Below are 502,267 nucleotides of genomic sequence, written 5' to 3' on the forward strand. Positions count from 1 at the left end.
GCTCAAATTTGAGATCGGGGTTTAGTTGTTCTTCGGCATGTCCATTAACATTGCAAATGCAAAACCTTGAAAGTAAATTACTTTTGGGTTTAAACGAAATAGGTCAATTAGTACAGTTGGCGGATGATTATATTTCGACGTGTTTCATTTTTTTCGAGTATAAACGCAAGCCTTATATGGTCATGCAGAAAAATTGATGGGTTGATTTTTCGCCACCAGCGTAACCGCGATTTACGTTTAAAGGTATTTGCAGTCTATACTCAGTATGTGTACTCTCTTTGTCGGATTTAAATGGATCTTAACACGCCAAAACACAAGAACCGGTCTTAATTGCCTTTCGGTGTTTTCAGTGTACACTGATGCGGCACCTTTTTGTGCGATTCAACATTTTGGGGCTGTATTAATTCTTCGAGTCACGTCGACTAAGAACGACAGCTCTTTCGCCAGGAGCAAGGCACAGCGCTTACATCTGGCCAGTCATCAGGTTTTAGGGAAAAAAATGGAACGCTGATTCATAGTTTTTTCGACTGAGTTGGAATGAGTTGGCTTTTAAAAACGGGTTTATTTGTTTTTCGTGCAGTCAACTCTTTTGTTTCAATTAAAAGCCGATAAACAACTTTGCAAAAACAGGTTGACTAAGCTGTATCCCAATTGTGTACTTGTGCGTTTCAACAATTCATGTTGAGCATAATGTTTAACTATACGCACTTTAAAAGTGCTAATGTGGTATAAACAAGCGTTGAATGTACAAATTTTATCTAAATATAACAATTTCCAGTGCAATTAAAAATATTTTGCAGTTTTCATCTTTATCATGGCAAGTAAAAAAAACACAAATAGTAATTTAACATGCTGAAATACCTATAGTTAGTTATATGTTTCCACCAACGCTACACGTGTATAAGACAAACAACTTAACTAACAACCCAAATCGGCCTTCGAAGTATCATTAGCTGGCAAGCTTTTAAGACGCGAAAAGTTGTATTTAGAATATTTTAGAATACCTTACCGTTCAGACAAATTTGGGAGTTCAAAATGTTTCCATGTAACTTAAACAACGGGACTTTTGTAAACCAAATGACACATAAAAGCATTCGAAAAGATCAGATTGAAAGCCAATAAAAAAATGTCGTTTTATCACGGATAGAATACCAGTTTAAAATGAGTACCATGCTGCCTTTTTAATGTGAAACCTTAACCCGTCCAACTTTGATCGCGAGACGACTGGACAAAGTTTTGTCGCCAAACTGCGTCACCAAGTGTTCGTGTCGCGAAAGTCAAGGGCGACACGCGGGAAGGCGATTAGCGATGGCTCGGAGCCGTGTCAGGACACTGCAGCAGTAACAAGGTCGTCCACTTCACTTGGGTCACAAACAAGCGATTTGGTAGCCGGACTTAGCCGATCACGCCCTGTACACGGGGCGATCACGCGGCCGCCGCGTGACCGTTCGTTGATGAGCGGTCTTGAACGCTAAAGTTGAGAAAACACCTAGAGCTGACAATGTAAAATTGCTTGTGGAGTTGGAAAGCTGCTGTTAGCTTCCCGGTAATAAATTTGGCTGCCTTACAGCTTGGAAACTATACAGCGTCACGTTGGATGGGGGTAAAACGGTGGGGAGTGGACGCTATAAACTGCGGCCAACACTTAAAACTGACACAAATTAAACAAAAACTGCCGTCAGCCCCCGGGCGGAAACATGCTAGCTGCGTGTGCAACTGCTGATAGACGACCACGAGGTTATAGAGAGCGCCGGAATGAATCGCAAACCGGTTTAAAAAAGCGGAGAAACTTCGTCGCAAAATTGCGAAATCGGCCGTTTTTTTATTCCGTGAAATATTTTGGATGACAATTCGCCGAAGTATATTTTTCGGCGCCTTTTTCGGACGCTGCGGTTAAGGAGTAGTCGCTAAAGGCGCACTCTTGTTTACTGCAACAATAAACGTTCTTCTAATGTTTATAAATTTGCAAACAGTTATTTGATTTTCTGTTTAAACAATAATTGCACGAAGTTCGAATATCCTTATCTAAATTTGTATTTTTTTACCGATTTATTCTAGGTCTTGTTATGTCTTCGATTGATTCAATTATTATTTGAGTCAAATTAAAGTCATAGTCAACAACTTAAAGTTAAAGTCAAAGTGTCAAATAGAATCAAATGGTATTTAAGTTAAATTAAGCGGAGAACACATGCTTTTAATTCAAATTCACATAGATTTAGTAGCGTTCAAGTTCAATCGCTGATCTATCGCTGATTGGAAAATTACCGGGTTTTATTTAATAAACGATTCCGTTTATTTTCGCAAGAAAGGCGCGGTTTGTCGGTTGCAGTTTTAGACAAAACGAGCTTTTTCGTCCGGACAACGCATCGGAGACCGCACTGGCGATGCGCAAAGGCGATAAGACGCCGATTCGTGGCCCGGCTCGCACCTTGTGAGACGCTGCAGGCCTCGTTTACGCAACAACCGGCCCAACCAGTTTTTACGCGTGCTTGCTCGCTCGGCCAATCAGCTCCGGGCAGCAAGCAGCGCGATTAAAGACCTTGCGCAACTTCGTCGACGTGTGCTGTAAACAGTAGCTGGCCGACGCGCCGGGCGAATGTATACGGCTGCAGGGGCCAACGGTTAAACCAGTGGTTCTCAACCGGGGTGCCCGGGTGTGCTATTTCTAATACTCAAGGGTGCCGATAGGCATTTGAGAATTTTTAAGAATCTGATTTTTGGTCAATTGGTAAGCTTCTTAATACAACTATTTGTGTACGATTAGAGACCATTATATCAAATGAAATTTTCCTACATGTTTTAAGTGGATTGTGTTGTTCCAGCTCCATTTATAGTGACATTGCAGTAAAATACTCAATCTAACTTCCAGTCGGGGTGCCGCAAATCTGTTTATTATTTCGAGGGGTGTCGTAAGCCATAAAAGGTTGAGATTCACTGGGTTAAACAGTCGGCAATTTCGGCATGTTAGCCGCTACGGGGACTCTTATGGTTTGCCATTGGGGCGCTAAAAAAGGATTTGCATTGGAAGCAGGCGAAACGGGCTTGTTGAGCTTGTTAATTTGATGTGACTAACGTTCAACAATCCCGACGTTATTTTCTTGAAACCTTCACTGATTTACTGTTTTCTTATTTTCAAAACTAATTAGTGATTTCATGGGTGAATGTTTTAATGCAAACTTTAACCGCAGGGGACGTGAATGCTTTTCAAAAGAAATCTAAATGCGTTTGGTTGGCAAAACATAAATCAATAAGTGTTCTTGTGTATCCTTATAACCAGAGTTTTCGTCAGAATTTATAAGTGCACTTTACGGGCGAAAAACGTTAATTTCATGAGGTGTGAGTTTAACACTTTGTGACACAAAAACATTTTTCTGATCTGCTCACAAAATTCCACCAGATGTCGCACTATGTCAAAAGTTTAATTTGTGTCATTGTTGACCAAAGATTACTTCAACATTTATACATATTAAATGTTGGAAGTTAGAAGTCGCAGAATAGGTTTTGTTTAAGAGCAAAACACTAAAGTATTTTCTCTATATGTTTTACACATTTCACCATTGTTTCTTTTAAGCATAACGAAGAATATCTGATGTGGGTACATATGCTAAACCTATAGGGTTTGGCCAAAACCGTTTTTACGGATTCGAAAATATTGGTGGTCGAACATATGTGTCGTACCAAGATACGACGTCTCACACGCCTTTAATCTACCGAATTTAAAAATAAACAACACCACTCGTTTCCCGCGTTTTTTCATTAAATATTTAATCAACGTTTTCCGAGAAATTAAAGCAAAGTGCTAGGAAAAATGTTATCCCGCAGCGTATGCAGGCTTTTACAAACAACTTTCTTACACCATAGTTTCTTTATATTTAATTATTATAATTTACAAAGACAGATAAAACGAACACCTGTAGGCTAATGCATAAAATGTTAAAATTACTTTATTACTTTGTCTGTGAGGCCTTTATGTTTATGAATAGCTTTTTTTATGGTTTAAATTTGGTATACTTAGTTAAAGTATACGTTTAAAATTACTAAAAACAACGGTCGCTTTTCTGTTTTCAAATTCAAGAGGAGCAATACTTCCATTTAGCTATAACAGGGGTTCTTAAACTGGGGTCCATGGACCACTTAGGGGTCCGTGAACGACTTTTAGGGGGTCAGTAAAAGCCTAATTGAAATATTACTTATTATTTAAGAAGTATAATCAATTTATTAAAGACCAAAATCAGCAAATTTATGAAGTCTATTTGTACTGTGACCTAAATTTAGGACGTTGTTTTTGAAACCGTTTTGCCTAAAGTGGTCCACGCGAGGCAAAAACAAAATGTAGGGGTCCGCGTTAGAAAAAGTTTAAGAAACCCTGAGTTATAAGCTGTCCTTGCATGAGATCCAGAGCTGCATTTCAATTACTAACCGTGGATCGAAAATGACACAGCATTTGGCTTTTGAGAAAAACGACACTCGGCTATAGTGATCCCAATGAGCCAAGTGACTTTCACTTTTTATGTTATGCATAAAATCGTTTGATGTATTTTAAGATTTTTACATGAGAAAATTATGGAATTGTGCAATATCTCACATTTTTATGAATGGTTTTGCGACAACTGAAAAACTATAGGCCTACAGGATTCCATTAATTGTAGAAATGTTTTATGCACGAGAAACTTTACAATTGCCCGCCTAATAGGCTGTGTCTTTGATGTACCTTTTTGAAAAGAGTGATAAGAACTTGGCATCCAGCATGCAGCAGCACTCTGACACAGCAGAATCTCTTCGCTTCTGGAAGTTTCTTAGCGAAGCGCGTGCGACGAAGCTGAATCGTGTAGCCGCCCTGCCTTCGTACATCAAGGTAGCCGTCTCGAGTGAGAGGGATTAAGCGCAAAGACACACTTTTTCTGGCAGGACAATGCAATCCGCGCCGGATTGCTGAGCATTATCCACTTAACAGAACACAAACAGCTACAAGTTCAGGATTGCCTGTGCCCGGCACGCCGGCGCTAAGGCAAAAAAGCAAAAAAGCACCGCGTGTAATGCATGACTGTGAGAGGACCGGCAAAACTATAGCTTGCGTCGCCGCCACTTTGTTTAAAAACTATGCAACAGAGGTTTCTTTCGACATTGTCAAAAGTGCGTTAAGCGTTTTCTTCTTGAGAAATCAGTTTCAAAACACGACGCAAAAGTGACTTAACTAGCACGCGTTTCAGCCTATTAAAAAGCTGTATGATAACACTTTACAACCATATATAATTCTATATATAAAACAAACAGTTTTACTTTTGTAAACTGTTGTGCATGCACGTGTAGAGTATTGATTTTTGATTTTTCACATAAACTGATTTTTACAATTACAACCTTAGTGAAAAGACTTACAAATCGGTGGATTTTGTGATGTCAGTCATTTTGAATTAACTATTAATTTGAAAAAAAAGAAAAGAAAGGGGCATTGCAAAAAAAATGGTATTTACTCATCCATCATTAAGAAGCTTGGCAACTATATCAATTGGCCGAGCGACGACGAAATTGTTAATAAAAAAACATGGCAATTAAAGCAATAAAACACGCGTGTTTAGAGAAGATAAACAAGACACCGTACATCCAGCTATTTTGGGGAAGTCGGCATTTCCACGCAAAATTAAAACAATCGCCAATTCCGCTCGGCGCAACTATCTAATGCAGAAAGCGCCGCAATTGACACCGTTGCTGATAGGCAACCCAATCGAGATTAGAACCCCACGACTTACGGATGTCATTGCTTTTGTCAATCGTTCCATTGACGCCGTAAGGGCGAACGAAATGAACAAAGGCGACAATACTTCCAATTTTTCAAGTTTTTCCTCGGCAGCATTTATGCCCCCTTTCAACCGCGGCACACAAGATAAATACAATCGTTTAAAAAAAAGGCTACCAAAGACGACTAGAAGTACCCTAGGCATCCCGGAAGGCTTAAGCGAGGAAAAAACAAGATTCCAAAAATAAAATCGTGATTTATATTGCCTCAATGGTCTTTCGAAAACTAAATAAATCGTTGTCTTACAAAACTAAGGCGTCAATTACATTCGGAACGCGATAACATTATAAGATGTCTCAATACCAAAATTCCTGCAAAATTACGAGTTTATGGGAAACGTAAGAAGCTAAAAAATGGTTAAAATAATACAAAAATCATAAGGTTCAACCTCATTAACAGGTCAGGTTAAACCTTACAGCATACTACTATAGCGCGTTAAATTTGCTTCACACCAACTCGTCGACTTTTAAGTTTTCTTTTTTTGCTTGCTATATGTTGCTTCTGATTTTTTGCGAAAGCAGAGCTTAGGATCGTATGGGTTTACCAGTTTGAATATTTCAACATTTTATTTTTCAAGCCAACGACGAATTGACGTGCCATGCAAATTGCCTGAACTAGAACCTGACTTGCTACTGTATGTTTTGCAAATGAAATAATATGTGATTTATTTTACAAATAGACTGAACTCATTTAAATATAACTTGATTGTAATTTGAAACCAATAAAAGGCCAACCACATGGGAAAGCACATATTATAGGATTCGGTGCGTTAGTTGAAGTTTTGAGAGGGACTATTTTGTGAATTGGAAGTCCCTTGGAGAAATTATTTAAGTATTGCTTTCATTCTTACTTGTAAAACAGTGTGGTTGTTCTTTGTTTTGTATTTTAATGGTTGTAAAGTGATGGAAAACTGGAAATAGAATGTGGCTATCAATTGTAATGTTTGAAACGGCTTTTTAAATGTACAAGCTAATTTCCCATCGACTGGACTGGAATTTAGGTTTCCAAAAGTGGTATCATTTCAAAATACGGATTTGGCCGTTTTTTATTCACTGTCGCTCCCCTTGGAAGCTATAGCTCGCACGGCGGAAAAACACAAGCGGAATATTTCCGCCGTTTTAAACTAAGACGATGTAACGTCATCGAAATTGAAACTTTCTACAGTGGATATATGAGGCATTTTTCCGTGTCTTCAAGCCTTGAAAACTCCAGGTTCATTCGCAGTTCTTCACGCGCAAGTTCTTTCAAGTGTCGGTTGATCTGCTGGGTCTTGATACGATCCTTTTCTTGTTGATCCCTGGTGGTAAAGTACGATTGTCACTTTCGTCGGTTTTGGATTTTGCAAAAAACACGGGGTTAGGGTTGGGTCCATGCTATAGATACAAGTATTAAAATAGGGTAATCAGGTGGCACTAAATAAAGACAAATTATATTAAATTCTCGACCTGCTTTCGCTCAACCGTTCTAATCATGTTCATGATGATTACCCTATTTAGAATTGGACAAATACGGCCATTTACAAGTATATTTAATATAGAAGGACGTTGTGATTCTACTATTTAAATTGGGCCGCAAATCATTGATTAGTAACCAGTATAATTCCAAAACATTAATGACTTTTTAATATCAACACAATTCGTGTTCAATAATGGAGTCTTTTTGTCTAAATTTTCTCGACTATAACTTGTTTAGGGGGATTGGAGTAAATTTCATCGAAGTTTAGGTTTGTGGTTACAAAACATTGACAAACATAGTTTTTTTATCCAATCTATAGCCAAGAAGTGGTGGTATGTTATGAGTTACAATAACAAAAAGACTGAAGTCAAGCCAGTTTCTTTTGCCATTTTTGGATTAAAAGACTAGTTTGTGTCTGCGAATTTTACCCTTTGCTATATGGGTTAGGTTTTCAAGAACCGTAGAAGCTACTTGAGCATAATATGCAACAAACATCTAACCTTAAACTAGCGAGCATACGACGAAGGCCGTTGGATTTTCGTGTCAGCAAGCGGATCTTGTTACTGACAGCCTGGTGCCGCCGGAGAGCTTTGGCAATCTGCTTGACAGTTTCGTGAAGTTCGGGACACACCTCATCTTTACCAGGCACCTTTTCTATAGAAACAGCTGCCGCTTTTGGCTTAGTTTGTGCGGATAATTCTTCCTTCGTTTTCTTAGGAGGTTTGTTTTTGCTCCACAGGGTAAACGACGATTTCGCTTTCGGAGTTCTCTTGTAACTACTTGGCTTGGCTGGCGCCGTTTCGATCGGTTTGAAGAACTGCTGATAGAGAAGCCTGCGAGATGAGGACGGGCCGTCGTATTGCGTCAGAGCTAGATGGCCAGTGTCCTCCCTCGCCTGCCTCTTGTTCGGGTGACTTTTCGATATTTTGTGATCGATTTTCGATTTGGGTTGGTCTTCTTGGCGGACGCGACTAAAAATGTGTTGCTTTATTTACAATTTTTTGTTTTGATTTGGAAATGTCTGGTATTTCGTATTCTATTTGGAGACTCGCACCCGATATTTTAAGCAAAAGTTAAGGTTTTCTAAACCGATATTAAATTACCCACATCATTCCTTCTGTGAAATAGGAAGAATTTGTAAAATAAAAAAATGAACAAAGTTATTGTTTTCTTGGTAGCCTAAATAAACCGTTAGTTTTAGTGTTGTTTCGGTACCGCTGTACTAAATTAAGTTCAAACTTTAGCGTCAACCAATTCAAATACTCATAGAACCGTGTGTTCTATTCCCCACTAGAAATGGTTTCTGACTATTCTTTATCGATCGCTGATCTAATCAAGGGATCACTATAAAAAAGTCATGTGCCAGTTTGTAAAAAAAGGCGGCAGCCCGGATGATTTGTCAGGGTTGCCAGTTAGGATTTTTTAAAGCAAAATTTGAAAATTTAGGCTTTTTTGAAACTCTTTGAATTTTATTTTTTCAAAAAAAAAATCCCTAAGAAATTTGGCTTTTTAGACTTTTTTCGTTTTATTTAAAAATTTCATGAGTGTTATGTTAAAAAGTGATCAAACTAACACAAAAAGAGAAAACTTGTCAAAAAAGTTTTATTTTGGCCATCTTGACAGCCCTGTGATTTGTCCCCATAGGTTGCCGAGCATTGATTAGTACCAGAGTGGCACCTAAACAACACACATATCGTACGGGAAGCGATACTTTACAACTTGGAATCGGCTCCGAACCTATATCACAGACATCCTTGATCAGGGATTCCCAACCTTTTTACACCGCGTACCAATCCTTGAAGAACAACTAGTTTGATCACATCATATTTTTACCTATTTTTAGCTTACAACTAGCATTATTGAACGCTATTTGTAGCTTATGCTATAAAACAGTAGATTATATCTCTCAAGAGCAATCATTTAAATTTAACATAATTAACGCCCACTTTCCCACAGCGTTGTACCTATACGCTTTACAAAGCAACTGTGCTCCTTGTCATGACCTGTATTTTAAAGATTGCATTGTTTTGAAACAACAGGAATAGCAACGTTACAATACGAGTTGTCTTTGGGGAATATTTTTTTGTAAACAAAACCAGATAAAGTTCTAAATCCAGATTTTGTCAAAACAACAGAAGCTACTCGCGTACCACCTAAAAAACCTTCGCGTAACCACTAGTGGTACGCGTACCACAGGTTGGGAACCCCTGTCCTAGATAGATAGACTCAACTTAGACGAGTGGTTTTGTGGCACGTAAAAGTATAAATGTTTTTTAGTGTGAAAATAATAAAGGTCTCCGTGTCGAATAATAATTGGATAAGTTATAAGAGCAGAATAATACCTTACGTTCATTCTGTTAGGATTTCAAAATATATAATCTCTGTGTTGGGCCAGGCGAATAGAAATCCCCGTATTACAAATCACAATTTCTCACCTTCGTTTATCGCTGGATAAAACGCACTTTTCACAACGTTTCAAGTTGCTCAAACGATTTTTAGGCGCACATGGAATATATTTACCATTAACAGCAGAATCCTTGAAATAGCTTTCCATACTGTAAGCTACAACAATCTTAACTAACACCCTAGTCCTAGCTTAACCTGATATTATATGTAAGTTCCTTGACAAAAAGCCTAAAGTTTAACACAATCACTATTATTTAACAACAAACACAATACAGTGGAGAACAAGTAAAGCATAAAAATTCCAAAAATCTAAAATATCAAACCTTTCTATTATAGTTGCGGAGTAAGTACTTAACATTAACAAATCAGTAAGTTTATGAGGTCTATCCCAAACAGAACTTCAAACCTTATTAGTTGTATTTTTTTCTTTTTAGTTTAAAGTATACAATAATTCATCAACCTGTCCGATCCGCTAATGTAGTAGGAAAAAATAGGTTTTATTGAAATACCTTAGGCTTAAAGTTAGAAATCACGCGCAAAAAGAAAAACGTAACCAGCTTTGGTTGGTCATTTTATTTCTTAGATAATGCCGAAGTCAGTATCAAAATATATACATAAAATTTGACTTTGTGTACCCCTCGCAACCCAACATGCGGGAACTAGTGTAAAATATGTTATTTTTAGTGAATTCAGTCAATAGTTACGAAGCAGTTACAATGGTTTAAAGCGTTTTACTCCACTGATAAATTTACTGTTTTTATATATGGAGTTAACGAGAACTATGATTTTTTTGCCAGCTTTACCCGCGTAAATTAAAAAATCGCACTCAAGCCATTTTAGTGGGTTCAGTTCAGTCATTATTATGCTGCCTCGCACTAGGATTTGGCCCCCCAAAATACCCAAATATTTACTAATTTCATAGTGCCGGTAACATTTCGGGATTACCTAGTAACCCTGTGTCTAATTCTAGCCTATATTCCTTTGTTATTGTCTATTAGCTAGGCTTGCCATACGTCCCGGTTTAGCCGGGACAGTCCCGGTTTTAAGGCCTTGTCCCGGTGTCCCGGCCGGTTAACCAATTTGTCCCGGTTTTTCAATTTGAGATTTACCAAAAAAAAATTAAAAATGTAAGAATTCTTGAGTTAGCCATTTAGCAATTATTTCTTAAAACTATAAAAGTAATACTTTTTACTTTTTATTTTGGTAAGGCTGTCAAGCAAATTTTTTTAACATAAATTAATTATTTTTCCAGCGAGTGTCAAGAAATATTTTTCTGGGGGTGAGGTGGCTGGGGCTAGGTCCTTTTTTATGTGTGGTGAGTAAAAAAATTAAATGGATTTTATCTGGCGGGTGCTGGGAGTAAACTTTTTTAAGGAGATAAGCGAGCGCCGTCGCAAACCGGTTACCGTTAAGCAATTTCTATATTCAAAGATTTTTTTCACGTTTAAGAACTTCTTTAAGTATGTTACCGCGCCAAATTTAGATAGAGTTCGCAAAACATCGCATTTAATGCGTCGCTTTTATTAATCGTAACCAATTTTCAGATTCAAACGAGATTTTACTTACGTTGGAGGCAGTATGACACCAGGATTACGTATTTGCTGAATATCATGCCATATGTGAACAATGGCTGCTATACAACTTAAGGTTTTACGTTAGTGAGTGGTTTCCTATCGATAAATGTCACTGGTTTTCGTTACGTCAAAGATGTTTGACGTTCTTAACCGTTTGGTATTTAGTCGTTTCAATGTAAATAAGAACACATTATTTGCAATTTTGTTTCAACAAAATGTAAAAATTTAGTTTGCGAAGACGAACAATTAAATGTTTCACAGTCACGCAGATAAATGTAATAGTTTATTAACACGCCATCCGATTAAATGCTGCTTTTACACAAGCTAAAGAATGTAACTTTATTTGTGGGGAATCATTTAGTTAACCCATTTCAGGCACAATAAGCAAAAAATAGTCAAGGGACGCCCAACATATATATGCTGTATATAACAATTAACGATTGTAGAAATTAAAATGTTTTATTTAGAAAAAATTAAAATGTTTACGACTTTACACACTATTTACCACTCAAGCCAGGATATTACGCTATCCGTAATATTACTTAATAAAATGGTAAATTACCGTTTTAAATCATCGGCAATAACACGCGGCTCGAGGCCAGCTTGATGGAATCCTCCATTTTGTTTAACTTATGCTTGAGAATGATTTGGTCCAGGAATACGAATTTGTCATGTACACAGCGCCTTTGCTAACATGTACGGCCTAATATTGTTGCTATTTTCACGAGGGCCGCATCCTACTTTACTTATAGAAAGTATTTACCCGACTCATTTTATACACAATACAGAACATTACTTTCGGTTACAATTTAAATTACTTAGACAAACCACCCTTAAAAATAGGGCCCTGAAAAATACCTCCTGACAAAATAGAAAACAACCGCAACCCAGTTAAGTTGATTACCTGCTTTAAATCTTTTGTATTAGGTCTACATTAAGTTTATTTGCAGTTTTCAATATGCGTCCCGGAATTACGTTTCTAAAAATGGCAAGGCTACTATTAGCTAAAGAAGAACCAGTAAAGAATCGTGCCCCAAAACATGGTACCCGCTGTGATGTAACATGTAGATCAGGGGTTCTTAGACTTTTTTAATGCGGACCCCTAATTTTTTTTTATGCTTTGCGTGGACCACGGTAGGCAAAAAAGTTTCAAAAATGACGTAATAAATTTGCGTCACAGTACAAGTAGACATCTTATAGGCTATTTGCTGATTTCGGTCCAAAACTTAGAAAGTGAAATGGAGTCTAAATACATCCAGTGGAAAAACGTTTTTTTTTTCTAATTAACCTGTTTTCTTTGATAAATTTATTACTTAAATAATAAGTAATATTTCAATCAGACCATCACGGACCCCCTAAAAGTAGTTCACGAACCCCCAAGAGGTCCATGGACCCCAGTTTAAGAACCCCTGATGTAAATTGTATTGCTCAGAGGTGAAAGAAATAGGATGTTCGTACCATCACAATAAAAAATTCCACGTTCATCATTTGTGCCAACGGACTCCCGAACACCACACTCGTCCTAGCCCAGTGTTTCCCAAACTTTTTTATTCCGTAGCCCAAATTTGGTTCATAAAACAGTTCGCGGCCCACCATGTGCCGTAAACCCTTTTTTGTGAGACATTTAGCCAATTTTCCAAATAAGACTTATCGCCCTGACTAATGTATAAAGCTAACTTTAGCCTTTAACTGAATAATCCATATTCTGTTCTAAAGAAAATTTAATATAGCCTATTTAACGCATGAATGTGAGTTGACGATACTTTTTTTCATTGGTAGTTGTAGGGGAAGCATCAAGTTATATAGTTACAATATTTTCAGAAATAGCTCTAAGTTAGTCGGTGTGGTTGAACAGTAATTGCATTTTCTGAGGTACGCAGACCTGTGGCTGTTCCATAAACGCATTGCTGAAAGTAAGGCGAAACGGTCGGAAACACTGTTCCGTTAAAAAACTAGGTTGTTCTTCACGGTGCCATGTCTCAAACAGATATTTGCAAAAAAGATTGCTTTTTTCACGTTTTTTTTCAATATTTTCTCTGGCCAAAAGCACTTTCTAAAATGAAATTAAGTAACCTAAATCCATATAAATGTGCTTTTGGCACTGTGCGCTATAATGTTCGTGATAGCAGTGCAGCTATGCAGCTGGAAATCTCTCAAACGTTTTCTAAAAATATTGATTAATAGTACTATTATAATAAGTAATGTAAGAAATCCTCGGAACGACTATTACTGAAATCAGTTGGCCCAATCTAGACTGTGATGCAAGTGAAGGCTAAGAGAAAATCTAGCTACGGTGTGGTTTGAATTTAAGACTTAGGTCACAGCGTGACATTAGCCCCACCAAAATCCACAAACCCTTTGAAACAAAAGGGGAAGTTTCTGAAATGTAGCCATATACTGCTGCAATGCAGCCAACCTCGTACTGACAGGGTTTCACCGCATAGCAGGTCGCCAAATCACTTGCGAACTAGCGTAGAACGTTCTCTCTCCTTCTATTGACAATTAAAGCATTTAAAAAGCAAAACTCTTCGTATTGCATATATAATTTAACACAAAAATCCAGGGACGTTCATTTTCTTCTTCCCTTGTGCTTTTGGCGCTGCAGGTTGGGAGCAGAAACCTTGACCTTACCGGGCATGCCTCGGGAAAGGTCATGGTCCTAAAAAGTCGAAACATAATAAAACGAGATACTGATAAGTAGGGCGATAATTTTTTGACCTAAAAAAATAAGAAATTTTGACCTCAAAAATTAAAATTTTGACATAGAAAATTAAAATTTGAACTAATAATAATATATTTTGACAAAATTTTGAAAAACTATTAAAATACCAAGTTAGAAAAATATGGTGTAAACGGACGTAAAAAATTTGATAAAATTAAACGACGAATTTAAAAAGCTGACTATAGTTTTTTTTTAATTTTATAAACGACTTATATGTAGTTTTATTCGATTCTCACTAGAAATAACTTTGACAAATTTTGGCCCAACGTGTAAATTTTGATAAAATTTTGACTTAAGCGCCCTACTGAAAAGGTTCAAGGACCCTTAGACTTGCTTAAAAGTTACACAACTGCAACCAGGCAACAACAACAACTACAGATAAATTGATCTGCATAAACTAAGTGACCAAGGCGTGAGTTTAAATCTCACCATAGGCTAGTTTTGTCTTAGCTGGCTGCACAATTAAATATTTCGAGTAAAAAGGTAAGCCTTCCTATATGGCACCTAACGTACTATTGATTTGTGCCCTATAAAATTAGTTAGCAGGACTTTATGGGAGTTAAATAACATCCATCCATCTGTTTATAACAAATGATTCAGTTGCTTAAAAGATGTAGAATCATGCTGACATGACATATCATCTGCCTCAAATTAGTAAGACTAGTCAGCCATACCTTAACGCTGCGCAAATGGTCCTTTTCTTGTTGCGTCGTTTCGCGAAGGGACATGAACATGCTGATGGCAGTCTTCGCGGCTGAATAACAAACGACAACCACCGAGGTTTTAAATATTGCAATTAGATATCTGCAGTCATAAATTAGATATTTGCAGTCATATTTACTTTAAAAAACTTTTAAAAAAGAGATGATTTACTGTGGGAGGTATGAATAATGTCGTCAGTAAGTTTTGGCCATTTTTGTTTTCCAAAGTCAGATCACTACATCGAATTTGCATTTACCACAAGGCAGTGTTGTAATGACTTAATTCATCGACTTGACTTAAGCCACTGTTTTAAATGACTTGACTTGAGTCCTTTGACAAAAATGACTAGTCTTTTGGACAAATTACTTGACTTGGACTTGACTCGGGCAAACGATGACTTCAACTGGGACTTGACTTGTCATTTTTGCAAAAGACTTGACTTGGACTTAAGTTGTTTTTCAATTGACTTAGACTTAAGTCATTTAAAAATGACTTGTTTACAACAACACTGCCACAAGGTCATATCGTTACAATGCATAACAACGGTCAAACAATGAAAGACACACACAAACATATGTGTTTAATAACATCTGTGATCTAGCCCCTCGGAAGTTGCTTTATGACCAACGATTATGGCTTCCGTATCAATAGTACACCGAAAAGCCATCGCAGACTCGCCGAATCTGTCGATCTATGATGCAAGCGGAGCAAGCCAGAAAAACAACTGGCCTGCAGTGAGGTTCGAACTCACGACCTCCGGTCAAGCCGGGACCGTCGCTCTACCAACTGAGCTATGCAGGCTCAGAGAGGAGCGAGCCGAGAAACAACCATGCGCCAACACTTGCACAACGGTCAAACACTCTCGCAACCGTTTACCATGAGGTTCCAAAACGAAGAGGGTAACAAGGTGACCGAATTTTTAAGAAGCAAACAGGGCAATGTGTTACAGGACACTAGCGATATCCGATAATATCACTTTAACGGCGATATCCGATGACAATTGGTAGCACCGGTCCTTGTCGGATACCACGGTGCTATCGGTGCCGATCCCACACCAAATTTTTAATGGAATTTCAGTCATGATTTGCGAACTAACGAATAAATTACCTTTGGAAATGCCAAAAAAATGGTAAAAGCCAATTCAGGTCTAGTAGCCTACGTTACCTTGGAAAGTTTCAATTTAATCTATTTTGTTTTTTGGGCATAGTAATGACGTTATTTTGGTATCGGATCAGATAGTTCTGTCCAAAATAACGGGTATGTAAAAAAAATGCCAAGTATCAGACATCCCGGAACATGAGACCATTTGAACAATGACGTCATACTTACCCTTTCCTTTTTTTCCGGAGCCTGGTGTCAGCTTCACCTTGAACCTGCGAAAAAATGCGGCAAGCGTAAGAATGTTATCTGGGCGCGGCATCCAATTGGCAGGTTTATCTGATGGCGCTTTGCACGGGTGATGAATGCGAAGCACACATTGCACTCTGCAGCCGGCAACGCCCGATATGAACAGTTTGTTGTCGGACGACACATTTCCGCGATTAGGCCAATTCACATAAAGATTGAATAAAACGTCGCAGAAAAAAAAGGTATAGTTTCCACCACCATGAGGTTATAGAGATTTTGCCTAATGAAAGGCTCCTTCTAATTTAAAAAAAGTAGTTGCAAAAAACATGGATTGCAATGCGGTATGAAGATATTAGTCGTTTCTTCTTTCGCATCGTTGCGCATATTTGTTGCAAAAAAGCAGCTAAACATCCGCAGTTATTAAGCAAGAAAGGCAGATGAGTTTAGCGAACTTGATGCTAGTCGATGTGAACCGATAATTACCTGCCCAACATCCCTGTTACGCAACTGTTTCGTGATTTTGAAACACAGAAAGTTGCGCACTCGAACAAACTAAAATTCAGGCCAGCGGAATCTTACCAGCCTTCTGGTGACAAGCATTTTTTACCTTTGTTGTGTTCCAGGTTAAATGCTGTTTCGCCTAATAGATTTGTTTAACACATGTCACAAACATAATAAAACTGGTGTAAGGTCACGCGAAGCGGAATTTTTTTGTTTTATGAATATTTTTGTGTGTGTTTAAGGTCACATAATTCAAGTAGGCCTATAGCTTAATCCTTTTTGTAAAATGGATATTCCACAAAAAATTCATTTTTTAAATAAAAGTATTTTTGTTTCCTATTTCTTCGGTTTTCTGGCTGATTCTCTGGCCGACATAATCGCCAAGTCGCCAGCATTCTGTCGTACTGCTAAAATTTGGCAAAAAATCGCGTTTTTAAGCATTTTTTCAATTTACTAACCCAGGTAAGGCAGATCTTGCATGAACTGCCAGTTGCCAATTTACGTTCCATGTTAAAGATTATCAGCACACAAGCGACCACGGTCGACTCCTTGTCTATTCATGAGCCGCAGATAGTTTAGAAGATAAGCGGCCTTCAAGAGATAATCCGATAAATGAACGTTGCATTTCGAGGTCGAACTTGACACGAGTTAAAGAATCAAAGAAGGTTATCGTTCATCCGAGAGAGGATAGGTAGTTTAACACAAAAACGGCGACCGCAAAAGGTGCGTTCAGGTGCTTTGCTGTAAAATCGCACTAATCACGGGACTAGTTTCGGTATCTCTCTTTTTTCCACAATTATGAGTTTCGCAACCTTGTCTGACTACTAAAAAGCAACGAGTTTGTATAATTCCGACGACAATTTTTTAGGATTTGTTTTTCCATATATATAGGCAGATTGCCCTTGGATTGTAACTTATAACAAGTACCCAGTACGGAAAAAAATAAATACCCCCGTCAAAGTTTTTATTAAACAACCATAATGTTCATAGAGCTTCAAGCAGTCGCAATTTTTTACCTGTGCTAGAAAGTGTAGCAAACCAAATCAGTTATGCACATTATTTTTTAAAACCCTGTACTAGAGGGCAGTCAAATAATTTGGATTCCAGCTAAGGAAAGTCGTTAAAAAAGAATTTGTATAGGTAAAGTGGTAAAGTGCATCAATCAATTAGCTATATAACAATAACCATGAAAAAAATCCCATTTTATCAATAAGAGTTTTGGTTAAAATTAAAGATCCTTGAAAATTGCCGCTAGACGTCTTTTCCAAACATACTTTTATGCATGACTGTGGTTTAAATCCAAATTTTCTGACTGAGGCCTCAGCATTTCGAGGGCAATGGAGCAGTCTTGGGGAGGTCACAGGTATATTATATGTTAATCAAAAGCTATTTAAACTTAAACTTGTGGTTGTGTTATGACCAGAGAGCGCCCTTGTGCAGTTCCGTGAATTTTTTTCTAAAACGTGAACAGAGGGCGACAAATCGCTAAGAGCTATGCATGAAAAGGCAAGACATTTTTCATAGCAATTAAACGTGCTAAAATTAATCATTAAAGCACCCTCTCCCCTCCAAAATAAATATATATATATATAAATTCCCCCAAAAAATGTTAAGACTGTAGCGTTTCATATGTCGACGAAACGACTCCCATCCGAGCCTTGTATCTGCGGAGGTTGCCCTACAGTTGCTCACTTGTAGTTGTGCATCGAGTTGTAGGGAGCGCACACCGGAATGGCGAACAAGAGAAGGTCATCGCTGACCGGACAGCCGGTCAAACTGTCCAGGATGTCCACGACCGGGTGGAGGGGAAGATGTTCCTCTTTAAGGATGACCTCCCGCTCTTCGTCCGAGTCCGGATCGTCTTTAAGAAGAGCGGTTTAAATTCGTTTCGGTCGTAGTTAAATCCGCAGAAGAGTACTAATTGTTTTTTTTTTGTTTTTTATGAGTATTTTTTACTAAAACTCCTTGACAAATATTGCATTGGGACACAACAAGATAAAATTCCTATATACCGTCATAAAAAACAACAAAAAAACGGTTCAATTTTCGTTTTGGTCGTAGTCAAGTTCCGCAGAGGAGTACTAATTATTTTTATTTATTTTATCGTTATTTTAATGAACTTTGCATTGCTTTGCGACATAACAAAATAAAATTCCTAAAATCGTATATATTTTACAAAAAACAAACACGTACACAATGTATTTCTACAACTAAAATGCAAGATTAATCATTTTCTTAACTCCAGTTTAGCCGAAAAGCATGTACCGAATAATAAGTTTGCTAACCTTTTATTTTCTCTTGAGTTAGAGCAGCTGTCTCTGCGGGGTTTTCTGCAAAACGCTCACAGGTTTACGAAAACATATCTAGGTTAAAAACAGTGTTTAAGTCAGATTTTGACACCTAGATAAATATAGTTGTCTAATTCAAATAGAGAAAAACACTGTTAATTTTAATTATTACCTAATTTGTTAACGACATGTGTGCTCCAAAACTAGTTGAAATTTGAGTTTTGCTACTTTGTCTAACGACATTTTTAGTTTTTCAATTGGAACAAAGAGATTGAATAAAAAAAAATTCGACGAAACGATTTGTAGGTATATTTTACAGTCTGAAAAGAATACATGTTCTCGTGAAAATAAATTGCGAATTAAACTAAGTTGATTATGAATTAAATAAATGAAATTCTAGTTAAAAAGTTTATTTTTCATATTTCGATAATATGGTAAATCTAATTCTAATCTTAATTGGAAAAACTAAAATGTTCTAATTTTAAATTGAATCTAGATTTGAAAAAGTTAAGTGATCTAATTTTCATTCTAATTTAAAAATAAATTTAGTTATCCAGGATTAAACACTAAATGCTACACCTGGTGTGATTCCAACGACGTCTTTTGAATCTTCTTGCTTTGGCAGGTGTGGTTGGCGTTCAACCAACGGAGTTTTTTTGGCTGCAACACACAAGATGAAAAACACTATATTCTAGTTAACAGTTAACAACAGCAAATTAAATTGATAGCTCAATTGGTACCGCAGTGGCCGAATGTTCCATTGGTTGTGAGTTCGAACATCAAATTGGTAATACTAGCGGATGTTATTTAAAGCACGTATTTAGGTGAGTAAAAAACTTCATATACTACACTTACATCCAGGGTTATATTAATTTATTGGATTTAAAAGTTTAATTAAAAAAAAGTCAAATCTAAATGCATACATAATAAGAATATCAAAGCCCATACAGAAGTAGGTATCATTTTGAACGTTTCGAATAACTCTTTATTCATTTTCAACATCTGTTGAAAATGAATAAAGAGTTATTCGAAACGTTCAAAATGATACCTACTTCTGTATGGGCTTTGATATTCTTATTACGTCTGACTACAACCTCCAACCATTATGCTCCTAAATGCATACAGTATATTACCGTGTTTAGTTGCGTGTTGGTCGTGCTTTCCTTTGTTTTTCTTATTTTTATTTTTGGGCGCATTGGCAGACTAAAAGAAAAAAAAACGAAAGTATTTGTAGAATGTAGATAGACAGACGACCACACATGTTATCTATCTTCTGATTTTAAGTTTTAGTGTGCAACCTATTATAAATTATAAAATACAATTATTGAAACACAGCACAATAGATTAAGGGATAGAAACTTAAGCTGAAAATTTGCTTCAAATGCCAGAAAGTAAGGACAGTGGTCTATTAAAAACAACGCTTCTTGCCACAATATAATGTAGATTTGTCCTACCATCAACAAAAGGCTTTATAGTATATAACATCTAAATTATCGTTGGAAAAACTTCAAATTGGAAGAAATTAAAACTGTTGAGCAAAAACTCTAGCAAGCTTTACCTGCAAAATTTCCATCTTTAATTGTCTTTCTTCTTCGTCTTGGTCCTTATATTTTTCCTTAATTTTCTTTAATTTATTCTAAACATAAGAACAAAGATTTATCAGTCTTTTAAAACCACCGCCCCGCTATTTCCTATTTTCTCGTCATAAAAAACAATGGAAAATGATGATCCCGAACTCAAGGAGGAACAGCAACAAGTTTGCCCACCCGCCATTGGGATTATAAGATCACAAAATAACAAAACAAAAGAAACAAATAACAGCTTTTAATTTTAATGTATAGTAACTTTATTGCCGCAGCATTACTCATGGCATTTTTGTTGGATGTGAAAATGTATAATCCATTAGAACATGATTGACTGCGATTTTCTCTTTTTTATTCTCTTTAGACGCCGATGTATTAAGGTTCTAATATAGGTACCTCGCAAAATAGGTCGACTGCAGCAAGATAAGCGAAAAGTAATAACAGCAATATAAAAAAAAAACTCACCTTTTTTCCGCGTTTTGCTTGCTCTTGAGGTTGATCGTTCTACAAAAAGAAAGTTAACAAAACTGGGTTAAAGTGCCGACTATATGTTTAATGTTTACGCTTTTTATACTACACAATTCCAGTGGAGTTTTGTGCCTAAATCAACAAATATTACCTTGTTGTTTTGTCTCGTTCCTTCCGTTGGTTCTGCGGGATTAGTCTCAGTTTCCTCCGATTGTTCCCTGGCCTGTTTTTTACCCTTTCTTATTTCTCGTTTTTGCTTGGCGGACATTTTCGGCTTTGTTCCCTCATTTTTCACCTAAAGTATATTTTTTCGTAAAAAAACGATTTTAGTTGACCGAAAATCTCATTTTAAAACTAATTGCTTAAATGAGGCATGCAGATAAACAAACTCTTAAAGATAATACCTTTTCCGTTGCTACAACAGGAACTGGAGTGTCGTCGCCCAGAAACACAACTTTTTCGTCTTGCTGCTCCTACGATATAGAAAAAGATAGTTCGTTTGAAATGTTAGCAGTAAATCGTTCAACAACGTACTTATGATAGATGATATATTTAATTTCAATTTTTAATAAATAAATTTACGCGTTTAACTTTAAATAGTTTTTTTGTATAATAAAACTATGATCGGTCGAGAAAATAATACATGTATAAAACAAACTGATAAACTATATTTCTACCTTTGTGAAAAAACTAAAATAGCACTTAAATAAAAATGTAAATCATCGATACTGCCATTTAGGCGCATTGTATAGTGTTTTTCTTAAATCGGTTGTCATAACTTACATCTTCATTTAGCGCAGACAGGTTATATTTATCTTCCGTGCTGTACTGCATTTTCACCGCAGTATCGGGAAATTCTAAGGGGGCACTTTCTTTAACGCCCAATGTCCCAGTTTCTAATGTTCCTTGAGCATCATTGTCAGTTTTGACGATATCTTCAACAATCGTATTTAATATTTTTTCTGCTTCTTCTTGTGAATGTGATCTGCCATCGGTTGCCTGGTTTTCAGGTCGGTTTGGATTTTCAGTATCTGGCTCTTCAATGCCATTTTCATCGTCCAGATCTTAAATCAATACGAAATTAATTGCATGTCGAACTTGACTATCTTTACAAGAAAAATACAATCTTTTTACATGAAGAATAATTTCAGTTTACTATTTCTAAATTTTATGGATTTACTAAACACACAAAACTGTAACAGTTGGCAAAACGGCGTAGTTTATTTACCTAATTCAACATCGATATCATCAGTTATGGTTGATAAATCATCTTCAATCGCTCTAACTTTTCTTTCGCCCTTGTGCCTCCAAAGAGATGTTTCATCAACCTTAAGACAGAATTGGAAAAAGGGTTAGGCTTGTCATTTCATATGGTTAAAGGTAACAATAAAGAACAAATACAATTGACGCAAACTTTCGACAACTTTATGAAATTAAAAAATATCAAGCTTGTAGAAGATATAGAGAGCCATTGTGCAAATGTTCCTAAATAATTTTTGTTAGTTGAAATCTCGTTATTTTTTTATTATTTAAACAAAACAATACACAACGCTACCTATTTTTCTATGGACTGTTGGATATTGGTTTTGCAACCAACTACAACTTCTAAGATTTTCGCTTTAAAGTTTAATAAAGTTTATTTGTATTAGACTTCAATAAGAATAGAAGTCCTGCAGCAATTCTGTTCGCAATAAATAATATGGCTGTTTTAATCAGTGTGATTATGGTGACTGTGGATGGGAAAACCTGTTTAACTGAAAAAAATGCGAAGCTGAAAATTAAAAAAATACTTTTTAGAATTTTAAGTAGCTGCAACCAGGAACAAATAGCATACACCCTTACATAGGGACTTACTTTGAAAAGAAATCCAAACCCATAGACAAGGTAGGAAGGTGGCAAGTAGTTCTTCTTTCCTGTAACAAATAATAAAACAAAGGTGATCGAAAAAGTGTTAAGTTTATATTGAATTGAAATTTTTCTTTAAAATCAACTTCTAATAAAAAGGTTGTGAAGATAAAATATGTTAGATTTACAAATTGTTCATTTTAAAAAAAGAAAGAAGAACAGATATAAGTAATACTACATTATAATTAAAAAAAATTTTAAGTTTGACCAATTAGGAAAAACGTGTTAAATAAATGATATGTTATGTAAGATACAGACCTCTTATAAGAAAGCTTCCCGTGGTTAGATACTCGCCGCTTGGTGCGGTTTTCGACACCTGCTCATGACTAACCCACCAAGCGCTTGTCACAACTTTTGCATCCCACGCAGCACTGTGACATATCGCCATCGTGCCTGCCTCGTTTAAAGTTTTCGGCGGGATAGGTGAGCCTGTGGTAAACATAAAATGCTGTTCATGATTTAAATTATTATTTAAGATTAGCGTTTATATAAAAGCACTTTTTTAAACGTAACTCGAAGCACCTATATGCTTTGGCATGACATCCACTTGATTAGTTAAAGGAAAAGCATGTTATTTAAGTTGCCAAATAATGTAAAACACCTTTCCTGGCATATTTCGTAGATTAGATGATATTGTTTATTTATATATGTCACAAATTTAAAATTATAAGAGTTTTAAGTACTTGGATTAAAAATGAATATTCTTGTTCTAAGGGAGTGTATGATTGTTCTGTAGCCTATCATTTAGGTATTCAGTTAAAATCGTCACATTGTTGCTAGGGAAAAATCAAGTAATATATACAACACAAAAATGACAACATTTGGTGTCCCACATCAAACTCAAACATTCTATAAGATATATATAGCCAAACTATAAATTGACAATGTTAAACCTTTTTTACCTGTAGGGTTTTTGATGATGCAACTTGTTGCACCATGGAGATCAGCATGGACATAAACATCACCTTAATAAAAAGCATTTTTGACAACTAAATTTGATAATTTATTAATACATTCCATCTATATTATATGCAAATGCACATATGTGTTGGTAGTGTTTGACAATTTCGGATCAGAACCGACACACACTCCAAAATTGTAGTATAACTAGGGTGATATGAGTACTAATCTCAAACCAAAATTATTTAAGCCTTTGAAACATTATTGGCGATTTTATTCCAAAAGGCATGTTTCCCAGAAAATAGTGAATAAACCAAAGTTAACTAAACCTTCTAGCATTGAAACAAAATTGGCTTAATATTCTAAAAAAATGATGTAGACAAAGAACAAAGCTTGTCGTACCAGCATTGAGATATTTTTTAACCAGGAGCTCGTTTTGTTGGGCATCTCTTCCACCAATCACAAGGTAATTTTCAGATGAAACAAACCAGAGAAATTTTTCAAACCAAAACACCCTAGAATGGTATAAAACTGGTTAGTACCAAATCAAGGTATATAAATAAAAAGACAAAGCGACGAGCATATTTAAATGGCAAAGTTTGTTAAAAGAACAACTACTTTTTTAAATAGCATACTTTCTTGCTTTCTGTATGTTCTGTACAGCAGCTGCCTCCTTCAGGTTCTGTTTTGTCTTTTTTTCAGCCGACTTAAAGGCCTTAAAAAGAAAAATCATTAAACACTTAATTATATATATATATTGGTATAGGGAATATGTCACAATTCTTTGAAAAGATTGTTGTAAGTTGAGTTTCACAACAATGCAACACAAATGAGGCAACATTACGTCACGGGAGACTAATGCAAGAATAATTATAAAAAAAGTAAAACATTCTCAAGTCAAGAATTACAAAGGTATATACATGTACATTATACAATGTTTTACAGAAAAGTGTTACATCAGTTGGTGATTCTAAAGTTTGGTTTGTTGCCCTAAGTAGGGGAAGGTTTAGTTGGACTTGCAACGACCTAGCAATAGGAAATTTACCTACTCTTGGTTTTCTTGTTTGTATCAGTAAAGGATAAATACTTTTTTTTGCATTTTTTGTAACAATACGTTTAAATACACTTTCAAGGGATAATATTATTAAAAACATTTTATTACTGCACTTAAGTTTACAAGTCGGAAGCACTCTGACACGTACCAGGGAGTCGCTATACAGAGTTTGGGATAGTCTTCACTAGTTTATCAAAAATCCGCTGTTACCTTCTCTGAAGCATCCACAGTTCTCTGTTCTTTCTTAAAAGCCTGTCTCTTCATGTTGTAATAGCGCTGGGCATTGGCGTACGCTGAAAGAGACAAGTCGATTTCGATTTTCTGCGCTTTTGGTTTCACTTTTGCCGCCGGTGCAGCCTCATCATCGGAACTGTCAAGGTAATCCGAATCTTCACTTTCTTCGTAAGTAGGTTCACTGTTGATAGTACAAGAAATACAAATGCAACTTAAAATAAAAAACATTATTTAGATCTTGGATACATGTCAAATTAATTTATGTTGCAGTAGGTCTTGCAAGATTTAATTTCAAACAGTTGTTTCTCTTAATTTTAAAAATAGTGGTTTTTCACTTTGACAAGAAACATAGTGAATTCAGTTACTAGGTCAACATGGTTAGCCATCTAGATGAATGTTCAAATAAAACCGTTTGCTGTCTATAAGCTTATTGAATCTACTGGTCAATGCAGGTACAATTCGTTTCGGGTGAGTGTTAATTGACACGGGTCCATTCAACCAACTGGCGAATTTTTTTTGTCAAATCTTAGTTGTTTATGTTAGACATACTGGACTCAATTTGGTAATATAAAACATTATCTTAAACGCCAAAGATTAGAGGCAGATTATTATCAGAAGGAATAAAAGAACTATGATCTGCGAGGCCTAATGTTCGAAAAGAATAGTACACGGCAAGTTAGAAAAACAATATATAACAATATCTATTTACACCATATACAGTTTATGCAAGTGTTAGACATTCTAAACAGGTAACTTGAAATGCAGGTTAAAACTCAAAGTTGGAATTACGTGAGTTTTGGACATCTTATTAATGGTACCTAAGAAGCAGGACCATGGAGTTCTTCTCCAATCTTAGGCTTTTGATCAGAGAAGCAACACGGTCGCCCTTTGCCTGTGCTGTGTGAACCAGTTGTTTTATTTCATTCCAGTCTACCTGATTGGCAATCGCACTGCACACAATTCTGATTGCTTGGTCTACCTGAAAAAGGTCAACATCTATTATCAAGTATCTGCAGTGTGCACTGTACAGTTGACTTGTTAATTAATAGTATGTAAGATTTTATTCTTTAATTAGAACCATTTAGTTTCATTATAAAAAGGTGGTTTTGTTGGGTATTCAAATATTAAAAACAAAAAATAAATAAATCTTGCAAATGCAACACTGTTTTAAAACTAATATTAGAAGTATAAAAATCTACAAAATAAGTTATTGTTTTTTTCATTTGACATCATAAAATAATTAATCGTTAAAATCAGTGCTAACTCTTGAACTCATGCATAAATAATATGCAGCTAAAACCTTTTAATGGAATGCTTAGAGCAGGGCGGAAGATTTTTTGTGGGGGCATTTTTAAATGTATGTCATACCACAGCCTCATTAAAGCTTAATCAACAAAATTTAATACTTGAAAGCATACAAGGCGCACTGAGAACACAAAAAAGGTTCAGACATTGTCAATGCAATGCCATTTAAGAAGATTTTGACCTGTCCCTCAAAAGCATATTTGACAGAGTCTGAGTCAACACGATCATTAATGTTATTTGAATACCATCAAAATATTCTGGTTTTCATTTTTGGGTGGAAAAGTAAAAATAGTATAAAACACATTATAGAAATTTTTGCAAATAGGGTGAATTTTTATGCATTTGGGAAGATTAAATTGACAGTTTGTGATTTGCCATTTCCCCCTGGAGCTACTGACAGCATGCTATGCTAGTGATTGGCAACTGTAAACCGTATTTTTAACAGTTTATTTATAAAAAAATGTAAATAATACCGATACCCGCTATTGATTTTTTACATATATATATACCGATTAATTTCTGTTACTTAAAAGTAACGTCCAAATATAAACCAACTTAGTAGTTTAAGCCGAATACTATGTTAAATCAGTGGGGTTTAAAAATGAAAGCAAACAACAAACTTGCAAGTTCAACATGTAGGAAATTTGTTTGTTTTTAGAGAAACACTTTTAGTTATTTTCAATGTGAAATATCAGCAAAAATATTGATCCAAATTCACTGATACTGTTATATGGGTAGAAGCAGAATATTGGCCTATATCAGTGTTTCCCAAACTTTTTTACACTAGTGCCCCCTTGGGCTCAATATTATTTCATATCGACCCTAATTTTGCGTTACAGTAAAGTATTATATTAATCGTTGTCTAACATGTCTTCACTTTCGTATCGATAAGCTGTCAGTCATATTTTAGGTTGTCTAACATACATTCACTATTGTAATTTATACATACATTATTTCACCAGATTATGTCATTACCAGGAAAAATTCATATCTTTCTGCACCAACACTTTAAGCCTTTTCTAGTCGCGGGCACCAACCAAACTCATAAAGGTGTCTGTGGGCCGCACAAAATGTTAACTAAGAAAAATGTTAGAACAACTGTGAATCAGGCGGGCCTCGGATTTTTTTCATCCATTGTACTAATGAAAAGTGTAATAGTGTTTGGTAATGTTTTTAAGTCCTGGCGCACCTGGCGAGCGAAGCGAGCGCTATTTTTTTGTGGTATACCGGCATTTCTTTTAAATTTCCTGCTAGTTTGTATTACATTAGCAAAAAAAATAAAAAATGTTAAAAAATATATGTCTAATATTTTTGAATACATTTTTCGTTTGTCCGCGACACACTTGGCAGCCTTCCACGTCCCAATGGTAAAGAAGCGTTGATCTAGTCGAAAGACAGCATCAAAACGTAAGCAAACTGGACGAATAAAGATAATTTGCGCGAAGCGCGAAATTTTTTTGTCTGTACTAAGTTAAAATAGTCAAAAAGTATTTAATATGGACTCGTGTCTAGTTGTCAAAGAGGCGGCGGGTAGAGGGCTGTAGATTGGCGACCCCTGCTTTAAATATACAAACATTTTGCCGTGTATAAAACGGTGAAACGCAACAGAAACCAGTTCATCTTTACATAAGAAAGCCAATTATTACGTAACAATGGTCGGGAAACTACTACAAGTTCGCAGTACGGCAGTTGCCATTTAAGGTAAAAGTTACCTCTGTCCTACAGTGTTGTTTGTTACTTTTGTTATGTGAACTTTCTATAAAATTTTGATGTAAGTACTTTCATGTAACGCTCCCTTATGTGCGTTCAGCGCCTCCCAAATCATGAAAAGACTCAAAACGCTCCCTTGTAACTCGCCAACGCCCACAAGGGGGCGGTACCACCCACGTTGGGAACCTCTGGCCTATATTAACGACAATCTGATATATATATATATGCAATCTCTACAAAAATTAAAAAATAAATTTTTATAATTTAAATGAATATTACAGAATTTGCCTTTTCATGTTTCCTATAGAAAATATGTTCATAACAAATTTTACCACTTCAAGGTTCGTTTCAATTAGTGCTGCTTTTATTTTGTCTTCCTCCTGTATTTTCTGCAAGCTGCTAATTCTGTTATCATGGTCGCGCTTTACGTTGTCCAGTTTCTTCAGCGCAGCCCGTTCAAACTGTAATGCCTTCAGATCTTGCTTTTGAGATTCCAAGGAACCGAAAAACTCATCAACAGCCTAAAGAAAATTAGTAAAAAATTTAACTGGCATGATTCAAGCAAAAACACATTCTTGGTTTTATATCTTGTTTTATTCAAACTCATAAATCGAAACTTCAAATTAGTGATTAAAAACCTTGTTATACGAGTTATATTCCAGGTGCGGTTGAGAAACATGTTGGGAAAACAGAAATGGCTGGAATTCAACATTGGTTAGGAGTTCTCCATCGGTTTTCTTGTCCCTTTTTTGAATGATATAACCCTACAAAAAATTGGGTCATATAAAACACACAAACGCATTGAAGGCAAAATACAAATTATAAGGTTTTAGCAGCAATTAGAAACTATATACTGTATTATCAGGATTCAATGCAAATTTTCCACATTAAAAATAAAGGTTTAAATGTGACTGCCTTAATGGAATACAAAAACAAACAATAAAAACTATGAAACACTTAGTTACCTTACACTTCATAGCTCGAGCATCGGTCATGAACTGTTCAGCTGTCTTTAAAGAATTATGGAGCTTGGCAACATCTAAGTTACATTTATTATTTATTTCATTTAAAAATCTCAAATTGTTAAACAATTTGTCATTAGGTTGTCACCTTCAGGCACCAAAAAGTCTGCACCAACTTTTGCGTTGGCTGAAAATCCGGCCTCAACAAGGCAGTGATCTATCGCCGGTGCACCATAAGCTAAAAAATGTATAATTGAACACAGCTCATTTATCACATAAAATACATCAACAAAAATATATTTGGCTGATAAGTTATTAAAATGGTAAAACAAAAATATAAAATTGTATATAGTACTGTATTTATTGCCTTATGTACAATATATCTTTGAAACCTATGGGTTACTACACGCAAAGTGTCTTAAAGATTTTATTATTACTGTTCAAAAATAATAAAATACAACTATCAATAAACTACTCACGCAGAATAGTGTTTAAAAATCTCTTTACCACACTGTCTTTTTTGGCACCTTGTAGTATTTCAATCAACCTGCAAGAAAACAATTAATTATCAGTCTTGCTTTTTGTTGCTATATTGAAACATACTTTTCCAAGGTTATAAATTCTTCCTTTGGCCGTGCTGCATGAACTGGGTATTTTTCATGGACGGCAAATCGAACATCATCATTCTCCTAGTAATGAATGCAAAATTCATACTTTAATCCATACATAATGTATTGTATGAATTAACCAAATTATATTTCTAAGAAAATCAGAAGCATACAAACCTCATTGTCTTTTGTATCCTCCTTAATTTTCAAATCTTTACGGAACCTTAAAAGGTTAAGAATTGTATATTCACAGTCGGTAAGTGCAATGTTTCCCTGAAAAGAGAACAAAACGTAACAAATGTGCCTTAAACGGTATGCGTTGACAGCGTGGAGCGCTCTTTTATTATTTTTAAGGCGTCCTACAAATGCCAACAAAGTTTTTAACCTCTGACCCTTGCATTTAAACTCATTATAACGAAACTGTAACAATTGACAATGAATAATTTTTAACTTTTATATTGCACAGTTCGGATTTACTTTAGGGTGTGGCATACAAATGCTGGAGTAGGTAGCTATGTAGAACTTAAATAGAAGCCATAAAAAATAAAAAAAAGTACAATAACTGTTATCGTAATTTGTGAGCCATTTTGGAAAAAGGCTACCCACATGCCACTCTAAAGTGAACAAAGCCTGCACAATCCAAATTTTAGAATTGGTCAGAGTCAAACAAATTTTTCCTATCAGTACAATAAATACAATCCTAAATTATGTATAATTTTGATATTAATAATGTAAGCATTATAACACGTTTTGTTTATGGTGCTGTTTGTCTAGTTGTTTTTTATTTGTCATTTTTTTAATGGTTATTGTTTTTTGATTGACTTTGTGTGCAATACAAACATATAAATGCGATAGTTTTCCAGCAAATATCCGAATGAATCTCAACAAAAAGCATAAAAACAACTATATTAAGGAATAACCAACTCTGTCATAAAGTTCAATGATGACGTGGTAGGCAGCCTCATTAGATCCAAATTGTAGATCAACTATCCGATCGATTCCAAGTTGTGTTGCTGAAACTAAGCGACGACCTCGCAAATGTTTCCTGAGCTGGATTTAAGAAAGTTTTTCATAAAATAACACTTGTCCAGGGAAAAAATATTTACACAAGACTTCTGATTTATTCAGCACATATAAACAGATTCATTTTACACCTGTCTGCATTTAATATTTTGTGGCCACCAAAAATTAGTAAAAAAAACAATTCGCCAAAATTCTATGCCAAACTTTTCACTATATATATATATGTGCGCAGGCCATTTTTGTAAATTCACTTGGTAAAGGCACTGCAATGCAATCAGGGTTTAGGCTACTAGTGGACCTTACTTAATAGATGAGTTGTTCGTTACGTTTAACATACACTTGTAAAATAATTATGACCATCCTACAACTCCTAAGACCTAATGTAAACAAAAGCTTCAAACAATCGCTAATTGACACCCACTCGTCCGACTGGGGAGTGCTTAAAAAGCTAAAGGTTGACCTACTGACCTCCTGATGGTTTGAGTTGTTTATGTGCGAGAAATTATGCCATTTATCATTACAAATTCAACAGGCCTAGCATATTTCATGCCCAGTAATGTTACTTGAGGACTTTTGGACAAGCATTTAATTTCAAAGATCTTTTGAAGAAAGGTACTGGAGTGCAGTAGGCTGCTATACCCATAACTTTAACACAAAAGAGCTAAGTTTTGAAAACCTTGAATGAAAAACTTGATGGCATTGAGTTTTTGGGCCAATCAAACTCTGACCAGTGCATTCTTATTCCAGATTCAACTAGTAAAATGGCCTTCACATCAGGTCTATAAACAAAAGCAAATGTGTTAAATAAAATTTAGTTTAGCTAAACAAAGGTGAAACTTACTTTGCTAGCTTAAACAAGTATGTTTTGCTGTTGATGTCATAGACATTAGCAAGTCTCATTCCAATCAACCTGCAAAAAGGAATAAAATTCAAAAGTTTGTAAAAATATGTTTTTAAAAAACCTATTTTGAAGTACAGATAATAACTGTGCACATACTTATCATTGATTTCAGAAAGGACAGCACATATGTCCAGGGTGCTAAACCGCGTTTTCATGATTCACTTTGGTTTACTTAAAATACCTTCTACTACATACGACAGCTTTACTCCTTTACCATTATAATATTATCACACTGAAAAACGGGAAAAAAATTAAACGTACATAATATTTTGACGAGTTGCATAAAAGAGAAAGTTTTATTTGTATAACCATTGCGGAAAAACATAGGTTAACACGCTGCCTAACAATAATTAATTAGCTGGTCAATAATAAAAAACGGGTAATACTAATTTACGGAATGATGAATGGTCGGAATGGTCGGAACGCTCACTAATTTACGGAATGGTCGGAATTCTCGGAATGGAATGAATAGGGCCGAAACTAATTTGATGAATGGTCGGAACGGAATTAACTGTCGGAATGAAAAGAATGAAGCTGTAGGAACAGAATGAACTGTCGGAATGAAATGAACGAAGCTGTAGGAACAGAATGAACTGTCGGAATGAGATGAACGAAGCTGTTAGGGTTGGGGTTGGGGTTAGGAATGAACTTTCGGAATGAAATGAACGAAGCTGTAGGAACAGAATGAACTGTCGGAATAGCATGAACTGACGGTATGGAATGAACGAAGAACTGTCGGAAAGCTTCGTTCATCTCATTCCGACAGTTCATTCTATTCCGACAGTTCATTCTGTTCCTACAGCTTCGTTCATTCCATACAATCAGTTCATTCTGTTTCTACAGCTTCGTTCATTTCATTCCGACAGTTCATTCTGCTCCTACAGAGTCATTCATTCCATTCCGACAGTTCATTCTATTCCGACAGTTCATTCCGTTTCCATTCATCAAATTAGTTTCGGCCCTATTTATTCCATTCCGACAATTCCGACCATTCCGTAGATTAGTGAGCGTTCCGACTATTCCGACCATTCATCATTCCGTAAATTAGGATTACCCATAAAAAACAAAAAAAAAAAACACAGACAACCTAAACACATGTGTTGACTCAAAAATATAAACAATGTGATTGCAGTTTAGGTGTTAAAGTGCGCAAGTCATATATTTTACATAAACAATAGCAGTTTGTATTTTCTTTAAAATCCCAGTAAGGTTCTCTCTTAATTTTTAACACAATAGCGTTAAATGCATAATGTTTTACATTTTCCTCATATTTTTGGCCATATATACAAAAATATTGGTGAAAGGCACTTGGCGTATTGAATAAATCTTTAGGCCTCACATATTTTCTAAAATTATCTTTAATATTTTATATATTAGTTAGGGCATGTCAATTTATGCTTAACGCTATTGATGACGGTGATAAGTTATTTTTTGTGTTTTGTAAAGATATAAAGGTTACGTGTCCCGCTTGAAATGCTAAAATGCTTGACTGATTACGGTAAATCCCCTTGTACTATTTTTTATAGGATTCGCCTTGCTAATGTTGTAAGTTGTCACACAAACAATTTTGTGTATGTATATATTTCCTCATGTGAATACGTGAAAGTCTTATAATATATAACTAAGATGCGATACCTGTTGACCTTTATACTTTTCGTCAACGTTATATTTGTTTTTGCAATCGGTAAGTTCTTTAAAAGTGTTTTGAATCTGTTCCTGTTTTTTGTTGTAACAGGTGTATTTAAAAGGTTAATGATATAAAGTATATTATCATGCTATTAATATTTTGCAATACCACTACTTTTATAGTTTTTTAAATCCTAGTTGTAGCATGTTAAATTGGAATTTTAAACTTGCTCCATTGACTGCAAGGCACTATGGAAAGTACAGTGCTCCCGCGCGACCGGAGCGATTTTTTTTTCAGACTAAACCTCCACTTAAAAAAAATAAACATGGACCCGATTTTAAATGTTTATATGTGTTAGCATTTTAAAACTAAACGGCTGTAATAAAGTTACTGCTAAAAGTTGTAGCATTACTGCTTCATTTGTACAACGGCAAATGTTCTATTTTGCTGACTTGCAAGACCAAACAAATTTCACTGCAATTTCCATAAAATTCATGAAACGGATGTAGCTCAATGTTAAACTGCATTGGTTTTTTCCAAGCAAAACATTCCAACCAGGTATTAGAAACCTTATTATTATATTTTACTTTATATTTAGCCCAACAAGATGATAAATCGGTGACCCAAGGCACTGAGCAAACAGACCCTTCTACTCCACAAAGTTCGCAAGAAGACAATTCGAACCAACGTGGTGCACAACTAAACTCTAATCAAGACAAAATCGAACCAAAGCAAGACAATGATTTAATTGACGACAGTGAAGAACTACTTCACCAAAAGAGAGAAACTACACAAAATGGGCAAACTGATACAAATTATATCAGTAGTGAAGCAGTCCAGGTTCCAGTGAACACACATGAAGTGAATGTTGAAGATGTTCAAAAGCAGGAAGTTGATGTTGGAAATGGACAACAGAACGATGAAGATATTCAAACTCAGAAGAAAGATGAAATAAATGTAGAGGATTCAGGAAAAAGCGAACCACAAAATCTGCTTGACGAAGAAAAGGAAATACAGCCTAATGCTATTACTGACCCTGTGGTAACTGCTGAAGACACTAGTGAAATGTTAGATGAGATAACAGAAACTCTTTCTGAGGCATTTGAAAGAACAGCGCAAGCCCTTAAAGAAACAACTGATCCTTCTGCAACCCTGGAAAAACAAAAATCAGCTCAAATAGAAGAAAATTTGGACATAGATCAAGGTTTGTCTAATTAGGCTTATGTTAACACTCAGTTTTTACTCTGATATCGACAACTTTGTTTTTTAATATATATATTTGTTTATTGTTATAGAGCAAGATTTGGAGACACACAAGCCTGTGACTGAAATTCCTACAGAACTTAAGGTTAACTTGTATATTCTTATTTTTATTAACAGTATTGTTGCAGGCTAGTTTATTATTTAGCTTTCTATTTTGGGTATATACAACATAAGGTAAATTATATATATATATACACCATAATGTAATAAATTGAAATCTAAGTGGAATATATAATAAATGCTTATGAAATACTATGCCTGTTTGTATGCCATTCCTTAATGCTAAGGCAGTTAGGTCACCTGACTGCTATATTTTCATGTAAGATTTTTAGAAAAAAAATTGGACCAAAAATTGTAGCTAATTTTTTTTGATTGTCTGTAATACACCTTTTTGAGTGTCTGTGATACTGCTAACTGTGGGCCTTACACAATATATACAGTAATAATGTACAACTTTTCATACAGCAAATACCCAAGCCAACCCCAACTTCACTAACCCCAGAGGAAGAAGCACAAATGGCATTGACAAAAGAACACGAGGAAAAATATCATGCAGCCATCAAGTCTATATATTCTTCAAATAACCACTTGTCTAGTCACATGTGAATACTATTTTGTATTAAAAACTTCAGGATAAGAAATATTTAAACTCCTACATGATTAAGTATATAAACTAGTACAACAGCTCCAGTTTTACATGAATAAATTTTAGTAGTTTTAAGATTTTAAAGTCTTAATTCCATCTTTAAATATTTCACTACTTTAATTCGAGTAGTGATGTGACAACTGTATATTAATAAAGTGTACAAAATGTGGCAACTTTACAGGGGATATGATCGCCTAAAACAAATAGCCAATGAAGGCCATGTAAATTCTGAGGTTGAACTTGCATTCGGACATTTGGCAGGAGTGCATTTGCCTCTTGCTATAAACACTGCCAAAGCTATATTCGAAAAGCATGCAGCAAATGGTAACCCCAAAGCTCAAGCAGTAAGTATATAATTGACTTTTTCAAATTCATATTATTGTGATATCTTTTTTTGATTTAAGTTTGAGTTTGTAAAATTCTGAATATGTAGTTTTGTAACACCAAAGGGTAAAGTGAACACTGTTTATATCGAAATATTCACGCACAAAAAAATATTTGTGTTAATTCTTTTCAATAATTTTATCTTTAGTCAACCCTAAGTTTTATATCAATGAGTGTATATGTGGAAACCTATAGTAGTTCAGCATACATTATTATTGCTTTTCAGGGCCTGGCCCTTCTCTATGCAACCGGCATTGGTACTAATTCAAGTCAAGCGAAAGCCCTAGTTTATCTCACATTCTCAGCACTCGGTGATGATCCCTTGGGAAGAATGATGCTTGGATATCGGTATTGGGCAGGAATTGGAGTGGCCAAGAATTGTGAAGCAGCGCTGACCTTCTACAAGAAGGGGGCAGAAGAAAGTAAGTTTCAACTGTTTAAAATGGAAAACAACTTTTAACTTTTTTTTATATAATTTTTACTGCCCACTAACAACTATGCCTTGAGCAATTGAAACTTGGCCTACTTTAAACATTATGTTCAATATATGTGTGTAACCTATTGAAATTTGCGGTTTCTACCTCATTTTGGTCTCTATTTATCAATATTTATACCCAAAATTAATAAACTTCTGTGGTTTAGATTGTCACTTGTACTGACTTGCACCTGTCAAAACTGTATCGTTACTTGCTTGAGGTTTTGAAACCTGTGAAACCCTCTCGTTTTTAAGACCCACTAATCTTTTCAGTTGCATCTAAAGTCACCCTGACTGGCGGGAGTGCCACTACTCGTATTCGCTTGCTTGATGAGGAGGAAAACCCGGGCAGCAACTACGGAAGGGTGGACGACGATCTGGTGCAATACTATCAGTTTCTGGCAGATAAAGGGGATGCCCCTGCGCAGGTTGGTATTGTTACTACCCATTAAACACTTAAATCTGTCAATTATCATACGCCAAATGTTATATTACGAATAGATAAATTGGGTAATAGATTAGCGCGTTTTAGCTTTCGCATAATAAAATGGTCTATTGGCTGCATAGTGTAATAGGTATACAGCATTGTTTCTCAGCCTTTTTATTCGAAAGCCTAAATACTAAGTGCAAGTATAGCAGCAAAGAGTTAGGAACCCAATTCCCTTCACTGAATTCTTTGTAAATTAACAAACATGGGAAATTTAGCATTAATTGGTGCGAATTAGGCCATGTCATTGTATTTGGACCACAGTTTTCTAATTTTAGAGGAATATTTCTCAGAATCTAAATAAATCTAAGCATGAAACTACTGCAGTCGGCGATTATTCATCTGCACACATGTCTAATTTGTGTACTTAATATAAGTAGCGTTTTTCTCAAACTCTTTGCAGAGTTTTGTAGATTTTCCCTATTGTATATAATCTTATTGAAGACTGTTGTTTGCAACAGTTATTTACGAATGTTGTAATTCGTTGAGATTGCTTCGTCCTAGACCAGCAACAATATTTCTTACCAAGCCTATATGTCATATAAATATAACTTACCACACTGTCACTAATACTCAACAAATTTTCTATTTGTAACATCTGCTCTAGTTTATGTTCTATAAAAAGTATATGTATTTAAACTGTGTTTGACATGTAAACAGAATGTGTCTGTGTGTTGTACAACGTACTTGCCCAATTTTGGTGTCCTTAATGTGTCTGTACATTTCAAATCCCAACTTAATTGTCCTAAAGTTCGCTGTTTATATAAGGTTTTCTAAAACGTAGTGTTCTTCGCAGGTTACTCTTGGCCAGCTGAACTACCAAGGTGGCCGCGGCTTCGAACAAAATCGTCACAAGGCCTTCGAGTATTTCGAACGCGCTGCAAAGATGGGAAATGCCAATGCACAGGGCTACCTGGGAAAAATCTACGCCGAAGGGTCGGAGACGGTGAAACAGAACAACGAGTCGGCGATTCGCTATTTTAAACTCGCAGCTGATCAGGTTCAAGCGTTGTTTTTTTTTTAGTTAGTTTTTTTTTAGGGAAAAGTTACACTATGAAAATACTGATATAGCAATTTGACCCGTTTTAAAATTTTTGGCTAGTAACCGCTATGCGCTGAGACTGCATTATTATTTCAGGACTTTGGTTTGCAAGATATTTTTGCATTTCTATAAGGTTTTAAAAACATTAGTTTTATTTGACTAAACACTAATAACTATAAATTATATGCAGATTTGGTTCATATTGTCAAGCGCCGAGTATTGAGTTTCAGCAATATCGGCTTGTGATTATCGCAGCCCAGTGATTAAGAAAATATTTGTTACAAAACAAGAAGTAATTTTTTTTCCATGTTACGTTTAGCTGGCTAATCCCCGTTATCTCTTGGCACTATTGTTTGAAGGGAAACAGCCTTAATGCCCAACAAAGCCGCCAGCAATCGTTTTAGACTAGACTAGATTCTCTCTGCTTTGAAAAGCTGCAAAAATAAAAAATATTAAAAATCTGGAGAACATTTTGTTTGGCTACTACCGGTTACCTGTTGAGATTGTACTCGATAAAATGCCGATAGTAATTTGCGGGCCTAGACTTAACAATCTCCATTGGTGGTTAAGAGAAAAAATATTATGTTTTGGAAAACAATACAGAACACGGGTTTCTTTTTGTATTTTTACATAGATGATGGCATGAGGTATTGCCGAAATGTTTGTTCCGGGAAGGTGTAGATTTTATGGAATATAATGGCTTTAATCTTTTTATTGAAAAATATTATGTGTCTCAAATAATTTTCTAAACTAATAACAACTGGTATAGGGCAACTCGATTGGTCACGCTGGTCTCGGCATCATGTACTTGTATGGCAAAGGGGTGAAAATGGACTACAACAAGGCGTTTAAACACTTCCAAACATCGGCCGACCAAGGGTGGCCTGAAGGCCAGCTCCACCTTGGAAACATGTACTTCCATGGTCAAGGTGTAAAAAGGTAGATTTGTTGATTTTTTTAATTCAGTCACATATTCAAAACATGTTTGGTTCCTCTTTATTACCGCCGTCAAAAAAAATGTTTGAATGAACAAGACATGTAACTGAATTTGTTTTGGAAATTATTTTGTTTAGTGCTTACTTGTGTATGATCAAAATTACTTTGTTAACTGTTGATGGACTTTTTCGTTAATATACTATTTAATTTTATAGCTGAGCAGAACAACTAACGTCAGAATTTATGTTGATCTAGATAAATAATAATAACGTTAAAAGTAATCTTGTTTGCGAGCAAATCTACTCCCATACTGTAGGCCACATGTGTTGATTAACGTGTTTAGAAAAGACAACTTACAAACCCTTCGCTTTCCGTCGCAGAAACTACCAGCAGGCGATTCACAACTTTAATCTCGCGGCGCAGAACGGCCACTTGCTGGCGCTCTACTACCTGGGAAAGATGTACGCCAGCGGAACTGGCACCGCGCGCAATTGCAGGACAGCCGTAGAGGTAATTTGTTCATTTCGCGAAAAGCTTTTGACTTTTCGTGTTCAGGCGGAATAGCAAAACGTTTTAAAATTAGTTAACCAGTTACTGTGCGAGCCTTCCACATTTAGGCTTTTATTTGACGATTTCGACTTTCAACTTGTTTACGTTAATTTTAGCTAACTTCGCTGTTCGTACGTTATTTATTAACAAACATATTGACAACGTTTTAAGGCAGTGGTGGGCAACCTACGGCCGCTGACCAGATCATCCGGCCCGTGATAGTCGTTGCAGTTGTTATAATACGATGCGTGAAGCAATACACAGTTACACAGTTGTGAGCTGTTAACTGTAACGTTACGTTAAGCGAGATTGAAACTGCACAACTGTGCAACAAGGTTAAAAAACGTTTTGTTTATTGGCACTTTAATCGTACACAAAAAAATTGTATTAAGAAGCTTACCAATAGAGCAAAAACTAGAATTCTAAAGAATTTGTATATAGTGGCACCCTTGAGCGTTAAAATGGCACCCTAAAGAGGGTCGGATTTAACAAACAAAGACATTATTTAAGCGCCCAAAACATCATTTTAACAGCTTTACAAGAACGTGAACGAGCGAGGGCGTTGGGCTTCGATGCTGGACGTGGCTTACAACCAGTACAAGCAGGAAAAAATCAACTCGGCTCTTTCGATTTATCTTCTATTGGCCGAGCTCGGCTACGAAGTGGCTCAAAGCAACGTCGCCTACATTTTAGATCAGGGTAATAATATACTAATACGCATTTTAAAACGCACTTTTGAACGTCGATCTGGCATGGGTTATTTTTACAGGGTTGTAAGTGTTTTTTTTTAATTATCTTGGTGTTTTTTCAATTATCAGTAAAAAGTCCAGGCTTAATTTGTAATCTGGAATAGGTATTTGCAATTTAATTATATATTTACATTTCAGCGTAACTAAAGGAGAAACTTATTATTTTTTTAGCGTAACTAAAGGAGAAACTTATCATTTTTTTAAATGTGAAGTTACTTTTTGTTTATTTGAACAATTTGGTATCTCATTTTTTTGACACTCTCCTGTGGTTTTGTTTTAGTTTAAGGTCATTAGGTATATATTTTTTTAAATCTTGGGCTCGCCTTTGGGGTCAAATGTTAGTAAATCAGTATTATTAAAGTATCTTAAGTAAAATAGCAGTACAGTTAGTTTATTATTTATAGTATTTATTTGTTTGTAGCAGTGGAAGAAAAGACAATTTCAAATTAAACAAAATTATCATTACTGATAAACAACGGATTTTTTAACGTGTTCTATTAACAGCCCTGTATTAAAACACGTGTATTTACGACAATGTCCAGAAAAAGCCACTCTTCTGAACCAAACCTACGCCCGTGCGCTGGTGCATTGGGACAGGGCTGCATCCCAGGGGTACGTGGTCGCTCGTATCAAGCTGGGAGATTACCACTACTACGGGAAGGGTACCGACGTCGATTACGAAATCGCCGCCAGCCATTATAAGTGAGTATTGGTCGTGTTTCATGGACAGCAAAGTACGGCCCAGGGTTAGATTGCTGTAAGAGTTTGCACACCTGTTTCCGAAAACATAGGTTGCGTAGAATCACAGTTGCCTGAAAAACAGCACAAAAAAAGTGAAAAACTTATACAAATAACGCGACGAAAAGATTTATGTCCGAACAAATCCTAAAAGGCAATCTTCAAGTTTACCAACAATTTTGCTTATAAAACACATTGTATGCCCGCCGATTTCAATACAATACACTTTATCAGAACTTTTTGTTAAGCATTTTACTCTTTTAACTGAGCGCAGGCACAATATTGTGATGTCCATTCCACACTGTTTTAAACAGTGTTTTCACAAATGACTTGACTTAGTCTTTTGACAAATTACCTGGGTTGAAATAAAGTGTTTTTAACCATTGTTTAATAAAATTGGTTTATTTATGTTAAGTTTTATACATAAACAATTTGCTTGCTACTTGTTGCGTTTTATGGTATTTTCTAATTGAATTATCGCCTGTAAAATCGGACGATTTTACCAATTTATTAGCTTAACATTTAATTTTAATGACAAGGACTTGGAATCGACTTGCTCTAATTATTAATTAACTGGGACTTTGGATTGTTATTTACTCAAAAAGACTCGACTTTATTTGTTTAAAAAATTTTTTACAAAATGACACGACTGGTGACGCCGTGGATTCCATCAATAATATCAAAATTAGAATAATATCGAATTTAGAATAAAATATGACAGGGAATGGGACTAATCACTAATATAGTTGAAATAAGAGCAATAGTCGCATAAGATACCTACGTTTTTTAAATAGCTAAGTTTTTTTTTTTTATTTTTTTTTTTTTATTTTACATTTTTCTAATTTTAATATTTTTACTATTTATTAGTCATTTCAAAATGATTTGTTTACAAACCTGGTTTTAAAAAGATCTATATTGAAACATTAACTGACTCTAACTCTTTTGCAGAGAAGCGAGCGATTCTTCCAGCAACGCACAGGCCTACTTCAACCTGGGTTATATGCACGAACAGGGCCTTGGCATGCAGCGCGACATCCACCTGGCCAAACGGCAGTACGATTTGGCCGCTGAGGCCAGTCCCGACGCGGCCGCCCCCGTAAAGTTGGCTCTCTTAAAACTCGGTTTCTTGTACGCGATTGAGACCATCGAAACGCAGGTATATGAATGTGTGTTGAATTAGTTGCGTGCGACAATTTTGAATGACTGTGCGGTATAAGAAAAGCTAAGATCGGTCAATGAAACCACTGGTTTCTACTAGATAGCTTCGATACTTTTTATTCCGCTACCGACAACCCATGCTTTGGACAAAAAGCATCGCGATCCGACATGGTACTAAATTATGTCATTACTATATAGCAGGGGGGAAAAACATTTAGAAAATGTGGAAGGTATCAAGTTTGTGCGGTGAACTATGTATTCAATTAAGCAGTCCAGTGTCTGCCAATAATTTATAGATTTGGCTTTGTTACATTGCCAACTAAATACAGTTATCTTGCTATTGTAATTAAGTAGTACAATGGTGTAATACTCGTCCAGAAGGATCATTTCAAAAACACCTCTTGTGTAAGTTTTTTTTAAAACCCGGTTCAAAATTATTTGACGTAATCCCCACGACTTTTAGCAAAGAGTTATAAGTTATCAAAAAAGCGTCCTCTTAATTTCTACCATAACAGCCTGTGCTTAAGCCGGAAAAAGTGTATGACCCACAGATCCGCTAAAAATCATGACTTAGAGTAGAAGTAAAATTTACTCCTTAGTGCAAATGCAAATACCGGAAAAGCATCAAATTTTGACACACCCACACATGTATAGTGAAAATGATGGGACTACTTTTTCACAGATTGTCTGTTATTGGTTGGCTTATTTCTTACAGGAATGTAATATATTATATTTCAAAAACTCACTCGACTTTAGCCCGCTATGTATTATGCCCGCTTGTCTCTATAGTACTGCTTCCAAACCTTGTGTTCGCGACACCAAAAAAGTCAAGGGTTGTCTTGGGCCTTGTAGTATTTGGCAAAGCAAAATTGACAAGAAAAAGCTATGTGAACTAAATGTTTGGCAGTTATAAGACCAAAAGCAATCGCCATTTTAAAACATTTTATGTGGCATTTGCTGCATTAAACCAAAATCCAAACGATTAATCGATCAAGCATAGCTTCAGTATAATAGTGTTGTATAATAAAACATCGTAATGCGGCAAATGGAGCCCTAAACCGTAACTCCAAATAGCTAGTACATACTTTTGGCGTAAATTTTACATTTTTTTAGACATTTTAGCCAATTGTTAAAACAACCCGTCTATAAATATAAATATTTTTACAGTTGGGAGGGTCGCGAACAAAATGCGATTATTATTGACTGTGGTTTATGTATTAAGTAAAAGCGAAAATGTTTGATGCGTTAAAACATTAGGTTAACCACAACTCTGTGAAAACTTCATTTGGGATCAAAAAGGAGAAAAGGATACGAGGAAAACATGTGCGGATCCTTTTACAGTGGTTCCCAACCTATTTGTAATCGCTACCCCTTTTTATTTTCGGAAAACTTTGTCCACATCCAATTTTGATGTACGATATATATACCTATTTGATTACAAATAGGTTGGGAACCACGGTAAGAGGATCCGCACATGTTTTCCTCGTATCCTTTTTGTTCCCAAATGAAGTTTTCACAGAGTTGTGGTTAACCTAATGTTTTAATGCATCAAACATTTTCGCTTTTACTTAAGATGTGTAAAACCAAAATCAAACAATCATAAAAAATCAGTGACAGGCTTGACTAACTGAAAATTCCTGTTGTACCTTTTTTCTTATCATAAACCGTAAATTATTTTATTTTACCAACAGGCATATTTTTTCTTGGATTCTGTCTTTTTTATTCTTTTTCAATATTTGTCATTGTGTTGTTTTTTAATTATATTTTAGCACGTCATATGGTTGAATTTGAGGTGTTCGAAAACTTATAAAATGAACTGACCCTGTTTGGAGCCCACTTGATTACGTAACAATCACTTTCACAACAGTCGAATCCCAACAATCGAATTGAAGACTAAATTTTATATCTTTTATCCAAAGTTAAGTACTCTATTAAAAGAGTACTGATGATAAAATAAGAAGCCATGAAAGTATTTATCCGAGAAAAAAAAACAGAAAAAACAATCGGATTGAATAATTCAAAAGTAAACAATCGATTTCGCGCAGAAATTCTGGCACACGGTGTCGCTGTCGCGCCTCACTACGAACCTTCCAGAAGAGTGGGACATCTACCTGATGACGATACTCGCGCTCATGCTCGGCTTCGTGGTTGCTTTTCGACGCCAGAGAAGGTGACGTCACACTGTGGTTTGGATGACGTCAGCTAAGTATGCTGTCCTATCTCGCTCGCGTTTCAGTTCGATTATATAGTTAATCTTGTGCCGGTGAAGGATTCGCGCTTCCTTTCAACTTGATTTAATTTGTCGCGATTTGTATTTTTTGTTGGTGAATGTTGTCTAGCGTTTTGTTAAATCTTTAACTATTGTCGTTAAATCTGTGTTTCTTCCCTCGGAAACCAAGGCCCCAAGGGCATTCGGGTTTTCGGGCTAACCTTTGCTTGGTCGAGTTTAGTCAAACTTGTTAAATTGTTGCCATCTGTTTTATCACAGCGTAATTATAGTTGTTTCAGCTTGACTATAAAAGTGCGATGTATTATTTTTGCATTTTGCGACTTACCCAGTTTTATTTAAGTGTATAACTTTATCGTATACGTGCTTAACTGCTTCAACCTTCTTTGTAAGTTCTTGAAGCAAACTATAGAGGGTTTTTGACACACGGTAAAGGTCATTTTGCTGGTCCAACCATTTTTAAAACTAAGCCTTGGAACTTTATGATCTAACATTCAGTAAAAACTGAGTCACTGCAGACAGAAAATTACTTGCTTTAATCATTCTTTAGTGTGTTTTTAACCTCAATATGTTAGTTTTTTCCAAAGCTCTAATTTGTATGGTTTGTCTTCATTGCCCGCTGCCTTTGAAAAACTAAACGGTTGCGGTAATTTTTTAAATCAACTTGTGTCGCGTCAATATATTTATTTAAAAGTTGTCTTCAAGGTATACGGAACGTTTGGGGTTTACAAAACGATTTGGGAAACCCAGCTTTAAGCTGTTGATTTTTAACGTTGTTGGATCGGCTTTTTTTATGTGATCGTGCAACCTAACGTATAACAGAACTTCATGAGAGTTATTAAAAGTCGCACCTACACCACACAAGTACTAGCTTTTAGTAGTATTTTGATGCACAAGCGTTTTTCGGATGATTTTCAAGGGGTATGTAAAAGTAATAAAAGAAAAGCTTTGTCTTACGCCAATCTGTCATATTTTTTTCTCGTTTATCCTGAATTGTCTGTGTCCCGTGTTTGGTATGCAGTTAAAAATCAATAAAATGTAGAGAGATATACCCCGTAACTGGTTTTAATCAGCAAATGTTAGCAGGGGGTGGTAATTGAGCTAAAATGTCAAATTTTAGAATTGGCCAAAACCAACTTACAGGGTTAATATTTAGCCAATTTGACTCTGAAAAATCATCACTTGGTGGTCTTATCTTATAAAAAAAGTCCGACCTCGGTCATTTCAAAATTTGGACTAAATTGGCCTAATTTGTTGGTTTATAATGTAGTTAAATTTGGTTTGTCTTATCGTTTGTCGGGTATTTCGTTCTACTAACAAGCTCATCCTAATTATTGAAAATGTTTTATATACAAGTTTACATATTGCTTGTGTCTTTAATATTAGAAAACAATTTTATGGTGAAATTTAACCATGTTTTAGTACGTGTCATCCAATAAAATACGAACATTCAGATAATACAGTTTCTTGCAAGTTTGTTACCTTAATTACTTTGATATCCAAAATATTTAAATTTAAAGATAATTTTGTTATATTTAAGATACATTAGGTAATTGTGAATAAGAAAATGAGTGAAGTGTGTTCTGGAAACCTTACCAAAGTACGTCGCCCTAAAACCCGGTCAGATGGACCTGTCTACGATATTGACATTGTTTTCCCTAAAGTCAAGATTTATCTTCCTGTGACTCAACTCCCCACAAATGCTGGAGTGGTGGGAATGCTAAGGTACTACACACAGATTGGAGGAGCAGGTCATGGCAAGAACAAGGCTGTAAGAGAAGTAGCAAAACAAGCCAATGCAAAGTGGTACCACGATTCGGTTCCATGCATATTGTATGAAACATTGGTCAATAAACTTCTGAAGCTTCTTCAGTTGGTACAGGAAGGTAGTAAGAGACTAAAAGAAGGAAAGAAGAGAAAGGTGGTGACAGAGTTTAAAGAGCTGGTTGACAAAAAGGATAACCTTTTTGATATCTTTCTTTGAAAAGCTAATGGGGGTTGAAATGGGGTTGAAGAAGATTGGGGTATAAAAATGGGGAAAATGGAGAAAATGTACTATGAGAACATGCAAAAGGACAGGCAAATGGAGTGTGGAAAAGAAGTTGATCCAGTGTGGTATCAGGCCATGATGAAAATGCAAAGGAAAAGGGAGAAAGATGCTAAGTACAGAGTAGAGAGAGAAAAACAGTTTGAATACCAGCCAATATCTAAGATCACAGAGATTCTCAAAGAAGGTGGAGCCTTAGATATATCTAAAAGTGAGGACAGGAGTGAGAATGAAAGCAAAACACATTATGGAGAAGCAAGCCCTCTGGACATAGAACCTGTAGTTAGGGGGGGGGGGGGGGGTGGTAATTTACAATTTTTTCATTGAACAAAACCAACTTAACCAGGTGTACCCGGGACTAAATAATAGTTAATTATGCCTTTAAAAAGGAATTGGCTCTAAAGCAGGAAAGAAAAAGACTTGTTGTCTTAGAATCTCTTAAAGTTATTGGAGGTCCTTTTACTTCGGTAGAAGAAGTTGAGGATTATCTAGCTGACCTCAACTCACAGAATGAGAAGATCAATAAGCAAAGAATGAAAAAGGAGCTACAGTATGCTCGAGACACCAGCACATTGCTTCCTAAAGCTGACCCTCTCTTCAAAATCAGAAAGACTGAGCTAAATGGAAAGAGCCGTGACAAGAATGCTGAAGAGTTTGGCAAAGCCTTGAAAGCCTTTCTTGGTAAAAATACTGAAAGAATTGAGATGGAATACGACAAGTTTCAGCAGTGCTTGGACAGTTTTGCCATGACTTCTGGCTAAGTTTAGAGTGGAGGTGCTACAAATCTAAAGACTTAGACTAGTGTATTTGTGAATATTACTGTAAACCTGTATCAAATACTATAAGCCTAAAATTGATTACCTATTTCAAATCAATATTTTTGAAAGAGAAGGTTTTGTTTTAATATTTGGGAATATTTGTTTTTTTAATTTCTGTCAAATTTCCAGGTAAAACTTATGGGAATAAATTAGTCTAAAGGTCCTTCAAGACCAAGAGTCATATACCTTAATTAGGAAATTATGACATATTTCATCTCAAATTTCAAAAATAGAAATGTAGGTGAGGTCGAACTTTTTTTTCAATGTAGAACCTTTTTAAAGGCATAATTAACTATTATTTAGTCCCGGGTACACCTGGTTAAGTTGGTTTTGTTCAATGAAAAAATTGTAAATTACCACCCCCCCCCCCCCCTAAAATGTTCGTCAAGCAGAATAAATACCTCAAGCGTGTTTCAGGTGCAAATGTTTTCCTGTAAAAAGTTCTTCTTCGTACGAACATGAATAAACATAGAAGAAACCTGCCCCTAACTTTTTTATAAAATGAATGTGAGCTAGTGACTGTTTAACGAAAAGAAAAGTAATGAGACTCTGCTATAAGGATCCACGTCATAAGTACTGTGGATTTACCGTTTCAAAAAGGAAACGTTTTTTTCAAACCTCTGCTATGGTCTTTATTCCCGGCGATCGTACCAACATATTGCATACAATATTTTAGAAATTTACAAGATTAACAGAGCAAACTCAAGATACAGGCTGAACTTCACAGGAACAAACTCTCCCAAAAGGCTTACTGCTAGACAAGATATATATAAACATTATTTTTTTGATTGAATAATTTTGAGAAAAGTTTGCAAGAAAAGCAACAACATTCAACCCAATTTGCGCTAAAATAGAACAGCTATTTATATAGAAAGACACCAAAGCGCAAAAATTAAACAACGAAAAAGCATTACCAAAATCTCCTCTTATCAAAAGATACCATGCGTAAACTCGTTTCAAACTATAACAGGAGAGTTCACATTTCACACAGCTATCCAGTCCTCAAACCACCTAACAGCAGGCCAGGTATGCGGAATCGGACTTGAATGACACCCCTGCAAGTGGATTGTCGAATATCCACGGTATTTACTTACGTAAACCAGAGGAATACAGACGGTAGAGTCAGAGCCGGACTCGGGACTCGACGAAATCGCACATTTGGCCGGAGTCTGACACGTGTGTTTGTCAACCCAGGACCGACACCTAACCAGCAAAAATAGCAGAATTTGCAATCGACCCAGGTCAGTTTCGGAAAACGTGATATAGCGTCCTGAATGTGGCCTACATTGGAGCAAAAGCAAAGACGGATAAGGTATACCGTTCAGCAAATTCTTATAGGCACAACTTTTGTTTAGGGAGCCCCCCAAGGTTCCAGTGTGGAAAACAAAAAGGTATTAATTATTTCAAGGTTCACCGAAAGCCTTCGACAGACTTGGCGAACCAGTCAATCAATGATGCAAGCAAGGAAGGACAGAAAAACAACTAGTCGTCGACACTTTAATGCGTGACTCAAAAATCTGATAAGCGTAGGTCGCAAAGTTCGTCTTACCAGGAAAACTTAGCGCGAAAATAGAGCATATACTTATCTAATATCGTTAAGCGAGCACTGGTCTAACAGTTGAACTGCTTGTCTCGGCTTATGTATCATTTCTGTGCGACGAAGAAAGCTGAAATAACGCGGTAAAACTAACATAGGCAAAAACGCTTTGTTTTCTATTAGATTCAGGCAAGAGGCATCGTGCTGTCACGGCTGATAGGGGCTCCCGTGCGACTGCTGTTAGATCCAGGACTTTGCTTCGTTCCTCTTCTGACCCGACTTCTTCGACAAGTGATGAAGACGCCGCATGCGACGCCCAGCATTATGACAGCCACAACCAGCACAACGCCGACCGCTATCAGAATGGTGGTGTCCCGCTTTTCTGAAACAAAAGAGATGTCATCATTTTTTTTTTTTTTTTTGGGATGAGAGATGTCATCATACCGCTGATACGCGCGTGCGTTATAGGCGTACGCTTCACGTGGCCACAGTTTAACAAGAACTCTCCCCAAATTCGCTCCGAAAGGTTAGACTTAACTTTGGAGTTGATCAAAAACAACTTTTGGAGTTGATCAAAAACAAAATTCCGCATATAATATGGTAGGTCGGAATAGAATTATAAGGCACGTAAAGAGACTTTAGAAGTATCTACAGGACTAACTTTTTCCCCCTAAATGTCTTAGTTTACGATTAAGCTGTAGAAACTATAATAGGCCTATTCTTAGTATTTTCGATGCTTTTGTAGAAAATTACAAATGTAGGGTTTGCGGCCCCGTAGATACAAACGGTGCCCGAACGCAAAACCATACTATAACACTTTTAGCAATACCCGAAAGTTACTGTCGTGGTTACAAGTCTGGCATTGAATAAAATACAATTTAAAAACGTGCTGGTATTCTTATTTAAAGCAATTTGCTATTGCTGGCCAAAGCTAAATTTTTAAACAATGTCAATATTTCGAGTTGGCCAACTGGTCTAGTAAACACGTTTGTTGAATGTTTGGGTATTTTAAACCACAAGATTATTCTGCCATAGTTAGCATATAACTTACTGAATGAATATAATGTTGCTGCGTCAGGCATTATTTCAATTGTACAATTATTTTTCCGGCAAAATTTTATGAAACAGCAACGTTTCGACCACCTATTCGGGTAATCTTCTTATTGCCCTGAAAGAAAATTGCCAGAATACGTGGTCGAAACGTTTGGATTTTACCAAAATTTTGCCGGAAGAACAATTGTACAATTGATTTAACTTACTGTTTTTTTTAATGATTTCTTGGTTCTTCTTCAAGTCGTCGCCGTCAACGTCAAAATATTGTAGGTCGTTCGTGTTTTCTCCTTGTCGTAGAAAACTGTCCCAGTCTTCGACGATCGAAGGGTCGACCACCCGAATGACGCCCGAGCTTATTAAGGTGCTGTCCTCTTCCGATTCAGGCTTGTTTACTACTTCCACGCTCCTACAAATGCAGCATGGATTTTTTTTATTAGTGAGGTTCGATGGTAGCTAATAATGTTGAGAGACTAGCCGGCGTTTCGCAATCAAGTGACGACCTTTTTGATTTCAGTGCTATCAAACAGTAGTTCTTAACAGCCTGTCTGCGATAATTTTTTTTTTGCCGTTTTATATTAACCATATCAACGTCAAATGCGTAAATGCGTAATTTTTCGCGTTTCGCATGTTAAACCTTTTTTCAGAAGAGTCTGCTGGACACAAAACACGAATTTTTAGTTACCGGTCCGCAAATGTAAAAAGGTATGGAACCACTGATCTAAAAGTCGATTCTAAATTTCGTAATCAATTTACACAATCCTATTCTAATATAGTAAAGATGATAAAACCTTTGTTTTCGTTGTTTTTAAAAATCCGTTTGCATTTCAGGCTATAGGTGTTTATTGCGGTTGTACTTATTTTACTCCAGGTCAAATATTTTTTTAATTTTTACATACCTCAACTGAACTATAGCAGTTTTAGATTACCACATGCTATTGTCAATTGTCATACTGTTTGAAAATGTTTAAATGTTAAAATTGTTGAGAAAACAATTAACTACAGAACCTCTTTTTTCGCTCTCCTTCACAGGAGCAGGTCTCCGGGAATGCTGTCCTGTTGCACACGCTCACCCGACAGTGCACGAAAATGGCGTCCATGTTTTGTCTCCACTTGAACATGCGAAAGCAGAACTGCGCAGCACTCGCGTTGCCATTGGCGACGATAAACGTGCCGGGATCTGAAACGCACCTACACAAAGAATTTTGTAAATAATTTATGACAAAAGGGCGCACCTTTGATAAGCTATTTTTTCTATATGCCACGATTTAACTTTTATGCTTGTCTTTCAGCCAAAAGTATTTTGTTTGATCAGTTTGTCTACTTGATACTGTAATATATATACAAATGATACTGTAATGTATATACAAAACACAAATGATGTACGAAGCATACAGTTGTTTTAAGTGCAGTATTAATGTAATACATCCACAACGTAATTGTTTGATGTCATCCAATTTCTTTTGAATAGATCAATTGAAAATGTTTTACATTAACGTTCGGTTCATTAGCATGTCATAGGTCCAAATATACAGCAAATAATTTGTTCAATCTACCCACTTGTTGGCAAGAAGGTTGTGTATGACTCCCTCCCCGCTTTTATTGGACGAAGCCCAGCAGTTTAACATAGTCAGCACTAAATCTTTCGGCATTACGTTGATTAGGTTTTGTTCTGGCAAAAAAGCATATGGAGTTAATCAAACTATTGCAAAACAGGAATAGCCTGCTCAACTTTTAAAATCATTTTGTTAATACTATACAACTATAGTGTCAATGCTTTAAATATGAAGGTCAATAACTCGAGTAGGAATTGAACAAACTAAAGTTTGCTTTAATTTCAAAGACTTGGTTCGAGTTTTAAACAACAAATTACTTTAGGGTACTCTACTTGATTATCCGTGTAAGTCTAACAAATTAATTGTTTCCAAGAATTACTTTTAGCTATACGTGCGCCAACAACTCAACAAAAGAAAGCAAAAAGCAACGACGACTTAACGCTATCCATGATAGCGGCTATAAGATGTTAAATCGAAGTGTAAATATGACCATAAGCATATAACATCTCCAGGACAGTTAGTTTAGTTTAAAATATGAACGACTTACGAACGCAGACTTCCTGGTCAATAGCGACAACAGGCCTGGCGTTGAACTTGGTAAAACCGTTAAATGTGCGGTTCTTGTGCAAATCCATCTGAACTGTGAAACGCCCGTAGCTGGTATCAAAGTCGACAGTCCTGTGTTAAAAGCAATAGGGTTCAAACATTTTTTAGAATGGAAAATGCCGTCGAGCTTTTAAGAACATCAAAGGCGACGTAATTATGTGGTCATAATGCAAACCAAACTAGAAAATATTGCGAAAACTTGAGATGGAAAATATCTGTCTGCTTTTAGGAACAGTATACACCAGGGATGTCCAACATTTTATTATAGTGGGCCGCATTGCCATTTGAAATAATTTAATGGGCCGCAGAACCTATTAAGTATCAAGATTAAGTATTGGCCTTTAGAGTTATAACGGGAGTTATATATATATATTTACCCATACTATACTATTAGTGCGCCCCTAAAAGCTGACTGGTACATTTTAATTAGGCTAATATTGAACGTTTAAAATACTTGGGAATAAAAATGACTAGCGGGCCGCACAAAAATTTCAGGCGGGCCGCAATGTGGCCCGCGGGCCGCAGGTTGGACATCCCTGGTATACACTATACATGATTGTGTTATCATATTGCAAGTCATAACGTGCCACAGTTGTGTAAAAGAAATCCAAGCGAGGTTAGAAAACCGTTGACGAGTGATTAGAGCAAGTTTGACTTCCATGAACAAAGAAAAACAAAACAATTTCCGCTTATAGATTAGTAATAATTAAAAGTAAATGCTCGGATCAAAACTGTATGATTTAAAAAAAAACGATAACAAATCAAAACAGTTCATCTTCAGAGCAGACATACGTCACAGTGGGAATGACGGGCCCGGCCATCACCGAATATCGATCGGTGTAGTTGCATCGGAAGTCCACCAACACTAGGGGGCGCTCAACGACGTTGTCGACCTTGTTCCAAACTATCTGTTGGCTGAAGAGGAAGCTACCGTGATCGCGCTGTGAAAGTATAACGTGTTTAGAGATGAATGAAAGGCACACACACACATGTATGTGTATTAAGTATGTTTGTTTCTCGACTCGCTCCTCTCTGAACCTTAATAGCTCAGTTGGTAGAGCGACGGTGTGAGTAATAATTTTGGTAATTTACTGCCCCCAAAAACGGTGCTACCCAGGAAAAAAAACTGGCAGGGTGCTACTCTTAAGGGATCCGGTTAAAGAGGTAAGTATGTCCGTCTTTAATTTTTTAACCTGTTTAAACCAAAACGAACACGACCCCTTTGCTCACTTTAAGGTGCATGTCGCAGTCCACAAACGGCGCGTCGACCTTTAGGTGATATTGACCGTTCCGCATCACCGCTCGACACCCGGGGGCGCCATTGAAGTGGATATAGCGCGTGTCTCTAGGCAACCGCTGCTCCGTCACCACCCTTTGGTCGATGAGGATTTCTATGGTTTTGTTTCCGCACTTGATGTCGGGAAAGGCTAGTTGCAAAATGTTAGTGTGTCAGTTGCAATCCGTCTAAAACTATAGGCCAGGAGTTCTTGAACTTTTTTTACCGCGGACCCTTAATTTTTTTTCTGTTAGCGTGAACCACGGTAGCCAAGAAAGGCACCAAAATTGACGTCACAATACAAACAGAACAGGCTTTACTTTCTCTCCCGTTCTCGTATTAAAGTCGATCAGCACCCTTATTTATTTGTAGGCCTATTTGTTTTTATTTTCAAAAAAGCGTTTTTTTTATAGAATAAATTTAATCAAGCTTTTTCCGCTGGTAAGCGCAAATCAAGCCACCAAGGCAACGACTTTAACAGGGTTGGTAATAGTTTTTTCTTTATATCAGTCAAAAACGACAATTTTTTTAAAGTTTTGCTATGTTGCAGAATACCCGGGATTAAAAAAAATTCCCGGGATTCGGGATTGTTAATTCGTGGGAAATCCCGGGAATTTCCCGTCGAAACATTCCCGGAGAGAAACCGTATTTAGGACACCACGGTAACCAAGAAATTTTAAAAAAGGAAATTTTAAAAAAGGCACCAAAATTGGCGTCACAATACAAACAGAACAGGCTTCATAAATGTGATGATTTAGGTCCAAAAAAACATGAAAAATGGAGTCTAAATACAGTCACTACAAAACCGTTTTACTTTTAAATTAGGTCTCATGGACGTCCTAAATCTAGTTCACAGACCCCCAAGGGGTCCATGGACCCCAGTTCAAGAACCCCTGCTATAGCACAAAGTCGCGTCATCCTAAGTGCCGTAATCTATCAACGTTTTTTTTTCATATTTCCACGACTTGTATTTTCTGTTGATTCGCGATATAAATCTTTGTACATTTACAGGCAACATGTAATGATATACATTTCTTTCTAGTAAAACCATTTTGCCAATTGACTTTTTTTCCACGGTATAATTTTGCCCTTAAATTATATTAATATCAGGCCTTTTTAGGTTTGCATAATAGACTCCGACAAAAAACTTGGAAATAGATACATAGGTTTTCTTAATATTTTTATTAAAAATATCAAAGCGAAATATGTTAATATTTTTAGGCCAAAATGATTTTTTTTGTTTGTTTTATAATACAAGTTTTATAATAAAGCAAAGTGCAAACCTATAGGCCTATCTAGATTTTGCTCGCTAAAATTTTAAACTATACTGCTTTAGGACATGAAAGGGTCTGAATGCTACTTTATTTCACTACGAGTTACAGTTTTATACGTTTTGTAACATTTGTCGTCTAAAAGTTGGAAATACAACACAAGTGCTGGCAAAAACTCACGAAGGTCGCAGTGAATTCCCGCGAGAGATTCGGGACATATGCAAGTGTAGCCTCTTGCCCAAGACGAACTCACAATGCATTCGCCCCCATTTAAACACGGATTCGGTTTGCACGGCGTCACACCTGGAAAACATAAAAAGGCACCGAATTAACGTTGACGCACAAAAAACGGATAAAAATTCGGCCTATAGTTTCGTTTTTAATTTCTATTTTATGCTTTTTATATACCAGTGAATTGTTTCTATATATATGTGATGAAGTGTTTTGGTACAAGTATGAAAATAAGCCAAAATATAAATATATAAGAACGTCCGAAAATTGTATGTATTGTCACTTTCACAAGTTCATCAGCAAATTACTGCTGTTTGTAAATAACTACATTTAAAATAAAACGCTAATTTTACATATCTTTTTAAAGCAAATGTTGTTAAACTAATCTCATTTTCTGTTGAACTTTATTGTTATTTTTATAGAACAATAATAGTTTTTACAAGTAATAATACACTAATTATATATATATATATATATATATATATCTTGGGAATACAAGATACAATACAAAGGCGTGCTACTAAAAGCGATATACGTACTCTGCCCAAACACTTGAACTTGGAAAGTAAATAAATACAAAAAGCAGAGAAACTGACGAACGCCAGACATTTCTTAATATAAATATTGCACTTCTTTCATTTAGAAATTAGAGATGCCTAACCCAGTGATTGCGAATCCTGAAAAATATAAAGCAAAAACTTGTTACATATATCTAAATTTGTGTGAAAGTTGCCTATAACATTTAATTTTACTTTGCAATATTGACATTTGCTATCCTCAGATTTGTGTGAAAGTATCCTGTAACATTTTATTTTACGTTACAATATTAACATTTCGCTATCCTCTGTTGCAACGCAGCTTCTGAAATCTGGCGCTTAGCCCTGGCTGTGTCTGAAATCGCAGGCATAAGAAAAACATTGGCCTTTATAGCGTTTACAATTTTACAACCCTCATGGTCGTTGCCGTGAACTTAATCGCCTGGCATTTTTAAGGTCGCTTTGACAGCCGCCACCCGTTCGTTCGTATAGCCCCGGGACAAATTTGAAGGCTATTGCTCTCGTTTAGCGTGGCGCAACAGTTAACCTTGAAATTTAATATCGCCGAATAGCGCGTTCTAACCTCGTCGTAACAATTATACGGAAATCAAATGGCGCACCGCTTTTAATCGTTTCACATAGCGCCAAACGTTCATCTTTCTAAGCAGGCGTAATCAAGCAAAGGATTTTGTACAACTGTTTTGCTGCCTGAGGTAGCCGGGCTAGGTTCAAGTTTTTGACACTTCTCTAGAGTTGATCAAATATTAAAAATCACGTATTGTTGCGATACGAATACAATACTGAGTGAAAAACCGTTTTCAAAATATCCAAGTCTAGCCGTTATTTTAGGCCTAAAAGCTGGCTGTCTACTCATTTATACACAGTGCTAAATAAACAATTTATATTTAACATGAGGTCATGAATCTGATTAAAGGAACTCTGCCGTAAAATCAAACGCATCCGCGGTCACCACAAGACCACTCACCAAATCGGCAAGAAACGCGCAATCTATCCGAAATGAAAGCTTGCGACTATGAGTATCTTCTAATCTTGTGCAATATGGTATATATCCACTCATTATCCTGGCTATTCCCTGTATGCCGATCGTACACAATACATTCCGTGCCTTACTTTACACAACGTCGACTGTAATTATAAGGGCAAATTATGTGGTGCGCGTTGCGCGTTGCGCCTTGTTCCTCATTACCGCGGAATCCTCAACCAGCACAACCGGTTTCAAGCTAGTCTACCGCAGGCGGCGCCCAAGAGCATAACTAATTGCCTTGTCTTTTGTAAGACGCGGTGTGCGCAGTTTTGGGTTGCTTGTTTTTCGTAACGTGCTTTTCACTAATACCAAAACAGCGTAACAACCATTGTAGATTAACAGACTGTAATAAAAAATTACATAATTTCCGTTTTTTTTACATTTAGTTCGACGTGCAGAGGTTTATTGAAATCAAACGGCCAACAACTGGCAATGTCTGAAGCCCGCAGCCAAATACAAACTTCCAATTTACTGCGTTGCAAGTAAAAAACACGCCATTTTAGTATCTTATCTATAAATTTTCTGCTCGACACTATTACTAATGTTCGTGACAGGGTTTTCTTGTAATTTTTTAGCAGGTGTGAACAAACTCTTTCACCAATCCTTTTATTTGCTGATGACGATTGCATAACGTTGAGACTTCTGAAATAAAATAGACAAACAAAAAACAATAACGAAGCGAAACGTACAAATCAATTATTGTAAAATTGTTCTTCCGGCAAAATATTATTAAAGTACCAATGTTTCGACCACCTATTCGGGCAATCTTCTTCAGGGAAACATTATTGCAACTATTGGCGAATATATATACCAGGCAAACAATAAAGGGAAAAAATACAATGGAGCATTCATTGAAACATACAAATGTTACAATGATTTCACCCTTCATTGCATTAGTAACATACGGTCCAAAAGCTAAAAGCATAAACTCCTGCTGCTCAGCCAAAAAAGTGTGGAAATAATAATAGTTTTATGTGATGGCCTGCCTCGTTGCACTATGGTTACTGGTGTCCAACTTTGAGCTCTAAATGAAACACTTTTGTTGATGCCCAGTTTTAAGGTTAGACAAAATCAAGCCATAAAGATAATCCGACTTTTGTGAATAAAAACTATTTTGTTACGGAAAAGGAAGATTCTAATTTATGTACACAAGACAATTTACTGATGTTTACCCTGGTTCATAACGTTTGCTGGAAAACAGTATGTCAGTGTGTCGAACGTTCGGGCTTTTATATTATAGCATAAAGGGTTACTTTAAAAAAAAATCTCTTCTAAAATAGACTGATCAGGGGCTGCAATTCAGCAATGGTTCGGAGGGCTGGTACAAAGTTGATCTAGGCTAGGCCAATAACCGACAGGTCATTGCCCCCAAATTCGCCCGTCTGTCATCAGGGCGAGTCACCGTCCCGAACTTTCTCATAAGCGCGGGCCAGCGCGCCAAAAACATTAGTCTTTGTATGCTTGTAACTTGTATTGCGACCGCTTGGACAAATAACAACTCATCTGTTTGCCGTACCTAAGCCTCCAGAATGCGGCAAACATCGCTTCCAAACCTCGCTATATAAGCTTCGAGTCTGTTTAAACGCTGCAAAGTAGTAAAGAGTCGCGGCACGTGTGACAGGAGATATTATAAGGTGAAGAAAATTCAGAGGCTAATAATGTTGGGAGTGTATTTTTTGTCTTTTTACACAAAGTACTATATATTTTATTAACCCTAAAGACGTAAAACACTTTGTAAATGGTTGCTATTTTGGTTTTATATTCGCATAAAAGTGCGAAAGGCAACTCCAAATGCTGTTTTTCTGTCGAAATTTAGGCCAATTTTAAAATAACCTTAAAATTAAGATGGCAATTTTAACCCGTGTGTTTATGTTGCAAATAATGGCTATGCTGTTTGGCCAATATATCACTTTTAAATTTAAAAAATAGGTCCAGGTACTGTCAAGCAGAATTCTTAAACTCGAGCAGATTTTTCTGAACCGTGAACTACCATGACCACTTAATTTTGTAATATGTGAACCCCGAACATCTTAAATGCGACAAGCCATATAACCGCTGTTTTTTTCGATTGACAAGCAAATAAGTGAATAATAGTTGGTTAAATGATGTATTTTTTCGCCTTTAAGCCAGTTTCGTAATGGTTTGTAAAATATTCTGTGTGTATCAATTCCATAGGTCATCAAGGTTGTCCCCCCCCCCCTCCCACATACACACAAAAATATGACATTGATCGACAATAAAATCGATACGAAAGCTGCGAACGTCCGTGATAAGAAAACTCGAATATATATGTGGAAAACAAAAGCATCCCTTTTCCACAAAGGGTAAACCGGGTTAAAGGGGTCAAAAAAGCTAACACCGACGCTTTCTATACTCGCTACTTGTAACACGGAATGAATAGTCAGACTCATATACGAGCTATTCTACGCGGTCGGGATATTTATTCAATACACAAGCGACAAATCGCCGCCCTTCTGTTACTAACAGCAAAGACGCGACAGGTTATTAGTAAATGTTTAACGCTGAAACGCAAAGCACACGAACAGCCCGGTCATTCACCCATACCCTTTATCACACTTGCGACATATATGATAGGCATATTTCATAAGCGATCAGTTTTCAGGAAGTGAACTGAGCTATTGCTAGTGCAGGTTGAGGCGCGGTGCGATGTTACGTCATGGTTTTGATGACTTCGGTAAACTTAGGGTTCGGTCACGGCCTTATAACCGTGGAAAGTTTTAGTTTTACGGAAGTCAATAAGGCATCGGGGAGAATAACTTTTATCTCTGACGAAATTTGTTATAAGTTTGCTTGTAAATGTGGACATTAGAGATATGTAACTATAGATCCTTTGAAAGAAAAGTCTGCCTATGGCAGTGGTCGGCAAACCAACGGTAGCCGCTTAAATGTTGGCCTTTTAGCAATTTTTAGTCGCGAGCTTTCTTTATTTTTTTGACTTTTATCATGTAGTTCAGGGATGATAATCCTTTTCATCGCCCAGGTCACAAACACGATCTTAATCCCTAATAAAATGCGCAAGTGGGTCATATATTTCATTATATGCTATCTTAATTCGAAACTTTGCTGCTGCGTCCTCTCTAAGTGTTATTTATTGTCTTGGGTTGGTAATTTAGGGTTTTTAGACGAAGGTTCCCAAGAATATTAAAATCCTAAGCAATTCATATAAGCTGCAGCCTTTTTAATGGAAGCACAGGAATTCGGCAAACAGCTTTTTAGCATGGTTTAACAAGGGCTTTCAGTTTTCTTTAGCGAGCTATTTTAATTTCCTAAAAGAATCGCCATCCATCACATTTTACAGCGGTAAACAAAATGCTTTCAGTTGTCCGCTTTTCTGCACGCATTAGATAAAAAGCACAGTTAGAATTGATTGAACTTTTATCCTTTCCTGAAATGTTTGATTCTGTATTTCTTGAGAGACAAGTATGTTTTTTTTTAAATCGCTGGTCGGTGGTTCGCCATCCTGATGTACTGTAGTTAATAATCGCGTGAAAGCCTTATATCATTGTGTTGTGTTGAATAGAATGATGTAGCGTTTTTATTTTATTTTAGGCTAATTGTTGCACAACAGGGCTACCAGGTCATGCCTCAACAAACTATACTTTAAACAAGTTAATCTTCGAGAAAAAATAAATTGTATTTAGCCCAAAGCGCTTTGCATATTATGGGATCACCCCCTTGGGGAGAACGAAGTTTTACGAATCGGAAATCGTATTTTTTTTAATGCAAGTGTTTGTGATAATGGCGAAAAATGAAAGTTTTCCTAAATTATCCATTATTTTGAGAAATGGGCTAATGTTTTTTACCCCATACGTGTAACTTTCAACTTCAATTAGTTAACTATGTATACGAAAACATACATACACCCGGAAAACACCTATGACTGAAGTGCACAGTGTATTGTTGTACGTCACAATAGGCTATGTGTTCTCTCTGTTATTTACTGCCACATCATATTTTGTTTTTATTTAAATATCATCCAGCTAAGTTTATTAGTCTAATATGTTGGTACCAATATAGAGATTCCAAAGCTTACCATTTTTTTAGAGTCAGAGTAGGACGGTTATTTGAAACCGACTCAGCAGCCTTTAATTGCTGCAAAGAGATGATTCCCCAAATGTAAAAAATGCCAAAATGGAAAAATTGTTTGGAAGCTTTTACACCAAAATTTGACATTTGTTTTGGAAGAAGTTTTTTAGTAACTATCTTTACAGTATTTTAGCGACGATCGAGTTTTTTAAACCAGTATAGTGAAGTGCGTGAGATACAAAACCTACCCTTGTTTTCAGTTCTACCAATTAGAAGTCAACTGACCTTTGCAGATTTGTGAAATAATTCGTCTTATTATAGACCCGTTGTTCGAATTCCACGCTTTAATGCTTATCAAGAAGTAATTTTTGACATTTTTACTTAGTTAAGGAGAAGCTGCCTTAAGAGGTTACAAAACTTGCAATGTCGCATGTTTTGCATATTGTTTGTGTGCGTTTAGTACTTTTGCTTGGAGTGCGCAACATGACGAAAGTGTATTTTTGGCTAGCAAGGTTGCCCGACGAATGTTTCAAATCAATACTAAATTACAAGCAGGTTAAAATACAATGCCATTACATCACTGACACGATATATTCTGGTTTCGCATTGTATGTGGAACATTTGTAATTATTACTACATAACGATACCAGGCGGTTAGGTAAAGTATCAGCCATCGAGTCATGTTTGTATGTAAATTAGTTATGCCGGTTACAAATTCGATGACGCAATTCACGTTCAGGCGTTCGAACCAACGCACATGAATTCTTTCGAGTTTCCAATCTTTTCAACGTGATAAAAATTGTCGACCATTAATATGCAAAGTGCAACTTATATTTAAACTTTTTTGAAGAGCATCTTTAATACCAAGTTGCATTTTACCTTGGCGCATAGTGCAGGTATATAAACTGCGGCCTTTACAACTGCCGTGTAAATGCTTTCGCTCCACAGTGGAACGGCTTAGGACAAAATAAAAGTGCAAACTGGCACAGCAGATAAGCTCACTGCTAGCTACATCCGGTCATAACGCCACACAAAGGCTCAGCCTATTCATGCAGTTAGTTCAGGCAGCGAACGTTGCAGTTCAACCCCTTGCCAGAATGTTCACAGAAAGTTTATGCAATTTAAAGCTTTAAAATACTTTACTCAAGTCATACTATAATCTTGAACTGTATGCAGTCACTAGCTTGCTTCGCGAATTATCATAAACTAAAAGCAAATTTGTCTTTTAAGCAAATTTTGTGTAGTCGTCAATTGTGAAACGTTATTGCGGGTGTATATTTTTGTTGTTGTACTGTATTCTTCAACTAGGAAAGTAATTCATTTTTACAATTAAAGTCAGGTGCCATATTATAGTCTAGTTTTTCAGCAGGAAATGTTACACCGGAGCGCTGTGCTATTTGCATGTCACATAGACTGAGATTGTTGTGGTTGTTTTGCTATTTTAGGTCTACTTGAATCGTGAAATGTTTGCCAATTTGGTTACCAACGTTTATTCAGTTGCGCAAGCGTAAAGCATTGGTTTGGTGCTTTCGGTTTTTGTAGCCGCAACTGAAATAGACTTTGAAACTAACCATCACATTAAAAATTAAACGCTGCCTAAAAAAAGAAAATTAAAAACAAGAAATTAAAAAATTTCTACTAGAACACACAATGAGCCAGCTCAAGTTTTACATTTGGTTTGAAATTAAATGCAACTTTATTTTTACCCGGCAGTTGTTTTCATATATAGATGCTTAACTTCAACGCCAACCCTTGCTATAGACTGAGTCCAACTTAACGTTATAAAAACGTGCTGCGTAACAGCCCTTTTGGATAATGATGAAAATTAAAAATTATACCATAAAGGGTGTGACATCAGTTTCTTATTGAACACACATTAAGACCTACAAGGCAACAATATCTTAAGCAAAATATTCTATTATACCGTGGTAATAGGATCAACGACATAAAAAGCCAAATACACAGTGATATCAGCCATTGCATCGGCCGTTTGGTTTGTTTAGGCGACTATTTTGACGAGCGCCGTTATGGTACTGTTTTGTTTGTCCCTGTTTGGGGTTACTGGGGCAAGGGTTAAAAATTAGGTGAAGGTTCAAACTTCGGATTAAGGACTTATTCCACTTTACACGGGACTACGACTATTTAGGTATTAGACCTATTTTGGTCTTATTCCGAACTGTGTTTTATTCCAACGTTAAAGTCGTTTTTACTACGGTCTTATAGCTTGAGTTCTTTTCTATAGGAATGGGAATGTCATCCTGGCTTCCTAAACTTACACCATGGCATGATAATTTGAAATTAAGTCAAAAGTATCAATTTTTTTAAGAAGTCATTTACATGAGATGATGCAAAAAATATGTCGATTATTGCCGATTTTTGTACAGTCATAATTGAATTTTTTTTTATATTTTTGCATCCCTGGTTAACCACCTGTCATCGCTTTAGTTGTCTGTGGTTCGTGTTTTTCGGATTTTGATACAAAAATATCGAAGTTTAGCCGGTTACCTATTACCTATTGGGGCCTATATTATTGAAAATTACTATACGGTGTATTTATGATTTGGCGGGTTGAATATTTCAAGAATCACGTCACACAACTCACGCATCACGTCACACAACCACCTCATAAATAAAAAAAGCTATAGATAATACAATTTAATTGCGAAAAATATTGTGAAAAAAAAAATCAGATTGCGTTTGTGGTCATCTGTGGCCTAAAGTAATTCTTAAAGGTGAACAAAGCTAAACATAAAAAATGACAAAATGTATATACCCTAATATTCACCTTCTATAAATTGTATTTCAGTTACCGCCAGAACTTTTTTAAAAAGTGGCGTTAATAGCATTAGTCAAATAGTTCGTCTTTAAAATTAATATATTTCCGCGCAACTGATTTATTAGCAACCGCCTGAAAGGTTGTTGACTATTTGAAACCACAATGAAGTACACATTGGAAGACAACGATAATGACGGCACTACGTTCCATTCGCAATACAACAAGAAGGAAAGCTATTCCAACGAAGCGTTCACGCACGAAACAGGTTGGAAATTTTTTTACTTGAATTTACATTCTGCGTAGAAAGCACGACGGTTTTGGGTTATTTGCAAGCTTGATAAAAGGCCTGTCAACATAAACAAACACACTTGTGAATAAATGGGTAATCAATGGTTTAGCAATGTGTTGTAATGAAATTTGCAGGGTTGTAATCACTTAAGACAATAACTCTTCTTAACGTTTTATTTTTATGACAAGGACATGGCTTGAGGTTGACTTGCTCTAATTATGACATGACTGGGACTTGACTTGCGCAACTAATGACTTGGACTTGACTTGGTATTTATTCAAAAAGACTTGACTTGGACTTAACTTGTTTTACAAATGACTTGACTGCGACTTAAGTCATTTTAAAATGACTTGTTCACGACACTGGAAATTTGCATGTGTTTCGATGTGTGTAGCCTTTGTTGGACGCAAAACTGTGGTAGGAAACGCCCCGCGGCGACTTATTGTATAATGTATTTGCAACACCTATACTCGAAATAGTAGAGAGAAGTGACTTTGCACTCTGGCCATAAACTTGTAATCAGATGACTCAGCGCGACCAGCAACGGCTGACGTAGTCCAACTATAACAGATCGCCTTGTTAATCAAACAGGACACGTAAAGCCAATATTTTACATCAGGTCAAGTCAGAGCGTTCAAATTTCTAGACGGCTTTAGGAAAGTTATTTCTTTGTCTTACGATTGTCCGCAAATATGGGCGAACCAATGTTAAGGCCAAACAATGACCTCTCACATAGATTTATGGCACCGGAAAATGCTCAAATGCTTCAGTGTGAATTTAATGTTTTGTTTTCATGGACGATTTCTGCCTTGTCGGCAAAACATACTAATGTAGTGTGGTTCTTTAATGTCGAAATTGTTATTATTGTGAACCTATTCTAGAAAATCTAATGAAGGTTACGAATCTTGTAATTTTCAAAATATTAATAAAATACTTAGATTTCCTAATTTAACTACTTCTCTTGCTACTACCTTACAATATAGTGTATGTCAACGGCTGACTATTTAGCGTAGGGTTACCATATACATCAGGATCTTTTCTGGCAAGTCTGGAACTTTAGTGCTACACACTTTGTATCCGTGAGGAATTTTTTACCAATTAAGTTTATATGGTAAAAATAGGAAAAAGTCGTTTGCCTTCAATAAGTTGAAGCAATGTATACTTACGTAGCACTTTATTGGTGCTGTTAAAAGTGGTTATCCATCCTGTCATAAATATGTCCGGGACTTTGCCTGTCCAAAAATGGCAGCCCTAATACTATAGCACCTTAACTTAAATGTTTGATTTAACACATTTACCAGAGCAAATAAGCTTGTCTCTCTGCTATCCGAAATGCCCTATTTCAACATCTGGACACAACGTTTTTTTCTATGGATATTCGAAAAAAAAGTTTTTCTAACCAACGTGTTGTTTGTCAAACAGAATTCCGCGATGGGGGCATTACTGATGCTAACGGAAAGGGGTAAGAACTTTGGTTGTCACCTTTCTAAATCAGTGTGTCAGTGGTACTGCGACTTATTTAATATAGCAAAATGCCTATTTAAAAATTGAAGAATACAATCCATTAAAAAGATTGTTTCGCGTCTTTTTGAACCGTGGTTAATTTGGATTTTTTGGATTAGAAAAAACTATAGCAGAAGTCAGATAAACATAATCATATCGCACACAGTATATTTATTGGTTTACATGTTTAAAATAAAAACAATTTGTTCGTAAAGCGCCTAGTTGTCGATCTGCTTGTTAATAACGTTCCCTCAACTAATCCGACAGAAGCAAAAACGCGGTATATTTTAGTACACAATGCCAGTCGTAAAGGTGACTTTACAGCCGTTACGACAAGTACCGTTACGAGGAATAAACCGGTCGCAAAGCAGGCAATGCAAATTTGCTTTTCCGCGTGCTCAAACTAAGCGATGTCGCTTTGTTATTGCTTCTTATTTCTTAACTCTTTTGACGACTTGCTTCCGTTTTAGGCAGAGATCTTTGGAGGAGGTAGTTGCCAAGCAACGACGCAAGAGCAGCAAGTAAGTGTAAGACTTCACTTCGTTGCCCATCCTTTAGGCCAGAGCTTCTTAAACTTTTTTATTTTGGTGTTGTTCACCCCTAGCATATATCTCCAGATTCCATTCACCCTTGTCTCATGATAGGATAAAACTATCTCGTCTATATATAACAGCACAAAATGAACACCCGGAATATCCGCCCTGCTCGCAAGCTATCATCCATTTCTGAGGATTCACCCTTATTCACCCCTTTTGATTGGTTCACCCCTGCAAAAATTTGTTTCACCTTGGGGTGAACCATTCACCTGATTAAGAAACACTGCTATAAACTTTCAGGACAAATTTACCTTTAACCAATTGTCTCGTCCAAACGATTTTTCAACTTTAGTAGAAGCCTTAAATTCGGTATTTCCCCAAAATACCACATGACTATAATGATTATAGTTATTATTACTTGAATCAATTCATTGACATGTTTTAGTACTGTTTCAACTACCTTGTAGGCCTGGTCCTAAATTTATGAAAATTGTATTTGTCTGCTATAGAAAACACAAAAAGAAGAAGAAAAAGAAGAAGGGCGGAAAAAAGAAAAAAGAGGAGAAATTGAAGTTGGAACAAGTATCGTTTGGCCAACTGGTATGTTAGAATATTGTGTTACCTCGTGTTTAGTAACTTGTGTCCGTATAACCTCATCGCTTATAAAAAAATATATATTTGATTAAATATTTTTGCGGATAATCATTTGCATAACTCGACCGACACTAGAAATTATATCATTTACACCTTTGTCTTTATTCGAAAAATTTCTAGGTCGTTATTTGACGTTTTAACTACAGGTTCGAAAAAGGGACAGTTAATTTCCTTTGGGTTTGTTGCAGTTTCGTTATGCCAACTGCTACGATGTGATACTGATGGTGACTGGCACTTTAGGGGCGATGGTACACGGAGCCGCCTTCCCATATATGATGACAAGTAAGGCACTTATAAACAGGCGTTTCGTTATAAATTCACGCCCGGGTAGCACAATGTTATTATTCTAAAGTGAAAAACATGAAAGGGCAAGTTTTGTAAAACTACCAAACCCGGTTAAAACTCACAAACACTGATTTGTTTAATATATGAAATAAGCCTTTTTTGCAACACCCAAAAAGCGTAAAATGTCATTGAATACAGCGATATCCGATAATATCGAATCGGAGCCGATACCCGGCGCCAAGTGGTAGTATCGATACTCGTCCGATATTAGAGTGGTATCGTTGCCGATCCAATAATAAACTAATATAGGTGTTTTAGCCATGATTTGTCATCCAATGCAGCAATTACTAACTTACAAGTTATATTCATTAAAAATGATAGTAGGTTAACAACTTATAGTAATGAAATATCTACAGAAAATTTAACTTAATAACCTGGGAAAAATTATCCTTGAACGTTTTAATTTAAGCAATTCCGTTTATTATAGTTATGACGTCATTGTGATTGGGTCGAATACTTGTTGTTTAAATATCGAGTATCGCTTTTGGGATGAAATGTCAAGTATCGGACAACCCTATCATTGACCATCTTACAGCGTTAAATAACGCTTATTGCTTTATTTACAATAAAAATCCATTTTTAAAGTTCATAGCTTCACGGTACGGTTTTCGTTGGCAGTTTTCGGCCAGATGATTGACACCTTTATCAACTACAGCGTTTGCACGCAAGCGACCAACTTTACCTGTACACAGGAGGAAATCGACAACTACTACAACACAACCGGCATTGACCCGGACAACGAGACAAACCCATTGGTGTAAGTTAGCCAAAGCGGTTTTACGAGACTAGTTAACAGTATAGGACGCACAAGAATCTTTGGTTTGCAATTCAATAAATAACTGATTTTGTAATAAAAACGATCTTATTTGACAAGTAGGGAAGGAAACCGTTTACGAAGTTAACCAAAGCAGTAACGACGAGACTAGATAACAGTAGGACGCAAAACAATCCTTGGTTTAGGATTCAATAAAAGCCTGGTTTTGTAGTAAAAGCGATCTTATTTGGCAAGTAGGGAAGCAAACGGTTTACGATTTATATGGGAATCAATTTTAAGTTTGTTACAGGTGGTGATGATGGTAAATTTAATGTCAATCATTAAAAGATTTTGTTGGTAAACTTCCGTTCAGCTTAATTACTGATTAAATACGTTTTTCTGTTCCTTCCGTTCCAAAACAAAGTTAATTTGTTATAGTTTTCGATAATTTCGAGGTATCTCTCCATTTTTGTGTGATAATAATAAGGCAACAAAAAAAATTTGCGGTTTACAGATATCACCGATTATATAAGCCTAAGTTGAACAAAATAGATACGCTGTATATTTTCTAAAATATATATAAGTATCTCATTGTGGGACGCACAAAATTTGCAATAAAAGTTGGTCGCGAACTCTGAAAGCTTAGAAAGCACTGTACTAGAAATTTGGTAAAACAAAAAGGATTTAACAAAGAAGTTGATTCGAATTGGCACTGAGGTAGGAAGCATACTATAGTTGGGGACTTCTAATAAGTACAATTAGCGTTCTCTAACTTTTGTACAAAATGTTGTGCTGTTGGACTTAATATTTAGGTTCCTTCCTGAATGCACTTTATGGTTTCAAAACGAAGTTATGGTAAAATTTGTGACTCTGCTGATTTTTTGTTAATGTCTATAATCGTTTAAATTTGATCAGCACGCATTTACGGTGCGTTGTTAATTGCTTGCAGGCCAATTGATGTGGAGTACGAACTGACAATTATCAGCTACTACTACGTTGGAATTGCCTGTGCTGTAATCGTGTGTGGATATTTTCAGGTAAGAAACCTACTTCAAACATGTGAAACATGCAAAAAGTATATTTAGATCAGTGATACGACTAGTTCCAAAAGCAGAAAACTACTAGCAAGACTAATATTAGTTCTCCGTGGAAATTGAGACATTAGCCCCGGGTGGACTAGCCTAAATCGACAACGTCACACCATTTTACACTTATGTATGCGTAGCGTAAACCTTAAGAAAGGTCTACCCACGGTGGAATTCGAACTCCCGACCTCGGCAATTCCGGGTAGCCGCAGGTGATAACCTTTTGTACTCCTTCAGGTCGGCAACTGGGTGTTGGCTTCCACGAGGCAAACGCGAAAGATCCGCGAGCTCTTCTTTCGTTCGATCATGCGCCAGGAGATCGGCTGGTTCGACGTGCACCACATGGGCGAGCTCAACACAAGGATGAACGAGTGAGTGCAGCAGCTATTAATGGAACCAATACGTGTTAGACGCGATACATATTATGGGCTACGCTTGGCTCGTGCGGGTTAAAGTGCATATGACGGCTGTTTCTGACCAAGTTACTCTGTAGTGTGATTCTGCTGCAACGGACTTTTCATTCAAAACAAACAATCTTTAAATTTGTGCCAGTTTGACTACATTCGTCAAATCGGTTGAGTTACTTCCATTAACAAACTAATTAAATTTCTTCAATATTTCCACTATACTAATAGTATTTTACCGTAGCTATTAATAAGACGCCCGAGTATTTTGTTTTTACGCCTAACATATACTGTACTTGTCTCTTTCCAAGGGTTTTTACTACAGACTTATTAAAAAGTATTAAAAAAATCGCCCAAGTTAAGAAACGGATTAAAGGTAAAATAGGTCGACTATTTAAAAACCAAAGTGTGATTTGAATAGCGTTTCAAATTATGGTTCTTAGTTAGCAACATAATAATAAAAAATGCTCTTGGATTTCTAGCGACGTGAACAAAATCAGCGACGCCATTGCCGACAAGTTCAGCGTGTTCATTCAGCGCATCACCACGTTTATCGGGGGCATCATAGTGGGCTTTATTAATGGCTGGCAACTGACACTGGTCATCATGGCAATCAGCCCTTTGCTGGGCGGAGGCGCAGCGCTCATGGGACGGGTGAGTGTAGCGCTCATGTGACTGATATTGATATCTATTAGTGTTAATAAGTCGAATTTGATACAGGTATAAATATGCTATTGCTACCAGGCATATGGTAGGACAAGGTTGCCTGAGTATGGACTTGGGGATTACATCAACGTGCCATTAGGTAGCGCCAATTCCTAATTATTTTTTGAAGCACCCAATGGTAGCCATCATTTTAACACAAAAACATTTCAGTAGGCTGACGGCGTTTTTACAACATATCAATCTAAAGAAAATAGGGGTGTTTTCTTGGTGGTTTTATTATTTTTATATCTGAGTTATTTCATATTTGTTGAAGTTGTATAAAATATTTGTTGAAGTTGTATAAAGTGAGGAACTATTTGTTGCAACCTACATTTTGGGTTATTGTGACAAAAAAATGGACTTACCATTACCTCTTTTTAAGAAGCTAAGATTTTGTTATAGTTTAAAAGTTTTCAACTAACAAATTTTATTATGGTTGGTTTTAAATTTTTGATGTATGACGTAAAACATTTTATACGGTTTCCCTATCCATAAAATACGTTAAGAAATGCACCTGGTTAAAATGGATCACCGTATTAACATGTTTGTAAGAAATATTGCAAATGCAGGTAAAACTTCACTTAACGAAATCCATACCTGTTCGAATTGAAACAAAATTATTGTTTAAAATTCCACTAAAAAACAAACGAGCAAACAGACAAGATTTGGCCTAGGTCGTATGTGTTGAAAGCTATCAACACAGGCAGAATATTTGTATAATTTACAGTGTAAAAATATAGACACAACAAAACTAAAGTTCCAAGACAGTCGCTCTTTGCGACGCACTTGTCCTGTTAAATTAAAAATATTAATTTTCGCTTACCACAGCAAATTCGTTCTAAGATTCTGTGAAATTGTTCTAAATAGGCTAGTTTTAAACTTATGTGAGTGTAGCAGGTGGAGTTAAAGTTGTGTTTAATGCTTGTGGTACAAATTGATCTATTTAAAACAACGGATTCTTCCTGTCCCATTTTGCGAATCACACTGTCCCCTCATATGAAACTCTGGTTTCTAAAGACGGGACACAACAACGTTTTTTCTAAGACGATTTTATAAAAAAAGTTAGAACGTTAGAGGCAAAGTTATAAGAGTTTTTTAAGCGAAAAGGGCAGAGGTATCAAGTAGGCATGATATTATTCAAAATTATTGTTATAACTGAGAACTACAATCATTTGAAAAATACGTGTCCCATCATGGGCAACCTTCCCCTATACTGGTAGTAAAAATAAGATATCCGGCAATTGCTTATTTTATCCTATGTTTAAGCTACGTATATACAGGATGCCTTTATCAGGGAATGCAACAAGACGTTAAACGTCACACAAAAAAGGAGAAAAATATGCGATGACCAACGAATTCCTTATATTTCCTGATACAGTATAGATAGCTCAAACGACGGATAAAATAAAATAAAGTAGCGGAAGAGTTTTGATATAGGTGTATTCCATGGTGAGAAACCAAACACGGGGATTTTTATTTGAAATTTTTTGTCAGAAAATTCTGATATTTTTATTGAACTTTATCATCCACCAACGTTATATTAAAACTGCGGCTCATTGGTTACTGTGGCCACTATGTGTTAATTAGAATCTTTTTTAATAAATTTTATTGGGCGCCAGGTAGAATAACCAAGACTCAGCTGCCTAGCGTGTTAAAGTGAGCAAACTAGAACCCCCAACTATTATTTGAAATTTACTTGTAGTTTGTGGCCAACATGACGAGCAAAGAGCTAAAGGCCTATGCTGCAGCCGGGGCCGTGGCCGAGGAAGTCTTGTCCTCCATCAGAACGGTGGCTGCCTTTAGTGGAGAGAAGAAAGAAGTCGAAAGGTGGAGCTCATAGTGATTTGGAAACTCAATTTTGGCCGCCGTTGCACATAATACATAAACTGTTTTAAACATTGTATACTAAATATTTAACGATATGATTGTTGTTTTGCTTTAATTAAAATCCCAGGATAAAAATGACTTTTCTGGCAGATATGGCCAAACTGTTAGATGAAGGCAAATATTTAAAGTTGATGTAGATGTACATCTAACATTTAAACCAGGGGCGTGCAACCTTTCATACTGCCGGGCCAAATATGGGTATTCGGTTTAGACCACGGACCACTTGTATATCTCGTCGTCTACCTGTTAGTGCAGTGGTCGGCAAACTTATTGTTGCGGCCCAAAGTAGTCTTTTCAGAGCTAAATAAAGGCCCACTACGTAAAACCACTACGAAAACAGTGGCGGATTCAGGGGAATATTTGATTTTAAGGTGAAATATTCTACGGCGCTTAATGGCCCAAACACTGCCATGCTATAATATAAAACATTATATAAAAAAATAAAATTTGCGTTTACATAGAGTTAAAGTTGGCAAAAAATATAGTTTAAAGGCTCACAAGACCACATTTGGCACGTGGGTCTGTCCAAGCTGAGCCAATTTAAAACATTATATGCCACACCAATTGTTAAAATAAAGTGCAATGAATGTACTTCTATCAATCGGCCAACAACTACGGTTCATGACAAGACCAAGCCATTCAAAAATAACTCGCGGTCCCCAGTTGGCCTACGACTGTGTTATAACTACCGTACCACAAAAAAAATTGCTCACACACGTTCGTTGAACCGAACGAGCCACCTTAAAAGCGACGAACTTTCTCAGCTGTGGAAACTTATTTAGATCGAGATGTTCGCGGTAAAAAACTACTTTTTAGCTGCGCTGCGCAGAGAAATTTGTTTCTTTTTTATAATTCACATGAACATTGAAATTGAATATAAAACAATTACATTTTAAATGAGTGAAAAAGATCAAACGGACATTTTTACTATGCTTTCTTTGCATGGCCATAAGTAGCTATTCGAAAGAATTTCAAGAACAAATAAATTGCAGCGCTCAGTGCAATTCACTTTCACACAAAGTTGTACACTTTCAGCAACAGCATCCAAAACACATTTTGTAGTTTTATTTTGTTAGCAGGTAACATTCTATTCTAATATGTTAGCAGGTCACATTCTATTCTAATTCTAATAAACTAAAAATTTACATGCTATATAAGGCGACCTAGACTAAGGAACTGTCAGAAAGTTTTAATATTTTAACAGTCACCTGAATGTTTAGTGGTGCGGGCCAAAAACCAAAGCACACCGCGGGCCACATATTTTGGTTACGCGGGCCGCAGGTTGCACGCCCCTGATTTAAACTATATGTTTCGTGTTTCGTTTATTAATGCATTTTATTGTGAGAAAACAATAATGGTCTTTCATATAACCCAGCATCAAACTAGTTTGTCTTGTGATGTTGTGTTGCTAGATATAGTACTTAAAAATAAAAAAATATCATCGTTTCCAACCCTAGTTTTACCAATTCTGTTCTGGCCTCTAAAGCAAATTCTCCCGCATGACACAAATATAAACGTTCATCCATTTTACAAATTTTGACAATGATATGGATTCTCATGCGGCTCTTCAAACCTCTTAAATTTCATGATGCAGCCTACGTGCTGAAAACTTTACACAGTCCCGGCTAACGACAGCGACGAAAAGTATCATGTAACTTTTTTTTTTTATTCGTGCAGATACGGAGAAACGCTTCTTGAGGCCGAAAAGCAAGGAATCCGAAAGGGAATGACCCAGGGCTTTTTCGCTGGCTACATGTGGTGCCTTATCTTTCTCAGCTACGCCCTTTCCTTCTGGTACGGTTCCTCGCTGGTATTTGACGAAAGCAACGGCTTTACTGCTGGTAACTTGATGACGGTAAGCTTTTTACTATTTAAAGCGATTTGTTTAGGTTGGAAAACGATAGCTTTCACGCTAAACAGCCTCGGTTGTATTGGGTTTTGTTAAAAACTTTAGATAAACTATTGGGTGAATAGTTTTTTGTAATTTTGCTAATTGCAATCGAATATAATGGCCTGCATAAATTTTTATTTAGATGCTCAATCAGAATTGTTTGTGTAATCCACCAATAGGTAGGATTTTTCTGTTCTTTAAACTGTTTCCAAAATTGTGTACTGTCTGTAATCGTCATAAACAATGATCCAAAACAACGAAAACACTATGTCTTAAAGGTGTTTTTTGCCGTGTTGGTCGGAGCCATTAACCTGGGACAAGCCGCACCCAACCTGGAGGCATTTTCAGTCGGGCGATCAGCCGCCGCCCTCGTGTTTGACATTATCGAAAGGGTATTTATACACATTTTGCTCTTAGTTTACTTTGCCCCTAAAAAATGACACACTATTTTTTCGCAACAATGATAAAACACAACTCATTTATTAACGAAATAGCAATTAAATAAAACACTCAAATTTAAAACAAAGTCACATTATTATTTATTGATTTAGTGGAAATTTGCGTGTAGACCTCTTTCTATTGTGGTCCTAAAGATGCGTACAGTGGTTCCATTTAAAGCTGTACTTTGTTGGTAACATATATATATTTAACCGGAATGTTATGTTAACAAGAGTGAAAGCTAGACTAACATAAGTGATACTTACGCATTGTAAACGCCACGCGTTCGTTCTTAATAAAGCCCACTATTTACTGGACGCTGTTGCAACAACTCGAATTTAGCGAATAAACCGGACAGTAGAGCAGGGCTATGGCTAAAAGGTTAAAACACTTGTCTTATCTGCTGCCGCACATGTTGCCAGAAATCGAAGATCGACCCTTTCTCCGAGTCGGGACACGTCCTGGACAAGGTGGTCGGCGATATCGAATTTCACGACGTCGACTTCTCCTACCCGAGTAGGGACGATCAAAAGGTAAACCGCTTGTCGAGCGTTATGTTTATTATCCATGCTCGCTTTGCGGCATAACCCTTTTATCGGTTCGACTGTATACCCAATTGGTTAACCCTTTTTTCGTACAGATTATCAACAACATGAGCCTCGTATTCAAGGCGGGCGAGACCACGGCTGTCGTGGGTCCGAGTGGAATGGGCAAAAGCACTATCCTGCAACTGGTTCAACGTTTCTACGACCCCGACAAGGGCTTGGTATGTCCGGGCACCTTGTAACGCTATCTATTTACACGGACATTACACTAAACACGACTATTTAGCGCAGCAAGAAAAAATAAAGCTGACCCGGCGGCCGCGACGCGCAGGTTAAACATTAGTGTGTTCGATTCGGTGTTTAAATGTACCTTTCGTGTACCTTCAGAGGTTAAACAAACAGACTTAACGTTTCGCGAACACTAACATGAGCGGAGTTACCGAAGTGGTCGGACTTTGATTTAACCATAGTGCCTACAGCGCCAACAAATGGAGGATTCGCTAATACGCATGAATTCACATGGCCTTCCGTTATTTTATAGAGATGAAGGAAGGCCATATGAATTTGTGCGTATTATATGCTGTTTAATTTATGTAGCTCGATTTATGATAAAAGGAAAGTAAACTTGTTTGGCAGGTTTATGTATGTGTTGCGTTCTAACTTTAGCAATTGTGTCAACTCTATAGAAGGGAAAGTTGATTAGTTGTGTACACATGTCACCATTTTTTAATTTTTAAACAAGCAGTTCGACTGTCTCTATTCTGGGAGGTTTAAACAAAGATACCTTTTCGTTGTTGTGCGTTATGTTATTCTCAGTATAGGTAAAACATATATGCATTCGCTTAGCCTGGAAATGCAGCAACCCAGCATGTCTGAAGTACATATTTTTATGCTGTTTTGAAAAATTCGACCGGCCATCTGATGTTTTGGGTATAATCTGGCAAACTTTAGGGTGGAAACAACTTTCCAAGCTCCCACTTAAAATAATCCTTCGAATTTTTTTTTTTTAAATTCAATGCCTGCCTGACGGTGGTCTTACCTGATCACTGCGGGTATAGTATCCTACCTTTTTTCACAGGAAAAACTTTTTTTTATGTTGTGCAGTAAATACTTAAATTACATTGACATATTGAAACTTTACAGTTTATACTACCACTATAACACAAAAAAGTAAAAAATGTTAACTTCTGCCGATGCGCAATTTAACTCTGGTCCTATCTCCAGTGGCGGCATCAACTCCTCAAACGGAGATTAGCTCCGAGAAATGGCTCTAAACATTACTGACATTTGAGTTATTCCCTATCTAAAATGGTTTCGTGTATGGCTGCCGATTGGTTATACGAATCCTCTATTTTCCGAATTATCAAACAGTTTGGCGGCACAATTGACAATCTCTCGAGGTACACTAGTGTGCCGCGGCAAAAAGTTTGGGAATCACTGCCTTAGTTAGTTAACAAAAACTTGATTCTAATTCAAGGTGACCTTGGATGGGCATGACCTGCGCACGCTGAAGACGATGTGGCTCCGGAAGATGATCGGCATCGTCCAGCAGGAGCCGAGTCTGTTTGCCACCAGCATCGCCGAGAACATCCGATTCGGACGCGAGGGAGTCACGGATCAGGAGATTGAGAATGCGGCGCGCGCCGCCAACGCCTACAACTTCATCATGGACCTTCCCGACGTGAGTTCGGCCTTAGATTGAAGTGCTTGTTATATGAGCCGAAAATTGACTTCTTATTTTTGTCGCTATTCTTTTTCGGTTTGCTTTGGTTTGTGTTTGTTTTGGTTTTGTATGTTTCGAACCGATTTTTTCTAGAGCTTTATCTGAAAAAGTATACATCTTAGAGTTCCAAAATTTTTAGACATATCATATGTAGATGCGATTTAAAGTTTTAGGGGTCTGCCCCTAGTTCTTTTTTTTCTTTTTTTATAAAACGCTTCACGAGTTTGCGTGCTTATGCGATCCTCGACGCCTAATTCCTGTAGCCCGTTAGGGTTTGGCTGAAGCTTGTTGCTTGTTGTTATTTCCATTTCTGGTTATAGCATTTGACGCAACGTCGAGTGTCTGCCAAAAGTGGCTTCAACCAAAGCTCTTTTTGGAAAGTTTTGTTTTGCAAACAATCCAGATGTTTTGTTTGTTTATTCTCAACACGCGTCCCGCTGTCCCCTTTGTCGGGTTATAGGTATAAACGTTTTCATGATTAATTTTCATTATTTATTTTTATTTTTTGCATCCCTTAATTCTTGTCCTTCAAACTAGGTATGGCTGGTGCCATTGTGGTTTACTTTTTAATTTTGAATGTGGGCACTGACTGTTACGTAACTTAGTTTCCTTCAATGCATTTTTGTGAAAAACTGGTCGCTGCGTTTGACGTCAAGAGTGTTTACAGTTGCTAATGCCGTTTGCTAACATTCGTTCGTATGGTTCTTGAATATTAGTTTATTGTTCGAATTTTGTCCAAAAACGAACCAAAATGTACAGAAATTCAACACCGACGTTGGCACCGGCGGCGGTCATTTGAGCGGCGGCCAGAAGCAGAGAATCGCCATTGCTCGTGCCCTCATCAGAAACCCCAAGATACTTCTGCTCGATCAAGCTTGTTCGGCGCTGGACATGACAAGTGAAGCCATGGTTCTCCAAGAGTTGGACAAGGTAAAGTTTCTTACGCTTTCTATCAGTAAAACTTACTGTATTGCCAACCCATAAAGAGCCCGAAGACGTAAACTGGACGTCTTTTGCCAGTGGTTTACAATAATTTTATTTACCTCTAAGAGCGCAAGCCGGTCACTAAACTTTTGAAAGCTTACAAAATAATTAAAATAATTATGTCTATTTTTTTTTTAATTTTCTACCTGTGGACCCAGATCCTCATTATTCATTTATCAACACCCCATGCATTGAAGTTTTGAAGGTTGACGAACGTACCGTTAGCAACATAAAAAATAACTGAACAGAAATCAAAATTTGGAAAGCGAATTTTCCTAAATATGCACTAAATAATGCTGAACGTTACAAAATTGCTATTTTTTGGTTTTATCATTATAAGGCCCAGCATTCCATGTCAAAAAGCAATTGCCCAAAAAAATTGTATTTTTCGCCTAGCAAATATAAACCTGACCTAAAGAAATTTAATATGACGTCACGCAGGTACGTCACGGTCGAACCACGATCATCGTGGCCCACCGGCTTTCGACGATCCGTGACGCTGACGTCATAATCGGAATCGAGCATGGCAAGGCGGTGGAGAGGGGAACACACGAGCAACTGATGGACAACAATGGCGTTTACTTCACACTAGTAACGCTTCAGGTAACTATCCTACAAGCGTTGCAATGCAACAAGGATTCAACGCTAGTCTAAAGTCTACTTCGCGTAAAAATTGGTTTGGCACAAACGCCAAGGATATTGACCTATGAAACAAAATAAAAAGGCTTAATGAAAAATGCTGATGTCCTGATGGCCAAGGTTTATATAGAATTCGTGATGTCAAAGACAAAAACACTTGAACTGGTTAGGCTGGTTGGTTTAACACAAACCTTCGATGTTATTGACCTATAAAACAAATGAAAAATCCTAATGTCCTGTTGGCCAACGTTTATAAGAAAATCAGTTACCTTTGCACCCTAAACTATCGGTTGGCTTTCACATGCTTTCGATTGGTCGCCTTTGTATCAAAGTTGCTAGAATAGCAGCCCATGGAAATCCATTTTGGCTTTTTTTCGAAAAGCGTTTTTGTATTGATATGTTACAGACAACGAAGACAAAGAAAATTGGAAACGGTAAAGTCTCTGGTGATGCGAGTGACAGTGACAGCAGCGATAGTGAAGGAAAGAATGGTGAGAAAGCAGATTTTACGACAAAATAAAATGTCAAGATTATAACTAGCTCTTTGCAGAAGATTTAGCGAAAACTTTCTATTTTTATGTATATCGTATTTTTCCACAGTGTATAGTCCACAGTACTAGAAAAGTTGAATTTTTAGAATTCTGACTTTCTTTCTTAAAAAATTAAAATTATAACTAGCCCCTTGTCGAAGGTTTAGGGAATACTGTCGCGATTTCTTTTCTTTTTTTTCTACAATTCTGTTTTTGTTTCTGAAAATTTTACAATTGCACGCCTCTCAACGTACTTCCAAATTATTTAGTCTTGCCGATCGACCAGGGACCGGAAGGACCGCTTGAAAAGGTTACAGACATCACTCACGGACATCGCAGAAGCTTAAGGTAATATTGTGTTTACAATACATAGAGTAATCGTTTTAAATTTTAGTCACACGTTATATTAGGAGTGCCTTCACAAGAACACTTACTTGCTACTATAGAAAAAAGTTTTTGAAATTAATCCGTGTTTGCAAAACAAACCAATGTTGTACACAAAGTTTTTGGAAATAACTTAAATGCCAGTCAAGTCATTTGTAAAACAACTTAAGTCCAAGTCCAAATCAAGTCATATTTAAATGTGAAAGTGTATCCCATTCGAAGTCACGGATATAGCAATTCAAGTCCTTAAGTTCCAAATAAATGTTAAATTTTAAAAATCGAGAAACCTTTCATATAGCCTGAGCTAAAAATACCGGTATTCGGAAAGCGTAAAATTTAGCGTGCAAGCGTTTACAAGCCAAATTTTGGTAAAATAAGCAAGTTTTACAAACAAATACTAAAAACATAACGCCAAGTTAAGTCATTTTGTCCGAAATACTTAAAATCATTTAAAATCAGTGACCGAAATGCACTTAGGTCAGGTCATTGACTATAATCATTACAACACTGCAGATAATCGTTTGGGAAAGTTTCTAACTTTTACCAAATTTTAACTATGATATTTTTCCAATGCGTGGTTAAACCGGAATTTTATCTTTCAGACGAAGTCTCCGAAAGCGCAACGTGTCTCAGTTGGAAGGACCCGATGATATGGCTGCAATGGGCATCACAACACCAAACCCGCCGCAGAAGTACAGCCGAAAGTCAAAGAAAGATTACGATTCGGACTCGAGCAGTGATGTAGGAAGTTAATTATTTAAAAGCGGGTGTCATTTATGGAAAATGTGGATTTAACCCCCCAATTTTGCCAATACGTTCGAGGACATAAAGATAGGTTGAAATATACGCATCCTTAAATATTATTCGCAAACAAGTTGGCATAAAATTAAACACTTATGGCTAAACAAAAAGGTTCATTTATATAAACAATAATTGTACGTATATTTGAGTTTTGTGTTCAATCAGAGCCATACACTCTGCATTTTAAGGGTATTATATTTATCACTTTTCGTTTGTTTTAAAGCAACGGCATTTTAAGAAACAAACCTAGATTTTGTAATTTAAAAAAAAACTTTTTTTGCTATACTATATATTTCAAAAACTGAACATTATTTTCCATAGGCATTTAATAACAAAAATTGATATGACATTGTCCAAAACATATACGAGTGGCTAAAACGCTTACTTGCAGAGTCTAAATGGTTGTGTGGGTTCAAATGACCACGAGTTTAAATATTTATATATTTTGGTTGTTCTGATTTAACAGGATTCTGATTCCAGTTCAGATGAGGAAGAAGAACTAGAACCAGCCTCACTGGGTAGGATCATGAAACTTAATGTGACCGAGTGGCCATACATTCTTGGAGGAACAATTGGCTCGGCTATTAACGGCGCCATTCAACCTGTTTTCGCCATTCTCTTTTCTGGCCTGCTCGGGGTAAGAATCCCAGTCTTATTGAAATATAGTGCGTCGGCTATTCCACGGGCGTGAGTTCGACGCTCACGAAAGTAAAGTTGTTTTCGCAGTAAAATTTTCTTTACACATTTACTTTCACTATATATGTTCCCGTGGTGGTTGCCGATAAAATTTGAAAAAAAATACACGTTTTTTAATCTTATGGTACCTTGATATATTGTCAAAACGTTTTTAAACAGCTAATGTCGATTTTAATGAATATTATGACTTGGATAGTTTTGAATAGGCTATCGTTACTATTGGAGATAATGTGTGCAAAATATTTAGTCGAAAATATTTTTTAAACAATTTAATCAAAATCGTTTGCTTGGGGCATGATTACCGTCTTTGTTTTCGTCATTTGGCACATTTTTATCACAAGTTCGAAACTATCTTGATTTAGGTATTTTCCGATCATATGTTTCTGTAGTGTAGGTTTACTTTTTTATACAAAAACTCGAAACAAAAATTGTACGGAAAAAACGAGAATGACTAAAATAAAACCATGTTCTATAGTTATATAAAAGGGCGTATCTTTATGGAATCCCAAGCCATTGACAAGCAGGTTTCTGCTTGTCGATTACTGTTCCGTTGACGCATATATAAACAAAAACTTGTTTAAAAACCCGAGTGATTCATTAGAACTGACAATTCTAGAATGGGCGAAATTTATATCCCTTTAAAAAACGTCTGATCCTGTTTATACTTGGCTTTTTCAACTTTGAGTTCTATTGTATTTTCTAAAGTTAAAAACGTTCAACAAATTTTACAGGTTTTTGCCTTGCCAACAGTAGAACAACAGCAACAAGGAGTTAACCTCTACTCAATTATCTTTGTCGGAATCGCCATACTTTCATTCATCTGCTACTTCCTTCAGGTTAGCAAATTGCATTTTTTTTGGCAGTTTCGTGTAAATCAACAATGCTTGTGAATATCGAAGTTGCCTTGTGTTCAACTATAGCATTTACTCTGCAAAACGTAAAACACGCTTAAATATCAAAACAAATTTAGAAAAAAGCCAAAAACAGTTCCGGGTTACATACATTTAGAATAGTGTAGTTATGGCAGCTACAGAAAACTGTAGCGATTTGAAACGTTTGTTTAAAGGGTTCTCTAAATATGCATGTGTTTAGAATTACATGTTCGCCAAATCTGGAGAAATCCTAACACGCCGTCTAAGAAAGATGGGATTCGAATGCATGTTAAGGCAAGACATCGGCTGGTACGACGACAACCGTAACAACCCTGGAGCACTTTCGGCGAGACTGGCTACTGACGCTGCTATGGTGAAAGGGGTAAGTTGGCATTAAGTTAAATGAGAGGCTGTATACTATGTGCATACGACCGGGTCGATAGGCAGGTAAACTTAAGACGTTTTTATTGTAACAACGTACAATGCACTTAAACGAATGTTTGTCTATAATTATGATATGTGTCAGAACGTGGTGGGATTTTAATATCAGAGCAAAAAAAAAATGTCCGTTTTGAATCACTCCCACTGCAGCATGAATATATTTTTTGAATGAAACTGCATCCTTAGATATACATACCGATTTACAGCACGCAGCGTTCCACATTTCGTTCTATTCATTACCTCATCCTTGGTGAGCATGTAAACTTGAAAATATAATCAAATCTGGAGACAGGATAGATTTCTATAGATAAAAATTTGGATTCGAAATTTCCAATCACTTCGTTGCATAGCACATCGGTTCTATTCCACTGAACGCGCGTCAGGTTTTACCGCTTAAAAACCTCTTCAGCAATTTTCCAACTGTATTGATAAAGTCTATGCCCCGTTAACATCACGCACACAACAAAATTATATTCCGTTTCCAATGCCAACGATTCAATTTGAAGCCGTGATTTAGAGACAGCTATTTCACCGCGAAATGAACATTTTTGCATGAACGCGCGGCGGTCATAACCATCTACAGGCCTATTCAGTAACTTGACCGTTTCACTGACAGGCTCTATACCTCGATAAAATTACGCACACAACAAAATTATTTTCCATTTTCAACGCCGACGATTCAATTTCGTGATTCAGAGAAACTTGCTATATCATTACATTGTTCTATTACAGGCCACTGGTGGACAAATCGGTATAATTGTGTCGGCGATCGCCAGCATCGGCAGCGCTCTCATCATCGCCTTCTACTTTGGCTGGAAACTTGCCCTGGTCGTGGTCGCCTTTCTCCCCATGATCGTCATGTCGGGACTCATCCAGGCAAGGCTGCTTACGGGAAGCGCTAGAAGGGACAAGGATTCGCTAGAAGAAGCTTCCAAGGTTTGGGCGTTAGGGAAGATTTCTCCATTTATCCATATTTGGCCTTTATTTAATGTGTAATTGAGGTTGGGTGACTTGACATAGACTGAAATGCGTATGCTGAATAACATTTGTTTCGTTTCTAATATATTTCCATCTGACCATTCTCATTAGGTCTTGTGTTATTAAGTAAAAACTGTGAACTATTGTTGTAAATTGCCACGAAAATCTGCCATTCGATAAAAGCCCTAAACACACGAAAAAGTATTACGCCGCACAACGTTCAATAAAAAAAAACATTGCTATCAGTCCTTTTAGTTCCCGCCATGAGAAATTTTTTTCTTACTCATACGAATATTGTTGCGCCATATAGTCGCAAACAAATTAGTCTATTGTAAACTCTGTATGCTTCCCATCTGTTTCTGGCGATTTAATATTTCGGTGGGCTCGCGCCCCAATTCCTGAGAATATTCTTGACCCGAGCCAATTAAACAAAATTCTTCGAGTTTACTGCGGAGGCCAAAAAAGCAATTTCATTGTAGTTAACTTGTCTTAAAACATATCACAAGTATAACAGACTAAAGCTTATTTAAGGAACGATAATGAACGTTCCTCATTGTGAACTGTTAATAGTAAAATCTAATTTTTTTGTTGTGTTTATTTTAAAGTATACATTTTCAAAATGTCTGCTTTAAATAATGTCGATGCTATTCAAGTATTTCCCCTCTGACACAATTTTATTTTTCGTTTTCCATGAAGGTTGTGTCGGAAGCGATCGAAAACATACGCACCGTGGCTTCTCTGAACAAAGAGGAATACTTTACTTTCGAGTACAACAGCGTTCTGGCGAAGCCTTACAGGTACAGCGAGTGATATGTTACATCGGCCAATGTACCGCCCACTTTTTTTTAGCTTTTTCTTAGTTTAATTCACCAAGTTGCATTTCGCTTTGAACACAAAAAATACTCCTGAAACAACGTAAAGCAAAATCCATACTGTAATAGTCAGTTTGTACGTTCTGTTATTCTATAAAAAATGATTCACTCTTGCGGTTGTAGAAATACTCCGTCTAAATGTGTCGATTCAAAAACTGTCTCCCTATAAGAGTTTATTTTTTTTTGTAATCCTTGAGTTTACAACCAAACAATAAACTGTATTGTCAGTTTACAACCAAACAATAAAGAATGTATGCGTTTAGAACGCGACCACCATTTCTGAGATTTAAGTTTTTGTTGTTTTTTATTCATTTTTGATATTTTTTTACAGCGAAGGCAAGTACAACTCCCGCGTGTACGGAGTTACTTTTGGAATCGCGAACTGCATCATATTTTTCGCCTACGCCGCCTCGTTTCGATTTGGAGGTTATTTGGTGGCACGGGGCGAAATGGAATTCCAATATGTCTTCAGGTGAGCGTAACCTATACCCTGGCACTAAATACCGAATGAAATGAAACCATAAAAAGTATAAATTGGGTTATTTAGTGGTTAGATTTTATATAAAGGAAGTAAGTATGTTGAATAGTGACGAATGGCCGTCATCTTCAGAATTTTTCAAACAAAAGAAATGTTGCAAAGATGTCAAACTATTCTCTTATCGGGTGAATTGGACGCGTGAAGTTTAAGTCAGATTTTCAGACCATTTTGTTCATTGGTTCAAGTAAACAAACGACTTAGCCCTTTTTTGAAAGATCACTTTTTTACAGCATAACCACGAGAAACACATAATTAATCTCAAGTCGTCAACATATTTGGAACCAATGCAAATATTATTGCCCGTGAGAATTTTTTTTCGGTTTAATATATATCTCTTTGTTTCTTCAGGGTGTTTTCTGCCATTGTGTTTGGTGGAACGGCGCTCGGAAGGGCTTCCAACTACGCTCCCGATTACGCTAAAGCCAAAACGTCGGCCGCCCGCATTTTCAAACTCTTAGACCGCGAACCTCCCATCGACAGCTACAGCGAAAAAGGAGATAAATGGGTAAGGCTGCGAACTGTGGCGAACGTTCGAACAAGTTGTTTGGGGACGATTTTGATGGAAATATGCAATCATGCTAAATATACTTGAAGTTGATTTTTCCGAAAATCTTGAAAATGCAAAGTTTGCATTGTCTAATAAAAATGCCAAAAGCTAATAAAAGAGAGAAAAATAAAACGAGAACAAAAGCGTATTTTGGCACAATACTCAATATATTATCAACATTGCAATACTCAATTTGAAACATTGGACAATAGTAATGACGTCATTTGGAATTTTGCCAAAAATATTGCGTTTCTTTATTGGAATGGCATACCAGGTTTCGGACAACCCTTGCAATAAACACGAATGTGGTGCAACCACAACTTTCGAATACGTGTTTCATGTCCTTTTAACTTCTATAGCCTTTGAACCGCTTAAAATTGGTTGTACTGCGTACCTAAAAGCGGTTAAATCCTCAACGTTACGGACCTCCCTCGCTTACAGAGCGACTTCAAGGGTGAGATCGTCTTCAAGGATTGCCTATTCACCTACCCTACCCGGCCCGACATCACGGTACTTCGCGGCCTCAACGTTTCCATCGGAGCCGGCGAGACACTGGCCCTTGTCGGCCAAAGCGGATGTGGCAAGAGCACAAGTGTTCAGTTGCTGGAACGCTTTTACGATCCCGACGGTGGTGTAGTGGTGAGTGACAGCAGTTAGTAGCAAGTAGCGCTGCGCAGTCGGACTCGGGACTCGAGTAAAACTACATAATACTACCCGAGTCTCGAAAGTGATGAGGCAGTAAACCGTAAAATGTAAAAGTGTAATAGCAAATGGTGGAATAAATTCCAACCTTGTACAGTATATTGTGGGTAGATGAATTACATGACACCCCTAAGAGTCGATTGCTGAATATCCACCTTATTTTAGTTGCGTAAATGGGTGAAATACAGGAAATAGAGTCAAAGCCATGCTGTAATGATGACGCGTGAACCAGGTCGGCAAGATTTTTCCAATAAGACTTTATTAGTTCTAAAACAAAAATACTTTTCTGAAAACCTGCTGATTTTGGTCCAACAAATGTGAAACTATAATACAGTATAAATACATACGAGAGAAAGGCGCCAAAAAGTTTTATTTTTTTGTACTTTGTACTTTGGAAAAAGTTATTCTTTTTTAATTACATAGTAAGAATCAATTACCCAAATGGATTCCATGGACCTCATAGTTTAAGATCCCCTAACTTAGTCATCATTTTTATGCATTGATTTAGGTTTCTTTATATCTTGCAAAGTATAAACTCTTCCATTAAAAAACTCCCTTCTCTGGTAATATCGCACAACACCGATCCGACAGTTTCGCATTCACTTCGCAGTTGGTCGACGGACACGAAACCTCCAAGACCAACGTTGGTTTCCTGAGGGGCAAGATCGGCATCGTGTCTCAGGAGCCGGTGCTGTTCGGTGGATCGGTGCGCGACAACATTGTGTACGGCGACCAGTCGCGGGTCGTGCCTCAGGCTGACGTGGAGAGGGCGGCCAAGCTGGCCAACATGCACGAGTTCATCTTGGCGCTAAGAGACGTAAGTTTTGCCCTTTTGCAGTGTTGTAAACAAGCCATTTTGACATTTTTTGAAAGTCCCAGTCAAGTCATTTGTAAAACTGACTCAAGTCCAAGTCGAGTATTTTTGAATATATAACAAGTCAAGTCCTATTACAGCAAGTCAATTTCAAGTCAAGTCCTTAATTGCCATAAACATTAAAAGCTACCAAAATTGGTAAATTCATTCGATTTTATGAGCAATTAACTCAAGTAAAAATATGTTAAAATTTTTCTTAGGATAAACCTCAGTAAATATAACTTTATAAAACTATACTGCTGTCGGTGACCTAACCAAATCTAACGGCGACACATTTTGGGTCGCGCCACACGGGTTAAGAAACACTTAAACGGACATGGTATGCTTACTATCATACGCGATGTATACGTAGTGATGAGTTCATGTTTGTTTCTGTGCGTTTGCAGGGTTACGAGACCAGCGTTGGAGACAAGGGTGACCAGCTGTCTCGTGGTCAAAAGCAACGAGTGGCAATCGCCCGTGCTCTGGTCAGAAGCCCGAAGATTCTTTTGCTGGACGAAGCAACATCTGCACTGGACACTGGTGATTACAGATATTCGATTTTTTTAAACTACAAAGATTACATGTTAACAACAGTGTCAGTTGTTCCTGCAAAGTTTATTCGTCAGGATAACGTTGATTTATATATTGTTTATGGTTCCCAAAACATATCTTGTAAATATATTAATAAATGTATTTATACATTGATTTAACAATCTTGACATTCTCATAAGGCTTATATAAGGACTATATTTCCAGTTTTTAATTGATATAGTTGCGGTTTACCTTACACGGACTTTAAATTGTACTTTAGGGCAGCAATGTTTACTTTAAATCACGGCCACCGGGTCGGAGTCGGAACTCGGGACTCGTGTAGTCTGTTTGTTTTGCTGGAGTCAGACTCGGGACGCGAGTAAGGCCAGGTAAAATTACCCGAGTCCCGAGTCCGACATGCGCATGCGCACTACTAAATTTTAAAACTGATATGCCTACCAACTGGAAAATTGTTAAGGTGGTATAGCATATGGTGGAATATTTTCCAACTATGTTCTGTGAGTGAATGAATTATTCGACACCCCTTTAGGTGGATTGCTGAAAAAGCCACGTTATTTTAGTAACGCAAATTGGCGGAATACAGGCTGTAGAGCAGTGATTCTCAACCTTTTTTAGAGCAAGAGCCGCATTTCAAACCTAAGGTTTGCAAGGAGCCGCATAAAAAACAACAGTAGGCATATAATCAAAAAACATTAAGAAAGCAACAAGAAAACAACAAATATACATTACGCTAGCCTAGGCTAACTAATTAACAGTGTTTGCCATAGCTTATCGATCAGGACTAAATATATTGTGACGTAACAAACCACAAAATTGTTTTAAAGAGCTGGATGGAAGTACCCGGTAACATTAGTGCTTCGTAATCGGGATCCTTGCTGATGCAACTCATTAATTCTTGATTTCTCTTACTTACTTTGTTGCAATTCTGCTACTTCTAACTAATTTTTCACTCGGTTAGAGAGCCGCAAAATGTTCAGCTGAGCCGCATGCGGCTCTGAGAGCCGCGGTTGAGAATCACTGCTGTAGAGTCAGGACCGGACTCAAGACTCGACGAAATCGCACATTTGACCGGAGTCGGACTCGGGTTATTTTTAACCGACTCCGCAGCCCTGCTTTAGATTATCAGAAACCCAGGGCTCATTTGTTTTTGTGCTTTTCAGAAAGCGAAAAGATTGTACAAGAAGCGTTGGACCGTGCCAGAGAAGGTAGAACTTGTGTGGTAATCGCACATCGATTGTCGACGATACGTAATGCCAACAAGATCGCCGTCATCTCACAAGGTAATGTTGCTTTTCTCAACAGATTTTAAAATAATGCAATGTAGACTAAATTACCAAATTGTCTACCAAGGGCGAAATTAAATCATACATGCTTTCCTGTACCCTACCTACTGTACCTCGCACCCGTGTCAAATAAATCGTACCGTTATAGGAGGCGTGTATCTCAACTTTGAACAAACGTTTCGTTATATAACTAAACCTATTTTATTTAGTTTTTTTTCATTTGTTGAACCTTGATTAATTATATTTACTAATATTGTTATAGGCTAACCGACAATCTTACGTACACACATTAAACTATATCAATACACAATGTAGGCCTGCTTGTTTTTCCACAACCAATCCGCATATCTTACAATTATAAAACAGTGTTTTCCTCCTTTTTAGGTCAAGTCATTGAGCAAGGGACGCACGATGAACTTATGGACTTAGAGGGCGCATATTACAAGCTCATCACCACGAATGCTTCCCTCAGTTGAGCATGGAAATTCGTTATAATTGCAAAGCAACTGACTTGTATGTGCCCATCTTTTGTGGTGCTACAGCAGAGTAGCCAACACAATTTTGACTTTCGTGTGTATGGAGAGATCTACCTTAAAGTATTATTTTGTTAAAGCAATTTATTTAAGATTTGAAGCGTGTCACCTAATATAGGAAAATAAACATTGCTTGCAATTGACTATAAGGCCTACTTCTGTTACCAATATTTTTTCACTTAAAGGCATTTTAACAGCTTCAACCATTAGCTAATGTAAGATAGACCACTTTGTAAAATTACACTTGTATATGGTCCGCTTAATGGTGTTATATTATAAATACATTTTAATGTGCTTTTCCAATGTGCCAATTAAGTTGTAACGTGGTGTTTGTTTTTAATTTGCATTTTTTATTGAACGCTTACAATCTTCAACAATTGCATGATTCTTTTAATTGTTTGTAGTCGCTTTGCGCAGTTCATTATAATTTATGTGTTAATTTATTTGTGTCCTAATAAACTTGCCAAAAGAAGTTTAGCTTTGTATCAATAATGGCTTTGTGCTGAACTGTACTAGGACAACTAGAAAGCCATTTAAATTAAATTAGAATTGCAATTAGTCAAACACGTAGAATTGAAATTCTTCGCAAACTTGAGTCAGCTAAGGCTCAATACTTTCCACTGTTTGGTGGTAATTAATCTTCAGTCGCGAAAATTCAGAAGTAACCTTATTGCAGACGCTCAGTTAGTAGTGTTAATACAGAAATTGTGAAAAGTCCAATACTACTCAGCTAGGACCAAAGAAAAACTTTAAAGAGTCGTTTTTTAAAAACGTTTTACGCCAACGCTAGACGCGTCTAGTGTAAACCAGTTGAGTATTCAAAAAGTACCATACGGTAGTTACCCTAAATTGAAGTGTTATATAACAAAAATATTTGTTCACTTATATAAGTTAAACCTTGACTAAAACAATATTTAAACAAGATCTGCCTCCAAATTAAGACAGTAAAAATAATCAAGGTGTAAAGCAGGCGCATATATTTAATATTGCCGTGCAACAAAAACGTTAAGTTTCTTAACAACTTCCCAAACCAGTGATTACTGCGTTCTGTGTAGTCATGGATTCAGGATATTTGCACATGACGTTGCATCCTGCCGCAGAATGACGCTGCATTTGAAAAGTAGTCTGTCTTGATTTGTTGTTTAAAAGTACACAGACAGCAGAATATGTGTTCAACGTCTGTTTGCTTAACACGAGTTTTTACCTTCTATTTAATCTTTTTTACCGGCCCGCTTTTGCTAATCCGGTCAGCAACTGACCAGCGCTATATCAATTCAAGCAATGCGAAATATGTCAGTACTGGTTAGAAAGTTAGGCTTGCTCAGGGGATTCAGTTTGTAATCTGGGAGTCCCGTCAGTCAACTAGTACGGTGGTCAGTAGTCGCCCCCTTAAAAAAAATATGTGTACCACTAACCAGGCTGTTGTTTTATTTACTACGTATCTTAAGGATAAGAACAATTAGCTCTTACTAATAACCGACAATATTCTGAAAAATGTTGAAAAGGTTTACTGACGGATTTTCAAAGCACACTATTAGCTACGTGAAAGCTAATAACAGTGTTGTGGCTTCAAGTTGCTGTTACAGCAGTTCATCCAACAAGCCAAAAACAGGGGTTTTGCTGCTAAACATGGGAGGTCCCGAAACGGTAGATGGCGTGTATAGTTTTCTCCTCAATTTATTTTCAGATCCTGACCTGTTACCGTTGCCAGCAAGGAATCGGCTGGCACCTTTTATTGCCGGCAGGCGAACCCCCAAAATTCAGGAACAGTACAAAGAGATAGGTGGCGGCTCACCAATTAAGTATTGGACTGATCTGCAAGGAAGCGAAATGGCCAAGATCCTTGATCAGATTTCGCCCAAAACTGCACCCCACAAACACTATATTGGCTTTAGGTATGTGCCCACGCTAACGGAAGATGCCATTGATCAAATGCTCAAAGATGGAGTTGAGAGGGCCATTGCGTTCACCCAATATCCGCAGTACAGTTGCTCCACCACTGGAAGCAGCCTTAATGCTATTTCGAGACACTACAGAAAGCAGAAGTTGAGCCTTGCCGAAATGAAGTGGAGTGTTATCGACAGATGGCCGACCCACCCAGGATTGGTTGACGCATTTGCCGAACGTACGCAATCGGGCCTGCTAAAGTTCCCTGAAGAGGTCAGAAAAGATGTGGTCATCCTGTTTTCTGCCCACTCACTTCCAATGAAAGTGGTCAACCGGGGTGACCCCTACCCTGCTGAGGTAGCGGCCACTGTAAGCCGGGTGATGAACAAACTCGGCCATAGCCACCCTTACCGATTAGTATGGCAATCTAAGGTGGGACCCCTACCTTGGCTCGGAGCTCAAACCGATGAAGCCATCACAGGACTAAGCTCAAAGGGTTTTAAAAACCTTCTCCTGGTGCCAATTGCCTTCACTAGCGATCACATAGAAACCTTGTTCGAACTCGACAAAGAATACATGGGAGAGCTTGCTGAAAAATGCAAAGTTGAAAACATCCACAGGGCTGACTCGCTGAATGACAGCCCCATTTTTATCAAGGCAATGGCTGATTGTGTGAAAGAACACATTGATTCAAATGATGTCTGCACCAAACAGCTTTCTCTGAGATGCCCGCTTTGTACAAATGAATCCTGTGCCCACATGAGAAAATTCTTTATAAAGGGTCAAATCTAAGCTTTTTAACTGCTCAACAGAAATTGTATTGTATATGGGAAAACTTTCATACTTTGTTATCAAAACTGCATTTGGGGTATTTGACAATCATATCTATATTTACGTATTTTTTTTTAAATGTTGTTTTGCATATTATGGCCTTTGTCTACACAACATGCAAAAATTAATGCTATGCAAAACAAATATGTAGCAATCAGAAGGGCTTTATGTAGTAGTTTTCTAAACATTTTTTGCCTTCATGAACACTGTTTAGAATTAACATGTAAAACTATGTTCTGAAATTGGGTTTACCATTTGTTAACATGGAATGCATTACTGTAAATATATACCCAACTTATTTTGTACATGTACATGTCTGTTATTAGAAATATATCAGCCTAGTGTGAGTGAAACAAAAGTGGTACTTTGATTGCACACCTTTTTATTTAAAATATTTGGAATTTATTTTATCCTGTAAATATGTGTTCCAGTATTTCTACTCAACATCTGGCTTATTCCATGGAATGTAAATATCCTTATATATCACTTGCAAATTATGCTGTTCACTGAAAGCCATCGCAGACTTAACCGAATTAGTCGAACAGTACTTGCAAGCATTAGCATATGTTTGTTTCTTGACTTCTCCTCTGTGGGCATGTGTGGCTCCGTTGGTGGAGCGACGGTCCCCGGTTGGCCTGCCTTGCTTGCATTATTGATTGGCAGATTCGGTTAGTCTGCAATGGTTTTCAGTGTACTAATGATATGTAAGCCGTCATTGTTGGTCAAGAAGCAGCTTTAGAAGGCCTAGATCACATGTTAAACACATATGTTTCTGAATCTTTTGTTGCATTATGCTTTTTATAAACTGCAAATACTAAATAATGATTACCAAACTTTCACTTCGGTGAATTTTGTGCAATGTTTAGTAACACTGCTAGTTGTAATTGTTAATAGCTGTGATGGACCTGCACTCCTGCAAGTGCCGCTTGTTGTTAATACCTAGCCACGGCCAAAAGCAGTTGATGGAGGTAGGGATTTGGTTGCTTAGTATTTAGAGTTATGCTTTACCAATTCATATGTTTGAAAATTAAATGAATGAAATAAAAACCTGAAAAAAAAATAATTTGTACTATACAAAAAAAATCAAGCAAAAATTCACCTTATTTTATACAAAACATACAAAAAAGACAGTCTGCAGTTAATGTTAACAGTTTATGTATACCAAGGGTAAAATATAAATGCAACAAATATATCTTAAGTAATTTAGGCTCAATTTCCCTTTTCCTAACAAAACTATTCTAAACATACAGCCCTGTTTGCTGAAAAGCGTGTCACAAGCATTTTTATACAAATTAAAATACAATTGCAGCATGGAGTGCCCTCCAATCCAGCCTATCAGTCCTGATGCAGTAGTGGCAGGCTGCACACAATGTGAGGTGGACCAGTGTGATGGCACAGTGGGCTTTGGAGGTTCCCCCGATGAAAATGGGGAAACCACATTTGATGCTATGATCATGGATAGGTATAATGAATTGTTTTTTTATTTGTACGTGCATTTTGTCATTCATATCCCAACTAATAAATAAAACTGATCATTTTCTACATATTTTATGTCATCTAATGCAGTGGTTCTTAACCATTTCACGGCTTTATCTTTAGGGGTGTTTTACGCTATCTGAGTACCACCGGTTCAAAAAATTTATTAATCGTCATTGAAGGCTGTATGCAATAGAATTTACATTATAGATTGAAAAATGTGGCAAAGATGAAATATAAACAACTGTGTACAATATTACACTTGCATAATTTTTTTTAACTCTGCATACAACTAGAAAGCTGTTCCACAAGAAAAGTTAATCACTGATTGAGAACCATTGAACCAATGTATATTTCCTAAACTGAAAAATAAACTAGGTCAATTTTATTTTGTCTTATTCTTCATACACGTTTTAACATTTTCTGTAACTTATCTGGTGTTCTAATAAAGTTAAACTTTGAAAAGCTTGGCAAGTTTTTGGGATGTCGCAATACTTAATAATGTCTGGTTCTAAACATCTTTATATTGTTTGTAGCACAACAATGGATGTTGGAAGTGTAGGATGTCTGTGAAAAGTAAAGAATGCCATTGTAGTTGCAAGAAGGGTTTTGGAGACCACAGAGCACACCTTGTTTGTTGTAGATCTGGCCACACAAATTGCAATGGAAATGGAATTTAAAGAGGAATCATTAAGTACAAATAGCTCTCAGAATGTAATGGCAAAACTTTTTTGAATTGTTTCATACCAAGCGTTTTTTTTTAATATTTAAAAAAAAATATATAATTTTTGGTTAGAACTTAAAAGCGTTCCCTAAATCAACATTTTTTTGTTACATTACCTTTAAACCATTTGACACTGAGTCTAAAACTTGTGTGTAATAGATTTGCAATTATTCAAAATTAAGTTAAGAATATACAATAAAGCTTTTAAAAATAATTAATAACTATAATTTTTCCAACGTTAGAATACACCTATTCCTAATATATGTGTAAACACATTTAGTTGTGAGTTGTCAAATCTATACGAAAAAAATAGCAGGTAAACATTGCAATTTCTGTTTGTCGTGTGTTTACAGACGTGGAAGACCTGGCAAGCAAACGACTACCAGCCTAATTTCCGCGCAAACGCAAAGTCGGGGGAGCTAAAGATCTCATGCGGAACCTACTTCCCTAAATATGCTCGTCAGGTGAATCACACCCCTTCAACTTCGCTGGACATCAACCACAACAGCCACGACACAGTCGGGATGATTGCTAATAATAGCGATAGCAATCGCAATGTCAGGGCCGGCAGACTGCATCGTCATTTATTTGCAGCAACTGCGGCTAGCGTGGTACATCCGTTACATTGAACAGTTGGTTTCAGTTTTTACTAGCGTATACTTCTTGATTTCTTTTGTTTTATGTTTTTAGATACTGATGGTACTTTTACGAGCGAAATATATATATATATCATAAAACATTCAAACAAACTGATTTTCGTTTTACTAAGTGCTGTATTTAGTTTAATTCGTTAGTTGCACGATTTTCTTTCGTTGTTCGCCGTTAACTGTACTCGTTTACTTTGTTTGAGTCGAAAAGCTTACCTATTTTGTGCAACAACCGTCTAGGTGGGCACTTTTATAGTTTAGAATTTATTTGCACCGCAGAAAAATGTCCAGGTGATACACAAAGTCAGTTTTTGTTGTTTTTTTATATCGAAAATGAGTGATTATTATGTACAAAGTCGCAACAAGCTCTAGCATTTTGCATGCTTTTTTCTCTTTTGCATAATTTTTTTATATTTTGCAGTATCTCATATTAATGAATGTGTAGCAAGAAAAAGTTATAAACTATTGCTTTTTGTTATTACACGAAATGTTGTAAACTTTTTTATCAAAAATGTGTGTCTATTATGTGCAAAGTCAGCTTGGCAACAAGCAACGAAAGTTCACATGTCTAAAAAATGTGTATTTTGCAGACTCCAAATTTAACGACTGTGTGAAAAAAATTGTTTGAAACCACTGCCTAATATTATTACACGAAGTGTGTTTATTCGTTTATCTTCAAAAAACGTGAACCACTGTATATATTTAATATTCATCACCATATTATTACACGAATGTACTTTACCTTCCTCACAACAACCATATTTTTTTGTTTTTAGTGCTATATTGTTTGTGCCTGCCTAATGCGCTTATCTCACCGCTTCATAGCACTTTGCACTTTTTATAGTCTATGCACCCATAAACCAACGATTGAACTTTGTCTGTAGCGCTTGCATCGCTGAAAAAAATGTATACATGTTTTGTGCTTTGTACTGTTTAATTTTTTAAAAAGACGAAAACTGTCGGGTGATATTTTACATTTTTAATAAAGTAACAGCAAAAAGCCTCCTTTTTGTCAATTAGGTTGCCACAGTCGTTGAAACTGTTTTAAAATCACGATTTTCGACCAGACTATATAATCATAAGGTTTACGTCAATTTCGCCCAGCGGAGGGTTTTGCCTTTGCCCTAAACTAAAGCAACCGCCCTTTTTGTTAATGCAGTAAAATAAACTAACCCTCAGTTTCATTTCATCTTTGCCCAGCAAGGATAGAAGATAAAATAACCAATATGAGAAAGTTTGCTCTTTGTGCGAAATATTTTCCTACACTCGAAATCTTTGTTTTCAACTTGCGCTCAAGGGACTATTCGAAAAAAAGATGCTACTTCGAAAGAGTTGCACGATTTAAAGAATAGGAAATAAAATGTGGTTTATACCGGGAAGAGATGTACTGTAATTTTGCAGACATAATACCTAATGAAGCACAATATTTCAACCCGTGGGAATATAAGGTAAACGGTCAGGATACGGAATAAAAACCTTTTTTAATAGTTTTTTTAGGTTTGGCGAGATTTTTCAAAGTTTTTTAGGTGCGGTAAGATGTTTTTTTAATTCTTTTCGAGTGCCGCAAGCTAAAAATGTTTCAGAGTTACTGGCATAAATCTCCCCCGAACTTAATGATTTTTTACAGAGCCGGTTCAAACTTTCGGCTTTTTTATCATATTTTTTTTAGGACGACACCATGTTACGCCTTAACCTGACGTCATAATAAGTAAATTTAGGAAATTGCCGTTCTCGGTCAAACTTCTGCGCAAGTGTGGAAAAGACGACGCGAAAAACTGCGTTTATCAGGTGAAATTTCCAAACTTTGTATTTAAAGGATTCATCAGGGCCTCCTTGGGCATCAGGGCCGCTACTACGTCAGATGGGACCCCTTTTCAGTGAGAATAACGAGCACAGCATGTTGACAGTCGGTTCGTTGCTTCGCGAGCAGAACACACGAGCTAATATTAACAAATCGCGTATTGGATATATTGCTACCGCTAGGTAGGACCAAATTGCCATAAAGAAGCAAAACGATGACGCCACACTACTTTGTTTTTTGGACACCAATTAGAGCAGTGGTTCCCAACCTTTTTGTCTTGGTGACCCCCTTTAAAATTTTTCTTAGATACCGCGAGCCCCACTTATATCCTTTCCTAAATGCATAATTAGAAAGGCAGCACTAAAAATGTTTTTCTTGCATTTATTGACAAATCAATGCGATGGTTGACCTTGTAGGTCTGCAGCTAACCGTGAAAATCGAGGTTGGGTGCTAGACAGAGCCAGTCTCATGTCGTCTTCCACATTCATTCTATTTCTTTCCTTCGTTTTCATATGTAGAAGAGCTGAAAAACCACTCTCGCATAGATACGTCGCAGCGAAGGGCAGTAACACTTGAAAAGCCAGCTTAGAAATTTGTGGCTATGAATCATACATTTCACACCAAAATTGAGAGAGTGACTTTTCATGGTAGCGAATTCGAGCAGATGAGTCATTCTTAAGATCAAAATATTGATCTTGGATTTCATCAGGAATGCCACTTGCATCCAAAGAAACGGAAAACGGATTTTGAACAAGTGTAGCTTCTTGCTCTTGGAGTTCTGGAAAGTAACGTTGGAACTCGGACTCCATGGTCTGCAGGTGTGCCACAATCAATTTTTTTAAATCTTCGAACTCTTCACCCGTTTCTTCGATGCAAGAAACACTGGACATTCTGTCAAACATAGCAATGTTCCCAATATGCACTTTTCGCTGCCAGTTTTTCAATTTTGAGACAAACATTATCATTGAGTTGTATAATATTTGTGTCTTTCCCTTGAAGTTTCAGATTTAGGCAGTTCAATTTTTCAAATATGTCCGCCAAATAAGCCAGGCAGTTCATCCACTTATCATCATTGAAGTATGACAAAAATTCCCTTTTATTTTTAAATTCTAAAAATGCCTGAAACTCAACCTTCATCTCATAAACGCGATTAAGAACGTTCCCTTTGGAGAACCAACGAACAGCTGTGTAGAAAAGCAACGTTTCGTGTGTTGAGTTCATATCCTTGAAAAGTTCTTTAAACTGACGTAAGCTGAGACCTCCTGCTTTGATAAAATTTACGATTTTCACCACAGAATTCAATACATCTTTTAGTTGAGCTGGTAATGTTTTGCTGGCAAGCGCATATCTATGGATGAAACAGTGCGTTCCCTTTGCTTCAGGTGCAAGCCCCTTAACTTGTGTTTGAAAGCCAGACTGCGATCCCAACATAGAAGGGGCGCCATCGGTACAAACTCCACAAACATTTGTCCAATCAAGTTGGACAGATTCAAAAAAAGTTGTCATCTTCTTCATAACATCTGCACTTTTTGTAGTAGTTTCCAGCTCACTGCAGAAAAGAAATTCCTCTTTGAAGTCACCGGAATTGATATACTTGACAAAAACGAGAAGCTGAGCACATGAGCTAACATCTGTTGTCTCGTCTACCTGAATTGAAAACATCGGAGAAGCCTTGATCTCCTGTATCACTTGCACTGTTACATCTTTGGACATATCCGATATGCGTCTCTTGATGGTATTGTTAGAAAGAGAGACTTGTTTAACTTTCGCCGCACTTGCATTCCCGAGAACCAGCTTTACTGTTTTTAAAAAGCATGGCTTCACAAGTGTTTCCCCAATAGTGTGAGGTTTCTTTCCTTTGGCAATTTCCAGTGCGACTTCATAGGACGCCCGAAGTACAGCCACATTTACCTGATGAAAGTTTCCAGTAGCATCAAGCCGTTGCCGCTTGAGACCAGCTTCATGGCGCTTAAAGAATGCTGCATCCTTTTTAGCATGTTGAGGGTGCTTGGTTTCCAAATGGCGTTTCAATTTTGATGGTTTCAATGATTCTGCGCTAAGAACAACGTTGCAGAGAACACACTGTGGCTTCTCAACACCATTGGTCAATAAAGAAGTAAAGCCGAGGTTAATGTACTCTTCAATGTATTTTCGTTTTTTCTCCATCGAACGATGCTCCCTTAACTATTTTTTAGCAATCTCGAGTCTTGGCTGATCTCTGTTGTCTAATATACAAGGCTACTTTGTTAAGAAAGTTTCAATTTACAGTGACTGAACGCTTAGTCCTACACAGTATGCGTTCACTGTGATGTAATAAACGTTACTGTAGGACCTACAGTCATATTTATTACATCACAGTGGACGCATACTGGATGAGTGACACACAACAAGGCACATTCTACTAGCGGACCGGTACCTCGCCCTACTTACATTCACTTTTGTTGTTGCATGAGCAACAGCTTCGCGACCCCCTATGAAATGCTCTGCGACCCCCAGGTTGGGAACCACTGAATTAGAGGCTGCTAGGGGAACATACTATTTAAACCTGCAAATCGCACCTACATACCATCTACGTCATGTTTGGAAATTAAAAAATTATACGATGTCTACTTTTATAGCGGCAAAAACAAGATATGTCCCGAAAATATTTTTTCGGCTTATATAACTTTGAAAAATAAAAATGTACTCGAAAGTGTAATGATTGTTTGCAATTCGTGCAAACATTTTACGCAACTTCATTCAACCATGTATGTGATGGCAAGCTGAATTATGTTCTTTATTTAGCTGAGATGCCTTTAAACTGGCGCAGCCAGAAAACACAAAGCTGTAACCAAATTCTGTTTACTGCCGCGTACGGATTGCCGTGATTGAAGCGCTTAAAAATATTCAAAGTTTAAAACTAATTCGCAATCACGTTTCTAGACTTGCATGTGCTACTACAAAACCAATAAACGATTTTTTTGCGCTTTACATAATTGCATAGCAGCTTGTTAGAACGGCACGCCTTAACTTAAGATTACTTGTATAATGACGTAACTTGTGAAGTCATACTCATTGCTGATTTTTTTATGACATCCCCAAATAAAAATCTTAGCTTAGTCCCTGTGATTATCATACAGACACTCTGTTTAAAATTGTGATGCAACTTGCTTGCATGACAATCAAGGTTTTCAATACTGTGCAACAGTGCTTTTCAACCTTTTTGCTGGAGTGGAACCCTATGGAAACATTTTACTGGCTCGAGGAACCCCAGTGCAATAATTCCACTGGCTCGAGGAACCCCAGTGCAATCAATTAGCTACACAATTTAGAAGTGGCAGAACCCCTGGCCTGTACTAGCGGAACCCTTAGGTTCCGCGGAACCCTGGTTGAAAACCACTGCTGTACAGTATGACATATGAATGTATATACCATTTGAGTTTTGTTGTTTTGAAAATGCAGATACTAACAAGTCAAAACACATTCAAAACCAGTGCTTTGGTGCTTTTTCCACAATGTTTAGTAAACACGTACTAGCTGCCATTGTTATAACAATGATGGACCTTTACACCTGCAAGGCAACTATACCTCTTGTTGTTAATACTTGGCCGTGGCCACAAGCAAGTGATGCAGGTGAGCATTTAATAGCTGGACACCAATTCAAAATCATGTTACAGGAAAGAGATGCCAAACCATTTAGATATGTTTAAAGTTTGATTTAGTACTAATTTTTAACAATTTAAAAAAAAAAAAACTTTCTACAGCTTGCAAAGCCACTTAAAAATAATTGGTTCATCAAAAAGTAAAAACAAAAATTAAAGAATTAGTCACAAATAAGCAAAACTTCTGTTTTTTAGCAAATAAAATGTGTTGCTGGGTTATTGCTTTTCAAAATAATTATTCATTAAATAATAGTAAATGTCTTGCCCAGTTTGGTTAGTAGAAAAAGGTCCTCTTAAAAATAGGATTTTACATTTTTTGAAATTCATACAATTGCAGCATGGAGTGCACTTCAATCCAGCTCATCAGCCACTGATGCAGTAGAGGCAGGTTGCACACAATGTGAGGTGGACCAGTGTGATGGCACAGTGGGCTTTGGAGGTTCCCCTGACGAAAATGGGGAAACCACACTTGATGCTATGATAATGGATGGGTATACTGAATTGCTTTTGGTTAAAAATGCACCATGTTCTAGCCCTAGACAGCCTGGTTACATATCATAAAGAAGTGGTTAATTCCTACTTTTCTTTTTCTTTTAACCATGCTTAATTAAGCTCTTATCTACCAGATGTACATTTGTACACACATAATCATGACTTAAGTATATTCTCTGTTTTCAAATAAACCATATTTACGGGAGCTTTGTTTTATGTTATAGTGAACTTTTCACATATGATTGTTTAAATACCCTATAAATTTGTAAAATCAACATGCTAAAAAATCCTGGTTTAATGCTAAAAAATAAGTAGTTGCTTCTATTTGAGAAACTGTTTATGATGCATAGAAAGTGTTTCTAGATTTCTGTCATTAAGCATGATGAATAATGCAGATAGTATATTTGTTGAAATAAAATTCCATTAATTTAATATAATTTAGGTAGTTTTTATATTACATTTTAGCAGTTGCAAATGCATTTATTGTAGCACAACAATGGATGTTGGAAGTGTCGGGTGTCTGCGAAGAGTGAAGAATGCCATTGGAGTTGCAAGAAGGGTTTTAGAAAACACAGAGCACACCCTGCTAGTTGGGGAATTGGCCACACAATTTGCAAAGGAAATGGGATTCAAAGAGGAATCGTTGGGCACAAACAGCTCTCAAAATGTAATAGTAAAGTTTTAGATTTAATTATAAAAATGAAAAAAGTCGACTTAGTAACCTGTTGTTTTCGGTCGAACTCACCTGCAAATATCAAACCAAAATCGAGTCTAAATACATTCAGGGAGATGGCATCAGAGTTTTTTTTTAAATTAATCTCTTTTCTTTTAAAAATTAAATTCAAGTGATAAATTATTCACAAAGATTTTGATTTTACCTTCTTGGACCCCACATCACTTATCAACGTATCCCCAAGGCATTCGTGGACCCTAGTTAAACAAATGCCTACTTTAGCATGATGACTAACCATAGTCAGTCAAGCACATTTTTCTAACCTGACCTTGCTTGTACTAAAATCCATAATAACTGATATTGGTTAGCCGCTAAGCCTAAGGCTTCCAGCATGCTACGATATTTAACATTTTAAAAATCGGATAATTAAATACATTGCAATATATACTGTATATCAGCATTCCGAGTGTAAAAAATGTCCCAGTCGAGCCATTTAAAAAAAAAAACTCCAAACCAAGCCATTTTTGAAAGAACTTAAGTCCAAGTTTAATTATTTTGAATAAATAACAAGTCAAGTTTTTCTCATAAAAATGAATCGTAAAACTATAAAAATGGGTAAATTAGTCTAATTATGAGCAATATCCTCTATTAAAAAGTAACAAAAACTCAACATACTTCAAGCAAAATGCTTTTCGTGCAAAACTTGAGATAAATAACTCAATTTCATATCATTTCAACCGAAGTCATTTGTCGAAAAAAGACTTAAGTCAAGGCAAGTCATTTGTTGAAAGGAGACTTTAGTCATTTCAAGTCATTTGTCCAAAAGACTGAAGTCAAGTGAAGTCATTTGCCCAAAAGGCCTATGTGTAGTCAAATCATTTAAAAACTTTGACTTAATTGCACTTAAGTCAAGTCATTAACATTTTTCGATATTTGTGTTTACAGACATGGAAGACCTGGCAGGGGAACAACTGCCAGCCCAACTACCGGTTAAACGTGAAGCCGGACCCTAAGACCTCATGCGGACCATACGTCCCTGTGAACACCCGTCGGTTCAACTTAAGTTCCTCGAGCGCACTTGGAATCACTCAAAAGAACCACGACACTATAGGCATGGTCGCCATCAACAGCAACGGCAGTGTTGTGGCCGGTACTTCAACCAACGGACTTGGGCACAAAGTACCAGGGTATTAAGAGTCTGTAACCTATTTAAGTCGGTGAAACTAAAAACGCACCAACATTATGACGAACTGCCTAATGTTAAATACCTCGGTTAAAAGGCCGACCAATGTAATTTCGAGTATTGGTTGCATTAACATTTTGACAATTGGTATTCAATCACTATCTGGGACAAATCGGCAGTCCTTCTTAGGTCCACATTAATTCACTAACATTTTAAATATCGGGTTGGTTACGCGAATAAAAACCCAAATAAAATTTTCTTTAACATTTAAAAATCACATTTGAATATAAATATCTATGTAAAAAATGCAGACGTATAAAATTGTGACCTTTACATCGACAGCTTAAATTTACGTTAGTAAGTTTAAACTAGCTATAAAAAAAAAAAACTCGGTGTGAACCCAATTCATATAAACTTCTGTTTAACTTAATATAAAAACGTGGACATTTGTGTGAATAACAAAAAGTATCCCCATAAAAGTTTTTCAAAGATGGCATTTGCATTGCAGACGCGTTGGGGATTCCCCTATCGCTGGAGCGGGCGCTTATGCTGATGACAGTGTAGGAGCCGCGGTTGCCACGGGAGATGGTGACGTCATGATGAGGTTTCTGCCATCCTATCAGGTAAACTTGGTTTGTGGGTGCGCTATGACCCCGGTTTTGAGGGCATAAAGGTTTGATAATATTTTAAGCGATTATCTGGTCTTGACTGACTTGACTTGACTCAAGTCTCCGACTAATGACTTGACTTGACTTAAGTCTTTTGGACATATGACTTTGGTTAAAATCGTTTTAAAATGACTAGTTTACAACACTGCATGCGTAAGTAAGCTTAGTGTTATTCAGTTAATATACTTTTAGGAGTGCAAATATAATTTCAAACATCGTAAGGTTTCTTTCTGAAGCGTACACAGACCAGATACGTTTTTAAATCAAAGATTATGTATGCGTCGTCAAGATGGAAAATCAGTTCACCTTTTCTCCACTAAAACGCGTTGTCGCATATAGCGTTCCTGAAGTCAATTAAGAGTAAAGCGAAAATTAGGATTTGACCTGATACATTCAACACTTGTTCAGATTGTTGAATCGATGAGAAACGGCCTCACCCCTATCGTGGCTGCTCAAAACGCCTTGGATCGCATTCTCAAGCACTATCCCAAATTCAGCGGCGCCCTGATCGGTGTACGCAACGACGGACAAATAGGTGACACACGAAAGTTAATTTACGCCGCTCTGTTAATATTCGTCGTGTACATTTTATCCTCTACTGCAGGGGTTCCTAAACTTTGTTTACCACAAACCCCTAAAAAAGTTTTTTGCCTCGCGTGGACCACGTTAGACAAAAAAATTAAAAATGACGTCATGTGAAAGTGAAATGGAGTCTTAATGCATTCAGTGCAAAACCGTTTTGTTTTTGTTCTTTGATCAATATTACTTCTTAATTATACACTAATATTTCGATTGGGCTTTCATGGACCCCTCAAAACTAGCTTACGGGCCCCCAAGTGGTCAATGGTCCCCATTTATGGACTTCAAACGTAATCAAACGTAAAACCACAGGATTTACCAAAGGTAGAAATACAAAGTGTACCAATTTTATTTTTTTAGTATTTTTAAACAGAGTGAGTGTAACTGGACTCGAAAGCAAAATGCGATTTATTATTCTAATGATTAGCTCGTGAGAAAATCTTCCCTTTTTCTTTTACATAAAACGTCACTTATCCTACCGCCAATTAGTTTTTTTTTCCGGAAAAAATCAACATTTAGACGTTTTCTCTACCTCTTACCTTTTTGTTTTAAGCAGCGAGGAAGCATTGCAATTAAGACACATATTAAAAAAATGTTTTTTAAATTTTTATTCGGCATCGAAAACGCATTTTTTGAGAGGACGATTCCTATTTGTTTGTTCATTTTTAGCACAGTGCTTGTCAACCTTTTTCAGAACAGTACACACTTTTACGTTTACTGAGGAAATTGTATACTCCCTCCCGGTCCACGCAATGCACTGCAATTATAGAAGCATAAACCCCGTTTTACTGCAAAAAGAACTATTAACCGTTATGAAGAACTAGTCACCTCCCAATAACGATTATTAAGAAAAATATTTGGTTATGGTGTAACAAATTGAATATATTTCCTACAGACTACTACGCTTACATACATGTTGTGCCATGTATTGTACATCTTGTACACCCGATCAATGTGGTACACTCTTTAACAATTCTGGTAGACCCTGGGGTGTACAAAACACCCGGTTGAAAAGTACTGTTTTAACATACTTCTCCATCCACAGGCGCGGCTTGCACAGGATTTCCCAAGTTCGAGTTTTGCGTGCGAGACAACTCGTCGACCAACACGCAAATTCACGCTGTGACCTGTAAGTGATTCGTTCGTTTAAGTTTTTGCGCCGCCACACCTACGCTCTTGCAATCCTTAACTTTTGTTACCGCTTGTTTCGAAGCCTCAATGTATTTCTTTATAACCACCACGAAAATGTGCTTTTTACAATTTTTTAAATCATTTGTGGACGTTACCCAGGTGGTCAGGACCTTCAATGTGTGCTACAATTTTATTGCGAAAACGACAGATTAATCGTTTAGTTAACGATAAGGATGATTGACAAAATATAAAGATTGACAAATGCATTTAGGGATTTGACAAATCTATATCTCTAATTTGAAAAAAAATAGTGAGGTCAATTGGTCATTCAGAATGGAGTTTTTAAAGTTATTTTGTAAGTATTTTTTGGAATTAAATGCAAATTTTACCCCAAACATCTGTTTTTTAGAAATTATTTAACGCAAATAAATCTGCTTTTAGAATTTGTTAAATTAAGTCGTGGCGAATTTTACTGTTTGTTTGTTTTTGATCTTGAAAATTTGCGTAGTTTCTGATCTAGAAAATTTAATTTTTGTTTATGCTAAAGCAAGGCTTCCAACCATTTTTCAGTTCGCGACCCACTTTTAATGCAAGTTTTATTGTGCCACCCACAATGAAATATGACCAAAGTGTTTAGTAATAATTTTATATTTGAACAGTTAACCTGACATCTTTATTAATGGCGTACGTACTAAGACAATTAATGCGACAAAACACATCTAATTGTTACGTATTTGTTACATTGTTGCATAAATGTTACGTAATGATAATAATGCAATAATTTCCCGATCTAATAGAAAACTGTAACATTTAGAGATGCTTTGCGACTCACCTGAAATAGCTTCGCGACCTTCCAATGGGTCGCGCCCCACTGGTTGGAAAGCACTGCGCTAAAGGTGCAAAGTTAGAAATACTTACCAAATCGTAAGGCGCCCTAAAAATGTTTAAAATAATTGTTTTCGGCTATTTTGTGCAATACCTATTAATAGTGTATTTGTGTGACTTAAAAGTGAAATCCTTGCTCTACATTTTCCTCCTACAGGGTTTTGTTTTGTGATGTGATTCGTTTTACCAACTTATTTCCTGCGTGATTTTATTGATTCAACCCTTGTATTACTTAACCGTGCCGTAAGAATGTTATACAACAACCCGTTTCGCGCGGCGGCGGCAAATTTTGCCAAATCCGAGATTAATCCGCCCTTTCTTCTAGGGCGATTATTTTCTTACTTTCAATAAAGACACTGTCAAAGCCTCGTGTTTTGTGCCGAGCAGTTTGTCAGATGCAGCAGCGTAACGTCAAATAAACCGGCCCTCTTCGGGATTAGCCTGTCCTGGCCAGCTGAAAGGTTGTCATCCAACCAGGGCGAAGCGTTTTGCATTTGTCGTGAGTCTTCATCGTCATATTCTGCTCGGTATTTTCGGGACAGAAAAAGAGACTAACGTTTAGTTTCAGTTTGCCGGTGACCGCGCCAGCACGCCTTGCAAAATAACAAAGTGAGATTTAACAACGTAGGAAATTAAACCCATTGGAAACTCTAATTATTTAACTGTAGCGTAGGACAGAGTTCTATTATTTAAATACAAAGAACTGGTTTTGTACAGATAGTAGGTCTACTCATAGTTTAACAAAAGAGAATCTTAAAAGGTGTATATTTATATGACATTGTAAGTTAGTCAACACAGGAAATAGTTTTAGTAAAACTATACCTAACGTTAAAACTGGCTAAATAAAGTAACCATGCAGGTAAAACAATTTAAGGTTCAAACAAATATTAATTTGCTAATTTTTTTACAGCACCGCGTTTAAACCACGAGTAAAGCTTTGCCTAATTTTTGCGATCTTGAGCTCACGCGAGAAGTACAAAACGTTGCCCAACTGCGTTTTGGCGCACAGACTGTTGTTTTTGCTAACCGTTCAGCAAGGAGCCTGACACCATGTACGGCCTCTTACTGGAAAGCATAGTGGACTGCATACACGAAGAATGGGGAGAAGGCGTTTGGATGCAGCTCGTACAAGAAATGGGAATTGACAGCGTCGGTTTTTCCGTGCACAACGTGAGTGTTTATTGAAAAAAATATTTAAATCGTATTTTCAAGGTTGCATAGCTTGTCCTTTGCTGTTGAACAACTGCATCAAGAATCCGGGATAAAAATTCCCGTAGTAAAATCAAATAAAAAGTTAATTCAAAAATCATAATATCAAGATTTTTACATAAAATCCATCTTTTGGTTTGTTTTTGCAACACGTACATGTAACTCTTAAAAACCTTTTTGTTGATTTTTCACACATTGCAACAACTGTGCTTACCGCCGCCATCATGTAGAAAGCGCAGCGGGAAACAATGTAAAAATCATCGGAATCATGACCCTTTGCTATTAACATGTATAGTTAGACCTATTTTCAATTGCAAATTACCCAAGTTTATCATTGATTACCAGTCGTTAAGGTTATAATAAGATGCGTAAAATCTACACAGATAAAATGTAACGGCTCGCAGCGAAACTCAGAGTTTGGTTTTGGCCCGCGAGAAATAAGGCCCATACCTGACCTAAACAATCTGGTTTGTTGCAAACGAACACTCTAACAACCTCAGCAAATCAATCAATTATTTTTTTCTATTTGGTGCTAAATTATGTGCCAATTGTGCCCGCTAATCGTTTTGTATTGTTAAGGTTTACGAAGAAACCCTGGTGCCCTTTATTGCCCAACATTTGTCGAAAATTCTGCAGATTACCGAGGATGTTATCATGTACAAGGTAATCAAGTCGGACCTTGACGTGAATTTGCATTAAAAATAACAATAAGATGGGATATACAAGGCTAGCAGACTTAACAAGTTAACAAATATTTATTGATGATTTTATCTGAACTATACCGCTGTTTTTTAGTATAATAGATGCACTAATTTCATACACGATAAATATTATAAATTCGGCGTAAAAAAGTGATATATAACAAAGCAGTTATATTTTAAATCTTCGTTAATATTACAGAAAATATTTGCTGGTAACAAATATAATGTCTTTTGCAGTTTGGCGGCCATTTTATGACCTTCGTGTCGAGTTATGGGTACGACCAAATCACCAGGGTTCTAGGACGGCGACTCTGCGATTTCATCAACGGACTCGACAATTTACACGACTACATCAGCAACCTTTACAAGGATATAAAGCCGCCCAGGTTTAATAAGAACACATTTTTTAATCAGTCGATAGGACCTGGATAAATACATTTTATCGTCACACGACGCTTCGTTTTTTATTAAACCTTACACTACATTTTGTGTTACCGATGCTAAAAAACATGGGTTTACCAGGCAAAGTGTTTCACATTCATGTGGGGATCGTTCTGTTATTTTTCAAGTTGTGAAATTGCGTCGCATAAGCTTTTTTGTCTAAAAAATGGTGAAACATAAAAAAATATAGGCTACAATATCCGAAGGATAGAAATCCAAATGTCACAATATGGGGTTGTTAGAATGTACGGCTTTTATTTTTTTATTTTTCAAGTAAAATCGGCTTTTTTAATTACATATTCATTTATTAGGAAAATTAATAAAACGTTGACACAATGTTAACAAATGCGTTGTTAAGCTGAGATTTTTGTCGTTTACCACAAACGCAACTCCAGTCATAATGTAGACCAATGGTGTTTTTTTTACTTTCGAATAGCTCCCCAACTTAAACCATTTTAACGTTTTTCTGTGAGTGATTATTACGAAAAAAACATACCGAATCCCCAACAGTTACCTTTCCTTTGTTTTCAACATACACGTTTTACTGTTTTAAAGTAGTTTTCCTTAATTTGCGTCCGAAACGGCTAAAATCGTGATTACTGTTAAAATAGAGCACATAGCTTCCAGTGGAGCGGCAAATTGAATAGTTAGTTCAAATCGCCTATTTGCAGTTAACCTACAAAAAAGGGTACCCGGCAAACGTTTTATCTAGCTAGGTCGCTAAGAAACTATGGATTGTGCTGGTAACCTGCTTTCGTACACAGCTTTTACGTGGAAACCGAAGACAATACAGGCATCACCTTCCACTACAATACGCCACGAAAGTACGTGGGCTACATACACTACGTGCGCGGCATCGTAAAAGCGGCCGCCGTTATGTACTTCAACCTGCCAGACGCCAGCGTTGAGGTGCTGAAGCAGGAAAAAGTGGGAGAAGTCACACACGCCGTTCTCAGGTTCGCTATGATGGTGACAGACCTTATAAAACCGCGTTTCTGCGGCGGAAACATTTCGATCAACAAAGATATAGGCCGTCACGTTGATGGAGTACAAAACGAGTTGTTATTAATACGTGTTGGGATTTTGTTTTATATTAACTATATTTTTATGCATAACCGGTTCGACATGGCAAATCAGGTTTCACAGAAGTAATATATGTACAATTTCTATGATTGCAATATTTGCTTTGACCTGTATCTTACAATTTTTCCAAAGTTTGCCGAACTTTTCCAAAATTTTACTGTCTTACCGGTACAAAACGTGTTCGCCTATATTTTAAATGATCTGTTTTGGGAGACAAAAGTATTACTTTACAATACCGAAATTGATGGGCAAAAACTGTTTTGTGAGGCAAAGAAAACTATTGCACTGTTTGCCCAGTCATCTATTTTGGGGGTCAAGGTTCGTCTTTATTTTTATAATTTTTTATAGTTCTTTATTTTTTATAATTATAATAGTTTTATTTTTATAAAACTATTATATCAAATGACATTTTCCTACATGTTTTAAGTTGATTGTGTTGTTCCAGTTACATTTGTAGTGACATTCCTGTAAAATACTAAACGAAAAAAATCCAAAAATCTATTTATTATTTTTGAGGGGTGCCGTAAGCCATAAAAGGTTGAGAACCACTACCCTATACCCTAAACTAGGCCGTTAATAATGCTTGACGTTTCGACAGATTAACGTTTCAAAACTGCTCGGTCGACCAGCAGGGCTCGTGGATGCCAGCCCTGGCCAAGCTTCGCTCAGTTACACCCGTCATCATCAACAGCGACGTCGTCTTCAACTCCTTTCCTTTCTCAATTATTTTCAGTCAGGTAATGTGTTTGATTGCCGGTATTGTAAACAAGTGATTTTGAAATGGCTTCAGTTCCAGTAAAGTCATTTGTTAAATAACTTAAATAAAAGTAAGTATTTTTGAATAAATAACAAGTCAAGTCCTAGTCCAAGTCAAGTCATAATTTGAACAAGTCAACTTCAAGTCACGTCCTTGTCATAAAAAAAATAAACGTTAAACAATTGGAATTGTTAAACTCGGCAACGATTATTATTCAGTCAGTAAGTATTAAATGAGTAATACTGGGATTCGCGTTTATTAACTTAGTATTGCCAATAGGCAAACGACGTTGTATTTGTTCTTTAAATAAAAACTATAGCTTTATTTCTATCGCTTGTTTTTTTCTGTGTAGAACATGGAGGTATTGACCTGTGGAGCAGGAGTGGTTAAAACCTTTCCGACACTCATAGGCAAGAAGATAACCGAGTTTTTTGTGCTCACGAAACCAATCGGAATGCCCCTGTCCTGGGCCTTTGTAAGTCTTTTTTTTTTCTTTTTTTCACAATCGCTAAGCAACTATAACGTATGACGATTTTATCGCTAAGGCTTTGTGCATCTAGTTAGTAATCAGACTTTTTTTTTTTTTTTTTAATGAGCTAACTAATTTTACTTTCTTGAAATCTTGGTGGACCCAATCTATGTTTTAAACAAGAAACTTTGCAAACGTTTTTTACAATAGTTACTCTAACATTCCAATTAATACCCATAGAAAATATACTGAACACAAGCTACTCAGACATCTTGAAACATCCTCATGGATAGAGAAGCCTACACTCCCCAGTTGCAGAAACACTGTGTTAGATAATATAAACGTTATCGGGTGGTTATTTTACAGAAGAGTTGCAATGATTTTTAACTATAACACAAATAATTTTTCGATAGATGAAAAATCGACCGGTAAATGTGCTGGTAGAACTCACATCGACGGTCGCTCTCTGGGCAGAATACGAGGAATATCTACGTTCGCAAGGTAGGCTACTGACAGTGTTATAAGTCCAAGTCAAGTCATTCATTAATCAACTTACGTTCAAGTCCAGTCTTTTCGAATGAATAACAAGTCACGTCCTAGCTAGTTCTAGACATCGGTTGTCCAAGTCAAGTCATAATTAGAGCAAGTCACTTCAAGTCACGTCCTTGTCTTAAAAATAAAACTTTAAACTATTAAAACTGATAAACTCGTCCGATTGTTATCAAGCAATTTTGCTCATAAGACTTAAGTCAATTAAGTCATTCGAAAACTGTGACTTTAGTGCCAGTCAAGTCTTCGACTTAGGTCGTTACAACAGTGACTGCTGGCGAAATGGGTTTATTGGATTACTCACGGTCTTGTATCATCTAATATCGCAACATAAGGAAAAATTATCGTAACATATTCGCATAAAATTGCTTACCACTTGGTTGGTTAAAGTTCTTTGTTTTTATCGCTCAATTACCCAAGTATGGCGGCTTTTCGTTAAAAAATAACAGACACACATGCTTTCCCCTTTTTCCGTTCTATGTTTAAACTATGAACTTAGTCACTTTAAAATAATGTGTAATAGGGTTGCATAGCTGTACCGATCGTTTGAAATAGCAGTATCACAATGCGAAACATAGCCTATAGCGGTGATTGTCAACCTTTTATGGCTTATGGCACCCCTCAAACATAATAAATAGATTTTCGGCACCCCGACTGGCGCTTTCGTTCTGTATTTTTACTGAAATGTCACTACAAACGGAACTGGGACAACACAGTCAACTTAAAACATGTGGGAAAGTGTCATTTGACATAATGGTCTCTTATTGTACACAAATAGTTATATCAAGAGGCTTACACATTGAGCAAAAATCAGATTCTTCAAAATTTTCAAATACCCATTGGCACCATTGTGCATTAGAAATCAAACACCAGAGCGCCACGGCACCCTGGTGTAGAACCATTTGCCTATAGTATAGGTTTCCAACTGATCGAACCAGTGCTGTTGCCTGCTTGCAGAAATTCTGGATCCTGAGCATCCGCCGCCTCCACCCAAGCAAAGAGACAACTCCGTGTCGCTCAAACTTCGCGGCACCGCTGCCTTCCTCAAGAGCTGGAACGCCGTGATCTTCATGTGCACTCCCGTGTAAGATGTGGTTGCTTTTAAACTAAGACCACAATGTCTGTTCTGTTATGACTGTTTCCAGTGTTGTAAACCAGAAATTTTGAAATGACTTAATTAAGTCCAAGTCAAGTCATTTTGAATAAATGACAAGTCAAGTCCCAGTCAAGTCGTAATTAAATAAGAGCAAGTCAATTTCACGTCAAGTCCCTTTCTCTGCGGCGTAGTGCACAAGTCATTGACTTAAGTCATTACAAAACTTCTAGAAAATGTTACTCATTTACCTGTGTCTATCTACATTAACTCAAGTGTTATGCTCCTCAGTCTTGTATTACCAATATTAGGTATCTATCGCAAAAATAACGCGATTTTGCTCACCTTTTTGCCTACAACCGCCGATTAAAAATATCTTTACCAATTTTTTTTTTAAAGCGGACCATAACTGACTTGTCTGTTTTGTGTTTGTCGCGATCAGGTTTGAAAAGATGAGCGTGATGAAAGATGTGGGACTCTACATCAGCGATCTTAGTTTCCAAGACTCGTTGCAGATGTTCCTCATGGCAGGGCCGCAGCAGTCCGCTGAGTTAAAGATGGCTTTTGACATGGTAATTTAACTCTTTTCAACGTCTGGATCGGTTTGTTCGACTATTTTGCCAAACTTTGGTTAGTATTCACCGAATTTTGCCTAGCCCATGTTTTTCGTAACCTGCTTTGCTCATTTGCTAGACTTTTGCAACAATACATGCAGAGGTCAATGACCTGGTGTAATTCTTGACATTTTTAGGAGTCAATTACCTTGTGTAACCTTTTAACACCAGGTCATTGACCCCTAACAAATGTATAATACAATCAACACCGTTTCAGGAGCAAGCCAAGACGTCTAAGATGGAAGAGACACTGATGGAGTTAGAGCGTGAAGGCCAGAAGACAGACGCCCTTCTCTACTCCATGATACCAAAGGAAATCGCCAAGCGATTGAAGAAAAGAGATCACGGACACAACATAGCTGAGGTGAAGGATAAGCATTCTTTTCATTAGACTTGTTTTTGTAAAATTCGGGCATTTATTGGGTGTCAAGGATAAGCATTCTTTTCATTAGGCTTTTTTTTTGTAAAATTCGGGCATTTATTGTAACTTTTGCGCATAAAACAATTTCCTTGCTATATGACGCGTTTCTGTTTTTATTTAGTTAAGTTATTACTCATAATCGGCGATTAAGCTTAGGGTTAAATTTTTGCCCTAATTATGACCTGACTTATTTTTTTAATATTCTTTTTCCGGCGTGCCACGGATAAACACGCTTAATGTCCGCTATTACGATTGCGTTGTTACGCTGCTTTACCTACCACTCGTATAAAGACTTAACTGAAACCGAAAAAGTAGTTTAGAGCTCGTAGTTTGCTTTCTTTAACTTAAGAATGCTTATGTATCACGGTTAGGAATACCACACCGTTGAACAGAAAAGTTAAATGTTTAAAAATATAGTGATCAAAACAATGCCACAAAAAAAATATTAGCACAAGTTATTAGACGATTTTCAAGATATTCTGTCGAAAAGACGATCATTTATTATATTTGTGAACTTAACACGAAGAAGAGGCTGAAATAAATGTACTCTGTGCCGCTGTTCATTTTTTTTTCTATTTTCCGTTTTTTTTATTTCAGATGTTTCCCGACGTCACGGTACTTTTCAGTGACGTGGTCGGTTTCACAAACATCTGCACTCGTATCACTCCGATGGAAGTGGTCGCTCTCCTCAACACTATTTACACTGTCTTCGATTCGCTCAGTGAAAGGTATAAATGGAAATGGCTAACTGTACACGTTTTTTTCTTTGATGGGCAGGGATCCTTGTTGTTGAACAACATTTCGTTTATTTCAGTCCAAAGATTTTTTTTGTAAATGGCCGTTTTTGTGTAATTCTAAATAGAGGAACCAGGTGGCACTGTGTAAAGACTAATTGTATTGAATTCTCGACAAGCTTTCGCACAACCCAACAGGTCAAAGTATATAGGAAAACAATTAAAAAGCACGTAAAAGCACAAGTGCGAGTAAAAGGCGATAAGAATGGTGACGTCTAACATATCCATAGGCACATTCGGCACATTTCATGTATACTTTGACCTGATGAACCACGGTTATGCGAAAGCTTGTCGAGAATTCAATACAATTTATCTTTATACAGTGCCACCTGATTCCTCTATCTCTAATAATTCGTTCACTTAACCAGCTTGCTAAATTTAATTTAAATTATTCTAACCCAGTGTTTCTTAACCTTTTTTACTTGGTGGCGCACCTATAAAGACGTATAAAAACGTGGCGGCGCACCTTGCGAGCGAAGCAAGCGTGAAATTTTTAAGGTGTACCGATATTTCTCTTACATTGTCTTCTTTTTAATTTTAATGGGTTTTATAGTTGCATATCTTTAAAGGGACTTCCAGCCTTTGAGACTAAAAACGTTATTTTGTACATTAAAGTCGTATTCCGATTAATTTTGGACTTATTTCGACATGTTTTTTCCTTTCGTTCGCGGCGCACCTAGCAGCCTTCCATGGCGCACCGGTTGAGAAACGCTGTTCTAACCCCAAGACGCAAATAAAAAAATTATGTTAAACAGCGGCCAAAATACAATGGCTGTTTTTTTGAAAGGCTAATTTGCTAAATACGCGAAATAACGCAGGAGAACCACGTTTATCTATAAAAAAATCAAATAATCATCCAGCTTATATTTTTAATTTCCCAGATACGCGGTGTTCAAGGTGGAGACCATAGGCGACGGCTACATGGCGGCGTCTGGCACTCCCGTGCGGACGAAGGAGCACGCACAGAGGATCTGCGACATGGCGCTAGAGATGCAGGCGGGCATTTGTCACGTGAAAGAGCCGTCCGGTGGAAACCGCATAAGGATTAGAATCGGTAAGTCAAATCACATGTACCCGGTCCTAAGCTGACTTGTTCACATTAAATTGTCAAATGGGTACACTCTGTACGGATCTGTAATGTAACTTGAAATAAATTGCATAGTCAAAAAGGTCGAATAGATCGACTTCATCTTGATTAAGACGTTTCGGTACAAGCTTGTATCATCTTCAGTTAATCTGACCGAGAAGTAATTCAAGCATCACTTATAAAAGGTGGGACGCAATTGTTATCAGTCTAAGTTTCTATAGTTAGAGCAATATTTAGCACCTTCAGATTGTCAAACTTTTGTGTGTTTTGTCCATTCTCGAAAACAAAACAGAACAAATTTCAGTTGCTTAGAAAAATTCTTAACAAAATTTGGTTACAATCGTCGCATTACATAGTTTCTAGGTAAATAGAGGTGCCTTTAATAAACAGCCTAGATTGTCCGATACATTGTGTTTTAGTTCCATACTGAAATCATATAATCGAAAAGGCAAACCGAACGCATGTACCCCTTAATACGAAAACGGGTGAAAATAAAAATCGAAATTAAGGCATATATAAATCACTTTACCAACTGCGTAAATTCCATTTTTTTTTCTTGCAATAGTAGTTAAAATGACAAGATGACAAATTGCTAAAAAAATCGACAAGATCGCAACTGCGGAATCCAATTACAGGCTTCCATTTTGCAAAAAGATATCAACCTTTTTTGTCGGAAAAATTCCACTTCAACAAACTTGTCCTTCAGTCCAACATTCGCGAACATTTCGAATCAGAAGCAGTGTGCTTTGCGCTTAAATCACCAGCAGCGTATTTTGTTCTTTTTATATTTTGTATTTTATTCCCTTAGGTATCCATTCTGGAGGCGTGGTTGCCGGCGTGGTGGGCCGCAAAATGGTGCGCTACTGTCTGTTTGGCGACACTGTGAACACGGCCTCGCGCATGGAAAGCACGGGCAAGGGCGGCGAAATCCACATCAGCAAGACCGTACGAGATCAGCTGATCGGCACCGATGACTACATCGTCAAAGACCGCGGGATAATGTACTTCAAGGTAAAACCGGAAATCTGCTTGACTTTTGGGGCTATAGGGGAATGTCCGACAATGTAGAAAGGCGATGCCTCTCAAATCGCCGTATCGGTACTCGTTCGATACTCGGCTGGTATCGATTCATTTGTGCAATAAATACATGTTTTAAGATCCAGCATAGACTTTGCTACTTTAAAAGGTGAATTTTTGACACAAACACTAAAACCCGAAGATAAATAGTCCTACGAACTCAAATTTAGGCCTTCTGCATAAATTTTGCATATTTGACCATAGAGATGACGTCATTTAGTATCGCATTGGATCACGATAATCTTGGCCAATATTATCGGGTATCGGAATAACATACCTGGTATCAGACATTCCTACTTATGACTAAGGTGTCGCCTGGGTTAAGGTCAAGTTTCGTGGCACACTTGCCAGCCCAGATTAGTTAGACGCAAATTTTTGGTCGGTTATATATACGAGAATTGGGACCACAGAAAAAGTCCTGTGGGGCCCGCATGTCTTCCTACCACTTTTTCGGAAAAATTCATTACATTTATTGGAGATTAATTAACTATATATACTCTCTATGTTCGGCGCTTTATAAATTCGTATTGTTTGCTCGTATATGACAAAATTAAAATGTGTTAAGGACCACACATTTTGAAATAATCAATTTGTTTTACTTAAATTTCACCCTGCATGCAATATTTCAGTAAGCAAACTTGGGAATTTGTTTTACAAAGTAAACTATAAAATTTGCGCTTTTGGTCGCTTCAGGGTAAAGGTCAGATGAGGACTTACTGGCTTATCGGAAAAAAGGGAAAGTTCATTGCGATTCCCGGATCACAGTGAGTGAGATTTTCTTTTTTAAAGAATATGTTTTATATTAAACCTAAGCAAAACAATGATTCTTGAATTCTTACAACAAACTTAACTTTTGCGTCTGCCTCTACAAAAGTTAAAGCATACACTTTTTCGAGTATTTCGCGTTTTTTTTAATATATTAAAAACACTTAAGCCCATCACTCAAGTGCGACTCCTTTTGCTTTTGCGTTCCGCTTTCCAGTCTCTATTTTAAAAAGGTTTATCGACGCGAGCAGCAACGCAGCCGGAATGGTGTCGACCAACAACCACTTGGTGGAAGGCACAGCGACAACCAGCAACAGCGAACCGCAAAAACCCAACAACGACTCGAACGATATACTGGTAAACGACTCTACCTATTTGGATGGATAGCGAACTAACTTTAAAGCCAGGAAACTAACTTTAAAGCCAGGAAAGCGCATTGGCAGTGTTGTAATGATTTGACTTAAGTGCCCTTGAGTCATTATTTTTATTTCACTTCACTTAAGCATTTTGGGCAAAATGACTTGATTTGACTTAGGTCTTTTGGAGAAATGACTACACTTAAACTTTTTTGAAAAATAACTAGTTTAAGGTTTAAATTTGAAGGTTTTTTTTAACAAATGGCTTGACTGGTTTGCAACACTTGCATTTGTAACTGGAAGCAGTGCGACTAAAAAATCATGATGTGTCCCCGAATTTTGAGGGTCTTAAGGTCAAATCTCTCCTTGTAAAACGAACGTTGAAAGCGAGTTTAGCATAAACGGTAATACCGCGTATGCAGTTGTATGTAAATTTTTAACTGTTTACAGCGAACATTACAGAAGGGATCAGGGTGCAAAAGTTACGAATAATTAAAAAAATCCGTTTATTTTGAATGTAACGTCCCTGTGTTGTATAGCTGGCTAGAAAAGGCACTTTAAAACTTGTATGCGCGCTAAAATAGGGCTAACCACAGGCGAATGCTGTCCTTTCGGTGAAAAGTGCAATTGAAAAAAAACTGACGCTTTTTACTTTTCAGAACTTCCGTGAAACCCTGGAAAAGATTTTGACGATCCAGAACAAAAACATGAAGGATTACAAAGAACAGGAACAAAACACTGCTGAAAAAGACTCGGGTAATTAAAGATTACCGGTTATTGGTCGATTCGAAATCGCACAAGGTATAGATTGCGATAGCCGATATACCACGTGCAAAACTTTTTTCTATTTTTTTACAATATTGTGAAACGCTGCCGGCGTGCTACCTTTAAAAGCTCTTGGGCACCACTAGTGGTAAGCGTACTACACGGGGAAAACCCATTAACCTCGATCTAATCGAACTCTCAAAGTAGTACAGTTGTTTTGACGTTGGTAAAATGGCCTGACATGAAAAATAAACTTAAGACAGGCCGTCAATAATAATCTCTTTGTACCGCAGAATCGCAGATTAGCAGGGAATGTAGCAACGTGACCTTACCGTGCAACAGCTCTTCAGGTAAACGGCCTTTTGGTCATTTGTTTTTTTGTCGCAATAAGGCGAGGGCTTTGGATCAAGTTTTTATATATTGGGATTTATTTAGGAAGTTGAAAATTTGGTTGTCATTTCTATAAACAAATCTCCACTTCCCGCTTTTTCGTTAGTAGGGTATGAATATTGTTTAAATGTCGAATCTAATTTGGCTAAAGTGTTAAGTTCGTATTACTGTCATATGCGTTATAACAGCATAACCTGGAAATAAAAGCGCACTGAAAGTAAGTGTTTGAATCATCTAATTGCAATAGTTCTTTTATAATTAAGCAATATCGTAGCACACAAGATCGCGACTTTTAAGCAATACTAAAAAAAAAGAGTTAAGCATTTATACAGCAGTTGCACTTTAAAGCCACGAAAACAAAAGGCTGGCCGTTTCGGGGTAAACTGGCCTCCCGCAACCGCCATATAACTTTCACGTCAATTTTCGCAGACGAGAAGTACTCGGCCATCAATATCCTTGAGGAAATGGTGAGCAGCCGAGCCATGATCTACTGTGAGTATACATAACAAACCTTATGTGCTTTTTTTTCGTTTGTCTGATTAACAAATAGTATAAAACCCCTACAATCACGACACTGATTAGCATTTTCAGCAAATTGTCACGCTATACAAATAAAGGCCTGTGTTGCGGGAATCCGTCAAAAAGGTTTTTTGAGGTCACGACAATTGTTGCCCCTAGTTGTATACCCCACGACCCCAAAGGTCCCCGACTAACAAGGAAAAAAGTCGCTATTAAAAGTATCGCCCTTCCCTTATGCAAACACGGCATGGGAACATTTAACTTTCATTCAATTTTTGTCATAATTAAATTGAATCATAGTTTAAACGCTTTTAAAAAGAAACTACAGCGATGACTTTTATATCAGATTGTTTAGATTCCCGTTCAGGTTATATTCTTCCAAAAATACCATCGACGGAAGCTATTAGTTAAACTGAACGACTGAACGTAAACCTAACGGACATTAATTCTTAAAACAGCAAATCGCAGTCGCGGCGAAACTGTTTTTCTTAACTAAAATAAATCCGGTATCTTTAAAATCAATTTCAACAAGCACTCCAACTTCTTGCACCACACCGCTCTTTGCAATTTGCATACACACATAAGTAACATTTACTCCGAATCAAAAGGGGAAAAGCTGTCCAAACTAAACCGAAACACGAATATTTAAAATTAAACCAATTAGCCGCTAAACACGCTAAATTGATATCACAAGTCGAACGAAAAACTAAACAACTTATCAAAACCCTTGCATACATCTATAGGTTACGACATTTACTCCGAATTAAAAGGGGAAAAACCGTGCAAACTAAACATGAATGTTTAAAACAAAAGCCATTCGCCGCAAAACACGTTTCCTTGATATCGCAAGTCAAACGAAAAAAATGAACAACTTTGAAGTCCCTTGCTGACAACTAAGTTACGACATTTACTCCGAGTCAAAAAGGGAAAATCTGTCCAAACTAAACCAAAACACTATGTTCAAAAAAACATAGGCAATTCGCCGCTAAACACGCTAAATCGATATCGCAAGTCGAACGAAAAAACTGAACAACTTCAAAACCCTTGCATACATCTATAAGTTACGACATTTACTCCGAATTGAAAGGGGCAGTCGCTAAAGCTAAGCCAAAACAAGCATGTTTAAAACGAAAGCATTTCGCCGCAAAACACGCTTTCTTAAAATCACAAGTCGAACGAAAAACTGGACAAATTTAAAGCCCCTTGCATACATCTGACATTTACCCCGATCAAAAGGGGAAAGCTGTCTAATTAAACCAAAACACGTATGTTTAAAATGAAATCAGTTCGCCGCAAAACACGCTCCGTTGATATCGCAAGTCGAACAAAAAACTGAACAACTTTAAAGCCCCTTGTGTTGGACTTTTAAAACAAATCCGGCGCTCATCGCAGTCGCTAGCTTTCAAACCTTAACGGAAGCGCGCTTCTTCCCCCAACAGCTGGTGCATCGAGCAGGAGCACCAGCACCAGCATGTACCGCCAGCCGCAGCGGCCCATGTTGGAGGCGAGTGGCAACTGTGGAGGCGGCGGTAGCGGAGGCGAGAGTTCCTTCTCGCAGTTGTCGGACAACAACAACCCCGGTGAGCGAGCGAGCGAAGGCGACGACATCGACATGCAGACCAACTACGAGGGCAGCGACCTGGAAATGGACGGCGACGGATGCAAGTCAAAAAGCGGCGGCAACCCGTTCTTGCGCGCCAAGGCGATCCGCGACAAGGGATCCAAGTTCTGCGCCCTTCTGTGATCTTCAATTTCCCTCTGCCCTCGATTTATTTCCTTGTTGTGCGTCCTTGTGTTTCGGTGTGCCGTTGTAGCGGCTCGGTGTGCGTAATTAATAAAAGTCTAGGGATAACCGATACCTGTGTGTTTTATGTTGTGAGCCGATATTTGTGGCACACAAAGTATAGCCTTCCTCCGTCTGACTCAATACCTTATCTTATAAGGTCATCACTATGGTCAAGTAAAAAACAAATGCGAACTAAAACTCGCAAAGATAATGTTGTCCAGGTTACATTGCAAAAAATAGTTTAGCGTTTTAGGACTACTATAAGTTCAATTTTTTGAAACATAATAGCCATGAAGCTGTTGTTAGACCTAAAAAAGTTTAACAAGACATAGGCTACTGAACTAAGTATCATATTTAAACCTTAGGTTAAAAATGGATTAAGATTTGTTCAAAAATTTCAAAACATGCCACTGTATTATATGGGCTTTGATATTCATTCTGCGTACTTTTATTTCCTAATTGACTTGTTTAAAAAAGTGTTCCTTTAGGTTAAAAAAATATGTTTAATCGCATGTCTGAAATGTCCAAATTAGATTGGTTTCGGATCGGCAATGATCCAACTACTAACTCATAGTGACGAACGAGTACCGATCGTTCATCATGGCTTAGGGTTTGGGCTCTTACTTGATGATTTTGGGCATCCGTGCATAAACTCTAGTCTAAAGCGGATATACTTATCGGTTAATTGTTGTACAAAGCAAGTTATTTGCCACGGTTTAATCTTCGCGCGGAATGTAGCAAACGACTCTAAATCTGAGGGGTTGATATTTTTTCGGGGTGTTTTATCTGCCCGGTGACTATTATTTCTAAGCTTGCGGCTACTGTGCCTCTTGATAATGCACTAACCGTTTAATAATGGCCGTTAAGACTCTGCATTGCACAAAAGTAGTTCATTTTTGGATACTTAAACCTAGGCCTAACAAAAAGTCGGTCAAATAACTAAATACCTGACTACAGAAGTTGGTAACATAACAGTAGCCTGTTTTTGGCAGCGGTCTTGGCGCCCCTTAAGCTCTTGAAGAAAAGTTTGGCCTTTGAGTGCCAACTATCGTTCGGAAAATAAAGCAGTCTGGTTTAAGAGTGCTTGCTGTAAATATGCATGCACAGCAGTTTCCCATGTCAATTTTGCCTAGTATTACGAATAAACTAATTCTGTCTGAAACTCTGCTCAGTGATCCAGCTAAGACCTAAACAAAATCTTTTCCTGCGTCGCGATTCGTTGTTTTTAGTGCAATTGTATAACGAGTAGACAGGGCGACACAGAACAAGGACATTTTTGAAAATATTCTTCTACACGCACCAGGTATCTGTCGCTCACACTTCACTCTAAAAATTCGAAAAGAATATTTTCAGGTGCGTGTAGTAGAATTGTGTAAAAATGTGGAAGTGTTTTGCACAATAACATTTCAGAATATTGCCCCCGTGCATATTACTTTCCCCTGTTAGAGCCGAGGGTTCTCCCTTCTCGAAGTAACTCTTTTCTATTGCTTTAAAAGCCAGAAGAGGTTTCGAAATAGCTTCTATTTCTCACTGAAATAGCATCAAACTTATGAACACTTCAGCAAGCAAAGAAATAGTGTAAAAAATGTTTAATCATTTAACAATTCTGAGGAATCTTGGAAAGTTGTAGACAGGGTAACACTCGTGTCATCTTCATGGTTGGTTTTTAGTCAAATTGTCTGTCAAACCTATCTTGTAATAACACGTCGTACTAAAACACACATTTGTTAGTTACAAAACTTAGGCTATTTCCAAGTAAAGTCAGGTATACCCTCCATGGTTAAGTTGACTTAAGTCGATCTTCATTAGATATTGCTGTACAGTTGCGGAACTGTAAGCACACTAAAACGAGGGTGCAAAGTAAGCTGAATTTGTATGCAAGCTATGGCCATAATATTATAGCCGTTTTTGCAGGTTATGTAATCCATTTGCAGGAGCGTATACAATGCCCGTTTCTGACAACGTACATCCTTCAGCGCGTGTAATTCGAAATATTAGGATTTTGGTCATATCGTGAAAAAAAGTCTTTCAGTTGTTGTGCTCACAGAAGCGCACTTCATGACAATTCGTTTGTGGATAACAGAGATTTGGACTATGTTTGGTGGCGAGACCGCACTGCGCAGAATAAAAATAACCGGAATTGACATTGGAATAATATCTTTTGAAACTGGCTTACAAGGCTGTGAAGCATGAGGTGCGTGATGTGCCTTTGTTTATGTGTTTAGTACCTATCAATCGCTTCATAGATAAGCTAACCCAATCTGAGACAAGTGAAGAAACATATTGGTTTGGTCAGCAACAGTTCGTTTTTTACTCAGGCCGCCACCTAAACCACTGTCGAATATTCATAAAAATAAATATTTTCTAATATAACTCCATGTGAGAACGAAACCTTGAAAATGTAATCATTGTTTTTGCAGTGAAGCCGTTGTATAGGTGGTGTATAACACTATGGGATCGCATCTAAAACAGGGATTATCTGGGGTCCACGGGGGAACGTGAACTCTTATTAGGCGGTCCATGTATGCCCAATTGAAGGATTGGTGTGTATCTAAGAAGTAATCCAATTTCCAAAGAAAAGAGTTGAATTAAAAAATAAAACATTTTTGCACTGAATGTATTCAGACTTCATTTCACTTTCACATTTTTGGACCGAAAACAGCAGATTTCTAAAGTTCATTTGTATTGTGACGTAACTGTATGACGTCTTTTCTAAAAATTTCTTTCCTTATGTGGTCCATGCTCCATGCATAACAAAAAAATTTTAGGAGCCCGTGGTAAAAAAGTTTAAGAAACCCTGATCTAAAGAGATGAGTTCTTCATCAACCATGCAACCGCTTGTAGTTCAACATACTCTTCTTGATGCCAGAGGCGATATCGTCTTTTGACACGGACCTCGATCCGAAATAATCAACGAAATTGCCTTGCGGGTTCATGAGGTACATCACGATCGTGTGATCAACCTAAACACATATTTATCAAATGACATCACGAATCTGAAAACTTTACAAGCTATACTTTACGCCAGGGGTCCGCAAATAGGGGGTCGCGGGACCATTCAGTTTGAGTCGCAAAAGCCTTATTTATAGCTGCCTATATTTGGTAAGTTTTTTAATTGTTTCCATTAGTACACTGAATTATATACAAGAGAGTCGTCTTACTTTGAGCGCGACTAGAATTGTCACGCGAAGTATATACATTAAGCCCCGTAAAATGTCGCGAGACCTTCGTTCGATCCAGGTGATGGGAAAGAGCGATTGAACCAACACTATTTTGGCGATTACCAAACCAAACTGACCTACTTACCGCAATCTGGGTTTACTTCCTAGTATGTGTTTTTAAAACACTTTCTTTCCGGTTTATGTAACCAAAATGTTGTTCTCGTAAAATTTAAATATGCAAATTTAAATCGAATAAATATTTTTTTGCGTAACGCGAAATGTAATGAGCATTATTGTCTCTATTAATATTAACATTTTTGCTAACATAAACTGCTTAACCAGGTTATGCATTTTTTTCACGAACTTTAACGATATAAACAAGCTATTATAAGACGCTTTATGCGAATCTTTATGTTTGCGGAAATATTTTTGTGTGGTCAAGCGTCGTCCACCCTCTTAAATGGAAAGTTTTGCCAATCTGGTTGCGTTTGGCGCATTGAGTTAGGCTGGACAAAGCAGGGTATTTAACGTCCTTGTGTTAAAATATCGCGTTTTGGTTTAAATTTGTTACATCATGTCTTGAAACAGAGGTCGGCAACATACGGCCCGCAGGCTGAAACCGAGTGAAAATCATCTAGCCCGCAAACTCTTTTACAAACTGTACACAAGGCGATGCTCAAAATTTTTAACAGTTTTAACTATACGAAAATGCACAAAAAAAAAACATTTCGTGACCCGCGCGTATCTAATTTGACTTTGAATTATATTTGCGTTTTGATGGAATCTTCTTAAACCAAAGGTGACGTGCGCACGACAACTATATAAGGAAATTTTTCGTAGCATGAAACCCTCTAAAATCCATTTTTTTCCAAATTAATTGGCTGATGTTATTTTTTTATGATATGTTCATATTTTATTTTGTGTGCGGCAAATGCGTCACGTCTCCTTGTATATTAAAAGGGGAATTGGTTGGGATGCAACCCCGGGAACCCATATTGGGTGCGTAATCATATTTGTCATCCTAACAATACATCACAAGTAGTAAAAGTCAAGGCTTCTTTATAGTTGTGTTACAGAACACTCTCTCTTTAAAAATGAACAAACCGCATCACACAGATTTGTCTTAATAAATAGAAACACAATAGGTTATTAAAAACAACTCGAAGTATTTGGGTCGCGAGACCTCAGTACTAGTAATTCTGGGTCGCGCTTAAAAGTATTTGCGGACCCGTACTTTACGCGACTTTACAACCGATAAATTAAATAGGTTTCATATTAACCAGTTGGTATCTGGTTGTTTAATACCTTTTTTATTACACCATTTGGTCAGTAAATAGAAAAGGTTGGATACTTGGTTTTTTTTTGATACAGTCTCATCGGATACTAAATGACTTAAATTAGCAAAATGGATCAAATTTAAGTCTTACGCAATTAGCAGGGCCGACTCCCTAATCTGACTCCGGCCAAAAAAATAAACCCCAGTCAGCTCCCGAGTCCCAAATCATAATACATGATTGGAAATATTCACCATGCTATTCCACCTTTACAATTTGCAGCTTGCGGTAATATCAGTTCCAAAAGTCAGACTCGGGTAGTTTTACATGGTCTTACTCCAGCAAAAATAAACCGACTCCGATGAGTCCCGAGTCCGACTTCGCAGCCCTAGCCATCAGGGCCTTGTACAAGTACTAATACTATGCCAACTGCTAGGGACTGGATTACAGCAAAAATATACTAACAATATAATCGTTGTCGTCGTCTTTAGGTCCAGCGCTGAAATAAACGCGGAAAGCCTTGGTGGCTTGCTTTATGTTCTGCTTGGTTCCAGTCAATCCTACAAACTTCGGATGGAACTCTTTCACATAACTTTTCACAGCCTCCGGCGTGTCACGCTCTGGGTCAACCGTAATAAACAAGGGCAACAGATCCGGAATGCTTTTGTCTGCATCTGTTAAAAAAAACTTGAATTAAGGTTGGCATTAAATTAAAATTTACACTTTTTGGCGGTCTGGCGAGTGCTTACCAAGTAACACTGGCCAAAAATATCGGCATGTCGTCTTCGAATTTCGGTCCGCCAAAATTGCTTTTTTATTTAACCTGCCTTAATACTATTTCGGTGCGATACACAGTTCTTAAAGACAAATCAGCAAGTTATTTCGCGCATAGAAATACAAACAGAAAGTTATATGCTAACACTAACTAACGTTTTTTATCGGAAACCCACACGCCCACAACTGCACAAGTTGACTAATACACGATATTTTGACTATTGATCAATCCTTGAACAGACTCGTGGATTTATAGTCATTACAAACGTCCTACGCAAAGTAATAAAAATTGATTTTCTCTTTGACAGTTCGAGTCAAGTAGTTCTACCGTAATACCATAAACACTCAAACAGGGCGACTTTTAAAACGTTTCTTTTTTATCGGTCTTGGTAAACCATTATTATTTCGTGAGCTTTTGTTATGATTTCCGCTGCGCAAAATCTCTTCCTGGGAAATATTATTAAACAAATCAGATGCTCAGTAAACTAACTAGTCCTACACTACGAGACTGTTTCGTGTGTTTATAAAAATATTTGATGCGTAGCACTTTTTACGACATGCGATGCGTTCGGTTAATTTCTTGTTGTAGTTGAACAAAAGTACATCTTAAGCGACTAAATGAATCATTTGGTTTTCAGTCTCTAAAGTTGAATATAATTTGTTACATATCAATAAATTTAAACCTTCAGTAGGACTAATTTTTTGGTTATCAACTAATTTTTTGTTAAGGGCCCTCGGGCGAGCCAGTCGGACTAATGGGTGTCTATCAGTACTACTACATTTCATCAAACGTATTCTTGTTTAATGATTACAACAAAATATTTGACCAGATAAATAAAATGTAAGCTTTTTAAGGTTTTATCAAAATTTTAACCACACCTACCGATTGTGTCAATGATTTCAGCCATTTTTTCCAGTTCTTCGGGGCAAATATCCGGGCAATGTGTAAAGCCGAAATACAATAGCAACCATTGGCCCATGAAGTCCTGTTTGCTGACAGTTTTGCCTGTTTAAAATATTTTTAGAATGTAAACAAAGTTGATTGTATTGCATTAAATTATTTCTTGTTTGACCCGTTCAACCAATTTTAAGTTTAAAGCAGTGGTTCTCAACCTTTTTTTCACCGCGTACCACCTCGAGCTTCTATGATCTTGTTACGTACCAACAAATTGTTGACAAACTCAACTTTACTCAAAATGTATATAGGATTGTTAACAAGGGTGGATTAGACAATTAGTTAGCCCGGAAATCTCAAAACAAATGCGGCCCACCTCAAAAAAAAAAAAACATACTGCGTACAGCGTACCACCCAAAATGACTTCGCGTACCACTAGTGGTACGCGTACCACAGGTTGAGAACCACTGGTTTAAAGGTTGTCAATTTGGTATCGTCAATAAATCGTCAAAATTTAACAACATTTATTGACATGTCAATGGTTAATCCGGATACCAAAATTCATGAATTTTATTTCTTTGGAAATCAATTTACCTTCCAATATGAGAATGTTTTTTGGATATTACTGTTTTGTGGACATTAATTTGTCCATGGCAATTATCAACTAATCAGAGTCATTTAACAGAAATACATTCTAGTTGTCTTAAATTAATGTTTTTATGTCAAGCCTTATTTTATATTAATACTGTTACAAACATTATTCATGAAAGGTCATTGCATAATTAAGTCGTAATAAAAATGAATGTATCCAGTCTTCACCAAAACAGGGTTGATTATTACCACATTTACAAAATCAAATTACTGATAAATAGTATAAATCAAAAACAGCTTCTCTGGTAATTGTAATTGTTAACCAACGTTTCGGCAACCTATACAAGCCGCCTTCGTCAGGGTGATTGACACTGAACATAGGTTTCATAGTTCAGTGTCAATCACCCTGATGAAGGCGGCTTGTATAGGTTGCCGAAACGTTGGTTAACAATTACAATTACCAGAGGAGCTGTTTTTGATTTATATTATCATGCCTGGTAGCAACACTTTATATACTGATAAATAGATAGCATAAAACATTAGTGTAAAATTAAAATACCTGTGTGGTCAATAAGCTGATAATCATCAGCACCGATGTCAACTTTACTTAGTTGCTCTTCCCTTTGAACAGCTTTTTCTTAGAAAAGAAATTGTGTTTAATATAATTATTGTCAGGTTCTACCATTATAAATTTTAATTATGTGAAATGTTTACATGGTTACTTACTATCTTTTTTAATTTTGTTCGCACAAAAGTAGATTATTCCCCAAACTGCAAGAATTGCAGATATGATGGCGACTCTCTTTGCAATAGGCATACTGGGTTCTGCTTTCTTTGCTTCTTCAAACACTTTCTCTGCATTTTCATTTTTTGAGTGATTATCGCTATTTTTAGAGTCTGATAGGTTAAGTCCCGTAGTGGTGATTTGCCTTTGCTGAAACACTGTGCTTCCTGCAAAATGTTGGTTTGTGTCAGTTGCAAACACACTAAAAAGTCTTCCACAAGCACAACTGGGCGCAATGGGTGGCTTCCGATAAACCTGGAAAATGAAACTGTTGATTCACTTCACATTGATAAACTATTGACACACATATACCATATTGTAAAGTTTGGCAAAACCTTAAACCACCAAAAATGGTTAATTCTTTAATGTAGGAGCAGTGTCTCAAGTAAAAAAATATCAAAAACACAATCCATGGCAAGCAAATTTGTGTTACAAACAAAAACTTAGTTTACCGCAATTCTATTAAAACAATTAATGACAACAGTTAATTTCAAACCAAGTTATTTCATCCAACTGGACTTGAGTCATACTTGAGTTATTTGTCCAAAGGATCTTTAAAAGTCAAAGTCAAGTTATCGTTCCAAAAAGACTTTTCAAGTCAAGTCAAGTCATTTAAAAACAGTGCCTTATGTGTATTTAAGTAAGTCATTACAACACTGCGCTGGTATAGTACTTTGCAAGTTTTAGAAAATCATGTTATTTCAGCTACGCAATTCCAAAGTAATTTTATTTTAGCTGTGCGATTTTAAGATGCATAACCTGAACATAGATCTTGCCGTTTGCCAATATTTATCCCATCTGCCACATATACACAAAGCTTTACTTGGGCAAATTTATTGTAAAACAGGAATTCTTAACAAGTGCAAAGACACAATTGGGAGTTGGAACTGTCAAAAGATAGGCAAAAATCAGTCATTTTCGGGGACTTTGTGAAATCAACTACAAAAAGTATATAAAAATATATTGTGCTGGCCTATAATCCAACCACAATGCAGATTATTTGGGTTAGGTTGTGGGTTAACTTTTGGGTAGGTTAAGCAATATTATTAAATAATAAATACGGTATAACATTTCTTGGCCCACCCTCACCCAAACGCTAATTGACATCCTAACCCAAATACTGTGCGTTGCTTTAATAATTGCTTCAACACTGTGGCAGGATTCTAGACCATCATCAAATAGCTATGCACAAATAAGGGTAAAGTATTTTTAGGTGACTATTTATGTTGAAACAACAACAATTAGTCTTAAATATTTGATTTAATGTAACAATCCACTTCACCTGGTGAAAAGCTTGGCGCCATACAAACTTTCGAATAGTCGTGCTACGAAACATGTTTTTAGCAAACCATCAAAAACAATGTTGGTTAACACTATCAGAAGGGTCAAAATTATCAATTTACTGTAATAAAAGTTGTGTTTACATTTTGTTTTCAATATCAATCAACCTTCTCACGTTTCACGCTTACTTTAATCCAAGGCGACAGAGTGGTTAAGATTTCGATTTTTAAATTTAATCTTTAAAAATAGTGTTTTGGGTGGAAGTCCTAAGGAGAGATTGACGGAGCCGGGGAATTAACGCAAGGGCTAGAGTCTTTGGAAGATCCGAGCATATTAGGGAAGTAGGATTGATTGAAATTTAAGTAATTTCATGTGCCTGGATCAAGGATCTAAAGTAGCTGGAACCGTTGATATAACTTGAGCGAAGTAGCGGTGCGCACGGCGCAACAGGCGGCCGTTAATATAACTTGTGCACTTCTTTAAAAAAACGCAACTGTTAGCGGCTGTATGTCAAAACAAACTTCAACTTGATGCGGGAATTTGTCTCGACATGGTAAAAAACAACATTGGAAAAGAGAATCAGATAAACATCATGAAACAAAATCAATTGCTAGCTACTAAAAAAATATTCTAGTTGTCTAAAGTTATTTTTTCAGAAGATGGTTAAAAGTTATGAATTTCAAAGTCGTTGATTAAAGCAAAGTTTAAATTTCAAACCCGTAGTTTGAACCTGTTTTTGCACAATGTCACCTGTCGTAACTGAAGTCTCAGGCAAAAAGTGCAAATCGACAATCCCCGCTGTCCGGCTTTTGTTTGAACATAAATCGAATATTTTCAACAGCTTGCGAAAGAAAGACTGCTAGATCATTTGTCTGTAGATGCATTCAACTTAAATTACTTGGTTAGTTAGACAACCATGTAAAAGAGTACAATTGCACGTATTATATTATTTGGGTCAAAGCACAGCACGCAATGAGCACAGCAAATCAATAGAAAAACGTGAACTGTATTGAAAGTCAAGGTCAATAAAGCATTCTTCATTACGGAATTCGATTGGAACCAATAATAAGCAATTTGCTACATACAAAAATGGTAAAATTCAGCTCTAAATGCCGAGGTGTATTAACTATCACGATTAAGAGCAAGAAAGTCGTTTGAAAACACAAGAAGCACTTTTGTTTGCCAGAAAGTTTTGCGTGGTTTCACATTGCGAACTGTTGAAACATATAAATGGATTTTTTTAAGAGAATTTGCGCGGGACTTATTAATTGCTGTGGAGTGTATAGGCTTTACAAGATTGTAAGCTACAATATTAGCAATTGGGTACGATGTGACAGTTGTGACACCAATGAAAAAGGTGAAAAGAATACGTATATTTTACATACTGGATAGGAGACGTATATCTTGCATAATCGAAGGCTTCGTTATAGCAACGAGGGATAATGCAAAAATCGCGTACAACTGGAAGTGCGAGAAAATAAATAGGGAGAAAAAGAATACTTGATACAAAGCCTCAAATATGACAATAACGATTTTATAATAAGGAAAAGTGCATAGAAAGGACCTGCAAAGGGATAAAAACTATTTGCTTACAGCGCTTTTGGAAATAAACTTGTAGGGAAGCCAAGCCTAAGGAAAATACATAGTAGATGCTTTTGCTGAAAGGAAGGTACATTATCTGTATAACTATATAGTGCAATACGAAACGGCGATAATCGTAGAATATTCAGTCGAATCGCTATATAAGCCCTACATAGTAATCTGCTTTCAATGACGCTTTGCAACCCATGAAAATCGACGCCATCAATACATTACTTTATAGTATAGGGAGAAACACATAAGTTGGTTGCAGCGGTGCCGCCCAATTCCAGACCGGTATTATGTTGTCGTAATGTGATCTAACTATGTTTTTAAAGAAATTTCTTCAGTCACATATTATTAAACTGAAAACCAATTAGACTTGTCCCACAACCAATAGGTATAAAGCCTTAAGATTTGAGGCGACGTTTCTATTTTGTAGGTTTACGCGTAACTATTTCCCCTTTTTCACTGTTGTTTTTGTTGCTAAAAGGACCGCTTTTAGACCAGCTTTGCTAAATAACTTGTGTCGTATAAAAAGTTTTTTTTTTCACATTTGAAGGCCAGCCAATAGAGTTGCATGGCACAGCACAAAACACATAGAGCGTAGTCAAAACAAATTTGCAGTAAAATTGAAAGAAAATTGCCGCAACGCAAAATTTCCAATACAGCTCTTCAGTTAAAGTCGAGAATTGGCCCATGCTACCGCTTGTTATGTAGCCAAGCCGTTAACTTACGAGGCAAAGTTCTCTTCGTATCAACTAAACGACGAGCTGAGCTTGTGCCATGACGTGGTTTCGGTGGTGACGTCAACCTGAGAGAAGTCGATGCATATCGCTCCGAGAAAGTCGTTCTCCTGTAAGGTCTCGTAGTTCCAGACGGCAACTTTGAGTGTTCGTCGCTTGACGTCACTCAGCGAAAGGCGATAGATCAACTGGAAGCGAAAGACGTAAGGTTCAGTTGCTCGAAAAGGGTATTACCGAAAGCAGTTGGGTTGATTGGAGCAGGGGTTCTTAAACTTTTTTTACCATGGAACCCCAATTTTTTTTGCTTTTGCTGATTTATGCCCAAAAATATAAAAGTGAAATGGAGTTTAAATACACACAATGCAAATGCGTTTATTTTTAACCAAACTGTTTTCTTTGAAAACTTTGAAAAACTGGTTGATTTTTTTAATATACACTAATATTTCAATTGGGCCTTCATGGACCCCTAAAACTAGTTCACGAACTCCCAAGGGGTCCATGGACGGTGGACCCCAGTTTAAGAAACCCTGGATTAGAGTAAAAGCAAGGCTCGTAGTATATACCCATGTTAATACCATGGCTGAATTGTTATTTGACGTTGGTTTAAATCAAGTTAAAAGCATAAAACCGTTGTTGAATTTCAAACTAAATTTTGTACGAAAAGAATTTGCCGTTTTAAATATCTTCTCGGGATTGTTCTTACCATTTCGTTGTAAGTGGGATGCAAGGTCTTCCTCGCTACTTTCGTCTTCCTCTTGGTCGTGTGACTTGGGTCGGGAAGAAGGTAGGTCTTCACGTACGGGTCCGGATCCGAGCCGTTCACGGGAGACTGTGATGCACGGGATTAAAAATTATTGTAATCACAACTAAAGGTTTTATAAAGAAAACACATAATCGTTTCTATTTCGCAACGCTACCAAACAGTCTGGTAAATATCATAAGACGCAAATTTTTATGGATAATTTTGTCGTTCTGATCTTCTTAAGTATTTTTCTATCTTTAAGTTTTTTTCTTTTTGATTACAGTTTTCCAGCACAATTTTGTAGGTTTTCAATAAAATTAGTCAGATTTCGTTCCATTATCATAACAAACTCATTTTTTTAGCTATTTCACCAAGAAGTTTCCCCTCACTTTTCAATCAATTAGTCAGATTTAGTTCCATTATTCTAACAAACTCATTTTTTTAGATACTTACACAAATAGTTTCCCTTCATTTTCGATTTATTTTAAACTGGTATTTGTCCTGTTTTCACCTAGTTTTAATCGTCAAAGGTTTTTTTTTCATGCATTTCTTCCAGTGACCACATACTCGATTCAAGAAGTGAGTCAAGTTCACAAAAACTGGTATAAGGCGCAACAAAGGTGGCCTCGCACAACTTAGCACCAGGATATCAATTTAAAAGAGCCAAAACCATTATTCGCACTGGCCAGTGGCCAACATACCAGGTTCTTGCAGTGTATGACCATGATGTAGAGCGCGCTGTTCTTGTAATGCAGCGAGAGCTTGATTTCACCACCAATGACGTCAGGAGTTCGTGGGCTTGGTCGCACCTCCTTTTCCTCGTCGCGTAGAATCGGGTGAAAGAAGGTGTAGACCAGGTCGTGCTGAAAGAAAGAGTTGTGAAAGATGTCGATTGAAGTCTTTATCAGTTAACAGACAATAAACACAATGATGTTTACAACAACTTAGTTCCTTAATTCGAATGAATATACACAAAGTTATCAACACTAATAATAACTAACATAGGATAAATATAAAACTTGACTTACACCGCAACAAAAGTAGATGTTAACAAAGGCGCGTCTTAAATGAAGGACAAACGAGGCACGTTTATGCTCTAAGTCTAAACAAAGCGCATCACTAGGAGCAGTGTTTATTAAAATAAAACTCTAAGGTTAACAAGTTATATTGGACATTCTGAATGTACACTTTAGCGCAGTGCTATTTAACCCAAGTCCCGAGTCCGACGTGCGCATGCGCTGTACCAATTTTTTTAACTCGGTCGAAAAACTTTCGTTTTTTAAAGGTGGAATAGCAGATGGTGGATAATTTCTAACCATAAATTGTAAGTCGATAATTTTTTTTATAAAAACATTATGAGGAGATTGCTAAAAACCCATCTCAACTTAGTTACGTAAATGGAGACTCGGAAGTCGACTCGGGTACATTTTATTCGCCGGAGTCTAACTCGGGATTTTAACCTACTCCGCAGCCCAGGGTAAGTGTGGCGTATAACACATTACTCTTGCACGCCATAAAATGAAACATAAACCAACAGATTTTTGTACAACTGTAAGATAAGAATAAACAGTAAACGTATTAACTAAAAGCGCCGAAATACCTTTTTGGTGACAATTACCAAGGTAAAACACTACTGACACAGATTTAACGAAATTTTATTGCCATACAAGAGAATGTGTTTAAAGGGCTCTCATCCTACTGAATGAACTTATTTAGTATAATTTACAGATGTTAAACCCCTATACTTATTTTAGGCCGAAATCAAAACAGCCTTGAATTCTCCTATTGGGAGAGTTCGGCTTGCTTACCATGGCAACGTTGCGTTTTGACTTAAGCAGTGCTTCCAGGTAGCAGTTGAGCTTCGCCTTCCTTCGTTCGGCAACGTTCTTGACCTGCGAGCGACCGACGATTACGCTGCCCGGGAAACTGCAAACCAAATAGAAAAAAAAAAGATTTATTACTTTAATCAGAATTTTTTTAAGTAACGGAATTTGCCTGAAACCGAATGACCAAAAACTAAGGATTCTGGCTGCACATCAATGATAAAGATGAAACTATAGGTACAGAATTTAGCAGACCAAACATCGTTTTGTTTATATTAGGGTTATAAGCCTGCCAATCTCACACGCATTGGAGACAGTGAACAGCTCCTGGGCCAATCTGGAAAGGTTTTCCCTTGAGCTTGCTAGTTTTAAATGCTGCCTTGCTGTAATCGTAAAAACGCAACTTGTTTGGTAAACAACTGCGCACGAATTAAAAAAACCTGCCACGGTAATATTACCGGGTAGAAAAAAATACACTGATCTGATAATGCAATGTACGGCAAAACTTTCATTAAAACCACCATATTATGATATTTTATCTTACTCTGCTTTTAAACTTTACATTTTACTTTTTTAACACTTAAAAAAAAATTGAAACAAAATTCACGGGTTTTCTTAGTAATTTATCATAATAAAAGTTTCAACGCATCGATAATTAGAAGCAACGAGACAAAGCAAGAGGCCTTTTAAGACTGGCCGATAACAAATAGCTAAAGGCTGAGAAACGTTACCTGGGTAGTGACGAGGCAGAGCAGGCGTGCGCCAACTTGTTGTGCAGTTCCTCAAACTCGTCAAAGGTCCGGAACACGTACGATTCCACCGTGCGAGTTGTTGTCTTTTCGCGGCCGATCTTTACACAGTAGAGCTGCAAAAATACGTTGTTTTTTACACTCACAAACACAAGTGCGCAAATTTTTCAACTTCATTTGGGAAAAAGCGATTTTGTACTTCGCTTTTGATTTTTGTGTTGCTGTTGGATCACATTATACCTTTGAGATTGTAAACTAAACGAAAAAAAAACATTGCGAGTAACTTGTGAAATTCTTAAGACGAAATGTAACTATTAGACTTCTGAACATTAAAATATTTCATAGATAAAAAAAATTTCAATACGGTTTAGTGACGTTCAGTTTCGAATATAGATCGCCAAGCTCAACGAGTTGCGCAAGTTCACCGAAAAAAATATGCATATAGAATAGATAGAATATCGATTGATAACTAATAGATTAAAACAGTCATAAGTGGACAAAAATAAGGGTTTACCAAATTTCCACCGAATGTGTAAAACAATGCTACTTTTGCCTCAGACAAAAACCGAAAAAAATACGACACTGAAAACACAATAAAATGCTACAGACTCACGTAGTACTTAATATGCATATTAGAATATTGATTGCTAGCTTATAGCTGAGAACAGCCATAAGTGAACAAAACTAAGGATTTACCTATTTCAAACAAATATATGTCAGAAAATAAAATGAAAACACACTCAAATGCCACCGACTCACATAGTACTTCTCCGGGGAGTAGCGCTTCTGGTAGCCGACCACGGTTGCCATGACGATAAGGCCCTCCTCCTCCCGGTAAGGTCGAAGCTCGGGAGCGAACGAGAGGCTCCTCCGCTCCTCTTCACTCCCACTCCCGCTGAAGCGCATTTGCGCCAGGTTGTGGATGAAGAAGTTGAGGCGCGTGAAAGAGGAAGAGAGACTGGTGTCGATCAGCCTGCGGAAGAATGAATGCATTCTATAGTTTTCTAACTTAAAGAGTAAGAGCAGTGGTTCCCAAACTAGGGTTCGCGGACCAACTGAAGACCGTACAGCAGTTTCAAAGGGTCCGCATGAAGAATTAGTGCTTAAGTTTTTCAATTAGGCTTTAGCGAATGTTTTTACACATTAGTCCATATTTTAAACTTTTATCTGCCACCACTATTCTCTTGTGGCATCATAAAGGATCTATTATGCTGTACTACCTGCTATCAGCGAATCGTTCGCATTAGTTAGAAAGTTGTTACATTAGAAAGAATAGTGACTGCAGTACTACAAGAAACACGGGTCAACTGGTCCTTGAATTTTTATAGGGCCGCAAAATATCATAAGAATTGCAACGGGTCCAGCGGGCAAAATTTTTAGAAAAGTTTTGGGATCGCTGAGTTAGAGCAAAATGCGACTAATGGTATAAAAAAGTAATCTAAATTCGTAATTTCTTATGTGCTCGAATTCTAGTTCTAATCTAATTCGGATTTTACCAAAAAGGCTATTTTGTCAAACGGGAACTTTTAGTCTGTCAGTCAAACAAAGAATTTGAATTTTTTTTTGTCGCAACTAAATGTAAGCGATTTTTAGAAGGAATTAGCCAACAAACATTTGCCATTTACATTCTTACTAGAATAAATTGCGATTTAAATTAAATTGATTGTAAATAAATAATTATATGTAGTTATAGTTAAAAAAACTGTTTTTAAAAAATTCTGTAATTCTAATTCTAATCCAATTTAAAAAAACTAAAATCGTCTCAATTTAATTACGAATCTAATTTTGAAAAGCTATAATAAATCTCGTTTTTAAGTCGATTTGTTACAATACTTTTTGATGCACTTTGATTTTAAGCTGTTAATTACGATTAGTTGTGCACGATTAGAGTGCAACGAATCACGAATATGCTTCAACATTGTGAAGAGTTGATGAGGATTGTTTCAATTTAAGCAAAAATGCAAGTTAAGGGTGCAACAATCTATAGACTCATCCTTTTTGTATCGTGACGTTTTCCAAAAAAGTTGGAAACTGCTACATTAACTATATAGTGACAAACAAACAAAATTTTTAGAAATCACTGTCCAAGTCGCAACCGTACCTTGTGAACATTGCGGTGGCTTCCTTATCAGACGCGTTCGGCTTCAGCGCGTCATAAACGTACTTAAGATCGGACTTGCCGCTCAGTTCAGGAATCCCGCAATCAAGCATCTGAAATAAGAAGAGTGGTTATAAGGCATTTAAAACACTGCTAATAAGTGAGGTTTTTTAGTTAGCAAGAAGCTTACCAGTAGCTGGAAAAAATTTATACTTGGAAAACATTTATACTAGTTTATTATTGCACCTTGCTGCTATCCCAGGTTAATGGTGTGTTTGCAATATCGAATTGATTCTTTCTGAAACCACATGATAAACGGGACTTTAAAGTATTTTGCGAACCAAAGAATGTTGATTATATATAAAAGACATTTACAACACTACTGTTGTGCTACTGAAACAGTTGTGAGGGTTGCAGTATTTACGTGCGATAATTATCTCTAGTTGGAAAACATTTATACAAGTTTATTTTAGCGCCTTGCGGCTATTCCAAGTTAATGGTTTGTTTGCAATATCGAATCAATACAATCTATAATTGATTATTACCTTGCAGCGCATGGCACTGTGTGTTAAAATATTTGTTTCCTTCAAAGCTATTACAAAGTTAAGAAACGTGGTTTCTTGTGAAACCACATGATAAACGGGACATTTAAAGTATTTTGCGAACCAAAGAATGGTATAGTTTCAAGGCATTTACAACACACTGTTCTGCTGCTGAAACACACCTTAGTGAGGGTTGCAGCATTTACGTACGATGAGAGTTAAAATATTTGTTTATTTTAAAGCTCCCATAAAGTTAAGAAAAGTGGTTCCCGTCTGAAACCACATGATAAACGGGACTTATAAATGTTAGTTCCTAACCCAAATTAGGTTTGTTTAAATTTGATTTCTATTGCAGTTTTTTTTTATCTTGATTTCTAATTAAATTTTCTTTTTTTAATCTTATTTCTAAATCCTTTTTTTTTAACTTGAATTAAAATTCGATTTGATTATTAATTGAATATGATTTTTAATCCACTTTAATTTTACACTTTATATTTATTTTATCATCCAATTTTTTCAAATATCCCACCTCAGGTGTCAAATCAGATCAGCAGTCAATCCGTCATCCCTCGCTCTCCGTAAAGTAACTTACCAAAACGGGTGGAAAACTAACCCAAAGCTCAGTTTAACAAGGATTGACAAAACACTTACCAACGATAGCAGGTTGATAAGAATGTGTGATTGTTTCCTCACAATGTTAAACGCGCGGCAGCAGATGTCGACGAACTCCTGGAACTGTGAGCTCGGCCGATCGCCCCCGTTGATGACGTAGGCCATGTCTGACGTCAGCACGAACGGCGCGCGGTCGCTACAATTGTACGGAAGTTTTATTCGGTTTTGTAGCCATTGTTCTACGCTAGTTATCATTTTGTGGTGGATTATAAATATCGTTATTTTCCTAATGTTGTACTACTATATTCAGAAACTAAAAAGTGTGGGGTTCGAAAACAAAGCCTTTTACTATATTCAGAAACTAAGCTGTTTACTATATTCAGAAACTAATATTATACAGTTTTGGGTTTAAAAACAGAGCCGTTCAAACAGACGCATCACAAAAGTCCAAATAATAAAATATGTAAAAAAAATAAAATTATATGTCCAGCTAGAGATCATACATTACCAGGTTGCAAAAACTGCCTGTAACATTTTTATAATTGAGTAGAAGGCATCGGCCTAAATCCTATATATTCATACATTTATTTGAATGTCGGATCTGATACCAAATTAAGTCACTACTACGTCAAATAATGAAAATTGACCAAAAAACATAAAGATGCAATGGTAATGTTTCCGGTTGTTTGGCCGAAATTGGCTTCTGTGTTAAAACTGTTAAAGAACTTTATCCGTAAGTTTGAAAACAGTCAAGTTGCATAGCAAAACACGGTTAAAATGCAAAAATTAATTGGGTATAGCATCGCTACCGACACTATCAGGATATCGGGCGAGTTCCGATACTAAAACACACAGGGCTATTTAGTCAATATCAGATGAGTATACTAACCGCTTAATGTTTCCGAACATTTGCGCGTGTCCGAGAAAGCGCGCAAAGTCAATGTGGAAGAGGTGGCCGGTGCGTCGCAACATTATGTTGTCGTTGTGCCGGTCGCAAATGCCCAGTACGTACGTGGCCACGCAGTAACCGGCGCACGACAACGTGAAGTTTTCCACCGCCTGCATAACACACAAAGGAGGCTGTTTAAATGGGCAGGATATACAATATATAGGTAGAATGTGGACAAGGGGGGTTAGATCAGTGGTCACTCAATTTTTTTTTTCCATCCTTACAAGCACATACACAAACACTTGTCAATTTAAATTAAAAAAAGAGTCTAAATACATTCAGTGCTAAATAGATTTATTTTCAATTAAAGTATTTTATTGGAAAATTTATTATTTCTTAAAGAATTATTGTCTTAATTTAAAGAATCCCTGTCTTAATGTGATTAGAAGTCAATCCTTTTTTTACCAATTTTAATTTCAAATCATTTTTAAGCAGGTCCTACTCACTCTCTCGTAGCTGATTCCAGTTGGATTGTACTTTTGTAGCCATTCGGCGATGGGTCGGTCCTGAAACGCACCAGCGAGTCCGTAGCTCGACTGAATCTCACGAAACGTCCGGGAGTCCGATACCAGCTCGACCAAACCTGAGAGATCGATAGACTTTGTTACAACTAGAGATCGACCGATTCCGATAACCATTTTTTTATGTTTTTGCCAACCGATACCCGATACCGATTTTTTACATACCTGGGATTTGGTAATGAATTACATTAATAAAGTCCAAATAACCTTACAGTTTATCTAGTCTACCTATATTTATTTAACCCTTATTTTGCCTGTTAATATTGATGATTAACATGATGCGTAACATTTTTTTTGCAAAAAATAAAGAGATTTGTTGCTTTTCAGGACAAGCTATAGCATATTTTCATACCACAATATTTATTCAACCAGGAATACCTTAGAATTTCAAACAAAGCGAAACATAGCCGAACAAAAAAAAAACGGCAATTTTACATGTCGGCCTTGCCAAAATATTTGTTTCTTCAGTGGTTTCGTGTAACAAAATGCATGCAGATGCGTTTTCGTTGGGCAACGATAAATAGAAATGTTTAAAATATATAAAACAAGTAGAGAACACGTTGGGTTGAAATACGAAAATCGATAAAAAATCAAGAAAAATATCCTGGGGTAGAGATGCAGAAAACAAATCTGCAGTATAATTGCAAAGAAATAGTGAATATAGATAATTAAAGGAATTATCATCTAAACAGTGATTCTCGGCGTTTTATGGCTTACGGCATCCCTAAAAAAAGGTAAATCCGACTAGAATGAAGTGTCACTGTAAATGTAACTGGAAAAATACAATCACCTTAAAACATGTAGGAAAATGTCCTTTGATATAGTGGTCTCTAATGGTACCCAAACAGTTGTATCAAGAAGCTTATCAATTAAGCCAAAATTAGATTCTTAAAAATTCTCACAGACCTATCGGCACCCTTGAGCATTAGAAATGGCACACCAGGGCACCGCGGCACCACGGTTAAGATCCACTGCCCTATTTTCGTTACACAAAATATGTAGAACCTATTTCTTAACAGAGAACCACTGATCTAAAAGATTCATAAAACGTAAGGTATCTTGCCTTGGTTTCGGCCTGTAGGCAGGCACTCGAAGGTTATGATTTTGAGGTCGAGACCCTCGGCCAGCCACATCCGGTCCATCACTCGTATCAGTTGCATCGTGAGCGCGTCCTGCCGCAGGTCGTCGCCAACCTGTGTGAAAATTGAAACGGTTAAACCGCAATGCGTTCACTGTCTAATCAAGGTCTATGGTTTTTGGTTTGCTATCCTTACAAAGTACTTAGTGGCAGGCTGACCACTTGAAAACGATTAACAATACTGATTCGGGATGTCCGATACTACTATTTTATTCCGATACCAATAACCGATATTTTGGGCTAAAATTGTCGCGATCCGATTTAAAAGCGAAGGACGTCATTACTATGCGCGAACAAACAAGATAGACCAATTTGATCGCTCAAAGGCAATTTTTGCAGGTTATTAGGAAAAAATGGCTTTAGCGTGATAAAGTTTAGTTCCAATTACGTGAAAAACCTAATAAGAGAAACTTACCTTCAAGGTAGAAATCGCAAATAATTGCTGAAATTGTTATATCAATTTGGTATCGGATCGGCACCGATACCAGTCTAGTATCGGACGAGTACCGATACTATACTACTTCACAACGACAGAAACCTTTCGGTAATGATTTCGGATTTCACAAAGATACCCTTCTATATCACGAAAAACGACGTAGGTGGGTATAATTTTTTTGTTTTTTGCAGGGCGACAGCATCAGTACCCAACCTTCTTGTTAACTGCGGATGATTATACCTAGGATTTTTAACAAATTGCCTTAGGCAAATTTGTTTTATTTTATTTTTTAGCATCGAACACAGTCATTTTTCGAGTGTGTTGTATAGTTATGCTTATGGTGTGTATTAAACTGTGATCCGACTATTTAGCAATATAGCCTACATGGTAAATATAGCCTATAAGCCCTATATGGTAAACAATACACACGCATAAACACGGCTAAGTCAAAAAAGTTTGGGCTGTGTGCTGCAAGTCGAGGTGCCTCTGACATGTGCAGTAGTAACTGCCTTGTTTTAGTGCTTTGCAAACAATACACTGTTGACATTCCATCGGAATGCTGCAAAAAGGTATACCATACGTTATTACGGTATAGCCTATAGGTGTTAATCCATTTATGCGAAAACCCAGATAGGCTTTGCTGGGCGTACATCTGATAAATACAAGAACTCTAGCACGTTTTATTTATTATAATCGGTTTACTTGGTGTCGGGAATAGACTTTAGCCTCTCAAGTCGGACTTCAGTCGTTTCAAAACGACTCTGCAGCATTGAAGTATAACCAAGACCTACTTGACTCTAAAAGCGTTATAGCTTTTACCAAATTTTAAAGGTCATATATTACCACCAGTTTCTTTGACGTGTTGTTATTCGCCGTAAATTGCCTGTTTCTAACCTCAGGCCGCCTAAAATGTCGCCCTTTAGGGTAATTTCCGGTATGGAAAAACAGACCGTTAAAAGTTTGTGGCTGACATTACCCCTTTACTAAGCCCCTGTATTTTGTCGCGCATTACTTAGCTGTTAGATACCGTGTTGCTTACGCTAATATATCTCCGGACGAACTTGTTTAGCGGACTCGCTTACACAAAAGCGTGGAATGCGACCTCACGTCGTGAGCGAAGTTTTCTTAAATGGAGAGGTAAAGCTTTGTGCGTGTTTCCGCTTCAGTGAAAACGTTACCTTATACATCACGTTGATTTCGGAGCCGGTGGGATCCGAGTTGGTGAAGGCAACCTTGATTGGAACGGCGTTGGAAGTAAAATGAGAGGAATTCTGCGATGGAAATATTTGGTTTACGGAAGTGGTCACCAACTTGTTTTATAGTGGGTTGGATGACTGTAAGGATTTAGCATGGCGGGCCGATCTTTAGTTTTTTGTCAAACTGTATTAATTCTATTACTGAAAATATAAATAACTATTTAACAAAAACTTTAGTGAGCTTCGTGAAATTGCCGTTCAGTTTAAAAGTTCATTAAAGTTTAGTTTGGAATTACATTCAACTGTATTTTATCATATCAATTTGGAAAACGAAAGAAGAAAATGTTTAAATACAGTAGATACGGTGCGGCTAAATTTAAACGCATCAAATGGACCATTACGGTATCGCTATATTTACTGGGGTCATTTTAAGCACATAATCGATTAAATTAGATGTTTTGGCTTCAAAAAAAAACAACCAATTCGACGTTTTACACAGGTGTACATTTTGGTTGTGGACCAACCACAGCTGTTTTAAACACTTAGAGCAAAAAAAACATGAGGTTAGCATTAATAAAAGTAGGATACCTCAGCGGTTCTCAAACTTTGCCTGGTGTACCCTTGATATTTCGAAGCCCTATCACAATTCAAGGGTCAGTTAACTCATGTTTTTTGTAGTACACTAGTGTAGTCGCGATTCTTTCTAATGAAACAACTTTATAACTAATGCGGAACGATTCGCTGATAGCGGGTATAGCATAATATGTCACAAGAGACATCATAAAACACGCTATATGATAGGATAATAAAGCATAAACAAAGACTAATAATGATGACAGATGATGTTTAAAACATAGACTAGTGTTAAAAAACATTCGATAAAGCCTAATGTTTAAAAACGTAAAGACTAATTCACATTGCGGACTATTTGAAACTCCTGCCCAGACCCCAGTTTAGGAACCACTGGTAAAGCCAGTCTTGCATTATTTCTGTTTTTCGACGTTACAATGACAAAAACAATACACATAGTACCTGGTAGCTATAGTTCACATATACGACATTCTTATGTCGCGATTTTAACAATTTTATAAAGCAAAGTTGAAAAAACTTGGTCACCTTGACGTTGACCCCGTTCACCACGTGTGCGGGATTGAGCGGGTCTCGGAACCTGTGGCCACCGATGCGTGACGACACCTTGTTGAGATCTTCCTGAAGGAGCGCTGCCTTGGCCGAGTCTTTGGCGTCCCTCACCGCCTCGGCTACCCTGTAACGGAATCAGTCGTGAAAACCTTACAAGTTATTTTGAAAGACACCTGGATAATTTCTTCTGTCAGAATTTTTTTCAAATAAAGAATCTGCCCGAATCCGAATTGGGAAAACAAACGATTCTGGTTGCACATCATTTGACAAAGATACAGGGTACCCGGGCGAACGCACTATTTAATTTAAATTAACAACCTGATATTAATATTAAGCGCAGAAAAATCTTGTGGCGCAAATAAAAAATAAAATAGCGCTTTTTACATTTGCTGTATTTCTTTGTATTGTTCGCTCGAAGAGTAAAATAGAATCAGTAACGAATAAATGAAACAAGCATTTATAGCTTGGACTTGGATAATTGCCAATTTACATAGCACAGACAGATAGTAATCACCACAGGCGAAACAGTAATGAAATGCGGAACCATTAACGAATCACGTGCCTGTGGAATGCGCGTACGCGATTACTGCCTTACGGAAAGTACACGAAGCGGAACTACAACAACACTTATTTTTTATCCAAAGATAGACAAGGCAATGTCACCTGTGAATCATCTTGAGAAAGTAAAGTTCCTTCTCGAACTCTTTCTTGAGCGCAGAACCGCAGGTCACCATCAAAGCGGCGTGCAAGGCTTTGTACCTGCCACCTGCCGTTAAGTCGTCCATGTTTTCTTGGAGCAACCTGCAACGTGAATTCAACGTGATAAGGTTTGGTTCACACTAGGGATGCCCGATAGTTGACGTATTATTCCGATCCGATACCAAATGACGTCATTTACATGCTCAAAACAGATAGTTTAAACGTTTATAGGTTGTTGGGCCAAACTTTTCTATAGTGTTAAGAGGTTTAGTTGCTTTTAGTATAGTTAACTTAACATTAAAAAAATGCATTTTTTGTCATTTTTAAGATTAGATTAGCTGGATAAAAATACAATGTTATAACTTCCAACGTTAGAGAACGATTGTTTATCGTGTGTACAATTTCGTTACCATAAATAACCATCTGCATTGTGCTCAAACTATTATGGTGACATTTAAAAGTTACGCTAGATTAGACACTTAATTTTTCAGCGGTAATGCAATAGAGTGTTTTTAGCGGTAATATACAAGGATGGTTCACTGCCAATTTACATCAATCCAGGAGGATCAACATTATGCCATGAAATACCCTAAGAAAATACATGCGGTAAATTTATTTGCAGTTAATAGGATCTCCAAAACAAGTTTTACTGCTTGGTGAAAAATATCGTACCACCTAGTTAACAGCTTATCATACGCCATCATACAACACTAACCAAAAACACATGTGTTGATATATCGTCACCCCCCCTTTTGGACATAAAAACTATAAAAAAAACAGGGATTATTTCATAGTATCTCCAATCACGGCCTGCAACGAATCAACTTTTCGTGAAACAGGGCATAAATCGCACGAGTCCTCGACCTCCCCGATTTGCACCGATTTTATCCCAAAAGAACCGAAAGAACGGCTTTTAACAGAGATAAATTCCTATTAGCGTACCAGAATAGTTTCTGCGCGATCCGTATGCTGCCCATCGCGCGTCGGAGCACCAGCTTCATCAGAGGACTGTCGTGCCTCTGTTCCCACTTGAGGGCCTGCACGAGTTGGGGCATCCAGGAACCGATGTCCATGTCGCCCGCGCCCTCCAGCCACCGAACGGCAGCAGAGCGCACACGCGAGTCTGGAAAACTTGAAAAGGGATAAATTTCGATTTTTAATAATCCAAACAATCATAAACTAACTAGATGCCAGTCAAAACCAGATAATTTTATGGGATAAATATTTACCACAAATGAATTAACCACCGATGTAATTCAAATGAGTCAATACACTAAGTTAGGTTACACAACTAAATGTATAGTTAGGCAGTATATGGTTCAGTTAAGGCGTTGTCCCAAATCAGTGAAATTGTAAGACAGACAAATAATGCAGAAAAAAACAAATGACCATACGACAGGGGTGGTCACTGACAAATATTTGGTTTTCCATATTTCACTTGACCATACTCAAACTGTTTCTACGTTTATTTTAATTGCAATTAATCTCAGTAAGGATTTGCTTGTACTCAATGCGTTCGTCACACAGATACGTCACGTTAAAAATCGCGTTGCTCTGTGCTTTTGCGCGATAAAAAAATAATTACTTAATTATTTCAATTCGAGCTATCACAATACTGGTAGCAGTGTTGTAATGACTTAAGTCATTGACTTTAAGTGCACTCAAGTCACTGTTTTCAAATGACTTGACTTGACAAAAGTCTTTTGACCGAAATGACTTGACTTGACTTAAGTCTTTTGACAAATGACTTGACTTGGACTTAAGTCATTTTGTCTAATAACTTGGGATTAAATTTAGTGTTTTTCTTTTTCAAGTTTACACATTAAACAGTTTTATTGCTGTATATTGCGTTCTTTTTTTTTGTTAAATTGTTGCTTATCATCTGACAAGTACTAATTTTAATAGTTTAACAGTTTACTTTTATGTGAATGACATGACTTAAAATTGACTTGCTCTCATAATGAATTGACTGGGACTTGACTTGGGAAACCGATGACTTGGACAGAGGCTTGACTTGTTATTTATTCAAACAGACTTGACTTGGACTTAAGTTATTTTTCAAATGACTTGACTCGGACTTTTATTTCAAAATGACTTGTTTACAACACTGCTGCGTAGAGTCAAAGGAATATACTCAGACTTACCCCGAGGTAAGAAGGGCGAGCGACTCTTCGGGCTGCGGACGTTGTGGCCAAGCGGCAAGAAGGTCGTAGGCGTCTCGGGCGTGGAAGGCGGTCGGCGACCAGCTAGGAACGCATCGTAGCAGCAGCGGGAGACTTAGGTCTAGGTTGGAAAAATAGAGTTGGTTATTATTAGTCAGGACCAGGAATTCGGGGTCGGGAATTGTACTCGAATAGGACGATCACCAAGCATTGTTCATTTTTTTGTTGATTTAACGGCAATCAGGTGGAGGTTTTACAACCGCGAAAAAAAATTCGCGATTTTGAAATATTTTTGCTCAGGGGTAAGGTCCTGGACAGAATCTCTAGCAGAGGTCACGAAACTGTTTCAATAAAGGACTGTAGGACTGACAATAGCGGGCTGGATATAATTTTGTACCAACTTTATTGAATTGATGTTTGTTAAACGAACACAACATAAGTAACTCTTTATTAAATATGCGTCATGCTTTATAAATCTGTGGTTCAGTTTCAAATTTCAACAAAATTTAGTTTCTAATTGCAGTCGTAAAACAATGTGCAAACTATGCTTTATCTCCAGTAGGGCAGTCACGGTCCGGTAGAATCAACCTCACGGGCCGCAGTTTGTTGTTGCAACATTCGCGTAAGCGTAAGTAACAGTGAGTTCATACGTGTCTTTGAACTGTGTGGTATAATATACAAAATTCCGAAAAAAACACAATTCACCACAGAGTATGTTATGCACGGCAGTAAATTCGAATTTAATTGTTATACGACAAGTCTGCCTATTTCTCTAGCAGTTTTCTTGAATTTATAAGATATCTTGCTCAGATCCTAATAAATATAACCGTGTAAACGGTCGGCAATCCAGCTTTGTGTAGAAACCGATAGGTTGTGATACTTTGTCCAACTGTATTTCCAAATGTTATATGTCGTAAGGTAACATAATATAAGGTTTACAACGATCAAATTAACCATATTTTTTTGGAAATCAATTGTCTTTCAATGGCGCCTATTATCAAAATACGGTATATGGGGTTTAAAGGACTCGGCCCCTAAAATCACAGTAGTATGCATTTACGCTTGTTTAATAAGAAACGATGGCTTTTGCAGATCAGTGAAACAAGCAGTATCTTTTTACGCAAACAGCATAGATTTTAAGATGTTGGATTTTTCGCAGCTCAATCTACTTAAGGGCATAATTTTAATTGCCTTTTATTAAAGCAAATTTTAAAACTCAGTGCCATATTTACGGCTGTTTGGTATTCACAGTATGGCCTCGCAAGGCAATAAAATAAGCCGGGCAATTTTTATACTTACAATTTAAAGGGATTTATTTTTACCAGCTCGACTGAAAGTCTGCGCCGACATAGAAATTTTCCAAAAACTGACCACGAAACGAAGCCTCGAACATATTTACGACTGTTTTTATGGTCCGACTTTAGCGAACTAGTAAAATAGGCTCAGCAGATTGGGAGTTTTTTTTATGTAGCTAGGCAGAGGTAAACTCGCGGTCGGCGAGCACACCAAAAACACCACGTAAATTTTGTCTTAGCTTGTTTAGATAAAAACACGCTGCAACTTAAACGCTTCCTACAACAACAGGATTGACAAGAAATACACTTAAAAACGGTAGCAGACCTGTCAAGCTAAAACTGTCGGGGAAAACTATAGGATAGTTAACAGCGCTTTTAAATAGTTCGTGGTTGTTACTTTTAAAAATATCCTATTCAACCAATCGAAAACTAGTATGCTTTTGAACACGTGGGATGACAAGCAAAAAACAAGTTCGAAATAAACAAAAATTTCATGCCAATAAATTGTATACATGGAAAAACTTTTTCAAGATTTTTTATAATAACAGCTTTTCAGTGAAATCAATTGCTTGGGTGAACCAAAATTGCGGCCACAATATAATTTTGCGTCATTCTCGCAGGCAACACACTTAAGTTCTAAATTTGTTTATTATTGGTTTAATTTGTTAAACTTTACTAACTTTTATTTATACAATATATATATATATATATATATATGTGCTATACGTACACTGTCGAAAATGGCACGCCATTATAAAAAAATTTGGGCCTAACAAAACAAAACACTGTTATACAAGCCACACCGCGAGCCCCATGTTTAAACAACACTGGTTTAGATTGGAACTACATAAAAACACTAACCCGGGGCCTCATCGCCGTCCGGCGCAGCCACCACACTTCTGTTTTGCCAGAGTATCTCCTTTTCCTTTTCACTCAGGTTGCACAGTGAACCGACCATTCGCTTGGCCTTGCCTAGGGTCTTGATCAGCTCCTGTTGTTTGTCGGTCAACATATCGGAATGCCGTCGCTTTGGCAGCTTCCTGGGTTCATAAATTTGGAAATAAACGCATTATGCTTGTGGTGGTTTGTTATGGTAAGACGCGGAACAATTAAATCAATTCTGCTTAGAAAAAAGTACAAAATGCCTTTAAAACAGAGTACAAAAAAGAGTTCAAAAAATCGATTTAGACTTAAAATAAAATCGTTAACTTTTATTGAAGTAGAAAAGGGCATATATAGTTTAAAATACACAAAAACAAAAATTAAACAATCTAAAAAAATAAATCGAATTAATACAAGTATGTATCGAACCGTCTTCCTAAAGAGTATGTATATTTACTCGACCTATTTGGCTTTGTTATTTATATTCAAGCTAACAAAATAAAAATATAATTTTTACAAGAATTGAAAGCGGGGTTAAATTGACAAAATAAAAATAAATGCAAAAATAACTCTGAAAATGTTAAAGGTCTGTTTGTAAACCAAGTAATGCTAATTAACCACCTAGACCAGGTCAACTCTCAGTTGAAAAATGTCAATCAAAAAAGCAAAGCACGATTAAGAATGGCTTGCCCATAAGCAAAACAAGGGAAGTTGTTGACGTTGCTGAGGGTCATGAAGTACGTTACAGCCGCAATCCAAGTCGCAATGGTATGAGTTAAGTTGCAAACTAAACCAGCTTCAATTCAGCAATTACGCTTTTTTCGTATTTCTCGAAATAATTTCTCAACATAAACAAAGAAAAACGTTCACAAATGTAAAAAAAAAATTGCTAACCCGTTGTTGCCTGCTCCGACTATCTCTGGAAATTTGACCACGCGCGTCGGCCATTTCTCTTCGGAAAAGTTGACGTGTATGACGACACTTTCGGTGTTGATGACGTCATCGAAGCAGTGGTAGATGACGTGGCGTTCGCCTTCCGCTTTTGGGACGGTGGCCATGTCCCACATGCCGAAGATGTGCGATCCGTGCTTTAGGATTCTATCGTAGTGATTCTTATCGTTAAACAAGTTAAAATACAACAGTACAATGTTTTAGTGTTTAAACTAGTGATTCCCAAACTGTGTGCCGTGGCACACTAGAATGCCTGTAATTTTGGATAAGAGAGTATTTGTATTACCAATAGGCATAAACGCAAGCATTTTAAACTGAAATACGCACTATTCATTACAAAATCAAAAATCAGCTTCTCAAAGCTATTATCAAATTTTAGAACTTTTATCGTCGGCATTATGTGCTCTGTTGTGGAAACACATACCAAGCGTATTCATTACAAATTAACAATTTTGAGATATTTTACATATCGTTTGTCGTGTGCTAAGGGCGATTGTAAAACTACTCTATTGTTGTTTTGTTAAAAGTGTGCCGCGAAATAGTTAAGATTTTGTTAGTGTGCCGCGAGCCAAACAAGTTTAGGAATGACTGGTTTAAATACATTTGAAGATTACTGTATGCAACTAGTTAAGGTGCAAAAACGATAATTTTTGTATTATAACCCATCGGACTTTTAAGCCATAAGAGGTTGCTTGTTAGTCCAGAGTTAGACAGAGTATTTGCCGACGATTTGGGTAATGCTGCATAATGTTTATTTATACCAGAGGGTCAACTCTTAAAAGGGTCTGTACACAACACACTATATTCAAAAAGCACTACAATACCAACTTATATTTAAACAAGAACACTATTTATATTTAGTAATTTGCAACTACGATTTTGAAAAAAGCTTTGAAGCATAATGGTTGGAGGTTGTAGTAAGACGTAGTAAAAATATCAAAGCCCATGCGGAAGTAGGTTTCATTTTGAATGTTTCGAATAACTCTCTATTCAGTTTCACCACAGTGAGAAGGCACTGAAAGAAGCTTCTTTTTTGTTAAATGCTGAAGCTATTTCGAAAATAAAGTATTACTAACTTTTGAAGTAAATACGATCTGTTTGTTAAAACACTTTCAAATAATCCTCCAAACAATATTTGATGACAAATAACTCATTCAGATTTAAGGTAAAATTTTCTTACCAATCACATCGCCAACATTCCCACCATACACAGGAGGCCATTGCTAGCATATACATAAAAGCCAATCGCAACAAAACAATGACAAAGACAGCTATAGAAACAACAAATCTAACTGTATACAAAAAAACATGTATAAACCTGTTTGTATCGAAAAGTGGAGTGTTAATTTGGACCAGGCATTTCGGGGAGGACTTTTCTTCCGATGGGGTTGATCCGTAGATGGAAATCTTCAAGACAATTTCCAGTGGTAAATCGTGGACTGCAACATCGAAGTCGAGCCTGTGTAGAAAAAACGTAACGTATCTAAACTAAAAGAAAATTAAAGTAAGTTAGACAAATAACAAGTCAAGTCCCAGCCAAGTCATATTTAAAGCAAGTTAATTCCAAACCAACTCCTTGTCTTTATAAAACGTTAAATAAAACGTTAAACTATTAAAATTGGTAAACTCGTCCGAATACTAACCCAAGCAAAAAATAACACAGAACGCAACGAATAGCAAGCAAATGATATTATGTGAAAAACTTGAGACAAATAACCCAATTTTATAAAAATTCTTGATGAAAACATTAATTTTAACCCAAGTCATTTGTCCAAAATAATTAAGTCCAGTCAAGTAACTTTCCCCCAAAAACTTGTCAAGTCAAGTCATTTGAAAACAGTGACTAAAGTACACATAAGACATAAGTGAAGTCATTTTACAACACTGGTCAAAAATACTTTAAAAAAATAATCGTGGCTAACTTTGTGCACAAAACGGAGATTGCCAGTCACCAATGTTTTGACAATAGTAAGTACCGGCATCAAATCAACTACTTCTTTTAACGGCGCCATAAAGCAACAATGTAATGTTTACAAAGGAAAAAAGACAACAATGCACTGATACGTTTGAAAGGAAAGTCAATGCGGTACTGAATGACAAAACTCACTTTCCCTTGTTCATACCAGTGTTGTAATGACCTAAACATGACTTGACATAAGTGCAGCACACCAATTACTGTTTTCAAATGACTTGACTCGACTTAAGTATTTCGGACAAATTACTTAATTGGACGTAAGTTAAAATTAAATGACTAAGGTTAAAATTAGTTTTTTTTTTAAATGGAGCTATTTATCTTAATTTCTGCACGTAAGGCTTAACTTAGGCAACTGATGATTTGGAATGGGACTTGACCTGGTTTTTTTTAATAAAAGACTTGACTTTGACTTTACTTATTTTCTCAAATGACTTGATGGACATGAGTAATTTAAAACTAACTTGTGTACAACACTTGTACGGACTGTAATTTGCCTATACAAATCAAATCGGAAAGAACAGTTTGGCCTCAAAACATTATACACTTATATACTTACCACTTTTCCCATATCAATCTCTGGTAAAAACCCTTCAGGGGTTTTGTGGTTGGGGTTTGTATCAACTTGTGGGAAATACGCTGCTGTCCGTGCCAAAGGGAGCAGACCGTAAAAAATTCTTCATACCTAAGAAAAATCCTTCTAGCTAAAAAAGGTAATTGTTTGGTTCAGGGCATTATCCGAGCTTGTGTGTATGCATAATGAAATACGTTTCAAATTATTTCAAATAAAACAAACATTTCGAAAATTAGCGAAAAAACGGTTTTTGGATATTCATCAGCGAGTTCAAACATGTATAAAAACATTTATATATAAATGGTTATTGGTTAGCACATAAAAGGGAATATGGACATAAGGCACTGCACACAACATTTCATCAAGCATTTGCATAAAAATAGTGATGGAAAATCCAAACACTGACTCATAATAGTTGAACGATTAGAACTGCATTATAAAATTTATCAATTAGTCAGTCACCAAGTGATTGATAACCTAGCGCTAGGGCGTACCGTTCCTTGTCAAAAAGTTGGCATGATTGGCCAATCAATTATGCAAATCAAAGGCGGCACAAAAATAGAATTTCTACCGAATTTATTTATGACATGTCCAACAGTACAATGGTACGTTTATCAGAGCCAACAGCCTTACTTTGTTAACATTTATGCAAAAGAATTTGGCAGAAATTTTATAACAACTATCAGACACATTTTTAGGTAAATTCATATTCGTGCCCTGATTGTGCTTTTGAAAGGTTTGAAATCAGTACTTACGTTGTCTCCCAGGTTTTTGGAATCCGATGTGCAGACACAATGCACACAGAATACAAATCCTTAACAGCAGTCGATGGAATGGCATTGACCTTGATGGGTTTTGAAGGAGACGAGTCTTCAGAATAGAAGTCGGACTCATGGGACTAAAAAAATTGTAACTTTTAAACTAATTTATAAACAAAAACTAAAAATATTGAAAAAACCTTTATAAACTTTTATTTATTAAGTTTATTTAATTTATCCTAGATCATTTTTTTATATAGACTTTCTTGGATAAATGTTGACTAGAACTTTTTCCAAGAAAATATGAAAACTTTTTTAGACCAATTAAGGTCATGCTGTAGTTTTACATGCTTAAGTACAAGGCAAATAGTCTGACGGTTTTAAATATAAATATAGGCGAAGGAAATTGTTTGATTATACCAAGTTTTAAATACATATGTAAATTGGTATTACATGGGAAAAAAACTATTTTTATCAGTTTACCTATCCAAAAAATTAAAAGAATATAAAATATATACTAAACATTATACTTCCACTTGTATACAAAAATAAATGATGTTAAAAAACATCTTAAAATAGCCTTATTTCTTAAGTTACTCACCTGACAATACAGTTCCACAAAATCCTGGAGTACTTTTGTAAGATGATCGATTGCATCTTGCGTTTTTTTGTGTCTAGGTGAAAATGGTGATTTCGCGTCAGTTGTCGATGAAATACCAACAAGATCTTTGACCACTGAGAAAAGATAAATAAGTTTTTTAGGTAACAAATTGTCGTTGCAAAATAACCGAAAAATATCAGAAATTTAAATGTTTGCTTTTTGAAAAGTGTTTAACTTTGCTTTAGAAAAATAACTAACATGTCCTTATCATATATATCGAAATTATAGTAAATTTAGATTCTAAGTTTAGTGGGTAGGGATGCTCAAAGTAGAATATCGAATCCTTGGATTCGAATCCAGATGGGATTCGAATCCAATTCTGCCATTTATTTCGGGTAATTGGAACCGATATAATTTAATGTTTTACTGCGGATTGTTGCGCCTAATTGCACAAACGCGTGTGGTAAGTTGGCCTGTCGCCGCGGCGACCAATTTATAGTGCTTGCTTTAAATGTAACCTCGTAGTGCAGTGTCAGCGTTTTTTCGGGCGACCAATTACCGCGTCTCGCGATAACGTTCGTCTAATAATTAAGTGTCAATCAAGCGTTATTGGGCGAGCGGCTAACGTGTAATGTCAGGTGTGGAGTTCGCAATTTCCCTAAATGCGTTAAGTTGCAAAAGTAACATAGCGTTGCAAAACGTGCTGGCCGTCCACAAAATGCGCTATGGGGTTACTTCAGGTCAACTTTAGGCCAATATTCAGGGAAGTTATGCAGTTATGCACAACGTAATTGTCAAGAATTCGTTATGTCAATAATAACTTTGTATTCTTTGCAGTACATCATTTGACTGCATAACAGATCATGTTAGTCAAAAAAGAAGCAATAAGACTTAACAATGCTTTCAAAATCAGGACCGAATTGCTTAAGACTTCTATGTGGAGTGTTGCATTTTCTCACTATTGGCAAAAATATAAGTTTTGGACACAACCTGGACAGTTGACATATTACAGTTTACAGAACGGCTTCAGATGACAGTTGTTAAGAATGTTAAACATATGAGAGAGTTTTTTAATTATAATGTACACATGTTAGAAAATTGTTTGGGCGATTTATTGCTGTGATTGTGGGCCCTGTAGGGTAGATTAAGATTAATCCCTTCCCCAAACAAAATCGAGGATAAATAATTTAATAAAAATATACTAGGATTCGCTATTCTGGATTTGTTATTCTTGATTCGAAACCTATTATTCTAGAATACCTTGGGATTCTACTTTGAACATCCCTAGTAACAAATCAGCAATATGTTTAGTGCCCCTTGATTAGCAATGTATATTAATCTGACAAGCTACAACATCAATTGATATGTTAACTTGACCACAGTCAATTGTCTTCAAATTATTATAAAATGCCTTTATATTTAGGTTGCTACCCCACAAGACTATTTTTAAATCCAATATGGTAAAAAAATGCACCCTAAGTAATACACTTTTTTTCTTTAAACAACCCAAAACTTAAATCACAACTGTAGCTTAGAAATGCCATTTTAAACAATTGAGACTCACCTGGAATTGCTGGGGATTTAGCTGGTGAAGTTGTAGGCCTGTTTATGGCCGCTCTGAGGCGCTTAACAGCCTCTGTAGTTTCTACTGTTTCTATTCCACCGAGAGCACAGCACATCGCCTTTACGGACTGAATGACACGTTCGCATTGGTGCTGAAGCGGAGTGGTTCCCGAGGAATCCTGTTGGTAAAAAGTATTTTAAGCATAGAATTCTTAAACTGGGGTCCGCAAACTTAGGGCCTGTGAAAATTTTTTAAGGGGTCGGCGCAACATGTTTTTAATTTATTGACCAATACTGGAGCATATCCTTTTTGAGAACTTTGGATAGACTGCATTCAGTAAATAATTGACTGAGTACTTAACTGAATGTTTCAGTAATTATTGTGCAATGATTTTTTCAATTTTCCTTATTTTGAAAATTAGGTGGGTCCTCCATTATTCAACGAAGCAAAAAAGGTTGATCTAATAAATTTTTTTATTTTTTTTTATTTTTAAGACTGTAAAAAACTTAAATTCCAACACTAGCTATGGGTAGTTTTCTGCTAATTAGTGTAAACAGCTCACTGTGTGTTTTTTAGTTATTAAACAGGAGAAGAAAAATAATCAATATTTATTACTTCATCAGCCAGCCTTTTGATTTAATGACCATATGTATATGACACAGGTAATATCACTGTAATTTTAACAAAAAGTCAACAAACAACTCAAGATTTAGGGTTTTCAGGTTTATTAATAGAAATGACAGCCATCTGCTACAATTTACTTAACATAAACTGTTTATAAAATGAATGAAATTAATTATATTTTATTAGGGCAAATACAATTATATGAAATAAATAAATAACATAATGATAATTTTTGGAATAGTTATAAGACTTACAAAACCTACCATCTCTAAATCCTTCATCAGCGCTTCTTCTTCTTTGTAAAATGCTTCCCAGAGGACCAATATGTTTTCTCTGAGGACAACAATCAGCAGAAAACAAATAAGACAAAGTAATATATATTTCAAACATGTAGTAATGGTTTACTTTGGACATGCTGTGATTGTGATTATAACTGTGTATTTTTGGATACAACATTACCTTGTCATAATGGTGTTAGGTTTTTCCAACACTTCACGGAAGTCAGTTTTTAGATTTAGTTTTCCATCATCTACAGACTAAGAAAAAAGATACAGATAAAATTTCCAATATATATATATATATATATATATATATATACAAAACAGCCTTAAATTTAACATAGTTTACAAGGTGTGCATTCTTATAAATCTATTTTTTTTTGTAAACTTTTGATTTGCAATAATTATTCATATTTCTTTATACATCAATGTAACTAAAAGCAACTAAACTATTACCAGGAATGGTTTATAAACAGTGGTGGTACATAACAGAATGCTCACATTTTGACTGACAAATCAATACCACTTCCCAAATATGATAATATCAACACTTCGTAGCTATCCCATTAAGGAAATGGAAATAAATGTCAGAAATGTGGCAGGATGCATTTGACATGATTCATTCATTGCCCTTTATAGGATATTATGCAAAATGCTGTAAAGTACACAATGGACCAGTTTCTAAATTGTATTAGACTGTCAGCTACAAAATACCTACAAACAGGTATATATAACAAATTGCCAGCTATTAAATAACTATTTACAAATATTCTTGTAATTACATTTAAATAATTAAGAAAAGGGTGTAAGTTTCAACACAAACTTACTAGCAAAATTTTCTATGTGAAACGTTACACTAGCATGTATGTTGATTTTTTTTTTGTTCAATTTAAATGAGAATAAATAGAAAAACACATGACAGTAAACAAAAAATAAATCACCAAAATGATAAATAGTTTAAAACAGAGTTATAAACTTGGGGTTTCATAGAAATATCTTAATGAAAACATGCAGGGCAATTAGGTTTTCATGTATTGACATTCAAACCTTTGTTAAACCAGTTTTATTAATTTGGTGACAAATATTTTTCCCACCACTGTTTAGGTTAATCTTTTTGAAAACAATGGCAACTGCTTAATTTAAGGCTTACTGTTCTTTTGAGAGAGCAGTCAACTTTGCTATGATGAACAAGTTCTAGGTCGACATCACGTTCATATTTGCAGCACTCCTGAACGTAGCGGTATGCACTGAGCTGTGATTTGCTGAAAATAAAATGTGTGAGACAGTGCTTACTATTTACTTATTTAAGTTTACCACAATAAGTTGGTATCAGGCCTATTTGGGTTGTGTTTGCTAAAGTTTCTGACCTTTACACTGCAAAATATGATACATTGGACCAGTGGTTGTTAAACAGTGTTCAGTATTACATGTAGGCATGAATGTAATCAAGCAAGACTTGAATCCACATTATAAGTTAATTAACTGCAAAAAGTTCTCCTTTCATCTAATAAGTGAGAATTATAAATGTTTTCTGATGATGTATTTTTAAAGAAGTGTGTCGTGCCTATTGACAGTTTTTTTTTTAGTGTGCTAGAAGGTGAAAAAGTTTGAGAACTACTACATTAGACTGTCAAGAACATAGAACAAATATAAAGTTAATTTTTATATTTTAAAAGGAATTTAGCTTTGCCCTAACCAACATTAAGTGGCTAGTACTCTAATTTAAATTTAAGTAAAAAATATGTTTCTTAAATAACAGTTATAGCGTATTGAATATACCTCAATAAATATTCTTGTCTGCCAACAACTTTAAAGGTGTAGTCATCAGCAGAAACAAGGGAAATATCTTCATATGCAATACACAGAGCCTGACTGACAATGTGTTCTATTGATGCATTGACTGAAACAGATTTATGAAAAAAAATATTACATATTCATGCCATATATATTTTGTTTAAGAATAAAAATTATTCTACAAATTATCTTGAGAAATAAATTCGAAAAGTAAGTATCTGTATAATGAGACATTTAAAAAGGAATTCTAATGAATCAATTAAAATTGTAAGCAAAATTTCCAAAGCAATCTTTGAGCATAAATCTCATTTAAATAAATGTATTGTAAGAGGTAAAACTTGCAGTGGTTGACTTACCATCACACTCAAATGTTACAGGTTGGGAGTTTCCCTCTGTGATAATAGAAACCCGAACTGTGCTTTCAATGTCTTCATGGATGATTTGAGCTGAAAACACAGTGAAGGAGTTAAAGTTTAAGTTGCAGTGGCCCGCAAATTTTGCTGGTTTCCTATTAACAAGTCAGCAGCCATTAAAGTGTAGGTGCTGAGCTAATTGAGTGGTTAGTTTTAGAAATTTTGAAGGTAGACTAACTAAAAGCAATGATAAGAGTGATTGACATTAGATCCATTTTTAAGACTTGGCAGCATGGTTCTAAACGCAAAAAGTAACCATTTCAAAATTGGCCATTATCAAACTGCCCTTCATAAAATGCAAAACATTTTACTGAGATAGCGGGTTTATAGTGAATAACTTTAAACGCAACCTGATATTTTTATCAAAAGAGTAGCGACAAAGTGCATCTACATATAGTGGCAGAACTTTTAGTTTTTTTAGTTCATATACAAATAAGAGATTTTCTATTTTGAAATTAGATTAACCTGCTAGTTTTCCTTACATCTTGACAAATGCACATGTTTAGGATCAAGGAAAACAGTAATATTGCTCACAAAACAATGAGGTTAATAAAATAAGTTTGAGAAAAATGCACCCACCCCCTTTTTCATCCATCCACTGGTTTTGGGACATAATGTGACCAACAACATGGCCGGGGTTTGATATTGGATCAACATGTTTGAACCTTGACCTCAGGTCTTCTATCACTCGACAGAAGTGATCCAGTTCCGAATCGTATCCAACAAGGATTGTCGATTCTTTGCTGATTTGCTGAGCCAGAACAAAAGGTTTTTATTATTTAAAATTGGGCAGCATGTAATCAGGGTTGTCACACATTTAAATACAACTTTAAAAAATAGGGATAGGCTTTCAAAGACTTAAAATTGATCTACTTGGCGTGTTTTGAATAAAATTTAAAAACAACACAGTACAAATGCATGGATGAAACTATTTCAAATAGTTGGAAAATTGTTTTTAATAGAGCACTTTTCCTAACACACATAAAATAAATTCAAACACGCAAATTAATTCAGACACAATCAAAGACTTTCTGTACTTAAATATTTGGTGCCAACCGTGATGTTTTTTAAGTTATTTAAAAAGTTGGCTATACACAATGCAGAATGAAATCTTTACACTGTTGACCCCATACAGCACATAATACAAACACTGAAAACCGCAAAGTTTGCTATTAATACTTTCATTGAATGACGGTGCCCGAATAAGTTAATATGTAAAGTATTTGCATCTAAACTAATAAAATAAAATTGATATATCTTTAAAGAAAATACAGAGAAAAAGGTTCACAAATATAAAAACTCATACTAGGACTCGTTTTTATTTAAAAATTGTGTAATACCTTTTCTTGTGTTGCTTGAGGAACACAATCATCATTTTGATTATCTACAATTGTAAAAATGTTTGTAAAAAGTTCCAAGCAAAAAATTGTTATATTAAACTTGGTCATTAGTTGTACAACATAATAAATTAACACACTTATATGTTGTTTAATTTTTTTTTAGAATACAGTAAGCTTGGAGTTACGTGAATCAGATAGTGCCAGGCAAAATATACTGTTTATTAAATTAACTGATTAGATTTTAATCAAAACGATTCAATGCAGGTTTTTAGGTATTTTAATATATTTTACCACCTGACGTAATATCATATTAAATTGGCCTAAAAAAAATTAAACACAACATTAAAAAAATACTGTTTGCCAATAAGACTTGAAATGTTTGCACACCAAGTTGTTAAAATTTGATTACTATCTTTTGAGAGTGTTTATTATTGTAATAGTATTCTTCCACAAATAAGGTTACATAATATAGGATTCAAACTAAAACTCACACACCATTCCCTACTTTGTTATAGCTGTTTATGAAATTAAGCTAACTAGGTAAACAAAACTCCTTAATCCAATGTACACTGGCGCAACTTTTTTTTCTTTTCTTGTCATTTAGTCTCTAAGCTCTCAATCAAACAAATTTACATTGAATTAAGTGACAAATGACATCTCATAACTAGCACAAGCATCTGCACAAAATGTCATAATGGTCAATACCTTGTAATCCACTGGCATTCTCACATTTCCAATTTTGCATAGCTGTGGAATCCTGCGAATCAAATCAGAGTCAATTGAGGCAAAGAAAGTGCTGTCTGGAACTAAACCCAATTCAATAAATGACTTCCTCCTAGAAACTCAGTCTACTAGCTTATGCAATCAGCAACAAAGGAATACATTTATTATTGTTTTAAGCCATTGGCCTGCATATATCGAAAAAAAGGCTGTGAGAATCTCAATCACATTAAATTTGATATCTAACTATGTTGGACCAGACAAACATTTAAAACCAGTTGGCAGTACTACAATTTATTGGTTGTACTTATACTTGGATGTTTAGCCCAAAATAATGGTTATTAAAACAACACAGTATTTAATTAATGACGATTATGCAATTAGAAATCACTTTTTTTTTTAATTTTAGCATACTAGAGCTCTGGATCATCTTACCTACAACAAATAACATTAGCAGTATGCCGAATTTCAACTATTAACAATTACTGTTTTCGTTCGGTTTTATTTAAAATATTAACTTTGTTCACTGACGAAAATGATTTATTGTAAAATGGATGAATCAGGGAAACAGCACTGGCCACTATACGGTGTCAATTACTTAGAATTGGTCAAATGCTGTTTACAAATATTTAAAAAATACACACAGGAATGGTATTTAACTATGAAAACAATATTTAAACACTCACCCCAATTCCATCAGGCATATCTTCTGCAAAATTTAAATCTGAAAAAAGAAGTGTAAAAACAAAAAATAACAAAAACAATTATAAGTCAAATCTCATGGAAATCAACAATTCAGTGACTGTTTTTATACTATCAGAATATATTTAGTATTCAATATTTTAAAACAACCATGGAAGTAATTTTCTCCGTCATTGAAAGCCACTTATGACAATTAATAGAGTTGGCTAGACTTAACAAAAAAATCTTGCTAGCAAAATAACTTTCAAGGTAACTTTGCCTGCCTGGCAATTTTGTTTAAATGTTAACTTTTTCAAGGCACATGTACCTGTATTTCACAATTGCATCAAACAAAACAACGAGCAAAATAAAACTGCCACTCACTTTCGCTTTGTGCTAAGGGGTCCAAATCCACCCAGGTTGGTGGAGGCTTAGGGGGCAAAATGGCAAAAACTTCTCGCTTCGGAGACTGAGTTGCGTCCCCTTTAATCAGCTGATCGTTGAACCAATCCATGAAGATGTTGTCCATTGGGTCGGCGCTCCCTCCCCCAGATCCACTGCTGGTGTTAGTTTGTACTGATGAGGTTCTGGAGTTGGGCTTCTGAAATGCTGTTTAAAAATAATTGTTTAGAAAAGCAAGAGTTTCTTTTAAAACAGACTTAACCAGGTAAATTTGTACACACTTGAGTCAACACAAAAGAATTTAATAAAGGAAAATAAAAAATACACACCTTTCAAGGCTTCAAAATTAATTTTACAATTAACCACCTTCAATTAAAAGTTTATATGAATAATTCATATGTAATTAAAAATGAAAGAAATAACCTTCATCAAAATTGATATCCGACTTGGGGTTTACATTTGTTGGGGAGTGACCGGCGTTGTTGAAATTGTTCCCATCTTCGAACTGCTTCCAAGAGGCGTTTTTCCTCATGGGTGAGCCCGCCATAGGTGATTTATTTCTTTCAGAGGCACGGGTTTGTGAAAATGGTTCTTGACCAAACAAGTTCAAACTGGCTGGGTGAGAGAGGTTTTTGCTGAGTGGAACATGGGCAGAATGCAGGGAGCTATGGCTTGACAGAGAGGATCTGCTATGTGCAAATGCAGTCAGGTTTGAAAAAGCTGTGCTGTTCTGGGTTGCATGTTGACTGAAATTATGGCTGCCCTGAGAAGGATACCCAAATGTTGCTGGGGCTTTTTGGGGTGTTGCTGGTGCAAATGGACTTGAACATCGTCTTGGCAAGAAAGTGCTGGAACTGTGGCTTGGACTTTTCCAAACAGAAGGATGGAATGGTTGGTTGGCCGCCTGATTTGAATCGTAGAGTGACATTACATTTTTAATGGTTGCGTTGTATTGTGTGTTTGATGCAGTGGTAGAAGTGGATTGCTCAAATGCTAACCAATCGTTTATGCCTCCCTGTTTGGAAGCTTCATTGAACGACATTAAATCCGGGATGCCACCAGTTGATTTAATTTGCTGGCGCTTAGCAGCAAATTTATCGTCATTGTGGGAGACCATTGGATTGCATATTCCATGTTTTGTATCTGTAAAAAACAAGAGTGGTGCAGAAACTAACAAATATAACAATTGGTTTGGAAGCGGGCAATAATTCATAATTAATTATTATGTAAATGCAACAATTGTTTTTAGTTTTCCAGCAATTTACTGCTTGCGCTGATAAAACCGAGTTATTTTAAATTATTTTTTTAGAACTTTTTTTTAAAATTATTTTTTTTAAGAACAAATGACAAAAGAAATATGATTTTTTGTGGAGACTCAAGATTGCAAAGTTTAGCCTTGAGCCCCACGACACTTTTAATAGAAAAAACATCATCAAAAATTTTTATATGCATGTATCAGCATATTAAAACCTTAAAAAACAGACTGGTCAGTCCGTCAGTGGGAATGAGATTAAGCAAAACAAGAGCTGCAAGGCCTAACCTTTTAAAGTTTGAGACCTCTTCATACTTTGCATTGCTTCTTCTTCCATGTTAAGGGCAGTTTTATAATCTGCCATTTTTACTGAAATTCAATGCCCTATTTCGACATTTAAATCATTAGGAAGAACAGAAAACAAAAACAACTATCTTTTTCATACATGCGTTTTAAGTTTTTAGACACTTGTTGTTTACAATATATTTCGACCAAACAAATCAGGAAAAAGCCAGGTACCACAATCTCATATAAGGTAATCGAATTGAAGAAAAAATATTGCTTACATTACAAACAAATATTTAAAACTTACTAAATATGAATTAAATGGTTATATTCATTCAGTTCGTATTATTATTATGTTATTTAATGTTTTGATTTTTTAATGTGGTATCTGGTTGTCCTATTTATTTGAGACATTAGCATTTGTTTTTATTTATTTATTTTTTTTTTCGCTAAATAGAATTTGCCACTTTTTTCAATAAATTTGCGTCGCATATAAACTTGGTATGTATTCTTTACTGAAAATACATTTACGTAACAAAAAATAAATAAAACCATTTTTATATATTCTTATGTGCAGTTTTTAATTTTTTTCATGTGGCGTTAAAAAAAGATTTCCCGCGCGGTGGAGGACGCCATTTTTATTTTATGTTCCACATGGTAATAGGACCGGTGATTGTTCGCCAGAAAAGGATGTGAATAGCTTTAAATGTATTAATTTCAGAATAGTAAAGGCTGTTAAACCAGCCTTAACACTTAATCCATATTTTTGGTTACAGTAATGAAGCGAGTCGTCAAAGTTTAATTTGAAGGAAGAAATAAAAATGAGAATTAATATAATAATAACACTCGACCTACCCTAACCATAATAATGTTAAACAAATATGTGGTAGGATTCTAGACCAGCGCCATTGTTTGACATTATAATTATGTCGATAATAAAATATTAGTTTTTGTTAGGTTTGTTCTTTTTTTCTGGAATATGCTGTTTGCCCAATGTGTGATTATACCACTGAGTCTTGTTTGGATAAATTATTTTCGTTGATATTGTCGGAGATATGTATTCACTCTAAAAAACCATAAATCATTCTTATGTTTTTGCACTTTATCCCCCCCAAAAACAGACCTCAAAGTTTATGTTTTTTAATTGTAACAATCTTTCTGGACTAAAAACTATATTCCATGTCTAAAGTAATCCAAGATAGACTAAAATATGGGTGTTATAGAAATGAAAAAAATGTTTGGTGCGATAGCTTAGAGTGGCAGCAGGCATAGAAATGGCAACTTCTTTATTGTAATAATCTTACGTAGGAGGTAGGACTCTTTATTGAAAACAAATTATTGTGCCTTTGTAATAAGAAAGATGGTGTGTGTACATGCAGCACAGTTTGTTATACCAAAATGCAGTAGGAGATGGCCTTTTAGTGGTGTTCAATCCTGTGGTAGATGTTAAAGCCAAGCTATACTGTTTAGCAGTGGTTCGTAATCTTTTTTCAAAAAGACCTAAAATTTATTAAAATATCCATCTGGTGTATCTTGTGACCCAAAATTACATTATAAATAATGCATAGCAAAAAAAACAATTTGTATTTTAATACATTTTATGTGGTGCCTAACTTTTTACTACACAACAAACAAGCAAAAAATAAATCAACTAAAATGGATGCCAATTTTGCAAACTAGAGACAACCTCCATCAGCACTAAAAATAACAAGCATGTCTTATTTTATAACAAAACAAAAAACCAAAGAAAGAGGCTATTAACCCGGACACCAAAGTAGGGCATAAATCACTAACAGGTTGCAATTTCTGTGATGCCCATTTTTGTGGACCTTTTTTTGTTTACTCTGTCTGTAAATTCAATTATTGGGCAACCCATACAGTGGAAAACACTGCTGAATAGTGTGTACTAGTGAATGTTGGACAACATTTTTATGATTATGTGATTCTTGATCAATTTTAATAACCTGCTGATGTAAAACATTTCAATTTAAAAATAACTAGTAAATTCAACTATGGATTTAAGACTTTAGTGTCCTGCAGTAAACCACTTTAAAATTTTTAAATATCCACTCATACCATTGTACATTTTGTTAATAAATTTGAAAGAAATTGAATTTATTTTTAGATATTTTAAAGATTTTAGCCTGTCGAAAACTATTGTGTTTTGCTCGACCAGCAACATGGAAAAAGATAAAAGTGAAGAAGCAATGTTCAGCCTTTGCTTGCAAGAAACTCCCAGCTCTGTTACGTCTATTTCTACCCCAACTTATGTTCCGCAGCCCATCAATCAAAAGTCTCACTTCATTCAGAATCGAATTTTTGTTGGCAACATCCCAGCCACGGTAACTCAGCGCCGCATGACCAATATGTTCCGACGCTTTGGCGAGATTATTCAGATCAATATCATCGAGGACGGCCCAAGCTTTTACGCCTTTGTTACTTTTAGTAGCATCGATGCAGCAAATGCAGTGCTCAGTTTGTATCAGCGAGGCAGGGAATTTACAATGGACGGTTATGAGTTAAAGATCAATAGAGCATATTTCAGGCCCAAAAAGCTGAACAGTGTTTCCAAATATGACCAAAGAGTGCCAGTAGTTGTTCCCCAGAAAAGAGTAATAGAAAGATTTTGCCAGGGCACTACTTATTTCCAGCCAATGCCCTTGCCATTCACTGTCCCACTGCCACAATCAAACCTGTTTGAGGCCCACCAACGATATGCAAGTATGCCCCAACTCTCTGTAATTCCACAGACAAAACATAACATCCTGCAGCCAGCTATGCCATTTGGCACCACCACTTCAAATAAAATCCCAATGCCTCCTATGTTTAACAAAGGCTATCAAGGACAGAAGAATACAGTGCGGAATGAGCCCTTCAAAGGTGTGGATTATTCCCATATGCAGTTTGACAATGTCAAAACAACTCAAAACCCTCCTGAGACAGTTCTGCATCCCTTTGCTGGAGATTTGCATGCTGGCAATCATCTGAAAATTGGCAGTGTTTTGTGTTTTAACCCCAACTGTAAGTTTTAATCATGAACCTGGATTGTCGAGAATCTTGTATATATGTTTTTATTCAGCATTCTGTTTGAACTTCGATTGTGTTACCAGGTTTTTAATCATGCAGCTCTGTGAAGCTTTTCGTTTTTATTTTTCCTCTACTTTTTTCAGGTTAATTTTGTATTTCCACAAGTTCTCAAGAAATTGTGCATTGCCTTGTTTTCACTACTTGCTGTGATTAAGTTCAATTTAATTCTTCACTTTGTTTTAAAACTTTTTATGTTTTCCCACTGTTTTGCATATAAACTGTGTATTGATTTTACTGTGTTTTTACCGTTTTAATACAACTTCGTTCCTTTGCTTATTTTCAGACTTTATATAATGAGCAAGATTCGTTTGCAAGAACATTATTCTTCATAGCCTATGTTAAAACATGTAAAAAACTGCTCCTATTTTAGATGGTTTTACATTTCCTGAACTAATATTGTCGTCAGGGTGAAAATCCATTTTTTCAAGCTCCATTTATCTGCAACTAGCAATTTACGATACGTGGGATTTATTTGTACAACCTATATGACATGTTTTGGAAAACGTCCGGCTGTCCGTACCGATACCAAATGGCGTCTTTTCCAGGTTTATTAAACCAACAATTTAGTTTGGCATGAAGACAATAATTTTCTTCAGTTGTTTAAGCTTTGCGAAAAGAAATCGCCGTGTTCGCCGCAAATACCGCTAGAATACCTACGTTTTATCAATTTGGTGCCAGATCGGCAACGATACATACCATTTTAGGTTTAGTATCAGGCGATTACCGTTACTACACGATCTTATAATATTATAAAACATGCTAATATCTAACTATCATAAAGCCAAATGGAGACAGTGTCAAACAAACACTTAAAATTTATAAAATACAGACCGAACCGGTGTTAACCAGACGGTTGACGAAGAGCACAAAAGTGAAAAATAAGAAAACTAATATGGCCGAGGTTTCTTAATTTTCAACTTAGCTTAGCAACGTAATTTTTAAAAAATATCATCGTTCCAGTGATAAAATTATTCTACTTACATTCCTGTATTCGGATGTAGGCTATAACTTTACCCCTAAAATAACAATTAACTTGTTTTGTCTGCATTCGAAAGAGCATGTATGACAAAATTAGGTCATTTCGGCAATATTCTCAGTGCTAATTAGTTTACTTTTGTGTTGAATAAGTGTTGGCAAAATTCAGGTTTGTGTTCGCACAAGTCCCATATTTCTAATTTGACCTAACACTAGGCCTACACGTACAGGCCTATGCTGTATATACAACGAAAGATGTGCACACATATATGTGTGTTAACAACTGAGAGATTGCCCTTCGCTTCTTTTTGGCCAACGATTAGGGCTTATGTATCATTAGTACCGTACACCGAAAGCCATTGCAGACTCACCGAATCTGTTGATCAATGATGCAAGCAGGGCAGGCTAGAAAAACAACTAGCTTGCAGTAAGAAAAGCAGCTTTAGAATGGCTAGATCTCAGTTGTTAACACATTTATGTACGTGCAAATTGTGCATCTTTTATTGTATGGCACTGCGGTGGAACCCTTCAATACGAAGTGTAGATCAGTTAGTAGAGCGACGGCCCCGGTATGAGTGGAGGTCGAGTTCGAACCTCAGTGCAGGCTAGTTGTTTTTCTAGCCTACCCTGCTTGCACCATTGATCGTCAGATTCGGCGAGTCTGCAATGGCTTTTTTATGTACTATACTGCATATATTAATAAAATCTTCCATGAGTTAGGCTGAATCCCCACCGGTTAGACAAAAACGCTTTAAAGCAGTCTGATCGCGACTAATGAGATGGAACGCTATTTCTTTTGTTGTCGCGTCCCCAACGACCAGACTTGACGCAAATCTTACGCACAGCAGACAGACACGACTAAACGCGTTTTTAGCGGGATAGCGCGTGCACTACTTTTTTACCGTGTCTGAAGATGCTTTTTGATAGAAACCATTAGTTTTTTACGGGTTTTTGTAGGTTTTATATTACGAATGTTATTTTAAAAGGTTAGGCAGGTTATTTTTTTTAAATCCAATAAAATTATATTCCTGGAACGGTCGAAAAGTCTTTTAATTCATATCTTTCTTTTCCATGTATGATTTTACTTCTCAATGCAGCGGTGACAACTATAGTGTCAAAATCACAACTGCACCGTACACCACATTTTACACTGGATAACTATCGACAAGTTTTTTAATTAGCCACTGATGAAAAAATAAACAAACTTTATGAAAACTAAGTAGTTCGAAACACCAGCAGAAAATACTCGTACTAGACTAGAAGCGCGCAAATCTCCTCATGAGGTGTATTGTTAAATTGCACAATTGCGTTTACGATTACACAAACGGTGGCACAGGAATTGTTGCAACATATTAAAACAAGTGAACAAGACGTTATATTAAATAAAGTTGGAATCTCACGCATTATAAGTCTAACAAGAGGTGGAAAACGATTTTCTTTTATTAAGGAGCGTAATTTTATTATTTATCGTTATATTTGCAGGCAAAACCCGATGAAATCTCACAGAAATGTAGTTCGGTAAAGGGGTAGTGTTATCAATTACATGGTAGTTTTAGCTTAAAGTAAATGCGTTAGCTTAAATAGTACGTCAAAAATCGAAGGTAGCTAAGTTTCCCAGCGCTGAAGCAACATTTGACGAATAACCTTAAAAGCATTTCGTTTGCACGTTTATTTTTCTTTAATTTTCATCGTTTGACTATAGTAATGACGTCATTGGCATAATATCGGACGAATGTAAGTAACGGGTATCTGTAACGGAATAAAAACAAGTATTGGGCGTTCCTAAACACAGAAGCGTCGGTTAAAAGCAGTAAGGGCATAATTAGGAAACTAAACGCATTTTAAAAATTACAAAATTAAAACGACGGATAAAAAACACGTTAAGGAACGCAATTAACCTTTGTTTCAAAACTGCATCAAAAAAGAAAAAAATGGAGGACGTCATAATCTTTAGAGCTTGCCTTAATGTACGGGGATAGGTAAAAGGTTGTTTAGATCTTTTTCTGGCAGTTTGAGGTTTATTCTGAAGGGTTTAGGACTTATTCCGACGTTGTACTGAATTTAGTCCTAATTTGACGTTGATGTTTTTGTAATTTTCGGTCCGACCCCCGGCCTGTAAAAGTCATCCAACGCAGCAATACTAATCAATGACAATATTGTTGAGGTCCAAATGAAATACGCTCGCTGAACTTGTGACAGAAAGTCATTCACTATTCAAAGCTATATTTAGCTGAAACAATTATAAACTTGATAATGAATTGCAAAGCCAAAGAGGTCGAGTAGATCGACAGCATCTTGATTAAGACTCTAACCGAAGATGATACAAGCTGAATAGTAAATATTATACAAATCAATTGAAGCTGATACAAGCTCTAATCGAATCAAGATTATGTCAATCTACTCGACCTTTTATGACTTTGCAATTCATTACCAAGCAACAGATTTGTGCAAACTGCATAATGTACCCAATTTATAAACTTCCTCGTCCATCTGACAGTTGTCGAGCAAACACGTTTATAATAATTGATACCAGCAGCAACATAATTTCAGCTGTAAATTATAAATTAGTCACCCCTCGAAAATCATACAATTACAACAACAACGGATAAAAACACGTTTAGGACTCGAATATATCGTAATTAACAATCGTTCGACTGCCAAAAATCTAAAAAAAATAAAAAGCCACCGAGATCTTTAGAGCTTGCTTTCGTTTATGTGGCGAAACATTTCCAGAACGTCGCACAGCGCCCTTTTCACGTGGTCGGCGAAAACGTGGAGGTTGGTCTCTTTCGAGTGGCGCCAAGAGGTCATTGTCAGTATGATGCTTTCGTCCGCGATGCGATAGAAGACGCCGTAGCCGTCGGCCAGCATCGGTGCAACGACTCCGCTAGACTGCAAGAGCAAAACTTGCAATGAATTTGTTTGTAGTCAATGCGTGTTTAACAGGGTGTCAATGTGACGGACATATGCTGGAGTGAACGAAGGGAATGAAATAAATTACGCCTATATAGTTTAAATAACAAATTGTGGAGTAAACGCCAACGTTGGGCATTGAAACTTCACTTTTGATTGAACCGGTCGGTTTTAGCAAGTATACTTTGTTGATATCTAATTCTGCATGAATCGAACCGCGAAATAAACGAATTTGTAATAGAAGTGGAGAAAGTTTGTGTGACAAGCACAAGCATTGGCATTGAGATTTGTTCTTAAAAGAATTATTGTCGAGGATGAAAAATAGGACAACTTCTCACGAAAACCGACCCCCAAAAAACAGATGTTTTTAAAATTAATTGTTTTAAGAGCATAACTTGTAATGAATTCGTTTGCAGTTCGCATTTAACAGGGTTGTCAATGTGACTGGCACAGAATAGAGTTCAAGGGTTCTTTAACTGAGGCAGATGAAACCCTTGGGGTACGTAAACTAGTTTAATGGGGGTCCATGAAGTCCTAATTAAAATATCAATGTATTGTTTAAAAACGGATAAATTTTATAAAAAAAAGTTTAATATAAATATCCCTTTTTAACCGAAAACAGAAGGTTTCTCAGATCTACTTGCTTTATAATGACTTCTATGGTTCACAGACCTAAGTAATTCTCCAGTAACTGTTAACATGCCATTCATCGGTTTATTACAATATAAAAAAACATCAAATAGCAAAGGATGTCTCCTTTTTTAAAAAGCAAGTATTACGCCTAATAAAACTCGTAAAAGATTCACTCGCTTACTCACGTTAAAAAATCCGACAAAGCTGGTTGAAAGCACGAAGTTCCCGCCGCCACCGCTCTTGGTGTACATCGGATCCCTGAACAGCTCTGGAAGAGGGGTTCCGGTTTTCTGTTAAATAAGGAAGGCACTTTTGAAAACAGGTTTTTCGAATCGCAGCCGTGAAAACCCAAAATCCACCATGTTTAATTCTCGTTAAACATAAACAAAAAATCTCTTGTTTCGGATTTTATTTGAGCAAATCAGCAAAACTCGACTTGACTCCCAAAACAAAAGCCTGTTTTTAAGTCTGAAAAGAGACGCGGATTTAAAATATCTTTCCCGAGATATCTTAAAGACTATAGGCCCAAGTCTAAGATGTTGGCTCTGGCCAATTAGACACCATTTTGTAAAGCACGTTGACGTAAACCTCCTAAAACAGTGTTTTTGAATTGAAGCCGTCACAACGAACAATCCACCATGTTTAATTGTCGTTTAAAACAAAACTAGATTTTATTTCTCGAGTGTTAAGACCAGATGCAAATCAGCTAAAATCGACTTGACGGGAGTACCCCAAAACTAACGCCTGTTTAAGCCTGAAAACAAATGCAAATTTAAAATGTCTTTCCTGAACTATAAGATTTAGTGTCGGGGTCTTTGTGTAAAAAACTGGGCTATAGTCTAAGATGTTGTTTCTAGACACCGCTTAAGGAAAGCGCGATGACGCAGAATTGCTGGAAAAAGGCTGTTCTGTTTTACAGTATGCCGTAAATGTGGGTTGTATAAAGTTATATTGAACAAGTTCTCCAAAACAGAGATTAACAAGTCTCCCAAACACGATCGTTCTGGTAATGTATCTGGCCAGGCTTTTAAACTTTTGCCCTATCGTGAGGCCCTTATCATAATAATCTTAAGGTGACTTTTTATAAAAGTGTAATAAGTTTTCAATATTCATTCTATTGACAATAAAGAACGTCTAGATTTGCGGTTAGTTGACAAATTGCCAAAAAAAATCACAAAAAGAGAAAAATTGCCACAAAAAGATTAATTTATTGTACCAGCATACCCACTTACTGCATTTTTTTATTTATTTTAGGTAAAAACATAGGCTTGTTAGAGTTTGTAGTTTTTTTGTTTGAGGTAAATTTGGCTTTTTTATTTCAGCCTACTGTCAACCCTGCTTAAAATTAGCAGACGGTCTCACCTCGGCGGCAATAGATAGGCCGAAGAGATGCCGATCGCATCCCCGATTGTTCCTACACTCGTCCATGAGGTAGGCAAATTTGTCAGATGCCGCTTTGAGCAGCGAGCAAGTGTTGGAGTCAGGCTTGCCACCGGCGTCAATAGCCGCCCTACAGAAGGCCACCGTCTCGGGCGTGCAAGTCCGGCAGGTCTCGGTACGGCCGTGGTAAAATCTAGAAAGAAGAAGTTACGTTTCTGTTAGATTTTTGCAGTGTTGTAATGACTTAAGTCAATTACAAACTTAAGTCAGTGTTTTCAAATGACTTGACTTTACTTAAATTCGTTTGGGCAAAATGACTTGACTTGACTTAAGTCTTTCCAACTAATGATTTGACCTAAGTGCACTTACATTACTGTTTTCAAATGACTTGACTTGACTTGACTTGAGTCTTTTGGGCAAAATGACTTGGGTTGAAAAGAATGACTAAACTTGACTTAAGTCTTCCAACAAATGACTTGACTTGACTTAAGTCTTTTGAACAAATGACTTGGGTTAGAAAGAATGACTTTACTTGACTTAAGCCTTTCCAACTAATGACTTGACTTGACTAAGTCTTCCAACTACTTACTTGAATTGACTCAAGTTTTTTGGACAAATGACTTTGGTTAAAATGAAGCGTTTTCCACTTTTTTATACAATTGAGCTATTTATCCTAATTTTATTGCATAAAATACTTTGCTTGCTATATGTTGCGTTTTTCTTATTTTTACTTAGGTTTTTGTTAATTATCGTACAACATTTAACGATTCAAATTGTTCAACGTTTCTTTTTTATGACAAGGACGTGACTCGAAAATGACTTGCTTAAATTATGACTTCACTTGACTTGGGCAATTGATGACAATGACTCTGGGATTTATTCAAAAAGAATTGACTTTGACTTTATTTTACAAATGACTTGACTGAGAATTCGTTTTAAAATAACTTGTTTACAACACTGTTTTTTTTTTGCTCGTGAGAAATGGTACAAAAATATTTCGTGCAGGCGTTCAATTTTTTTCAAGCCAAATCTGGTAATAGGATCGAATGTATTTTTATCTCGTAATTATAGTATCGTTTATGTTTTAACCTGCCTTCTATTTAATAAACAGTCTGAGATTAAACATAAACAACAGAGATAGCATCAATATTTCTTCTTTCAATAATGCAGGAAGCAACTAGTTCCGAAAGTCTTTGTATATATGTTTTCTTTTTTCAGTACTTTTTCAGTTTCGGTAAATATGATTGCACCTGAGGTAAAAAATCGCGGTGAAATACAGCATTAAAGCGATTTAGCTTGTTTAGGAGAGAATTGGTGATTAAAACATATTTGCGAAAACTAAAATTCGGTTTCTGCAAACAAACATCAATGAAAGGACAACTTTGGCCAAAAAACGAAAAAACACCTTTTTAAGAGCGCACGCGGTTCCAATGAAGAAAATTACACTTACTGCCTGGTGGTGGCGGTTTCGTATGTCGGAGCCGGTTTTCCGTGCATCGTCATGTACGCCAGCTGGAAGCTGATTTGCATAATGGCGTCGGGGTATATCTGTGTGTTAAGATTAACAGTGAGCTTGCTAAACCGCATTTTTATTTAAGTACTTTATGACCTATTTAATTATGTGATCATTGTATGACTTGCGGTCAAAGGTCACTGAGCACATGGTGCCTTGACATTGTAGTTGTCCTTACGGCATTTGGTGTTACTACCTTGTCGCGGTAGGAGCTCAATTTGTTAGTTACTTGTAAGTGTTTCGCAATGATGTTTAACTTACTGATTCTGTTTCTGTTTAATTAACATTGTTTTGTATTGATTCATTCGAATTAAGGAATCCACTTGTTTAAGCCTTTTCGTGTTTTAATAAATTCCTGTACGTGTACACTGATAAAGACTTCAGTATCGGATCGGATCCATTAGTTTTCATGTGGATGCAAAGTAAGTTTAAAATTGTCGCACAACCGGAAGTGTAGGCTTCGCTCCGTTTAATTCGGGGGTTCATAACCTTTATATCATGGTGCACTAACTTCTCACGTTTCTTAAAAAATACGCCCAAGGAAGGTCTCTGAAGTCCTTATGAAAAGCGCAGATTCGAGTGACGAAAACAAACTGTTTGTGACTCATCAGGGGGGGGGGGGGCGGCCGTTAAAAAACATGCTAACTTGTTTTAAAAAAAATCCAATGTACTGCTCTACAGCAGATATTTTAATTTGAAAAGATAAACAAAGCAAAGCATTTTTTAATAGAATGAATGCGCAGCAGCATTAGCGCAAAGCAAATGGTTAGACGTGAAAGGATTTAAAAGGCAAAATTACGTAAGCCAATACAGTTCGAAAGCGAATTTAACAAGTTTCGTTTAAACACGACAATCTATTTCTATTTCTGCTCTGTGCCCTGGCCATGCCTATAAGGGACGTTTATTTTTAGATAAATAGGCATGTTTAGGACAAAAGTTTTGCCTTCCAAAAATCGATGGACGTCATTCCTGTGGTCAAAACGAGTCGAATGACAAACCATAGCTAGAAAGCCTAGGTCACTTTGCTATCGTATCGCCTGCGCCAGCTTTATTAGACATCCCATGCATAGTTCACAAACATTGACTTAAAATGGTAATTAGCGAAAAAATTGCCTTAAGTCGTTTCATCTCTTTTTTGCCAAACTTGGGTAAATCGAAGTGGGTTAACCACAGGTCGTCAGTAAACTTTGCAGTCACTTTTTTTCCCTCTTCGATCGATGCGGCGATTTTCTCATCGACAACGAATTCCATCTCTTCGATTTTGCTGATTTCGTCTGAAACATAATTTAAACCAATGGAGTGTACGGGTCTGAATTAGCTGAGTTTTGGACTCACATGAAATTACCAGTGACCACATTTTTGAAATTATCGTAATGAAATCTTTTTAACGAAGTACAACTCTGAGGTAGAAATGCCCAGCAAAAGACTTCCGGATATTCATTAGAATCAATTAATTAATTGATTAATTATCTGCTCTGTTGTCAATAATTTAAAGTGCGTGTTTCTAGTATAATTTTATTACACCGCACGTGCCAAACCAGCGATCCAGAATATTATCAGGAGGCCCTACTTTATGTTGCAACCTCCACGTTAGAAACACTGCTTTAGCGACCACCGTTCGAGTCAAAACATCAACATTTCGGCCTTCAAAAATAGAAATCTGCCAGGCAACATATCAATAGATAGAAATCGCTCTTCTGATGTAAACGTAGTATAAACCATAATTTAACCCAGTGGTTCCCAACCTTTCATGGCTTGCGGCACCCCTCAGAAATAATAAATAGATTTTGCGACAACCCAACAAGATTTTTGCGACACCCCTACAAGTTTTTTCCGTAGGTAAATCACTAGAACGTCGCAATAAACGGAACTGGAACAACACAGATCAACCTGCACAACATAGGAAGTTTTAATTGGATTTATTCCACTTTAATCTTACACAAAAAGTTGTAAGGCAAAAATCACATTCTGAAAGATTCTTAAAAATCTCTCGGCACCCTTGGGGATTACAAATAACACCCCAGGGTGCCGCGGCAACCCGGTTGAGCAGCACTGATTTAACCCTTATAAGGTCAGATGGTCTGCTGCCGAAACGTCGGTTTTATGCTTAGAGCGATTTCGATCTATTTTAGTCTTATGTGCGAAACAACTCACCGGCGTCTTTCGATCCCGTCCACTTTCCCTTGCATTTCTTCATCACGAAGGTGGCGAATTCCATGTACATGACCATCACCATGCCGTCCATGGCCGAGTGCGCGCAGCAGGCGCCCATCACTCCGTTGCGCGAAAACACCTCGTTGTATGACTTGTCCCGCCAGCGCTGCGCCGGGTCGCCGGTCACAACGTGAAAAAGGAGTTCGGCGGTCGTCTGCGAATCGAAATTTAAGCTATACAGAAAATCCAAGGCTGCGAAATGATGGTTTACCTTGTTCTCCGCATCGACACCTGGGTATGGGGTTAGGAAGATAAAGGTTTTAATAGTTCAACTTCACTCGACATTTCAGTGTTTCGACTTGAACCTTTAGAGGCGACTTTGTAAATTTATTTTTGAATAGAATATGTTGTGTTGTAATTAGAATGAAATCATACAGGGTCTTGTATGTAACCAGAATGTTTTTTTGAGATGTAAAAATCAACAAGTTTTCGTGTATTGTCCGGGAGAAAATATTATTATTGTTGTTTTCTTTAAAGTTACAAGTCGCACACTGGCTTGAAATCGATCTATTTGCAAATGGGCTTACAATTTTTTAACTAATAGTTCACTTTATACAAATAAAAACGTCTGATAGCGTCTTACAAACACCAAATAACGCATATTCTGTATATTAGCTTTTCCAGTTTAACGCAAAAACATTGTTTTTGGTTTTCGATCACATAGCACCAATAAAGTTTTCGTGCTATGTTTTTTTTCGCGGACTAACTGCTAAGCCTTGGTGACCCAATTCTCTTATCTGAACTTTTTGCAAGCGAACTAAAAATATGACATCAGCATAAATAAGTTCGAATTTAATTGACACAAGCCATCTCGTCGCATTGTTACCGTTATGTTTCAAATATTGGAGAATTCCTTACAAATATAAAAAAGTAGTGCAGTCGGCCACCCCTAAGACAATGTATGGCCGTTTCGTAAACTCTGCTGCGCCAAACCTGCGAAAAAATCCTACTGAAGCTATGCATCCCAAGTGTAACCCCGTACTTTGTATCAGGACTGCGGAGTCGATGTGGTTTATTTTACTGGAGTAAGACCACGTAAAACTACCAGAGTCCCGAGTCCGACGTGCGTATACACATTACCAAATTTTGAAACTGATATGGCAGCCAAATGTAAAATAGCACATAGTGGATATTTTCCAACCATGTGTGAGTAAATGAATTATATGGGGCCCCTAAGTGTGGATTACTGAATATCCACAGTATTTAGTTACGTGCGTTAATTGGCTGAATACAGGCTGTTCAAACTAAGGCAGACTCGGCACTCGACAAAATCGCACAGCAAAGCCTAAAAAAATATTTTTAACCGACTCAGCAGTCCTGCTTTCTACCCACATCTGCTCTGGTGTCATCCAACGAAAAAACTCCGATCGCACTCTCGACGGCTTTCAAATTCTCAGCGTTCGATTCGCTGATGAGCGTCAAGTGATTTCTGGCGTCGGCCCACGAATCGCGATCCAGCGAAGTCAGGGCTGCGATCCCCGGGGCTTTTTTATTCTCGGCGTCGCAAAGCTTGATTACCGACCTCAGAGCCTTTTCGTTTTGCGGTGGGGTGTAAGGTCGACCTTCAGGGAAAAGCAAAATATTAAGATTGGATTTTTTGGTGACAAGGCAGTATAACAAAGTCGTACGTTTTTCAAACCATAATATATGTTATTTTTACCTATAACTTACTAGACAATTATTGTTGTTTAACTATTACACACGGTGACAAATTGAGTAATTTTACTTCTCATTTTTAAAACTTTTAAAACGCCTATAAATTTTGCAAACAATACAGGTTCACTATACGTAAACTGTGGGCAAAAAATGCTTTCCGTATAATGATTACTCGGCAAGTGTAGTAGGGAAAAAGATTTTACTGTATAAGATTCTGATCAGCCAACATAATCAATAGAGAAAGTTGCAGAAGGTCGCCATAATTGATGTTATATTTTTATTTTCCTAATTAATAAATTTGGGTACTTTGGTTAACAAACAATTTGTTCACTTGCCATGCTTAGGACTGTAGATGTCCAGTTTGAAAAGGCGGCCCTTATAAAGTAAAATGACGTGCAGAGGAACAGAACCCTCACTGACGGTTTTAAAATAACAGTCCAACTGATCTCTGCCTTTGTGAGGGGTTTGACAGGAACTGAATGCTGTCCTGCAAATAACATTCAAGTTTTCATCAAATAGCATTCAAGGCAGTTGAAGACTGAGCAGTACAGTGAAGGTTTTGACCATAAAAGAATTGGCACATTACAATTTAAAAGAAAACTTATTCAGATTCAGATACCCTTTCAGCAACAAATTCTGAAAAACATTTTATATTGAATCCACAAATTTTGATTCATTTACATACTTCCAGAAGGCCATCTTAATAAAGCATGTATTGCTTATATAAGCGATTTTTATTAAACAAAAAGAGCTTAAAATAGTACATGTTTTTCAACTGAAACTTTTGATTAACCTAATAAATCAAGTCTTAATGAGAAAGTGTATCAAATAATAAGAATTTGTAAATTAATTCACAAAGAAGAATGAATTAACAGTGCGTCAAAAGAACGTTTACATGTGGCACAGTAATTAAATTATTAGCCTAGTTGCAGAAGAAATACTGAAAGAAAAAACGTTGAACAACTGGTTAGAAGGTTTTGTTGATAAGTATCCAACAGCAGTATATATTAACTTTTGACATTACAATATAATGATATAGGACATATGCTGATATTCTGAACAACTGGTGATGAATCAAAACGAATAGCGTTGTACATATATTTCTAGAAACTTAAATAATTATATAGATGTTTTCAATATGCTTTTTTTAGGTGTATATACATATATGTTCTTTAACCGAACAAAATACATTCTGGTAAATTAACAACAAAATCATAAATTTAAAATGTTACCTAAATTGATCCATAGCAAAAGTTACACCACTGTTACTTTTGTTAACTTCTATTTTCTCGTTTCTCAGAAGATAATAGAATTGAGCAAGGTTGTACATGCTCATTGCCATTCTCTCAACCTAAAATAAAAAATTAAAGGTATTGTAATTATATCACATGTCCAAAAAATACATTAAGCAATTTACAGGTTTATCAAGGATTAATCCAATAAATAGAAAATAAACTGTTTTTATGATTGTGCAAAGATTCTTTATAAAAAAATCGCTGATGTCTTTTATGGTACCCATTGGATTTTCTGTTTTTTTTTTAAACTCCTTGTAATTTTGAATATTTCATGGATAATTTTTGTGCTAACATTTAAAAATTGTGAACAAGCTGCAAACTTGAGTGAAATAGCAACATCGTAATTTCAATGCTTGAATGTTGGCATAAAATAAAATATAAACCAAACTAATAATGGCAATCTGAGTTTAATTCTATGGCATGATGTCACTATCTACCAATTTTACTATACATCACATTAATAACTACTTTCAAGAACGATTTGTTAGGACATCTATCTAATAAACTACAGCAGCTAATAATCATTGCCTGTGTATTATCTTGCGGTGGCCAAAACTGGTCAGGAAAAGATGGAGTTCCAGTAAAATTCATATAAGGAAGAGGCATTCGCAGGTCTAAATAACCTCTGTCCAGCCACCATTTTTCTATCCAGTTTTTATGTTCTATAAAACAGAGTTAAAATTTTGTTTCAAAACTGCAACATAAAAAGGTATAATTTTCCTTTTTATAGCTAGATGTTATATTTACAGAAAATTAATTATATACAAACATTTAGGGAAATCATAAAGAATATATATACTTTCAACAGATAGAAGTTTAGAATTTTATTAAGTCATTAGAATCTGTTTCTATTCCCTTATGTGCAAATTGTCTGTAATAGACAAGTATTTTTTTAGGCTTTGCTGTAATTTCTATGTGTGCATACTGTCTATAGTTAATGCATTGTTATAAAGTCAATTTTAAGTATTTACGACCCATTCAAGTGATTTGCAAAATACCTTAAGTTCAAGTGAAGTATTTTGTCTAAAAGACTGAAGTCAAGTAAAGTCAATTTGGTCAAAATACTTATGTAAGTAGAGTAATTTAAAAAAAACAGTGACTTAAGTCATTGACATAATTCCACACAAATCTGATAGTTAATCAGTACTTTTTCATGTCATTGTATTACTAGTATGTACTAAAAGACCAGAAATCTTTAAAACTCTGTGGTTAATGAGCAGTTTTGTTAGAAATGGTTTCAATAACTTATTTTTCTATATTAGTCAGAAAGAAATTTGCATATTTTTTGCCTTATCTATGCTGGCTTCACAAGAAATAAATAATACCACTACAGATAGGCTACTTACCCTTTTCCCAAACTTTTAAGTAGTTTTGAAGCTTAGGAGCCTCATTTTCAAGAAATTGCTTACACAATGCTTTAGTGTTTTCATATTCAGCTTCACTGGCAACTAAAAAATGACAATTAAATGAGTCGTATCAAGTTCCTGTAGAAATATGGTTCATATAACTCTTTAGTCATGCTACCTAAAACTTTAAATAAAAATATATTATTCAAACTTTAAAAAATATATTATTCAAACATCTATATATGCAAGTCTGGAAAGTATGGCAGATTTCGACAAGATCTCGCGGGTGTACGGCCGAAAAAATCTGGGTGACCGGGTGCAACAAAGGTAAAAAAGTGCACCTCGGGTGCACTTTATGATTTTCCAATGCACTGCGTATAGCATACATTGCACTGTAAATGTATGCCGCACAAGCTTTTTACATAATGGGGTTGCAGTTTAGATATTTTTCGGGGTGCACTTTTAAGATAATATTTAGATATTTTTCGGGGTGCACTTTAAAGGTTGAAAAAAACGGCGCTCTTTCACTATTGTACGTAAAAATTAAAAAAATTTTTTTTCTTCAAATGCCGCATACCATAACACAAATTGTTTGGGTTAGGGTGCGGGTTAGCGTTTGGTTGAGGGTGGGTCAAGTTATTATTTTTATTATTATTGTTATTAATAATAAACATAATATTACTTGACCCACCCTCACCCAAACGCTAACCCGCACCCTAACCCAAACAATATGCGTTGTGGTATGCGGTATTATTATTATTTTTTTTTGCATATCTTTTCACGTACAATAGTGAAAGAGCACCAAAAAAAAATCGCGGGTGCACTTGCCATACTTTCCACAGTGGTATATATGAAACAACTTCCCTAAATGAAAATAGTGTGAATGTAAGAAACTAAAAACTTGTCATTATATGTCCACTGCATAATACAATTAAAACCACTTTAAAATGCTAGCAAAGTATGATTGAGTTCATGTGATGGTATTTTACTATAAAACTCAGAAACTGTACAGTATTGACAACAACAAAAACTATTTCAATAAATATTAATTACTTACCAGCATAAACCGAATCCAAGTACTTATCAATAGTGTTGTTCAATTCAGGGACCTTCAAAGGTGGCAAAGTTTCATCGTAACAAAAGGTTCTTTCTCGAGACATAACGCCGAAATGCCGAATGTTGACAATCTTTTTTGAAAAATATGTACAACAGTGCAAACGTTCTGTATTGCAGCGTCTTATAGTTTTGCTAGTTAACTGACCAGCTACTACTCTGCATAAAGCAGCGCGCATAGTCGTAATTTAACTTTACAGACAGGTTGCACAGCGTATGTTTAATTAGGGCTGCAGCAATCAGCTAACCGTCTTCGGCAAACAATAGAGCTCAGACCGCAGACCGTTCAAAGTACAACGAAATTTACTATAATTTTATTTAAGCGATTAGTCGTTTCCACAGAATGAAAGCGTAGGAAAAACAATCGTACCCTACCACTACAATTTAATCGCAATAAAAACAGACTTTACTCATTCCAACGACATAAAAACAGTTATAAGCCGTTGCTCATTCATTGAAAAATCGTCTTTTTAAAAATTAGGGAGTTTTTGAAAAAAATCCCTAAAGTGTTTTTCTGCTTTGATTTAACCAGCGACATATAAACAAAACAATATATGTAGGCTATATATGATGTCATTGATTTAACTTGGGTTTGTTTTTCTGAAAAATATTTTACAGTAGAGTAATCTATATTTCTTTAAATAATAATTAGAATAGCCTTGATTTTCAAGAATGAATATTAGGCCTATGTTAGCCTACTACCGGTACAGTACTTAAAAATGTATTTACAGTGTGAAATAGTTTTAAGCTGATCTATTAGGCTAATGACTTTATTATTTACCACAGCATATTAACAGTAAACTGTGTTAGCACTATTGATGTTATTCCTTAGGTGGGCCTATAATCCTGCCTAACTTGCCCTGACGGTGAACTCTGCACTATCCGAATAGCATCAAAGTGCACCGTTCTGTAAAAAAAGTAGGCTAAAATTCAGGCAAAGCTGTTTCAATAAACCGACAAAAGAATGGTATGGTAAGTTAGGAAATTTGATTCATGTTAGTAAACAGAACGTTTAATGAACAAAAAATATTTTCCAGTCATAAACCGACACCCGTGAAAGTTTGTCGTTCTGAAATAGCCGGTATACTACTTACAGTAAAAGTTACAGCTTATCACGATGGAAATCCAGAAAATATCCTGGAGTGGTACATAATAAAACCAGTAGATAGGCCGTATATAGACTTGATAAATGTAGGTAATATATGAGGGTAGTCAATCATAACGCTGGAAACACAAGGGCAACAGCATCCGGCCGTAATAAATTGAAACAACAGTGCCGAACAACATTTTTTTCAAGAACGATAAAGCGATTTTGTAACATTAAATTACCATAAATTTGTTTTAGTTAGACTTACCGAATGTCTTATTACAATTACCAAGACCCATGGCGATTTAATTACGAAAAACACAAATTAAATTTACCAAGCGCGGCGAAAATTTGTTCCTTTTGCTGGTATGGTTTGACATAGAGTTCTACGAAGAACTGTTACGTTTGAGTGTAGCATGGATAAGCACCAAGGCGAAAACATTTTTACAATGATTCTGTGTGTGTTTATATGTACTTTTTGCGTTTGACCTTTGTGAGTTAAAACCGTCTATAAACAATAGCTGCCCTGAGTACGGAAGTAAAGCATAATAACAGCCATTGTTTCCTGTATTTGCACGACATACCTAGCTGAGAATTGTTCAGGTTTTTTACCGAGATGAAATGTCTCACATTCATCGATCTGAATGAAAAAGCCAATTAAGTCATTATCTATAATAGCCCACAATATATAGTACGCTAGACGAAAACTATACCGTAGTCGAAAAAGACCTACACCTATCTGCATAAATAAACGCATCGTAAGAAGATTTAATTGTCTAAATGTCTAAAACAGTAGAGAGAGAATGTTTAGTGCGACGAAGGGGCGTCGTTTTAGCATCATCTGCAATGCTTCGACGTTTGAGCGCCACTGTTTTAGAACCGGACTGTTTGTGGAATTAAAGCTAGAGTTGAAATCTTATTTTGGTCTTATTCTGATTCCTCACATATATTAGTCCTATTTGGTTCTTATTTCGAGCTGTGTTTCATCTCAACTATTATATTATATTAATTTCGGTATTATTGTTGGAGTCCACAACTCGCCATTAAAAACGTGCCAAAAAACAAAAAACTAACATAAATTTATTAATAACGAGGGGCAACCCAGTGGTCAAACTTAATATTTTAAGGAAAACGAGGTACGCATGAAGCTCGTGAAAGAGATTTGCATATTGCTGAAAATAAAGCAAATTGATCTAACCTAATTTGTACTTTGTTACCGGGACTTTGTGTAAATACAAAAGCTGTGTTTTGGGGGGCATAGCCTGGAACCCCTTGGAACAAACTTGTACACTGACCTATTCACGAAATCATGCAGCTCCATATAGTTACGTAACCAATTAAACGTGATCTGTTAACAGTTAACTCATGGGTAATTTATTGAATAAAGTAACTTTAATTCAGACAAAACTGCCGAGGAGGCAATAATTCAGTCTATCGTGAAATTCAACGAACATAAATGGAAATAATTAAACTGTTGTTTTTTTGCTATATTTAAATCGCTCATGCACGAGCCATTTTATTACCCTTCGCCACCCATACTTTCAGAAGCGCTGCTTTGGATTGACGGTTGTTTTTGCTTCTTTCATTTATAAAATTCTAGTTTTATATTCAATGAATATACTGTTGCTGCCAGGCATTATATTAATTATAAAGAGGGTTTTTCCGACAATAATTTATTCTGTACCGACGTTTCGATAACCTATCCAGGTAATCTTCATCAGGGCATATAAACTTGTAACCTTGCAGAGGTATATATACAGTGAAGAAAAACGACGAAAAAACAAGGTGGCAAAACGAGGCGAAAAAAGAAAACAAGGCGCGAATAACGTGAAAACGTGAAAACCGGCTGCAGCCTTCTAATGGCCGCTACTGCACAAAAATTGATAGGAAGGTGCAAGAAATGTATCTTGCTTAACGTTCATGGTGTTAGAATGAGTGTGTATCGCCCAGGATTCTAAGAAGACACGGCAGTGGTAATCTCCTTCTCCAGTTACAATCGAAGCACATCCAAAGTCGATACAGAATAAATTATTGTCTCTTTATAATTAGTTTTATATTCTTTGTATTTTTCTTCTCAATATTTTCTTTAACAAATAATAGTTGCCCCTAAGACAGGCCCTTACGACCCTCTTGAAGGTCGCGAATACAGGATGGGGAAGCACTGTTCTAAGATAACCGTTTTCCCAACTGAACAGATAAAAGTTATTTGTTAACAATTCAAACGATTGACTTTATTTCAGTTATACACCAGTTCGTTCGAGACATGCGCGTTTCAGTAGATTACTTAAAGTAACAACATCGCATAACCTTGCATGTGATTTGTTTTATAGCGCCTTTGTATACAGCGCAGACGTTGGTGTGGGGAAAATATGTAACACTATAGTCTTATTCGCAGTCACAAAACAGTGCATTGTGCAACAGTGCATTTGAAAAGCGCAGCCAAGCATACGAGCCTGTGTGGTGCTGCAATATGTTTCCCAGGGAAAACGTACCAGGGGATTTCCTGTGGTTTATTCCTAGAAACCAAAAAACTCGTGAAATATTTTTTTGTATTTCCAAGGTGCAATAAAAGTATCAGACTAAGACGAGAATGGGTTACATCACACTGACTCGAAAATAGGTGACTGGAAATACTCAAAGAGATCCGACATGGCATATATTGAGACAATACTGAACAAAATCACCCCGGGCAATCGCTTGAGTGTCTACTGTGGGGCACGTCAGCACACAGACAAATCTTCGCTTGGGAACATTTGTTTGATAGTAAGCATTGACGGACTTGCCATCCCAGTTGAATTTGCGCCAAGGTTAAAGAAGCCGCGAAAAATTCTCGTGCTATTGTTGAACACTGTTGTCAGATGGATAAGCAGCAGCAAACTGGCGTTTTCTCTTGGTTGGAACAGAAACGAGTAAGTATTTCTTACAAAACTCACTTCAGTAAATGGATGCATATCTAATAGAAATGTCGAATGACAAAACAATAACATATGCATGCTTTGAGTTGTTTTCACAACTTAATTTGGAAATATAATTGCATGTATGTTAAGCGCATTGATACTGTAGGTTTGGTATGAGGTTTATAACATTTGTTGAATAACACAAAATAATGGGTTTCCACTAAAGAAAATATTAATGGCTTTCCACTAAAGAAAACCGCTAAGTCTGTGTTGACCATTTTTGTTACATTTATGACAAATAAATATTCTAAGTGGAATATACCTAATTTCCACCAACAAGAAGGCTTAGAATTAATTATTAGATTGGTGGAATATCTATCATTTTAAGAGTAAATAAAACTTTGAAACGTGTTTGTTTTGAAGGAAACTTCTGGACGAGGTAGTGGACGAGAACAACGCACAGGACCTGAAACTTTTTATTAAAGACCTGGTCCAACTGTCTATGAAGAATACCAACATTTCCAGTGACAATGAACGTGTTAACGGGTACTTGAATAGCACCGTCGGTTATCTAAGAAAAAAGAATACATCCCTTTCTCATTTGGACCCATTTATGGCCAAAATATCTCCAAACTTGTTTAATAATTTAGGCAAATATTTATCTTGGTGTTTTAAACTCCGTGGACTACTATTTTAAAGATTACTAGCAGATCTAACAATTGGCCAATGAAGGGACAGACAAAATGGTCTAAAATAAATTGACTTCTAGACGATTGATGCAGCGAAATTAAAATAATACCCATTGTAAATTGCTGATCATATATTTGACCTATATATTTTATGATACCTATTACTCCAGTGGTTCTTAACCAGGGTTCGATCGAACCCTTGGGGTTCGACGAAGCTGTTTCAAGGGTTCGGCGAGAACGTCCTCTGAAGCATAAATGCTGCTATTTCAAGCTAATTTCGAATCTCTTTTATGCGCGAAGGTGTCAAGTAACGTTATAAATAGAAAGTTTGGCCAATTTTAACCTATTGTATATGCAAGTTTTTAATTTGTGTATGCCCAGTTTCAGCTGCTAGAAGGGAGAAACGAATACTGAGCGAAAATTTGGGGTTCGACGAAAGCTTGCAGAATAACATAGGGGTTCGACAGGTTGCCAAAGGTGAAGAACCACTGTATTATTCCATTATTTGTAATTAAGTTGCCCCAATTTATTATTCATTATGAAAAGTGTTTTTTATTTAAACAGTGGTCCTACGATCCCTAAGTTTTGTGTAGCGGACAAGTTGGCAAAACAAATATACATCCATCGCAAATATTTGTAAATAGGCTTGTGAATTCCGAGTGTGCAACGGTTTGATCAATATCTTAACCAATCTTTAATTTGTTTTCGAACGCTATTGGATGCAATTAAATGTGTATATACAGATAGCTATAACCGGTTTGTTCAACCCTTTAAATACCATAATGCTCGGTTGGCATGTCATAAGATATCCGTTTTTCTTGAATAGGGTGTATCTTTATAGAATCGAAAACCATCGGCGGCAGGTTTTAGCCAGTCGATCACTGCTCCGCTGACGCGTATATTAACAAGTAAAAACTAAAAACAGGATCAGACGTTTTGTTTAAAGGAAAATATGTTTCGCCAAAGTGGCATCATCAGTTCCTGTAAGAGTACAAATAAATAAAATCAGAGCGCAGCCATCAACAAACCAATAAAAGTAAACAATAAAATATTAAAACATTATAATAGACTAAAAACGCAATGAAAAGCACTACAGCCTGTAGTGCGATTTTCCTTTAAACAAAACGTCTGATCCTGTTTTTACTCATGTTTTTAATTATGAGTTTTACCCGTTTTTCTTGTGTTTGCTTGTACATATACACACTCGCTCTTATTACTTAACTGCTATCGCTGTTGCTATCTGTACAGTAAACAAAAAAACAAAAACAAAAAACAGTACCTGTTATCTCTTGCAACCGCTTACCCTTCTGTAACTGAAATTTATTGTATTCTTAGTCAGATCTCATTTAGTTATCAAAGTTTTATATTTAGACCCTATAGGCGCACAGCCTTTTTAAGTAAGGGCGAAATTTGCTTTGGAGAATATTTTTTTAGGAATGACGTCACAAAGTTACGTCATAATGTTAAAGTGTAAAACAATAAATCTTAAGAACACCTGTTGTTCTCGATCAAACTTCTACGCAACTATGACGATAAAATTCTGTTAAGTCGCGTCAACGCAAAATATTGCCTGTATTTGGTTTAAATAGATTGAACTTCCAATGTACACGATACGTGACGTATTAAGCGCGTAAAATATAATTGCTCAGTGCTTAAAATCACCTAAACGGGTAAATCGCTAAAAACAGAAAGAAATTCACGCGAAGCTCGACATAAATTGCATAAGACAAAATCGCAAAAACAAACTTTTTAAGACATTTGCACGCAATATTGATAACAACCGCGCAAAAACTCAAAAATTTGTTTAAACACCCGCATCGCAAGATTAAATCAGAATAACAACAAGCATATCAAGATCGTCTGAACATCGGTTGTTCTACCACTTTTAACATAAGGCAAACGTCTAACAAACGTATAGCAAGAAATAAAGTTGGTGCCGTACTAACTAGTATACAAATGTTTCAAGTTTAGCTAGCCAAAATCTTAATTTGGCGTGCCTTATGTGGTCCGCAGGCCGCAGGTCGGACTCCCCTGGTTTAGAATTTATTAACAAAACCTTGAGACCCCCCTTCCAAACAAGACATAACCAATAAACTATTGGCTAAATAATTTCTGCCTAATGAACCATTCTTTTTAAAATGAAAGCTATACAATACGTGAGAACAAACGAATGGGTCGCTTAAGTTAATCAGAAAATCAGATACATCCTAATACAATCATACAACAACACATCATGATAAACTGTTTGGTAAAAGTAATGTTTGACTGGTGAGGGCCTCATCGTGGGTACAGTTATTTTGTAAATCCCATTGAATTAATAGATTGTAGGTCAAAACCCAGTTGTTCTCAACAAACGGGGTAAGAAGTAAAATTTGTTGTGTATGTGTCAAACGTGCGGAAAACAAACTTGTACGTGTCGCTTTTTTGAGTGTTTTTACTTTTAACAGAAGTGTTAAAATTGCCCAAGGCCAAGCATATTCACAAAGCAAACAAGATGTTAGCCAACTTGCAAACATCTTTCGGCTCCACAAAAGAATCGCGTGTTTATTGTTTCAAGAAAACGAAGCGTGGTGCAATTTAAATAGCATATGTGCGTTGGTCACATGCTTAACTGTAAGTCAGCCAAGTTTGTTTCCAGCAGTCGCGCGCTTAAAATAAGAGCGGTTTTAACGTTCAGCCAACCAGCAAATGTGTGATGGAATCATGTGGTGTCCCAGGGAAGTTTAACTCGGTTATTTCCCGGGGTTTGTCCCTGGAAAAAATTTTTTTTCTTTGCCTAAATAGTCTAAATATACCACATTGATACAAAAGTGAAGATGGGTTACATGCATCACACCAATTTAGTAATTTATTGGTGGTTGGTTTCCATTTGTCCCGTTAGTCTACAGAATAAAAAATGGCAAGCAATTTAAGAGAAACTCAGATTACCTAAAAAATTTCGCGCTCGCGGGTTTTCCAATGTCTCTATGTGCGCCCCCAAGTAAAATAGGTTAAGAAACACTGCGTTATAGTTTTACATTGGAAATCTTTCGCCTTTAACACATTTAAATCGCAAATCTGTTTCTCAGGAGAACTTGCAACTTTGGATAATATATCGTCCAACCCTAATGTGACCACGTTTATTCACCCATAAGAGTTTGTTTACACATAAAAGCGTAAAAAAACACTACGGATAATATACGGTATTTAATCACGCTTAGCAAATGAACTCTACAGGTAACTTTTTTCACCTGTAGACAAAATTACGAATTTTGAAGATAGATAGCCTACCTGGTGTAACAAACTTAAGGCAAGCAACGCATCGCCTACATCGAATTGTTTTGTTAATTGCGGTTTGGACGCCCGTCAATTAAGCTTAACTTAAAGCAAAAGGGTGTTTCTTAACTGACTTTAGAGGTGTCCGTTGCTTAAAATTTTATTTCGATTCCGATACCCCATATTTGGGACAAAAATAAATACCGCGATAACCGATCCGACACCAAATGACGTCTTACTATGGTCCAACAAGGTGAATTAGCCGAATTGATGAAATGACAAAAGATTTTCAGCGTGTTAGGCCTGGATCCGCTTTGAAAAAACCTATTTATTGCGTTAAAAGTCTATTTATTTTTAACTTTGATGTAGCATTTCTTAAACTTTTAGCTTTCAGTGTAGAAAACTGTACGTTAAATTGTAAAACATGGCTGTAATACACAAATTAAGTTGGTATCGGAATGGCACCGATGCTATCCGAAAATTAACAAGTAAAACTCATAGTTAAAAACATGAGTAAAAAGAATGAATCTCATTCGAATTAAGGAACTGATTATGCCACTTGGCGAAATATATTTTCCTTTTAAACAAAACATCTGATCCTGTTTTTACTCATGTTTTTATCTATGAGTTTTACTTCTTAATATACGCGTCAGCGGAGCAGTGATCGACTGGCTATAACCTACCGCCGATGGTTTTGAAATTACTCGAACTATTTAGCTATAAAGATACACCCTATTGTTGCTATCCGAAAATCGAACGAGTTTTGAAATAATACAACCCACATCGGCTATCGGATCGAATCCGATCTCATATCGGACAACCTTAATTAACATTAAGGGTGAAACATATGCAAGTTAGAAGCCGAGAGACTTCACAATAGGAGCAGGGCAGGTATTGTTGAAAGCTATTCCTTATTATAAGTCACAATGCGCTCTGTGTGCGCTCTGTTATTTATTATGATTGCATACCTAATTGTATTCATTAAAATATCAATCTGCAAAGTAGATTACTAATAATTTAGTACTAACATAACGCATGAAAAGGGGGTGAGAAAAAGGTTGACAACAACAGTATATTTCACACAGGAGAAAATGTTAAAGTAAAAGAACTTTCATCCGCTCATCTCGTGTTCGTTCGTTTGTTAAACTCAAGTTTATATGTTAACTAAAAGTTTCTACGGGCAATCGTTTGGACATATGTATCCACATTTCTCTGGAATTGTGTATAATTTACGCATATTCTCTTGTGTTAGCCTACTTTGTTCCAACATTAAATATTTTTAATTCGTATCTGACACAAAATCGGGTCGCAATGTAAATTCTGATTTTATTTTATTCAAAATGGGGTCGCTTGTTAAAAAGGTTGAAGAACACTGGCCTAATGGACCTCTTTTTAATTTACGGGAAAATGCTTTTAATGAACAAAACAACAGATAGGTTTTAAATGAATAAAACGAAGGGAAAAACAAAACGTACACACCCGCTACTTAGTTTAATTGCTGGCTTCGGCCATACAGAAAAACAACTAACCGAAATGGTCTACGTCCAATTGCCGACAGGTTCTACCACGACTGCGGCGAAACCTGTAGGACTAGCACGCCCAAGCTGATAGACTTTTGCCGTGCGGAAAAGACCTGCACGTTTCTCACATTTGAGCGCTTTCGGTTCCTGATGAAAGACTGCCGCAACAATAAGATTTGCAGCGTTTTTGGCTGGCTGTTGCGGCCAAGGTGCGTACTTTTGTCTTTATGCCCTGTTGCTGGTTCGAACGCTTTGTTGTCTGCCTGACTTGTAAGTTTTCGAGTGACCTACATTTCGCGGCGCACAAAAATCAACGCAAAAACAGGAGCCAAAGTGTCTGATGGTGAAACTATACGTTAAGATTGTTCCAAATCCAGGCCTGGCGTTATTATGAGTTGCCTGGCTGCCATCTAAGAATTTTAATTTTCTATTCGCTTACCACTAAATCAGTGGCTCTCAACCTTTTTTCTTTCTTGGTCCATTTACGTTGCAAAAAATTTCTGTAGCCCAATAGAATTTGTATGAAAGAAAAAGCTTTAAAATAGGTTTAGAACAAAACACAGCAGAACATATTTCAAACAAGATTATTTATTCAACCGTGCATTAGCGAGATACTTGTGGCCGAACAATAAATTTACATTCCTTTTTAATTCCTCCCTAAGCCATTTCCGGTAGAATTAAATATAATGACACAAATGAAACTAAATCTAGCGTTTTTAAATTGGTCTGTGGCCCACCTCAGATGTTGTTATGGCCCACCAGTGAGCCATGGCCCACTGGTTGAGAACCGCTGAACTAGATGGTTTGTACCGCGTTTTATACCTCCTATGTACAATTCTTATTTTCAAGTCTTTCCAGCCTAACTTTTGTGTAGTGTTGTTTGACTAAGATGTGTCAGTAGTTGTCAAACTATAGATCAACGGATCCGTGGAGTTTCGTGGGTATGTCTAAATGTGTCCTGGCACACATTTTAAACTGATTTACACTTAGTTAGCCAGATACACCCTTCTTACTCGGTTAATAATAAAATAAATATTTTAGCAGCTTGTCCACAGTTTGCAGCTTGTATAAATGTTAATTTAAATGGCAGATTTTTATGCCGTGGCTTAATTCTAATGTTTAAAAAGTAGTTTCTATATTATTTCAACGAAACAAAATAGGGGCCGACAGTAAAACATGCTTTAGAATCGCTGCATATACACGACACACGTGAATAGCTGTTCCCTAGGAAGAAAACTTGTTGACATTTAAACATAACACAACTATAGATGTCCGATTCTTGACATACAATAACGATGCGCCATATTCGGTACCAAAAGATTTGAGATTAGATACTAAATTACGTACCCATACTTACTATACAAGCAAGGTGTGAAGTTAAAACGTCCAAAAGCTTTTTTTAGGATATAGGGCCCAAATTTACTCTGGCGTTAAGAAGTTTATCTATATACCTACCACCAGTTGTTAACCAATTGTTAAAAAAATTTACCTTTTTGAAAAGGATCGCTGCTTTCGAAATTCTACGTCAATTTTGGTATAGGACTGGTACTAATACTACATTGGAGATTGGCTCCAATCCGAGATCACAGGACATAAAATGCAACACGGTGTGTTATGCCGCTTTGTCGCACTGATAGTGGACGAAAACTACAGTGACTTCTACCGAATTGACTTGGATTCGAGCTCCTGGGTCCTGGCTTTACTCGAAAGAAACTGACGCCGAACGGACACCCTGAGATTTCTAAGCAGATTATATAAGCATACATACCGCAAGTGTGGGTCCTATTGTGTGTACGTACAGTAAACTGTAGTCAAGTTCATGCAAAGCTATTGTACTATAGAAAAAAAGGAGAGAAAAGGTAAACCTCCCATTTGGTGAATAAAGTCGCGGGTAAAAAGCGTGACGACTGCGTCACGATGTGACCTTTGCCCTGTGTGACGTAGCGGCAAATTTAAATTTCTTGTTTCCGTAGTTCATTTCTTTATAAAGCAGCAAATTATTCGTTTCGTAGTCACCTGAGCCTTATTTCAATTAGCCGTAGTTGTAGAAAAATAAGAACAATAGTTATTAGAACATAATTAGTGAGAAATATTTTAATAAAATGAAGCGGCGGAGATCCGATAAGAAATTTGCAAGAAGCCACAACAACAGAAGGTTACCAATTTCCAGGTAATAAAGTACTCAGTTTTAGCAATACAATATGATACATAAATGTATTTTGTATGTTAGGTATTCGTAAATCTGCCTTTAAAGAACTATTTAGATTTTATAAAAGGATAAATTCAGTCTGCGTTCTGTGGGTAAACACCCAAGGATTTTTGTAAAGTTATAACTTGTGTGCAATGTGCATACCTGTATTGGTAAAATTCACACAGCTAAATTTGAAAAAAAGTTTTGAAATCAAATCCCAGGTGTACAAAAAACGGATTCGCTACATACCTTCAAACCTGACTGCATTCTATAATTTGTGGCCGCCAAAGATATACCGGTACGCCAAAGTTTTTTTCGGTTAAAATCCCTCGCCAAAATAGGACAATATATAAGCCAAACACGACAATTAGTTTTGGTAAATTCACTAGTTATTCCACGCCAAATGATGTCACTGGCATGGTTTTTGGCTAGCATTCCACGCCAAAGATCTCCGGCGAAAAGGCAGTGCAATGCAATCAGCCCTTCAAATAGATTTCAGTAATAGTTGTCATGAAATGCAATACTGGGTCAGTAGAACCTCATTTTAGATCAAGTTAACACAATTTTTCTAAAGACTTGTTTTTAATACTTTTGCAGATTAATCACAGCACCCGAATGTGATTCACCCAAGCCTTCATACAATCACTGGCTTTTGTACAGAATAGCTTCAGCTGTTGTCGGGTTGTTTGCAAATCTTTTTCGTCGCAACCCAAAAAGCACCAGTTCTAAATATGTGGAAAACTTGGAAAAGCGACTGGAACTGCTCGAAAACACTGTGGCTCAACTGACAAAGAACGTCAAAAGGCTACAAAAAAGAAGAGACACCAACTCTGTAACATCAAATGTTACTACTCCAGCAACTTCAGCCATGATTCCACCCCCACCTCCATTTAACACAATAAATATTCCACCCCCACCAGTAATGGGCATACCACCCCCAGCCCCGCCTTCGTTATCTTTTAAAACTGCTTCAAGACCACTCCAGTCAAGCAAGGTTTCATCTACTTCCAAACCAAAAGTGAGAAACTTGTAAAATCATGTAAAAGTTGGTCATACATTGTTTTGTTTTTCATATATATATATATATATATATATATATATATATATGTATATATATGTATTTGTTTAGATGAATAATATCTACTGTTAGTTTTAATGTTTTGAGAAAAAAAGACTTATCTTGAGAATTTTATATTTTTTTTAATTGGACCTCATATATTTGAAAAACAGGAATTTGTCTGACGATGTATATATATATATATATATATTTATATATTGTTTTATATTTCACAGCCTGCCAGAGCAATATCAATCATGGATTTAAAGAGTATAAAACTTAAACGGCCATCAGAAGGTGAAGATGTTCTAAAAGAAACACCAGTAAGTTCATTATTATCTTTTAGGAATATTAACATTAAAATAAATTAAGCACCATTCAGTTAATGTTAATTTATTGTTTATTTACAGCAACGTTCAAGAATGCAAATGGTAACTTTAAGGGATCTACAAAATGTCCAATTGCGGAAAAGAACTGTCAAAACTGATGACAACAAAGTCTGTCAATCGCCAAAAGTAGTTGGATCAAAATTAAAGGTTGTTCAAATTATGTTACTTTTCATTCACCTGTTTTATATACTATTATTCAATAACAACCTTTTAACTTAATGGCCTCATCGAGTGTTACTAACGATATTCTTCCTCTATTTTTTTAGCAGTGGTTTTTTTCTGACCCAGGGTTGCCACAAAGTATTTTAATTTTTTAAGTCTTGAAATTGATTTGCGTAATTGAAAAGCTTGAATTTGTTTGTTGTGTAGCCTAAATTATTATATATGTATAGCACCCCATTTTTAAGTCTTGACATTGATTTGCGTAATTGAAAAGCTTGAATTTGTTTGTTGTGTAGCCTAAATTATTATATGTGTATAGCACCCCACTCTTGAACAACTTTTGAACTATTTTTTTGTGTTTATTATGGCTTTACTACGGTTTTCTTTTTGAATTTTATTCATAACATGAAGAGTGAATGAATTTTAGGACTTTAGCAATCTGTACATTTTTTTTGAAAAGTCTTAAAATGTTCTTGAGTTTGTTTTATAAAAATGTGTGGCAACTGGCAACTGTATAATCCTAATTAAAAGAACATAACAATACCAAAGGCCATTGCCTACTAACTAACAGAAAGGTAGCAAGAGTTCGAACCTTACTGTAGGCTGGTTGGTTTTCTGTAAGTCTGTGTTGGCTTTTGGTGTTCTATGTGGTGTGTAAAGCCTAATCATTGGTTGAAAAGCAGCTTCAGAAGGGCTAGATCACAGTTGTTAAACACATATGTGTTCATCTTTCAACTAACATAGCAACATTTATGTATATCTGGCTCCAGTTTTTATCAAAACCGTTTTTTAATTTTAAGGGATTAAAGAAAACCAACATGATAAGAAGCCCTGGTGGCACTCCCATGGTAAAGCACAATACTTCATCCGGAGAAGGATTAACTCCTGCCTTTACTAAAGCACTTAAGAAGAAATTTGAAGTAAGTTTCGCCTGCGACATCAGTAGGCCATTTTTAAATAGCAAGAAAATATCTTAGAAGGGGAACTGATTTTTTTAAATGTAACAATAAAATGTGTACCGGTGTCGGCCTAACACATAAAAATGTATTTTCCCTACTAGTATATATTGTTTAACTTAGTGTTCAGGTGTATAATGTACACATTTTTTTTATAAAGATCTGTTTATAAGAGTTTGTAGAGAGTTTTAAAAAAACAAAAACTTTATTTAAATGTGCACGAAACATATTAAAAATAAACAATAGTTGTGAAAATGAAACAGTCTTTCGTTAACCTGTAACACTTATTAAGTTGATAATTTTTGTATTTGTTCGTTTCAGGGTAAACCTATTTAACTTGATTACTTATCTATTCACACCTTAAAAAATATTTTTTGTTTGTTTTCAGTCTGTTAAAGTGTCGCCCATAGAGAGCAGTCCTAGGAAGTGGAGGTGTTAACCATCAAAATGCGCAGCACCATCGAACAGATTGCGAAGTAACACTCGCTTTTTCGCGTACTTGCACAATCTTTCTGCCTATTACGATTAGGCAACAAACCTAGATAAAAAGCATTAACTTTTAAATAACACAATATTAAGCAACTATGTGAATTGAATTTGTACCTTATTTAAAGTTCGGTTAAGTGTTACACTATTCTTTTTGACTGATTCACAAAGTTAGTAATTTATTAAATACTCTTTTAGAAATATCGAAAAAAACATTCGCTCAGTGTAAAAAAATATTTTATGAAATGCTAATTGTTGTCACCATTTTCAACTTCTTATTTTCTTACCTTTCAAATACTAAATGCAGTAGTGAAACTAAAGGAGCATTTTTTTATATTTTTTTACTTTTAAAGTGTGTAACTTTTTTCATGCCACTCCAAAAACGCTGTCCTTATTCGAATTGCTTTTTATAAGCCATTTTATCGTCGCTGCTTTGGTTTTTACTTTACGTGAAGCGCTTCCGTTTAAACTAACTTGCAAATGCGTTAGATTTTATTGCCTTCTTACTCTACTCATTCTTGCTGCCTTATTAATATTACGCCGTCCTACGCTTCTTTCGTACTGCATAATAAACCCTAATCCAAAGGTGATTTCGGAAAAAAATTCTTATAACTATCAGTTACTCGTAGCCTAAAAAGTACCGGAGTGGCCTGAATTAAACTTACGCACTCCACAAATTCGTGATTTAAACTAAAAAGGTAAAAAGTATTTAAGTTTTATGTTACAAAGTCGTTAAGTGATTAATATTAGCGTTTATATTTTGAGCATAACGAATGTAAACACAAAGAATTGGTCTACGGAAAATCTGCCTTCGCAAAAATCATATTTTATTTAAAAGGCAGTAAACGATTAAGTTCTTTTAACATTGAAGCGTAAACGTGACGCTTTTCGTCACACGTATGAGAAACGAAAATCCAATCAACAGACTGGAACGAGAACATGCACTAGTTTCCAGCACTTATTTTCTACGCCCTTTGAAATACTTTTTAATTGCACATTTTAAGCTCAGTGTCGCAATGGCATCGTTTGCGATTTCTACGGCTACTGTTTGGAAACTTGACGTGATAGAAACGAAACGAGTGTTGGAAAACAGAAAAGGATTGAGTTCAACCAATGAGAATTATTAAGTTGCATGCTTTCAATGTAACGGCAAAGTTTTTACCAGCGATTTATCGAAATCAGCTTGTGCTGATATTCAAAGGAGCTTTGAAGGGGTATTTTTCTAAGCACTACCTCTGTGTAAAAAGATACGAAATGATGTTTATCTATAATTCCTGACATTCTAGCCAGACAGAAATGGATATTTTTTTCCATTCTAGCTAGTCAGGATTAAGTTGTTATGGCTTCTAATGTTTCCGACCCCTGCCAGAATGAAATACTTAGGCTACTAACATAGAAAGATATATTGTCTTCGATACGATTCTTACGAAGTAAGATAGCAAGAGAGATAGCATTTTTTGGATAAAATTAGGCACATTTTTTTCAAAAGAAGGTAAGAAATAGACAAGGCACGAGGCCAGAATTTTCGTTTGGGGAACGGGGGAGCTGCTGAAAGTTTCCAAAAAACAAACAAGTTTAGGCTTTGCCATATTTAGGGGTCTTTAAAAATGTTATTTTATTCCGATACAGATCCGGGTATCTCAAAGGTCAAGAAATACAAAAACATGATCAAATGACTAGCGTAATGGCAATGTTTTTCGGGTGATAAGACTAATATTTACCCTACGTTTGCGTTACGACGTCTATTTATCTTCTTTTCTTATGTAATGTTTTCTAAAAAATTTGCCTACAGCGTTTAAAAAAATTATTTAATTCGCAAAATAGGACTGCATACACACAATAATTTGATATCGTATGGTTACCTATGCCACCCTACTATCAAACGCGTTGAAATACTGCCTCCGACCCGCCAGATTTTGACATCGCCAGCAGTCATAAAGTTATAAAACTAGCAGTGTTAAGAATCCTGCTGTTGTTGATCGAAATCGTGCAAGCAATGTTAAGAATCGCAAGAAGCTCTGCGTTCGTTTGGTTAAATTGGTAAAGTATTTAATTGAGGAAACGACTTCGCACACAAATGAGAGTGGGTGTTTAGCCACAATCTTCGGATTCTATTAGGGAGTGGGATTTTTATCATAAACCTAGTTGATTGTAGCCTAATTCGTAATTTGAATAAAATACTTTCACAAGTATGTTCAAAGGACAGAAAACATGGTATAGTAGGCTATGCATGACTCTTTTGAGATAAAAGATTTCTTTAAATCTATAGCTTTAATGTAGCGCAAAAAACGTAGGCTTTTACATTATGGTGAAAGTCGTCCAACAATAGATTGCTGCCCATGGATCTATCCCTGGTAATTAGATGGTTGTTCTGTTTGGGAAATGGAAAACGGTATTCTCTACCATTTTAAACAACTTTTAATTTGAATGTACAGTGTATACTGCCAGATAAATGTTTTTTTTGCTAGATATGCAGCATTTTGATCGCAAAATTTATATTCCACTAAAAATAATTTAGTCTCGGAATATTTTATTGGCCTATAGACTGATATAAGCAAATACAGTGTTAAGCATGTTTTTTATTATAATGATTCCAAACGACTTATAGCTATTAAAAATAAATTCCCAGTGAGCTCATGCTGCCGGACTGGATTTATTGTCCAGGCACGCATGCGATAAATATTCATGAAATCACGTACCCAAAGGGCTTTGATTGCAGGAAAGAGGGGACAAAACATACGACAGACAAGCTCTTGCAATATTAATCAGTCGCAGATGTCCTCTGTTGTGCCCACCTTGTAAAGCAGTGCGTTTAACCAGCCTGCAAATCGCCTCCAAACGAGTTCTTAGCTTGTCGGATATCTTGCGAGAAATTGTAGGTGCCGATTACGCAAGAATGATTTAAGATCTATGCGTGCCAACGAAACTAACAAAATCGCACTTAAGACGTGAAATACGAGTTTATTTTTCTTGCAATTAAATTGAGAGTATATTATGAAGGATACATCAATTATTAATTCTTTATGAAACAGCAATGGAGCTAACGCCAGACGGGCTCAAATTGCTGGCAAAGGATTCCAAACTCGAAAAGAGTCACTAAACTGACAACACAAAGGCGACATTAAATTAAAGATAAAAAAAGCGTAAGGGTCCAGACGAATTTTCAGTCAGTTTGGATTAGAAAGTTTCGCTCCAAACCTAATTTGCCATTTAAAACTATCGCCATTTGCGTTTTGTAAATTAAGTGACACGTCGTTTATCATTATTTTTTATCTTTCCACGTCTTACAGATGTGTGTAATCAATTCTGGTCATGCCGAGATTTAATCCAGGCACTATATCGATTGTAAGCCCCGTGTTGCTTGCAATGTATTTGGGTTTAATTCCGTGCAAAAAAACAGAAAAACCGCGTCGACCTTCATTTATAGTAAAAGTTTGTTGTAAAACGCTTCCGTGTGCAGTATAGGTGTCGGTGGCGTGTGCTTAATGGGATTGGACTTCGCTGGTCAAAGGCGGTTTCGTTTAAGTCAACGGGCGTTCGATATTCAAAAATCGACCACCATACTCATTAACGAGACGTAGTGCCGTCCCAGGGAGAGAATGCGGCCTTTAATTTTTGATGAGTGCATAACCGAAAATCACGACAGCGACTTTAGCCGCAGATCTGAACTATCAGACAGCATTTAGGTGACAATTTTGCAACAGAGTTGGCAAGTTTCAGTGTTTAGAACAGTGGTTCTTAACCAGGGTTGGATCGAAACCTTGAGGCTCGACGCAGCTGTTTCAAGGGCCGGTGAGAACGTCCCCTGAAACATAAATGCTGTTATTTCAAGCTAAATTCGAATTTCTTTTATGTGTCAAGGTGTCATGTAACGTTATAAATTGCAAGTTTTGCCATTTTAACCTATATAAAAGCAAGTTTATAATTTGAATATGCCAAGATTCAGCTGTTAGAAGGAAGAAACGAGTATACTGAGCGAAAATTTGGGGTTCGACGATCGCTTGTAGATTAACATAGGGGTTCGACAGGTTACCAAAGGTTAAGAACCACTGGTTTAAAATGGTTTATTCGGTCTCATCTTTGAAACTCCCAATTACGTACGAAGTAATAGCCAGAATAAACGAACAAACACCTGTAGCACTATACTTGAATCCTTATTAAACAGTTTGGTTTTTGCGTTTAAGATCCTGCATATAACTTTGAAGCTGGTTATGTCTGCGAAAGGATACGTATTTCTGCTGTAGCGTTAAACTATTCTAAAGCGTCATGTACGTAACTTTTACTGTCAAAATAAGCCTCATCCATTCTGTTAAAAAGGTACACAAGGAAGAATTGACAGTGTTGGGCAGAAACCATATTAATACCATTTACCAGGTTTATGGTTTAATTTTTTGCTATTGTGCTTGTTTAGCAAGGGTAAGAACATCTTCAGTTAAGGTTGGCTTTATTAACATTCATAAAACCAGTCTTAGTGTGGCGGTTAATTATTTTTATTCTTTTCCTCGTCGGATATAAATTTTATGTGTGAGGTTAAACACATTAGCTAGTGTGTATAGGCCTAGTTGTTTGCTTTATCAGGTTTCTTCAATTTAAATAATACTTGTATCCAAGAACTTAAAACTGGCATCCAATATGACAGCTTGTTAAGCGTGCTATTATAATCAAAATGATTGGACAACCAAAAATCGATAAGATTAAAAACGTCGTTGAATACATTTTGTGAAAGTATAGGCTCAACATAAAAGCCGCAAAACGAGATATGGTAAACATTGTAGTTAAATTTTGACCGTAGAGTTAAGTTTGCCTATTGAAATCGCTGTTTGTTTTTGTGTTTTAAGTGTGTATAGACGATTAGCCGATGTACCAAGATAAACTGTCAGCAAAAAATATATATTGTCGTGTATAATAATATTATACCAAAACTGCTGAATTTTCAAAAAATAGGTAAACTGTCCAATTACAATGGATGACTCAACAAAACATCAAAGAGTGAGGATTGGCCTTCTCAGGTACTACGTGTCAAAATAATGTCCGCTTATGTTGGAAAAGTGCTTTTATTTTTATGTGTAGTATAAACAAGCCTAAAGTGTTGTGGATTAGACGTTTGAAAAGCTAGATGTTTAATAATTTATAAACATTTTCGTCAGACTGAAGAAAATCGAATGTAATGACGTTATGTGTATGATTCATAGAGCAGTGTGGCTGGAATTAGTCGTCTATTCTTCCTGAATACACAAAGTTGTTTAATTGTGCATTGGACTGTAGACATCTTTTAGGATTATAGTGTATATGTCATATCTTAATTAGCAAAATAGGCGCACAAAAACGTAAATCAGGCTTTTACTGTTGTCATATTTTTATCCCTTTCGATCATGGCTAAACACCCACCAAAGACGGACTTAAGGCCACCGTCAATATTCGTCACGTGCGTTATAAGCCCCTGGCTGTGTTTCAGACAGAAGGGCGTTCAGTCCACTGAAAAAAGTCCATTGATCGGCAACGAGATTCGGGAACACCCAAACAACGAACCAATTCCGGGAGACAAACTTCATCAAACAAATGAGACCATCAAGGAAAAAGGTAGAACAACTGTTGCATCAAACTTTGTTTTTACTTCGTGACTAAACTGTACATACATCGAGAGTTTTATAAAATAAAGTAACCTGAATATAACCGCTCTAGGTTCGGGGGCACGATATCACAAGTAAAGGTTATTTAAATCCTTAACACTTGAAATCTGACTAACATTGCCCCCCTTGTATGAAATTTTTTTTACCTATTTGTTGTTTTTCTTATTTATTAATTTTAGTGGTATCAAACCAGTAAACCGAGCTATTTACAAACGTTTAAGATCTTGGTAAATGAGATGGTTTTAGGAACAATTATTCACCTAACATACATTTCCTTGTACGTTTCAAACAGAGAAATTAATAAAACTCTTCAATGTAAACTTTGACCATGCAACAGTATAACCAGCAATATAACAGAAACTAACCTAATTATTGCAAACCTTGAACAAAGCATATACACTTGAGTAAATTACAACACTGTGTATCTTTCTGGAATCCGAAACCACTGACATCAGGTTTCTGCTTGTTGATCACTGCTTTGCTGACGAGTGTATAAACAACTAAACCTAAAAGTTGCAAAACCCAGCAAACCACATCAGGATCATCCTTTTGTTGTGTACACTTGTATCTCTGTCTGCCACTTCGTGTATCGCCAACAAAACAGATGTTCAGGGCAGAGTTGGACCAGTTACATTAATTCAGTTGAATTACTTACAATTACTCCTTTAAATGTTTCAATTACATAACCATTACATTAAAAAAGGTAATTAATTACATCAATTACAATTTTCGGCATTGAAGCTTCAAATTTTCTCAATATCACGTATTGAGCCAAAATTTTAGCAAATAACAATTACAATTAGAATTACACTAAATGAAAAATCGCTCAATTACATTACAATTACAATTACATTAAAAACTGTAATTCATTAATCAATTGCAAATACAAACTACAATTGATTCAACTCTGGTTCAAGCTGTTAGCTGACTGTTCTGTTCGCAGAAATCGACGACAACCACAACGAAAGGCGCCAAAAGCCGCGACGTCACGCAACTCCTGAGCCAATCACAACGGCTGATGGGCGCAGCTTTACCACGCTTCATCGCGGATTGCTGAAGAAGCAGTCCACTTCCACTACGTCACAGGAAAAGTCGATATCGATCGCCGAGACCCCGGAAACGCCGCCCTCGATCCCGGAAAAGGCCGGGGCCGACGCGTCGTCGCTCCGTGACGTGACAAAGGGGATTTTATTCGCCCTCTTTGGCGCGGGGTTGATGTACGGCCTGACGGGTGTGTTCGTACGGCTGGCGGGCGAGAACGGGGTCGGGGCGGGAGAAACACTGCTTGTGAGAAGTGCTGTGCAGGTATGAGCAGGGGTTCTTAACCTTTTTTGTATGTTTTACCCTTTTAACAAAAAATCAGATTTACCCCCAGTATATAAAAAGGTGCTTATTTATTAAAGAACGTAAGTAACAAATTACATCAGATATATTCAATGCGACGGCTGCCCTTGTTTTTTGGCAACGAGCTGTTCAATGTCTGGTAAAGTAGTAGATAGTAATTGGGCCAGTTAAACAGTACCGAGTGAAAACAGTAGCCAATTACATGCATAAGCAGCACTGGATTTTTAAAAGGTGTATTAAACCTTGCAATTATCACTACTAATTAATAAAGCGCTTAAAACCCACTATCGCTGAACTTTCTAGGCGTAACAAAGAAGTAACTAAGAGATAAGGATGTTTGCCGATAAACCAAGCATCAAACAGCGAAGCATAACGTTGCCGACACTGGACGATAAAGAATCAGTAGGCTACTATAGGCTAGCTTCGAAACAGCAGTTAATTTGAACTAGGAAAGTAGGCTACCAATACCTCAATTTTTTTGTCCCGTCAACTGATGTTAATATTTTGATTGATAGCTCATTTACCCCCTAAAAGAGGAAATTTGGGCAAATTTACCCCAGGTTAAGAAAGGCTGCGTTAGAGTTTGGTGTTGAAATGTTGTAAAACTGTATAATATTACAATCGCCTGTAGGTTTTGGGTGTATTTTTGTGTAATGGAAACTGAATAAATTCCCCCAAAAGTTTTTTTTATGTAGTGAAATACTTTTTGAACAAGGTTGTCTTTGAGCTTGCAAAGCAAGTAGATGCAGTTATAACCTGCAAATATGGTAATCAATTCTCCAAAAGTCAATAAATGGACCTTTAAGTTTTAACTACTCAAAATTATGGAGTGAAAATACCTTTAAAAGCAGAACATGCATTCAAGACGTTGTTCCATAGTAAAACATTTTGACTGATAAATATTCGACAGACATTTGTTTCGCACCTCCTGTTCTATGCAATGAGGTTTGTTGAAAACAAATTTGCGAATGGCTGATATTTCAAATGCCTTGGTGATTTTTGCAGAGTGTGTTATTCGGTTCGCTAATGGCGTACAAGAAGTCCCCGTTTCGCCCGCCGGAGGGAAGAGTCAAGCTGTGCATCCTGATCGCTGTCGCCTACAGCATTGCTACGGCAGCTTCGTTCGAAGCATTCAAGTAAGCAAGTTAGGTGGTAATCTGGTGTACCACATTTTCTAAAATAAACAAAAAACATTGCAAATTGGCTGAATGGAACTTGTAAACTTGTGTCAAAGATGACTAGAGAGACTTTTATGCAAAAAGGTCAGAATTAAACTTTAATTTTGTGTTACAAAACAATTTGTTTTGTTTGTTTTGTAAATGTAAACACTCACTACATTACTAATACTAGAAGTAACCCTGTAAAATCGATTTTGAAGAAGTTACAGTACACTTCGAACATCTAGACAAGTGTTTTTTTAATTGGGTCCGACCTTTGCAGAAAGGGGGGTCGTGAGGAGATATAAGGGGTCCGCGCCACGTATTTTTATTGCGCTAAATGAATTAACCGGAGCACATCTTTCTCAATAGGTTTAATTAAATATTCGCCGCATGTGTAGCCTACTACAATAGTTTGAATGACTGCCGATTTAAACAGTAAAGTAACTATTTCTTTTAATTTTATTCTTAAATTGATGAGGGTCATCTCGAATTTAGAGTAATCCAAAGGGATCCACAATCAAGGAAAGAAACTTGAAACCACTAATGTGGGCAGTGTATTTTTTAAGGTGTTTTGGGGGACCGAAACGGTCCCCCAAATTTCTCCAGCGGTTTCCCAAAGTTTGGACTCGCAACTTTTTGGTATTTAAATGATACACTTGCGGTCTCTTAAAACTACTTAGCGGTCACCCAAACCAAACCTTGAATATGGGTTCTAAAAAAATCATCTATTTATCCTATAAATATTTAAATCTTTGTTTAGCGTGATCCCACCTGGAAACGCTATCGCCACGCGGGGCGCTGCACGGACGGTATTCGCAGTCCTTTTCTCCTTTCTGTTGAGCAGCGAACGAATATTCGCCAAAGACCTGGTGGCGGTGTTCGTGTGCGTGGCTGGGATATCAATGATCATAGGTAAGTGTCCCCGCGTGTAAGGTGTTACAATGTGTAGGTCACTCTCTGGAAAATTAAGGTACACAGTAATTACAGTATTCTCACCACAATGTGAACTAATATAAACATTTTCGTTAGACTGAAGAAAATCGAATGTATTGACGTTATGTGAATAATTCATAGAGCAGTCCAATTATGGTGGCTGGAAGTAGTCGCCTATACTTCGTAAATACACAAAGTTGTTTAATCGTTCATTGCACTATTGGTACCTTTTAGGATTATAGCGTTGATGTTAGGCTATTTCTTTATTACCTAATAGGCGCGCGCACGAATTCTTCAATTAGGCTTTACTGTTGTCATTTTAGTAATCCTTTTGACGGACTTAAGGTATCTCGTCAAATCGAATTATCTTGTCAGAGAAAATATTCTTTCGAATTAATGGAATGCGGAAATATCTGTTTGGCGAAATATATTTTATCTTACATCAAATAAAATGACTTTTTTTACGATAGATAGGATAAAGACTATTTGCTTTAGTTAAAAGTCATTGTCGTCGTTTACCTCCGAGGACAGGAGATGTATTTTTTTCTAAACATTTAGTTTGTTATATTTTGAAATACAAATAAGACGGACATAACACACATGCTCTTTAAAGAACTGGCTTAACAGCTGAGTTAGCTAGGTGTGGTCGCGTTTGTAAAGCCTATGATTTCGCCTCTCAATGAAGGATACTTTTCGTGGCGGTTTGCTGCACTGTCCGACAAAATGGTTTATATTCTGTTATAAAAAGGTTCAACAGATCGTTTATAATAATGGCTAAAAGGCCCAATACAAGACATAAATAATAATGTTGTACGAGACAAGTCTCCAAGTTTATATTCCCTTTAAGACGAACTCTAGTGAACTACTGAATTTAAATTGTTGTAAAATTTAGATTCCAAAAGATAATCATATACAGTTTTATCCCCCCTGACATATTTGTTGTGATTAAGACAAACGAACGCAAAACAAATTAAGTATGATCAATGTATATAGCCAGTGGCGTAGCCAGCCGAAAATTTTGGGGGGGGCCAAAAAGTTGGAAAGTTTTGTTTAGCTCTTGGCATTGTATCAACTGCCGTAACGAACACAAGTAACAATGCCAGCAAACCGTTTCGAGCAGCAACTGACCGAGTGTTAACGCAATACTCAAAAAACAGTCAATGAGCAAAAACTGTCTGAAAGTAGTAAAAGTACATTAATGTAGAGTAAATGTTACAATAACTACATCTTTTGTGACGTAACAATGCATGACAATTGAAGGTGTGGCATGCCTGTGATCAAATGTTGTGATAAATGCTACAAAACAAATTATTAAGAGTAAAATATTTATATATATTTTTTTTTGGGGGGGGGGGGGCATGGCCCCTCAGGGCCCCCCCCTGGCTACGCCTATATATATAGCCGTGTGTTATCTTAATTTGAAGCACTATTCAACGTGAAAATATTTAACTCAGCTTATTTACTTTATTTTTATCGTATTTTAAAGCATCAAGTTTGACGAACCCGGTTAAGGACTACGTGGTGCCGAGTGGCATGCAGGACAACAAGGTGCTGGTAAACACGTACGGTTACTCGCTCATTGTTCTAGCTGGCATCACAAGAAGCCTGGGAATGATCGGCGTTCGAAAAGTCAAAGGTTCGTGGCATAGCGTTTTGTTTTTTTCTTCGGATCTTGGTTAATAACTGCGTAATTGAGACTATTCGCTAGTGTTGTAAACAAGTCATTTTGAAAATACGTAAGTCCAGGTAAAAGTATTTGAAAAATAACTTAAGTTCAAGTCAAGACAATGACATAAAAATAAAACATTAAACTATTAAAATTGGTTACCTCGCCAAAACTGAGAAATACATCAACTAAAAATTAACGAAAAACGTAACATACAGCAAGCAAATTGTTTTACCTGCGAAAAGTCGCCGAGTCATTTTACCCGAAAGACTTCATGTCAAGTCACTTGAAAACTGTGACATATTTTCACTTAATTGGCTTGGTCATTTACTCAAGTTACTACTAAACTGCTATACGCCCTACATTTTAGGACACGACAAGGACCATTATATTAAAATTTAAACCTATGATGCAATTGACAATCTTTAAGTTCGTTTAAAATAGATATTTTCATGCAAAATCCGAGATTATATTCTTAACGGGCTTCGCATTCTTTGTTTATAGTGTTGGGATTTGAAAAAAACGAGGAATAACAAATTCAAGGAATGACAAGGTTTTCAAATTTAGACGAGATCCCATAAAAATTGTTATGCAAAATTCGAGATTTGATTTCAAAGCTATATAGTGTGCTTCGCATTTTTTGTTTAGTGTTAAGTTTTCCGAAAACTTAAGGAATAACAAACTCGAGGAATGACAACGTTTCAATTTAGACGAGATCCACTCTTTCTCCGTGGTTTTGTACCACTCGTCTCTGACGGTGTTCGCCGCCGTTTTCTTTCTTCTCATCCGACCTTCCCCGTGGCCACCTTCCGCTGCTGGGATCGCTTACACTCTTGCAGTGTGCGTGACGTCATCGATTGCTACGTGGTCGTCAAACTAGTACGTATACACTCGTACATTTATCCGAACCAATTTTGTTTATTTGCCCTATGTTGTTTACTGTATACACGTTAAACATTTATTGGAAATAGTAAATAAATAAAAAACTGTGGCCTAAAATATAATTTGCAAAGTCTAAAATAAGTTTATGAAACCTGAGGTTATCTTCCGATGTCTTGCATAAATATGCAACTGCAATATTGGTTTAAATAGGTTACATTTAAAGAAATGGCGGGATGGATGGGTGAAAAGGGGTGGTGGCCTGGTAAAAGCAACATTTTGTCTAAAAATAATATTTTTTAACCGGAACACCGCTCCGGACCGTTTCGGCCTACTTTCACCAATGGTGTTCATGTAAAAGTAACATAATTTTGCGCAACATATGATTGTCGCATTGTTTTATTCGTCAATAGACCTATAAACGAATTTCCAAGATCAGTATTCTACTGACAGTAGCCTAAAATTGATTGTGTAATATTGTTCCACATTAACAGCGCCCTAAAATATTGCAGAATTTTTTGTAAAGATTTTTGTTGTTGTTGGCTCATGTCTGCGGTCCAAACATGTTCTAGATGCCGGGGTTTGGCGCTTAGCCATGATCCATTAGCAACTCATGGCTATTAAAGGTTGAACATGTGGTTTTTGTCCATGGATATTGATTTTCGTGAACCTAATTATTATTTTATTTCAATATTTTATGTGATGTTGAATGCCTTGCGAACGCGTTGTTAAATCTAAATGTATAAACCAACTGCTTGTGTAATTAACCCTAAAATACTGTTACAATATTAAACTATATTCGTGTTGGGATAAAGAATCCAACTGTAAGAAAGGTTTACCAAAACAAATTGATGAATTTGTGTTGTTGTTTTTTTTCTGATAAATAAAGTGCCTCAAGATTAATAATTTACTGTTAAAACCAATATGGCTCCACAGGCAAATATTTATTTTTTGGCATTTTAGCGCTGTCCAGCTGGTTCACCCCGCGTTGGTGTCGCTGGCGCAAAATGCCGACCTAGTGGTGAGCATTATCTTGGAGCACACCATACTGGAAATGCTGCCGGATGCCCTGGAACTAGTTGGAGCCGGTTTGATCCTGCTCGGCGTTTCCGGATTGTCCTATTTGAAGTGGCGGGAAAGCAAAGACTGATACACCGTGAAACAAACAGTCACATGGGAATTGGTATAATGCGTTTTTGCCATCTTGTATTTTTCAAATGATTTCGCGTCGTTAAGAGCCGATTTAGAGCAGAGGTGGCGAACGTTTGGCTGAGGCCCGCTTAACTATTACATCTGGTTCATGTCAACGTTTTTCAAACCACAAAAAAGTAAAGTTTACGGCCAGAACTATGCCATAGAAAAAGATTATTGAACTTCACTGTAATGTTGTATTTTGTTTATTTTGCCCGAAATTCAGTGCAACTCGTACGGCCATCAGTAGTAAGCATAGGCCCTATATAAGTTTCCCATACCTGATTTATAGCAAGAATGGAAAAAAGGTATAGCAAACACGTAAAGGAAAGCGGCTTCTTGATTGAGCCTCACAATGGCCATAGACTTAAAGTTCCAAAAGTGTTGAATTGTCATTTTGTTATGTTGTACACGCTTTTATCACACCACAGTATTAAATCAATTTGCTTCTTCCATCTTTGTGTTTTATTATTGTGTTGTGTGTTGGCATTCACGTATAGCGTTTCTTTTCAGCGGATTTGTTTTTTGCTCACGTTTTGTACAGTCTGTCACATATACGCGTGTTGTTTATTTCCAACATTGTTTTTTTTGCACAATTTGCGACAGAATTCAATTTAATCTTCGAAAGACACACAATCACACATACAAAAATTGGCCCAGACATAGGGCGCAGGCCATGCCTGTAGACCGATACAAAGACCAACGATGGGTTACTATAGGAATACAATCAGAACTGAACACCTTTTTTCGAAAGCCTGTATAAGATAACCTGTAAAAAGTGTGTGTGTTTTTTCTACCAGATTAGCCATCAAATCAGCTTATAAACTCGGCCAAATGCAATAGTACGCGGTAAAAATTAACGGCAGCCAGCTCAGAACAGGGTGTGTCGAATAAATTCAGACTCATTTGGTCAAAGTTCGTCTTTTTCCGTTTTGATATCGGCTTCGTCGATCAGTTCTTCGCTTTCCTCAAATTTCTTTCGCAGAAACGACGTAATGTCGAAAGCGTTGTATACCTCCAGGTCCAACTCGAACACACCTCGGTGATAGTACTTGAAAAGCGGGTATTTCCGTACTTTCAGGTGATAGCAAACCACTGCAAAGCAAGTTACACGGGTTAATAATTTGTCTTGAATAATTTGATACAAACTATAAAGGGTAAACGCATAGTACTTTGAACACACTTTTTACGACACACTAACGTAACTTTTTAGGATACCTATAAGAGCAAAAGTGACAAGAGCCGTAGACATTTAAGCTTCTATACTCGTTATTTTTAATGCAATAAAGTAATTATTCTCGAAGAGACTTTACATTAGTGCTATGTAGTAAGTTATATGTAAAACGAAGTCCCAGTCCAAAGTCTTTGTTATAGCAAGGCAGTTTTAAGTCAATTAAATCATTAGCATCAAAATTAAAACTTTGAAATAAATAAATTCATTTCGTCTCTATCATCAAAAACAATTAGCAGGCAAACTATTTTACGCAAAAAATGATGTGAATAACTTAATTGTAGAACGCACTGTATTCAGTTAAAACACCAAATTTTTATATAAAACGTAATTAGTGAACATGCTTGCAATCGTGCCGCAATCTTTCTAGCTTTTTGGTGGTATCTTTAAGCCCAAAAATGTGGAGACCCAGCTGGGTAAGGTTGGAAAATCTTTCATTTTCGAGAGCATTACCACAGCTGCCACGCCTTGGCTCATATAAAGAAAATCGGACTACAATTTTCGGAGGGTCTGTCTTGCTGTCGTGCTTCACCACATCCGCCCCTGACTTATACTTACGCCCCTGCTCGGGACTTCGATGACAGTCGACGGCGCCCAAGCCTACGTCGGGATTGGCGGACAACTGGTAAGCAGCCTTCGCAAACTCATCGCGCGCTTTGACGCAGCGTGCAAAGTGAAGCGAATGAAACATGACCAACACCAAATGCTGGAATACAACAAAACGATAAGTGCAAAACTATAAATCAGGTGAAAATGCTTAGGATCAAACGGGATATAAAGAAAAACAAAGGGAGCAATTATCATACTTTTTAATCAAATTTGCTTACATCTTTAATTCATGTTTTCAATCAGGGAGTCAAGCCGAACCGGAACAGACTTTCGCTTACCTTCGATTGGACAAATTCATCGTAGGTCGCGTTTCCAAGGTGAGTGACGTATTGGCTTGCTGACGCAGGCAAGTCCTGCCAAGATGGCGGCTTGGTTCGTTTCGCCAAACCTTCACGAGGGCTAATAACAGAGAAACTTAATACAATAAATACAAATATCAAAGATCATACAGAGATGCCGCACAATCACAATGTATAGTTACATTAACAAAAACAACATATTTGGGTGTGGAAATACAAGGCTTAAATAACAAGCGAATTGAACATATTCTTTTTTTAAGTTCGTTCTGCATTTTCCCAATGCAAAGCTACAATAACGACTGCAACATTTAACTTGTTCGGGTGTTAAACTACAATTTTACCTTTTCATAAACTTGTAGAAGTCGTTAGACTGCCTCGCACCTTGATAATCGTACTTTCGGTTTCCATTGCTAAAAAAAGTTTGCTGGTATTTTTAGGCGACTTACTTTGAACTGGTCGAACACCTTGTTTTTGTAAAGATTCTTCGGCAAACAATAAATGTATAGGATAAATACTATTGCTATTTTACATGAACTGGCAATGCCTATGTTTATAAGGCTAGATTTGTTTCAAGAGTAAATAATAACGATACGATTTTATCGGTATTTCTGCTGTTTTGTGTAATCTGCTTTATTCATTTAGACATGACAATCAACGCAGCCAACTCTCGCGAACGGCCTTACTAGAAGTATATGAAGGTCGGGTAGGTGTCCACGCCGTACTTTTCGATAACAGGCTTCTCCCAATCGCCATTAACCGCGGCAAGTTTGGAGGGTACCTCGTCATCTTTCAGGCGCTCGGCGGCCTCCGTGTATTGCGGCTTGATTACGTCCAGGCAAAGCTTGCACACTGAAGATTAAAATTGTGAATTTAAGCCAGGGCTGCGGGGTCGGTTGAAATTAACCCCAAGTCGGACTCCGACCAAAAAAATAAACCGAATTCCGATTCCGGTCCCGAGTCCGGTACTGACTATACAGACTGTATTTCAGCCATTACGCAACTAATTTAAGGTAGATGTTCAGCAATCCACTCACATAGGTGTAATTTTTTGCACAATTGAAATTAAAATTGTGAATTGAAGCCGGCTTCACAGTAAATGAATCAGGCTTTCTTACAGCACTATTCCTTATTATAGATATATCTCTGTCGTGTTATTTCAAAACCTGTGACGTATCAGGATATTTTCTAATCGCCAGTTGAATTACTTTTTTTAGTAAACATTTCGACCCCATATATTATATTTTGTGACGCTCCGTTTATTTCTGAAAAAATGTTATTCGCGTTAAACGCAATTCAGTTAATTTATAGCAAGTTGAATGTTTGTTTGTTTATTCAAGTGTTATTGCCTTTTTTCTTTTACATTTGTGTGTTGGTTTAGTTTATAATTAACAATTAATTAATTACTGTAAATGATAACAGTAGTTTGGAGGAGCAGTAGCACTTTCTTGTGATTTCGCCAATTAGTAAAAGCTTGTTTGTGTTTGCTTGAATTTTCTTGCGGTATATTGTTATTTAAAATACCTGGCTACGCACAGTTATCTGTTGGGCGGATTTGGGAGATAGGATACTTCGTATTTTATTCTTAACCTAAAGCCCCATATTTTGGAACAAAATTATGGTATATTACAAAATTCATCAATACAAAAAAATGTGATTGAATTAAAATGTACGAGGTCGAGGTATGCAATAAGCCAGTGTTTCTTAATCAGGTAAATGGTTCTTCCCAGGTTGAAAATTTTTTTTGCAGATGTCAACCAACCAAAAGGGGTGAATAAGGGTTAACCATTAGAAATGGATGACAGCTTGCGAGCAGGGCGGATATTTTTGGTGTTCAACCTGTTCAGTGAACAGGTGAGAATTTACAAAAAAAAATTTAATTTTAAGTTTTTTTTATTTTTTGATCGAAACAACTTGTCATTTTGTGCTGTTATATGTAGACGAGATAGTTTTATCGGGTTTCGGATCGGGTTCTATAGTATGAATGCCATTGAAAAATAAACTATAACATTTAACGTATCAGTAGACAAGGGTGAACGAAATCTGGAGATAGATGCTAGGGGTGAACAACACTAAAAAAGTTTAAGAAGTACTGTGTTAAGCTACAAGTTGCTTTGATGCCAAGGGGCTTTATTCCGCTTCGATTGTTGATTAGTACACTTTTAATGTTTTAGATCTCAATCTAAGCTATAATACACATTTTATTTGGTATCGGATTGGGTTCTATAGTATGAATGCCATTAAAAAGTAAACTATAAAATTTAACGTACTATTGATGTAAAAGAAGACCATGACGTGTTTGTGACGCCTAATAAACTTGTCGAAGTTGTCACGGTTGAGGTGTTCCACGTGACTCGACTCGCTGATCCACTGAGCCGTGGAATCACGTGGTCTAGGGTCTTCCTTCTCAACCGGGCTGACAAAACACAAAGTTAAAAGTAGTTACGGAAAAGAAAATCTTTGTGTTTTTAGTCTATTTTCTGATACTTGTTACCGTCAGTTGTATATGTGTTTCAGTTTATAGCAAATTAGGCATGACAGAACAGCTATCTATTCATGGTGTTTTGCACATTTTTTGTATTTTAAACTAGCTTACATTTTTGGATGAAATACAAAAAGCTTGATTGTGTGTCGGCGAAAAAAGGGTCCGTAAGAAAGATAATTGTTTATTATTATAGGAAGTGGTTCAATTTTTTTAGTAATGGATTGTCAAACTTAAAGACGCCTTAGTTTGTTTATTAAACTGACGGTAACAAATTTGCAACACCAAAGGCCTACATTTCTAAATTATAAAGGGGCCTACATTTCTAAAATTAGACAGAGTAATATCACACAATTGCCAATTTTACCTCTGAATAAATTGAAGAAAGCCTCGTTTCGTTCGCTCGCCATGGTATTTAAATTGTTTCTCGCCATCTTGAAAGTACCAAAATGTCGGGTATCCCTTGAAGAAAACCAAAAATATGGCTAAACCTTGGAAAACTCTTTACACCATGATACGCACGTGCTATGATATATATTTATATATAAAGACAGACCGACAGCCTGGTCGAAAATAATGTTTAAATCAATACCAAACGAAAATTGAATACCCTGATTTCGAAATCCTGCACAAAGTTCTGATAATTTCTCGCGTTGAAAAGTGCGAGTTTAGTATCCGGAAAATCCTCTTTGGCTTCCAAGGCAGCTTGAAAGAATGCAGTCTTGGCAGTTTTGCAAGCTCCGCAATCTGCAGCACGAAAAAAGTAAGCCACCGTTTTATGTGAGAAGATTTTAAACAACAATATCTGACAGTTAATGTTTTCACGTTTGTACTGCTCAGTAACGAAGGACGCACCACGGTGGAACTATAGTCACTACATGTATGACGAAAAACTTATATTTATATGTGGAAAAAAAGGATATATATAATGATCACTGCCAAGTTGAGATTAGACTCAGCAGGCTTAAGGTTGGTTTACATTATATAGGAACGTTTTGCGTCTGTTGTCATGCGCTAGCGTCATCCAGTTAACACATAAAGCGTTGCCGACGTTAACGACAAATTTCTCACACTTAACCTAAAGCGTTGAAGTGAATGTTAAATTTTTCTTTCGCGACTGAAAAGCGATATTCACCCTTTAGGCACCGACATGCTTCGTTAACGCGCAGCGCGTTTATAGTGTGTATTAACCTTTAATGCAACCCTTGATCCGCAGTATGTAAAAACTTAGTATTTACAGGAGTAAAAACCGCAGGATATTCAAAACCTTTAATGATGTTACCTGGTGAATAGAACATCACCAAAGCGTGGTCAACCCCATTCAAGAAGTCCTCAAAGTTTTCAGGGTTCAAGGATTCGACTGCTTTCGGTTTCGATCCGTCGATGTCGTCATCATCTGCCCCGGTTACGTCACGAGGTGGTTTGCCACCCAAAGACGCAGTGACGTCATCGAAATCGCAGGAATCGCGACCGGCGCATCTGCGCACGCAGAAAGCGAATGTGTTTGTTGGAGTGAGCGTTTACTGTCAGATATACTTGGTTTTAGTTAAGAAACTCCAAATGATTTATGCCTACTTGGTTTTTAGTCCCGAGAACAATATTTTTGTGAGAAGTCCAAAAGACTCTCCTAAATAAAGTCAGATAATTTTGTTAAAGATATGTTAGTCGTCACACGGTATTCGAACGACGCATTTGATGATATAGTCTCATGCACCAAGTCATTAGGCGATGAGCAATATTGCAATGCGAATGGTTGCAAAAACTTAGGAATAAGTATTGAATGCTTATATACTTGCTACTTAATTCCGACCATGTCTTTTAAAATAATAACGGCTGTTTAAACCTATATGAACAATTAATTCTATAATTTAATTCACATAAACTAAATTAAATGGGTATTAGAGGATTACAGGGTCATGCCAACCCCTGTATGCTGAACGTTGCTAAAACTTTTTTCCATATTTATTTTATGCAATACAGGAAATGTTGTAACGTAACGCTTATATTTTACAGATATACGTACCCGCTAAGGAATTTCACAATTCCGTCGGTATTTCTCGGCCCGGCGTACTTCATATCGAACTTCCCCTTCCTGCAAGGGCAAAAGCAGTTTTAATAAAACACCCTAGACAATCATTTCAGTAGAATATACAACGTTAATTCTCTCTCTATTGCAGGGTTCCCAACCTTTTTGTTGTCGCGACTCCTTTTTCAGTTTTCGAAACTTACGCGACCCCTCAATTTTGAACTAATGTATCTATTGACCTAAGTAAATTAGAGTCACATTTAAATTGGTAAATCGATCACATTTCTTGACCGATTGTTGTAAATTTGGTTAAACTATATACGGATTAACGAAAAAAGTATATGCACTAGCTTTACAGTTTAAGCCTCTAATCGCCGCATTACGATTTTCATTCGATATCACTATTTGACTAAACTTTAGTTTAATCGTTCATGTGATGTAAAAAATATAGTTTTTGTCACAACGGTTAATAGTTTTTTGCTTGTGATTTTTGTCTTTAATGAGTCTGAAAATAAACATAGTGCAATATAAACAATTGCAACTAGAATTATAGGTTTAAGTTTTCGCTTAAAGTTATTTAGTAAACTTAAGTGTTTACTGTTCCAAATAAGGTTGACAAGCACTGCCGTAGGCTACCTATGATTGAGACCGGGATCTCAATAGAAAGCCTAGATTGTTAAAATAATATTCTATCTCACAGGCTGCTCACTGTTTAAACATTCACTAACATTACAAGTTAATTTTTTAAGCTAATTAATTCGCATTCTAGCAATAGTGATTTGTATTTTTGATCGTCTTCGCGACCCCCAGAGAAAAGGCAAACGACCCATCCGGGGGTCGCGACCCCCAGGTTGAAAACCACTGCTCTATTGTTTCAATTCCAGTATATGCACTGCCCAACCCCGAGTAACACCAGGATCAGACATCTTTCTACAGGAATATATATTTCGCCTATACTGTCATCGTCAGTTCCTGTAAGTAAAGTAAAACACATAGCAAAGTAATATTAAAATTAATAAAATAGTCAAAATAAACATGAAATCGGTATAGATTAAGTAAAAAAGTTAAAAAACAAAACATCAGGCCTGCCAGAAGAAAACTATATTGCTATCTGAAAGGTGATCTAATGCAAAGGGCGGACAAGACAACCTAACGTGACATTCGATTCTCACTTAAAATACAGCAAAGTTGGAAAGCCGGAAACTTCGTGCTTGACCATAAGTTTCTTGGCTTTTTCTCCGTTTATAGCGGCTAGCTGCGCGCTGGAGCCTTGTTGAACCAATAGGTCGGCAGCTCTCGTGTAGTCCGGTTTGAACCTCTTACAGTGGCCGCACCCTGCAATAAAAACAGTAATTAAATACGAATCCTGATGGCATAAAGCTAAATCGTTCGCTGTAGCACGATTTAGAATACACCCTCAATCAATTTAAATTATTGTGTACACACATATGTTTGTTAACAACTGTGATCTGGCCCTTCTGACGCTGCTTTTTGACCAACGATTACTGCTTACGTATCATTAGTACACCGAAAACCATCGCAGACTTACCGAATCTGTCGATCAATGATGCAAGCAAAGCAGGCTAGAAAAACAACTAGCCTGTAGTGAGGTTAGAACTCACGACCTCCGTGTCCGTGTTTACAAAATAGAATAATTAGATTGCGTAAACTTGTGATGTTACGCGTTTGAGGACAGCAACATATTGACATTTTGTGAACGATTAAATACTGAAAGAAAGTTTAACGCATGATTTCTGCTGTGCCTAAACTGCGTTATAATCTTTGTAGATATGAATTTGTCATAGATAGTGTTCTATTAAACAACAAACACTCACACGGCGCATAAAACATCACGATGACATCGGCGTGATTCTTGACGAACTTGCGAAATGTCTTCTTGGTCAGATGAGTGACGTTTGTTTCGGATTCCGTCCATGATTCTTCGGCCTTTGGCTTAGGTATAAAAGCTGGCCTGTTGGAAAATGAAAACCATAGCCTTCAAATCGGGTGGACCATGTTAAAAGAATGTCTAACAATAGTAAGTGTATCTACAACAGAATCTTGCCCTCCAACAGACCACATAATGCTGACGATAAAAGTTCTAAAAGTTTTAATAAAAGCTTGAGAAGCGCACCGTTTCGAACAAAAATCAGTGAGCAAGGTCTAAAACTTTTAATACAAATATGCATTTCACCAAATAAATGGCATCATCAGTTTGTCTGTACAAACAAATGGAAAAATATTAAAATGTAAAGCAAAGTAAATAAAGTACTTTAGTGGTTGGCGTTAAACGAAGATTGTCGTTGTCCATGTTCGCCTTGGATGTATTTTAGTTATTTTCTTTACATTTTATTATATAACTATTTATTTGTACAGAAAAACTGATGATGCCATTTATTTGGCGAAATTCATATTTGTATTAAAAGTTTTAGATCTTGCTTTCTCATTTTTGTTCGAAGCGGTGCGCTTCCTGAGCTTTTAATGTCTAACATTGTTACTATTTTTACATATTAAGCCAAATTTGCCACAACTTTTATCAATATTGACCTTTAAATTCTTTATCGTATGCACTTATTTACCGGGTGCCAACTAAAGCAAAAATTAGTTTTGTTATTGTAATACACCACTTCTATACATTGTCTCGTTTACTTTTTCATAAACTCCACTATGGCTTCGGCGGTCGGCTTCCCGTTGTACTGGTACTTTAGCTGTCCGTTGTGAAAATATGCATAATAAGGAAAGGAGCTGATGTCATGTTTCGCCTTCAACTTTTGAGCTGCAAAAACAAGGATTGACACCATTAACAACTGCCTAATTTTGTGTTACTTGATGTGTATTGACCCATGAACGACAAAAACACATGACAGGGCTGTAAAAAATCTTAAAACCTATTTTACTTTTATTTTGCACGAATTAATGCCACCCGTGCTGTAATGTAAGATCAGAAACGGAATGGTATGGTTAAACATAGTATAGAAGAAAAGTTTAAGGTCTTTATATTTTAGGTAGATGTACTGTATATCCTTTATTAACAACAGTTTTTAGTTTTTATACTTGATCTACGTTCTTGTGAAAAAATTCATTTAATCATTATGGTTTCAAATGTAGCCTTTCATAAATCTCCCGAAAACTAGTCTACGTACACCCAGCGAAACCACAAACCCCGTTGAAAAAACCCTGCTCTATACAGACCTTTCGCTAAGTTGACCGCCGCCAAAGTGACTTCAGGCCTTTCGTCGTCCAAACGTTTGGCAGCTTCCTCGTACGCGCCACGGGCTTGGTAGCAAATCGAACAAGCTGAAAGTAAAATAAAACAAACATAGGTGTGTATAGGTTCTAGATAGCAGTAACGTCTACATAAAAAGAAGTAAATAACTGACACATACGAACAACAACATCTACAAACACAATATAACCTAATCTTAATATAACACACGATACTTAAAAGTTTTAGACTCTACGCCCTCTGTTAATTTGCCGCCTTATGTTAGAACACAGACCAGCTTTTGTGTTGTAACAACTTTTCGTTCTCTCTTCTAATGGTGTCTATTTTTTAGCGGCATATTGTTTCGAAATGTGAAGCATGGATAAATGATGAATTTAAAAAAATATATAAAGAATTAAAAACAGGGGAAAATAAAAGACCATCTTCTATTTAAACCCCATGACTTCAGATCTATGCAAACTTGAAACAAAAAATAATAAAAAGAATAAAATAAAAGGGACCGGGGCCTTACTATCGGAGTAGAACAGCACCATCATGTCTTCTTGGTCTTTGGCGAACGATTCGAATCCGTTGTCCTGCAGGTGATAAATGTCTTCCGCAGAATCCTGCATCGACCAGTCCGGGTAGGACTCCTTCTGTTCCGGTTTCTTTGGACTGGATTAGTGTTTTTTAGGGGTTTGAAGTGAATGTTTATGGTGTTTCAACGTTTAAGGAGGCGACAAATCTGACACGAGAACTAGAACTCGCCTGTTTGGGGTTAGCAGGTGGTAATTGTAGATTTTGCAAATTGTAGATTTAGAAATTTGAGTAGGGTTAAAATTATTAGGGGAGTTAGCAGTGTTGTAATGACTTAAGTCAATGACTTTGGCACTTAAGTCACTGTTTTTAAATGACTTGACTTGACTTAAGTCTTTTGGGCAAAAATACTTGACTTGACTTAAGTCTTTTGGGCAAATGACTTGACTTGACTTAAGTTATTTGGACAAATGACTTGCGTTAAAATAAATTGTTTTAATTAAGCAATTAATAATAAAATTGCGTTATTTAGCCCAATCTTTGCACATAAAAGAATTTGCTTGTTATATGCTGCTTTTATGTTATTTTTGACTTGAGTTGCTCATAATAATCGGAGGAGTTTGCCGGTTTTCATACTTTAAAGTTTTGTTTTTTTGACAAGGGCTGGACTTGAAGTTGACTTGCTCTAATTATGAGTTGACTGGGACTTGACTTGGGCAACCGATGACTTGGACTGGGACTTGACTTATTTATTCAAAAAGACTTGACTTGTACTTAAGTTATTTTACGAATGACTTGACTGGGACTTAAGTCATTTTAAAATGACTTGTTTACAACACTGGGAGTTAGTGATGTACTCAGGGGTGGGATTCTGGGTTAGATTATAGTTGTATAGGCCTGATGATGGCCATTTAGTTCTTATTCCGTCGGGATAAGGACTTATTCCGACTTAAATGGTTACGACTACTAGGTATTAGTCCTATTTTAGTCTTATTTCGATGTTGATGTTGCTCTTATTCAGGTCTTATGACTGGAGTCCAAAAAACTTTTAATGGTGCAGCAGCACAAACAGGCCTTTGCTTGATTTAATGACTTGTGGGGAGGATAATTTGACTCACTTTCTTAAAAACTCGATGAGATCCTGTGAAGCTCTCGACTTTGTGTACTCGTACCGCCTTACACCCCTCTCGTACCAGAAAAGGGTCGGTACGCCCATGTCTGGAGTCCACATCCGGTAGATGTTGTCACCATAAAGGTCGCTGTCGATCGCAGCCAGCTTAACAGGTAACTGGGCGAAAGTGCAATGATTGGTATGGTTAGATTAGAGCATGTGACCTATCATTTGAAAGTTTTGGGAGATGACGTCAAAAAATTACGTCAAGTCGTGACTACATTAAACAATTTCCTTTGTAAACAGCTTTAACATTGGCGAAACTTTCGATTTAAAAGGGTACGTGACGCATTAGGTACATAAAAAATCCGTATTTTGATTAAAATAACAGCATTTACATTTCACTTAACAAAAGCTGTTTAAAAAATACTTCATAAAGTTTATGAGTTCAGAGTTCAGACGGCGTAACACTCAATTATAAATAGGGTCTGTGAAACAAAAATATCACAAAAATGGCCAAAATAGCAGTAAAAACAAATCGAAGTTCAAATTGTTTGTAATTTGCATAGGTTAAGTTGGCAAAAATATAGTTTTTGTTTAGTGGGAAATGACCTGCCTGATGCCTGTCCCTGGTTCCACCCTTGGTATTGGATGTAAATGGTTTTCTTTATAATCCTAGCAAAAGTCGGAATATTTTCTGGATACATAATGGGACTGTCTCAAAGCAACATTTTTTGTCATCAGTCGCAATGAACATGTTAGTGCAACGAGCTTACATATTTTCGAGTAGAAACATTTAAAAGCGCTCACGTGTTCTTCCTTTGCAAGTTTAGCGGCCTCGGCGAAATGGCTGCGGATTGCTTGACAGTTGGGACAGGATTCTCTGTAAATAGCCACAAGCACCCGCTCGTTGGCGTGGACGAAATTACTCCAGGTTGTATCTAGATAAAGCACAAAAGAAAACTGAAAAAAAAAGAGCTTTTTCGATAAAACACAATAATAATTATGACACGTTCAATTTAATAGTCTAATAAAGCATATGTGGCTTTTTACATAGGAGATCATGAACAAGCTTTAATGCCCCAATGAACGTAAACTGTGTAGGCCTAAGCCGAGCCTACCTGTGAGATAATGAAGCAAATCTGCGTGGGGAATGCCCTTCCAAAACTCAATCTCATGGATAGTATCGTTTTCGGGGTTTTCCCGCTCGTTGTTGTAGATAAATTCGACGAAATCAGACTCCTGAAAAATCCCAGGACGCAGTTGTAAAAACACCGATATGTTTGAAAAGTGCAAAACACGAAGGTTAATCAGAGCAACTATATTTATAAGGCCCGAAAGGTTTAAAATAGTAATATCAATTCTTTATAGACATATTGGTTATATTTGGGCGACAGTAATGCGGCATGTCCGATAATGATACCAGGATGGAGCTGCTCCACAAAGGCTAGTAGGCCCACATTTCTGTTGTAGTTTGATAATTTGTTGGTCGGCGTTATTAGTGTCGATCCGATATTAAAAATATTTGTGAATTTCAACTTATGGTTCGTGATTTAGCGGAACGTTTCTTATACCTTTTACTAACAGTCGAAATTTAGTTAGCTTTATACCACTAAAGCAAATTTTGGCATAGCCTAACAATCTTAAAGCAATAAGTTTAAACGTCTTGATTTCATTAATTGAGTTACAACAGTGTCGGATCGGTCTAGCGTCCTTTAATCAAACTATAAGGTATCGGAATATAAAATACGAAGTACCGGACATCCCTTACAGTTATAATACAGTCTGAATATGAAATGCGAGTTAAAGTACATTTCTGTAAACATATGGTCTATATTACTTGCCTTTTCGTTTACCTCTCGCCAGGCAAAATTGCCCTATAATATATGTGGCAGAGTGCAGTTAGGTTGAATTCCAAAAATTATCTCGTTAACTGTCGCAAGAGTTACACAACGCTCAAAATGTTGGTTAAATTGCCGAAAGATTCAAAAGTATATATTGTATCCAGCTAAATGTTTGAACACCAAGGTAATTTTGGAGAAAAACTCCCTAGAAAAGTAGCTATAGATTGCATCTGATCACTGGTTATAACGGCAAGTTTAAGTTCCCAGACTACGACCATACAATCAACGTATAAACAAATTGTTTTTTCTATAACTTTTCTAATTTGAATAGAACAAATAGGTGCTTTATCTCTTGTCCTTTATATTTGTTGTTAATAAAGAAAATCTATACTTTAGAACAACGCTTTATTTTGGCAAACCTGATTCGAAACATAAAAGACTTTGGCGCCGAATGTTGCAAAGGCATCGTGGGTTAAAGCAGGAGCACGACTTTCAAACACCAGTTACGTTTTAGCGCACTATAAAGCAACGGAACAAAACCGGCACTGGTGTTCGTGTAAGGCAAAATGAATTTGAGTGTTAAAAAGCCTTATAACCAATTAGTCGCGACGAAATACGAAAAAACATACAGCAAGGCTCGAAATAAGCGTCGGCAAAATTTGCCTGTAACCTCACTTCGAACCCTGGCATGGATGTACCAAAATACGCCCAAATTCGAATATCGAAGCGCAGAAGAAAGACTGCTACCGATAAACTAACACTTTTATACTTATAAAATAGGGTTTATAGTAAGAAATATATTTGATCGATAGAATGATGTTGCACATGTCATATGTTGGATTTGTTATTTTGTTGGTCGGCCAGCAGCGAAAAATACGAACTATTTGCTCTTTTTGTCAAAAATGGCCAAGATTTGGTAATAGATTTAACTTAAATACTACAGAAAAAACGTAACACTCGGAATGCATGTGTGTGTGGTTGTTGCGTAAGCACATAACTGAACTTTACCAATCTAGACAATTGCAAAAAGGTGTGTGGCACATGGGAGTAAAGTAAAAACGATATATGACCGCAAATAAAGTTAAGTCAGGTCGTGAAACACAGCATATACATCTTAATCTAATAGACGATATAATTTCATTTTAAAAGGTGGCGCAGAAAAAAAAAACTTTATTGATTTGGTATCGACTTGGAAAAGTACAAAAAAATGCTTCATTTAGTAACCTAGCTGCCGTGAGGTTAGGTTTATCGTGCTACCATTACAACGATAAAGAAGTAGTATATTGCAATATGAAACAAAGGCATAATAATGTTGTCAAGGCACTTAAACAGCTTCGAACAGGTCTACGGTACTAGAGGTCGTTAATTCGCTATGGTTTCCTATGTTGCTATAATGGCGTCGCAAAGAGGCTAGAGCTCGCTCTTCACAGTTCCAGATTTCTCGGCCATGAAACCAACGAAGTCAGATTCCTGTCGAAACCAGTTGGAACCGGATCGAGGCGGACGAAAGTGGTTCCCACAACCGGCCAACAAAGCAACGGCACGTTGTTTGCAGCAAAAGCGGCACCGGAAAAACAAGTAAGAGAAAAAGGCAACCGGGTTAGTTCGATGTGAATTTACAACTAACTGATACACTACTGAACAGTGCTACGCTTGGGGACATAATTCGCCTCTTATTGAATGCACAACGCTATTTAAATACATTATCCTTACACACACAATCAACAATAAGGTTTTGTGTTAAACGTTTAAACGAAAAGTTACCCGTATTTGTTTATGAATGGACTTGAATGTTGTTTATAAATAGCTTTTACTAATTCCCGCTATTTTTAAGGTAATTGTTACAATTTTCCAAGTATTACCAATGACAAATATTAAGAACGATTTCTTAAAATTTGAATTATGAGATAGATATATCTAGTTAATCCAGGCCTTCCAGGGTACTCAATATCACAAATGTTATAATACAGACGCCGTTTGTGACATAATAAACAATAAAGCTGATTTTACTCGTAAGATAAAAGAGAGTATTCATATTCTGCAAAAAAAGCTGTGCGATTTAAAAATCCACGAGCTAAACTATTACAGTGGATATTTCATTCACAGATTGTCTGACTCTACTAATATCTACCGTTAGTATAAAGACGAAGCCTTATTTTAGAAAAGTGAGTGGCCAGTGATGTTACCTCGCGACCTCCTTGGTATTTCGTTGGATTCTTGCCGTAGGAGATGTAGTAGAAGGTCGGGAAGCCTTTGACGTCGTAGATTTCGCACACGCTCTTGCTGGTCGTGCAGTCCACCGCAGCGAAAACAACCTTAGGTTGTTCCAAAAAATGTAAATAAAGGTCGAGTTTACACTTTTCGCAGCATTTCTGAATTCGGCAAATTGCCTTTTATTTTTGCAAAAACAAAAATATGACAAAAAGCACTTTACTATAAGTTTGTTTAATGATTTTGTAAATGTACAAAAGGATTTTCCCGTAATAAACAAATTAAAAAAATAAATAACATTTCATAGCAAGCTAATTAACCAAGCATCTGACAAAACAAAAATGCATTGCTTTGTGGTGCCGACAAAACGCATTGGTGACAAATGTCGGCGATTTATGGTTTACAACTAAATTCTATACCTTGTTATCGTCGGCGAATTTAGCAGCGGCGTTCTGATATTCTGGCTTGGCCTTCTTGCAATGTCCGCACCCTTCAAAAACAAATTAAAACTTTTTTTAGTACAATGCACTAATACAACAACCTTTTCGAACTCAAAAGATATAAATATTCAGGGAGTGAATTAGACAGGTGCATAATGGCCTATATTATTCCGCGTCGTTTCGAGACTGTAGTGAGACAGGTCGAGTTACACAAGTCTCATTGGTGCATAAAATCTACCAAAACGCGTTGCCCTCTGCATTTTTATCGCTAGCAATTAGATTTAAGGGGCTCCACATTACCAAATTAGGCAGCTATGGAACATGCATTTGTTTAGGACTTATTCTGAAGAAGGCAGATCGCAGTTATAATAACCTTGCCGATAATTTTCTTGTGGAATTTTTTGTTATTTTTGAATCGAAAGCGAAGTGTATACGAGGCTTTTAAAGTAACGTGTTCAATTCGAAAGAAAAACCACAAGTTTACGTGGCATTAAACACGTTCAACGAAGCGTCGGTTTAAATAAATCCGGGTCGACGAGCGGTAGCCATACACAGTAAGGAATCTTCCGCAGATAATAAAAATGTAAAAGAAAGATTCTTGCATAAATCATTCGAATTAAGAAATTGATGATATTTATAATGTGAAATACGCATTTTTGTAAAATTCAAAAAAATATTTTATGTTTTATACCTGCTTTTTTATAGCCTTAAGATTAACACTTGGACATATTGAGACAATAGACTTTTTCAGTAGGAGTGTAGGACATTGGTCCTCGACATATGGTACACGTATCCCTCCATTGGATGCTTACTTACCAGTAGCTACGCGATCAAGGTTAAGGAGTTTGTGACAATATAATCCACAGTGTAATAATATTGCGACTGCCTTAATTTTGATTCTTTTTTCGATACCGTAAATCGACCTATAACAGAAATATTTGGCTAGCGCTGGAAACCAGTTAGCTTATGAAAATTTTACCGTGGCTGTCGTTAAGTTATATTCTATCTGTGTCACCTTAAAACGAGCTATAAATTTGCATAGCGCTGTGAGCCAGATTTTTATTCATTTTTGGCGATAAAAAAACAAAAGTAAATTTGAGCAAAATATTAGTTCTAAAACAAGGTACGCAGTCATAGTAAAAATGTATTCAGGCTAAACATTACCACTGCGATCACCTGTCAGTTACATACTGGCAGTAAAGCAGTCGATCGGCAATCATACTTACACGGAGCGTAGAACATGACAAGGGCGTGCTTCTTCTTTTTCACGGCTGCCTTGAATGACGCGTCATCGTAGTGCGCAACGTCACTCTCCGTCTCACTCCATGCCTTTTCGGGCGGAGGGGGCTCTTTGGGGCTGGAAAAGCAATTATTGCTCGGTTACTTGTTGCACTGGATATGTGATTTTATAAATCACCTTGACCCTTGCAAAATAAATGTCGACTTTCATTTCTGATGAAGAACAACAGAATACTCTAGCAAAGCTAGCAAATTAAGGCGGAGGCGGCACTTTAGGGCTGGGAAAGCAATTATTGCTCGGTTACTCGGTACTCTGGTAAAAACGTACTTTTGGGTACACTATGCATGGATCTATATTACAATAAATTGACAATAAATTGCAAAGCCAAAAAGGTCGAGTAGATCGACATCATCTTGATTAAGACTGCATTTACTGAACATCATCCAAGCTCGTTTCGAAACGTCTTAATCAAGATGATGTCGATCTAGTCGACCGTTTCGGCTTTGCAAATTATTATCAAAATTTTTTAATTTGAAAAATCAACACTGTTTCGTGGTCGTATGAGAGCATTGTGTTTCGTATGCAAGTATAATGTTTGATTGATACAGCTTCAGGGGTTGCTTTTTGTTGTCGATGTACGAGGAATGCGTGTGTACTGTTTGGGGCTAGGAAATCAATTATATTGCTCGGTTACTTTGGGTTGGTTGCACTGAATATGTGATATTGGAAATCACCTTGACCCTTGCAAACTAAATGCGACCTTAATTTTCCTGATGAGTATTCTGAGTAACAATAAAATACTCTAGCAATTTCGGTCAGGCACTATTAAAAAAAAGAAAGAAAAGGGATTGTCGAATAATTTATATCTAATCAAGATAACTGACGATGCCTTAGCTGGCGAAATCTATGTATATATAGTTTTGTGTGTCTGACCTGAATTGTTAGGGTTAGGGGGTTCGGACCCCCCCTTTTTGTAAGTGACATTATCGTTTTTTGTTCGTTCTTGTCAGGGTTTAACTCACCGTCCGAAGCTGCGTGTTTTTTTTTCAGTGTAATTAGGTCACGCGTCTTGCTAATGCGAAACCAAAATCAAACGCAAAACGCCTTTTTCGTTTCTTGTTTGGTCGACCGAATTTTTCTCTTTCGCCTTTTGTTATTCGTTCGGGTTGGCTAATTAGCAAGTGTGTGTTCGACAATTAATAACAATAAATCAAGCGGTCTCTGTAATTCATCGGGCCCGCTGCCGCTTCGACAAACTATACACGAGTCCATTTCACATACTTTTTGACTATTTTAACTACGTAAGTGCGAAAAATGGACGTTAATTGACTGTTTCTGATATTACTTATTATGTCATTCAATCGCTATTTTATGACGTCATTACCGTAAGACAAAAAAACGGGGAATTCCCTAAGTTCAAAATTCCCTTTTTGGATTTCTGGATACGTCCCTGTTTCCAATATCACATATTCAGTAAAAATATTTTAATATCTTTTAAAAGTGTCTAACCTAAATTGCTATTATATATTTTAAGATATTTTAATAGTGTCTAACCGGAGTCTTATGCGGTTACTCGCTACTCTGGTAATAACTAAAATGGCACGCCAACAGAAAATTTTAATTTAAAAGATCAATCCTTTTTCGTGGTCGTGTAAGAGCATTGTGTTTCATATGAAAGTATAATGTTTGTTTGATACAGATTTACGTGTTGCTGTTCGTTGTCGATGTACAACCATTGTGTGTGTAAATTTTGAGCGGGCGATCACGAGTTTTACGATTTTCGGCATTATAGGATCATCTTGGGTAATTAATACCAGAGCATTATAATAAATTGTTAGTGAAATCTTAGCCTTCTATCCACTACGGCAAAATGACGAAATAGTTGTCCTGAAAAATGCTTTTTATCGCCTTGATGTATTGCCTTTTTCAACTGTAGCACCAGTTTTAAAGTTTTACGTTTATGTTAAGAAATAAATCCAAAATGTTAAGCCTGCTGATACAGCTAAAACGTATTTCAATCCACGTAACTTTACACCAACAAAAACCTAAACAGCAATATATCGATTCCTACCACATGGTTTATTGGAATTGAGTGTCATTCTTTAAAAAGGACTTAATTTTTCGAAACAAAAGAAATACTGTATAGTCGATGGTACTTGTTGTTTCAAACGCTCTTGGTACAAGTACTCAATACAGAAGTGGGCGGTGGAAACAAATTAGCGCACAAATTACGTCATTTGCTGGTCGGCAAACATACTTAAAATATTAATTGTTTGCTTAACTTATCATTACCTGCACTAATTTTACTTATGAAAGTAAAATAAGTTTACGGCATTTGTCGAATGTAAATAGCTTTCGTTTCAACGAACACCTTCTAGTGCAAACCGAACCCATAAAGTTTTAAATTGAGGGTTTTTTATCACTCGCCGGTGCGTTGAATTGAGACTTTAGGTAACCACTAATCACTAAAATTCATGGTGTAGCGATATTTCACCGGTTCGGCGAAAATATAGCGAAACAGCGGCCAAAAAAATCTGCGCGGGCATAAAAAACTTCAATATATATAAAGGGGCGTGGCTTTATGGAATCCAACACCATTGGCAGCAGGTTTCTGCTTGTCGATCACTGTTCCGCTGACGCGTATATTAAGAGAAAAAGTTAAACACCCAGGATCAGACATTTTTTAAAGGAATATATAATATTACGCCTATTCAGGGCTACTGGCATCGTCAGTTCTAGGAACTTGAGTTTTAAAACTTTTTATGTTGTTATTACACTTCAAAGTACTTAACCGTCGGACTTACTCTTTGATGTAAGCCACAATGCCGTCCTTGGTTCTAGTGAAAGCGGAAGAAGCGTCAAACTTCTGCTCGCCGTTTTCAAAGTAGATGATTGTCGGGTAGCCGGTGACCTGTTGAAAAAAGAAGAATGTAGTTCGATATAGGGACGTCCAAAATGTTGATGGATGTATAAAGTATAAAATTATACGCATTCGACCATTCTATTCGAAAAAAAAAATGGGTACTGGTCCGAAAGGAAATTAATTTAGATGTTTTAGCTGTTTAGCTAACCGGGAAGCATTTTTCTTTTGAACATTGTTTTATTACGAACAGCAATTTAACACATTAATAATTTGATTCATTGAGGCACAATTCATGCCACGTCCAGGGTAATTTTTTTTATGTCACGAAACAACAGTGTTCAAACCCAGGCCCATACCTGCAAATATCATTATCAGTGATCCGCGAAACATTGTTTAAAAACTGTGATGATCCTAGAAAGTTTCGCATAAGGTTCTCGTACATCGTATTAATTTCCCAGAAACGTTGAAAACACAAACATTAAACAAATATCAACACGGCGATTGCAAGTGGCCAAGAAAATTAGGCATATAACATCGTAGCCCTGTAGAAACTGGCAATCCTGGACCGCTCTGTGTTATTATACCTTAAACCGTTAAAATAGCAATAAACTAGCAGCAGTTCGCGAGTCATGTGTATTGGGTGTTTTATGCCAAAAATACGCAAACAACATTGTGGACCGATAGCGCAGCAATCTTGGTCACTCTGCTCCAGTGTTGTAATTACCAAGTTAATGACTTTCTGACATAAGTCACTGTTTTAAAATGACTTGATATAACTTAAGTCTTGTTACCACAATGACTTGACTTAGACTTAAGTCATTTTGTTAAAATCTTCACTTTTTTAAATCTTATTTTATTAAAATTGGGTTATTTATCTCAATTTTTGTGTTAAGTAATTCGCTTGCTTGTTATTTCGATTTTGTTATTTTTAGTTTAGTTAATGATCATAATCGGACTAGTTTACTAACATTTAACGTTTTATAATTTCAATGTCAATGACATGACTGAAAATTGACTTGCTCGCATAATGACTTGACTGGGACTTGACTTGAGCAACAGATGACTTTGACTGGGAATTGACTTGTTGCTTTTGCAAAAGACTTAATTTGGACTTAAGTTAATTTAGAAATGACTGGACTCAGCCTCAATTCATTTTAAAATGACTTGTTTACAACACTGTCCCGCTCTATACCTTGAATCTGTCTCCGATTGGCTTGTACTTTTGCGCGTCCAGGGCGGCAAGTTTCTCAGGAGCCTCTTCTTCCTTAAGTTGGGTGGCGGCGAGATCCCAGTCGGGCTTCAGGCGCTTGCAGTGACCGCACCCTGAAACAGTGAACCCAACATATAGATAAGTGCGGTGAATTTACTGGAGCGAATTTGAAAGAGAAGTTGCTCAGTTTTAGTTTGTTTTCAAACAAAAAGGTAACATTTTTTTTTTCAATTCGGAAAATATTTCCTTCTTCAGAAGGAAGTTTAAAAAGTCTAGCTTAAAAAAATCATTTTCAATGTTTCACTATGTTGTTAGAGTAACTTGCAACCAAGTCGTAAACAGTTAAGCCAGAAAGGTCCCAGTGGGGCTTCACGCGCTTGCAGTGACCGCACCCTGAAATAGCGAACCAACATGTAGATCAGTGCGGTGAATTTACTGGAGCGAATTTGAAGACAAGTTGCTTAGTTTTAGTTCGTTTTCAAACAAAAAAGGTAACATTTTTTTTCCAATTTGGAAAATATTTCCTTCTTCAGAAGGAAGTTTAAAAAATCTCTAGCTAAAAAAAATCATTTTAAATATCTTAAAATTGCGATTGTGATTTCGATTATAAGTCGATGTAGGTGGCAACTATGTTGTTTAAGTAAGATATCACCAGGCCGTTTTAGTCAAAAACGGTATTTCCTCGTAATTACAGGGAAGTAGAGAGGTTTAAACACCGGTCCAAAATACGCTTGTTTACTTTGCCTCCGGCAACTCAATAAGAGGTTGCTTTAATACAAATTATTTATACGAGGTTGCTTTAAGCCACTTCGGGCGACAGTAATTTTCTTAAACAAGATTTTTTGCAAAATATCATACTTTTGTGCTAACTTTTTTAAAATCAGTTATTCTCGGGTTTACAAGATGCAGTAAGTTGCAGACAACAACTTTATCCAACTAGATCGCAAAACAATCTCAAACAGAGATAATTCCAACTTGCAAGCTCGCGTCAAATTACATTCGGAGAAGAACAAGAATATAGAGTTCGATGCTTGCACCAAACGAAAGCAATTTAAACAGCAAAGAATGTGAATATAATGTAAAAACGCTTCCCTTTACCGAAATGCAAGCAAGGTAAAACCGGAGTTTGCCCGGGGTGGAAGTTTGAATGAGAACCACGTCAGGAAACACGTGGCAAATAATGCAAGTACAGCTGCTTAGCAAGTAGTCACTTCTATAAGCCAAGGTGGCCAGTGACTCATCATTGGTTGCAATTTTAATAATTATATTTCGCGACTAAAGGTAAAAACACACATATTTCGTGGGCGGTTGTTTCCTTGTTAGAAGTCATTTAACGTTTTATTAACTTTTAAAAATTAGGTCAAATTATTATTATTCGGCCGAGCACATTCAAAAATAGAATGAAGGTGATAAAATGCTACGAACAATCAACCAACTAAGGTGACAAACTGTCACACAGTCTGCGCAGAAATAAAAACCCTGGTATATTTCTCATAAACGTTGGGATATTCGAGGGTGTTAACTGTCAAGACACTTCACCGCAAAATAAATTATTAATAGCTCGTCACATGTGCAAAAAAAGGCAATAACCCTGAAGAGTATTGAGCCAGACAATAAGAGTTTTCGGTTTTTGGTTATTGGGAATAAAATGGGGTATTGAGTAGGAATTAGGGTATTGCGTGAGGGCTCTTTTTCGACACACAACGGTAATTACACATACAGCCATATAAAACGTTTTAAAAATATGTTGTGAACAAGAACTTAATTTCCATTTTTTTAGTTGCTCACTTATTTGTATTTAAAACATTTCGTCTCGTCCTTCTCAAATAAGTGAGAGATTGATTCGAGATAAAGCAGTTATTTTTTAAATTGTTGCTAGACTTTAAGTGATGACTTTATCAAAGTCAGTCACTTTAATAGTTAGTTGTACATTGGTCATTGCAACATTTTAGATCGCAATTTGTAAACATTTAGGGGTGGCTTATACTGAGAGGTTTGTCCAGTTGTTCTAACCATTGTTGGTTTGTAACCCCCTTTTCTCTATATGTTTACACTTGGGTACCCTGCTTACTTATACAACCCTGATTTTTTGTGTGTTCAAGTCAACTCATGAAAGGAAAGAGACTGTGAGTTAGTCTATAGTTCACAATACTTAACCTCGTCAAGCTTACATGGGGCGTAAAAGAAGACCATGACTTTCTGATTGTCGGCGATGAACTGATCAAAGGTTTCGTCGGTCAAATGATCCACGTCCGTTTCGCTGTCCGCCCATTCCACTTCGGGCTCTTTTGGTTTCGGAGCTTGTGGACTTTAACATAATTTTTTTTATACAGTTAAGGCACAGCATTTAGGGCTGCCGTTAGGGTTAAATGTATAGAAGAAATATCAAAGCGTAAAATTATTTTCAGAGTTTAAAATTAGCTGACATTTTTTTTGTGACGAGTGATACTTCCTCTACGCCGAGCTAAATGCGTATTCTAACCATTTGAGACCAAATTTAATTGACGATTAATACAATAGGATGCTGTTGTTCTTAAAAATGATTTCATATTATCAGTTTATTGCCAGATTTTAAATCCTTTTTGAAGTAAATTTCCCAAATATATTACCTACATTTTATATAGGTTAATCCTTTTAGTGTGTAAATTATTCGTAAAACGCCTTTAAAGGTGTGTATCTACTTGTGTAATGCTTAACAACATTTTTTCGGTTTAATTTTAAAGAGCCAAAACGTTTTTTTATGCTAAAAAAGGTATTTAACATCATTACTTACTCATTAAGCCAATCAACCAGTTCCTGTTTAGTGTGTCCTGCAGAGTATTCAAACTTCTGAACTCCCTTACTGCAAACAGGAAATATCAAAATTAAAGCTAAATTTTCGGATAATATACGTACAAGGTTGAATAGGTTAACTGCAGTCGAAAAACAAAACTAAGAATTGATGGCAATTATAACAAAATTGCAACAAAACATTGGGAGAGTTTCTTTCTTACTCAAAGTATATGGATTTTGGGAAACCAGTGATATTGTAGGTTTGTCTGATGCTGGTCGAGTCTTTGTTGTTTTCAGCATCTACCCCAGCCATGATCTGTAACAAAGATATATCACGTTTTATATTAGCGCAATCAATTAGCAAAGTACATATATACTAGGGTTGTTCAAAAAAACACTTTGTCAAATTTTAGTGGAGACCCCTTGGAATGGTTAGATTGCGTCTAAAAACCACACAAACCAAATCTGAGCATAAATTATACACACATGGTAGTTAGTATACATTATACACACATAGTTTGAAAATGAAATTAAGCTTGCTTATTTATTTTAAACAAAAACATAACTCACAATTGGAAACCTACCACACTGCCTTTGAGTTCAGTTGCAGCTTCAGCAAAGACTGGCTTGAACCGCTTGCAATATCCACACCCTAAATAATAACTCATAGTTTCAACAGACATTTTTATGGTAAAAATAACCAACGTTAATATGCACTGAAAAGAAGTCAACGCTTGTTAAACGTCTGGAAAGTTATATCAACAAAAAAGTTGTTGATTGTTAACAGTAATGAAAAAGTATTGTAAAAAGAAAAACAATAAAAAGTAGTTCAGTTATTTTTGGGATTCAGTTAGTTGCAGAAAACAACTTTATCCAAATAGATCGCCTAACAATCTCAAACAGGGATAATTGCAACTTGCAAGCTCGCGTCAAATCAAATTTGGAGAAGAACAAGAACATCGAGTTCTATGCTTGCACCAAACGAAAGCCATTTAAACAACAAAGAATGTCAATACATTCCAAAAAACGCTTCCCTTTACCGAAATCCAAGCAAGGTAAAACCGAAGTTTGCCCGGGGTCGAAGCAATAAAAAGTAGTTAATTAATTCCTATTAGGCAGTAATCTAGTGGGTTTGGAAATGAAGGGAAATAACTAGGAACTCACATGGGGCATAGAACATGACCAACATAGGTTTATTTTTCTTGATCAACTTATTCAGTTGTTTCTCTGAGTCAATGTGAATGACATCTTGTGCGTCATCCTCTTCTTCCCACGGACCGTCAGCTTTTGGATCTTTCAGGAAAGCTTTAATCGACTGCAGAAAAAGTTCTCATTTAAAAATAAATATAAGGTATACGTACCACTATAATTAACTTTTATACTTAAGGAATATTCTGCTGTGTTGATTTTGAAAAAATGTTTTATTTTTTTCTATTTTATCTTTAGAAGCTTCAGCTTTACATTGGTTTTTATTATTAAAACAAAAACGGTACACATAGTTGTTCTATTTGAACTTTAGAGACTTCTTTTTAATAAACAGTCTAGTATCTGGAAAAACAGATCTTCAATGGAAAAACAGGTCTTTATTTTGATTTGGGACTTAGGGTTATTATGTGTAGTAACATAAAAAAATCAACAATTAGTTACTAAGTATTGTTAAAAAATAGATTATTTGAAACCTTTTAACAATGTTGAAACAGGGTCGAAAATTTATACTATAAACCACATTTAACACATATTGTTATTGATTATTGTGTTATTCCAAGTGGTGCAAGTCAAACCAAACACTAACCTTCACAGTAAACTTGCGCTCATAAATAGCGTTAAATTCGCCATCCTTATAATGCTGTAGTTGAATGGGGTTCACCGCTGCCTTCTGTTTCTTGCAAAGCTAACAGAACAACACAAACTTTAACGGAACCTTAAAATCATCAGTTCAACAAAAGATATGCTTGTTGTGAATGCATAATATACATAAAGTCAACACATTCAATCTAGACAGGAGATCACAAGCCAAATAGGGAAGATACACTGTCATAACTTGTGTTTAGTAAAAGGTATATTTTATAAGCTATAAAAACAAACTACAATAGCAGTAAAGACACTCACCTTTTTGCCCTCTTTGGTGCTACAATCCACCCAAGCCAAGGTTGCAGACCCTTTGACCTCTGTTGCAGTTTCACCGTAAATTTCAGAGTTCTTTTGGGCAGATTTTTCTGTAGGCAGAAACATGGGAAAGTGGTTTAGGAAATTGAAAGCCGAAAAATTAGTTGCACAATGCGGCACGCAAAGTTACATTGAAAAACAATAGGTTAGGTACTGGTGAAAAGTAATAACAGTTGGCTAATTGGTCAGTAAATTAACATGGAGTACAATTTAAAAGCAAATTCGAAAATCTTGCTAACCTGATGAAAAATTAAATGACTTGTAAGTCGAAAAGTGCATTTTATGCATCATATGTGTTTTGCCTTCATAGTTCTATTATTAGGTTAATGATTGGTAAAAAGTAATGAAAGTTGGCTATTGGTCAGAAAAGTAACATAGATTTCTTAAATACAATTTAACAGCAAGTTTGAAAAATCTTGCTAACCTCACAAAAATAAATAATTTGAAATTTGAAAAGTGCATTTTAGGCATCATATATCTGTTCTGCTTTTATAGTTTATTAGGTCTCTGGTAAACCACATCTTACCGTTACTTGCAAACATGACCATGACGTTAGTCTTTGTTCGTAGAAGCTTTTTGAAGCTTTTGAGGTTGTCGATTTGCTGAACCCACTTCATTGGGTCTTTCTTTTTGGCGGAAACACTTGCCACAGCAAATGCCTTCAAAACAAATTTGGGAAATTGTTATTTACTGTTCAACATTTTTGCACGTTGAAAAGAACATTAAAAGAGCTTAATAATGAATCTCAAAATGAAATCTTGATAAAGACGTTTCAATACATTTTTAAGCTACATTACAGATCTGTACATTGTGTACCTAACCATTAAAATACGATTGCTATTCAACTAACTTTTATATATCAAGTATGTATTTTAATAAAAGGCTGTTTTAAAAATTTTTTTCTTAATACACATTTTATTACAGGATTCAATAACTTTCCGTCACAAACAATTCCACTCAAATCTCTCTTTTTATAAAAAATACAAACCAGCAACCAGTGTTAGAATGACTTAAGTCACTGTTTTCAAATGACTTGACTTAAGTCTTTTGGACATTTGACTCGGGTTGAAAAGAAGTGTTTTGAGGTATTTATTTAAGGTTTCAACATACAACAAGTTGCTAGCTATATGTTGCGCTTTGTGTTACTTTTTAATTGAGGTATTGCTCATAGTGGACAAGTCCACCAATTTTCAATAACCTAATTTGTACAGGGATTTGACTTGGAATTGACTTGCTCTAATTGTGACTTGACTGGGACTTTATTGTTATTTATTGCTTTGCACAAAGTAAAAAAAAATGCAATAATGTATGCTGCTAACCCACACTTTGGTTTAATAATTGATCTAGATAATATATTTATTTTTGTACAAGTTAAACAAAATGAATGTAGTCTGAACTTACCGTAATCAGAAAAAACAAGCAAACTTTGGTAAACTCCATTCTAAACTAAACTGGGTTTTGCACAAGGCAACCAGTTATTGAACATAGGTTGGAAACTAAGTCCAAAAAAAAAATTAACCTAGAAAAACAAAATATTTAATTCAACAGCAACTATTAGTAGCTTCTTTAAATTGCTGTTTCCTTTAATAATAAATAATTTTGGTGCTGGTTTAGAATCCTACTACAAAGAACATTATTTCGGTTAGAGTGCGGGTTTGCGTTTGGGTAGATTAAGCAATATTATTAAATAACAATACGTCACCCACCCTCATCCAAACACTAACGACACATTATCCAAAACATTGCGCGTTGCTTTGATATAATTATTTCAACGCTGTGGTAGGATTCTAGACCAGCCTCAATTTTGGTACTATATGGCATAGTATCAACGTTCTGTAAATAAAAAAATGCGAATGATAATGTTTTTTTGGTGTTATACGGTTTTAACTTCACAGATATAAAATCTATTTAAAATACTTGTTGCTACGTCTTGTTACGCTTGGTTGATTACAACTCGATACTTTTCCGCATTCGAGGACACGTGTTTTCCCACGATACGATTTCTACTGAACTATTTTAACGTTCGTACAAAGAGATTATATTAATCACTTTGGTTCGTATCAACAGCTATCATAATGGAAATATTGCAGTTTTTATGACTAACTTTTACCCAGGGAGTCGAAACGTTTGCTTTTTCCGGTTCAAGTTCTGTTCGCGTTCAAGGATTGTTTTGGAAAGCGGTTCAGATCCGGTTTCGGTTCGAAGCAAATTAAAACTCTGGTTAAGTTTCGGTTTGACCATAAGTAAAAGGTTGCGTTAAACCTGAAAATGTTGGTCAATAAATGTTGAGAATAATGAGTAAATTTTAACTCGCATTAAATCTAATTTTCGTGACATATTAATAACCAAGTAGCTCATTATTGAAATATCTGAAAAATTAAGGCAATGGTTTATTTAGTAAATATTAGTTTTTTTATAAAATTTCGAAAATGTAATAATTTTGACTCTCCTTAAAATCTTACAAAAAACGGTTCAGGTTTGGGTTCGGTTCGACTCCGCGGTTTTAAGTTTAATTTTTGTGTAGTTTAGGCTTAGAAAGTTCAGCGATAGCGAGTGTTAAGTGCTTTATTAATTTGTAGCGATAACTGTAAGGTTTGGTACTGAAGGGGTAAGGTTACTTATGAATATGATTAGAACACTTTGCCTCGGTGAAGTTTCCTTACTCTTCAAGATGGGGGCAGAAGTTGTGGACAGTTGTTCATATCACTGTTGTCTGAGTCTGATACAGGTCCACACAGTATTTTTGGTTATAGGCCAGCAAGCAAGTCGTAAGCCTCAAGCGATATTTATATTCATATAAAGCTCTTGCTTTTATAGAACTTTAGAAGATAAATCTACACGAAAAAGGCAACATAGACAGTATGATATTTACGTAATCAATAAGTACATTATTCTAATATATTGCGTAGGCATAACACGTGATAAAGGCGAGGCAGCACAGCGTTTTTTTTCTTGCTTTTCTTTGGCACACGGAAATAAATTTTTATCCTAATATGGCTTAAACTAGTGGTCTCCAACCTTTTTAATAAGCGACCCCAATTTATAATTTACATTGCGACCCCATTTTTTTTAGATAGAAATAAATACTGTATATAGTGTATATAATAATGGTGGAACTAAGTAACAGGAGCAAATATGTGTAAAATATACACATTTCCAGAGAACTGTGGCTATATATGTGCACCAAAATTATTACTTTTAGGTAGTTTTATTTAGGTTATGAACTTAAATTTAGCACACGAACTGAAACAAAAAAATATTTTGTTTTAACAAGTCCGATGGTTGCGCTTGCATAATGTCCACCAGTTTTTGAAAACGCGGCTCCACTTTACATAAGCATAACGGTAATGCTCTACTTCCAAGCGATTTACGATGTTTCGTTTTTAATATGATCAGTGCGCTAAATTTCGTTAAACAAAGATGTGTGGTTGAAAACGGAAAGAGTAGTAGACTCACAAAATTGGACAGAGTCGGGTAAGTTAGTTGCATAAAAGTCCAAAAATAAATATTTATTTGCTGAATTCTTTGTAAAATAGCAGCTCTTAAGAGCTAAAAATACCTATTAACAAAATACATAAATCGTACTAAAACAGTAGGAAACATATGTACACACATATATGTGTGTACATATGTTTCATTGTATTATGATATGATACTGGCGATCCCCTTCATTATGAAGTTGCTTGTACTAACAGATTGAGCAAGCATTGGCGTATGGTTGTTTCTCGACTCGTTCCCTTCTGAGCCTGCATAGCTCAGTTGGTAGAGCGACGGTCCCGGCTTGACCGGAGGTCGTGAGTTCGAACCTCACTGCAGGCTAGTTGTTTTTCTAGTCTGCTCTGCTTGCATCATTGATCGACAGATTCGGTGAGTCTGCAATGGCTTTTCGGTGTACTAAAACAGTAGGAATGCGATAAGTTTGGGCGACCCCAGAAAAAATTTAGGGGACCCCACTTTGGAGTCGCGACCCACAGGTTGGAAACCACTGGCTTAAACAAAGGTCCTGAATTCACATAAACAGTAAACAATGCTTACGGATACAGCTTTTATCAAACTGAATATGTGTCATAACTCGCGGTTATTTCACTAGGAGAAAGCTTTTGTCAGAAATGCTGTTTTTGCAGTTTTGGCAAAACTAGTTACTAAAAAAACGTTTTAGAAATTTTCCGTTGTCGCGCCGAATCGTTTGCCAAGCGAAAAATCGCTTGTCGCTTGAAACCTGACCTTGGAGTGCAGTGAATACGTTCTGCTGTTTGTGTAAATTTTTTGACTTTCCTGTTTGTTTTATGAAAAATACGATTACTTGAGAAGTTTGGTATATATTTAATGCTTTCTTGGGGGCAAATATGCGAAATGACTGGCAGTTTGTGTAGATATACTTATTTATTTCTGATTTGCCTTTTTTTGCAGTCAAAATGGACGAACTTTTTGTTAATAAGGTAAAAGAGTTAACTTGTTTGTATGACACCAGTTGTCGTGATTGCCACGATCGTACTGAAAAGGAAAACTGTTGGCAGCAAGTTTCAACTTGTTTAAATATTACAGGTTAGTAGTTTGGACTAAATTGTTATCAGTGTGACAGTACCTATGTCTGCTAGATACCTTATAATATTTTTATTTTATATGAACACATTATCAAATTGGTAAAAAGTTAATAAAGTATAAAAGCAGCAACAAAAATTCCAACCTTACAAACATGCATTGATCATGTGTGTTAGTCATTTTTGATACTTGAGTTTATAGGCAGTACTGTAGTTATGTTCAAAGTACAGTTGTAGAATACAATCAGCAGCACTTCAAACAGTAAAGAAGGCATCTATATTTTGATATAGTAGAATCTAAAACATTTAGTGTAAGTCTTTTCACTTTTTTTAATGAAAGATGCAACAGACAAGTGGAAGACGTTGAGAGACAAATATGTCAAAATAAAAAAGGAACAACAACATTTGATCAGGATCAGGCTATAGTCCAATCCACAATTGGCCATTGCTTGGAGCAGTGGCGTTTGTTGAGCCATTTATTCAACCGAGGAGGTATTAGCTTTGGTTTATTACAAATAGCTTGGTTAACAGCGTGATATAGGGCGTACTGTACAACACAATAAATTAAATATTCATTGGTGCTACAGTACACCTTTTGAATTTCAGTGCTGTGGTATGCTTGTACGTTTTGTCAATGGGCCTACGTTTTGTCAATGGGTACGGCTTAACTTGCCCAGTTATTACTACTTTACCAGACATTGAAGGTCAGCCGTAGCATTAAATATAACTGATGTAATTTGTTACTTACGTTTTTTTGTTAAATGAGCCCCAATTTATATATTGGGGGTAAATCTGATATCCCTCTTTGTTAAAAGGGTAAAACATACAAAAAAGGTTTAAGCGCCGGACGCGGCCGTTTATGAAAACTTTTGCGGCCGTGAATGTGTTTACGAAAATAGAGGTGTTGGCGGCCGTACGACGTTCATACAAACTTGTTTTCACCTAATACGCAAATTGGAATTTTTAAACATGTATAAAATTAGGCAGGGTTTTTACGTTATAGACCAGGCGAACATAAGTTTTTAATTGCTGGTCACCAGATTTGTTAAGAGCATTGAGAATGTGAGCAGGGGCGGATCCAAGAGGTCATCTGGCCACGAACCTCCAAAAAATACTGTAGCCTATTTTATAAAATATAGAAAATGGCCTCTTTCCCACTTTTGTAAAAGAGGCGTGTTTTCCCTGTATCAGAATATGGCTTGAAGCAGTCACGTTATTCTATATTCGCGATAATTAGGTTAATTGGCCTATAAATGCAATTTTCCTTAACCGTAAACCGAAGAGCGAATTTCTAACTTTCGATGCCCAGTAAAAATAACTCTTAGCAAGTAAAATATACCGTGATTTATTTTATACAATGGGTTTAGGACGCACCTCTCTCATACTCCATTGAAAAAACAGCTATTTCTTCATTGAAACTAAGGCCGTAATACAATTTTTGAAACGTCGCAATATTTTAAGAGGGTTGGAGTTTGAATTTAGGTTTGGGTGGTGCCAGGGTTAGCATTTTTGTTATAATGTGTACACTTATACATAAATAATTCGCGAATGCATTCAATGAGCTTAGTCCAGGCCGAAAAAGTTAAAGACCCGACTTAAAGTTATTGAAATTAGTCGGATTGACCGTTTTGCGAAACTGAAAGTAAATTCAATCACACATTATCTTGCAATCGTTGTAGTTCTAGTTGTTGAGCTATGATTGAATTGAATATATAATCCGGAAATCTATGTAGAGTAACAGTCCCAAAAGTGAAGCGCACATTTTAACATTTGGTAGGGCATTCCTCTTAAGCCTAATCTGACATTTATGTTGTTTTAGGGGATACCCTACTAAAATACTTCTCATTAATGGTACAATAAAATTTACATCACAACCTCAAAAATAAAAGTTTGCAACAAAATGCTTAAATCCTACTTAAATCAAAATACTAAAAAACTGCTTAAATTTTTTATCTTTCACTTTTAATCAACCACAATAGAAACTCAATTATGTAAATTAAATTAAGCATTTTAATCTTGTTATCCTCAGTGCTTACTGGTAAGACTATACTTGGGTCAATTCCAGGCCCAATTTTTTACGGTTTCCTTCCTGACAAAACGTGTGAATTGCGGGGCACATCTTGCGGATTAAAGGTCGGGATTTTTTTTAATAACTTTGTAAATATAGCAATTTTTCTCTAATTATAGGTACTCGGCTGTATTCTATGCAAAAAAAGTCGTTACAACAAAGCACATACAAACGAAGATGGTGTATCGTAATAGCCATATAGGGTTAACGGTTATGCCGCTTTCCTATTAAATTAAACCCATTATATGCCGCCGTTTTGCTTAAAACTTTCACCATCGTAAAATGTATAGTACCGTTGCCTGAAGGCTACACACTTGCACATTAGCCAGGGAAACATGCTGCATGTAAAAACATGCCGCACAGTGAATAAACTGAATATACTTCCAAAAGCGGGTCACAATACGAACATGTACCGGGACACAAACGCTGCAAACTGGTAAATCAAAACGTACGTCAAAATAAATAAAATAATGCCGGGATTTAGCAAACGGCGGTTGTACAAATCGCGTCGCCTCCGTTTGATTTTCATCGCCGAAGTGGGAAAAGAACCGTTCTGGAAAAAGTAGCCCAGCAGTTGCTCTTTTTCCTCGTAGAGCTTGTACATCCATTGCGTTAAATGCCGCTCGCGTTCTTGACGGTTTTTCGAAACACTTAGCACTTCGCTAGCCGGGAATACCCTGAAATTAACACGAATAAATTTATTTTCAGGCCTATAAAACACAATGACCTATACTGTAAATCAATGCTGATGCCACCATAGAAAATAAAATCGACAATTTTTCGAATGTTTGCTTAGCGTTTTAAATTTGATGAAAGTTTTGTCGTTCCACGCAAGAAACCAGTACGAACATACCGGTACTAAGAAACTTGCTCCAACAGTTTTCAGCTGTTGAGAGAATATTGGGCTTGGGGCCTTAAAGCTGTACAACACCATCATTTAATTACTTCTTGAACCGTTTAATCACTTATTTATTCCTTAGTGTGTATGTGGGTGAAAGGGTCATAGGATTTATAAATCAAACGATTTATACGGGTTATATGAAAAGTTAGACTTAACTGACTATAAAATTTTTCATCCTTCGTGTCGCAATTTAAATGACAAAAATATTTACAAAACTTGCCTGTAATGTAGTTCAGTTTCTTGCACTCCATCCCATGCAAAGATGAACTTAAGTGGGGAGACTGGTGCTTTGTAGCCAATAGTTACGTCCACAATCCAACCTAACTTAATTGAATCTGAACACAAAAATGTTCGATTTAAAACGAGGAAAATTATTCAGACTGATCTGGTTTATCAAATATATATAAACCTACAGTTAGTCAATTAGTATATATACAAGAAAATAATATTTGCATAATTTTATGTGAAACGTATTAAAAATACCTTTCTTAGCATCCATGTCGTATCGATTAAGTGCGTTAATTATTGACTCCGCGGCGCCAACGTGTGGTAGCGTGACGTTGTTCAATATCGGAAGTCCGTTCTTTCTTGCGTATCTTCGTAAATAAACACAAATGACAACCCACAGTTAAAAGTGGAGTAACGCGAATATAGACCGAGTCATGTCTGTGGCGAGAAGTTAAGTAATTATCAGGTTTATTGCAAGATTTGATCTCGGGCGAGAGTGTGTGTAAAGTACACGCAAAGGTGAGTACGCCAAAGCGTTTGCAAAACTCTCTATAGTTTTTTTTCTTGTGCCTCATGCATCTATTTAAATCAAATATTATAAAATGTAATTAATCAATAAACAAAGCAACAAAATGTTTGTTACGTTTTATAAAATGCAATATTCATTATAGCAGTTTGCTACCTCCTGTCATTGTCCCTCAACTCTTTGTGCCCCCTTACTCAAGTTTTGCGGAAAAAAAGATTTAGGCAATCGATAAAACTGTTGCTTTTTAAGGCGGTTTGCAGTAAGATTGCATGGAGCGTCACTGTTGCATTATGAGCAATATTTTTACAAGAGGCCACTCATTTAGAGATTTGCAATCGAAACATAAACGCAGCGGCCGAGTCACAGAAAAAAGCTTTACCTCTGGCTGCTTTCTTTTCGTTTATAGAGGAAGCCACCCTCGGGAAACAGGACGATCCACTTGTGCTTTCCCTCGACCACAAACTGGGTAACGTCCTTGTGAATTTGCACGCACGGGTCGTACTGCGGTCCTATAACGCTGGGCTGGCTTCTGTTTACCTACAAAGCAAAAATTATTCATTAAAAGAGCAAGGTTGGTCGGTATATTAAATGCCAGATGTCAAGCAGTAGTATCGAGTGTGAAAAACTAGGGCGATATAAGTGTAGATCCGATATCTAATCTATTTGGTTTTATGTTTTTAAAGTTATTTTTTTTTTTGAAAAATAGAATATTCCCAATATAACTAAGTTTCAAAATCCCCACACATCTATTTGTCTTAGTCATCCGGAAAATGTTACGTGCACAAGTTTCGATCAATTTGCTTAATTGGCCATGATAATTACGTCATATAGCATAGGTTCGTCAGTACTTTGCCTTACACATAGGGTGTCGTTATCGGAATAAAACAGAAAGTATCGGACAATTCTAATAGTCGGTTAGATTGTTAGCATGATTTAGTTCGAACGTGGATTTAGCTCCGTTTATAAGAGTGGCGTAAATGCTTTGTAAAGTTCATTAAAAAAATACCTATGTATTAACGGCCACATCTTGCAACCTCCGAATCGTTTAACATAAAATAGTCATGTAAATGCTTAAAAAAATGGTCGCAACCTTTCGAACGAACGAGGTCCCGTGGCAGTAGCTGATAAATCCGAAGTGAATGTACTTGAACCACCATTCCATGATGAATGTAATTTTGTGAAGCACATTGCGATTCTGAAAGAAAAATAAAGCGCTGTTATATTTTAAAATGGCTAACATAAACATTTGTTCATCAGGTGTTTTAATCAATATATACGTTTTTTTGACGCTTTTCGAAAAACGCTTGCGTAGCTTGCCTTTGTTATTCAGGTCTATTGTATATAGGACACATGTATTTGGTCACTTATGTATAAAACTAACGGTGGCCTTAGATTGGCTGAAAGCCAAAATGTTTATCGCATGTACGATGTAGAATAAAGCAAATTTCAGTCGCATTTTTCTAACCGCTTGCCTAGATTACATTTCCTTTCATTGTTTTGCGTCGAGATAAACGCAGAGCTGCGCAACCTTAATCCACTTGCGGGACACAAACAAAGCTAAAACGATTTTGCAGCACACGTACGAAATGTATGTCGATCGACAATAGACAACTTGTTTTGGTACAAACTAACGCCAGCCTTAGATTCGTATAAAGCTAAAATGTTTTATCGCTTGGACGATGAAGAATGTAGCTGTTTCTAAAAAATAACATTTTAGTCGCAGTTTTCTAACCGTTTGGCTATATATCAAGGGTGGCCAACACGCGGCTTTTTACCCAGTTTTGTGCGGCTCTTACGTTCATGTTGCACTTAGTTTTTTTTAATGTTTCGATTTCGTTCGGTTGAGTTGTGGATTTTTGCTGGTTCCGACTCGGACGGTTTGCCTTAGGCCATTGTGTTATTGTAACATTTTTAAAACAAGATAAACGACAAAAGTATGCTCAAATATTATTAATAAATGCCATTATATTGCGAAATGTGCGTCGCGTCTCCTTCTGAATTAAAATTTTGCATATTTAACCAAAAAAGCACGTTTTTTTGCGCATCGTGCGATCGCTTTGTGGCTGTGGTCAAGAAATGGAATGATAGGCTATTCTTTTTTCTATGTGTGAGGTGTGGCTCTTTGCGTTTAACCAAGTAAGAAATGCGGCTCTTGGTATCTGGCTGGTTGGCCACCTGTGCTATATACCATTGTTTCGTGTCGAGCTTAGCGCCAGGGTAACCTCCTACTGTCATTTTACAGACTTTGATTCTTCTTTTTCAATGAACAGATAAAAACCAAAACGTTGAATAAACTTTAGGAACGATATAGTCTCAAACTCAAAGTAATGTTATAAGTTTTCTGATAGAACTCTATTATCATGATAGAACTCTCTTGCCATGAAAATATGTCTTGAAAAGCGTGTAATTTGACATCCTTGTGAAGCATTAGAGAACCACAAAAAATCGACATTTAAAAATTGTATCCCTATAAAAGTACGTACCTGAAATGCAGTAAGCAACAATGGAACGTCAATCATGTTCTGATGATTCGGCATTGCTAAAACCACATCGTCATCTGGAATTTTCGACAAGTCATCTCCGCTTTCATAAACTACAAAATGTTAGATGTTAATATACAGACCGTTTAGAAAATATAGGTACAAAACATGAGGCACGATATATTTTTCGCCGGATGAACATAATATAAAATATATATTAGTTTTATCAGAAACAAAACCTTTCTTCTCGGTTGCAAATTTATTCACAAGTTTGGCCGAGAACAGCAGTTTTTTTAAGTTGTTTGGTTTATCAAACAGTGGGTCCAATGAGTCGCGAAAGCTATTTCAGGTGGGTCGTAAAGCATTTCTAAATGTTACAGTTCTCTATTAGATCGGGAAATTATGCATTACCATTACCTAACATTTATGCATCAATATCACAAATACGTAACTATTAGATGTGTCGTGTCGCATTACCTATTTTAGTATGTACGCCAGTAGACGATGCAGGTTTTATGTAACTCAGATATTTGTTTCGTCATATTCATTGTGGGTCGCTAGTTTTGTTTTACATTCACATTATTGGCAGCACTGAAGAAAATCGACACTTACTGATTTGTCCCGGAAGGATTAGGTGTAGTGCCCCGAGTGCAACAGCGAACTCAAACAGTTTGCCTTCAAGCTTCCAGTACAGGTCGAACGAGAAAAGTCGGATGGGCTACAATAAAAAAACTGATCGCTAAACATTTGTATAAAAAACGCCTATATTGTATGAATATACGTAGTAAGAATAGCAAAGCCCATACAGGAATAAGTATTATTTTAAACGTTTATTTTACTAGTGTCTTACTACAACTTACAAACCATTATGCTCCACTGTATGAATACTTGCTTAAAAAATGTAAGCGCACTTTCTAAATATAGTATATAATTTACAACTTTTCGTTCGTTGTTTTTTTTTTAAATACAACAAGAAAACAGAAACACAAAACGCGCTTATCAGATTTATCTGCAATTTTGGCGGTTTCATTGATTTTAAAAAGATTAATAAGGATCAAGAATGTCGCATCAACATAAAGTACAAATTTTTTCGTAAGTAAAATCTTAACTAGAATGTTAATATACATTAGCGAAATAAACTACTCGTATTACAAATGATATGCAAGTACTTTCAAATGACTTACCTGAAGCACTAGAAACCAGAAGAGATAAACGAAAGGACTAAGTATGTTTAACACTAAATAAACGAAAACCAACGCCAACGCCGGAGTCCTTCCGAATATCATGTTTATTCAGGAAAAACCTTAGTTGGGTCACAGTGTATTAAGCGCTAAAAACATAACGTATTTTCGGTATTTTAATATTTGCTGGAATTCTTAAAAAGGTAGAATATTGCAACGAAATAGTAATTTTATAAACTTAAAAAAAGTAATACCAGTGTTGTAATGACTCAAGCTAATACCGACTTAAGTGTACTAATTTGATTGCCTTTCAATGACCTGACTTGACTTAAGTCTTTTGACCCTCTTCTTGACTTAACTTAAGTCTTTTGACCCTCTTTTTCACTGGACTTAAGTCTTTTGGGCAAATGACTTGAGTTGGACTTAAGTAACTGAGTTAAAATACGTAGGTTAAAATCAAGAGTTTTTACAAAATGTATTTTATGAAATTGATTTCTTATCTCAATATCTGCACGTAGAACAGTTTACTAGCTATATTTGTGTTTTTGTTATTTTTAGTTGAGATGTTGCTCATTATCGGACGAGGTTACCATCTTTATTAGTTAACGTTTTGTTTGTGTACTAATGACTTAACTTAAAGTTGACTTGCTTTAATAATGACTTGACTAAGACTGCTGATATTTCGCGAAAGATTTGACTGGTTCTTCATTTAAAAAAATGAATTGTTAAACTTAAAAAAGGACTTGTCATTTAAAATGTCTTGTGAACAATAATGCGTAATAGCTCAAGGTTGCTTTATTTGTAGGACTCTAACCCCAAAACAAAGATTCCCTGCCACAAAAAGCGTATTTTAACGAAAGTTGTTATGATTGGATGTCTGATAAATACATACCGCAGCCATTACAGAGCCTTGGCCGCCTTAGCCGGTTCATATACCTGTACAACAGCCGAACTGTAGTAAAATGTAAAAAAGGTTGGGAGTTGGAATCGACTTTAAACAAATAGTATTGCACATGCATATAATTTTATGCAACAAGATTACGACTCATATTGCAACTTAATCTTTTTTTAGAATTCCACAAACAGCGTTTTTAAACCAAACTGTACCAATCAATGTACCAGATGTGTTTTTGTTTTAACGGCGAAGTTCTGTGAAACAGTTGTTGTCTTAGAAAACCAAAGTTTGTTAGGTAATCAACCTCCCCAAAGTCAAAGAGAAGCATTATAGCCTACTATTCCCAAAACGACAATAAAATACGATAGACAACATTGAACGAAATGGCCTTTCTTCTAAATCTAAAATCCAAAGGTTCGGTATTCCCTGCAAATTACGCAAAGTCTCCAAATCTGGCTGTGCCTTACAGTGTGGCCAATTCTATTAGCCTGTGGGCAACCGAAATACTTCCTGTCCCACCATTATCAACGCCTCAAACGATAAAATCACTGGTCTGTATAGTCACTACTTATTATCAGACCAAAGGTTTACAGCTGCAAACTTACAGCAACAATGGGCAAATGCACCACGACTACGTCGGTTAACTGATAAGGTCACTGGTTGCAATCACTGCTGCCTTGCCTCGCGTAATCACCATATGCGGTGTAATTCTTGTTTTTACCGCCGAACTGACACGGTTCATTTAGTTCGACCAACGACTGTAATAAACTGGAAACAGCAGCTGTTTAGTTCAATTTCTGTTTTAGCGGGATAAAGTCCGTGACTGAATTGACCTAGTTATCAGAAAAAATCCATGCTCTAACAACAGCAGCACATGGCATCACAGTATGCGTCTATCAAAGGCCCTATTGAATTACATAGCACGAGGTTTGAGGGTGCTGTGTAGACTCAGACTGCGTAAGCTTTAGTGAATTGCTCGCTGACAAAAGCTACAATGCAAACTAAATCAGTAAGACTAAGGTCTTCGATCGGGTTGACCAGTTGTACCTATAGATGCCAGCTCCTTTGAGCCTAATAGTCGTGAGCGCTTTGTAATGATACAAATAGCAGCAAACTTCCGTTGTTGTGTTGATTAATTATAGGCTAATGATATGCCGGGTGCGTCTGTTTTTAATGCTATATTAGCTGGTTCGAAATGCACCACTATAGTTTAAAGTGCCAAATTGAGGCAGGGTAACTATAACACTGTCTGCTTAACAATACAAGTTCCTTCTATTGTATACTTTGCTTGCTGCATATTCATAGCTTAAAATATTTACTCACCCTTTACAAAAATTAGCTTTAGTGACAACAGTCACGCACAATTGCTTGTTAAATTTCGATCTAGATTTAAGCGCATGCCCTGAGGCAGAACAAATTCAGCAGCAGTATGTATACCAATTACCAAAATGTACAGTAATAAAACTAATAACAAAATCGTTATTGCCTTACGTTAGACAATCACTAAGCAGTAATTAGTCAAGCCATGTACCATTGTTTGATTTTCTTTTAACAAAGAGAACTGCCTCTTTTAGCGTTCCATTAGATTCTAGAATACATGACCTGCAAATACGGTTGTTAATGGACGTTAATCTTTACGTTTTAACTTCTTATAACTTGTTGCACTTACCTAGAGCCCTACAAAGAGAGCACTTTGTATAAGACCTGACACTTAAACTAAAACTGGCTATTAAAGCAACGCAATAAATAATATATTTTTGTGAGCAAAACTATAACGCTACCTAGCGGCATGAAATATATCGGTATACCGGTATCTAGTTTAAATTGCTGTGGATGCAGTTTTTTTATTCGGCGTAGCCGTAAGAATCACAGCAGGGCGACTTGGTCCGGAAAAAAACACGAAAAGCGCATAAGCATTGTTGCTTACCCAGGTAATAAAAACATTTTAACTATTTAAATATTTATTGTATTGTAACTAAAAATTTTCCCTTTAATTGATGTGCTATTTTGGTTGGTTTCTAACCTATTTGCGTACACTGGATATGATGGTAAACATTGCAGCACATTTATTGTTTCTTTTCTTAGCTTTCGTCAATTGACTTGTTTTTAACTCTTGGGTCCAGACTAGATAACAAACAGGCGACGTACTAATACAATTAATATTTTGAACATATTTTGTTAGAACCACTATGCTAAGCAGGTTGCAAGGTTACATTTGACATGTGTCTAGTATAGGGGGCCTAAGCAAAACAAAGCAATACCATTTTCTACCAACAGTTAATCCACTTGAAGCTAAAAATAATGCCCCGTGGAGCCCACAATATTAAAACAGGGGCAAAATTTGTTCACGAAAGCCCTGGCGGCGGCCATTAGTTGGATTTATACTGGACTCATACTTTATAAACCTTCTTTTTTTAAATTGGTCAGTAACATAAGCTTTTAGCAGCAATCCGACTAAATCTATTTTGCGTTTTTATTTCGTTTTAGGGGTTAATGTGTTATTTAAACAATGAAAAGATATTTCCCCCCGAAAAAATGTGAATTAAAAAACGCTTTGGCGCCTTCTCCTTGAATGTATATTAAGACATTAAGACTCTATTTTTTTGGAAAGTAAAAGTGTTTTATGACGTCATCTCTAACAAATTAATACCAGCCATGTGAAGACACGAACATAAGTTTTCCTTGGGGATTCGCGTATATATTTAACAACCGCTGGTCTAGGTCACTTTAACGCAAAGTGCAAAATCTATTGAATTTGCGCAAATTGCGAGGGGGCGTGACCCAACAAGTTCCAGTACACCTGATCTAAATGTTTTGAATATTTAGTGTTGTATTGCATGTGATTAGGTAAATTGTTGACCCAAGCAAAACTCAGATTAAGCTTTGCAGCACTTAGAATTACACTTTAACTTACTTTACAAAAATGTAAAGGTTATTGGGGCAGATCGTAATGGGAAACATTCCACGAACTTAAATTAGGTAGCTTTTTATTGCGTGTTTGTCATTAGCTGCTCTGGAAGAATGCCTTCGTGTACCTGTCACCGCAACTATTTATTCAAGTTTAGAAATACGAATCAAACCAAAAGTGATGTACGATAGAATGGCAAGGTCCCAAACTGTTATTAAATTTCAAACAATATTAGTAAAGATAAAATACCGCCACCAAAAGCTTTATTAAAAATGCATCTATTGCTGTCAAGCAGTTACACATTCGTAAACGATAACAATTACGCAGCTGTTACAATAAAATTTCTCTTTAAAATGAGTAGCGTACACTTAAAAGTTTCTATACTAGTAGAAAAAATTTGAGTTAGCTTTATATTGAGATTTGTAATTGACGTTTTTATGTTGTGGCATCAATAATCAAATACCTGACTGTTAATTTTAATTCTATCAAAAAAATAACAAAATTGTTCAAACATGCATAAAATTCCATGCAAGACGAACACAATTATGACTAAATTATATTTTACGGTTAGAAGCCGCAAAGTCAGCTGCAATTCATCGTACGAGAAAGCGGGTATTTGCACGTGAAATTTTTCGGAACCACCTTCGTTGTGCTAAGCTTCAACCGTTAAAGGGGCAGCTCAAAGGCACGACACAGCTTCCGAACTGGTCCAAAAGCTTGTTATCCTTGCAGACACACTGGTGGGTGCACGATTGTCGGTGGCACGGCGCTTGGCTGATGGAAGTCATGCCGCTTCGGTTGGAAGGACAGCTCGGTACACATTTCACGCAGCGGCACATCTGGTCCGGGTTGCAGTGTGCTTGGAAAAATAGGAGAAATGTTAGGGCCCAATGCATTGGTGTGATTCAGCCGGTTCGCACCGGTTCTGTAGAACCGTTTCGCGAAATTTTATGAATTCAGCGAACCGGTTAGCATTGCTCGTTACTGTCCATGGATTTTTGCATCTTAGCTGATCAAAATAGCTCACGTGTTTTTCCAAATGTGGATGTTCTCTATGTTTATTGATCAAGTGCTAAATGTACACCAGATGGTTATAAAATGTATAGCTAATTTCATCCAGAAACAACATTTACCATGTTGTACAGCAGTAGTCGGCAAAATGTGGGCCGCAGAGCCATTTTTAGTGGGCCGCAGGTTGCTTTTGAATAGCTTGGTGTTATCACGTAGTTGTGGGTCGCGTGATAGCCGTACATTTTTTGTATTTTATTTTAGAAATTGGTGTGGCATATAATTTTTTTAAATTTCTCAGCTTGGAAAGGCCCACGTGCCAAATGTGGTCTTGAGAGAATGGCAAACTATACTTTTACCAACTTTAACTCTATGTAAACGCAAAAATTTTCTCGCTTCGCGCATATATTTTTCTTTTGTATTATGTTTTTGACATTATGGCATGGCAGTTTAATGGCACTGAGAACAGTACTTTGGACACTGTTGTGCAGGCTAATTTGAATGGTGAAAAACGGATAGTTTCATCATTTAGCTTTAATTTACTTAACTTTTCATTTTTGTTATTTCTATTATTCCCTTGTATGACACCGTGTTAATGTAGCCTATATGCCCGCTGCTCAGTTTATTTGCCGAAAAATATGACTTTAGTAACAGAAGCGGCTGGAAAATATGACTTTTGTGATAGAAACCGCTGACAAAAACATTGAATCCCACTACTGGCCCAGTGGTTCTCAACCAGGGTGCCGCGGCACGCTTTGGGGCGCCATTTCGAATGCCCAAGGGGGACGAGAGATATTTGAAAATCTTTAAAAATCTGATCACTGCTCAAATTTTACAACTTTTTTTGTAAGATAAAGATGGAATAAATTTAATTAAAACTTTTTACGTTATTTAGAGTGCTGTTCCAGTTCCGCTTATTGTAAAATTTTCTGAACTAGCCTAACTACGGGAAAAAAGTCTTGTAGAGGTGCCGCAAGATATTTATTATTTCTGAGGGATGCCGCAAGCCATAAAAGGTTGAGAACCACTGGGCTAGGCCGTTGCAGCTTTGTTTGCGGGAGCACAGCAATTCCACAAGGTTAGGTTTAACTATATATTGGATAATCTATATTGTTTTTATTTACGGGAGCTTTATTAATGTACGCGGTACAACGTTATGATATGTAATATAATGAAAAATGAGTTTTTTTCAAGTCACGGAATTAGGCAATTGTGCCTCATGTACAGTATGTGTTGTATATTGTTCTATATTGGTATGATACAAACGGATGACAAAAACGGATAATAATTTGGAATCAAACAATAATATGGCTATTCTATATTGTTTTTATTTCCGGGCGCTTTGATAATGTCCGCTGACTATGCAACGTTACGATAAGCATTATGATAAAAAATGTTTTTTTTTTCAAGTTATAAATTAGGGAATTAGGCAATTGAGCCTCACTTATGTGTATATTATTCTATATTGGTACGATATAAAATGATAACTAAATCCGATAAAAATTTTGGAACAAATAATAATACCGACATTGGATCAACGTAAATGAAACTACATTCGGAATTAGGCTAACATTAGACTGACAACGCTAGGTGGCAATGGGAACTACAACGAAATAAGACGTAAACCGCCAGGTAAAGATTCAAACAACCTCCCAAACTATAATCCACCTTCCTGGCAAATTTGTCAATTACAACCCAAACTGTAACCCAACCACTGACCATTGCAAACTCCTACCAAGGGCAAACAGTTCACTTACGGTTATGATGGCACTGGCTCGGGATGACGCACTTCGTGTGCTGTTTGTCCCAAACCTTTCCGACCGGACAGGCACATCCCGCTTTGCATTCGTTTGGGCTCGCGCAGTAATGGATGTGGAAGCCTGTTTGGATGTGGGTGCCGCAGTCAAAGTCTTCGCAGCCGCGCTTGCACGGCATACATTTGTGGTACACCATCCCGTCGGAACAGCCTGTCGATATAGAAGAGATCGAAAAATAACAGAGGTGCTTTTTGGCTGTTTGAAACCGATCCGAAAAAACAGAACAGATATTTCGACCCGATTGACCACAATATTTATATAAGCCAGGGGTTCTTAAACCTTTTTTTTACTGCGGACCCCTAATTTTTTTTTGGATTTGCATGGACCACGGTATAGGCAAGGAATTTCCAAAAATGACGTCACAATACAAATAGACTTTATAAATCTGCTGATTTCGGTTCCAAAAACGTGAAAGTGAGACGGAGTCTTACTACATTCAGTACGAAATGTTTTTTTAATTAAACTTTTTTCCTTAAAAAATTGATTACTTCTTAGAAATACACTAATAATTTAACTAAGCCTCTATGAGCCCCTAAAACTACCTCACGGACCACCAAAGGGTCCATGGAAATAGTTTAAGAACCGCTGATATAAGCGAATTGTCTTACTATAATTATACCCCTCAGGTGTCTTTCGCGAACCATGCAATTATAACGTAATCTAACTACACGACAAGGTAGTGCAGGTAAACACCATACTCTTATCAGCTATCGAATCCTAATAGATAGTAAATTTCAAGTCTACACGTCTATTTACAATGCAAATAGGTTATTTTGCCTAATAACAAAACGTTCCGTGGCACGCTTGTGGACGTTTTACAGTGCTAGGATCACTGGCCCACATACTGTATATCTAAACGTGGCTCTTTTCAGGGCAGGATTATTCGCTCTTGGCGCCCTAAGCATTTGGTGCCCTAAATTCATTACTATAGCCCATAACATTTAGTTTCCCTCTGCAGATACAAGTAATTCAAAATATAAATGGACGTATTATAAAATATAATTTGATTTTTTTAATAACTTTGTAATTAAAATAACTTTGCATATTGTTTGGCGCAGAAAAAAATATCTTAAAAAAATAGTTAGGGTAAAATAAACCATTGTAAATCCCAAAACAATTTTTTTGTTATAACCGCCTTCCCATATGATAACCGTATATAACTCTCGCATGCATGCACGCATCGATTTTTGTCATATTTTTTTATACTTTTTTGTTAAAATATTGTCATCTTGGGTACACTATGCACGGATCTGTAATATAGCCTAGCTTGATATTAAATTGCAAAGCCAAAAGGTCGAGTAGATCGACATCATCTTAATTAGGACGTTTCAAAACGAGCTTGTATCATCTTCAGTTAATTTGTGTGTGATTGTCATTCTTATAGCCTTAAAAGATAGCCTAAACATCAAAAATGGCTTACTGTGGTGACATTGAGTTTTGCTGACGCAGTTGCTGTGGACGTCACTCCAGTAAAGACCTTCAGGGCAGGTGCAGCCTGCCACACACGGAGTGACCGGGTCACTTCTGACAGGCGAGGAAACGATTTGAATAGGGTCGGAGTGACCACTCGGCTTGTTGCTTGGAGATGAGTGAGAATGGCTACTGGGATTGGTGTCTTGACGCGAGTGAGAATGGCTGCTGGGGTCGGTATCTTGATGCGAGTGAGAATGGCTGCTGGGGTTAGTGTTTTGATGTGGGTGTGGGTGAGAATGGTCATCCGGTTGATTGCCTTGCGAGCGAGTGGGGCCATACGGAAGACGATAGGGATATCGTCTCCGTGGAAGGTATGGCCTTCGTGGTGTAAGGAGCCAGTAGAATCCAAGTAATCGCAACAATCTCGGGTCTAGTATGGGAGTGTTTGGCACAGGTTCAGGCATAGGGTTTTGAGCTTGGCGTTTCGCCCTAGTCGGCGGCACATTGGCAGCTCTGGAAGCCTGGTTAGCCACATCTTCGCACTTCATCTGCATTTTGATACAGTCGCTGAACACTTGGTTTCCTTTGCATTCTGAAACGAGGGCAACAGGTTGCAAAGGAACTTTCAAGCTAGCATTGTAAGGCTGGTCAGTATTTAGAAATATTAGAAGAAATGGCCTGTATGTTTTAGACTGCTTAAACTCCCGTATTTTGAAAATATCTATCGGGGCTTTACCAGAATTAAACCGAAATGTCTAAAATCGATAGTAAAATAAAATAAGATGTAACATTTTTTCCCAGTTGTGACAAAATTAATACCACTTTTAACTTAATAATTTTATAAAACACTATCGGTTTTAATATATGTTACCGGTCGTTTGAAATGTCACTTTAATAAAAAAGATTTACTCAAAATGGGGTAATTTTAAGCATAGAATATAATTTTTCTTAAATAGCAATGTAATTAAGCAACCATAAGGCGGCAAAACACTTGTAAATCAGCTCAGTTTGTGCACTAAGTCATATAATTATATTCGCAGTATGGTTGGAAACGGTCATGCGATGTATTATTCTACAGTAATTACAGTAAAACTTTAAGCTTTGGAAATATAAGCACAACATAATTCACACGGAAAACAAATTACCTTCATGAGCGAGGTTCCGTTGTGCAAGCGTGACCAGCAACAGGCAACAAAAAAATAATTTTATCATTATGCTTTTAAACGCCGCTAATCAAAGTAAATCAGTGGTAGGACGTTATACAGAACGACAAAAAAAAACAGTTTCGTGTATTATTGTGAGCAAAGTACACTCGCTTTATAGCAGGGCTAGATGGGGGGTTGTCTATGAAGGGAATTACCGTTTTTCAATTTAGTTTAACCCAAATCTGATTTTTGAAATTTACTATAATAGTTATATGTATAAGCTTAGTTTTGCAAAATAATTAATTAGGATAAGCTTTAAAAACCGTCCGTAAGTTTGATGATTATTGCAACATTTTTATGACTAAACATGTTAGAAACCTCTATACTTGTTGTAATATGCGACACTTCACAGGTTATTCCGATACTGATCCCCGATACTTTTCGAAAAAACTACTGCGGTCATATATAATACCTAATGACGTTATAAATATGCCCAAACAAGCTAAATGGATTAAACTACGTTTACATGTCATTAGGCCTTCAATCCTCAAACGTCAGCAAGTTTTATTTACCCCTTATTATTTAACACATTTTTTTGAGAAATTTAGTTTTTAAGGTAGAAATCGCTGCCCTGGATCGCAAATTTTGGAATTTCTATATCAATTTGGTAACAAATCGACAACGATTCCACTTTAGTATCGGACGAGTACCGATACTACTACTACAAATATCTTATTCAATCCGATCCAATTTTGCTGGACATGCCGGACATGCCCAATACTAGCAATGGGAGTGGCCCAGGTTGGTACGCGTAAGTGTTGTTGAAATGAACTGCACGAAACCACCCGTTTATACTTGCGACTCAACTTATAGAACATTCGTATAGATTTAATAAATCTCTTTAAGGTTATTTTATACCAAATGCTTTTTTTGGCTTGTAGATCAATTAAAATTAACCGTTTTCTACGACAAAACCAACGACAAACAAAGTAGGTATCGAAGGAAAACAACGAACCTCCAATATACGCTCCAGAACGCTTAATTGTAAGACTTAATTATTACCAAGTTTGATAAGGGCTGAGGCGCATCAACATATAACCATCCTATAGCCTATATGCAGCGCATTTTCCGAAAAAGCCACTCGTTTTCCGAGAGATCTGTATTGCCTCAAGTAAGCTTTTTTTGTTTCTTCTGTAACAAGACTTACCCTCAAGAGGCAGGTACACATGAGCTCCCAGAATCGACTTGCACGGACTGGTGCTGCCCGGGGCTATAGGAGCCTAGAACCTGGCGCACATTGTAAAATTACGTAAAAGGGCATGTGTAATAGCGAATACAATCACGGCAAGACCCTGTAATAATTAACAACCGAAGCTCATTTAAACGCGCGTTTTTTAACAAAACTTTAGGCAAAAATTTTTTTGCAAGACTACACAACAAGTGATTCTTCGACAAAATTATAAGCTAATAGATTTTTTATATTAGTAAACCTATATGCTAAACATGAGAGTTGATTAAAGACATGCATGTAGAGTCGGAGGACGCCTTAGGCCTTTTAGTTAGTTCGGTTCAACACAATTATAGCGTGTGTTTACGCTGTCGGCTCGTGAATTGCGCGAGAAATAGCTTTTCTCTGAACCAGATTAACTTGTTTTTGGCCGCAACCTAATTGCACCAGGAAAATTCGCGCCGGGTAGATTTCGTTTAGGCTGATTGTCCGGAAACCTGTCCAGGGTCTCCAACACTTGCACTGATCGCTTTATGATGAGCAATTGTGCAAATGCGCCGCAACGAAGCATTTGTGCAGTCAAAACATGTTTCTCGCGTGCTTGCAACACGCAGTTTCAAATAAAAAATCATCACATTTTTTCGGACCAATTTTAACAGTAAACCCGGTAAATAGTTTTGTACTATTGGTAAAATGTTATGCTAACGTGCACGGCAAAGTCTTTTTGTCGCGGCCCAAAGTACTCTTTTCAGACCTATTGAAGGCCCACTACGTAAAACCAGTACTAAAACAGTGGCGCATTCAGGATATTTGTGTTTAAGGTAAAACATTACACGGCGCCTTAATGCCCAAAACACTGTCATGCCCATAATGTAAAACAGCGGTTCGTAACTGGGGTGCCCCGGCGCCCTGGCGTGCTAATTCTAATGTTTAAAACGTGCCGATAGGTATTTGACAATCTTCAAGAATCTGATTTTTGCTCAATTGGTAAGCTTCTTGATAGAGCTATTTGTGTACGATTGGAGAACGAAAATTCCAATCGGGGTGCTCAAAATCTATTAATTATTTTTGAGAGGTGCCGTAAGCCATAAAAGGTTGATAATCACTGATATAAAACATATAACAAAAGTAAGGCTAAACGCGCCAAGCGCGAAACTTTTTGCGTTTACATATAATTAGAGTGGGCAAAAAATATAGTTCGAGAGGCTCTCAGGACCACATTTGACATGTATGAGTCTGAACCACGCTGAGACAATATAAACATTCTTAGCCACACGAAGTTTTGAAATAAATTGCAATCAAAATACGGCTCTCACGCGGTCCATAACTACATGATAACACTAAGTTATTCAAAAGTAACTCGTGGCCTACTTAAAATGGCTCTGCGGCCCACAGTTTGCCGACCACTGTGCTAACTCGTCTAGTTTAGCAAGCAAACACTGTACCCCCAACGAAACTCATTAATATTTGTGTGTTTTCCTAAAGAAAACGTTCCCCGTTAGGTGGTTTCTAAATTCGTTGCAATTTTATTTATCCTAATCCAATTAAATAACTGAATTTAAAAATAGACTTAACATAAAGTTGGTAATAAATTTGTTCCTGTTACCTTTAAGTGTTGGCAAATCATGTGTTTTGTTTTTAGACTGTGTTTCAGGGGACAATATTTAACGCGATTGTAAGGCTTTGTATGACTTTTTGGCAATTTTGTTGTTGGAAACAAGCTGTAGCCTAATGCCAGAACTTGATGTGCATGTGTGTTTGCCTTGTCGTGCTGTCCAAAAAACGTCTTGTTTCAGCAAATAAATTTGAACCTCATCCCAGGCAGCTACTTTGGGGATCGCGTCCTGAACTACAGTCTGCGAAAATTAGGAGTTCGTCCGGGATTTTTGCAGGTGCGACTTAGGCAGACGACCTCTTCAAGATGTAGTGGAAATGGACCAGATATTATAGGCAGGTCATGGGGCTCGCAGGTGATGACCTGGTAAAGCTCGTGTTACAGCAGCAGCAGGCCCAAAAACTCGAGAAACCAGCTGTATAACGTCACTACCGGCACGCCCGTGAGGTAGCGACAGAAAGCTCAAAACGTGCGATAGCAGAGGTAGCTGTCGAATAAATTTGAAAGTTAAATTCGATCAACTTCATGTATGTATCCCCAACTGCTTTTTAAAATAGGTTAATGTCACTTAATGTCTTCGAATTTTCTGTTATATTAAATTTATATCTCGTTAAAATGTATACATCGCAAACTTGTTTTAAGTGGGGTGAAGTGTTGAATGTAGTTTCTTTAAATTTTTGCTTTAAATTTGTTTTGTTGAAATTAGCGAATCGCAAGGATTGTTTTCAAGAGGGAATAAATGTCACAAATTTAATTATCGCAGCCTTTTGGTAGCGAACTATTGAGCGATGCGTTTGGTGTGCATTTGTGTTTGCCTTATTCTGACTGTCTTACGTTTTCTCGAGAAAGTAAAGTCAATCCTTATCATCAGCAGCTATTTTTTGGAACATCGTGTCCGAACTGTAGTCTGCGAAAATGCCAACCAAGGTATGCAAAGCAAATCGAAAGGGTAAACATCGAGCTACTTTGCTTCCCTGAAAACCGTTTAAAACCATAAATAAACCCTGTAATATATAGGGCAAACGTTGTGCAAACTGATTTAACTTGATGCAACTTTTCTCCAGCCGAGTTGGTTTATAGGAATTCAACGCCGACTACAGTCTAAAAATAAAGTCGAGTCATACTCTGGCGAAATGTGCCGATTCCGCCAAGTCCCGAGTTCGGCTCAGACTCTACAGCAATCTACTTAGAAAGGTGACAAATAACTTATACATGGTTGGCAAATATTCCACGATATGCTATTTTACTTTTTTAATTTTCAATTTATACTGCGCCAGCGCACTTTGGGCTCGGGACTCGGATAGTTTTACGTCGCTTTACTCGAGTCCGAGTTCAAATTCTCGAGTCCGAATTCGACTTCACAGCCCAGCTTATTGCTACCCGTCATGTTCTACGGGGATAAAAAAGTGTTTCTCGTTATTATCAAAAATTTATGAGATTTTACTTCGTTTATATAGTTTTGACGTTCGAAAGATAAATATAGTTTATATAATTTAAACTTTATACGCGCGACAAGCGGGTGCCACACCCAGTTTAGGTAGCTGTGTATACCAAGGCACAAAAACATGCTTTACGAATTAGGTCTACAAAAAAGTATTTCCAAACCTTTTTTAATTCACCTAATAAATAATGCAATTAAATTAAAATGTTGTATGTAAACCATAGGTGAGACACATTATTTGCCATAACCACATGAACACATTTATTTTGCTTATTTAAAGGAACGACAAATTTGGTTTATCGAAATACATGAAAATCCTTAGAGATGACGACACAAAGTTACGTCAAAAAACAGAAATATTAACAACACTGAGGTTATCGTTCGTTCATATACACAAATATGCATCTATGATCTTTAGAGTCTTATAGAGTCTATACTTATAGTCTGAATAAAAATGGGGATTGGCGACAAACCATTTGTGCAAAAGTTGATTTATGCGGTATAAATTGGCAAAAAGAGAAGCAATGCGCTGGACACCCAAAAAGCATATTCCGCTATAGGCTATTGTTGAAATATCGAAATTTGTTTGACCAATCTTTTATTAATAAAAATTGCAGCCATGGCTGTATGACTACGGAAAGCCACGCGAAAAGTTAGCTAAGCGTGAAAAAAATTCGCGCCATTATGTTTGTGCAGTTGTGATTGAAAAAGGCAAACAATATAGTTTGTTGACGAAGTGTCGTGATAAACAACTTTTTTTAAGGCTCTTATTCTAGGTCTTTTTCAGAATGCCGTTTGGGAGCGTTTCGGCATCAGTGGTTTTAAAAAAACATCAGAATTGTACATATAAAGCAAATAAAAGTTAGTAAACATAATAGGGATTATATGCGTATAGTCTAATTTTTACAAGGTTCCAATTTAAATACTGTAGAAAATTAGTTCCAAATTTTCCATTAAGCGATAAACGAAAGTATTCTGATGAGAACCTAATAGATTCGGTTAACTGCGGAATTTAGAAATAAGGATGTTACAATTGTCCAAGTTAAATCAGCAATGTCGGGCTCGGTTAAGTGCAGGGTTTAGGAATGAGGACACTGGTTCGCGTTCACGCATTCGGCGCCATCCCAGAAGAGTCCCCGAGAGCAGTAGCAGCCGCTTTCACACGACGGCGAGCTGCTACTTCGGAGCGATTGCGAACGAGGGCCTTGGTAACCGCTTGATCCTGGATAGCGAAGCCTAGAGTAAAAGTAAGGTCGTCGTCGTAGACGAGCAAGTTGCCACAGGTATAAGTATGTAAGGGCAAGTTTTGGATTTAACCCTTGGAATGTCGCGAGCATAGACATTTGCATTGGCACTGGGTCTTGGTATTGGTCTTGGTCGGTTCCTCGTTTCACCCTTGAAGTGTGGCCGTTTATATCGCTGCATTTTCTGCCTTGCGGCATGCATGTGCTGTATTGCCGGTCTCCATCGCACTCTAAAACGAAAATACCAGTGTTGTACATCAATGTGACTATTTTCAAATGACTTGACTTGACTTAAGTCTACTTAAGTCGTTTGGATAAATTCCTTGACTTGGACTTAAGTCATTGATTTAAATTACGCGGGTTAAAAGTAAGAGTTTCTATAAAATGTGTATCCCTAAAATTGATTAATTTATCTGACTATTTGCACGTAAAACAACTTGCTTACTATGCTTTTTATTTTCGTTATTTTTTAATTAAGGTAATGCTCATTATTTTTGGACGAGGTTACCAATTTTGATACAAAAGCGATATCGCAAAGGCGGTATAGATTTGCGCAAAGCGCGAAACGAGCTCAAACATTTTCTTTTGTACGTCATTACAACTTCTAAGCCCTAATTTCCAAGCAAGGCTAACAACACATAACGATAAATTACAACTATCCTAGATAAAATCATGAAAACATTAAGTATTCCGCGATCGTTTTACTTTTTGTTAGATAGAAATGTTACATGTGAAGGTGTACATAAGGTTTCATATTGTTCTTGATTTGTCACTGCAAAAATACACGAGCATTTTAGTGAAGTTAGAGAGCAAATTACCTGGATGAGCGGTTACACAATATCCGAGCATGACAAGCAAGACGCAACAATAAATCAGGTCCATTATTGTTATCTTTACTGGCTAAAAGAAAAAAACAAACAATCATTAAATTGTTTTAACAGGGCTGTATTTCCATGACAGCATATTAGTGCGACCAGCGATATAACATAAGTCGGGGCTGCATAGTGTCGTATTCTGGACTCAAATAAGTCTATTAATTTGGCGGGATTCTACACTCGAAAATCAAGTGAGACTATCCTGAGTCGGAGTATACGCTTATGCCGGGGATTCTTAAACTGGGGTCCATGAACCCCTTGGGGGTACGTGAAGCCCCTTTAGGGGGTCCATGAAAGCCTAATTGCACTGAATGTATTCAGACTCCATTTCACTTTCACATTTTTTGAACCGAAACCAGCAGATTTCTAAAGTTCATTTGTATTGTGACGTAAATCTACGACATCGTCTCTAAAAATGTTTTCCCTAACGTGGTCCATGCATAGCAAGTAAAATCTTTAGGGGTCCGCGGTAAAAAAATTTAAGAAGGGCTGGCTTATGTGGTAGAGTTACACAGTTCGGACCCGACAAGGCGGCAAACCATAGATTGTAACAGCGTGTGATAAAATAGTTTCCACCTATATACGTATTGTAGGTGGGTGAGTTACACGAATCCCCTATAAGTTAATACAGGGCTGTAAGTCGGAGACGGACTCGTTATTTGACTGAATCCGACTAGGACATCGACTTTATTTTCCCGGCTGCACCTGTACTCAAGCTGTTGTAAATTATTAGGCAGGTTGGTTTATTGTAAGTAGCATTTCCAATGGCACATGTTGTAGAACTAAAACTGATTAGGTCCTAATTAAGCAAATAGCAAAAAAGGCTATGCCTTTTGTTTAAAGATCTTTCTTGATTTGATAAAGATTTATAATGTAGCCCTACCGTTTCGGATTTAACCACACACGTTCAATTAATTTTATTTGTTTTTAATTTTATATAGGCCTAATTCTTTTAAAAGCGAAATATGCTTAAGATACTATAAAATTTACGGAATGTAATGTTAGTTTTAGACGATTTCCGACTAGACCAGGGGTCACCAAACTACAGCATGCGGGCCAGATCCAGTCTGCCGGGTCAACCGATCCGGTTTGCGGCAAATTTTCTTAATAAACCTGACGTATATTTGAAATGTTGTTAAATGCAATTCAAAAATGAATTTTGAAGAAATTTTAAACTGTATGCGACAATTGAGTAAGGCCCATTACAGTTGTTGTTATTTTTATAGTTATTTATATTTCCTTCGTTTTGAATTGACCAAGGTAACTACATTTTGCTGCAACAAGCGTTAAGGAATATTAAAAATATTTCGAACGGAAAGATCGGTTAGCCTAAACATAACTTGTACAAGATCCTTCGGTTTAGGCTACGGCCTCGCTTCTACATCGGCAAGATAATTACATTTCACACCAATGCTCTAAATGAGGATTCATTACCCTTAAGTTATATATATAGGATATAAGATCGATATCAAAGCAGAAAGTAGGCAAGCGTCCTTCAGTATTTCAGTTTCGTACCCTGCACGGCAATGAACGACAAAGAAATATTACACAAACCGGTTTATCAAGAAGTTTACAGCTAGTTAAGAATTTATTGAAATAAGGCTATGAAGCCCGCGGCAATTAAGCTCTTCTCCAAGTGATTTAACTGTTGAAGAAAGTTAACAAAATACATCAGCAACTGTGCATATTACATGCTATGCTCCTGTAGCTAAAGCAGGGGTGTCTAACATAAGGCACGCGTGCCAAATGTTCCACGCGACCTAATAAAAAATTGCACGCAAGCCCAAAAAATGCAGCCAATTGTCAAAAAAGCTAAATTTTGTTATACTACCAACTGTTATTTTTTATTCACAATACCAAACAATCCAAGCAATTACGACAACAAACAGTATTCTGATATTATAACACTGTACTGTTTTTACTTTTTTGTATAAAAGCGCTTTTAATATTAAAAGAAAAAAAATAGTTGCTAAACTTTGCACGAAAACAAGTTATAAGATAAAAATTGACACGTCGGCATGTTTGAGTTGGACATTGCAATAATGTGTATAAAAAATCCATCGTGGATCGTAGTTTATCAAACGCTGCACAAGTTTATCTGAAATTATCTCAGACTAAAAAAATTCGTTGTCAGCTAATTGCACATTCCCACCACTATTTCCAGCACGCCGCCGCCCATAGACGACAGTTAAGTTATTTCCAGCACAAATACCAAAGCATAGCCGGAAGGTAAAACTAAAAAGCTTGCCGAATCCGCAACGTGCCAGTTAAACGCTTAATCGATTATTTTACCCTTGTAAAATATATCTCCGGGCGGATTTCAATTGGGAAACGAGCGACTGAGGCAAAGATTTTTCCACACAACGTAAATGTTGCCACACATCTTGATTGAACAAGCAGTTTAAGGCGTTAACGCGATATTTCTTTGTCAGGGTCGTCAAAGTAGCGCGAGTTTGTTCCGCTTTTTTAAATTGTTTGCTTGAAAATTGTAAATATGGCGTCTCAAAGCTACGTCGAACTCATGCAACCGTGTCAAAAAGCATATACAGTTATACACGGATATTGCGGGCAAGCGCGAAACAATTGCCTTCATGTTGGTTCCAAATAAAAAATGGATAACTGAATAACTTTTAGATTGGCACATTTTTAAAAACAATTTCATCTATCAACACAATTCCTTAAGACGATAAACTGAATTTTAGCAAGTTTTTGAGGGCAGCTGAACCAAAGCTAAATGGCTTCACAAAATTCACGATAAAAAGTTGGCGCAAATATTTAATTGTATTAAGCGCAAATTGGACTTTTTTTAAATTTCACACGGCTCGAGCCTTTATGTTTGTACATAAAAATGTGCAAAAAATATTATTGTTTTCCAGTTGACGTTAGCAAGCAATGTATTTAATATAAGAGGTATTTGCAGTAAACAGCCCCAATTTAACACTTGCCCAAGTTGAAAAAAAAAACCGTATAGAAGAACACAAGTGGTCACACACAAGAAACCGGTTCGGTTAAGTGCAGAGTTTAGGAATAAAAAAGGAAAAAGAACGCAAACTAAACAATTTATGAAAGAAGAGGTTATTGCAGTAAACAGCCCAAAGTTAACAAATGGCCAGTTGAAAATCAGCGTATAGAATACAAGTGGCCACCACACAGGTTCGGTTAAGTTCAAGGTTTAGGAATAAGGACACTGGTTTGCGTTCACGCATTCGGCGCCATCCCAGAAGAGTCCGCGAGAGCAGGAGCAGCCGCTTTCACACGACGGCGAGCTGCTGCTTTGGAACGATTGCGATCGAGGGCCTTGGTAACCGCTTGATCCTGGATAGCGAGGCCTAGAGTAAAATTAAGGTCGGCGGATAAGACGTCAAAGTACGTAGTATTTTGACAAGCGTCTAACAACGTCCAAGTTAAGCCCTAGAAAGTTCGAGGGCACCATTGGCGGCATTTCAGGCACCGGAACAGGCGCGCCACGTTACACTCTTGTAGTGCGTTCGTCGATATCGCTGCACTTCCTTCCTTCCGGCCTACGCCGGTAGTATTGCTGACCTCCGCTGCACACTAAAGCAGATAACAAAACAGTTGTAAAGTGTAACCGGGTTTATATAGTGTTCACGAAGATCTAATATTGCAATATAGGTGGTAATAATGTCGGATCGAAGCCTAAACTTGACGTAAAATGATAGTACAGGTACGCGAGCGATACTAGGGTGGTTTCGCTGCCGATCCGATATTAAATTTTTCGAAAATTCTTAGCCATGATTGGCTATCGCTGTTATTTCTACTTTGAAGGGGTGATTTGTCATAAAAGGTAGGTTAACAAGTGGGGATAACTAAACTTCATAATGCTGAAGCACACTTTAGCCAAATAACCTTGAAAAAATACCTCAGACGTGGTTGAACATAATGACGTCACTCGGTATCAGGTCGGATCGCGATATAAAACAATGATTTTTTAAGTGTAACGTAAAATAATGTGAAATACCTTTGTCGAAAACCTATGAACTACCTGGTTAACCTTTTTTTACATTTTACGGTATTCAATAATGGTTTATTCGCTAACCGGCAAACTTATATCGAATTTGAAACCACTTAATCAACCTGACAATGTACTATGCTTTCAGAAAAGGCCTTGTAGGTTAACCATCGGCCCCGGACTGTCAAATAGGAAAGACAGTCATCAGGATACCATAGGCCATGCGTAACCAACTGACCGTACATGCGTAAATTGTTATACTGTTCTAAAATGCTACTACAATTTTTACCAAAAAAACAATTTAATTTATTTTGCATAACGTTTACCTTGTTGGGCGGTGACGCAATATCCAAGCAGAACCAGCAAAAATTCAACCGTAAGTTAAATTCATTGTGATACTAGTGGTAGGCTTCTGAAGAAGATTTAATACGGTAGTTAGAGAAAACCTTTAGGCAGCAATGTAAAAAATGAAAACAAATAGAGACCGGTGTTAACCAAACTTCGACTTGGCTAAAATGTTTGGTATGTGCTGTGGACTGAGGTATATTAAAACTAAATTTTAATGTAAATTTTACCTAAATGTTTCTTTTAAAGATTCCTATAGGTTCCGTTAGTTAATGCAAGCTGCATAACCCAAAATATTTTCTGTTGGTTTTCAACATTGTTGTTTTTGCTGGTATAATGATGACCAAGTATAGTAATCCAATGGTGGATTTCAGCCTCCATGTCAAAAATAAAGGCTTAATCAGTTTGGTACTGGATCGCTAACGATACCACTCTGGAATAGAACTAGCACCGATACAACCACTAGCCCTTGGCCGATAATCACGACCCTTCTATATTGATATTATTTAAAAACAAATGATCTAAAAGTAAAAACTAAATATGATAAAGATTTTAAGAGGTTAGTCTGGCAACTTTGCCGCAGTGCCGACTACCTTGACTTTCGTGGTTTGGTCAGCTACAGGCCAGATTGGAAACTTTGGATATTGCGCGGAGGAGATGTTTTGCAGCTGAAAAAATGCGCGGCTGAAAATAAAATTTCGACTTGAACCATCCGCGGCTGAAAATAAACCACCAGACTACCGAAAGTTGTAAGTTGCGACATTATAATAAACTTACAGGTTTACAGCGTTCATAGAATACTTGAAGCACTGAGCAATTTTTGGTTGGTGTGCGGGCGCAGCGCGCAGGTAAATATTTAAAAAGTTGTGACCGCGGCTGAAAGGGATAAATCCAGGCCAAACTTTCCAACCTGGGCTACAGGCAGACCACGTTACTGCGAAAAAATGACGCGGGTAAATACAATTATCCGTATCCTTTCATTCAATATGTTGTAAATTACCATTATTGTGATTGTTGTAAGTCAAAACCCTTGTCGCAAAATTTCAATCGTCCTAATTTTGAAGTATAATCAGCTTCATTTTCTTTATTTTTTGTATCTTACTAAGTGTCAAAATTAAGACTTTTAATTTGACGGATTTTAATTTGACGGACTGCAAGTCACAGTTATGCTTATACGCTTATGATAGGAGAAATAAGCTGTTTTTCACAGCTTAGTAGCCAACATGTGACAACGTGGTTAATCTACTGAACAGTAATATATGCCCTGAAAAATCTTAAAATATTATTCTGTCATTAAAAAACGATTGAATACGCCTCCTTCTATGGTGGCCTTGACTGCAGCAAATGACTAACCGCAGCGACGACCTGTCATAACTGGGTGAAAAAACTGCGACGGTTAGCGTTTTCTAATTAGTATGGTGGAGCAATCAGCGACCGGTACAAGTTTGCTCGAATCTGGCATTCTTTCTAACGAATCATGATTTGGCGCTTGATTACAAAATAAGCGATCGAGACGAATTTCGCGCGCCGAGAGCATTGGCGTCGCTAAATACGGCGAGACTGCTGCGATAAGTCCAACTTCGAAACATAAAAAGTTAACGCAAAAGCTCAGACAGCGTTAAGTGGATTATCACATTTGTTACCACTTCTCTGTGAACTTTATTGCGCTAAGCACCTTAGGAATTTCTGACCAAGGTATTTGTCACGATTTGTGACACCTTATTTAAATAAACGGATTTATATCATGATCGCGTATTTTTTTATTTTTTGAATGATTTTACGGGTGGATGGGTGGGTCCGGAACGACGTCATAAAATCACGTAAAACGTGACGTGATTAAAATAAGAGGGTATGTGACTTTTTAAATCTACACTTGGTAATAAATCCATTCATAATTTAAAGTTACACATGAAAAGCAAGTTGGTTTGTTGAATGAATAAGTTTATTTTTTCGGGTTTAACAGTTTGCTTTAATCTTTTATATCTTGCCCTAACACCATGAGGCCTTATTTATGGATATTATGATGTTTTTTTATTGATTCAAGAATTTTGAACTAATTGAAAACAACTAGGGACATTGCCTTACTCGATCCGTTGGCAAAATCAAGAAACAAGTCATCATAAAGAGGTGACTGTAATCGCAAGCCTGAATGAGCATATTACATGTGTTAATATTCGTTTATTCCGGTCCAAAGCTGCGCCAACATGAAGCAAACAAGTAAGCACAAAACAAAAGAAGCAAGTTTTAGAACCAAGGCAATATACAGCAAAGAGTGAAGCAATCTACGATTTTCAAACAGTAGCAGCCGATAAATTGTTTGCTTAGGCGGTTATTGATATTTATTGCTCACCACAAAAACAAAGCTTAAATTCATAAATCTATGGGTTTTATGAAATTTGTAGATCCCTTTTTTTAAGGCAATATTTGCAGTGTATATAAACAATAGATACTTCATGCTTGCAAATGGGGAGAAGTCGATTCATGTTTAACACAAACCGTTTATATTATACATAAAATCAGGATTTTATTGTTTCCCAACTAGCCCCTATTAGTTTCAGACTACAAATATTTGGTTAAGATATTCTTAAAATAACCCAACTGCCAATGAATATTACAATTTCTTTTCCACATACAGCCTATGTTTATATATTGCGTGGTTTAGTCATGGGGACATTGGTGTGACTTTACGCATCTGTTGCCATCCCAGAAGAGATCATTCGGACATACACAGCCGCTTACACATGGCGGTCTGTCTTGCTGACCCTGATCGCTTTGTGACGAATGCGAACCACGACCTGGGTAACCATATGGGCCGGTGTAGCGAGGTCCGGGGTAATAATACGGTCGCCGTCGTGGGTACAAGGCTCGTAGGAAAATCCACAACCTTGCGGCAAGTTTGAAGTTGATTGGTGGAAAGAGTGGGTCCCTAGGGGCTGGAGGGGCTGGAGGGGCGGGGGGACCGGGTGGGCTGTCAGCCCCTCTTTTCACTCTTGTAATGTGATCGTCTATATCGCTGCATTTTCGTCCTTCCGGCTTACATTGGCTGTATCGTTGGCCCCTGTCGCATTCTGAAAGACAATTAGACGCTTGTTTTTCGAAGCCGAAACCAGGTTTGTGATAGTAGAGACAACTCTGTTCTTAATAGCTTTCAAGAAGGGCTGGTAGCATGGAATCAGAGCCGATAACCGATGGTTGAAATATTACATTTGTACGTGATTTCAATAATGCCTTATTTTGTTATATTATAAGTCATGAGGTCGTTTAGTAACCGACGGCCGTCCTTTAAAACTAAAATATTTTACGTGAAATAAAGTCCAGGAAATGTTATATGGAACATCTTGAATAGCTATGACTGCAGTACCGTGATGAATTTCAACAAAACAAAACAATTTACCTGGATGAGCTTTGACATAATTTCCAATGAAGGCCAGCAACACAAAACAAAAAATCAAATTCATTGTTAAACTAATCGGCTAAAAATGATCTGAAAAGAGCCGATTTATATGTTAGATAAAGCCACCATGGCATTGCCAGTGATTTGTTTATCAACGCAATAAAAATATACGACCCCATGTTTCATTGGATTAAAAATAGGAATCATTCTCACACATGAAACTCCAAATGTTTATTTAGATTATGCTAAAGGACCACAAATGTTTTGCCTTTTATATGTTTGATAAACTAAAATCAGCATATATCTGAAACCATGTCTATTACCTAACGATCATATGCACATGTTGCTTTAATGCTACTGAAAGACATTTTTAGTTTTCTTTTTAAATACCGTAATAAAAAACTTACCAACAAAAAACATCAATTGGAATGTTCTTTATATGGACGTATTAAAAAAATTACCTTCCGATTTCAACTAAACGATTTCAAAGTTGCTTTGACGATTAGTTTGCCATCCATTGAAAAAAACGATAGCAAACTTAAGAAAACGAAGTGTCAGAGCAAGACCAAATCTACAAACAACTTCAAGGCTGTAGTTAGGCTTAATAACCAACACACATCGGCAGAAGAGGTCGGTGTATCTGTACTGTTTGTCTGCTCAAGCAGCAGCTTTTATTACCTGGGAGATTAATTTATTGCCTAGTCCTAGAAAAACGCGGATAATTGGCTGCAGTGCCTTGAAACTTAGGCTAAGTTTAGTACGCCCAAGTAATGTGAATTAGCCATAATTTCACAGTCCTCGAAAACCACCAGTTTCACTGTATTACAAAGTAATGAAAATCTTGAAGTATAACTGCACAAAGTTTTTTATATTGGAATGAGTTTCGGTCGTCGAACATAATTTTTTAGATATTAATACTTTTTTTAGCAACAGTGCATTCCTAAAATTTCTAACCACGCAGTCCGCTTTAATCAAAAAAAGAATTTCGATAAAAGTACAAAGTTGATAACAAACATTTTACGAAAAACTTCATTATTTCCAAATGGTGCTGCCGGTAGGGGAGACCGGGGCGTAAAGTAACACGGGTCGATTGTAACACTCTAAATTGCGCCACCCATGGACACGCTGAAATCACGTGATTAACAATGCGCATGCGCCTTTCGGTTCATTTCCGCCATTGAAAGTTTGAGCAGGCTACGTGCAGTACAAACAAAGTTGTGGACAAAAACATATATTTCAGGTAAGAAAGTAAGTTTTTTTCTTTTTTTAGTTTTTGTTAGTGTTGTTTAACCATTTAACTTAAAAAATTGGAAAGGATACAATCGGATTTAGCAATTATTATAGTTTATTATTGCATACTTTATGAACTAGCCAGTTGACTGGGCAAGTGGTGAACGAAGGCAATTAATGGCTGACATGGGCCTGGGTCGGTTGTAACAAAATTGACGGGGCTGGTTGTAACATTTAAAAGGTGTTACAACTGACCCCGTCGAAACAGTATAATGTACTAAATCTTTAAATATTTTCAGCCATGGTGAGAAACTTTAAACGAAAAACTGACAGAGGGACTACGCCTGTGTCAGAACTTGCAAGAGCTGCCAACGATATGAAAAACCAAGGAAAATCTATTCGATCAGTAGCAAAAGAATATTCTATTTGCCATGTCACGTTGTCTAGATTTTGTAAAGCAAAACAGAAGTTAGAAGATAGTGGTTCAAATGAATTGCCTTCTGTTGGTTACCGCAGTGCTACTCAAGTATTCACGGAGTTGCAAGAAATGGAGTTGACAAAATATATCTTGATGTCAGCGGATGCTTATTACGGATTGTCTCCAAAAATGTAAGATATTACACTTACTTCATATTGCTTTTGTAGAATCGGTGATATCATTTCTAAATCACATAAATTATAAGTAGGCTGTACTTGAAATTTTGGAAATCAAGTTTAATTTTGTTTAGGTCCGAGAATTCGCTTACGAACTTGCAGTGAAATACAAGTGCAATATTTGGTTTACTGGCTGCATCAAAAGAAACTCAACGGTGCAGAAAGCAACAAGTCTGTCAAGGGCTACGAGTTTTAACAAACCCAATGTCGGTGTGTTTTTTTCCAAACTAGATGGCGTGATATCAAACCATAAGTTGAATGGTAACGATATTTGGAATGTCGACGAAACAGGTATTACCACTGTTCAAGTTCCTAACCGTGTTATCGCAAAACGAGGGTAAAACAGGTCGGTGCTTTCACCTCAGGTGAGAGGGCCACGTTAGTCACTCTTGCTTGTGCAATAAACGCCATCGGAAATACAATACCGCCCATGTTTGTTTTTCCTCGGTCTCGATATGCCGATCACTTTGTTCGAGATGGTCCCCATGGCTGCATAGGATCCGGAAACAAATCCGGATGGATGCAACAGGACAACTTTCTTATTTTCCTTAAACGCTTTGTTAGCTACACTAAAGTCACAGTTGAACGAAAGGTTTTGCTTTTGCTCGACAATCATAGCTCCCACCGTACAATTGCAGCCATAGATTATTGTAAGCAAAATGGTGTCATACTTCTTTCGTTTCCTCCTCACTGCAGCCACAAACTTCAGCCGCTCGATCGTAATGTTTATGGACCTCTAAAAAAATTTGTTAATGGTGCCAGTGACGCTTGGATAAAAATGAACCCCGGAAAAACCATGACGATTTATAATATTCCTGGGCTTGTGAATACCACTCTTCCACTGGCAACAACGCCAAATAACATTCAGTCAGGATTCCGTTGCACAGGAATCTGTCCCTTCAACTCCGATATATTTGAAGAACACAAATTTTCTCCTTCACAGGTGACTGATCGGCCTGACCTAGCTCTCCTAGACTCCTCTTTATAGGCTCAACATGAAGAAGAACCTTCATCGTCTGGCAATTTGCCTCCAGCTCCCCTTCAAACATCTTTTTTGACTCAAGATGCTAAATAAGCTTCATCGTCTGGCAATTTGCCTCCAGCTCCCATTGGGACAGCTTTGTTGTCTCAACATGGTCTGCCACCAGCTCTTCTGTCTTCGCATTCCACAGGATCGGACTTCTTACGTCAAAGTCCATCAACTTCTTCCGCATGCGAACCTCATTCTAACTTTAGTCCTGAAGAACTTCGTCCATTGCCAAAAGCACCATCAAGAAAATAGTTGTATCCAAACGAAAAAAGATGCAAGCAGAAATTTTAACGGATATACGCCAGTCAAGAAAGCAATGGAAGAGGCGGAGAGACAGAAGCCTGCTAAAGCTAAAAGAAAAATAATTCTGCCCAAAAAGTCAACAAAATAAATTTAAACAACCCAACAACAAGCAAACTGATTCTTCGGACGACGAAGAAAATTACTGTTTGGTATGTATGGAACATTTCCAAAATTCTAAAACAAAAGAGGTTTGGATTCAATGTGTCAGATGTCACTTGTGGGCCCACAAAGCGTGCACCCCCGACATGAATTATTCGTATTTATGTCACAACTGCGACTCGGATGATGAAAACTTTAAGCCATTTGCATCGTAGGCTAACACTGTCTGTTGCATTTACCTTTTGAATTTGACATTTCGTTGAAATATAACAACAAAAATAAGTTTCCAATATGTTTATGCGGTTGTTTTAATTTGTTACAATTTGCCCCATCAGGTGTTACAATCGACCCGTGTACGGGGCACGTTGTACCACATTTTTTGTCTTTTTTAAAAGGTCATAACTTTTCCGGTGAACAAAATATTTTTATAGAACCTGTGGCAACTTATTGCTAAAAGATTGAATTTTTGTATGGCGAAGGTTTTATTTTATTTATTCAAAAGATAAACAAGTTATTAGATAATATGTCAAAATTGTATCAACACGCCCCGGTCTCCCCTACATAGGAATTGGGAGAAAATTTTTTTATAAAAAGAACACGTGTTAATGAACGAGATTCTAGGCAAACGGGCAAAATACACCATTTAATAAGTCATACTTACGAAGCGACTCGTTAAAGTCTCCTTTAAATTCTTTCGAGAAGTTAAATCACCAGTTTAGTAGGCTAAATTCCTTTCTAACTGGGATCGTGCTGGGTTGAAGTGTGTTGTACCAGGCACCGGTTGCTTACGAAAACTGACTTAACCTGTTGAACAAGTAGTGCTTGCACAAACAACACAATACACCCGGAAGACGCACCGAGCGAAAAGGTGCAAAATAATGTTACCAGCAAGTAACATACCCGACTCTGCAGGTGGTAGTTTGTAGAGAAAAAAAGCGACCATAGATTAGGTCGATTCTTGCATTCCATAGAAAAATCGTCATTAAACCACGGCGAGCAACAGCGTCAGGGAAAATCGTTACATACATTGTTGTATTAAATTGAATTTATTTATATATTTGAAGTCGTTGAGTAGTTTGGCATTCTTCTCGTGAAAGTTTTTTTTCTGTTTATTTTCAGCAGTAATTTTTAAGGCGAATATTGCTAGGCCTATCTTTTATTTGACCAGACGCATTTACCTTTAACCAATTCACTCTTCTTACAATCTAATACAATACAACGTCGGTTAATAGTTGTTTTTCGAAAAAAGATACGATAATTAAAATTTAGGGGCATAAACAAAGCGGTTCGGTCGGATCAAACTGGTTGTACTTTCTGGAAAACAGCAAGCAGTGGTATAGTAAACCGCTGGCTCTGAGGGCCAAATCAAAACACAGACAAACCTTTTCTTTTTATGAATGAAAATGAATGAAAGACACACAAACATATGTGTTTAATAACATCTGTGATCTAGCCCCCCTCGTACTTTTCTTTTTATGTTTCTAACCATAAGTCCAAAATCTTACGCAATTATTTAATGTTTAAGTATATTTGCCATACATTGTTTATACATTAAACGGATATTAGTTTGCTGTGATTGGTCTGTTTTGCTAACTTAATAAAACGTGACCACTGTGCGTTTTTATTTCCACCCACTAAATGCAATTGTTACGTCACTATATCGAGTGGTCGTATTTGTGTGTATCTTTCATTAAATGATATGGTACTGTAGTGTATATCCCTCTGTGAAGGCTCTGATACGTAAAGGGTGATAAGTAGGGTGATTATTTTTTGACTTGTCAGAAAAAGCCAAAATTTTGTCAAAATTTTCAGGTTAGGTCAAAATTTGTCAAAATCCAATAAAAATGCACATAAATCGTTTACAAAATTAAAAAAAAAACTATAGTCAGCCATTTGAAATTAGTCGTTTAGTTGTTTTGAAATTTATCGTTCAATTTTATAAAAAAAAAATTTAGTTTTGATTTATGTTCAAAGTCATTTAAACCGTATTATATCTATCTTTATTAGAGCAATACACGGTATAAAACACGTGAGTTTAAGGACGCCTAGTGTATTTAAATTAATGTATTTCTAACAGGTCAAAATTTTGTCAAAATAAATTATTTTTGGGTCACAATTTGTCAAAATTTTAATTTTTTTAGGTCTAAATTTCCAATTTTTTAGGTAAAATATTAATCGCCCTAGTGATAAGGTTTAGCATTTTGTTACTGGCTTCATTCAAAGCTGTTGAGTACTATCGCTGTGTGTTGTGCTATAGGCAATCAAGTAATCCTGGTCGACTGTGTATGGGTGCCTGGCGCATCTGTATTGTTAATGCGAACGAAGTCAAACAAAAGAAAGCATAAAAGTGACATTTGGGCAGATCACCCTGTCGGTGATCCGCGGAAGATCTTTGAGTTCAGAAACATAAGAGATAGCCTTGTTAAGGTGTCACAAAAACTATAGCGATATTTTTTGTCTTATGCGCATTTCTAAATCTAAAATGTGCAAATAGAAACTTAACATAATTAATACCGCGATAAAAGCGCTTCGAATTAAAATACAAATCGCCCTATAGAAGCACAACTTGTGTTTTTTATTATTTAACTTATTCATGTACGAAATCTTCGTTATTAGCCTAAGATTGTAGTATAGGAGTGCTCCTGCGAAACCACAAATATTTCTAAATTGTTTGTTGAATGCAACGTAAAAAGGTGTATAAACACAACAGCTATGATGTGCGTCAAAAACAAACATACGTTTTGGCGGCGACTTGATTATTTTGCCAATAAGTAAAAATGCAAACGGTAAAAAAATAAAAAAATAAAATTTTTAATTTTTATTTAAAAAAAAATTAAATTTTTATTTGAAAAATTTTTGAATTTTTTGTTAATTTAAATTTTAGTTCCATAACTATTGAACTTTTAACGACCATAAATGACCAGAATAAATGATTTATTTAGTTTGAGTCGTCGTATCTTTGCGAAGGGGCGTGTGGATGGTTCCACGGCGGAAAGGTGGTGCAGCGAAGTTTACAACATACTTTTACGCTACATGAAATATATAAACTGAATTAGTATGGATTAGTTATGATTTTGCCGTGACATATAGAGCAAGTTTTTACCCGTCGCCTAACGGCTTATGACGCCACTTATATAACGTACATTAACCGTAGTGGACATGTTGGCTTATACAGGCAAAACACAGGCCATTCGGAAAACCGGCCACGTCTAAAATGTTCTGTATAGTATAAACACAGAGGGCTTACAAGGCACAACTCACTTAAAAATGGCCCTGCCTCTGAACATGCTACGGTACGTTACCTCGCATTTATGCGCAATATGTGTTATAATTTCGAGTATCTAGACTGTCAGTTGATTTGGTTTCCGGCCGCGAATATACAATTTAAATTTAAAGTTTAATTTTATATTTAAAGAAAAAACAGAATTTTAGAGGAGCAGAACAACTCATGTTAATCTAAATATATATATTAACAACGCTAAAAGTAGTACGATTAAAAACGTTATAATTGGCAAATCTGTTTTGAAGTCGTATGTTTTATCCTCCAACTTTACTTTGTGTTTAAACGTATATCGCTTTAGTAATGTTGTCTATAATCCTTACACTTTGCGGGCGAAAATATTGGCGCATATCACTCGATATCTTGTTTTCCAGATTGTTCATTATTAACTTTTTAGCAGTGAATCTCAAACTGTGTGCTGTGGCACATAAGTGTTACATTTTTTCTCATTATTATCAAAACTGAATTAGTCGAAATAGAATATTTTGCGGAAAAGCATGCGAGACTTTGACTGCAGACATTTAATAACGGATAACATTATTATGGTATATACCTGCCTAGTTTTGTTTCAAAGGCTGTAAGGCAAAATGGTTTTTAAAGATATTCTATTTATGGTGATTAATTATGTTAGTCCGCCGCGATCAATAACAGTTTAAAAAACACTTCTGTACAGCATTAGTGTATTTGACACCACGTTATCGCCGAAAGTAGCGAGTACAGAAATCAGCAACATCTGAATAAGCCAGACGTCGATTTAGAAGCATTCATTTTGTGTAATATGCATATACATCTTCCAAAAAACTCGAATTTTTTGTTCATCAACACTCTATTCGGCTGACGCAGTGACCGTTTTTCCAGTAATAACCCCGTATGCAATCACAGCCTGGGTTACAACCACTTTGATATGAAGATGGACCACTAGGGTAACCACTTTGATATGAAGATGAACCACTAGGGTAACCGCTTTGGGATGAATAACTTGGGTAACCGCTTTGATAATAACTACTAGGGTAACCGCTTTGTGGGTAATAGGAACCACTCGGGTAACCGCTGTAAGGCGAGTAGTAAGAGCCGCTCGGGTAACCGCTGTAGGACGACGGGTAGTAGTAAGGGCCGCGTCGGTTGGACGGGTAGTAGCTGTAGGGGTAACGTCTCCGGTAGAAGTATGGCCTGCTGTAGTGAGAAAATAAGGCTAATCTCGTCAAAGCCGAAAGCCCAGAATTGCGAGGTCGGTCGCCGTCTCCATTTCCACCCCTCCCTCCGCTCCTTCCTCCATCTCTCCCTCCGCTCCTCCCTCCATCTCTCCCTCCGCTCCTCCCTCCGTCTCTCCCTCCGCTCCTCCCTCCATCTCTCCCTCCACTCCTACCTCCGCTCCTCCCTCCATCTCTCCCTCCGCTCCTACCACCACTTCTCCCTCCATCTCCCCCTCCGCTCCTACCACCACTTCTCCCTCCGCTCCTACCACCACCTCTTCCTCCTCCGTCGCCATCCGATTGCCTTCTCACTCTCGAATGTGCGGGTGACGAACAGTAGGTTGGTGACGGCTTGCAATCCAACCATTCCTGGTTAGGGCCGCACTCTGCAACAGCAATAAGAATAAACTATGTGGATTGACCAGTTCACTGGACGCTGGAAGGCATCATCGGGCTTAATGGTACCCGTCGACCTCTTAAGGGTTCTTACTGTTGGCCAGTATATACGCGACTACGCATTGGCAACGAATTCCACTTACGCACATTGAACATGTGTGTAAATGTTTTAGTCGTAATCAGCAGAGATTTTTAATTGTTTTAGTGTTGTTATCGCCAACATTATGACCTGGTATTGAATTTACCATACCACTATGACCTAATAACATGCATTCAAAACTTTAAAAATTGTATATAATTTGAAGAATAAACAATAAATATAACATTTCATTTCAAACATTTTTCCAAACATACTGACATATTTTTCTAAATTACTGACATTTTATAGTAGTGGGGGCTTTATCTATTCTGTGTCTTAAAACAAAAAAACTTTTTGTAACTGGTTGAAATGCCGAACCATTATCAATTTTTTGTTGGAAAGGGTTTGAAAATTCAACAGCATTGCTATTGTACAAAATAAAAACAATTTACCTTGGTGGGCGATTGCATATTTTCCGAGCAAAGCCAGTAAAACACACAAATATAGCAAATTCATTGTTTCTTGGCTATAAACCTAAATTCGTCAAAATTTTCTGAAGAAGCAATTTGCCACATAAGTTACCACTTATAGTTCAATATACACAAGATTAGACAATTACAAAAAAATACTCCTTATTAAAAAAAAATAAAAGTTGGCCAATCACATCTTAATTTTTGAAGATTTTTGCTGTCAAACCATTTATGCACTGTAGCCTTGGTACTTAGAATAAGAATAAATTTGGTCTTTTATCCTTATTTTTCACTATACATTTGACACTTCAATGTTTTTTTAAAGGGGGTCAGTGCCTCTTGGAAAATTGCTAAAAAATTATTGTAACTATCGTCCTTTAAAGAACTGCTAAACGGGGTTTTATTGTTTAATATTATTATTTAACTTTACTATTATCCATAAATATAAATCGCTCTTCTGGTGTAAACGAAGTAGCTGGTATCCGCTGCCGTAAACGTCGGTTTTTACTTCGTTTACACCAGAAGAGCGATTTATATTTATTTACTATTATCCCTTCGCGTAGTAGTAACATGCAACAAACATTGCCGTAAGGTTTTTTTCCAGAACGTACCATTGCCCAAGCTATCACGCCGCCATTTATTAAAATCTGTAAAATCTGTATGTTCTTTTGTTTTTATTACATTAAAAAATAAAAGAAGCAAATAAAGCTTAGTTAGTTAAAACTCTAGTGTGTTAATTTAGGCGTACACTATACAATGTAGCCTGCTTCCAACTTTCCAAACTAAATGAAAATGCGAATTATGAACCTAATAAGCTTAGCTAGCGCAAGCTTGGCGTGCGTCGACTATAGTGTTTATCGGCAAAGTAGCTGCATTACACTTTTAATCCCGAACGACTCTGAATGAGGCATTTTTGCCTGGCGGAGTCGATTTATAACGCATAAGAAGGCAAACAAATAGGCCACAGGCGACGGACGCTACATGCTCGCTTTGAATAAGTAATAACTAAAAAAAAGTTTTCCATAATGCGCCAATGATGGGCAAAAAACTTAATAATCCAACCGGTGAAGGTCAAATTGCTTTGCGATGCAACACAGACTATTCATCATGCGGAGGTGGATTATATTCAAGGATTTTCAATGTTTCGGTAAATGGAAAAGACACAGCGCGAATTTACAAACACTGCGCGAACTTCATCGTTTTGTTCAAATATTAGGAGTAAAATTCATTTACATTTTTCTACAGTTTTCTGATCTGATTTGATGATAACTTAAATGAACACTGTTTTTTCAATCTACTATACCAGCGGTTCCCAACCTGGGGTCCGTGAGAAAGCATTTGGGGGTCCGTGATTACCTTGATGAATTTTAGGGAAAAACGAAGAGCGATCTTTTTACTTTCATTTCTCTCTTTAAATGCACATATGTCAAGCTCAAGCTCAAGAGAATAAACTGTACCGTTATATTTTGTAAGCTTCTTTTGGAAACTACCAAGGCAAGTAATATATTTGAAACGATGAAAGAAATTTTCGTCAAACAAAATTTTGATTGGAAAAAGAAACTTTGTTCTATATGCATGGATGGAACACCAGCTATGCTCGGGAACAAATCCAGATTTGCTGCTTTAGTAAAAAACGAAGCTCCTCGCGTGGTTGTTACCCATTGCTTTTTGAAAGGTACGCAGCAAAAACTTTACCAGCAATTTTAAATCCCCGAGGAAAACCGCTTGACGAAGGGCGACTAAGTCCTAACAGTGCGAGGCGCAACTCCCGCTAAAAACCTCTGGCCCTCTTTCCCTGCTGTGCAGATGTAGTGGGTTGGTCGTCAGCCTATCTTGTCTTTATTTATATATTTTCCCCCACGTTTTTCTAGTTTCTTTATTTTAGTATTATGTCAATTGTTTGTTCAACTTTTATGCCAATGGTGTATTCAACTTTGTTCTTTCTTATGTTCGTTCTTTCTTTCTTCCTTCAACAACAACAACAACAATTTGACACAGTACAGTATAGTTGAGTAGCCTAATTATTACAATAGTCAATAGTATGTTAATTGAGTTCCGGCAAAATTTAGGTAGGGGTCCGCAGAATTAATAATTTGTCTAAAGGGGTCCGTGACAACAAAAAGGTTTGGAACCACTGTACTATACTGTTGTTATTACTTTAATCAAGATTTTATTTTATTATTACAAAAAAACTTTAGTGTTAGTTTAACACAATATTAAAAATATACTATTCAAACAAAAACGAATATAAAGAATCATTTTTTTTTTTGAAAGATCACTCTCTAGACCCGCCAATCAAGCCAATCAAAAAATGAAATATCTTTGTATAGATAGATTGCGTAAGGTGAATATTTAAGTGTAAATTTTAGTAAAAATTATAACATCTACCACGATTTTGACGTGAGTATTATTTGATTTGCAGGGCCAGCCAAGTGTCAATTAGTTTCCGTATTTAAAAATCTATAAGCAGATTTGTATAATGTCCATTGCGCCGAGCTACAGATTAAATGAACATTCCCATCAGCGGCTGCTAAATATATCTGGAATGCGTCTAGACCAAGCACGTAGTTATTTTTCTCGCAAAACAACACGAAAGACTTTTAGGCTTCAAGTCGGGTTGTGTTGGTTCACCACATCCCGTGCGAGCAGATTATTGCTGACACGTCGATTTGCAAATTGCGCGAGAAATTCCAGGTGGCGAATGCTGCAAACCAGCTAAACTTGTTTTAAAGCGAATCTTAATTGCTATAGAATTAGGCTGCTACGCGCACCACCAGCAAGCAATCAATGTGTGCTCCAGCCACGAAAGTTGAACGTCTTTGTACAATTAAAATTACCAAAAATGTTCGACCGAAAATCACATTACATGATGGAAAACTCTCTGATTAAATAACCACGCTAGTTTAGTGTTTTACAATTTGTCACATCTTGTATATGCACACCGGGATTCTTTAACCGACTGAAATCCGTCGATCAATTTGAGGTTTTCGTGTAAGAATGACCATTGGCGAGCCTGTAAACGTCTAGCATGCGCTTAGGTAGGTAAGTGCCGTTAACTTTGTCACGTACGACTGCCATTTAGGTTATTATTTCACTAAAAAACATTGATTACCAGTATCAGCCCCGATTTCGAACAAGGTCATTACGTACGTAATGCAAGCTATACGACAAACTTTAGACAAAGCGCCATGAATTAGGTTTTTATTGTAAATAGGATGAGTTTTGCCCGATTTTACACCCATCTTTGTTAAAATTACATTTAAAAGCAAGAGGAATCAAAAAACTTGAAATACTGGTACCGGTAATGCATAATTTAACGACTGTCGTTTGTTCAAAAATCTAACGGGTTACTGACAAAGCGAGGAGGTAATTTATTAGTTAGGTATGCTTATACATATTTTTTAATCAAAACGTTCTTTATATAAGGTGTGCTGGTAATATTTGGAAAGATTGTAAAATGGATCTTGTTGAGCGCGAAAATGTTTTGTTGAAATAACAAAAATTAAGTTTTGAAAAGACAATGTTGATTTGATCTAAGGGAAATAGCCATGTTTTTGACGGCCTTTAGAAAATAGAAATGCTCCGCAAACTTCAGTAATTGGCATCAGCTTCCATTAGTGTGAAGGAAAATTAACAAGTTATAGTTGTCCCATGACTTTTTGACACTAAGCCGATAGAACCCGGTTTACACTGACTGGAATGCCAGCAGGTTTGTTATTCTTCGCATCAAGTTTGACGTTTATACTTGATTAGTTCCCGTTCACACATAACTTCTGGCAACAATATAATGATCTGCAACGCACCGTAGTACATTTTTAAATCAATGCTGATATTATTACAAGGACGGGTCTGGAATATTGCTTTAACGTCAATCAATTATATTCGCCCTTATACTTTTCATGAAATTATATTAAGCAAAACAATCAATTTAGAGAGAACCATGTCACTAAAATATCGCTATATAGCAAAACGGTAAATATCGCGGCAGCGCAAATTTTATTACATTTACAAAAATTGGCTGAACGTAATTTAAGATTAACGCACAACACCACAACAACTTTCCTCTTTAACTTAATTAAAAGTAGTTGGCAGACAAGGATTTGTTTGTAAGGAAGGCTTTGTTCATCAAAAGAGGTAACCTGTAGTAAGATTTGGACACTCGACCATTTTTATTCAAACATGCAGAAGAGGATAACAGCGCACCACGTGTTTGCTGAGGTTTTGAGAGACAAAAAAATAAGATAAAAATAAATTCCAGCCTGGCAAAAAGATTTTCATCGCCCATATTGTTTTACTACTCAACTATTCTAACCTCTCCTGCTGTTTTAACTTTTAGCGCTTACTTACCTTAATGTGATAGAAAACCCACAAGAAGTGAAAGAAAAAGCCCCTAAAATTTGAATAAAGAAATACTATTTAACATAAAAAGTGAAGATAAGTGGGTGACAAGTCGTATATTGATTCATTTTAATTATTATCTTGCAAAGCTATTTATTGTTGTTACTCCTCTTACCATGAGTTCCACAAAACAGACAAGCCCTATACAATGTCCTGGTAAGCGACCCGATGTTCCGTCACTCTTTATTGTTTTAATCGGAACAATCGAAATTAATGCAGTTCGTCAATATCGAAATGTACTTTACAGGCTTGGTTTACACTAGTTTATAAAGGTTTCTTCGAAAATCCTAAAATCGTGACTTAATTTGTTGACGTCATTCCAGCAATTCGCGAAAATTTTGACGAAATTGATAAACCTGGATCTGATCTACTGACGTTTCCCAGGTTCTTACAGATTTCTTTTCACAATTCTGCTGATCCTATAGGACAGGTATTAAAACGCGAGCTTAAATCTGAATAGGTGGGTTAACAACAGGGGTAGAGTGGTTTAACGTATTCGACAGTCTCCGGGGTCTCAATGCTTAATTGAGCGACGGTTTGTTGCTGGGCCCTAATGTATTTCTGATACCTAATGTATTGTTGGTATTTTTCGACATTTGATGATATTGATTTTCCTGTTGTTTTTTAGGGGTCAGTAACATTTAGTGTGCTGGGGCAAGTATGCTGTATATATAATGCTTGCCGTTAGAGCTCACCATTACCTATTACCTTGAGTAAAAAAATTGGTGTATGGCGATAAACAAGAGAAACCAAAAATGTGACATTTTGGTCGGAAATGTCCCTATTATTTAATATCAAAGAATTATCATTTAAAGAAGCGGCGTGTCGTTTTTCTATTCATTTTACTTCGCGTTCTACAAAGTTTTGTTCTGTTATTTTTGTGGCTATCACAACAAGCAAAAATAGCAATGCGATTTTAGATGCAGCGATCTCTAGGTTTTCCACAGGGCTAACAAGCCTTGCATTGTCTGAATGCGTGATCCTATAAGTCCGTTGTCTTAGGAACAAAGACGTGTTCAACCAGCGCCCTATATGCTGCTTAACTAAGCCATGTGAGTGCAGACAAACCGCAGGTTACTTCCAGCGCAATCAGCGAAATTACGATAGCCTGAAGACAAGAGTGACATGAAAACGAAAACCCGCTTCGTGGAAATGTTATTGGTGGTTGCAATTTCCGTAAGAGAAGACATTCTTGCACGTAGATTACTCTAATTAGCAACAAACTATTTGCAATCTCATGATCAGATCCTATAACGGTCGTTCTCGCCACAAAGGCGTCTCTTGCATCAAACTTTATTGGTCCACGTAAACTATTTGCAATCTCATGATCAGATCCTATAACGGTCGTTCTCGCCACAAAAGCGTCTCTTGCATCAAACTTTATTGGTCCACGTCAAAAGCCAATAACACCTACGCTTACCCTCCCAGGTTCATTTAGGTTAATTTAATAAAACGATTATCGTCATGTTTCGGGTACGTGATATGCCACAACAAAATGCAAATAAGCAAAATGAAATCCAACAAGCAAAGCAGTATACAAATTTAAACCCCTTCACGTTTGACAGCGATAAACATATTCAAAAATCTTGAAGTTTCGTAAATCTCTAGGGTTTGAAATTTACATACCGAAAGACAAAAAGGTACAGTTTACTTAGATGTAAGAGTTTATGTAAATTGATGTAATCATAATCGCGAACCTTAGTAAACAAGACCTTTTTGGGGGTATTTTTGGGTAACAGCTAGAAGTGGAGAGTCCGCACACGAAAGCGGTTAAGTTGTTTCGAGGTTTAACGTTTTGAGGACAAAAGCCTGTGAAAACATTTACAGAATATTCTGTCGGTGTATTCTATAAAATGTCAAAACACTCAGTTAAAAAATTATGTCTAAGACATAAAAATTTGCCAATTTCGCCTTTGTGGCACTTTGTTAAAAAACAGAAGATTCCGATTTTATTAAGCAATACGTGATTCCGATATGGCCTTACATGACAAAAACATTCGAAGCGGTCGAGAGCTTGAAGGTAAAACTGAAATGAAATTAGAAATTGTGGTGCTGTTAAGGTTGCAATTTTGTGCTCATTTGGCCTAATTAGCAAGCTGACAGCTGCGGCAATCAGCAAAACACGCCAAGATTAAAAAGCACTTTAAATCTGCATTTTGCCAAGACCACATAAGTGGATAAAAACAGTTATTATTAAAAATGTAGTAACGCATTTAAAACTTTAACCGCTTAAGGCGCTTTCCTGACATTCTTAGTTTTACATTGAATTATTTACAAATTATTTAGTGCATGACTTTAATTAGTATAGCCTATATGCAAAATTAGGAAAATGTTCAAAACAACTAAGCTGTTTATTGTTTTCATGACTTTTCTTTGCAACGAATAGGTGTTATAAATAAAACAAACTTATGTCAGAAAAACACTATGAGAACTTGGGAACGCTGCTGCTGTTTTATGTCAGTACGGTACATTAATGAAATTGCTGCTGCAACTACCGCTATACGTCGCTGCCGAGTTGTTTCCATCATAAAGCTACTTACAGGAAGTACCTTGTTGTGGTTGTACTTTTATCCGGATAGCGGTTAATAGGTTACCTGAAGGTTTTTTTGCTGTGTGATATGCGGTTATAATTTTACCGGTCAACCAGATAACATAAGTAGCCTAACGTTTTCAGTTCATCCTTCTATATTTTCGGCCCGTTTTTACCAAAGTTCCGTCAGGTGAATGTTTGCCTGCCAGGGACAGTGCCAACAGTTTTTATGTGGAACAGTAGGGGCTCCCAAAATCTCGCAGTTAAACAACAGTGATATTAGCGGTAAATAAACTTGAACAGCTTACATCATTCAAACATCATATCAAGCCGTTAATCTTGTCATTGTAATTCAATAAGAAACACTAAGGGTCGCGTTCACAAGATTCGACAATTGATGCCTTGTGTGCTTCATAAGGAGGCAAACATTTAAAATATGTGTTTTATTCGTTTTTGTGGCATGTTTAAAGTTAACTGTGTTACTGTTGGTTAATTTTCCAATCGTCTATTTGAGTAAATTACGAAAGATCGAGAGGCTAAAAACATATTTTCATTATCCGGTTAACCGGTTAGGTTAAAGTCGAATATTCCAATATATCCCTTATCCGGATACTAAAATTGGTTAATATCCGAACCCACCCTAAAACTCAGTGGTTCTCAACCGGGGTGCCGCGGCACCTCAGTGTGTCATTTTTAATCCCCAAGGGTGCCGCGACATATTTTGGGAATCTTCAAGAATCATTTTCAACTCGTACAAATTTTGGTGTGAGATTAGAGTGGAATAAATCCAATTATGTTGTGTAGAGTTGATGTGTGTTGTTTCAGTTCTGTTTATTATGACATCTAGTGAATTACCTACGGAAAAATCTTATAGGGGTTCCGCAATCTATTTAATATTTCTGAATGGTGCCGCTAGCACTAAAAGGTTGTGAAACACTGCTATAACCTGTACAGTCGGGATGCACCAGAAAGCGATAACTTGTGCTTCTTCTATAGCCTTAAGGAAACAAACAACAAAAAGTAATGTCAAGTTTTGAAGAAACATAAAAAGTTTATACTAATTGAAAAGTACTGAAGGATTCAATATGTACACACAATCGCACAAATATGCCAAATTCACGCAACACGCGCACAGCTGCACATCGAACACTAATTAATTATCCAAGTAACGTTTAAGAGAAATACGAGTCAAAAATCGTTTCGGAGCGATATGGGTCTAAGTCAAAAATCGATTTTGTTCAGGAGATCAAACAGACCTCACCAAGTGAAAAATCTCCAAAGTTGTGCCAAAGATTTACTCAAATCCACACAATTTGTTCAGTAAGCCAGTTATCTTTTAGTGTAGCCTAATCATTTGGTCTCGGCATTTAGAACATTTCACGATACTTAAAAAATTGGAGAAAGCAAATAATGTTTAAAGCGTTCCATACAGATTCATGCCGAGTTTGCATACAGTAGGCCAGAATTACATTGGCCGTAACAACAGTTTAATTATGCTCGTTCCCGTAGGCGTAAAAAACATCCGCAATGACCGAGCACAAATTCCTGCCACTAAACCGGTAAAGAGAACTTCCACCTAAGAATCAATGTTTATGACCACATTGCATGCGAGCTGATACTAGCTGACAGGCTGTTTTGTGATTTGCGCGTTAAGCTTCAGTTGTCGAATGCAACAACTTAAACGATCCTAATCTCTGTATGTTGCCTAATTGCGTTCGCAACTATCCTATTCAACACAACACTTTTTAACAGAAAATCAGGGAGTAGAACCGAACCCAAACTTTAAAAACCGATTTTTTGAACCCTAACTTTTATGGACCTTTTTTTAACAAGAATTTTTGAACCGATTCCTTTGGAAGTTTGTCAAACCTAATGCATAGGTTGCTTTCGATTCCAAGCAAGTGATTTCGTCATTGAGCTGGTTTGTCTTGATGTTTTACGCAACATGTAAAACAACCTTAATAACGGCAACCGCAAAAAACATTAAAAAGGAGAAGATATCGCTTAATATTTGTCTGTTTAAATGCATTTGTTTTTGGTTCTCATGCATTTAGTTTAAAATCTCGGTCCACTTTGAGGAAAACAACTTTAAATAGGCTAATTACCTAATTTTGTGTAGAGGCTATTCCAAGTTCGACAAATTAAAGAGAGAAAACGGTGTTTCAAGCGATCCATACAGATTAATTCCGAATTTGCATACAGTAGGCCAGAATAACATTGGGCGCAACAAGAGTTTAATTATGCTCATTCCCGTAGGCGTAATAAACATCCACCATGACAGAGCACAAATTCCTGCCACGAAACAACTAAAGGGAACTTCCACCTAAGAATCAGTTTAAGTTTATCGACCACATTGCATGCGAGCTGATACTTGTTGACAGGTTATTTGTGATTTGCGCGTTAAGCTTCAGTTGTCGAATACAACAACTTCGTTCGCAACTATCCTATTCAACACGACACTTTTTAACAGAAAATCACGGAGTAGAACCGAACCAGAACTTTGTAAACCGATATTTTGAACCCGAACTTCTATGGACCGTTTTTTTCCCAAGACTTTGTGAACCGATTCCTTTGGAAGTTTGTCAAACTCCATGCATAGGTTGCTTTCGATTCCAAGCAAGTGATTTCGTCATTGAACTGGTTTGTCTTGATGTTTTACGCAACATGTAAAACAACCTTAATAACGGCAACCGCAAAAAACATTAAAAAGGAGAAGATATCGCTTAATATTTGTCTGTTTAAAAGCATTTGTTTTTGGTTCTCATGGATTTAGTTTAAAATCTCGGTCCACTTTGAGGAAAACAACTTTAAATAGGCTAATTACCTAATTTTGTGTAGAGGCTATTCCAAGTTCGACAAATTTGGAGAAAGCAAATAATGTTTCAAGCGTTGTATACAGATTAATGCCGAATTTGCATACAGTAGGCCAGAATAACATTGGGCGCAACAAGAGTTTAATTATGCTCGTTCCCGTAGGCGTAATAAACATCCGCCATGACAGAGCACAAATTCCTGCCACGAAATAACTAAAGGGAACTTCAACCTAAGAAGAATCAGCTTAAGTTTATCGACCACATTGCATGCGAGCTGATACTTGCTGACAGGTTATTTGTGATTTGCGCGTTAAGCTTCAGTTGTCGAATACAACAACTTAAACGATCCTAATCTCTGTATGTAGCCTAATTGCGTTCGCAACTATCCTATTCAAGACAACACTTTTTAACAGAAAATCAGGGAGTAGAACCAAACCCGAACTTTATAAACCGATATTTTGAACCCGAACTTCTATGGACCGTTTTTTTTCCAAGACTTTGTGAACCGATTCCTTTGGAAGTTTGTCAAACCTAATGCATAGGTTGCTTTCGATTTCAAGCAAGTGATTTCGTCATTGAGCTGGTTTGTCTTGATGTTTTACGCAACATGTAAAACAACCTTAATAACGGCAACCGCAAAAAACATTAAAAAGGAGAAGATATCGCTTAATATTTGTCTGTTTAAAAGCATTTGTTTTTGGTTCTCATGCATTTAGTTTAGAATCTCGGTCCACTTTGTGGAAAACAACTTTAAATAGGCTAATTCCCTAATTTTGTGCAGAGGCTATTCCAAGTTCGAAAGAACAAAATTGCTTGTCAAAGTATTAGGAGACTACAAAATATACCACGTTCGGAGAAATTAAGCTTTAATTCATTCAACAAAAGAATTTTGCAGTGAGGTCCACCTAGTTTCGGTTTTGCCAAAACACTAAGTAACTGCATTTAAACATTTGACCGTTTAAGGCGCTTTCCTGGTATTCTTAAATTTACATTAATTTATTTACATTTTATAGTGCATGAATTTAATTAGTAGATAAAATTAGGAAAATATTCACAACAAACTAATCTGTTTCTCATTCCCATATGGACATCCATTGGTAACGCCTATTTTTCATAATAAAAAAGTGATGTCAAACAAACACTATAAGAATTGGGGAACGCAGCTGCTGTTTTAGGTCAGTAACTTACTCATTAAATCGCTGCTGCAACTACCGCTATACGTCGCTGCCGAGTTTTTCCAATATTAAGCCTACTCGAAAACAAGTATAGAGTTGACTGTCATAGTTTTCCAACCTGAGAAGAAATGAAACAGACAACGTGAAGCAATGTGAAATTTGATAAACGAACTTAGGCCTACCCAGTTATGCACGAACAGCTGGACGAACAATAATTAATTATCCAAGTAACGTTTTAAAGAAATATGGGTCGAAAATTGTTTCGAAGCAAATAAATAAAACAAAAAATCGAACCTGTTCAGCAAAGACAACCGATGTGAAAAGGTAAAAAAATGTTATGCTAAAGATTTACTCGCAAAGTTGTGCCAAAAGATTTTCTCCAATCTACACAATTTGTTTAGCAAGCCATAGTTAACTTTCAGTGTATTCCTTGGGTCTCGGCATGTGGAAAAATTCACGATAATTAAAAATTTGGAGAAAGCAAATAATGTTTCAAGCGTTGCATACAGATTAATGCCGAATTTGCATACAGTAGGTCAGAATTACATTGGGCGCAACAAGAGTTTAATTATGCTCATTCCCGTAGGCGTAAGAAACATCCGCCATGACAGAGCACAAATTCCTGCCACGAAATAACTAAAGGGAACTTCAACCTAAGAAGAATCAGCTTAAGTTTATCGACCACATTGCATGCGAGCTGATAGTTGCTGACAGGTTATTTGTGATTTGCGCGTTAAAGTTCAGTTGTCGAATACCACAACTTAAACGATCCTAATCTCTGTATGTAGCCTAATTGCGTTCGCAATTATCCGCTTCAACACAACACATTTTGAACAGAAAATCGACTAAAACAATCGTTCGGTGGAAGCAGCAACGTTGTAAACAAATTATTTTAAACATAACGTAAGTCCAAGTGAAGTTACTTGCAAAGAATAACAAGTCAAGGCCCAGTCCAAGTCATCAGTTCAAGTCAACTCATTGACATAAAAATAAAACGTTAAATTAATAAAATTGGTAAAATAATCAGATTATTATGAACCAGAACTAAACTACAAAATCACAATCGCAAAATATGCCTTGAGAGTATTGATGTTGATTTCTTGAGAAATCGATTTATTACGCCTTCATGTGAACTCGTCTGGCGTAGATCTTTCAGACTGAAAGGTGCCATTAATGTAACATTCCACTTAACTAGGCTACATGCGTGCTTTACGTACCGGCAAGTCGCACGCCTATACTGCGCAGTATGGTCATTGGTCAGGTGTTTAGCCAGACAAGTTGATTCAAGAAAAATCCCAAACGCAACTTTCAAACGATTTTAGTGTTTGAAAGCTGATTCTTCTTGTACTGTAACTTGAGTAGCAGTTATAAGTATGTGCTAACCAAACTGAAACAACCACAGACGTTTTAATTCAAGGTTAAAAATCTTTATATTTTGTCTTCTGCGAGTTTATAGTAAAATTCAGTGCCTGTTAATACTAACACACAAATACTACACATATCTAATGGTTTATCATTGCTTGAAAAATAGTTCCAAACCTTTTGTTTTCTTTTATTGGGGACTAAAGACATCAGCTAACCGTACTTAGTTATTAAAAATAAGTTCAATCTAGTTGGAAGTCATTAATGGTATCAACGGAAACTTACCTGTATTTATTCCATTTAGTTTCAGATCATTTGTTAAATCTCTTTCCCTATTAGTTCTAGTTAAAGACTAATAATAACAAATAGGGATTCAAAAAAGACATACCTAATGGCAATGTTAAAGAGAGCAAGCAACTTAGAGCAAAACAGTCGAACAGCATACGCTTGCAAGTTTCCTTCATTTTGGCGTTTATAGTTGTACAATGAACTAGTTTGAATTAAAATGTTCAAAAAAACTTTGCCTAACCAATAAGCCATTGTTTTAAGTCGCCTGTGACGTAACATAAGCCGTATTAAACGTATCAACAAAAGCAAACTGTTATAATTATGTTTTAAAACATATAGGCAGAGTTAACATATTTTTAAAGCTTAAATTCGGGACGCGTTTAAAATGGCCATTTATTTAATGCAAAACTAAAACCTAATTTTAATTATAGGCTGAAAAAATAGAATATTCGCTTAATAAATTATTGCGACACGAACTGAGAACCATACCCTGGCCCAGGGGCGCCCGCAGAAAATTTTCCAGGGGTGGGGAATCAGGGGAAAATCAAAAAGGGGGTCCTGAATTTTCAACTTAGGGAATTCCCCCTTTTTCGTCTGACTTAATGAATAACGACGTCATAAAATAGTGACAGTATGACGTCATAGAATGGTGATTGCAAGACGTGATAAAAAAACTAATCAGAAACAGCCAAATGCGTCCAGCAAAGCGACCACGTGCGTCGTCAACAATCCTGTTAGGCGCCAGCTGCGAAACACGGTAACTTCAGGCAAAAAAAACAAACCAAGACCGTGAAATATCTGTGATTAATTGTGGTAGAATCACACATAATTCGACTAGCAGCAGCGCATTTTTTTCCATGAACGGAACGAGCGCTAAAAAATTGTATTTCATCACCTGCAATACTAAACGAAGATCGTTTTTTCCTGGTGTTATTATGCCACGATTAGCGCAACAATTGCGCCGAGCTGTGTGCCAAGTCAGCTAAATTACAAGCCGCGGTTGAGGGAAAATAAGTTGTGTCCATTGTACACTTAGCACGTGGTCTAAGAGTATGCTTAAAGAGCATAATTTTGCGTTAACCATCATTACTTAAAAATGGAGACTTTGAAACGCGCACGACAGTCACCATTATACCTCCTTTTAAGAATCTACTTCAGTTAAACAAATGAGACGGTGTTACACTAACATCGGATATTAGCGCAGAGACCGAACAGCAATTAGTTTTTTAGCGAGAAAAAGTAGAGAAGGTTTGACTTAGCGTTGTCAATTGTAGAATACACACTTGCTAATCAGTCAACCTAAACAAATAACGAAAGAGAAAAACTTCCAGCGTTTACGGTCGGCCAAACAAAAAACGAAAAACGGCGTTCTGCACTCGATTTTGGTTTCGCATTAGATTAAGACGCGTGACCCAATTACTTTAAAAGCACGCCGCTTCAAACAGTTTGTTAAACCATGACAAAAACGAACAATAAACGGTAATATCACTTACAAAAAGAGGGTAAGAACTCCCGCCCCCTGGATACGCCACTGGTGCATCCCCTTGCACCCCGTGCGGGCGCCCTTGCCCTGGCCCATATTAAAATACCACGGAAATCGTAATAAAATCAGTAGAAAATTTATATGTAAAACTTATATACTGATTTGACTTAACCCATCCTAAATTATCAAATTTGGGGCAATCACTATCAACTTGCAGAAATTGCATTTAAAATAGGTTGCTAAAAGCAATGTTAATTTAATTAGGGAAGTTGTCCTTTTTTCACATTTTTGTCCTTGATTGTACGATTGTATTAATCTTGTATTGAATTCAATGGTTGAGTGCTTCAGTTCGTTTTTATTGTAGTTGGATTTGGCTTTGGCCGGTCAGTGAGCAGTCAAAATATTCCGAACAGCCGTGGTGCACTATATGGTTACAGCTTCTTTTTTTGGGAGGGGGGGGGGAGGAAGGGTTTGGGGGGGCATGTATTCTTTTCATAGATGGTGTCAAAAAGTTACATCTAAACGTGACGTCATCAAAAGTAATCCTATGAACACATCACAGTTCGTTTATTTGGTTAAAGTTTTTTAGATTGAACAGGTGGTCCTTTAATACAAAAGCTGTGTAATCGATTTCGCGCCAAACGTAAAAAGGCCTTTATATCGTTTAACTTGTACACACTTTTATTTTCGATGTTACAATAGGACGTACGACGTCCTACAGCTTCTGTGTTGCATATTGTCATTGTGCTTTTTGCGCCTTGTTCGAATCTAAACCGTGTATATAATATTGATGTTATTGTATTGTAACACCATAAAACAAGATAATAAACGCACTGTATGCTTACGGCTTCTTGATTCTGTGCCGCCATCGGGCGGTGAGGTCAATAAACTTCACAACTTATCTGACCAAAAAAATCAAATTGATGAATGCCATTGTATCGAGTAATACGCGAATTATGATCGTTAGCTCATGGCGCCGCGGATCCTGCGTAATTAAACAATTTTTATTCTCGAATGAATTTGTAACTGTTTTTTCAGCGGCCTATATTTGTGCATATGAACAGTGTCTCAAGATTACTGTTTCAAGTTAGGAAGTAACAATCTGACGTTATATCTGAACACAATCTTCTAGTGTAAATATTAAAAACTATTTTTATATAGTTTAAATGTGATGATCGCCTCTTAAGATCTTTCAAAGTTAACGTCACATAAAAAAGTTCGAAATGTCAAGGAAATCCTAAAGTTATTGCCTATGTCCAAAATGCCTGCTCTCGTGTGCATTTTCGTCTTAATTCTTTTAATTACACCGACAAGTCATCTTTAAAAAAAAGGACAGTACAAAGTCTCACACTTGGCAAGGTCTCGCGGCAAATCAGTGTAAACCGCTGCACACCGGTTGCTGAGTACTGATTTACAGTATTGACACGAGCACAATCCTCTGTTAAATATTTTATGCTGGTAAAAATTTCACATGTAACGTTTTAAATAAATTTGTCACGTTTTTTAATAAAATAAACTTTGGCGCGCTTATCTCTACGGTTAGTAAAGTAAACCAATCATGCAAAAAATCACCTTTTTAAACTTCACACTATACTACGTTTCAAACCAAACTAAATTATTCGTATGCTGGCTGCTACCATAAAAAACATAAAATCGTTAATTTTAGTAAACAGTCTCAAATTAGGTCAAATCCGCTTGGCAAAGCACTGTCTACAATCTAATTAGAATCCTACAAAAGTGATAAATTGATAACCTAAGACAAGGATATAACCGATGTATGTTTAAGTAAAAACGCTCGCCACCGGTCCTAAAGGTTTTACGTCACAAATAGGTTCAAGGGTATAAAGTGTTATAATTTGCCGATACTTGTTTGTCAGTCTGCGCCAAAAAGTATAGGCCTTTTCGCGTTACGCACTCAATAACTTTTATTTAAGATTCCAAAGGGGTTAGGCATGGAGAAAACAATAGGAAAGTAGACATGCCACACAAACACATTTTTCCGAAACATATGTCTGCGGAATATTGAAAGACGTCCGTGTAAACTCGAATTAAAATCTAAGCTATAAGAATGGAACTAAGTGGTAAGAAGCGTCTTGTTAAGCATGTACACGATTACAGCAAGTTGCTGGTAAACAGTTATGGGTGACCTATAAGATGTACAATACGGTAAGAATTAAGGCTGAGAATAAATGATACGTGCATGAAAACGCTTTAATATAAGCATGAATAGCTGATACAGTTAAAATTAATAAATGTACTTTTGAACATTATGAAAGCGTCTAAAAACTAACAGTACACTACAGACTCCGTAACAATATAAGATTCACATGTGTTAAACAAATACGAAATAGTCATTAGACCACGTTGTAGGTCAGGGATCCCCAAACTTTTTTGGCTCGCGGCACAGTAAAAAAAACTTAACTATTTCGCGACTTCCTTTAACAGAACAACAATAGATTGATTTTACAATCGTCCTAAACATACGACAAACTATATGTAAATGTCTCAAAATTATTAATTTGTAATTAATTTGTAATTAATAATGCATATTTAAATCTAAAATGATTGCTTGTATGCCTATTGGTAACACAACTACTTTCTTTTCCAAAATTACAAAAAAAGTTTCGCAGCACATTAGATAAACTCTCGAGGCACACTAATGTGCCACAGCACACAGTTTGGGAATCACTGCTGTAGGCTGTGCAAATGACAATTGTAGATATAAAAACATTGATTTTAACAAAGATAAGTCATGGTAGGATCAAATAAAATTGGACGCAAATTGAAAGAACTCAGTCGAATTTAAACAAAATTCTGTGTAAGACCAAAAATTTACCATGTTGTACCTCTGTAAAAAATTAAATACTAGTGTTTCTTTATAGCATGTTTCGGAATTGTATTTTTGACGTTTGTGCGTACATTTACAATCCACATGATATAAGGCTATTGTACTGTATTGTAAGTAACATATTAAAACAAGACAATCAACGCACTAACTTTTTTGATTTCATTTTTCGAAAGCGATTAGACATGTATAGAAACAAAGGAAAGAAGATCTGAAAAGCCCATTAGGAACTGCACGCAAAAATTCCGGTGTCGATTCGCATAAACAAACCAAACATGCTGTTCGGAAAAAATGAAAAGCATTATATTTTGGGCTAACATTTTACGACAATGCTCATTAACCAGATTTAAACGAGATGTGAACTTATTAAAAAAAACAGTTTTTTAAAACAACTGTTATAAAGCTTTTTTAGTTAAAAATTGTACTATGTGAGACTTCCAATGTATTTTTTACTTCTATGTTTTACTATAAATGTTAACCGTTAAAATGACAACATAGATAACAAACCATGGCGAAAATTCACATACTAATTTGGTATCGCACAGGTACCGATACTATCACTTGTCTTTGCGTGTTGACTCAGCTCGATATTATCGGACATCCCTATATTGTTGTATGAGTTTTTACAGCAACTAACAAAGAATAATTTTCGGGACTGGGTACGGGTACAGTTTTCCAGTGGTGTGCAATTGTACAACTATATAAACTTATCGCGCAAATTAATATGTGTTAATTTGGTTTCATTTGTGAAAAATATTACCTTATTAGAATAAATTATCACTATCTAGGCTCCATAGCTAAATAACTACAACCAAATCAGCGCAAGACAGAATGCATTGTTTTGCCTTGTTTAAAAAGTTAGGTACGTCAGTAGTGCAAAATACCTTACAGATTTACGTAAACAGCAAAAACTTGTACAAACTAGATAAGTTGAAAGTAATGTCGTTATGTAAAGAGTTTTACAGTGCAAGGCTATGGACACATAGAAAAGTTGAAGATATTTTCTTTGGGCTGAACAAATTTCCTTGAATTGACTAAAACATGATACAAATGTTCGCGCGGCTGTTTATGTATTTAGGTATAGTTAAAGTACGCAAAAAATCTAGTGTATGAGGCACGCCCTTCCAGGATCCTCGCATGGCGGCAAACAATTGCTTAACTATATGGAGGATCCAATCAAGTGTAGTAGATGAACTTGAGAAACTGCTTTTATAACTAAAACAAGTCTAGGAAGAGTATACAGTAAGTGTTAACTTACACAAACAGTTAAACCAATTAATAAGTGTAGCCTACTTTTGAACATTATGCAAATGTCAAAACTATCACACAACAAAATCCCTAACCGAGATGCAGATGTGTTGAACAAATGCGTGCAGAAACAACCAGAAATTTTCTGTAGATTTATAGGGATGTTTATTTAAAAGGGTCGCGAGAAATTTTAAGGATAACGCGAGAAATTTTAAGGATGGTTTTAGCTCCGATATCAATCAATTCAAGGCTTTCTGTAAGAACCAGGCAAGACAAGATAACACTAGGATGTTTTTCGTGGATGCTGCAACATATCGGGAATACCGCACTACAAGAAATGCATTTTACCATTTTTTTAATTCCCTCGATTTTAAAATTTTCCACAATGTTGTTCTATAGCTATATGCACTCCTGTTTAATGATTTTATTTTGAAATAGTCAGGCTCTACCAATTACAATTTTTGTAGCTATAAAAATATGGTTTTTAACCAGGGAGTCGAACCGTTTGACTTTTCCGGTTCATGTTCGGTTGGGGTTCAAGGATTTTTTCGGAATACGGTTCAGTTCCGGTTTCGATTCGGAGCAATTTAAAAGTTCCGGTTCAGCTTCGGTTCGACCATCGTTATTTCAAAACCGGTTCATTAAGTTCCGGTTCGGATATAATATAAGTTGCGTTAATCTAAAAATGTGTTTCAACAAATGTAGAGAATAATCTTTGAATAGTAAGTCATCCAATTAAACGTGACGTATTAAAAAAACAGCAACTCATTATTGAAATAAACCAAAATACGTTATGGTAGGATCAATAAGTAAAATTATATTCAAATTCAAGTACCTCAGTCGAATTGAAACAAAATTCTATGTAAGACTAAAAGTTGACCATGTTGTACGCTGGAACAAAATAAAAAACAGGTGTTTATTTTCTTTTTGTACTGGAATTGTAATTTTTTAAGTTGGCGCGAACTTATACATTGTAAGTAATAAGTTAAATTAATAAGGCTATTGTATTGTAATTAACATCTTAAAAACAGATAATAAACACACCGACTTTTTTATTGCATTTTTAAAAGCGGTTACACAAGTAGAAACAAAGAAAGACGCATATGACGCACAAACGTAGTTTGAGACACGCACGTATGCGGTTTCTAGTAAGAAGTCAATGCAAATTTAAATTTCATTAAGTTTAAGGAATGGAATTAAATGGGTAAGAAGCGTTTTGTTAAGCATGTACAAAATTTAGCAGGTGCGGTTTTGGCTCCTAATGAAATAAACACAGAGGATCTCCCGCCAAGGCGCGGCCCTCTAAGAAATAAAAGCTTTGCTCTATACGATTTAGATGCGTGAGAAATGGTGGGGTTTTTTAGATGCGTGAGAATAAAATTTGGATGGAAGCATGAACAACTATAAGTAAAGCAATTTATGATGACTAGTAATGACCACGGTTATTGTAGTAGTTATAGTACGGGTAACCGTAGTAGCTTCTGTAGTATCTTCGAAACGGATTTCGGTATCTGCCATAGCGCCCATAGCGCCCATAGCCATATCGTCCTCGGTTATAACCTCCATAGCCATAGCCATAGCCATAGCCGTAGCTTCTTTTCACTATTGCATGATCCGCATTGTTTTCGATAGACGCTGGAACGAAAAGAAAATATTTAACCTCTGCATTAAAGGAAATCCCACCGTTGTTTAAAGCGAATATCAACTGACCACAAAATAGCACACAAATATAAGTGTTGGGTTTAACACCACTTTGAAAAAGGGTCGTTTAAAATGCTCGTTTCGATTATTGCAAATTTAGTTGCGTAATTGAGTCAGTAATTTATTGGACTGTTTTTTCTGCAAAAAATGGCGAAGCAAATCAGCAATTTAAAGTAATAGCTAAATGTATTTACCCTTAGCACCATTATTGCATTTGTTATAACAACACCGTTTAGTGGTAATCAACTCTATATTTATTACAAATAAAAAGAGTTTACCTTCTTCTGCAAAAACAAATTGTACGAGAAGGACCAACAGCACACAGCAGAGAATCAACTTCATTTTAGTACTAAGTTTTTTTGCTGAAACGAACACAACCAAATTAAGGAGTTAAAAGCATATAGCCTACAATAAGCTGAACCACTTGTTAGGCTTGCAAAAAATATGAAGTTCAAAGCTTCATACATTTTTGCTGTTTCGCATGATGTAATTAGATTATTTAACACGTGCTTCACCTGCTATTTGTAAAACTGCTATTGAAATTAGTAGTTTTGTAAAGCAACAATATGACTTGGAAATGGCGACATCGCATGCTAGATGGAGGTAAAAAGTGGCGTGATGTTGCAATGAAGTACAGCTATTCGGGCGGTGATGTTTATTTATTATTATATGAGCAATCTCCTTCAAACCAGAAATCGCTTGATTATATTTTGAATAGTATTAATCGTACAGCCCTTTTCGCAAACTACATTTTTCGACATGACATAAGAGCGGAATTTGAATAGCTAACTTCAAGTTCGATCTAAAAAATATTTCGCAATGCCCTATATCGAATCCTTTCTGACGTCACCGAAGTATTGGGTAATTACACTGCATTGGCTTCGTTACTCTTTAAGAAGTCAGCCGAAGTGCATTTTATAGGTTTAAGAAAAAAACAGCAATACTTATGACTTTACGCGCCTTATACTGATATTAATCGGAAGGATTTCAAGCGCACATATTGCATTAGCGCTCCAGAATAAGGATTTCTAATCCAGACGAGGTCATATATATCGTGCAAAAATATTCAATACGCCACAGGCGAAATGCTAAGGTCAGTTATGCAATCTAGCTAAAAACAATTTTTTTGCAAAGCAAACGCGACACAGCAAAAAAAGCTTATAACAAACTGGTTTTAATCGTCCATAAAGGTTATCTACATCGCGAAATAAGACATATTATCATAGCCGATTGTTACCGTTAAGATTAACGTAAATCGCGATAATGCACAACATTGCACTTTTTAGCAAACATGGCTTTATGACACTTTTTTCTTAGTGAGTCATTTTGTTAACACTCGTAACATTGCCTGCTTATAGACCAGGGTTTGCCAAATTTTTTGGACCACGGACCACTATTTGTGAATCTGTTTTTTCGCGGACCGCAATACAAAGCAAAAAATAATTGAAATCAAATTTTATATATTTACAAAACTGACAACATCAATGGGACGGATGAGATTGCTTCCCTCTACTTAAATCATTAATTCATCATAAATTAAAAGCGCAACACGTAAGATTTACGATACTGGATAGCAAAAGCTTTCGCAATCAATAAGTTGTGTATAACTGCGGCAATTTAATTATCTTTAAAAGAGTACATATACTATACAACAGGGGTCGGCAACCTTTTTCTTGTCGGGCTAAAACCAAACTCAGAAAGGTCTCTGCGGGCCGCCCAAAATGTTAACTAAGAATTATGTTATTGAAATGTTAGAACAATGTAAATAAGGCGGGCTTGTGATATGTTTTTGTGCCTACGTGTTTTAAGAAGGCAGTAAAGTGTTGGCGCAAAGCGGGATAAAAAGCGTTAGTTTGGTTTAAAATTCGAGTCCACACGTCGTTATTTATATTAAAATGTGTAATAAAACCACTTTGAGAAAACGCGATAACCTTAATTGTTAATCTAGTTCAGTGTTTGTTAACCTATTTAAGTAAGGGCGCACCTGGCGAGCGAAGGCATTTCTTTAAAATTTCTTGCAAGTTTTTATTACATTTTAAAAATAAAAATTAAAAATGTATGTCCAATATTTTTGAATAAGTTTTCCGTTTGTACGCGACGCACTTTGGCACTTACCAGTCAGTCTTCCACAGCGCAAGAAGCGCTAATCTAGTTCAAATGACAGCATCATAACGTAAAATAACCTGATGCATAAATATCGTTAACGTAAAGCGCGAAAATTTTTTCGCACCTACATAGTTAAAATAGTCAAAAAGTATGGGAAATAGACTTGTGTCTAGTTTGTCAAAGAGGCTGCGGGTCAGATAAATTACATTCGCAGACCGGATCCGGCCAGCGGGCCGTAGGTTGTCGATCCCTGCTGTACAACGTATATGTGTAACTTTTTCTTGTCATATCGCGACGGACCACCTGTGCAGTCGTCGCGGACCACACGTGGTCCGCAGGCCAAAGTTTGGGAAACCTTGGCCTAGACGATAGAAGTGCTAACCGGTTGTTCTACGCACTGCATGCAAAAATCCAGGTGTTGAATGCCATAAATAAATCCAACACGCTGTTTGGACAATGCTTAATTGCTCACTTAATGTTGTTCGCGCGGGAAAAGCACCAAATTTTGGGCGAAAATTTAAGACACACGAATGCCTTTGTAATTATTAGGGCAAGCATTCATGACCTAAAATATCAAATAAAGTTTGACTTTGTTTTTTAAAGCAAATGTCAATGTAGGACTTTATTTTTGACCATTACATTTATGCTAATGAGTAGGTTTTCGACGTAATTTTGTTCCAAGAGGTGACTTTGTGACGTCATCTCTGAAAATATTGTCAATTTACGATTCAATCGTTTATATCGTTTTAATTTTATAATAGTGGCAATTTGACTTAAAAATGACTTGCTCTACTAAAGACTTGCTATTTTTTGAAAATAATTTAACTTATAGAAGTTATTTTACAAACGACTTTGACTTGAACTTTCAAAAAGACTTGTTTACAACATTGCTAATCTCCGTAAATAGCAAAGCATTTAAGTTTTTACATGATTACATGATTTGAAAACTATTATATTCGAACAACAAACGAGAAACACAAATATTTGAATGGCTTAATTGTTTATGTAATGAATAAGCCTTCAAGTACAAGTTTACGCAGTACTCAATGTTTGCTTCTGTAAAATATCTGTTTTGCATTGATTTAAAATAGAAAAGTGTTTTCTCCATTTATGCTAAGGTATAGACTGACATTTAAACAGTTTCGCAAACCGTGCTGAAGGCAAAAAAATAAATATAATATATAAGGTCTGAGATCGAAAACTAAATCCTTAATTTTTAAGATATCAGAACTGACTGATGACCATAGAATGACGAACTATGGCCTAACAAACTGAAATGGGCTGATTTGCAAGTTGAGACAGAGACCATGCAGACCGTGTGTTACAAAGAAATACTTCTTATGTCCTAATAACTCTAAATAAAGCTAATAGTATCGTAATTCGTTTTACTGTTATCAGTTTTACTATATACTCACTGTAGAATCACAAACCTATGTGGCTTTTTAATTATTTTCCTGGAGTTATAGCCACTATGCTTTAATCAAAATATTTTAAGACATTTTACCATTTTTGTTATAAAGTGGCCAACGTCTTTTAAGATATATATATATATTAAGACAAAAATGGGGCATAGCCTCGTATAATGGGATGCCTCGTGCGTATCTCGTGCAGTCAGACACATAACGCTACAAATTTAAACCCACCTTATTTAACACGAAAATTTGAAGAACAAATCCAAAAAAATGTCTACTACAGTTGCGGCCGACCAGTCAGTGGCCAAGAGCAGCATATCTTATACCTTGTTGACTGAAAATGTCCCAACTTGCACATGGTGAAAAATGAATATCATTCGGTTTCTTCCTTCCAAAGGGACATTACTCTATTGAGGCCTTTACTCTCGCGGTTGTTTTGATCATTTGAAAACATTTAACATCCGCGCATTGTGCTAAAAGGATATCACCAAAAAGAGTTAAAATGTAGGAACCTATTAGGGATTAGTTTCTTATAAATGCCATCACGGTTGTAAATGATTTTAAATCGATTTAAATGATTCTAAAATGAGTGATATGAGCTGAGTCTAAACAAACACTTGCACAATTACCGAAAAATATCGACACCTATCATCTTATAAAATTCTAATATAACGAGGGTAAGAGTCACATGAAACCGGGTAAAGAGCAGCATGCAAGAGCACAGGATTTAACATCCCAGGCCAAGGAAATAGTTTCCTGTGTAGATATCGCTGGTGATCCAACCTTTTTTTAATTTGGAACATATCTAACGCGACTTTGGGTCCACCATGGAAATATAATTAGAGTGTTGATTGTGAACTAAAACACTACACTCACATCCCCTCTTTGAAAATAGTGTTTTTGTTATCGAGGCAATGACATGAGAGTCTCATATTTAATCTATTAAAAAACTAAAAAAAACTAAAAATGTTTTAGGTTTTATCTATAAACATAAGTATTTGAAGCAGCTATTAGACTAGAATGTAAGACGCTATATAAATTAATTACGTGTTTTTTCCTTTTAAATCAATCTATATATCTTTATTTTTTGAAAGCCAAAATACAATACAATTAAATGATAAATAGGGCGATTATTTTTTGACTTTTAAAATTTGCATGTTAGGTCAAAATTTGTCAAAATTATTTCAAATGAAAATCGATTAAAAATACATATAAATCGCTTATAAAATTAAAAAAAACTATGTTCAGATTTTGGTAATTGTCTATAAGATAAAAATAGTTTTGACTTAAATTCAATGACAATTTAGGCGTATTAAATCTTCACTAAAGTAATATACGACATACGCGAGCCAGCAGAATTAACCACACAGGCCTGGTTTATCGCATTAAGTTAAGCTCCAATGTTTTTGCTTTAACAGTTGTGTGTCTCTGATTTTGACCAATGTATTGATAAATAGATGCTTTGTTTTTTTGCTTGTGATGCAATTATTTATCCGATTTCCTATTCCAATAATATACTAGGTTTTTGTTATTAATTATTTTTACGTTGTATTTTAACTATTTACGCAGCATCTTTTATAACCAGCGTCTTGTTTTTTTAGTAGTGGTATCTTTTTGTAATGACAAAATATTAACGAGTTTTGCATAAACCCGAAATATTGCTGATTTCTTTCGACCGGTAGTAGTCAGCAAAGCATGAAGAACGTGTGGTTGACGACGCCAAGACACTAATACAGTTCTTCAAACAACAATATGTTGTTTAAATCAATGTATATCTAGTAGGTCAAAATTTTGTCAAAAAAGTATCTTTTAAGGTTAAAATTTCTCATTTTTTTGGTCAAAAAAATCGCCCTAATGATAACTTAAAGACTTTGACGATTTTCATTATTCTTGTCAAAACTTTTTTCTCGGGTTTATAATTGATGCTTTAGAAGCGCAACGGTATGCTCGATAATAAGACGTTATGTAAAACGTGGTATTTGCGAGAAAATTTCCCTGAGGTTTCTTGAAAGGCCAGCCTACGTGTTTTGCGGGCTGACTTTTGCATTCTCGTTGCAAAGTCGTGCAGCAGAATTCCTCTCTGGCTGGGAAAGCTGTGCCAAGCGATACCAGAACTATACCGCAAGCTATTTCTCGCGCAATCGAATCAACAAAAAATAGCCGGGAGACAAAACTGAGGTGGTGATTAAAAACCAAGCCTCGGGGAAATCGTGTTAGCGGCTGCTGCTTCTGCAAGATTGGACTTTTCTTGCAAGCGGATTACAGTTAATTAGAATGCAAACGACGTCGGCAATTCGCAAAGTCATCGTTCTCCAGCAGACGAAGTGATTTATAACTATATTTACACTTCACTTTGACCGCGTCACTAATGTTGAATAACAGATTTCAGAATGTACTTTCGGTACGTTGGGTAAACGTTTTGCTGATTAAGGGTTAAAAAAGCGTGATTTGGATTGGGCAATTATTTGCTTAATGCTATAAGCTGGTATTTAAATAACGTAAACAATCGACTGAATGCATTTATATGTAGATTAGGTTGGCATCATTTTGCATGTACGCCTTCGCATTGACTACAAAAATCAGTGGATTTACCAACAATTTTCGTTCAGCAAAAATAGTCTTGTCATCAAGACAAAATACTTTGTGAACTGCTGGTTTAGGTTTTAATCGACTACAGTGGCTTTGCGAAAGTCTATTATGTTAAGCACCATGTGAAGTTTTTTCAAGTCTATAATACGATCCAAAGCTTTCGCCTAGGTAACTCAATATCTTAACGCTAAATAAACTGCTGCCCTACTGGTTGAAAAATATGTCTACATGTTCCAATTTTATCTATATTGCTTGTTTAGGCACAGTAATTACGTCATTTGGTATCAGATAGGATGGTTTTTTGCTTAAACATCGGTTGTCGGTGTAGTAATAAAATGTTACACAGATGAAAGTTAAATTCGCACAAAATGCAAGAAAAGTTTGTTTACTTGTAAACCTTAGCGTTAGATAACATCATAACCTTTTCACATTAAGGTTTACTTAACAGAAAAGAGGAAGTTAACAAACTAATCAGATTTGATATTTATGATAACAACAAAAATGCTTTAAAGCGATGGTTGATTTTTTGATGTTTTTGTTGTTTATGTGTTTATTTGATCGTTCAAAATCTTATTTGGTGTCTATCGAAAAGGAAGATTTGCATTGCACGGTTTTCGTTCTTGAAACATTTTTTCTACTGTATTTGATATTTTGTTTGTAACTCAGCAGCGACAACCAGCGGTATATATAACGTCATTGCATGTTGGTGTTAGCGTTTTACTACTGATTATTGGGACAATTAAATTAATACAGTTTTGCAACAAAACATATACGTATAGTATAAGTAAACGTCTGTTAAAAAACGTAAAATTACCAATTTTTATACTGCCGTTTATTGTAGTATCGTAATTTTTGTACTACAGATCTGAACAAATATGACCCTTACATCATTGTTTTATACCTATGGGCTAGGCAATGTGCTAGAATTCACTTAACCATATTGAAGGTTCGTTTAGAGTAAAAAAAAAAAATAAAATAAACAATTTTATGTCTTTAAAGCCGGGCGGGAGCTTTTGGGGCTGCAGCCCCAGGCTCGCCCCCAAAAAAGGCCCACTGCGATCTTTGTTACAAAAATGTAAACTTTAAGATATCATAGACCACTAGGGCGAGATCATTTTGTTGTCTAAAAAGGTTAAATTTAATCTTGTGATTTTTTTAGACCATTAGGTTAGAATATTTTTCCGTCTGTCACTTCACTACCTAAAAGTACAACGAAACGGCAATTTCAAAACACACTGTAATGAACCGACTTAGATTTTACCTACAGTAGCCTACATATGTCAGCCGGTTATTACCAATCCTCATAAACAAGGTTGTTTACAATGGTAATTGCGTTGTTGCATAACGATGAAAATTCTCTTAAACTTGTAGGTAACAATGCGGCCATGCCCTCCAAAATATACGTCTCGTATATGTTTGCACTTTGAGGAAATCTTTTCAGCCTAAGGCGCCGTGCTTTCCCTGCAACTATCAACATTAAAATTTTCGCTTATCTTCGTATATCTGAATGCATTTTTTGCTTAGTTGGCACGAATGCATAGCGTCTTTTCAACAATTAGGAACAGTTGTGTAACATCAAGCGTTTAACGGCCCTATTCAATTTACACCATGAACCGGAAAGTACCCCTACAAATGCAACTTCTTCCAAATTATATCAAGTTAATGCTGTTTGCGAAAAAAGCATCGTAAGTAACAGCTTTCTTACTTCATTATTCGGCAAGATATACGCAACAGGTTTATTTTTGAGCTTTGTGCGATTTTTTTTGTTGATTCGGTACGGTACAGTCATTTAACGTTGAATTCCACATTGCCAATTATTTTGTGCCCAATCGTCCAAGTCTCTTTCAATAAGCTAAAAGTTTTCGCCGCCTAAAACCTTATAAACGCAAAATTAATTTCAGTTGCATATTTGAACTTAACTTCAGCAGCATAATTGCAAACCGTATAGTTAGTTTGATAAAGCACACTTCTTAAAATTACTTCAACTATGACGTAATTAGTGACGTCATGCCTCCTTTTTTAATACGATTTTTTTGATAGGAAATAATAGACCCAATATAAAGTTAAATTCCACTCTTTTAGTTATGCTACCTGTTATGCCATTTAATTGTCGGAGACAGCAAAAAATTAACGAGTTTTGCTACATCAACCATGCTTTTATTAACATTCTTTACTTGCCGTAGTTCAATTTTAGGCATTGCAAGTTTTAATTGTACTATTGCAAATCAATTGTTAAAATATTTACAGTAAATCGTTTCTACGCAGCTTTTCAAATTATAGACTTGATACTTACTATAACTTGATACTTACTATACTAGCAGATGCTTTAACGTAACTTACTTAAAAGTAAGACAGTGTCTATAGTTAAAAAAATACGTATAAATGTATGATTTTCTAGTATTGCCATAAAGAAATTTTATTTGTGTTTGAAAGCGACCCGAAGCAAACAGGCATGCAAAAGCGAAAAACACTTAGTAAATATTTGATAATGGTGATCCATATGCAACCGATATTTTCAATATGTCTGACGTTTATAGCTTACTCACAATTTTATTTTTACCATTTATATTTGAGCTCACGTTCAGAGAATTACACACACAATACACCGCAGACTATGTGGCACAAGAAGCAACTAATTAAGCATGTACAACTATAGTATAATATATGAGCTGTTAGCTTGTGCTTAAGATTTGTAGTAAAGATTACACATGGACGCTCGTCAAAATGACGCGGCTTACTTCACATTAAAATGCTTGTCTTAGTAGTAATATCGGCGAGGGTAATATCCGTAAAATGGACGCCTGCGGTAGTAATAGGGGTAACCGCCGTACCCATAATAGCCGCGTCCCCTATATGCAAATCTTGAGAGTGCATAAAGTCCTATCAAGTTTCGAAAAGAGTTTCCATGCAAAATGCTTCTTTTTGCTATAGAATGTTTCTCCTTCAGGAGATCTTGGTTTGCTCTGTAGGCTGAAACAAAAGCAAAATTTTTCGTTTTTTTTCACGGAAAACATTGAAACAAAACCGATCGCCGAAAACAAGCAATTATAGGGTCATATTATATTGTCTAACATTTTATTGTTAAAACATATCTAACAAACTGGTTTTAGTAAAGTTACCATTTTACTTACGATTTAACAATCACTTATACTGTAAACAAAATCAACCCATGTGATAGTTTGCAGTATTTCAATGATAAACAACAAATTCTACGGAACAATATTTTGTTGTTGTTTCCCCCCCCAAAAAAATGAACCTATAACGGTATTTATTTGGCTGTTGACGACATGTCCAATGCTGTTTACACATATTGGTCACATATGTTAACAAAAATAAAAAAAAATAGCGTGGCACACCTTTAAATGGGATATCAAAGTTAATGTTTTTTATTATAATGCAAAAACTAACCTTTACCGGCGCCATAGTGTATGAGCACGATAAGCAGCAGCGAGCAGAACACGAATTTCATTTTATTGCTAACGGCCTTTTGTCTAAATCAAAGATTGTACAAGTTTAGTTGTATATCGGTCAGCAGACTTGGACCACTGGATTTATTTGCGAGAAGATTAGTACTGAGTTGGAGCATTCAGTTTTTTGTTAAATTAGAATTAAAATTAGAGCATTTTAGGTTTTCCAAATTAGATTGGAATTAGAATACCTGTATTCTTAAAAACTAGAAATAAAAGTATAATTTGAACTATAGAGTAACATTTCATTATTTTACAATCAATTTTGTTTAAACGACGCTTTATTCATATTGTAATATGAATGGAAACTATCCCTGTGCTAAATTGGTATTTTTCAGTGTAGCCTATGCATTTAACACTGCAAAATTCACCAAAAATGTTTTCTACCAGTATTAATTCAAATTCTATTCACCGAATTAGATACTAAGAATATTGTTAGCCAAAGTATCATTTTTGTTAAAACTCGAAATAGTTTAGAACTAAAATAACATTACACAAGCAATTTACAAATTTATAGAATGTTTTTTAAAATAATCCGCGTTTTGCTCTAATTTGATAAATTAGACCACAAGAATTATCTATTATCCAGGTCCAATCGGCCAAAAGCCTTTTTTTCTATGTTTAACAAAAAAGCCCAATGAATTGCGATCGCAGCACATCAATTTGATTTGGCAATTTGATTTTTAGCCACGCGATGCCAGAATAACGTATAGCGAGTTATATAAGCGACGCGCAAAGTCCTATATACTTATCGAGAATCTTCGGTAAACAAACCACTTTTCTAAATGAGGCATTCTTCTCCAAAGGAGGAAATTTATAGCGCCGAAGTATGCGGATTATTAGCCACAGGCAAAAAAACAAGCATCCGACTAACTGTGCAACCTTGCAGAAATTAATTTATGCTCTAACGCCTAACGAAAAACGAGTATTTTTTTTCAATTAATCTCACACCTATAATTATACCTTATAGCGGACAAAACCCTATGAAAGTGACGAATACTGTCTAGCAAAAAGAAAAATTGCCTCGATTTTTAGTTTTTATCATAGGCCTAAATGTTTGCTAGCCAAAACCACCTAGAAAAACATCAAAACCTTAGCTAACAAATTAATACATCTGCAATACACTGTTATGAACACTGAAAAGCATTAGTTTAGATGTCAAATCACAAAAAAATTAAGGTCAAATTTTAATTTATGCCAGATTTGAAATTTGTTTAAATATTAAATGGCGATTCACGTATTTTGAAGCCCGAGATAAATATAGTTGTTGTATTATATTTTACATATGTCGAGATCATACAGCGATTTACGGTCTCTTACAATTTTAAAAACAAAACAATTCCTTAAAAAGTTAAACAAAATCTTTCAAATATAATATGGATTCGCGTAATAGGCAAAAACAACGGAAAGTTAAAAAAATATACCCAATTAACAGTTGACACTCACTATTTTATTTTCATTAAGTATAGCCTTTGCAAACCTCAGACAAACTTTTTTGAGACATTTATTGAGTGCCAAACTGTCAATCAAATGTTGGTCGCACAAAGCTATACTGAAAAGACACATGATATAAAAAATGCCAAAATAGATCCCTTGGCCCAAGGTTCCTTGGTATCGTGGATGCATATAACGTAGACAACAAACCGCCTTTTGTGACTATAGGTTCAAGTTAGCGCCAAGCGCCTGTTTAGAACAAACAAGGAACACATAAAAATATAAAAGCCATAATATTTGATAAAAGCGACATTTCGCAATTTACAGACGTTTCAGCATTCCAAGGGAATTTCAGCGTTCCAAGGAACACATAACAACGACATATTGTTTATACAGGAGAAGCATCTAGTATAATTAGAAAGAATCCAAAGCAATACCTAAAATAGCCTGAAGCCGTAGTTGTCTTGTGATAAATGTTAAGACCCGCTACTTTGAGGAAATATTATAAGTGGTTTCTGCAATAGAGTGTTTGTGCGCGCCTTTTTAGGAAATTAATATGTGCGTGTACATTGCAATGTACACGCATTTGATAGTTCAAAGCAGGAACAAATTAACAACATATATATTATGTTTTCTCTCGGGTCCAATTACGTTCTATAGGCTTTCCGCTCAACTTCGAAGTTTAAATCCAGTAACACCAAAAACATGAAAGATACATGCTAATATCCAACAAATATTAGGTTTAGTTATTCCACAAGACAAAGCAAAAGCTTAATAACAGGCAAGTTAAAAAGTGATCTGCATTCAAACGGGAAGTTTATCTGCTCTCTTTGGCCTTCAGACGAAAATAGTAAAACTAAATATAGATATTAATTTGGTTAAAAGTTGGTTTTCGCGCAAAGAAAGTTTGTTATATATGGCATATTTCTTATGAACCGATAAATTTTCCTTGCTATACAAAACAAGTAAATCTCTCGTTAAATTTGTTTCTTAGTATTAATTTAATTTGTAACTAATTCTTTTTAATTTTTTTTTTTAATTATTTGATTACAGTACTCATTAGACATATTTCGCCTTGGTTAATTTTCATGTTAAATCAAACATACCGAAAAAAAAAATTATATTTCTGTTTGTAACTCATCGAACAGTAACCTTTACAAACTCAGCACCGTTGATAATAGTTAGTGTAAGGGTTAAAAACATCTGTTTAATCTGTATTTTTTTGTAAACGTTTTTCTATTTGTACATTTAATGTGGAAATGTTACCTGGCCTGAACAATAGAAGTATTCTATTAAAAAAAATTCTATTAAAGATTTTTATTTATTGAGTGTCATAACGTTACTCCAAAAATTAGCAACTATCTAAAGACGCAACAAACTATTCACTTCACAAAATCAACCACCCAAAACCAGGGCTGCGGAGTCGGGACTCGGGATTCGACGGAGTCAGTTTGTTTTGCTGGAATTAGACTCGGGACTTAGGACTCGAGTTAGACAACGTATAAGACTACCTATTGAATTTTTTTTTTTTTTTTTAAAGAACAGCATATTGAATTTTTTTAAACCCGTATTGTGGGTGAATGGATTATATCAGATCCTATTAATTGGATTGCTCAATATCCACCTTATTTTAGTAACGTAATATGTGAAATACAGGGTTTAGATTCGGAGTCGGGGCCCGACGAAGTCGCACTCGGGAGTCGGACTTGTTCATTTTTTGGTTTAACGTCTTATACCAGAGTTGAAATCGTTTTGTTTGGTATGGACACCGCAGCTCTTAAAAGTATAATGCAATCGTTTGTGTGTAGAGTCGCAAATGAATAAAAAGGCGACGTTCACCAAATTTAATTGTTTTTTTTATCCATTTTCACCCAAAGCACCCTGGGGCGCCACGAGCATACCATTTTTACTTTTTTCGAAGCTGAACACAAGTTTGTGGATTTTATGATGACTGCAAAGTTTTTCTTTGTGAAGTTCCGTGAAACATTTTTCTAAAACGTTAACAGAAGAGTACAAATTGTCGGAAGCCCATAAAGGGCGTTTTAAACTATACCGATTGAATACAATTGGTGTTGAATAAATTCGTCCTTAAAGAACAACACAGTTACTATACCCTTATACTTTAATTTACTACACCTGTAAGTTGTATAGCTTTTACAACGCTGTCAGGAGTTTAGGTTTTCAAATCTAATTGTATATCTTTGAGAAATATATTTAATGTTACGACAAGTTGGTAACTCATGTCAGTCGGAAAAGTACACCCGTAAGACACCACATATTTTATTTCGGTTTTACAAGCAAGTCAAAAAGCGCTGAATACCATGTTTTTTTCCACAAATTTGGCGAAGCACATTCATGCAAGAGGTTGAATGAAAAGGCATATCCACAGAACTTCAATTTTCCGTCAAATTACTTTGAGAGATAAAAGCACAAAACACAAATAAATCAAACTGTCTGTCGCATAGAAAGCGGCTTATTAAGCATGTACGGAAACCAGCAGCTGCAGAATTGGCTTGCCGTTAAAGTTGTGCCCGAAAGACCGCCGAAATCGACGCGGCACACACTAGCTTTGTAGCCTATCCGTGGGTTCCGTGGGAATTGGTGTTTGTGTTTTGAATATAATTTGATGGATAATTGTTTTGATTGCCGCCGTAATACGAATCGGGGTTATTGGAATAATAAGGGCGGTAATAGCGGCGGCCATGGTTATAATATGGGTAACGGTAGCCGCCATAACCGCCATATCCTCCATACCCTCCATATCCTCCAAAGACCCTGGAAAGAAGGGAAATTCCTACGAGTCTACGTAAAAATGAGTTTCCCGAACCGAAGATCAAGCCTCTTTTTACTCTGGAATGTTTTGCTTCTAGGAAATCACTGTTTCTCCTGGAAGCTGAAACAAAAGCCACACAGTTGCTGAACAGCTAAAGAAAGATACTGAAAGATGCGAGATAGCGGATAATACTATAATGTGAAACAGTTTTGTTTTTAACACGCTTTTCAATGACAAACTTAAGTGTTATAAAACAACTACATTAACGCACTTTGTCTAAAAACAACTGCAAGTCCAAAATAAATGAGTTTGTATGCGAATTCCAATCTGACGATGATGCAGAAATCCATTGTACTAATTACGCTTGTTTTAATTAAATATAGTCTTTGAAATTAAATATAGTTTTTTTTCTGCAACATGTTACTGTTTTTCTAGCATTCATTCTCGTATTTAAACCGTCTATTGGTCTTTGACTATATAGTAAGTTAAATTATAATTTATAAGCAATTTACCTTTTTCGGCGTTGCCATAATGTACGAACAGGATCAAGAGCACAAAGCAAAATACCACTTTCATTGTGAGTTGCTACAGGGCTAAAATAAACAAAATAAATTGTACTACGGTATTTTTTTGCAATTCTAAGCAAAACGTATTTCAGTCATGGGCCAAATAGAACATCATTTCGTTTTTTTAATTTGATTTCCTTTTGCAAATGTTTTCTTTTTCTAAAAATTAGTATACGTCGATTATTACGATGCCGATATTATGGGCAAACTGTTCGGCCCCCGGTTCGATCGTCACACAATAACAACATAAATAAAAATTTCGAAAATCAAGCAAAATTTAAAAAATAAATATTTCAAAATAACGCTTCCCGGTTAGTAGCCCAAAACTAAATTCCAACGTTAATTATTTTTACGGCAATTTATATATGCCGTAAAACAAGCGTTTCGCGACCTAGGATGATACTAGTAGACCTTATGAAAGACAGTTAAAGTTCTCTTCCGGTTCACTTTTAGCACCGCAGCTTACTAATTAAGCTTTTCTGGGCGGGAGACGATTTATAACGAAAAAGCCTGTCGAGTTTTGGCCACAGGCGAAAGACAGGCGTTCGTCTGGGTACAGCCTACGCAAACCTTTTCTGTAACTAACTCTTGCTCCAAATGCAAATCACTATAACACGTTAGCGTTTCAGAAACCGGTTAAGGAAAGCTGGCAAAAGTACAGTAGTGCCAGGCGTTTTACTATGTTGTCTTCATAGGGAAACCAAAAATCTGTTAATAATCGCAATTTATATCCTGTTAGTTTATTTTTGCACATTTGAGGTAACACATTTTTGTGAGTTTTTGTAGCCTTTAATGCAGGTCAATATTCACTAAAAACATGAGATCTAAATATGACACTGTTTATATACGAATGGCATCTACATTCTAACCGTGGACCGAAGTTGAAATTTTTGACTCTAAATTAGTCAGTAGCCGCACATCAGCCGATATAATTTCATCTCTCTACGTTGTTAAATAAGTTGATATTGTTTTACGTGAAATAACAAAAAAAAATACATATGTGTTCGATTTCCTGTTAAAAAAACATGACTTTTAATGATTGATGCCGGTTACCTAAAACCGCGTTTTTTTTACTAAACCTAAATTTCAAGTTGCGTCAAATATTAGTTTTAAACTACTAAAAGATAATCTTTGAATAAAATGTAGAAAATTAGTTCTTGTTTAAGAAAAAGTTTTACTTTTAATTTGATTTGATTTTGCACCCAACCCTAACTTCAAAAAGATACATGTTTAAGGATTCTATGCGCCAATTCCAAACTTAATACACCATCACTAATCGGTGTATTTTTAACAGTGTAAAAATTGCAATATTACTAATGGTCCTGAGGGATAAGCGATAATTTGACTTCAGTTTCATTAGTTGGAAAAGTTTTTAAACAAGTTTAAACATGCAATAAAATCTCATTGGTGTAGCGTTATACCAGCAAATACACTTAACAGACCATAGGGTTAAATAAGCAATAACTTGACTTTACCTTTCATTTCTTCGGAAAGGTATTAAACATGTTTAAACCGGCGATAAAAGAAAGTTGGGGTAGTGTTATACCAGCGGTTCTCAACCAGTGGGCCAAGGCTCACTGGTGGTCCATAAGAACATTTGACGTGGGCCACAGACCAACTTAAAAAAAGCTAGATTTAGTTTCATTTGTGTCACTATATTTAATTTTACAGGAATAATGGTTTGAGGAGGAATTAAAAAGGAATGTCAATTTATTGTTCAGTCGCAAGTATTTCATTAATCCACGGTTGATTAAATATGTGTTTTATTCTAAACCTATTTTACAATTTCTTCTTTCATAAAATGTTTTGGGCCACAGAATTTTTTTGCAACGTAAATGGGCCCCGAAAGAAAAAAGGTTGAAAATCATATGTTATACCAAGTAACCTAAACAGACCGTAGGAATAAGCAATAAACTGACTTTATTTTTTATTCTGTAGAAATATTAATAAACAGGGATTTAAACGTCCGATAAAGTCACATTGGTGTAGCGTTATACCAAGTAGACTAAACAGATCCGGGTTCCGGCTATGTTTAAAGCCGATTATGCACATTTTCGCGATGGCGTTAGCATTACACATTTACCGTGACCAAGCGCGAATGTCCTGTCGCCGAACAGCAAGGCTTTCGCTTGTGTTCAATAACAACATTGCGTGCAAGTGCTGATTAAAGACGGGATTGTACGTTTGCGCAAGAAGGAGACGCTATCGCTAACCACAATACATCCAAACTTGATTTTAATTAGAACGCTCAATAACAGCGGAATTGCGCGCACCAGCAAATGTTGTAATTGGGCTGAAAAAACAAGTAAACATTTTCTTAACTATAACTTTTGCTAATCACGCCCAAATAGATAAGTATCATTTTATTAAAAATGGTATTAATGAGTTGATATGCTTGTATATCTGACCACTTGAGTACCAGAACGTATAGTATCAGCTTTCCATTATCTACATTTACGTATTGACAATTTTTTTAAATCATTATTTTGGTAATTTGTTACTTTTGACAAGGGTTAAACTGATTTTAACTAAATTCGTTTAATGTTACGCTTTTTTAAAAAACAAAAAATGTACTGCGCAATTTAATCCATTAAACTGCTTTATGTTTGTATTACGCGTTTTAATTAATGAACCTAATTTATTTTTCACTTTACACCGGTATCTTTGTTTACGACAAATGCGTCAAACTTTTATAAAAAGACTCTCCAGTAGCGTTAGAAGTTTCCAAGCATGTGCAGACAATATATGTAATAACCCAAAAAATCCAGGATTACGACTTAACTTAGAAAATCCAGGATTACGAATTAAAATAAGATAAGCATTTAATGAAGGAGTCTTGTAGCTTGTTGTGCATTTACGTCAGTAAGTTATTTTGCCGCCAAATGTCCATAAACAACGTCTACACGAATTCTTTCTGAAGACAACAACTCTGATGTATGCAAAACGAGCAAGAAGCGTGACTATCTCATGGTAGACTGTTCTCATAATTTACATGGTACCATTAGGACGACGGCAACGAATTTAATAATTAAATTTAATTATTAATGATATTTTAATTCTCCTGTGGTGTTTAAATTAACTAAACTTAACGGATATAAAACAATAACTTTTAGCAATTAATTCTTGGTCTAAGTATGTAAAAGAAATCTGTTTTTAATTTTATTCCTAAAAAAAAATAATAAACCTTAAAGGCCCGTTTACACTACAGCTGCACTGAGCTGCACTGGGCGTGAAATTGTTTTCACTTCAGCTGCAGTGAGCTGCGCTGGGCGTAAAAATCGCTCCAAACGTAATGTGTTTCTAGCGGCACTGGGCTTGAGTTTAGCAAAGCGTGAAAATCGCTCCAAAGCGTATTTTTAAGCTAGCTGCAGCTGCTGCACGGGGCTTGAGTTTAGCAAAGCTTGAAACGCTCGCCACAATAAAATTTAAATGCAAATTACGCTTTGCTCAGCTCAGTGCAGCTGTAGTGTAAACGGGCCTTTATGGTTAAAAATTTCAACTTTATCACGTTTATGAAAAAAATTGGGGTCACGACGAAAAAGGTTGCACGTCTTCCTGAAATAGTAAGGTGTCTGTGACAATTGGGGACACTTTTTTTGGCATCGAAAGTTTTGGTGTCGACGTTTGAGCGCAGACACAATGCACTATTTTCAGGTATTTAGGCCAAACATTGCTTGGTTACATAACAATGTTAATTAACATTTTTTCCTTAAAAAAATGGTTTAATGTTGAAAGCGTCCGCTTAATTACAAACTTGAATGACTCGATAATAACGGACATTATCAGTTTTTGGTCGTATGCGCGCCGGTATGCCGCCGAGCGGCAAAACGCAATTGCAAGGCACAAGCCGCCGCAAAGTCGTTTGCCCCGACTGGTATTTCTCGCGCAATCAACGAAAAATAGCCTGAAGACCAAGCCTATGGAAGTTTAAATCGAGTTCCGTGAAAAGCTGTCTGCGGTTGTGGCCCGTGGTAAGCACCTCAGAACGACGCATAGCCGTGCATTCTTGCACGTTCGATCAGTTAACAACAAATAATTGGGGCAAAAGTCAACGCAGGATCGAAAAACTCTTTGCATATAAATGTGTTTAACACTGTTAATATTAAAAACTGATCTTTGAAAGTTGCTAGTGGCTGGGTCTGTTAAAATTTAACCGTTTTTGTAAACGAAAATTAGTATTTCTCATTGCCACTATAACCACATACATGCAGAAAAAAAATTTTAAACGAATTCTTCTTAACTTTTATTTCATTTTAGTCAAATGTTTAAAAAACCCTCATTACTAAACTTGATGACCCTTAATAAGAGTTTAGGATTTTGCATTGGTATAGGGACCACACTTTGCTGTGCAAAGCCTCTGTCGTGTCGTGTGCAAAACTGGCGCACAGTGCCGTGTGCAAAGTGCGTCTTTTTTGCACGTATCTCCGATCCCGGAAGAGTAACGTCATATGGGATGACTTTGCACTCGGAGACGGTGTCTCCCGTGATCAACAAAAATCAGCCTGAAGGCAGGTCTCATCTGGAATTTCAAAACCGGTTTTAATTAGCAAGAAAGTGCAGCGCTTGCAGCTTTCGCAAGATATCCTTCCCAGGAAAAAATGCATCGAAAGTGCGATCCTTGCACGCCATGATTGTATTGTTGCGCTCATCGGGGATAAAACTAAATTAATGAAGTGAAAAATAGATCCGGTTTATACACGGCAAAACAAGCACAAAATTCACCAACAGGAACGCTCGAGGACCACGAAAGCGCGTCCCCGTCCTCTTGTGCCTGCACTGCCTTTATAGTTTGTCACGTAGAGTGCATGATCTTTGAACGGTGACAGTGCTCTGTTAAACGGTACGAAAAATCAATATAACAAAAATCAATTTATTTTTAATACACGGCTATGCCAGATGAGCATTCACGTTTTAGTAAAAAAAAGTTTATTCCAACTACAGTGTAGTTACAGTTTCACTATAGTTGTGTAATAAACGAGTAATTGTGTTTTAATTTGCTGAAAAATAATGTTTATTATCCAGCCAACAAGCTGATTAGTAAATGGTGAACGAACGATCTGGCGCCATCTGGCGAAAACTGTCCTGAGGAAAAAATATATAATATGTACCCTGAAGGCGCCTTTACTAAAGGAAAATTGGAAACAGTCTGTTGTAGGTAACACCCCACAGTTCCCACAGCCTGCGTGAAAGCGGCATTAATGTGAAAGCGGAATGGTGTGTTTAACTATGTGACATATCTGCGTGGCTTTAAAGATCTAATTCTTTGTTGCCGTAAATTTCCAGTAAATTGTTCATTTGATTTAAACAGTGTAACGATGAAAAATTAACGTATAACCTAAAAAACAGTTTTGTGTCTGAAATAGGTCACAAAAAATCATTAATTCACATGTTATGAGCATTGTATAAGCTCGCTGAAGCCGTATATTATAGCCGATGATTACAAAAATATATCGATCGAAAATCGCTTAAAAAGTATTAGCACCAATTATTCAAATTGGCGAAATTCAAGCAAATACGTAAATACCATACTGCATCCAACAAAAGAAAATCCTGTTTGAAAAGTAAATTTGCTTAGAGTTGAAACCGCTGCAATAAACGCGATATAAACTTTGCCACATGAAACTTTATTTTTGCCAAGGCAATGTACTTCACGGAGGTTATTGCCTTATAAATGTGTAAAAAGGTTTAACCCGTTTCGTCAAGAGGTTTTGCAAGTCGCACGCCCGCCCTTTCAAGTTAACATGCAACGAATGTTGTGTGATGTTTTTGAAATTGTATAAAAATTGCTCACCCGTGACCGGTTTGCGACGGCGCTCGCTTGAGATGCGAGATTTTCTCTCATAGAAAGAAACCAATTTTTTTCTGTCTGGGAGCACACGAGTTTCTTTCTATTTTACCCACTGGCCAGGCGACTCGCTTAAGAGGAGAAATAGGAGCCATACGTTTCTCTGTCTGTTTCCCTAAAACGCGAACATGCTGACCCGCAAACTTTTCCATTTTATATATTAGATGCAGTGCAGCCCTTTACACAATGTAATCAAGTCAAACTCAGGTCATGATCGGGTCATACTCGGGTCCCGTGGCCAGCTGTGTCTCTTATAGCTGTCATTTGGCTTCCCGCCGCGTTTTGTAATTAGGTCGTCGCATGCCCCCAATTTCCTAGTCGTTTTATTTATCGCGTGTGCTGACAAAATATTAACCACCAACATCGGGCCGATGTAAGCTATTTAAGAGCTAGCAAAAATCGTTAAAATTTGCAGACACATTCTGTTCATTTCGTGGAGCCATTGTGCTATTGTTCAGAGTCGAAATTATTGAATATTAAGCACTGTGGTTGTGATTTTTCGAAGTACTATTTTTAACAATTATATACATAAAGAACAAAATGTTTTATTTTGCAAAGTTGCAAACACATTCTAACTAGCTCGAATCAGGTTGGTCCTGATAAATCAGATTTCCGTTTTGATGCTGCAAAGTTGGCTGAACACAGCCTAATATGTGCAGCCATCAACAGGAAAGGCAGATTGACCGATGGGTTTAGCAGCCATAACACGCATAATAATATTAGTTGCACTTTGTTCAACATCGATGCAATGGGGATATGCCAAATATGACTCGTCTGCTGTAGAAGTGATATAGCCTGTAGCAACTGGATATTTAATGGAACTGATACTGCTTTAGGCAAAGTCAGCTTTGTGACTGTAATTGCTATTTACAGATAGTTTAAGGTCCGATTTGGTATTGATGAAAAAAGCGAGCAACGTTCAGAACTGTAAATCAAACTTAACAATAAACAGTGAAAAACGCGAACAACTTTTAAAATTTGTAAAGTTAACTGAAAATTAGAATGAAAGCAGCGAATTTAAAGGTAGTTTTGAAAGAATCTAGGCTCAGTAAATGACCAGGCAATACAAACATGCAAAAATAACACAATTTATTGGGTAAAAAAGCTTAAACCAGTGGATCAACAAAAGTAAAACGAACAGTTAACACAAAAATATTTTTTTTAAATTAGACAATTACCAACACCACTATAGAATTCAACCTTACTGATGTATAACAGCTAGGACCGTTAAATGATTACGAACGTTTGCGATAATAAGATGCGCCAATTTTATAAATCAACCTCAATTTTGGCAACGAAAATCTTTTCGGTAGCGCGCGGGAAAAAGTGTTTGAACTGCGTAAACAATCGCATTCAGGAGCGCTGGCACTTCAGCAGACAAGTGGCGTGACGACGAAAAAGTGGCGTATTATCTTGTTGTGTGATGTAACCAGGAGATTTAGCAGCAAAAAGATTAGCCGCAACTTACGCTTTTTTACGATAATTCGTGTTTTGAACTTTGACTAGTTTTAGCAAATAGCAGTATCTGCTGTAAAAACGCAAAACAAAACAATGGAAGCTGGTGTTACGTCTGGCGCATTTCCGAGGAGGCTGGCAAAGGCATTCAGAACGGCTACGACTGCGATATGCTTGGCACAAGCAGTCATCTTTCCGATGGCCGTTGCTGTGTGGTATTGTGTTTTTCTGGTAAGCACCATGTAATGTGTGACGTGTAGGTTCATTACAGTATATTTAAGGGCGCTGGTCTAGATCCTACCACAGTTATTTTAACAGTAACGAAACGTGTTGTCAAAGTTTAAATTGCCAGGAAAGACATAAATATGTTAGAATAATCTAATATTAAAACTTGACCCACCCGAACCCAAACGCTAACTCTCACCCTAACCCAAATATTGTTACCAACATAAACCCCCGGACGAAAATGTGGCAGGGTTCTAGACCAGCACCCATTTAGGATTAGGCTATATAATGTTAGTGGAACCGTGCAGCAAACGTGTACCGTCTGTTACCGAATATCGGGCAAAAATCATAGGGCAGGTGATAAAGCCTAACCATTCACGATTTAAAGGTCAACTAACCGATTACTTTTTGCGTGCAAATTTTGTACACGGATTTTTACAAATTTTGATAAACGCATTGGGGTGTACTGTTCGAATGGTTATTCCGTAGTCCTATGGCGTTCGTAACACAGAATATTGGTTCATTTATGCATGACGCCCATCGTGGCGGATATCATGGCGAACATTTTAAACTGTTGTGTGTCCAGCGTCCGGTTTTGTGTGCAGTCACAACCCGCCGTGAACAAAATGCGTTTTAAACTATAAAAACAACCCAAGACATCCTTATAAGTAAGGGCCACATTGAGTAATAGCATTTCGGCAAGTTTTAATCAGTTTTACTCTGCGTAAGCATAACACCCAACGATGCCTTTAAAAAGCTGAACTGATTTTAGGCCTATTAACACTAAACTGCAGTGTTATGATGACTAAAGTCATTGACTTGACTTGACTTAAGTCTTTGTGGCAAATGACTTGACAAGTCTTTTAGACAAATAAATTGGGCTAAAATTAAATGTTTTTCATCGTAAAATTGGGTTGTTGTCCTCATTTTTGCACATAAAACAACTTGCTTGCCCTCTATTGCCTTTTTGGTATATTTTAGTTAAGATATTGCTGATAATCGGGCGAGTTTACCCAATTTTAATAGCTTAACATGTAATTTTTATGACAAGGATTTGACTTGGAATTGACTTGCTTTAATTATTGACTTGACTTGTTATTTATTCAAAAAGACTTGACTTAAACTCAAGTTATTTACAAATGACTTGACAGGCGACTCGCTTAAGAGGAGAAAAAAAGGTTTCTTTCTATGGGACTTAAGTCATTTCAAAAAGACTTGTTTACAACACTGCTTGGTTGTTATGTGCGGTTGCGGCTTAATTTAGCCACGTCAATTTGAATATGATTTGTTTGCAGCCGGTAAAGTGGGTCAATCGCAAGTTTTTCAACCGCATGTTGACCTTGGTGACTGCGACCTGCACCGCGACTTGGAGTTACGCGATCGACCTAGCAGGTCACCGTGGTAAGAAACTTGTTATTCAATAATTTCTAAGTCATAATGTAATTTAAAATAGCCTAATCGCGGAATTGATATCACTATTAATATTTATTTTTTCTACTTTATTGTTGATTAATAATGTGACTTTAAAAAATACTTGATCACCATTGTTGCAATTACTTGGCTGAAGTATTTTTGTATAAAAAGACTTGACGTATAGACTTAAGTCATCGGGGTGTGTTTATAAAACAAATTTTATAAAATTTGGTAAGTTTATTATCTGAATTATTTCTTATAAAACAGTTTGGTTGCAATATGTTGCGTTCCTGTTGTTTTTCAATCACATAAACGCTCATGACTGGTAGGGTTTACCCATTTTAGTAATTTAATATTACATTCTAATGATAATGGTTTGACTTGGACTAGACTTGCTATGACAGCAACGCGGGTTGGGTCGTAACGCCATAATGATGACACATTTGCGAAAACCGCTATGCTAAAGCCTACAAGCACAACGAAAGATCACAATGCTAGTCAGCCCGTTTGCGAAGCGGATGTTGCAAAGTAGTTTGTACTACGTTTCTAATTGAGCTCAACACGTGTTGACATTATCCGCTGTTGTGCAATTCGATGCAACAATAACCAAGGGGCGGAAAACTGCTGAAAGTGCAGAACAGGCGTTGCTTCATGTCGTTATAGTTGTTCGAGAGGACATTAAATGTTGCTTAAATAATATCCTGATTTGCGCTCGTCTAACCTGTTAAACTGTGAATGTACACTTCCTATTTTATAAAAACTAAAAATACTAAAAACACAGATCTTTTTTTAAACAATGACTATTAAAGTCACCACACTTTCTATGTTGTTATCAATATTTAAATTGTTATGAAATATTCAAACTTTTGTCCATTTCACATCGCATGATAATTTCTCACAGTATATGAGTGTGGAGACGATTTCGAAACGTTGACCAAAACTCCGGGCGTTGTTCTTTTGATGACCAACCACCAGAGTTTAGTCGACATTTTCACTGCTGCTCGATTCTTGCAGGTATAAATACTAAGTTTATTTTAAGGTTTCAAGCGGTGGTTCCCGGCCATTCATGAGTGATGCCCCCGTTACATAGGATCATAACACAATGTGACCCGCTACTAGGGATGTTGAAAGTAGGATCCCATGAGATTCTATTATATAAGGTTTCGAATTGAGAATGCATTGCGAACTCTACACCTGGCAATTGACGTAAGTCTCTTGCCCAATGACACTTGATTGACACTTAAACAAGCACTATAAATGCCTCGGCACAGCGACAGGCCTTTATCTAAACTTGCCACTCGCGTATGTACAATTATGTACAACACGTCTAACGAAGAAATAATACCGGTTCCACTTACCCGATGTAAACGGTGATATTGAAATATAACGACTCGATATTCTACTTTAAACATCCCTCTCCCCTATACTCATATTTAAATAAAATTGTCATGAAACGTTACAATTGACGTCTCTGTAGTCCTATTGAAAACCACAAATTTAAGTTCAACTGGAGAAAATTGATTGAAATGGCTCCTCAGGGGAATGGGCGGAGTGTCCTGGTTGACAAATACTGGTTTAAATCATTGTAGTAACAATAATGTGTGATTTTATATGGATACGAAATATTTTACTTAAGATTAAGGATGCCCGATACTTGACATTTTGTTCCAATGCCGATACACGATACTTTGGAAAATAAATACCGATATCCGATTGCAAATGACGTCATTAATATGGTAAACCGAGCATAATGGATACCATCGAAACGTCCAAGGCATTTTTTACAGATTATTAGGTCCGAATTTTGTTTAGCGTAAAGAAGTTAAAATACCTCCAGCTGTTTCACTAGTTTTGAATAAAATTATCAGTTGGATCGTAAATCAGGCTAAAATTTCTTTAATAATAATTTGCTATCGGATCAGCACCGATACCACCCTGACCCTAGTATCTGACGGGCACCAAAAATACCGCTGGGCGTCGGGTATCTGCTTCGATCCGATATGATCGGTCATTCTACTCACAGTTGATCGTTTCGTGTTAAATCCGTGAAAAGTGGGGAAACATATTTTGTTAAAGCTAATTCTCCTACCGTTGTGCGATATAAAGCGACGGCTTTGTTCAGTCTAGGTCAGAACTTTCGAGTATCATTTGGATGATTGAGTGGATTCTTCAATTCACCCCGATGGGACCCGCCTTGCTACTACACGGAGACTTCTTTATGATTGAAGTAAGATAAATTATGGCGTAATGCGGGCGTTGCCAAACTTTACATCGCGAAAACCGCATTTTGACATTCATGAACTAAAATGGCCACAGAAAGTAGAGTTAAGTTCATTTTTGTGCAAACGTGCGACAGTGCGCTCCGGAGGTTACAACACAATTTTGAAAACGTGGTAACAAACAATACATATTAAAGATGTAACTGTGTTTCTTTAAAGCTAATGGTTGCGGTTTGGTTTTTGAAGCAGCAGCAGTGCGTGGTTGCATCAGAGGGTAAACTAGTTGATTGCCAAGTTCTAAAACCCTATAAACTTAAACTTAAGTTTAAAGCGAAGTTCGAAAACCCTATAAAACCTATACTGTTTTATCACAATAAAATACAATATTAAATCGATAGTTTAAAATACAGTACGCTGTTCTGTCCTTTGTTTTGAATTACTCTGTGAATACAAGATCAACAAAAATATGTCAAAAAGCCTCTTAAGGATCGCAGTTTGCCAACATCTTGTACAATTTAGGCTATCGTATAACTTTTATACTTTATTCGCCCCTGTCCGGTAAATTTTAAGTTTTCGGTATTGTGCTGTGAATTTTTTTTATATTCTTGACGTACTTCGATGTGTTGTTATATGACACTCACGACTGAAACATAGCTTGAATAGCTTGAAGTCAGCTTCCAACAGTGTCTCGTGACTTTTTTCAGAGAAGCGACGTCAAGACTTTCAAAAAGTTTTTTCCTTTCGACTTCGAGAGAATCCTAACGCAGCAGCCGGAAGCTTTGCGAAGGTGTGTTTCGGAAGGAGTGGTAAACAACGATCGCAAAGTGATCTCGATTTTTCCTGAGGGAGGATTGCTGCACAAAAGAAAAGCGGGGGGTCACAGGTAAACTGTATATAATTTATAGTTTACCTGGGAGCAACGGGGCATATGTAGCATGGGAGATTTTGCTGCATCTTGTGAAACAAGTCGCACCAATAGTTGTTTGTCTTCTAATGGTAGGCCATGCCATAGCGTTGTATACAAATCTAAAATCTAATGTTGAACTTCGAATTAGAGATAGACCGATATCGGTTTGCCGATAATATCGGCCGATATTTGGCTTCTACCGATATATCGATATCGGTAAATATAAGCCGATACTTTTGCCGATGTTTTTTTTTATTCGAAAATATGGTACATTTTTTCATGTACAGCAAACAACTTACCCATTTTTTGATCAAGAAAATTTGGGTATGTCAAAGCATTATGCAAAATAGTAGTTTAATGATTAATATAAGTATATAAGCCAATACGTTATTTGGATTTTATTTTCAATTAATTCAAGTTTTGAACATTTCCCAGGTATATAAAAAAAAATGGGTATCGGTAACGGGTATCGGTTAACAAAATTGTAAAAAATCGGCTATCAGTATCGGTCAAAAAAGTGATATCGGTCGATCTCTACTTAGAATTCAAAATCTACATATTAACAACTGCGTTAAACAAGTGCCTTTTCCTCGAAGTTTAGAATCCTGCGTTTTGAGTAACTGTACTGGTCACCTTCTGTGCTGTATTGTCACGAACTATTTACTCGCTTATAGTTCACTACTAATTTCAAACGTACAAAGTTTTGTTTTAGATTCGCCCGGGCCAACAATCTTCCTATCCTTCAGCACGTAGCCTTTCCCCGTTTGGGCGCCATCAGCGACATACTCCGCACACTAAGCAAAGCCGGTAACTATTTGCATCGTCTATTTGATTTTAAAAGTAATTATACGGTTATGTTGGTGGTTTTGACACACTTTTATAAATTGCTAATTTCGGCCGAAGAGCCGCTACGATAGCTTAGTATCGAGCGGATAGCAATACATTTAGGCTATATAAATACGCACTGTTGCTTTAAGACATTGTGTCAATGGTAATATTATTCTTCCGGCAAATATTTTTTAATAAAGATATCGACGTTTCGTTAATAAAAACACAATAAAAAACGACAAGGGTTCTTAAACTGGGGTCCGTGAACCTGTTTTAGGGCGTCGAAGGCCTTATTTGAATGTTAGTGTTTGTTAAAGAAGTAATCATTTTTTTAACAAAAAAAGTTTAATTAAAAACAAAACATTTTATCACTGAATGTATTTCGACTCCATTTCACTTAAACGCTTTTAGACCGAAGTCAGCAGATTTCTGGAGTTTATTTGTATTTTGACGTCAATTTATGACGTCATCTTTGAACATTTTTTGCCTACCGTGGTCCGCGCGGAGCCACAAAAATAGGGATCTGCAGTAAAATCGTTTAAGAACGCCTGGAATACGGTTTACAACACGAGGCGAGAAAAACATTTGATTTTTATTGCATTTCTCGACGCGTCTTGTAAACAGTATTCTGTTGTGTTTTTCTTTATTGTTTGACTAATATTTTCGCCTAGCTGCAATAGCATTGCCCTGACAAAGATTTCCTGTATAGCTGATCGAAACGTCAGATAAACAATTTGATAAAAATTGATGGCGAAAGAACAATTTTACTATTGATAGATTACAAACGGCTTCGGTACGAATCGGTTAATTTTATTTCGGCCCAGAAATATAAGAACTCCGCGCCAAAGTTTTTTGAGCTTCTTCGGGTAACGCGAATATCGTGCAGATAATCCGGAACACCGCGTAAAGTGGATATTGGACGCCACCGTCGCTTACCAGAAGATTCCGCGGACGCTACAGGACTACTTTTTGCTGGGAAACGAACGACTTAAAACCGTTGTTCACTTCAAGTAAAACTATAGTATTGATTGTGAAAATTACAGATTTAAAAAACAGAATATTTGGAAAAGACATCCGGTACTCACAAACGCAAAACATGAATACATTTGTTAGATGTGTCATCGTTTGGTTGTACCATAATATATTAACCTTCTTTTCCCGGGTTCCATTGGCTGTTTGTCGGGGAAAACAAATTCAATTAAATCTATAATGGTTTTCCAGACGTTTCTTAAATTATGTTTCGCACCAATTGCTTAGGTTAAAATCTAATTTGGCTCTGACTTTATAATTGTGTCTGTATATTATTGCAGCCATTTGCAAAATGCGTCACTTATTCCTTAAAGTTGAAACGTTTTCTAATCTAAACCGAATATTTAAAGAATATTTGTTGAATGACGTCACGCTATGTTGTAATTTTGTGCTGATATCCCTAAAAAAAATTTCATGGCAACCCTCAAACAAAAATTTTTGATCCGCGTTTACAAACAAAAATAGTGATGGGTTAATAGAAGGTTCTTTACAAATCGAAAAAGTAATCGCTGCTAAGCTGTACGATGAAGCAACGCCACCAATTTCGCCTTTCTAGGGCAGTCATGAGTTTGGCGATAAACCTTGGGCGTCCGTTTTCCAGAGTAATTCCAATAGAAGACCTAACCGGCTCGAGCGAGGGCGAATTCGACCAGGAAACATTCAAAGCGAACATTTTCGACTTGTACATCGCCAAGGAAAAGCTGCTCGAGCACTTCGTTCGTCACGGAGAATTCCTGCTGGCTGATACGCAGCGATGCGTGACGCCGTGCGCGCCAGTCAATCTCGGTGCGATTGTTTTAGGCAATGTTTTGGCTCTTTTCACCTGCTATTGCTCATGTGTGTTCTTCAAACGCGCCCTCGCACTTTTGTTGTTTGGTGAATGGTACTAGTGGCGGTACCTCTTTTTTTATAGTTTTGTATTCAGAAAAGACGGACGGGGACAAGTGTATGTTTTTGTTGTTCAGTGCCTACTGGAAGGTCACCCGTTACCTGACATTTTTAATTCCGATACCCGATATTTTTACCGCGATCCGACCCTATACTAAATAACGCTATTACTATCATCAAATATGCAAACATGATCAAATCGATGCGTGCAATGCTTTTGCGTTAAGAAACCTGTCTATCCTCGACTTTTATGTTCTCGAAAGTGTTCTTTTAAAGCATAACTCTAAAAGATGCATCGTAAATTAGTTTATGGTTGAGGCACCGATACCAGCCGATTATCGGATGACTACCGAAACTATCGTTTGGCATTGCGTGTCGACTCCGATCCAAATTATGATGAACATATTTTGTGTCGGCATTGCGTGGGTCGTGTAAACTGTACCTTATACACCATATTTTAACTATTTTACAATTTGCAGGGATTCTGGGGGAATATTAGTTCCCGCTGGTGATTTTCGTGTTTTATCAAACGCACTGTACGGGGCTTGTAGTTTATAATTTAAACACGCAAAAAACGTACTTATAAACTTTTCTCTTCAAAATAAATAATTTACTTGTGTTAAGTATGTAAGGCTATTTATTTATATGCAATCCCAACTTGAAAGAGGCCGTATATAAAAATGTGTTACCGTGGCATTCGAAGTGGGAAAAAGGGAAACAACGTTGCGAAGTATTTTTTTTAAGAGTATAAGGCCTCCTTAAATTGGCCAACAATTGAGGAACACGGCGGATAAACAAGGTCTTGCCCCAAAATAACTGATTTTGTTACCTTCCAGAAAACTAATTTTTTATTTACAGTTTTCTTGAAAACAGAACGCCTTTTAAGATTACCTAAATCATGACGTAAAAATTCAGGACTCCAGGAAAAATACCTAGTTTTTATCCACATTAGTCACATATTGTTTACACTTTAGTAACAGTTACACAAACATTTTGAAATGTGTATAACTTGACTTATTTTGTTTGCATAGCAACCGTATGCGAAATGAAAGATTGCTTCGTATGCGTTGAAGGTGAATCATTTTAAGGCGCGACGTCCGTTTAAATATTTGATTTCATATTTAGTTTACACACCGGATCACATTGCAAACTTCAAATTTAATAAGCCTAACTGGGACATACAATATTGCATTTTTTATCATTGCCCTTTTTAAGGGGGCCATGAACATAATTTTTTAATTTATCTTAGTCTACTTCACTAGCCTATAACATGAGAAACAAATTCAAATTTAATAAAAAATAATAGTACAGCAATAAGCTACTTCTTGATCTTGAGTTTGCTTTTTTTTATTTTTAGATTTAATAATATTAATTTTTTAAATTTGCGCAATGGCTACCATGCTAAAGGAAGGAAGTATTATAAAAGATAAGGGGCAGGGCGCATTGCATAAGTCAACCAACCAATCACATTGTCCAATCTGGTCACGTGATCGTTCAGGCGGTTAACCGGTAATTTTTCCGCCGTTTCTTCATTCAGCAAAAATCAATCGTTAAATCTTAAATTAACTAAAATAAGTTAACAGTCCAAAATACTGTGCAACCCAAACTAAATTTTCGTTGTTGAAAAGATGTGATAAGGGATAAATTTGGCGGATTTTTCTGCAGAATAAACAATGGAAAATACAGATGTTATTTTTCACTGCTTACCTAAAGTGGGGCAATCCAATTAAGAAATGCGCGCCGCGCGAAGTTGCTGATTATTCGTTCTGGATTGCTGTGCGCGCGGCCTTGCTGAAAAGCATGGTTTCTTTACCAGAAAAGTTAGACACTTTAACGACAGGTTGAGTTGTGAGGAGAGAAGTTATTATAGATGAGAAACAAGTTATTATAAGGCGCAGTATAAATCAAGCATTAAGTGAAACAAGTTTTTAAATTTAAAGAAACATATTTCGAGAAAAGTTGAAAAATAAACTTTTAAAACGAATAGCTTAAAAAAGTTGATTATTTCAGTTTCAGAAAACAAAGCAGTTCAGTAAGGAATTTGCAGAAAAAAGAAAAAGTCTGTCACTTTTGGAGCGTATATGTGATTTTGGAGTTTGCGATTTGGACTCGTGCGTTTGTGGGGTTAAGGGCTGGGTGGGGACTTTCCATGGTTGGTTTTTGGGGCTCGTAAGAGAAAATTCCGGGTGGTATATAGACAGACCCCACTGTGTGAATGGGACGCGTGATTTCATTTTGTTTGTTATACGCATTTCCAAACTCTGTATGAATATTAGGGCGAAGTGATAGTTCTCTGCTACTAATCCTCGAATTTAAGATTTGGTATTCAACAAACAGTTACATCCTTCGGATTAATGCAACTTACTTGGAAATAAATTGCGGTTTTGCTTTATGCCTTTTGACTTTTAAACAATTTGGGCCGTGAGTTTTGTTAAAAATGTAGAAGGCGGCGTGTCTTAAAAAGTTTAAGAACCACTGGTTTAGATGCATTGTAAGTGATTTACAAATAAATCGTCCTCTTGATACTGCATGAAGTTAATGCATAATAGAAAAGTAATGAGTTGACGTTACCCTGTATTTAAATAAAAAGGATGCAAATACAATTTTGATCAGTCAGTAGCAATCCGAGTAGCATTTATCAAGCGTAAAGCAAAAGTTTCCAAATAAAAAAGTTAGTCTACAGCAAGTTAAAAAAGCAGGCTAATTTCCAATATTTTTAGAAACCTCGTTTAAAAAGCTCGTCTATACTGCGGTAACACTTCATCTATCGAAATATCAAAAGGTAAAATCGTTGTTTAACATTTATCTTAATGTCTTCCTCAATTGATGGTAAACTTTCTTGTTTTAGGTTTGATTTCCAGTCGATCTCTAAGAAATCAATTACCGGTAAAGATTAACTTTTTTTATCAGGGTAATGGCAAATTTATTAATGTCTAAAATTAAGCCACCCACCGTGTTTTTGGTGATATCTATAAATTGGATAATCATCTTTAGGGTGATATCTCGAAATTTGTGACCCATAATTGCTTTTGTAGTGATATCTAGCAATTGGTCACCCACATTTTTTTTAGGATGATATCTTGAAATTTGTGACCCATAATTGTTTTTGGGGTGATAGCAATTGGTCACCCATATTCATTTTTAAGGTGATATTTAACAATTTGTGACCCATATTTGTTTTTTGGGTGATATCTATATATTGGTCACCCATAATTGTTTTGCACATTGGTCACCCATAATTGTTTTTAGGGTGATATTTAGCAATTGGTCTCCAAGTGTTAATTTGGTGAATTTGCGTTATGTTGTCAATCAGTGTTATCCGGAATCTGTATCTTAAAGAACCTTGTAAGTGAAAAACTTGAGAATGCCCTTCGATATACTCAGAGCTCAAAAACTCTTCAAAAACATTTTTGGGACACTCAGCTTAATGACGTAAAGCACTTTAAAGCCGTTATATATACGTCGTCAAGCGTCCGGGATGAAGCGCCAGATACAGAAGCTGTACTCCTAATTTGTCGCCAGAAACGCCGCGCTTTATACGAAACAATGTGTGATATAATATCCAAACACGCAGTAACTGCGTAATAAATCTAAAAACGAGACAAAGGCATAGTGACGCATTTGTTTAGATTTTTTTTTTGTATTTACCCTGACGTGCACTTTATAGGAATACCAGTCGAACGAACTAAGAAGGCATTTCGCAATAATGGTAAATAATAGCGTTTTCACTTTTCATTTAACGTTTTTTATTTTATTTTTTGCTTTAACACTTAATTTCTGTTGATTAAGATGGAAGAAATCTTACTTAATCTAATTGGGACAATTGTTTGTTTATGCAATTCCCTTTTTAGATTTTAGAGCTGACTTGTCTTCGGCGGTATTCGGGGAAATAGGTCTGTATACAGAGAAGATGGAATCGCCGAAACCACAATCATTGTAGAAGACAACGGCGTGTTTAATGCGTTTATAATTATTTATTTGTCAAGATTAAGTTAAAAAAATACTTCAGGATGCTCTTATTACACATATATTCAATATTTACATATGAACAAACTCCAGTAGTTTTCAAACTTAAACTCCCTTAACTTTTAACTTAATTAATTTTTCTTTTTGTTTGTTAGCAGTCCCCAAGAGCAGCATCAGTAGCCTAGAACAATGACGTCGAACGATTCGGTAAAACAATTGTGATGTCCGTTGTTATGACGTAATTTAACTACCATAAACATACGAGTTCGCCTTGGAAAATGAAAGTTGTCCGTCGGCCGGATCCTAGATTCGCTTGCCAAAAAAAGACCCGCTTTACGTAAGACAAGGTTCGATGTTTTTTTTCGCGCACCATTTCTCGTTAATAATTAATAGATAACAAAACATAACTTTTACAGAAAAAGGTCCCGAAATCATTTGAACGAGGTTAACAGTTAAATTTGTTCTATGTACTACAAATTTTTTTTTAAGGAGCCGCGGCACCCTGGGGTATTATCTGTAATGCTCCAAGGTTCCAAAAAACGTTATTGGCAAGTCTTTAAAATATCTGTTTTCGCTCTTAAAATGCCTCACTGCAATTAAAAAGCCTCATTACAACTTTGGTACACGAAGTACGATAAATCAAATTGTATTTTCCTACATTGGGAAAATCGATGTGTTTTGTCGAATAAAAAATTTTGAAATAAGTTATTTTTACAGATTTTAGTAAAATTTTACAGACAGGACTCAAGTGCGCCCTAGTCAATGGAACGCAATACTGACACATGAGGAAATCAGTTCCGTTGGCGAGCTTTTTAGTCAAACAAGGTGTGCTGTTTAAATTTCTCGTTGATGTATTTGTAAACAACAACCTAATTAAAGTAAACTTACTATTACTGGTTTGAACCATATGTAAGTAACTAGCATTTACGTTAAACATTTATTTAGTCAAATTAAATTTCAATAGTTGGTTGTTTTATGGTTTAGTAAGATAACGGATTAATTAAACAAAGTTCGATTTTGTTTTAAGCCAAGCTAATTATGGAGTTATTATCCCTTTTGTTGCTATATGATATATAGGATATCTAGCATAATATTTTATATTTGTATTTTCAGAATACCATTCTATCAATTCATTCGAAGCACGAAGTTTTTACTGCCTTTTAAAATCAACAAGGAAACGGGGAATTACCGACTTCTTTAATCCCACCCACAGCACAAGTCCTTTGGGACTGTGATATTAAATTTGACATTTTACTTGCGATAGGCTACTGCTTCACAAATAAATTTATTTTTTATTACCTCTTAGGTTGCCAAAATGTCAGATATAAAATATACTTTCAAGCTTCCCATGCGCAATTATTTGTAGTAGCTTTGTTCTTTTTTTTGTTCTTTTGTTTTGTTGCATTTTTTACGAAATTTTAATATGATTTTCCAATGTGCTTTTTATTTTAAAACAATAGTTGTCCGCAGTTGTTCAAAACATAACGTTGCAGCTGTACTTGAAGGTTTGTATTGCTGTTATTTGTTTATGCTTACGTCGCTCCAGTTTTAAGATTTTTGCTTTCATTTTACGCCAACCTTGTTTAACAAAACCCGACATCTCTTCTAAATTAGGCAAAATCGTTGTAAAAAAGAATAGCATAGGCTACGTACTTAACTTTCCGTATGAAGTATTCAATACGTATATGTGAAATGTTTTGCCGAATTGACGGTCATGCACTTACGATTTGCTGTTTTAGTGTTTACTTCATTTATTTCGTTCGCTAGCCCTCAAATATATTTTATTAGCACTCAAATATATTATTATATTTCATTAATTATAAATTTGTAAACCTCAGTCAATGATTAATTTTAGGAACCATAAATTGGTATTAAAGAAATATTAAAACCGATATAAAAATGCAAAAATCATTTTCGCATTAGGTTGTTGACCTAGTTTTTATTCGCGTTTATGTGAAAGTCGCGTTGATATTTTAGGAATAGGAAAACAATGACTACAGAAAAGCCTATGGAAAAAACGCTGCCTATTTTAAACCAATTGTTGAATAACCAGTTCACAGTGGAAATACAAGATAATAGGAATAGAAAGAATTAACACAGGTCTAGGATTCATGCGATAATCTAGGCAAGGAGCCGGGAACCTATGGCTCGTGACCCATTAAATGCTCTTTTGAGGACGCCATTTGTTATTTTGATAATGTAATCTTGCTCGACAATAAATCTTAAGCTATTATTTCTTATCATGACTTGAATAAACGTCGCGCGCCGTTATTTTTAAAAATAAAAACAAAATTTTCCGCAGTTGAGAACTTAATTATTCACAGTATTTTGGGGGAGGGCTTACTCTACAATTAGGTGTTGAGAATATAATAAGGCTCTCATGGAAATACAACCAAAAAAAATTGGCCTTAATGGCTTCCTTAGCTGAGGGGGGTAGCAAGCTTTTATTGCTGGGTTCGCAAACAAGACCTAGCTACTTGAAAAATTATGCAAATTACATGTTAATTCAATGTAAAACTTGCTACTAACGCTTCTCTGCAAATACTATTATCCTTTAGTGGTATAAGCCTATTGAGACGAACCAATTTCAGTTTCGAAAATCAGGATTTGCACGAATTAAAGTTAACAAAGCTACAGCTAATCTTATTATAGTTTTAAATTGTTTTCGACACATTTATTGTTTTCTAAATATTTTATTATATTTAGTATTTTTTAGATTAACAGGTGGCCCGCCAAGAATCTGAAATGGGTCTCTTTGTGGGTCAGTGGTTCGCCATCCCTGCTATAGTTTATAATTGGAATATTAGGTTCTAAAAATTGCGGGTCACATTGGAGATTGTTTACTGATTCTAACATATTTTGCATTGTCTTTTGTCATGTGTGGAGTGGCCTAATGGTAGGTTTCCAACATGATGTTCCCTTGGTCTGTGGTTCGATTCCCTGCAATTGCTCATTCATTGCCTGGTTATCGTGATGTAGGCCTAACTGATGTAAAACCTTTCCGTAGATGTCAAACTTACAAACTTGATTGTGTAAGCAGTGGTAATGCACATCGCAAGTGTAACCTTAATCACAGCAAACTACAATAATAAACCTTAACCATAGCCAACTTAACTGTAACTACATAGCTCACCTGTTGTAACTTCGTCGCCATTAAATGTAAATCACGTTAACCCACCTCAACTGTTCAAAATACAATAATAAACCTTAACCATAGCCAACTTAACTGTAACTCCATAGCTCACCTGTTGTAACTTCGTCGCCATTAAATGTAAATCACGTTAACCCACCTCAACTGTTCAAAATACAATAATAAACCTTAACCATAGCCAACTTAAATGTAACTCCATATCTCACCTGTTGTAACTTCATCGCCCGTAAGTGTGAAAATCACGTTAGCCACGTAAATGTAAATCACGTTAACCCACCTCAACTGTTCAAAATACAATAATAAACCTTAACCATAGCCAACTTAACTGTAACTCCATATCTCACCTGTTGTACCTTCATCGCCCGTAAGTGTGAAAATCACGTTAGCCACGTTAACCGTTCGTTGCGGGTTACAAATCCTCAACCTCCCGCAAGTTAAGGCCTCCAAACATAAAAACCTTTCAAACCCAAAGTCCCGGGGCCACACAATTAAAACTAAAAAAAATGCGACTAAATTTTTTTTTAAATTATGCAAAAAAAGTCGCTGCCTATACTCCTCGTGCGCTGCTTCGGGCTGGTTCCCTATTGTGTGGCTCTGAGCCACGCCCTCTGAGGGCCTAAGTTTTTCGAACACTGTTGCCAGCCCGAAGCAGCGACTTCTTGCCTGACTAAGCTGACCTAGGAAACCTTGCGGCTACCTAACCAGTGTTCTGACCTGTGTGCATTGGGACTTTAACGTGACATACAAGAAACTTTACCGGGCTAACCGAATCCCGCCACAGGGTGGGACAGAATTCGGCGACTCCTTGTTAATTGTGAGGTTATTTATGGTTAATTCTATCATTAACAGAGATTGAGAAATTACAGTTAAGTTATCAGGTTCGAACCCATAGAATTCTATCGGCTACCGGGAAAGATTTTACCTTTAACCGGGTTCGAACTCGGGCATAGCGGTTTCTAACCAGAGTGCGTTTCCGCTACGCCACAACAAGGAGCTGAAGAACTGAATCTAAAATGTTTGCATAAGAGCAATTTAAAAGCCCCTAAAAAATTAAGATATTCCCCGGCCACATAAGCTTACTAAGACCAAAGGTTGTAATAGTCTATAAAACATTAAGAGGAAATGTTTTAGAAAACAGTCAACAATCTCTAATACGATGCACAATTTTTTTCAACTCAAGAATGGACTTATACCATACGGTGTTGTTGGGCGCTACAACCCCTGATAAAAGTACGGCTACCGTAAGTGACCAAGGGTAAAATCTAGGAATTTAAATGTTTCTTTTCCAAACCTGGTGGATTGGTCATCCAAAACGCAAATCATATAAAAAATCTGGCCATTTGGACGAACGCTTACTACCAATGGTCATTAAACTATAATATTACGTGAGAAGTTTTTTCCCCGGTAGCCGATAGCATTCTATGGGTTCGAACCTGATAACTTAACTGTAATTTCTCAATCTCTGTTAATGATAAAATTAACCATAAATAACCTCACAAATAACAAGGAGTCGCCGAATTCCTGAACCCAATAAATTAACCGTAAATTCTCAATACAAAAGCTACATTATAGTTTAATTTAAAATGTCCATTTTTAATTCACGCCAATCGTCACTGCTGTTTACAATTTTTGGAGTAATCGCTAAGGGTTTTGAATTGTATCATATTTATATTCGCTTTTATTATCTAACTAAATATTGCAATCTTATTTTGTTTGTCATGTTTTGCCTTGTTTATTACTTGTGAAAACACCCGTGAGCTACAAATACAAAAATCAATAAAAAAATTTGGTGGGCCTTTTTCTTTCGCAGATTTAGCAATGTGGACAGGAAAACAAGCATTTTTACGTCGCCTTGTCAATTAAATGATATTGCGACACTGGCGTTAAATAAACACGACTATAAAACCAGTGCTAACAAATCGAATAAGCGAGTGGAAAAAAATTTGCTTTTATTTCTCATCCTGCGAAACGCTGAATTACTAGAACATAAAAAACAATATTCGAAGGTTTGGAAAAAAGAAGAACAAGATGAGCGAAAAATCAAGACGTGGCAAAATAAAACGATAAATCAAAACAAAAATAACAAAATATGACGTTAACGTGGGCTATTGCACTTTTAAAGTCGTGTTAACAAAATAAATGATGTTAGGAACTGAGATAAAGCTTTATACCAAAAATAATTTTGATGGTCATTTTGTAAAAACAGTTGTCAAAAAAACATACTGAACGTTGTAGGCAGGTAAACTTACTATTTCCCATTTTTATAGTATCGGAAGGTTTAACAGTGAAATGGTTGTAAATTAAGGCCAGGAAAAATATGAAAAGAGAACGCAGTTTGAACAAGGATTCCCAGTCTATCCTGAAACCAATGTTGGTTCGGCTGGAACCGACTGGAAAATCGTTCGTCTTCAATCTAAAAAAAATGGGATTAGGGTTGTAATATAATACAACATTGGTGAAAACTATTGTAGAAGTTAATCATTACGAAATGGAATAAATCCCAAAAGCGCCAAACAAAAGGTGATTTTTATTTGGGATATTAAAGTGCTGATTTGTTTCACACAAGATCAACACCTTTATTAATTTAAATATACCTAGAAGCTCAAATAATTGTTCCACACTTTTAATCATGAATTTTTTGCACAAAAACACCGATATAGTATACCACCAACGCCATGGTAGCCAACATTGTTTTGCAAATGTATGAAGCATTGTGCAACCGGTCCTTACCTTACAAACGCTGAATTGGTTTGACTTTGCAGATCACTGAGCCTTCCGTCACCGCAATAAGCGCTTATCAGGTGAGAGCTTTTGTCAGGTCCCCCGTAAATGTAAAGAAGATCGTCCACGCAGTAGCATCCGCTATCTCCGCACTAAATCGTTCAAGTTTTATGCACAGCGCAATAAACATCAACGCCTTGACATAGTTATTAAGGTTACAAAATACTAGGCTTAAATTCTTGCAGAAAGAGTAGGCGCCTTAAATGAGCCTCAGAAAAAAATACAATTCGATAGTTAAATATATAAAGCAAAATATCAAACTTTTAAAACTTTGACCCATTGTTTTGCTTCTACTTTGCTCAAAATCAGGTAAAATCAGTTTAAAGTGATGTAAATAGATATTGAACAGGCTTTGTATATTCAAAATTCCTTAATTTGCATACAGCAATGTTACGGTGATGCGGTAATTTAAATTGTACAAAATGGAAACAAATTTTCGCCGCTAAAATAAAAGTTTTTTTTGTTTGAACGTTTCTTTAATACCTTGTAGTAGACATAATGTACGTGATATGGATGGCAAATGGACGGCCGGCTGGTGTTCTGATGCTGAAGCCACAGTCGGTGTTTGGCTGATACGCCTGCAAAATGTACGAACATCAAAGAATTGAAAAATAAATAGCGTTTTGATTTGCAAATGTACAACCACAGTAAGGATTGTTTTACCGACAATGCAAATCAAGAATAAAAAATTTCTTCCGATAAGCGACTAGGTCAAGTATTTTATAGTTAGTTAGTAAGTAAATCGGATTAACTGCTGTTATAAAGTCAAATTATTTCAAACGAAAATGTTGCTCGATGCCAGTAACTCATTTAAACAGGACAACTTTTAATTACTCTGCCCAAACGTGTATGAAAAAAGTCGATAATTAAGTTGAAATTGAGTATAAGTATCGATATTGTTACATCCCAACAAATACTTAACGTTTATTAATGTTAAGTTTAATCAGTGTTTCTCAACATTTTTTCTCGGCGACCCAAATATTAAGTGTAAGTATGACGACTAAGGTTTGGCGACCCAATTGGTGTTTCTTGTAAGCGAACAAAAACTAGGCATTAGCATAAAAAATTTCGAATTTTAATGACTATTATTAGACATTATTTGTATTGCTTCCTTAATTTTTCTAATTGTCAAATTTTGCTCAAAACGGAAATAAGGGTAGACCAACTGTTTATAGTTTGGTAAACCTAATCGTTGTGCAAAATTACACATAAATACTACAAGTTTAAAATGCCTTGAAAAACGGCTCCGATCTTATAATATCAGACATTTGGCACTACACGACTTTTTGACACAAGCTGTATTTTGAGGACACTAAAACATTAAACAGTTTCTCTAACTACTTTTTATCTACTGCTTTAAAATGTCACCAAAACATTCGCAGCATACAACTTTCACCTCTGTTTAAAAATGAAATCATCTTGGACTTTTTTCGTTACTGGAATTTCGTATTGCATTTTTAACTTTTAATTTATACCTTCTGCAACAAAAACATCTGTAAAAAAAAAAAAAAAAGCGGATCTAGTAATTGTGTTCTGGGGGGCTATGGCAATTTTGTCACAAAGTTACGTCATTAGGTTGGACAGGTGTTTTTTCAATACAATAGCTACAACGTTGTTATTGATTCGCGCAAACCGCAAAACGCCTCTCTATCGTATAAGTTTCCCAAAATAACAAAACTTAACTTAACAAAACAGTATCCGCGGCTTTTTTTGCAGAACACAGGACTATTATCGCTTTCAGTTTAAAAAACGATTCAGGACAAAAAACATATTTTACCTGATTTCAAGGTGTTCGTAGTCGCAGTTTTCTTCAAACTCTAAGTCGAACATATTGAAGAAGAGCTGAATCTCGGATCCCGACTCCACTTGAATTGTGGTCTTGCACTCTGTGTTGTGGGGGTATGGGTCGGGAAAGCTGGCACTACAAAACAACATAGAAGATTGCAATATAAAGGTCAAAAAAAATTGGTCGTAGTATCGGTACTCGCCCGATACTAGGTAAGGTGGTATCGGTGCCGATCCGATGCCACAAATTAATATGAGACTTCAGCCTTGATTTAAGATCCAACGCAGCGCTATATACGCTAAAAACTGGATGTGGCTAATCTTCTTTACTCTCAAAGCAAATTTCGGCCTAATAATCTAGAAAAAATCCTTTCGAACGTTTCAAACTCATTTATTTTGCTTATTTGAGAAAGAAGTCATTTGATATCGGTATCGGAACAAAATGTCAAGTATCGGACATCCCTCATGTACTAATTTAGAACCGTGGGGCGATTTACAAATACTTGTACACAATATCAATTTTTTAAGTTGTATGAAGGGAAGAGAAATAGATTAGGTTTAATGCATTAATTAGTATGTGTACTTGTACCGTTAGTACTGCACATTTTGTTAATTAAGATAAATAACACAATTTTATAAAAAAAGTTTAATGATAATACCTCAATTTAGCACAAGTTATTTGTCCAGAAGACTGGAGTCAAGTCATTTAAAAAAATAGTGACTTAAGTCAAGTCATTGTATGTGCATTTCAAGTTATTGTAATTATTGACATAAGTCATTACAACACTGCTAACTTATGGTTATGTCCAAAAATCTGTTGCTAAGTTTAAACAAATGCAGTCTCTGATTTAACTCAGCTATACGCAAATATGCAAAGCCAATATGATGTGTTCTATACCCGAAGAGCTGTCCAAACGGTGGATCATAATTAGCGGCTTTAAAAGTATACTTTGCAAAATTTTACATTTGCGAAATATCGCGCACTGCATAATGGTTTAAATATCAGTTCCGTGGATTTTTTTTGCACAATATATTACTTATGTTAATATATTAAAGTTTCTTTCAGTTTTTGACCCTAAATTTAATGCTTTAAAACTAACTATACTATGGCTCTTTAACGGTGAATATTTGTTTTTCGTTAATTAGGCATAACTGATAAACAACAAACACACAATTTTCCTTAAAAGCCCACATGATCTAACAAAAGTCATAGCTAAAAACTGTCACATATAAAATTCGAAAATCTTGTTTTCCATCCTCTAATATTTTAACGGCGCGTTAATGCTAACACAGATAAATCGACACATCTTCGAAATAATTCAAAAAAAGTACCTGGACAACTTGTTGTAAGCTGAAGAAATCTGAAGGAATCTTAGAGCCGCAATACTTGATCACCTGGCTGGTGTTACCTTAATGCAGTTGTGACTCTTAAGATTTTAATTTAACATGTAATTTATAAGGGAACACAAACATTTTTAAGCTTGGACAATAGAAAACACAGTAGACGCTACTCTGTGAGCCTTCAGAGAGTCTAACCAAATTTGGTTGGCCAATTAGGGATTTTTTTAATAATCAACTCACGTCGGTTAGCCACCCTGAAGGCTTCCGTTGTACTATGATATCGTTGGTCAGTACAAGAGCTATATAGCAGTTGTACACATTTGTGTATGAATGTTTCAGTGACAGTATAGGTGTATTACAATAAAATGACGTGTAACACAATATCCAACATCATTCTACTTTGCCGTTGTTTTAATTTTTTTCAGGCCTAATTATGTTATACAAAAATTAGATAATTAACTATGAATGAAAGACGGCTAAAATTGAAACGGTATCATTTTAACTGTTATCGATGTCAAAGAGACTTTAGAAGGGCTAGAACACAGTAACTTGTTGTTACAGAAAAATTCAATTTTGTAATAATGTGTAATAATGTGCAGCTTCAGAAGGGCTAGATCTCAGTTGTTAACACTCATATGTGTGTACATATGTTTCATTGTATGAATGATATGGTACTGTGGATCCCCTTCATATGAGGTTGCTTGTACTAACAGAGTGAGCGAGCTTTGGCGTATGGTTGTTTCTCGACACGTTCCCTTCTGAGCCTGCATAGCTCAGTTGGTAGAGCAACGGTCCCGGCTTGACCGGAGGTCGTGAGTTCGAACCTCACTGCAGGCTAGTTGTTTTTCTAGTCTGCCCTGCTTGCATCAATGATCGACAGATTCGGTGAATCTGCAATGGCTTTCAGTGTACTTGTAATAATGTGGTTACATACAGTTTTAAAGCGTCATAAAAAAGTATATAGTAGACACAGTTCTATTAGCTTGAAGCTATGCCATTGATTGAATTTAACTGCAATGGTGATGTCATATACACGCCTGGTTCGCTGAAACAAAATAAATCTACACCAATGTAAAACTAGTGTTTGCTCCTTGTACTGCTAATTTTTTGTTTATTGTTTGTTGTTTGTTTTTTTGTCAACTATGAGTTTAGCAAATAGCACATGACAACCGCTCAGACAACCTCATGCAACACCCTTAGGGTTTGCGACGCCCAGGTTGGAAACCATGGTTTTAGATTCATGTAGCACAAACTTGCAAACATATTAACAAAAAAATATATTTTTACTTAAGCGTTACTGCTTCATTCTGGGTGATTATCAGTGGATCTAGCTGGCATTGAAGAAACGCTGTTAGCTTGTGGGCTTTGTCCCTGAAGTATATAAACACAAAAACTAATTTTAGATCTTATTTGTGTATATGCAATCATAACCGAAGTCAAATTATTACCAGAAAACATTTTCTTGGGAGTTAAAAAAAATTCCATTAGCACTCCCTTAAAACTAGTTTTAGTAAAATTCTTGTCACAACGGGAATGTCTTTGAAAAACTTGTCATATTATTGTTCTACGAGTCAGCTTATCTGATGTTTTATACTTTTGCATATCTTTGCAAATTATTAGAAACAAATTATTTGCTGTTTATAACATTTCAATAAGGGTATGACAAAAGTAACACGTTTTAACACTCCAAAGGTCCCCATTTCAACTGTAGTTTGCTATTTGAGTAGCAATGCCCTAAACGAATAATTTTTCAAGGACAGGCAATTGAGCCTAGACAACTGAAAGGATTGAAGATCAAAGGCCAGATGTAAAATTCGTTTTGACGTTTTTTTTAATTATGATTAAACAATGGATACATAAAAATATTTACCTAAACAAAGTGAGATTTAAGAAAAGTTTAAAATAAAAAAAATAGGCTTTAAATTGCATCCGACACACATTTCCTTTTATAAGTATAGTATAATAACCATATTTTGGTTTTAGGGAAATATGCCGAAAGTTGTAAAATTAACCAACTGTATAAATTGTTTTTACTTGAAAATGACTGCTTTGTTCTCTTCCATTTTCGGTGGATCCAGTAGGAATTGAAAAAGAGCTGTTAGCCTGCGGGCTTTGTCCCTGAAATAAACATGTAAAAATGATGTAGCTGTAAACCAACTTTCACCACGCCTTTTTGTTATAGCCAGACTTTGTGAGTTGCACAGAAAAACATATGTTGTTTATTCAACCACAACTTAAAAAAATAGTTAGTCAGTAGGTAAAACAGTGCCACTAAGCTTCTTAGTAACATACCAAGTATTTTAAACTTCCTTGTATTAAACTGATTTAACATTAAATAACTAATTTTTTAAAGATCATTGCCATAAATCTGATGGAATGTTAGAACCATCTGTGAATCAGGCGTGCCTCAGCTGTTTTTTGTACTTAACAACATGTTTAGTTATATTTGAGGAGGTAATAAATGTGTTCACACTAAGCGCGAACAAAAAGCGTTTGTTTGGTTTCAAATTCGAGTTAACACGTCGTCATCTATACTACTAATAAAAAGTGTAATAAAACTAATTCGAGGAAACGCAACAACATTTATAGTTAATCTAGCTAGGTGTTTGTCAACCATTTTAAGTCAGGGCACACCTGGTGAGCGAAGCAAGCAAGATTTTCTTTGGCTTACCGGTATTTCTTTTTTTTTTTTTGCTTTCATTACATTGCCGAAAATAATATATAAATAATTAAAAAAATATTTGTCCAATAGTTTTGAATTCGCAGTATGGCAGAAAGCAGGCGACTATGTTGGCCGAAGAATGAGACAGAAAACCGAAGAAATTGGTCCAAAAATGAATTTAAAAAAAATTTGTTGATTTTTTTTTTTTTTGAAAGATCCTTTTTCCAAAAAAAGTGTGCTTGTTCTACACATATTCAATCGAATATATTTTTAAAATGCTGAATATGTAGGAACATTATGCAGTTTAGCAGGGAAAAAACAGTCTTTAGCATATTGATTGTTTATTAGTTTTAAAAGTACAAAATTTCGGTAGAGCTGTTGTGTATTTGCAGTTTTATATTGGAAAGCACTTCTTTATTGAACTCAAAAAAGCAATTATGATAGTCGGCATTACTGTTAAATAGAACACAGGTATGACATTCGGATGGGCATAACGAGGATATGCTGTTGCTATATTTTTGGCTGTTTCAATTAGGTAAACTCAAAGAATTTCGTGCTTCGCGCGAACTTCGCCCTCGTTTAGCCATGGTTGTGTCTCTGAAGCCTATCTATTCAGCCAAAACATACTATGGCATCCTGCATTTCACGGTGTACCTCCAATTCCCATGTATTTATTTGTCACAAAGAATTTTGCACCTTTGACACAACTTTTCGCTATTTCATTTACTCATAATAGTCTTGTTCATCGCCGAAACATGGCACGGTTGATACATTCCTTTGACAAACACATCATTTAAGTCTTGGGGCATGACCAAAAAACCGAAGAATTTACCCCAAAAATGCTTGTCACCAGACGGCTGGCAAGATTGTGAATGCGTATTTCATTTTTTTGCAATGTACTTAACAGTTTTCCACAGCGCAACGGTAAAGAAGTGCGGATCTAGTTCAAAAGACAGCATCAAAACGTAAACAGACCGGCTGTGGAATGATGATTCACGCGAAGCACGAAAACCTTTCGATCTTACGTAGTTAAAATGTATGTGAAATTGAATCGTGTCTTATTTGTCAAAGAGATGGCAGGCCGGATGAATTACATCGGCGGGCCGTAGGTTGTCGACCTCTGCTCTATAAGGTAATTCACACAAAGCAAAACACAGTCAAAATGGTAGACCCAACTGTCATACACAGAAGGCTAGGCAAAAATAGAATATAGTATGTTGTAATAACTACACAATTCGCTGTTTTTAAATGACGTGACTTAAGTATTTTTGGGAATCGTTAATTCACAGAAAATCCCGGGAATTTCCCAGAGAGGAACCCTTGCTTGAACCTACTGTAAATAGGATAAGTTTAGTTTTAATAACTTTTATATAATATACAACATATATAATTTTTCTCTGTATGCAAAGTCACGTTCAACTTGCTTGCGCTGATTTACCAAACTGAGATATATTTAACAAATTAATTAGGATTCTTCATAAAGGCTACCTGGCACAGATTGATCCCATTTGTTGAAAAGCACCAGATGGTTAAAAAAACACCAGAAAACAAATTTTCGATTCCATATTGCTCCTGGTTTTTATTAGACTTTCTCCCTTTTTGGTATTTTTTAGACTTTCGTCGCCCTTTCTTTCAAGACAATTTCTCTACTTTTTTGGAGTGCGGAAAATATTTTAGTTAACCAATTAGAATTTGGATTTGTAGAGGGGATCTTGCTCTTTAGTACTGCAGTGGTTACAGATGGTTAAACAACAACGGAAGTAGTAACGTGAAGTAGAAGGATTAGGAGACATTCTTGAAATGGTCTTACTTTAAATGTGAACATCCGTTGGGCAAAGAGCATCCCAAACAAAAAAACAAGGACATTCAAAAGAAAGAGTATTCTTTCAAATTTTTTCCTAATGATATTTATATCATTTATAACATTTTTATTTTTACAAGTCTATAGTTTAACATGATTTATGTTATAGTAATTATGTACATATATAATTATGTACATATTACATGTACATGGCAAAATAAACACATAGCACAAGCTCAGTTGTTGGAAAATTCAGTTTACCCAATAATGAAAAATTATTATACTTCAATGAGTTGAATTTTTCATGCTGAGCTTACAGAATGTCCTGTTTACAGCTTACAAATAATCATTAACATTTTAATGAAAAAATCCTTAAGATATCACTTTCGAATTGTGTAAATAAAAAGTTAATTATTTTGTTTTTCCAAGTCAGATATTTTCCATATTAACAAGTGAAGTTGAAATATAAACTTTGCCTTTTTCTCTTTGCAAAAATCTTTATAATAAATCATTTTTGAAATACTATAATTAGGACTCACTAGGTGAAACCTTTATCACAAAACGGTATTTTACTTACAAAGTAAATGGTATAAACTAATATACTAAAATAATTAAATCCTCTCTGAAGTTATGGAAAGGGTAGTTCATTTTGTTTGCTTCATTTCAAATATAATTGACAAAATCAATAATTATTTCAAAGGCTGAATGTCGAAGAACATCAAGCACCCAAAACACAGAATTTTTATGTGTCAAATCATTACGGTAATTTTTGTTGTATTTTCATGATTCATTTTCTCAACCATCAGAATTACTGGCGCTGGTCTGCAATCCTACCAGATTTCGTTAAGGCATTTATATTGCTAAAATAAGGGTGAGAGTTAGCGCTTGGGAGTGATAACTATTATTATTATTATATTTATTCTCCCATATTTGTTTCTTCCTTTTTTTTCAATTTTGAAAGCTTGTTTTGGAAGTGCAAAAATTTTGAAAGCTTGTTTTATAAGTGCAAGGTAGGTTTCGAGACCCACCAAATTATTTTGTATGTAAATAGCCTCGGAAAGTGCCTATTTTCCGGCTTGCATAGGTATGATGAATTGATTAACAAGCACCTAAAAAACCTAAAAATGTGCATTGTGCACGTATGCAAACCAGAGATTAAAAATCCTTTATCAATTATTAAAAATTTGGGTGTGTAGGTGTGCAACTTTCTAATTCAGATGCACAGAAATTGCTTCAGAATCTTAGGTGCCTGTTCAGTCTATACACCTAAATCAGTGAATTACACACCCAAACTTCCAAAAAAAAGTTGTTGTTAAGATTTGAACCTTGGTGTATGAACCTTGATTGCACACCGGTGTATGAACCCTTGATTGCACATCATAAATATGAATATTTTAACGTTTTTTTTTAAGTCGGACGTAGGTTGCTTTGCGTAATGTGTAAAAATTTCTGATCGATATCTTGTTTACTTCCGGAGATATTACGCAAATAATTTCGAGCTGCTTACTTCCCTTCGGTCTTGATTGTTATTGCAAACTTTTCGCGGGAAAATTGCAACAGAACCTCACATGTAAAAAGGCCCATTAATAAAGCAAAGGTGTGAGTTTTGTAGTCCTAGCCTACTATCCATGTTATTGTATGTGGTAGGCTACGTTCGTATTTTTTACAGAAGCATGTCTAGTTAGTCTATAGCAGAGGTCGGCAACCTACGGCCCGCGGGCCAAATGCTATTCATCCGGCCCGTCACCTCTTTGACAAATTAGACACGGGTCCATTTCACATACTTTTTTACTATTATAACTACGTAGGGCAACGGTGTTCAACCTGCGTTCGTACGGCCGCAGGCGGCCGTCAATGAAGAATTGTGCGGCCGTTAACACATATTTGAATAAACTGTGTTGGCGGCCGCGTCCGTGCTGGCATGCGTTAATGGTTGATATGCTAAATGCAGATTAGAGTTGTTTACGACTTTTGGGATTCAGATGTGTAATAATCGAAATTGTGATGTCACATAAAGATAAAATAGGAATTGTTGATACATAATAATTAACGGTTGAGCAGACATATGTTATGCAAGTTGTGAATGAAATTAAGGTCAAACTGTGGGACAGGTTGAGCGCTAGCAGTGGTGGGCGGTTCTATAGAACCGGAAACGAAATTTTATGAGATCAGTGAACAGTTGGCATTACTGGTTAGTGGTTACTGTTTTTTATCTGATACACCGAATTTTAAGCTCCCAGTAGTTCAAGTGTTTGTTTTTTTTCAAAATGTGCAATGGTCAAGCTCGCACGTAACGCAGTGTTATTTTTGAAAATTGTAATAATTTTCCTTTGGGATAGTTTGTCTGAAAATTGCATTGTTGAGCCATAAGTACAGGTCATGAGATGGCTGCTGCTTTTGAGTGCGGCTGTTAGCAGTGATGGGATTCAGCCGGTTCCAATCTTTCGTTGGAACCTGAGGGTTGCATCCTGTATTAGCAACTACTTTAATTATTTGCCGAAAAATATGAATTTTTGTAACAGAACCGGCTGAAAAATATAACTTTTGTGATAGAATCGACTGACAAAATAATTGAATACCATACACAAGTGTAGTTATAGAAGGCCTTGTTTAAACGAATAAGATTGTGTTAGTGATTCTTAAAAACTGTTATTGAGCAAATGGAGAGAGAATATATTGAGTATTAAATAGCCAGACACAAAATTCCGCATTTCGTTGATAACAAAAACCACAAAAAATTAACTCATAAACCACAGGCAGCAGGCTCGGTGCCCAGGTCAACGAACATCACCCCATCCGTCAGAAATCAGTGCAGTTCTAAGCAAAAAGGTCTACGACAATCAGTGCATTCAAAGGATCAAAAAGTCCGACTTTTAGATTTTGAGGTCTTGGACAATGCACTAATTTGCATTAACAAATGTGCATAGGAAGATTAAGTTTAACAATACTTGACCCAACCAAACCCAAACGCTAACCAGCGCCCTAACCCAAATAATGTGCGATAATTTAATAATTATAACGCTTCAGGCCCCAATACCTCAATTTGTGACGTAATAATCTTAAATACAATGGACGAGAAACCATCCGAGTTTGGGCTTTTTTCCCCAGCATTTAAAGAATTATTAAAATAACGCACATTATTTGGGTTAGGAATCGGGTTAGCGTTAGGGTTTAGGTGGGTCAAGTGTTAATAATCCTATCTCATATTTTTTGTTATCCTTTGTGAACTTTTAATGAATATTTTTAATTTATCTATGCCGGGAGTTTACCTAAAGGTCCAAATCAGTGGATTGCCAGGACCTCAAGATCTAAAAGTCTAGACTTTTCTGCCATTGGATGCCCTGATTGTCGTAGCCATTTTGCTTAGAAATGCACTGATTTCTAACGGATCGGGTGTGAACATGGTGCCACCCTGGAACTGCATGCGCGCCGTTTCGACGATCAGCCGCTTAGCTGCGTCACGTCACATTAAAAACCCTATAAATAAACCAAAACACGAAATATTTCGCACTTCGCGCGATTACCCTATATTTCAGTTCTATATTTTTGCACGAGACAACGATAAATATGTTTAAGAATATTTGTTTTTTGACGTCACGTTATGACTTTATTTTTCTGACGTCATCTCTAAAAAAGTGTACTGGCGGCTGTGAGAAAAATAAAAAAAATAAAGACTGTAAATGCGGCCGTCAACAGCTGAAAGGTTGGCCACCCCTGACGTAAGGGCAAAAATGTTCGTGCTTTGCGCGATTGGTCTTTATACATCCATTTTGTTTACGTTTCGATGTTCTTTTGAACTATGATCAGCGCTTCTTTACCGGTGGGGCGTGGAAAAAGTAAAAATATTGAATATATAATTTTTAACATTTTAATATTTAAAAAAATTGCGAGAAATTTAAAAAAAATGCCAGAATACCAAAAATAAATCTCGCTCGCCAGGGGCGCCTGTACTTTGAAAGGTTAACAAACACTAAACTAGATTAAGGTTAGGGTTAATGTATATATATAACAGTGCTCTTAGTGCAGGGCTTCTCAAGCTTTTTTAACTCGAGGCACAGATACATAAATCACTGATGGCCATTTAAATACTCAGTAAGTTATTGGCGTATAGGGCAAGTTTGTTCGGAGTTTTTTTTTTGTTGTTTTTATAATATACAGTATATAGACCTTTCAAATAGAGAAGGGAATCATAATTGGCCATAGTTTGCTACACCTAACGCACTATAGCCTAAGTTCAATAAAACTAAGCTACATTCAGGAAATCCCCTTGTATAAAAGCATTGTTCAGTTAGCGTTATTGTAAACCTTGGGTAATACCAAAAAATGTTAAAATCTAAAAAAAAACTAAACATAGTTCTATAGTTAAGTCTAATAACCCGAAGTAACTTATAAGTTTTACCCTTTGGCAATTTTTTTGTGACTCCTTGGCAATTAAAACCTCAAATAAAAACTAAATAATAAGTTTGGACATAAATCTATTGAGTACTTTCAAAAACAGGTAAGACCAGGAATAACCTTTTATGTAAAACAGGACCATTTATTTGAGGATATAAAAAGGCCTACACGAGCAAGGTTGCCCTTATGTAACAACTAGTTCGGCCTGATAACGCGCACACTGTAAATCGTAAAAATGAGAGTGGAATATTTAAATCGTAAAAAATAAGAGTGGAATATTTGCCCACCAGAATAATAAATATCAAAATTGTGATACGCATAATGGCCAAAGAGCGCAGTCCGGTCGCTGTTCGCTGTTTGTTTGATAAAATGTTTGCCAACATCTTTGTTATTTTGACGCTGGGAAAACTTTGGTTCGACCAACGTTATGAACATTAGACTTCATTCAAACTGTCGTTGGTCAAAACATAACAAAGGTAAAGCCGCAAGGGTATTGGTTGCAAATTGTTTGGGCTTTTTGCACCCTATATACAGAATAAGTAAATAGGTTGCGGCACACTACGTTCGCTCAGTGGTTTAATGAAATGTTACAATAAACGACGCTGAAGCAACATAAATTTACACCATATAGAAGAATATCCTTAAGGATTTCTAGCTTTCAGAGTCGGTTAAAAATAACCTGAGTTCGACTTTCGAGTCCAACTTCAGCCAAAAGTTAACCTGAGTGGGACTACCGAGTCTTGAGTCTAACTCAAGGCAAATGTTCGATTTTCAGCAATCGTATACTTTATCCAACTATACGTAGTTGGAAAATAGTCCAAGATGCTGTTTGCGGTCTTTAGTCCCGCTGACATTCCGTCTTATCATATACAAACAACTATCTCAAGAGGCTTACCAATAGAGTAAAACTTAAAAATTTAAAGAATAGATTTATCTCTCGACAGTCACCCGTTTAGAAACATCGCTCTGACAGCGTTTCTCAGACCTTTAGTTTTAAGACGCCGTAAGAAAAGTTTGTTGGGCTTGCTATAGTTTATACACCCAGGCGGTAGGAATTCAAAGAGTATTAATTGTTTTATTTTTTTAGTTGTATCTAAAAATCATAATCAGTTGCTGTAGTTACTTTGTAACAATAATATATAATGTACATGTTATGGGATATTATTCGAAGCAAGCACTTATTAGCACTCGACTTTAGTTATAAAGCGCAAAAAATGTACGACGCACTTCGGTGGCAGCAAGTAAACTTCTTTTTAATGGTACCGCTGTACCCTTGTTGGGAACGACTATACGTTAAGAACGTCTAATTGCAATAATATACCCTATCCTGTTTTAAAATATATCTAAATGTTATGTGTGTTTGTTTGTTTCCGGTGAAGGATGACGATGTTAGGTTTTATTATGAAGTTTTAGCTGAAAAATTTAACTCTGCGTTTATTTTGTTTGCCCAAAGTCTAACGAATCATGTGTTTTAGCAAGTACTTTCCTTATACCTTATATGTGTAGTAAATCTTCGCATAAGAAGCTATACAAACTGGAAACATAAAATTTACCAATATTTAACAAATTCAGATCGTTTTAATGTAAACAAACATAAAACAAGTTCTTAACGTATGGCAATTATGTTAAAATAGTAATTTTCCCAGCGTATTGTATCCACGAGACACGTGTGGTGTGTGCGAACTACAGTACGGTACGTGTGTTGACATGCGTTCTTTTAACGGCTGCCTGTGCTGACTAACGTTGTTTGATCAACAACAGAAGTAGGTCACCTAAAGTTCCCACAAAGGAACATGTCCGTATTTTCATGAGTCCATACTTTGTATACATGTTCCCAAGTAAATAGCCTACATCGCACTGACAAAGTGTAGATATATCCTATTTTGTCTGTCTGCTCTAAAAACTGCCCTCAAATAGGCAAAATAGGTATGCATTTTATTGCGTCGACACCATTTGTAATAGTAAAACTTAGGGTCGAAATTAGGCCAACTTGTAGGGTTCAAATTCAAGGTCAAGGCGATATAAATTGACTATACCTTCAGTGCTATAGCCCAGTGCTTCTTCAACTTTTTTAGATTTGTTCACCCCTAGCATGTATCTCCAGATTTCATTTACCCTTGACTGGTGATGTGATAAAACTATCTCGTCTATATATAACAGCACCCCACATTTCAAGGCGAGCTCTAAGTTAATATTTGAATTTTTTGCTATGATTCTAATGGTATCGTTTTCATTTTGGTTGTGCACCACTCATACAGCGCTGTAAAACCTCTGTTTTTGCCAACTTTAACATTAAAACTGCCAAAAAAAATTTGCGAATCTTCTGTTATCTAATTTTGTTTACTTTGTTGAGCACAAAGTCTTTTAGAGTGCCATTGCATGTTTTCATATCATCGAAGGTATAACGGCCCTATTTTATTATAATTTTGCTAACTTATAGATAAATGATAAAAGTCATTCACCGTTTGAAATATTTTTTATCCATATTTTATATAATTGGATAACAGGCTAGCAACAGGGAGACGAAATGTTTTGCGAAAAGCCTCCTGATTTTACAGTTTAGGGCCAATTCAACCAATTAAATCTTTTTTTTTCGCGCTTCGCGCGACCGACAACAAACTTTTCTATTTTTAAGTTGTTTCAGTGATATTTAATTAAAAATTCCGAATTGCTTATTGTAGGGGTGCAAGTCTTAGAAAAATTACAAAGGGTGCCTCTGCTGAAAAAAGTTGTGGATATAGCATGTATTTCTCAAACATAACAATTCTATTTTCGTTTTACTTGTAGGCAAAAAAATGTCCTCTTTTTGAAATATGGTAGCCCTAGTATAAGTACAACAATTTGGTGACTTAATTTTATGTTTTTGTTGCTTTATATTTCTGTACTCAAGAAATTGTAGATTTGCAATGGTGAAACAGCTTGAGTTGATCTTAACAAAAATCGAAACAATTTAAGTCATTTTGTGCTGTTATATTTAGACGATAGTTTTATCATATCATGAGACAAGGGTGGATGAAATCTGGAGATAAATGCTAGAGGTGAACGAAACTAAAAAAGTTTAAGAAGCACTGGACTATTATATAGGCCCGTTAACGGTTAACTCTGTAAACAAGTCATTTTTGTTTGCAAATTTGCTTAAGTAGAGGTTAAATCACGGTTTAGTAAAGCTAACAAAACAAAATTCCCTATGTCGACCAATGGCCAACCAAAGAGTAAAGTCTCTTTGGGCCAACACAAAACTACTTTTGAAGGCTGAAGCTGCCCAAGTTTAAAAACGGATAATGAAGTGTGACCAATAATAAACTCATTTTTTACGTGTGACATAACAATCGGTTAGGACAGGGCATTGAAGAAAAACAAACAAATACTGAAGTAAATTGCTAGTCGCTTGTTAACATTTAGCAGAAGGGTTGCAACTATACAAAAGCTACAACAGACCAAACCAAATACGATGGAAAAAAATGAGGAAATTCGAGAGGCCGCTCGAATATAACAAAAGAAATTAATAGGGCATCCGAGTTTAGTAAATTTCGAGAATTCGCTTTCGAGCGAGACATTCATGATGTCTGACAAAGAAAGACATGTGCCAAGCCCTAAAATGTCATCTGCCAAACGACCTAATTTATTTTTGCAGATTTAGCATCATGAGCTCGACCATAGGCGGAGCAGACTTATTCTCATTTAGCAATGGGCATTGCGACCATGAAATGCCCAAACCTGACAAAAGAGAAAGTCAAACCAGGGCAGAAAAGATGAAAGCTTTCTTAACAAATGCATTTAGGATTTGCAGCACATTTTTGTGTCTGATGCAAGTCGCTTATTTCCCAATGGCGTGTGTGATTTGGAACTGGATGTTTTTGGTGAGGATGTTAGTATAGTTTTACTATTGTTTATTTGTTAAAGGTATTCGAGATTGATTGTGTCAAACAGTGAAATTTGCTTGATATTTATGTTTTCGGTGACAGATAACATAAATTTTCAAGACGAAGTAACGGCAAACAGTCAAGGTTGAATTACTTTCTGAGTTAAAAATTCTCAAGAATGTAGCCTTCAACGCTGTTTTTCGCTCTTTGTAAAATATAACTCCCTGGAAGAAAACATTTTTGTCTAAAATTTTAATTTTGATATTCCTCCCTGCAGCCGGTCAGGTGGTATGATCGGTCGCTTTTTAACCGGATATTTAACCAAGTTACCGATGTTTACTCTTCTACCTGGGGTTACTGCATCGAACTGGCCGGACACTCAGGTATGATACATGTTTGGTAATTTGTCTTCACAACAGCATGTTTGTAATTTATAAAATCCAAAAGTCCATAAGGATGACAAAAACCTAAAATTCGCATTTTTTGCTCAGCAAAGCAATCCTTTCTTGTGATTGTTCTAAAATTAAAAGGGCATTGTCGCACTGTATTTTGGCCTTTGCTTTATGACCGCAGTGTAAAATGTAGGTACTTTTTTTTGCACAAGTGCTTAAATAGCCATGTTGGAAATAAATGAAGGTTAACTTAAAAGGTTTACAAACGCTACCAGGCCTACTATAGTACTAGATGTTATTGACTTTATTCCCTGCGTTTTAGTACAAACTTAAATATCATGTTTACGACATCCGCTAACCGACATGTACGCTTTAAAGATAAATAATAAGAAATACATAAAATGCTCCCTAATATTTTTTAAGAAAGTGACACCAACAGGACCATTACGCTTATCCAATTAACTAAACATCAATGCTGGAGATAATCTATTCAACAGTTTACGAATGTGGCGACGACTACCGATACGAGCTTGAAGAACCAGGGGCTGTGCTTCTTATGACAAACCATCAATGTTTGGTCGACATATTTACCGTTGCGCGATTTTTACAGGTATTTTTTGTTTGTTTGGCCGAGACGTTTCGAATCGAAATCACATGTGACCTGACTGAAAGAAAACTGTCTAATTATATTAGAGCAATATGCTAATAATTCGAAATTGTTTAAACAGTTAAATTAAAAAAAAACGTCTGTTGTCTCAAATTGTTCTAATCCAGGGGTACGTGTACCCCTTGGTGGTGCAAAGTACCAATGCAGGGGGGTACGACAAGCAGTGTGAAAATATGCGCTATTTAGGCATATTTGTAAAGAATGCGTAATTTACGAAAAGCAGGAAAAAAAGGCATTAGTATTTTGACTGATATTGCTTGTGTGTTGTAAATATTGTTGATCTTACAAGGCTGTTTTTAATGCACGCATTCAACACGTAATTTATAAATACACTTGGTTTAATCACTATAATTATTACAATTTTATTTACTTCTGTCGACCATTATAGGCAGGGGGTACGAGAAAAATTCATAAAAGCTTAAAGGGTACGAGCGCTAAAAAGATAAAGAAACACTGTTCTAATCTTTTTGCAATTTACCGAATTCTTTACATGTCAAAGAGCGTTGTTTGTAACTTGTAGGTGGAATGAGTTTTATGCCATACGAATGTCTACAAAACTTTTGCAAATCGCAAAAAATATTTGCCAAATAGATTTAATACCCACGCATAGCGACTAATTCTCTGAAACCTATCAATAAACCCCCGGCGAAAAAAACAGTCCAACAAATATGCTTTTAAACACCAACCAAGGTCTACACAAAAAATTATTAGATTCTTGTCTTTTTACCAGGCTAGGCGCCCGTTTTCTCGGGTCACCTGGATTATGGAGTTTATTTTACAATTTTCTCCTATGGGGCCTGGATTAAAGCAACGAGGAGATTTCTTCGTATTGGAGGTTTGTGGTTGGGTTTTGTTACAGCAATTATGTTCTGCAGCATGCCACCCCAACACACTTTTCTGCTTTATTAGAAAAACGACACTAAATTGTTGAGGAAGTACCTACCTTTTCACAACCTAGAGAAGATGCTGAATGAGCAACCAGAAAAACTGAGGAAGACTTTGTTGACGAATATTGAGCAAAACGACCGAAAAGTTATTTCGATTTTTCCCGAGGGAGGTTTCTTGCACAAGAGAAGGGCGGGAAGCCAAAGGTAAAGGGATGACAGAAAGATAACCAAGTATAAATAGTCGTTTTGCGACCATTCCTGTAGGATTGGACTCACTATGTTACGAGTATAGTGACTCGGTTGAGTCCGACATGCACATGCGCAGTACTCAATTTTAAAACTGATATGGCCGCCAACTCGAAATTGTTAAGGCGGAATAGCTTATTTTGGATATTTTCCAACCATGTATTGTGAGTAAATAAATTATATGACAACCCAATAAGTAGATTGCTAATATCCACGGTATTTTAATTACGTAAATTGGCGGAATACACGTTGTAGAGTCAGGGCCGGACTTGGGACTCGACGAAATCGCACATTTGACGAGAGTCGGACTCGGGTTATTTTTAACCGACTCCGCAGTCCTGTCCCTTTGAAATGTTTAAGGTTATGAACAGTGTTGTAAAGACTCAAGTCACAGTTTTTTGTCTTGTTTACTACTTAAAATGTCCCCCAGGTTCAGATTAAGTAATCCCATTTTTTTTAATTTTTACAATTTATTATGATGCAACTTACTTGACTTGCTATGCCAGGGGTGGCAACCGGTCAGAGACCTACAGCTACATTTACTACTTGGTAAGCTGCCAAGAGCCACACCTTACACTTGGGAAGAAATGAATATCACCCAGTTTCTTCCTCATTCACATGCATACCGTTTTTAGTCAGCTTGATTTATTGTGAATGTCGCACACTAATAATACGGTATTTCGAAACTTACATTTCAGCAAATTTGTATTCACACTGCAGGACTTCTAAAGAATCCAACGTGATATCAAATTTCAAAATTCTGTTTACTGTAAAAGAAGGATTGGGGTCCGAGTAGGGATGGAGCCCGTAATTTTGTTTAAAGGGACATTGTAAAAACATGGCGCCGTAAAATAAGTCTCGTGCGCATATATGCAACGGAAATCAGGGGTATGGCGTGTTTACGCTAATATGATTCAACGGGCTCTGGCATATAGAAAAGTTAAATGAGTTTCGCTCGAAACGCAAACTATTTTTGCATTAAAGTAGGTATTATATAGGTTAATAGACAAAAACACCCCACGCTAGAATTGACACTGCACGAACAAAAAACAAATACCACCTGAAGGTAAGAGCAGTATACAACTCTCGGCCTGCGGTCCGGCTAACCCTGTGCTATGACAGTCACTTGTCTTTCTCTTTTTCGCAAATGACGTTAATTTAAAAATGACTAGACTCGAGCTTGTTTTCAACACTGTTTATAAACCTGATTTTTTTGGTCATTCATACAAATCTATTTTACCATAAGCATTTAGGATTTTAGGCAATGTTCTTATTGGTTCGTTTTTCTAACTGCTTTATAGGTTTGCGCGGGCCAACAATCTACCTGTTCTGGAAAACGTGGCTTTGCCGCGAATGGGGGCGACCAATGTTATTATGGAAACTCTCTTCAGAGAATCAGGTGAGTGTTTTAACTAGGAATAAAAAATCAGGTTTAAGTTTTGAAACTATAATTCTATGCTAAAATAAAGCCTTTTTATGTAAATATATCTGTAACTTAATTTGTATTGCCTACGTTTTACCTTTACAACTTCCAAATTTTAAAACGGATATTTACTGAATTTGGCGAAAAGCGTATAAGGATTTCCCCCAAATTCGAGTATATAATAATGTTATAATGATCATGTAATGGCGACGACCGTGACTTAAATATAGACCCGTCATAACCCCAGCATCATCTTCACGTATAAACAATAAATTATAAACCTTAACGACTTTTTGCCTTTTCCCCTGTTTTAACCATAAAAAGGACTCAATTTGTTTTAAAAAATACACAAGTTTTTTAGGAGAACAAAAATGCTTCCGTGCATGGAATTTAAGCATTGATTTCTGTAATGATATATAATTAAACTGGATGCCTTAAACGAGCTGTGCGGCTTTATAAATAAATTGTAATAAAGGGTGTTATTAATTGTGTGTCTCCTATTAAATGTTTTTAATGATTTTCTTAACAGACAACGCAATATAACTTGTAGTATCTATATCTTGGAATACAGCGTCCAGTGCCGATAATCTATATCGTTGTCTGTTTTCACTTGAAAAATGGCCGATTTTAATTCTAGCACCAGGGTCTGCAATTCTGACTAGCTGCTTTATTGAGGCCAATGTGTTAAGCGTTTACATTCAAACGGCAATTAACCAGCTAATCTCAAACACATTCGTTGTTGTGCTGTATTAGTTCACGCCACTGGTCCAGAAACATTCAACTATCCTATCGCAAAAAAATTTGAGACCTGTTCGAGTGTTCGTGCTGCGCTGTGAGCTGTATTGATTAATGGGGACATATGTTGAAATTTTAGAATAGACACCAAATTCCACAAAGTGACAATATTTTCACGTTGAATTGTCGAGACAGTTTGTTCAGTTTTTATTTATTGCAGTCAGACAGTACGGTGGCCAGGGTTCCCTTGTTGAAACATACACATCCTTCAAGGGTGAAACTTACCTTAATTTGCCGTTCAATTCTGTGCAGAAAACCCGGAACACCGCCTGAAATACATTTTGGATGCGACGATCGGATATCAAAAGTGCCCACATTCGCTAATCAATTACTTCTTTAAGGACAACAACCATCAGAAAACCGTCGTTCATTTCAGGTACGCATGGTGCGGTTGTTAAACAAGAGATAAGACTGCGTGCGGTAGGATGATCCTGAAATGGCCTGTTTTTCTGGTTTTTTTTAGAAATTGTTTTATATTATTTTTGCGTTAGCTACTATTTACTCGAGTTAAAGGAAAATGCATGGTCAACAATATCGTATATCTCACCATACCACTATTATTGATACTTACGAACTATGATACACTTTGTAATTTTTCAAAAAGCGATATAAAGTTAAAAGAAAATTATATATTATTTCAATTAACGTTTGCATTCTTATTGCACTTTTGCGTCCTTATTGTAGCAAAAAATGTCCTATTTTAACCGAACAAAACGTAAATTTCTTTCGCTTAAACAAAATATCATTTCATTTTTATCTATCAAATTTCCCACATTGTTTGTAAAACTAACAAAAAACTATGCAAGCCTAAATTTACTTCAAAATTTTTGCCCAGACTTATTCCGGTCAAAGATTTCGCGGGCACGGCGGCACCGGAAAACCTGAACCTAGAAAGACTCGCGCAGAACATGCGTAACCTGTACGTGGACAAGGACGACCTACTCCAACACTTCTACGAGCACGGGGAATTCCCGCTCACCCAGTCCCAGCGCCCCGAGACCCCTTGTAACCCGGTGAAGGTGCCCCGCCTGTTGGTGGCCAACATTCTCGCTTTCCTTACTTGTTATTGCTTCGCACGTTTCGTGTGGTCTGCCTTCAGGCTACTATTTTAGTTGGAATAAGCCAGCGCAGGGGTTCTTAAACTTTTTTTACAGTGGACCCCAATTTTTTTGCTTAGCGTGGACCACGATTGGCAGCCAATTTAAAAGAGATGACGTCATAAATTGCCGTAATAATACAAATAGACTTCAGAAATTTCGGCCAAAATAACGTAAAAGTGTTATGGAGTCTGCATTTACTGCAAAACCGTTTTATTTCTACTTAAACTCTTAAAAAAATGATTATATATTTCTTAAATATACACTGATATTACCACTAGGCCTTCATGGACCCCCTAAAACTAGTTCCCCCAATGGGTCCATGGACACCAGTTTAAGAACCCCTGGCATATATGGGATGTTCGATGTTTAGGGTCAAAGCCGATACTTAAGGTTTGAGTATTGGCGTGCGTCTAATTCTACACTTAGGGTGATACCTAATTAAACTCAACAAATCTTGGCAAACCATCTAACGCAAGACCTACCTGGGAAAATCAGTTTGCGTGAGAATATCACATTCTGACCTAACGTATATAAGTATACCTATAATAAAAGGTAAAAGAAAACTCTGACTTCGTATCTTGTAGTTTAAATGGTGTTTGTATCGCCCAATTTTAATGATTTCGTTTTAAAATAGGTTTTAAATAATTGGTAGCGAATCCAACGGCTTTTTGGCAAACATACTAGGTAGCAGTAGCGGAATCCAAATACCAAGTAACGGGCATCCCGAGTTGTGTGACTTTGAAATGCTGTGCTGTTTTTTGTTGTTGTTGTTGTTCAACTTTAGTCTCAATGCATAGTGTTGTGTATATGATAATATACTGCGCATTTTATTTGTGTTTGCTTACCACCGCCTGTAGGTTTCAAACAAACTATTTCAAAACGATAGAAATTTGTAATTGAAAGAACTGAAAGAAACTTTTGTTACACATTGACTAGTATTTTAGAAATGTGAGAATAAGGAGACAAAAATATTTTGAGATAGCCAAGGACCGGGAACAAATAACGATATTTATACGTCAAAAAAGAAAAATGTTTAGCACTATATTTTAGTGCCTGTGAAGTAAACAGTTAGTCCAGTGTTTTTCAACAGTTTTGTTTTACGACACCCTACATAAATTTGTAGAATGCGGCACACTAACTCGCATTTTTGCTTTGTTGTTTACGAAAATAACACTAATAAATAAACGAAACTTGAAAAACGCTTTAAATCTACACAATTTAGGGTATGTTTATCTATTACAGTGCTTCTTAAACTTTTTTAGTTTAGTTCACCCCTAGCATCTATCTCTAGATTTTATTCACCCTTGTCTCATGATATGATAAAACTATCTCGTCTATATATAACAGCACAAAATGACTTAGATTGTTTCGATTTTTGTTAAGATCAGATCAAGCTAAGTTTTACCATTGCACAATCTAAAATTTCTCGAGTCCAGAAATATAAAGCAACAAAAGCACAAAACAAAGTCACCAAATTGTTGCACTTATACTAGGGCTACCACATTTTTAGCACCTCAAAAGAGGACATTTTTTGGCCTGCAAGTGAAACGAAAATAGAATTGTTACGTTTGATAAATACGTGCCATATCCACAAGTTTTTTCAGCAGCGGCACCCTTTGTAATTTTCCTATGACTTGCACCCCTACTAAAAGCAATTCGGAATTTGTAATAAATTTAAATATCACTAAGACAACTTTAAAATAGGGAAGTTTCTTGTAAGTCGCGCAAAAAAATTGAATTTAAATGGTTGAATTGGCGCTAAACTGTAAAATCAGGAGGCTTTTCGCAAAACATTTCGTACCCCTGTTGCTTGGCAGTTTTAATGTTAAAGTTGGCAAAAACAGAGTTTGTACAGCGCTGTAGGAGTGGTGTACAACCAAAACGAAAACGATACCATTAGAATCATAGCAAAAAATCAAATATTAACTTCGAGCTCGCCTCCCCCCCTACGAATTTCTTGGAGCCCCCCTAGAAACCCTTTTCAAACCAGCAATTCAGCATCTTTTATGGCTTAAGTATTTTTTGGAAATAAATACAACCTCTCGCCTAAAAGTCTTGTTAAAAGTATAAGCAACTAACTCGAAATGCGAAAAAAGAGGACATTTGGACATTTTTGAACGTCCTCGGAGGACGATTCAGTTTTCTTAAGACAAGGGGACAAATCCTCCTAAAAGAGGACATGTGGTAGGCCTAACTTATACACTCAGTGCAAACCAACTTAACTATTACAATAAGCAAAAACACTAACAAACAACAGTTCAGTAGTCGATTTACCGAAATTTGTTTACTAGTGACTATAGGATGCTGCTGAATTTTCGTTCGCCCTTATTCACCCCTTTTGGTTGGTTCACCCCTGCAAAAATTTTATTCACCCTAGGGTGAACCATTCACCACTTTAAGAAACACTGATCTATTGCATTCTAATCGTATACACAAACAGTTGCATCAAATTACGATGCTTACAAATAGAGAGAATTCTGATTTATAAAAAATACAAAATAACTCTTGGCACACATATGCATTATAAATGAAACCCTGGTTGAGAACTACAGGAATAGTTCAAAAATCTTTAAACCATCAAGCAAGCTTAAAAAAAGTTAAAGAGCAAAGCCATCATATACGCAAATCATACTAAGATTTTCATTCTTTGAAACGCAACTATGCTTACCCTTTTAGTCTTTGCTTGAATATTTTTGATGCAAGATTGGAGGGCATAATACATTTTTGTCCCATTAAGAATAATTAAAACGTAAAACTGTTAAAAGCCTAATTTGTTTGGTGCTGTGTGTCATAGTTAGCGTACCGCTATTTTTGGGTGACCGTGTGATGCGATTTATAACGAGCCTTAGGACAGCCAGCGAATGTTGTTATAATTGGGATGAGTCAACAAGCAAAACAAACAACAAAAACGAAGGATGTGCTTTTTTTATTGAGCTGCCTTTATAACAGATGTTTTAAGACGCAAAGACTGTCTTGGAATTTCAAAATTTGAATGTTCAAAGTGCCTGAGTTCAGCCAGCATTAAGAAAGCGGTGACAGCAAAATGTTAAAGCTTATAAACATTAAAAATGCGACGTGACCCAAATTTGTCATTTGACTTGAATGGCCAGCAGTGTTAAGTTTGATTAGTAAACAGCAATCAAAATATCTTCAATCTTCTTTTGCTAGATAAAAGTGTTATATTTCTAATGGAATTTAATTACCAGTTAGTTCAGCATCGTTTTTTTGTAAGGCGTTCTCTCAGGTTTGAAAATTATAAAGAAAGTTAAATGGTAATTGTAAATATGATTTCGTCCCCTGAAAGTAGATTAATGTTCCTTAAATCCGTAGCACTTCTTCTTCTATTGCCTGAATTATAAACGACTAGGAACTCGATTTTTAACAGTTTTTGGCAATATGAGTGCCACCTTTGCTGGAGCAGATGTATTTTCGTTTCGCAATGGGCATGAAATATCTTCCGTAACCAAAAAAGAAACCAACGGTGTTCTTATTGCTATCTGGAACATATTGGCGTTGATATTAAGGCTGTACTTGTCGGCTTTCGGGTTGTTTCACACGTATGTGATCCATCCCTCTTCATACCTACTGTGGCATCTTGTCACAACGGTAATTATACGTCTTTGTAGCCTATTTTCTTGTAATATTTGGCAAAAAGCAAGATATTTTTTTCTTTGAATATATAGTAGGCCTATATACTACTACTGTATCGATTAGTTATAGAATACACTGTTCGCCATCTAGGCTTGCTTTGCAACATGAAATTCTGAGGAAGTAAATTAGTACATGCGCTTCACTCCGCTCGCTGTATAGGCTATGTATAGTTTGTAGCCTACTATCCGATGGTCCCTCAACTCTTTTAGTTGCTTACACAAGCCTACAACTAATGTTATGCTTTAATTTGTATAACCAGTATAACCTAGTACAGTGATTCTCAACCGCGGCTCTCAACTGAACATTTTGCGGCTCTCTAACCGAGTGAAAAATTAGTTAGAAGTAGCAGAATTGCAACAAAGTAAGTAAGAGAAATCAAGAATTAATGAATTGTATCAGCAAGGATCCCGAGTGCGAAGTACTAATGTTACGGGGTACTTCCATCCGGCTCTTTAAAATAATTTTGTGGTTTGTTACGTCACAATATATTTAGTCCTGATCGACAAGCTATGGCAAACACTGTTAATTAGTTAGCCAAGGCTAGCGCAATGTATATTTGTTGTTTTCTAGTTGCTTTCTTAATGTTTTTTAATTATATGCCTACTGTTGTTTTTTTTATGCGGATCCTTGCAAACCTTAGGTTTGAAATGCGGCTCTTGCTCTAAAAAAGGTTGAGAATCACTGACATAGTAGGAATAATTTCAATTCACCTGCTATGGCTAAACTTTAGTAATGCCTCCATTAGATATGAGATTCGTGCCTTAAAACTTTTTAAGCTTAACGACCGAAAAGTATTTGTCTGTACATTAGGATACAGTTCTCACCTGCTGGCACTTTTTTCATAGGTATTTTGGACACCATATCATCAGTACGACTGGATTAGCTTCGTTTCAATAGCGACATTTGTCTAATTCCATTTGGGTTCTGACATACCGTAACAAAGTTCTCCCAAAATACCATTTAAACGTGTAAAGCTTTCAAGAAAAAATCGTAATAAAACTCACAATTTACTTTAGGTTAAAAAAAGTTGTATCATATTCTGTATTTTCAGCCTTTAAACTGGATCCATCCAAGACTTTTTGACAATCTATTTGAAGTCCCGAAGGAGAATTTGCGTTTTCAGTCTACGTATGATCAAACTGGACACAAGGCAAGAGTTATATTTTAATTCTTTGACATCATATTCCAACAAAACACACGCAACAAAAGCATATTTCTAATTTCTGCATTACAACTTTTCAACCATAATAATTTAAGCGAACTGCCTGACAATAAGGTACCTATTATTATTTTAAAGCAACAGGATTATTGAAATCTAAAGCAAACCGGACTTACGTCTGCAATTCCGTGAGTCATAGGATGTAAGAGTTTACAAAACTATTACAAAATACATTTCTTTATTTATGCTTTACACAAAAACCCAAAAACTAATATTATAAACAGACGGATACTCGAAGAAGCAATAACGGTCGCACAAATGGTTAAACTGACGAGAAGACGGTAATGAAGGTAAACTTCATCTCTTTGAAAAGCAAGGAACTTCTGTTTTTTATCAGCACATGAAACTTCTTTGAAGAAGGCCAATCTAGCTCTGATAAGTGGATATGTTATCATTTTCTTGTTTTACGCTTCATTGTGTAACATTTTCTGTTAAAGATTCTTGTGATATTTTTTTGGAAAGTTGAGAGAAAAGTTTCCGGAATAAAATTCGAATAAACTTTACCGTTCAGGACTGAAAAACATAACAAACCCAATCAGCGTTTCTACAACATTTTTTCTTTCAATGCAATATTGTGAGAACGTATTCGGCGAAAAAACACTCTTTACCTTCACCGCAACTTTGCTATTTTTTTCAGCAGCTTTATTTTAGGGCTGCGGAGTCATTTAAACACAATTAGAGTCGACTCTGGCCAAAAATATACAATTGGATCGGGTTTGGCCAAATTTGCCAATTTTATCTAGTCCCGAATCCCGCTCCGACTCTAATCAAGCCTGTGTTTATCCATTTATGTAATTGAACCAGTAGGATATATAACACTCATAGGGGTGTCATCTGATCCATCCACTTACGGTACGTGGTTGCAAAATATTTCACCAGACGTTATTCAACTGTATAATCTAGAGTTTACGGTCCTAAATGTTGAGAATTTAAGACTGCGCATGCGCGCACGTCGAACTAAAAAAATGTCTTACTCGATTCCAGCGAAATAGACTGACTCAACTGTTAGGTCCCAGAGTACTACTCCGCAGCCCTGATTTGTTTTATTGTGTTCTTGTGACAACATTTATGCAACTGTATGGTCTCTTTCAACTAGCGTACATATCAGACAAGCGTCTGGCGAACCTTGCTGTTTAACATATAGCGTGTATTGTATACGACATACAATGGTAAAACACGCCCAATATGCAATCAGTAAATTAAAATGTTTTCAGCAGTTGGAGTGGGAATTGCATTTATTTAATCCAAAAAGTTTCTGCATTTGTTTTAACTAGAACATGTTTTACGATATTGTTTCGACTACTTTATATTGGTTTAACCATGAAAAGTTAACAAGTGAGAGTTAAGGTCCGATTACACTACAGCTGCACTGGGCGTGAAATTATTTCACTACAGCTGCAGTGAGCTGCGCTGGGCGTAAAAATCGCTCCAAAACGTACCCGTTTTTCTATTGCTGCACTGGGCTTGAGTTTAGCAAAGCGTGGAAATCGCTCCAAAGCGTATTTTTTTCCAGCGTGAGTTTAGCAAAGCGTAACTTTGAGCTAGCTGCAGCTGCTGCACGGGGCTTGAGTTTAGCAAAGCTTGACACGCTCGCCAAATTACGCTTTGCTCAGCTCAGTGCAGCTGTAGTGTAAACGGGCCTTAAGCCTTATGGGCTACAAATAACCAGAGGCGCTTTTAAGCGAAGTAACATGTACAACACATATAGAGTTTTAGCCAACTTAAAATATATCAGTTTCGTTTTGCGTCTAATCTGAAAATGCTATTAAAGATTAAAATTCTAGCACAGGTTTATTTGCTCGCCGTTCTCACACTTACTAAAAAATAAACATATTTTTCTAGCCGGCAAAACAGTTATGTTAATGAATTTATTAGAAAGAATTACATCGAACAAATGAGTATTTAGCACAACGAAAAACGAGCATGCAAATTATAGGCGTTTTTTATCAAGACCTAATGTTCTCTAAGCACGAAAAAACTAAATCTAAACTAAAAAACTAAATAGCGATACTCAGCAAACAGCATAAAGTTGTATTACATAGCAGTTCTACAAATATTTTTGTAAATTAGTTAGCTTTAAGCAATTTTTTTAGGTATATGTTCCATGGTAAATAGGTGCTGAAAACGTAATCACTCGCATTCTAAACACCTATTTCACTTTTATATTCCATTTTGGTCGTTTTGTAGCAAATGTACAAGGCACAAATATCGCTAATCTTATAGCTGGAACACAATTTTGGAACAAAACACGAACAGAAATGTAATTCGTTTAAGGGCAAAGTCTTCGACGCCAATAGCTACAAAATGTGTTGTTATAACGAGGTAGGTAAAGCAACGAGTCATAACAGTAACCAGCTTATTGCGTACTGTTGTTTAAGTTAAGTACAATGAGCTAGAACGCTTCAGTCATTTGGCAGCATTGGTTTAAAACCATTAACGAAAAACAAGATTTGGCATTGTTGTAGTAATAATTTCTTGAACTGGTAAGATAAATTAGCATTATAGGATATTAAATTTCTAGTTTTGATCGGCATTACTAGGACACTTATTTACACGGACATTGGTACTTATCTGTCAAAATGTATACTCGGCAAAGTAGGATGTAATCTTTTGGGAAATAGAGTTTTAAACAGACAAGGCTTCTCGGTTTAACGGTATGATATGCTTGTAGAATTGCCAACAGTCCAAATCTGAGGACTTACTAAATGCTTTAAAGTATCGTCTTCTACACACAAGAAACAACAGAGTAAAGGACTGAACTCATGAGAATAAAAAACGAAAGAATATGAAGTGAAACGAAAATTTAAGAACACACTTTCAAAGTTCGTCTACGGGGAAAAATTACATGTAAAAGTTCTCTCTAGCAATTTGACTATTTTGTATCTTGTAACTACATATATTTATTCTAAACTTTGGTTGAAGATTCGGTCTAGTATTTTGAAACTGATGTAAGCAGGAACTTTGCTGTGAAATTTACCCTAGTTGTCCATGGAATCTTCAACTTATACGATATTTTTTAGGATGTGAGACTTAACACTACGAAAAAAAGTTTTAAAGGGCGTGGGGTACAGAAATCCATAGCAACTTCCAGAAGGCATTCATTTAAAACTTTATAAAACAAATGAGAAAACAGTTTGCCAAACCAAAAATAGAATACGCTATTTTGGTTTATCAAAGGCTTCAATTCGATTACCACCTATCAACCGTGAAACTGTCGCAGTAACATGAAAACCATAACCAGCACCAGTTGAGCAACCGTATTAGTGATAAACAAAAATTGCCGTAAATGTAATAGCACAACATTCAGTCTTGCAAAAAAAAAAAAACGAGCTTTGTAAGGTGGGCCTACATCACCGAAGCCGTAGCTTCGTTTTTGGAACCAGAACGAAAATCAAGCGGAACTTTGTAAATCAGCGGCAAAAAAGTGCCTTAAAGGAACTGTTCACATGTTTGACATTTGCCGCTTCATACATCGAGCGCAGAGGCAGAAAACGGACGTTTTCCAAAACTTTTGTGTATACTTTATAAAGGCAAACAATGGTGGTTAAATATGAGGCACCAAACATCAGTACATAAATGGTTAAGAAATGTTAATTTAGTGTCAAGACACCCAATGGCACCCCTAAAATCGCTTCATTTAGAAGCAACAGAATTTTTAGTGACCATAAACTTCAGTGAACAATTTTTTTTTTTAAATCCAAAGATGCATCTATCAACATTGCTAAATGAAATAGCAAGATTTGAAAAAATGACGAAACTTAAAACCGCAATGAACCTATTCATCATAACAACTAACATGAAACTAGGGAAAAATTAGATATAAGCTCTTCTAGTAACAAACATAACAGCACCGTGTACGAAGAATCATCCAAGAAAGGAGATTTTAGAATATCTAGTTAATCGACATGCAGTATAGTAATGGCCCTAGTAGCCCTAAGTCCTGGCCATGAAATAGAATCAGGCAAGGCCCGCGTCCTTAGCCATGCCGTAGAAAATGCCTTTGGCCTTCAAGAGATTTTGCGGTGTGTCGAATTCGGCGACCACGCCAGCGTCCAGGACGATCACTCTGAAAAAGTGGTTCACTTGTGATAATAAAGGTAGTTAATTATTATTTTGAAGGGACCGCAAATCTCGGCTGATACAGATTTGCCACAGAATTTTATGTGAACAATTCAAAAACCTTAAAAAAAAATAAAAATAAAATTTATTTTTATTTTTTTAACGGCACTTATAAAACACATAAAAAAATAACTAAGTATATTCAGGAATTTAAAAAACAAACTTAAAAAAACAAAACAAATGGTTTTTAAAAGACTTTTCAATATTGAAATCAAATCGAAGACATTCAAATACTTCAAAGACATTGTGGCGACCCTGTGATGCGTTTGAAAGACCAAACAGGTTAAAATATTCAAAGCTTGAATTTTTTTTTTCAGATGTAGCAGAATGTGTTACGGTGCCGCGCTAGTACAAGTTCGGTTAATGCTAATTCCTCGAAAATATTAGTTAGAGGCATTTCCCCTCTTTAGGTATTCAATTTCTTGTTAAAAAATGAATTTCAACTAAGCGATATAAATTAAATTCGAGAAATCTGTTAATAGTTTAGTAGGGTGCAACTTTCGTTAGTTAGCAAGTATCATTTATTTAACGATAAACAGTGCCAAACTAAAAAAAATAAAGAATAAAGAATAAAAAAAAAATTAACAAGTAACAGCAAAACCCCAAATGAACGGGTGAAATTTTGAAAACTAATGCGCCAATTTAACCATTCGAGCTGACAAAACGCCTACCACATTCCCAATTTCCTAGCCAGGCCGTTTTTCCCAAGCAGCTATATTTCAATTTTCTCTCAGAAACAGTGTATAATTTGTATATAGGTAATTTAATCAAGGCCTAAACAAACACACAAAAACTAACGCCGCCAGAGCGCCTAAACCCCTTAAATACCGAGTGCTGTCCAGTATGGTGTTGAGACGATGGGCGATGGTAAAAGTGGTGCAGTCGGAAAACTGAGTGCGAATCGTGGCCTGGATCAGGTCGTCGGTCTCGAGGTCCACGGCGGCGGTTGCCTCGTCAAGCACAAGGATCTTGGAGTTGCGCAGGAGGGCGCGCGCCAAGCATACAAGCTGCCTCTGGCCGACACTGTATTAACACGAATCGTATTGTATAAGTAAACAACTCTATAGAGATAATCGAAACGTTCAAAATGACACCTTCTTCTTCTGTATGGGCTTTGATATTCTTACTACAACCTCCAACCATTATGCTCCATAAAATTGTATAGGTTTCTTCAACTTAGTGCTATTGGTTGTAAATGAGAGCCTTATTGTTCTGTTACGTTTTTTTTGCTGAACCTGCTTTGCAGTTAGACTATAACTTAAGATTTGAAAGCGGTGTCACTTAAATAACCTTCAGTGCTACAGTTTAAATCACTTTTTATCCTAATAAAATAATTTTATGTCGATTAAAATGATGCAAATCGGACATCCCCAAGCAAAAATGGCTGTACAAATAAACAACAATTCCAGGCGACGCTCACCTCAGATTTTCTCCTCCCTCGCTTACTTCGTGCTCAAGCTTTGATGGGAGAGCAAGCGCAAAGTTCTTAAGGTGGGAATGCTCCAACGCAACCCAAAGCTCGTCATCTGTGTACGCATCGAACGGGTCAAGGTTCATGCGCAGAGTGCCCGAGAACAAAACCGGGTCCTGTGGTGGGAGCGACTGGTTAGCTTTTCACGTTCTAAGGTTAGCGTGGTCGATTGCATCCTTTTTAGTTTTTGTATGTCTTTCATTATATGACGCTGCAACGTTAACAAGAACGAACACTATGGAAAGTCAGACAAGAGACGAAGGGTGAATAGGTTTAATAGAGGTTCCACGTTGAAAGCTAAATTGCAGCCGTTTAAAAAATCTTTCCACGTTCTATGGTGAGCATTTCAACGTTCTAAGACAGGGGTTCTTTAATTTTTTTTTGCTTCGCGTGGACCACGAGGCAAAATATTTTCAAAAATACACAATCAAATAGACTTTTTTCATAAATTTACGTCACAGTACAATAGACTTGAAAAATATGCCGATAATTCTAGTAAAATGGAGTCTAAATACACTCGGTGCTAAAACGTTTTATTTTGAATTAAACTGTTTTCTTCGAAAATTTGATTACTTTTTAAATATACACTTAACATATCACTTAGGCCTTCATGGACCCCTAAAATAAGTTCACGGACCACCAAGGGGTCCACGGACCCCAGTTCAAGAACCCCTGTTCTGAGGTTAAAATGAGTCATTGCATCCTTTTCAGTTTTCGTATGGCATTATATGACGTTGCTAAATTAACAAGAACGAATACTGTGAAAAGTCAGACAAAGGACGAAGAAACAATAGGTTTAATCGAGGTTCCACGTTGAAAGCTAAATTGCAGCCGTTTGAAAAACTAAGCCCGGAAAATCCGATAATATTGGTATAAATATGAGTGTTTAGTTTGAATCCAAAATTAACGAATAGTATACTATACTTTGATCTAACAGTTTTGATAGGCAATCAGATCTGTCGGCGACAGTGCTGTAAGAAAATGTCTGGGCCTAACTTTAATCTGAAAAATTACTGATTTGACTTGACTTAGTTCTTTCAAAAAAAAAAAAAAAAAAAACATTTTGCTCGCTAACCGTCAGGTTTTTGTTGTTTACTATGCAAAATAAGGCTTTGGAACAAACCAGTTACAAATTTTCATGGTATGGAATTTTTTTTGGATGAAAATGACTTGACTTGGACTCTTACTAGGACTTTAAAATGCTTTGTTTACAAACATGGCTTATACTGTCCAAACCCTTTTGTGAAAACAAGTGTGCTTCATGACGTTGTGTTTTACCCGTTCTTTACCTGTGGAATGATGGAAAGCTTCGATCGCAAATCGAGCAGCCCCATCTTGGATATGTTCTTGCCGTCGATCATAATGCAGCCGTCCGACGCCTCAATGATGCGGAAAAGGGCCAGGGTCAGGGACGACTTACCCGCCCCGGTGCGACCCACTATGCCGATCTAATAAAAGCACGAAAAAAAGACAATCAAATATAATATGCAACATGTACGACCTTATAGTTTTGGTGGTTTAAAGCGAATTTTGGTAAAATATTTTTTTGCGCTTTGTTATAAACATTTTTGGAGCAAATTTTAGAAGCGTTTGCAAAATACAGCGAGACAACCATTAATTTATTGTTTTATAAACAACATACACAAGAAACGGACACGTCTTATACCCAATCAGTTCCAAGACATTGTGTTTAGTGTACCAACCACCTGATCCCAAAAGGTAAAATTTAGGCTCAGCAAATTTTTGAAAAGTACTATTTTTCTGCTAAGTAAAATAACTAGTTAACCCTGTGTTAAAAAATCATCACAAAAAACAACGCAATGAGAGCAATTTGGGCCTTCGGGCGCTGTAACAAGCATATAGGAAAGAAAACATGTGCATATCCTAATCCAGCGGTCTTATTTGTCTTTTCGTGACTGTAAGCCGATTTGAAGAAATCCCTTTTGCATCGACTTTCGTGCCATGTCACTCTGCAATCAAAGTTTTACAAACTCAGTCAATGGATTTTTTCGCGTTTACTGTGTTAGCCTTTAAAACGGCCCCCCAAAATCACCACGTTTGGCAACCTAAATAATTGTTGAAAAATATTAACTGGTTCTCTCATGGAAATACAACCGAAAAATTCGGATTTCATGGCGCCCTTAGCTGAAAAGGTTACCGACCCCTGAACCCAATTCATGGTTAATAGTAGTTCTGTACCTTTTCGCCTCCCTTGATGTCGGCAGTTATTTTCTTGACGACGAGGTCCAGCTCGGGACGGTAGCGAGTGCTGTAGTCAAGAAACTGGATTCCACCGATGGCCGGCCAGTCCTTGTCCGGCTTCTCCGACTCGATTTCGAGAGGGGCCTTTTAAAGAGCAAAGAAATTTGCCGCGATTAGAAGTGACACTGACATGCCGAAACTCTTAAATTTTAAAATCGGATGAAATTTTGGCACAACCGAATTTATTGAACCTCATTTTTTTCAAACGGTTTCCAATGGCTAACTTGCAGCCAAACTAAAATAGAGAATACATTCCATCTTTATATTCCGTTAGTGTTGATTAGGTTTGCTTTCGTGAGATATCAAATCAACAAATTTCAGCAAGTAAAGTGCGAATTGGCCGTTGATGAGAGTTGATAACGTGTGGGTGGCAGTTAGGTGTTAGATAACTACTAAAAACTATTCCTGTAACGTATTGGTAAAATAATTCATTTTGTTCTGTAAATTGATTTTAACCAAGTGATGTGTGCTGATTGAAGTTTATAACATGTAAGGAAGGTCCTAAAGCGTTTTAAAGACATACTTTCAATTGTGTGCGTGGATAACTGGATAACAAGTTCTCTTGTTTGAAGTGGTCGTGACATGCTTCTCTGTTTAACACTGACTCGCACGGAATTCTAACATCCACCAGTTGGCCTTATTCTCCAGTGTTTCAAACAATTTGTGCAAAAGTTGTTTGCAAAATTTTTGTGTTTTATCGAAAATTCTCTGAGTGAGAAGAGAACCGAAAACACTGGTTTGAAACTTGCTTACCTCCTGGACGACGTCACTGTATTCCTGAACCCTCTCCACAGCCACGATGTTGGTTTCCAGCTCGCTCGATTGTCGAACCATCCAGTTCAACGTGTTGGTTATCTGTGGAAATAATTAACTATAAATGACTTAGTTGTTCGTGAGCTGCGTACGTAATTTTTCTTAGTACAACACAAATAATTTTCCTGGTCAGACAAATCAAGGACGAAAGCTGAAATAATAAGCTACGTCGACAGTCTAGTAAATAGGGTTCAATATTGTTGGATCTTAAAGGTTAACGGAATATTAAGATTATTTGAAGGACCAATTTTTTTACGCAGTGACTTAAACTTTGTTTCGCCAAATACAGGCATCTTTAAAAAATTTCAAATCTTCTGAAGTTGATTGATAGGAAAATTTTCGCACAAGGGCAAGGTTAGGCCTAGAATAATTCAACCCAACGACCAAGGTCATTTTACTACACTTGTCTTACACTCGTCAGTGGTCATGCAGAACCAACACTTTGCTAAGCCGGTTTTAAATATCTCAACGTGTTACCTGCATAGCGTAGGATATGGACAGGCCCACAATGCCAGCATCGATGGTTCCTTTGCCGGTCACAGCAAAAATGGCGGCGAACAGAACGATGCAGTTTCCCACCAATTCCAGGCGAAGGGCAAGCCACCTGCCAAAGAAGGATATTTGCGTTAGCGTCGAGGGCAACTTAAATGGGCTAGTAACAATAAACAGAGGGGTTCGGTCGATTGTACCATCTATACCAGGGATGTCCAACCTGCGGCCCGCGGGCCACATTGCGTCCCGTCTGAAATTTTTGTGCGGCCCACTAGTCATTTTCACTCCCAAGTAGTATTTTAAACGTTCAATATTAGCCTAATTTAAATGTACCAGTCAGCCTTTAGGGGCGCACTAATAGTACAGTATGGGTAAAAAAATATGTATATAACTATAAAGGCCCGTTATAACTCTAAAGAACAATACTTCATTTTGAAACTTAATAGGTTCTGCGGCCCATTAAATTATTTCAAGTGTCAATGCGGCCCACTATAATAAAATGTTGGACATCCCTGATCTATACCAATGATCTCCAATCTATGGGTCGCGATCCAATGTGGGGTCGACATCACTCAAAATTCCTGCAGTTTTAGTGATTTCTTTGCGCTCGTGGTTTAAACGAGTGTAATAAACATGTTAAAACAAATAAAACAAAATCTGGACTTGCGTATAATTTAAGCATAATAAATCGCTTGTGATATGCAGTTTAAACATTACTTATCTGAAAACAAACTGGGGTCGCATGTAAATGCTGATCTCAGTTGATTTAAATTGGGGTCGCATGTAAATGCTGATTTCAGTTGATTTAAATTGGGGTCGGATAACAAAAGAGTTTGATACCACTGATCTATTCGTTTACCCCGTTTACTATCTAACGACACTTTTTTAATATCTAGTGCTAAGGAACGTTTTGACCGAGTTTAGCTGAAATAAGACACGATTGTTAATCGGGTATTACAAATTATGCAACACAAATATTTTGATGGCATGTGACAACTTGCGCAAAAATACCGGAAAAATCTACATTTCGAAATGTCTGGCAGTAAAGCAAGGTTACAATAGGCTGTTAAATCGTATAGAAAAATAAGCCTTATTGAGTCAAACCTGTTGGAGACAATGTTCGGATAGTAGGACATCTGGTTCACATCCACCTTATATTCATTTTGTTTAATGAAGCTTCTCTGTAAGCCATAAGCCCTGATGGTACTTGCACCTGTGCAACAAGTTTTGGGATCACAAAAGCGCAGTTTTATGGTAAACTCAGGACAACGACCCTGTGTAAGAGTTCTGTGCAATGCTAATAAGTTCGAAGCTTGTATAATCACTATTTAGTTGGGGTTAAATACGGACTGATCAAATAGGCACTCGCTATAAAAAAGTCGTTAACCGATGTTTGTAGTTTACAATGTTCAGCAGTATTGTAGTTTACGGCAACATTCAGACCGGAACCAACGCTTACACTTCTTATAAATAAATAAATACGGAGGAATTTTAAGCAAACCTATTCTCCGATTAAAATTAAGCTATGCTTAGGTTAATCGCAAAGTGCCTTAGGCAGCGATTTTATTGCATAAACACTATTTGAAAAAAATGACAACGTCGTTTTTAATTTTTTACCGACTTTTCAGAAAAGAAAACACATATATATATTGACCTGTCACAGTTTCACCAAAATGAGAGTAGATAGGGGAACGACTAATTGATTCCAATCTTTTAAGTTGCCTTGAGGTACGAACATAAAAACGCTAAAAATAAATAAACAAACATAATAATAATAAAATTTTTTAAGTGTAGTTTAAAGAATTTAAGTAAAAAAATAATACTTACATTATTCATAAAAAATGATTTAACAACATCTATTTAAAAACTTAAATATTCACTATATTTGTAATATTATTTGAATTTCACTATCCAACAATACATCAAAATGACAGAAACCTTAAATTTAACAGCTCAAAATGACAGAACCTGGTTTACCAGCACTAAGTCAGGCTGGTGTTGAGACTTAAACTCACTTAAACTATTCCCAAAAAGAATACGTATTAAGGCAACAGTAGTCGATTAAGTAGATTACTGCTCTGAACTCTATCCTGTCTAACCTTGACAAACTAAACAAATGAATATAAAAACAAGGCACACAGTAAAGTAAGAACGCAGAAGTAAATAACACAAAAATAAAAAAACAGCGATAAAGAATAAAGTCGCAAAGCACATGTTTATTTAAAGATAGTAGTAGAAATGCCACATAAAACAACAAAACAAGTGCATACTAAAAAATTCCAATCAAATAACTTTAATAGAAAACATAAGCCTTACTGAGTCAAATCTGTTGCAGACAAAAAAATTTCCCTTTGAAACATTTTATAGAAAGTCTGACTTTAAATTAAAGCTTTGCTTTTTAGGGTTAATCACAAAAACTTCTTACGGGTGATTCAGAGTCACAAAAACAAACGACCGACTACCAAAAGCTTTAATCGGTATACAAAACAAAAATTCATGGAATTCACAAAAATGGAGTCTTGTTAGTTGGTATGTTAGATCGGTAAATTAGCTGTTATAAATTATTTAAATAGAGTTTAGACTATTGTGGGTTAAGTTCATCCCGGGTTAATACACAAATCAACTTAATTCTGTCATAGATTATTCACAGGTTGAGGTCAGTACAACAGTATCTATAGCAGTGCTTTTAAACCATGTGTATTGTACACCCTAGGCCAGTGGTTCTCAACCTGTGGCATGCGTACCACTAGTGGTACGTGAAGTCATTTTGGGTGGTACGCTGTAGTATGTTTTACTGTAAAGTAAAATTACAGTTTTACCAAAAGGATAAGCATTTTTTTATTGTAATAAACTATACATTCATCGTAATGATTGTATAGTTTAATATTTTATGGTTCTTAAACTTTTTGGAACATCTATGCAAATTTATTTTATGACATTACAGCAAAACAACAAAGAAACACAAAACTTGACTACCAGCAGGGTTTTTTTTAAGGTTTGGTTTGGGTGACCGCTAAGTAGTTAAGAGACCGCAAGTGTTTCATTTAAATACCAAAAAGTTGCAAGTCCAAAATTTGGGAAAGCGCTGCAGAAATTTTGGGGACCGTTTCGGTCCCCCAAATCACCCAAAAAAAAACACTGACTACCAGTATCTTGCACGTTTAAAAAGGGAAACTTTTTTGAGAGTAGTGGGCCGCATTTGTTTTGAAATTTCCGGGCTAACTAATTAGCTAAGGACCCCTGTTAACAATCCTATATACATTTTGAGTAAAGTTGAGTTTTTCGACAATTTGTTAAGGTACGGTACGCAACAAGATCATGCTTGAGGTGGTACGCAGTGAAAAAAAGGGTGAGAACCACTGACCCGACTGAATGGAGTTTACAATACAGTACAACATGTATTTAAATGTACATAGCTTGTAAGATACTATTTTCTATTTGTGACATTATAACTTTTGATAATCTAGTAAACTAGTTCTTCATAAAGGTTAATAAATAGTTCTTTTTGCAGTAAAACAGGGTGTATGTTTCTATAAGTTTAGCGCGTTGTGTGGGCTGGGGTGTACAAATTCTTCAGTAAACATAAAAGTGTGTACTGTTTCAAAAAAGATTGACAAGCACTGATCTATAGTCGCTTTAATGCCATAGTCTGGCGGTTCATCCACAGCATCTCTAACATGCATTTTATAGGTTAGGTGATTAATGATTATTCACAAATTAAATAAACAAGAAAGGCATCAAACCATTAAAGAATGAAATACATGCAAAAATTAATAATTGCAAACTCCTTAACCTTCACTGAAATTTTAATACCCATCTATAAAATGATCTTGGCCTTCAGGAGTTGTGCTGACCAATAAAAACTGCACATATATCATAGTACAATGGGGCAGACTTGGACAACTAGATCTATTGTAGCTCTTTGAAATTAGATTAGATTTTATTTTTTTAAATTAGATTACAATGAGAAGTAGAGCATTTCAGTTTTCTCAAATTAGACTAGAATTAGACTGAATTGTAAAAAAAATCAACAGGAAACTACAATTTGGTTATTCACAATCAATTAAGTTTAAATTGCAACTTATTCTCATATGAATGTGAATGGCAAATATTATCTATGGTAGTTCTGTAGTTTTAACATAGCCTATTAATTCAAATTATACGGTACTACAAATGTGGTGGGACAAAGTAGAATTTATGGTAAAATCCAAATTAGACTAGAACTATAGCTAGAAAACACAAGCCTTTCACAAATTATATTAGAATTACAAATAGTAACATTCTGCTATAATTCATTTAATAAGGAATCTAGAATTACCAAATCTAGTTGTCCAAGTTTGCACCAGGGGCCATTAAGACAGAAAAAACACTACTACTCTAATGACTGTGCTATGCAAGCTAAGCGACACACCTGGTATGCCCGAGGTGAACAGTTCAAATTTTTTTGTGCAATTTATACTACTATCTTTTGTTATAACCTGCCCTTGATTAAATCAATGATATATGGACTGATAATGGTTATCCAAATAAAGGTTACCGGGGACTTCCATCCTTTGCAAAATAATAAACTAACTCAACATAAATATTTTTTCTTAAATCCTAATTTCCTAATCTATCTTTAAAGGAATGTCTTTATTACCCTGCATTGCAGTCAAAACTTTGTCGCAAACATAATTTGCTGTTAAAAACGATTAACACTGGCAACTGTGCTTCTTCTTTTTTCTAATATAATATCTATTTGAAGCTATATTTAGTTATTGTAGGAAAAAATAAAGTTAGTTAATTAATTCCAACAATTATTTGTGCAAAAAAGGTAAAATGTTAAGATTATTGCGCTCTAAACATTATTCAAGTAGGATAACCGTACTATTTTTATCATGCTAAAAGTTAGTACTCTACTTGAAACAAAAGTTTAACTGAGAATTAATAGTTTCTAAAAATTAATAAAAAAGCTATATGTTTGCAATTCTTTTCAATATCTATAATGTTTAAATTTGTTTATGGCTTAACAATTAAATAAAAAATCATGCTGTAAAAAAATTGTAAAAACTTGATTTCAATCTACATTCTCAATTAGCATGCTTGGCAAAATACAGTTAGTCATTCTAAAGTGATTTTATGTTAGGAATTCACCCGTTAAATTAACATAAACAAACCTGAAGAAAGGAGTAAAAAACAACAATCGGAATAAGCGATATCATAAACAGCGGCGTCGCAAATGAGATAATAAATAAAGTCCCCAAAACACGGAACAAACAGCTGAGGAACCAAGAAATAATTCTGAAACAAAAAACATTTTTAAAGCACAGCATGTTAATCAACAACTCACAGATGTTAATTTAAATTAAACGTTAAAAGTAATTAATGCATTTCAAAAAAAACGTTTAACAGCAGTGGAACAGACAAGAGGGAATGAAGTAGTTTACTAGCTGTTTAATACTTTAATATATAAAACACGGATGGTGGACGCATTTGCAAACGAATTTTTGGAATAGGGGCGACTAAAAAACCAAATGAATCTCAATTTTAGGCTGACTTTACAATATAATAAAATAGGGTTTTAGAATTACCATAGCAAGTGCACCCTAGTGCAAGGACGGCGAACCTTTTCATCGCACGGGTCACAAACACGACCTTAATCCTTACAAAATGCACAAGTGGGTGATATATTTCATTATATGCTAGTTTTATGCGAAACTTTGCTGCTGCGTCGTTTTAAGTTTATCGTACGGGTTGGTAATTCAGGTTTTCGGACGATTTTCAAATTTGGATTCCACGAATATTAGGAACCTAAATAGTTAATAAATGCTGCAGCATTTTTTATGGGATTAGAGGAGTTCAGCGGAATGCTTTTCACTATGGTCACCGGGTATTCACAATTTTTAGTCTGTGAGCTTCTAATTTCCCGCCAAACTTTACGTGTTACAGTGATAAACAAAATGCTTTTAAATGACTGCTTTCCTGTTAGCATTTGGTTCCTGTTAGCATAAGTGCAGTTAATGTAGGCCTATACCCGGCACCCCTAAAATACTTTTGCACGACCCACGGATTGGACAGCCCTGATTTAAATAGCATAGTGCTATTTAACGAAGAATTGTGGTTTTACATTTAACATTTCCTGAAAATGATTGATAACACTTCGGTATTTTTAGAGAGACAAGTGGGTCACAAAATTTTAGGTGGGTCACCAGCCATCCCTGCCCTAGTGTGTGATTAAAGAAAAATGACAACTTTGCATCATGGCTTGCTTGTGCCTATTATTTACTATAGAACAGTGATTTTCAACCGGGTGCCCATTTTATTTATTTGGGGGTGCCGTAAGCCATTTTTATTATTTGGGGGTGCCGTAAGCCATAAAAGGTTGAGAATCACTGCTGTAGAATAACATGTCATACCTAATTAGCAAGTTATCCATGATGTCGACATCCTTGCTACATCGATTGATGATTCTTCCAGTCGGCGTTTGATCAAAGAACCTCATGGGAGCTCGGAGCAGATGAACCAACATTCTCTCGTGGAGAATTTGAGCGGCTCCCAAGGCGGCAACAAACAGAATCACTGACTCAGTCATGACAAAAACGCCTTTGGGGAATTAATGATATGTTGAACAAAAACTGAATGATTCAGATGATTCAGTAATCACTGAAAAGCTTTTTTTTTTTTTTAAATATTACACCAAATGATTGAGAAAACTTAATCGGAAAAAAGCTTTATTGTAAGATATATTTTTTTTTTTTTGAGAAAAGAAAATATTAGAAAAATCTATATCATCACAATTTTAGCTTGGTTAAATAAGTTTTCGCAAATGATAATTCATTTATTTTTTTTTTTTGAACAAAACAAACGAAAAAGAAAAGTTAAAATTTCATGATCAGTTATGAAAAAATGCTCATGCATGAATGTAAATGAATGCTGGTAGAGTCAAACAAATTGCAAGCAATGTACAAAATTTCACAGGCAATACATTATTCTTGTTTTCTGCAAAATGGCAACTAATAATTCAGCTTCGTAAAAGAAAAAAACATAGAATGTGTTAAAAACTGGATTATTTAAACTGAATTGGTTCCCAAAATGAATATTGTGTTCAGATATATGGTTTCAATGTCTTACGACTGCAAACACCAAGTATCCAAGCTGCCTTTGACTGCTATATCTGGTTGGAAACGACTGCCTGACCTTTAATGTTTCTTGTTAGGGTTCTGTCATTTTGCAATTAGAAATTAACCTGGACAAAGTAGTAGAGCAGTAGGAGTGGCACAATAACCGCAGCAAACCAAGGCGTGCTGTAGATCACTACCGCAAAAGTGGCAGCCGTCATGAAAAAGGTCGCCAAAAATCCACTTAAAGTCCTTGGAATGACTTCGTCGATAAGATATATGTCCTTGCTGTATGGCCAAAGAAACACTTTTGTTGATATTCGACAGTTTCACTTTACCACAATGCAATGGCAACTAATAATTAATGAAACTTATTAAAATTAAACTTATGCTAAAATAAAAACAAGGTTCAATTGACATGCACTCGGATTCGTCAATTACTTGTATCTTCATTATTAGTGTTTATTAAATGTTAAATTAATTATAATAGGCAATTTTTTTCTGGGTTAAAGAGATGAAATTATATTTGTTCATAAACAAAATCAGCTAATTGTCAAATTAATTTTCAGCCAAAAAGGCTTCCAATCCTGCCAAATTCACTTCAATCTAAATACCTGTACAATTACATCACATGCTGTTCAAAAAGACCCCGGCTTTAAAATACAGACCTGAATCTGTTTATGACCCTTCCCAGTGGCGTTGTATCAAAGAAAGCGACAGGTGCGCGAAACACTTGACTCAACATGCGGTAGTGCATTAAAGCAGCAGCACCAACAGAGCCGTAGGTCATCGAAAACGATGAAAACATAACCAGTATAGCTGCAATGGGTTTCAGCCAAAACAAGCCAGTGAAAATGTTGCCTTAGCATTATAAATGAAGTGAAATTCATCGAGTTAGAGTTAGAAGGGAGGTGTGGTTCTCATTAAAAAAAGAATTTTGCTCATAATTGTTATAGAAAACAACAAAGAACAGAAATATTAGTAAAAAAAACTTTTACAAAACAACAGAAAACAAGAATCTCAGTAAAAAGCATTTACAAAATTTTCGGATTTAACCATACCAAACATAAAATACCAAGAAATTGGGTCAAATACTGCAACATGATTAAAGTAATTTGTGGATGCTATCGGTCTATTCCAAAACCTTGAATCATTCTAAATAAAAGTGCAACCTTTTTTGCAAGATTGGAGTTTTTCAAAACGAAATATTCAATAAATGAAAGATAAATTTATAACAAAACAAAAAACATTAAAAAAAGAGGTACCACTCAAAAGAACTCATACCCTGGAATAGCCCCAAACAGCCATAAACAGCAAGTCTGACATCGGTTCCATTCTGTGTTCCATCAGGATTTATCGGATCACTGCTCCATTCTGTTTTTAAATTTTAGGTCAAATCTGTTCCCATTTTTTAATTTAAGCATAGGATAAGGACAAGTTTTACTTGCATATTTTTCTTGCATAAGTTCACTCTGGAAGAGCGGGTGTTTATTACTTAAGTTGCTTTATGACCTTAAGATATGACGGAACTTATGACCTTACCCGTTTAATTTTATAGGTTTTGCGGCCTATTCTTCTAAATGGTTAGTCATTCCTGTTTTAAACCATTTAAATTCACAACTCAAGGCGGCTATGTAGTGTCATTTTCAATAAAAGATTCGGAAAACAATAATCACTAACTTTTCAATGCCAAACCAAATATGGTTAACAGCTATGAATAAAAAACATGCGTGTATGTTTATTTCATCATTGTCAAAAGTTGAAACGTTTAAAAATAACTGTTTTATTGCTTTTATTTGGAATTTTAGTTCAAGAACTTGCCATTCGAAACTTACCTGAAAGCCAAATGCTCGAATAGATCTGAGCTGCATTTTGTAGTACGTACAACAAACAGATGACAAAGCACAAGAAGTAACCAATCGAGCTCATGTAGGACACAAAAACAGAGAGTTTGACCTGAAATGCAAACAAATTTACACGAAAATATGAGCATTGTATAATCCTATGCATTGAAATAACTGGGGTTTTTGACCAAGGCCGCGAAGTCGGAAAAGGACTCAACGAAATAGGTTTACAAGATCAACTAATCCCGAGTCCAACGTGTACCTACGGAGTAGCAAATTTAACAGGTAGGGCCAAACATTCAAAGTCCATAAATAGTATATAGGGTGAACTATATTCCATCTACATTATGTGGCTTCGTGATTGTGTAGCAACCCTGTGAATTGCTGAATGTCCAATCTATATGTATTACAGGGACGGGCGGAACGGTCGTAGCCGGCTAGAAAGTTAACGGGTCGTTTACAGCTTCGCTAAAATCGGACTAGACTTTTTTTCGGCCTGAGTTGGACTAGGGCAGGGGTTTTTAAACTGGGGTCCATGGGTCCGTGAACTTAAGGGGGTCTGTGAAGGCCTAATTAAAACATTAGTGTATATTTAAGAAGTGATCAGCTTTTCAAAGAAAGGAGTTTAATTAAAAATAAAGCGGTTTTGAACTGAATGTATTTAGACCTAATTTCACTTACACATTTTTCGGCCTGAAACCAGCAGATTTCTGAGGTTTATTTACATTGTGACGTCTTTTTTGAAAATTTTCTGTCTACGGCAGTTCACGCGAAGCAACAATATAAGGGTCCGTAGTTAAAAAAAAACTTAAGAACCCCTGGACTAGGTTCGCAGCCCTGGGTTTCGATCCAATTTGTTTGAGTTTGCCAAATTTGTTTGAGTTTTTGCAACTTACACTGCCAGTTTCTGCACTTTCGGCGGCGATCAGTTTTTCATCCGGCGCCTGCTTTTTCTGCGGCAGCTGACAGTTGCGTTCTTCCTTTAGTTTTTTTTTCATGGGAACCAGCTTGCAGGTTGGACCGACTGCCGACTGAGTAATGGCGTCGCGACTTTTCTGTCTAATTTAAGAAAGCACAAACAAACTGTCACCTTATTTCAAGGTGCTAAAGGAAATGCTGTTACAGTCCAACATAGTTTGGCTTAACACAGAAAAATAAATGTTCATAACAGTAATGTATGGAGCTAGATAATTGGAGAGGGGACTTATGCACTACCGAATGTTTTTTTTAGTGATCATATTAAATTTTTGAAAACATTAATAGTGACTGCTTTCGTGAAATCAGCATTAAAAAAATCAAATTTTTGGTTGTTCTTTTGAATTACTTAGATTTATAATAATTGAAAGTACTATAATTCGGCAGTCAAGTATAATTTGACTTACGACAAACAAATAAAACTTCAAACAGCTCTATAAGTATGGGCCTACACAACTGATGGGGGCGCGAGCTAAAGCAAGCCATTAAGGCAAGAGAAAGAAAAATCAATACAGAATGATTTTTTTAATAAATTGTGTTTACTTTTGTAAACAGTTTTAAGTTAGTGATATCGTAAAAATTCAGCTAAAAAATTGTATTTTGTAGTTGTTTAGGGTTGCCACACATTTTTAGGAAACATTTTCAATGACATTAATTTACAGACTTTTTAAAACAATTGTTTCGACTGTCATCAAAACGTGTAGAACGCGCAGTAATCGATGTAGGCCTAATCTTATATTTTTTCTGAGACAACAATCGAGTCTAATGTCGCATTCCAACATCCATCGAACACTTGCACTGTGCACACATCATTGTTACGCAAGATGTGTGTTTTTCTAAATGTGTATTTTTGCGGACCGTTTTAATGAAATATATCAGCCCAAAAACTGTCTTACCATGGCATGATACGGCGTGTAAACTTAATTACAGCAAGTTTTACTTGCATATTTACGCACGAGTTTACTTTTGAAGAGCGGGTGTTTATAAGTTAAGTTGCTTATGACGTTACGACCAATCGAAATTTTAGCAAATGCGGCCCATTCTGCTAAAAGTTTGGTCATCCCTGTTTCAAACCATTCAGATTCACAATTCAAGCGGCTATGTAGTATCATTTTTTTTTAAATTATTCGGAGAAAAATTAAACCTTTCCAGTTTCCTCCTGGCATCCTGCATCGGATCCTTTGCAAATTCAACATCCACTGCCTCTTCTTCCTCGTGGATTGAGAACATGTCTTCAGCAATTGACAACACTAGATAAAAACAAGAGTTTTATGTTTTGGGTGCTTGAATAACAAACACGGATAAACAGAGATATGCTGTAAGCGTGATGCTTGATTTTGGCCATTCAAATTATTCTGCCTCTAACTTTATGTTTTATAAAGACCAGTGAATAAGGCTGGAGTTTTTCACAAATGCTAAGCTATATTTTTTGAGTTAGTTGGAGTTTATGTCACATTATTCTCTCTTTTTAATACACCAAAATTTGTCACCTGTGGGATCTCCTTCATAAAACTCGTCATCATCGTCTTCGTTTTGAGCATAATTCCTCAAAAACTCGGCAAACGCTCCATCTTTTGCAAGAAGTTCGTCGTAGCTCCCAGCCTGACAAAAAAAATCGATTTCAAATTTTTCAACATGACGCATTATTAATCATTGCCCAAAACGCCAACTTAAGATAACAATTGGCGGTTGTAGTTTACAGCAGATCTAAAACCTGTTTTTTTGGAACAGGTGAAACAAAATTTAATAAAAAATCAAACACCTAAAAAAATATTTCAAATTAAAAATTAACCAGAAAATTTTACCTTCAACCCAGACAAAGATTTTATCCTACTAAATTTGATTGTGTGCTGCTTTTCTATAATTCAAAAAATTTAGACTGGTCAAATAAACTACAGGAGTAAAAAATTAATGGTAAAACAACAAAAATCAAAAAAAAAATCATTAAATTTAGTTTATTTATTTTATTAACCTCTGAAATTTGACCGTCGACTAGGACAAATATCTTGTCCACTTGGGGCAGAAACGCGAGGCCGTGGGTCACCAATATTCTGGTTTTGTCATTGAGGCAACCTTCGGGGCCCAAAACGTGGTCAAAGATGTTTTTTCCCACGTGGGAGTCAACTGCGCTGAGGGGGTCGTCAAACAAGTAGATCTGTCGAAACAGTTTTTCACATTTCAAAATTTGATGCAACATTTGTAAACTACTATTATTTTAGCTTAATAATAATGAATTACAAAGCCAAAGATCCATATCATCTTGATTATTAAGACGTTTCAAAGGAGCTTGTATCATCTTCAATTAATGTAGGAAGAAACGTCTTAATAATCGAGATGATGTCGATCTACTCGACCTTTTTGGCACTTAATTGGTCTAAGTCAAGTCCCAGTCAAGTTATAGTTATAACAAAGTTCTGGTCATAAAAAGTAAAACTAAAATAAAAAGTAAACGCTAAAACTCAAATTGGTTAACCAGCTTGATTACGAGCAATAACTCAACTAAAAAATAAAAAAGCAACACATTAAACCGGAGTCACCAAAACAACCAACCTGAGAATCGTAATACACTGCCCTGTTATAATTATAACAAAGTCCTGGTCATACAAAGTAAACATTAAACTACCAAAAATTGGTAAACGAGCTCGATTACGAGCAATAACTCAACTAAAAATATAAAAAAGCAACCAACCTGAGAATCTTGATACACAGCCCTCGCAATAGCGACTCTCTGCTTTTGCCCACCGGAGAGGTTAATACCTCTTTCGCCAATCTCGGTAAGGTCGCCGGCGGGTAGCATCTCAAAGTCGGCTTTCAGCTCGCAAGCTTCCACCACGTCCTGGTACTGACACACGTTCATTTCTTTGCCGAACACGATATTGTCGCGCACTGTCAGGTTTTGAATCCAGGCCTGTTGCGGTACGTAAGCCACCGAACCCTAGAAAATGATTTATGTTTTGTAAATTTATGATAGATAGATCGAAACTCTGGAGGTTTAAGTCGAGCAGTACTGCATAACGCCAAATATTGTCCAGCTTAATGCAGGACGCACATTAGAAGCACTGCTGGCAAAAAGTGTTACACCCTTTTCTATGCGAAATATAAAATACCGCCTTAAAAATGTAGCAGGCGCTTGAATCTAAAAAAGACATGTGTTTAATACAGATGCTGTTGTAGGATATATGGGGCAAATAAAGCAAAGCTCAACTCACTTGAACAGTTTCTGGCAAAAAAGTCTTTTCACGTCGTTTTAAAAGTGGGTAAGCGCAATTATAAAAAAGCCTATCAAAATGTTGCAAACGCTAAAAATCGCCAAGGGTGTAATACATTTGCTGTTATAGATACTACAGGGCAAATAACACCAAAGCTCGACTAACTTGAACAGTGACCGTTCCCTCGCTTTTCTCCATGTCTCCGAGCAAAGCCGACATGAGAGATGACTTGCCGCAACCAACCTGACCGACGACAGCCACCAGTGATCCTCGTGGCACCGAAATGTTGATGCTGAAAGAAGAGAAATGACAATTAATCGAGGTTTGCACACGCTCTGTTGCCATGTTTGAATAGATGCGGGATAAACGGGTTTGAGTTAAATATGTGAAATAAACCAAGGTGTAGAATGTAGATCATCTTGTTGTTGTAAAACTTTTTATACTCATCCAAGCCGTCGCTTAACGGTGTGACATTCGGCTTAGCTTATTGACCATACAGTACATTAAATATAAGGCAATTACAACGCCTACTAATAAAATCCTAAAAGTAATTTACCAGCACCCATTAGGTCTTTTGGACAAATGATTGGTTTGAAATTAAGTGTTTTCATTAGACATTTTTTTAATTTGGTTTATTTCTTATTTATCTTTAAGTTTAGCATAAAAAACAAATTGGCTGCTATACGTTGCGTTATGTGTTATTTTTTAGTTAAGATATTACTCCTAAATCTGACTTGACTTGATCCAAAACGGCTTGACTTGAAGTTTGTTTTACAAATAACTTGACTCGGACTTATTCATTTAAAAGTGACTTGTTTACAACACTGCCCTGAGGTAAGTAACAGTCATAGTTCTCATGCCCACCAAAAACTAAAATCCCGGATTCTTCCATGCAAAATTGTCCAGCATGAGAAACGAATAGGCTCTGAAGCACGCTGCAAATATAGTTTGGCCAGGCTTATGTAAGCAATTAAATAAAAAAAAACTTACTCAGATAAAATGTCATCTTCTCCCCAGTTAAACGTAGCATTTTCCACTTCAATGGCATTCTTGTGGTTTGCTTGATCTCTGCTTACATTTAGTGGATCGAGTTCTTCATTGTTGAGAAATCTTTCCAATCGCTGAAGACTTACACTCGCCTGATAAATAAAACAACTTTGTTTGAAACACATACTGTAAAGGGAAAGATGTTTTTCACTATTCATCAATAGGGATGTCCGACAATATCGCTTTGGGGCCAACACGGATGCGAAGTGGGAATAACGGTACTTGTCCGATACTCAAGTGGTATCGGTGACAATCCGATACAAAATTAAATTGTGCATTTAAGCCATGTTTTGCGATTCAATGCAGAGTTTTCTACTTATACAGCTAGATTTCCAAAAAGTATTACATTAATATTGAAGATACAGACTTTCCAAGTCAAAATAAATTAGAGCTCAATACCCTAAAATTCTGTACAATAGATTAGAGCGATTATAATTATTTGGCCATAGGTTTGACATAATTTGGTGTCAATCGGATTGCGGTACTTTTCGTCCGTAATTTTGAGTATCGCATAAAAACATAAATTATTGGACATCCCTAATCATATACACATAAATTACTTCCTCAATACATTTTTAGCTTAACTGCAATTTTTCAATTTGAAACTTACCTGAACAATGGAAGACACAACCATCGGAAGCATGGTCAATGGAAAGCGAAGAATGTTGAATAGTGAAAGAGAAACAAACGCCTTTTTAGCATCCAGAACATTGTGCTTGTCGGACAACACATAAACAGCAAACGTCGTAAGAGAAACCTACAAAAAAACTGTCAGTTACAAACATGGCTACATGTTATTGAATTTAAAGTAAGGTTCTGTAACAGAAGACTGGGATAAGGATATACCAAGAACTTGTTGTTTACATTATTCATTAAGCAGAAAAGAAAAAACTTTATTTAGCTTTTACTACACTACTTTGTTAAATAGTAAACATACCATAAAAGGTGCACAAACAAAAGTAAACGATGAGGCAGCATTCAAGTATGCTGCTTTACGTAACTGCTTCAATTCTTTTGAGCGGATCTCAGTAATTTTGTCCTAAAAAATAAATAAATCACAGGATTTTTCTTGGACAGTGCCTATGATTGAACAGGTATGATTTAACAATAACGTACTGGACTTTTTGCAGAAATCATCCCAATAAAATATAATTTAATAAAGTCATGAAGTTTTGCAAGGCCTTAGTACAAAAAATATTAGCGTTAAGTTAGCATAGGCCAGTATTGCTTCAAAAGGACTATGTCACAGATTAAAGAATAATACATTATATAAATTAGTTGATTACTGAAAATAGCATTTACTTTTTTCAATTATGCAAATTAATAAAACACACGCTTTTTTACAAGCTAACACGGGGTGAATTATGAATCATTCAGCTAATTTTTTTGAACACTGAGGTATCACAACTATACCTTGAAAGACATTTCCCAGGCATACATCTTTAGAACCTTGATACCATTGAGAATTTCATTCATTAGTTTAATTCGGTCATCCTTGAACTTCATTTGTTTTACCTGCACAAAAAGAATTCCAGAAATTAGTCTGACAGACATCACAAGTTTTGTTTTGGTGCTTATAACAAACGTATAGTCCTTAAAACGATTTTGATGCTAGTGTAATTGGTAATAGACAGCCAATCAGCTGACTGGATATTGCAACATTTAGGTCTATATTGCAATTACAACAAAAAATTAGCAAGCGCATCGCACATGGTAAAACATCCTAGGCAACAATAGTTTCATGAGCAATCGAGGCTGACCAATCACCAAGTACTTCTAAAACACGTCAAAACAAAAGGCAGGTTAAGTAATTAGTGCAAACAATTGACACCACAAAAATATACAGACATTGTGCCTACATTTTTTGACATATTTTTGACTGGGCGAGTGTCCAATGGAAAGAAACTAGCCTGACTGGCCAGTGAAAATTTTAATTAAACGTTTCATCCTTGCTTTTACTGTTTGTAGTTTAAGGTTTCACAAAACAGAAACAATAAAAAGGATTTAACCAAAAACCAAGCAAAATCAAATAAATTTGTAAATGATAGTATTAGATTATTTATTTACCTGAAGAGCTCTAGCCTTGCTAGCAATTAGGGCATTAATCGGAATTAGAAGAATCATAACAGCAAGACCGGCCAGAACAGATGGACCAAGCTCTTGCCACAAGAAGTACAAAGCAAGAATAATTTGAAACGGACCTAAACGAATTATAGACAATTAGTAATGGAAGACAAATCCCATGACAGGGACATAAAAGTACAGAGGCCATACTAAGGGGCAATAGGTAAATCATAAGCTTGACCAACACAGTTGAATTCTATTACAGAGTTTAAATCCATTGGAGGAACAGGATTATAAAATATGCCTGCAATATTTACATTAATGACAATTAATGCATATTCCACCACACACTAACATGTGGATAGACGGTAAATGATGACAAGGTTGTTAAGTCAGCTAAAAATTACAGAATTCACAAAAATTAAAAAAAAACTCTTATAAAAGTATTCGGCAGGTGTAATGTTTCCACCTTATAGGTACAATTAAAATATATCTGATAACGCTATTGCATAAAAAATATTCTGATGCCGACATGCCATACTAACCAGACCAGATAATGTTCAGGTAAGACATGAGGTCCATGAAACGCTGAGCATCTACGGACATGAGATTAACAATCTCCCCAACTGTGCTGTCCTTACGTGCAGAATTGGACAAGGACAGTGACTAAAGAAAAGAACATATTTAAAAAATATTTGAATCTACATAAGTTTTGTATCTCAACGATTTTGTGATAAGTTGGAAATAAAATCAGCCTGAATAATATAGAGAAGTGATAATAAGCCAATCTTAAGTAGAAATATTTGTGAGAGGTTTATTTGGAATAATAGGTATTAGTGTATCACTATGGCACATTTATTTCAAATATATCTAAAATACATGGGAAAAAATAATGACTTAAGTTAAGAGTAAATTATGATAAAGATCTAAAACAATTTCAGCCACCGATCAGAATGAAGAAGCTAAGTGTTACTGTTTAAGCAATTATAAAATATATACATATAGAACTACCCAATCTTACCTTCCTATAGATAGCAGCAGTAATTGCAGATCTTAGCCTCATGCCAACCACAAAACAAATGTGGAAGTACTGCTGTAGAATCACACTCTGCAGCATTGCCACCACAAACAGGGAGATAGCTAGAAAATAGCCTTGCCATAACGGGACATCATTCAGTGTGAAAGAAATCAGACCACTGAATGTAAAGTATTATATTTGTGGAAAAACTAAACTCATTGAAGTCAAATTCTATTTGGAAATTCAAAGCCCGTACAGAAGTAGGTAGCATATTGAACATTTAGAATAACTCCTTAATCTTTTTCTGTTGAAAATAAAGAGTTAATTGAAACGTTCAAAATGCTACCTACTTCTGTATGGGCTTCAAAATTGTTTAATTTGTCTTACTACAACCTCTAACCGTTATTCCTCATTCCTCAAATTGCATTGTTAGTTGTTTATTAATAAACTTTAAACCAATAGATTTGTAACAAACATGAAAACTCTTACAAATGAGTTTTACTAACAAAATGTGTTACCTCAGAAGTTGAGGACTGACAAAGGAAAGGCAGTCATTAAATACTTTCAAGAAAGAACTAATCAGAAAGTATGGACCAAAAGTCTTGCACATGGCCCATAGAAGAGAACCGTTTTTCTTTGATTCTAAACACAAAGCAAATACAAAGCTTGCATTAAAAAACATAGAGATATTATAGAGCGAATGTATTGTATATAGTTAATCAAGCAAAATTATAACCATGAAAATCGTTGTCACAAAGTCAGTGAAAAAACAACAATGCTGTACAGGTATATTACAACTTTATTGTTTACGGACAAATTTTTTTTTAAATTACCAGGCAAAGGCAAGTAATTACGGAAGTTTATTATTGACAGTTTTTTGAACAATCAATCTCACTTTTTGGTTGGTGTATGAGAACTTCCTCTTCGTTACGAATTTTGCTGTTTGTCTTTTCAGTAGTTGGCTCTATGCTAGGCTGGAGGCTGAAAAACAAATAACGATGTATTTACCTGCATGGTTATTACAATGTTGAAACTATGTGGAAAAAGAAATGCTACACAATAATAATAGAAAAAAATTTTTGTAAACCAAAAAAATCTAAAAAAAATGGAAAAAGGTAATTACGTATATCGGTATATGCACATACTTTTTGTTAACTTCCAAATGTTTGATAAATTAGGTAACTCAAATCCAACACGCACATTTAGGGTTTAGGTCAACACACACATTTAAGTGACTAATATTATTGCCAAAGTTACATTTTTAGTTCCAATGTACTTTTTGGTAACATAATATAGGTACAGATTATTTTTCATCAAAAGACTGCATCTCATAAACCTGGCTGCAAAAAGCCATTTTAGTTTCATGATCATTTTTTAGGTATGTAATCCTAAAATATAAAAAAAGCATAAATAATTTGGTAAAAGCACAGAACAGCAGCACACTTAAAATTCCTAATCTCCAAATATAGTATCTGATCAAAGGTTTAACTGCATGCTCATGAAGGTTAACAAGTTTAAAGCCCCATAAAATCTGTTCAGTGGCTTAAATCAGTAATTCAAACGGTTTAAAATGCCCGCGCTAAATAACCTTAAACACACAAAACAAGCTTTACTCTGAAACAGTAAAGTACACATTCCTGTTTACTTAATGTGGGCCGGTTTGATGTTGATCGTAGTAAACATGCATAACAAACTGTGTGGTGTAGTGCTACTACCATGCGGCTGCGCTACAGCGACTTTTGAGTATTTTTTCCAGTAATTTGAAATCCATTTTATTTAATATTTTACAATTATACATATAGTATTTACCCAAAACACAGCACTGAGTTAGCAAAAGTTTTAGACTTGAATAATAAAATAATTTAAGAGTAGCGATAGGAAGCAAATTTGATTATAATCAACATACAATACAGCATGACTATAAAAAAACATGAAAATAATAGTTTTAGTCATTTTAATATTAAACAGCTATATTATCACAGACATTTTTTATATTTTTTATTTCATTTGCACAGCTATATGTATTATATTTTTAGTTTATTAACTTAAAAAAATTGAAAATGAAAAGTATGAATGCCTGTTTATAAGTTCTGAAGCAAAAAATATTAAGAAATACAACAATATTTTTGGTACTGAATCAGACCGGAATGTGGAGTTATTATGCTGCAAAAATTGTGTTTGCTATTTTACTTAATAAACAATTAAAATATTTGAACAATCAAAAAAACAGCCCTTACTTGTTTTTGTCTACTTCTGCCTGCCAGTTTTTCAGGAAATGCTTAGCGATGTTTGCTGACTTGTCATTTTTGTTCAGGATCCACAGATCACTGTCGACCAAAGGTCTTTTGTATCCCAAGACTACCATTCTGATTAAGAAAAGGCAATGTTACAGACAACATAACAGATTGCAACTAATTAAAGAAAAGGCATATGTTTATCAACATATTGCAACATAACATAAACACAGTTATATTTGCTTACTATTTTGTGAGTTAGTAAATAATAAAAGGATGTTAACAGTAGTATCAAGAAGAAGTAAAACCTGAATATTACTGATGGATTAAATTATTAAAACCGTTTATATATATTATATACAGATTTACCACATTCAATAAAATAAACAGCACTATAAAATTACGTTTTTTTTTAACAAATACATTTTGCTCATAAAATTTCTTCCAATGTTGAATGCATGTGTATATCTACTGGTAAATACAATTGTAAACTCTATATATCTATATAAACCTTGTAAACCACCAAAATGACATTTTAGACAAAAATGTTGAGCCTTCTTCAGGACATGGTTTGTGTTTGGGTATTTGATCTTTGTCAGGTGAGCCGCTCCTTTTACCAGTTAAGCTGATTTCTTCAGAGTCAGCAACTTTCTAAAAAGCAAACAAAGCTGCATTATTACGTGTTACTTTTTACAGGGCAACTAATTACTATTACGGTGACACAATCGTATATAGTTATTCACATTGCTAACTTACTTTTGACTTGAAAGCTGGAGGGCTATCGGCAAAAAAACAAAGGGTCAAATTGATAATTACACCGATGTAAGACAGAAAAAATGTCACACATCTCAGGACCTGACCATCAGTTAATGCCTGAAAGCAAAAGCATCATTTTTAAAGCTATAAGTACTTGTTCTTGGTTATGAAAAGAAGATTAACATAAAGATATAGTGAACAAATCCATTAAGATCAATATAACAACATAAATAGAAAAAAGAAATCTTTCGGAATTCTCAAATGTAATTTTTGGGCTAATACCTGTCCACTTGATACTAAGGAGACCTTGCACTTAAACACGAACATCCAGAGAACAAAGTAGAGAAGCCAGTAGCAAGTTAGCAGACCAGACGATCGAACTCCCTTCATCCTATCAAACTGCAGCAGAACAACTACCAGTGCCTAAAAATGATAAAGGAACTTGGTTTGGGTCCAGTACACATTAAACACTTTTTTGATTTGGAAAACACTTTTAATTTGAAAAATTAACACTTGTATGTGCAGTTCTCTAAACATTGGACAGTTTGTACAGGAAGGAAAAAGGTGAAGGTTTTTACCATGGACATTCCAACGATTAGGGGTACAACCAGGTCGACAGAAGGAACAGTGGCAACGGATTGTCCCCATTCCCAAAGGCTTCTGATGAGATTTGTCCAAGCAAGGGTCCAAAGAAATATAGCAAGAAGCTGAAAAAGGTTAGAAAGACTAGCCTTTTTAAATTTGCTAAAAACTTAGTACTTGAATACATACTGTGACAAAAAGCGATACAAAAACACACACATATTAAAACGGCTAAACACTAAAATGACCCATAAATACAGCAAAAAAGCTGTATTAAAAGTTTGAATATGTATAAAATTTGTAAGAGTAAAACAAAATAAATTTGATATGTTGATTCACCAATAACAAATAACCTGTGGCTACTTACAAAAAGTCATTACTATTTTTTCGTACATTCACAAGTTAATAAAAAGAACACAAGATTGACATTTCCTTACCAATTTAGCCTTGAAAAGTCTTGAAACTGGTATGTAAGACAGGTGAGATTTCCTTGTCACAAAGTAATAAGGCAACACCAACACCCACAAATAAACACATGGTACCAAGTCGAAAACCAATTGCTGGAAGCAGTTGCTGAATTGTGGATCAGTTGAGTTAAATAGAGCTTGGGCATCCTGTAAGCAATTAGATTTCCAAAAGACTTTTAGTTAAGAATGTGATATATTTTTTTAATTTACTTCAAACCAGGGCTGCGGAGTTGGATTTTGCCTAGGGACTTAACAGAGTCAGTTTGTTTTACTGGTGTTGAACTCACGGCTTAAGACTTGAGTAAGACCCAGTAAAACTACCAAGTCCATACACAGTACCAAAATGGAAAACAATAAGGCAGCAAATTGCAAGGTGGAAAAGCATATAGTTGAATATTTTCCAACCATGTACTGTGAGTGGATGAATTATATGACAAACCCATGAGTGGGTTGCAGTTTATCTACCTTATTTTACAAACACAATTGGAATACAAGCTTTAGAGTCGAAGCCAGACTCGGGCCTCAACCAAACTCAGAGTTGGCTGGAGTCGTTATTCAATCGACTATGCATCCCTGCTTTAAACTTATAAACAATGTTGATATTGTTGTTTCCTTACTAGGTCAGTTCTAGGTTGGAAAGTTGTAAAATTGAACTAAATTGCGGTCACCCACGAAAAAATCGATCAAACACGCTAAACTTTTGTAGCGCTAATGGTTTTCGGTATTGTACTTCGTTTTCAGCCATGCAAATTTTAGAAATAACCGTATTCCTACCGCGCAAATTTTAGTAAAAAATGTATTCCAGCTGCGCATATATTTAAGCTGAGCTAAACACATCCCCGCGAAATATTCAAAATTTGGGGTCCGGCATAGCGTATTTGCCTAAAAATAGGCAAATTTAGTAAATTGTTGTGAAATCATTTAAAAGAAAAAAGCATAAAGCTATTTACAACTTGATTATTTATAAACAATAAAACACAAAGTAAAAATACTTACAATAAACTGCTCCCCGCAAAACTCTGTAAGTGTCATGTCAAATAACACTTTGAACAGCCAAGGCTGTTTGGTTGATACAAAATAATACTATCAGTTTCCTATACCTACATATAACCAACTAATACCCTAAATTAAGTTTAACAGTTTTAAGTTTCCAAAAAAGTTACTGGCATAGTAATTCTAATACTTTTGTACAACATGCTTCTATTTTAAGAACATGGCTAAGGTGTTTACTCCGCATAAAATAAGTGGAAGTAAAAAACACTACCCGACAGCCCTGGAAAAAGAGAGCAGCTACGGGGCGTTGATCTAGAATCCTATCGCACAACTAATTGTTTAATATGTACATTGTTTAGGTTAGGGTACGGGATTGCGGGTTAGCATTTGGGTTTGGGTGGGAAAAGTATCATTATTATATTGAATCTCCCATATTTGTTTCTCCCTCGCAGTTTCAATTTTTTTTTTAAATCGTTTAATTGCTTTCAAAAAAGTGGTATGATTCTATAGACCAGCGCGTTATTGACGTTGCCACCCTGAATTTATTTTTATCAAAAAAGTGTCGCGTAATTAATGCTGTGGGAATGTGAATCAGCAAAATTGATTACTATACTCCTGTGTAAGTTTTCACAGGGCAATTAACTTTCCATTTGCTAAAACATAAAATTAAGTAGGTACTTAAACGTTTTATGTCAGCTTGCCACCCCCGCACGTGGTACACTTGTGATTGATATTTACTTAAATCAATGTATCATTGCTGAAATATAGACTAAAACAGGATATTGTTTTTTCTCCTAATCTCTGGAACAACACATTGGTGTTGGGGTTAGTTTCAGTTTCTTAAGGGTTAAGCAATCATGGGTTCTTACCCTACTTTTATCTATGTTTTTTATAATACATATAAAGGCATTTTATTCAAAAAAAGGTAGGTAAGAAATATTTCTGGGATCCTAACGTCCTAATTTAACGAACGGGAGTCCTCGAAATGCTGTAGCTTCCTTTGATGCCCTTTAAATATCCTAGCTGCGAGTGACATTGTTGTCACTGCAAAGTTAAATAAAATCTATAAAAACGCGGCATTTTCGACCACGTGACTTATTGAAAGAAAGTTATTAACCTTACTCAACTCTCAAACGCGGTGCATGCATTTCCCGCATCAAAGCAACCACACAAGTGTTTAAAACATCGTAAAATGACATCCACAACTGGGTCACACACACACACAAAGTCACACATGTTATGTATGGTAAAAAGGCGTGGCCGTTCAGGCGCCTAATTCAGATAAGATGGCTTTTTTAGAGGTAATTTATTTGTTTTTGCGCTACAGGCTATTGAACACATTGTTTACCTATTCTAGACATTAGCGTGTACGTTGGAAAATTAAGCAAAAGCGAGTTTTAAGATACAAATTTGAATTGTCTTTTCATCATATGTTGAAAAATAAGGGTTAAATTGTTTAAATGTCGACTAGATGAGTTAGTAGGTTCAGCCAATGCCAAGGGCAACGAAAAAATCCTTGTATGCTGTATCAAACCGTTTCGTAAAAGCTTTTGTTAGTTCCGATTCCCAGTGTCGCAAACAAATCAGTTTATAACAACTTTTAAGTACAAATCAAGCCATTTGCGAATACCAGTCTTTGTCATAAGAAGTCAGGTCATTTGCATCAAAATAACTATTTAAATTACAAAAATTTGTAAACCTATCAATCCGAAGGGACATTTTAAGTAGCAAATAACAAAAACGTAACATTTAGCGAACAATAAAAAAATTATGGTGAAAAGCTAACCAAAAAAAATAACGAAGTCCAATTCACGAAATTAGCCTGAAAAAACTTAGTCAAGTCAAGTCATTTATAAACAATGACTTTTAAGCCATAACAACGCTGCCGATTAGTGTAAATTAGCTTTATCTTAAAAATCTTGAAAAAGTATAACATCGCTCTTTCTCAAATCGGCTAATAAACATACTTTCTGAAGGCTTAAATCGCTTGACACTTTAAAATGCAGGTCAAATTGTAATTTAATGAAAAGGCGCGAACGCACACCAAACCGAAACCAATAAATATAATTGCCTAATCAACCAACCGAAATAAATCCCAAACCGAAACACAAAATAAAAATGTCCCCTTCTGTCAGTGATAAAATGCAAGAACTATTAACTATTCATGATGTAAAACAACTTGTTTTTTTGTGTGGACTTTTGGTTAAAACTTGGGGGGTGCGTTAGCTTAAGGTTTAATACACAGTCGATAAAGGGGTGAGAATCAATTCATAGGATAAAAACAGCACTAAAAGGGGTAAAAATGTTAGCTTCAAAAATAATTATATTAAAAATCCTTTTTAAAACCATGTATCTAAACTACTTATTGATTACAATGCACTTGGAACACATAAAGTGACACAGATAGGTCGCAAAGTGCAAAAAAGGAATTAGGTTTCCCCTTTTCGCGATATAAAAGAGAACCAAAATAATTCATCAAGAACATGAATAAAATCTGTAACAAAAAAACAATAACAATGATACTAGAATGTATAGGTAGGCTGATCAACTGCATTTTCCGAAACAAATCCATTATTGAAGAGTGTGTATCAGCGGAGAAAGTGAGTCCGTTTAATCTTCTTTTAAAGCTGCGAAACGATAGGAAAATGGGTTAATGTAAAGCATTCTGTAAAACACGCAGAATGCAAGAAAAATTAAAGCAAGTTTCCAACGGGATTTAGTGAAGCACTGAATATAAACATTAATATTAGTGGTATGGCCCTTATTACTTTATTTCACTCGCCACGTATTTACAATACATCCATTAACTATTACTACATATAAATTTTATAGAGTTAAAAAATAAACGACAATTTAATGAATGGTAAAACAAAACCATAAGTGGATAACATGCAAGACACGTTAGGGTTTGGTACAGCGTTTTTCAAACTTGCCATACTTAACTAAAGTAAACCAGTCTTAAAAATTCTACAAATTTTTTTTTGCGGTTTTCGCTTTTTTCCTAATTGGATATCTGTAATCGGCCCAACGATTCCGGTAACCTGACGAAGACGCCCCGATACATAAAGCATCAGGCGCCGAGTCCAGCCTACACCTTTACCTTTTACCAGAGATTCAATATCGACGGCGTCTTCATTGGAAGAAGGCGATCCCTTGGTAGGGGTAATGGGGGTCGCTCGGTCGCCGGGTTGCGGCTTTCGCTCCAGCGTGATCTGTAGCGCCACCCAGAGGGCTGTGCGAGCCTTTCGAGTGGCTTTGGTGAGCAGCTGAACGCTGTCGGCCAGTGCCACCGTCAGCACGTCTGTAAAATATGATCTAGCATTAGCACGCATGTGCAAAAACTCCCGTTGTCTTATCTGACTCTTACACCGTTGGGTTGTGTCCTGCCTGTAAGTTTTTTTTTTTTCAGGTAACACTGAGTTTTTTGAGGGGCAGTAAAATATTTAAGTTATATTGACATTTATATGGACACTTCTAACACCCTACCAAAATTTATCACCATCCCAAAAACGGGAACTCTAATACCATATCAACAAAATATTGACACTAAAACCATACCAAAAAAAGGTAAAAATGTTAACCTTTTGCCAATGCGCAGTTTAACTCTCGTCCTACCTCCAGTGACCAGCTCCTCAAATGGAGCTTTTATCCGAGGAATGGTTCTGAACATTACTGACATTTCGTCTATTCACGGCCTACTTTTTGGCAAATGAGAAGACTGCCGCTACACATTCACCCCTTACTTAACTTTTGACTTTCTTTGGGTTAGAAAAAAAAACCTTCTTGTATGGTGGATGTAGGGCTGTGGCGTCCAACGTGGACAGCGGCTAGAATGGGACCGATAAAGCCGCGGTAAATCGTTAAGATGGAATAGCAAAGGGTGGTATATTTCCCTTTAATTAAAATTTCAAAGCAAGGCACTGGCCGCTAAATGTAACTGGAATAAGCCATGACCAACAATAAAAGCTCATTTTTAGCGGTTGGATTTTAACAGATCTTTATGGAAAAGCAAAATTCAAAAAAGTAATTTGTTTGGACAATGCAACTTCGTTCATATACTTGGTTGCTCTTCGCCGGTACATTTCCCCCCTCAAAATATTATTGAAAAACATAACAGTGTAGTACTGTAGTATTATGGTCGACATATTAAGTTTAAATATTTGTTTTTAGCAATTTCGGAACGCATTTCAAGCTTTGCATAAATTAATTGCAAAGCCTATTTAAGCAGATTTTTCAAAAACCTTTCAACGCGCAAATTAAATTAAACATTCAAAGAAATCGTGGCAACCCTGCTCGTTTAATCAGCACCTGATTCTCCGTCGTCTTGTACAGGGGCGCTCACAGTCCGCTGTTTCATGTTCATTTCGTCGCGCCGTCTCGCCTCCACTTCCCTGATGTGCTTGTACTGCTCCTCCATTGCGTTGCTGACGTTCTGATGCATCGGCCCCTCGAGCAGGTGCTCCATGCGGTCGATCAGCGCCATCGCCTGGCCATAAAAGCACCCGTAAGCGACCGCTAGGGGGACGGATCGGTGGGAAAGTCAGCGATAGGGTTTTAAACTCTTTTTTATGGCAAAATAGGCAGAACAAATTGTAATAGGAAAGCTCTCAGGCAGCTAAGGACCATTTACTTTTATGTATCACCATAGAGGAAGTATGTATCACCATATTTCCTCTTTTTTAGAGCTGAATATTGCTCGGAAGTTCGCACAGAAGATAACATCGCGAAAAAGCGTAACATAGTCGGGGTACTTTTTTGCACATTTACATTCATAAATGACATACCTTGCACGTAAGAGGACACAATTCACAAATATTTTGCACGGCTCTTCTTTGTGCACTCCGAAGAGTAAAGAGTATTTTTTTTTACCTCCGTGGCGGCACCTGCTCCCTAGTGGTGACAGGTTGTCAGAGGACTTGGCTCAGACCACTATCACTTGCTCAGAAATTCCCGGCCTCTTTCTTGGCCAATGGGAAGAACTCAGCCACTACCCTTACTTATATTTTCTTTACTTTTTCTTACCTTCTCTTAGTTAAGTTTACCATTGGTGGACAAACAAAAATCGTCATCTTTTATTTGTTACACTTAGATTTGATTGTAGATTACGTTTATTTTGAGCCATTAATAAAAAAAAAACTTTGTTTTAGCGCAGACAAATAAGTTCACAAGCTGTTCTTGTAATTATCAACGTTTTGTCAAAAAGAATTTTTTCACTAACAAGGTCAACTAATTTATTTTAAAGAGGGTGTTATATGTGATTTAAAGAATGCTAAAAAGCCGAAGGTTGCAGCTGCTAATGGTGCCCGACGAATATGCAATGCGAGAACATCAGATGTCTACATAATTGCTCGCAAGTCACAATTCCAATTTGATTTTACAATAAGAAAAGTTTAACCCTCAAGGCTTCTTGTTATTGTAAGAACTTTTGGTGTCAACCATAAGTATTTTGTCGCCGAAGTACTGCGGGCAGACAGTTTTAGATTATGTTTTCTTTTACATTGTGGCTTCTTTTCAAGCCTGCAGGTTTTTTAGCCCAAAATGTGTACCGCGGCGTGCATCGAGAGACTTTGAAGCGTGCAGCTATTATTTTTATGCAATTTTGGAAATTAAGTTATCTGCATTACCAATAGGCCTACACGCACGACGCAAGCATTTTCTACTCATACGCACTATCCGTCACAAATTAATATTATTGAGACATTTACATATAGTTTGTCGTGTGTTGAGGGCGATTGTAAAATTACTATTCTTCTGTTAACAGTGTGCCGGAAAATAGTTAAGACTTTTTTAGTGTGCCGTCAGCTAAAAGTTGAACCACTGCACAAGACTCTTACACTCACCCTGCTGTGACAACAACGTTTTTTTACATTAAAGCTTGTCTTGACACTATAAGTGTTTAAGCTTCTTGATCTCAAAAAATAAACAACTTTGGCCATGACGTAATATTACTTTGCTAAAGGATTGAAGACAGTCTTTTTTAAACATTCATCTCCTACACTCACCCTGCTGTGTTCCCGCTGCTGATCAGAAATGAGCTTGTCGGCCCTGGACGGGTTCTGCGGTGGGCGTGGCAGGGGCGTGTTGTTGGAGCTCGTTACTCGGCGACCGGGAAAGTGTCGGGCCAGGTCGGCCTCACACTAAACAACGTCGGAAACACGTTACCGATATAACCTTTGTTTTGCATTGAGCCACGTACCAAACAGATGACCGATATTTTGATCATAATATATCAGGACCCTAAAGTTTCATTTAATTCCTTCACGCTTATAAAATTTCATATTAACACTGATATGGCCTAAGACGTGACCTAGAGAAGCGCCATTGAGAACAACTAGAATAAAAAAAAAAAGTGTTTTCATAAAAGTTTGAACCTAATTTACTTTGTTCCGTTCATGCTATGTGTAAAAAAACGCAACTATTAATCGAAAAAATTATTATCGTTCCACCGTTTCCACATATTCTGCAGCATAAATTAATTACCAACTGGGCAAATAGGACATGCATTTTTACTTAAGCAACACAGATCGGCGTCATTAGTTTACTATATAGACAGATTTACACCGGAAGCAATCGCAAATAAACCAAATCTTCGATCAATGAATAAAACGAGAAAACTTTTTCGACTTGCTCCGCTCTGAGCCTGCGTAGCTCAGTTGGTAGAGCGACGGTCCCGGTATGGCCGGAGTTCGTGAGTTCGAACCTCACCGCAGGCTATAGTTGTTTTGTAGCCTGTCTTGCTCGCAACATTGATCGACAGATTTGGTGAGTCGCTTCCTGTGTACTACGATACTTAACCGTCATCGCGGGTGAAAAAAAAACGACTTCAGAAGGGCTAGATCACAGTTGTCGTACACGTTAGTGCAGGGGTGGGCAACATGCGGCCCTTCACCTTCTTCCAGCTATTTTTCGCTAAATAAGGCTATGAGTGCGCACGATGTTGGGACTTTTGCTCTATTAGTTTCCTGTTTGAAGTGCGATGTAACCCCTAGGCTACACCGCTATACTAATGCAGTTCAACTCGAATGGAAGGCATCTATTACAAAACAATCTTCATTCATAAAGTTTTACTTGTGTCTCATTGTCATGATAAAGAATTGTTTGGTAATTACACTTTTCTAGTATGGTCAGGGTATAAGAGACTTTTGCCACGCATATTGACTGAGATGTTATGTTTAACAGCTGGTTTTGAATTAAGGGTGTTGATTAAATTGTACTCAGCCGATCCGTACGAGAAAGGCGTCATTGGAATTGTGGGAAAAGTTATTTCCGAATCCACAAGTAGACAGCACTAACAAAACTGCCGTAGTTGCAGCCTAGTAGCGCATTAGTTTTTCTAGTAAAGGCTGAAAATATGAAGTATGGTTTATTTGATGTGCGGCCCTCCTGTAAGCAATACATTTCCAACTGGCCCTTGTGTTAAAAAGGTTGCCCACCCCTGCGTTAGTGTATGTAACTGTGTAGTGTATATCTTTCATAGACAGATTTACATCGTATTTTTCCTATTTGCAATGAGGCAACGAAACTTTCCCTAAACAAAGCCAAGCTCGAGCTAGTGGCACGAAATGACAAACAAATTTTCCAGCCCACCTTTTTCCGTTCCTTCTCCAGGCTCCTGTACTGCTCGAAGCACTCCTCCAGCGATAGGTAGAGTTTGTTTTGTGCCCAGGCCCGACTCTGCTTGACGAGCACGGGCGGACAACCGAACATGTTACTTCCCGGCGGGGCTCCCCCTAGAAGCGTAAATGGAGATTAGGCTGCTGTTTTACCTTTGAGAAATACTTTGTTTAATTGGAGCATTTTTTCTTTTTTTAAATCGTCCTTGAAAGTGAAAAGTTTTTTTCTTTATTTAAGGTACTTCGTGAAAGTGGAGTGTTTTTCTTTTTTTTTAACCTAATCTTGTGGGTATTTTTTTTCTTTGTTTAGAAAGCACATCTTGGAATTAGAGTATATATAATTATATATGTAAGGCTTGCGAAAAGGACAAAAGTATCATCTTTCATAATCATAAGGGACAAAACAAAGTTTAAAGTATCATAAATTTGCGAAATGCATAGCCGAGGAAAATAATCCAGCCAAAATGCGTTTTATTTCAATCATAAAAAATCTAACCCCGATAGCATTTTCACGCAGTTTTAACCAACAATACCAGCGCTCCCAGAAAGACGAAAAAATTCCTACCGTAGGCGCCCGGGAACGGCATCATACCGCCACCGGCGTTCATCGGCATGTAGGGGGGCATGAAGGGCGGCATTCCGTGGGGGGGCATCTGCGCGCCGTAGGGGAAGGTCTGGGCCAGGTAGTGGTACATCATCGGGTTCGACATGTCAGGAGCGCCCATCTGTAGCTTTGCGCGATCTAGGGGGCTCAGCATGGGGTACATGGCCGGGTACATGTAGGGCGCGAACATGGGGTGGTTCATGAACCCTGGGCCCGGTGGTTTCCCTCCCGGGCCCATCATGGGCTTTCCACTGTTGTTGTGCGTGTTGTTGAATTGCTGCTGGTAAGCGTGCAGGCTCATGTTGCTAGAGCTTGGGCTGTCGGTGCCGAAACGCTGCAGGTTCGCGCAGCTCGCCAGGTTTATCGGGGACTTCACCTGGTGGAAACATGACGTAGTGCGTGACATAATAATCGTTCAATATGGGAGCTGTACATGCTATCCCGATGGGTTCGAAAAATGTGTCGGTCATAAAGGGCTTCTTTGTTAGCTTATTTCAATGGCGGTCGTTGTTCTTGGCAGAAGTTTTGTTAACATTAATAAGTCTGGTATAAAGCATTTGCGATTTATTGGTACAACTTCCTGGCTGATATTAATAATATAATTTCGATTTAAGATATATTTAGATTACGGAATGCAGTTTTAACAGTATTTACGCGTTTGTTAAAAGTCGGCTGTTTGACATGCTTTTGCAAAGTTACTTCCAAAAATAACAAAACTGCTGCAGAGTCGCGGCTTGTATACTAGAGAGCGAACAAATCATTAAACAATAATGTCGGGGCCGTGCACAGTTGTATGATAATAATGTGTAAAATATTAAGTAAAATTTGTATAATTCACGTCTTATTTGCTTTGCCGTCAAACCCTTTCGGAAAAAAAAATATAATATTTATAAAAATTGTGTTGGCACTGAGCCATAACTTCGCACAACTTATTCCGAGGTTGAGCAGAAATAAACACGAAACAAAGCAAAAATAATTGTAATTCATACATTAATACGGTTTGTTTGTAAAACTGTTTGAACGTAATGTCAGCAACTTAAATCACAATATTAACATAGTAACTAATAAAGCAAATAAAAATCATATGAGTATACCAGTAAAGGTGCTGTAAAATATTTTGGTTAAAACAACTTACGTCAGGCTGCGCTCCATTTTGAAACGGCAAGTCTGCTTCATTTACTTCTGAAATTATAAAATATTCATCAAAAACAATAAAAGCATTTTAACAAACGGACAAAGCGGATTGAAATATCGAGTTAAAAAAAATTTTGATTGCTTCATATGAAAAAGTTTATATCTTCATTAACAATTAAGAGCAGGGTGATGCCAGTTTGCCAATTGCGGCCTTAATTTTTTTTTCTATTTTCCGCGGACTACCGTGCTGATATAAGTATAATATTGCCTAATTTTGTCAATAGTTTTCTTGTATATTTTTTAGGTTTAATAAAAAGGGCGCTGTGTAAAACCTACGAATGGTTAGAGAGTAGAAAAGGTTTTTAGAACTGAACAGGTTAAATATCATCCAATCCTCTGTTTAGAAACTCACTGGTCAATCTTGAGTAGGGGTTGTATCCAATAGGCATCTTTGGATCGCCACTGCCCATCACTTGATCTTGTAAGCCGCTCTGCCAAGGCGGCTAAACAGTTGTCGGTATAAGAAAGGTATTGACGTAAAACAGAATTGTTGGTGTAAGAAAGGTATTAAAGTAAAACAGTTTCTCAGCCTTTTTGAGCGGCGACCTAAATACTACGCGTAAATGTAGGAGAGAAAAATTATATATGAGATTGGCAATCAATGAAATAATATTTTTAATGCGCCAAACTACATACAATTAGATCTCATGTTACCGCGTGCAATTGAGAGTTGATAGGCCGAAATAAGCCCGGTTCTAGGTTTCCCGACGACGTTGCAGATTCGCGGAGATTGGCGGCTTCTATTGGAGAGGGCAAGGGATCCCAATCTAGACCTGGATAACCTAAAAGTTGCACAAGAGTTTGTTTTTATTTCATATTTTTTTTTTCATATACGAAGGATTTTGTTCAACCTTGAATAAATATCGCTATGAAAGCTTTTAAACACAATTGTTGAAATGGAGAAGAAAAAACAGAAACAAAGCTAAGAGATATTTCAGGCACTGTTGGCTTGCATTACATTACAAAGCATTATTTTAATTGTTCAGAAAATGTGCAATCTTAATCCAGCATTTAACATCACCAATGAATTTTTATTTGGTCATTATTTTGGCGTCATTTTTTAAGGAAAAATTTAGACTTATTGTACCCATGAAAATGAAATTTTACTTCATTTTATGTTACCTGTTAATGAACCTAAACTGTGCTACTGAGGTCGTATTTTGCATTATCTTTATAGTTTTCTTGGATGTAACTTGGTCAAATACCAGGGCGTATGACGCCCTGCAAGAAATCCGGGAGTTCAAAAACGCTCTGCATACCCACGTTCGGCGCCTATGCAGACACACATCAACAATCTAAACTCTTTCTACCGATGCAGACAAAGTTTTACTTCATTTTATTTAAGGTGTCTAAGCCAAATCAGGTGTAATATTACCAGGATTTAAGCCCTTCTGTGGCGTTGTCTGCTGTTTTGCCGGGTCCAATGCTTTCAGGGGTGGGTTGTTGGGAAATGGAAGAATCTCGCTTTGAAAGCCTGCAGAAAAAATACCGGATAGTTTAATATTAAAATCGCATTTAAAACTTTTATTTTTTTTTTGCAAAGACCACATTTCAGACATTTTCCTAATTGACGTGACACAGAACAATACCTACATTAAAAGTTAATTAATTTTTAAAATGTATACAAAAACAAAAGTTTAAAACAAACTTTATGAATACTATTTTCACAACCATGTTAATTACAAAAAATAGGTAGGATTAGGAATGATAATACAAAAATAGGTATTTCACAGACCATTTAAAGTAGAGTTGCTTGAGAGTGGTGGAGTTCCATTGCCCAAGCCAAGTTCTCTGAACTTTTGTTGGATTAACTGTTCCTGCAAGTCTGGACACCTATCAAGATACATTACTTGTTCATTGCACCCAATAGATTCATTTATACCAGTGATCTTCAACATTTTTTGGTGGTGAACGCAATCCTAAGCGTAAGTATAACAACAAAGCTTATATAACAACAAAGCCAACATGATATTCTTCACTGAAAAGGTGGGCAAAACATAAGAAATTAGAATAATTATGTTTTTTTAAAATGACATTTATGAAGAAGTATTGCTTCACCAATTTTCTAAAATTTTGAATAAATCTTGCTGAGAACCAGCCCTAATAAATCCAATCATATAAAGTTACTGCGGTCAGTAACAAACCAAATCAAACATACACCCAATTTTGGGTTGATCAACGCTGCAGTATACCATAGTGTTTGTTTTATGCTGTGTTTTGTCTAAATGTCAATAAACAATATATAGAATAAAATTATTTACATACCTGGAAAATGGACTTATTCCAGATGTGTCAATACTTGGAGGTTGTAAAGGTGTAGATTGTAAGTACAGGTTAATGTTTCCATTTGCCTTGGTTGTTGCGGTCATGTCGTTGTTGTAGCTGAAATCACCTGAAATATAACTTTCCACTAAAAAAACGAAATTAAAAAAACATCAACCATTCGTGCCATTAAAATAACACAACACAATGTTGAGTGAGCTGCTTTTAATGTCACCCTGTAACAGACTAAATTTGCAAAGTAAACCTAAGATATTTTTTAAAAATTATTAATATAAAAAATATTATATTTTCCTTGTAATTTGAGAAGCGCACCGCTTCAAACAAAAATCAGTCAGCAAGGTCTAAAAATTTTAATATAAATATACATTTTGCCATATAAATAAATGGCATCATCAGTTTAACTTTTATCGTCGACATTATGTGTTCTGTTGGAGGGCAAGCTTCTGTTGTGGAAACACATACCAAGCTAATATTTTTCTTGGTTATACATTTTTGTTGAACAGTGTAAGGCATTATGTAACTATGTGTTTAGATTTTCTAGGACATTTAAAGAATTAAAAACTATTTTACACAGCAGGCAAAAATATTTCATCATTGCATTTCTGTGTAAGGATGTTTTAATACAGATGTACATGGGTGTGGCCATAAGTCGTACATTGCTGATTTCAAATGGCCAATTAAAAGAAACTTACCAAGTGGCCTGGGGACATCTCCGAACAGTCTTGGAGAAAATTCACCCCACCCTGTCTTCTTTTTTACATTAGAACAATCATCAGCAGGCAAGGTAAGCCTAAAATAAAAGGGCTAGTCAAAGGGAAAGCTAATTTTTTTACAAGCCTTTAAAATATAAAAAAAAATATTAAAATTTGTTTTATTTACTCCCAAAAAAACATTCATTTTTTACACTAAATTAAAAAAAAATGAAAATATATATCAATACAAGCATCCATTACTTCTAGTTACAAGACACACATATATATATATATCAATTTGAATTACAAACACCCCTGCCTTGACATACTAAAATAATGTCAATTGAACTTGAACCAGTTTAATCTTTTTATAATTTTAGTCTCTGATGCAAATTATAATCCTAGTCTCTGATGAAAACATTCTGAGCAAAGAAGTTTTCTAAATCGAATAGGATATCTGGCTTAAAACTGACCTAAATGTCAGATATTTTATTAAAGAGGGTATACAACAATCCATAAACAAAATAAAATCAGCATAATCCAACCTGCAATCATCATAGGAATCGAGTCTACCCTCGGAATAATCAAGGCTTCCTTGAAAACTCGGCGATGACAAAAAATCGCCACCGCTGCCTGAAAGTAAGCTGCCATTTCTCCTTTCATTTAAAGCTACAAATAATAGGCAGTTTACTAATTGACTAGTAAATCATAGTTCTATCATGTAAGCTGCCTTCATTTGTCTTTGACTGAACTTTTATAAATGAAATACGTAAGCTTGGCAGGAAGTAGAAAAGAAATAATATACAACTGGTCTCAAAATTGTAAACACATGCCTTGCTAATTTTACTAACTGCTAACTTCAAAATGGCCTTTTTTCTGATAAATAAACTTAAAGGAATTTATATTTACAAACAGCATATTGCACAAAACCTGATTACATTTTTATCCAAGTAGTCAAATATCTGGTAATGTTTGCCAGAATTTTAAACCAACCATACATTCAAAAATTGAAGCCTGTGGCAAGCTTCCGTTATCAACGCTGTGCTGAAAGTTTGCCGGAAAGTTGAAACAACCATTGCCATCGTCTGGTTTCAAGGCAGGTTTAGATTGAAGCTGGTTGTTATTTGGTGCAATGGTGTTTTCCAATTTTTGTTGGAAGCGATGTAGGCTAGTCGACTTCTTTAAGGAAGGCACAGGTATCTTGCACAACAAAGTTAATTATTATTATTACTTTATAACCTGTATCAAATAGTTATTCTTTATTTAACAGAAATTTTCCTTATATCATGGGTAAAAGTATATAAATTTATTTTGTTCTTTTCTTGTAAAAAAAGAGAAAGGGGATTACTTTTGCCTGATGCTAAGGCGTGCATGGTAAATTGTCATGCTACAGCTCATTTTATAATACAAGAAAAAAATTTTGACAAATCTTTTTGGAATTCAATGCTAAATGATTTCTCTGTGTTATGTAATGGAAACTCAAAACAGTCTGTAAAACTTGCCTGTTTTGCAGGAGATGGTGTTTGAAACAAAGTATTTGTACTATGTGGTGACACTGGCCGCTGCTGTCCGTCCCTGGAAATACTTGTAAAATGTTATTAACTGACAAATAGTGTATATATCATGATGAGTATGGTTCAACACACGATATTTAAAACAGATAACTGTTTAACCTAAAATGTCTCCAACCACCCAATTATAAATAGCATAGAAATATATAACTTAACAAATTTAAAAACAACTGAGCCACATAGGATTTTTAATAACATGGTAGCGACAGATACCTTAATTTGCAATTATAACATAAAGTATTATTGCAAAAGGAAATGTAATTAGTGACACAGTTGGATATCCTTTAACATTCTTAAATGTATTGGAACATACTCTTTAACCACACAAACCTGATAGAGTTTTCTGTTGGATTGTCACTTAGAATGCTTGCAACCAAAGCGTGAAGTTTTCTAACAAAATATTGGTTAGAGTTATATATGATTACATATATATATATATATAAAGACAACATGCCTTTTTATCATGCAGCTAGTTATCAGAACTGACATTAAGGCAGTAATATATAAACATTTAAACAAATTTTTTCACTTATTTTTTCCTGGGATAGTCATATGTTATATATATATATATTTATATATATATATATATATACAAATAGATGGAAGTATATCTCTTTAAAAAAAATTTTTTTTTCGCCACAAAAAACTTTTAACATGTAAAACAGGATGGGTTTTCAAATCCTTAGGTTTATTATTATGCGAAAATAGAACATACTTTTCGTGTTTATCATCATTAATTGACCAAGGAGAATTTGTTGATGGGACTTCTCTGTTTTCCATCTGTGTTCTGACAATGGGCGAGTGCTGGACTTGCAAAGTCCGATTCCAAGTGAACAGTGATTGAACAGCATAAATTTAGTGTTATCCAAGCTCAACGACAACAATAAATTAGCTGAATATATCAAAAACATATTTGGTTGGATAATATGCTCAGCAAACTAATGGTACAGCATGACCATCAATAAAATATGTAAATACAACAAATAAGATATAACAAAAACATAACATAAAATTTTATATTTGACGATTTATAAAATACAGCCATTATAGCGCCAAAAGCGTCGATCTAGAATCCTACCACAGCGTTGAAACAATTATTAAAGCAACGCACATTATTTGGGTTAGGGTTAGCGTTTCGTGTTAGAGTAGGCCAAGTATTATTGGTAAATAATGAACATAATAATAATTGACCCACCCACACCCAAACGCTAACTCGCAACCTAACCCAAATATTGTGATTGATTTAATAATTGTGGTAGGATTGTAGACCAGCGCCGTGTTTCTAATCGAAATATCTCTTAGGATCTGCTGACAAATTGCAAGCAATTCTAACAGTTTATACTTTTATATTAAATTACCTTGACCTGCTATTTTTCGCAAATGACTCGACTTGGATTAAAGTCAATTCAAAATGACTTGTTTACAACACTGCGTCTACCGCATTAATATAAATTAATTTATAATTCTAAATTCTAGTCGTCAACGACAACCAGGGTTGCCAGATGGAAAAAATTAAAAAAGCCAAATCTACTACAAACTCTAACAAGCCTATGTTTTTCCTTAAATTAATAAAAATACAATAAATGATCATGCTTGTACATTGAATTTCTCTTTTTGTGGCAATTTTTCTCAATTTTTTGTCGCTTTTTGTAAAATTTTATTTGCATTTTATCTCTTTTTGTACATTTTTTGGGGCAATTTTTCTCTTTTTGTGATAGTTTGATCTCTTCTTAACATAAAACTCATGAAATTTCGAAATAAAACAAAAAAAGCCTAAAAAAGTCAAATTTCATTTGGATTTTTGGCGCTGGTCTAGAATCCTACCACAACGTTGAAATAATCATTAAGCAATGCACAATATGTGGGTTAGGGTGTCGGTTAGTGTTTGGGTGTGGAGAGGTCAAGTAATATTGTTTAACACCATTACTGGACTCACCCAAACCCAAACGCTAACCGGGCGCTGGTCTAGAATCCTACCACAACGTTAAAATAAATATTAAGCAATGCATAATATGTGGGTTAGGGTGTCGGTTAGTGTTTGGGTGTGGGTAGGTCAAGTAATATTGTTTAACACTATTACTGGACTCACCCAAACCCAAACGCTAACCGGCACCCTAACCCAAATAATGTTCGTTGTGGTAGGATTCTAGACGAGCGCCGCTAACCGGCACCCTAACCCAAATAATGTTCGTAGTGGTAAAATTCTAGACGAGCGCCGGATTTTTTTTTGAAATAAAAAATCCCTAGAGGTTCAAAAAAAGCCTAAATTTTTAAATTTGGCTTTAAAAAATCCAAACTGGCAACCCTGACGACAACTCGGACTCGCCAAAAATTGGAACGCCGAAAATTAAACTTAGCTCACAACGGTTGGAGGGCAATTTTGCTCCGCAAAATAAATACTTTTTATTGTTTCTATGCAGTTGATAGCTTCACTACAAATTTCAATGAGCAAACAAAATCTCTGATAATTTGTTCTTGCATTGGGTGAAATACTTGCGCCATCCGCGAGTATTTCGTTACTGGTCCATAGGTTAATACTTTTACAGGTGTCGGTCTGTCGTTTATACTTTGTTATAATGCCAATATTTTAGGTTTGTCTTTTGGTAACCATATGTTATTTATTACTTCTTTTAGAAATTGTTGCAGCAAAGCAAGCGCAAGATTCTCATTGCATCAAAGTTTCAGTTTCCATTACTGAACTTTTGTTGTTATTTGAAGGCCGGTTCGCTTTAACGTAATCGACAAATAACGATTTAATTAGTTACCGGTATGTTACATTTTAATATCTGATTGGGGCACACAGGACAACTACAAAAGGGGCGTGATCAAAAAACAGAACAACTGGTCTATTGAAATTGTTTGAAATGTACAACGTGTTTTGGCTACTAGGAAATTGTAACCATACAATTAGGGCAATATAAGATATATTAGATTGTGAAGCGTTTGATTCTTGACCTTTTCGTATACAGCAGGGGTTCTTAAACTTTTTTACCGCGGACCCCTAAATCTTATTTTTGCTTTGCATGGACCCCGGTAGGCAAGAAAGGCTCCAAAATGACGTCACAATACAAATATATTTCATAACTCTGTTTATTTCAGTCCGAAAAATGTGAAAGTTAAATGGAGTCTAACTATACATCCAGTGCAAAACCGTTTAATTTTTAATTAAAGTGTTTTCTTTAAAAAAGTAATTACTTCTTAATTATACACTAGTTCTTTAATTGGGCCTTCATGGACCCCCTAAAACTAGGTTACGGACCCCCAAGGGGTCCATGGACCCCAGTTTAAGAACCCCTGGTATACAGTATAGTCCACTACCAGCAAACATGACTATAAAATATGATTTTTTATTACAAAAGTACAAATGAACGATCAGACACGAAAATAAAGGAAAAATGACACGACTGGACATCATTGTCGATGTTTTCTTGACTCTAAAAGTAACAAAACAACGAAACTCAATAGCTTAACTTGAACAAAACCATTTAAACACAACTCAGTCTGATGGTTTCTCCCCATAAGCTTTAGAACTATTTCGGGCATCGCGTAGCGTCTACGCCTGCATTTTGACACTCCATGGATAGCAACTAAAAATCTTTAGCAATAAATAAAATCACAGTCACAAGATAGTAACATATTGTTCTGTGAAACACTTCACGTCAGGTGCATGTTCTTTCGGTTGAGACAGACGTTTTTGCGGCAGAAAACGCATTTACGTTGTCCTGAAATAAAAGGAATGAATTAAAATAACGTAGAGGCATTCCGAGTTACAAAATCTGTATTGATACAATTTAAATCGAGGGCGAATTAATTTAAAAATTATTCAATTGCTATCTATAGGTGGAGCTATCAGGTCGACCTTGTTACAAACAACGCGGAGTTTGATTTGTTTTTTAAACTCAGTAACTGTTTTGTGTTTAGCTGGGCATAATTACCTTTCGAGTTCATTCGGTAGACTTGCGAACAACCTCGCTGCACCTTGCAGTAAATTCGCTGGCACTGGACCAGAATCCGCATGAGGCGGCACACCGATCTCTTGTGACGTGGGCATTTCTGCACGAGAAAATTGTTTTGATTCAAAAACCGCAGGCTTGTTGATTTGCCATAAGGCCTACAATTATTAAGGTGAGTTTTATTGAAAGGCGCAAAATTTATAAAAAGTGTAAACGCTATTGTAACACGTTACAGCTCATTAGACAAAATCATCTTGGATCAAACTATGTAAAATTATTTTTGATATATCTCGTATGGTTGCCAGTATTTAGTTGTTACTAATACCAAGCATAAAAGTTTAAACGGAATTAGTTGGTTTACAAAATTTCAAGTTTGAATAGGGCATAGAACATTTAAATGTGTTTTGTTATCGTAAAAAATAAAGTTAATTTATTATTAGACATACCTTTATGTTGATGTTGAGGAAGTTATTTCGTCTGACTCTTCCCTGCGGCTTGCTGTGCTGTCTCCCTAAACAGAACGAAACACGTAAGTATGTGTAATTGGAACATTGGACGTACAAGAACAATTCGCAACAACTGCTGGTTTCCTATAGAAATCGGTCGCAAATAACGTCTCGAAAATTGCGATTTGATTTCCCCCAGATCACAGTCATATGATGAGTAACTATAAGGAAACAGGGACAACTAAGCCAAAACTGCAGCTGGGCAAAGGGGTTGACCTTATCCGAATCGGGAAAGTACAACGTATTTCGTCAGTCAGACGTCAAATCGAATCAGGGCCGTTTTGAAGTCAACCGCCGACTTTTCGCCAATCCAATTTGCGGCCTCCTTAACGTCTAGTTGTGGTTTTTCAAACGGCCCTGTTTGCTTATCGCCAAAAAAACGACGACCAGTTGCCAGGATGCCATCAAATTAACTGAAAAACTTATATTTTTATTTTGTAAATCGCACGTATTTAATAAATCCCCTTATAGCATGTAATAAAATTAATTTCAATGACTTGAGACAACGGACTGAAAACTTCAGGACGTTAATACAAACGACCCATCAAAAGCATTTTACGAGAAAGACACAGAGTACTATATTTTCAACATAATTTTTTTAACGGCAAAATTATTTTTTGTCAAAACTGAATTCCTTGAAAAATTACCGCAAAAATTGCGTGAAAAATGTCAAAAAATACCTTGAACTATGACTTTTTTGAGGTCGTTTCTTGCCTCTGTTTCATAACAGCAAAATACAACGCAGATGACGGAGACGATGGCCAGCCATCGGGCACATTTCAGAATGCACATCTTTGATGTTAATACTTCTTGATTTTTTAAGTTAAATGCTTAACTCCTTGTATATCTGTTGAAACAATAACAAATTCGATTATAACAGGGTTGCAGTTTTGTATCAGCCTGAAATATACATCTGAACGCGGAGCACTGTTAGCGATTTTTCTACAGCTTATATCCTTACAAACTGATTTGAACTTTGAATCAAATATTCAGAAATGGTTTCAGCCGCAGTTTTATCTTTGATGGCGGTATTCTTTGTATCCCTAGACTTCGCTAAACCCCGCGCCAACTGATTTTTCAAACTATAGGAGAGAGATGCTGCAAAAAATCCTCGAAAGGTCAGACCGTAAAATACGTTGTGCGTTATCGAAGGCGGATCGACAATTCAGCTGACAGCCCAGGTGCTTTGCTTTTATACAGCGCAGGAGTGAGCCACCTGTCTATCAAACAGGGAAAAGGTAAGCGCAATAATCGTGCTCGACAGACAGATTGCTTCCTACAGTCACCCCACTTATGGTCGAGCGCCGGTAATGACAACGTATTAGCGTGGCGAAGAGGCGGTTTGTCCGCAAACCAACACAATTAGCGGTTCAGGATGTCTGGCCAAAATCGAGTTGTCGCAAATTATGCGGCTTTTTTAACCGGACAGTCGACGCTCGAACGCCAAGGCCGGTCGCGCTCGCGGCAAGCCGAAATTGATGGCTTAACGTAGATTTTAAAACTTCCAACCGCCGAACCCTTAAACCATTTGCTAACCGTGCATTTGTGAAGAACTTATACTGTCCTTGACATGTGAAAAGCCGGTCGCGAAAAAAGCATTTCGATCGGCGGCTATCACCAGCAAGATCTAGGATCGCGATACGCCTTGGTTGGCGTATAGATGTTTTTCCTTATCTCTTCTCGATAACGGTGAAAACAGTTGTTTACGGCACCCAGTGCCTTGCCAAAGTGCAGTCGGTACATGGATGGTGCCCGGCTTATATACACACCAAGCGCTCTGGCGCATATCACGCAGACGTGCCCGTTCGCAGCAATCCAAAACGACCTCGGCGCTGTTTTAGCGGCTTTCTCAGCCCGATGCATCGCGAAAAATAGCCGAAAGAAAGCACAACCCGAAATAACGCGATTCGCTCAGCGCTTCGAGGCCGTTTTTAGCGCGCGCGGTCAAAACAAACAGACGCAGTGTGCGCGTGTAAGCGACGCGGCGAGATAACGTAATCGGCTATTTGCAAGGATCGCACTTGAGCTGCCTAAGAGCGGCTCAGCGACGGTCGAGTTTCGTCCAATTACGCAGGCCCGGACCAAAGGCGCCGCCGCTTTTCTGCTTGCACTGCACGGCGCGCTTGACTGGGCACGAAAGTGGAGCCGTAGTAGAAAACGCGATTAAGGGCCCCCGCAAAATCTTCCCGCGCTTACAACAAAGCACCTAGTGTTGTCTCCCGCCCGGTCAAGGGACAGAAACCCGCTTTGTCTGTTTGTTTGGTCGACCTTCGAACGGTGCTTTATTGGACGACTTAATAAACACGCCTCCATTCGTCAGAAATTCGGGATTACTCTGTTTTGTTGGAAAGCGAAACCGCGACGACGGGTTTTTCTTTTATTAGCTAAACGCGATGGCTAAACAAACGACAATCTCCCGGTTGCTCGATTATCTCGGAAAGGTCAGTGACTAAAGTAAAGTTCTCGGCAATTTTCGTATCGTCTTCCGCTTCGCCCCAGACGCTGAACTCAGTAGCGAAACAACGCTTCAAACACGAGACAACAATTTGTAATCGGGCCCCTATAGCTACTAAGTCTTACCACACATTCAACAATAGCCCCAGTGTATTGCCCTTCGCAGAGGGGCAGCAGCGACTGGGTGCGCCTATATATGCAAGAAATCAATTTTCCTTCGAGCAGCGCAACCAGATCGCATGGGCGTCTTTTCAGAATGACGATGCGTGTGGACACGTCGACCGGTTATATACAATTCCCGCCCCCGCTTACAAAACGTCTTTCACCGGCGCTCGAGATGTCGGCGTTCAGCGATATTTCGCAGACCGTTCGACGTTAGAGTTTGTTATTTTATTCGAAAACGCCCGTTTGACGCCCTAGTGACGTCATTCGACTGGCGTTTATCGCGTTATTGCCACGCGCGTGTGTATATCAAGATCGCAGCTAATAATCGGCCCTGTTGTGGTGTTTCTGGGTAAAAACAACATAGCGGCCATCTGGAACGAAGCGGTAATTGGGATCGTCAGCTGTCAGGGGGAATGTTAACTGGCCAACTTGAACTCGAATTTTACGTACTGTCATAGTTGGTTTGGTTTGAGCGATTTTTTTTTCCCTACACAAAACTCGAAATTTTGATTAAAAACTAAAGGTATATACGTACTTTATTTAGACAATAAAACTTCGCGAATTTTAAGTAACATGGAATGTAAACTGGCCAACTTGAACTCAATCGCCAATTTTACGTACTGTCATATTTAATTTGGTTTCATTTTGATGAAAAAATAAAGGTATATAGGCAATTATTTTAAACAATATAGAACTTAATTGCGAATTTTACGGGATTCCTAAATTATCTTGCAAAGTTACGACTCATTTCAAGTACAGTATTAGTGATTTATAGTTTTTTACTGAAAATTTAGTTTCAACTAAAAAAAACAAAAAAAAACAGTGGCACTCCAGGGTTTTGGCTAACAAAAATCCTTGGTTTAATTTTTCTTTCTTTGTTAGCTCGTCTGAAAATACGTATTGGAGTAACACTTGATCGCTATGGTTGAATTAATGTCTGACCTTCGCAGGAAAATTGCAATAAAGTTAAGGCTAATCATATTTAGATGCATGCATGCATCCGGCAAGCGTTATAACCCGAATTTCAAAAATAATATCTCAACTCTATATTTCCATATAAATTTGAATTGATCGATTCAAGCAGTGCTTATGGCTACTGCAACCACTAAATTAGGCAAATCGTAAAGGCCTCGTTCAGTTTACTTGGAACATGCTAAGCCGATTAATATCTATTTATGTATGGCAGCGGCTAGATCTGATCGTTGTATTTTTAAATTGGTTTCGTGTTCTAACTTTACTCGGTAATCTAAGTTTTGGCTAATGTTAAACATTTTGACAAAATTTTAAACAGGAGACAATAAGGCATAGCTATTAACGTTATGTAACCCTTGTGTTGTTTTTTTCAGAACTAGGCTATCGGATATCGAAATAAATGTTATAATCGAACATACCTATACGTCACGCATGCTATTCCATCAATCACACAATCTTTTTTCTAGTAGTACTATTTCATTAAAACAGAATCTTTTTTGTAGTACTACTATTTCAAAAATGTCAAAAAATTCAAGTATTAATCGAAACCCACAGGGATACTTTGTCCACGGCGATGTGGTGATATTGAAGAGGAATATCGCACTTACTGCAGTAAAATTACAAGGTTCAAAGTCGAACACAAAAGGTTCAAATTCGAAAAACAGGGGCTTAAAGTCGAAAAACATCGGTAATGTTCCCGGAGGCGAAACGTGATACAAAATAAACGCTATTTGGTGGTTTTCTTTAAAAACGCCCCGTGTCTGGCCAGAAGCAAAAAATCGGTGCACTTTATTAAAAGCGTGCAGCAATGAGGCTCGGGACTCCGTAATTTCGAGGGCGGCGTCGGGCAAAGGCAAGAGAACACAAACAATTCGCGACCGCTGCGTGCTGCAAATTCGCGCCAAGGAATGCAGGAGCGCGGAGATAAAAGCGCAAAGAACAACATTTTGACGCGCGATGGGCATTATGGTGGGCGTCGTCATAAGATACCGACTTGCGACCGCGCGTTTCAACACAAACAAATTACAGGCTGCGACTTGGCATTTTGACAGGCACCAGATAGAGTCGAGGAGCGGCAAGTAATGCCCTCGCAATTTGCAGGATAAATGGCCAGCTGACTTTGCTGGCGGCCGCTAATGGTCGGAAGCTTTCCGCGATAGCCTTGTTTTGACTTTGGAGAATGTTCACAAAAGCTCGTTTGGCCGACCTGCTGTGCATTTTTGTTGATATACTGGTTGAAGTATATCGTGTTACAGAAATGCACTCTGCACTCGACCAAATATTTTATCACTGTTTTTCACCTTTGTCCTTGGTTATCATATATAAGTTGTAGTTTGTAAACCTTCTAGTGTAGTTACCTCTATAAGAGTTCATGGACTTTGATCCCTTTTTCAAATAAACAACGTATAACCTACATATAATTAAATAATAAAACATGAAACGATGAGTACGATCTTTTTTGTTCTACGCGTGTTTTCATGAATTGACAATGTTTATGCACTGTGTTCGGGTTTATCGCAAAATCTTTTCAGAAATCTGATTCGGTAAACGGTCGAGAAGCAGGTCTTACCGCGCCAATTTTTCTCCCAATTCCACAAGCTTTGCAGGCAACATAGTGACGAACTTTGCAAAGAACACTGACCGCAATCGAAAGTAAAAGGTTCCTACCGAAAGCTTAGCAAAACAGTCGACTTAGCAAAATCGGGCGTCACTGTAGTTGCATGCCGGGCGTGGCTCCCGCCAACCCCAGTAAGCCGAGCCGCGTTATTGCGGATGTGCCGCGTCAGGTTTCAATCCGCGAGACGGAATTGGAGCCTTCGACGAAAGATCGCACCGCGCGATATCCGTAAACACACATGGCCGACCAGCTGAGACGCCTCGGAGAAGTTCAATTGTCGCCGTTCAAAGGGACCCGGGATTTCCGCACCGAAATCCGGGATTTAGCCTTTCGAAATTGCGCCGCTCAAATAGGGTCGGCTATTTTGTGCACCGCGTTGCTGCAGTATAGGCCGATTGAGGGCTTCCCTTACCGCTTCTAAATCCGGTTTAAATCCCTTAAACATATTGCAGCCGGTGTAAACTTTCCCGTTTGTTCAAAAGTAGAAAAGAAAAACGCGTTGTACAACAGGCAGCGGCGCCAAACGTTGACAAAATGCGGCAAAAATATTATGAAAAGCATTTCCTGAAGGGTAAATGTTTACGACGGCATTAATTCTAAAACTACCAAGACCAGTTTCGCATTTCGAACTTAAGGTAAGTTGAATATGGAGGGATTTCAGTATTGAGAATGTAATTTTTTTACATTTCAGCATATTTGACAAGGGTGCTGGAAACCAAGCTTATCTGCCTATATTAATCCATATACTTGTATTGGCCAATCTTTAGCCAATATTTGATCAGGGTGTGCTGCGTCATTGGCAGGTATTCCAGAAGCCGCGAGGATTTCGCAGGTCACAAGTTTTTTTACCGAAATAATCCGGCCCTAATATCACTCCTCTGTTGCGAAAATCCAACCGCGGCGACGACAGACGAAATATAGTGGCCGAGATTTGTCTCGCCGATGCCTATCTTACAAATCGCCTGAAATATGTGTTTCAGACTATAGATTGTGTTTTTTCTCCTGTATACTCATCAATTTCTATTAAAGGGTTGCCGGTTCACACATTTCGATGAGCAACAAACACCTCAAAATCAGATTACAGAAATTAAATATTCGAACTAAAATGTAATGAGAAAATATATATTTTCTACTCACAGTGTACAACATAGTAACATATTGTTACGGAAGAAGAGTTATTTCAAGTTTCATTCTACATTTAAATTTTCGTTGCCAATCTAAAGATGTGAAAACAACATGGTCTTCATACCAAAGGTTGACTATACCTTTATATTGCCGGAATTTAATGCGCGCTTCAATCTGCCTTTGCAAAACAACGATAGATTTTCGATAACAACCGGGTTACTTTGGTTTATCACAGTTAATACGCGTGTTTTGCGAAATTACTTTTGACTTAGACGTGTAAGATGAAACCCTTATTTTAAAGGTCGAAGTCGAGTACCGGAGTTTGACGTTAACACATTATAACTAAGGAACATCATATACCGAGAAAAAGTGAAGACCACAAAATGGATTTGCGTCAACGGTGCCAGAACGTATACTTTGATTGGTCGGATAGCATTGTGCTTATTCACAACTTGTACTTAATTTTCGATTTAGGTGAACACTCTCAAGTAGATTTCAATAAATTCGTGACGCATTTATTCAATTCAGAGTTAGACGAAATCTGTAGTCGTTTAATGTCAATTTAAATCGCCAACATTATGAAATCGTCTTCACGTTACAACTGTACAAACACAGGTGTAACAAAAAATATTTTAATAAATTTTTCTCCATGTATTGATGGTCAGCTTAGTGCTTCGTGTTGCTGTTTTTTCTTTGTATGTTTGCATCTTGAATTGATTCCTTAAGTTTGCTGCGTGATTCGATTATTGCAACCCCTCTTTTTTAAACCCTATAAGTTCAATGTCGTCATTGGACTGCGTGTGATACGGTGTTGACATTTCACCAAAATCTCTGCCGTAAATCCAATAATTCCTTGAATAACAATTTCCTTCTGGAAATAGCGCAAGATGTCCCCGAGAACGCTACAATGGCAATATATTGCCACCCGTGCGAAACCCAACACGCCTGTGCAGGTAGAAACCGTTATGGATCATTCGCCGTCAAAGCGAGACGTCACTGAATGCGGTTGTTTTCTTGCCTTTAACCTATCACGTCTTGCCCGCTTCTTTCGCCACACTGGATGTCCGATGCCTGCACTCTGTATATTACTATTGGTCGAACGTCATGGCTTCCCGTAAACATTGACGTAGCATACACATTCCAAAACATACCGCAAAACCCGTCGGCACCAGTGTACATGCATTTCTCCCAAAATCAGGCGCCTAACGAATCCATGTCTTGATGTAAAGTAAATCGGTGCCGTGGAATTACGGACAAATAGTCTGCGTCTTTGATGTTTCCCTGAGAGTATAAGTCTATTATAATCGCCTTAACTTTCGCTTATAAATGGTGGTTTTGATAATTTTGAACAACGGTTCAGCTGAAGTTAATTACAAAGGGCTGATCTTTTTGTTGTCATGTAAAGCCGTGCTTCCCAACCTTTTTAATGCAAGTTTCACCGATCTACTTTTTTTTTTTTTTAAGTTTTGTTTGCGACCCACAACGATATTGACCAAACGATTTGTCATATGTTACAATGAGATAAGTTGATATTTCACAATGCGATATGTCACTATAAAAAAAAATCAAACAAAATTAGAGAGTTCAAATAAATTACATTAACCCTTGTGTAGCAATAATTTCAAACTAAATGAAAATAAGATAACAGTTACATAAAACCTGCATCTTTACTACTGGCGTAGGTATACTGAAATAGTTAATCGGCACAATACATTTAAATGTGACGCATTTGTTACACTGTTGCATAAATGCTACTTACTGATAATGCAATAAGTGGGGTACGTATGTCCCCGAACGCCAAGGTACAGGGGGCCGAAATGAGGCTGCTTCTTCTTTAAATGCAATGTTCTATTAAAACTTGAATTGTTTTTCCGTATAAAGTCAGTATAATATGTTAATGTAATAGAAAATATGATTAAACATGGAGGAGGGGGCGCCAATATAATAGTTTGCCCCCGGGCGCAAAATACCCTGGCACGCCTCCGGCTGGGAAGCAATGATGTAAAGTATAAATGTTTTTTTCCTGTGGGAACATTAAAAGTGACTTGATCATTTCCTTTCTTCGATAAATATATACTATAAATAAACTTGTCACATTGTTTTAACTTACATAAAAGTAAAATATCGGAGCTTAATGATTATGTTTTGCTTACCCATTTTATTTAGTTTTAAACAAGCGATTTCATGACATCATTAGTTTAAAGACCCATAATTTTATAGATGCCCTATACTTGTGTAGTTAAGAGTTGTAAAGATATTGCTGTGAATACAAATAATTTACACAGCCGCTTACAGTAGCAACTCGTATTTTAAGTCTGACCTTTAATGATGAATAATTGTTGTATGCACAAAATACAACCTTGTTAAACCCGGAGGGCGAAAAAAAGCTCAAAACATGTTTGTGCCAAAAACTTTGCCTTTGTTCAAACGTGACTCTCAGTTAGAAACTTTCACACAAAACTTTGTGTCGGTTTTCACAGATGAATGCTTAGTGTTGGTTTGTTCATTCTCAGTTTAGCAGCTAGCAATTCAGTTTTACCAAGAGTCTTTGCGAACTATTCTCGATGAGATTTGCACTTATTTTGTTGCCGCTTTTTGGATTTGGGCGATTGTCATTTGGAAACCAAGTTAACTTGGATGGCTGCTCTCTGAATCTGCAGTGTGGGGCAAACTACAACAACAACAACAACAACAATGGAGGGTTTTCGACCGCTTCTAGCCACGTACTAGGTCGAAGTGGAAAACGAGGTATAATTGTTATGAAAAAAAAAACTTTTCTGGTGTCATTTACCTTAATCTTATGTGAATTTTGAGGCCAGCCGCTTTGTGATTATTTGCAACCAAATTTAGGTGACTGTTTTTTGAATTGTCGCAGCTGGTATAATGATTTTCGCAAATGGGTGTCTGAACGAAAAGTCACGATCTTTTGCCATTTACATTTTTAAGATCTTATTTTTAATTTTAAACCAATGTGTTTCAAAGCAGATTATCGTGTTTGCTAATTTAGCAGGTTTAATCTGAGTCATAATCTAATACATAGTTCAGGTATGCTACATTTAGCAGATTTTTTAATGAATCACTTAGTTGGAGCTGTAACCTATAGATGGCGTGTCGCTAAAATTACTAAAAGACTGTCTTTTTTCTTTCTGTAGAACCTGTTGCTATAAAAATATTTCCCCAGCAAGGACTATGATTAAAACTATGATGTAAATGTAAAACTTCTAACACCTTATTTCCAGAGGTATGACATTCCATTTACATGTTTATTGGCGGACTTAACAGAATAAACATTTTGCTTTTTGCCAGGCCCCAAGGGCGAAAAGGGACATCAGGGATTAAAGGGGACTAAAGGTGACACCACTCAATGCGTTTGTGAAGACGACGGACCGTCTCTAGACAGTTTTGAACAGTTGCAAGCACAACTGGAAAGAACACAGCGTTAGTAAATCAACTTCATATTTGTGATAAACCAATATCGTAAAATTAATTGCGACCAAGCATAGACACAATCTATTATAATTGTTTAATTTATAATTTCCTAATGCAATTTCAACTGAAAACTGGACAAGTTTAAAAGTGAAAGCCATTACTATAGGCTTGGTAAGTTCGTTAATTCTTAACTTTCTTAGGTGCCATTAATCCGCGCAGCTGTCGCGACGTTTTGCCGCGCTACAGCGACGACAGTGGTGGAGTTTACACCATATATCCGTTCGCTGGAGGACGCTCGGGAGTGCAGGTGTATTGTGACTTGGTGACCGACGGCGGTGGGTGGCTGGTAAGTACAGAAAGACTGTAATCAAATTCAATATCAGAAGGGCTAGATTACAGGTGTTGAATACACATGTGAGTGTATCTTTCATCAAAATGTTTATATTATTAAATTAAAACGCACAATAGAGGTTCAAAGTATTGTTTTTAACATATACGTACAAATTGGTTCGCCTTTTGATATCGTTGGGTCGCCGATTGCATTAGTTTTAGACGGTTAGATTATGGGGTTGGTTCTAAGCGAATTTCTCGAATACGTATGACATTCGCGAAAGCAAAACGAAGACATGGCACATGTTGTAAAATGCATCTAGATTCATTTAGCTATTGTACAGAATTATGAGTGTTTTGTCCTGAACTTTATACATAGGTGTTTCAAAAGCGCAAAGACGGATCAGAGGATTTCGATCGAGGCTGGGATGATTATGTGAATGGATTCGGAAAATTGGATGGCGAGTTTTGGCTAGGTATACTTTAAGTAAACTTCTCCTTAAGGTTTAATGAAATACGAAGTAGAGAAATAAGGTATAGTCAAACGTTAAAAAACGGAACGGTCCACAACGGTCTGGAGCGGCGTTAAGTAAATTAATTAAGGTAAAAAATGTTTTTTTTTAAATCTCTTTATTGTTATAGTGTATTCAGACTAATATTTTAGTTGTATTTTTTCGCACGAGATGGACAATAGCCCCAGGTTTATTAATGGTACTATAGTTTTATAGCTAGGACGTAACTTTGATTATACTCTAACATCACGGTATACCACAAAATGTTAGCGCATTTTAATTAAATATATTTGAACATAATTAAAATTAAGTAAAATGTATTTGAACATAACTAAATAATAGTTTATTTTTGTAATCATAAGGCCTTGAAAAGCTGCACCAGATTACCACTAGTGGAAGATACGAAATGCGAGTGGACATGGAGGACTTTGACAATGCGACTCGTTATGCTCTATACAGGCAAGAACATTTCTTGTTATCATTCATAGAAAACGATTTGATATAGTTTAAACCGTTTCTATTGAACTGCAAGCGAAAGCAGGTCCACATGACCTTCAAACATTCTTCTGTAATCCAAAGAATGGCTATTGTGGGTTAGTTATATGACACTGTGAGTGAATGCCTGTATATCCAGCCTATTTTGGTTACGGGGATGGTTGGAATACATAAGGCCATGACGTCAGAGCAGAACACATCTGAGCCAGTAAATTTGACTGACTGGAGTTAGACTCGAGTTGTTTTGCGCCGCCCTGGTGAATAGTAACAAAGGACTTTTGCGTTGTTTCTAATCAAATATTCGTGTATGTTCAAGAGCCTTTCCAAAATCGTTCATATCACTCATATTAGTGTATCTATATATAGTGTTACTATACGCTGCCCAGAGCCCATACTTATATATTCCATAACGTGCATTTAATTTTATGCAGTATGTTTTCTGTTGGTCCCAGTTTGGGGTATCGTCTCAGCAGGGGAGACTACTCTGGAACCTCAGGTAACAGTTATCCAGGGTAAATTGTAAACATACCATTGTAGAACCGGTATCAATTGTTTGACAATTGAAACAAATCTATGAAATCACCTTCATATCGTGTCTTCGAAAATAGATCAAAAGCATCTTAATCTTTTGAAAAATCTCCGTATTAATTATTAGTTTAACCTGACATTTAAAAAATTGTTTGTGGTTTTTAAAGTATATTTCCTGTTTTTTGCCTTTAAAAGTAAAATCGCGGTACAGGTATGTAATAATATAACAAACATTCATCGTTAACGTATTTAATTCTAAATGCATATATGACCTGTACACCGAAAGACATTTGACTCACCGAACCTGTCGATCATCGCCCTACCAACGGTCCCGGTATGGCCAGTAGTCGTGAGTTCGAACCTTACTGCAGGCTAGTTGTTTTTCTATCCTGCCCTGTTTGCATCAAGTCGGCGATGGCTTTCGGTGTATTATCGTTGGTCAAAAAGCAGCCTCAGAAGGGCTAGTTCACAGTTGTTAGCACACAGCATATGTGTGTGCATCTTTAGCATTATCGGATATTTAACCTGTTTCCCAAGGCGAGGGAATGCAACCGAACGGCACGAAATTTTCAACCAAAGACAGGGATCAGGATACATACGGAGGGAATTGTGCAAAAACTTTCAAGGGAGGAAGCTGGTCAACGAATTGTCATTCCGCAAATCCAAACGGGTTTTATTACGGTCCATCACAGACAACCTATGCTGACGGAGTCAATTGGTTTCGAGGACTCCGCTACTCGCTAAAACGACTGGAGATGAAAATACGACAGATTTTGTGAATGTATAGCTCGTTGTTGTTGGAGACATTTTACCAGCTTCGCTGCTTTCATCTATATTGTCGCAAAACGACAGGCCACGCGAAATATATTGAAGTTTAACCCTCTAACAGTTCTCCAGCTGTGCTATTTTTTGTACTGAGCAAGTGTTTGCTTTAGTGAGCATGACTAATTTAAGGCTGAGTTAGCAGAGTGCTAAATATGTTACGAAAATTCACAATTTATTAATTTTTATGAAGTTTGACCAAAACACGAGGCACTTCATCGTTTTTTATGCTTTTACAATCTTTGTACATTTTGTTTACGTTTATTGCTAAATTTAGATAGTTAATTCTACAAGCAATATGCTTACAATCGTCTGACGATTTGCGTATTTGCGCAACTTATAGGGAACGCTACCCCGACTCTTTTTACAAGCGAGCCCCAAAAAGATGGTTAAATAGTGTCACTGCATGTAAAAATCGCTATGTTGAAACTGAAAATATAACCAATCAAATCAAGATTCGTTTTAGAGAAAAGTATATTAACAATTAAGACAACTGAATTTTTCTTCGCTAAGAAATTGTTTTCTTATAACACAATGAACAGCATTACGTTTGTACGTTTCCAATTGATCAATTTGCTTTTGTGACTACCGCAATGGACTGATGACATAGTTTGATATCACATCGGCAGTTCTTTTTATCTGAAATATCGGATATTAAATTCTGTTTCAAAGTGTCTGCATGTTGCACATTTACCAAAATACCGTGGACGGCGTGTTCTTGCAGTTCGGTGAACGTGACGGTACGAGAGCCCTCAAACTCAAGTAAACCCTGTTGTTTTTGTTTTTTCTCCCTTTGGCGCGGCGAACCTGCTGGCCTACTTGCGCATCCACGTGAAAAACTTGTTTTTGTCTGCTGCGGTTAAGTCTCTCTTGTCCCCGAAAAGCAGCTGCGAAACTGTTTAAACGAGAGAGGGGGGAATTGAATTTCAGAAATGAAACCCTAGAAAAAACGGCCAACACCTGCGCAGATGCTGACTTTGTCCTATAGTAGAAGAGCTCGTGCTTTCTGCGGTTAAATCTACAGAAAACCGGCAAACTGTTTAAAGAGTGAGAATTAAACGTCAAAGGTGGCAGATCACGTGGAAAACGTTTAAAAAGTTTTGTACAAAACGAAATCACGAAGCAGACCTTTCTGTGTTTGTTGCAAGTGATGACAGAGGTAGGCCAAACCTTCCATAAAACCAATAACATTTTAAAATATTGTCAAAGAGGTGAGTTGGCAAGATTCGAAGCATTAGGAAATGGTCAAACTAAGTTGGTATATCCGCCCTTACTTTTGTCTCATCTAATCGCTTTGCATTTAATTTGGATTGTTGATTTTGGTGAATTACATTATGTAAATAAAATTGGGGTCGATGCGCTAAAAATAGTACAGCCTTATGCAGATTAATTTGAACAAGAGATAAAACACAGATGGTTGAAATACTCTGGCGACGTTTCTTTAACCATGAGAAATAATTGGCATGGGTAATTTTAGCCGTTTTTAGAGTTGGACTAGCATGCCAAAGTCTGTCAACAGTTTAGGTTTGACAATACGGGCAAGCTGCGACGTGAATAAGTGCGAGATGAATCGAAATAAAACTGTGCAGTAAATACGATTATATCCTACTGTGTTCAAGCCCTTTGTTGGCATCAGAAAGGATCGACTGGTGCCAAAGGGACCCGATTTAGCGCCTTTTGAAGTGAGGTTTGACAAGTAAAATATTCGTTTGTTTGTAGAGCTAACGAAAAGGTCTTTGTCAGATCTAATATTGTTGGTTTGGTTTTTAAATTAATGAGGCGGATTGCTATTGTTAGTTGTTTAGCAGGCTTTTGCACCTTTCTATTTTCATTTAGTGCCTAACAATTGAGTTGTGATATGTCGCAATTTAAAGCATGAATTTAAAACTCAGGTTCGGGTTTAATTACCAAAAAAATTCTGAAACGAAAAGCTCATTTTTACGTGAAATTGAAATCCGAAGTCACGTTAAAGCCAGTAAACCGGTGTTTTAACCTATAAGTTGCGAAACAAAAGTGAGCCGCCGATTGATTTGGCTTGATTTAAAAAATGCAGTTCAGTAGATCTCAAGGTAATTTTTTTAAACGAGATGTCCATAAAATTTAGAAAAAAAATAAAAATTTTAAGAAAGAGGGTTTAAGAAAGCATGGCTAATTATTTTTATATTTAATTTATTATTGTTGTTATCTTGTTTGTGTTTTAGTTTGCTTTTAGCTTACAAAAGTTCAGTAAAGAGAATAGGGTCACCTATGCTTTACTGTTATTAGTACCGAATAGTTTTTCTGTCACCGCGAAAAAGGTTGAGAAACACTGCCGTAAACTAAAAAAACAATAAAATCATTCTGTATTCAATACTGCTATCCGACCAAAAGCAAAGGTAGGCAATTGCGCACTGGCGAAGAGGTTGTAAGAGGTTTATACAGGACTTTAAGTGCCAAGACCGCTTCAGGTGCCACGATCATTGTAGATTACAACGTCAAACATTGCGTTACGAGAAAGTCATCGGATTTGTTATGTTAAATAATATGAAATCAATAGTTTTGTATGTATGGCTAGCATAAGTGTTAGATGCTTTTGGTGTGCCCACATTTTTTAAAGAAAAGCAAAGTTTACGTTGCGTTCGAAGTCAAAACGCAATAAAATCAAACTACAAACGTATGGCGAACCTACTAATGTGCAATTAAAGGAATAATTATAATGGCCACGCATTTTGCGAAATATTGAAAAATTATTTGACACTTAGACATTATCTTACAATATTCATGTTGTTGGTCTGTATTAGTGCATCCTCAAAATAGCGCACTATAGCGGATTTGTAGTTACAAAACTGTAATATCATAAACTGCATACTGAGGTTTTCGGTCAAGTGGTCTGTTGACACCGCCAAGGGGCTCGCAATCTGTGATTAACAGATAAGCATCGCTAAAAGATGACATGATGGACAACATCATTGCAGGTTTGTAGCTGCAGCTTAAGGTGATAGTTTACCAACACAGACGCCCATGAGCGAAATTAAAGCCATAGTTTAATTGTAAGTCTGTAGTTTCTTTTTTCAAATACATGGACACGGACTTATATATGAAGTATATAAATTACAGAGAGACTATCAGTAAAAATTTCGACCAAACTTTTAGCTGCAGCTATATTCATGCCAAATACTTAGACTTAAACTTTCAAAATAATAATTATTCAGCAAGCTAAGAAAGCGCAGCGGTAGGAAAACGTAGCAAGACCAAATAACCGCAAATAAACAAGTATAGCAGTTCACGTAAGTTAAACCAGTCAGACAAGAAGTTTAAGTCTTTACAGAGAACGGATTTGCGGTAAGGTGAAATCATCATTTTTTGAAGTGTTGACGGCACCGACAAAAAACAAAACTGGTGTAAAAAGCTGTAGGCGCGTCCAAGGTGATTTAGCTGCGTATTTGTGGCATTATGCTGGTAAAGAGACTCGAGGAATGGTCGATTTTTTACGCAAGGAAGCTATATAAGCCTTATTAAAATCAGTTTTTAAAATGCAAGTGAAAGCAATTTCTACGAAATTGAATTTATAAGTATTAAACAAGGTACAGTTCCAGGAATTTACCTTGTTTCTTCAAATATCTCCAGCATTAATGTACAGATTAAGCTCAAAAACTTTAACAAGTATATTATTTGTAAATGATATTATAGTTGAAACAAAGTCGATAAAAGAGTGTGACCTCGACAACATCCAAAAATGGCTACAACGGCCCCATCAGTTGATTCGATGGTGACTGGCACAACACCTGTTGGAAGCCTGCCAAGCGCGGGGGGCCTAGCCCCTGCCGATCTGGCGGTCATCGGAGTTTATTTCGTATTCGTGCTGGCCGTCGGGTTGTGGGTAAGTTATGTTTGGACTTTTTACTGCTGAACGATGAGTCGCAAAAGTTGCTAATAAGTCGCTTAGGGTCGGATCCAGGGCGGGGACAAGGTCATGCCCCCCAAAAGACTATGTTTTTGCGAATTGTAACTGCACCAGTGCAAAACAATAAACAAAAATTCCCAACCGATTCGATAAACATGTTTTTTGTCCCAACTAAGTTAAATTCGTGCTGGCTCTTATATGATTTACAAAACTTTACAAAACATACATTGCAGACTGGCAGCAATTCGCAAAAATAAATTTTAGACACATGTTTAGTAGAGCTGTCATAGGCTATATACCTCAAGGGCAACAACGCAAATCAACCTTTTCGTTTGTTGCGTAATATCATAAAATAGGATTTTTCAAGGGCACCAAGTTGAATTAAAATCACCTAGCGCCATTTCATCACATAAATCGTGCCAAAAAGACAGAGCTATACGTTGTATTGTAGTGTGTACGACGAACGTCATTCGCCGTAGCCTTCAAGTCAATTTCTCATCGTTAACACGATTTCACATCACAGGCAATGTACAAAACCGACCGAAGCAACGTCGACGGGTTCTTTCTTGCTGGAAGAAACATCACCTGGTTCCCGGTGGGTGCCTCTCTGTTCAGCAGTAACATCGGCAGCGGGCATTTCGTGGGATTGGCTGGCACTGGGGCGGCGGCTGGGATTGCAGTCGGCGCTTTTGAGTGGAATGTAAGTTGCTTTTATATTTCGAACCTTAACTCCTTCACGTTCAACTGTCATCTGAAGCTTTTCGTATACGCACCAGCTCACAGTAATACAAGTTTGTGAATTATTTTAGGAGTAAATATAGGCTGAACGACGTTACCCTGAATGGCCAAAGTTCTAACTCATCGCAGGATACAGTTTTGTTCCTGCCACTTGTTATATAATAGGACAGTTGTATATACCCTTCGGTTTAACATATTCCACAAATCAGCAAACAAAGAAAAAGTTAGAAAATCCACGAAGCGAGGAAATAAGGATGAGATATGACTTTGGGAAGCAGCCTGAGATTTCATTGTTAAAAACTTGTAACGACGAAGCAAAATATATATTCCGAGCTTCGTAGGTATTTTGTCTTTTTGCCAGGCAATGCTCACACTTGTGTTCCTCGGGTGGATTTTTGCGCCGGTTTACATTGCTGCGGGTGTGGTGACGATGCCGGCTTACCTCCAAAAGAGATTCGGCGGCGAAAGGATCCAAGTCTATTTGTCCGTGCTTTCATTGCTGCTATACATATTCACTAAAGTTTCGGTGGGTACACATCTTATATATGCTTTTAATTTGGGGACTGAGATAGTTCAATCCGAATTTCAAAATAGTTACATGTATTTGAACAGTATATCATAACAAGGTAAGATAGTGGCTCGTAAAACAAAACTTAGGCAGACAAAACGTTAACACTTTTAACCAAATCTATGGAAAAGGTTGAAGTTATATTGCAGAATACCAGGGTTAATCGACCGAGGCCACCGAGCGCTTATATCGGGGTCTATGACCCGAGGTCTTTACTTGGTAGCTATGTAGTGTTGGTGTAACAAGCAAGTGTAACCAATTTATTTATTAATTTTGACCTTACAGACCACTACGGTCAGTGATGCAAATTCTTTAGTTTTCGCCATTTTAACATTCTTGGAGTTTAGCTAACTATTTCGTTGGTTTAACTTTAGGTTTTTTTGCTTTATTCACTATAAACCTGGGAATTGACTGACACAATTGAGAGCTCTATCCACAAAACAATGAGTTCATATTTAGAAATTATTTTGAATCGTGCAGCAGTTTTGCATGCCGAAAAGAATCCAAACCATCAAGATTACAAAGGAAATCCCAATACCAAAACATATAGTTTTTGCAACTTGTTTATCTCGATGTATTTACAGGCTGATCTTTTTGCTGGTGCCATTTTTATCCAAGAAGCGCTGGGATGGAACCTATACGTAGCCATGGTAATCTTGCTTGCCATCACGGCCCTGTACACTGTAACGGGAGGGCTGGCGGCCGTCATCTACACCGACACTGCGCAGACCTTCATTATGATCGGCGGGGCTATTGTGATGATGGCATTGGGTTGGTGTTTAGCAGTATTGTAAACATGGCAATTTGAAAAGACTTAAGACCTATAGTAAAGTCATTTGTAAAAGAACAAGTCCTTGTCAAGTCATAATTAGAGCAAGTCAATTCCAAGTCAAATCGTTGTTATACAAGTAAACGTTCAATTGTTTAAAAAAAATTAATAAAAGTAAACGTTCAAACCTACTACAAACATAACAAATACGCAAAATATAGCAAGCAAAGTGTTCTATGTGCAAAAATTAAGATAAATAACCCAAGTTCTCCTTCTCCAAAGCAACTTCCCCCTTCTTCTCATCCCCTAAGAAAACAGTTCACATACTTCATCTTTCATATTGTAATCCTTGTTCAGCATTCATTAGGGTCGGGGGCTACGAGGGCCTACAAGTCGCTTACATGCAAGCCATCCCCGCCATTCGACCCAATGGAACGACTTGCGGCTTGCCGAGAGCCGATTCCTTTAACGTGCTGCGAAATCCTATAACGGGGGATCTACCCTGGCCAGGCCTCACCATCGGTCTTACGATTTTGGCAACGTGGTACTGGTGCACAGACCAGGTAATATTTCTGCTAGTGAGAAAAGTGTGTTCTATAATTAGAGAATGTAAAACCTAAGTTATTTCATCATGCCTGATACAATAACAACATAATCTGGCTACAAATCACAGATTCTTCGAACGCAAAAAGGTAGTCGTGTTTACATTAATTTAAGGCAGGACTTGGACTATGCAACGTTAAATTATCGGTCGAAAAACTTTTTTGCCGTTTTTATTAATTAATATATTTATGAATAAAAGGACACAACGAAATAAATGTGATAGAGGAGAAGCGTGATAAAACGCATGTTAGAAAGCGATGATTTAGCAGGAAGGCAAAATATAGCATTGGCATTCGGGACTTGCTTAGACTGGGTTTCAACAAAGCCCTGTCCACTTGCAGAGAAAGTTAAAACAAGTGCTACAGTTTCTAATGCATCGCAAAAGAAAACAGGGTTATCCGAGTTTTTAATACCAAAGGAGAACAGGGCTTCATATTGGGCATGATGGATCTTATAGGTTTAGTTCTATCTAAAAACTTCTAGGTTTGTTTTCTACGGTGCCATTGTAGGTTAAAATTACCGGTCCTAATTGTCTGAACTGTATGACAGGTGATCGTGCAGCGCACATTGGCGGCAAAGAACCTCTCCCATGCCAAAGGCGGCTGTGTAGCAGCTGGGATCATGAAGATCCTTCCAATGTATATGATGGTTATGGTCGGAATGGTCAGCAGAGTCGTATTCACAGGTAAAAACTATTAAATGTCACTTAAATTATGACGAAAATCAGCCCCAAAAAATTTCGTAATGACATTTCTATGGTTTTGGATGATGAGGAAGAAGTCTGTGTTGTTAAAATGCGGAGATTATTGATATATTAAAGAGGCAAAAAAATATGGTCTGACCAAATAATACATCTCTTTGCTTTCTTTTCAACCATACTATTTGCTCGTCACGTTTCTATGCAGTGACGTGAAGGTAGAAAAAAATCACATAAATCCACCTGTATTGATTAATTTTGCTTATGTATAGAAATGCCATACTTTGGTATCAGATCGTACGGCCGTACATTTTGCACAAAATATTGGATAACGGTTTCGGAAAGGCAAACCAATCAGACATCCAATCAATGGAAATTTAATTTGTGGTTCAATAAAATATTTCTTTTTTTTTATTAACATTTTTTTTGTTTTGTTCTTGAACAGTAATTATAATAGGAGACTGTGTTTGTTTCATTGACTGTAAACACAGATCTTTATTTTTCGCAAACAAGTAGCGATAGTGGCTTTCAAGCGTGTCTTGTTTTTGCAGATGCGGTAGCTTGTGCAACGCCAGAGGAATGCATGAAGTATTGCGGTAACTCGGTTGGCTGCTCAAACGTGGCCTATCCCAAACTGGTGCTGGAAATCATGCCAACTGGATTAAAAGGTAAATTCAGCGACATTTGGTCGCTAGAAATTAAAACGATCTATTTTTAAATGTTTTAAAGTTTTTAAAAAATGATAACTTCTAGTTAAAATTGATAACTTTTATTCGACTGTAACCTACTGGAATCTAATAGGCCATCGTTTCCTAAATGTGAACCTGCCCCCCTACCCCCAATTGTGGCCACGGTGCAGTATTCGGGGTGCCACGAGCATATAATATTTTATTTATTAACCAGTTTACCTCAATATTGTGATATATTATGATTTCGAAGATCAACCTTATGACGTATCATGACGAATATTTCCAAACCGTAAGCAGGGGGCAACAACTCATAAAAAAAACTTCAGAAGCACTGTAATAGACCATTGCAATATTTAGCCTGCTTGGTGGGTTTAGAACGAAGATTATCTATGGCATATTTTTAGGAATCATGATATTTGGTTTTGCAGTATAACCTAACATGTCATTTTCAAGTTTAATCAAGTGTTGTTTTTGTCAATGTTATTTTCATTATTTGTAAAACATTGAATTGTTACTAATTACCAATGCATAGTTTGTATATATGCTCTAAAGCAGTGTTTCTCAACCTATGGGTCCCGACCTAAACCTGGGTCGCAGTTTGATTTGGCTAGGTCGCCCACTGCAGCAGTTCACATCGTTAGATTTGTTAAGATTGGTCTACAGCTAGATTTCTAAAAAAAATTGAGAACACTGTGGGCAAAATACGATAACAAGGCTCATAATAATTTAGGAAAACTACAAACTTTTTATGCTAATGTCTTGTTTTGTTCGCAAACAACTTTTCGCCGTGAAAAACAGGTTGAGAAGCACTGCTCTGATGGAACAACAAACCAGTTCTTTGATCTGGTTTCTGTATTGATATATAAACCTTGGCGCTCAGGTTTGCTGTTGGCCGTTATGATGGCAGCTCTGATGTCATCACTGACGTCCGTATTCAACAGCGCATCGACACTCTTCACCTGCGACCTCTGGAAGAAAATGAGGAGGAACGCGACGGAATGGGAACTCATGATCGTTGGGAGGTGAAATAATTGCGCCGGGGAAAGTTGTTTTTGTTGATTTCAGTCTTCCTTTATATGTTTAAACAAATAAAACTCAAAGTTTGAAAACTGAGTAAACTTCAAGTTTTGCTTGTTTATATACGCCTTAGCGGAACAGTGCTCGACTAGCAGAAACCTGCTGCCAATGGTTTTGGGTTACATAAAGATATGTCCTTTTACATATCCTTTATATGTTGCTACGTTTTTATAGTGACACCATTGTAAAGTGAGACAATAAACAACAGCACCTTGTACGTTTGTTTGGTAAAAGCGACCGATTGGTGAGCAGAATAAAGCATTTTCCATTGGACAATGTAGGCCTATTTTTACATATTTTTTCCCCTCGAGGTTTTTTTTATATAAATTAAATAAAAAAATGTATGAAAAGTGTTCTTTTTAGTCATATACCTGATTCCATCAGTTTTGAGACAAAATAACACATCGTCAAAACAGAGAAATTTCCTTAAACTAAATGTAATACAAAAATAGTTGTTTAGCTGGCGACGTCGATGCCACTGATAATGCTATGCTAGGCAGTTTTTTGGCTTAATGCAAGTCGACCTAAAAACGCGGTGCAAAAAGACGAGAAGGAGAGAAAAACACATTCCACATACCGTATTAAAACGCGTAACCTTTTCTCGGCATCCCGTTGCCTTATCTTGCCTGCCCATCTAATGCCCAAGGCAACAAAGACCGGCATTGAGGCTTATGACGAAAAACCACTGGCTGTAAGTTGAATGAAAACCTCAAAATTGCATTGCAAATCGCGGTGTCCGATGGCGTTCAAGTTAAAAGTGTTTTCTGATTCAAAAAGTGTGTCGTTGGAACTTAACACCTATTAAAATTGTTTTGTGGGGTCGTTTGGGACGTTTTTGCTGATAAACACCAACTAATAGCAAGATTTAGTTAACATGGACAGTAGACACCTCTCGGTATTAACCGCTAAAGTTTAGGCCATTGGATATGAAAGCGTGGATATCAATTTTTACTCAACGTTTTACTGTTAACGACTCTCAAGGCATACCGCGAGCATGTTGACTCATACCCCTAAAACAGGGGTTTCCAACTTTTTTCCAATACCGTACCACTTGGACGTTTTCTTACGCCACGCGTACCACTTCTTCTATAACAGTGGTTCTTCACCTTTTTTCTACCGCACCCCCCTGTGGTAATTGTTCTGTGCCTTGCGCCCCCCTTAGATATTAAACAACAATAATAAAGGAAATTTGTAGTGTGAAGCGCGAACGAAATTGCGTTTATTTGGTTTGTATTGGCTAAACCTTAATTTTCGAGACACACAAAAGCTGCTCGAGCTCGATTTATTGGTTTTCGAGCTAATTTTGACAAACATGTTGCAAAAATTGAAACCGGGGTTGATGGTACACAATGCAAATGCTATATACTGCAAATAACATTACAAATTGGCGCAATAAAGTCGAAGTTTCCCCCAATTAGTAATGCGCAAAAAGTTGTTCGTAGTTTGCGCAAAGCGCAAAATTTTTTGTAGTTTTGTTGTAAAAATTGGCAAAACACAGTATGTGTAGAGGGTGGCAGGCTGCACAACTTAGATCTTTTTCAACCATATCATACTGTTCTGAATAGGCACAGCCCCAAAATTCGCAAATGGCTAAATTATGATCGTTTTTCTTTAGTTTCTTTTCTAAACATGTTTAATTTTGATGTTATGCATAAGATAGCATACAAGCAGATTTAGTAACTAAAGCAATATGGAACTCTGATAAAACATTATAAAAAGTTAAATATTGGAATAAAGCTTGCGCCCCCCTAAGATTTGCTTGGCGCCCCCGGTTAAGATCCACTGTTGTAGAACAACTATTTTGATCGAATCATATTTTTGCCTATTTTTAGCTTACAACTAGCAATTCAATGCTATTTGTAAATTAAGCTATAAATCAGTAGATGATCTCTATCGAGAGCAATCGTTTGACATATTTAAACAACAGCGTTGTACGTTCAACAGCGTTGTACGCTTTACAAAGCAACTGTGCTCCTTGTCGACAATTGATATGACCTGTCTTTTGAAGATCGTAATGGTACGAAACAACAGGAATAATTACGTAACATTGAATAGGCTTTAGGATTTTTTTTTTAAAACAGACCAACAAAATATAAAGTTGTAAATCCAGGTTTTTGTAAAAACAACGGAAGCTACTCGCGTACCACTTAAAAAACCTTCGCGTACCACTGGTGGTACGCGTACCACAGGTTGGGAACCCCTGCCCTAAAACGTACCAGACAGCACTTTGCTGCGAAAATAAAAAGCAAAATGCTTCCAGCCAATTCAAAGTATATACAAAAACTAAAGCTATTAAACGTTGAAGCTCTCAGGCATCACAAAGAAGGCGAAAGAAAAGCATTATATGATTAACCATTTTCCGCAGACTGTTTATTCTGTTCATGGTTGGGGTGAGCATAGCGTGGGTGCCGGTCGTTCAAGCGGCGGCCGGAGGCCAGCTCTTTGACTACATCCAGTCCATTACCAGCTACCTCGGCCCGCCTATCATGGTCGTTTTTGTGCTTGGAATCTTCTGGTCGCGCATCAACGAGCCGGTAGGTGTATTTGTCGATACTACCAGGGTCAGATATATTGGCTTAACACTAGTTAAGGTTGTTTTATCCCTTTTTGCTGTAATTGTTTTGATCAGAATACACGATCATTTACATGATTTGTCCTCGTTTTGTGATGTTGGCCTTATAGTAGGAAGATTAACTAAATATGCATAGTTCAGTTGTTTGGAGGGTCAGCCACTGGTAGTCAGGGGTCCTGGGAATCTTGCTACATACTGACGGTGTTTAGCTTGACCCTTGATTGCACTATTTACCGCAAAGCTCATCTTATTTCGTTTCAAAGTTCTTCCTAAAAAGTCAAGTACTTGCAACGCACTCTGATTGTAGCAACCATGCAGTTCCACAAGGATTTACCCGGGCTGAAGTAGACGTTATTTTCATTGTTTCAACAAAAAAAACAATATACAACTTGAAAACATTTGCGATGGAAGTGTGTCATTCACCTAATATGAAAAGCAAGTGGATTTCCTGTCGTTTATGTAACTCCCAGAAATACACTGTTGTCGTTAACCAAGCGTTTTCGGCTGACACTCGTGTCAAATAATTCAATAGGATAAACTGAATCGGCGACGTTAACCAAAAGTAAAACTGATGGCGATACCTTGTAAAAACAACTTGAATCTTTCAAGGGCGCTTTCTGGTCGTTGATGTGTGGTCTTGTGGTTGGTCTCACCCGAATGATCATGGACTTCGCCTACGGTGCGCCACTATGCGGTGAAGCGGAATTTAGACCCGCTGTTCTATACAAAGTAAGTTATTTTCGTAAACCGAAATCACGACACTTCAGATCTAATTTTCTTTTGATTAATACTCAAAACTCATTTTTCTTTTGATTACTACTCAAAAACCATTACACTTGAAAACGAATTTCTTTTGATTTATACTCACTTCGACATGGTACATTTCTCTTCTTGATATATATTATTTGTAATTCGCTAATAGGTTGAATGGTGGTTTAAACGCCACGCTGATATAAAAGGTCTGTAAGTTATTATAATATAATTTATAATTAAGAATTTTTTTATGTTTTTAAACATTCATGATGTCTTTTGATCAGTATGCATTTCGTAATGGTACTCAAGTGTAGCCAATTTATTTTTATCGTCATCATAATTTCTAACATGTTTAATTCGCCAAGGTCATATGGTGTTTAAAGTGCCAGCCTGATATACAGGTTGAAGCGACAAAGAATGTTTAGTGATTCACGGCCTGTGACTTATTGTGTTAGATTGTGATATTTTAAGCACTTTCTCAGAAATGCATCATCTTTGTCGTTACCAGGTGCACTACCTCTACTTTGCTATGATCCTGGCCACAATAACCGCCATCGTTGCGATTGTCGTGTCCCTTTGCACACCGGCCATCGAACCAGAAAGAGTAAGATAAAGTAACATACTATAATTAACCTGTTGTAGGTATGAGAAATTTTTGATATACAGTACTTAAATGTCTGTCGCTCAGGTGAGCGTAGCCTCCAAAGAAAACTTTTAAGAATGCACGTATAAGCTATAAACCAGTGGTTCCTAAGCTGTGAGTATTATTTTAAACGGGTAAAATCAGATTCCTTTGAAAGGGCTTTCTGAAATCTATCAGGCTGAATTGTTTTTCTAGTTGGGCCTTTCTTGCACTAGAATCCGGTTAGGCTGACTGATTTTGGTAAGCCTTTACCAAGCACCTGGTGTCCTATGTGTGTATGACGTTATCGTTGCGACAGAACGACTGCAGAAGACCTTGGCCACAGAATACACTTGGCCACTGAATTGTTTTAAACGTTTCAGTTGTTAAATGAGTAATTTGACAACCTTAGAGGGGTTTGTTTTGAAGTGTCATCTTTGAACGCTGAATAACAAAAAGTATCCAGCCTATCGATTGTTTACGTTTTTAATGTTCATTTGAATGTAAATACTTAACTACTAATTAATTTATTTTAGGCCATAACTTATCCTTTTTTTAAATGGTTAATTTAGACGTTTGTGTTAGGCGGTGGACACTAAAAGGTCAAGAAACACTGCCATAAAAACCTAACCACATAAATATATTTAGATCGAAAAGTAATAATTAATAATCACAAATCGAAACCCGTCATATTGTTGTGCTAATATAAGCACAAAACGGGACCTTACACAACAGAAAAATGGGATCATCAAACTCTCCAAAATAAGCATGTTTAAAAATTTTTTACTTTGTTGCCTTTAGCTGTACAGACTAACCTGGTCAACACGCTTCAGCAAAGAGCCACGAATCGACATGGACAAACCAATTGAACGCGGCAACGGGGAAAGTGCAGAGGTTACTGGTTTCAGCAACAAAGTCTGCACAGACGACAACGACGCTCCGGTAAACGGCGATGCAGAGGCGCCGTCTGGCGGAAATGTAGAACAAATGGAACCGGAGACAACGAAGGGTTGGTTGAAATGACAGTGTTGTTATTTTTACGCAAGGCAATAGTTATCACAGTGGTTCTCAACCGGGTTGCCGCGGTGCCCTATAGGCCATTTCTAATGATCAATGGGGCCAAAAGGTATTTAAGAGTTTTTAAGAATCGGATTTTTGGTAAATTGGTAAGCTTCTTGTTACAACTATTTGTGTATGATTAGAGACCATTATATCAAATGACATTTTCCTTCATGTTTTAACTTGATTCTATTGTTCCAGTCCATTTCTAATGACATTTCAGTAAAATACTGAAAGAAAACTCCTGTCGGGGTGCATAAAAAGTTGAGAATCACTGGGTTATCAGAACCAAAGCCACATAGAAGTTCTGCGACAAACTTTACAATCTCCTCACGAGGCCAAAGTGATGTGCGTGACACACAGATTGACAGATTGAGAAGGTGTTTATATGAAGTCTGTCACGAAATTGTAAGCAAAGCTATATTTAACGGACTGTTTTTTTAACCGACGATGTTGTGAAACATCTTACTCTTAATTGTAATTCAAATCACAATCCGGTGCTGACCGTCCTAAAACGCCTGAAACGAACTTCAACCAAATAAAATGTTTTTCTGTCAGTAAATGTTTACTTGTCCATAAGCCTCGAAGATATTTTTTATTTGGTAAACTAGCACGTAAGGTATTCTAAAAACTTTCCACAAATTAAAATTAACATTTATTAGCTATGACGTTCTTTATAATGAATATTCCATTCATTTCAAAGTAAATACAACCCGGAGCCATATATAGATAGCAAAAAGGTAATATGGAGGCAAAGATTCATAGGCGACAACGATATAGTTCGCGATTAACCTGTCTCACGTTTCACACAGAGCAACCGAAAAAGTCAATATGGCGAAAAGCCCTGAACCTGTTCTGCGGCTTAGAAGATTCGAGTGACAAGAAGGAACAGTCTGAGCCGACGCTGGTCGATATTAGCGAGAAGCCGATACCCGGAACCATCGTTAACATTGCAGGAGGCGCCATGATATGCACCATGACATTCTTGTTCGGCTATTACGCGTAAATAGGATGGTGGCGGAGAGTGCGAGCCCTTGCTTGCTAGGAATTTTTGATCAGGCAAAATCACTAATCACCACTCTCAAAAGCAGCGTAATCGACAGCCTTTCTTTCATATACCGCTCTTCACAACTGACCTTGCCAATTTTAACACCGAAATCTCACAATTCAAATCACCAAATTTATGGCAAGCTCTGATATACCTTTGTTATCGAAACCAACGGCATTTAAAGTTGCTTCTTTAAACGCTTTTGCATTACAAAGTGTTATACTAAGTGACTTACTAAGTACAGTTGCTACTCAAAAACCATTACACTTGAAAACGAATTTATTTTGATTTATACTCACTTCGACATGGTACATTTCTCTTCTTGATATATATTATTTGTAATACAGAGCTATAGGTTCACTTGCGATAATATACGATGTTATTGTTACTTACTCATTTACCTCTAAAAACTTCAAAATATTCCATTGACCTCACGACAGTGATAAATGTAAGCCGCTACATTCCGAAACGGCGTCCGGTAAAACAAGTTTGGACGACATCTAAATTTCAGCTCAGATATCACAAGGTTACACGTTTAAGACGTCTTGGTATAGCATAACTTCATGACGTCATATCTGAAAATCTTTCACCCCTGATAAATTTGCGGTTAGATTGACTGGGTCGGTGAATTTCTAGAGAGTCCAACTGTTTAGTTTGTTGCTGAACAGCTGGTAAGAAAATTATATTTTACTTCTGTCCCCTGATTTAGAGGAACCCAAGAAAGCACCATTACTGTTAAAGTGGTGCATTTTATCATCTAACTCGCGCTAATTTTCTAGTATACTAAATATGTTAACAAATATAATTTTATGTAACCTAACGTTGTCAAACATCGATCTTAGATGTTTCAGAGTACACTCTTATCTTAATTTGCTGCACAGGTATAGTAAAGATAGTTGTAGAGGGGTAATAGGCCTTGGCGCTAATAGTATTGTATACAACTGCTAGATACAGTAAAATGTGACATTGCTTATTTTAGCGCATTTTATGAAGGCAACGATGTCCATCAAAAGTGTCATATCTTCAGAACTCGTGTATATATTTGACTAACTGATCTGTTTATTCAACCGTCTTTCTTGTATAAAAAAACAGAGTGAGGTAGCTTGATTTGAGATTGATGAAGTATTACAATATTACGCTGTATCACACTTGAAAGGTTTTAACGCCAGCCATTGATTTTGTAGGCCCAGATAGTCTCAAAATTTGTGTAGATTAGTACCGTCACGTTTTCACGTTTTGCTGATACACTAATAAAAGTTAAACACAACAAAAAGCAACATTAATTAGTTAATCACCAGGAAGCAATTGTTAAAGCCTAACCACGACCTCACCTTAACGTCGTAAAAAACAGTTTTATATCAAATACTGTGTTACATAAGTCATCAAAACAAACTACGACACTGCCGATCATATAAAGTTGTGGTTAACACTTTTTCTTGCTTCATTCGACGAAATGCGCCTTCGCTTTTTCCAGCTTTCTCCGGCGAGGGATTATTTACCCTTTATACTGTTCACGTCAATACGCTATTGTTGCCCATTGTGTATGAATGACCTTGATGGTGCTTTGTCATATCACAGAATACGCGGGCCAGTATGCCACTAATACTACCGCATTGTCACCGCCGCAAAGAAAGGCAATAAGTACAAAGCAGTTGATGTTTTACTTTAAAAGACTAATCACCTCTTTGTGAATAATTATTTGCATATTCTAAATATGGTAAACGTCACATAAACAAGGCATTTCTGTTATACCATATATATTTGGTGTTTCCGTTAATTTTTCAACAGGAATCATTGTAAAGAAAAACGATTATAACTCATTCAGTCGCCGAAAATCATTTGACTTAACTATAAGTCTCATCCGGAAAACTTACATAAAATATATTTCGTTAAAAAGATAAGAAAAAAGCGCAATATGCAAAAAAGGAAAACATTTTGGCATTTTCAGTGCCCTCGGAAGACCATTGATTTTTTCTGTCGGAAAGAACAAAACCCTTTTAAAGGGGAATTCAGGTAGCCCTATAATCACTCGTAAGGTACCTAAACAAATGTTGCGCGAGGTGGCGACATGTGGTGCACACCTACACGGACTATAGTATGCTTATTCGAGAAATTTAACGGAAATCGCGATAGTTTCGCGCCGGCAGGCGTAAACAATTACCCTGTCACTCAAATATACTCCAACAGCCGTAAACGCTAAAAGCAACAGTAGCAATACATCTGTATCAATACTTTATGTTCATCTAACCGGCATAAACCGTTTGCTACGTGTGAGTCGTATAGAATGTTTTTATCTTAAAAAAAATAATTATCGACCCGTTTGGAGGGCTGTAGAAAGACCAAATGATGGAATTGTTCCGACGGTAGGCATTACTGTTGTACTGTCTAAGTCAACAACTGGACTTAAGTGCACTTAAGTCACTGTTTTTAAATTACTTGACTTAAGTCATTTGGGTAAATGACTTGACTTGGTTTAAGTCTATCAGACAAATGACTTAAAATGAAGTGTTTTCAGTAAAATGAATTGTTTTTCACATTTTTCACTAAGTAATTGGGTGAATTATCAAGTGTTGAACATAAAACAATTACAATAATTAACCCAATTACACCCCAAAATTTAATCTCATATGTTGCGTTTTGTGTTATTTTTTAGATAAGTTACTGCTCATAATCGGACTAGTTTACCAATTTTAAATGTTTGACGTTTATTTTTTATGAAAAGGGCTTGACTTGAAATTAACTTGCTCTAATTATGACTTGTTATTTATTCAAAATGACTTGACTCGGACTCAAGTTCTCACAAAATGACATGACTTTTTCTGTCATTTCAAAATGACTTGTTTACAACATTGGTAGAAATCCACAAATAAATTAGGCCTTTCGACTATGACTATGTACAGTTTTCTATACGGTATAGCAACAGATTCAAAAAGATCCGTTGCTGATTTGTAATAGGGGCGTGTCAATGGGGAGTGGTTGAGGAAATCCACTTAGTTTTGTAGAGTTCACGTGAATTAATTCGTATAACGTGTGCCCAAATGTGCTATAAAGGTTACATGTGTCAGCCACACTCTCGTTAACCGATTTATATTTCCACAAGACACCAAGTAAGCTGTCGAGTAATCTCTGTTAAATGAAGTGATCGCTCTATAGTGAGTCCGGAGATCGTTTTTTATTATTGAACAACAAGCAATGTTGCCAAAGAAGTGGTCTAACTTCCCAATAAAGTTGATGAACATGTTTTAAGGTACTAACAACTTACTATATTATTGCGATGGTTTCTTATAGTTATGTTTGTATTTATATATTATACGTCAATATTGCAACCGAGGTTAAGTAAAAAATGGATTGTAGGCTAAGGGTCGTCCACAGGGTGCAGATGCAGTTTACTGTGCAACTTGTGCAAATACAGTATACTGTTTGATTAGCATGTCTGCCAAACTGTCGCTTTACAACAATAAGTTAATCAGTGTCCCAAAATCCATAAAAATGCTTTCAAATTTTCTTATGTTTGACCACAGCAAACAGAGTTCTATGCATGCCAGTCTTTGTATTCATTCAGTAAGGGATTGGTTTAACCTAACTAAAATGGAGTTCAGACAATGTAGAAGCAGATTTCAGGCAGCAAAGTTTAGGTGCTTCATATATTTGTTATGCACAGTGTTGATGGTTATGCTACAGAAAGTCACCTTACAGTTTTAAATCACGACATTCGGCACTTAAAATGTTAAAAAAGCTCGACCATTTGCAATTAGACTCTGGACAACTAAAATGTTTTTAACTCTTTAAAATTAGAATAGAGTTTAAATTCGAGTCTTTAGTTTTTTTAAAGTAGATTAGAATTATAATTATCGAATTCGCGAAACTATACTTATTATGGTAAAATTATTTGTGTGACAAGAATTGGTACACTAAGACAGGCACTTTCAGGCAAAATATTTTACCAAGATGACCGAAAAAATCGATCATCTGAGCAGCGTATACCATATTTAGTACAAACGTAAAATATATCAAAATTAAAAAGTAACATATTCAAGAATAAGAGTAGAACTATAATCTACCATATCACTCGAAGTAGGCAACTAGAAATAAAAGTCTGCCTTTACTCCACAGTAATACGAGAACAGCATAAGCAAAGAATATTAAAGAGCCTAACTCAGGATGCATATAGGCAAATTATATTAATTTAACTACCAAAAGCTTTGGTAAAGTAATAGGCTATGTAGTTTCAACCCAAATATGTTTTATAATTCGACTTTTTTTCCCAGTATACCATTTGTACCAAGTGTGAGTGATAATCCTCGAACCCCTGTATACTGCTATATTGACCCCATAATAAAAAAATCGTGCAGGATGCTATTTTTCGTGAGGTACTTGTCATTTTGATTTCTAATAACGTGCAGCAATAAAAAAAAGAAAAAAAAACAATAAAAAAGGGCTTGACTATCTGGGCGGATCCAGGGAAGGACACGTAGCCGTTGCCCTTTTTGCCTATTTTAACTATACGTAAATGCAAAAAAACGAAGCTGGCATACGTTTCTAATATCGCCTAACCCATTTTTTTTTAATTTTTTACAGCCCAAATGCGTCGTGCGTCTCATCGCATTATCGAAAATTAAAGTATTTAAGAAGAAATATATAAAGGCGTTTTTTGCGCTTTTCGCAAATCGATACCATCTTTGTATTGAATAGTTTTTGCATTAAACGTAACACCTATTCAACCTAAAATTTTAACAAATGAACGAAGTATGAAGTGTTCTTAGGACTACTTGTTGACGTCACGTTTAGATCAGATTTGTGATGTCACATGCTGACGCAAGTTTATGACGCACCTTTGTGATGTCATCCTTGAAAAAAATTGCGTGCCCTCTCCAAAACAAAAATCCTGGATCCGTACCTGTTGACAGTTTACTCTGATATGTTGTTATAGTTTACAAGTTACCCGAGATTTTATAAAACCTAATAGCAAGTTTTTTCGACAAATTACGACTCAGTAAAAGTTTTGACAGCCATAAACAAACAGGAACAGGTATACGACAGCAAACAACCGGTAGAGTCTATGACCGAATTTTGAAACTTTTCCACCGACACATGTTTAGCCTATGTATGTTAACACTGCAATGTTTATTTTTGATAGGGAAGGGGTAAGTTTAACGCGTATATCGAACCAGAATGGACACGACCACTTTGGCAGCGGAGTTGACCACAGACGACGGAAATGAAGCCGGGACTCCATTGGTGGCCGCTGACTTTGCCGTGATCGGAGTTTATTTCGTGTTTATTCTTGCGGTCGGAATATGGGTAAGCAGTTTTTCTAAGCTTTTGCACATCACAAAATATGGTAATAGGTCTTAAAGGCTTTGGTTTAAATGAACCGCAGAGCTAGTAAACACGTTTCGAGGATTTGGTTTTTCACTGTTTATTCTTAGAAAAATCATAAAATAGAAGGCAAGAAACGGTTCAAATTTAACTTATAATCGAACGAAATTTTATACAGACCATGGGCATTTCATATGTACAATGTAATTTAACATCTTTAAAAAGTGGACAATGTGTTAGAAACATTGAATTATAAATATTTTTTTGGTTTGCTCAGATTTAACGGTTAAAACAAAATGTTTGTATTTTAACATTTTAAGTCGTCATATAGATGGCCTTATACTTTATTTCAGAACAATTAATTCGTGATTTTCCAGACAAATGATTTTTCTGTCTACAAAATAACGATTACATTGTCCTATGATTAGGTATTATTAGGCTAGCTCATATTTAGAGTAAAAGTTTTATTGGATTTTGACTAGAAGCAGACGTTCCACAAGCCCAACAAATGACACATCGCCAGTCTCTTAACAGGGAAAACTCTAAGTTCAGCAACGCTAACAGTTATACGTTTTTACGCAGGCGATGTGCCGGACTGACCGGAGCAACATCAACGGCTTCTTTCTGGCGGGAAGAGGAATTTCGTGGTTCCCGGTTGGGGCTTCGCTTTTTAGCAGTAACATCGGAAGCGGAAGCTTTGTGGGTTTGGCTGGAACCGGGGCGGCGGCGGGAATCGCTGTAGGCGCATTCGAGTGGAACGTAAGTGCGCGTTGCACTAGCCTATACCAGTCGTCGGCAACTGTGGGCCGCGGCCCAATTGTGTATATTGTTTCAGCGTGGAACAGACTCGCATGCCAAATGTGGCCCTTAGAGTGACTGTCAAACTACATTTTATGCCAACTTTAACCATACGTAAACGCTAAATTTTAGGCGCTTTGCTCGTATATTTCTTTTACTTTTATGTACCTTCATAAGTTTTATTCTATGAAGAATTGTTTTATAACGTAACTCTGTATACAAAGTTATAACGTTATATCGTCTTTATAATGATTCAAACTGAAAACAAATATTCGGATCCGCCACTGTTTGGTTTTACGTAGCGGGCCTTTAATAGCTCTAAATAGAGTTTATTTGACCACGACTAAAAATTACTTGCCTATACCATTATCCAAAATAGCTTCTCTGGCAATTATTTTAGTTCAAGAACGTTTTGACGACCCATATGCAAATTGCAAGTATAGATATCTTTAGGGGTAATGACAACGAATGCTCGGCAGTATATATAGCAAAATATGAAACAAATTAAAGAAAAATAAATGAAAGAAAAAGCGCGCAAGCGACACGATAAAGACATTATTCCGATAACAAAAACTGTAACTGCAGCAATGGGAAATCATTTGACAATCTCTAGGTATAAAATGTACCATATTGTTGATAAGCTCAGGTACAACCGTGCTTTATCAGGTATGGGTCAGAATAAAAGCTTTTTTGTAAGAAATCCGACTGCAAATGAGCTACAATCTAGCAAAGCTAGGTTCAGCAGAGCAAAATGAAAGCTTGTTATACGGCTTGTAATTGTTTTGTACAAAATAGGCTCATCTAAGCCTGTGTTAAATTGAGCCGAAACCAGCTCCTCAAATAAAATTACCGCACGAAAGGGAGCGGTTTCACTGCGAAACGTTTTGTTCAAATACAACTTTGGTCGCGCACTAACTATAAGCTTTTGCCTAATTCAGCTGCAGTTTAAAAGGAGATGGGCTTGAATAGCAAGACTCATCGAACAAAAAGCATGCAACGACCCTGATATTTGGAGTGCTGTGGGTTTTACTGTATACCTCAAACAAGTACTAGAAATAATATGATATAATTTATTATGGACAACATGATATATATTTTTTAATAAGGGTTTATTGATCTTTACGTTTTCTACAATGTTTTGAATAAAGCTGCTTGAAAATTAAGGCATCTGAAGGAAATCGTATAAAAAAATTACAACTTTCTTTTGAACCAGTTATAAAAATAGAAATAAAATACCAGGTTAGGCATAGGTTTACATATTACAAACAACGTATACCTGATCCTCTTTAATCAATAGTTAAAAGTCTGGTTAAATTGACAATATCGACAAAATAGCGCAAAACATTTTTAATAACAACGAAGAAAGCGTTTTTTTTTTCGATGTGGGTCATGAGAAGCTGGAAATGTATACTTTTGAAATTACAGGTGCTTTGCAGGGCTTTATTAAGGTAATTTTACCACAAAGCTTTATTATTGTCACATGTTAACAAGAGGTTATAGACATTTTAAGTAATGCTAGTAAACATCTTCAGACATGTTTATAGCACCCCTGGGCAAACAAAGGCCTGCGGACCGGGTCCGTACCGCCAAGCCGTTTAATCTGGCTTGCGGCCTTTTTTCCGTAAAACTTTTTTAAGTGAATTTCGCGAGTTTTTTTTCTTGATATTAGATTTTTTATTGATTAATTCATATATACAGGGTACTCTCACATGTTCCTTCTCTTACCAGTTTGTCAAAACCAGGATACTTTCGTGATTGTATCGAAAGGAATAATACTGTACAATATGTGTATTCTAACTCCACATTTTGATCTGGGCTTATATATTTTCTGTTTTTTTTGTTTTTTTTATTTTCTTCCTTGTCAGAGATATTTGCCAAACCCTAGTGTCTGTTTGGCGTTTTTATTGTACTTCGCGTACGAAGTAGCATTTAAGATTTTACGTGGTTCAACGAAACGATCTGTTGACCCTATGTAAGCATTGCTCCAGGTTGACAGCCAAAGGGTAACCTGCTAAATTACTACTAAAAAATAAAACTCAAATATTTTTCAAGTGTGAAAAAAAAAGTAATTTTGACACATTAAACTATACGTAAGCTAAAATGCAACAATGTTTTGCTTTGCTCTGATTTAAAATTCGGTATATTTTTGCCAAATAAGAAAAGTCGTTTCAATCCAAACACGCCTTCATACCACAAATATTCCAGACTTCATATAATATTTTGCTTATCCTGTGAATACCAGCAATATTGTCTGTTTAAGGCGATGCTGTGCCTTCTGTTCCTGGGCTGGATTTTCGCACCGATTTACATTGCCGCTGGTGTGGTAACGGTACCAGAGTATCTCCGTAAGCGATTTGGCGGACAGAGGATACAAATGTACATGAGCGTTTTGTCGCTTTTGCTCTACATCTTCACAAAAGTTTCGGTAGGTCAATTTAAAACAACCCATGTCGCACTTTTAAGGTTAAGACGATTCGCGATTGCCGCATTTTGGAGCAAACATATATCTAATGTTTTACAAAAGTAAAAAATAAGGCTTGGGAAACAACCACATATGTGTATAATTTTGCCCTAAAGTAGAAGTGTACCGCATGGGTTTAGGTCAGAAACACTACCTTCAGTGTACTTAAAATGTTTTGTGCTTAAATACGTCACACATCATTAAAAGGCAATACTAACGAGAAAGTTTCGTCCTAACCTCCTCAAAAACTAAAACTATTGATTTTCTTTCGCAGGCCGATTTGTTCGCTGGGGCGATTTTCATCCAGGAAGCTCTTGGTTGGAACCTCTATCTCTCCATAATCCTTCTGCTAACCATTACAGCCCTGTACACTGTAACTGGAGGACTGGCGGCCGTCATATACACAGACACTGCGCAGACCTTTATCATGGTGATAGGAGGCTTCGTGATGATGATTTTGTGTAAGACAGAGGATAATTACTAAAAATAAATTCTTTTGGAATATATTTATTTATCCAACGTTTCGGCTAACTATTCAGAAAGCCTTCATTAGGAAATGACACACACGGCCAACAAGACGCAGAATAAAATGACACAAAAAGAGAAAAAAACTTTTGAAGGCTTTCTGAATAGTCAGCCGAAACGTTGGACAAACAAATATATACCAAAAAAAAAAATTTTTAGTATATTATGCCTGGTAGCAACAGCATATTAACAGAGGATAATTGTGTTTGCTAGTTCTGAACAGACAACTTCTTGGCAGCGACGCTTTCAACTAATCCCGTATAATACTTGGAAATACATTTTTAGCGTTAATTTTACAAGAATCGTAAAGAACCAATACACTTTGGAATATAAAGTGCCCCGGAAAAATAATTTTTTGCGTAATTTTAACCCCTAAATAAGAAAAAAATGACGTATAATGCAACCTAAAAATACAAAGGTTGCTTTTGTTTAAGAGCTGGTAGAGCGGCGATAAAATATATACCTAAATTAGGCTGATTTCTACGGCACAATCCCAAGGTTTCGAGATATTACAACGATCATATTGTGGCAAATTTTACACACATACACCAAACTATGTAGCGATCTTAGTGATCACAGTGAAATAAATAGTTTGTTTAATGTTTACAGTTGTGAAAACAAATTACCGACTGTAAACAATCACTAGTCCATTGGTGCTAAACCCGTAAAGCCACTGCAGTGGTATAAGTTTTAAGTCTAAATTTCTAATTAACCTGTGATCGCGAATCGTATCTCTGTCGTTTATAGACGTTATTTCGTATTTTCTGCCCTTTTTTGCATGTTATCTCGCATATTTACCCTTTTGGTTGTAAGCGTGCATTTGTCTTGCGTCAAATTTGCGTGATTATCAATTGAATAAGCTGCAAATATGTTCTTTCAAACCACGTGGTGTAGGCTATGTTTGTAACAAAACACTAGTTCTAAACTACCGAAATAAGCGTAATAAAAGTTCTATCAGAAAATACCCTTACATTTTTATAAAACTTTCGGGAAAACCCAAAACAACAGCCCATTGGTCTCCAACAGCTTTCAATTACGTGGGCGGCTATTCCGGCTTGCAAGAAAAATACCCCCTAGCGATACCGAGCGAAAGGCCGGCAAACTCGAGCTGCGGCATCCCACGGGCTGATGCCTTCCACGTGTTCCGCGATCCCATCGACGGTGACCTTCCCTGGCCAGGTTTGACCTTCGGACTGACGATCATCGCCACGTGGTACTGGTGCACCGACCAGGTAACGGCGCTAATGCATTTTTTTAATTTGAATTATTAAAAAGAGGATAGCCAAAAGCTTTTGTTCATATTTAAAAAACAAAGTCATTTTTTCTACAAAGTTTAAGAACGAGTTTCCAATAACAATTCCAATGAGAAAAAAATATTGAGTTAAAGGTAATGCATTTTAAGTTTATAGGTATTTACATATGATGGTTTATTATAAAAATCGCTTTGAAAAAAAGGTTTACTCTTCTGTTTATGGACAAAAATATAAAAGTTATATGTTTATAAAACATCTTAACATTCTGTTGTCCTATCAAAAAAATATAAAATAAAATCTAATGAAGTTTGTTTTACACAAAACGGGTTACAAACAAACGTTTACAGTCAGTCCATATACTCGAATACATATTTTCCGGCCTTGAAATGAACAACACGTAATGTCCACTAAAAGCATATCTGATTAAATGGAATGTGAAGAAAATCCAGATATACAAAAATTCCAGCTTGACAATATACGTTGGTGGACATACAAAAAATCCATTTAGCCAAATTTTCGAAAATACTACTTCAAAAGGTTTTTTAATTCAAAGTTTTAAATTCCCCTAAAAACCTTTCCTCTTCCATATACCTTAGCTTTAGCTTTGCTAATAATTCAATTGATGCATGATGGACAGGTGATTGCACAACGCACCCTAGCTGCCAAAAACCTCACACACGCCAAAGGGGGTTGCGTAGCGGCTGGACTGCTGAAAATCCTACCCATGTACATGATGGTGATGGTTGGTATGATCAGCAGAGTGGTCTTCCCAGGTACCAAATATAATTTTACGGGCTGATGATTGGCAATCGCAAAAAACGTATGTACCTCAGAATGGTATTACAGTTATAGGGTCATAATTTTTTATTTGGAGATTTTGATTGAGTCTAATTGATTAACATTTTTTAATATTTGCATTGTTGTAAAAGTATCACTCAACTCATTTGAAAAAATCGAAGTCAGTCAATTTCAATAAATAGCAAGTCATTAGTTACTCAAATCAATAAGTCTCAGTCCAACCCGTTTTCCATAACAAGGCAATTTTAAGTCAACTTATACTGTGACGTAAACTATTGATATTAGTTAACTCATTCAATTCATGCAATGTGTTGCATAGTAAACACCAAAGACGAAACAACTGCAAAGCAAAGTTTTTGGTTTAAACGTTGAGATAAAGATCCATTTTTACGACTAACTATTTCAATTTAAATAATTAGGAATAATGTAAGTTACCTGGCTATATGTCTCAAGTCCAAGTTAGGCTCAAATGACTTAGGCGAAGTCAAGTTAGTTGAAAACAGTGACTTAAGTGAACGTCGTTACAAACTCCATTTTTATGATTTAATTTTTTTTAAGAAGTTATAATTTCTTTCTAACTGAACTTTTTCCTCCCAAAAAAAATTTTAGTTTCGGTGTTGCATCAAACGTGAAAAAATGTGTAAAGCATTGTGTTTCCATTAACATTAACAACAGTTACAAATAGTAGCAATAATTTCTTTAAATGATAGTTATTGGCCGTTTTCTGGTTCAAATTTCAGTAAATGATCCGTTTGTAAATTGTATCAAACACAAAACTAATCTTAAAAAATATTTGTCAAATAAGTGTTTGGTGATCTTTAAGTTACGTTAACAGAAAACTACTGACAAATTACAGACTCAGTGGGGTGCGCGGTACCGGATATTTGCAGGGCCGAATGTGGAAACCCGGTCGGCTGTTCAAACGTCGCCTACCCTCGGCTTGTGCTCAAGATCATGCCGGTAGGATTGAAAGGTATGGTTTTATTTTAGCAGGCATTTTACTAAATCGGGGCGTGAATCTTTTTGTATTGATTAGACACAATACAAAAAAACAGCTGTATATAGTTGCAAAAAAACTTTGGGGACAAATGTTTTCGGTCGTTTTAATGTATTTCAAAAAACGGCCATTGCAAACTACATTTTTGTTCCAAATTAAACCATAACATTCATTGCGCATTTCACTTAAAAGGTCACGAGTCTTTCCAAAGTGCAATTTGGGTCGAATTTATCCATGTTTACTTACTTTGTTCTATGAATTCTTCGCATCTACGGATAACAGATTTATACAGCTATCCAGCCTAAAACTTACAAAAAAATAATAATAAAACAAATGCATTGCATGGTGTTGTGACGGTTACTATTTTATGACGTCACGTTTAAACGTAACCATCTTACATCTTGGGTCTACGTTTCCCATCAAGGTTAGGTCGAAAAACCTGCTATGAGGCAAAAACACTGTATCTAATCTCTGTCACCACCATTTTATTTGTTTTCTATGTCACAGGTCTCCTTTTAGCTGCCATGATCGCCGCTCTGATGTCATCACTGACGTCAGTCTTTAACAGTGCGTCGACCCTGTTCACGTGCGACTTGTGGCAGAAGTTTCGCAAGCAGGCGTCAGAGTGGGAACTCATGGTGGTCGGAAGGTGAGGTGCATCGTTTAAAATCTCATGATTGTGACGTCACAATAACCGATATGCGCGCTCTCACACAGAATCTTTATGCTGATCATGGTTGGAGTGAGCATTGCGTGGGTGCCCCTGGTTCAGACATCGGCTAGTGGACAGCTCTTCGACTACATACAATCCATCACCAGCTATCTCTCGCCGCCCATTATGGTGGTGTTCGCGATGGGAATATTTTGGTCGCGGCTAAACGAGCCGGTAAGCGTTACTTGATTTCATAAGACACGCAAATATAAGATGGAGAAGGTCTTATTTTCAGCCCTATTTTCAGCCCTATTTTCAACATAATTTGAGCTTGTCCGTAAAATATAGTTCAGTTTCGTACATAGTACTTAGTTGGATGCCCGTTTACAAAAGATAAAGCAACAACATCTTTTAGGAAATACGTTGTGTATTTTTCTGTTACCAAAATAGGTTGACCTAATTTTATTGTGAAACACGTCTCACTTTGCTACGAAAATATTTTTTGTCAAAAGTGATGTTTAACTCTGACAAACTTCCCGTCACGTCAAACCTATTACGTAATTGTTACACCAACACAACCACACGAGTTTTGGCTGTATGGCGGGTAATCGAGATAATCCTTACTAATAAACTGGTCACAGTCCGATTGAATCATATAGAAACATAAACTGTTTTTCACTTTCTTTACAGGGTGCTTTCTGGGCCCTTATGGCCGGCCTTGTCGTTGGCTTGACGAGAATGATCATGGATTTCGCCTATGGGGCACCACTATGCGGCGAGGAAGAATACCGACCTACAATCTTATATAAAGTAGGGCTCAGCTTAAGATAAAACAAGTTGTTTCCACCTGTTTTTTTAATAGTTTTTAAAAAAGTTGCAATATGCATTTCATATTTTCAATTACTAGGTGAGTTTTTATCTAAAAACAAGAAAAAAAATCAGCAAACTGAATTTTAATGTAACAAAACTGGACTCGTAAAATTAAAGCGTTTCTTGGTAAAAAAAAACACTTTATGTTTTTGTATAGGTACATTACCTCTACTTTGCAATAATCCTGGCCGGAATCACGATGATAGTTGCAATTGTAGTTTCTCTACTTACACCACCAATCGATTCGAAGCACGTAAGTGTAGGCCTAAAAACGTTTTCGCATTTTTCGGGATAGATGATTGTAATGAGAATGTAATTTTACCAGTGTTGTAGCGACTTAAGTCAATGAATTGACTTAAGGGACTTGACTTAAGTTACTGTTTTTTAAAATACATGACTTGTCTTTATTCTTTTGGATAAAATGATTTCAATAGACTTAAGTCTTTTTGACAAATGGCTTGGATTAAAATAAAGTGTTTCAATTAAGCATTTTTCATTATAAACTTAAGTTATTAAAGTTTTGCACGTAAACATTTTGATTGCAATATGTGGATTTTGCAATATGTGGATTTTTATCAGACTAATTTACCAATTTTTATAGTTTAATGTTTAATTTTTAATTTTTTGACAAGGACTTGACTTGTAATTGAAGGGAAATTGACTCTAAAGATATCTTGACTGGGACTTGTTTACCATTTATTCCACAAAACTGGGTTTTACTGTTACTTGGATTTTACTGTTAGTATAAATAAAAATAACTTAGTTAAATTGCAGCAATGCACAACCTATAAATCGTTAAATCATCAAATTGATACAATTTTCTTGGTAGCTTTACAGACTGACCTGGTTTTCGAGATTCAGCAAAAGAAAGAGAGAAGAAATTTATGAGGTTAGTAATAAAAGTACGGTTTCGTATAGATTTGCTAAAAGAAAACATTTTATGTATCTGCAATTGCATGGACCGCACACTCGAAACGTTTTGCCTTTTTCGTTTTGTAAAAGTTTAGCGGACAATATTGGTTTAAAAAACCTTGCCTGCAGAAAATTGTCATTTTTGTCATTCGTTATAAAACAATAGTGTTAAGGTTGCTACGTCAGTCTAGGTTTCGATACGAGTGCTTTTGTAACGACTCAAAACAATTGTTTGTAGACCGAAGAAAGCAACGACTTGCAGCGTGAAGATAATAAGGACGAAGATAGAAAAGTAAACGGCGTGTACGAAGAAATGGGAAACGAAAATGGGGATGAAAAACGAAAGTCAGAGTCTGACCAAGGTAAAATGCGGAGCGAAATATCCCTACTTGATCCAAGCTACGTATACTAATTTAATAGTAACAAACGTTGCACAAAATAAAAAAAATCCTCACATATTTTGTGTGATTTAGCTTGTTTTTAGGGAAACTTTTAAGTACAACTGCATTTTAAATATGTTCGCTGTTTTGGGCAACGTTTCTAGGTTTAAATTGAAATTTAAACTTTTGGAAACATAAATTGAATAAACGATAACAGTTGCTGCGCTTTCAAAAAGTTTGTTGCATATTTAATTGCACGTCCTGTACACATTTACAATCCGCGCGAACTTTTAACATCGAGTAATTTTCGAACAATGATCACATGTGCCATGTCCCCTTCTAAGTTAAACTGCGCCAAGTTTATTTCTCCGTCTAAATCAGTGGTTTCCAACTTTTTTGTTCTTATGAACCTCTTTTTAGTTGTTAAAAATTACGCCACCTCCAAAATTAGAATACCATTCCAAATGGCAAAATATTCAGATTTGTAGATGATGTTTTTCAAAATTGGGCTAAATGTCTGGACTATGGTCAAAGTATATGCAAATATAGCTAAAGTAGCGGTTTAAGCCTTTTTTCCTCGCATCGTGATTTTAATTTGACAACTCTGTTTGACTTAAGCTATGCTAGACTTTGCATAATTGTTGGGGGGTTAGTTAGACATAGTCGACTAGTTATATGTACCGACAGCATTACGTGGCATCACGACCTCGATCAGAGATGATCGGATATCCCTAAAACCAACCTTTGAAACACAATACACGTTTTTGTTTGTGGGTATTTAAATATTAATACCCAAATCATTATATTCGACAAGAACGCCATTTCGTTGTTTATAAACGTTTCGGCAATACCTCATGCCATCTTCAGTGTAACAATACAACGAAATGACGTTCTTATAGATTATAGAACATAATGGTTATTGACTATACAGCTTGCTTCAAGTGTTTTTTCGTGTGATATGTTTAACTTTACTTATCGAGCAGGATCCGAGATTGACGAGCGTTCGATGGGTCGCAAAGCGTTAGACCTCTTCTGCGGTCTGAACTCGAACAAGAACGCAGAAGCGCCAGCCGAGATGCCGCCTTCCATGACCGACGTGCGTGAAAAGGAGATCCCAGCTCTGCTGGTCAACCTCGCTTGCCTGGTCATGCTTTGCGTCATGGTGTTCCTGTTCGGTTATTACGCTTAAGGGACTTTTCACGATTTTTCTCTTTTTGGTGTTTAATATCAAAGCGCACTTTATGGCGGTTAGGCACTTTCTGTATACTTAGTAGACTTTAATTTAAACTTAGCTAAGGTTTTGTCCTGAGATGGAAACTTTTGTGTAATTAAGCTGTTCTCCGAATCCTATACATGTGCTATTTTCCTAAATTGAATATCTAAAGTTGACACCTGAATTGCACTGCTTTCATATAACAAAATAATTTTAACAAGAGTAGTCATTATACAGCGGTATACCATTTTAAGAATGCTAAAGCAATTTGGCAAAAACAAAAAACTCTGCAATATTTTACTTGTAGATCATTTCAATTTCATAAAACAGATTATAAAAATTTTCATTTTAAACATGTCGGAATTAGTTAATTAGTTACTATAAGTTTAATATATAAAATGTTACTTAAAATGACACAATAAATTTTATACAACTTACAAACTTGATGTTCTGCGTGTTTTTCGTGAGAAATAGTTTTAGTCACTCTGTTTTTTCTCCTGAAGTTGCTTCTCTCCAAACTCTTCATGCAGTACTTATTTATGCGGTACCTCATCTACTTAGGGCTTAGGCCCATTCTTTGCGATAATTTATCTGTGGTTCTAAGTACACTAATGGTCGGAAATCACTAGCATTAATGGATATAAATGACTAATTTTGTCAAATTAAAAATGTCAATGGACGTTGGTCCTACGTCCTGTTTTTCTCCCGCGCAATGTTGTATTTGTGTTTTGGTCGAACTAATCTATTTAGAGAAATTGCTGTGATTATCACAGCCGATAATAGGGACTGCTCTGTTTAGGAATTATCGTCAGCTGGCCCTAAAAGTTTTCTTCCGTCGTCGTAGAGATTTAAGCTTTTATATTTTCTAAAATAAGATGTCTTCCAAAACCAACCTCGAGTTTCTTGAATTGAAAGGGCTTTAACTATTTAAATATTTCCCAAAGAACGTTGCGAGTCACTGGTATAGCGCTCAGTGTGGCTAGACTAATTACGGCGCCGACGTGGTCCGCTGCCTATGACCTTTACGCGATCGTTTAAATCTGAACGGGGAGAATTAGGGACCTCGCTCTGCTGTGGACATTGGTCACTCAACCGTGATTATTTCAGTGACGTATATCAAACTTCAGATTAGGCAGGTTAATATATTAACTATATCCAAAATGCAATTTCTGCCAAAATATCTAATTAATGCAATTTTGTGGTGCCATTTACGTATAGCCATCTGTTTTGACTCGTCAGTAGGGATGTTTAAACTAAAATATTCCATCCGTTTTTTTGGTTTCATCGCGGGAAGTTCTGCTTAGCCTTAATTGAACATGACACGCAAGTTGCAAGTTTGGTTATACGCCTGTCGCTGTGGCAAAACAATTATACCGTGCTGGTTTATACGTAGCCATGCAGTGCGGCGTCAGTGTGTTTTTCGGGCGGCCAATTACTTGCCAATATCCTTCGCTTAATCATTAAGTGTGCGGCAAATGTTGCTGGGCGAGCAACTAACGTATAATGCCAGGTGCAACGATTTTGCCATTTCCTTAAAGGGCGTTCAGTTGCAAAAAAACATTCCATCGTAAAACGCAAATAGTACACAGCAGATTTACTCAAGGTCAATTTTAGGCCAATATTTAGTGAGTCTTCTATGCACAGCTTATTTGTCAAATAATAGTAAAGCATCAATAAAACGAAAATCTAGAAATCATCTCGACATATAGTGACATCGCCTGGCTCAGTACAAAATAGAACCGAATATAAAAAATACCTTGGTGGAGTCCAAGGACAAGCTTTGCATTGACCAACTAATTTAATTTGAATTAAAATGACTTTTTTGATAAAAAGTGTCCCGAGAAAGTATAGTTTTAAAGAGGTGCCGAACGCACGGGGTGTTTTTTAATCTCGTCATATCGTCTTGCGACGTCTTAAAAACATCAAATTCATCACGAAAACGTGATTTCAAGTTATAAATCAAAATAAAACGTTTTGTTTTTTCTGCCAAGACGTGTTTAATGGGTTGTGACGAAAGTATGTAAAACGCGCCATAATCTATGCCTTACGCAATGTATATTCAGGGGAAAGTTTTTTTTTTCAAGTCCCATAACATCTGCAACCAGTGGATGAGAGATTAGCTCTACAATTTAATTGATTTCATAAAATTTCTTGAACCTGTTGCAGAACTCAGTTTTCGATTTTTTTAGAAATTCGACAAAGCATGGCAAATCATTATCACAACTAACTTGAGTCACTTTTCAGCATAGAAAGTGAAGCATGTATTTTTGTTTTCTGAATCAACTTTTCGCTTCCTACCCGTCATGTTGATAGCTCTAATGATGCAAACAAAGGAACTAAAATGATAGCCTGATTTTTTTCTGTTCAATGTATATTCACACTAAAAGTGTAAGAATACATAGTGTATATTTTTATGCTATTATAGATTAAAAAATATTAATTTCAACGCTAACAATTGGTATCCACATAAAAACACATTTTTTTTCTTAAGACTACATTGGAGGATAATCTTAAGACTGTTTATTTAAACACATAAAACATAAAATCATTTCCGAAAATTTTACAGAAATATATGATTCCTTACTTCCCAAAGTGAATATATCTGAATTATTTCAGCTTACATTGGAAGATCCACACAAAACGTTTAAAAGATCCCAAACGAAACCATTAAAATCACTGCGAAAAAGTAAAGCTCGCGCCCCCTTAAGAATTGCTTGCATTTTTAAAGACGTCGCAAGACGTTTTAAAAACATGAAATTCATCACGAAAACGTGATTCCAGTTATAAATCAAAATAAAACGTTTTGTTTTTTCTGCCAAGACGTGTTTAATGGGTGTGACGATTTAGGCGAGTTGTATTGCACATTGTGTAGTCCAGGGGCTGATTCAGTCTTTTTGTGTTTTTAGGAAGCATGTTGAATACAACGTAAAGTATCAATTTACGGTTTATCTAGTTTGCCTAATTTTGTTCGTAAAATATGCTCGAGGCCCCTTTTAAAAAATATATGCCCCAGGCGTTAATTAGCCAACGTTGTTTACCATTTACTTTTGTCATCTTAAAGCGTAAGAAGCAACACTATAAGCGTATTAGAAATGTTTGCTTTTTGAATTATGTTATGATACTTTATCCTATACAGCTTTAAATCAAACTCTATAGTCATTTAATTTTCTGTCTTACAAAATCGAAGAAATGGGATTTCGTGGAAAAACGGTTCTTGTTACAGGTAAGATAAGCAAATCATATTACACCAGTTTCGGCTAAAACGGGGCATATCGTTGGCTCAAAAATATGTCCAGGTAAACTCGTTTTACAATCCGGTAGGCTATAAACGTGTACCGGTATTCGTGTTCAATGCGGTAGTGGCATATTTTGGTGTATTTATTTGGATTTTATAACTACATGATATTAAATCGCCCACTCTGACTAATACATGCAGCTCGGGAATAAAAAAGGCATGCAAACAAATCATAAAAACAAATTTAGTATATTTTTTAATTTGATGGCTTCACATTCCTAATGATTAATAACCCATGTGATTCACGGAATGCGTTGACTAACGTGCACTTAAGGCGATGTTTTTAAATAAGTTGACTTGACTTAAATCTTTTGAACAAATTACTTGGGTTAAAGTGTAGTGTTTTCATTTAGCAGTTTTTTATACAATTGAGTTATTTATCATAATTTGTGCACACAAAACAATTTGCTTGCTTTGTGATGCAATACTACAATTTTTTAGTCAATTTATTGCATTATTTGTCTAGTTTACAGGTTAATAGATACTTTTATGATAGTCACTTGACTTGAAGTGAATTGCTCTAATTATGACTTGACTCGAACTTGACTTGAGCAACCGATGACTTGGACTGGGACTTGACATGTTATTATTTAAAAAGACTTGACTTGGACTTGAGTTATAATCACTTTAGATTAAATTAAATAATTTTGTGCCATTTACATATATCCATTTCGGACATTCCTTCATACCTATCCAAATATTAAAGCAAGATAAAAGTAGGCCTATGCTTTTGTGTGCTTCGTGCCGAACAATGTGCCAATATTTTATGTGTCCAAGTTTCTGAAAGAAATAAGTTTTAAAGGAGCGATGTAAGCTTTTTTTATATAATTTTAGGTGCACCAAAGGGCGTTTTTTTCATTCCATCGTATCACAAATAAATTATGTAAACCACGACATAATCTACAGTTCAAATATATTGTTTAGAAAACATAGAACTATAAGTATAATATAAAGTGTATAATATTAAGCTTGTAGATTAGTGCAGTGGTCGGCAACCCGATGCCGGTCCGCGAGGATTTCGTTACTGGTCCGTAGCAGGTTTGCTAGATTAAAAGATCTTAACCTAAACAGTACGTAAAAACTCGGAAAAAGTCAAGACCAATTAAATGTATTTTATCATTCAAGAAAAATTAACTTTCGTCTAAACATACTCGATGGATGAATTGGAATGATGAAAAATAACATTTAGTATCAAGCTCTCGTGAGGTTTAAAACCCCTAGTGTGCTGTGGCCATATGAGTTACATGGCACGTTCACAACATTCAAAAATACATATTTTTATTGCAAAATCTCCTTAGTACGTAGATCGAAAAGTGGGCTAAATTATCACCTTTGAAGTTCAAGCGTATACCCTTAACTGCGGTAGCATATTCATGCAAATAATGTTTATTAACAATGTCCCATAATGAAATGATTTATTATTTTGATATTTAAGCAGGAAAGGTTTTCATAAAAAATGTATGCATTTTAATTAGTTTTAGCAAGCCTCTATGAAATGACAGAAACAAGCCAAAAGCTGAATGAGTTTTCTGACATCAACCACATGCAAAAAGTCAGATTTTTGAAATTTGGTGTAAAAATTTGGCAAGCCTTGTACAAATGTCTATATTCCATACTTTTGAGGTTTTATTCTGTGGTTTGTATACTTTTTTGTGTTGCCTTATGTTTATTTTATGCAATTTAAGTGTCATGTAAGGCCTGGTCAAAAAATAGATCTACAAAGTGTGACTGCTTTTAAAAGAATGCTATATTATCTTTTTTTGACAAGCTAGTAAGAGTAGGAATACGTAATCGATGATATACACGACAAGTGTAATTCATTCAATATAATATTGTAAGGCCTGCAAAGCGTCTTGAAATGAACCGCTGGCTGAGCTGAATTGCTTGGCGGGCCGGCTACCGCCCGCGGGTATCAAGTTCAATAATTCCTAGATGGAAGCATATCGTTGCGGCAAAATAAGCTCGAAGTTTGCATTGAAATGAGTTGTAATAAATTTCTTTACTGAACATTTGTTTTTTGGCCTGTCCGCAACAAAATTTTAGTTTAAAACCGGTCCGCATTGCAAAAAAGGTTGCCGTCCCCTGGATTAGTGTTTTGTGACCTTAATATTCTGTATTAACCGCCAACATTCACAATGCACAAAAACGCGAATTTGGACGTCTTAGGCAAGTTGTATTGCATATTGTGCAGTGCAGGGGAGATCCAGTATTTTTGTTTTTTTAGATAAGCATGAATACAACGTGAAGTATAAAGCTTATTAGCTAGTTTGCTTCATTTTGTTGGTTAAATTTTGCCCCAGGCGCTATTTAAAAAATACATGCTCTTCTGGGCGCTATTTCCAACGTTGTTTACTGTTTACTTTTGGCATCTTAACGCCTAGGAAGGACTATAACATTATGTGTCGTGTTAGAAATGTTTGCTTTGTGAATTATGTTATGATACTCTATCCTACAGCTTTAAATCAAACTCTATAGTCATTAATTTTTCTGTTTTGCAAAATCGAAGAAATGAGATTCCATGGAAAAGTGGTTCTAGTTACAGGTTAACAAATTATATTATAATTTAAGTAAGCAAATTGATCAATAAATTGAGACGCCTTGCAATGAAGAATTCTGAGTTGTTTTAGGAAATATTTAAAAACCGGTTAGCATAGGCCTTGTGTATAGGCTCACCATTTACAGCCTTAAACCGGGTAGCGTCGAAGCAGTTAGTTGATACGACTTATTATGGTTAACCATATTCAGACATGACGTCACTGAAATGTGTCATGGCGTGACGTATGAAAAATGAAACTTAAAATTATGTTGTTGCCAGTCAAATCCGATCGAAAATGTGCAATCAAAATACTGTCTAATTTCGTTTCAGCTGTCGAATTGTAAAATTAAATGATTGGCAAAGATGACGTAACAACATTGTTTCTTTAACGGGACGCCAAATTTGCAAATCAATTTGCAGTCTTTATATAGTAAAGGAGATGGCCACAAAGTATATGTGCGATACGAAAATGTATTCATTAGGTTTAAATTGGCAAAAAAGGGAGGCGTGGGGCATTTCACACCCAACAACATTTCTCACATTGCTTAATAAATTGTTAAAATAGCCGACATATTAGGAAATGAATGCCATTACAGCTGTATGAAAGAGCAGAAAGCATTAAAGTACGAAATGCAAAAAGCGTATTTATACAGGGTAGGCTACGTCAGAAAAACCTACAACATTTCAAATTGTTACTGTACTGTAGCGGTCTGACAGGAGGTTGAATTGAAACTTTGCAGCAGAGGACCTACCATTTGTGTTTCAGGTTTTAGTTTTTTATCAGTAAATAATGTTTTGTGCAATATTTAAAAAAATTCGTATCTGTTGGCCTTGACTGGCGAATACCGTGCATTTATTGTGGAAGATTTCGTTAGAAATCAGTAATCTGTTACTCGAGGGCGCCATCTACCGGATGTAATCTTTAAAACATAAAAATATAAAATGGTAACATTTTGTCTTTGAGATGAGACAATAAATGTTTTGATTGCTTATAAATTTTATTATTTTTCCTAGTTCGAAATTTGGTAGGTTTTCTGCCACACCCTTCGCCAGTCCAGGTCATTTTACATACAGATACAAAATTTTAAAAAATTGCACAAAACATTATTTACTTATAAAAACTAAAACATGAAACAAATGGTAGGTAGTTTGCTGCAAAGTTTCAATTCAACCTCCAGTCAGACTGCTACAGCTTTGGTACAGTAACACTTAAAGTGGTACGGTTTTCTGGCGCACCCTGTAAAATTTAGAAAACCTGTCTTTTTAAAAAGTAATTCGGCGCACAGTGCTTTTGTACGAAAAACATTTCTTCAAAGGGGGATAGAACATACCAAAATGCCTACATTCACTTAAAGGTAAATGAAACTCGCACATAGAAAAAGCGCAATTTACAAAATATATACAGTTTTAAGATAGGCTATGACCTAGTAAAAAATTTTTTTTATCTGTGCGGCGTTCTGGTATTAAATACTTTTCCAGAACTCCAACCCGGACCGTTCCGACTTGTTTCTGCAACGCCATTAATACATCAAAAGTAAAACATGCATTAGCTACCCAATCAATCTGGTGAGGAAGATGGCTAAGCAAATAAATTACAACAGTTTTTATATCCGCATAGTACCGAGCAATGTTGGATAACTAAATATCAAAACGGGACGTTTGATTGACTAATAATGACGCCGTGACAAAGCGTTTGAAACCGGGACAGTTTCTGCTAAAACAGGGCATATCGTTGGCTCAAAAATGTGTCCAGGCAAACTCGTTTTACAATCCGGTACTCGTAGGCTACTATATAAACGTGTACCGGTATTCGTGTTCAATACGGTGTATTGGCAGGTTTATTTGGTGTATTTATTGGTATTAACGATATAAAATCGCCCATTTTGACGAACAGCCCCTGTAATCCACGGAATACATGGTTATTCTTTATTACATTAATATACACTTGATTCCGTTTTTCGCCACTGCAGTAAATCCTATCCAAAAATCCTTTATCTCGTAAGGTGCTTCAAGCGGAATCGGCGCCGAAACAGCGGTTTACTTTGCGAAGGAAGGAGCAGCTTTGTGTATAACCGGGCGCAATAAGGAACGATTAGAGAACACCGAAACAAAATGTCGCCTTACTGGAAACAAAAACAAGGTTTGGTAAATTGTACCAGTGTGGGTTGGTATCAAAGCGCGTGGATATGTCATAAAACCATTGTTTGAAGTATTTCTGAAAAAAATGAAGCCTTACGAACAAATCCATCGGGTCTGCTCTTGGTAATAACAGTATAACTACAAAGTTTTAGTACAGCTGCATGTCACTTTAGATGCGTTGATTTGCGCAATGTTGTTTAGTCCGTTTTGGAGATTCGACGCGCTTAGAAACGCTTTTTTACCGACTGTTACCCTTCCTGAAGTGATGAAATCGGGTATTTAAATCAAATGTCTCTAAAATATTACCACGATTGTCATACCATCAAATCTTATTATAATATCTTCCTAAAAGCTGCTGGTTTAATCCCGCTATACGTTTCATTATAGATTCTTCAGATTGCCTCCGATCTAAGCAAGGCCGAAGGCCGTGAAAAAATCTTTGCAACATTTTCAGAAACGTTTGACAAGTTAGATGTCCTTGTCAACAACGCAGGTGTCACAGAACCTTGTGGATTTGAATCGGTATAAGTGTATAAACAAACTTTTGCAAAATAGGTTTATCTGCGTGAATCCTAAAAAAAGAATAGACTGCATTTAGATTGGCAAAATATCAATAATAGAGCAAAATATGAATTGAGTAAGGGTGACCCGGTTGGTTATAATAGAGTACAATACTATAAGCAGTAAACATATCTTCGTTTCGAAGTCTATATATGCGCCATTTTTGTGCGGTATTTTTTCTATGTCGATGAATGTCCTGTGCAGCCTTTTTCATTGTTTGATTTGTTTATCATTATTTTGTAAACGCCAAGAAAAACCGTGTAGGAAAAAAAATATCTAGATAACTAGCTTTCAGGAAAATCACATTGTTTTGTTTAAACCTTTTTGTATACCGAAATTTAAAATTATTATGAGTTTCGACCGAACAGCAAAATAATATGTGTCTGGTTTAATGCAGTCTACGATGGATCAATATGATCTTATGTTCGACACCAACGTGAAACCGATGGTCCACCTATCGAAGCTCTTTTTATCTTATCTCCAGGAAAGCAAGGGTATAAGTATTAGGCTTTACAAAACTGTATGTACCGTACCCAATATAACTTTGTTACCTGTGCTTATATAGGTTGTGTCGTCAACGTATCAAGTTCTTTGAGCACTTGTCCAATGCTAGGCCAGACGTTCTATGGCATGACTAAAGCAGCAATTGATTATTTCACTCGAAGCTCAGCGTTGGGTAAGCTTTTGCTGATATGATGTTCAGTAAATAATGTGTATGAAATAGCAATTAAACAACCCTTTTTTTACAGAACTAGCATCGTCGGGCGTAAGAGTCAACGCTGTAAAGTAAGTGGAACAAATTTCCTAAATTCGCTCAAGGTGATAAGTGGGGATGTCCGATATGTGACATTATATCTCGATGATGATACCCGATATGCTGAAAAAAATATCGCAATCCTACACCTACTGACTAAGGCGATTATTTTTTGACCTAAAAAATTAGAAATTTTGACCTGAAAAATTAAAATTTTGACAAATTTTGACCTAAAAATATATTTTTTTGACAAAATATTGACCTATAAGAAATAAATTCATTTAAACAACATATTTTTGATTGAAGTACGTACTGCAAGTCGTCAACCACACGTTTTTGATGTATAACTGACTACCGGTGAAACACGATTCAGCAATTTTTTCGGGTTTATGCAATACTGATGGGAATGTGTAGTTGATATTTTGTCATTTCAAAAAAAAAAAAAACAAGTAATAAAATACCAAAAAAAGAAAAACAAGACCCTGGTTATTTTACAAAAAAAATGTTATGTAAACAGTTGAAATACAGGGTATAAAGGGTTAAAAAATCAAAATACTATTCAATACATTTTCCAAATCAGAGATACACTCTTATATAAAGCAAAAACGAAGTTCGAGCTGAACCTAATGCGATAAACTAGACCCGGGTGGTTATTTCTACCGCTCGCGCGTATACGCCCTACTAATGACATGTTAGCTTACTATGCTCAAACAAACAAAATAGATAAACGAAAGGATTACAGGTATTTTTTATGGGTATTTTCAGAAAATCTTATTGCCGAGTTATAAGAAGTTTAGTTACCTTCAATTGTAAAACTATAATATTTTTGGACAAATTACCATTTTAAGGTAGAAATCGCTGCTTCGGTTTGCCAATCATGCCTATAATTTCTATATCGTGGCTTCGTACGATATCAGACAGGATAGATCGAATGGGTTGAAACACTGTTAAAATGGACTGTCAATTCTCGTCGAAGAGTAGTCCTTCGTAACATCGGGTTGCACACAACTTTGGTTTGATTGCCTTATTTTACTACACATCGCCTCAGAAGCTCAATTTGTGGAACGATACTCTTTTATGAGTCCGTAAATTATAAAATTAAAATTACAAATGCTTTATTCACCGTTGCAACATCATATTCTTACACCGAACTATATTTCAATATATTTTTCTTCTTTTTTGCGGTAATTGGGAGGTGTATTTTCGACACACGACAGAAGCTTGATTCTCGTAATGCCATGCCATTTATGTGACCTATAGGACATGTCTTTTTGACCCATGAGAGCTTGCAGACAGTTTTTTTTTCTGTTTTTACCACAGTCCAGGTGGCGTGCGCACCCCAAACCTGTTGCAATATCTCGAAGGAAACCAACAAGTGTTGGACAGCTATTATGATCAAATCGCCAAGGCCAGTTCGCTTGGACACTTGGTGCCAGTTTCCGAAGTGGCTGAATCGATACTCTATCTTTCGTCGGACGTTGCTTCATCTATTACCGGCACTTGTTTGTTAATTGACGCTGGTTTCAATACAAAAACCTTAAACGTCTATCAAGGTTAAATTATCATCGGATGTGGCTTCATCAATTACCGGCACTTGTTTGTTGATTGACGCTGGTTTTAATACAAAAACCTTAAACGTCTATCAAGGTTAAATTAACAAAATCATAGTAGCTGCAATCATTACCAATATTCCAATAATTACACTTGTGATCTTATTTATGTCATTTTAGGCTTTAGTTGTGCCAATATAGACTACGTTCGTTTACAATCCGAAACGTTAAATTTCTTTAAATTTATGTAGAATTTCCTATGTTACCTAATTAATCGATCTCATATATTCTACTGATACATGTCGATATTTTCATGCGTTATGTCTTTTTGCTAATCGCAATGCGGTTTTAGGCTCCTGTAAATGTTGGCGTTGTATAGGTTTGTCAGCAATATAAAAAAAATCAGTACATCAAACCGGAGTCGGAGTCTGGACTCGACAGAGTCGCTTTGTTCTGCTGGAGTCGGAATCGGGTTTTAAGACTGGAGTAACACTAACGTAAGACTAACCGATTCCGACGTGCGCATGTGTACATAATAAGGACGAAACTATAATCTGAAAGGTGGGATAGTATATTGTTGAAATTTTCCAAACATTATTCTGGCTGGATGAATTATGTGCCACCCCTATGAGTGGATTTCTGTATAGCCACCTTATTCCAGTTACGTTAATGAGTTAAAATACAGGCTGTAGAGAAGGAGCCGGCATAATCGAACACTTTGGCCTGACTTTGGTTTATTTTTTTGTCAAATTTGGATATATAGGAGTCGGACCCGATGTTTATGGTATTGTATCAAGAGAATAAAAAAATGACTTACACTCAACTTTAGTCAGGTGCTTTGTAACCTTTTGACACTTGTGCCAGTACTGAGACAACTAACGCTATATAGTCATTAACGAACAGCATTTAAAGAAGTATGGTATTATATAGGGTTATAAAGTTGTTTCAGGGTTAACATTTTACGGATTATTTTTTTACAGTAGGCTAAAACAACAATAAAGCTTCCTGTCTTTGCCTGTTGTTAGATACAGTCGGAAACAGCAATCACGGTAGGCTCGCGTTTGCTTAAAAAATGAGCTTCGTCAAACGTACCTCAAGAAACTACTTGCGGTCCTTCACCAGAGATAAAAGCATTTTAGAGTTAGTGCAAAGTATACATAATTTGAATTCTGTGTTCTACCTCAATTTTTATTATCTGTGTTGTTCTGCTACGAAACGTCGTACCAAAGAACTTCTAATCTCTTACACATAAATCCGATTGTTGTTAGGTTTATTATATATTTAAAATGTCCGCATTAGTTAAAGCCCTAAATAGATGCGTATATTTGGTATTTGTGAGTATGCTATTAGGAAAAATATTGGAACTAAAATAGTACATTTTAGTTCAATCAAATTGATATTCTTTATTTAAACTTAAAGCGTTTAAACCAGAAAAATTAGGGTAAAAAAATAAGTAAAGTAGTCATAATACAAGCCATTTTCACTTTGATTAATGTCAAAAAAGTTTTTTAAAAATTCATTGACGTAATAGTTTGACTGCAATTCTGTTTCAATTAAATTTTTTATTTTATTTAAATTTTATTCAGGATTTACTGTTGGCCGACCAGAACTTAATGTAAGAAAAAAATAATTTAGATCAAGTTCAACCAAAAAGTACTTTAATTTACTGCTTAAGGTAGCATTACTTGACAATTTAAATAGTTAAATAGGTTGGACATATTGAACAGAATCCAAAAACAATCACTAATCACATATACACAGACTGATGAAAAAATATTATTCCAAAAAAATATGCATATATATATAATACACTACTAAATAAACTACAAACATATCATGGTACAGCAAAATTAAAAACAGTTATGTATATTGCAAATGTTAACTAATTTATTACATTACCATTATTCACAGTTTAAAGCATATAAAAAACATTATAAATTAGCCTCACTGTGTTCGGAAATTGAATTCGATTGAGAGTCAGCAGAATGTGTGGGATTTTTTGATTGTGCAGATCCTTCAATAATTATTGGATTTTCAGGGCCAGCATGGACAACTGATTCTTCACCATTTGTTATATCTGGAAATGAGTTCTGTTCATCACTTGGGGTTGTGGCTTTTGGGGATTCTATATGCTGTTTAGTCAGCTTGGGTTTCTTCAGTCTGTTAGAGGTTGTTGCCCCTTCTGCGGATTTGGCAACAGAGGGTTTTCCAGAAAAACCACCCAACCCCGCTTCTGCTATCAATGAACCCAGACCTAAATCGCTTAGCATATTTAAAAACTCATGGAATTTGTTAAAGGATTGGTCAATGCTGTCCAGTAGGACTTCATCCTCAATTTGAGACTTCAATTTTGAGTTTTCGAGGGTGTCAGTTAGTTCTTTTCGCAGTCTGGAATTTTCAACCTCCAAAGCCATCACCTTATTATTCAGCTGCTGCTCATTTTCTTTGGCTCTGATCAACCTCCTTTGAGCATCAAGAAGATTGATTTTTAAATCTTTAACATAGGCATCATCTGCAATGTTACGCGAAAGCATCTGAGTTGGTGTTGGAGCAACCTCTTGGTCATACCCTTCAATATGAAGAACTTCATCTGAATCTGATTCCTCATCATCTGATAAGCCCAGTTGGTGTTGGGATGCCCTAACTGCAGTCCTCCATGGAACATAACCCTTCTTGCCAGCTGGTACAACGCATGGAACACCATCAGCCGGAGGAGAATTAGTCTTTTTAGTGAAGTTGACCTTTTTGGGAAACAGGTGTCTGGTTGTTTGTCTTGAAGGCCTATATCTATTTGTCTTGTAGGGATCTTTTGGGGGCTCTTCCTTTATCCAGGGGTACTCTGCTTCATCTTTTTCAGTTGCATTCATAAGAACAACACCGAGCACGCTTCTCAGAGTCGCAGAATCGACCATGGGATTTCTTCTGATGTCCAACACCACAAGCGTCTTGTTGCTTTTCACAGTCTCCATAAGATGTTTGGCACCGTCCGAGCTAATCCCGCAGTGCTGTAGATCTAATGCTTTTAACCACAAATCATCCTTCAAGGCATCAGCGAACATATTAATTCCGCTATCCCCAATCATTGGGTTAGAGTTTAAGGTGATCCTTCGTAAACCTCCCATGCAATTTAAGTTTGGGACTCGATATCTCAAGCCCTCTGCCCATGCATCGCTATGCCTTTGATTTGACTGGTGTTTTATCATTTTTGTTATAAACTCAGCACCAGCTGATGTTACATTGCAACCGGCCAGACTTACATGACTCACTGTTGGATGATGCTTGAGGGCATGACATAGCACATTCACTCCTTTGTTAGATATTTGACAGTAGTCAAGCAAGATGTGGGTCAAAGTGCTGTTTTTGGCAATCGCCTTTGCTAAAATTTGTACATCCTTTTCACGCAATGGGACTCCTTGCAAATCGATGCATTTCAGTGCCTTGGTTATACACAAGCAAGAGGCAAGAGAGCGAGCAGCCCACACTGTCACATCCTTCATGCAAATAGCAGGGGTTCGGCGCTTAAAGTAATGTGCTTTTCTGCCACTTGCATTAGCAGCTGATTGCTGAAAATAGCTTCTAATTGCGATGTAACGCAAATTTTTATTGATTTTGATAGAGTTCAATATTGGCGACCAGTCAATCATTCGCACTTTGTCGCCATTAATGTCTAAAAGGCCCCTTTTTATGTGAGCCTTTACGTACGGCAGTGGTACAGTGTCTTGCAAGGCGCACAAGTTATCGTAGGTACTTACAAAGTCGAACGATCCGCGTTGCCGAACTGCAACACTTTCGGGAATCATGTTTAAGGTTGCAATGAATTCCCAACTTAATCGCGTTCTGTGTATAAAATCCTGAAAACTGTTTGCGTTTCGAGATGAACTGGCCTAAGACTTTTTGAAAAATGTTTGTTTTGACGGGAAAACGGCAGGACAGTTTCATAAAAGATAAGATTTCTATGTTCAAATAAATGAAAGGTAAAATATTTATTATAGTCACGAGGTCGCCGAAAATACAAGATAATATAATCTATTCTACGTAATTAATCCATTAGGTAATTTTAAGGTCCTAGATGGGTACTAAAACTTTCCTAGAATGTACAAAAAATTTGCTGGAAATCCAAACATATTATGAATCTAACTTTTACGTGAATAGTTGTGTATATGTAATAGTTCGAATCAAGTTTGTTTTGTTTTTTGAGTTGCTTAGCTAAGTGACGCTATTTTTCGAGTCAAAAGTAGTCATTTTCTCTGTCGTTTAAAAAAACATGAGTGGCAAAATGGACAGCGCCGCTTTGCAAAAACAATTTTCGGACATACAAGAGGAACAGAAACGAAAACTTGCGATGGTGAAACAACGACAAAATGCGAAAAAATCGTCGCCTAAAGTAAAACAAAGTTTGGCGCTCTTTCACTATTGTACGTGAAAAGTTATGCAAAAAAAAATAATAATACCGCTTCCACAACGCATATTGTTTGGGTTAGGGTGCGAGTTAGCGTTTGGGTCAAGTAATATTATGTTTATTATCAATAATAACTTGACCCACCCTCAACCAAACGCTAACCCGCACCCTAACCCAAACAATATGCGTTGTGGTATGCGGCATTTGAAGAAAAAAATTTTTTTATTAATTTTTACGTACAATAGTGAAAGAGCGCCCAAAGTTTCTTTTTTAAAAAAAAGATTTATCAACACATACATAGATAGTCATTTTTTTAATGCGACCTTGGGTAAACTATAAGCACGAATACAATCTGTTCATCGAAGTATCTTCATTTTTGACTTTGGATACTAATTTTTTTCATTTTTTAGGCTCTTGATGAAACATTTGGTGTTTCCGATGATTTGTCTTTAAGTGTGGCCGATGTTATGTCCAGTTCCACTGTCGGCCTAAATGCAACTCTGGAAGCAGCTAACACCAGTATGAGGGATGAAATAAGGTACTGAAGTATTTTACTAGGTGCAACTTTAGTTATCGGTTTCTAATTTCTGTTGACAAAAACCTATGAATATATGTCTTATTAAACAGATCAGAATTGTAATGACTTAAGGTACTGTTTTTAAATGACTTGACTTAAGTATTTTAATTGAAATGATTTGACTTTAGTCTTTTTGACAAATGGCTTTACTTGGACTTAAGTCATTTTGTAAAATATCTTGGGATCTAATTAAGAGTTTTTCATTAACATTTATCTGAAGTTTTGCAAATTATACAATTTGATTGCTGCATATTTGTGTTATTTTTTGGTTGCATTAGTTCTCATAATCTGACGAGTGTACCAATTTTAAAAGTTTAACAGTTTACTGTTTTGGTGCAGCTATTTACCCAAAGTAAGCTTCTAAGGTAAAAGTTGTGCATAATGCAGCATAAGAAATGCAATTTTTGGTGTGTTGCATGATTAACTTAATTACAGTACCAGAACTTTGATAAGTTAGATTACTTTAATTACATTGTCTTGTTACGGCATAACTGGTGACGTTATATAAAATAAATTTTAATGACTCCCCCAATCCCCCCACTCCCCACAACACAAACTGAAATCCTTGATTCGCTCCTTGAAACATTTGTACACCTTCTGATACCCCACAACAAAATATAGTTAGACCATGGTGTGCTAGATTCTAAATGATCATATTTATCTCATAGGACTTACTGATTTTAGTATTTAGGCAAAAATCAAATTTCAAATGCTGTTTTATTTGGCATGTTATAAATCTAGAATCTGTTATATGTTAACCATTTTTAAGCCTAAATAAACCAAGGGTAAATAAATGTTTTTCCAATCGAAACACAGTTTTTTAATGCAAATTTTCTCGGTTTTATGATATATATATTGCAGTCACTCTACTGTTTGATAATAATCAGTGATATGTTGTAGAGAGCTACGGGACGAGACAGGAAGACTTAGAAAAGTAATGGCTGAAAAAGATTATGAAATAAAAAAGCTTAATAGAAAGATTTCTAAAGTGGAAGAAGAAAAGCGATTCCTTTCAGGTAACTAATAATGAAAATGTGCACTAACCAGTAACCATAGCTGTAACTATTCTTGATGTTTTCTGTTTTGAGTTTAAAAAGTTAAAAATTTGAATTTAAAAGAAACAAAAATCCAAACCACTGACACGAAAAAAGTGTATGGTTTACAGCCAGAACTTTCATAAGTATTACATTTTGATATATAAAACTTAGTAATCTTAACTAGACTGCTTTTACTCTTGCCAAAAATGTAGCACTAGGTAGGTTTCTACCCTTGATCAAGTATGTCCAACCGATTAAATAAACACAAATATTTTTCTCAATCTTTAGATTGTGATATTTAAATGTTTAGAATCGTACAACATATAAAATGTGACAGATATCGAGTAAAGTTTGCAAATCATTTTACACATAAGGGTATGTAGTTTACCATGTGCAAAATGTTTAACTTTAAGAGGCTGGAGTTGCAAGCGATGCTGCTTCCAGTAAAATTGTCGATCTGTCAAAAAAGAACCGGGAGCTTACTGCGGTAATGGAATCAGAAAAATCAAAGTCTCTTCGACTGCAGCAAAAAGTTAATGAACTTGAGAAAAAGGTGGTTAACTTGTTTTTGTTTTTTTTAATTTTTTTATAAAATTAACGAAAATGACAGTTGCTAACATTAAAGAACAAACTATTTTTTCCCATTATATGTGAATTATATGTCATATGTGTGTATAGAAGTGTGGTTCCAAACCTACCTTACATTTGTATATAATACTATTTTATCATGTTTAGCTGCGCAACAATCAAGACCAAAATGGGAGTGATGATGGCCAAAGAAAAAAATCCAGTCTTAATCAAGCTTATGGTACTCTAACAAATAAAAATAACATCATTGTGTGTAATTAGAATTTTTTTAATTCGATATTATATGTTTACAATTTTAAATACCTAAAAGATTGATATTTATATGTTATGAACTCTGGCTAATACCAACTGCTATTTTGTGAAACCTAAACAAGCTTTGATGAAAAGCAGTGTTCTTAACCTGTGGATCAGTGACTGCAGAGGTGTAATATGTTTGAATTGATTAACATTGTTTCTAAACAAGAGTTTCTTAAAAAAAAAATTCAGAATTAAGAAGACATAGGTGCTATTTTTTCAATTAGAACCCATTATTGATTATTTCTTATGTTTTGCTTCCTTACAAAAAGTGGGGGGAATTGAAAAACTTCGCTGTAATACTTAATGTTATTATGTGGTTCGCTGTGAAAAAGGTTTAGACATAAATGTGGATTTGCAAATTATTTATTGTTTCATTTTTTAAAATTTATTTGCTGTAGAGTCACCACGTGTTTCAGTCGATGAACTGCAGGATCAGTTAAACACTTCCAACCTGAAAATTGCGGATTATCGAAATCAGGTTCAGTCCCTCAAACAAGAAATGAAAGTGGCCCACAAGGTACTACAATATTACAGAAAATTTTAGTTGAACCGTTTGTTTTTGTTAAATTTTAAATTGTGTTACATCTGGAAACTACGGCCCAGTTCTATATGTTTGTTGTGAGTTGAATCGTTTTCATACAAAAGGTTGTTATTAAACTAAAGATGATTCTTTAGCAGCATATTTGTATTGGTGTCTGAAATTCGAACTGATGCTTTTATGTTAGGTGTTGGTTGCACAATGTTGCTTCCAGTGTGAATATTCATTTTTAAAGAAGATTTAATTTATTGCCATGGACATTTATTCATAATATAACCTCAAATGTATCTATGATATAACATGATATACGAATAACATAAAATAATTTCAGGTTGTTTTACAGAATTAATACACTTAATTGTTAAAATAATATTGTTGTGGTTTCTCAAAAATATAAATTCGTTATGTCCTTCAATAAATTCTTCAAAAAAACATCACTCATTTTTTAATGTTTCTTAACAACTGTAATGTTGAGTAATTTACTAATCTTTAGGGAGGGCCAAACTTGAAACTATCATTAATAAATAAACTGAAATGTTTAAAATTCCTAAAAAAAAAAAAAAAATATGATTGATTAATAGGATATTAGTGTATCAGGTCAAGGGTAACATTTTTGTTGTAACCAATGATTTTTTTAAAGGTCCTTGGCCAGGAACTCGGCGAAACAAACGTCAACATCCAACAGCTGCTCAGCGGCGGGGCTCAAGGGTTCAGAGGTCGCGCCCAGCAGGTGGCAGCACTGCACACCAAAGTCAAGTAAGCGGAGCGATTTTTCAAGGCGATTGCAAACGTTTGTATTTTGCTTGGTAGATTTCTATAGATCTTGGGTTCTTTAGATCTTGGGTTCCTATAGATCTTGGGTTACCAAACCTTATGCGTTAAGGGCCGGATAACTTTTAGGACTGGTTATCACGGCCCGCATTACTGTGACGATTAAAGACCCCAGGCTAAATTTAAAGCTTGTTTCGAAGTTAGTTGACTTGATTACTATGAATCAAAGAAAACATTAAAACTATTTTCCATAAAAAAGCTTAAATTTAGTTTAAAATTATAAAAAAAGTAATTATTAAAACAATTAGGAATTGCACCAAATAATTTTTTTTCTGTTCATTAACTAATAGCCTAATATAACTGTGTTTTGGGATAACTAAGAAAATGTGCCGCATGCCGGTTACATTAAACTGGCGGGCCGTAGTTTATATATCTTGCTTGGTTTGTACTTACTAAATTTAAAGACTCAAAGTCATAGCACTAGGTTGCGCTATAGAACCATGCGGGACAGTCGATATTTTCAACTGCAATCTTGTCCAAGGTTGCAAGATGGTCGGTAATTGTGGTGTAATCGCAAAATCTAACATCCCCTCACGGCATCAGATAAAAAATGTGTGATACGAACGTTTATTTTTATCTATTGTTATAAAAAAGTCCTTGCGTGACTAACAAAATTTTAAGACTAAGTGGTATAAAAGGTCACTTGTCCCCTATCGTTTGTTACTTGTACCTAACAAAGAAATATTAAAACTAATGTTGAGTTTTCCTTTTTTACTGTGGGTATTTAGGTTTCGTTTTTGTTCTACTATAATGCTTTCTCTGTAGAAACACTGTATCGCATCTCTCGTCTTGGTCATGTATAATTTTATCGTACTTGGCATCATAAGTAATAAATAGCCACTCCAGTATGTGACGATTACTTTTTAGGCAATATTCTGGGTATCGGATTCGGATCTAATCTTGGTTAGATTCAAACTTGTAAATAGCCTAGGACCAAATAAATTTTTAAAAAATTGTACAAAAAAGACATTTAAATAATTGAAAGCTCTCTACAATATTTAGCTATATTTTCCTACGAATAAATAGGATCAACTTTTTAGCAATCCCATCTACAGGGTTGCTGTTTATCGTATCGTGTTTGTGAACGTATCATATTTGACATACTGGAAAGTCACCGTTATTAGCGCGCATATTTTTTAATGAATGTAGCTGCGTATTACGCTGTGAAACTATCTGACTCTGTTTTACTGTTTAAACCAGTGTTGGCGGGGGCTCTTTACCCTTTTCACGTGATACGTTGATATTGTATTAGTGTTTTAGGCGAAACATGGCCGATTTTGTTTGCTCAAGTCATCGATTTTTACAGTTGCTGTCCTACAGATCCTATCGCTTTCACTAGAATCAAGACATTAGATACATGATAACTTTTGTGTGATTGCAATCAATTTTAATGAATCACACCCATTATTAAACTGTTCTAACATGTACACATGAGTCAGAAAGAAACTTGGAAGTACTAATTTTAACGTGGAAAAACCTAATCCTGCTTTTTGCGGTTTACACACTAAGTTTGGGTAAGAAATGAACCTATAGGCCTCCGAGTGTTGTCCACGCCCTGGTTTAGATCGTAGCCGTTGAATTAGCATCTGGCTACCATAACAAGCGCACTTTGTTGCGTTTTTGTTTGCTATACCACAACGGAATGGTTTGGCGTTTCACGATCGGTAAAACGTAATGCCAGCTGATGTTCAGATCAAAATGCCAACTGCAAAAGTGTAGTGGCGGTCGGGTTACAATGCCCAGTCGTAGTTAAGTCACTCATAAATTTCCTATTGTCGGGCTGCTTAAAAACACAACTCTTGTCCAACATCAAATAAAAAATAAAGAAATCAATTTAAATTTGTCAAGCTGAGCTGCTTGCAGAGATGAGAGGGTGTTTGTTTAGGGGTGAGTCCATCCCCGTTTTATATTTGGCCCCCCTTAATCTGCCCTTTGTAGAGAGGCGCGCGAAATTTCTCGCATCGCGTTTCAGCATGGAACATGCGTTCCACACAAGCAATTTACGGCTAATCCTGTAATGAGACCTGGTAAGAGACCGAGGCCGCCTACAACAACTGCACCACACCAAAGTCGAAACATAAGTGACACTGGGTTCTTTACCTTTGCTACAGAGAGAGTGGGCGAGTTCTCACTGGCCTCGTTCTGCGTTTAAACCAGTGGTTCTTTTTCTTATCCTTTTAGTGCCTTCCCAATCCCGATAACTTCATGGCTTTTAGTTGACCTGCAATCCATTAACGACTAATTAACGCGAAAAAGTTATAACAGTTTTATATAAACATAGGAAATCGGTCTTGTCATTTCTTTGCAGATGTTACCTCCCCACGCCGTAACTCAGGAAGGTATCGCACAATGTTAATGAACCTAAACTGTGTTACTGAGAACGTATTTTGCGTTATCTTTATGGTTTTGTCGCATGTAACTTGGTCAAATACTAGGCCATTTTGACGCCCTGCAAAAAATCCATAGCGTCAAACAACGCTCTGCACACTCACGTTGGCGCACATGTATATGAAACTTAACATTTTATTACACAATTGGATGGACTTACTTGAACAAACCAAGCATCCAATTCAGATGTTCTTAAATTCGGGTCAGTGGACCCCTTGTGGATACGTGCGTTCATTTAAAAAAAATGAAAGCATTACTATCTTATCTTAAAAATCAAAAATAAATCTAGTTGTCCACGTCTGCAAAGTATCGATGTCAAAATAATCTCGATCGATAAAATTGCCAAAAAAAACGCAGAGCGGTCGGGTAAGATCGCTTCACGTGTCAAATCAGGTTGTGTCTGTTTGTGGAATGCCCAGACGTTTGTTTCCAGGAGCTCCGCCAGATCAGTAAGGCGCGACCTGTTCTTGACCCGACTGTATTAAATCGCAAAACGTGCGCGCGATACGCCGCTATGGCGCCGCCTTCGAAATCGAGTTTAAGGAGCAAAAACTCGAAATTGCAAAACGGTGGGGATTTTTTTATGTATCAAGAAAAATGTCAAAATTTTTTTCGTATACCTTATTTTTTTATCCGTTAAGTGTAGTAGAGCAGTGGTTCTTAACCAGGGTTCGATCGAACCCTTAGGGTTTGACGCAGCTTTTTCAAGGGTTCGGCGAGAACGTCCTCTGAAACATAAATTCTGTTATTTCAAGCTAAATTCGAATCTTTTTTTATGTGCCAAGGTGTCATGTAACGTTGTGAAAATTTGGCCAATTTAACATATATAAATGCAAGTTTAGAATTTGAATATGCCCAGTTTCAGCTGCTAGGAGGAAGAAACGAATACTGAGCGAAAATTTGGGGTTCGACGAACGCTTGTAGAATAGCATAGGGGTTCGACAGGTTACCAAAGGCTAAGAACCACTGTAGTAGAGGGAAAACAAACGTCTAATCCCTTGGTAATTCGGATTTTTAAATTTTACCCTTAATTTTCGGAAATTAGTAATATTAATAATTTTTTGGAATTTAGGAATATTAATGTTTCCTTGTGTGATAAATGATATAAAAAATGACTGTAAAAAAAAACAAAAACACACACACTGGGTGCCGTTATGAGCACTCAAGTATGCCATAATATATTTCAAATTGTAATAAATTCCATTTTTTTCTCTATTAGTAGGCTTCTTGATGCATTTTTTAGTTGCAATTTGCAGTACACTAATTCAAGGATGTATTTCTATATTATGCACAACTGTTGTTTACTTGATATTATATAGTAAACAGCTTAGCGAAAACCGCTGATAAGGGTGCCATAAAAAGTTTTATATTTTATGTACTGTGCTGTAAGCCAATAAGGTTTGAAACCACTCTGCTAGGAAGTGGACCCAAGTTTTGTTGGGTGGGTGCGATGACGTTATAGTTTTAAAATTCAAAAAATGAAAAAAAAAGGGCTGACTGAAATCACACAGCTGACTCTATTGCACAATCAAAAGGGGCAAACAGCTCAAATTGCACGAGCGCTCGCTTGTGCGTATTTACATTCAACAAACCAAGATAAATTAGAGCATGGAAGAATGTGAATCGGTGACATAAGTGTCTTCCCTACTCCCCAAAAACTACCAACAAAGACCGCTGAACACGGGGTGATATAAATGGCTTAATCTTCATACGCACCAGTAAACAACACTCGAACTAACCATATCTGTATTGCCTGACGTAAGTTCAAAGATGCTCCAGATCTACCCGGGGTTGTAGTTTGTCGCTTTTTGCCTATGGCCTAGTTCTACTAGAGCAGTGGTTCGGAACCTTAGGGTCATTACCTTCGGGGAGTTTGTACCAACCAATTTATTACCAATCTCCTAACGTTTTGCATGCTTGTCCTGCAACAAGATACTATATGGCGCCGAGTCAATAAATATGACCACAAATACAACAAGTCATTGCTATCTGCTGTGCTGTAATTTTTTTAAAGCTTCATGTAAAAAAAATCTTGATTTCTAATCTTGAAATCTAAGAATGCGTGCTTTGAGTAAGGTATTGCTAACAATTAAAATAAAATATAAACATTAAATTCTATATTGTTGTGACCGAAATCTTTGTATTCCCAAAAAATCCAATGGTGTAATAAAAGTTTTAACTTGCTCGCCAAAGCGAGCTGTTACAGCCTTTCCTTCCTGTCTACCGTGGCCTAAAAGAACGAAAATTCGTTAAAGGCATTGGTCTTGGCTGGTGTTGCCTTTTCACGGCCTTGAAGTTCGCCGTATTGGAAACGCGGATAGGTTCCATTTGCGAGTGTTGTCTCGTTAGGCACGTACAACTCGACTTTTAAGTTGTTTTTAGCGCGTGCTTCCGGGTGTAAGTTTGGGATTAGACACAGCAGTGGTCCGATAATGCGTTTGTTTTTTTGTCCTGTTATTTTGGTCAGGAAGTGGGGTCGATTTACCCGTCACTTATGATCGAGGTCAGCATTATTAATTGGTTAAATGGCAACACGACATTTGTCAAATTACCTATTATTATTATAAAAATTCTCCTCAGTTTGTATAAATTTATAAATTTAGGTTCGATAAAGTTATAAGTGCAATATCTAAGGCTGATTAGCCCAGAGGTTCTCAAACAGTACGTCGCGACGCTCTGGTGCGCCGTTTTTATTTTTCAAGGGCGCCGCATATAGGGATTTCGTTTCGTATCTACCGCAAATGGATTATGGTTTTTGCAACAAGCAAATAAATAAATTGGCTTTTGTGTACGAATTTTACTGAAAATTACTAAAATTCCCATTAGGTGGTGTGTCGCAAGTTCAACAAAATTTTCAAAGAGAGCGTCGCAAGTGAAAAGGTTCAAAAAACACTTGCTTATAGCCAAAACATTGCAAGGTAACCGTCCCCAAATCGCAGTTGCTGTTAAGTGTTATCCGCGGTTGGGTCTTTCTACCTCCCTACCACAACGGACCTGTATAAGTCCTTCTAAATTTTAACCAGAGATACGCGTAATGGAAACTTTAAGGAATTGGAAAGAAACAGAAATGAACGATCCTTTTGACATACAAAAAAAAAGAGCGCGTCTGAAAAGCATCATAGTTGTACGCCTTTTCCGGTTTGCTTCCAACCACCCGTAACCGTTTGTCGACAGCTCGCAAAATTAAGCCAATATTTTTATTTGCCAACTATCATCGTTAAGTGCGCTCGAGGTTAGACGCGCCTTTCATACCAATTGAGATCAGCGTGCGAACTGCCTTGGCATTTTCAGAACCATGGCTGGGCATTCATTTTTTTCAATTTTTTGTATTCGGTTAAAATTAGAAATAAAGCTTTATTTTTTTTATTTTTTTTTTTTATTTTTGCTCTTCAGTTTTTTTGCACGGTCAAACATTTTTTCTGACTGACAAATCGTCATAAAACAATGACTTTTTTAAAAATTAACTTATAACGAAAATTAGAGAAATAAAAATAAAAACTTTGATTTAAAAATTCCCCTGTTATATCTGCGTGTCAAAAAATAGAAATGTATGAAAAAAACGCTTCCTTTATCTAACTTTAAACTATAAAACCTTGGATCTAATTTTTGGGTAACTATAATAAAATGTAATTAAACGGACAAATTTTATTTGGCATTAAACTTTTTTGCTTGTGAGATTGCAAATTTAAACGATCTCAGCTAATGACCCCAAGTAAAACTTATCTTCTTTCTTTGCAGAATAATCTCCTCACCTTCGCAAAACAATTAATTTAAACGCCTTGGACTAATCCCTGCCAATTTTAAGTTCCCTAAGTAATTCCAACGACAATAAACACCTTAGATTGCATAGAATAAGCAGAACTACATCGTTAGCTTATTTGTTTTATACCGTCCGAGTGAGACGCTATATTGCGTGTATTTAAGATCCTATTTTTGACCCGACCCGCCACAACATTGTGAGTTTTTCATGCGGCCCGCGGTTAAAAATAATTGCCCACCTCTGACTTAGAATAAAATAATTTTTTGACCAATTTTTTACGCCCTTAAAATGAAAAAACACGGTTGCCTAAAATAGATCCATTTACCCGTTTGTTAATGTCCCGTTTAGCAGCTCCAATTTTTAGCCCTGTTTTCTTGTCTTGCAATTCTCGAGACGTAAAAGTGTCTGATTTTAAAGAGGCCACGCACAGCCAGCTGTCTCGTCGATCTAAAGACGTGATCCGTTTCGGTTCTGTGACCTCTGAAAACCGCCAATAAGTGGATATTTTGCAAAATTGCAATCGTCGCAGTGTATTATATCGCAGCCGCTGTTCCCTTAATTTGCAACTGTAAGGGGCCGCCCAATTCGCGTGCAACCTTGGCGATTTCGACATAATTTTGCTCCGCCACTGTTCTTCGAATTACCCCTTTTGACAGGCAGCAATTTGGCGTTACCACAGCCTATGTGCGCTGTTTCTCTGGTGAACAAGACCGAGTTGACACAAGTTTTTTGAATCTTGAAAAATCTTTAAATGCCCGTAAATTGATTTGCGTATATTAAAAAGTCTTTGAAAAACCCTGCACACTAGACGCGTTTTGCTCTTGGCGTCAGCGTCTGGCGCAAAACGATAGCGTCGGGTTTCCCACCCCTGTTGTAAACATTAATCTGAACTTGCTAACTCGAGACACTTCTACCGGGGACCCTTCCTGCCTGCAAAGCGTCGATTAAACTTGTTTCGTTTGCAGAGATCTCGAGACGAAACTGCGAAATAACGGAAGCCCACGCGAGGACAGGAACGCCACGCGAATCCGTAACATGGAAAAGGCTCGCAAAGAACAGAACGACGTGAGTTAGTAGCAATTCGAAAGACTCTTTGCAATTTTTTTGATCTAAACATTGGACCTGTGTCCGACAAATGTTCGCCATTCGTAAACAAGTTTATTTATTAGTTATTATTAAGGCGATTATTTTTGACTTGTCAAAATAGGATTTTTATATGTTTGGTCAAAATTTGTTATTTTAAGTCAAAGTCGATTAAAAATGCGCATAAATCGTTTACAAAATTAAAAAAAGTATAGTCAGCTTTTTGAATTTGTCGTTCAGTTAGGACTTTATCATAAACATTTAAGTTATATTCAACGACATTTTAACTGTATTATATCATCATAAGGGCAATATTATGGTATACGCCAGCCGGTCGAATTAACCACCCAGGTCTAGTTTATCGCATTAGGTTCTTCTTTTTTGCTTTATATAGTTGATATTTCTTATTTGGGCAAATATATTTAACAGTATGTGCTGTCTTTTTTCGCTTAGTATTTGCAATTATTCCTTTTCTATTTCAAAAATATGCTAGGACCTTGGTAATATGCTATAACTTTTCACACAACCTTTTTGTAAAATAACCCCAGCGTCTTGCTTTTCTTTGGTATTTTTATAGCATATCTAAAATTTCTCATTTTTTAATCAAAAAATAATCGCCTTAATTATTATACATTCAAAGAGTCGTAACAAATCTAAAATTCGCAATTTTATAGGGGGTAGTGTGGTATTTTTCAAAATTTATATTTTGTGAATTATTATACTATGTAATTCACAAAAACAGAACGTTTCAAAGTTCAGTGTAAACTTGGCCCAGTTCGAAAATGACATACCGGTCCTTTTTAGCGTTCGGGCAAAGATATTGTGGGGAAAAAGATTTGTTGGCCCACATAAAAACCTCGGTTCGTCGATTTTTGGCGCGACTGCTATTTTGTCAACGACACGCTTGCTATCCTGTGTTAAGCCAAGGCCACCCCTCTATAAACCATGTATAGAAAACAGTCCTCTTCTGCCTTTTAAAAACCTCAGTATACCGGAATGTCACAACAAATAAAAATGAACCAACAAACACCAGCTATGCAAACAGTAGGAAAATAATTTGTATTTATTGCACTTTACGTGTATAAACAATTGTATGAAGAAGTTATCGAAAGATCAAGAATATGAAGGTTTTGCAAATATCTTTCAGCAATCCTAGCATATCTTTTTTGCACGAATTGATGTTTTTGATTTGTTTCCGGTCGATGTTTTTTTTTTGTTTTGCGCTATGCTGTGTTGCACAAGTGTAGGAAAAAATAATTAGCATTTTCAGGTATAATACACCACCCTCTTAAAAAAATAGACCACAAACTTAACCCCGTATATTTCCGTCCGGTTAACCACGGATATTTTGCACACTTTTGGCAACTTCATACTTCGTTGTTACAAGCAAACTGAACTTTGGATGAAAAATATCGTCTCGCTCTTGCAAATCGATACGGCTATGAAATATGTAAATACCGTGATACGCACCAGTTTTATAAATAAATAGTGTGTATTCAGGCTCGCGTGCTTGCCAGTCTATCTGTAACACCAACTATTTTCCAAAAATGCAAAGTTTTGCGGCAAACTTGAGAATTTCAGGGGGCTCACAGTTTGAGTATCACTGGTGTTTGTATATTCGATCCTCTTTCGCTTTACGCAAAAATGAGCAGCGCGCTGCATTTTCGGTGTGGGGGCGCATCAAAGCGAGATGCTGAAGATAAGTCTGTCGACGTTTTTAGGGCAAAGCGTCTCTTCGGCGACGGACGTTGACGGGCGGACGTTAAACGTGCGTGTCCATGATGCTACGCCACGTTGCTCCGAGTTGATTTTGCTCGAACGTCAGTCTGCAGCTATACCGACCTTTGTCTAAACGACCTGATTTTGTAACTAAAATTAGTTTGCTCAGATCGGAAGATATGTGCCGATACTGGCTTTTATTTTAGAAGATTCAGAATCCTTTGGTGCATTTGAAAAATGTCGTTATGTTGTCCGGTGGTTTTTAAACCGTTTCAGCTTGCGGCAACACTACGAAAATGAATACTAAATTCGCGGTAGGCCTTTAACCCGGCCAACCCTATGTGTTTCTTTAAAATGATCACGAATCCTACCATTTAAAAAAAAAGTAAAAAAAAAATTCCAGTAAAACATTACGTTAACGTTTGTAGCAATACCCATACGAACTCTTGAAGGATAACCTACGGAAAGTAAAGTTTTCAGTCAATCGGTATAATTAATTTAATCAAACAGGTCGCGTTGTCCACTTAAAACTTACTAACAAACCCACATCACAACTGTTTGTGAAAGACAGATGCAAGGCGCAACGATAAAAAATCAAGCATCCGTGTTGCGTAAGTTGTTAAAAAAGGTGCCTGTGGTAAGAGAGTACGAATTTGCTTCCCATCAAATCGCCGAGCCATAAAATCGGCAAAGCATCCTAGAATAAGGTTTGTCGATGTAAAAACCTCAATTTGGCTGGGCTTGTTTACACGCAAATCAAACATAATTGTTGTCAACCACACAAGGTACGTCACTAAAGGTCGGGTGCGGCGAACTACACTCAAGTGCCCTTGCTTTTAAGCCAGCCTGCACAACTCAAAATGCTGCAAGGGCCACATTAAGCAAAAAAACAATTACGCAGGCTTATCACGCTAATGACAGTATATATTTTTTTAGGAAATGTATGAGCTTGGTGACCTTTAAAGCATTTAAATATTTGGATTAATTTTGGTCAAGTAAATCATAAATAATCTTGTTGCTAATAACAAAGTGATTTCTTCGTTTTGATAGCAATAGCGTCACGGCCATTCGTTTTGATAGCAATAGCGTCAAATCACACACAGCAAGCAATAGCGGATCCAGGATTTTTACAAGAAGGATTAAACAACATTTAAACCATTCGGTATATACGTTTGTTTATATTAGGTATTTAGAAAATGCAATGTTGTTTATGATATCCTTTTAAATAGGCTAAAACACATTGCCAAGTTAAGCAAGATTTGCCAACGTTACCTCTTTTTACTGTTTATCAAGACCTATTTCTAACCCTCACCCAATAACTATTAATTACTTATAACCTTGACTATTATTTTAACAAGACGCGAAACAAAAGAGTTTTGAATTACCTGATTGCTCTGCGGGAAGCAGATAATGATGTCTCTAGTTGGACCACCCTGATTTAAAATATATGTTGTCACCCCGATTGTATCTATTTTTACCTCCTAGGGGGTATATCGCCTACTTTGAGAACCACATTGTTGCGCTAGATTGTTCACTGTTAATAAAATGACTGCACTTTTTCCACATCGGATTTGCACCCTTAACCTTCTAGTATCGAACGGGTGCTTTCGGATATTAGCCCTATAATTTGGTGTTGTTCGACTTAAAGTAACAACCGACTTAGCGTATCCGTCAAGTCGTTTTTGAGCGTATTCGGGTCATTTAAATGGGGCACAAATTGTGGTAAAAGCCCAATAACCTTGAAATTAGGATGTTTGTATAAGTCAGTGGTGGCAACTGGGATACTGCCAATAACACCTGGTGACTAACACGGAACTGTGTCTTTTTATGACCCGTTCGACCTTTCATCTTCCATCTTCGTCTGCAGAAGGGTATTTTTGTTCTTTGTATTGCCATTTTATGGCACACGGTTTGTTGCGTCATGCTGCGCGCAACCCTGGTATTCGCGTGAAGTGCAAAGGCTATCCATATCAACGGTCAAACTGTAACTGCAGCTTCGCTGCTTTTTTCCTGCTCGCATTTTTATTGCTCATTGTTGCGTTTTTAGCGTAATCTCGTTCTGATATACGCCAAAAAAGTACGGATCTAATTTGTTTTCAATTTTTCTGTGGCTCGCACCTTCTGTGGCACCGGCTAAGTATCGCTGTTTGAAAGTAAAGTATGTATCAAGCGTAGCAGAGGTCACCCACTTTGCAAATGTGAGCCTCCTAATATCGAATTTGACAACAGTAGCTGCATATAAATTTGAAAATTGCGCAACATAAGCAAACGAATGGACTGGCTTTTCAAGAATTACAGCGTTTTTCTTATATTTTTTGTTGCAGAATCTCAAGAACGACCTAGATAAGCTACAGGAACAGTCTTCCGACTTCCAGCGAAAATGGGAGGCATCAAAAGCAAGGTCGAAAGTCCTTTCATCTGAAGTAAAGTCCCTGAAAGCCCAGGTAAAATCCACTTGTATATATAAGTATATAGTTAAATATAGACCTTTGGTATACAAGCAAACACTTTTAAGTTTTGAGAATTTGGGGCTAATGACTTTTTATTTTGTTTTTGTAATTAAGAAACTGTTTAGGGGTTTGAACATGCGAAACGTACACATGGTAAAAACCAAAGCTAGTCATATCCCCCTAAAATGATAAAAAATATTTCGAAACACAATAGAAACAATTTACATAATGAAACACAAGGTTTTTGAGAAGATCTAATCAAGTTTTTTCGAGTTAGAACACTGTAGTTACGCCAAGCGCTTAGTTCTTTCTTAAACAAAACAAAATTAAAAAAAATTAACCACACACTATGAAATAGTCCTAATAATGCCATATTACACTTTCTTCGATACTAACAAAAATGTCAGCCGTTAAACCTAAACAAGCAATAAATAGTAATAACAAGCAAACTTAAAGTTACAAAATCGCCGGACGGAACATGTAACTAATCGAAATAGTTCATAAAAACAGGAAATTATATTGACAAACATCGTCTTTTTCGCTTCGCCCTTCACAGATAAGCGTGCTAACGGACAAAGGAGGCCACGACAACGAACTGATTCGTACGCTGACGAGACAACAGGATCACCTGCAGAAGATGCTTGAACGATCGTCGCTTAACCAACAGGACGCGGCACACAACGAAGTAAAGGTACCACTTGCGTTGGCTGTATATGCGCGCGCCTGGAGATCTGGCCGCTTAGCTATAAATATTAAAAGTTTTATACCGATAACGTTGCTCGATATTTCGCTTCAACTGATATATCGATATCGGTTAATTTTGGCCGATATTTTGCGTTGTAAATATTATAGTGTTTCCGTAAAAAACAAACAAATTTCTTAATTTTTGTACTAACTAATTTGTCCGTTTTCATTGCTGACTGAGTTAACGTTGTGTTTGGTTTATTGTGTTCACCATCATTTAAAGGTAATGCGTAAACTAGAAGTGTTATGATTAAATAGGTAGGTAAGCCGACTGTGTTTGTTTTATTATTTTCCATTAAGTTAAATTATTACCATTTCTCAGTTAAATAAAAATGTTGGATTAGTATGGTGATTTTTACCTAATTCGACTAAAATCGAAGATGAATTGCGCGATTTATTTCTGCAATTTGCTTTCCTTTTTTTACAAGATCAAGCATATTAATGACGTCATTTGGTTTCGGCTCGCGATTTTGCCTAAATATCGGGTACGGATACCGGACAAACCTATTTTTCTGTGATATTTGGTATAAGTCCCAAGATTGTGATTGCCTGAAAATACGGCAGTGTTGCTTAAATTATCAAGACAAATATTAGCGATAAATTGATCTGTGATTCAATCTGAATAAAGTGGCATTGTTGACAAATTGCATTTAAAAGTTGGCGAGCTTTCGCACAAGCGCGCTTCTTTAGGTCAGAGTAAGGTTTTTTTTTTTATATAAGACAAATATGGCTCTACCAAGATTAACTTGTGATGATTGGCAGATGAACCGCGAACTGCACAGCAAGCAACAGCAGGAGTCGTCGCAACTCGCCAAGCTGAGAGACCTGCTCAATGAACGCGATTCCAAGTTACGAGAACTCGAACACGAGCTTGAACAGGTAAAAAAAATTCGAAAAAATTTCGCTGCAACACAACCAAACTATATCACCGTAAAATACTGTTTATATCGCCGAAACAGAAATAACTATAATCCATGTATCGGAAACGGCTTTGCTTGTTTTACTGGATTAAGGCGATGGCAAGTCTTTATACCAATTTAGATGGAATTTTTGGCCAAGTTAAAGTTGTGCAAAACAATTTTACAATTTTCTCATCTCGTATTTTATTATATTTAAAATCTGCATCGTGTTGTATTAATTCCAAATGTTACCCACACTCGCCCTTCAGTTTACAACCTTTTTAAATGTGCAAAGAGGTCGTGCGTTGACTTTAAGGTAAGCCATGTGCGGGTCCCATTACCCCAGTTTTGTTATCATTTCTTTTAACATCCACACAGCTTTGCACTTATGCTCATGAGGTGCGTTAAAAACGAAAACGCTTCCACCGAGCTTGTGTAGCTCGAGCAACAGTCCAGGTATGACTAAGACCGCTACTTCGAACCTCACCACATGATACTTTTTTCAAGCATTGTCTTGCTTGGACGACCACTTTATTATTTTTCCTTCAACAATAAGCGGCTGGGGTAAATCCTTTCCGAAGAAACGCGTTATATTATACCATTACTCCATGTAAGGTAATCATTCAATGACCCTTATAAAAAATGCCATCGCAGATGAGAATTTCCGCTTCAGCAAAGGGAGACGCTAATGCTGGCGATAATTACAAGCCATTATCTGTCTTTTCTCCGCCCTCAAGAAATTCCCACAGAGAACCACCGCAACAGGTAGGCGGCTAACAGACGCAATTTTGCGCTTTGATGTGCCACACCTTGTGCTTTCTTTTCTGAATGCAAGCGTTATTTAAACTATTTTATAACACATCATGTTTGTAACCTCAAAGTTTTTAGCTTGGGCACATGTTCTCTTTGACATATTCCCTTTATTAAAGGGCCTGTCAATTTTATTTCATAGTACAGCACTTTGCCTATGAATCAAAAATCAGACAACGTGCGTTATTCCATAAATTTGTCCTTGTTCATGGTTGTTAAACAAACACTAAATAAGGACTGATTCAAATTAGTGTTCAAACCGTTTTTTATCTGTGTGAATGTGTAAAAAAACTAAACGTTGTATATATTGTATATGTATAGAACTTGTGCTAATATGGTTGTATTATGATCAACCATCCGTATAGGGCTGTGTTCCTCTGCCAACCAAATTATTTTCTTTGTGTATACGGTTAGCTATTTGGCCAATTTTATTTTTTATCTGAAAAATATCTTAAAGAACTCCACGATGTTGTTCGTTATGAAAGGCCGGTAGCCTCGTTTTAAAAAATTAGGAACGTTTTCAATGAAAACTAAGTGTAACCCTTATTTTCTAGACGCGAGCGCCCTCACCAGCTCCAATAGCACAATCTGACTCCTCTGCGAGGTAATACTGCTAGTTGCTATATGACAAACATGAGTAAAATATTCGCCCTTCGGATTTAGCATGGATTTACACGTGAAAATTCGTCGACGCGCAACAAAGCAAGGATTACCCAAATATTTTTTTATTTCAGCTAATGCATTATACAACTCATATGTTTTGTATACGAACATTGGTTTGAACATATCGTTGTGTAGGCTCCAGCGTATTTGTCCGCAAAGTAAACACACAAACCCATAACTTTTGAAGGTGACATTAAGCAAATCGCTGGAAATCATACTAAATGATAGAATTATTTAAGATATGTATTTGTGATCTCAGAGTTTCCTAAGAATAAAGTATCTTTTTTAGAAACTTAAAACAAATGTTGAGCTATTAAAAAGAACTATCATTGCAGCTTTCAGTTTGATCAATTTTGCATTTGACCATGATAATGACGTCAGTTCATATCATAGGGGAACGGTCGTACTTTTTTGACCAACATATTAAGTATAGAAATAAAATCTACAGTATCGGACATCCCAGACTCCAAATATAAGTAACTGAAATTGTGCTTCATTTGCAGCGAGATTGCAGAGCTGAGAAGAAAAGTGGGCGAGTTGGAGGCGCTCTACAAAGCGTCGGAGATTGAACGGCAGAAGTTGACGGAACTCGTGGCTATACTTAACAAAAGGTACGGTCGTTTGTGACAGCTCTACCCGCGGTCGGCGTTCGTATTTTATAATTTTTTTTACAAATTTTCTAAATTATTATAACAGTTGAATAAATGTCTACCGAAATTTTTGTCAGCTAGCAAGATCCGCGGAGTCGGACTCTCGACTTATTTCCGAATGTCTTAGATTCAAAACATACCAAGCGCAGCATTCTGACTCGCTGTAAATAATAAACTGTAGAAATTACCACCTATGAAGGTGTTCCAAGTTTTACACCCCTTGCTTGACTGATACCACCGTTTTTTAACGCAAAATTGGTATTAACACCCTACAACAGTGGAATTTCCCACCCTAATAATATTTTACACCTTTCAGATTTACAGCGTAGTACAAAGCCTAACTTAAAAACTGCTCCCGGATTACGTAATCAAAAAAATTCATACCGATTTTTGTTATTATTAAAGAGTGACGAGTATACGCTAAATTTCGAAGTTTTTTCTTGGCCGAAATTTGAATAATAAATTACAAATTTGCGCGTCGTTACAATATGTTGGAACAATGTTGGCGATTGATTGATAGGCGTAGGAAGGCGTACGAATTGTGAGAAAAAGTTCTATTTCCAACTTCTTCATGAAATTTGTCGACTTAATGCACGGTTCATCGATCTTGAACGCTTTTTGTTTTAAACCGCCTACGAGAAGTTTTCAGTTATCAATGTTGATATGAACAAAGAACTAATCGAAACGTTCACAAAATATTCCCTACCTCTGTATGGGCTTACTTTTTTTATTTTATTTTTTTATTTTGATAAAATTGGCGAAATTTGAAATCCATCCTCTTAAACCATACTCTGGCCAACTAATTTTGCACTTCTAAAATTGATGTGACGAAACAAACTCGTAAAAGTTTCCTATAGTGTCTTGTTCAATACTGTGTTCTGAAGACATACCGACCAGCAGCCGTTTCGCACGAATTTTGATGAACAGTTTTTATCCATTTGGTTTCTATATATGTCGTGGATATTTCGATTCAACAATGTACCTCACAGCAGTTTATACGATTGCAAGAAATTCAACAGGGTTTTCATACAAGTTTATAAAAAAAATCAAAAAAAACAAAGACTTATTAAAGAAAATCAGTATGTATTCCTCAATAATGTAGAAAGACATAGGTACACTATGCACCGATCTGTAGCTTTCCCTTCACGCACATGTTTGACTTGCAACGTCCTTACACCACGTTTTCATTAAAAAAGCTCGGCGGTGCATTTCGTTTTTTGAGAGCATATCGTTTGTGGATGATACAAGGTGCCAGAAGTTTTTTTAACTTCGTTAAACTGTTGCTTCGTTCAATGCAAACTAGACGCGGGCCCAGCATTTATTGTGTTCTTATGAGTGAAGAAAATTTGCACTTATTTTATTGCTTTTTTATTTTAAGTGGCGTTCATTGTACAATTTTTTCTAGTACCTTTGTGGTTCGAACCAATCGAACGAGTGACGAGGATTTATTGTTTAGTTGTTTGTTAGCAAATAAAGACCACCCCGATTTGCTCAATTTGCAAAGTGATCGTTCATGTATTTTGAAACCATATATAGTTATACCCGTTCTTCGACTGGACAATGGCATCTTCTTCCGCAAAATATATCCGGAATCGCATCTTTCGCATATTACTTTTCGAACGCCAAGTCGCACCCAAACAGACATCATATCACCTGGGCAAACAATGCGTAAATTATAAATAGTCTGCGAAAGCATCCAAGTCCCAGTTGTTCTCGGGAAACTATAGGGCAACTTAAGATTTCCTTTTTGAATGAGATCAGAATTGCAGCCCTTCTAGATTATGATATTTTTGAAATGTGAGTGCGTGATTAACCCCGGGCATTTACAGTTTTGGTCATACGTTAAATGTTAATCGAACCTCGTATACGCTTTGAAATGTCGGACGACCCTTTGTTCAATTCCGTGTACAATTCGGTTTCTCCTTTGAGTTTTCCGGTAATTCGTAAAAATCAACTTAACTTAAAATAACTCAGACAACCCTTTGAATCATTTAGTGTGCCTTTGGGTTTTTTCATTGATTCATTCGGCATTTTCTAAAAATTATCTCAACCCAAAATAACTCAGACGACCTTTTGTTTAATTCTGGTGTCTTGGTTGGCTTCATTGAGTTACTCGGCAAATACCTCGGACTGCCACAAACTTTATGCCCAACTTGCCGCACCGTGATGTTTACTTTGAAGCCACGTATGAGTGGCCTTGAAGAGCCGAATTCCCCTTCCATGTTCCGATCAGTTATTTTGACTTGCACCACCCACAAAAACAATTTTCCACTCTTCCCTTCAGTTTCCATTTCGACTCGCTAATGAAAGGCGGGAAATTGCAGTTGAACGCCAAGGTTCCGGCACATCTGTCGTTGACTATTGGTGTCTACATATGGCTGACATTTATCCAGTTTTATGCCACATTCCTCGATTAAAGGAGAGTTGTTGAAATTTCGTGTTTTTGTGCTTTGCCATAGGTAGTTCGTAGTTTAAGATTAAATTCGCGTGTAGACTGAATAAAATAATGACCTTTTCCGTTTAAGTAAGTTCATTTAACATCCTTCTGACGTGAATAACATTTAAAACCGCGATTAGCGATAATTAGCATAGTTAAGCCTACTCAACGTCATTTAACAGTTAAAAACCACGACAGAGTGTTTAAATGTTGTTCAATGGATTTGCATAATGAAAAGTCTTTTAAAAACCCAATGACTCAACAAAAGCCTTTGAATATTCTTTTGGTTTATTTGTTGTTGTTTTTTCAATTTTTTGTCTTTTGATAATCGTTTATTTGAAGGTTATTTAAATGCCTTTAAATTTAAGTTGTAAAAGTTTGTTGCAACCCTGCAATTAGATTAGAAATATTACTACGTTCCTCCCAAGATCGCTAAAACGGTGCCCAGCATAAAAACACAATGTGTAACCACCGAAGCGTACTTTCAGTTGCAATTTATTTTTGTTTCTGCGAATTTTGTTTGCAATAATTGTAAACGCAGTTGAGGCCTGGTATGACAGATTACATCCAGTAAGCTTTGCCAGTATGCCCAATTGCGACCCTACCTTTTCCTGGTCAAAACGCACGGAACATCTGGTGAGACCGAACGAATTCGTCTTAGTCTCCATTTCCATTAACTTTGAAAATCTTTACGTCACGAAATTCCTAACCGACAGAAATGTTTTGATATAACGTCAGGAAACACCTTTCCGGCTGACCTTGGTTAACACACGATTGACAATAGCGGAATTCGTCTTAAATTAGTAGCATTCAATCACTTTCGGTGGGACTAGCAAAAAAAGCGTATCGCCTGGCATCGCTTAAACAAGTGTGATATTGCAAAAATTGCATAGCAGTAGTGATGTGAACCTGTGACGGAACACTGTGACGTCGGTTATATAAACTGGATTCGCTTAACTGAGACTGTCAAAATTTCCAAACTTAATTTAAACCAACGTGTAACAGAACACTGCACCGATACTTTTCACAAAAAAAGTACCAGCGTTTCCTTTTTGGTGAGACTTATTTTTAAGCTATTTAGCCAAAGTCTGTTACTAATTCTTTCGCTACTTAGCTGTCTTCGCGTTTTGATGCACTCCAGGGTTGGCTCTAAGGTTTAGATTTGGGAGGGCAGGCATGACAATTTCGAAAATTGAAGAATGAGAAACAATCGAACTTAAAAACCCATGCCGTTTCTTTAGCGTGTGCTGCTTATGCGGTCTAATAGCGTGAAGCGCAAATAATTGCATTTATTTGCTTTAAATTAGGTTCATTTCAAAGCACACGTATCACTGACGACTTGAAATAGATTCGCATATTGCTCGGTATATAAGGAAGTTATATAGTCCATTTAACAGCGCTCTGGTATATAATTTATGAGTCACACGGTGTAACATGGCATAATGTACCTTTGAGAATATTGGAACCAATAGATTTTTTTAACGCGGGCAAAAACAGATTGAAATTCAGGAACAAAAATGTACTTACATAGTGAAAAAGGGCTGGTCCTAAGATCGAACACCTCGGAACCCAAAGTTCAATTTTAATTTCAATATTTCCAAGACAAGTTTGCGATAAAAGATTGGTCTCGCAATTTTATAACGCGACCCGAATCACTCCCAAACCCAAATCACGACTTTACAATTCATCTGTACGCGGTTATAACGTGTCCTGTCGGCGAATTCTCGACCTCACTGGAAAATGTAATACACATGCAATTTATTTGACGTTGATGTATTTCACTATTTCTGTGTATTTGTCACTTGTGTATCCGGGCAAAGAGCGGACACGGTGTGCTACCACACGAAATAAAGCCATCACCAGTATTAAAATCGCCAAAAAAAGATTGTGCCTTTGGTGCCGTTTGGGTTAGAAAGTTTAATAGATTGATACCTGAGCTGGGACTACACACAATCGCTCGACCCCGCCAAAATTTTACAATTTTTCAAGTATCTTTATTACTCAAAGCGCTTTTTATTCCATGCGCCTAGGGTAAATTGTGGACCGAAACGCCTCTATAGCCGACGTAATTGTACCTAAAACATTTTTCAAACACAAAACACTTTTTAGTAATTGTACAATACCGCCCGATTTTTACTTTTTGTCAAACTTTGTTTAATCCATACTTGTTTTTTATTTTTCGTGCTCATAGCTGTTGAAGTCAACTTGATAAGCACCCAAGCAGGTGCACATGTTCCTAAAACTTTTTTAAGCACAAAATGCACAACACAATATATTTGCACCACCTTTCCCACTTTTCAAATCTCTGGGTTTTATCGCTTAAAACTCTTTTTTATTTATATACGTTTAGGCTGCAGCTAAATTCACATGCGTTTTTAGGTTGCAAGCGGCCATTTCTAAAGCGGAAACCTCGATATCAGCGCTCCACGAAGAACAAAGGAAAACCGCTTTTATGGAGCAGAAGCTGGAGTCATACACCGGACAACGCAACGGTCATTTTTTATTAATTTTTTTTTATTGACTAATTGTCGTTTTTTTATTTTTATTTGCCGGGTTAATCTTGAGTAATAAATAGCACATCTGATGCCTTTGGAAAAGCTTACTGAAATCTGTCGGAGTGATCAGGACTATCCTGCAAGCAAGGCACGATAAAATCTAGCCTGCGGTAAGGCGGTGAGGTTTGAACTAACGACCTTGGACAAGCTAAAACCATACAATGTACACACATACAGCTTCATTTAAAAAAAAGAATGTCTACCTCTACAATAGACTTTATTCAAGTTTCACGTTTTTGGGTCCCAAAACAGCAGATTTCTTAAGTCTATTTATTTCATGACGTCATTTTATGACGTGAGGTCTAAAAATTGTATGCCGACCCTGGTCGATGCCAATCAAAAAACTAACTAAGGGTTCGAAAAGTTTTAAAAATCCCTAGTTAATAGTGTTAAAAGACCACTTTGATCACAATTTTAAATTACATTGAAGTGGAAAAAATTGCCTACAAAACAAAAACCGAAAGCTATTCAAGGATTAAATTAGAATTAGACGCATTTTACTCTAGTTATTTGAATTAGGCATATAGTTGTCCTAGTCTAGTTGGAATTAATTACTGTAAAGTCCAGGATTTCTTAAACGTGTTCTATATATAATTATATATATATGTTTGTATTTTTAGATTCTGGTGGTTCTACAAATCGTGAAACGTTATCAGAAGCCGACGTCGCCACTTTACGGGCGCAGTTGGCGATACAAGTGAGACGCATTTAAATACTAAATGGAAATATTTTCCTGAAACACTAATGACCATGCAACAATTAAAAAAATAAAAAGACTTGGTTGTGGTGCATTATTTGTCGTTTTGCTAAACACTGCACTGATTTTTAGCGAAGTTTTTTTAAAGATATCCTAATCAAAATTTGTATTGACCTGCACTGGATTAAATTTGGTGTGTGGATTGTAACATATACGTAGTTGCCCATATAGATGCAGAAAATAGGATTTAAACGAAAAACGCTAAATGCGACTAGGCATTGCACTTCTTGTGTTTATTTCAGTAGTTTTGCTGTGTTTGAGAGCATTTTACAATGCTAGGCTACCCTGATTATTTCTCGGCTCCTACACATTTTTCATGACATTTATATGTTGTTCAACCTGCTTGCTCCTACACTAGTTTTAAGTTCTGTTTTTAAAATGGTGTAAAAAACTCATGTTAAACAAAAATGTGTGTTTTCTAATTATTTTAAAACCCTTCTCCACGTTTGTCATTAAATATAAATGACATTTGTTAAATAAAACATCAGAAAATTTTATCCAATCCAGCAGTTGGTCACCCTCACTTACTTCAACCTCGTCTCCATTTTTTTCTGACCGGTGAAGATTAAAGCTAAACTTCGGTCAAAAATCGTACGCCAAAGTCCTGCATTACGTATAGACGCAGGGAGCCGCTGTAATATTACTATCCTGGCGAGGTTCGGGGCAAGTTTTTAACGCTAAACATGTTTTTGCGTCATAGGGACCGAGATGCAGTCGCCATCTGAATAATTTAAAAATTCTAAATATTCAACTTAGTAGTCGGATTTTTGTTCTGAATCTATCCTTGTTTACATTTGAAATCAACCGAACATCCGCGCTTTGTTACATCACAGAAAGATGAAAACAACGCGCTTAAGGAGGCCCTGGACAGCACGTTACGCGGCCAGCAGGACGACATTGCAATGTACAACGAGATGAGCGACCAGACCAAGCAGGTCTTCTTGGACGCGCTTAGGGGCTTCGGACAACGATAAAAATTGGCGCCGTGATCTCGTAAACGGTATGTCTAAAAATTGTCGAATTTCTTTAGTTTTATAACCCTCTGTTATTTTACAGGTACTTGAGTTGAGTGTTTCTGTTCTGTTCGCAAGTTTCGTCCAAGGGTTTGTTTCATTTCCGCTGGAGTTTTGCGGAATTGAAGCTTATGTATTGAAATTTATTTTTACTTCTCTCCCTAAAATCTAGGACAAAGTGATTGTTGTGTTTTATTCCACATTAACTGGTATATACAACGTGTTGTCGCTGGGCATTTTTAGCAAACAACCGTTGTCTAAGGCATTGAGATAGACATGTTATAATAAGGCCTAAAATTTGTAAGGTTTGAAGTTTTTGTACGAAAGCGTAATAAAATGTGACATATAAGAGTATTGCGAAAATATGCGCGAAATATTGCGCAGTTGCTTTGAATATCCATTTTTGAACTTAACTATGGGTTGGGCAGAGCAAATAGCAGGCTGTAATATTTGTTTTCGTGGTTCTTACCAAATGATCAATTTTATTATTCGCATATCGTTATCTGTGATAAATGGTAAATGCACCGTTCTAACTTGGTTCTTAGGCCTATTTACATTTTTCGTTACCAATTTACTTTAAATTAACATGATGTCGCCTTCATTTTGTGAAAAAATACTGTTCGTAGTTTTTATTTGCTACCGATTTTATTCCGTAAAGCGGTGCTTTATCACTTTTTGAAAAAGCTACTTTCTTGCAATGTTTTTGTTGCCCGCTTTTCAATGGTGATTTGCAAACTGTATTCAGTTGCACACTGTACAAGCCACATACACTGTTAGCCTTCCGTATCTTTTTTATGACAGCGTTGGTTGAATACAAGAAGAAGAATACAAAAATATGTTTATATTGTTATCGGTATGTAACGTGTTTCTGAGATCATATAACCTGGATTTTGGAGATTAAATTTAATTTTCTTATTGTTGTTGTAAAGTTAAAAAAGTGGTTTTCTATCGGCCAAGACTGTTAAACGGGTACAGTGTCCACTAATGCACATACCGTATTATGGTGTTAAATCGGACTTCAGTCACAAGATCGAAATAAAAACAACCCTGAAGTCATAATAAAACGCAGTTTCGAATAAGACGTAGGTACGTCTAAATCAGAATAAGTCCTTCAAGCTTATTCAACACTTTAGCAAACTCCACCCAAAAGTAAATGTCTAACTCCCCTAATAATTTCTAAACCCAAACTTATTTTCAAACCACACCCATTGCTCACCACAAACAGGGCCAAAATCCAGTACCAAACAGGGACGCCGTTTAAACTAGGGCACCTAAACGTCGACATCAAAACCGCCAATGCCCCCTCGTGATATGGATTGTGCTTGGATGCGTCATTTTGGGAAACACGGCTATTTCTAGTGAATGTTTGTAATACTTTTTTTGTTGGATTGCAAACAGTAATAGGATGATCTATCATACAGCTGTTCGCCGGAGCAGTTCGTTAAACATTTTTAAGCACTTGGCCCTAATTCCGTTTCGTTTTCTAGTTTAGGCTTGGTCGACGTTGCAGAACAAGTATGAAAAACCTCCAGATAATTACCACCAAAATTGGGCCTGCTTATAAAAGCTTAAGTTTAGATGCTTTTCGATTACGGCTGCTACGGCATAAAATACGTTAAATCTTCGCCCAACGGAATCCCGCCACCTATAGCATTATACTGTAAAGTTAAGAAACGATGTGATCACATGTTTATGCCTGAAGTTATTTGGAATCATTTTTCCTGCAGTTTGTCCCGCTTGACTTAGCGAAGCACTATAGGACAATGCAGCGAGCAGAAGTAATTGGACGGCAGATTTTTTGTGGGTGGGGTGGGTGGTTGCCTTGCTTGTGCGAAGGCCTTTAAGCCTTTGGTCGTATGCAGATCTAAAAAATTACTTCAAGTCTTGTTAGAAACCACAACGAGTCGCACTTGGCTAAAAATATCTTAATTTGTGTGGATTTATTTTCTCTCGTTGTTTTTAGTTTCAGTAATTACTCCCATTAGAGCGGAGTACGTTTATACCTTCAAAAACTGGGAAACTGATTTTAGGTTCAGTGTATCAGCTTAAGCTTCATCTCGGAATATGTAGGCTAATCGAATCGTTTGTTTTCATCATTTTCAAAAATATCAGATTATTTTACTCGAGAGAAAATGTAATAAAAAAAAGCTGCCTTTGTGGGCGTTTTCCGTAACGAAGTGAAAATGTTGTGATTCTAAGCGCAGCAAAACTTTTTTTTTACGTGGCTCTTTGCTTCGAAAAACACAGCTTCAATGAACACCCCTTGCTCCCAATATTTCGAAAAATACTACGCTTGTTTACTTTGCACCAACTCCGTCCAAACCGCGTTTTGCGCTGGGCATGCAAATCCGAACAATTTCGGTTACTGACTTCTCGTATAATAATATACAACTATTTTTCAATTGGTATTTCTGCACTTGGCAGCTATGTGTAGCCTACAATAGCAACTCTATTGCTCAACTCAGATCGCGTCTATCATGTTTGTTGATGAGAAACATTTCCTAAAGTCCAGAAATAAAACTAGACTTTCTTCTGAACAAAGGCTGGTGTGGACTGGGACTTAAAGAAAAGCAAAACAGGCATTTTTGTCGCGACACTATGAATGAATTTAGATCAATTTTTATCGCATAATTTCCGTATAAGACCTAGCCTATATTAACGCATAGAAGAACACTTTCTAACCTGAGATTAATATTTTCCATAGATACTTTTTAATTATTCCGTTTGTCGGGAAAATTATTGGTTGCTTAGTTACAACCTTATAAGTTAGTCAAATTTGTATGGAATTTTACCAAATATGCGAAACACGGACACATTTAAATCCTATAGCTTTTTCTGGATTTTGTGATTTTTAACGTTTATATGCTTTGGTAAAATTTAGGGAGACCTAATAGAAAACCTCATAGTACGCGAGAAGCATATTTAATTGCCCCGAGATCTGGTGGCGGGTACTTCATGGGAAAACCTCTGAGTAATTCATTTGTTAAACATGTAAATAAAAGAGAAAAATGTTAAAATAGCAGCAAGTCCAAATCAAGGGTCTATACTCAGTTGGTACTGTCGGCACATTTAGGGACGTCAGATAATATAAAATTGGAGCGAACAGACGGTGCCAAGTGGTTTTATCGCTACTCGTCCGATACCAAATTAATATATAAATTTCAGGCATGATTTGCTATCCAAGCTGTGACTTGTACATTAAAAGATAACTTAAAAAACAAATAGTATAGGTCGACACTTTGAGGTAACTAAAATCTTAACGTTAAAGCAAATGTGGACAAAATATCTTTGAGCGTTTCAAGACGATTATTTTGCCTGTTGAGCATGTAGTAATGACGTCAGTTTGTATCGGATCGGATCGCGGTACGTTTGGTCCAAAATGTCTGATATCGGTATCGGAATAAAATGAAAGAAATCGTCCATCTCTAGCCCTCGCTATCTCGAACGTTCGTACGGTTTGAGACATTCACAAATCCAAAAAGATACTCGAACGGCGACGCACCGATTGTTTACCGCACGACTTGTCTGCGCATTGGACCTGCGATTCCTCGAAATCTCCCGGCGCCGCACGTGCTTTGCTCCGAAAACACAACTTGAAAAATTCGCCAGAGGAAACTTCCTGTTTAGGGTTTGGCTCAGCCACCCTGGCGGAACACCTTTCAACTTGCGGCCCGACAAAATTACAAATTTCTAGATCCCAGAAGTTTTGGTCACGTGATAGGTCCTTTTGGCCCCACACCGGCTTGTTCTGATCGCGTGTGGCCAGAATACTTCGATTGGTTCTGCGCCAAAACTTAAATCGCAGTTCAAACACACCTTGAAAAAATACGGCATGCGACCAAAGTTAAATGGCTTACGCGCTGAAATCGCAAAACATAAACAAAATGAGACAAGGACCGACACCACCGGACAATCTCCCGATACTACTAGATTTGGCATCTTCTTTTTAATTGGCATCGGTTAATAACTATTTGGCATCGGTCATGCGACCTAGGGGTGAAAGTATACAGTTATTTCTTTAACAAAACGATGGAATTTCTTTCTTAACAGAACGCATAAAAAAACTAGGGATAAAATCGCAAGGTGTCGTCATAGCGGCAAGTCTAAAACAAGTAACTCTTTAGGAAACCTGAGGCTATAGCTTAATGACTTTGACAGGCATGCAATTAAAACCTTCTTTATACATTCGAGGAGATTGCGTGATGACCGATTAAAAATGGACATAGTGAGGGGAAAAAAATTCTTGTTTATACCGGTACGCCCAACCGGCAGAATTCTTTCAACGGAGCACCGTTTCAGAACGTTCCGGCTTCCGTCTACGCATGAGTCTCACCAGCGCTTAGAAAAATGCAATAATTATCAACGGAAAACAACACATCCCGGGGGTAGTAGATTTGGAAAACAATTAAAATTTACAATACTTGTGTAAGACGGAGTATACCCTTCGAGACATTGACGCGTCCTTCAAACCTTACAAACTCCCCAATACGGCTTCATGTGCGATGCACTGAATGGGCCTACTATACAAAAGCTTTTTCACAGTGACCGTTTGAAAGAAATTATATTTTGACTTAACCATCGGCAACTAATATGCACCCTGAATTGCTGATTTCAAATTCCGTTTAATTAAAAACAAAGCTCCTGTAACGCAACCTTTTGAATATTCGCTTTAACTTGCTACTCGGTAATGTTAAGGACGCCATTTTGGAATAGTTTTAACCTGATGTCAGTTGTCAATGAGGCCTGGGAGTGTTTCTATTGCGCTTCATTACGTTTTATTTGTTGTTTGTAAGTATCGTAAAAATCGAAGTCGAACTGTTCGGATGTAATCATTGGAAAATATTAAATTTATTATCTTTGTAAAATACTTAACAAATTTTAAAGAAGTGGTTCTCAGACTGTGTGTCTCAAAGCACCAATGTAACTTGAAACATTATTATCAAGCGTGCCGCTCAATTTTTTTTGTATATTTTCCACATTTTTGCTCCTATTACGCAATTGGGTTCTCGAAGGTGCTGCTAATTTGTATGGCTTTCTATAAACCACAAGTCAAAAATGTGTCAGAACCAGTGTTTTAAAGGATTTCAAGAGAACTTGGACGAACCACAAAACACTGCACTCTTCAAGAGGCAAAATAAACCAGCCTAAAAACTGCGATGTACACATTGCGCGCGCCCACCCAAAACAAAATTCATGCAGGTTCAAGGTTGTTTCGTTTGAAAAACGGTCCATGCCTCGTGTATTTAAACAGCGGTGATGTGTGTCATGCCCGCAGGAGTTCGCCGCCCAGATTTTTTTCTTGTGGAAATCATTCGCATCGGAGGGCGAGCGGCGACAGGTTCTCTATCTCTCAAATTATTATAGGATTGCCACGAGGTGGAAAACTTTTCCGGTGACCGAGGATTTTTTTTTTCAGAGCAAAACATAGTTGAGTTTGAAAAGTTTTCAGATAAAACGTAGTAGAGTTTGAAAAG

At 36.4% G+C, this 502,267-nt stretch overlaps 27 protein-coding genes, 4 long non-coding RNA genes and 3 other non-coding genes across 39 annotated transcripts; 16 read left to right on the forward strand and 18 right to left on the reverse strand.

Moving 5' to 3' along the window:
• Positions 1 to 13,588: 13,588 nt before the first annotated feature.
• LOC146145440 (ribosome quality control complex subunit NEMF-like) lies at positions 13,589 to 31,676 on the reverse strand. Its single transcript, XM_083390400.1, has 31 exons — positions 31,539 to 31,676; positions 31,383 to 31,451; positions 31,218 to 31,320; positions 30,443 to 30,568; positions 29,696 to 29,791; positions 29,514 to 29,599; positions 29,390 to 29,457; positions 29,059 to 29,148; positions 28,914 to 28,987; positions 28,587 to 28,712; positions 28,281 to 28,469; positions 25,752 to 25,912; positions 24,910 to 25,114; positions 24,281 to 24,360; positions 24,048 to 24,160; positions 23,648 to 23,710; positions 23,004 to 23,174; positions 22,695 to 22,753; positions 22,069 to 22,168; positions 21,624 to 21,904; positions 21,245 to 21,313; positions 20,992 to 21,135; positions 20,838 to 20,876; positions 20,348 to 20,425; positions 19,923 to 19,992; positions 19,369 to 19,449; positions 18,787 to 18,831; positions 18,194 to 18,362; positions 15,983 to 16,026; positions 14,626 to 14,705; positions 13,589 to 13,888 (listed from the first exon to the last, which is right to left on the reverse strand). The coding sequence occupies exons 1-31, from the start codon at positions 31,595 to 31,597 to the stop codon at positions 13,799 to 13,801; spliced, it is 3,228 nt and encodes a 1,075-aa protein (XP_083246526.1). The 5' UTR covers positions 31,598 to 31,676; the 3' UTR covers positions 13,589 to 13,798.
• Positions 31,677 to 32,984: 1,308 nt separating this feature from the next.
• LOC146145441 (protein sel-1 homolog 1-like) lies at positions 32,985 to 45,114 on the forward strand. Of its 3 annotated transcripts, none has more exons than XM_083389447.1 (14): positions 32,985 to 33,126; positions 33,668 to 34,273; positions 34,365 to 34,417; positions 34,798 to 34,934; positions 35,160 to 35,322; positions 35,589 to 35,784; positions 36,111 to 36,265; positions 37,121 to 37,324; positions 38,136 to 38,305; positions 38,683 to 38,812; positions 39,385 to 39,550; positions 40,143 to 40,302; positions 41,287 to 41,494; positions 43,542 to 45,114. In XM_083389447.1, the coding sequence occupies exons 1-14, from the start codon at positions 33,069 to 33,071 to the stop codon at positions 43,668 to 43,670; spliced, it is 2,535 nt and encodes an 844-aa protein (XP_083245573.1). In that variant the 5' UTR covers positions 32,985 to 33,068; the 3' UTR covers positions 43,671 to 45,114. The 3 variants fall into 3 exon arrangements, with proteins under 3 accessions (XP_083245573.1, XP_083245574.1, XP_083245575.1); XM_083389448.1 differs by having other exon boundaries at positions 40,149 to 40,302; XM_083389449.1 differs by having other exon boundaries at positions 36,123 to 36,265.
• A 2,086-nt stretch (positions 45,115 to 47,200) lies between these two features.
• Positions 47,201 to 54,794, reverse strand: LOC146145442 (pancreatic secretory granule membrane major glycoprotein GP2-like). Its single transcript, XM_083389915.1, has 9 exons — positions 54,655 to 54,794; positions 54,065 to 54,187; positions 52,568 to 52,764; positions 52,130 to 52,278; positions 51,279 to 51,409; positions 50,736 to 50,847; positions 50,184 to 50,366; positions 49,385 to 49,584; positions 47,201 to 48,507 (listed from the first exon to the last, which is right to left on the reverse strand). The coding sequence occupies exons 1-9, from the start codon at positions 54,722 to 54,724 to the stop codon at positions 48,311 to 48,313; spliced, it is 1,362 nt and encodes a 453-aa protein (XP_083246041.1). The 5' UTR covers positions 54,725 to 54,794; the 3' UTR covers positions 47,201 to 48,310.
• Positions 54,795 to 62,681: 7,887 nt separating this feature from the next.
• Positions 62,682 to 87,839, forward strand: LOC146145443 (bile salt export pump-like). Its single transcript, XM_083390570.1, has 32 exons — positions 62,682 to 62,784; positions 64,231 to 64,270; positions 64,782 to 64,832; positions 65,357 to 65,447; positions 65,690 to 65,783; positions 66,465 to 66,603; positions 67,550 to 67,637; positions 67,923 to 68,056; positions 68,572 to 68,743; positions 70,497 to 70,621; positions 72,359 to 72,536; positions 72,851 to 72,964; positions 73,433 to 73,543; positions 73,651 to 73,776; positions 75,033 to 75,236; positions 76,038 to 76,208; positions 76,704 to 76,865; positions 77,308 to 77,400; positions 77,718 to 77,779; positions 78,418 to 78,556; positions 79,083 to 79,253; positions 80,044 to 80,148; positions 80,405 to 80,566; positions 81,358 to 81,561; positions 82,300 to 82,400; positions 82,807 to 82,947; positions 83,362 to 83,518; positions 84,002 to 84,199; positions 84,873 to 85,079; positions 85,523 to 85,658; positions 86,831 to 86,950; positions 87,338 to 87,839. Exons 1-32 carry the CDS (start codon positions 62,682 to 62,684, stop codon positions 87,427 to 87,429), a joined length of 4,191 nt encoding a protein of 1,396 aa, XP_083246696.1. The 3' UTR covers positions 87,430 to 87,839.
• Positions 87,840 to 88,860: 1,021 nt separating this feature from the next.
• On the forward strand, positions 88,861 to 94,007 carry LOC146145444 (ferrochelatase, mitochondrial-like). Its single transcript, XM_083390374.1, has 4 exons — positions 88,861 to 91,172; positions 91,514 to 91,666; positions 92,217 to 92,394; positions 92,758 to 94,007. The coding sequence occupies exon 1, from the start codon at positions 88,981 to 88,983 to the stop codon at positions 90,163 to 90,165; it is 1,185 nt and encodes a 394-aa protein (XP_083246500.1). The 5' UTR covers positions 88,861 to 88,980; the 3' UTR covers positions 90,166 to 91,172; positions 91,514 to 91,666; positions 92,217 to 92,394; positions 92,758 to 94,007.
• A 1,444-nt stretch (positions 94,008 to 95,451) lies between these two features.
• LOC146145445 (SCAN domain-containing protein 3-like) lies at positions 95,452 to 97,018 on the reverse strand. Its single transcript, XM_083390572.1, has 2 exons — positions 95,972 to 97,018; positions 95,452 to 95,781 (listed from the first exon to the last, which is right to left on the reverse strand). The coding sequence occupies exons 1-2, from the start codon at positions 97,016 to 97,018 to the stop codon at positions 95,452 to 95,454; spliced, it is 1,377 nt and encodes a 458-aa protein (XP_083246698.1).
• Positions 97,019 to 98,299: 1,281 nt separating this feature from the next.
• Positions 98,300 to 104,375, forward strand: LOC146145446 (N(4)-(Beta-N-acetylglucosaminyl)-L-asparaginase-like). The gene is made up of 7 exons (XM_083389705.1): positions 98,300 to 98,464; positions 98,831 to 98,984; positions 99,475 to 99,652; positions 100,604 to 100,845; positions 101,350 to 101,464; positions 101,918 to 102,044; positions 103,134 to 104,375. The coding sequence occupies exons 1-7, from the start codon at positions 98,347 to 98,349 to the stop codon at positions 103,223 to 103,225; spliced, it is 1,026 nt and encodes a 341-aa protein (XP_083245831.1). The 5' UTR covers positions 98,300 to 98,346; the 3' UTR covers positions 103,226 to 104,375.
• A 779-nt stretch (positions 104,376 to 105,154) lies between these two features.
• On the forward strand, positions 105,155 to 118,938 carry LOC146145447 (soluble guanylate cyclase 88E-like). Its single transcript, XM_083390573.1, has 19 exons — positions 105,155 to 105,274; positions 105,893 to 105,976; positions 106,252 to 106,400; positions 107,220 to 107,411; positions 108,137 to 108,275; positions 108,648 to 108,770; positions 109,178 to 109,265; positions 110,271 to 110,397; positions 110,849 to 110,978; positions 111,238 to 111,384; positions 112,039 to 112,169; positions 113,117 to 113,289; positions 114,131 to 114,333; positions 115,093 to 115,163; positions 115,398 to 115,521; positions 116,180 to 116,276; positions 116,579 to 116,635; positions 117,105 to 117,167; positions 118,634 to 118,938. Exons 1-19 carry the CDS (start codon positions 105,155 to 105,157, stop codon positions 118,936 to 118,938), a joined length of 2,523 nt encoding a protein of 840 aa, XP_083246699.1.
• Positions 118,939 to 120,241: 1,303 nt separating this feature from the next.
• LOC146145448 (cytochrome c oxidase assembly protein SCO2-like) lies at positions 120,242 to 127,902 on the reverse strand. Its single transcript, XM_083389770.1, has 6 exons — positions 127,742 to 127,902; positions 126,402 to 126,714; positions 126,235 to 126,312; positions 125,073 to 125,195; positions 123,881 to 124,089; positions 120,242 to 121,943 (listed from the first exon to the last, which is right to left on the reverse strand). The coding sequence occupies exons 1-6, from the start codon at positions 127,793 to 127,795 to the stop codon at positions 121,803 to 121,805; spliced, it is 918 nt and encodes a 305-aa protein (XP_083245896.1). The 5' UTR covers positions 127,796 to 127,902; the 3' UTR covers positions 120,242 to 121,802.
• Positions 127,903 to 128,679: 777 nt separating this feature from the next.
• On the reverse strand, positions 128,680 to 161,418 carry LOC146145449 (phosphatidylinositol 4-phosphate 3-kinase C2 domain-containing subunit alpha-like). Its single transcript, XM_083390439.1, has 35 exons — positions 161,261 to 161,418; positions 160,144 to 160,863; positions 159,703 to 159,927; positions 159,324 to 159,361; positions 158,623 to 158,674; positions 157,918 to 157,961; positions 157,157 to 157,328; positions 156,521 to 156,610; positions 156,150 to 156,270; positions 155,521 to 155,632; positions 154,552 to 154,628; positions 154,356 to 154,425; positions 153,469 to 153,646; positions 151,905 to 152,038; positions 151,301 to 151,443; positions 150,531 to 150,656; positions 149,318 to 149,458; positions 147,943 to 148,146; positions 147,028 to 147,206; positions 144,854 to 144,992; positions 143,652 to 143,840; positions 142,674 to 142,811; positions 141,987 to 142,134; positions 140,853 to 140,945; positions 139,164 to 139,293; positions 138,026 to 138,162; positions 137,520 to 137,689; positions 136,670 to 136,826; positions 135,480 to 135,589; positions 134,138 to 134,351; positions 133,361 to 133,494; positions 132,615 to 132,732; positions 131,508 to 131,669; positions 130,768 to 130,893; positions 128,680 to 130,252 (listed from the first exon to the last, which is right to left on the reverse strand). Exons 1-35 carry the CDS (start codon positions 161,334 to 161,336, stop codon positions 130,076 to 130,078), a joined length of 5,244 nt encoding a protein of 1,747 aa, XP_083246565.1. The 5' UTR covers positions 161,337 to 161,418; the 3' UTR covers positions 128,680 to 130,075.
• Positions 161,419 to 167,837: 6,419 nt separating this feature from the next.
• LOC146145450 (peroxisomal carnitine O-octanoyltransferase-like) lies at positions 167,838 to 179,679 on the reverse strand. The gene is made up of 12 exons (XM_083389866.1): positions 179,327 to 179,679; positions 178,270 to 178,371; positions 177,452 to 177,585; positions 176,861 to 176,979; positions 175,964 to 176,115; positions 175,305 to 175,534; positions 173,913 to 174,126; positions 172,872 to 173,032; positions 171,696 to 171,793; positions 170,228 to 170,438; positions 169,051 to 169,155; positions 167,838 to 168,211 (listed from the first exon to the last, which is right to left on the reverse strand). Exons 1-12 carry the CDS (start codon positions 179,559 to 179,561, stop codon positions 168,014 to 168,016), a joined length of 1,959 nt encoding a protein of 652 aa, XP_083245992.1. The 5' UTR covers positions 179,562 to 179,679; the 3' UTR covers positions 167,838 to 168,013.
• LOC146145451 (uncharacterized) lies at positions 177,596 to 297,316 on the reverse strand. 2 transcript variants are annotated; one of them, XR_014498703.1, is made up of 4 exons: positions 297,196 to 297,316; positions 296,784 to 296,851; positions 296,601 to 296,729; positions 177,596 to 177,608 (listed from the first exon to the last, which is right to left on the reverse strand). It is a non-coding gene; the product is annotated as an uncharacterized LOC146145451 (long non-coding RNA). The 2 variants fall into 2 exon arrangements; XR_014498702.1 differs by lacking the exon at positions 177,596 to 177,608 and having other exon boundaries at positions 296,597 to 296,729.
• LOC146145452 (uncharacterized) lies at positions 190,836 to 194,665 on the forward strand. 2 transcript variants are annotated; one of them, XM_083390205.1, is made up of 6 exons: positions 190,836 to 191,000; positions 191,619 to 192,039; positions 192,315 to 192,401; positions 192,489 to 192,617; positions 193,430 to 193,549; positions 193,974 to 194,665. In XM_083390205.1, exons 1-6 carry the CDS (start codon positions 190,933 to 190,935, stop codon positions 194,022 to 194,024), a joined length of 876 nt encoding a protein of 291 aa, XP_083246331.1. In that variant the 5' UTR covers positions 190,836 to 190,932; the 3' UTR covers positions 194,025 to 194,665. The 2 variants fall into 2 exon arrangements, with proteins under 2 accessions (XP_083246331.1, XP_083246330.1); XM_083390204.1 differs by having other exon boundaries at positions 192,489 to 192,614.
• LOC146145453 (solute carrier family 35 member G2-like) lies at positions 198,924 to 207,445 on the forward strand. Its single transcript, XM_083390200.1, has 8 exons — positions 198,924 to 199,080; positions 199,527 to 199,651; positions 200,645 to 201,006; positions 202,051 to 202,181; positions 202,966 to 203,117; positions 204,625 to 204,774; positions 205,515 to 205,683; positions 206,647 to 207,445. Exons 1-8 carry the CDS (start codon positions 199,034 to 199,036, stop codon positions 206,831 to 206,833), a joined length of 1,323 nt encoding a protein of 440 aa, XP_083246326.1. The 5' UTR covers positions 198,924 to 199,033; the 3' UTR covers positions 206,834 to 207,445.
• LOC146145454 (uncharacterized) lies at positions 207,785 to 234,637 on the reverse strand. The gene is made up of 32 exons (XM_083390574.1): positions 234,519 to 234,637; positions 233,644 to 233,776; positions 233,061 to 233,167; positions 232,744 to 232,842; positions 232,116 to 232,266; positions 231,536 to 231,603; positions 231,173 to 231,267; positions 230,953 to 231,021; positions 230,351 to 230,487; positions 228,162 to 228,292; positions 226,911 to 227,017; positions 224,093 to 224,223; positions 222,846 to 222,916; positions 222,402 to 222,530; positions 219,493 to 219,613; positions 219,182 to 219,312; positions 218,379 to 218,548; positions 217,256 to 217,398; positions 216,711 to 216,815; positions 216,168 to 216,294; positions 215,354 to 215,490; positions 214,691 to 214,853; positions 213,516 to 213,584; positions 212,775 to 212,971; positions 212,103 to 212,239; positions 211,860 to 211,954; positions 211,281 to 211,426; positions 209,697 to 209,862; positions 209,355 to 209,423; positions 208,993 to 209,113; positions 208,664 to 208,811; positions 207,785 to 207,969 (listed from the first exon to the last, which is right to left on the reverse strand). Exons 1-32 carry the CDS (start codon positions 234,555 to 234,557, stop codon positions 207,785 to 207,787), a joined length of 3,897 nt encoding a protein of 1,298 aa, XP_083246700.1. The 5' UTR covers positions 234,558 to 234,637.
• On the forward strand, positions 236,862 to 236,936 carry Trnaa-ggc (transfer RNA alanine (anticodon GGC)). Its single transcript has one exon. It is a non-coding gene; the product is annotated as a tRNA-Ala (tRNA).
• Positions 239,798 to 245,187, reverse strand: LOC146145456 (acyl-CoA:lysophosphatidylglycerol acyltransferase 1-like). Its single transcript, XM_083390307.1, has 8 exons — positions 245,046 to 245,187; positions 244,474 to 244,579; positions 243,865 to 243,974; positions 242,472 to 242,576; positions 241,761 to 241,918; positions 241,111 to 241,223; positions 240,848 to 240,962; positions 239,798 to 240,403 (listed from the first exon to the last, which is right to left on the reverse strand). The coding sequence occupies exons 1-8, from the start codon at positions 245,145 to 245,147 to the stop codon at positions 240,121 to 240,123; spliced, it is 1,092 nt and encodes a 363-aa protein (XP_083246433.1). The 5' UTR covers positions 245,148 to 245,187; the 3' UTR covers positions 239,798 to 240,120.
• LOC146145457 (uncharacterized) lies at positions 249,092 to 254,349 on the reverse strand. The gene is made up of 4 exons (XM_083390235.1): positions 254,229 to 254,349; positions 253,091 to 253,675; positions 251,611 to 251,820; positions 249,092 to 249,704 (listed from the first exon to the last, which is right to left on the reverse strand). Exons 1-4 carry the CDS (start codon positions 254,293 to 254,295, stop codon positions 249,505 to 249,507), a joined length of 1,062 nt encoding a protein of 353 aa, XP_083246361.1. The 5' UTR covers positions 254,296 to 254,349; the 3' UTR covers positions 249,092 to 249,504.
• LOC146145458 (uncharacterized) lies at positions 267,126 to 268,427 on the reverse strand. Its single transcript, XM_083390350.1, has 2 exons — positions 268,341 to 268,427; positions 267,126 to 268,014 (listed from the first exon to the last, which is right to left on the reverse strand). Exons 1-2 carry the CDS (start codon positions 268,402 to 268,404, stop codon positions 267,605 to 267,607), a joined length of 474 nt encoding a protein of 157 aa, XP_083246476.1. The 5' UTR covers positions 268,405 to 268,427; the 3' UTR covers positions 267,126 to 267,604.
• Positions 297,317 to 305,422: 8,106 nt separating the features above from the next.
• On the reverse strand, positions 305,423 to 306,672 carry LOC146145459 (uncharacterized). The gene is made up of 2 exons (XR_014498734.1): positions 306,433 to 306,672; positions 305,423 to 305,994 (listed from the first exon to the last, which is right to left on the reverse strand). It is a non-coding gene; the product is annotated as an uncharacterized LOC146145459 (long non-coding RNA).
• A 3,517-nt stretch (positions 306,673 to 310,189) lies between these two features.
• On the reverse strand, positions 310,190 to 311,701 carry LOC146145460 (uncharacterized). The gene is made up of 2 exons (XR_014498704.1): positions 311,211 to 311,701; positions 310,190 to 310,818 (listed from the first exon to the last, which is right to left on the reverse strand). It is a non-coding gene; the product is annotated as an uncharacterized LOC146145460 (long non-coding RNA).
• A 6,959-nt stretch (positions 311,702 to 318,660) lies between these two features.
• On the forward strand, positions 318,661 to 326,075 carry LOC146145461 (acyl-CoA:lysophosphatidylglycerol acyltransferase 1-like). Its single transcript, XM_083390575.1, has 7 exons — positions 318,661 to 318,795; positions 320,085 to 320,190; positions 321,104 to 321,216; positions 323,126 to 323,304; positions 324,041 to 324,135; positions 325,043 to 325,166; positions 325,787 to 326,075. The coding sequence occupies exons 1-7, from the start codon at positions 318,661 to 318,663 to the stop codon at positions 326,073 to 326,075; spliced, it is 1,041 nt and encodes a 346-aa protein (XP_083246701.1).
• A 10,394-nt stretch (positions 326,076 to 336,469) lies between these two features.
• On the reverse strand, positions 336,470 to 343,423 carry LOC146145462 (uncharacterized). The gene is made up of 6 exons (XR_014498732.1): positions 343,248 to 343,423; positions 341,132 to 341,215; positions 340,385 to 340,468; positions 339,089 to 339,165; positions 337,749 to 337,892; positions 336,470 to 336,549 (listed from the first exon to the last, which is right to left on the reverse strand). It is a non-coding gene; the product is annotated as an uncharacterized LOC146145462 (long non-coding RNA).
• Positions 339,860 to 339,934, forward strand: Trnaa-ggc (transfer RNA alanine (anticodon GGC)). Its single transcript has one exon. It is a non-coding gene; the product is annotated as a tRNA-Ala (tRNA).
• Positions 343,424 to 351,631: 8,208 nt separating the features above from the next.
• LOC146145464 (acyl-CoA:lysophosphatidylglycerol acyltransferase 1-like) lies at positions 351,632 to 358,074 on the forward strand. Its single transcript, XM_083390266.1, has 8 exons — positions 351,632 to 351,815; positions 352,096 to 352,201; positions 352,708 to 352,820; positions 353,608 to 353,712; positions 353,787 to 353,968; positions 355,312 to 355,409; positions 356,481 to 356,604; positions 357,064 to 358,074. Exons 1-8 carry the CDS (start codon positions 351,663 to 351,665, stop codon positions 357,338 to 357,340), a joined length of 1,158 nt encoding a protein of 385 aa, XP_083246392.1. The 5' UTR covers positions 351,632 to 351,662; the 3' UTR covers positions 357,341 to 358,074.
• A 6,404-nt stretch (positions 358,075 to 364,478) lies between these two features.
• Positions 364,479 to 393,771, reverse strand: LOC146145465 (multidrug resistance-associated protein 1-like). Its single transcript, XM_083389513.1, has 35 exons — positions 393,645 to 393,771; positions 392,619 to 392,795; positions 392,178 to 392,306; positions 391,882 to 392,022; positions 391,600 to 391,716; positions 391,355 to 391,494; positions 390,847 to 390,975; positions 389,505 to 389,590; positions 389,128 to 389,251; positions 388,613 to 388,787; positions 388,137 to 388,257; positions 387,595 to 387,728; positions 386,941 to 387,042; positions 386,465 to 386,566; positions 386,138 to 386,284; positions 385,471 to 385,619; positions 384,646 to 384,772; positions 383,961 to 384,206; positions 383,244 to 383,426; positions 382,762 to 382,873; positions 382,416 to 382,521; positions 381,193 to 381,355; positions 380,288 to 380,408; positions 379,737 to 379,826; positions 379,121 to 379,271; positions 378,581 to 378,740; positions 373,010 to 373,100; positions 372,460 to 372,568; positions 371,341 to 371,467; positions 370,804 to 370,905; positions 369,988 to 370,134; positions 369,078 to 369,236; positions 367,738 to 367,904; positions 367,146 to 367,340; positions 364,479 to 366,264 (listed from the first exon to the last, which is right to left on the reverse strand). Exons 1-35 carry the CDS (start codon positions 393,678 to 393,680, stop codon positions 366,156 to 366,158), a joined length of 4,674 nt encoding a protein of 1,557 aa, XP_083245639.1. The 5' UTR covers positions 393,681 to 393,771; the 3' UTR covers positions 364,479 to 366,155.
• Positions 393,772 to 396,251: 2,480 nt separating this feature from the next.
• On the reverse strand, positions 396,252 to 408,378 carry LOC146145466 (uncharacterized). Its single transcript, XM_083390576.1, has 18 exons — positions 408,314 to 408,378; positions 407,929 to 407,988; positions 407,530 to 407,602; positions 407,026 to 407,227; positions 406,573 to 406,696; positions 406,028 to 406,125; positions 405,318 to 405,444; positions 404,788 to 404,885; positions 404,428 to 404,526; positions 403,707 to 403,834; positions 403,405 to 403,495; positions 402,994 to 403,040; positions 401,820 to 402,234; positions 401,229 to 401,371; positions 399,644 to 399,778; positions 397,950 to 398,127; positions 396,742 to 396,942; positions 396,252 to 396,268 (listed from the first exon to the last, which is right to left on the reverse strand). The coding sequence occupies exons 1-18, from the start codon at positions 408,376 to 408,378 to the stop codon at positions 396,252 to 396,254; spliced, it is 2,301 nt and encodes a 766-aa protein (XP_083246702.1).
• On the forward strand, positions 400,280 to 400,354 carry Trnat-ggu (transfer RNA threonine (anticodon GGU)). The gene has a single exon. It is a non-coding gene; the product is annotated as a tRNA-Thr (tRNA).
• A 2,553-nt stretch (positions 408,379 to 410,931) lies between the features above and the next one.
• On the reverse strand, positions 410,932 to 412,900 carry LOC146145468 (uncharacterized). The gene is made up of 4 exons (XM_083390259.1): positions 412,738 to 412,900; positions 411,998 to 412,062; positions 411,534 to 411,651; positions 410,932 to 411,320 (listed from the first exon to the last, which is right to left on the reverse strand). Exons 1-4 carry the CDS (start codon positions 412,847 to 412,849, stop codon positions 411,253 to 411,255), a joined length of 363 nt encoding a protein of 120 aa, XP_083246385.1. The 5' UTR covers positions 412,850 to 412,900; the 3' UTR covers positions 410,932 to 411,252.
• Positions 412,901 to 420,955: 8,055 nt separating this feature from the next.
• On the forward strand, positions 420,956 to 424,558 carry LOC146145469 (microfibril-associated glycoprotein 4-like). Its single transcript, XM_083390577.1, has 7 exons — positions 420,956 to 421,139; positions 421,698 to 421,829; positions 422,021 to 422,166; positions 422,530 to 422,626; positions 423,025 to 423,121; positions 423,589 to 423,653; positions 424,223 to 424,558. The coding sequence occupies exons 1-7, from the start codon at positions 420,956 to 420,958 to the stop codon at positions 424,462 to 424,464; spliced, it is 963 nt and encodes a 320-aa protein (XP_083246703.1). The 3' UTR covers positions 424,465 to 424,558.
• A 3,631-nt stretch (positions 424,559 to 428,189) lies between these two features.
• On the forward strand, positions 428,190 to 439,826 carry LOC146145470 (sodium/glucose cotransporter 1-like). Of its 2 annotated transcripts, none has more exons than XM_083389572.1 (13): positions 428,190 to 428,366; positions 428,914 to 429,090; positions 429,490 to 429,654; positions 430,281 to 430,467; positions 430,823 to 431,028; positions 431,618 to 431,753; positions 432,317 to 432,433; positions 433,335 to 433,476; positions 435,897 to 436,065; positions 436,713 to 436,832; positions 437,365 to 437,460; positions 438,280 to 438,487; positions 439,350 to 439,826. In XM_083389572.1, the coding sequence occupies exons 1-13, from the start codon at positions 428,223 to 428,225 to the stop codon at positions 439,541 to 439,543; spliced, it is 2,061 nt and encodes a 686-aa protein (XP_083245698.1). In that variant the 5' UTR covers positions 428,190 to 428,222; the 3' UTR covers positions 439,544 to 439,826. The 2 variants fall into 2 exon arrangements, with proteins under 2 accessions (XP_083245698.1, XP_083245699.1); XM_083389573.1 differs by having other exon boundaries at positions 438,280 to 438,448.
• A 4,931-nt stretch (positions 439,827 to 444,757) lies between these two features.
• LOC146145471 (sodium/glucose cotransporter 4-like) lies at positions 444,758 to 455,739 on the forward strand. Its single transcript, XM_083390578.1, has 14 exons — positions 444,758 to 444,886; positions 445,487 to 445,663; positions 447,963 to 448,127; positions 448,438 to 448,624; positions 449,715 to 449,920; positions 450,579 to 450,714; positions 451,596 to 451,712; positions 452,244 to 452,385; positions 452,454 to 452,622; positions 453,079 to 453,198; positions 453,416 to 453,511; positions 454,088 to 454,165; positions 454,409 to 454,532; positions 455,534 to 455,739. The coding sequence occupies exons 1-14, from the start codon at positions 444,758 to 444,760 to the stop codon at positions 455,737 to 455,739; spliced, it is 2,052 nt and encodes a 683-aa protein (XP_083246704.1).
• Positions 455,740 to 467,928: 12,189 nt separating this feature from the next.
• LOC146145472 (centrosomal protein of 78 kDa-like) lies at positions 467,929 to 470,451 on the reverse strand. Its single transcript, XM_083389809.1, has one exon. It carries the CDS (start codon positions 470,396 to 470,398, stop codon positions 468,530 to 468,532), a length of 1,869 nt encoding a protein of 622 aa, XP_083245935.1. The 5' UTR covers positions 470,399 to 470,451; the 3' UTR covers positions 467,929 to 468,529.
• A 389-nt stretch (positions 470,452 to 470,840) lies between these two features.
• LOC146145473 (coiled-coil domain-containing protein 13-like) lies at positions 470,841 to 497,607 on the forward strand. Its single transcript, XM_083390580.1, has 18 exons — positions 470,841 to 470,982; positions 471,408 to 471,535; positions 472,475 to 472,590; positions 473,025 to 473,164; positions 473,347 to 473,419; positions 473,895 to 474,013; positions 474,675 to 474,790; positions 481,979 to 482,078; positions 486,140 to 486,259; positions 486,822 to 486,956; positions 487,772 to 487,888; positions 488,563 to 488,673; positions 489,273 to 489,322; positions 489,885 to 489,992; positions 494,848 to 494,960; positions 495,644 to 495,720; positions 496,614 to 496,780; positions 496,837 to 497,607. Exons 1-17 carry the CDS (start codon positions 470,863 to 470,865, stop codon positions 496,752 to 496,754), a joined length of 1,884 nt encoding a protein of 627 aa, XP_083246706.1. The 5' UTR covers positions 470,841 to 470,862; the 3' UTR covers positions 496,755 to 496,780; positions 496,837 to 497,607.
• The last annotated feature ends 4,660 nt before the right edge of the window (positions 497,608 to 502,267 follow it).

The sequence above is a fragment of the Ascidiella aspersa genome, chromosome 5, assembly GCF_963924565.1.
Source record: "Ascidiella aspersa chromosome 5, kaAscAspe10.2, whole genome shotgun sequence".
NCBI lineage: Eukaryota > Metazoa > Chordata > Ascidiacea > Phlebobranchia > Ascidiidae > Ascidiella > Ascidiella aspersa.

Bases quoted from the DNA above. Each gene is read 5' to 3' on its own strand.
- LOC146145447 (XM_083390573.1), top strand. From the start codon at position 105,155: ATGTACGGCCTCTTACTGGAAAGCATAGTGGACTGCATACACGAAGAA. The intron at 108,771-109,177 runs GTAAGTCTTTTT...ATTTTTCGATAG, and splicing joins TGCCCCTGTCCTGGGCCTTT to ATGAAAAATCGACCGGTAAA. The intron at 117,168-118,633 runs GTGAGTATACAT...TTCCCCCAACAG, and splicing joins CAGCCGAGCCATGATCTACT to CTGGTGCATCGAGCAGGAGC.
- LOC146145464 (XM_083390266.1), top strand. From the start codon at position 351,663: ATGCCCAAACCTGACAAAAGAGAAAGTCAAACCAGGGCAGAAAAGATG. The intron at 352,202-352,707 runs GTATGATACATG...TCTATTCAACAG, and splicing joins CGAACTGGCCGGACACTCAG to TTTACGAATGTGGCGACGAC. The intron at 355,410-356,480 runs GTGAGTGTTTTA...AATTCTGTGCAG, and splicing joins AACTCTCTTCAGAGAATCAG to AAAACCCGGAACACCGCCTG.
- LOC146145457 (XM_083390235.1), bottom strand. From the start codon at position 254,295: ATGATAAAATTATTTTTTTGTTGCCTGTTGCTGGTCACGCTTGCACAA. The intron at 251,821-253,090 runs GTAAGCCATTTT...CTATATCGACAG, and splicing joins CAAAACTCAATGTCACCACA to GCTGTTCCGACGGGATGGTG. The intron at 249,705-251,610 runs GTAAGTGAACTG...TATTTTTCCAAG, and splicing joins GAGCCAGTGCCATCATAACC to CACACTGCAACCCGGACCAG.
- LOC146145444 (XM_083390374.1), top strand. From the start codon at position 88,981: ATGTTGAAAAGGTTTACTGACGGATTTTCAAAGCACACTATTAGCTAC.
- LOC146145469 (XM_083390577.1), top strand. From the start codon at position 420,956: ATGAGATTTGCACTTATTTTGTTGCCGCTTTTTGGATTTGGGCGATTG. The intron at 422,167-422,529 runs GTAAGTACAGAA...CTTTATACATAG, and splicing joins CCGACGGCGGTGGGTGGCTG to GTGTTTCAAAAGCGCAAAGA. The intron at 422,627-423,024 runs GTATACTTTAAG...TGTAATCATAAG, and splicing joins GGATGGCGAGTTTTGGCTAG to GCCTTGAAAAGCTGCACCAG.
- LOC146145470 (XM_083389572.1), top strand. From the start codon at position 428,223: ATGGCTACAACGGCCCCATCAGTTGATTCGATGGTGACTGGCACAACA. The intron at 436,066-436,712 runs GTAGGTGTATTT...GAATCTTTCAAG, and splicing joins GGTCGCGCATCAACGAGCCG to GGCGCTTTCTGGTCGTTGAT. The intron at 436,833-437,364 runs GTAAGTTATTTT...TGTCGTTACCAG, and splicing joins GACCCGCTGTTCTATACAAA to GTGCACTACCTCTACTTTGC.
- LOC146145443 (XM_083390570.1), top strand. From the start codon at position 62,682: ATGAAGTACACATTGGAAGACAACGATAATGACGGCACTACGTTCCAT. The intron at 62,785-64,230 runs GTTGGAAATTTT...TTTGTCAAACAG, and splicing joins AGCGTTCACGCACGAAACAG to AATTCCGCGATGGGGGCATT. The intron at 75,237-76,037 runs GTGAGTTCGGCC...CAAAATGTACAG, and splicing joins TCATCATGGACCTTCCCGAC to AAATTCAACACCGACGTTGG.
- LOC146145448 (XM_083389770.1), bottom strand. From the start codon at position 127,795: ATGTTTCGTAGCACGACTATTCGAAAGTTTGTATGGCGCCAAGCTTTT. The intron at 126,313-126,401 runs GTAAGTAACCAT...TTCTTTTCTAAG, and splicing joins GAACAAAATTAAAAAAGATA to AAAAAGCTGTTCAAAGGGAA. The intron at 125,196-126,234 runs GTATTTTAATTT...TATTTTAAACAG, and splicing joins TCAGCTTATTGACCACACAG to GCAAAACTGTCAGCAAACAG.
- LOC146145440 (XM_083390400.1), bottom strand. From the start codon at position 31,597: ATGAAAACGCGGTTTAGCACCCTGGACATATGTGCTGTCCTTTCTGAA. The intron at 28,713-28,913 runs GTAACTAAGTGT...AATTTTTTGTAG, and splicing joins CTCGAGCTATGAAGTGTAAG to GGTTATATCATTCAAAAAAG. The intron at 20,877-20,991 runs GTAATATTTGTT...TTCTTTTTGTAG, and splicing joins GAACGAGACAAAACAACAAG to AACGATCAACCTCAAGAGCA.
- LOC146145466 (XM_083390576.1), bottom strand. From the start codon at position 408,378: ATGGAAAACAGAGAAGTCCCATCAACAAATTCTCCTTGGTCAATTAAT. The intron at 404,527-404,787 runs GTCTGTGAAATA...TTTTTTCTGCAG, and splicing joins AAGCAACTCTACTTTAAATG to GCTTTCAAAGCGAGATTCTT. The intron at 403,496-403,706 runs GTAACATGAGAT...ACAACTGTTTAG, and splicing joins TCAACTCTCAATTGCACGCG to CCGCCTTGGCAGAGCGGCTT.
- LOC146145453 (XM_083390200.1), top strand. From the start codon at position 199,034: ATGGATGACTCAACAAAACATCAAAGAGTGAGGATTGGCCTTCTCAG. The intron at 199,081-199,526 runs GTACTACGTGTC...GCTGTGTTTCAG, and splicing joins GTGAGGATTGGCCTTCTCAG to ACAGAAGGGCGTTCAGTCCA. The intron at 199,652-200,644 runs GTAGAACAACTG...TTCTGTTCGCAG, and splicing joins TGAGACCATCAAGGAAAAAG to AAATCGACGACAACCACAAC.
- LOC146145468 (XM_083390259.1), bottom strand. From the start codon at position 412,849: ATGTGCATTCTGAAATGTGCCCGATGGCTGGCCATCGTCTCCGTCATC. The intron at 412,063-412,737 runs GTATTTTTTGAC...CGTTCTGTTTAG, and splicing joins CAAAAAAGTCATAGTTCAAG to GGAGACAGCACAGCAAGCCG. The intron at 411,652-411,997 runs GTATGTCTAATA...TTTCTCGTGCAG, and splicing joins TCCTCAACATCAACATAAAG to AAATGCCCACGTCACAAGAG.
- LOC146145461 (XM_083390575.1), top strand. From the start codon at position 318,661: ATGGAAGCTGGTGTTACGTCTGGCGCATTTCCGAGGAGGCTGGCAAAG. The intron at 324,136-325,042 runs GTAACTATTTGC...AATATCGTGCAG, and splicing joins CCGCACACTAAGCAAAGCCG to ATAATCCGGAACACCGCGTA. The intron at 325,167-325,786 runs GTAAAACTATAG...TCCGTTTTCCAG, and splicing joins AAAACCGTTGTTCACTTCAA to AGTAATTCCAATAGAAGACC.
- LOC146145445 (XM_083390572.1), bottom strand. From the start codon at position 97,018: ATGGAGAAAAAACGAAAATACATTGAAGAGTACATTAACCTCGGCTTT. The intron at 95,782-95,971 runs GCATTTTTAGAA...AAAAACTGGCAG, and splicing joins AGATGAAGGTTGAGTTTCAG to CGAAAAGTGCATATTGGGAA.
- LOC146145452 (XM_083390205.1), top strand. From the start codon at position 190,933: ATGAAGCGGCGGAGATCCGATAAGAAATTTGCAAGAAGCCACAACAAC. The intron at 192,618-193,429 runs GTTCAAATTATG...TTTAATTTTAAG, and splicing joins TTGGATCAAAATTAAAGGTT to GGATTAAAGAAAACCAACAT. The intron at 193,550-193,973 runs GTAAGTTTCGCC...GTTTGTTTTCAG, and splicing joins CACTTAAGAAGAAATTTGAA to TCTGTTAAAGTGTCGCCCAT.
- LOC146145456 (XM_083390307.1), bottom strand. From the start codon at position 245,147: ATGATATTCGGAAGGACTCCGGCGTTGGCGTTGGTTTTCGTTTATTTA. The intron at 243,975-244,473 runs GTAAGTGTCGAT...AACATTTTGTAG, and splicing joins AATCCTTCCGGGACAAATCA to TTTATGAAAGCGGAGATGAC. The intron at 241,919-242,471 runs GTTGCGACCATT...TTTGCTTTGTAG, and splicing joins GGACCTCGTTCGTTCGAAAG to GTAAACAGAAGCCAGCCCAG.
- LOC146145471 (XM_083390578.1), top strand. From the start codon at position 444,758: ATGGACACGACCACTTTGGCAGCGGAGTTGACCACAGACGACGGAAAT. The intron at 448,128-448,437 runs GTAGGTCAATTT...TTTCTTTCGCAG, and splicing joins ACATCTTCACAAAAGTTTCG to GCCGATTTGTTCGCTGGGGC. The intron at 452,623-453,078 runs GTAAGCGTTACT...CTTTCTTTACAG, and splicing joins GGTCGCGGCTAAACGAGCCG to GGTGCTTTCTGGGCCCTTAT.
- LOC146145465 (XM_083389513.1), bottom strand. From the start codon at position 393,680: ATGACACTTACAGAGTTTTGCGGGGAGCAGTTTATT. The intron at 385,620-386,137 runs GTAAGTTTCAAA...TTTATTTATCAG, and splicing joins TTGTGTCTTCCATTGTTCAG to GCGAGTGTAAGTCTTCAGCG. The intron at 384,773-385,470 runs GTAAGTTTTTTT...CTCTTCTTTCAG, and splicing joins GAAGATGACATTTTATCTGA to CATCAACATTTCGGTGCCAC.
- LOC146145473 (XM_083390580.1), top strand. From the start codon at position 470,863: ATGAGTGGCAAAATGGACAGCGCCGCTTTGCAAAAACAATTTTCGGAC. The intron at 482,079-486,139 runs GTGAGTTAGTAG...TTTTTGTTGCAG, and splicing joins CTCGCAAAGAACAGAACGAC to AATCTCAAGAACGACCTAGA. The intron at 487,889-488,562 runs GTAAAAAAAATT...ATGCCATCGCAG, and splicing joins TCGAACACGAGCTTGAACAG to ATGAGAATTTCCGCTTCAGC.
- LOC146145450 (XM_083389866.1), bottom strand. From the start codon at position 179,561: ATGCGCGCTGCTTTATGCAGAGTAGTAGCTGGTCAGTTAACTAGCAAA. The intron at 177,586-178,269 runs GTAAGTAGCCTA...TCTGTTTTATAG, and splicing joins CTTAAAAGTTTGGGAAAAGG to AACATAAAAACTGGATAGAA. The intron at 169,156-170,227 runs GTGAGACCGTCT...CTTATTTAACAG, and splicing joins GCCTATCTATTGCCGCCGAG to AAAACCGGAACCCCTCTTCC.
- LOC146145458 (XM_083390350.1), bottom strand. From the start codon at position 268,404: ATGAATTTGATTTTTTGTTTTGTGTTGCTGGCCTTCATTGGAAATTAT. The intron at 268,015-268,340 runs GTAAATTGTTTT...ATTGTCTTTCAG, and splicing joins TTATGTCAAAGCTCATCCAG to AATGCGACAGGGGCCAACGA.
- LOC146145472 (XM_083389809.1), bottom strand. From the start codon at position 470,398: ATGATTCCCGAAAGTGTTGCAGTTCGGCAACGCGGATCGTTCGACTTT.
- LOC146145442 (XM_083389915.1), bottom strand. From the start codon at position 54,724: ATGTCTGGCGTTCGTCAGTTTCTCTGCTTTTTGTATTTATTTACTTTC. The intron at 51,410-52,129 runs GTATGTCTGCTC...CTTTTAACACAG, and splicing joins CCCGTCATTCCCACTGTGAC to GACTGTCGACTTTGATACCA. The intron at 49,585-50,183 runs GTTCTGTAGTTA...CTGCATTTGTAG, and splicing joins GAAGGAGAGCGAAAAAAGAG to GAGCGTGGAAGTAGTAAACA.
- LOC146145441 (XM_083389447.1), top strand. From the start codon at position 33,069: ATGCGATACCTGTTGACCTTTATACTTTTCGTCAACGTTATATTTGTT. The intron at 37,325-38,135 runs GTTCAAGCGTTG...CAACTGGTATAG, and splicing joins TTAAACTCGCAGCTGATCAG to GGCAACTCGATTGGTCACGC. The intron at 38,813-39,384 runs GTAATTTGTTCA...TCATTTTAACAG, and splicing joins ATTGCAGGACAGCCGTAGAG to CTTTACAAGAACGTGAACGA.
- LOC146145446 (XM_083389705.1), top strand. From the start codon at position 98,347: ATGTTTAGTAAACACGTACTAGCTGCCATTGTTATAACAATGATGGAC. The intron at 99,653-100,603 runs GTAATAGTAAAG...TTGTGTTTACAG, and splicing joins GCACAAACAGCTCTCAAAAT to ACATGGAAGACCTGGCAGGG. The intron at 101,465-101,917 runs GTAAACTTGGTT...ACACTTGTTCAG, and splicing joins GGTTTCTGCCATCCTATCAG to ATTGTTGAATCGATGAGAAA.
- LOC146145449 (XM_083390439.1), bottom strand. From the start codon at position 161,336: ATGGCAGATTATAAAACTGCCCTTAACATGGAAGAAGAAGCAATGCAA. The intron at 151,444-151,904 runs GTGAGTAACTTA...CAATTTTTTTAG, and splicing joins TTGTGGAACTGTATTGTCAG to TCCCATGAGTCCGACTTCTA. The intron at 139,294-140,852 runs GTAACGTTTTCA...ATTTTCACACAG, and splicing joins AAATCAACGTGATGTATAAG to GTTGGCGACGACCTGCGGCA.
- LOC146145454 (XM_083390574.1), bottom strand. From the start codon at position 234,557: ATGGAGTTTACCAAAGTTTGCTTGTTTTTTCTGATTACG. The intron at 214,854-215,353 runs GTGAGTGTTTGT...TTTTTATTGCAG, and splicing joins CGTGATGTTTTATGCGCCGT to GGTGCGGCCACTGTAAGAGG. The intron at 208,812-208,992 runs GTAAGCGAAAGT...GTTGTATTCCAG, and splicing joins ATGAATTTGTCCAATCGAAG to CATTTGGTGTTGGTCATGTT.